The 522,693-nt window shown below is 37.9% G+C and overlaps 5 protein-coding genes and 2 long non-coding RNA genes across 23 annotated transcripts; 2 read left to right on the top strand and 5 right to left on the bottom strand.

Moving 5' to 3' along the window:
• Positions 1–571: 571 nt before the first annotated feature.
• MESK2 (misexpression suppressor of KSR 2) lies at positions 572–34,489 on the bottom strand. Of its 6 annotated transcripts, none has more exons than XM_033336273.2 (10): positions 34,102–34,489; positions 28,593–29,011; positions 24,700–24,753; positions 12,985–13,184; positions 12,368–12,488; positions 9,598–9,886; positions 8,583–8,852; positions 8,087–8,171; positions 5,681–5,725; positions 572–4,445 (listed from the first exon to the last, which is right to left on the bottom strand). In XM_033336273.2, the coding sequence occupies exons 2-10, from the start codon at positions 28,805–28,807 to the stop codon at positions 4,300–4,302; spliced, it is 1,425 nt and encodes a 474-aa protein (XP_033192164.1). In that variant the 5' UTR covers positions 28,808–29,011; positions 34,102–34,489; the 3' UTR covers positions 572–4,299. The 6 variants fall into 6 exon arrangements, 5 of the variants coding, with proteins under 5 accessions (XP_033192164.1, XP_033192165.1, XP_076484003.1 ...); XR_004464338.2 differs by having other exon boundaries at positions 4,277–4,445; positions 5,605–5,725; XM_033336274.2 differs by lacking the exon at positions 5,681–5,725.
• LOC143305157 (uncharacterized) lies at positions 15,438–24,688 on the bottom strand. The gene is made up of 2 exons (XR_013061880.1): positions 21,536–24,688; positions 15,438–21,447 (listed from the first exon to the last, which is right to left on the bottom strand). It is a non-coding gene; the product is annotated as an uncharacterized LOC143305157 (long non-coding RNA).
• A 24,308-nt stretch (positions 34,490–58,797) lies between the features above and the next one.
• Positions 58,798–124,677, bottom strand: LOC143305155 (uncharacterized). 5 transcript variants are annotated; one of them, XR_013061877.1, is made up of 4 exons: positions 124,587–124,658; positions 124,355–124,491; positions 63,668–63,760; positions 60,641–61,237 (listed from the first exon to the last, which is right to left on the bottom strand). It is a non-coding gene; the product is annotated as an uncharacterized LOC143305155 (long non-coding RNA). The 5 variants fall into 5 exon arrangements; XR_013061875.1 differs by lacking the exons at positions 60,641–61,237; positions 124,355–124,491; positions 124,587–124,658 and adding exons at positions 58,798–59,333; positions 109,155–109,401; XR_013061876.1 differs by having other exon boundaries at positions 124,355–124,668.
• Fkbp14 (peptidyl-prolyl cis-trans isomerase Fkb14) lies at positions 120,940–235,929 on the top strand. Of its 2 annotated transcripts, none has more exons than XM_033336203.2 (4): positions 120,940–121,231; positions 224,231–224,394; positions 231,890–232,014; positions 234,111–235,929. In XM_033336203.2, exons 1-4 carry the CDS (start codon positions 120,999–121,001, stop codon positions 234,297–234,299), a joined length of 711 nt encoding a protein of 236 aa, XP_033192094.1. In that variant the 5' UTR covers positions 120,940–120,998; the 3' UTR covers positions 234,300–235,929. The 2 variants fall into 2 exon arrangements, with proteins under 2 accessions (XP_033192094.1, XP_033192095.1); XM_033336204.2 differs by having other exon boundaries at positions 120,943–121,231; positions 231,890–232,002.
• A 587-nt stretch (positions 235,930–236,516) lies between these two features.
• Fhos (Formin homology 2 domain containing) lies at positions 236,517–481,804 on the bottom strand. Of its 4 annotated transcripts, XM_076627887.1 has the most exons (20): positions 481,396–481,804; positions 411,995–412,104; positions 324,397–324,455; positions 310,145–310,212; positions 305,371–305,476; positions 289,699–290,212; positions 287,846–288,108; positions 284,718–284,849; positions 279,509–279,845; positions 278,198–278,828; positions 271,840–271,998; positions 270,614–270,796; positions 268,422–268,541; positions 265,111–265,245; positions 264,062–264,204; positions 262,443–262,710; positions 261,932–262,055; positions 250,786–250,953; positions 243,912–243,998; positions 236,517–238,153 (listed from the first exon to the last, which is right to left on the bottom strand). In XM_076627887.1, the coding sequence occupies exons 1-19, from the start codon at positions 481,558–481,560 to the stop codon at positions 243,943–243,945; spliced, it is 3,741 nt and encodes a 1,246-aa protein (XP_076484002.1). In that variant the 5' UTR covers positions 481,561–481,804; the 3' UTR covers positions 236,517–238,153; positions 243,912–243,942. The 4 variants fall into 4 exon arrangements, with proteins under 4 accessions (XP_076484002.1, XP_076484000.1, XP_076484001.1 ...); XM_076627885.1 differs by lacking the exon at positions 243,912–243,998 and having other exon boundaries at positions 262,443–262,713; positions 271,840–272,000; positions 278,197–278,828; XM_076627886.1 differs by lacking the exon at positions 243,912–243,998.
• Positions 259,066–261,555, top strand: LOC117157917 (protein mesh). 2 transcript variants are annotated; one of them, XM_076627892.1, is made up of 5 exons: positions 259,066–259,331; positions 260,106–260,341; positions 260,457–260,644; positions 260,720–261,035; positions 261,266–261,555. In XM_076627892.1, exons 1-5 carry the CDS (start codon positions 259,079–259,081, stop codon positions 261,458–261,460), a joined length of 1,188 nt encoding a protein of 395 aa, XP_076484007.1. In that variant the 5' UTR covers positions 259,066–259,078; the 3' UTR covers positions 261,461–261,555. The 2 variants fall into 2 exon arrangements, with proteins under 2 accessions (XP_076484007.1, XP_033192155.2); XM_033336264.2 differs by having other exon boundaries at positions 259,066–259,496.
• A 58-nt stretch (positions 481,805–481,862) lies between the features above and the next one.
• LOC117166611 (uncharacterized) lies at positions 481,863–520,384 on the bottom strand. 3 transcript variants are annotated; one of them, XM_033350712.2, is made up of 11 exons: positions 519,816–520,384; positions 495,540–495,768; positions 494,601–495,044; positions 492,391–493,663; positions 490,562–491,889; positions 488,859–489,727; positions 488,052–488,274; positions 487,451–487,550; positions 487,337–487,373; positions 484,628–484,743; positions 481,863–482,236 (listed from the first exon to the last, which is right to left on the bottom strand). In XM_033350712.2, the coding sequence occupies exons 1-11, from the start codon at positions 519,834–519,836 to the stop codon at positions 482,056–482,058; spliced, it is 4,821 nt and encodes a 1,606-aa protein (XP_033206603.1). In that variant the 5' UTR covers positions 519,837–520,384; the 3' UTR covers positions 481,863–482,055. The 3 variants fall into 3 exon arrangements, with proteins under 3 accessions (XP_033206603.1, XP_033206609.1, XP_076483995.1); XM_033350718.2 differs by lacking the exon at positions 484,628–484,743; XM_076627880.1 differs by lacking the exons at positions 481,863–482,236; positions 484,628–484,743 and adding an exon at positions 486,436–486,963.
• Positions 520,385–522,693: the final 2,309 nt, after the last annotated feature.

Below are 522,693 nucleotides of genomic sequence, written 5' to 3'. Positions count from 1 at the left end.
TTTTAAATCGTTATACCAGATCCTCCTGACTCACTGGTTCCCAGATGAGATCCGGGACCCATAATGCGTGTTCTTTTGGCAGTTTTTTCTTGCATGAAAGAAACAAGAAGGAATATGTTTATTATCAAAGATATAAGACGGTAGTAGAGAGCGTATGTACACGAAAAACACGTTTACGTTCTTTGTCTGTGTGTAAAATATCTTTCGTTAATTTTTCTGTGTTGGCTTTATATGAATGGTAATAATGATATATTTTTTCAACTTAAGAAAAAGATAGATTTTATAATTTACTTACCATGTGACTATCGTAATAAAAAATAATATTCACGCACGTATTTACCTAGATGTTTCGAGAATCATACATATTAATATAAAGAAATATTTCATTGCTTTCCCCCTTTTTTTCATAATTTTTATACTACATCTCTTGGAATAAATAATTTTTTAAAAACAAATGGAATAAACAAATATATTTTTTGTGTAGAGTGTAACAAGTTAAATAGAAGTTCAGTAATCGGAAACATTAATTTGATTCAGAAAGGAAAAGGAAAATTTTATAAGAAAATTTCCGTTTCTTTCTTTTTATGTTCATTTATTATAAATAACAAGATGTATATTCGGTGCGCACGTGTTGTTTAACCTGTATATTTATAGATATACTCAAGCTCCGTCTAAGTTTATTTCGCTTACTGTACTATACCTTGTTTTACTTTGAGTTGTTGTCAGTAATATATTTTTCCGCTACAATCTATTTGATGATACGGCGCGAGGAATTTTTTGGAAATTTGCTTCGGAGGCAAAAGCTCCACGTAGCACCTCAAAGAAAAACATCGCTATCCTCTCGCGAGATTGTAGTGGCGTTTTGATACCGATTTTTTGTGAACGGCCGTGTGCAAATGAATTTTTCTTTAAGCCCTTCGTAACCAACAACCATGTCAGTTTTGCACCCCCTTCGAGCTTTATAGACATTCAATCACCGTTAGCATTTTCAATTAAAGTGCAGATACGATAGAATCCTCAGGATATCGATAAGTTGTTGTTTTTCCCTTTCTTTCTTTTTCATTGAATCATAACGAATATAATATAATTCGTAAATTAATTCGTACTAATGATATGCGTACTCGTGAACATTATCAATGAAAGATTAAAGATTAAGATTAGATCTTGTTGAACGGTTGTACAATGCGTAATGGTATCACACTTTTCCACGATATGTTCAATCAAATATAATTAATAGGGAAACGTTGTGAGACTTGAACGTTGTGGATCTAATCCGTTCTTGAATGTTTCTATAATGCAGCTCCAAGAGCGACGTGGAAACGAAGGGATTAATAGTAATGTGTCGGTGGTCCTTCGAAGCTACGGTTACTCTTATAGCGCTCGCGGTTTAGCAATGATTAATGCGTGCATACCTTTATTTTCTCAATCCTCTCGAAGAATCGAGCCTGAAAGATCTAATACTAAGCTGTCGACTACAGATCTGTCTTCAATTCGCCGGCCTAAATAACGCGCCATAGGTATACATCTATAATATATTCGCTCTTTTTTTATAAACTCTCTTTTACATGAAACGATTAAACCTTTCGTCCCTCGATACGTCCTTTGTCTCGACTTTCGTCGTGTTTTCGCGCATCTTCTTCTTTTACGACTTTCCGATTAAAATACCGTCGTTCTTTTTTTCTTCGTTAATCGAGAAACGATACTGTATATCTCAGCGACGTGCACAGTACACGCCATTGATGGTCGTAAATGCCGTACTACGAAAATTTTGCCAGGGTTTTGGAATTTCAAAGAAATCTCGTAACTTTTATATATATCCTTTTTTATCGTGTTCCACAATTTTCGTAGAATCCTCTTTACACAGAGATAATTTCTACACAACTTATTAACTAATTAAAGAAAAAAATTGAAACTGATTAAAGGACTGGATATGAATTTCACTCGATTGAAATATAAGATATGTAAGAAATTTCGAGCGTCCGCTTCAGATAGCCGAATTCAGCGGAATTTCCAGTGGCGATTATTACCATGAATGTAGCGTATTGCACGCTTTCGTTTTGAAAGGACGCGCGAAAATTGGGAAAATCCGGGACGTACGGGAATCGTAATATATAAAACTAAAGGCGTTGAAACTTTCGAAAGCTACGTACGACATCATGTAGCAGGCACGTCTTATCATATCACGCTAAAGGCTTTAAGAAGCCTGGTAGAACCGTATTGAGGTATCGAACCAGATACTTCTTTTTTATTTAATTTTTTGCGATCTTTATTTCTTTTTTGAACGATTATCTACGTATCCTCGTTCCTATGTATATCACGCGGACGCATGCTTTCATACGCATACGTTCGTTTCCTCTTTTTCTCGGTTTCACATACACACGCTCACATACATACATACATCCTCGCTTCTAATTATTTCTAAACGCTTGAAACTAAGGAAAGGGTGCGAACGGTGCGCGAGCGCAAACAAATGAACGAACGTTTCTTCCGTTGTCGGGCAAGGAAACGTTATTTATTTCATAGGATTTAGCCGTTCGAGGATGTTTAACGCGCGAATATCCTCGGGCAGACTCCCTGTTTTAACACGAAGCACATATCACACGTGCAGGCCTACGAGAATTTTTTTTTATCGAGAGAACACGTACGGTCGTTCGTCACGACCGATTGCTTTAGGCTTTATTTTGTTGCATTCCTCCACTTGAAAAGTGTCCGTGGTTAACGAACAAACGACATCATCGAAGATGTCGACACGTCTAATCTGTCGATACCTACCTTTGTTACCTTGTTTTTCTTTAATTCTCTGCACATCGTGTCAGCGACACGTTCGATTTTGCTCGTAATCGTGTAACGTGTCTTATTGATCGATCGTCGATTTATCGCGAGTAATAAAGCCAGCTCGTCAAATTCGATAAGGATGCATAAGCGACGACGAGGCTCGACGATTTACTCGTGATTCACGGAAAGCTTTTAGTAGGCGCGGCTGGACGGGTTCAAATTTATAAAAAGACATCACGCTTTTTGTTGTCTGTCGATTCGTTTGAATAAACGCGAATATCTGCTCGAATTGTGCGCAATGCTCTTTCCACGAACTTGACTCCCTTGATTCTGCACCTACCAGTCGTTTCTTGCATCTCCTTATGAACACGGAAAGCAATAGTGCGCGCTTCTCTACGATGCAGTGCTACCACACATGTTCGTCTTTAGTGCAATTCGATTTTTTTTGCACATCGTTTTGGATAATTATTACTTTTACACTTTTAGAATTATCGATCAAACCGTTCGATCATCGCTACCCTTCGTAATCGATCCATCGTTAAACCATAATTAACGGTCCTTATGTAACCAAGACTAAATTCTTTTTGTCACGCGCATTATACACTGAATACCTTGTTCTTGTTCTGTTCAGAACATCGTTACTCTGCTCTGTTATCTTTTCTGTTTCTTTTTTTCATTTTGTTCCTTTGTAAAAGTCGCAGTTAAGTAAAACCATGATTTCGTTGTTTCTGACGTTGTACGAGAACCGTATCTGCGAATAGATGAATACGATGGTTGTTGGCTTTCGATGCGTCAGATGTAATTTGTAATCGCATATTCCTAATCTCAAATTCATCTTATTAAAACGACCGTCGGTAATACGCGATATAATATTCGCTGAAATTTTAAAAAAATACGTTGTTCCGCTGAACAAACATTGCATAGGATTACAACAGTAAAAATTGTCACGTTGTGTGTTGGCAAAAATTGTCTTCAGCTTTTTAAAAGTGAACTCGCGTGTTAATTCCGAATTATATTGAACGTTTAAAAGTGCCGTGGACGATAACCGGCGTAAACGGTGTATTATTGATTCAAACGATAAAATCCTCGTTGCATTTGAAATAAAATCTATCCGACTAACCTAATCTATCGTAAATAGAAAAAAAGACAAGTGAAACGTGCATTATGGTTGCTACAAAATATCTTGTACCATTGGAAATGTTCATTCCGCTTGTGACTATCTTAGTCTCGTTATAAATAAAAGGGAAGTAGAGTAAACTTAAAACGAATACATCAAAGTAAAAATATGCTTAGAACTAAAAATCGAATAATCGATGTTAGCTTGATAAACGAAAATTAGAAGTTAGAACCACGTTTATCGTTGCTCCGACGAAGCCTCGAAAAAAAATCGATGTCCGATTCGATCTGCGTCGTTCTGTTTTTCTTTTTCGTTTTCTTCATTTTCTTTTTCTTTCGAGTTCATTGCATGCTTAGTCATTCGAAAAAAATAACCAATGGTAAATTGTGGAATTTCTCGAGAAAAATTTAACAAACGACTGCCTCCGATATAGGATTCTCGGTGATGTGTATAGTGGCGGTGGGCCAATCGATCTTCTTACTGCAAACATGATTGAGTCCTTCGAGGGAAGCCAGTCTGTAGTCAGCCATTTTCAACGGTGATAGTGGTGCCACTGTAAAGAAAAATAAACGAAAATTCCAGGTCAGAGTAATTGGAGTGCTGAATCACATTCTTCATCCTCGTATCGAGGTTTCTAATACGAAAGTATCCACATGTATGTTCCGTTCGTTCAAAAACAAATAAACTCATCGTATCGTAAATAGAGATAAAAGTCGAAACGTAAAATCGTTAAAAAGGAATTAAACATTTAGCTTGATCGAACGAAGAGATTGAAAAAATAAAGAGGACAGAATAAATAGAAAGGCACACATGCAAAACGAGAAACAAGAAGGGTAGAATCACGTGTGTGTCAGAGTGAAATTGTTTTATGTGCAAGGCATGTGATTCGGCATAATTTGTTGTACGCTATTCTACTGCCCAGTATGTGCGGAGTCTTTCTTTCATTGCACATTTTTATAAATACTATCTGTTAATGTCCCACCATGAGTATATGCTGCTATAAGAAAACAGATTAAATAATTTAAAATTTGAAAACAGCCTAGGTATACTTCCGTTCAAAAGATCGACTTCTACGAGGAAGCGATAGTAAGGTGTCTCTAGAAAGATATTTGATTTATCGTTGATTGATAAAGGCTACTTCATACCAACTACCGATAAGAACAAACAATGATAGAACTCAGTCGATAAAACTTCACCATGATCTTGTGATCCTAGTAAATGAATCCTCATTGCAGTGAAGATTTTTAAGAAATTCGTTAAATAAAAAATTTGTCGAATAAATATATGAAAATGCAATGCAATCTTGAACTAATCCTCTCGCTGTAACTCTTCATATACGTTTCAAAGCAATTGTAAAAGTGTTTTTGTCGATATTCTATAGTTTTATCGTGCAAAAAGCTCAATCGACATTTTATTTCATTCAAAAACAAACAGCGAGAGGGATGACGATTCTAAGATGTATCTACAAAATGTATCAAAATTCATGAAATGCACGAGAGTTTAGTAAGTCCGAAGACATAAACCCACGACATCTGCAGCCCAAAAAAAGTTAGCATTGTTTAACAGAATGAACAGTAGTTAGTTGCCTTTTGATAATCCTTCATAGACAGAGAAGACAGAAATAGAGAGAATATACCCGAGGTTGTCCATGATATTGTTAGTACATCATCGTCGGTTAATACCTCCCGATAAAAGTTTGAATTCCGACTTACTTAACACATAGACGTGGCCTAACTGACCAACTGCGCGCTTGACTCCTTGCGGCCTTCAATTCCTAATTACAATTACCTTCGGGTGTTGTCGGCGTCATGGGCTTCCGCGGGGATCTCACCACTAAAAGGCATAAAAAAAACAAATTCTCTTTAAAACATTCAAAAAACGGAACAGATCATAAGGTAGCGTAGCCATAGCGAATATTATCATAATTTTTTTTTATTCTCATTGAAAAAAATCATTCTTAGGTGCGATGCATCGCTAGGCCGATTGTCGTGTACTGATACATTTAAATAATAAAAATTAAGCACCGATTTGATCGCGACTAGCGTCCATGTTCATCTTCTTTCGTGCAGTCAGAGAAATTGTTATTCGAATGAAATGGACGCGAGTCGCAAAGAAACGCTTTGGCTATTTACATTGCAAAGTAAGTGTCAAATTCGCTTCTTCTTAAAAAAGAAATTATCAAATAAATCGTTTGATCGGAAATTCTAATGCTACTTCATAACAGTTTACGAGCCATTCGAACAGTAAAAGCGTAAATTCTTGCCGATATTTATTAAAGTACTTTCAGAACAATATACGTTGTATATTTTCTGTCTAAACTACTTGAACGATAGCGTGATCCTTAGCACTGGCAGAAATTGAGAAGCAAAACAAAATAGCCAAAAAGCTGACACTACTTTACTGACTACTTCAGTTGAGCACTAGGTATTAGTATATACGTACCACTCGATCGATCCGAGACGCGTGGGAAATAAAGGCGCAAGTCGGTGAACATGTATTTTTTTCTTATTTGCCTTCGATAATCATTTCTTTTTTTTTTTTTTTTCTTAAGCTCTCAAATAAATGACAAATGGTGGTGAGACTAAAGTGATGAATTCAACGTAATCCTTTTTCAAACCTCTTTTTATTTATCAAGTCGAGCCAGTGGCTTTCCAACGAAGGAAAGTACATGATCGAAGACGTTGTTAAATCTCGATGTAGCAAGGATGCTGGTGAGATCGTTAGACAGAGAGAGAGAGAGAAAGAGAGAGAGATAGAGAGAGAGAGATCAAAATGGTTTATTCGATGCGATGGTTTAAATAAAAAGCAATTTGAGAATTATTTTTTGAAGAGATTTAAAACGTTTCACGTAATCGATCCTTAATGCATCAAGGATTAACAACATCTTGGCATCGCGCCATTCGTACAACATGAAAACTCTATTCGTATAACAGAGACGATCGTAACAACAACAATTAATTAACGATAATCATCACGATAGGAACAATTAATTAATTTAATTAGAACAACTCGGGCGTACTTGGCTAATATTCGCAGATACCTACCATGTAAAATAAATAATAAATTCATAGTCTTTGTTTTAAGCGAATCGATAATGTAAAAAGGAGTTGGATAATAATTAGAAGGAATAGGCGAGGCGTAGTATCATCGGCGAAGTACTGTATTCACGCGATAAATACACCTTATTTCTTTCTGTTCTGTTGCATATTAACTGGGCGATAGTAGTGGTAAAAGCGTTGTGTTATGTGATAAGTGCCATCGTGTTTCTGTGATCAAGAAGCCAAAAAGAATAATAAACTTCAATTACTCGCGTAATTAGCGTTAATCGTTTAAAGGGGTGATAACACATTTTGTATTCGCTTATTATGCGTTTTCAATGAAGCGATAAAAATATTTACGATATTGGCGAACGTCAAGTTACTTCGAATATGATTGCACGATAGATAACGTCTACGTCAGAAAGAGAAAAGTCTGCGACAAAATCGTTTCTATTTAAAGGTGGGGGAACAGAAACAACGTTGCTCGCTACAGCTAAATGCAGCTTAAACCGACTTCCGCACCAGTCTAGCGAGTTCCAAGGCAAAGTGGTCGAGGATGACTTCATTTACAAGCGTTACTTCGTTATTGGATCGCATACTACCGGAGTCGGGAACGTCGCGATGAGAAATTATCCGTTCGGTCAGCTTATCATAAAACGTTTCTTTCGTTTTTGTATATAACTCGTTAGTTGTGTTGGCTTTTATTCGGGTATACGTGTATATAGGCCAAAAATACCGATACTCGTCAAATTGTAGCAATCGATTGAACGAACTTAAGCCTACGAATATTCACGATTTACGACACTTGCGTTCTCATTTCCGCGTATCGTTACGCAAGAGAGCACGCGAACGTCTTCATGAAATCATTAACGCTAATCCATTGTTTGGAATGTTAAACAACCAATAATGTTGTCTCTTATTTACGTGTCGTAAAGGTTGTAAAGAACGAGCATTAACTCGAATTTTACTACCAGTTTTATTTTAACATATCAATCAATGGGAACTAGTATTAGTTTTATCAGGCGGTCGCATGCTCTTTTGCAAAATAGCATGGCGCGAGCGAAATTCGTTTATACCGATGAAGATCGATGAGAATAACCATTTGACAATTTGATAATTAAGGTCTAAAGCGTGGTTCGTCAGGGCGCTCACTTACCATATCCTTCGCCCTGCAGAAACAGTCGGAAAGCCTCGCTTACTTTGCCCGGTTGCTCCTCCAGTACCATTCCGCAATCAGAAATCTGTCAATTGGACAAATTAAATTAGTTGGTATTATCTAGTTAACGATATAGCTAATCTCTTTCACTGTTACATCTAACGTTGCGACAGTATTCACAGTAGCAAAGGAACAATGATAATCCATGTAAAAGGATATTAATGTTCTTTGTAAAAATATTTTCCATTTGAATTTCCATTAACAGTAGTAGGTATGCGAAATAGCATAATAGTAAAAAAAAGATATTATATTTGTGACATTTGAATTATTTTGCTAAAAATAATTCGCAATTAAAAGTTCATTGAGAAAACGTTATCAGGCGAATTTTAAATCAAGTTCACGAAATTCCTGATGAAAGCTCTCTCCGCGGAATTAAACTCCAAATGTGTACAGTCTCTTAGCACAGAGGGTGATTAATATTGCAAGTGTCTCTTACCTTCATCCAAGAGCTGTTCATCGGATCTAATCGTCCATTTAACGTGACGGTGTCGTCGACGTGTGGGCTCAAAGCACCGGTGATATTCATCACAGGTACACCGAGCGTCAGACCTTCCTTCTTACGCGTCGGGTCTAATTCCCTCGTGATGTTCAGATCTGTACGACGAACGTAGCTGTCGATTAATAGCGCTAGATTCGTTGGATTTACACGACGCTCAAAATAGTTCTTGTACACTTGGACGAGGTCGTGGTTTCTTTCCTCCGTACCCTGAAACAAATTTTATACGTGATACTTCCTGAATCTCTGACAATTTTTTTCTTCGTTGTGTCGAATGTTTACACCATAAACACGATCTACTTCCATTATTTTTTTTTTTTCACGATACCTACATATATGTGGTAACTCCGTTAAGGAGCTACGTGTTGCATAATAAGAGCGACGGAATTGTCGTTGAACACTGATCCAATTTCCTACGTTGCTTGGAAACACTCGATAGAATAAGCCTTCGGCATACTCGATTCCGTCAATAATTTATCGATCTACGTTTCCGTGTGAACGTTGCTTAAACTAACTTGCCTTGATGAAACTTTGTGGGTCATCCAGGCTATCGCCTATTCTCTTATATACGCGTATCGTGCTATTTCGTGCTAGAAATTTATTGCTAAGACCTTCTCGTTTAATTGATCTGTTCGTCGATATTAGAAAAAAAGGTCTATAATGAATAATATTGGAAAACATGTAATTATACATTCTCAACACAATATTAAATTCAACATCAATTTCGTTAGAGTCTATTATCTAATATTTTATTAGATTTACTAGAAATTTACTATTATTACTACTACTAGTAGTAGTAGTAAATAGTAATACTATTTATTATTATTATTTACTATTTATTAGAAAATGAACAGTACCGTCGAGGGATTTGAAAAGTAATAGTCTGCCTCTCTCGTTGAAAGAATGTGTAATTTCTATAGTTAGTGTGTTTAGATATGCGAATGTATGTTCTCACCCTGCCAAAGTGATGCCACATCAGATAGTCCAATACACCCTGGGTCATGCCCTGTGACCTCAAATGACGAACGTTCAGCTTCTGGTAGCCCCATTCGATCCAACCTGCCTGCGTCGACACGCAGTTTATCAAGCACAGAGCATTAACCTTCTCCGGATGAGCAAGTGCGAATCTCGCTAGTATGTTGGCCCCGGCGCCGACTCCAAAACCGATTACGGATTTCAGGCCAAAATAGCCCAGTACGAAGAGCAACTGTTCAGCCAGTTCATCCATGGACGGATAGACGTAACTGTAATACGGAAATAAGATTTAGCGTCTTATTTTTCTTTTATGTTTCGATATAACAAATTTTTCTTTGTAACAATTTCTCTGTTGGATGCGCAGTAAGAAATATTAGGTTTGGATTTGATACAAGAAGGACATTTTATGGGAGTTGTGTTATGTGTCAATGTTTGACACATGCGGTAAGGAAAAGGAATTGGAATTGATGGTACGTGCAAAGCAATTGTCCACTTGACCTTAGGTGGTTATCGTGTGCCAATATTTATCATTGCATGCTACGTGTGAAACGGGATTTACGTTTTCCGTAATACGGTACACGTAGGCAATAAACGTGGGATGTTATTAGTTTCATATCAACAATATAAATTGTTGTATTGATTACATCTACGCTGTAATTAATGCTGATGTATTTATATTTGCAAATTTTTTCATACAAGTACACACTAGTAGGAATATGTAAAATACCTCTAAAAATATGATTAGTTGCCATTATGAAATTATTATTGTAAATAGCCTAAGGAATTTGCAAAATAATATACGAGATGGACTTTATGGACGAGATTACATGGACTTTAAGATGCCAATTTTAAATCATGATCTTGATTCCTCTGACTAAATTACAAAAATCCAATACAATCTCTCGAGTATCACCAAGTCGATCGATCGGAAACAAAATATTCGACTAGATATACTCGTCATCAAGTTTTACGGATTTGGCACGCGAGTGGGAATAGTTCGTATTTGCTGGTTGCATGAAAATCTGCATTGCAGTCTAAATTATTCTGTAACACTCTGTTTAGCTACGTATACGTCCGCCGAGGTGAACCTCGATTGTTTGAGGTCAGGTTAATCGGACGTCGTAGGTAGATAGTGTCAATCTTCCAATTCCACAGTGTAAACGATTCTCAGCGATTGTGTCACGCGGTTTGCAGAATTTTCTTCTTCTTACCGTCAATCGTAACATCGAAACGTATATGATAGCTCACGAAAGTATTTCTACATTTATCATAGAAAACTTTCGTGTATCATGTGCGTTATATAAAACATTTTGAAATTGTTCGGAATTTTGAGTAGCCGTCCGTTTACGGCTCGGACAGGCCCTATACCTTCTTTAGGAATTTCCGAATTATATGTCTTCCCCGAGCTGTAAACCTAATGACTCTGAGATCAGGCAAAAAACCTCAGTCGGGAAGGCACGAGACCCAGCGGCTGGTGGGGAAAATCAGCAACATACTAGGACAGTTCATCATCAGACATCGTACTGTATGGGTGAAATACTTCACTCCCAACAAGATCCTACCATCTCCGTGTTCATAACATCACGCTTTACTTTTATACAATAAATGCAAATACAGTGCTAGATTAGTCTAACATTCGATCTATTAAACCTCCTCCACCTTGAGCGTTAAGTCATTCGAGGTACGCGGTATCGACCGATCGGTTTGACCCGACCGGTTCTTGTTTAGTCGATAATTCGCAACAGAAATTTTACTAACACTGTGATGAAATTACGACGATTATACATATTGATCAAGTTTGAAACCAATCTACAACCAATCTTTTATCATATATCGAAACATTGCTATCAAAACTCTATATAATATCTAATATATTTTATTGTTTCAAATAAAAGCGATCTTATCGCGTAACTTCGTTCTCGTTAAACGACAAGAGCTAGTTCAACGATTGATGACAGAGATCTTCGAATGAATTCCTGATCTAACATTTCCTGATTTTATGAGAAGTTGAATAACGAAACGGCGAACTGCGCAACAGCCGGATAAGATCGAATCCATAGAAATGCAAACGGCGATAGAGGGAAAAGCGTAAGAAAGAATTTGCCGCGCAGGCATGAGGCAAAGGAGAGAGAATCGCTCTTAAGACATGGAGGAATTACCCGCGGTACATGTTAAAGTAGGAACATAGTCGGGGCTTCGACTAATTAGGATGTTAATTAGGTCATTGATTTGCACTAATTGAATTCACTGTCGTCAACTGACGCGCGCGTATCATTCTCTTCAACGATATTTAAATATTCATACGTATAATACGTGCACATATGGTAAACATTGGGAAATCAGCTGTCTCTATTTTTGCTTTTTCGTTTTGTTTCGTCACTGTCAGCCGTGCTGCGCGTTAATTAGCAAACTCGTTACTGCACGTCAAGGGAATCGGTGTTCGAACCTGGTTGATAATTGGAAGTGGTCGCTTATCGACTTTAGGTGTGGCTGCTAGCAATTACTCGTTTGTTGGATCGTGTTCGAAATGGAAAAAGAAATTGGTCCTTTGTATAAATTTTTCATCGACTATTTAGTACGAAAACCTAAAGATTTGCAGCGATTCCAACATTAAAAATTGTATTTATTAAAAAAAAAAAGATATAAGTTTCACGTTCAAAAGAGTAAAAGTTTGTCAGTGTGAATATTTAGCCGTAATTTTATAACGCGTTTCGAGAAACAAATAAACTTTCTGTAGAAAATGTACTTACTCCTCAGGCAGCGTGGGTGCACCTTCTTCTTGACCCGGTGCATTCACATGATAAACACAGAAGTTTTCGAGTAAAACTCTCATGTCGATGTAATTAAAGAACGCCTGGAAGCTCGATATATCTGAAAATAACGATCCACGTTTTCCTTTAATATCTTCTGCAATCAAAAATCTTATCCATCCGTATCAAATTCACTTAAAATCATCTATCTTTCTTCTCTCGAGCGACGTAGACAAATTTTCGGTCAGATTTTTCACTTTATTTTCCAACAACAACGAAGGACATTTTGAAGAATTTTGACTAATATTACCACATTCCCATATACAGTGCATAGTAATTAGAATACAGCTATTGCTTTTCAAATACAAAGTCAAAAATCTATTTGGGAATATTCCGTAATTTTTCTTTATATTAATCTCTGCTATTTCCAAACGAAGTCTCATTAATACTATTATGGGTAAGATTTTACACTGCTATATCTTTTTTATCTTAGAAATCAGTAAAATCAAACAAAGTGGTTAGAAATGATATTAGGATGGTATTAGAGCAAAATTCACATGGGGTGAAATTTGATCCATGATAGCCTCTAGAAATAATTAGAAGCATTGATTACTCACAGTTAAGGCCTAAGTCGTGATAAGTAAGAATGGCAGGTTTCGCTCGGTTCCCTTGCACAGCCACCAGCAAACTCCCTTTGTCGGTTTCAACCCTTTCCTCTCGCACAGAACTGTCGTCTCTCGATAGGCATCTTAGCGGAGGAAATTGAAGTTGAATATTTTTCAGTTCAATGTCGTCCATACTATCTGAAGGCATCGTGCTGTGCATGAAAAGAAGTCTCTTAATCCCTTGACTATTTTGCCACAACTAAATCAATCGAGACATTCTTGGCACACGTGCAAACAAAGCACCAAATATTCAAAGTTTGTTGAGTCAGACGAAATTTATACTTCGTTGGTGTTTCTTGAGTTAAGTAGGTGTCTTTATCATTGGTAAAATACTGAAACGTGCTTAGTACTCTGTTATCATTCACTTATAAAAGTATCATTCTTATTTGTGATGTACGTTGCGTCATTCTAATTATCTAAATGTAGTTGCTAGACTCTCGGCAATAATTGAAAATGCAATCGTTGGCTTTCTGCTTTTAAGTATCGTAATAGAAATATCTAAAAACATAAATTCTCTTCTACTAGCTTTTTCTTTATGAAAGAAGAAAGAAGATATCTCTATCTTCATGCAGCTCTTGGGGAAAAATAGTCGTATTTTAATAACAGCGAGTGTGTTAAGCATTAAATTAAATGCGCGAACAAGGACGTTTAATAAGGAGGAAATAATCGATAGCCTAGAAAATTCAGTGCTGACTTAACCAAGGGTCGATAGAAAATTGCATAGTGGAAAATTTATGTTGAATCGATACGCATTTTTTCTCGCGTATTTTTTATGCTCACCTGATATCTATATTTGCACACTTTATTTTTAATTTTCTCGAACGCGAAGCTACATGCTCGTAATGCAAGTAAAAGACGCTCCTGTTAATATCACATTTTAATCGCTAGACTAATTAGAATACTATTAGGTTAAACGAAGATAGAAGGAATTACATTCAAATGAGATACGAGAGTGCTAACCCTGAAACTATTGAATATGCAAAAGTTTGCATCGAAATGAAAAGAATCAGCCAGGTGAAGGGAGTTATTCCTTTTTGTTTATTCTCTTTTCATTCGCACTACAGACAAAGTATCATCAAATATTCGCTACGTCAACGCCAGAATATAAAATGTGCCAAGTTGATACTTTCAGCGGATTTGAATGGCTAGTCCTATAGGTTTTTGTCCCTTTCAAAGCGACGTATAAATATTTCGTGAATAAACTTTTGTTTCCCTCTGTTCTTGTGTTTCGGTAGAAATGTTACTTTTATTTGTTATAATTTTCCTTTGTTTACCCATATTAATAAGAAATTTTAAATATTGTAATAATCACAATTATAACAAAATAAAAACGTAGTTTAAGCGAAATAAATATTATTGTTCTTTATCATGTAGTATTATTGCTCTATAATTAATATTCTATCCCTTTCCATTAATTAATACGTAATATGTAACTCAATGTATAGTTCATTAGACAAAAGTATCAGAGCACAGTTAGTCAATGATTTATGATCGCTAACGGAGTAGTAATCGCTACATAATTGCTTTCTAATAACTCTTCGCCATACCGTAATTCACAGAAACGATTTGCGATAGTTCAACGATTAATATTCATTTGACCCATGAATATGTATATGTATTTGTACAAGTACGATCGTGTGATATACATTCGCGCTTAATTAATTAAGTAATTAACCCGAATGTATCAGAGACAGACCACCCTTCCCATATGCCAAAATCCAGGGCAGGATGTGCAGTTTGCGTTACGAATATATGCTCTTTCATCGATATAAACTTTGATCAGTTCACGAATATACATCTCACTTATCAATACCAAAGAAACGATGAACATTATCTGAATACGAATTTCAAAATATCGAATTTTCTTATCACAATTACAAATACCTTCTTACGGAATACTATAAATGTACAGTGTACAATGGCTTATGAAAGTATTTCAATAAAAAAAACTTTTTCTAAATACATGTATATATTATGTGTATCGTATAAAAGATTTTGTATGACGTACGATACGATACGATTTCCATCCTATTGATAAAATTTGAAATAAATCCGAAAATGTACATAGAAGTTACAAGATGATTATAACAAACACACAGTTCATAGAGAAGACAAGATTTGACGTCCAAGAAACTGAAAACTTTGATAAAGGTCGTTTTTGCTACGAGTCACGCAATTATAATAATCGTACATTTATCTATTATACTGCCGCCCTTAGTTAGAATATTTTATCATTTCGAAACATCCGTGGAAACTGATGTTTTATTCTTCGTTCAATTGGAAAATATTTTGCCATTATTTCATAACAGCCTATCGTATAATTATTCGACATAAGCAAGGTAGATAATTTCCATTAACGCAACAATTAATTAAATGCTTGAGGCGAGACAGTGTAATGCAAGAAATACTTGAAATCGTTTGTAATTCATACTTTCAAATAACATTTGCATAAACTAGGTTATACAGTGTTAATGAAATTCCAAAAAGTTTTCATATAGCGCATCTGATATGTTCATAAAGATTGTCTATGACAAGTATTCGAATGCTTTCTTCAATTACTATATTTTTCTACAGCTGAATCGTTGGTAGCACTTGCTATGCCTACGATGTCGCTAGATATGCGTGATAAAGGGCGTAATCGGACGCGCGCCTACGGAAGGTATGGATGATTTGCATAAAACTCGTGCAAACGCTTAATATAAACGCGTACACGCAAAGCCACGTACTTTATTAAAGAAGTCGGTGGTGTAGTGAGCTTTTTATGGTATCGATCCTGAGGACCACGCCCTATCGAGCATGGCGTTGCTGGTCGGATCGTGTGTTACTGAAGATGGCCCGTGTCCCCGAGACCGTGCATACCACACGCTTGCATTCTATGCGGTAATCTTGTGATTCGTGTGCGCAATTTCCCTTTGACGCCTGCAGTTCTATTCAGCTGTAGAGGACATTAAAGAGGAAACACGTAGCACCGCGTTCTTCTTCGTTAAAGCTTCCGTAATGTTCAAAAGTGCATTTCACTCTCCAGCGAAATGGCCGTTTAAGGTTCGTTTAACTACGCGTTTATTATGTGATCCAGTAAATCAGAGTACTGATTTTCCTCTTTAACGTCTTGACATGTGTATTTATGGCTTTAACGATGATTCTACCATCTTTCGCTTTATTTTCACGACTTATAAAAGGTAGGAACTTAGGAGCAATATATTAGAATAAAATAAGATTATCTGTGTCAGTATGACGTTTAAGTAGAAATAGGTAATTCGTCTTGTAATTCGCTAAATTCGATTATGAACAATCTTCGAGCTATATCTCTTCTTTTTTGATATCTTTTCTTGTTGAATCTAAGGTACACAATATTTTCCCAATTCTCTTATTATTCTACTAAAAATAGTGTCTCATACTGTACAAGTTCCATTATTTTGTGAAAAGATCAAGGTTGAATTTTAAAATATCGAAGCTTAGTTCTTAGAGTTCCAAGAAATTCTAAAGTGCTTCTTGCAATAAAACCAATGGCACGTTTTATACGACCGTCCTTTCGCAGTATCGAGTAAGACGCTTCCTGATTTAAATCGCTAGGAAAAACAAATGATACTCGTGGTGATTAATTTGATCATGTTAACCGTTTAAAGAGTACTTGGGCGATGCAACCCGCGCTCTTTCTCTGTCTAATACTGGAAGAATTTACTTTGACCTGTATTCTTGAGGATTTACGGGGCGACCCAATTTAGTTTACCGGGGAAATGTCAGGATCTCAGGCTTCCCTGCTCCCTACATGCTGACGCTTCTGCAAGTTCGAGCGAGATAAAGGAACGACACCCCCTTCTTGCAGGAATATCAGTGAAAATACCATCCACTGACCTCATAAAGAAGTTACTTTCTTCGTTGGATTCCCGGGGCTGATCCTGCCCTTTTGTTGAACGTTTCTTTTCCTTGCTTTATCATTTAGGAAGGCAGCGTTGCGTAAATTGCTTTTCCAGTAATACCATTCTCGTGTTTCTCTTTTTTCATACTGTTTCTTATATGTAAATGAAAATACTGCTTCTATTTTCTGGAATACAAGCTTTAAAAACGACCTCGTTAGTCAATGTGAATTAATTTCTGCTATCATTTTAATACTCTTTCTGTCACATTCCATATTTCGTTTATTCATGTGGCGCTTGAATGGAGCCGTGATCTCGCAAAAAGAAGAAGATATGGAACGGGATTCTCTCTTTGAAAACATTGGCACCCGCTGCGAAAATATATCTGCAGAAATTATTTCATTAAATTTATACCCGAGATTTATAGACACAGCTGGATGGCGGCAGTTTGATTTTACTTGAAAATCAATACGTTATCCTGCGGACTTCACGATACACGTACAAATTACTCAAAGTAATCATTTAGAGATTGAGTCGCTAAAATGTTTCCAAGTATTCGTTGAAAATGGAACAGCGTTGACAGTTTTTTTAATATTAACAAATGGAAGTTATTTGAAATCGGATGTACTCGTATTTAAGGCAGAATAGTAATCAGAATAGTAGAATGTTTGAAGGTAATTTTTAGGAAAACTGTTAGTTCGCTATAATTTTTCTAGCACCATTTGGATATGAGAGTTCATTATAAATGGAGCCACATATCTATGTAATTTTAAGAATGACGAATAAACCATATTTTTTTCAAATTTAAGTGTATTATAGCCTGAACCATTATATTATTGGCTTTGTTGTTAAAAGGAAAATCTAGCCTCGAGAGAGTTAAGTGTCGAACGACATCAGTAAAAAGTTTTTCAAAGTAATTTCTCGCGCCAAGGAATTTCATGATAAATAGATAAAGTCTCGGTTAGATATACAGTACTCCCTTGTTTACACTGATAGAGCATTGCTTGCGAACGATAGTAACCCAACTTTATTCACTTTATTACTATGATCATATTTCTCCGGTAACGTACACCATAATGTTATTACACAAACAGGTGTTGAAACGAACGTTTAAGATTCAGCACGAAGAAAAACATAGAAGAAGAAAAACGAGGTTCACGAGAGAAATTTATGTAAAATACTGTAATTTATATGCGAATATCAATATTATTTTTCAATATTTTAGAATTTCTATGTGTATTTTTCAATACAAGCGAGAATGATTAAATTCATTCAGAAAATATTCATTGCAATATATATTCTGTACAGATATTTACTTTATCGAATGCTAGATTCTTATTAGCATATCTATCCAATAATGATAACTGAAAAATAAATGGTCTCACCAAAGTTTTTTCATTTACTTTTTTACATTCTAAGACTAGGACATAATAAAAATCATCTTCGTTGAAAATACGTTCCATAATTGCAAACGAGAATCCTAATAAGGAAGAAACCTACTAAAGGAAAAGGAAGAAAGTTATTACTATCGATCATCGTCCGTGAAGCGAACGAAATTTTAAAGATATCGAGTGCTTCATTTTATCTTAATTGAGTGTTTTCTAATTTCTCAAAAAGATAATAAAAACGATTTCTATATTTTTATGACGAAATACGATGTAATCTAAAAATACGACGAGACATCCAATAACAGAATAATATAACTTGAAGTATACTTCTTGTGTAGATTTAACAGCCTTCTTTTTATACCTCGATGAATTTAACTTTATCTCCCATAAACGCGATATTACGTAGGTTAGAATCTGTAGGTTATTACTAGATTAAGATTTTAATGCATTTTAATGACTTTTAAAGGCGAAAAAACGCACAGAATGCACATAAAGTTGCAAGGATATGTAAAATATTCAAGGTATTTGTAAGAAATATTTTCTAGATAAAATTACTTAGGCTTCAGTTTTTAAATTAAGTTAGAATTCCATTTTCCCTCCGTTTCTTTCTATCGCTGCTTTCTTAAAAAAGTATTAATTGTTTTAAAAAGATATTATACGTTTCACGGCGAACTGCACTTGCCTTACATTTGATATTTCCTTTAGAATAACAGTATGATTTTAACAATATCGCTCTTTTTGAAAATTCATTCGTTGAGATAACTGGTTCTTCTGCTTCTAAGTTGTGCTGCGAATTATCGTTTCCAACCTATTACGTTAATATAATGATCTCATTAATTCTCCAGCTGTTCTAGTTTCCGGTTAAAGATTAAACGGTACTTGTAGTGGTTCGAATATATCGTTTGAGTTCACTTCATTGAATTTCAAAGCACAGCAAATCTGTCTGTGTGTGGTTTCCCGCATCGCTAGCACGTCGCACTATCATTTCCGGTGCAAGTTAAATCCGGTTGTGTTCCTGTCCCAAGTTGTCGATGAAGATAGTAACCATAAAAGTATGTTGTCAACGTATTTTTGCGTTTTCCTTTCTGATTAACTTTTATAATTATTTAAAAAGCCACTGATTCGCAAACATTCGATAAGTCAGGATTACGATTATTACGAAGCAAGTTGAAATAAAAATATTCCGGCTTTGCATTTCGCAAGGTATTCGAACAAAACTCATCGATTCAATCATCTACCTTTCCGTGACAGCTGCTTAGTTTTAAAGTTCCAATGCTCGAAGAAATGGGAATTGATTATTCCAGGATGCGGGCGAAGATGCTGGAATATCGGTTATGCAAATTCTAGACGTCGGTTTGCCTTCCAGGATCCCTCTTTATTTAAAGAAGCTTCGTAGATGCATCGACGATTGGATAATACGAACGAAAATGGATTTCTAAGACCGCAACGTTGAAAATCTGATAGACAGAGGCCTGATAAGATTTTCACGCGAATCGGACGTTCTACTGCTTTTTTTTTCAACTCCGAAATTGCTTCGTGTTACGTATACGAAAAGAAAAAGTATTCGGTGGAAGGTGTTCGCGGGAATTGCGAAAAACTCCTGAATAGACACAATATCCCTGAAAAGCAGGATTTAATCGGCGGCTGCCTTCAATGACTTAGCGGGCAAAAAAAACGGCAGAACTTTTGAGGTATTCGCATAGAAAGATCAGAGAGCTTTAAGCCGAGCTTCAAATCCGCTTCAAACTCGCTGCAAATTAATCGCGGATACCGTGCCCAGTTTCCTAGTTTTTCCAGAGTTAATTCGAAATTTAAAGTTGATTTAAATTTTAGGTCAAATAAACGTCGACGCATGCTCGAAACTGGAGCGGTTAAAACAGATAGCGAATCCACTGAAACAGTATCTTTTATTAGGGTTCGTGTATCACATTCTGTGAAATTTACAGCGTGAACGATGTTAATGAACCTCGTTAGTCATCAGATATATTATATCGTAGAAACAATAATATATTATATTTATTTATTAAATAATATATATAAGAGTCTGTGCTAAAACAGACGAGGCACATTATTCCATCGATCATGGCATAAATTTTTGATATCGTTAGGTCACGAAGATATTGAAAAAATGTACTATTGGCAATTAGTTTAAGAGCTAGACATTTTCAGATTTTTCTACCTTCAGATTTTTCATTTTCAGGACAGTCATATCTCGTTGTAACGCGTGCTAATGAAGTCTGGAAATAATGTATTTTTTAATGTTTTCTATAGCAAATGTTCAAACACTTTCCTTAGCCTCGTTATACATATATTAAAAAATCATTGCAATTCCATTATCAATTGGATAATCTTCTTGGCGAGTAGACAAAAAATTTATAAAAGCACACCGAAACACGAAATAAAATTGCTGCGGTTAGAAGTAGAAACATGTCGTATACGGTTTACGGTACCTGTCGAGATTCGTAACGCTTACCGAAGAAGAGAAAATGGTGGATTCGTAAGAAACCATTCGATCGATAAAAACCAAGCTAACCACCACGAAGGAACACTCGATATCCCCGTCATTCGATATCTCGTTTGTATCCTTTTTACCGATCGATTAACCGAGCTGCACATGACGTTTTTTCGTCAGCCAGTCCTCTGTCGCAGAGAGACGCATGTAAGACGAGGCTGTCGGGAACAGATTGATTTACGTCTTTCCTTTCTGCAGTCAGGCTTTCTTTCGAAAACCAGGCGATCTCGAACGATTGCTCGCTAAATCTATGCTGAATGCAGAGCACGATTCGCTAAAGCCGTTTCACCCAGAGAAAAATAAACTTTAATCGCTTCTAAAGATAAAAATTGATCGAATGCTGAACGCCGAGAAAAATGCATCTCAAAATGTAATATAAAGAGAAAAATGAAATATGGTCTATCCATACCATGCATTAACTTCAATCTCACAACAATTCGTTACCTTTCGTTCGCCTCCGATCCTCGAAGAGTCGTTGTAGGGTCTTTGTTTTAATTTTCAACTATTTCGTGACCTCCTCTCTAGTTTCATGCGCACTCGCTAATTATGCAACGTAGGTACCTCTCTCTGTTATTGAAACTTGTCTGCCTCTAAAGGACACTATGATGTTGCACGAGAATTGAATAACGTGGGATTTTCCGTTTTCGTTAATTAGTCGCTACAATGATCGGGATTATAACGCAATGGCAGCGTATAAGATATTTCAGTACAGTTGTTAATTACTAATTAGAGAATTGCGAATTTACCTTCACTTTTTTACCATATTCTCGTTACAGACACTGTTTATAGAAATGTATACTAATATACCTTATTATGAATTATTACGATATAATTAAGGTTACGATCGGTATCCTGGTTACGTTGCAATCCAGTTGCTGTATGAAGTAATTTCATATTCGTGTTGATATTTCTCTCATTTTAATAACGAAACACGTGACAGAACAAAACACGAGCCAATATTCTAGAAGAGTACGTCTCGCGGAAACCACAATTTCATACGATGGTGTAGAGTTTCCGATTTTCTAACGCTTCGATCACGTTACCAATGATATCTCTTTAAGAGAGACAGAGATGGTTTCATTGTTTTTATCGAGTGGGAAATTGAGCTAAGTCCCGAGGATCGTACAATTCAGGTGAATCCGGCGTGTTGCCAAGTGGCACAAAAACGAATTTTCAGCGAAAGTAGAACAAAATGACGTATGAGTTCACAAAGTCGTGTCACAAGGAACTCTTACATTTTAATGTCCTGCTAACACCATTTATCATCACGCGTGTCTTATACCGCAGGAGTGAATAAGTGTCAACGAAGGATATGTGCGTATCTATAGATTACTACGTTACGATATCCTAAAAGGTCACATTTTTCTTTTGAATTGAAAATGAAATACTGCGATGCAAAAGAGAAGTTAGAAAAATATATAAAGCAAAGAAGATGAAGTTTGACGTCAAAGAACCGACACCGACAATTTTCCAAATATTTTCCAAATATTATCTCTGAATTGCATATCTCGAGTTGCAAAACGAAACACAGTCGATTTTCTTCCTTTTCGATTTAAGATAAAGTGCTTCGGAGAGTCAAAAAGAGGCAAAGGATAAAAGATTAAACTCGATGTGGAAGAACTGCGTTCCTCAAATGTCGAGATTGTTCAAATATTTTTTAAATATTATCTCTAAATTGCATGTCTCGAATTTCAAAACGAAACACAGTCGATTTTCTTCCTTTTCGATTTAAGATAAAATGCTTCGGAGAGTCAAAAAGAGGCAAAGGATAAAAGAAAAAACTTGATGTGGAAGAACTGCATTCCTCAAAGGTCGAGACAGTTTTTCAAATATTTCCCAGGCATTATTTATAAATTGTTTAATTCGAATTACAAGATGAAACCACAGATTCGACTTTTCTTATCCGGGATATTATTTTAAGCGATGTATGGCACTGTCAGCTGCCACAGGCTTGTGACACAAATACTACGTTGATCGATATTGCCCATTGCTTTCCATGTAACGCGGAAACTTGGCTCCTATTTGCGAGTAAATATTTTTAAATTGCGCAACTTAACGTTTTCAAGGAGAAATTGTTCCTTTCTCTAATGACCCGCAGTTAATCCTAATTTCACTGCTAACTCCTCCGCAATGGAGATCAATTAAGAAGAAGTTTATTGGTTGCAATTTGAAGTAGGGCGCCAGTCTGTCTGATTACCCAATTTCGGTACAACAGAGAAAAATAACCGGCAACTCGCGCGATTACAAACTCTTCTATTACTTACTTGATCGTTCGACTTGACCGTTTCAATCAAAACAAGATGCACTCGAAACTTGTACACGATAATGCGCAATTGATCACGTATCCCCAATGCACGCTTCAAGAGTGAATCCATCTCAAAATTAAATTAATTACAACAGAACGTGTCGATACATGTATACAACAATAAATTGCGAAACGTGTTAGGATTGCGATATATTCGATGGCGGAATTCTTTGTCTCGTGGACACGTTCGAGTCAAGCGTCATTATGTACGAACAGATAGAAGCGTAAGTCTCGTAGTTTAATTACGTGGGAACAATACGACGTGTTGGTAGAATTAGAAATTTAATGTCGCGTCGTGCATCAAAGCGGCTGCTGCCGTTTGGCTCGCATTGGCTCGTCGTGAACAGCGTACACGAACGAAGTACATTTGAGATGGTTATGTAACGCAGATTTCATTAAGATTGTCGTGTTAGAAACTGCATTTAAACTTCGCCCATATGCACTCTCTCTGTTACATAGATCGGTTGCATTATTTTATTAAGTAGTTCGAGAATATCGAACACAGGTGATTAAGTGGCTAACTGAGACTCCAATTTGCACTTTATTGTTAACTCCAAGACAGACGTCAAGCCTCAACTCGTAGTTGGCTCTTTGAATTAAAAAGAATACGGTTCGGCGCGCTTGAAAGTAGATAGTTTTGAAGAAACCTTGGAAGTTGAGGTAATATTTGAGAACTGTAATTGTGTCCAAAATTTGTATTTAAAAGGGAGACGTAATTGCGTAAAGTGGTAAACTTTCCAAGAACTTTCGTACTATTTCGACAAAGAGCGCAACGAAGAGAACCGCCAAAGTTCGTTCAAATAATCGGCTACAAGAATTCCATTTTACCGGTGGAAAATCGAGAAAATACTCGCTTTCCGCGGAACCGGTGCTCCAGATACTTTTCAGACTTCATCCCGCTGTGTAATCAAAAATATATTTTCCATGGTGAATAACGAAAACGATACACGGTCATTCAATAAAAGTCAGGAGAAATAGGTCGCACGCAATGCCTCGCCATTACAATTTCATTTTCTCCGAGCCCGAGTTAATGCATCGTATCGATTCGTTCTTGCGTTACAACTTCAGAGAATTGCGATAACTTCAATGGAAAAAAAACAAGAAAGAGTGGGAAGGGGGGGGGAGGAAAGGGAAAAAAGAGAAAAATGTTCGTGCAAATATGACACCGGATCGAAATGATCGTTCTAGATTTTTATATGGAGAGACGTGTCTACACTCGCGCCTCTGACATTATCAGCAATTTATCGAAAGCAAACCTTGACTTGTCTGTACATTTGAAAAAGAGGAGTAACGTTGCCACTCTTAACAACGTAGCTGCCTATTACCGTGACGATCATTCGGCTTTACCGATATCGGGGTCAATGCCAATTCTCTCTGTACGGGATCTGAAAATCCCTACGGGACAGCAGATGGATGTCAATGAATATTACGTGTACGTACAGGTCGCTTCGATCAGCTACTGCGAGTTTCACTCCTGTACAAAATCAACTGCAGTCTACGTACATATATGAGCAGGGTAGATCTATAATACATATACGTATGCCATACATAGATACGTATACCACGCGACTACGTTCTACGTTGTTTGTTTTCAACGAAACTTACCCCAAAAGAGCAGATTTCTCGGGTGTGGCTGCGGTCGGCATCCTGTTTCTTTCCCTAGAACAAAATAGCGGCGAATAATAACAACACCCGGCCCTAGCGGCTTACGGCCTCTACCCGGGTACCAACGACAAATATTAGCAGGCAATATAATGAAAACATTTCAAATACATTATTTTAAAAAACCGATGAACGATAATCTATACCCAAAAGTCTGAATCATTTGTCGTATCAGTATGAAACACGTTTTCCTAACCGCACCTCAAGCATACGCGATATTCTCGAGGTTCCAAGCATTATTTTCCGGTCAACGATCGATCGAAATACATCGTAAATTAATGTCACGTAATTTTCGTTGACTTGAACCGCCCAACGGGGGAAATAGACTTGAAAGACGATAACAAAGTGAACCAGAACGATCGAACGCATCGCTGAAACAAAAAGAAGCTTGGGCTGTTCCCCGCAGAGGAAATCGAGGATCCGTGCGGTTAAGAGACGCGTCGTGCTGAATACGGTTGTCGCCGTTCTCGGAGGATCGACCTCGCAGGAGGATCTCTCGAACCGAGAAGCCGGTTCCACAACGCACGCGCTGTCGTCGCGCGCCACGAAGCACACGCTAATGCAACTCGAGCGTTGCGAGGACAAAGGAACACACATCCGACTACGTGCATGCAAAAAAAGATTACTAGTAACGATAATAACAATATAACACCGGTGATAACTTTACAGAAATCCATTTTCAGTCTTTATATAACGAAACACGCGATGGCACGCTTGATATTCCCCTTTTTGAAACCAATTTAATAATGGTAATTCTTTCATTTTGATTATATGTCATAATATATATTTAAGATTGAAATAATTCTCTGTAACGTTATTTCTTACGATCGATTTAGAATTTATTGAAAATGTTATATGCTACAGCGTAATGTGGTAATTACAGTTTTGAAAACACAAGTAATATGACAGAGAAAAATTACATAGATATATGTTTAAAAAAAAAAACTTCACTGTCAGAATGTGTACAATTTGTTGCTGAAAGGAATTACTCTGATTTAAACGAATGTACGGAAATTCTCAGAGTGTTGTAACATAAATCAAAGCGTATAATAATAATGCATATATATATGCTTTCATTGGTACATGGAATAGTCGGAAGATAAATGTAAATAGCAGATAGATACCGGAAACATAAATCAGAATAATAGCTTCCTATTACAAAGAGCACAGCTTTGTATTCTACTGAACGTATATATCACATTTTTCAAAATTTGAGATTTATATCATATACTTAATCTCAAACATCACATTTCCTGTCTTGCTCAATTCTCTACTATCGAATCAAAGTACACATAACGCTATACGTCCCATAATATTTGATCTCGTCGTAGCAACATATAAGAATTCTGATTTAACTTCATTCATAAATATCAAACAGAATTTGTACTGGATTTATTGGAAACTTTTCTCCGCCGATATTACAAATGATATAGACTTATTAATGGCCTGCACTGTAGACTGTAACCTAGATTAGACCATTATCCCTATATGTACACATCTTATGAAACTGATATCGCTATGTATAATTCAAAAACGTCCGAATCTGAAAGGGTCTTCTATCAAAATGAAATATTACCTTAGATCGTCTAGATAAAATTATACAAATTCTTCGATAAGATATTAAATTCTTTCCTCGATGTCTTTTCAGAGAAAGAGAAATATTAAAATTGCTTTCGCGTTGTGACATCGTTATCCTTAATTAAAAATTCGGTGCACAACAAACTTATCACCAATGTTGCGTTACGACATTCGCTCAGGTTAGCACAGATAAGGCGGCAAAGCAACGAGCACAAACATAAGCGATAAACAGGAAAGCAGAGGAAGTGGAAAAATTAGACAACGAATATAATACACGCGGTACAAGTGCTAGGAAAGGAATGACGTTCATGTCGCACGATGCGGCTTACCTCGTGGCCTGCTTTTGTACCCAGACCGATCAATAGTCGCACCACCAACTTCCGGTCCTAAAGTCCGTCCGTGCTTAGGGTTAAACCAGTCTTTGATTATTCTGATAAGAGGGACACGCGTGTGCCTAATTCGATTCGTAGTTAGGCTGGAAGGAGCTCACATCGAGAAGCGATCGCAAGATCGAAATCGTTGGAGCCACATTGCCGTGGTCGCGCTATCGATCCTTAATTATTCTCAGTTATGGAGCACTTGCAAATTCAGTGCGTCGCCATCCAAGAAATTGTGATTGAAATTTGAAAAACAAGAACATCGCAGATGCAATTTCTCATTTTCAAATGGAACGATTGAATCGGCTGTTTGTTCCTGAACATTTTTCGTTTATCGAATGTTGGGAAAATCCGAGGTGTTGTCCCGTGGTTTATTCGGTACTAAGGGAACCAGGGAAAACTTTTGTGAATATATTATGTGAAATACATCTAATTGAAATTTCATTAACATTCTAATAAAATATGCATTGTCAAACTCGCCTTTTTTACCAACATAATCATAATAATCGTGTTTCATTACAGCGATAATACAATTTCGAAATACAATACACATAATATATTTATAAAAAATTCCTACGATATTGTTTAAACACAACACGTACTTCGAATACCGTTTTAAGCCACAGCACGAATTCAAGCTACAGAGTTCAACGTAGCAGGAGAAAGGTATTAACCCTGTTGCCGTCATCGAATTATTACGTCTCAATCTGACTCTTGTATCGATAAGAGAAAAGATTTCTACCGTTTTAAAACCAATTTTATAATAAAAAATTGACACGAGAAATTGGACGTACCAATAACGTCTGTGTCGCATTTTTCTTAAATTAAAAGAAAATAGGTTAAAACAAGATTAAGAGTCGAAAATGATTCAAAGAATGCTGAACGTTTAAGAGAGAAAGGGATCCATCTGCGCAAAATATAATCCCTACATTTATTCCAACAACGATACGATATTTGCAGACAGATTACGAACTTCTTTATAGGTTCCATTTCCGAAGTTCGTTATTGCAAGCAGTTAGTAAGTCAGACGTATTAGTAGCAATAAAATTTAATAATCGAAAAGCCACCATCTCCGTAATTTTCGTCATGTTTCTTCGAAGTACACAAAGTACATTTCTGTAATTTTAGTGACGACCGATTTAAAAAAGCAGCAGGAAACTGTAACGATCGATTCCTCGACGTCCCAGTCCACCACCGTGGCCAATAGCAAAAGCACTCTAACCGTACCGCCGACATTTTCGACCTCGAACCGATCATTCACGACCTCCTTAGCTTCTGCCCAGGTTACCTCGTCATTGATCGAGTTTGTCTTTCAATACGAAATCTCTCTTTGATACGAACAATGCTATCTCACTGAGAAAGTATTCGATAAGCTCTAAGGAGGTTCTTCTCTTTAATATAGAAATAATTTCAATTCAATTAATCGTAATTTGAATGTCTATGAAGTGACTAACTTAAACCAGCGTATTATATATTCTAAGTAATGCAAAATTATTAACAACGTGTTAGGCATTCGATATCATACAATAAATATATACAGGTATTATAAATTTTATAAGAAGATAAACAATAATAGCATTCCATAAATTACTAAAAGAATCGGATGCACTGTATAACGACTCAATATTTGATAACTCTGTATCTAGGTTCTTACTTAAAAGTCAGCAAAACAGATCGTGCATCAAATCTGCTAGTAATCAGAATTACTTACAGAATTACTTCATCCGCGACTTGCGATGAGTAAATCTTGAGTAGAAAGGCCCGAGGTCGAGAAACAACGAAAAGACGAAGCGAAACAGCGTGTCCCGCGACCGTCACCCCTACCTGCCGACCGGTTTTTCCCCTGTATACGCAGACAATAACGTATATATAAGACATTACCTTGAGACGATCGAGACGCTCTCACGGCGGTCCACGATCAGCGGGTCCTTTTTCCTTAGCTCGACCTTGGGCGAGGCGAAACTGAAAGCCTTCTTGACACTCTCGAGGACGCTCTGCCCGGTGGTCTGTGTTTGGTCGACGATCGTTGTACTTTTGTACACGTCTTCGCCCAGGTCGCCTAACGACCTGTACGAAGCGCCAATACCTGCCGGCATGGCGACGTTTCCGCTCGCTGTTGCTCGCCCACGATGATAAAACCCAACCCCGACTCGGACGACCTATTCGGACGTCTTCGACAAGGATGATCCTGTCCACCGTTGCGGTGGATCTACCTCTGACTTCGATGTTCTTCGCCGACACGCGTCCCACGTTGTTCTCCTCTCCGATTGCTGCTTGCTGCTGTTGCCGCGTTGATGATGCTGATACGCGTGCCCGAAGCCGAGATACGCCAATATCGTGCGTCAACAAGGCAAACGAACGGGCAAAGGGGCAAATAAAGAAAACCCAAGATAAAGAGGTTCCATGTGAACGCGCTTAGACTATCGATCGAGGCATTGGCAAACGATTCTCTGATGGAACGGCCATCGACTTCGTTTCAGTCGCAGGTGATACGACGCCACGAATACGGAGACGTAATCCACTGACTTTGATACTTTTACGAGTTAGGAAATCGTATTGAGTAACCGTGGCGGTAAATGTTTTGATATTGGATAGCATTTGGTCACATCTTTTATTGGTTACAAAGTTTCGTTGAAGCATAGTCCATTTCTTTCGCAAGTGTAAATGTTTTATGGTTGAAACTTGGAAATTTTTTGATGGAATTTGGAGTCATAAATAAACTACGAGTAAATACGATAATGGAAAAAAATATCATTTGTAGAGTGAGTTATGGATAGTTCTATTTCATTCTTTTCTTGTTTGATTGGTAGAGAGAAGAATATTTAACGTTCAAAGTTTAACCAATTTATTTATTTCCTTCTAATTTCATTTTATTTAAACGGACGTTTAACGAATTTCCGTTTAAGATATCCACAGGCAAACCGTGTCGAAATATAAAACTATTCCAGCGTTTTCAGTAATGTAGATAACTTATCTATGATATGAATGACACGTTAATGATTATTACCATTGGAACGTTGAAATACTTTCACTCCAGCACAGAAGTTATGTTTAAAACTTTCAACTAATAGTTGTTATGTAATACATTATAATTAAATAAAGTAAGGCGATTAGCTTCGTGATTAACCGAATTGTTAAATAATCATATGTAAATATACCGACAGAAAGATTTAATCAAAATTTTAGTCTTTTTATAGTATTTCTTTCTACCTATATATTTAAACGTAGATAGTTTACGTGATACGAACCGTGTTAAGCATTTTAATGAGCTTGACTTTAGTTTGAAATTGGGAATTTATAGTGCCAGTCATAGAGCAAGAGTGCTTACAATTCGTACCTCGTTGGAACGCGTACTTACGAGAGGAGAATTTTTCGGTTGAATTCCACAAAAATATGCTTAGCAAGTCAAAGTATGGATTTATGTATATCAAGTATAGTATATATATAATTAACTCGTGTAATTCTTTTGTTCTTGTTTTCAGCCTGTTTTTATTAACCCTCCCATACCTAATTTTCTTAATTACTTCGTTTTCCTCGTTAATCCATTTTCGCTCGGCAATTTCCACTTTCAAAAAAAAAAAAAAAAAAAAAAGAGAAAAAGAATGCAGGTTAATTTACTTATATTCGAAATCATTTTAAAGAATATTAGTGACAGATATTCGTTTTACCGTTTTATTTTTATTTTTTCTTTTATATAATCCAATTTCATGTAATACTTACATGAGGTTTTTATTCGTGATTCGACTCAAGTGAACTTTGCGCACGTACAGCTGTATCCACCGACGTTCTCATCTTAATGTATTCAAAATCGAGCAAAACCAAACGCGGTCGAAAGGTATGAATAACACTACAGTCGCTCATTAATGCTGTGCTTCAAGGATCGTTAGAAGTTCGTGACGTCATTATATAGGAGAAAGGACAACTACACCTGTCGTTGCTCGGTTGATATTGCCATTATGTTTTCGATGACTCAACACCAACCACTGCTTATTCCAAACACCATAACTAAATGAAAGCAGTCAGATTGTTTCATAATTACTCGAACTGTTATGCACATATTCACACATGAGCATACACCGATACAAAAATTTAATTGAAATTGCAGAATTTAATCGTCAGAATTTATTTCCATGGTTATTTTTATCGTTTTTTCTCTCGTTCGTGTTTAATCACATATGAAAAGATTTCATTGAAATTGTAGGATTTATTCCTATCATTTTCTATCGTTGTTTCTATAGTTGGTGTTTTCATAACGTAACGACTTTAATTCGATAAATTAGAGGAACGACGAGACCGATGTTGTCTGCGTGCACCTGTCTATTCTTAATTGACGTTCCTTAATTGGGTTCTAGCTAAGAAAGGGACAGATGTTGTGCTTTCAGAACTAATAGGACGTTTCCTGTGTACGCCCTTCCTCGATTCCAGATCTCGATCCACTTCTCGAGATTACGGGATCGCGTCTAAATCATCTAACGCGATATCTTCATCTTTTTCCGAACGTTTGACATTTCCATTAATGTAGAAAGGCTCTTTACCTACGAATAGAATCGTTTTGCCATTACCTCGTCGACAAGTCTCCGCGAAACAAAACAAGAAAACAAGACAAGGAAGAAAGATAGGTGTCAGGAAACATGGCTCGGCATGCACAAAATTCAATGACTTAGTCATTACACATCGAGACATTCATGCGTGGCCGCATGCCAATTGCAAGGTGCAACGCTTGTGCGCCTTTGTGAAAACACGCAGATGCTGAGAGAGAAGCGAAAACGGTGATCAGTGGTCGTGCCAATTCGAAATTGCTACGGAATTGCTCGACCGTGTGCGAAAACATTTTCGAAATTCGAATGATCACACGGTTTACTGATTACACGCTTCGCCGATGATTTTGGACGTGTATTTGCACATGTATCCGAGAAAACAGGCACGTGCATGCAGAAGTTGTGAATAAATAAAAAGCCTGATCGAAGATTCGATGTTCAATCGATTGTTATATTTTCCTTATTATTTTGTTATGTGAGACCTCTTGCATAATAATTTAGTAACTAATATTAGCGAATCAACAAAGGATCAGTCGTAGGTCGTAAACTTTTATTTAAGCTTTTGCTAAGCAATTTTTACGATTATTCGTAATTAAACAAAAATTATTTGAAACAATTTATTGGTATTATTAATTTACAAGTTTTTAAATTTCATTTAAAATGTACTCCTGTGACCTCGGTAAAATGTACTTGCAGAACTTGTCACCTGTTCTCCCAATTTAAAATATTCTATTTGACATTTCGAATCTGAAGAAAACTGCAGTTATATCATTTTCTTTCTGCCATTTTTTTTCATTCAATTTATAATATTTAATCGTAATTGTTTATGAAAGAATCTATGAAAAATTTATGAATCTATGGAAAATAAAAAAATGCTAGTTAGAACATTTTGATTGAAGTGGATAGTTCTCATTAACAAATTTCGTACGGTTATCTAAGAGAATTTATTAGTACAGATAATTTATAATTTTACAATTTTATATTGGATCAGACAATTGTATGCTTGTTTTATTACCAAACTTCCTCTATCACGTGTGACGAAGTTTGTCAATACTGTTAACTCACACTTGTCAAATTTTACTAATAATATTAGTTCAATTATGCAAGAGGACCACGAATTCATTTCGTATCTCATTATTTGCGTTTGGACAAATTCGCATGATGTCGAAGCGACGATAACGATCGATAAATTATACCCGGGCTGGATGTCACGAAGAAAATAACGCCTCGTAACGTAAGCGTTTAATCCGGTCGACGCGACCCGCTTCGCTAAAAAGAAATTTCTTTTCTACGATGTCCCGTTATTGACCGTAAAAACGAAAGCGTAAATCACTTTTTACGGGCACGACCCTCTTCGGAACACCAAAGGGTATTAACGTGGCGATTTGACGGTCTTCCTGTCAATTAAATCCTTCGCTCACCAAGAAATTTCTTTCTTCGACTACGAAGAACGTTATATTGTGCGTTACGCTAGTGACCATCGAGTTCTCGTAACGTGATATAGAAAAAAAAAAAAAAAAAAGAAAGCGAAAATAAGATCACGACGTTTCAGGGTGAGATTATAAATATACAGTTTAAACGCGCAATTGGTTTTTCATTTTATCGGCGCTCCTCGAAGTTCTATAAATTCTTTAACCCGATAAAAGTACGCGGCATATTACGATTAAAAAAGGGAACACTTGTCCCTTCGATAAACGTTACTTGAGGTAAATACTTGATTTTAAACCCTGCTGTAAATATACATGCATACGTAGAAGCATAGTTTGAAGAATTTATATTTCGTGGTTGACGCGCGTATGGGAAAACAAATCGATAAGAAAGAAGATCGTAAAAAGCTCGATACACGTATGTAGATTGACGAACGAAAATAAACCGATTTCCGTATTAAAGAATGACCCCTGTTTGTTCTACTGCCTGTTAATTTGATATTCGAGCGTAGCCGTGAAATCCCATTAAACTTTTATCACGAACAGGAAGACAGTCGTAAATATTACAAGCTATTGATGAAACGTTCGATTCTAACCTCTCCGATCATTCTCTCGAGTCGTTCGATTAAAATTACTCCACAAACATATACGATGCGTCGTATAACTTATATAAGCTTCGTACGACCGTGGAAACCTAAACTATGGGGATCAGCTGCGGTCTCCGACTCGTATATGCATCTACGGGTGCGTGTGTGTCCACGCACACGTAGGAATTTTTCAAAGACAGAAACCACGGCGATCCATCGTTTTCCTCGAAAGGTAAAATTGCTGCAATAGTAGAAATGTATCGGTGCGCGTTTGAATCGTAGCACAGGAGGGTCGTGTATTGATTTTTCGCGTGGATAGCCGCGTGTATAACGTCTAACCTCGTTTCCCGTCGAGTAATCGCATACCCGGGCTACCAGTGTGACGTATCGAGCTCTCGATCGTATCGCTGACGCACTCGTGCGACAGTCAATGTTAAATCCCGTAGTGGCGGGAGCTGGTTTAAAAAACGTAAGGATGAGAATGGAGATTGATCTCGCAAGGTGAAGCTCGACCTTCTTTAGAATACCCTATGACTCATTTCGAGTAACGTCGCTGTCGGTTATACTTAGTCGCCACAGTTCATTAAAACAGAAAGAGTCGTGTGAAAATGTGGCGAGGAAATGAACGCCCGAACGCGCGCACATACATACAGACACGGACACACGCACCTACGCGCGTTGAAACATCAGTGATAGAGACGACAAAGGCAAACGCAATCGTCATCGATCGGAATGTTATACGCCGCGTTGGGGAATTTCTTTTTATTACCTGTTCGATTCTTGCAAACAAGTCTCGACTAGAAAATTGCGCGTGGTTGGTGCACGACCTGTGACTCACCTCGTCTTGCGCGGCTCCCGCTGCGGAATTCTGGTACCGAAAAAGAGTTGCAGCTTCTCTGCGACTTTCGAACAAGATAGTACGGAAACAGAGACGCGACAGACGATTACGAAGCGTTAGGGATCTTTGTGTTCGCTCTTCTTTCTGTTGCTCGATCCCTTCGCGACAGCTCTCACAGCTAACTCGTGATTTTATCTTTTCGTTCCTTAACCGACGCGGTGCTCTGACGTAACTTTCGTCGTTGTTCCCTTCTTTTCCTTCGTTTGCCCTTTTTGTTTGCGACGTGTGACGTGTGAAAACGCACCACGAGAGACAAGACTAACGAGAGACCGTACCGTGTTCTCAAAGGCACCGCACGATTACTATTGGCCCGAATACACGACTCAGACTACAGACTGGTCAATGGGAATGCGCGTCGCTTCGTGCGCGGTGTAGAGCGGATCGAACCAGTTATGGACGGTTTACCGACATCTGGCTGCAAGATGTAGGATCCCGATACAAGAGGGAAAACATTTACCTGACTACCGGCCAACCTTAATCGACCTTGGATAACACCAACTTTTGTTTTATCCCGAAGAGTTTGCTCCGTCGGCTTTGTAGGAATCCATCATATCTATCGCGCTGTTACTATGTATTTAGTTGCTTTATCAGAGTGGAGTCGCCGTTGCACGTGCTTAGATTTAACGATATATGAATGCAGATAATTTTCGCTATCTTATATTATATCATCGTGTTTATTCTGTTTGGTTAAAAAATTTCCTAATAATATTTTTATTTTGCAAGGAAAACAGATATTTTATAAACGAGTCGAGTAACGTGTTGTAATAAGGAAGCATGAACCCTGTGACCGAGAGCTGTAATTATTGTTACGAGATATTCGATGAAGAAATTTGCTACGTGTAGTGTTAAACACGAAGAGAAACCAGATCCATAATCGATCGTTTCTACAACAATTATCGCGAGTCTTAACAGGAACGATCCAGCTAAATCTAGTTCGCAAAGACTCGAACGAAAAGCATCGTGCACCGAAGAAAGACTTTGTTAGACACGGTAAACATTCTACGATTTGCACGTTTAATTTATATCTTATGACACGGTATACGTATATTGTCGTGACATGCCGGTTTAAAGTTGATATTTCCTAAACTGCTTTCAAACCTGTCGTATTTCACGCGCTCCAAGATTTAGTCAAACAATTCAAATATAATTTTTTAAGACTTTAACGTCGTTCAGAATTGCGCCCATCACCGTCGTCTTAGAAATGAATTAACGATCAAAGCAAAGCAAAGAATCGAACCAACTGACGGATGCTCTTTTGTAACCGATATGCATGAGTAGCCTATACGTACGATTCAACGTAATTCCAAGTCGTATTACATCGTCGAGCGTAAATCTGAAATTCAATTGCATTCTGGACCGTCACGTTCCACTTTCATCCGCGTCTCTTCCCCGTTGATCAGTTACCATTTACCTCGTTCTCGAGATTAGTCCGCAAGAATCCCGAATCGGTTCGAACACGTTTCTCTTCTCCCTTATCCATTTGTCCCCCTTCCCCCTCTTTTCCTTGTTCTTTCCTCGTTCGATCGATGTTGTTTCTCTCTTTCTCCTTCGTAATCGAGTCAAATATGAGAAGAATGGAACAACGAAACGGAAATGCTCTCGAGAGAATTTAAGGGGGATGGTCTGTTTTATGAAATTCACTTTGACGCGTACGATAGAGATTAAATTTGTGCGGGACAGAGGGGATTCGGCGTTGCGAAGGAATCGCTCTTCTGGATGGGGAGGGACGTTTTCGAATTGGTGGACGTGCGCGAAAACACAAGACCAGATAAAATCAGGCAAGCTATCCAGCTTGACTGCGTCTACGCCCTATTTGATGACGTCGAGGTAAACGAAAGTCTCTTGCTTTCGTGCTGGCATCACCCGAGTAATCAATTCCGGAGATTACCCAGCCGAGCGTGCTTTTATTTATATCCGGTTAAAGCGACCTGCCGTATCACACCGTACCGTAGTAATTCAAAAAGACGCGCGTTATATTCTTTAACGGTATATGGTCGGGATGGGGTCGCGCCAAAGCGGAGGAATTTCCGTGAACGATAGCGCCGTATAACAGCCGGCCGTTACGGATTCAACGATAGCCTTTCAACGCGATCACGTATTTATTTTCCAACACTCTACCGTAGTCGCCGCCATCGTCTATAGAAAAATCTTGGAACGCTCGATTAAAATCCTTTTCGACTTTCTCGATGAACGAGGTCAGATATTAGCGCCAAGTTTGTCGTATCGCGTATCTACAAACAAGGTAGATGATCGAATCGGAAATTTGCCACAGTTGCTGAAACTTTCATCGTAAACATCGCTCTTAACGATATTTATCGTTAGATTAATATGCATTTCGCGTGAATTTACGTTGTTGCTTCCGTGCACGTCGTGCAAATTAGGATACAGAATCTGGAAACATGGTGAATAATTAAATAACGCGTAGTACCGTACGAATTATGAATTCATTTTGACGATTAAAATTATAAAATGGTTTGAAGCATGTTTCGAAATTCCTTTAATTATCGCTAAATTCTCAATGCATTTTCTTTACGATTGGGAATATCGAATCGAAAGTAAGTTCTGAAGCTTCGAGAAGTTACTTTTCCTCTCCTCTGGGAATCTATTACGGTTTTAAGTGCATTTTCTTAGGTTTTAAAATGTGGATCGAAATATATTGCTCGAGGCTAATTAAAAGATAGCGTAAGCTGTCTGAAAGGTCGCCAACCTAATTCCGAGCGAACGATTACGCGAGTCGCGATGATGGGACAACTTCAATTATATCTAAGATGACTTCATTAAGGGATGAATAATAATTGAGTATGGGGAAATGAAATCTTTAGATTGCATTTTAATGACAAAAGTTAACTATACAATTTGTCATTGAAATTGAATTACTCGGTGCTTTTGCTGCTCTAAAAAATTATTTTAATAAATGATTAATTCAAAGAGACAGAAATGCTGTTTAAATGCGTTTATAAACGATCAAGTTTCCATTTACTGCTTCCTCATTAAAATTTTAATTAAGTTTCGGTAGAGGCTAGAGGCGAAGAGAAATTGTCCTAATGTATAGAGCCATTGGTTTTTGTAAGGGTGCAATTAGAAAACAAATAATTACGGACTATTCTCAATTGTAATTAAAATCTAGGAAATATGAATATTCCTCTTCACATACATGCATTTCTATAGTATTTAAATTATCGTTATGTAACAAATATTTCAGTTTAGTTTTCATGGAAAAGTCTCTCATTTATGTACCTATACCTATCATTCTAAGAAATGTTAATTCCATATATTTTTTTTCTTTTTGTTGCTGCAAATTCTTCACTGTGTGACTAATTGCTTTTTTTTTAGCTTAATGAGAATCTCTTCTTAATTGTTAATACTAATTCTTTTTAGTGTTATTAATACTAACATTTTTCCAGATTCTTTACAGAGAGGACGCAATGTACTAAAATTTGTACAAGAACATTTTTTACCAACATAAATACATTCAAATTCGCCGCGTTACATTATAACGCACGTTCATCAGACAAAAATACGAAAGAGAAACGAAGAGAACGGAAGTCGCGGTGTGAAATATCCGGTGTTAGACGTGACGTTTCTTCTTTACATCCGTTTACGAGTTTCTCTGATATCATACGCTGCACCTGACCCGCCACCCCTCTATACCATCCATCGCTATTCGCCTTTGGAATCTCCTTCTTCAAGCGCTATATATTTCCTCGAGTATATTCATCATAAAAATGTATATTTATGTATATTTTCACCGGTCTGCTCCGTGGAATATGTATTGTTGCGACGCGCCACTCCATGCCCCTTTGTACCCTCTCGATTACACCGGATTTGTAGAAAGTGGCATGCGAGAGCGTGTTCACTCGTACGTGGCAGTTTGTAATATGCGTGCAACGTCAGCTACATATTTTTTCTTACGTTTCTTTCCATCTTACATCCACCCCTGTAGTCGACGTGCTTCTGGCGCCGGAAACTCTTCGCTGGAGGAGGCCAAGCTCTTGTATAAAAAGTTGTCAAGGAACGGTATTTAGTCTGTCAACCGTTGTGAAGAATCGCTGTGAGCGTTGCAGAGGGGCCAGGTTTAAAGCTACTTCACGTAGCTCTTTTTTTTGCTTGGAAAACTTGAATACTGATCGATATTACTCGCTGATGTTCTTCTCCCTTTCTCTCTGTTCTATTCGTTTGATGTCTTTCTATTTGTCGCTTCTTCCGTTGCTGATCACCTTTTTGCGTATCGTCATAGAACCTAAGATCGATTTGTCGTTCGTAAGCATTAAGATACTTGAAGAAAACATAGGAAAGCTCGAAATATCATTAGAAGATTATTATGAAACCCGTTAAGGATTATTACCGATATGAAAGTAGCGTTTAATAATGTGTAAGAAGAAATTCGGTTGCGAGCAAAGTTTGTAGTTTGCTATTAAATTATTGAATGGTCGGCTGTTAATCTCTCTGATGGATAAAAAACTGAATCGAGCTACGCCGGAGAACTTTTGAATGAATACGTATGCAACGTATTAAACGAGAATGAGCTTCGAACGAAGTTCGCGTCAGGGATAAGATTAATGTACATTTTTTAACTCGCCGGAAATTGGATAAGTTCGCGCAATGTTGCAAATATTATTCTTGACGGGAACGTTCCCCTGTTTCAAATGATCGGTACTTTGAAGCGATGTAACTCGTTATTGCAAACTCGTGAACTTCACTCGATTCTCGAAAAAGCTGTTCAGATTCAATCGCTTCTCTTGGAATAAAATCTCTAAGATGCTAAGATGTTTCAGTGAGATATTACGTGACATTTTATAGGTAGTAAGATTTCTAAGACAGCTGTTTTGCATAATATTCGATCAAGATCGGCCGTGTTTCTTCTTTTTTTATATTTCTTGATTTTACGATTGCGAAGGTATCTGGAAATCGTTAAACCAGGGTTCTTGAATTAGTACACGTCCCTTGGGTATTTTTTACACGTTTGTCGATGATACTCGTGCCGGGTTGCATTGCAGAAATCTCACAGAGTAAAAGATATAGCAACGAGACACTGGGGTGTGCTTCGATCGAGCGTAAGGGAGGTTGGTTACCTCGTTCTATCATTGCTCACACTGGGAAAGCTTTCGATGCCGATTCTACTTTCACATGTGTATACCGACGCGTAGAAAAGATAAGAAACAGGTGCGTTATTCTCATTTGTATCCTTACCGTATGATCATATAAATATTTCATGCTAGAAATACGCGCGTGTACCGGAGCTTTCAAGACAGTTTCAAGCGAAATTGTGTATTAATATTAAACTCCCACAAAACTCTGCAGTGATATGAATGCGCTGTCTTGTTCAATAATGCGGACTATGATGCACAAGTTTTTGAAATTTCTCAATATGTACATATTTCTTTTTAAACTTAATTGCGCGACATATCTTAATGATAAGTATTAGGCCTTTTCATAAAGAACGTCGTGTTTATCAAATATTCAGTTCAACCTACATACAAATATGAGCATCAAAATTTAACAAAAAAAAAAAAAAAAGATTTTGAGGAAAGAAGATCATAAGTCAGAATATTCGTCATTCTGAATCAACTCAACTCGTCCTAACAGGATGTTCTCTATCGATGCAGCTAACTAATTGTAAGATGTTTATCTTAACCGATATAAAACGTAATTCAAGAAAAACATCCTGCATTTATTCGCTATATTTCTATGATACATGGGCCGTAAAGATACAGAGAAATTAAGGTGAAATATTTCGTTGGAGCAGAGTAGCGTCGTACACGTTTCCGGCACTGAGCACCGAAATGCAGACGCGATGGAACTCGCTCGGAAATTACGGCTGCTTTTAAAATGACGCGTATTCGCATAAATAATTCATCGGATAGAATTCGGAATCTACGAACGAGGAACCGCAGCTGCACAGTGGCGTAGACGCGGAGTCGCTCAGCTTCGCCCCGCGACGGCTCGCGGTGAGCCAGGCAAATCCTTCTGGCAAAGTTCGAAATTTGTACGCACAATTATGCAAATGCATCGGCATTCTCGGTAGAGTCGAATTACGCGCTCGCGTGCTCCCATCGTCCCGTTGCAAGAGTATACGTAAAACCGTACGGTAGCTATACGTGACAGCCTCTAGTTTCCTCGAACTAGAGAAGACTCGATTTCGCGTAATCTTGACAAATCGAGCGGTCCTCGAAAGGGAGCTCGGCTGAATAAATATTCCCGACGTCGGTACTTGCGCGGCAAAGCGCGCGCCCGTACTTCGAAATGAGCGAATGCTAAGACAGGCGCTTAAAGATCCGATAAAGTCTCAAAGAGTTCGCGGGTCTTGGCGACAAGTTTGGAGAAACTGTACGGCGCCGGTGCATTAACATAAAAGGGATTCGACTTAATTAGAATCATTCTTCGATCGAGTTGTTCTCACACCGATTCTTGCAAATCGAGGTTACGTCGCGTGCTAGTATTCGCGACTTCGCCACTCGTTCATTTTGCTACTCCGATAAAGACGACGCTCGATTAAACGGTAATTGTTCCGGGATTTTCTTCTGGATATTCAAATAATCGGAAGGCTTTTAATGGTCGAAAATCGATATGTAAGTGCAATTCGAGTAAACCTAATAATTGCGGTTGTTGTATTAAATTAGGATTATTCAAAATTTTCGACACTTTTTATTTTTGTGGTAGAGTTGAAACATCGAAGCGATCTCAGTATGTATATACATGTGTACTTACATATATTACTTTTCCTAAGAGTAGTTTATCGCTTATGAAATAGTATCGTTATAAATAAAAATGTTTCCGTATGTTCCTAATTCAATGGCCATTTACTGCAATAGGAATGTTATATCGTCGAGTTGCCTCGTTAGAAACCGCTGCATCGCGAGATGATTACGGTTAACGCGTATAAAGCATAAATCGTTTCCTTGCAACAACAACAGGTTAAGTTACTTTCACGAAACTCGTTCGCCTCTTGTAAATCGAATATTTTACATTGCACGTTATATGTATTGGTTAACCGACTCTAACTTGGCGTATTTGCAGAAGCTTATTAACCATTACGCAACGTAAATATCGTGGTAACGGGAAATTGAACGCGGCCGATTACTTGATTCGGTTGTGTCGATAATCTGAACTGGAATCTATTTATCGAATCCGTTTACCATGAAACTCTCTGCATATAATAAGGACACAGCGGCGGCGTAGCTTTGGTGCTTTACTTGCGTTCACTTACGTAAACGCGAGCTTCCACGAGGATACAACTTCATCCCTGGACTTCTGGCCCCTGGCTGTAAATATTTAATGACGAAACCGATTGGGATTTGCCGATCAATGTAAACCTCCTTTTGGTCGACTAGCTTCTGAACAGGCATGGAGCAGTTTCTCCTCTTTCGGATCTTCCTCGAAAGAGAAGAGGATCGAAAACCATGCAGGATAAAACTCTTTTCCTTGTAATTTATTTTTGACCAAATGGAAAGAGCTTCGACTGTTGGGTCGTCACCGACGTCGATGCCTTTTTCGACGTTAACGGAAGACCGAGCTTATACGTTGCTAGAAAACCTAACCCATCGTCCTGGTCTCTTTTGATATGCTTGGTTGACTTCGATCGCTCCTGTCGTCGAATGTATTGGCGTTTTGATGAAAACGCTCTTCGAATTATTTGCCTTCGACTGACTTTTGCCCGTCGAGCAGCCTCCCATATTATGACTTTTACCTCTTTTGCCAAAAGAATTTATATACCTGGAATACAGCTGCTGAAGTTTGTGCTTTCGATCTTATTGAAAATTGGCCAATTACTTTTTTAATATTCTTCGGGGTCATATAAGGCGTACGTAGGTATACATTACGTAAATTTTCGACACCTAAATTCACGCTATGGAATGAGGGTTAACCATTGAAAATTCGGCTATTTTTAGATTTTACTTTATAACTTACTAAATTAAATTGCGAGCAATAGAAAAAGAGTTATTAAGGTAAAAGTTATTTTTTTAAATGGATCTATCACACGATAAGAGATTTATCGATCGTTTAATTAGTGAAATCGAAAGATAACTGAATTTTCATAGGTAAAATATAAAATTACCTTTGCATAATGATATAACAAGTACATATTTTTTTAAAATACTCTACAGTTATTACGTAAGCCTCATTTTAATTCTTTACAAATGCGTAACTCTTGCAGATGCCACTATATTGCACTTTTTTTTCACGCGAGTATCGCGCGATTAAATAACGCAATATGGTAATGCGAATAAAATCTCCTTTCGATTAGTCGTTTATCAATATATTTATCGTATATCGCTCCTTTGAAAGCGGGTGATAAATGTCATTCTTTTTTCCCCCGTTTTCGATTGATTAATTGCTTACTTGTCCCCGTTGAATGCATATTCGCAATGTAATCGGTAAAAGTGTCAAACTGTACCTGTAAGTGTCCTTATATCTCGCAAAAATTTTAATAAATCAATTTATAGAAATTTCGTTGCCTTAGAAGACGGTTGTGTTAATTTAAGTACAAATTTAAATCTGTCATTTTAAGCAACATGCTGCAAGATTTTTTACGTAAGTAGTATTCTAATAAATCTTTCCTAATAAAGAAATATTGGCATCGATGTCAAGGGAACGGCATTAAAAATTAATACGTGGAAGCAAGGGCATTTGTTTATGTGCTTTCATGGAACGTTATCCGATCGGAATGGTCGAAACAAAGCGGAAGAATACTACGCTTACTAAAGAAACAACGTATAGTAGATCACGTGCGCTGCGAGAATGTATTCGTGGCCAGTAGTTCCGAGTCGCAATTGCAGTCGTCACTTCCTCCCTTGCACCTGTACCTTATACTTTCGTAGACACAGGGTCCGAACGAATGGCACGCACGTGCATGCGTTTGCAAGTTCCGGGCAATGAGGTTTACAAGAAGCAGCAACGTGAACGTCTTCTAGAATGAAAGCCGACTACCAACAGATGCTACCCGGGTATTTTTTCCAACTACCCCGAATGCATTCAAATAGTTTTCCACGAACGAGATCTTATTCCCGACTAGCTCAATTCAATTTTCCAGGTCGAACGTTTGATTCTTTATGCTCTACCTACCTTTCCCAAACCAGATTATTATTATCAGACGTGTACATGTCGTACTCTGTCGTTTTAGAAAATTTTCAAGCACGTGGTATTTTAGCTTGGTATAAAAAAATAGAATACGTGATTTAGTAGCGTTTCTACGATTGAAACGCTAGTTAGGTGGATTGGTAATATAGGTTTATCTTGTTGGAAATTTCGTTGCTTGTTATTTTGGTTGTTTTTTTCATTATTTTGAGGTTTTTGGTGATTTCATATCGTCCAACGGTACTAACAATTTCGCGATCGGTAATTTCGTTTAAAAGATTTTGTACTTATGAATATATTCATGAACGATTAATATATTATTCTCGTTTTATCGTTTTATGTTAATACGTGTGGCCAAGTTTCTTATTCATGTTCTTCGTGTTAATTTTAACCATGATATTTCTGATTAAAATTCTGTTTCGACGTGATTGCGCACACAAACATTTTGAACATCCTTGATCATCCTTGTTTTATTATTGTGTGTAATATATATAATGAAATTTTGTATCGTAGTTTGTATCCATAAAGATATTTCTTATTACGCTTCTATTTCTAATAAATGTGAATAAATCGATATATTTATGCAAATTGAAATTTTCTCAGCTGACAATATTCTTTGAAACAGAACAGATCTATTAAAGTATCTCTAACGTTGAAAACCTCTGCTCTTTCAATATATATGTATATTGCCGGTTTAATTTGAATTATGTACACAAAACAGAATATATACGCGTTCCCGAACAGAACCATGTTTGTACAACTGTAGAAGCTAAAAAAGCGGCAAAAGAAAATGCCAACTCATACAATATTTCGTGTGTAAATATTTGCTTTATAAAATTCACATATTGACAAAATTCATATGCAAGTTTCCCGTGTCCAAAATTATTCACATTTTACGTAATTGCCTTTGAACGAAATCTCCCCTTCGTTTGCACGAAATTGTATTAACTCTCAACATTAAAGCGCCAAATTATTCGTGTCAAGTCGATACCTGGACTGTCTAGAATCGACGATAACCATCCTCGAGGGCTCTAAGACAAAAAGGTTTCCTCGTTGTTTCACCCTGGTGCCCTGATACATCACAGTCTCGATTTCCGCGATGTTCTTCCAGCTTGATGAACCGGATGTCGTGGACATAGAGATACCATCGCCATCGTGCGTCTGGTAATCCTCTTTTGGACACCATATCTTCGGTTTACCATTTACTGGCATATTTTTTATCATGGTACACGTTCTTGAAGAGCACTTGATTTAACAAAACGAAACGAATCTAAACTAAATTAAACAAGACACTATCACGACGAAACGCAAAACAAAAGAAGATCGGAACGTAGAATCGCACTTGCACTTTAATTTCCTGAATAACCTCACGGTAAATGCTCTGTTGGACGCGTTTCGTTCCGAATTACGTACAGTGCAGTCTCGACTGAGCTCGCCTTTCGTACGATCCTCTGCTAAATAACACAACGGTGGACCAACAAATGGCGCGATTACGTTATCGTTGGGAGGGTCCGCTAGACACAGGTTAATGATTTCGTTACGGCGAGGTGAGCGCAAATGAACGCATGCACGTACGTACGGCATTATTGGCGCGCTCTATCCACCTTAAAAACAGGTTTGAAAAGCCTGGCTGTGCCAGCAGGAGAGAGAAACATGCCGAGAAAACGCGCGTTATATAAGCTCTTGTATCGCGAGCTAGCCCCAACGACTCTTTAGAAAAGGAAATCCTTGGCTCGAGAAGACTTCCCTACGACTGAGCCACTCGCTGGTGAAAGAAAACCGCGAGGACGGTCTTGTCCAAGAGCATTTATTGCTGCCTGAGCAGAGACGACCACACTGTGTAAAATAAGTTTTCGCGTTAGGATTTTTTACTTCGATGAAAATTAAAGCTCTATTTTCAACCAGGAGCACCTGCATCTGTTTCTTGGTTTATTAATCGGAGGAGTAAGGGATATTAAAATTGTTGCACGTGAAATGACTGGTTTCACAAACGTGTAAAATTTAGTAATTAGTCAGGATTTAGTAATTAAACGTTGTTAAATATAGATTTGAATAAAATATTTCAAGATTGTACAGGAGAAATGTGACTTTTGTCTTTTATAGGAAAATAATTAAAGACCACAGTAGGGGAACAGGACAAATTACATTTTCTATTTTTTACTTCGTTCATAATGTTAAAAATGTTGCTTGTCAATATATTAATATAATCTGCGTTAAATGTTATATAGCATTGACTTCTACAAAATTGAATAATCGTATCTTTTGTATTAAGATGTTCCTTCTTGATTTTTAAAGTGACACTAAAATAGAAAATCTTCTTTGATCCTCCATTGATCGAATTTCGAACGTGCATTCAACGAGGACGAGTAATCGATCGATCGATTGAAAATGCAAAGGAAATAAATGATATTTATCGTGAACTTTCAAGGGATATATTTATTTCCTCGTTTCTACGTTGTCACTATTACATTTCCCTGTCATAAACCAGAGACGTTTTGTCGAATTTTCGGAGTAAACGGTCCTTTTCCTTCCACGAATTTTATAGCAACGTTTCAATTTCCTCCTTCTTCGTTTTCTTAACGTTATCAAGCTTTCCACGAATTTCGCGCCTTCTAATTCCCGTTTCGAGGACGAAAGGAATGCAGACACGTCGTACGAGCCAGAGATTCGTGCAAGTATGTAGAGATAACGGCATCAGACTTCTCTCTGGCGCGCACACACGCGTCGACGTCGGGAATTGCAAATTCTCGAATTGTACGAGGGATGGAGGGATGGAGAGGGTGGGTAGGACTTTTGAAAGTATAACCAAACGCATAAAAGCAACCAATTGAAATGCTCTGTCTGTTCGCCGTTCTACGATCACCGTTGCCTCGAATGTACCCGTGGAAAGGAAGATACAACGTTAGCTCTTGAATTTGGGTTAGCATAAAGTACACGATAGACCGACGGAAAGTAAGGAAAGGTAGGCGTGAGTATATTTTGTTATCTTTGTGCCCGCTATTTCGCGTCTTTCATCCTTTCGACTTACAGTGGTATCACAGTTCTTTACAGTTGAAATTTTTCAAACATTTGTTCTTTCTTTGTTTGCGATCCCGAACGATATCGACGATCCAGGTTCCATCATCGAAAGCTATCCAGACGAGTGTATTATTCTACGAATAAATTTTTTATGTCTTCAGAGATCGAACGACACAATTATCGAAAGTTCGATATCGAGGAATGAGTTGTGTATTATAATTTTCGAATTTGACTCGCGTTATACACAAGGAAACCTATTAGATATTAAATCGTGCAATAATATTTCCGATGTGTTTTATGATACAAAACGATTAAAATAATTACGTTTAGCTAGTTGTTTGAGAAAGATTAAGAATTTACATGAAATTTTTATTAAGACTCGCAGGTTAAATACAAGTTATTAATTTCATTTAAATGTAAGGTAGGTTGTAATCACCGAACAAAGCTTATTAGCGTGTTTGTACTACCACGTGTCACCAGAGTCAGTATATCAGCGAAATAATACGTTTCCGATAAACACGCCTCTGTATGTGTCGACAACAAGATGAAGCTTCGCAACGTTAATAGACAGCTATTGGCATCAATCAGTCGCTTTTCTTATTGATCGCTGTATTTCTGCGTTAGTGATTTTTTTTTTTTGGTTTCCGTGGGAACGCGTTTTGATACATCGCTTTAAAACTCGTATTATAAAATTGTAGCGTAGAAGTAATGTATAAAACCTTCGATAAAAGAAATATATTATCTTAGAGAATCATTCCACGTATTCAGATTCAAAATAGATTCTTTATAGCTCACAGTCCCAAACAAGATAATAATTATAAAAAATTGTAGTAAGTTTTCAATGATCTTCCAGATTTATTTCATTTCCTATAAGTGTTTTAATACTTGTAGACAAGGTTTGCAACGTATTTGTTTCTCCACCTGTATTTTACTTAGAAACAATCGGACAATTTACGTTCGCTATAAACGACCAAGTTTTTGCACGTCTTTTTACGAAAACGTTTTACGATTTCAATTTAATAGCCGGGATTTTACGTTACGCTTGACTGCAACAGCAATTTGCGTCCTTCTGACTTCGATACAGACACGTGCAGATATTGGAGGAACCGACGTAGCAAGGTTATAAATTAAAATATTAAGTGGTGATGTCGATTAATGCAATCGTTCTCAGAGCTGTACACGTTTTATAGAAGTATTTTGAATATCAAATTGCAAAAGCCACATACAATTTAATATATTTAATATAATATATACAATTTAATATATTATATACGATGTGCGTGGCTCGCGTGAAATGTAACAAATTATGTATTTCTAGGATCTGTTCGTTAAATTAGACGTTATACAAGATATTTTTTAAGTATTCGTACTATTTGATTAAAATTTATGCGAAATTTACATTTCTCTTTAAATATATGTTTATAAAATTTGCGGTTTATCACATATGTGTAGATTATCTTTTCAGACGGTTCCTTTGTCAACGGAAATATACATTTCCATACAGCTAATACAGCGGAAGCAATAATTCTGATTTGAAATCGTACGGTCCTAAATAAATTCTAAATGAAACTCGAGTTCCTTATCACATCCCCTGATAATGTTTTCAATTGTAATTTCAGTTTTCGAAACATGTAAGCTTTAGTGCTTGACCATTTTACGATGTGACTATATTTCTGCCATGATCGTACGTGCTGTGGTACTCGTGTAAACGCAACCTTCGTTTCGCTCGCGCAAATATTACATTTCTAATTGGGATTACGTTCGGATGTGGACGGTGGCCCGTCGAAATATTAGAAAATAAACACGAAAAATAACAGTAGAGATAAAACACGACCGCGACGCTACCATTTGTATTCCTAATGGCGACGTAATTCTCCTTTGAAATACACGTACATATTATTACGTCCATTTTCTCATACGCATTCGTTTTCCTGGACAGTACCGGGAATTTCGCTTTGTATCTCTTGACTTTTACATCCATCATCGCATATTTCTTCCGGCATATTGCCATGAAGCACGAAAAAGATGCACGAGCGACAATTAAATTATAACATTTAACTTTTATACCTCTTCCATCCTTATCTTTTACAAGAGACGCACAATTCTTTCAAAAAATATATCCTGTACTTTTCTCTTTAATCAGGAGGAATTAAACGCGACAGTTTAAAGCCAGCCTAGATGAAATACTTTGAACGTTCCATGTCGACAGCTAAACTGACGTTACTATTTGCACGCGTCCTTAATCAAAATTTACATAAATAGCGTTATCGAAATACACTGAATTTGCATAGAGCTACTTCTTCAAATTCTTATTATTATTTAGTCAAAAGAATGTATTATAGAAATGTAATTGATCTTTACTGTACAATTATAATCAGCACGGAAAGACTTTTCAAGTATCAAACAGATAGTGACACAGTGTTTGCTTCACATTATATTATCGGAAAGACCTGGGAATACCAACGGTCAAGGAGGAGATTAGCAGATGTGCAAGAAGGTACAGAGGAAGAATAGCAACGCACCCGAACCGGCTGGCAGCGGAAACGATCAACACATCAAGCATAGAAAGAGGACTAAAAAGGAAACACCCAACAGATCTCACAAAGGATATAACCTAACAAACACGAAGATGGTACCCCGCTGGGGGTAGCCACCCACATGATAATCAAACAGCCAAAAAATTCTACCAAATGTCCAAATCGGACAAATTGTGAATGTAAACAACTAAATAAAAAAAAAAATTATATTATAATGTATTTACATTGCATTAATCTACATCGTGCATACATTATAGTATTATAGTATAGAATGTCGTACATCATAAATTATGTTACATATATTATCATAAATTCATCCCTTACGAAGTAATTAGAAAACCTCCCTCAAAGTTAAAAAAACTAACGAACCACTATGTAGAATAACTGAAGCGTTGTACCAGGTCTCCACGCGTCAGTACAGCCATTCAAACGAATTAGAGGAAAGCCACATGTGCCATGGAAAAAGATTCATAGCAGGTGCTAGCGATGCCAGGGCGGTAATTACGCGTATCCTTTTCCGCAAACATGGCCGTGCGTTCACGTCCGTGTAGTCCATTCGCGTTGGCCTATGTATTAACGCAAGCCTGAGGTAGTTGGGCACGAATGCGTCTGAAATTCATGAGCTTCAACACGGTGGTTCGTCCGACAAAGATGGAACGGGATCGCCGTGGATTTCTCAAGTTTAGGGATCGCGCAACGAAAACCCTTGGTGTACTCTAGCTACCATCTCCCTCCTTCGTTCTTCCGCTTTCCCTGCATCCAACGCTATCGTGTCTGCCACCTAACACGTGGCAACTCTCATGACTAAGACCAGATCGTGACGAGGCCACTGCTGTGTACGTATTCGAGACCAGTGGCGAAACTAGACCTGGACCAAGAGGAAACGTAATCGCAAACGAGAGGCAAGCTTTGCACCAGAGAGAGAGAGAGAGAGAGAGAGACAGAGAGAGGGTGGATCACACAGCCTCCAGACGGTAAGAAGTTTGTCACCGAGACTTGACAACGCCGTCGTCATGCTGGCTGGCCCTTCGAACCCTGCCATAGCTTTTGGAGTTCTGTTTTGGTTTGCGAGTGTACTTGGAGAGTTCCTCTTGTTGCCTTTGTTACGATAGCGTGAGAACTCGGCTCTTGAGACAGACCTAGGGAAATTATGGAGATTCTGTTGTCCCTTTCGCTTCATCTGGTTACCCTCGACCATAGTGCAGCCGGAAAAGACGGAATCGAAAAATGGAAATCTCGTTACGGAACCGATATGAATACTATGGAGTAGTCGGGATGAAAGTTACGGAGGATGAGTTTTTTTTTGGCCAAGAGAGACACTCGTGAGCGATGCAATGGATAATGGATTCGTATAATATTAAAATCAGGATGACAAGTAGAAACAATGGGACGAATCTGTAGAGATCTCGTTTTACCTGATTTTATGCCCCAGTTACGTGTGCTTTCAACGTCACTGGACTTCCGTACTTTTGGTTAAGGTGATCCAGTACGGTGGATCTATTTACGTAAGCGTTCATTATCAGTTTAATTGGAAACCATTATCAAACTCCGTTATGAATTTTTCATTCGGTTTGCTGTTATTAAGCAAGCATATTAACGGATTGGAGGGATTTGCATGATATTCTAGGAGCCTTTGCTAGAATTACGTTATATATGGTTATGTACTTCAAAGTCTGTCGAAATTACTAATTGAGGATACTGATATTTCCTTATGTACAATACTATGTACACTGCGCATTCACACACAGTTATAACCTGAAAACGGCACGAAGACAAATATCAAATAATAAAACTTTGTTATTTGATTCATCCTGAAAGCCGCGTCCTCGCGTCAACAAACTGTATTTCCAAATTTGATACAACAGATACAAATGGAACTTATTATCAGGTGACTGTTTGACGAGCTATGATTAGAAAGGAGTCTATTTATGAGCCGGTTTATGTTCGCTTCATAAATTAAATTAAGTTTTTATAAGCGTCTGGAATACAGCAGGAAGATTGAATTATGTTGTAGCAGAAGGCGGTTAATCGTGTGTTTTGTGCTTTAATGGATTCCACGGGGCTCTGTTCCGCACTAAACACGAGTAAGCACTCGAATCCTGCTGCGACACGGATCACATCGCTCGAAACATGGAAATTTCTCTCTGAATAAAACTTTTTGTTAGTACGGTAATGTCAAACGTATCTATCTCTTCCACCCCCTGTCGTTTGTACGCGAGAACGAACTTAGCCGTTTACTCGTTCTATTAACATGCTGGGAGGAGAAAGAGAGGGGATGCAGTGGTTTCCACCACCCGTCACAGAAACGGTAAACTCTCGATTATCCATAGGTAAATTATACGCTTTGCGGATAGCCGCGAAACTTGTTGAAACCGCAATATTACGCATCTGTGTTCAACGTGATACAAAATAAATTATGTTCAGGTATTCGTAAGGCAGCGATCCTGATAATTATCCGATCGAAGTTTATTTCCTTACAAATAGTATTATTGCATAAAGTTTCTTCCTTTGCTATCAGCTATATTCTCGCTACTGTTCACGCGATATTCATGTTACTTCGAAGTTTCGAAGACGTTGCTTCTTGCGGCATGTCTCGTTCGAGAAATCTTGCGGATGGTTTGATTAATGTTGTTCGATCCTCTAGAAATTTTTCTACATATACTTACTATCGCTCACTAGTATTTACATCATACGCTTTTTATTTTATTTAAAAAGTTAGGGAATCGCAAGGATCAACACTTGCGATTTTTAACACGTATTCATCTTCTAACATATACGAATAATCTTCGTAAAGATTTGCATCGTTATGTTGTGCAAATGAAAAATTATGATCGATAAATCATTTTCTTAGTAATTTAAACCGACTATCGTACCTGATGATAATGGTACTCCGACACTTGTGAACGAAAATATACATTTTCAGATTGTTTTTAAATATTACCAGTATAATTATAATAGCCATGTCTCATCACGATGTTAATAAAATTTCCAAAAATTTTGTACATTTTCGACCGATATACATACTACATATATGTAGCGGCACATGAGTCAATGGAAGATTCGAATCGGAAAAGACTCGTATTGTTGTGCCTTGGAGTGCCAACGTTGTTTTGGCTTGCTAAGTTCAAACGTAAACAAACTCCGGACAAAATATTATCGTCGTTCTTTGTAATCGTCAACCGGAGTTACCCTTGAACTTTTTGTAACAACACCGGTCGATACAAATAGACGAACGTGCTCTCTAGGACAGTCATTATAGCGAGTCATAGAGTCGAATAGCGAGCGTATAGTTGAACAGTAGCATTGAGAGAGCGACGATTACGACCGGCGTACACTATGTCTGTACTTGTACTTAAAGTGATTTTAATATAATTGACAATTACAATTTTATCACTCGTTTCTTTAATACACCAACACGTTTAATAATAATTCACCTCATATATAATTTATGTTAAATCCAATATTGCTATTCTATTTTGCTGCACACCTTACGAATTTAATTTCAGTCACATGTCAGGCATGGTATACTTAAAATTAATTTCACGATATTGCCCCTGTAAAGCGAAATATCACATCGAGCGCAGCATACCAAAATATTTCTTAATAAATCTGGTATCCGTGTGATTTTTGACATATTTCGGACGCGATCAAACTGACATATCGTAACAATTTCCACTGACTAAGCGTATTCTCGAGATTTATAAGACGCATATCCAAAAGTCGTTTTCAAAGGAAGAGAGGGAAGAGATTTGAAGTCGTTTCGATGAGGGATAAAGGGATTCTATACTGTGCGCGAGAAGACCTCTACAAAACGTTGACGAGATGGATAGGGAGGCGTCAATCGCGTCACTTTCAGTGAACCGAAAATAGAAAAGCGACTCGATATGAGAACTTTTAACGTATCGAACGTTTAGGATAAACGGCCGAAAAATTGAACACCAAGGATACAAGATAGGCCCTTGTTGCAAACTGTTACCACGAAACTTATTCCGTTTTATATTTATGGGATGGAACAGGCTTGCTGCAATTAATAACTTTCTCATCACAAGATTAATTTCACTTCGAAACTAATTTCCACAATGGAAAATCATACACAATGTTGTATACATCGCCAAAAACTGAAGTGCACATATTGCGAAGATATTGCTATCTCGATGTGTGTGTAAGTACTTGCTTCGAGTTGCTGATCTTTGAATATTGAAATATTCTGTATTTAAAAATAGAATACGTATCGGTAGATGATCGGGAACATAAAATTTACTATCCTTCGATAGCGTGATGAAATAACGAAGAATCCAAAATTAATGATTTAAAATATAAGTATCTCTTTATTCTCAGGGTCACCTGTATTTTTGGCATCCTGTATAAAAAATACATACTTTCAATCTTTTTGTAAGAAATAAATATCAATATTTCATAGTTTGCTCGTGTTTCATTTAGGTTGCGCTGTTAACGCTATTATTAAAATATAACTTAGACTTTTCTTCATTAGAAAGATCTGTACTTCAAGCAGCCAGATATATTTTAGCTTACTATCTTGTTCCTCTTTTGAAATCTTCCTATCGAAATGCACGAAATGCAGGAAATTCCTCGATTTTCAAACCTAGAAGCTCGATAATTCAAATTTTCTAGTTTTCAATTTTATATTCTCTTATATTCTTTAATATATCTTAAATAGTAATTTCCTAGATTGAAGCGCGTTTGTATTGAACCAAGTGCAAGACAGACATTTTCCACTTTTCAGATGTAAAAACTCGACAGTTGAAACATTCGAGTTTAAAACTCGATACCTTCGACAAGTAATAATTTCCTAAGTGGTTAAATTTCGTATAACGATAACTATTCCTTTATACTAGTTTAGCCAGCTGTCGACGAAAATCGTGATGTCTTAATAATTGGAACTAAGAAGGTGTCGGCTGCGAGAGATGTAACTTGCCGGTAATTAGTCCGTCCTTGGTAACCGCAAATGGGAACGGAGACAATTCAACTTAACCCGGTGTTGTAATTAATAAGGATATCCAGTCAGGGTTGGGTGTGCTGTTTCTGGGCAAGAGTCCTCGGGGCCAGATCGAATTGTCTCCTACGAAGCGGAAGCACGTCGGTGCACTTGTAGATTTCTCGGCTGTGTTAGTTGCCACGGAGATCACGCAGGTACCATGCCGGGCTCAACTTAGATCAAGTTATAATCGCGTCAGATATTTGGCCGGCTAACATATAATTTTCCATCCCCTACCAATTTTCTCCTCTCCGTCGGCTTCTGGCCAGATTTCCACGGCAACCATCTATCACCGAACGAACCACGTAGATTGTTTCGTTTATATCCCGTTTCTATGTCAACGCCACCTGTGACGACCCTTTCCCGCTTGCCTTCATCTTTACTTACGAAATATCTGCTTCGTTGAACGTGTTTCATATTATTTTTCATTCTCCAGCTTCGTTCTGTTTATTCGAATTACTCGAATTCAAGTTATTCGTATCAGCAAACCTGATCTCACCAAGAAAGGATTTTTCAACAAAGATTTAACATTAATTTGTGACATTTGTAGTTGCCGATTTATCGCCAAATATATTTTCTTGAACTGTTTTAAATACAGAGAGTCTCGTTCTAAAACCCAAGTTAGGAAAACTCTAGATGGATATTTTTCAAAAATGTTCTCTTCGCTGAAAAAGACGATGAAAGACGATGAAAAAAGGAAGAGAAATTGATCGATATTTAATTGAAAATTATATTCGAGGAACTGCATTATCGCGACTACGTTATCGCTTACAAGCATCTTTGAAACACTTATTTATTTTTGTGAAGATATAATTTAATGACAAAATTACAGATAACTATCGGTATATCGGAATAAAGTCGTTGATCCTGCTCGGTTTTGCTAGAGAAACTGGTAGACTCTATTGGGTAGAATCTAGTTCTCTATTAACTGGTATCGAGCGGAAGATTAATCGGCTCTAAAATCGGTCTTGTCGATCGAACAATTTTCCAAGCGTGGGAACCGTTTCTACCGGACGGTGTGCATATTTTGTTCGCTCGTTATCTCGCATCGCCATATTTTTCCGGAGACGCGGCTATGGAAATAACACGCGTGAAATTCATTGCGGCCGGCGCACAAATTACCGGAATTTATTATGACACGTATGGGAGTTTCGGGAGTGTATCACCTGCGCGAGGGGTCGTATTAAACGAATGTAACAAAATTACCGTAATAGGATAAGGTAAAAACAGCATTCTTAACCCCGCTACGCGTTATTTACATTTCATCGTATCACTTTAACGTTTCGTATCGATCGAGTAATCAAATCCTCGAATAATTATTCTCCCTTCGGATATCAATTCTTCTCTAAAGACTGATATACTTCAACACCAGATGTCACGAAGATGTTTGACGAAGATGTTAAATTGAAACGAGGAACCCTGCATACCAATAAGAATTATCTCATATTCTATTCAAACTGGAGATATCTTTGAACGTTAGAAAATTTGCAATCGAGTGGAAAACGACCGAAAGAACGCAACAGAGGCAACCATTTTTCTATCCCGATATTAAAAGCCTATAACAAAGAGGAAGCAAAAAAAAACAAAAAAAAAATAGAAGCAGAAAGCAAGATACATTCAGCCATTAGCTTATGTATTGCAGAGGATGCGCTCGCAGTTTGGGTCGGCCGCAAATTCGCGTTCCAGATGAAATTTTCAACGCGGCCGGATCGACTTGTACATAAAGTAACCCTTGCTAATGTCTCTATCCACGGAGGGCCAACACGTGCAACGTATCCACCGGTAGACGGCGAGTAAACCGAATTCATTCGTGGTTTCGACCGGCTACTACTTTACGCTGAAGAGGTCAAGTACCGTCGGCTTTACACGAATCAATGTGGCAGTACCATAAATACCGATCCCTTTACGTACGACTGGAGGTTCGATGCAATGAGCACGAGAGTGGCTGCCGGCCTCTGGCACCGGTCCACGGGGTGCACTTCTGCAGGATCCTCCAACCCTTCTCTTCCCTTCATCCCTCTGCCCACATGCCTAGCGTTGCTCGCTTTCGCGCTTCTATCTCCAACACACGACCAACTCGAAGTCTTTATTGCGGTCTTGCGATCGCCGCATTTTACGAGCACGCGGTCCGTTTACTAGCCACCACGCTAAGCGAGTAAACGCGGGCGTAGTTGGTTCCATGGCTCTTCCGCGCGTAGGCGGATGCAAGCGGCAGCGAGCTTACATCAGGCGGAAAATAAGCCGACGATACTGCGGAAGTACGAGGCGAGGAAAGCAAAGGGAGTAAAAAAGAAGGTAAAAGAAATTCGATGGATAACGCGAGGCCATAAACATCGAAATATATGTACACGGAAACGCTTAGTTGATTTACCGCGGCCCGAGGTAACACGGCTACCAGCCGACTAAAGTAAAACGTGACCATCTTACGAATAAATGGAGACGTTCCGCGCGAGGAGCTACGGTGGAAAACGCATTTTCTACCTTGGCTATGGCGCGCGTGTTTTTCGGATCTGGATAGGCTATATAAGAAAGTCGCGATTAACGTGTTGTATGAAGCGAACGCAATCTCGTTACACCGGCAACGGAAAGTTACGTTTGTCTAAGGGGAAATCTACTTTTTCTTACTACCGGAGCTAACTATAAGGAGTACGGCGAAACAATTATATATTTTGTACAGGAATGAAATTTAGTACGCGTTGAAACTGAAATGTTTATTTGCCGGCAAAACGGAGGTAAATATTGAAAATAAAAGATGGTTTGGAGCATGGTCGGGACTTGCTGTATATCTTTTCATTCCGTTGAATCTTGTGCTTTATGCGGTAAAAACAGGGAATGAAAGCGACGCGAAGACTTAAGAAAATAAAGCGGTCTCGGTGCTGGTTCTTCGAGTTGAAATCATAACGAAGCGTGTAAAAGTCCGTGGCTTGGAACTTCTTTCTGTCTTTACGCGGGTATATCTGCAGCTGGTTAGATAGTTGAGAGGAACAACCTTGTTGGCGGTTAATACGTGAAATTACGTTTTCTCGTGCAGGGAACACAGGCTAACAGCGTTTTCTACTCTCCCCTTTTCCCTGGTCCGGCTTTCCTTTTGCCACGGAACTTCGATCGTGAAACCGCCCTAACAGCATTCGAGAATTTTACCCGTGAAATATGCAGATTTAACCAGCAGACGGAAATGCTACTGGAAATATTATAAACTTCAATTTCTTCGTACGTAGTAAAGATGTTAGAACGAAATAAAAACTTTTCGACTGTTACTCACTGGATTGCTTTCTATCAGATTCTAGGCCGATATGACGCATCATTTTTTATAGCACGTGGCGATAGGCTATCGCCCACTATGAATATAAAAACGAAAATGCTAATAGCTAAATCTGAATACGTGCATAAGTCAAAAATATTCAAACATCGATTCATTTTTAATACAAAAATGAAAAATATAAGTCACGTCTCTCAAATTTTGCTTTTCATTTAAAAAATGTAATATACTGTCAATTAATTTCACATGAAAACTATCTCAATCCGCCATTAATTTGTACGCGATGTTACAAATTTGTATTATATTGTTACTAGAATTTGATTAAACTATCCGGATTATTATAATCGGTAATGTAAATTCATATCGTCAAAGAAAGAGAAAGAGAGCGAAAAATTGATACGTATGTGGCACAAAGAAAGGTCACAGGACAGCGTGGATAGGCGAATCCGTTATAAAATGAAAAAAATCTCGGTACACGGAAAGGGTGTTACGGTGAAAGAAAAAAAAAAGGAGCTGGTGACGCAAAAAAAATTTGATCCCAAACGACGTATTATTAAGTTAACATCTGGACAGTGTCGACTCGAGTACGCACTGTTAGACGTCTTCGAATTTATCTTTCCCACCTAATTATGCGGTTGTTCGGAAATTTCCATTTCTCCCTTCCAGCTTTTACATTTTTTTGTCTTATTCGTCGTTGAGAAGCTTATAAATCCTTCTCGTCACGGATACGAGTTTGGAGTGGGCGGCGAGAGTTAAAAATGTAATAGGCCCGTGCGAGCCTTCATTAAATATTTGAAGATGAACCTTTAAGAGTTTCGACGACCGGCACTGCTCACGATTTTCTAGAACGTTCGTCGAGTTCGTTCGTTGCATAGCCGCGTGCATAAAATGGCATTCGCTATACGTTTAACGCCAACGTGACCGGACTTCGCGTTAAACGCATCGCCAGCAATCTAATCTATTATCTCGTCGCTCGTTTACGAGCTTTGCCACCGACGCGACGCCTTAACGTCCCAGGAATTCCTCGCAATTGTCACTCTTCCCGCATACGGCTTTTTTCACCTCTGCTCTGCATGAAAACACGCGTTTGATGCTTACGCGATGAAAATTACGTTGGAATAGTCAACGGAATATTTGTAAACTGCGAGAATAGCCGTTATTTATTAATAATTTAGTAAGCGTAATTTAGTAGCGTGTGTATTTTATTTCTGGCGATCGTTTTGTTAATTAGTATCACCTCACATGAACATGAAAGTCATAGTGAGATGAAAAACAGAAGGCACGTTTTGTGAGATATTCAAAATTAGAAGATTAGAACTGGAAGATTGGAATAACGTCTATGAAATTTACACGTTTCACGTGCTCGAGGCGTGCTTTCTTGCGTAATTGCAATGAAAAGCTTTGAAACTTGTATAACGCACGGGAAATCTACATCATTTTCCAGAGCAATTACATGTACTTAATTATCTTGTACGGTTTCCTTCACGTTGGAAATACGAGCTCGTAATTCATCTCGAAACCCATGTTAAACACGTTTCATTTAAACTCTGCTGTTTTGTAAATACCTGCTGTATGATCGTATAAAGTGTTTCTTTCAAATTCGTTCACGTATGAAGAATTTTACATACACACGCTGAGTTATCGATAAACAGAGAAAACAATGATGTGGCGCAAATTAACTTTCAGAATCGAGTATGGTAGAACTGTATTTATTTGAACGAAATTTTAGTTAATGCCTGATTAACTGCACTTTTGCTGCTTCAATTCACTTATCTGAACGCGAGCTCGTATTATGTAAACGAAAAATGGTACGTTTCTGTTACAGAAACTCCAATTATTGTATATAAATTGTTTGTCCCCTGACAAGATCGGATAAATGGAGTTCTACTGTAATATCCATTGGGTATATCCCAGCGTGAACTCATTCGATATATTATCGTCGACATTTTCGTCAACGTTCGTATTCGAGCCTATGTTTCAGGGCTTTAATGTTTTTCATAAATACTTAAAACAACAGAGTGGAAAAGAGCAAGGGAAAGAAAGGTTGGTGTAAAAAGGGCGCAGCTGGATCCGTCTCGGCAATAGTCGTTTCTGTGATGAACTAATACATAAGTAAAACCCTTCTCTAAGTTCGTAAACTCCCAAATACATTCGTGCGTCTCTCGCCCATTGCCACACAGACGAGAAACTTCCTTCTGCCTCGTTCTCCTGTTTTCTTTGCCTCGATCTTCAATTCCCTTCTCATTCCGCCCCTTTGTCTCGTTCCGGGAATTCTTGAATTCTCCGGCTGTAATTTTTTACTTAAATAATAGCAATTGAAGATAACAAGTGAAACAAGTTGTAAATATCAATATATATTATTAAAGCAGTATCTTAAGAATTTCTCTTCTATTCTTTCTCTATGGACACGTACCACTGTTTTTAAATTTTCCGTGGACCACTATTTTTAAATAAACACTACCATTTTAAGGGGAGAAGAAGTTTAATCGAATATTATTTCATCGTACGAAGACTTAGCTAAATGGCATACAAGTTGAAAAGTCAACAAAAATAGAGCTATTACGTTTTCTCTGTGTGGTCTTCCTCTGGAGGATAAGCATTTTAAACGGTGGAGCATAAGATAACAGAGAATGGTGCCAAAATTCTTTGTAAAATGTGAGAGAGGCGGATCTGTGTCTGACGTATGCAAATGTAAAGCAGTATATTTGGGAGAATGCGTGTATGGATATATCTTCCGGTGTGTAAAGCTATGATATGGTGCTATAAAGGTACTACGATATGACATTACAAAGTATATTAGTAGTGGATTATACGTAGTGTACAAGACTTGGCTGTTACTAAAGATAGTACATCCTGGTTTTGTATTACAACGTTGTAAATACGAGTACGCGTGAATCGAGAACACATACAATTATTGTACACACAAGCCGGATATACGGATTGTGATACATATTGGCTGCTTTGGTAAATTAGTTAGCGGTTCTTGCTCATTTTATTTCCTCCCGTCCTTTAAATGTCTCTCGGTACCGAATTCAATGTAATTTATTTGATTCTAGAATTCTATTTGATCGACCAATCAACGGCGTTCATTATTCTACCTGTATTTTCTACTAACGTAATATCGGAATTCAACAACGTGATTTAGTCAAACAAAATTATCAAAAGCAGTCGTTTGAAGCGAAATATCGTTGTGGTGGGTCAATACACTTCAAAGTATTGCTACAAAATATTGCTTGTAACCAGAGAACTATAACCATATTACGTGCCATAAATCATTGCGATTAAGTTTTACGATCGTATTTACGATATAAAATTTATTAAAAAAAAAAAAAAAAACAGTTCCCTAACCCCACAAACCTAACCCCAACCTAATCCCAACTATGCAACAAAAACGTTCGATATTACACCAAGAAATTACAAATACTCGTTTGGAACTTCTTTCGTATCTTTTAGACACGCTTGTCAATCTCGAGATTTTGTTAAACGATCGCTAATCGATTTCTCTGTAAAGTTAATTTCATCCAATTATTCGAAATTCCTTGGAATCTAACGGATCGGGGATTAAAACTCGAGGACAATAGCATCGTCGTCGCAAGCGGGGCTCTTAAATCCGAAGACTCGCAAAGAACTGGAGTCAACCGAAGCGAAAGAACCAATTACAACGAATTACAAACGGCCTGTGCTTCCTTTTTCGTCGGCGCTGTTCGAAACAAGATGGTATCGGCTGGTCCTGCCAATCGATATCTCTCGTGCGGCCGATTCAATCGTCCGTGATTGTTGCCCTGCATTCCCGGACTCCGACTAAATCTCATTCTCGACCACGGTTCTTCGTCCATTCTGTCCATAATCCTTTCCCTTCTTTGTTGTCTTCCTTCGTTCTCGTCCCCCGGGCATCAAACGATGATTACATCCCTAGACTAGAGGGTCAGAAATCGGGTCACGTTCCAAAATCCTCTAACTCGACCATAGCATCGCCTGCTAAAATATCTTCGTGGAAGATGGGGCGATCGTTTTGATCACAGAGTCAAAGATCACTGGCAGAACGAAAATTGATATGCTGCCTCAGATTCAAACTAAATTCTTCTTTTGCTTCGGCGAAGATTGTTCTTTAGCTTCGCTTTCGGGATGCTTTGCATTGCCGATCGAATTTCTTGTACGTTGAAACCGATTGGGTGACTTGAAATTAGAATGCTTTTTGGAGAAACAGAGATAAAGAGAGAGGAATATTTAATTGCGTACAGTTATTGATATACTGTAGACGTTTATGTGATTATTTCACATTTCTATTAATACGAGTGAAGAAATATGACAGAGAGTTAATTCACTAATAATATTTTAATTTATCTTGATTCGCTCAAGGCACTGCTGTGAATACTTTCAAAATATTTAATACATACATATATCTTTCTATGTAATCTATATATTTTTGTAATTTAAATAATTTCAATTTCTTACAAATGCGAAAAAATAGTTATAATTATCAAATTGTTAGTCGATGATTGCGTATATGAAAGGAATTTGTTTTCATGTACTGGTATCGTTCTAGCGTTTGATTCGATTCTATTATTTGACTCAATTTCGAAATTCTTAGAATCTTTATCGAGAAAAAATGTATCAAGTTTCTTCGTTAGGTCAACGTGCTACGTATGTATACAATATATGGTAGTCAAAAATAGGGAAATTTCTCCGTGTGATCCTTCGATTGGATGGCTAGGGACTGTAGGTAAAATCGTTTAGAAAGAATTTCCGTAAGAACCGACACATTAAGGGAATTTCTACCCGAGGCTTCAAGAGACATATACGAAAATGTATCCGAATTCCTGGAGATCTTCGGATCCTTTTAGGATTCTTAGGTACCCTCTCTCGCACAGCACGTACTACGCTTTGCACTTTTCATCGAAACGCGCTGGAATATCGAGGTTTAAGCCGATTTCTGATCTCCTACGCGAAGCTCTGCCTGCTTGGATCAGCTTTATCCGCTTCTATTCGAAGATGTCCACACGTTGAACTTTGCACGACTATCTTTTCTTCTCCGACATCTGTGATAGTAACGGTTGGATAAAGTTTCAACGTATTTCTCGTCCAAGTTTCGACTTATATCGTTTAACGATTATTTGCGGCCTTAGCTGCAAAATTTAATTTCATCCTTTTCTTCCGGAATACTTCGTTGATTAAACGTAGAGAAAGACGAATAGAATAGAATTGTCTGCGATATTATACGTTATTCTTTCTTACTTTCTTTGCCAAACGATAGATTTCTATGAAAAGAATATGAACGTTTATGGAAAATTCAAATGTATGTAAAAATATGTAAAACGCGGAATGCAGTATGTAAAAATATACCATAGATACAAAGTGAAGCACTTGTTATAGGTTACGTGCAGCGTGCGAGACAGATCTTCATTTAAATACTATTAGTTGCGTTAATAAAAATATAAATCCGCGTAAACATGCGCAGTCTGTCAGCGACTTTATCGTTACGTTACGTCAATCGAGATTTCCGCGATCGTTTCATCACATTGATAAAAATAATTTTAAATTTACAAAATCCTTTTTCTAAAGGAATCGCTCTCTGTATAATTTACGTATTCAATATCGAAATTGCCGAATTATTGACTCGTAAAATTTAATAACCGAATATAATTGAAACAAAATATTGCCTTTTACTTTCTTTTGCGAATCCATATTGCCAGAATTGATCGATTTATCGTCCTCAACCACTCATTCGTACTCCGTTATAAGTATTCGTAATAGATCGGAATTATCAGAATTTTATATCGTACCAAATGCTTTATATCGCATCGGAACGAAAATGGGATGGGAATTAAATTGGTTTAAGAAAGAATAGTCGATAAGAAGCGGCGAGAATCGCTGCGAGCAGAGTTTTCGCTCGGCTCGGTGAAGTGGGAAAATTTGCGAAGTGATTCGGCCAAGTGAATTCCGGAATAAAACGGATGATCGGGACGCTTTGATTCTATCGCACCGTCGTTAAGAAAGACACTACGAGGGTGGCTAAGGATCGAACCGTACAAGTTCTTTGATAAATCTGAGGCCCCGAAGAATCGAAGGGGACCAAGAGCATACGGATTTGCGAGGACACATTCGCTTTTATAGGGTTACTAAAATTTCACGAGGATTCTCTTTCCCTTTATCCACCAGTTTCAGTTCAGGAATATCAGTAGACATTGGAAGCACCGTATACCAAACTAGACTAACTTTGGCTGGGTTTCGAACGATTAAGAGATTATGAAATTTGTCGATTAAAAATTGTATTAAAATACAGAAATTATTTCAAGATACTAAATACAATGACGATATTCTTGATGGTAAATTCGAGTATTTTCATTTGCTTCGTTTGAATCAAAAATAGTAAAACAATTTCTATCTCCATGGTTTTATGTTCACAACAGATCGTAAAACATTGCGAAATTGTTTAAACGTAGCGTACTATTATATTACGAGCAAATTGTACGATTTACAAATTACACAAAAATTATAAATCTTCTAAATATTAGTGGAAATCGAGCTTGTCTCGTTGAATATAGAGTATAGAGTCGATCGATAGTAAAATATGAACATCAATTTCGCTTTAAAAGCGTAACAAAAGTTTTGCTAACTCACCGTCCATGTTCCACGGAAGAATCCATTTTACTCGCTCCATTGGAGGGCATTCCCATGTTCGTGGTGTTCTCATGTTTGATTTGACGGTGAATTCTGGAAAACATAACGCAAGCAAATTATGTAAGTTTAATGTGGCGGCGTCTCCGGAGATCGGAACTATGAAGGAGATCGTGTCCTGAATTTCGCGTTCACCACTTCCGTATTCTCCGCAGGGAAACGAAACCATTCGATACATATTGTACGGAGTGTCACGTACCTTTTCCAGTTACTCCCGCATTTTAGATTCAAAGAGACCGTTTTCGTCTTCGATACGACTTTAGCGTGCGACGCGTGTAGTTTCGTTGAATTCCTCTGGTTTCTTCCCTCTGTTAAATCGAAACGCGTACACGTTCTCGTTTTCAGATTTTCCCGACGACAAGTAACAAACAACGAGTAACAAATATTCCCACGTTCGTTCGTTTCAATTGTTCTCGACGAATGTCCGTGACAGAACGGTTAAAAAAAGTTTCGCCTGGTCGAAGAATTGCCTAAATGCTTAGACAACGGGTATAACTTTACCCGCGGACGGTCGCGTGCAAACAGCACCCAAATACCTGTTGCAGCGTGGAAAATTTGCGGCGTAGTCCCTGTCAACGTGAACTCGTATCGTTCTCGACTCTTTTCAAACGTCACGGGTCCTTCCGCGCGGACTGCGAACGTCCGAAACGACAGTTTGATTGTTACAGCGATTTTGAAACCAGTACCGATAATAACTCTCGAATAAATCCAGACTGCGACGTTCGTGGATTGGAATATCCATACAACTGCTTTTATTTAGCAGCTGTTACTTAATCGTTACGGATTATTTAACGAGTGTATAAGCAAGTTCGAGATTTACGCTTCGTTCGGATCGGTCGATTTTTCTGAATTCAAGCAATCTAAATTGTAAGTAACTTGAAATCTCATAGACAGCGTGAAATTGACAGTCATCCGATTTGAAATATCCTTTAAAATTTCTTTATTTCTACTTATTATCGGTAGTCAAATGAATAATTTGAAAAATCTTATCCATGCGAATCTGTTAGTTTACCTGGCTCGTGTCAAACAAAATCGAGGTCTCCTCAACTATTATTTTACTTGAAAGAAATAACAGTTGCTATTCTAGTTTTACTCCTTAAATCAACTTTATGAAAATGTATTTAAGACAGTTAACACGCGAGATGTTAATCTTGATAACACCTACTGTTGTACATAATTTTATAGATACTATTTCCCAGACTGAAGATCACAAAATCGACAGTTTTATAATATTTCCACTATATTTATACATAATATATCATCAATCGCATGGTATTCCTTGCCAGTACAAATGGCAAGTTTAACATCCGTTATACCAACCATAATTAATCAAGTATATCAAGTGTCGTCGCATACACGTACCACTTGATCATCCGTGTAATTCTGCTCATACCAGACTAGCTGATCGAGCCGACGAGTCTCTGCTCCACATCGACATTCCCTTAAGCCAGAATACGTATATCCTAACCGGGTTAATTCTCGACAAAATCGACACGCTTTTGTCTGCTTTCATGTTACGTTGATAATCTCTCTCTGGCTTCTGGAGACGTTCTCCGACGTAATTACGCTTCAGACGAGCTGATCCCTCTCAATAGAAACGGCTGGTGAGAAGCCAAGAACAGAGCCTTTGAGTCATTATTTCCGCCGACGTCTGTTCCGTCCGATTCGACGTCGATTCTGTTTCTTGTCAATTCAGTTTGCCTATTCTTCGCGTATAAATACGAGCGGCCGTGCGCGGTCTCGTGCAACGAAACGCGATAATTTGTCGGATACGTCCTCGTATACCTGTCTCTCGCAGCTCTGCTTCCTTGAATATGGCGAACGTTCATGCGTTTATAACTGCCACGTTGCAAAACTGCAACCCCGTGCACCCCTAATAAGCGTACGCGGACATTGAATGGATTATAACGTTAGCGTTTGCGGTCACGTGGATTTTCGTTTTAATCGTCTGCTCGTTAGAGGATGCACGAAGCGTCCGCTTGTTGCTTTTGTTGTTTGTACGCTTCGACCATTATATTAACGTTATTTTGCGTCTAGGTAGATTATAGGCGAGAAGAATAGCATTAATAAGTTAGATTTAATTTGCTGTTGAACGTAATATGCTAGTAAAGAAAATTTTATTTATACAAAGAGATATGAATTTTTTGAATGAAACGGGAGAGGACTAAACAAGAGGAAGATATAGTATATACGCTGTTGTTGAATATAATTTTGTATTATTACGTCGTAATAAGTTTCATGTAAACTGATGTGAATAATAATTTTCGGGACATGTGAACGTATCATTGTATGTTGAAATATTATGTTACACAGTGCTTAACGAGCACTGTAAATTGTTCCTTTCGTATTTTGAATAATTTATTATTTACAATTTATCGTTAATTTTAAACGATCCAATTTAAATACTCTTTATCGCTTCGAACGTTTGTATTAGATACTTTCGAATACAATTATTCCACATCGTTACGAAAGCACGAGGAAATTTGATAATTACACATGCTGCCCTCGCTTTAACATGCGTTTAATGCCATTATTATCGCAATTAGTATTCTGTATTAATATTGAAGAACATTTATCACGCGTTATAACGTAGTGTACACGATTTCATCAATTATTATCCTGTTCCAGCATTCTATCGAGCGACCCTTCTACTAGAATTTCATATTTAAACGAAAGGAAATGCTTCTCTCTTAATATTAAACTTACATCACAATTTATCGTCGCTTAATATCGTTTCAATATGTAAACATCGATCAATGAAATAACTCGCACTATGAAAGAACTTGACGAGACAAGATTCGTACAAAGTTTGCAAGATTTTCGATCCAGGCTGGAAAGAGCGATGTAATTGGTTAACTCGATTTAATCGCAGTAATTGCGAGAACCGTGTGCGGCGAAAGGGACGACGAACAGGTACGTTGAAGCATCGAAGGAAATCCTCTCGCTAAAGTCCCGTGGTCGTGTAAAATCAGGGGGATTCCGGTTCATTTGTCTTTGCGGAAACTCTTCGTAACGACCTTGAAGAAATATCAAACTCTAGGGACTCGCCTTTCCAATCTTTACCCTTGCCCTTCGAAGTTCGCGCGGCTAAATTAGAATGTCGATAAGTCGTACTTTGTAGAATTTCGCGGTGTGTGTCGGTGTCAGTTAGGTGAAATAAATTAACTTAGGAACACTCGTCAAGTTCCATTAACGCATAGAATGACATATGTATCTTTCCCCTTTAATAGAATTATCTAATTGTCCACCTTATACGTCTAAGTATTCGTATTGTAATAAAATTGTAAATAAGTATACAAGAAATAACAATCACGAGGTACAACAATGAAAAGATAAAAGATAGAAGATCAGAAGTAGGTGGTATTTGTTTGATCGAGCAAGAATCTGGCAGCGTCTAATGGCTACGTCTCTCGTTGTGACAAGGTAGTAGAACAGGGAACAGAGGAAAGGTGACCCCTTATTAAGGGTTCCTTTGTCGGTGATTCCAGCTTATGGCGGTCGGTCTTTGCATTTCGGGACGAAAAGTTTAACGATATTCATACAAAGAGGGAGATGATATGGCGGTCGGTCTGGTCCGGAGGCGTGGGATCTGCAAATGAGCACTTTTTCCGCGCAATTCCGGCAGCCGGTGTTATTTTACTGGCTCGAGAGCGAAATAAAAGAAAAAGAAAGCCTGGCAAAGTGATGGAGATGTTAAGGCAAATATCCTCTCCTTCGACCTTTCTGTTTCGCTCCGGTCGCATACTGAGTTTGTTGAGATGCGACGAACCGTGAAAGACGCTCGTCTTATCTTCAAGTCGTGCGCGAGATACTTCGTCCACCCATCTTCTTCTCGCCTTCTATTTTATCCTTGTTCCCCGAGTCCTTTAACCACTCTTATTCCAGACTCCCTTTCGTCTTACCTCGTCTATTTCCCCGTTACTCGATAGTCCGGTTTACTCTCGCGGTTTCCACACGGTCGAAAGTGTGGGTGTTCAAGCCTGTTCGTTTGCGTTCATCCTTGCATTATCCTTTGTGAACCGGGATTGGACGCGCAGCCATCCCCTCTTTCCTTTGTTACACTTTGATCATTATCTTTGGCGCGAGCTTCGCTTGATATTATGGGTGTGAGAAGTTAATTTGCAATTAACACGTTCACAATCCGAGGAAAATGCAATTCGCCCTAATACACGTGGGAAGCAATATACGTAGATAACTCGTCGTATAAAACGGTATAATAATTACGAATATTCAACGATATTTACGAAAGAATATATTATATGTATTTATATACTCGTGTCGATTGCGTAGAGATGAATAAAAATTGAAGACATTACAGAAACAATCGGCATTTACATATCTTTAAACAGTACGAAACAATCGCAATCGATTCAAGATATTTCCTGTAAAAGTAAAAAAATAATTATACCAGTAGATGGCAGAGAAGTTCTGTTTGATAGTATAATTTGAGCATGACACGAGAAGGTGTGAAACGACGCGCAATTATCATGAAACAGCAAAGTTCCTTTTATTTCACGGGAAACGCTCGAAACGAGCGAATGTGTTAAGCGATAATTGACTGATTCGCTTAACTACAAATCAGCGGCGCATTGCGTTTAATTAATGAGCCGCGCCCGCTCGATGCACGCGTTGATTTCTGAGTTTACGTGTAAACGCTCGTTTAAATAATTGCTGTGATTGATAAAGCGTTTGCGTTTAACGTTAGCTACTCGGTACACTTCGTTGCTTAAAAAATACTGCCTTTAAATATCGCAGCCGAGCCGGTTTCAAGGAATTTAACTGTTGGCAGGTAAACGTATTTTTTCACACTTCGTAAACAAACTGGGTCAGCTGTAAACCAAATTCTTTTTCTGTTCTAGGCTTTCAAAAAATCTGTAAAAATTCTAGAATATTCAGTTCTAACAAACGTTTGAAACTCTTTGAATAGAAATAGAAATTCAAGGAAAAGAACTCAGGGGTCGTGCTGGAATTATCAGCGACCCAGTTTATCAACGAACAGTGCAACGTGGAAATTCCGTATTTCATTGGAAATAAAATATGCAGAAGTTACAAGTTATTTTTGCAAAGTCTCCGCGTAATATTTTACTGTCTTTATGACGATACGTATATTGGAAATTTTATTAATTTCTACTTCCGACACGTGTCGGAAGATAATTTTGAAGTAAGTAAGAAAGTTTACGTATGTGTTGAATAAAATATGCCAAGTACCAAGATTATATTTCTTCTGAGACAAATATAGCGTTTCTATATCATTCGGAACGTGCAATAATAACCCATGCAGTTACAGTAATCGATATAAATGTCTGAAACAGTCAATGTACGTTTCTAGACAGTTTTAATATTGTATTAAATTGCGATATATCGACCGATAATTCCAGATAAATCAATGTCTCGCGTTGATTCGATTCGCTTCAATCCGCGAGCATTCGATGTAGATTTTCATTTCTTTTCCTTTTAATCCAGTTGAATGGATTCCTCTGCCGCGAGTTCGATGTTCTTCCACCACTTCTTTGCCGTGAGATCTCACCGGGAGAACCCGCGTGTAGCACAGAGAGCGACTGAAGTCTGATTACTATTTGCAAGCAGTTTGCGTCAGAACGGATCTTCAGTTTTAATGCCGTCACTAATGGATGCTAAAATGAATATAAACATTGCCGCTGATCCGCTTTGGAGATTTCTCGACGGTCCTTGCCGCTTGAGAGTTTCCTGCGTTCCAAACAACTTTGCTTTCTCGAATGAAAGGTACCTAAGTACCTTGAGCACGTAGTCGACAGTCAGCGTCCGCTATTGTCAGTGCAAGACTTCTTTCGATTTAGATTTTACTCGGAGGAAATTTATCGAACGTGTTAAACTTTATGGATTTCATATTTGTAGCTTTTCGGGTTTCCTTTCAAACATTCCAATTCGCTGCGTTAAAAACATTTTTCAAATCTGCCTGTCGGAACAAAGCGCAACGCGTTAATAAACCGGAACAACCACAAATGCGTAAATTTAATCACCGTGAAAGTTTAAAATCTGAAATTTATGGGCTTCGAAACCTGTAGGATATATTATTTGTCAAAATTATAACTATTGTATCTAAAATTTATCGAATGATTTGTTAAATGAATTAAAAGGAGTATTCTTTTATTTTCCTTGAAAGGAATCGTTTACAATTCGTTCGCAAAGTATCGTTCTCTGAAAGATTGATAGCGTAATGATACCATTGACTAATTAAACGATATAAATGGATAGAAATTTAGTTCAATGAATTCTGAAGTTCAAAACGTTCGAACGAAACACCAACTTCTAAGTGGTAACGATTGTGGTACACGAGCATTATACACAAATGCGTCGTGTAATGCGCTTTTTGTTCGGGAAATAGTTCCGTTCAATCGAGCAAACTTTTTCCCGTAATACATTCAGCCTGCGACGCCCGACAATTCGAACTCTCATCAATTCATTTCGCTGTGAACCGTTCGGACAAAAACACGAGTTTTCGCTTTCATACGTCCGGTTTGTTATATTTAGATTAACGTATTGATTTATTTTTCGCGAATGTAACGACCGTACAAATTTGTAGTCTATTCCAGGTGCGATGGTATTTTTGACAATGGTTGCGAAAGAAGATCCGACCGTGTCATTTTGTCGTCGTAAAATATCGCTGGCACGTTCGAACGAATGCTCGCTGGTTCGTGGATAACGTGAAATGTGACTAGTGTCAGCAACTTTTTCGAGATCATTTCAACCCATCGATCTCCATTGAAAACTGATCTCGTCCAGTTACCCTTCTAATTAATCTGGTATTACGTTTCGTTTCCCGTTTGTACGCAAATGCTCGAAATCACAGAAAACTTCCATTAAAATACGATCGTGAAGAGTTAACATGAAGATCTCCGTGAAACTATACAGATACAGGGTGTCACAAGTTGTTTTGACTCGCGACATGTACGAGGGACATTTGATATTTGATCGATCGATTCCATAAATCGACAACTACAGAAAATCGATGATATTGCAAACGTCGTTTCTTTAATTTACTTTAGAATTTATTATTACCTATGTGTATGTCACCTTCTTCAGGTATTTGTTTCTCGACAATGAAATCGAGAAGTGGACAAAACGTAGAATCAATCGACTTGGCTTCTGGCGAACTCATTTGTAGGATAAATTTCCGACATCGTTGTGAAATGACGCAAAATAAATTATCCAATGTAACAGAACTGTTTATAACTTTAGAAGATATATCTCGAACGACAATTGTACACATCCGACCCTTTTTTCTCGTTTTATTGTTTAAAATCGAACAAATACCCATCGCATACGTGGTCACGTATTTCCCGACTTTCCGTATCTTAAGAAACGTTCAAAAGATATTACCGAAGATAAAAAGAATTTTGATCGAAACTCGGTCATCTTGCCTACGATAATTCCGACTTTCGCTAATTCAGCGAAGCGTTGCCGAGAACGTCAGAGCGCAGCCTAACAGAGAAGGATCGAATGGAAAAGTAGTTTTTCGCGCCATATGTACGCCCTACTTTTACTTCGGTTAACAGGGCGATTTATCCCCGCGAAAGCAATGACTATCGCAGTTTTTTGGGTAGCGCTGCAAATTTCTGGCGTTCACGCGCGTTCCGCCAGCGTGGAATACGAGCACGGATGTCGGTAGGCGAGGGTTTGGGAATGAGTCGAACGATTTAGAAGGGGGAGGGTGGTGTGGTTAGAGGTAGGATGGGATGGTAGAGTTAGCGTGGCATTGTCGTTTTTCCGAGGATTCGATGGAGTAACAGGGAGTCGGATGCGGCGGGGGTGTAGCACGACACAGGCTGGCGTTATTCCAACGGGGAAAACATTTAAAACAAAACCTGGTCGGTCCTCTCGAGCGTTGTATAGCAGACAGCTCCTGGTATGCAGCACGTATTCATTACTATCAAAAATATGGCTGGCTGCGTATTATCTACGCGTCTGCTGATTCATATTTACTCGCCAGATATCGGGGGCTGCGCATGTCTTTTTACCTTACGAGAATAAACGTGCAACTGATGTCACGTTGTGCACAAGCCACAAGCGTTGATATTCTTAATATACGAAGTTAACAATGTGCGAACATGTATATGCTTTTGCGTGGATAAGTTTCAGTATAGATAAACTCATAATGTTTGTATACTTAAATTAAATTCTGAGTCACGTTACAAATTTCATAAAAATATTTTTTCAGTATTCGAAGGGAAAAGTCGATGCAGGTATGGAAAAAACGAAAAATTACGGTAGAAGATTCATCAAGTGGAATAAACGTTTTAACGTCAGACGCATATATATTTCATACGTTACTGTACCAGAGATGCGTAAACAATACGATTCCTCGTGTCATTTCGACGAGAGGCAAATATAATAATTCTCGGTTTATTCTCCGACATTGACAATGATTTACCATTATCTCGTTGCTTGCTTCTTAACGGAATAATTCTTAATTTTAATAAAAGTTATTACTTTGTTTTTATTAACTTATCTTGATAAAAGTGAACTAACGAAGAAAAATCTTGTTTGTCTTCGTATTTCATTGATCCGTTACGTAGCAACGTGCAATCAACAAATAGTTCTCTGCATTTACGGTTCTCATTCGCTTATTTTCTTGATAGGTGTGCGCGCGGTTCGCGTGCGTCGTGATTCACACTAGCAAATTTGTTTCCCGTCGAAAGGTGCACAAGGGGCGTAAAAACAAAGCACGCGAGGCGCACTCGTAAAATCGAAATACGGCTGTGCAGGATTTCAAGCGACCTTGCGAAATTAATACGAACACGTCGTTAAAGCGGGACAATTAAATTTCAGGAACAGGTGATTAAATAAAACATTGTGCAGAGCTAAATGAACCGTGCTCCGCGTTTCGAAACTAAAAATTTTATCGCGGAATCGTTTAATTCTCTTTCCGACTCGAAAATTGCCGTTGTTAGCAAACATTGATACTTTCCAAGTCGCAACACTATTCAGTGTTTTCCCATTCAGCGAGCTACTATGGTGTGTAATCATTTGGCAGAAGAAGATTGTGGAAAATTTTCAAACAACACGAAAATATATGTATATAGAAATTACGTTATATTTATTGCAAACATAAACTTCGCAAAAATCACGAAATTATTCGAACGTCGTAAAAAATTATTATTTCTTTTGGCAATTAGGTATTATATGCATACCATATATTTCTCATTTACTTGTATAAAATTTTACAAAATATTAGTAAATCCAACATGTAACAAACAAAGTGATTTGTCGAAATATTGGTAATATTTAATTTAGTTCTCTACCATGGCCAACCCTCAACTGTCTTTATTAAAAATCATTAGAGATCTGTGGTCTTCTTTGTTCTAAATTACTTTGGTTTTTAAAATTTATTTAGAAGATCACACTTTATTCATTATACAGCTATCGACTCACTGGTTGTTATAAAAACGAATCTGATATAATTGTTTCGTTTAACGATTGAAAATAGACAAGTACTGTATCTAAGATTCGTTACTTCATGAGAGGGTTGAAGTAATGAAATCAAAATTCGGATTCCTTTCGGAGACGAGTGAGAGTAAAGTTACAAGTTATAAAACGGAAACCCTAAGAGATAAAATAAGCTAAATAAATAAGATAAATAAATGGTAATACTATGTAGACAAACAGTTACTTTAATTTACGAAAATCGATATATTCTTATCTGAACATTCGCTCAATCTCCTTCGTTACAATCGATTTCCACGTTCAATCACTGGATCTCTATAATGTATAGAAAGTTCATTCTTCTCCGTAGCGCTTCTAACAATGCCAATTATTTGCCGGAAAAGGAAGAGCGGAAATGAACGGTCTGTGGATAAAAAAAATATCAGAGCACAGGGCGAAAAATATCGAAACGCGGAAATACAGTTTCGATAATTGATAGCAGAATATGGTGACTTGTGCATACGTTTCGAAACATACAAATTCGCCGATTCGTTAAATATATGTCGAAGTGATACGGTTTTATCATACGGGTCAGTATATTTGGAAACAGAACGATACACGTACGAATGATGGATGTACAGATATTTGATTTAGGTAGTCACATATATGCAGGCGTTTTAGGAAGAGCATTTGGATTGATCGGTTGAAATTATCGTGCCATCAGAGGATGGATTACCAAATACATTTTTAGGTATAATGAGTTCGTCTATCGGTTAATCAATCGGAGATAGAGTTTACCTTGCTGTGCTGTTTACACCATTTTCCATCTAATTTCTTTATCATTTTTAGAACATTTCTGAAGTTTGAAAGTAAAACAGAAGAATCGTTATTGATGCAATCGTGTCATAATATATCATCGACTCCACAATGCTGCGTTTTCAACCGAAACGGCTTTCCGAATTTTCCGTCAGTTGTTTCAACTTTTCTCTTCCTCTCATCCTGGCTTTCGCCACATTTTTATCTTCCATTGTCCAGACTCTTCTCTCGGCTCGTAATCGCCTTCCGTCCGAGCCTAGCCATTTCAACGAACGCCTACGAGGAAAGTCGTCATGGCGTGCGGCTCTTTTGGTGCGCAAGGAAAAAGGCGGGAGCCCGTGAAATCCGTAGAAAAGGTGGCGATGAAACGAGGGAAAACTGTTGCCCGGGGCAGCCGGAAATCGCCGCCGGCTCGGTGATTCGGTCAAGTACAGTTTAGCGAGAGTTAACGAGCAAGGTTGAACGCTCACGCGAATAGGCTGAACGCCGTGCACGCGGCCAGGATTCTGTTGGCTGTCGCTTCGCTTAGCCGATCTCAAATTCGCCGGGAATTTTCTGCCGAGCTCGTTTATTTTCCGCCTTTAACGCGCGCTTATACGCAACCGCGCGGACGTAATTTCGTCGCTCAGACGAATTTTTATGGGCGACGTGTGGCGCATAGCCGCGTATGAAACACGTTGTTTGACGAACCATTCGACCGAACCTTTAATGCTATTCATCGATTTACATTATTTTACATTATGAAAGGATTTACTCTGAGAGTCGTTACGTTGCTTAACCGTGCCTGTGACGAGTATTTGCATGGCTTCTCGATCACCACAGATTGATTGGAGAGTTGTTGCTTTTGCTACGTTCTTTTCGCAGTAGGTTGGTAATGGTTGTGTCGTAATAGAATTTTCGAGTAAACGTCAATCAAACAATAAACGTCGATACATATTTAACCACGCAGTGAATAATTAAATTCATTTAATGAATTGAATTATCGAAATGGAATCTCCGAACGTAGAATAGAGCATATATACAATATCGTATATATAGCACAAAGGTCGAAATCGAATGCGAAACTGCCCGAATTAATTACTTAAATTAACGATTTTATAAGACCTGTCAATTAGTAAAGTAATTTCGTCACGTATTTTTCATATCTTTGTACTTCGTCAGTAATTTTCATTTCAAATAGTATTATACCGTAAAATATTTTAACAATAAAGCGCTATAATTTCTTAAACGTTTAATATTACAAATTAATTATATAATTCAAACCTCAAAGTCAGATACTCGTTCATTAATCTTCTACGTGAGTGCAACGAAACGGAAGACGCTGGAAGAAATGCTGTATTATTCGAAGAGAAATAACGCTTAAAACATTAACGAAGAAATTGAAGCGAAAACGATTAAATGCAACCAGGCGAATGTAGCCAGTGGAAGAAGCTGGATGTTGACGGTGAGAAACGCGTAAGCAGTCGGTTCATCTAGGATCGGTAGTTTACTACGAAAACGAAGAACAGTGATTCGGGTCGGACATTTTCCCTTGCTCTGGGAGTAGATTGGTTCCGAGCTGTTGCAAATCTAGCCCTGGAAATCGATGAATTAAGTATCAATCTTATTCCGGATAGGGGAACGTTAGATAAGACAAGGAAAGAGATTTAGTTCGGCGATTCGGTGATCCTTCGCTTCTTTAAATTACGGCACAGTCAACAAACGCGATAAAGGGATTTCCGTAAGAAGTACGCGCTGCGTTGTTTCTGTTTTTCAGTTATTTCCAGAAACAATAAGCAATCCATCAAATTGTTTCGCGAATTTTTGTAAACGTTACATTCAATTTAGAATTTCGTAGAATATTTTAAGTAACGCGATACGGTAAACGTACTGTACTCGGATATTGTGTTTTAGAAAGATTCGAGATTTGGGAAATAACAAGCAATCCTTCGATTTTCGTTTCACAGCGTTTTCCTCGTTACAGTTTCTGCGTTTAAAGCATATCTATGCTCGTTACTCGTTACTCGTGAATCCTCTTAATTTGTAATTCCTGAATTGGTACGCGTATTTTAACGTTCCATCGCTTTACGATAAATGTCCTTGCAATTTATTTCTATATATTTTGCGTTTACGGTATTACGCAATCAGCGAATCTTTTAAGCAGGAAATATCAGAACGCCGTTATCGTAAATTATTTCCAACATTGTTGGATTATTCCTCCACGTATCTTTTGGATTAGGAATTTTATAGACTCGCCACAGAACATTTCTAGGAACTTGAGTGATTTTTTGCAGAATGTACAGCTAACAAGTTATTGCACCATGTGTGTATAATGCAATAATAAGTCCTTGCGTTATAATCTTTTCATCTCGTTTTCTTTATATTTTACACTTTAATCCAGTGTTAATAACAACTTTCAACTACGAATGCAGGAAACTCGTTTTAGTTCTAAAATGCTGATGCTACGGCATTGAATAGGTTTTGTCTTCTATTTGCCGAAATTGTCCGTGCGACTAATGGAATACACGGTCCGCTAACGGTATCCGGACGGTCATCATTCTCGGAAGATGAACTTGCCTCGTGACGTGATAAACTGGAAATCGCGTTATCCCGTACAGAATTCGTGAAATTACTGGAACCGCTTATGTCAGAAGCGAGATTTCATTGAAGGACTCATTGTTAGTAAACAGATAGAAAATCATAAGGCATTCTTAAATCACTGAACTATAGAAAGCGCGTATACTATATGCAACAGTAGTATCGTAATTATAATAATAATTAGTGTGGGATGGTGTGACGTTAGCGAAAGACATGGCTGATCGTTTATAAACGTTGTTAAGATATGTTAATGTTGTCAAGGAGTGTTGTGAGCGTTACCAAGGTTTGTTACAGGAAAAATGAGCGTGGTAATGCTGCCACAGTTGAATTAATCGTGATCGAGAGAAGTTCATCGTGTTGCTGCGACGTAGAAATAGTGTTAAGCGTATTCGTGAAGTGCGATATTATATTCAATTTTGTGAGAGTGTTACAATATTGTGTTAATCATACTGTCTTTTCTGTTAATTTATAATAAACATTCTTACATTAGTTTCTTAATAATAAATGGATTAAACAGGAAATAATGGTTATTTAACATGAACTAATCGTAACAACGTATTATAATTAATTAACAACTCTCGTCAACACAGATTCAACTCTCTCTCAACAACATACTCTCAACAACATACTGCCGTTAATTCGTTTATGTCTCTTAGCAACCCTTTGTCTTTTGTCTGATATCTTTTGTTTAAGCCCCATCATGCACACGCTCAGCAACTGCTCGTTTACAATTCGCACGACACCCCCCTAGGCCCCCCTCGTCCACGATACTACACAACTATTACATCGTATATTATTTTTATTATTTTATTATCGTTTTTTTATTACTCTGTGAAAGCATTTCACAAGATGTTCATATTGACGCGTTCGATATTTGTTTTGTTAAAAAATTCGCAGTTATAGATATTTTTTATTTATACACGCGAAAGTATATAACATGTTTACTAATACTGTCTTTTTATTATTTAATTCTTTTGTTACTATTATTAACTTATTTAGATTAAAATAATCGTAAGTGTAAAGGAATCGAAATAAATTTCGGGACGGTAGATCGTTACCGAGAAAGATATTATCTACATACAGGTACGTTTTTAGAGGGAGATCTAGCTAAAAGCAGATACCGCAAATTAATAATCTACCATTTATGGGGGGTAAATACGTCTAACAACCTAATCAAAATAATAACATTAAGCTATTTTCCATCAGTATCCGCCAGTTTTATAAATATACGGGAGAAATAAATTTTTTCGGAAATCGATTTGACATAGAAAATTTGATTTGGAATATTATTAATAACGTGATCCTCTTAACTGAGGTAATTTTATTGGATTCTGAGATTGAAACCACAGATTGAAATTAAAGAACGTTAACACAGTTTTCTATTAAAATAGAAGCTCGTCACAGTTTTACCAGTCAAGTGTCGAACAGTATGTTGTTCTGAATCAAATTCTGGATAATCATCAAATTCTACCCTCTACTCGCAGTACGCAATTGGCAAATAGTTTATCGAACTTTACAGTACTTCAAATCGGTAATTAAGCTTTCTCTCCTCGAAATTTCCCGAGTAATGCAACCCCTGTCAAGCCAGCGAATTAATAGGGTGGCGGTCACCAAAACGCAGCACGGAAATATTACTTTTACAAACCGAGTTAAATGGAATAATTAAAGTGGCGCGTGTCGGTGTTTTGATTAGGACGTTCGTGCATACTAATATTTAGCGACGTGCCAGTTATAAATTCAACGGTCAATCGGTAAAGTAATTCCGGTTGCGATTCAATCGCAACTTTAATTGAAATCAGATCGACGTAATTGGATAAATTAAACATTGATTAATGCGTGTATCGTGACTAACGATCGCGAATCGCCAAAATTTGTGTTACCTAATATCTGGATATACTAGAAGGATGTATGTACACATATGTCTGTTGAATTTTATACAGCGAAAACCTCACGTCGATCTTTTTAGTTTTTTTTCTCTTTCGATGGTTCCGTTTCGAAATGTAAACCAGGTTATAGGAAAAGGTACGCGTGGTTTTCTCGGTTTCCGTGTCACCGAACGTTTTTACGACGTGCGAGCTGAAACAAAGTGGACCAGAAGGTATAGATTAAAAATCTCATTGAGCTTTTTCCACGTGAAAAAGGAAATTGAGAGAAGGCAACGTTTGAGAAATAATGTAACAAACGTTGATTGGAACGCAGAAGTTGAGAGAAATGGATGTTTGCGATAAAATTGAGCGTGTTTTAAATAAATGTAGTCTGGATAAAGTTAATTAATTGTACCGAGATAAACCCAGGTTTATGAAAAATTAATCATACGCTCTGCCGCTAAAAGTGAAAAATTCAAGTTACAGAGTGAAGTTGCTGAAATTACTGTAACTTTGTTGTTTAGAAAATATATATTTGAAAACTTACTTACGATAACTATGGAGAATTATTAAAACGTCCATATTAAAAATTGTATTCCATCCTGATATATTCCGACGCTCAATCAGATTTATGCTAATTTTAATTCCACTAAAAGCAAGTTAAAAGTTTCGATATATTTGACAAACAAATAGAAGCACCAGCCGTTTTAACTAAATTAAATTTCTCAATTCGTTCAAAAGGAAATGTCGATCGGAACGTACAAACATATTAAGAGCCAGACGCTAGCTCATAATTGCCATTTCTCAGACTATAGAAAAAAATTCGAAAAAGAGAAACGGTCCATTACCATGTGAGTAACAACGTTTCTCGTTCATCGGATTTTCACCTCTCCGCGAACAGCTTGCGGCGCAAACGAGTGGCCGGGGCTTAAGGCTATGGGTTTGAGCGAGACGCTTCCGTTTTCCATCTGCCAGTTCTCCTTAATCGCAGCGAGCCATAACAGTATCGTAAATGCTGGATACACCTAGACGAAGGCTCGATTCTGCAACGTTGGAAATGGTCACGCCGGGATTTTCGTCGATCCTCTAATTCCTCGTTTGGCTACATAGTCTGCGGCGTATTAGCCGAGGAAGACATCGAAGCGAAATTAAAAGTAACATCCGTGTTGTTAACGCTGCCTGCGTGGTTTATTCGATTCATTTCGCTGGGGAATTTTAGGCCGTGTAATAAATATACTGCGAATATTTAAGCAGAGTTGTATTTTCGTACCCATTCGTAAATAAATCAAACTCGAGGAAAATAGAATATCTTGGCTTTTAAACGTTGTAAAATATATTTTACTTCTAATGTTTCGCTAACTTTTTGCATTTGTCCTTGTTTTTATATATTTTCGTATATTTAGGCATACTTGTTACAAATACATAAAAATTCGCAGTATAATATTAAGTAAACACGTTTCGCTATTAGCTGCATAGTGACGAATTATAAATTTCGTAACATCCACTGCGTAGAAAATAAAACGTAATATTTAAAAAAAAAACAAACTAGCTGCTTATAATTTAATTCAAGCACCTTAAGACCAGATTTCATTTCACTTGTTTGTTTACCAGAAAAAAGTACAGCATCGTAGCAACTAGAATTTTGTTTGCCAACAAACTGAAGTATAAAACATCGAAAGAGATTCCACTAACAATAAACAATTCATTAAGCACTTCTCTCTAAAAAGAAGCAGTTAAATTCGCCGGTATCGATAATCACAAGAACCGAGCAAAACTCTCCAAAAAGCTATCAACCTTCTGCACGTTATTTCACGAAGCAGGCGAATGGTTTTCTCTAAAACCTGTTTGCGCGATTCGTCGTGCTTAAGAGTTTGAAACAGAAAGCAACCAATACCGGTGTACGTGTATGTACGGTATCGCAAAAATCTGGAAAATCTGCAAACAAACGCGTCAGCGTCTCACGGTTCGCGCAAAGATACGCCAGTCGCCGGCTTAAGCCGGCACTTTATTAGGTTAATTCAATTTAAAGTTCCGGAAAGTGCGTAGACAGAATGCTGGAGGAACTTTATATGGCAGAGGGTATAAAGTTCTCGGCTTTTATCGCGGGAGGAGACCCAGCTGGGAGAAAGAGGAAGAGAGCGAAACGAGCGCAGGAATGTTTCTTCTCGACGTCCGCTATGTACGGTCGCGGCAAGTTTTTAATTTTTACACCCGACGCTCCTATCGTCGCCTCACCAGCGGCCGCCCTTGTCGTTTATGAACTTCCGTCTCAGAAGCTGCCGAGTGACTTTTTGTGTCACGAGCTTTCACGAGCCCGGCGAGCCTGCAATATTAACAAATTTTCCGCGGAAATTCGTCCCCGATGTGCGATTTCTGTGAGATCAGCCGGGGACAGAAGAAAGAGGGGTAAGAATGGGGGAATTCGTGGGAGAGGGGACGTGAAACAGGCACAGCCCTTCGACAAAGTTGAGCGTCGATATCATGCCAGAGGCATCCCGAGGCGGGTTGAAACTTTTAACGCGTCTTGAACTCGGCTCCGCACGAAGAAAAGGACGCGATGCTCGAGCAGAAATCGAGTTTCCAGAGGAATTTCGCCTGGTATGTCCATTTCTCCTAAGCTTCTGCCATCTCTTTTTTACGCGTTGTCGTCTCGTTTCGCCGGCAAATCAGTCATATTTCATGAATTCTTTGCGTCCAGGAAACGTCGTTCTTTCGGTCTTTTTGCTCTTTGAATATGCTCGAGAGTCTTTTAGCTCGAAAGCCGTGCTGCCGCTGCTGCCTCCACGACAGTCCGAAATGTCAAATGAAAACGTTAAGCGACGAGGAGAGCGGAGTATTTAGGCGAAGCTTGCGAGTTAACACGGCCTAGCTACCGAAGCTGTGAAAGTTAATTTTACGCGCTACAGGATGTACGCGTAGTCTTGCGAAATGTGTTTGCGAAAGCCTCGCACTCCGTGAAAGAAATATTTCTTTTTTAATACTAAACCCGTTTTTTTATTAGAACAACAGCGCGTCTCTCTATTAATTTATTACGTTTTACTCGTTAACACTCCGTTACTTGTTCATATTTACTGTACAATGTGTTCGTTGGAGAATTAATCGTTTACCATCGTACGTAGCCTTAAACTCGAAGCAGTCCTTCCAAATTCAAACATTTACACGCATTCTATAAACATCGCACACCGAAATCTAGTTCGTACATTGTGCTCAAAACAAAATCAGATCTCAAAATCTGCCAATCTGATCGAGAAAAAGAAAGCAAAACGGAGAGAATCGACTATTTTTATTTACCTCATTACCATAAACGATCGAGCGAAACAACCACGTGGAACAACGTACGCACACACTCGCACAAGCACAACCTTTTGCCATATTAATTTGACAGCTACCTACTTCAAAATTCAATTTCAGGATTCTCTTTTCACGTGGCGTCTGGCCACTTCATATCGCCTGTTTTGTTTTTTTTTTTTTTTTTTTTTTTAGATCGATGGAAGAGTCGAGTTCCAAAAACAGTTTTCCAATAAAATTGCGTTCTAGCAAAACGCCAACGGTTCCCAACCGTTTCACAATGGCAAGAAATCAACTGGAGCGCGTTTCCTCTCTGGCTGGAAAATTAATCGCGACCACGGAGCTGCCCGCTTAAGATGGGATTGTAACGTCAAGGGGTTGGCTACGTGCAATTCTGCTTGGGATACGAATACGCGAGGAAAGCCTGGGCCGGATGTTGTCCGCGCCCCGGCCATCATGTAACTGTCGTTGCTGATAGCGGCGTTGTTACCGTTGCCACAATTTCCAGCGTGTTTCACCGTTCAACCGACGCGCTGTGTTTCCCCATTGCAGGGTTAAGCCGCCCTTTGACCGAGGATCCGTTAATAGTTCGACCGTGTATCGTTATGATCTCACTCTCTCCTCCCTCTCTCCTCTCTTCTCCACGTAACCTTCGTTACTCTCCTTGTTGCTGGAACTATAACGACAATTACGTTACTTCGTTGCTACGTTCGATGCGTTTCGTGCGAGCCTGATGCGCGTTCATTTTTCTTTTCTCTCGACGATAATACGATAACGAGATGCGAGATTCGAAGAATCTGATGATGGAGAAGATTTGGAGCAATTCCAGATATTTAACATATTTGTAGTTGACGATGTGGATTGATGGTTTGTAGCGTAAGTTGGAAGAAGTTTGATGTTTCGATGATAATACGCTATAACGGGGTGCAAGATTTTAGGAATCATGGAGAAACAGAGAATTTATCTCAACGAGTAATTTTTAACATTTGAAATCTATGAAGTTGGTGCATGTAGATTGTTAGTTCGGAAGGTAAATTGAAACGAGGTTTTAACGATAGTAACGTAACAAAGTGGGAGATCTAAAGCATCTGACAGGAAAGAAGAGTTTAAGCAGTTGTTAATATTTGAGATTTTTTGAAGCAGAAGATGTAAATGGATAGTTTGGAAGGTTTGCGCTTGACGTTCTGTTGCCCGAGCTGCAGTCGAGTGTAGAATTTATCGATTGGGGAATTACACGGTGATTTATAATGATCGACAAATTCCGTGTTATGTTGTAAAATACGATAGCCCTGTCGATGTTAGTAATTACAAGATTTTTTAGTTTTATACTTTTGATAAGCTCGTATGTAATTAATTTTATCGTGTCGATCTCTCGCGTTGAAATGTGAAATTTTTAATCCGTATATATTAACTGATGAATTTGCCGTAATAAATCAAGAGATATTCTTTTTTACAAATACAAAGATACAAACTGTCCTTATATCTATGATTCAACGATACAGAATTCACACGTATAAATTACAAAAAATCTAGATACTAAAAGAAGCGTTTTCAACTTTTAACACAAATCCTGTCCATGTCGTACGAACGTAACCGTATAGTCTCGGAGACTTTCATAAATCACAAACGACCACGAATGACCACACACGCTATCGCTCATGAGGGTCTGGACACTTTGATACTTGTGGTAATATATAATGCATATATGAATTTTATCGAATTCTTAAACCGACAGCAAATTCACTACTGGAAGCGATATTTTTTATTTTCTTATGAAATATACCAATTATAGTCGTCAAGGATGTTTGTCTTTGTATCGGTAAATGAAAAATGTTTCGATTTATAATTGAAAAAATTAAACGACCCGAAGATAGAGAGCTTTTCGAGAACGAATGTTCTGGAAACTTCGACAAGTGCCAATTTTATTATCGTATACGTAATAGATTTCAAGAATCAATTTATATAAAATATAATATTTTACGATGTCTACATATTTAATTAAAACGATGATAAGGAACAAAATAACTACAAATATATTTCCGCAAATTCATAATTGAATTACATTTTATGGAAGAAAAATAACTAGTATACTTTAAACATATCCATATTTTACACGCTAATATACCAATAAAATATTTATAATACCAACACTAATATTGTATAATACTTGCATATTTCAACAGTAACAGCGTTTAGAATAACGTTCTAATCTCTTAAAGCGTCAAATATGCTTGGTGTAGCTGCGCTAATACGTTCGTTGTCATAACACATTAATATCCATAGGATTACGTTAACGAATTTCAAAGATGGGCGATCCATTTGGCATCACAGCTCTAAACACAGTTGTGAAATGAGTAGCGTACAGTTAAACGCTCGTGAGACGAAAGGGAAAGTCCGCAGCGGAGCGTTGCGTCTTCAGGGTTATAGTTGTTCCATTTCCCGTGGCGGTGGCTACTGAAACTATAACGACAACCGCGCAATTCCGGCATCCTGGTCGACATGCTTTATTTGACCTCCTTCTCCTCTCTGCTCTTTGTTCCCTCGGCGCATCGATCGACGACGCAAAGAGGAAATATACGTATAAACCGTGCACGTAGACGCGTTCAGAACGGCGGCCATGGAAATTGCGTTTCCTGCGCGGCGATCGGCCAATGGTTTAATTACTAGTCTCGATATATTCCTCGATATCGCGAAATCAGAATGGAATAGACCGGGTGTCGCGCCCATGTACATTCGGCTAGTCGTTATCGTCCGTTATCTGATACGAATATTTATCGTAAATAATAAACGTTCATATTCCCGGCCCACGTACCGCGAGGACACGCGATAATTCAGTTTCGCGATCGATTACGAGAACGTCGTTCGCTATTTCTACTTTGTACGAAAGGTTTTTCTGTATACGAGTGGAGCGAAATGGTAAAAAGGATGAATTGTAACACAGGCATGAGACACAGAGAGGAGGAATCAGCCAACCAGGAGGAAAAAGCAATAATACGTCGCGGTCGACGTACATACGTTCGTCAAGAATCAATTGTCCTCTGTGCACCCGTAAGATGCATAGCCGTGTATCGAGTGCCTATGGAAATTGCGTTTTCATATACAGACCGATCGACCGTTGGTTTAATTATCGGGCCAGCTATTTCCCTCGATACCAACACCGGTTAGTAGTCGATATGAAATGGGTCGAGGGTTCGCGGGAACGTGGCAATGAGGAAGCCCGCCTCCTTGCAAATTTAATATCCGCTTGTGAATATTTATACGCGATACATAAAAATTCATTCGAACGAAGATTCTACAAAGTTTGAAAGACACGGTGAACGAATCGATCTGTTCGATTTCATGCTGGTCTCCTTTTCACTCGGCATCCTTTTGCGTTTCGAGTGCAGCTTCGTATCGGAGTCTTCCGACAGACGAGACACACACGACCGTGTAACTTCTCGATACTCTCGCTGCAATGAACAAATCGTTTCACTATAAATGCATTGAATTTCTGTGTGGCTAGATACAAAAGAAATTCAAATTTTAATATAGAAAACATTTAATTATTCCGTGACTGTCTCTCAGATCCCTGGAAAGTTAAATTTCAAAGTAAGCGAATACGGATATTCTATGGTACAATATCGTTCTGGTAACGCGAATATAAGCAAAAAGTCGATATTAAAAATCCAACGGAAGCACCATTCGGTTCCAATTAAATATTTTCTTTCGCTCGCCTTTAAATTTCTTCCGAGACTTTATAGCCCTAATACTTATCGATGAGAACGTATACAGGCAAAATCGATGCTTATCGTTTCATCACGATGAAAGCATCCACGTAATACGACGATAATTTAATAAAAATAACGCTGTGGCGAAGTAGTTCTCTCGGGCTTCTTTCGCGAAAGGCTTCCATTAAGGGGGTGCTACGACGAACTTTCATCGTATACGCAACGTCAATGCGTTCTACGCTCTCGTTCGAACCAAAATGATAGTTTCCAACGACAATCTGTGCTCGAGTCAAAGCGGCTTGTTAACGTCGACGAGCGTGCATCACGTCCGCGTACATCTCTGCTTGTCAACGTTCATCGTCACGAGAAACCGGCACGAGGAGGCCACCAATTAGCTGCGTAAATCTTCACGCTTTCGGATATCCGGGAATCGTGCGTTAAAGCTGTTGCAATTAGCGGTGCCAATTAAAAACGGAAATGCCACCCTCCGCCGCGGATCGCCGATGCGTACGCATTAAAATCCACCGAACGGAGCAACGGTTAGCTGCCGAAATATTCCGCGTCGAAAAGTTGCGCGCTGAAAACTTCGGTCAATTATTAGTTATCAGGACACACGGCGGTTCGCTTGGAACGACTGCGTGCCAGCTCGTTGCAATTATCGCAATTATCGTGGCAATGTGGTTTTGCGTGTTTCGCGAGAAACATCAAGAGGGGCGAGCGACGGCTGGCTTGAATTTTCTCCTCTTTATTCGAGGCGATTTTCAGATTTTCCGGTTTGGATAATATTACGTATAGTATTATTGGTATACATAGCGTATGTTTGCGGCTTGATGTTACAGGAAAATAGATATCGACGAAGTCTGATATAATTATTGGGTAATTTTGTGCAGTATCTGGATGTTTGCCTATTTTTCATAGGATGTGTTTTAATTACGAGAATAAGAGCTTGGCTCAAAAATAAATCCCTTCGGACGTTAACCGTAGAAGAATGTTTCCGAATATTAGAATTTCAAAATATTCTGAAGTATTAAACGCCATTAACACATTACTGCTGCTTGAAATTTACTTAAACGGAGTTATCCGAGAAATGTTGCGTTGGATTGGAGTATTTGAACTTCTTCGACTAGAGAACAAGTTTCGTTTAACTTCTAAATTGAAAACGTTCTAATTGAGGACGTTTCTGGAAAAAGGTCCCATAAGTCGAGACGGCGAATCGAGTAAATTACGGCAGAAATTTTCGCGGTTATCGAGCAACACGAACAAAAAGCCTTTTTGGACAGTTAGCTAAAAACGACTTGCCGAAAATGGGCTCGTAACTCTATAGAATCTTTTTCCAGAAACGTCATCGATTATAAAATAAACGTAGGACCAATGTGAAAGAAATTAGCTTTATGTTAAAATATACCAAGAAAATACAATAGAAAAATATACTTACTCATTGTCTGATATTTAGGCGATCGAATGAAATGGATTCCACGTGAAAATAGATTTGTTTTATTACGTCCTGCAATTCTGCAACTTTTCCAAGTGACATACGCACGCATTGCAAAATTGTAGAGGGAACAATTCGTTCGAGTTGCGCCCGACTAAAATTTATTTGATCGCCGGAGGAAACTAAATTTTCATTTCACCGTGTTTTCAATCCGCTCGATCTAAACGCGATAGATGTGCATAGATTAATTTCGTAGCCTGATACTTCAACGCTATTTCGATCGAAATCACCTTTGTGGCATGAAATGTGTAAACCATTTTATTTCTCGAATTTGCTTTTTTTTATCTGGCGTAGTGAGCGCGTTAAATATACAAACAGTATCGATATCAAAATGTAGCAAGCCGTCAATAACATGGAAAATATCAGTGATATCATTGGCAAAGTAAGCGAAAAATTTAATTTCCGCTCGTGGGATAAGTGAATATCGTCGAACTAATGGCACCGTGTTCTAAAAGCGTATGCGAATCTAATAAACGATTTATGTACGCGTTACGCTACGTTCTTACTTTTACGTTTATTTCGATAATCTGTTTGCCTCAGAAAAAGTTTATTTCATAGCAGAAGATATATAATAAATATAACGAATAAATATAAACGAATATATAATAAAAATACATGAATGACGTCGTAAACAAAAGAACTTAATATTTGTAACGGGAAATCAATAATACTTTTCTACTAAAGCGTGAAGGGAAAACACGTGTAAAACGTTTTAGCGAATATAAATTTGCTTTCAATGTTTCATCGTTATATAAATTACAAATTTCAAGAATTATTTTATTGATAGTGTCGATGCAAATTTTCTCTTTGCCATAAAAGGAAATCCAGCTTTCCCTGGCAAGCGATAAAGACGGCAGATTCGCTTTAATCGCGAGGACACGATCTTCATGCATCGTAAAATGTATTCCTTGTACTCACGAACGATTCTGAAAGCAGCGAAGAAACATCGTATCGCAGTATCGACAACATTTTTTCGTAAACCTCTCTGATCTATTTGTCCAAGATCCGTTTACGACCTTTACGAATTATCTCCTTAACAGACCAATAAACTCGACAATCCTTTCATAAAATTCCTACTCGTTTTCTTTCATAAATCGATTAGATACCTGATTTTGAGATAAAAAAAAGAAAATGTAGATGAAATTGAGAATTACAAGTGAACCGATTATATCAGTAATTTCAAAACAGTAAAATTATGAAAAAGGAGTTTGTCAAAGAAGGTAAATGATAAAAGAAGCAAAATTTAGATGAAATTGAGAATTACAAGTCAACCGATTATGTCAGTAATTTCAAAAACAGTAAAATTATGAAAAAGGAGTTTGTCAAAGAAGATAAATGATAAAAGAAGCAAAATTTAGAAAAAATTGAAAATTATAAGTCAACCGATTATGTCAGTAATTTCAAAACAGTAAAATTATGAAAAAGGAGTTTGACAAAGAAGGTAAATGATTATGCGAGGGAATCCAGATGTCAAGCACTTTACTCGCTTTACATTCGTCGAACAAGCTGTTTTGCTAAGACTTGTCAGTCGAGTATTTTACAAACTTGACAGCGTTATTTTTCGACAAAAAATATAGTGTGCTCGTTTTCTTTTCTATTATTCATTCAACTTGCGAATGAACGTTACGCACGTTAATAGGATCATGCGCTTAATCGCGTTGATCTGACAAATACTAGGTCGATAATAAATAGCTTTCATTAATAAGGCAGTAGCATCGTGAAATGCATAGAACACGTAAATGGTTTGCTGGCTGTTCGCGACTGCCGTGATAAATACGATGCGAGGTAATCTCTCTCTCGATTATTATAATCTGCGAATTGATAATGGAAATTGCCGTAAATTCCACGTTACTCGTGTTACATATAATTATTTACTATCTTATATCGTACGGTGTTGCTCGGTAGTTATTAAACCTAAATCTATAAATCGACACGAAAGTCTTGCTGTTTTCTTTTTTAAAGGTTAGAATCGTTGAAATAATTGTATTTGTTCATAAAAGTAATAATTTGTCTGTCTCGTTAATGTACCAAAACGATTCTACTAGCTTTACGTGTACAGTTCCTTACCGTTCTTTCTAAAATTTATAATTCTAGTTTATAGTATATTTACTTGGAAGGAAATTTAGCGGAAGACTTTCCGCTAAACAGTTGGCTTGGAATTTAATAGGCGACCACCTGAGCCAAATATTTCTTCCGCACGATATTATCGTAGCATGGTTAAGTTATATCCAAAATAATGTACGTTTTAACGGCATCTGATAACGACAATAAAACACGCGTAACGTGGTTGTTCAAATAAAAAGCTTAATACACGAGACAGAGTGGCAGATACAACTCACTTTTGGCTCGAGATAATCATCAGGTATGACACGCGTTATTTAAAAGCGAGCGCTTAATCGATTTACACATACGATACTACTATTTGACAAAGATCTTGTACCTTCTTTCCTTTTATTCAATATTTTTTTCAAAATTTCGACGTACAATTTTCTTCCCGAAAAATGTCATCGTGCTCCGTCACGCTATAGCGATTCTATCTACAGTATAAATAATCGTTATGAAAATTGCTCGAGTGCAGATAATTTCGTCAATTCGAACGATGCTTCCTCGATAGGAATTATTTAAGTATTTTAAGATGGTTCGATTGAAAGGTCTCGCGATTAAAGTTGCCCGCTTATTAATTATTGCAATCCGGTAAGTAGTTCAAAGGGTTTTATGAATTCAATGAGGTGAACAGACTTTAGCGGGTCGTTGGAAGTTTAAAATGCCCTCTAAGCGCCTATAGCGCGAGCTTAGGATCGTCGTAATCTCGAATACTAACGCGCCCTTTAAATTCTATCGTTGCCCGCGAACGCGGCCGGATAATTTTTGCCTCGTGGCCCACGCCGTTATAATGACCGTCACAATTTCACGGTTAATTTGCTTTAATGGCGTCAGGAACGAAAATAAACATTGCTGAACTACGTGTTACTTGCTTAATTGCTCTCACGTACGAAACTGCCTTCGTTGCAGACTGTGCTACGGACTATGTATTTGAAATTAGTAATCTTAGCTGTGCAATCAAGAAGAAAATAGCTACCCTGCAAATTTTTAACTTAATAACTTGTTTTTAACTGATATCTCTTATCAGGACAATTTAGACATTGGATTGGAGCTGCCCCCAAAGATTTATCGTAAGTCACGACGTGTTTAAAAAAAAATTTCAAATTTGTAGCAAAGAGCTGATTAAATTAAAAATGGGAAGAAGAGACAATAAAAATACACGAGAAATGTTTAGTTTTATTAATTTGGCAATTGTGTGGTGAAAAAGATGTAGCGCAATCTGTGCAGTGGCGTATATCACGTGGCTTGATTATTTCAACCATCTTCTCTTTCTCGCCATTTCCAAATTGCGCTAAAATTTGCTGTCTGGAAACTGTAACATTTAACAGCAATCACTAGGATGATTAACAAGAAGGATGTAATTCTCTCTGGAAATTGATTTCTGTATGGAATGTAGTTAATCGTTTTTTTAGAATATGACGAGGAAGAGATGAAAAGGGAGAGGACGCGATTTACCGCGAAATCCTTCCTACATTGAAATTACAAACACACACCGGTCCAACTTCAATTTCATCTATTGTCACACACGAACAATACCGTCTGCTAAACTGCAAGAGGAAGCAGGGATTGAGATCAAGTGTGCGTTCGTTTGTAGATATGAATTTGTATGTGGTTAGGTTGTATCCCGTTGCAGCCTGTAGTCTGATTGCGTTGCATTACGCTGTGTTTATCGCGTATTTTTTGTCGTTAAAATATCGTAACATTGTTTTCGTTTGGATATCACGGAAACGACGGTGTAAGCATTCCCTTACGTTCGATCGTCCACGCACTTATTGTTCGGATGTGTTCGCCCGTGTTTCATAAAACTATGCAGCATCATCGTATGCATTTCCGAGTAGTTTCGTTTACGCTGTGTCTAGATCGATAGAGAAACGATTTTAATTGAAACGTATTTCTTTCTTTCATCGGAACTGCTCTATCGCTTTTGGTCACTGAAATTTTTTGTTTAGATTTTTGGACGCATTGGGGAATAAGTAAGACGTTAATAAACAAACAATACAAAATAGCTAGATAATACATAGTTTACGAACATTCTTCATGCGTACCCTATTGGGCAGAAATATTTTAAAGAAACGGCCAAAAATTAGCTACATTTGAATTGTTAGTTGTATAACTCTCGAAGAACTTCATTGTTTTGTATTTACAAAATAAATAAAAATTTTGTAATAATAGTCGTAATTTTTATAATTATAATTTTGTAATTATAGTCGTATAGATCACTTTTTCAGACAGCTTTTCAGTAATTTTGTATCCAGATGCATTTGTCGCGTATTGTTGCACAAAATGGTCACTCGCGTATTTTTCTATTAAACAGCGTGTCTTTACCTAGTTTCGAACAGTTTAATCGGTTGCTGCAATGCTCCCTAATTCTTTCGGCTTTAGGTAGCTCTAAAACCACTACCTACTTGTTTCTAATTTTCAGATACAGCGAAGCACCTTGTTTCCGTGCACGTGTTTTCCACTTAGCTTATAGTGACTTTCAGAATTTACGTGTTTCATCGGTTAGAGTTGTACACAGCGGACCAACATTTTTTTTTCTTTCATTTTCAATTACGATATTGTGTAATAAACTTTATTTTTATTCGAAGTAACTTTTTCAAAATACGTAGCTACCTTGCAATGCTATACGTATAGCTCGCAGTAATCAAAGTTAATTAAAAGACGCTAAAGAAGAAAACTTTATTTCTCTCCAAGTATGAAAATTATAACTCGTTCGAATTGATTTGCTCGTATCACCGAATACGTACTAGGTTTTCCGAAAAGTTTCTTTTTTTTTTGTTTTATATTTTTTTGTCGAATTATGTACGATCCATTTTGTTCTGTTGAGATAAACACCGCGACATTTCACAGACTTAGTTTAACGTTTGTAGGATGGTGCAATGTTGTAAAAAAGACACGTTTGCGAAAAAAAGCGATACTTTTCGAACAATCTAATATTAAACGGACAAGAAATTTATATTTGTCGAACAATGGTGTCCAGGTCGAAAGATTTACGTCTTTCGTTATGAAAGCACGATAAATCTAGTTAAAACGACTAATGCATCCATTTAGTGCTTAGTGTTAGTTTATATCACTCACTAACTTTCTCTACATACGATCGATACGTGGCGACCGAGAAACAGCTATCTGTTTTAAGCTTTTTATGTTACTACTGAGAGTCACTAAGGTGTGATCCTTTGTAAGTTTATGGGTACTTAAAAAGAGTTGACTGTCCTCGGAGAGCGCGATAAGAAGCCGATCTTCCGGCTAATTAAGTGCATTTTAGGAAGACGGTGCACTCTTCCTCTGTGGAATTGCAAAAACCGTTGCCCTGTAGTAATCTCGCAGTCGTGAGTCCCATTAGCCGCGTAACGAGACCTTTACCCTTCAAAGAAATCTTCTTCAGGAGTTCACTTCGAGGTTATTGACGCGTAAATAAGCCAGCTTCGCTTGCTCTTTAGTTCGAAAGGTAAATGCAAATAGAGGATACGAATGCACGGTCGTGGAAGGTCGTGAAAGTGAAACCTACTAGAACCAGAGAAAAAGAGCGCAAATACAACATAATATTTTGTAAAACTTAACGCGTTTTGTCACGTAATAAATATTAACGCGGTAATACGTTTCAGTCTATTGTGATTTCTAGGGAAAGCTGTATATTTTCGTGATAGTTAACGCGTTAATTTTTGACAACAATAAATCCGAGCTTAGACAACATTAGCTAAGCTATAGCAAACAGACAAAATATTTTTATGGTTAAACGACCGAGTTATTGTTGGAATACAACGATATTTGTCTCATACAGATGAGGTGATTGATCGAACGGATTCTTCCCTTCGTTGGCCAGCGATATCCCCACTAGCGTGCGTTTGTGCGAGTGGGGTTCAAAATCTTTTCAGGGGCCATGATTCACTAAGTCAGTCAGTCTGAGAATAACTAGCAAACTGTCAACATTCCACAACACTCACTTATATTTTCTGTAATTTTGTTTAGTGAATATCGCATAATATTATTTCAACACAAACATTGTGTCTTCCACAGATTATTAATCTTAATTTCAAGATTATAAATTCTAACAGTTATTAATAAATTTTCTATTTCAATCTGTTTACTCGAGTTTCGTTAAAAATGTATTTTTCCTTATCGTGTTATTCTCGCGAGTCTACGATATTATTTCGCGAAACCGTAAACAAAATATACTTTACAGCATTGAGATTTAACAATCTCAAGAATGGTCGAACTGGATCGATCGCAGTGTTCGTCTTTAATTCATCTCAGTAACAGATATCCCATAATTTATGTTCTAATCCGATCGAATCGGTTCAACCCTTTTCTCGCGCGATGAAACATCAGCTTTCTCCCCGATGAATCATTTTTCATTGTAGACGCTTTCTTGCTTCACGCTGCCGTCGAAAAGCGCCGTGTCATCGTTTACATGGTTCCCGCGAAAGCGGTCGATGACATCGCGCTACCATCGAGCTTTCGAACTTTTGCCAACGCACAGCTTTCACCGGTCGCTCTCACTGTCGTTCGACATACAGCGGAAAACGATTCGTGAAAGCGATTAACGAGACGACGAATCCGTGTTCGACTTATTTAGAATTACGACCGAGTGACTAGTAGCTGTTAGAGAATGTGGTTACGAGATTACTTCGGTGTCGTTATTTTGCGTGAAAATAGAAAGGTTGTAAAATCTTGAAAGTATTACGCATTGGTAAATATGTACACTCTAATTCATAGATATACAGACAGTTTAGCGGTTCGTAACGACAATTTTTTAATTCCGTCAAAGTGTATAAATTAGCGACGTATCGATAATTCGAAGTAGTAGTTTCTATTCTTTTATGCAATAATAGTAGTTTCTATCCTTTTATGCAATCGGCAAATTATAAATCTAAATTTTCTCTTAATAAATATACTTACTATATTTACTTTATAAATTGCTATATAATTACCTCCGATCGTAATTATCAGTGCTTCTTATCAGGACATCTATTTCGATTAAGAAAATTGACTATACAAGGAAATTTGACTGCTAATAGCATTCTATAGCAGGTACAAGAATATACCATGAATTCCATCGTCATCTTTTTTTCATTCTTGTTAAAAAAATATCTCTCTTTTTAGAAGCGCAGAAAATTTAATTTCAAACTAATTTTCTCGTTCCTTTCTTTCGTGTATAAATAAATGTAATTAATAATAAATAACAAAGTTCGGATCACTATCGCTCGTATTTTACGAAAGAATAGAAATTAGACGCACTTATAAATACTTTTTATCGTCATAACGAATTCTTCTTGAAAATGCTTTCTCGTGAAATCCAGTTGATTTAAGTGTCATAAACGCTCTTTGATAAGGCTATGTTGGAAATGTAAAGTTCGAGCAAGGTCTGCCCATCAAATAGATAAGCAAGAAATTGTAGGCTTACGAGGTTTGCGTTGCGTCGAGACGGACAGAACGTTTCATCGTCGGACATCCTCGGATGTGTAATTTCCGGAGCTATTTTAATTCAGTTTATTGACCGACGTGGCTCTTTGCATCCGTCCTTGCCTTCCAACTTCCGTATTACAGGGCAATCTGCATCGACCGAAAATAATTTCCTTATCTCTCGCACGAACGGAGTTGAACGTCTTTGAGAGTTTGCGCACTAAGATGAGCTTTTAATAGGAATGGAAAGATAATTTTCTTACGAAAAAGGCAGAGAGAGAGACAGAAAGAGCATTACACACAGACAAATTAATATCGTTATGTACGAATGGACGTTCGATTGATACCAAAATTTTATTAACACTGTATATTTGTGTTGAATTTAATAACTTTACGATGTGGTTATTGGAGCATATTATCGCTTTAATCCAGAGTGAAGGAGTTAATATATCTCAGCTTCGCATTATTCGCGACTTATTCCCTATTTATCTCTCATCGAGATCTACTTTCACGGTAGTTTGTCTCCTGAATTCTGTTTTACTTTATTCTACTGAAAATCCTCGATCTCACCGACGAGCTAAGTCCCCAACAGAGTATCATTACGCAAGCAAAACAACGGAAATCTTTCTTCCAGTAAATCAGCGTGTATTTCCGCTATCGTGCGCGCGGAAACGCGTATAATTCTTAATTTTTTTCGATGAAAAGAAAATAGCGAGACAGAGGGAAGGGAAAGAGAGTCTGGTTGTGGTGCAGCAGCGAAAGAATTTTTTCCCGGACAGTGGAGGTCGCTCGCGACCGGAATATAAATCTCGATTTCCTCGGAGCGTCGTCCGGGGGCTTAGAGCACTCAATGCCTTCGATAAATCCGCAGTGTAATCGAGTCTTCGCGTCGAACATCCCGGATTAGCCACTCGTCCGGTATCTACATTGTTCCGTCTCCGGGCGACGTGAAATCCGCAGGAATTTTTGGTCCTCCATCCGGAGTACAGGGAAGGTCAATATTGTCGGAAGAAAATTGGCCACGTGGGTGAGTGCCGCTCTTTCTCGCTACGAGCACGTATTCTACCGGCGGCTTTTGACAACACAGCCCGGCAAACCGTCACAGACACGGCAACCCGTACGTTTCGACGAATCGCGACGTTCCTCGATTGAAAATAAATCTCGCCGACCGGACAGCGTCTTCGATGTCGCACCACTTTCGCCCGCGGGTTTACATCGAATTCCTCTTTCTAACGCAATGACCTCGCTCCTCTGCTTCGGAACGTCCATTAGAACTTGTGAAATGTGTACTTATTTTTCCTTTTTTTTTTTACGTATCCTCTCTCGGGTTAGTCGTCGGCGGCAGGTTATTTTTAGAGTTAGTGAGGCGGGAATCGATGGAAATGGCGTTGGTGATGTTACAAAATATTTCGATATACTTTAATGTACTTGATAACACACGTTAAACGAATTTGAAAAATGAAATGATTTTATGTGCTTCGCTTGATACGAATTAATTAACTTGCTAATTGTACTTGATTAATTAATACTTAATTAATTGTACTTAATTAATTGTACAACTTAATTGTACATGGTAACATACGTTAAACGAATTTGAAAAATAAAACGATTCTATGTGCTTCGCATGATACGAATTAGTTAACGAACGATATCTGACCGACGATCAAAATGTTAATAACGATCTTCGAAAAATCACCGAGGATAAGGTAGAGTTAGTTAGTGTAAGTACTTTTCTATGATAAATATTCAAATGGCTTCGTAAGTCACTGTAAGGGCATAATTTACAATTCCAAAAAGTAGTATGAAGAAGAAAAGGGCAATTCAATTAGGACACGTTACGATATCTCTTGGTATGGTTCTTAACGACGTTCCCATACTTCGCAAATTAATTAGAACGTCATCGGAAATCGGTTCGCGGGCTCTTACTCGCGTATTAATTAATTTAGCGTTAATTTAACGTTTAGTTTAATCTGGTAATTTACGCGTGTCCGAGCGACACGAAATCTAATTTAATATTAACGACACTTTGCTAGGCGCGTATTTAATTGCCTCGGAAATGCGCGTCGCTGTTAACGTATAATCGAGGCGCCAGCCGAACCTTCGCCGATCCGCGTATTGTTCGATTTTACCTGTAATTACGCTTCCTGTAGCCTCAGACAGGGATCACTGAACGACGTTAACAACACCGAGTAGTCACTTTATTAAAGCACTATTCTCGACAGAGTCGCGAAAGGGTTACATTTTTCCACTTCTTCGTTTACTTATTATTTGCTATACTGCGGATTCTTATGCATTCGTGGGAGAAGATATACGAATGCACAGAATACGTATAATATGCAGAAAATTTGTCAAAGTTCAGTGCCTCTTACGATATTTAATAGATAAAAGACTTTTCTATCTAAGTTCTATTTTGTAAATCATATTTACAAAAAGACAAATTTGCATAAATATTCGCAGATTACATACTGAAATGGCACCTTGATTGTTTCAAATAATCACGAGTATCTTATTTGTATAAACGAATAAGTTTATTCTCGTATGAGAGGATATTTTCTACTTTAAACTATGATAAAACTTCGATTATAACACAGGCTAATGGAAAATGTTGGGATGATCCCTTGTAAGAAAGATTGTAAAACAGGAATACATGTTGAAAGAAACTGTTGCATTTCTATTCAATATCGTTGACATTTCTTTCAATTGTAGGAACGAACGCTCTTGTAATCCTTACAAACAGTTTTAACAAATTTTCGTACCCTCACTCAACATGAGTACAAAGTCACGATTGACTAACCTTCGTCGTGATAATTTAAGCTAATTAGCATATTTCGTATAAAACCAGGAGTTGTCTCGATAATAATTATATAAATGAGTGCATGTACAATACGTTATTATTTTCAGAGACATTCAAAATAAGGCAACAAATTGAAACAACATAATTAGCGAACATACGGATAAATAATTTCTTGTAATTAACTGCACAATACGTTATGATATATAATTCCCATGTATATTCAAATGACAATCGGTAGGTTAATTGAAGCATCATGCTCCGTAATTCAGACAGCATGTTTCATACAACGTATTATACATTCATGCGTTCTAGCATAATAGATTAATAATATATTGATTTATTTTAATAGGACTATTGTTAATTATCAATATACAATAGAATCGTTACTCTCTCGTATCAATTTTCTTTCCACCTACGATCTTTCTTCTTTTCCTTTTTATATTTCTATTTAAACTTTCACCTGCATACGCCACTTTTTTGTCATACTCCGTTCTCGTAGATTCAAATTTCACGGCACGCGCTATTAAAGCTTTTTATTCCGCAAAAATCTCGCGGTGGCGCGTAACAACGTATTTTCCCTCGCCCACGCGTCTGGGAACAGTTTCACAGAAGCAGGCCCGACTCATCCGGTTTTTAATAAAAAAATCTTCATTCACATATCGCGTTTTCTCCATTTTATTGTTCACCGGAACTTGCCGTTGCATCGCATGCAATTAAACCGTCATCGTTGCTCGACGTCGTCTGAAAGTTTTTTGATTAAAAAAAAGTTTGAAATCGTGCTTTGTCCGTTGGCCCGGCCTTCCCATCGCCCCTTTCTCTATCCACACAGAGTTTCATTCACCTTTTAATAACATTCCCAAATATTTGTCCAATTTCAAGCTAAATCGTCGTTCGTAACGTTTCCCTTCCTTATTTTCTTTCTTTCCTAATTCTGTATTAGGTTGGCACATAAGTTTGCGTGGTTTTCATTTCGTATTAAATGCGAGCATTTGTATGTAGTATTTATACAATCCCTGGCCATGGAATTCAATTGCCGTGGAAAAATGTCATTTTTCAAACTATTATACTAATAAATAGTTGATAGTAATAAATAGCAAATATTTCTTGGCTATCCAAATTATTATTCGATACGTAGACACTCGCATAGCAATTAATTTATTACTATACAATATCATATACTTTCATTGAAGGAATTCTTTCAGTAAGAAACGCAGAAACTATAGAAACATTGGTGGCAATTTGTAAATAATGTTGAAAGATAGGTAATTGATTAACTCACCAAATAATCAGGAAAAAAGTGAAATTTCTATACTTCTGAAAATGACACAAACCTATGGATCAATGACACGTAACATCATATTAAGTTGATCAGTAAGTTCATTCACGCTCTTTTTAAAAGAACACGTTGCAAGTATTATTACTTTCATATAAAATCTATCTAACCAAGGAGTAACTTGCTTATTCCGTCGTTTCATAAACACGATATATACTTTTTGCCAACAAATTCAAGTACATGTCCCCTTGCTCTTTCCAAACAATTTGTATAACATTCGTCGAAATGCGCAAGAACTTATTACTCGATCCAAACTTTGTAGCTCACATTTTTGTGCCTTTTTCTCTCCTTGACATACATTTGGAAATGTTAAAATTACAATATTACAAGTCTTCGTGAATTCCGTCGGCCAGTGAACGATATTGGTAAAACGAGGGAAAATTATTTATGATTTAGAACGACGGTCTCAGAGTAACGGCACGTTTGCATAGCACTGTACACGTGCACACATGCGGGCTGGCCTCGTATAAGCATACGATTGTAGATCACTGACCCCTCGAAAAAGCAGGTGGAGAGAGCTGAGAAATCGCATTATTGTCCGCATCCCGGTCTACTATGATACGCAAAAAACTCTCACATCGTTTCTGCCGGCATGCCCTGACGATTCTAATTGTGATAACTACTTATTAGACAGATAGAACGACGTAATAAGAATATTTGTTTCATTAACAGGTCTCGGGTTAATTTTCTGAAAATTGTATCTTTGGTTTTTGTTTTAATAGATGGTTATTATTGATCATCTGTTTCTGCAGGATGGATGTTTCACTCTTGTAAATTTATGTACCTATATATTAGCTTGTCCGAAAAGTTTCTTTCGTTTTATGAGCAAATAATAGACGCACAACGTTTTTTGTTTTATATTATTTGGTCGTGAATTGCATACGATCCATTTTGTTCTGTTGAGATAAACGCCGTGATATTTCACAGACTTGGTTTCACGTTTGTATGAAGGTGCACTGTTGTAAAAAAGACGCTTTTCGGACAACCTAATATATATACGAAATTTTTTTTTTATTTGTTAATATTTACAATCAATTCTCGCATTGAGAATTTTCAGTAATTTTTTCTGACGTGGCGCAGTGACATGGCTAATTATTTATAATAAGTTAATACTTATTATAGATAAGTATAATTTATAAGTAGGTGTTATAAATAAGTAAATATTACTTAATATAAATATCTAATTAAATCTAGTGTTTAGGTCTAATGGGTAATGTCTCTTCAGCCTGCGGATCTGGTCCGACTTATATACGAAATTGAAAGCAAAAATTTAATACTATTTTATCGTATACGTTTAAACGTCAATAACGACGATATGACACTTACACGTCTACTAAATCGTTTTCAGTCGCACGAAGAAGTATTTAATACGCTGTCCATATCGTTGTCAAATTAGTCGACCATTAACATAGAACCACTATCATAATTTCAATCACTGACGTCCGTACTTTGACGCATTTAATGTTGATTAGCTGTCTGTTCGTTCTACATGGGAACGAAGCAATGTGCTCTAATACCGTGCGTATGTGTTTCCAATGTAAACTCAACGCAACAAACCAGTTTTGATATCTTCGCCGCAATTCAATATTGATTCCCAGTCTTCTCAATTCATGAAAATTAATAAATATTTGTTTCTCATAACGCGGAAGTTATTAACTCGAATTTTGTGACTATTTAAATAATGAATATTTACATCATTTATCGCAGTGTAATCATCGCAATATGTCAGTGAAGTTGACGAGTAAATAAAGGGGACATTTTTAACCATAAATTAAGTTTTATCGCATTTCATCGGCTCATGAGTTGTTTCAATTCTCGCGTTTTCCGCGTTCAGTTAATTTTTACATACATTTTATATTACTTCCTTTTTCCCTAACACATTCTGTACTTGTTAACCCGACAAAACAAGAAATTACGCGCCTCGTTATTACCGAACATTCGCGCAGCTATCCGTTATCAAGTATTTCCTGAAAATTCCATACGAAGGCGAAATACGGAGAGCTCGGTAGTTCTTTAACAGGAAAACGATAGGAACATAAAGGGGTTAACGGGATACCATTCGAATTAATGAATGCCGCCCATGAAATTACACCCATGTCGATAGAAAGGATTGTTTAATCGATGCGCTCACTTCTTTCCATAACACTGATAATCTTCGTATGTGTTCTCGTTGCACAGTACTCATTCGATCCACACAACGAAAGAGAATGGAAAATGGAAAGAAAAATATGGAACGAACAATAAAATAGACAATACGCAGGTGCAATTGACGTTCGAATATACAATCGTTATTTTGTCAAGTCGTGCCGCATCAGTACGCTGGATCGTCGTAATACATATCACAGGGGCGAATCGACGAAATTTTGTTCTTCTTGGAACAAATAAGCCGGCGATGAAGCGTGGCCCGTCACGAATGAAAATTTGCATTTCATTTCGCACGTAAATATTTACCTGCTAGTCGGCCTACGAATCTCTGGTGCTCGAACAGCGACAAAACAGAAGCGGCAAGACACGACGCAGTAAATAATATTTCGGTTGAATTGGATTTTAAAAGCGTCCCTCTAACCAGTTTATGGGAGGCCCGATGATTACGAGCTGTCTGTCGTTCCGCGATCATGATTGACATCGATGAAAACGTTGAAATACGCGACCAGTACGTGGGAAATGTAAAAAAGAAAGAAAGAGAGGGGGAGAGAAGCGAACGAACGAATGGGAGCGAGGATTTTTGTCGCTGGAAAAGCCACGACCATACGACCACTTGATGTTCTCGTCAGTGGCGCGCACCTGTCTTTGATTCCTTTTACCTATATTTCAATATCACCTATTGGCTAAAGGGACACCCTTGTGTCAAGAACGCGAAAATCTATGGAAAAATACGTGCAGATACGACGCCAGTATCGAAATGCGACCGAACGCATCACCTAATTACTCCGATCCATGTGGATCGTGGTTCGCGGATCCGAAGCTCGCTAACGAGTATCTAGCAATCGTCAGGACGCTAATTAATCCCCTACGATTCGCGATGACTCTCACACTTATTTATTTATTTATACGATCGTATTTTGCTGCAACATGTTTGAAGAGCATATGTTTGTGTGCATAAGTGTATCGATATTTTTTAAACAGGGAAAATTAGAGTTATTACATTTTATGAAGGAAGTTTGTATAAAATAATAATCGATAAAGATGTTGGAAAACTGACTGGGAAAGAGATATTTATGTATAATGTTTGTCAGCGCGATAATTAATCTTGCAGGATTCGCAATTATTCTTAGACTTATTAATTATTATGGTTGTATTTCTTTGAAACATGTTTGCATAATTGATGAATATCGTAACTCTGTGAGCGTATCTGTAATTATATCATGGAGGAATCGTGTTTAATTAAATCACGAAGTCGCGCAATCTTGATAAAGATTGTTCAATTTTAAATTGATATTTTTGAAATTGGGGAGGATGGAATTACTGCAGTTTGTTAAAGATGTCGGTGTAATGGAAGTTTATATGAAATCGATGGAGATTTTTAAAAAATTGACTGGGAAAAAATATTTATGTACGAGCGTGCTCATGGTTCTTCGATATATCGAGAGAGATCTGTATTTTATTTGTTTTAAATCCAAATTCCTATAAATCGGTCCGGTTGCCAATTGTAACTGTTATAAAAATAAAAACAAACGTGTTTGCTTTGTACAAAACACGTAGTATAAAGCTTTGCAAGAGATCGAGAGGAATTTGAAAATGTTTCGTTACTCGCTTTTACCTGTTCTTTGTGTTGTTTTGTGAATCCTGTTGAAGCTTGAAACTGTTGGTATCGTATACACTTTTGAGATATTAAATTAATAAAAGATAGTAGAACATCAAGAAATATATTTTATAACATCCGTATCTGTGTCTATCGTCTCGGTATAATAGGTACAATAAAATATCTAGCTCCGATTTGTCATATAGTTAAGGGCAAAATACAATATTTTTTGACAAATTTTACATTGTTAAATAAATTGATGTTCTTCGACCAATTTAGAAATATACTTCTCGTGTGTGACGCGACTGGTAGTTTCAAAGAACCTTATGGTGAAAGGAGCTAAGTGCATCTTTCGATACAGCACTTCTACAATGGCGTAGTTTATCGTCGGCAAAGCCATCTAGAATATCATTTCTGTGAAACTTGAAAACTCACGGAAACACAGAAGATCGCGTTCTTTTTCGTTACATTACGAAATTACATACCTCGACTATGAATTAAATATCATTTCTTACACATTTTGTCTATTATCATCCATTTATCTTTACTTAAAATAATTACCTTACACTTGCAAGTAAATCTTGATGGCATTAATGCGCGTTAAGTATAGTATGTACGTACCACGTACAATACAATAGATTATACGCTATGAAACAGTAAAAGTGGTTATAGGTATAGATAACGAGGCCATACACGATATATTAGAAATCTTGCACTGAAAGCACTTCAGTAGAACAATTAGTTATAGAAAAAAATTCCCTTGCTTTCTTTACAGACCGAAACAAATTGAAAGACTCAGTTTCTATGAGAAATACATCGCACGCGTAGTTTAAATAGAATTTTATGCGCGAATTAGACATAAGATTGGATAGTGAAAAGCATAACAAAAAGATCATCGATCTTGTCCGCTGAGTGTTATAGTTTTATATTTTCACATGCTGAAATAGGCTTTTCAAGTCGTATTCTAGGATTTTTCCTATTTAGATACTCGTCGCTAATACATATTTATTATAGGTAGAATGGATTCGGACGACATTGTGGAAATATCTAATAAAAATGTCAATATTACTAATTCCACCGTTAAAGCGAACACACTCTAACTAAGCAAACAACCTGTGCAACCTTTCGATTTCTAACTCATCCAATGATAAATGTGCTTAAACAAGTATAAATACGTCACGACATTTTCTCGAACGTACAATTTCCAAGAATGCAACTCGAAATCTTTTCCATCGCGGCGCATCTTCTTTCGCGGAACAGGTTTCGGACGGTGAAAGTTGACCTCTGGAGAACTTTCTACGTACACCGCGGATGCAGTTTCGAGAGATCGTGACGCGAAGGGAGCCTCGTCGTCGATCATCTTTCATTAAAATAGACAACACTCTCTCGATTTCCGCTCGCGATACCAAAGCTTCGTCGAAGAGAGTTTCGACAAAACGTTTCCATTTAAATCCCACGAAACTCGCTCGTCGTATCTTGTCGTTAGAAAAAGAGACTATCGTCACGCGAACAGCACATGCATTTCGAATGGTACCTGGGAACCATGGTACTTGGATGGATCACGCTAACTAAATACAACTTAATGGCTGTAGATCGAGTGGTATACCATGTTCTGGGCGATTTCAACGAGTCATCAACCTTTTGGGTACTCTTCTCTTCAGCCTTGAAGAACCGTTATTCTTGTCACATTTCGAATCCGGCCTGTGTACTAAGTACTCTCATCTCATCCTTAAACGTCTACTCTACTCGTGAGGCTTTCTAATCTCAAACGGTATTTGCCTTATTATGTGATACATACGCGCCACAGTACGTGCAGTAAGTATATTTATATGCGGATATTAAAGGTTCGTAATTCTAATTAAATAATTCATTTAACGTTTAGATGAACATTCAAGCAAAAGTTCATTGGTATTTAATTTGCTGACGTAAAAGGAAATTTCAATAATTTTTGTACAAAAACAGGATTTTTCGACTTTCTAAATAACGACGTATATTTTTATCACCATGTTTTTAAACTGCACAATAATACGAATTCAGTGGCCTGATAACGTGTATTATATTAATTTTCTGATATCGCGATAATATAATTAATATAGATAGGCACCGCAATAACATCATGTACATTGTAATGTGTGTTTAAATTAGTTTCTAAATTACAGTTTCTAAATCCACAACTTCGTCCCCGATACATAAAATTAACGACTCGTAAACAAATAAATTTCCAACACCATGTAATTATAGTACTTGCATACATAACAGTAATTAGAGTGAACATTCAAGTTATATTCTACGTTCTACCGGAATAGGTACAAGTATTATGGCGATCAATTCGCGAGCCATTCTACAAAAATTACGAAATAATTAAATATTCAACATTCAGCGTATCTGCTATAAGAATTTTATCCTAAATGTTTAAAGGCATATATATAATAAGTGGATGATAAATAAAGCATGGCAGATGATACAGACTCTCACTTGAACTAATCGATTTAACATAGCATTCAAAGGATTTTTGATGCAACGACTTACGTGCTGAAGATTACACGATGAACTATCAAAGCGTGCAGTCAAGCAGGAAATTATTTCGCAATGTTCGAAACGTTCAAAGGCCTTTCGTCGTACAAACTAGATCGATGGTGAAAAAGGACGAAAAAGCGTTGTATCATAACGGGATGAAATCGCTGAAAAGCAACGAGGAGAGTCGCTGTTGCTAATCGAAATCTAATGCTTTTAATTGACGAAACTCGTTCGAACGATATCGCACGGTTAGTGCAATTAACGTATAACGTATAAGGACCATTAAATTAGCGAAACAACAAACAGTATCGTCGACTAATGAAACACTATCTGATTTTACTTTGTTACGAATTTAACCAATTGATTTCTTTCCTTTTTTAAACAAGGTAATTTCATGCTATAATAAGATATTTCGTATTAATATGGATGTTTTTAATCTTCTCTTTTTAATATCACGCATTTGAATTCACTTTTTCCACAGGATGATATTTTACACGTTTGATATCTATAACGTATCAGTGATTATTATTTCATTTGTATCGATATTGATCGATAATGATAATGTGTCAGGCTAAAATTAACCTACTTCGAGAAGAACTGTTTTTCGTGCCACTTTGATTTCCTTAAATCAGAAACTTCCAGAGTAAAGGTGGAACGACTTTCGTAATTTGGGTTTATACCGATTCGAGGTCGAGGAAGAGTTCAATGAACTCATACAGACTATGGCTATATCCAAATTTTAAATCGAACGATAAAAAGTTGATTCCATCACTACGAAGTAGCAACTTACATTTAGTAATCTCATTAATATATTTATAAACTTCTCATATAAAATATTGATGTTATAATTCGAAATCGTTAATCGTAAGTCTTTAATTCTTTATTTGAAATTTTAAATGTTAAATTAAGAAATCTTTTATTCAACCGTAATAGTCGCGGCGCAATCGAAAAAATCACAGAATTTAAATATGTATAACTGAAACCAACACGTACGAAGGTATCGTACAATTCAAGTTCCAAGTTCATTTTGGGGGCAACGAATTCGCTCGAACGCGGTCGCTGTTTCAGCCATAGTGAACCGACTGAAAAGATATGATCTCGCGGGCAGATTCATTAATCACTCGAGCGGCCAAGTAAAAAATCGTGCACGTATCTCTGATGCTTGGTGGAATTATCACGTCCGGTAAGCGTGGCTTATTTCCACGCGCGTTTTTCACGAGAAATATAGCAAGAAGAATCGTTGGCAGAGCAGAGATCTGTTCAAGTAGCTTTTGTTGTCTGCCTAGACGTGATCATGTTCACAACGGTACCGAGCACATTCACACAGGTTTCTGGGATGCATCGAAACGAACAGGACGACAAAAGATACTAAACGATGCTGTTTGTTATTCGTTGTGTTCTTCGTTCCACTTCCTTTTTTTTTCATCTATCGGAATAATTTTTTCGGTTCATAAAAATTCGTTTCCAAAGTAAATGACACGTTGAGAAGAAAAAAATTGCAACAACTTTATTTCAAAACCAGCTACGAAAAAGAGGGATTCGAGGCCGACATGGCCGATTGTCGTTCGTGATATTACGAATTCCGCTATTTCTCGTGATTATTTTCGACTTTGTAATAACGCGGGACGCAACAAAAAGCTCATTACGCGATTCCACGGACCGAGAGTCGAGAAAGGAATTCGGGAAAAGATTTTAATTTCGCAGCCCGAATCGTTCGTTTATTCCGTCCGTGCAATATGGGAGTTCTGTTTTCAAACGTCCATCGCGTGATTAGTCCGTTCGTATGAAAAACAATGGGAACGCAACGAATTTTAAGCGTGATTATCATTCGTTTCTTTATTGTTCCCAGGGCGAGGATGTTGATATTCATTTCATATATTGTCAAGGCGTAATAGAATTTTCAGCTTATTTTTAATGTCACCTGAAGCTTTATCATTCGATTAATTTGGATTCTAAATTACAATTTAAAAATTTTTCACATTTATGGGTAAAATTTTCCCTTTTTTAAAAGCGGTAAATTTTATCCTTAAAAGTTATCATGGATGCAATTTCCGCCCCATTTTGTTGTCATACTATTGTTTCGTAATAATACTACCGACATACATCCATTGGAAACTATATATTTTCTATAGAAAATCGAATATCGGGTAACAATAGAACATTTAATTGCGCTTGCTTGATTTTATTGATATCTAGAATAAACATGATGGATTGAACGTGATTCTCTTTGACTATGGCTTTCAAGAGTTAAATATTGTATAATACACATACTTGTATAATTACCAAATTGCTAAAATTTAAACTAAAGGTATGTTTGAATACATTGATTACGATTCATAACAAATGATTCAGATTCGTCGAAATAAATTAATAACTATACCGTAGATAAAAACGTGTGAAAAATTCAAGATTAAAATTCAGGCAAAGGCATGAATATAAAAAGAAAAAAGACAGAGTTCCAGAGGCTATGATGTTACAAGTGACCTGACCCACAATAGAGAATGCCATAAAAAGTGGAGGAAGTTGGTCAGAGTATCGGTATAGAATGAACGAGCTGCATTTAAGAATTGTTCTACCATTCGCGCAGATGTTCCTTTGAATTTTCCAAAATTCCAACACATTATGCGCGCGAGCAAGTCGACCAACATTGTACAATTACATATTCCAGCAAGGTGATTCGATCGTTTGAGCCGATGCGGTGTCACTAGTCACAGTAGTCGTGAGTAAATGCGAATTAATCTGGGCAGGAAATGAATCAACCTTCGATTGCGGTTGAGTTACAGAGAAACGCATGTTCTTGGCGCCGAAAGGTTCAGGATCTCTTGACCGAGTCGGAAGTAGCCGATTGTTTGGGGTAGGAATGCCAAACGGTACTCCGAACTTTCTGTAGGAATTTCAAACGTGTTCGGTACACGTCCAATTCCCTCTGACATCCGGTACACAGAGTTCAGCCATCGACGTTATCGATAACGGATGAGAAGCTTGGCCCACACCGCAAACTCCATTACTATGGTTAGCCTCCCTAAAATTAACTGGCGAAATTAGCGATCCAAATAGATCCGCATTCCCGCGGGGCACCGCACAAATTTCAAAGCTCGCGCGCTCTCTCAAGAATTACAATGGATCGATATGATCCTTTGGTCATTTCCAAAAGAGCTGTTCTGCCTCGATCTGGCATTCTACTTTTCACCTATTCGTTAACGAGATTGCCAAAGACCATGTATTGTTCCGAACTTTGAGCCTCGCAAAAGTAATAGCTCTCTTTCGATACTAATTAAATATAATAAAATTGACTATTATCGAATAAAAGAAAGTTATTGAATAAAAGAAAGGAAAATTGAAAACGAAAGAATGGAAAATAAAGGAAATATTTGTCATAGCTAAAACGCGGATGTTTATGCGTTTACGAAAAATGGATAGACGCAAAAATACACAGCATGCTCAGAATATGCCAAAATACATGAAATATTCGAAATGTAGTACTCGTAACAATATTTAATAGATGAAACATTTATATATTTAGGTTGTTGAATTGGTCATTTGTTTATCATTTGGATAATATCATTCTTAATTATCATATATCGTTATTTCCTTTATCTCAATTGTGTTTATAAAAGTTTGAGTTTGTATAAACATCCGCACTCTACCTACCACAATATATATCTATATCAAGGATTTTCTAGTATTTAAGAATTTCGATTATGATTCATACAACTCCTAAGCATCAATCATATTTAGCTTGCGTTTCATTGACATCCTATTTTTCAAGTTCAAGTTTATTTAATACGATTTCCCTAAGATCGAGTAGTATGCGGTTATTCATATCTCGCGTTATCCTTCCACAGATGATTCCAATCTCAAAAACATACCTGTACTATCCAATTAATTTCCATAAATATTCGATCGCTTAGCCCGTTGAATGGAAGTGGCAAGCAATTCGAAATATGACTTTCAGAACTGTGTTAATTCCAAATATAATATTAATATTGCACAGACGTATTATTTTCAACATGGTACCGTGAATATTAAAATTGTTATTATTGACGACAAAAATATCGTCATCTCGTATTGGAAATTATTTCAATGAGAACTGTGCTTGGTCTGTATTTAGCAGGTCAATCTTTCTAGGGTCATATCGAAACTGTGAAAGAAACATTTATAATCCTGGTAACTTGTGATTCGGTTTACTAATACCGCTAGTTTCTAAATCATTACACAGGAAAGCGTCTATCAGCCATAAACTTCTCCGAGAAGCATCATTTGCAAATTCAGTCTGGAATTGTTTTGCCCCGAAGGGCCCGAAACATTCTCACCAAGGAGCAAATCTCGACTATAACCGCGTTGCAATCGTGACGAATCAGTTCCTCGAGTCGTTTCTCGCGATAACGTACCTTGTGTTGGAAATTCTAGTAATCGAGTGGTCCTCCATATTGCCCACAGCGTTGCGTTTAACGAGCAGCTTCTTCGATATTCATCGAATTCGTCGTTGAAATTGTTGCGTATAGGCAAACAAGAAACTGATCGATCAAGCAGTGCACGATAAAACTGGTGAATTTGCGACGAGATGTATCAAGCAGGCGAAAGTATATCAACGGTACGCGTATCGTTGACACCTTTGAATATCGCGTAGCACGACCGAGCCTGGTACTGTCTGCCGCAGACGCTTAACAGTTGTCAACATTAGACGATAACAAAGTCCATAAGCCTGTTGCTAACGACGTTGCAAAAGTGCGAGAAACGCGTTTGCCGCAACAGAGAAAGCAATATTTTGATAACATTTGACGCGATTGGTGACTAAGATACAGAAGAACTGTTTCTTCTATGAATTAAATTTGTCGCGAATACGAGTAGTACGTAGCTCTTTCGTGTTGATCTTATGAATTGTCATACTATCTTTAGAAGTATTTCTTAAACGTAGTAGCTTCGGTATAGTAGTTCGTGATAATCAGATACGAAGAAATCTATAGAGCACGTCTTATTGTAATTAGAAAGTCAAACTGTGTATTTGATTCCTTCGTCGGTAGAAGCAAAATTTCTTTTCTTTCGAAAGTGAAATTTCAATTACGGAGAATTATATTGACCTTGCCACGCTCGATTGTGCTTTTAAAGTTGTTAATTCGCTAAATAACAGATATATTTCTTTTCGATAAAACTGATCTCAAATTTTACTGTATCGTATCTTCTTTATGAAACCACGCAACGAGAAAATCGTCAAAAGACGTGTTTCTATTTCTGACAATTGCCAATTTTTTCCACATTCTGAAAACAATCGAATTTTGGAAAGGTTGAAATTATCCAAAGGCAAACATAAGTTTGCTGAGTTTGTATTTGTTTAGAACCGATTCTATCTTGAGCGTTTCGCGTCTCACGCTATCAAGAAACGTATTATCAAGAAAATACCGATTGCCAGAAAGGAAAGGTAACTCGCAATGTAACTCAGGGGTGTAGTCTATCTCGCGCATGTTTATCCAGCTAATTGTTAATATATGTAATGCGTAACGCGATAGAACCTTTGGATGAACAATCGAGCACACCGCAGGCCGCGGTATTTCCCTTAACCCCGAACTCATCCGCGGACAAGAGTACCAGTTTAGTTATCTCCGGCATTCAAAGTGGTTGAAGCTCGCGTTACGTACGCTCCTGCTTTCGAGCTTTCCTGTCGAAACTACGCGCGTTTAACCAACTACCAGTGCCCACTGGAAACGAGCCGCTATTAAGCTCGAGCCATTTGCCGCTTAAGCGTTCGTGAGATCAGGCTTCCGCGGCCATTCTCCTATGTATAGCCGTTTCATTTTCAAATACAGGTAATATCGATCACTATGATATCGGAAAATCGACTATTAAATGGCGAACACCGTGGATTATCGCGGCGTCATCTTTCCAGCGTTTCTTTTCTCTCAGATAAATCTGAGAGTTTATATCTTTTACTTTCGTAGAAACTCTTTGCGAAAGCTCTTGTGAAAGAAACAAAATACATAACTTCGCGTCTCCTTTTGTAAATTAAATGGAGCGTTGTCGGATGAAGTCGTTTGGTTCCATGGATTTTGTAAATGATTCCACAAGTCAGATTCAGATTTCAGTTGTAGGATTTGCCGTCGAATTCATTTCGAGTTTTCGGCAGATGTGCTAATATCTTTCTTTATCGGACCTAAAGTGTACAATATCTTCTCATTTTTTCATTATTATATCAAAGATCAACAGTGAGATAACAAGTTTGATTATCCCGTGCAACGTTCAAGGCCTTTGAGATTGAATTTGAAGCTTAGTTCAGTAGTTTAATTCTGTTTTGTCCTTAGATTCAGACAGGTATCAACCTCACAAATAGCACTTTGAGCAAACGGAATGAAAGAAAGTGCAAGATGAAATAGGAAGACACGGCGTCACAGAAAATAGACAAACGTGATTCACAAGCATAAGACATGTAGTAATATATAACAGCGGTACTAGCAGGCATGGCATAGATATGAGCGAGCTAATCTGACAGAATACAGACAAGAATAACTGCCACGCGCTACGAATCGAACCAAACCGATCAAACAAGCTACGCAATATCGAATTCACTGCACTCGATAGAGGCGCAACCCGAATAATTGCGAAGATACATTCATCAAATTGTGTAAAAACGTGACTGGATCTATGAGAAATAGAGAATCTATCAACATTATTATTACGAGAAAGTTCTTTAAATTTATAATTTGCAGATGACAAGGACGTACTCCGCTCTGTTTTATGAACAGTTCTTCTTATTCATAAATTTAATCAACGAAGGAAGATATTGCTATGTTCAAAGACATAATTCCTGCGTGCTTCCAGTTGTATCACTTTCAAAGCACGAGCGTACCCAGATAAGAAAATTTCTCGAAATTTCAATTTCATCGGCGTTTTTCGACGCATGTTCGGTGTTCTTTCGTTCGATCTGGCTTACAATTACTAATTCGTATACATAATATTATTTTGCTTTTAAGCAACATACCATGTTAATCGTCAATTACGTCGATCCATATAATTATAACATATAAATTGAAATTTAGATTATTTATCGAGATACTTTAGAAATTTATCGAAGCAGTTAAGGTAATTCCTATCACGACAAAGACGAAGCGTTTTAATATTTGATATCAAAATTTAGACACTTGTCGTTTAAAATACATATTTTTGCTCACGCTGACACGATAAGTAATAGTAAAATCGCATTGTTTTTTTCTACGTTTGAAGTATATCGTGTGTTAGAATTTTAATAAATTTGTCAAGTTTCACCTGTGTTAATGCTCGGTATTCGTAATAAACAGAACAAATCGGTCTATTTGTGTTCGCTTTAATATATCGATAGCGGCGGGACAACGGCGGGACAACACTGGTACCGCACTAAATCGAACGGTATGCAGCAGGTAGGTACGTATAGAAACGGCGACGTGACGCGAATACGAAAATTCCTTTGCCCCGAGAATTCGCTCCAGCGATACGGCCTTAACTGTCTGCGGAGATTCAAGGAGAGAGGAGCAATGGCCTGCGAACCGTTATTATTTGCCTAATGCCGCCTCCCGCCTCTCTAACGACAAGAAAATAAATGATAACAGCGCTCTTTCAGAATCTGTTTGCCATGTAATTTGCAAAGCGGATTCCTTATGCGCGGAAAGAATACGAGGAAACAGAATCTGTTGATCCAATTGCGACAAGATTCGCAAAACACCATGTATTTCTACGTTTTTAAGCTGCGAAAAAAATTACAAATTATACATCGTATCGTATAATTCGATGGTTTTTAATGTGTGTTAATCTTTTATGGGAAAACATAGTATAACTATAAAATATTTGCACTTTGAAGACTTTTGACGAAATCAAGAATTTTGCTGCAAGAATAAAATAAATATTTGTAAATTTATCTGTACGATGGTTCTCTACGCCCTTCCATTTCTTATCTCATGCGAACAATGTAAGAAACAGTTTGATGTTATCAGTATCATGCCGGTGGAGCATGAAGAGTTAAAACAGCAAAATAATATCAAAAATATTAAATCATTCCATGCAATTAATTTTCTATATATTCCAGATAAACTATAATATATTTCGTCTCTTCCTTTCCTCCGCCCTCACGGTTTCGTGTTTCATGTACCGTTTACTTTGCATTTTAAATTCAGTGCACGCACGAAAACATCGGAAATTTATTCTCGTCCTTTACGTAACAAAATCTACCATACACCGTAGCTAGACTCATTTGATTTACTTCGTCCTACGGCTAAGACCACAATTCTAAGTTTAATGCGAAATAAATAATTTGAGTTTGCGCACCATAGAAATTTCCCTGGAACAATACGGAGTGTCTGTCGCGGGTAGGCAATTAATTTGCCGCGCTTCCGCGTCATAACGGGCATAGAAATTTTCAAGTTAAGCGGGTTGCGTTCGCGCCGGATTAAATGAACCGGTTCCATGTTTGTTTCTCGATCGTTCGTTCAATTCGCACCGGCACCGTTGCGTCGCTGTATAATCCACGAGCTGAGTTATGTAGATCCAGGGCTTATCGCTCCAGGATTTCCATTCTGTCTCATTATTAATTTCCATGCGTTAAGCAGCCGCGACTGGGATTAGTTGGTAGCGTCGTTACACGAGCCAACGGAACTACCGCATTTCTATGGGGCTCCATTGATTTCGCGATGTAATTATTCTTGGAGGAAATACAGTGCCGACTAACAAATGGTTTGCACCAACTTTTCGTGCATTCGTCATTGTAATATGCCTTGCTTTTATACTTTTGTCTCGGTCTCTCATTGATAATTTATTTCACACCGATGATTCCGTTTTGCAAAGATTCGAATAAAACGCGTTATTGGCAAGCTAATCAAATTTCTACGTACAATTAAATGTCTGAAAATAGTTCTAACTGAAGTTGAAATGGGAAATTAAAGTTGTACGGGTACGAGTAATTAAAATACGAAATATCAATCAACCGTCAAAAGAGAAACAAATTGTTTCCTTGAAAATAAAGCCAAAAAAGTATCTCCCTGAGCGACATGTATATTAAAACCACGTAAAACTGAAAGTAATCATCAACTCGACGATGAACTACAAACATAAATGTCAAAATTAATTTTCCTTTTAACTCTCATTCAACAATTCTATCCGGCATGAATATAAATTAGCATAACAGAGTCTCCATTTCACCTGGAGGTCACTTCCATATTTAACCGCTCCGCAATGAAAGTCTGTACTCTACTTTCGCCCCGGTTTTCCTCGTATTTACCTCTTTGACAAACAATGACATGTGTACATAGACACACACACACACACGATACTGAATAAAGGACAATAAAAGAGATACATCGATAAGATGAACTCTGGTGTTACTGTTTCTTCGAAACAATTGTCTAGCCCGAAGTATTACATCCTATTTCTTGCCTCCGCTCAGGATGGCGCGAATATTTTTGCGACAAACCGTAACTGTGGAAACGAGCTTATTACCAGGAAATACTGTATTCTCTGGAAATAAAAGGTCCTATCCAACACGGCGGACACCGGTTCTCACGATGCTTTCGTTCGTAAGTTCGTTAACAGTGAACGTCGTCAGACAACAAAACGTCGTACACGTCGCGGATAAAACGAGCAAGTTACACAGAAAGGTTAGAAGGAACGGAGAATTTTGTCGAACGAACCCACGTTGAAATTAAGTCAGCGTACACGCGGCCAGGATCGAAAAACTTTCTCGTTTCTCGTTCCCTTTTCGGTGTTCGGTTTAACGCGATCGAACGCGATACTCTCCTCCCCGAGGATCGACGATAGAGCACTCTGTGATCCTCTCCTTGTTCAACAGACTTGGAAACTTTCAAAAGGCCCGGATCCCCCACAAATCACATAATTTGTATGCATGAAGTCGGAATGTAGACGCGTTGCGATGGCACGGCCAAAGTCACGGCTCGCCGAGATTCCTGCGAGCCAGACGCAAATTCACTTCTGGCCGAACGTCGTGACCCGTTCGTGTAACGAACAACCACGCAGACAGTTCAACGTTTCGCGTTTTCTCCCTCGACGTTATACGAGTTCAAGCTTGTGGACGATTCGACGAAACATCTCTCTCGCGGACCCGGCTCTCGTGTTTCTTCTTGTTAAAAGCCTGCGAAAGAGGTCATGCTCGTTGACGAACAGAGAAGAAATTCTGACGAATTTGCTTGGCATCTTCCAGTGTTCATAACGTCCAAATATTTCAAGTTCTCCATATTTTATGAAATTCGATCTTTTGTTGCTTGTAACGAAAGATAGGTCATTCCAATGTTATTGATATCGTCCGCAGTGGGACCGTGATACCTATATCCCTCCTTTAAGGTGCCGAGTCTATTAGAAACTTATTTTACGACTACTCTTCGCTCCGCTACATTCAATCATAAAACAGGGATAATAGAAATGTTATTTTATGAGTTAATAGAGCCATATTTTTCCCGGAATGGATCTATCGGCGAATCGCCAATTAAAAATTTCCTGTGAAATAAATGTTCTGCGCATTTGTACGCGAAAATGCACACGCGCGTATCAGTAACATAATGATAAACATCAACGAATGTGTTTATGCAATTTCATACTTTTACAAATACAAACGAAGAAATAAAAGAAACGTAGAGATGTGTTCCACCCCCTAAATATAGTATTGTGCTACACCATTAGGTCGTCCGAAAAGTTTCTTTTGTTTCATAAAGAAATAATATATGCACATACATTATTATATCGAATTACGTATGATCCATTTTGTTCTATCAAGATAAAGATTACGTTAGACAGATAAGGTTTCATGTTTGTATAAAGATGCGTCGTTGTAAAAGACGTGTCTGTAAAAGAAAGACACTTTTTGGACAACTTAATATATGTATTCTATGCATTTTTGTATCTCTAAATTTTTACCCAAATGTATAAACATCCGTAGTCTAGCGGTAGATGGTGAAAATTGAAAGAATCATGTAAATGAAATTTAACTTGGTGGCGACATCTTCAATAATTCAGCGAGATAAAAATTTTAATCTAACCCTCTCACAACGCTCCCATTTCTTACTTTCAAATTACTCGCGCAATAAAGGGGCTTCATTTATCCCATTTCAACAAACACTCGAAGATCATTTCTTTTCGCGGTCGCGAGCTACGTAAACGCGCGAATTATAATTCTGCGCGACTCTTCAAGCGATGTTCTCCCGTTCTACATTCGTTTCAGACGTAACCCGTTTAATTGCATTTATTTAAGAATAAATGAAATTCATCTAGAGCAGCGCGTTTCGTCGGATCGAGGTAGGAAAACAACTCTGAACTCGAGTTTTCCATTTCGAGGCAGCAGCGTCATTGCGCTTCGATGAATCCCACCGATGAATTAGTCCTTGGACGGAAAGAAGCATGTGCAATGTGCAAAGTTACGAACGTTGTAATTGGAACGAGTTTATTCGTGATAATGTAGAAACTTTACGAACTGTCGCGGTACTGTAATATGTACGTTGTACGCTACCTTTCAAAAGTGTAGTGCATAGCTACAAAGTTATAAATACGAGGATTTGAGGCGATTTTATTTTTCCTTGATACAATTTTTACAGAATGTTACTACACGACAAAATCTGTTTCTAAATGTCGATATGAGATAAAAATGTGATATCCGTAAGTGCTAAACATTATGGAAGTAGTTTGTTTGATTGTCAAGTTACGGTTGAGATGGAAAAACTTTCTTCAATTTAACAGAGAGATTACTCGGATCGACTCTATTATATTTAAAATTCAGTACCATTTAGTAGCTACTTCGCCGAGTCGTGTATTTAGTTTTAACATATTACCGATAAGGTTTTAAATAAATAATCTAAATCTCGTATATTTTTGTTGATTTAATGGAGATACTATACAACTACTGCTTTTTATCATTAGTTTGCTGTTTTTTCTTCAGTATTAACAATTTATTAACGACATTAAATTTAACGTATGGACGTATACAGGGTGGTTGGTAACTGGTGGTACAAGTCGAAAGGGGGTGATTCTACGCGAAAAAAAGAAGTCGAAAATATAGAATAAAAAAATTCTTTTTTTTTTAATTTTTCCATCGAGACAACGATCTACAGTGAGATCCGTTATAACGTACCGCACGCGTACCGAGCGAAGATTCAAAGTCGATTTTCTCGAAAACAAAGCCTCAAATGAAAAATTTTTATTCTATATTTTCGACTTCTTTTTTCGCGTAGAATCACCCCCTTTCCGCTTGTACCGCCAGTTACCAACCACCCTGTATAATATTAATAGAAATCGACCAAGATGTCCATGTAAGTACTTATGAGAGATACTGTACGTCAAAGAAAAAGGACAGCAAGGATTGATCGTACTAGAAGCGTTCGTGACGAACGTTTTAATTTAACACGCGGTTCGGCAAAATCCGCGCGATTCGAATGTGCAATTTGAAACGATCGGTACATGTGGTTGGGTAAATAAAAAATAGTATTTCCGGGGATTAGAATCCGCAGAATATCTAGATAGGCAAGTGCTTGCTTTCATGGTGGTGGTGAGCCAATATTTGAAACTGGAATTTTTATTCCATCCTTGATCATCGTTCCTCGTATTTATTCAGAATAGTCGGAAACTTGAACAGTATTGGTTAGTGGTATACGTAGTTTTTCATATTATGTATTCCCAACATGATAAAATTCCATCTGATTTTGTACGGCTTTGTAATTACAAATTACTCGTAAATTACCTGTATGAAAAAATTGTTCAGAGAAGAACCGAGTAATTTCGAGAGTGACATAATCTGATGTAATTATATTTTATACTTAGATGTTTTTAGATATTAGAAGTTAGATATTTCCCGTAATAATATACGAAACGATTCATGCCGAAAAACTATTGGTTCAGCAGATATCTTAGTCTCGATATTTCAATGGCCAGTGTTGTGAAGTTTCTTGTCGATAAATTGCATTTCGCTTTGCGAATAATAAATTCCGAGTTACACAGTGGAATTGTGTTCGTTAATATTTCTGTCGATAGGAAAAAATAAATTATCTCCGATTGGGACGAAATTATCACGAAAGAGGATTTTAAGTTTATTTATATAATGAGTTTATTTTACATGACGTAAAACTTGACAATCATCGGCCAACACTCTGTAGGTATAAATTTATATTTGATAATTTGATGGAACGCAAATTTAACACGATGGAGCGGATGTACCTATGGAATAATTTGGAATAATTTGTCAGGTTTACTTTCCAACAAAATAGAGACGATCAAATATTTTACATCACATGCAGCTAAACATATTACGATGAATGTTTTGAAGATATTTGTCATAAATATATAATATTGTTTCTCCCAAATATATGATAATGAATGTCTACATATTTTTTGATAATAACAAATATTTTGTTTTTATCGTTAGCGCAACATATACAAATTCGTCATCGACTTACGTATAGTAAATCAAAATATGTATCTTCCTAATATTTTCTTGTTATTTCAAGGTTATGTAACATAAAGAAATTAATTTTAAAAGCATAAAGAATATCTTTCCTACATAATAATTAATCTGCATAAAATACATCTCTAAACAGAACGATCTTTGACCAACAATTTTTAATTATTTTAATAACTTATATCGACAATACGATTATAGCTTTAAGTTTCTCTATGTATTAACTTTCCATGTAAAATTTTCAACACGATCCTGTATATTACATGTTAACACAACTCTCAAGAAATATACTCGACACGAGTGTTAAACAGCATCAATTGAAAACTCGTGGAAATCTCGAAAGGATCGTATCATCGAGCCGTGAAATTCTAAAAACCAAGTCGAGTGTTCACCAAGTGATACTCGTGCGCCTAATTTTCGCGTATAATTCGCAAACCTCGTTAATCGGTAGGATGGATTTCTTGCTGGTGAGCGACGGGATGCAGCGAGGCATTCGCGAGTTGCGAGATACGCGTGTAACTTTGAACATTGCTGGCAGCGTTGGTGCACGCGGTTCCGTGCAAGAAGAGACGTATTGCGATGTTGCAGTCCGCTTGGCTGCGGCTGTGACACGGCTGGCAAACGAAGAAAGTAGGACGGCGAGCAGTGTGAAAGAGAAAGGGTTGGAAATGGACACGTAGTTACCGAACGTGCAGAAGAACACGAAGAAGAAAACTTACAGAAAGAGCTATACACGCATCATAACGATATCTGTTGCATGGAAACGAGCGGAAGAGCAACGAAAGATGCGCGAAAGAAGAAAAAACAACGACGATGTAATGCCAAAGAGCAAAGATATCGCACGTCGTCAAAGTGAAAGAAGCCCTGGAAAAAAAAAGGATTACGTTCGAGGAAAGGAGCAAAGGGTTTGAACGAGGCTTGGAAGACGCTGCGTGAGACTGTCGGTAAATAGGTAAGTAGGACGGGGTACGAAAAGGGTTGAAAAACGAGTGGACAGGTAAAGGGAAATTAATTACGACAGCGACCGGCAACCTGGCAGAATTGTTAGCGGAGACGAACGTCAACGCAGTTTGTTTTTCTTTGATGTAAAAGTTGCGCTACTAACGTTGGAACTTCCGTTGAAAACAAAGAGCGAAGTCCGAGAACGATAATATTTCAGGTTGTTCTTTGTACAATGAAACGAAACAGCGTTCATTATTTTTTTTTTTTTTTATAATCCCACCGTATCCTGTCACAATTCGTTTATCTCTTCGTTAATGTTTTTAGGGAGCTTTAGTCTCACGCGTTTAAGGAACTTTGCGCTGTTTTCCTCTACAGTTTCAATACACCAACAGTAATTGTGTATCTTTCTATGTTTTGGTATATCAGACGCGGTTCTGTCGACGTGGTTGATCTTTGTTTTTTTAGATGTTTGTAAGAATTCTTATCGTCTTGCAGAAACGGTAACAATATGCTGTAAAAATTGCATTCATATTATTTTATCTCAAGAGGTTGTATTGGGCAGGTTTCTCTCGAGGAAGAATAATAATTGAAAGAAAAAGATATCCTAATTGCTAGCTTTCCTTCTCATTGATCTATGTTACCGCACAATTTTCTTATTCAAATTTTGCCATCCGATAACGCGGAGAATGGCGTTTCTGGGCCACAATATTTCATCGTTTAAAATCGATCGATCGACATAATCCTCTAGTGCCATATAATATGATACTGCTTTGAATAATATCAGTATTATGTAGTACATAATGCCATAATCATGCTACATCATGCGAAACGAGGAGTTCAAATGCCAATAAAAATCCGTTACTGATCGATTTTGAGGTTTTACTATAACCTGCAACATATTATTGTCCCCCGTATCGCGGTTCAATGGTGCGCGGTACAATACACTGCAATTTGTGCTTCGGTATAACTCCTGTCTCCATAACCTTAGAATATTTTGTTAAATTACTCAATCGCTCGGTAATAAACAACAACGAGAGAATAATAAATAATAATAAACAATAACGCGATCGGTCGATATAATCTCATTTAGCAAGCGTGTATCGCACAAGAAATTCTAACCAACGCGTCACTGTACTAACGATGCTCTGCGCTTCTTGTACAGGACCAAGAAACTGCCTGCAAGGCTAAATTACAAAGTGACCCGAATTGAGACGCCATACGAAGATGCCACGAGACGCGACTCGGTTCATCACGAGAGATTCGAAAGATGTTTGTTAGCGCAAAGAAGGAAGAAAGAGGCGCGAATGGTTGTTCGAAAGAAGGACACGCGGGTTAGATTCGAAGAAAGAGAGAGCCGGGATGCTAGGTATAGCGACGTAGCCACGGCATGCGTGCAATAGGAAAGGAAGGTCGACATTGCCGAACCGTACCGTGGAACGGAGCCGTGACGAGGAAGAAACAAGGAAAAGACAAGAAGGGACTTTGCGCGGGCGAGTGAGAAAGGAAATGCGCGAGAGGAAGTGTTTGGCTGGAGGGAGAGAAAACGAGACGGAAGGGAAAAAGGAGACGCGAGAGAGGATTGGCACGCGAGAGCGTAGGAGGGAAAAGGAGAGCGAAAAAGAGAGTAAATGGGAGCGAGAGAGAGGGAAAGGAAGGAGGAAAAGAGGCCGAGGCAGAGACCTACATATTTCGTGGGGCCAATGAGACGGCGCAATGTGGCGGCACGGTGCTCTCGTCCTTTTCCAACGCGTTCGCCTGATCTCGGAACGAAGTACAGCGCAGCCAGCGGCCACAGGGAGTGGGAAACGAAGGTAGCTCGGTGGAGTAGAGCGCTACACCGACTCAGTTGCTTACGAGCATTTGCCAACGAACGAACCGAGTCATGGCTGTCCGTTTAGAAAATAATAACGCGGGTGTCGTGCTCGCGACGTGCCGTACGGTGCTTCTCGTGTTCGTCGCCGTTCTTGTTCTTGCAAATGCCGATCAGAACCAGTCGGGACTGAAGGTCGAAAAGCTGTATGTACCGGAAGTATGCGACGCGAAATCGAAGATCGGTGACCAGTTGACGATGCATTACACCGGCACATTGGTGGATGGTACCAAGTTCGACTCAAGGTCAGTGACACTTTACCAATACGATATACGTATAACAGAGAAACAGATAGATTTTACGTTAGATTCCACGTGTAATAGAATGTGATTTCTTTGTTCCGATTTATTTGATCGTCTCTCGTTGAGAGGTTAGTTCGTCGGTCGGTGGCACACGTGTCACGGAACGCAATGTATTACGCTGATTACGTGGCCGACGTATTTGTACTGCCACATGGTTTTTTTCGTCAAGCGGTCAAAAGGTTCTTTCATTCGGTAAATAAACATCTGTTTTAACGGCTGGGCATCTGGTCTCGCCAGTGGCTTCTGGCATGCCAGATTCAAATGTAAGCGTCTGTATCTCCATGTAGGTTAGGATGATGTCAACGATGAAAGATTAGGGACAATTGTTGTATAAGATTTGTAAGATTTTCTCTTGTCGTAATCTTCTCTGCTAGATTAGTTCGTTATAGTCTATATAAAATGATATCTTCGTGAAATGAAATAAGTCACATCAATGTGAGTTTAGAAAGCTAACTATACCTGTATGTAATATCTCGTAAAAAATTATAATATAGAGAAATGTAGAAAGAAACGTATATTTCTGGAATTACGTTGTTTGATATAGGCTAAGGAAACATTGCTTCAACGTAATAAGCTTTGTATATAATTCTCTGTTTCTTCTGGAACATTATGTCGCGCAAAAAAGATTCGCGCTGTTGTCATAGTTTTTCTTTGCAGCGATGCTAAGCTTGACCAACTATCTTGAATTAATCATGTCTCCATGAAAATTTTCCCTTTCGTCATGACATTACGTAAGATATTCCAATGATCGCTATACAGCAGTTTGATATCAGAGTGCTTTTGATTTGCAACTAGCTTTTAAATTCTATCGACAAATTGAAATAACGAAATGCAAATTAAAGTATCATATGTAGCAATATTTTCATTTTATTTGCAATCTTTTAACAACTATCTCACCATATAGAAATAAATACTAATCGTCTATTGGTATCAAAAAGAATTACTATCCTATATAAATACTAAACTAAATACACAAAGCATTTAGGTAAATATCAATAGTCAACAAGCAGTTTTAGGGATCCTACGATGTTCTTATTAAATATATTGTCAGACTAATCTGATCTGACGAGAATCTTCCATTAAGTTTCCTCGTATTAACGCGAATTTGCATCGCAAACCCTACGCGAAAATAATTAACTAGACTGTATCCTCGAGTAGATATTACATAGAATCGATGTCACGTAGTACAAGCGCCCCGAATAGCTTAAAGTTAGAACACTCCTAAAGTCGTACGCATTCCAGATGACGTGCTTGGAATTTATCTTGTTGCAGCAAAAAGTGTTTCGAATCGATTCACAGCCTTCTTAAACTTCGATTATATTCGCATATATATTTCGATCGCTCGTTATCGCTATACATATTTATATCGATTTTGCATTTACATCAAGGGATTAGGAAACATTGTCAAAGACTAGTTAGACCGTTTAGCACTGGAATCATTAAAACATGCGTTTTCGTGATCAAAGTTCGCCCGTATAGTTGATAATAGCGTCAATGTAGCTCCGTTTGAATCTTCAGTATCGTTGGGCGGGAAAGGTTTACACGTCGATGATTCATTCGAACGCGATTGGAACGAACGATCTGCCAACGCGGCGTCTGTACGAGAAACAGGCACAAACAGATAATCTTAGCAATAATCTGGTAATATCCTCACAGAATTTCTATATGTAGCGTATTGATTATTATTTATGATGTTATTTATGACTGCGGACTTTGTATCTATAACACTTCAAGGTACAGAAATACACGGAACGTACATGTTGAGGTTATTCGATGTGTAAACAGAGAAAACTCGTGGATAAATTGTAAGGCAGAAAATATATTTAAATAGAAGTGTAATTATAAGTAAGAATACAATTTGAACTGGTCCATATCCGCACGCTAGCTGTGTTACCCAATAACTGAAAACCCCGAAGCCAACGTCACCTGTCTACTGTTTATGGTCTATCTTCGTCGCAGTCTTTTGTCTATACGCTGTCGATGGCTTCGGTGCTTGAGAAAACTAAAAAGACCAGATGTAGAGTTTTTTTAGAAGTGGTAAGCACTTTAACAGTACATAATATGCAAAATATATGCATATGCATTTCATATATGCATAATATGCATATATGAAAAGAAAAACATCCGGTGCAAGTATAGCGCTTGGTATATCATTTCACAAGTAACGTTCTGTCATATTCTGTCTGATAAAATTAAAAGGTAACCAATTTAGAAAAGTTACATTCAACGATTGAAACGATTGCAAATGCTATTAGTATGGAAACGATCGTTAACGATGAACCAGGAGAGAATCTTTTTTATTACTAATGATTTTCCTAAAACAACGAATAGCCTTTTCTCGGTTGAAATTCGAGCGAGTTTGAGACATAGAGAATATTCGAGGACTGCAACAGAGTTAACTTTCCGCAGGAATGAAAAATTATCGATTGTGAGATATTGGAAATAAGCAGCCAATGGAAATTATTTCAAATATTTCTTTTGGAATAATATGCGTCGAATCAAGTTTCCTCGTCAGTATAACGTATAATATTTGGAATGGAAATTCTATGCATTAATCTATCTGTAATCGATACGTGAAGTAGATATATGTGTATATATATATATTGGCAATGAATTTGTATTTAAGTGAATTTAAATGTAATGAATTACATGCCGTACAGTCTATAAAAACTGAACAGAAATTCTTAACAAACAGTGAATATTGCAGATTGTTACGTAGAGGTAAAACCCAAGTAAATATTAATTAAATGTAATGTTCTGATAATGACGTTGCTAATGTTACAACGGGACTAGTTCGAGGTTCAAGTATTTTTGTACCTCTTGTTTTCTTTCCAACGGTATATAGCAGGCAAGCATTGAAAACCAGTGGTGAACGCGAAAAGTTAATTACTCTGCGAAAGCGTGTTTCGCCGATTCCGTTATGATAATACGAAACAGGCGCGTTCCCACCATCTAGAATAGAATCTTAGCTGATTATCGGTAGTGAGAAATCTCGGCGGAACGGCCTCATTCGAATTCAGGCTCTCGACCGCGTCAGAAATCGGATTTGACAGTCGGTTTACTTACGTGCTCCGCTGTCCGATCCATGAAGTCGTTCGCCAGAATTAATTGCTCCTCGATCCAGAGGTGACAAACTCTCCAGCCGGTTGATCGATGACAATATCGTGGTCTAGTGACATCTCCTGCTGAACGTCAAATGCTTCCTAATATTGTATTTTACAGAAATTAAAGAGGCGAACTTTCGATCAAGAGAACCGACAGCCGTTCGTTCTCAGGCTACTTATTTTTTTACGAATACCTATTTTACAAAAGTCAAAAGTAACTTCGCTTTCCACCAACAGCCCTGCTCTTCGACTAACGTAACTGATAACTATTCACGATAAACGATGTTAAATATATTTTCGCGAGTAAATAAGACTAGTTATCGCGTTCACCGGTGACCTCCATTCGATGATAAATTAAGCAATCGCACTTCCTTTCGTTGCTGGTTATCTCTTGAGTGATTGTCAGCGAAATGTCGGATTATTAATAACGATGGCCCCTAGAGACTATAGAAAAGAAAATGAGGATCGTCCTTGGATTAATCTAAGAGTGGACGATACTGGGTTTGATGCAGCGTGTTGGTATTTTATGGAAGCAACGTATATTATCAGCTTAATTTGCTGTTGTTAGATTAATTAAAAGATCTATATTTTACTTTAAATATATAAATGGTAAGGAAAAGGTCATAGATTGGTCATGGAAAGATATTTTAATATAATGTTGTTTTTCAATGCCTCTGACGACTTCTGATAGCTTAATATCTGCTGATAAAATTGTTGTTTGAGTCAATTGCGTGAGATAATATGACATGAGTTCTTACATACGAGGTGTATTATTATTATTATTGCGGATATCTACTTTGGCAATGAATTCAGTGATCATTAATAAAAGGAATTACGTTGACATATTACATAAGGTACTTGTTTTACATCGGTTCCGCAGAAATTCCTCTTTAATACGTGATTTTCTTTGAAATGTCTTTATGATATTTAGCAACACCTAGACGCATCCAAATGTCTCTTTCTTTCTATCTACCATGTATTAATCCTACGATTATTTTCTCAAATAATGGTTTCTGTAAGATTTGAAGAAATGTCATTGGAGAAGTTAGATCAGGTAGATTTCCACATATAAATTTTTGTAATAATGCGATCAGTCAGAATATTTTTTCCAGTTTGACAAGTGAATTGCAACGGATTACGTGCACAAAGTCGTCTGTATGATGGATTGCCCATCGTTAGATGTTTAAAACATGTATTTCCAAGAGGATTTGCTAAAGAACAAAGCCAAGTTAGTCGAGCGTTTATTACACAAAAACACCGCTTTTACCGATCTCTTGTGTATTTTCTGCTCGGTCGAATGTTAAATCCAGAGACAAATATCGTTTCAGTATCAGAGAATCTTCCTGTATCTCGAAAGATACCTCAAGGAAATGTCATTTTTCTATATATCGAGTTATTCACGCGAGCGGGCATCATCGAGCAGCTCTTTGTGATCTAAATTCGATACTACGAGGGAGTACTAGCTGGAAACAGGTCTTTTGAGATTGTAATATGTCGCAAAATTGTGTCGCGATTGGATAAATCTTGTTGACGGGTTTTAGCGTGTTTTCATAATTTCGTGGATCTGAAATCATCGCTCGTTAAAAATTTCACGTTGGCTTCTCGTCGGGACGTTTTCATGTCCCGTTTGAACGTTTCTATTTCTTTCTTTATCCGGCAGGTGCTTCGAACTCGCTCTCATGCACGTTGCTTTGATCCTCGTATTAATTAAAACGTAAAAAACTGTATACACCAAGCAGGCGAATTTCCCTTTGTACGCACGGATACTTTCCCGAGCGTGACGTATCGCGTTTGAACATTTATCACGTTCAACTTTCTTCGGTGTGAGTTGTAATTTTAAGCGTTTAAAATGAGAAACGTGACACGAGCTTGAGGATAATTTTAGTTAGAAGAAAATGAACAGATTTACAATGTCTTTTTTTTTATTAGCTAGTTATGATTAGTTATTAGTTAGTATTATCGTATATCAAAAAATAAATATAATTACAATTATAATTTTGTTTAATTATTAAAATATAATTTTTTAAAAATGAGTTCGAGAGTTAGAGTGAAAGAGAGAGATCCATTTTCTGTAATTTAATTGATTTAGATATTTGCTAATTGGAATGAGATTTATAATTGAGAGAACACCTCTTTACGAAATAGAATATATTTTACAATCAGATTTATAGCAACTGATTGAATCGATTTTATAATCTACAATTATTTCAGTTGCATATATTTCATAACATATTATACGTATACCCATTGATAATACGATACTTTGCAACAAATCGTTTCATTCATATTAATAAAAGAGTGTAAGTGGGAATAAGATTAACTGTGAAATAAGAAAAATGGCTAGTAGCCTTAAAAGAAACAGGTTAACATTTACATAAATAAGAAATGGTAATTTCTTCCCAGGTTGAAGATTACGCGCTCAGTAACCGGCTCTTTTGATGATTACGATAGATCAAACGATAATGATATTCGACCAAGTTGACCGTCCTGACGTGCTTTAAAATTGTTTCGTGGGGCCGTTACTGGTACCGTTAATCGCGGAGTCAACACATTGCGCCACGAAAAGTTAATAGCCACTTTTGAGGTCAATACGAAGAAAGGCGATGAATCATTTCGCTGCATATGTATGATACCTTGAACACAGCACGATATCTTGCGTATAAAATATTTCTTGCTTCTTTCTAATATTCAATTATACTTGAATCTAAAGATAGTTTATTCTCTGGTATCAAATATTACAAATACTATATATTTAATATACATATTTTGTTAATTTTTAAGAATTGATTATCGTACGGTTACGGAATGTAGAATTCAAGACTGAATGACTTATAGCTTTCAGTGTTTTCGTAATAGTTTTCATAATGCATGTCTTAATGGATCACGTTTTATTGCATGAATCATTTATTTTTAATTCGTATTTATTCTGCAAAGTACCAGTGTACCCTGTTAGAATATTTTTTATAATAATCCCTGAATTTACAATAACAATAATTTCCCCTCAAATATAATGTCATTTAATTCGACGTTCAATTCCATTTGATTCAAAGTCAAACAAACGTTTAAAAAATCCTTTGAAACGGGGAAAGTTTTACAGATACCTTTCAATCAGGTTGTCTGTAAAGCGTTCGTTTACAGAGGGATTACGATTAAGCCACGCGATAAAGGCGTCCGTCGTGATAGATTTTTACTCTTTTACAGTTTTCTACCAAGCAGTTCCATTAAAAGTTCGTAAAAATTTGATGGAAAACACGAAAATGAAACTGTGTAACATCTGTGATTACCTCGCGTACTTGAATTAATCCGTTTATAGGATAATTCGTTCTGTTCAATATATGTGTAATGTCCACATTTTATCGTGAGATCCACTTTAAAAAAATAGCAACGAGGGACTTGTACGAAACATACGACGAATTCATTTGTCTTTTGTTCACGAAGTAATTCGACCTTTCAACAAAGTGTTGTTTGTTTCGCAAACAATGTTACTAACTGCCATAGAAAAATTGGTTCCGCGTTTTATAACCTTTTCACCGGGCTGTGATTCCGCCGGCATTGTACTTATTTTCACGCGTAAACAACGGTTAACGAGAAGTGGGAAAAAGATTGGTCGTCGTTGAATGCGGGTGTTGGAAATAATACAGGGCAGTTCGTGAATGTGCAACAATACTTCTGTCTTTTTATCACGAGTCTACGCGATAAAATAAGTGAAAAATGTACGAATGAGAGCAGTGCTGCATGCTATGGCATGCTATGGCTTCCAAATGGTGGAAGATCAAGCGAGTATTTTACCGTTTTGTCTTGTTTTTGTAGAAGAATATTACATAAAAGTAAGTCGAATGATTTTAAATCCGTTATTCGTACAATTTATCCAGCAAAGTAACGTTTTTCAACTTGAATATTTAAATTATCATGTCTTTTTACTCGTAGTTTTCAATTACTCTATAGATTATTATGGTTTTACGAAATATAACAAAAGAAAACGCTTTAGATATAGAACTAGTTACTCGTAAAATTGGAGCTGGTAGCTCCGTAAAATCTGGTAGAACCGTTCGAAAACAAGACGAATAAAATTAAAAAATGCTTAATCCATGTCTAAATTCAGGATGCTCATATATTTACAGCATAAATTTGAATTTCATTTATCTCCATAAAACATCAACTGTCGTATAGCCTTCTCCTGTCGTAACGCATACATGTACAGTTGTAAACTCGTGCAAGCTATTTTCTGCCTTGTTAATTTCCTAATTACGCGTGGCGATTAAACTTCCTTTTTGGGAGCAACGTTCGCCGAATGAAATTGCCAACCCTACCACCGAAAACGTTTTGACGGCATCACTGATTAAAGCTTTAACTTTTCGAATCTTTAATGACGAATTTAAAGCGTGCACTAACGAATCTGCAGCGTCTTAATAGCCAATTACAGCAACTGAATTACGTAGGGCCGGAAGAGCTTTCAATGACTGTCGTTAATATATATTCGGACACTACGATGTTCCAGAAATTGTTGCTCTATACATATTTTATTCGTAATATCGTTATGGAGTTACCTTCTGATATATCGAAACACTTATTATAATTAGCAGAAAATTCTGAACGATAGATATTATTGAATGCGGAAATTCAACATTGATAGTAATTACATTATTTTGGGGTATTTGAGACATTTTATTTTATTTTTATAAAGGTACTTTTTCCATTACGAAGTCTAATGTCTTAACTACTTTCTATAGAGAACGTCTATCTTTAGATATACCGGCCTCGCATCAAGCGGTATAAATATACAAATATCTCAATTTACATATAAATATATTTTAAACGCAATTTTATCACAAGACTAGTCTAAAACCTTTCTTAGTTTCTTCGTCAAAAGGAACCACAATTCCGTCGTTTTCAGATCGCAACGCGAAAAAGAAAGCGAGGCAAACGACGAGTTGGCGCGATGATTAAAAGTGTCGCGGAACTTTCATTCCGGATGCTCTTTGCTTGTCGATTGCCACTCGTTCCGCTTCTTCTTCGTCTTACTCGCCTATCCAAATTCCGTCTCTTTTCATCAATAAGCTTCGCGGTCGCTCCGAGCAGCTGTTTATTGTGCTCCGTTTAGGTGGTTCCTGTCTGTATACAGAATTTCACGACGGTTGTCGACCATCCATGAGCGAAAACGTCGACTCCATTTGCCGCGTCCTCGCTAAAGGGCTTAGCTTCTTCGTTCATGAGTCGAGTTCTCGCCCGGCACAGCGAGTTCTCCGGGCCAGGTTCCGCCATTCCCAAAGCAAATCTTCGGTCGTGTCGGTTTTTGTTCCGCGAACATTCCCGTTCTGTGTCGACGCTTTAATGCACTCTTTCCAACACTCCCTCCCTCCAACTCTGTCCCCAACCCTTCCGCCTCGACACACTCGCACCCGTTCGTTTATCTCGTCCTCCCTTTTCCATCGTTCACGGCGTATTTCTCGCGACGCGTACCGAGCAATGCGTCGACTTTCTGAAGGCGTTCTGTGAATCGGGGCTCGGTGAACACACGGCTCGTGAATGTTGTCGACGGCTATGGAAATAAAGGCAGACACGCGACGCATCGGTCGCTGCAAAAAGTGCCACGGAATCTGCGTCAGTCTGTTGGATTGCTCGAGTGCTTCTCAGCCGACTAGCAGACGTTTAGATTGCTCGTGTTCAGGTTTCACGGGATGCAACGCGTGATATGTTTAGGATGATAATGTTGGCCATAGTAACTTGTTGTGTGTTGGCTGTGACTGTGGCAGATTGAGGTGATGGTACATAGAATTCATTCAGAGTTGTCATTTCAATGTTGATATTGCTCTTATGGTTTTATTCACTGTAAGAAGTTAGTAAAGCCCACGATGGTTTTTTTCGCTATTAAACTTTAAATCGCGCGATTAAAGATTTCAACGACAAACTGATATTGTCTATTACATAATTTTTATTAACCAAAGTAGCAGAGAATCATTTTACAAAGTGTAGTAAGATTCTATGTTGCATCGATACATGTTGAACTAAATATGGATTTTCTAATTTTATCTAAAGTACGTTTTAAATTTGTGGCGGCACTCGACCACGGAAATTTCCAACGGCTTCGCGGTACAAAGCGCTATACCTTCAAAGCGTAAGGCCGACAGGCCTAATGTACCATCGATATCCCTACGGTTCTTTCGCCGAATATTCGGTAGAATGCATACGCGGCAACCATCGCGGGCTTCTAACAAACGCGCGCGTAGTGGGGATATCAAGGGGCAATAAAGGGAAGAATCTGTTTGGTTTTGAACCAAAAGATTCATTCTGCTCCGAGATGCGAAGTGCGAAAGGTTAAGAGAAGCAAACACAATTAGAGAAACGAGTCGTCTACTCTTGAGAGTTCAGTTTTAATCGTTACTTGTTATTAATCGTTGTTAAACGTTAACCGTTGTTAATCGTTAATCGTGGTTAAACGTTATTTGTTGTTAATTGTTAAGAGTCTAATAAACGTTATTGTTGAAAATCAAGGGTATTTCCTCGTGGACAGCTTCACCGACGATCACCTCAAATCTTTGCCTTAATATTTTATTAATCGTACAAACCTAATTGTTTTGTTCGATCCCTTTTGCTGATCGAGTGTTGTTCGTTCGCAGTTGGTTGGTATTACCACGTACTGTGCCGATTACTAAAAGCTATCTAACTAGCCCATAAGACCATCCATTATCGTGAGAAATAACTATTGAAAGGATTGCTAAGGACTAGATATGACAAGTGACGACTACGAATGAGAATATCAACTAAGGATGACAACCAACGACTAACTATAGATACACACTTGAACGGGGGTAAAGTAGTTAGTCGCTGGTGGACGGTGGCTTGGCAACAAGGTGATCCGGCTAGGTCAAAGCTCGGTACTGTGAAATACCGAAAAGCTTTAAGCTAGGTATCAGGTATCAGGATTTCAAAAGATCCTTTAGGAAGGAAACGAACAATGATCAATCTCTAACGAACGAATTTTCGCTAAATGCCAGAAATAGCAAACTAAAGATATATTGCGACACTCAACTAACTAGCGATCAGTCAGGCACAACTGATCGCTTGGTATTGCGAGCCTTGAACGTTATTAGCGTCCAAGGTGGAGGATTATAATAAATGTAAGGAGCGAGGTTTAGTTTACCTTATTTATTCCACTCAGTACTCTGAATACAACTGTCTTTTAGTTTACTGACTATCCTATTCCACTCGATACTCTGAATACAACTGTCTTTTAGTTCACTGGTTATACTGTTAAATATAATTGTCACTGACTGAATACTGTTACGTGTTGACTCTTAGAATACTGGTGCAAGAGTGAGTCTTGAGGATGTTGCTGTCGTAGAGGAAAGTTCGTGGTATGTGTGTCTCAAGTCTGTTCAAACTGATCATTGGATAAAGAAGTATGTTTGAGGACGGGCTGGCCGCCTTCATGAAGGTTCGCGCGGGTGACCTTACACTTGGAGAAAACTCGCGTTTCCGGTCTTCCTGAGATGTACCATAAAATAAAGAAGTTACGTGCCTTATGGGTTTTTTCCGTGGGGTCCTAAAGTACCTTGACTGTACAATAGGCCCACTGTTTATGATGGGTCCGCACTAGGGTAGCGTAGACCCTTGACGGTCGTCCTGCCCGAGGATCGCATCTGGTTCATATAAGACATCGCGGTAATTACCAGACGGCCACTCCAAATCTCGAACAAGATACACGACGCTCTATTGTATCAAAAAGCCACCCCATTGCATTTCTTATCGTGTAGTAAAAGGAAGCTCTTTTGAGTTTACGGTTTTATCAAAGCGACAAATATCTTTGAAATATTCACGAGTGGAAAGCATAACTTTTTGTATATGCATGCTCTCTCAGCTACTACATTTCGAATATCTATCAATCGATGATGTTATCGATTTATTCTGAATAAATACGTAAATTACACGATCGTTGCATGTAACGTTCTTCGAGTGGTGCAAAGAAGTTGGATACTGAAACACATCGAGGTCCATTCTTTCTTTGATTCCACCAGCGTTACGCTTTCTGTATCTGCTCGTTTTAGTATTGCCGTTTTTTTTTCTCTTGTTCGTTTCCTTTTTCCCTGTTTGCTCGAACGACTGTCAAGTTAAAGTTCTGCTTTATTGAGGTTGTACCTATCTCAGTTTATACTGCACAGTCGTCCGTTTCTTAGTTCCCTCGGGTTCTATCTGTCTGGTCTTGCGGTCCACGCGTATATCGAACGCACACAAGTCGTTTGTCTTTGACAATATGTATACTTGCGCAAAGCTTCTCCAGAATGATACTTTTAATCAAAATTATCGAAGCGAAGATTAACTAATAAAAATTATTAAAGGGAATGGCTAATAAAATCATTGAATTTGAAAATGGTTTTATTAAACGATCAAATAAGAAGTACGCGTGAGTAAAAAGATGAACCATAATGCCAGTACTACGTTTAGAATGCCATTTGTGTATCGAGATGTACTTAGTTTATCTAATCGTTTCTGCCGCGTATCTGTAGGCTTCTCTTATCGATTTAAACGTGAGCTGAGTATCGCCAGATTTTAATTGTACTAGTGCGTTACTATCTGATTCGAAATATATCGGAAGAATGAAACGTGTCGAACGAAACGAAACCAGATAACCAGGATTCAGGGGAATCCGTTCGTTGCTTTGCTATTCGTCGAGATTGCTGCGTACGCGACGGACCTTATCTTCTTGTTTGATTCGTCACGGCGCCACGGTGCGATTAAATCTAGGACGAGATTACAGCGTGTAACTAAAACGCGAACCATTCGAAGATAAACGATTTAATCTGGCTCCTTCGATCGCGTGTTTCGAATTTCACGTGCTGTGATCGACGAACAGAACAGATTCTTTAATTATAACTTTTGAAAACTATACTGTATATGTAGGAATGTTATATTATAAATTTATAGAAAACAGCATGATAAATACAATATCGTTGCACTCGCACGAAATCGAATATAATACCGCGTTTCGCGTATTCGTTTCTCACTAATTCTGCGACACAACAACACAACAAACTTCGCACGACCACGATAAATTCAACTCTGATAGTATTTTTCATGCTCATTTTTCCCTTAATATACCTTGGTAACGCTCACAACACTCCTTGACAACATTAACATATCTTGACGTCCTTCCCTGACGTCACACTATCCCACATATATATGGATATATAGATCTTACTTTATTATTTTATCGCTCGTGCTTTATTACTTTTAGCTGTATTGTGCCCCTTTTTTTAATTAAACGAGTCACGCATTTTGAACATACGTAAAGTACCATGATTGACGAAGACGATAAGTATTACTCGATTTGATGAATCTTTGTGATCTATACCATACTTTTGCTTAACACCGAACGAATCTTGTTTCATTGTTCGCGAAGAGAATATAGTTTTAGCGTGATTTAAGATTCAGTAAAATGCAGTAATTAAAATTCCGTGATCAGAAGCTTCTCTGCTATGTTTGGAATCTCGTTGAATTCCTTCCTCTCCGAACACTTGCCTATGGTCTTGTTACACTTTCATATTTAATTAACGCGTCTCAATTACGTAAAACATAAAATAAAGCAAGGAACAGTTTCTACGTTATTATCTTCCTTAAAAACGATACAAAGATCGACTACATTAAATACCTAAAATGCTTGTATCTATTATTTTCTTCATTTTCATCGCATTCCATCAATCTTAATGAATCCAATGGAAACTGGTCTCTTCAATAGGGATAAAATAACGATAAAAGAGATGTTCTCTACTGCTAACTCATCCATTCCACGATATTTCCGTAAATACTCGAGTATCGTTCCAGCACACTCTCGTTACACGATACACGATCCATAGTTTAGATTATTTGGTAGTCGTTCTACGAATATATAATGCCAAGTGAAACCTTGTAGCTGGACGAAGCATAACAGGAGAATCGGAGCGGATATTAAAGGGAATCCGAAGCTTATTCTGTTACACAATGCACATTATCTGATTTTATCCCGCACGGTTATCGGCCACGATTCGACAGATTAGATCCGATTCTATCTAGAGGGAATGGATATTCATCGAATTGGTGGGTATCGAACAGCTGGGTGGTTCGTGTTCCACCGAAGATAACTCGTTCTTGTAATTGGCAGGCCGTGTATCATAGAAATTCAGCAGTGATCGATGAAGGTTGACCGCCGCGCCGTTTGGAAATGGGTCGTATCAATTTTGCGTAGCGCTCCCCGGTGGGTTGATCGAGTTGACCAGTTGTTAGCGGTGTTGCCTTGTTTGGGGACGAGCGGTAACGAGGGCTCGCGGTGATAGAAAATTAACGAAGCATGTCTCGAATAATTGGTGAAGGGAAACTTGCAGAGGGCAGCGGTACCTTCGAACAAAGTGTTTCCGGAATTTCGAGCAGCGCGTTCGCGGAATTTCCCTGAGAACGAATATTAATTTTCGTTGATCGAGTTCTCGGTTGCGACTCATTGTTGCGTTGTTACCTAAGATTCTACCAAGTTGCTGAAGTTATTCGTTTGAGGTAGAAATGGTATTAAAATGACAAAAAGCTGATTTAGACTTGAGAAATTTGAATAAAATGGAGTTGGGTCATCCGAGTTAGTTAGTTTCAATACATTAAAATTCAATTTTCCACTTTGTACGGAATAATCAAGTTTGTTGTATATTGCGAGATAGCATTATTCTCCGATATCGTAATGAAAGAATGAGAAAGCGTTGCGCGCTTTAGGTGTAGTAAAGAAAAGTATCGAAAATGAGGAGGTATTATATAAGGACAAAGAATAATTTCGAGAAATAAAAATGATGTACACATACAGCGTTGTGTAATCTAGGCTGTTGATAATTTGTGGGAATATTAACGTTGTTATCGGTTGGGAACATCTTGTCTGCTGAAGCTATATTGGAAGATTAAATTACAAGTCATTTGTAGAAAACAATAATCATCGAGCTCTTAATGTGTAAGATATATTTCATTGTTTATCGCGTCATTAACATCTAGACACATACTACTCTGCTCTTTAATTTATGATATTCGAATTTGGTCAATTACGAGTAAAAACGCGAATTTTGTCAAGATTACGAGTAAGAGTGAATTAAGTAGAGCGTCTTAAAGTATAACTTACACCCTGGAATTTCATGTGCAAGCAAGTTGCGACGCACGCGCGATATCATTATCAATAAGCAAACGTGAATTAATGTGTGTGATCTGTTCGTAGTCAGAAAGAATCGTCGACCAGCGCGTTTTGCAACTACGATGGAAACGGTGGCTTTTTGAAATTATTAATGGTACTTTAACGATCCGCTCTCTGCCGAGAACATTATAACTCGCACACTCCATTGTTCGCGTCTTCTCTCGGAGAAGAAAAGTTTTCGTCACGGAAGATAACGCACGATGGACCAAACGAATCGATGCACGCGAATAAAAGTTAGCCTTTCAACGATTCGTATTCTTTGTTTTACGATGTAATTGATTATCTTCTTGCATCTGTCGCGATACAAGCGACCCTCTACATATCGCACGACCTATTTGCCCAGTGGGTGGTCGTAATGACGAAAGTTTCGTGATCCACGGTTCAACTTTCCGCAAAAACCGGCCGTTCTTGTCAGCCGTTCGATCGAGCTTCGAGTGTCCATTAGAAATACCATGAAAACATCGAAGTCAATCTAAACAGCTGGATGATGTATGTACGATAGCGTGACGAGAATTCCATAACAGCTTGGATATCATCGCGCCCCTGCTTTTCGACCTTTTCCCCTTTATGACTCTGGCAACTTTTTTCCTCTCATAATCGTACGGTCACTGCGTTGTGCCAAGTTGCTAACCCCTATGTGCACGTTGATATTTTGACTGTAATCTCGAAGACCGTACTTTCGTTTAATAAGAATGATCCTTGGTATATGACACGTGTAATGGGAACGAGAAACGGACGATGTACCGAGTCCTTTGATAAGAACGTTATTGGATCTCTGGCGAAATGTATAAAGTTTTTGATTGATTCGAAGAATATAAAGTAACATTTTTTATTACGCTTTAGTCATTGAATCATGACTCTACGAGGACAGATTGAAAAGTTCCCGGAATCGCCGCCAGCAGTTGCTTTATTTCTTACTGCTTTATTGTCATTCCGGAAACTTTTCAGTCCGCCCTCGCAATATCCTGTCTTATAAAATTCGTACCAGAATAGGATACACCGGTGATTTTAATACCTTTGGCAAGAATAAAAATCTTCATTTTTGATTTATTATGGAGGTTCTCTACGATTCTATGTTTAATTCTACGATTTAGACACGTTGGGCAGGTAACTTTACACTCGGACCTCTAACAATCTTTGTGTTGATTAAAGACGCTCCTTTGTTATCTTTCGTATTTTCCCTTGTCACTCGTTCTTCAAACGATCTCGACTAAAGTTTGATTCAGGATCAATTATATGCAGATTGAATCAGTCCAAGATTCGAGGAACACAAAATGTATAGAATAGGAAAAGGATTTAGATTAAACGATCATCTGCTAAAACGAAGGCGGAATAAAATTCGAGTATCATAAAAATCGCACAGCGAATTATCGAAAGATGGTTTTAATGGAAATGCGATAGGAGTAACAAAATCTTCAACTTACAAAAATAGTGGATGAAGCGAAACTCTTATAGGGAAATGTACGCTTTCAAACAGAAAAGTTACCAACCTTTTACCGGTACAAATTTGGAAGATAAATCAGACTCTTTGTGTTTACTAAATACAATCAAGTCTGCAAGGCGCTATCTATTGATAAGATTTCAGAAATTATAATATCTTCCAACAATGAGAGAAATCACCATGTTTTAGTCCATAGAACCTTGCAACCACCGTTTGCATCTCAATTCATAGGCAGTTTCTGAAAAGCGGGGCGTTCACTGGAAGCTTTGAATACATAGTATCCCGTTTGTCAATAATCGATGCCCGTCTAACAATCTAATTTCACGGCGGCGTATCTGGCATCAAGCGGAATTCACGGTGTGTCTGACTGTCTGGTTGTCTGTCGGTACACCCAGCGTACGTATTTTATGCGAACGGCTGTATTCGTCGAGCGTGCACTTGAGAGACAGCCCAGCCGCAGAGAACAGACGTATTCCGCATTAATTTAGCCACCACCACCGCCGTTGCCGCAGTCACCTCCTCCTACGTTACATATCTCACGTATTTAACTAAAACACGCCAGTAGCTGCGCGCTACTTCCGGAAACTTCAACTTTCCCGGAAAGACAGAGCCGAGGCCCAGCGCCAGTCGAAATTATTAGCGGTGCCCGCGAAATAGAAGCACCAGCGCGTGTAAACGGAACACGCGTGTAGATGGAATTCATAAATTAAGTAAACTGTTTGAATTAACAACATCCTGCCTGCGGCTGGCCCGCAACGCAGCATCCAGATACATTCAGATTAGGCGCATAACAGAGCAAGTGTTACGTTAGGGTAATATTCCTGAGTTATTATTTTAGGGTCTCAAAGGAAACGCGATACATAATTTTCCGAGGACAAGATGAATATAGAGAACCACACGAAGACTATGGAAGAATGCTGGCGATAAATTGAATTTCCTACTTTTTACAGGCAAGAATCCTTAAAATTCAGTACACTTCCGATCAATATCATGTTATCGATATTGTCCGTTTATTTGGTTTGCAATAAAATACCTGTGTTTTTTATACTCTAGAAAATAATTCTTAGGATATTAAGGTTTTGAAGATTCTACAAAAATGAAAAACGGATAGTAAACGGCAATTTATTTCGATGCGGAATTCATGTAAAAGGATGCAGTTTTTATCAAATGAAGTTAGATACTGAAAGTTCTAATTTTACACGATATTCGACGCGAAATAAGAATAAATAAAGAATGTGTTTACAAACCTCAGACAAAATCGATATCTCAATCGAGAAGTAGTACGCAGCACGGGAACTGTTATTGCAATGTGATTTATGCCCGGAAAGTAAGTTCAGTTGGATACACTCTCGAACACGCAAAGTTATAGTTCCACCGCACTTTTCTACTATAACCTTGCTTTTAACTAATAAAGAGATTTCATGGAAGGACGCAAGTCTTACAGTTTATTTCGACTTAATTCTTTTCAAATTGATAGAAATACGTTTTTCAAAATATGCTTTACGAAAGTTCTTGGATTTTTATCATTTCTCATGCTATCACTAATAATGACACTTTTTTGGAATATACGATACTGTTATAGACAACGAATGAGATTATAAAGAGTGTCCCGGTTATTTTTTCACGGAACGATACTGGCATATTCTATGAACAGAAGTAAAGAAAAAATGTCATATAAATGTAGAGCCATGAACGTTGAGAATGGATATTATTAAAAAGATAATGTCGCATTCATTGTTGGAAAGAAGAATTCACCTGAAAAGGATTAAGAAAATAATCCTAGTCGTAGTCGTGAAAAACGTACATATTCTCGTCACGTATTTCAAAGCGGAACGAAAACCTAATCCAAAGTCGAAGAAAAAAATCCTGCGTTAAAAGCGCGCTAGCGTTTTTTGTCTCTTTCGAAAAGTGAACAATACGATTTTGGAATAATGGACTGTCAGATCTTAAATTAACAATTCATTGGGAAACTGGTGGAACTTTCGGAGCTTTTTGTCGAAGTGTCAGAAGAATTTTCCTGAAACGATCCCTTTTTTTTTATATTGGTATTTTTTTCTGCTGGCAGGCGTACTATAAAAATTTGACATGCTTTTCTCGCGCTGCGCTGGTACCATCTCCATCAAACGGGATTCGCACAAAAGCACGACCTTTCACGTTCGAAAGAGAATTCATTTGATTAAACAATAAAAGCCGGCGTTAAATTTAAACCAACGCAGCGAACCCGTTTGTTGTCGTTCTCTTTCATTAAAATATTTCTTCCTTTCTTTCTTTCGCAGCGATAATTTCATTGTATCTTACTGTACAACAGTAAATAAGAGTAATAAAAGTGAAAGCAAGGAGAAGAAAATATGTCTGGTAAAGAGTAAACCAACTCTTACATTGCAGAGTACTTTTAGCCATTTTTGCCTTTCATACGAGGCTTTTCACATATTATACAGAGGTATATTACGACGAGTGGTATACATTATTTTATATTCTCTTATCATTTTTAATAATTACGTAAATGCTATATTTCTTTGAATATATATATATATATATATATATATATATATATATATATATATAATAGAATTCTTTGTGCGTATTAAATAATTAAAATTGATGTCTTTACTAACTACGATAATTATCTTTAATATAATTAAACACAATTAGTACTCGATAATACTATTAAAACGAATGTATAGAGCGACAATCTCTCAAACACCGTAACATTCAAATATTACTAAGAGGCATTGTAATCTTTATACTCGCAAATTATACGGAAAACTTAACGAAAAAAAAAAAGAATGTTATATTCTCATCACTCGTAGAAGTCGCGTTACCTCCGTAGTCACGCAGTAGCATTAAAAACTTCTCGGTTACCCTTTCACCCTGGTTGCATTAGGAAACCGATGCACGTAACTCCGTTCCCATTCACGAGATCAATTATTCGCGCGCGAGCAAGTTGGTCGACGCAGGCCCATAATTTTCCCATGTTTGTTCTAACCGCAACGTAGCCGAAGCAACAGCGTGTTCGAAGGGTGGCGTACGTGCGCGCACGAGCTGTTTAGCGTGCAGACCACGAGTCCCCTAGTCGATTACCTTGAAAGTTCATTCGTGAACGCAGGAGTGGCGGCTCCGAAGGGCCGATAACGAGGAGGCAAGGTACGATAACGTTATCGTTCTTAGTAAACCTTCGGCCTCGCTGGCGTGGACTCGTTGTGAAGTGTGCTTCGTAGCGTGCACCCGTTATCTCGTTGTGCACGGCTTCCTGGCTGAAGCCTAGCATCGACCACCAACCACGTGCCGATACATTGCAGAAAGCTGGTCATCGTGTCCTTTATCGAAGGATATGTCCTTTATCGACACGCGATCTTTTATTTCTATCTGGTCCATATCCTCTTTTCTGTTTCGTCGTAGCTGATATCTATTTTCCTCCGATACCCATGGCAATGAAATTTATTCTAACGTTAGTTTTACTTGGCATATTCGTTGGACTGTTTATCGAATTTGTCGAATACTTTGTTCGTTGAATAATTAATCTATTGGTTTTTAGTTGTTTATAAAAATCGAAAGGTACGTAATAAAAATGATTCTTAGTCACGTTTTCTTGGGAGAACATGAAAGAATAGTCTAGCTGGCGTCTTTAATTTCTACTCAATATATTTGAATGTTTTGAAGAAGATATTTATCATATTATATAATTGTTGTAAGCGTATCTGTAACTATATCATAGAAGAACTGCGTTTAATTAAATCAAGTATACATATATATATACAAACATACATACTAAAATAAGTTCATCCAGCATGACAGTAATCCCGGCGTGCGATAACGGTTCTCATCTAGATACATGCATCGAACGACCATTCGATGCACTTTGTTTCGTTGTTGTCAATTCGGCGCAAATTTCAATTAACCGATCCGTGGCCGTCAAGGAGCGAACGTTGCGATAACGCACAGGCTATCATGCATCATAATCGTAATACTCCGGCGAAACAGAGACACCGTTGCACAAATTTCCATTTTACGAGCGGTAAAATGGAAACAGGCGTTATTTGCCAGTGTGTCTGCTTTCATATTTATGAAAGACAGGCATGTAAATGTGTGTTTCAAATTGTGCAGTCGTGTTCGAACAGTTTGTCAACGTGCGTTTGCATTTTGCAATTAAACGATATAAACGCGAGCTGTCTTTTTGTCAAGGGGTCGCCTTGTTGCCGGCATTAGTCTCGCAATTAATTTCTCGGTTGCTTACGATGTCAACGTCATGCAAGGGCTAATTGTCCTTCTATCAACATAATAGAGTACCTACGTAGTAAAGCACGGGCCATCAGTAAGTACGATCGTCAGAATATTCTACGTGGCAGCACTGTGTACTTTACGACGTGTATTCCGCTCCCAAGACCTAGTCCTGAGCGTGACAAGATAATTACGACGCGACGCCGTGAAATGAATTTACCTAATCTTCGATTGTAACTTTGCCCAAGTTGAGCTAACTTAAGTTCTTAGGATCACGTTTTGTACTAATATTTTATTGCCATTATATCGGCCACGCGGTAACACAGGGATGTCCCTTTTTAAAGAAAATAATTTAATTGTTCGTAAACTGTAAATTCTGTTGCGGTTTATAGAGATAATGACTATGCTTTGGATAATTACAAGATAGTGGAAGTAAAAAATCCAACTTTGAGGAATTTCTTCTTAGAATAGCATTTATTGAACGTTATAAATCGATCTCTTTGTCATGAACGTTAATAGATGTTATAGAATAAGTATTTATGATAATGATCGAGTTGTAGAAAAACTAACTCTTGGGATTCAATTATTCCACAATCGCAACGAGAACGATCAAAAAAGCTTATAGATATGAAGTAAGACGATTTAATGTTTACCAACTTTTTGTTTTCTTTTCTTTGTAAGTCACATAATTGTCTTTTTTTTTTCTTATCGAGTTTGAAGCTTTCCAATAGATTAGTACGGTAAGTTCGTTTGAAGTGCTAGTTAGAACGTTGTGTGACTCCGAAATCGGAAAATCCTACTTTCTATGGGCCATTAGAAGCCTCCCTCGCGATTCCGACGCCAGGAAGTTTCTGCTCTCACGGTTAAACTGTTTCTCTACTGATGTTTATTGTGCGCTTCGTGGCGAATCCCATAGTTCTAGAGTCAGGAAATTTCAGATTCTACGGTATCAGATGGACTGCATCAGTTGCTATACATTTCTTATGGCGTTTTACGGCAATCAAGGACTTAAAAATTAAGATTTCATTGTCTCGGTGCTAATATCGTTAGAGTTCACAGAACCTTAATTGGACATTGTAGTTCGTTCCAGTTTCAATTATTTCCAGTGATTTGTTTCGACTGAGTAATCAATCTGTAAAGTGTCATTAACTCTTATCAGATATCCTTTCATATCTTTGAGCGCCCGGAAGAATGAACTTTTCTTAGCAATTTATTCTCTAAAAAACTACTCGATGAATAAATATCATATTCGTTTCATTATATACAAAATATCTTATTATTACGTACCATTGCAAAAAAAAAAAAAAAAATTGGAAATCTCATACGAAAACGAATATATCCAACTAATTAATTTCCATACATCGCGAACATTCATAGCTGCATCGTCGGCATAATTTTGATCATATACCAGCTTGCTCTAAATTCGTGACTCAACCAAGCTTTTATAACTTAACATCGCATGCAATGTTAGAGACTTGACTTTCCTTAGCACGGGAAAGGATATCTTTTACGGCGGAGAAAGGGTGGTATTATTTATTTATCGCGGCCACGCGCGATAAATTTTGCAAATGGAAGCTGACCTTGCTGCTGAGTGGATACGTGGTGGCGCATGGATAGAAACGGATTATTCAACATGATAATCCGGTCCGACCAAGCTGTTTTGTATTTCGAGAAGCAGTAAAGTTCCGCGGTACTGGCGAATTTGTAGAATTTCCACGGTGATAAGACGCGTTATAGTTTCTAATTGTCGAGGAATAATCACGAGCACCGTTACTCAGACGGTAATAGGGCGGTATTGGCTTAAAGAGCCAATTTGTAGTCGGAAGTGCAGATGTGATATTACGATACGTTTGCATTAGTATGAACTGTACATATTCGCCTGCGGTGAGCGTTACATTAAACGCAATTTGCAATATTCATTCAACCCTCGCACCCCACCAACAGAACCCTTTGTCGACTATACCGCACGCGTGCGCTCGCGATCACGTCCCTGTTCTTGATTTCGTTCCCTCCCTTCTTGAAATTTGATTTCGTCTCGCCGCATTATATCCAGATTCCAGCAGCGTACAAAGACTGTCATCGATATCGTAGACGTTACCGAAGAATTTTATGGGACTGTTGCGTTAAATAGAGGAATCTAACAAGATGTAAAATTTAGATCGACCATATTTCTGAAAAATACTGGATTATACGTTACGACAGACTCGAAATTAAAAGCGAAGATCGTTGGTATGCGAGTTAAGCACGCGAGGTTACCAAACGTCTCATCATCGTTAAAATTAGTTTGATGGACAGCGCCTTAACCTCTGCAACCATCAATCTTTGCAGAGCAATTTTCAAGAAAGATAATTTTAAGTCGAAATAGATTTAATCGTATTTAATGGATTTCATCGTCTCATCGCATATTCAGTACTCGGGAAAACCACTGTAGAGATATTTTTCTTATATGGATTGAAATGACATTTACTTATTTACAGAATGCGCGACTCTTATAATCTTGTCATTCGTAAAATATATCATTTTTTTTTATTTACTATATATGCATCTTATTATGCATACATATTTTTTATATCGCATTAAGTAAACTTTTCCAATGAATTCACACAATATCTACTAGCTTATGTAATAAGTCCTCTCACCCTTTCATATTATACATACGTAGTATGGATAAAATATTGCTTGTAAATGCATCGTGGCACAAACGCACGCTTGCTCATAAAATTCCACAATCTTCTTGAATTTCCAGCTTCCTTAACTTCGCTTGTTGGAACAAAATAATACATACAGTTTTGATACTTTTTAGAAGAAATGCCAACAAAACTAATTAAAGCTGAAACCCAAGCTAATATATCCGTTTGCCGTAAAATCAATGTTACGCTGATAGATCAAACAGATCAGCGTGCGTTGAAATTCGTATCGGAGTAATCTAGAATTCATCTGCGGGGCGGTAGAATTAATCAGATGGGCCGCGTGAGATCGTGCGCAGAATTTTTGGTGTTCGCGTCTTCGGGGTTGCATCGCAATTTTCCCTCTGGCGAGATTATGAACGTCCGTTGTAACATCCACCGGGCAGACTTGGTCCCGGGCAAGTGCTTTTTCCGTTATTAACGGCGTCGGAAAATACTCGACCCGACCTCGATACCAAGTGAAAACTGCACGGTGTAAGCCCATAAACAGGAGGCAGCCAGAACCGCTTGCATCCACGTCTACGAGGTCCCGTAAAACTGTTCCAGTATTTCATTCCCCGTAACCGCGCTGCCCGGTGCCACTTTTTCTCCCAGCCAAGGCTGTTCTTGCGCGAGGAAATATTCTTCCGCGTCCGTAGGCTCTCCGGTTACACGTGCCTCGTTTGCCATGAACCTACGTTCTTTCTTCTCTATCCACCCTCTTTTTTTCTTCTTTTTTTTTAACATTGAAATCTATTTCAACGCGAAGAATCATGAGCAACGAGAGAAAGAGAGAGGGGGAGAGGGAGACGGGCAGAGTGAATTATAGGGGCGAGGGGGAAGGTGAACGCTTGCGAAATAATTAGGAACCATACATTCTGACCGCGCTCGACTCTTCAGCCCTTCAGCCTGTTCGTATTTTTACCAGTGGTAGCTTGTTTCCTTTGCGTGTCCGTTTCTACTTTCGGCCTTTCTAGCTTTATACGAGTTCGTCCAATTACATTTCTGGCCGCTGTATTATTCATTCGGTGAAGCGAGATAAACTGCCCCGGCTTAGAGCTCGATTATAAGGGTCGTTGCCACTCCCACCCTCTTTTCGCTTTCTCTCTCTCTCTCTCTCTCTCGCGCGTGGTATCCTCATTCATCTCTGGTCTCTTTCGAACATTTTTCGGAAACTTAGTCCCTGGCTCGAGTTACGTATTCATCTTTAAGACACGTTTGCATGTGAGAGAGGAAGTGTGCGTTATGACATACTTTGGATTCGTGAACGTATCTTTAAACAATTTGATGAGAAATCTAAAGAATAATACGATCTCAGTTGGATTTGTCTGACGTTATTCTATAAGTGACGTTATTTTCATTGGTCTTATTTTGTCATTCTACTCTCTGTACATTTATCTTTGCTTCGTCCATTCGTATTGCGTTTCTAGCGTCGTTATGCAAATTTCCTATCTTAAAGAACGAGCGTCCTTCTCGGATGTCTGAAAGAATGTATCGATCAAGGCATCGGAAGGTAGGCTTTAAACCTTTTATTTGCCGCATTGTAGAGCGGTCTGGCGTTCGCAATCAGCTCGGAGTAGTCGGGCTTCGTTATCCTCGTTGACAAGGGGTGTCGATTCCGGTGTGTAATCGAACGTCCTCCAGCGCACTGTATTTTTAATTAAGAAACAAGGCTTAGGTTCCGTAAGCGGGGTCGGTAGAAAAATGCGGGGACGTTAGCTCGTTTCCTTGCGCAACGGTACTGGATTTAATTAGTACTGGCTCTCGTTTCTCGCTCTCTATCTCGGGTAAATGAAAAAAGCCGGGGGAAGAAGCCAGGGGCAGAAAGGAAGAAGTCGGGGAAGCAGGCGAGCGAAGGGACAGAAAGAAAGGAGGTGGAGTAAGGAGAGTGAGATCGCTGGACTGTATAGTCGATGGTAAATGTTTCTCCTCATGGGGAAAACTCGCCTAAAAGGTTGTCGTGGCTCCAGCGGCCGGCAACTAGAGAATAAAAGGAGATGCAAGAGGAGCCAACGTTTCCAGCGTGTCAGGCCACGTGCGCTTGTCGCATATCCAATGAGCCTTAATGAAAAGCGTATAAAACGCAATTTAACTGGCCGATAATGGTTCTAGGATGCTTCTCAGGCTATAAAGTTGACTGATTTGACAGGCGAGCGCTGGTATTTATATAGTTTTGTCCGGTGGCTGTTTTTCATTGTCCCGATGTTGTTCATGGGAGATGAGATTCCTTTTTGTTGAGACAATTTGAATCTCCATAAAGAGATTATTTCACTACACTGATAGATACATTACTTTCTTTAATTATTAACCAGATATGGAAACGATAACGTTAATAGAAAACACGATTGGAACAGCTTTTTAATAATTATTAAATCGTTTAAAAGAGTACTTGAATCTACAGAAATAAAATGTGACGATAATTTTTTGGAATATTAGCTCTTATAAAAATTAGCTCAAGGCAGATATTAAACATTCTTTTGAAATTAGGTTTTATATTTTATCAAATCATTCGAATCGTAATGAATCGACGCATATTTTAACCTTTTTAAGTAGCCGTATCGTCTAATCCGCATAAAACATTCTTTAAGAATACCCGTTTTAATTTCTAAAGAAATATCAGTACAAAAATCGATTTGTCCTCGAATTCGATGGCAGCACTTCCGCGGTGTAAAATTGGACACGTAAAGCAGGTTAAGTGAATTTTGATATTGCTGTATTTCAGCGATATACCCTACGGGGCAGGATAGTTTGAATTTTACAGACTTCACACATGTCACTCGCGATAGACCAACTGTCGTAAATCAGACGCTTTACCTTAGAATATGATTTCGTATTTTTGTAGCTGTTGTAAAATTTTATGGTACGTTATTTCGCTGTACATATATCGATAAAACTCTAATTTCGGATACATTTGTAGAAGCTTCTATAAATTCCATACACATTATTATTTTGTTTATGCGAAGGACTCAGGTGTTCAAACATTAAAAGGTAAATTACGATGTTCGCTTAAACAACATAACTTGGGAATAACATGCATGGCACCCATTTTCAAATATCAATGGCTGTACTATTTAATTTAATAGCAAAATAATGTAAAATATAATATACAAGTTAATTGGACGACTTCAGGAGAGTAAATTTTACTTGTCTCGAAGTAAATACATTAGCTTGCTCGTATATTTCGAACCTTTTTAAAAAAAAGTACGGTCTGTAAAAATGTAAAACATCAAAAAAGTCAATCAAATATCAAAAACATTAACACGAAGTTGCAAATGCTCAATAAAAAAGAACTTTTTTATTTACTTTTCAAGCGATGCTTAAAAACTCGTTTCCATGAAACCGTGCTGTAGTTTGACGCGGTTTAAACGATTTCAATTAAACGCGTAATTGTCTGATAATTCCTTTTCTATACACTGTACCGTATTCTTTCTATTTCGATTCGTATCGTGTTCAGGGTTTAATTAGAAAATGATCTTCAGTCTGTCGAAAGTAAACAGAACCTCGTATAGCGTTCCCATCACGAAGTTTCCTTTTTCCATATTTAACGTCGATATGTATTTACTTGATACTATTACATGCGACCATTAATTAACATACACCCGCTTACACTGCCTAAGTTAATTAATTAATTACACACGTAATAAACCTGTTTATAACTTGGATGGTTGTTCTCGTTTAGAGTAGCTTGTTCCAAGTATCGATCGAACTTCGTCATTAGCATAACAGCTTCATCGTTCTACGTCGCCTATCATACCTCGATCGAGCGTGAATCGAACTCCGTATCTTTCACCCGTTGGAAGGACCTCGCGTCTCATAAAATCGATGCTGCTATCAATTTACGAATCTAGGTAATATACAAATGTTACTACAATTATGAAGCTTATTTGATTAAAAAAAAAAAAAATGATCAATTTCCTATAAGTGCACGTATGTACGAAAGGATTAAATTAGAATTTTATTAAACATCGAGAATGTTTGAAGAATTAGAAATTTAGAATATCTTTTGTCAAAATTATTGTAAACGAGAATTTTTTCAGAAAATACGATACATCAATTAGAAAACATGGAACGCAAGAAAAATGTTTAGTAAACAAAATCTGTATACGTGAAAGGGACGGAAAGTCGCTACGAAAGCATAAAGTATGATAAGACGTAAGTATGACAAGATTAACAGATATGCTAATTTTTATAATCCTGTTAGAAATCTTGACATTTGCATTTACATTTACGTTTATCGCTTCAACTCTTCGATGTTCAACTCCATTCATAGATCGCCTCGGACGATTTCTCGATCTGCCGCTTTTCGCCAGTCGAGGTCGTCGGAAACGCTCGTCGAGAGTTTCCGTCACGGACTTTCGAACGCGTCCCAGAAATCAGACATCGCATCGCGTGCGTATCGCTCCGTTGGAATCGCATAAATTTCGTATTTCGTTCTCGAAACGGCACGCGTAAACGAACGAGCTTGGGGGACGTTGCGCGAAGTATGTGCGTTCTTCGATTAAGCCGCGTTGTTCGCGATGGCGCGGAGTCTTCCGCCATTCAACAAGTCCCTGACGTTCTTGAGGCGAGACATATTTCCATCAGCGGTGTCTCCCGCCGCCAATTTACGCCCTCCGGTTCTCGGCTTTGCTCGTCCGCGAAACGCTCAACATTGGACGAACGTGCCCCGGCTTCCCAGTTGGCCGTACCGACCCTCTCAGACGCTAATTTAGTCGCCTTAACGCGGCACTTCGCGCCACGGCTAGACAGACTGATACGATTAATGCTCGTACACCCCTGTTACCACACTTAGGATGATCTATACTCATTAGGATGAAGCTTACGGTCGGGCGACAACGTTGCTTTGACGCAGGAAACATTTCTTGATACTTTAGGGGATAGAGGTGTGTACTCACTCGATAGCTTGATAAATTGGTAATTGTACAATAATCAGACTGCGGATGTTTATGTATTTAGGGGAAAGTGTAGATGCTTTTTAAGAATAATTTTCTATGTCAATGATACTAGTAAATTGATAAGTTAGAAGTTGTAAGTTATTAACTTTTTCTTTACAATTTCTTTGACTGATCAAGTCACTATTTTGTATCTAATAATTTGGAGGTTTATTCTGTTTATTACTTGTTTTATAGATAAAACTTGAATGTATTTCAACTTGTAACAAATATAGGAAATATTTATTCTCTTTTTGTTTTAAGATGAAATAAATTCAAATTTTGAAGTTCTTAGATAATCTACAAATTTGATCTTACAATTAGTAAATTAGAGGACCACACGTACAAGTTTCGTAAGGGAGATTTTGGGAACTTCGAATTTCAATTTCCATCCTTTTCCTTTTTGCTCGTCTTTTTATGTATACGTATCTTTTGTTTGTTGAAAACAGTGCAAGCAACGAGGCAGGGAATTTTATAGCGGTGGTTGTACATTCCACGAAAAAGGGCAAAAACAAACGGCGAAGTTACGCACGTAAAACCATGCTACGTGAAATCCATTTTTGTCGCCTGTAGATATCGGTCGCATAAAAGGTGGCTCGTAAACACCGTTCGATTTTTCGACAAATGCGTACAGCTAGGCTCACGATCAATCGTTCTGGAAATACGGACCTTTCAAAAGTAAAGCTAACTGTGTCTGGTGCGGCAAAGAACATAAAATTTTCCTGTTCGATAGGCTTGACGAGCTTTTCGATTTTAAAATCGTTATCGAAAAAGGGAGGAAAGGTAGAAGACTGCGTCGCATGAATCCTCGCACGAGTATCTCTGTTCTCTGCGACTTGCAAATAAACCGTATGATTTACAGTGACGAGAAAAAAATATTTCCACAGCCTTGTACTTATCAGGTACGAAATTCTTCGTCAATCGGTGAAAATTGGACGTTTCCTAGATAATCAATAAAAATAAAACGAAATAGGCAAAAATATGGACGGAAAATATAAAACTTACGAAAATTCGATTCAAAACTATAACTGTCCCTAACGTTTTAACAAAGAAAAAAGGAACCTATCCTATAAATAATCCTATAAATAAATAAATTAACTTATCCTATAAATAAATTCATTAACTTTTTTACTCAACGCTACGTTGTCCCGAAATTTTTCGTCCAGACAACGCGAGTCTAGAAGAGATCCCTACACTCTTTTAGGATCATGATTCACCGCTATATCCTCGCGAGGAAATAAAAAGCCCAATCCTCCGTGTCTCGTGCAACGAAGGCGAATGAGATGAAGCTACGAAAGCACGGACGCGGGCACGGTTCAACTGCATCTAGTATGCTTTGATATGCAGGACGAGGGCTAGTCTAAGGATGCAACGTGACCTCATCAACCGGCCCGTTCTTTTTCCCCTGTCCTACAAACTGGAAAACATTCGCAGTCGCGGAGGAGGCGTTACGTGAATCGTCCGTTGGCTACCAGCTCTCTAAAACGTTTTCCTATGCTCGAAACGGGAACGCTTCGCTCGCGTTCTCGTAAATCGTGCATTTCACTCGGATCGTGTACCGACTGTCCAGGTTAGGATCCCTCTGGCCATTTGGAACGTCTTCGGTGTTATGGACGGCGTGGCAAAATGTTTCAGAAGCGGGTCGTTCGTTTCGAGAAATTGGTTTCAAGATGTTGCGATCCTGGAGCTTAGTTTCCTTCGATGTTTCAGGTTCTTAAGTTTTGAAATCATTTTTAGTCGTGTGATCCTGTGTGATCTTTCTTTTGTTTCGTGCAATAAAGTTGAAAAATCACTAGGAAATTTTTGAAACTTTCTAAAGTTGCTTCGTAGCTTATAACGAACCTATATATATCTTGTGAATTGTGGATCTTAATCGCCGAAATAAAAGTATAGGAACACTTAGATTACACTTGAAATTCATATCAAAATAGTTCCAGATTTATTTAATTTGTGATTTACAAGATCTTCTTGTATATACATTTGCACGCGTCTTAGTATCTCCTATGCCACACTACTAACGGAACAGTTGCATTCGCTGTGTACGCACATACTTCCACACACTTATACTTACATACGTGTGTCACTACTACGCGGTTAGTCTAGTCTAGCACTGAAAATCACACATATCTCAATATACCTATTAGATATAATAGATAATCGATATCGAAATAATAAAATCAATCTTTTTTTCGAATTATGAAATGCACGAGCAAATATTGGGTCGCTTTGAAAGTTCGTTCCGATTTACATCTTGATTCGATATACATTTATTGAATTAGCAACAAAGTGCCATTTTGTTCCACAACTTTTCCCCGTCTTTTACGCAACTTGAATATTCTTGAATATCCTTGCAGAACCTCTCAGATTTTTCGGCGAAAAACTTTTCAATATGATCTTTCATGTCGACCAAGTGCCTTAAAAATCGGAACGAATATTCCGGCTGACCCAATATCATTTAACATCCGACAGGAAAGTAGTCATCGGTTTTCATGTAACCTCATGTTAGTAATTCAACTTCCACATAATCCAAGAAAAGTTCAATTTCACTCGAACTTGCACTAGATATGGGACTAGATCTGAAAAGGTATTATTGTCGCAATCCAATACTACCTATTCAAGCCTCCTCGATACGTACCCGGTAGAAAATTGTCGTTCGAAACGAAGGCAGCGAACAGGCCACGTAATCGCTATAATTCCTACCAAATCGTTTTCCAAGCCTCTTTGAACCTTCGGTTCATTATTACACATCCTACTGTTCTCCGCGCTTCCGTTTAATTAAACCATGCTTCGTCAGGTGAATTTATACAACGATGCGCGTAAGTTCAACCAGCTAATTGACTCGGTATACTTGATACGATCAACCAAGCAGATATAGTACGAAACGTGGTCGTAAAATTGGTATTGTCGTGCTGCTCGTCGCCGTCGAAGCTCTGATTTTTCACGATTTCGATGTCTCGGTTTCACCGACGACCGGAGATGTAACATTTTCTATTCCCCGTCGTCTTGTCAATTCTGTAACAACGAGGACGTCGCGTCGCTTTCGATCGGAACAAGTCGGACGTCACGTCCGTTGCCAGTCGAGGGCCACGAAAAGAGGATCGTTGCGGGACACGTGACTCCGGTGGTCGAACCGAGTTCGTGCGGAAATGTCGTACGATAATCGATTCGTACCGATCGATGGGGATTCGCATCGAAAAATCGTCTGAACGAGAGAAGCTTCGTGACCTTCTTCAACTTCCTCTACGAACGGATAGGCTATGCGACAAAGTGGAGTGGTACAGGAATAAAAGATTCAGTCGTTTTCCGTTGGAGAATCGAAGTATCTCGTTTCTCCCCCTCCCCTCTTTTCGTTTCTCATCTATTTCTTCCATTCCTTTAATTGTCCCTTCCTACCCTTTTCCACCGAAAGTTACTCGGTGTTCCCGACGTTCTCTGTTCTGCACAAACCAGATGTCACTTTGACTTTAGACGAGCCGGTTCTGCAGCACGTATGCGGCCAGAACGATTAAAGTTTAAGGCTCTCGCGGTCGATCCACCAACGAAGGATACTCACTCACCACATGGTGTCTCTGTTAGCTCTCACGAAGCGAACAACTCGTAGCAAAGCAATTCGAGACACGTTTCGACGCGTTACTGGAACTTCCGTCCGCGTATCCGCGCGTCAGCCACCGCAAGGAGGATCGAGAAAGTTTCTTTGATTCGACGAAAGCTCCTTGTTAATTTATGTGTCGATGGCTGGCGAAGCTCTACGAATGGACGTAGGATAGAAACGAGAAACGAAGCTGCTCCGGTCGATTTCTACCGCTTCCCAAGCTCGGTTGAGCCGATGATCCGCCACTTTTGGCTGCTAGTCGATTCGCTCGTGCGCGGTCGTCTTTGAATTAAAGTTCGTGGTCGCTGCGCGTGAATGTTGGATGACAATGTCGATTGAAGCGAAGCATCGAAATTGAATTTCGAGAGAGTTGGCGTCGGGACACGAAACTCAAACTGTTTACTTAGCTTCCCTCTTTTCCGGTGATTCACGACCGTGAAGCTTTCGCGAAGGGACAGAGAGGGGCAGAGCAAAGGATAGAGTACACGTGGAATCGAGGAGAAAAAGTTGGGAATCGCGAGTCACTGTTGATTTTGTATGCAGCTGCGAGTGACAGTGCTTCTTAAGGCTTACCATCTCCACGGCTCATAAATTATTAATTTTTCTCTAGTCGCCTCCGAGGGCCGCAGATGCGCGTCAGAAAGTTGATTATTCGGGACAACTTGCCGCAATAAATCAAGGCGAACAGTTTCTAGACTTTGATGCTCGATTGGCTACTCGAGAAGATTATATTACCCGCTTTTCTTGTAATTTTTACATCTTGGAACAGCGCGCTCGAATTTGAATTTCTAGGTTTCGTGATTTTAGAACAAAGCTACAAGCTTCAGGATACAAGTTGGACGCTCTTGAGGGAAAAAAACGAAATATAAAAATTGATTTGATTTCTATTAATTCAATAATTTTTCATCTCTTATCGGAGATCTTACTAATACCCAAAGAATAGAATTTCTCAGGAAATAAGAGAATTTTTAAATTGAAAAAATATATCGCAGGGTAAAAATTTCAAATAATTTTCACCGACTGACTGACATATGGAATTTTTAGACTCAAAATATATAGTTATGAGAGCTTCTATCGGAATCAACAGTTCCAAAGGAAATTCCACTCAAAAGACTTCCATTCAAGAAATCCGGATGGTCGTTAGACCGTGGAAACGATAACCTCGGATGCTCTCGATTATTCAACATTCCATCCAAAAACCGCTATCGTTTAAATAGATCTTCGTATTCCCTGTCAACAGCTTTCCAATCTTCCAAATCCCAGCTCTTCTGTTAAATTCACGATTGGCCCTATTGGGTTACACTCGTCAGCCGTTTCATGATTAATCTCTGGCATCATCCGATCTAGTCACCTCAACTTTGAGCAACTTAGTCTGCATATTCCGTGAACCGGGCGTCTTACGCCTGTCGATCGATTATTTCGATTCGCGATTCGTTGAGCTATGGATTGCGGTAACGAAGGATTTTAGAGAAAGGTCAGGATCGAAGGGCTCTCGAAACGTTCTCCAGGCACGTTATGTTCGTCGCAATTTTTCACGTTTCCTGTCGTGGATCCAGTAACAATGCACTCGGCGAAGGGGAATTAGAAGTGGCGGCAAAATGCAACGACAGCAAGAATTGGCTGTGAAGATCGAAAATAGAGAGCGAGTTAACGGTGGCTAAGATCGGTAACGTGTAGGAGGGGAGTAGAGTAGAAGGAAACGTCAGGATAACGCCGGTTCAGGTTAAGGAAGGAAAAATAGCTGCGACCCGCTGAGTTCGCTCCCACGAGATATCGAGCTTCTTCGTTCCACTTCGCGGTGAGTTTATAACGTGATCTTTCTTGCTGCAACTCATCGATTTCGTTCCTTCGATCATTCCTTAAGCTACGTTCTCACCGAAGCAACAAGCAGCAACAACTTTTCGTTGTCTGCACGGTCGAGACAGGGTAGTCAGCGAATTTTGAATTTGTGAGAACCAGGGACCAAGTATAACGTTTATCAAATATAATTACTAAATATAACATTAGAACAAAATATAATTATTAATCTTTACTTAAATGGTCACTAAATTTTTGAAGAGACTTCTCAGAAAATTTAACGATTGAAAGATATTAACTTTTTAGTGTTCCGATTAGGAATAATCATTGTAAATGATCAAAATTCGTTTGGTTTCCGGTAACTACTGTCGATGACGCAATTGTTCCTTTTTACTATAATTGATCTCTGGTGACGGTGTAAACACCGTGTAGCAACAAATTGTTGTGAAGTATGCAGTCGGTGTACACTGAACGAGCATTTGTTTCTGTCGCGACATGTTATCGCGTATTTTGTATTTTTCTTTGATTTTTACCATTTCGATCAGAAGCAGGTAAACAAAAACCCGAAGAAAAGTGGAAGAAACTTTTTCAAGAAATACGACACATGGTCATAATGTTGCTCGTTGTTTCTTTACGTATCTTTACGTTTCTTTACGTCAGCTTTACGTATGCGAACGATGTCCAATTGTCAGGTGAAAATTCGAATCGGCAAATTGTAGTCTCTTATTTCGGCTTCTTTCGCTCGACTTACCCCGGCCACTGGAACGTGAATAATTTGGTAAAGCGTTGACGAGGGAGAGAATGGCTGTCCTCGATTTACCCGACAGTTTGATGCCTCCGTCGTTGGCAAGTACATAAATGGCAAATGCTCGGAGCTCGTAGCATGTTATATCGAATCGCTGTATTGTTGTCCGACGTTTGAGTGTTACGCTAGGGTTAAATTATAACGTTATATTTATATGATTATACAAAAAAACATTAATGTATAGAAAATACATTAAGGATAAGCATTTCGGAATATAATTTCAATTTAATATTTCATCAATGCCAAAAGTTCTCCATTAAAAGTAACCATGGTGAAGTCGTGACATCGTGACTCATACATTGAGAAGCTGAATATTTAAAAAGTATAGTAGAAAATAACATATTTATGTTACTTTTGTTGCCAAAGATCGATTCATTTTCACAGAAATCTATATGTATTTTATTCGAAGGAACATTGCTCGAAAAATTCATCCGAAGGTCTTCCTCTAAGACCCAAGCAATCGCAAATGCATCTCCTTCACGTTCATTCGTCGCAATAAATTCATCCAGCAATTGACTGTTTGAGACGAGTGAGCACGTCTTGCCGCACGATTAGGCGGTTCTACGCGTGTTCTCGTTGGTCGGTTTCGCCAAGCGAAACGTGTGCGTGCGGGGACCAGCTTGTGCGGCGTAACCGATGCGTTGAAAAACGCACGAGTGCGCGATGCAAACGACACACGGCCATCGAAGAGGAGAACGAGGAAGAAGGGCAAGGGTCGTGATCCTTTTGGTTTCTTTGATCGCTGATGCATTGAAAACCGCTTCGTGGGATTCGACATTTCGATGCAACCGAGCACCGTTGATCCTCTGCTTGATATATGCGCTTCCGCTTTCGTTCACCGCACATTCGACGCTCCCGTGGCTCCACACACGTTGCCAACGAAGTAGGCATCTCTGGTGACTGTGGAACTCGCGTGAAATAATTAACAACTCTCGTGCTTGTGACGATCCGCACCTCTGAGAGAGCCTGAGTTGCTCTCGAAATTTTAGCCCCGCATCTCGGCCACTCGAAACTCTCGTCCGCGATGATTTCGAAGTGAATCTGCACAAACAGGTCGTCCGTGCGGAAATTTAATCGACGGTACCGCCGTGAAATAGCTTCGATATCGGCAGAGAGGAATTTTTTAGATTCTTGCGGTTTTCCATGCTGGTTTTGAATGGGGCAATGCTCGAGTGAGTTTGTGTTACGGTAGAGATTACTATGGGCAATTGGTGAATTAGGCGATATTAATGTTCTTATATGGTTATTTATAACGGTCTTTGTATATGTTTTTAAAAGGCCATTTTCATTAAAATAGAATTCAAACAATTTTTATTGCAAAGTTACTCCGTTCTATGCCAACAGTCACAGAATAAATATATTTATTCGAGCTATTATAAGAAATAAATTCATCGTTATATATACGTGCATGTTTTATCTATACAATTGGCCTTTTTTTATTAGCTGTAAGAAGAATTTTGTTGGTAAATGCATATTGAGATATTATTACGTTATTACGAATCTTTGGACGTAAATTAATGTATCGAAACCCTAGAGGAACATTGTAAAGATGCCAAAAACATACACAGAAGTACTCGCAGAATTTTTCTAATTTTTATCATCATTTTAAAAATATGAATACGAGTTAATTTGATACAATTAGGTAATTGAACGATATAATTACGTAAATTAGGTGAATACAGAGTAAGATACCACTATTTTACCAAGCGAAACTGCAGTTACAGTCACCAACGTACTTGTGGAAATTGTCTACTGCTGCGAACTAGTTGAACAAACTATTTATCTTGTTGTTAGTGTAGAAACTTGTTAAGACTGTAGTAGAACTTGTTGACAGATGAAGAACGCCGTTGTTCTAGACGTGGCCCGTAGCCCCTAGGTTAAAGGGCAAAGAACATCGACTCTTTAGTCGTAGATGCCGTCTTAAGAAAAATTAACAAGCAAAGTGTCAGTTACGCGATTGAGTTAGTTTCTAGGTTACTTCATTAGCAAAGCCTTCTCTGAAACCGTTGCTTAAGGATTTTAATTATGATATTCTTAATTAAAAAGTTTATGTAGTTGCTGGATCTAATGAATTTAATTCTGATATAAACGAATTTAAAATTGAATATTTTTAATTCATTTTATATCATTTGAATTCCAATTTCATTGCACGTGTACGATAAAATTATTAATATTCATACGAATTTTGAAATTGTAACTCACACGCTTTATGAAGGAGACAATGGAAAGACTTTTTCTACCGCGTTGTCGATTTTCAGTAAGTTTAGTAACTGATGTCTCTAAATAAAGAGACTGTGATTCCACAATGTCTAATTTTTATAATGTGACAACGAATTTCCTGGACAATGTTTATTTATTATAATTAAACGCAATACCAACGAAAAATTGTTAATATTGGGCGCTAGGGGAGAAATAAACAAATAATTCCTCGGATTTATACGTATACGCGATTGGAAATATATTGAACTTTACAAATATATGTTCAATTTATAATTTACTGCTTTGCTCTCTTGAATATAATATTATTTTGTTTCGGTAACAAATAATTGTATAACTGCAATGTATAACGTGCAATTTGCGATTTATTATAAACGAAACATTTCGAGATGTTTTTATTCGATAAGAATTTCTTATGTAAATATTAAAGAAAACATTTTTGAAATTATAATCACGATTTTGAACGACGTCCTTCGCCAAAGTTTTAGCTGTTTAACTAGATAAATCCATTCTAGTCTTCGTATTAGTTAGCCCGAGTTTCCCTATGGTTTCAATATAAGCCATCCAAGTTACTACGTCCCATTAAATTGCTATATCCTGATATACTGGGTCCCACATCGCGTTGCAATTTTAGTAAGAATATCCTAGAAGATCGAACGATAATAATTTTCACCTCTATATCTGTTGAAACGTAGCTTTAGGATAACGATACTGATATTACGCAAAGAACGAGAAATGAATTTTTGAACGATGAATCGACAGAATTTGCTATATTAAAAAATGATCGTTAAAGTTTTTACGTACATGATACATATATTTTGCCGCTTATATATTACAATTTTATTATCAACTACTATAAAACACTGTTGAGAATTTTGGATCTTAATAGCCGAAATAATGGTATAGGAACGCTAAATTTACACTTAGAATTTATATTAGAATAGTTATACAGGGTGGTTGGTAACTGGTGGTACAAGCGGAAAGGGGGTGATTCTACGCGAAAAAAGAAGTCGGAAATATAGAATAAAAATTTTTCGTTTGAGGCTTTGTTTTCGAGAAAATCGACTTTGAATTTTCGCTCGGTACGCGTGCGGTACGTTATAACGGATCTCACTGTAGATCGTTGTCTCGATGGAAAAATTAAAAAAAAAAAAATTTTTTTTTTGTTCTATATTTTCGACTTCTTTTTTCGCGTAGAATCACCCCCTTTCCGCCTGTACCACCAGTTACTAACCACCCTGTATATTTATTGGATAAACGATTTCAAAGATATTCATCGATACACACTTGCACGCGTCTCAGCACTTTCTTCCATACCAGACTGTTAACTAAACAGTTTACATTCCTTTGTTTTCGAGACGCCGCGCACACACGTACTTCCACACACTGATATTCACATACAAGTATCACTACCACGCAGCTAACCTAGTCTAGCACATAAAATTATACATATCTCAATAAACACATGCTCCTCTTATATTCTTATTGCAATCTACGATTAATACAAATAATACAATCTGTACTCTAATTTAAGTGATTATAAGAATTCTTCATAGGGAACTTAATAAAGTCTACGTTAGGTTCTTTATCTTGCTATCGTTTACGAAAATAACAGTTTTCAAAGTACTGTGAGTAATCGCATACAAACCTACCCATTGTATTACCAACAACAAATAACATAGCACCTAATGCAGACACGTAGATTCGTACACGAGGGAAATCATTTCGAAGAAAGTAATCTACACATCCTTGCAACTTCCACTGCATATTGCACAAACGTTATCATACGAAATAAGGTAAAATTTTCCACATCTCGATATGGAATAGTGGTATCAGATGGGAGCGATTTAAACGAATCACTCTCTTCGATTCGAGCATCCATACCGTTAAAAAGGATCAAGCAAGATCCTAATGGAACAGACCTCTTGTAGACGTTCTTATGATCGAAAATATCCAACTAATCGAGGACGCGATAAAGAAGCTCGTATCTGCGTCAGCAGATTTCACGGGAACGTCGACCGTGCGCCGAGCATAAACTCTTCCCGCCCGTAAAATCGCGAAAGTTAGAAGCTGTTCCTGGTAGCCAAGCATTTTCCATCGGCGACTGCAAACTATGGGACTTTCCCCGAAGTTCCCTCGAATCCGACACCGGTCGACTATCTAACGAGGGGAAAGCGTCCGTTGCCGTAAGATACACGTTTGAAAGCTGCCGTGTGGGGTCCGTGCACCAACTGGCTTGCACCGCTTACGCCTGGGCAAAAGTCGCGCCGTGATAAATACGTCGCTCGATCGCAATTATTCGAGCTTTGATTTTCATTAAACATTGTCGATATATGTTGTTCAATTCGCTATGTTGCATTTACTTTCTAATGTTTGATTAATTCGAAGGAAACCTGACGTAGAATGTGATTAATATTAGGTCGTTCGAAGAGTTTCTTTCGTTTTCTAAGGAAATAATGGATGCACAACATTTTTCCTTTTATATTATTTTATCGAATTACGCATGATCCATTTTGTTCTATCAGGATAAAGATTACAACGTTCGACGGATTAGGTTTCATGTTTGTATAAAGATGCGTCGTTGTAAAAGACGGGTCTGTAAAAGAAAGACACTCTTCGGACAACCTGATAATTAGGTAGATTTGATCGACATAACATTTCCACCAGTTTTTAATAATTAATAATTCTATGTAATAATGAATTCTAATAAATGTTCAATATCGAATAGAATCAATTTTTTTGCAAACGGTCGTTACAATCTCGTTTCATATTACGTCTGGAAACAGCGCGTAATCACAGATTTTCTTCGCTATAGTTTCATCGTAGTTACAACACCATGAAAATTTCACGGATAGCGCGCGCGTTGCTCTTACCAGCTTCAATCGCGATAATTACAACGCAGCTGCGTGATTCAGGCGCGTTCGCCAATCTCAAAACATCCGCGAAAATAGGAAAAGTAACGAGCAGAAAAACGAAAATTCCGTACCTTTCGGACATGGTAGAAATTTCAGTTATGGATAGCCAGAGTGAAAACACGATACGTTGTAGTTGTAAATGATTTCATAACGTGGAAGAAAAAGAAGAGTGTACAGTGCAATTAGCGAATGACTTCGGAGGTTTGTCATTCATGAGCGATGGCAAATGCGAGTCACTGCTCGAGAGAAAATACCGTTTTGCATATTAAATACAATACTTTCTCCAGAAAAGCTGATTTAATTGTCGTGTATGGGTTACATTACTGTTTATAAGTACGTGGACGGTTTGTTCGATTATAAATTGAAAATATTATACATCGATATTACCAAAATATATGAATTAATGGCAAACTAATGATCAAAACCAGTGTTTATTTTTTTAAAACTAGTTAACATTAAATACAAGAGTTATCGAAGCTTTAATTGGATTTAAATATTATTCCTGAAACTAATCGTGACTGTTTTCGTATCATTTTGCCTTCAAGAACCTTCTCTATTTTATTTATAACTTGACAACGAAATATACCGACGATAACTAACTTCTTGAATAACAAAATTGCTCCATAGTATTTAACACTTACTGTAAATTTGATCGCGTTATAAGATTCCGCGACAACTCTAACAAATAGTAAAATCGCCCTTGGTACTATTATCTTACAGTTAATATCAGATAATTAAATTTACAACAATAAAAGTTGTTACTGTGCGATGAAAGTTTTGTAAAATGACAATAGAAAACTCAATAGAAAAAGAATAAAAAATGATAAAGATGTGGCAAAATCTAGCACCGATAAGTTACCAGCAGGTAACTCCTTATCTTCATCCAGTGTACAAAAACTAACGACTACGTTAATTATGAGATAATCAAATAAATCACATGATATTGGAAATAAACAAAAGTCTGTACGCTTTTGAGCAATAGCGTAAATACGTCTGAACGCGTTTCTGGGTCGTACACGCGGCCACGCTTTCTACGACGACTTAAAGCCGGTCGCACGACCGCCTTCCGGAACTTTCATTTTTTCTGCTCGTTCGTCCGTGAATTAGGATAATCGAGAACCGTTCAACCACGCCGAGAGACTCACGCGCACCTGCGACCCAGGGATCCGCATTCCTTGTTCCGCTTTCACATTTCTTTTACGGTCCATCGTGCGAGTTTTCGACTAAACGATGACGTCTTCGTGTGTCCGGTTGGGATCGTTGTTCTCATTTTCATTTATAGTCATCGAAGAATGCGATTGTGTTTCTGGAGCACGGCCATGTATGGAATGCGGGGATAGAAAGTTTCACACAATGAAAATGTTGGGTATTGAGAGATGTTTGTTCGTTATTTGAGATATTCGGTGTGTTTTTCTGGATGATGCTGATAGATGATAATGGTAGACAGAATTTATATAACATTTTGCTAGGTAAAATATGTTTATTGGTGTGAATATTTAGCTTCAAATTGGTTCAAAGACTAGTTGCTGTTTTAATTCTTTGATATAGGTGTGAGCTTTTCATACTTTTTCAGGACTAATCAGTACACACGATATAGGAAACTCATTAATTAATGACTTTCTTTTATTTTTTGTTACAGGTGAGTAAGCAGCACCCGCAGTGCGTTACTTCCATTTGAGAATAAGCGAGGGTGAGTGGCCATATTCGAAGTTCGTAATTTACAGATTCCCATTAAACAAACCGGATAAGTAAGCGGGATTTTTTCGATTTAGAAAAGTATATCTTTTTATCGTAGTATCATAAATATGTAAATTCCATAGAATTGTAAAATCTAAAGAGAAGAAGAAATAGCGACGAGAAAAAAAGAATCAAACGAATCCTTGATATTCCTGTCTATAATCATAAAGTCAAGGAATGGAATTCAGTAACGTAACTTGGGTTGTAAATATAAAAATATTAAAAATAAATTGCCGTGTTAAGGCAACGTTGATCCGTAATAGTTTAAAAGACATCATACCTCTGACAGATATTTAAAACTAAGAGTCGAAAGTCAAAGCTCCCTTCATCTCACCGTATCATCGAATTACTCCTCTTGCACCCTTCAAGTTCCACGATTGATCTCCCCAACGAGTCTGCTCCATTCAATCTCCCCGCGCGCCAATTTTCATGAAACAGTCAAATGTGCAATTTCGTATGAACCTTCGTTTAAAGGGAAACTCGGGGTGCAACGCAAAAGACCGGCTGGCACAGGTGTCGCGATCGGACCGGTTAAGCGCGTCGCTTGGCCATCTTCATCCGTATTCCGGGCGCCGAACTCGCGCAGCCATGGCAGATCTATTGCCAGGCTGGCCTGACACATCGGTGCACCGCATCTTCGTGGTTGTTGGCCCGTGAGCGTGTGTAACGTGCGCCCCTGCATATTATATTATGAACGGAGGGAAGAGAAGACCCTTTCCGGGTTAGGTGGGACGAGAGAAAACGGCACGAGAACGCGGAGGAAGCGGCTGGGTGCAGGGTAGAAAGACGAATATTCCCCGCGGGGGTGAGCGTGTCTACGCGGTTCCATAAATTTTACGCCTAAGCTCCGGCGACTCGCGCGAACACGATGCAGTCGCGGCCAGAGGAATGTCGTTGCCGATAAAAAAAATTGCCGCAGATTAATCTGGATTAGCCGCTGATAAACTGGCCATAACTTCTCGAGCGAGCCGCCTTTTTACCGGCTGAAAAGATATTAACGTTACTATATCTATCCCGTATAACGTTGCTATATCAGCGTGAAAATATGCTCGCCACGTCGCTCTGACGAATCGTGGAAACCTCCCGACCGATATTGCGCCTCGCTTCTTTAAAAAAAGAGAATGGCGGACGATCTTGAAGCTTCGTTTCAAACTACCCTCTCTGGCGTCGTTCCCTAGTTGCAGCAAATAGCGATCAACTTTAACGTGGATGTACGCTAAACGTATCGTGACTTTTCTCAATAAAACGAACAATAAAAACTTGTACCATGGATACAAAATAGCGATTAAATTTCGTCGAGCAGATATTCTTCTTCCTTTCGTGATTATTATCATAGATTATTTTCAAAGTGCACTGGACGGGATCGGTTCGATTCGATCGGGTTCGTTTTCATACGTTCGCCGCAGCACGTTTGTCTCTCTTTCTCTCTCTTTGGTCCTCTTCGTGTCTCTTCCTTTTTTCCCTGTATTTTTATATTGATTCGACGCTCGTTGAAATACGTGGGCTCGTGTCCGACCATAAATTATACGTCTATCTATCGAGCCATGACAGAGATTTATCACGGTTATCCCCGTAACGAAATTTACTGGATGTAACAACAATCCATCAGGGGGGTGACTAATTAATTAGAGGAAGAAACGCCTGTATTATCCTATCCAGCTTGTTTGCCCAAATAATACGATTGACGCTTAATAGTTGCTGGATACGAAACGGAAGTTTATAAATAGTTATCATCGAGAGACCGGTTATCCGGTGGCGCGTGATATCTAACGCACCAAAATTTAACTTGTAATTAGTTATTTATGACGGGGAGTTACAAAGGAGCATGCATAATCTATGCAGTTTGCCGAAGGGTTTAATAAATAACGAGATTTATCATCATCGTCGGCCGCGTCAATATTATGTTTACCTTGAATCCCGACCGACTGTTAAACACGGAATATTATGTGCGATTTATTCGCTTGCCCCGACAATTCACGTATGTCACAGGGAATTATGAAGTGTTAATCCAATGTCGCTCGATAATTATTTACTCACCTATGACAATATATGCGTATGTTCCTGTCGGAAATGTGATAAACTTTTATTCACCTTGGTTTTCATCACCGTTTAACAAAATTATTTTTGACAGTTCATCGACGCGTTCGCCTCGTTAAATGTTATTCGATTTTATCAGCTTTACGAAAAATGATGTTTTTTAAATGTAATTTATTTTGTAAAATGAATTCACTGTTTATATGAATATAATTACAGTGAATTATATAAATATATAGATTATGTACGTGAAATAAAGAGGATTATATTTAAGAATTTTCAAATAATTTTCATTTGGAAGTTGTACGTTGGAATATATTATTAATTAATATATGTATAGTTAATTAGAAGCAAAAAAAAGTTACAAAAAACCAAGTAACATCGTCGAATGTCGAGACTCTGTCTCGATAAAAGTGAACATCAGTTTTTAGCTATTACAAAGAAAAAAAAAAATTTAATTAAATGTTAGTCTTCTCAATTGGTTCGCTAGTTTTGATATCACAAGACATAAAACTTTGAGATCCTTTATCTAGAAAATAGAACTTGAAATTTTCTCAGACAAAGAACAACGGTATCATATTCCGTCGTTCTTTTCTTCTCATACAAATTTTCAAGACAAGCCAAATGCTGGAAAGTTGTCGATCCATCACGAAACGATGACAGAGACACGTTGAGGTAATTTCATGACGAGGAAAATTAATAAACCGGTGATCGGTGATCGACAATCGTTCGCGATAGATACCGTAACTAAATCCGCTGGATAAGGACGTCGTCTGGTGGTGATGGGCATAATATCCTTCCTTATATCCTTTTCCTAGCGAGAATGCGGACAGACGGCCGCGCAGCCAGGCTAAAGGAGAAGAAGGTAAAGGATTTCGCTGGGCTAGACGCGCCGGATCACGTCGTGAGACGGGTTAAATTGACGGGATAACGGGCGATCGTGTCTGAAAGCTTAAAGTCTGCCACGAAAGTGATTACCGGCTTGCTGCTCGGTATATACATATACCTTTTGCTGGCTTCGTATACTCCTCGCCTATCGTCGAGCTCGTCATTAATAACCCGATTGAAGTTCGTAGCTTGGGGTAAAAGGTCGCCGTAACGAAAATCCGCAAGCCTTAACGAGTGTCTACCGCCTCGAATTAGCGGTCGAATTTGGCCACGATTCGTGGCGCCGCGGCTGTTCGTGTCGAAAGTTCAAGCTGTCGATACACGTAGCCTTCTTAATTGTTCTTCCGGTGATCAGTTCCGCGATAAAGGTGTTCTTTATCGATGACGTGTTGAGAATCGGAAAGCAACCTCTTCGTTCTTGTATCCAGGATAGATGGGAAAAATTGTTTGGAGATACGATGGGTTTGCATTGGATTGGTTTGAATTGGATTGGATTTGGTAAGACCGAATGTTTGTTGCGGATGTAAAAGTTCGTTGCTCTTCGGAGAATGGTAGTTCGATTTTTTACAAATGCACGGATTTAACATACTCGCGTGAGTTAAAAAAAGATGTTCGGATATAGACAAAATCAGACCAGTTGGAAATTTTCTACTGCTGCCGTTCCTTGCATTTACGTACAGCAATTGACACGCTATCACGTTGCAGATTTTCAACGCCCATAATTGTCGTTTTGCCGATACCATGCTTTAGATATTAGACAGCAGCCAACTTTTCTATTTCGACGACAGTATAGCTGCATAAATGTATACATGGTCAGATATACGTAAATTATCGCGTAATATATTATACTTATATAAGTATAATACTTAATTAATAATATTATACTTATATAAGTATAATATATAATATAATATACTTTTGCATATTTGCGAGAAAAAGGAAAATATTCGTATACCAAAAATACATATTCAGCTAACTACACATCGCAGAACTGTTATAATTTGTCGTAAATTATTTTCAATCTCAATAGAATCCATTTTGATGGTATGCCATAAATAAAGTGACAAGTGTATAAATAGAGAAAGACGTACTCATAAATTCATGTCAAAAATTTGACGTATTTCTATTTTTCTATAATAATATTATAAAATGTTTTATTTAACACGCTCTAATACAAAACGGTCTTCGCGATTAAATTATGAATTAATTCAAATTGAATCCGATATGAGGACTTGTCCTATTTTATGTACGCTTTATAATATACGCGATACATATATACATGAAAATTTGTTCTAGGAGATATCCAAGTTTTTTCGCGAGCCATTATAAATAATTTCATGTAGGATCGCGAACTTTGATAGATATCGACGTATGCAGATTCGGCACGGCATTCAATTTATTCGAATTAGTCGTTGCAATTAAGAAAATATCAATATTAATTTATTATAATCACTTTAAATGGACAGCGCATAGTCTTGATTAGTTTGCCATGTGCCGGTTGTGTTTGAAGTGCACTCGCGCTTAATTAAATCGGCCAATCGATATTTCGTGATTGCGCGATTCAGATACACTGCCGACCGGATGTCCGCCGGTGATTCTTAATGCCGACGGCGTCTCACTCGAAAGATTTCGCCTTCGAACTGGGAATTACCTGTTTATTATGTTTTCTGATACGCAATTCAATCCGTATTCGATGCTACATCGCATGTTTCGATTGCCTCGCGTGTTACCAGCCAATGTTTTATAGTTATAATTTCATCATTTTTCGTTTCTCACTAAAGAGAAACTCGAAGGAAATTCAAGAGAAATCTTGGTCATTGTCAGCGGTTTATATTTGCGACGATCTTTTCCTGTTAAATAATTGCGATGCTGCGAGCCAAGTGACGGTGCAACGTAAAATCCAAATGAAAAAAGAATAAATTACGATAACTGTTTATCTTATCATTTAGAATGAATTTCAAGCCTGGAAATTATTATTCTACAAGTAACGAGAGTTCGCTATAAAGTAACTGTTTTAAACAGAGAAATTATATTGTAAGTTAACGATGTTTGGTTAAAACACACACTTGGCAGAGTTTGTTACAGATTACAAATAAACTGTTTTTCATGGTAATTTATTCAGAGTGGTGAGAGAGTTTTGAAGTTCACGTCTATTTACAATGTAATAAGAGCTATATGAAATCTGAAACGTTAAACGTGCAACAGTTTAGAATCTGTTCCATAATCATCGTGATAATTATTCGAAGCAATCGATATTACCTCTTAAGCATCGAACGTTCTATTGATAAATTCAGAGTAAACTATTCGGAAAAGCAAAATAGATATTTCATTGTTATCTATGGAATGCATTATGCCAGTAACACTAGGTGTCTAGAGATGCAATAAATTAATGGGAGCTGCGTCTGAAACTACTTGGGGTCGATAACAACCGGAATGTCGAAAATTCCTATTCACGCTCAAATTTACGTAAACTCGATGCAGATAGTTTGCAGCGTGTCTAATATGTATTCCTAACAAAAGCTATAGAAGTCCTATCGCGTTAATTGCATTCCTCGCGTTACGATACTTCATTTAACGTTGTCACGTGCATCTGGTTGACCCTCTTAGAAATTTCGAATCTGACACGCGATAAATGCTTGCCATTGCTTCATTGCCAGTATTCGCGAGAATAATCTTCAAACGAATCGTTTATTATCTTTAATGCTTTAAGATAATCATAATCCACTGCGTTTTAAGGTGTAATTTAAAAGTTAGAATTAATAATATAGTTATTCATTATACGAAGACTTAATAGTAGAACGATATAATATAACGGACAAAGCTGTTCGGTCATTATTTTTTATACGTAATCTCTGATAATTTTATTTTTTATAATTTCACATTGTCGTTTCAAGTTTATATATGAAACGTTATAGCGATAAAAGTGACTTTTAGAAGCTCATATGCAACGACAGACTCGGTGTACGTAATTATCAAAGATTATGTAACTATCTCGTCGTTTAAAAAGTTCTTTCTCTTCAGATTGCTTAATTTCTAAATTATGAAGTTAGATAAGGAAGTTCGTTTGAAGCTTAGTAGTGGTATCTATTACATTCGATGGATCCATTAACGTCATCGTGTATTTCATTGCATACAAAAATATTAATCGTGTGTACTATTGCTAGTTTTATTAAAAACTACTCATTTATTAAAATAATTTAGATTTATAGTTTGTTAACTGTATAAAGGAAAGGAAAGTATAGGTTTTAATTATTAATTTGCAATTAATTTGTACATTTTGATGAAGTTTATATTATTCCAACAACGTTTCTAAATATTTATGAACGGTAGTGTATTATTTCACTAATTATCAAATAATAATAATATTATTATTATTAAATAATAAATACTTTTAACGAAGCTTAAATGAAACATCATTGCCAAATAAATTCTGCGCTAAATCCATTTAATCAATGTTGCATATACAGTATCAGTTGTTTTGTACAAACTTTTGTCATGTCTGTACATAGCAAATCCAAACGACTCTTGTGCCATAGAGTTTGCAAAATTGCTATCAGTGTTATTTGAACATTTTTTTATTATCCTTTTTGCACGTAGAAATAGTTAAATGCGAAATGTTTTGGATTGTGAGCTTTTTCTCATTATTCGAAACATTCTCTAGAAGGATAGGAAGAATGACGAATGATGATGAAAAGAAATTTCCATCGTATATTGCTCGCATTTTTCAAAATTCATTGAATCAAGTTCCTGATGAAAATAGCTTGCTGTCCTGAACGCAGGCTACATGAAATGCTGCGCGTTTTATAGCGAAAATTCTAATAAAAGCGATATTCGCGAAAGTAAGTAAGAGATAATACATTATTTGCAACAAAAATTACAGGTATACGTATGGAATTTGTACGCGAATATGCAGCGGATTTAATTTGCTATGACCATTCCTCAATCGATTTTCTTCGATCTTTTAACAGCTTCGTTCACTTTAATCAAATGAAAAAATATCTCAAAGTTTTATCTATGTTGTTAAATAAAGTTATCTCAAGATACAATTGGAAACATGTATTTAAATGGTGGTACTGAATAGAAAAAATCCTTGTTTTCGCCTGAAACTAAAGTTAAGGTACATTTGGGCACGGTTAGCGTGTACAGTTAGATGAACACGTGAACGTGGAAACTTTCAGATATAAATTCTCTTCGTGTTACATCATCCTGTGCTTATCTAACTTGATAAGCAAACGCTGTATTAATACGCTGTAACATTTCTGAAGAAGTCAATTATAAGCTGGAAAATTATTATTAGCTCGATGCACCGTAATTTTGTAATTAAAGTATATCTTGCCAAAAATAAGCAGATCTTCGGTCACTTTCGAGCATAAACTAAAACAACTACAGTACATATATGCCACGCTTGTATAATCAATCTTTATTTCCGAAAACTCTTTATCTCTAAACACTCTACTATTTTAATTACACTTTAGCCAGAAACTTCCGACCTTCGCCCTATACGTATACATCGAAATGCAATCTGCTGTATAACGTAGACCCTGTAGACGATCTCACACCACTAAAAACAAGCATCGTAATCTGGCTGTTCCGTCGAGCTTCAGCCACTCTCCTAGACAAGATGTTACAGCCATGAACGTGGTCTCAAAGGACGTCCGACCGATCTTCGTCATCTCGCGCGACTAGACCAGCTTCACGGCGATTAATCTCAACAGCGAGGGAGAGGAGATCGTTCTCAAAGGACGCACGTTGGAACGCTGACCGATCAAGTCCTAAGGGAAGATCCAGTCGAAAGAAAGTCGCCGATGTGGTTCGCCTACGGAAGAAACCGATCGACGAAACGAAAGAAAACGAAGGGCGAGCGAACCAGCCGCAGAAGCTGGCAAATCGCGTTATGGACGCGCCGATGGAGCTGGATTGTTAGCCCTCGGGCTTCCACGTCCTTGGGAACACCGACTATCGAATAGCTGATGGAACCAAATTGCGAGGAAGCGCTATTGGCCGTGACGAAAGTTCGCTTTTCTCGATGACCATGTCGTTATCGGGCTTGTTCCTCCGTCGACGATGGAAAAAAGTATCAACCATTCGAAGAATCCCGCTCGGGATTTTGCGCGGATTCGTCGGACGATGGTCGTCCGGGTCGATTCGTTCCTTTACGCGTAACTGGCATTCTGACATTGACAGTTTTCCACGCGACTGCTGCTCCTGTTGTGTTTCGCTTTTTACGCCGCAATTTTGCGGTAGAACGCGGCCGGGGTTATTCGTGGCTGTAATGAAACGGTCGCGGTCTTATTGGATGGCTACATCGCATCGTTTCTCCTTGTTCCCGGTCCGGATTACGGTGCTCTTCCAAATATTGATAAGACCATACGGTAGGTTCTGCTTTCTACAATCTCTGATTCCATATTTCTGTCTTTTTAAATTCTTTCCTTATTGAACGTTTGAAACCTCGGTGCAAATTCATTTCTGTTTACATGAACATATTTATATGTGTAATATTACGTAGGCATATGAGTGTACGAATTATGTTATCAATCCAGTCCTGGTTATATTCTTTTAGGAAGATGATTTGTAAGAGAGCTAACAAGATCTAAATAAGAACTTGAAAATTGATATCCGTAATATTCTCTTCTCTCGAGGATGTAAAGATAGAAGAAGGATGATAGTAAAAATCGCAATGATATTGAATTTTATCTAATAACGATAAATGCGATGTAGTAGCTATAAAAAGAAATTTAATTTAAGATTCAAATGTCAAAGAATTCAAACTTTCAAATTCAACCCTTTGCAGATCGTGCACCGTTTGACATCTTACTTCTATTAATTCGTAATCAATAATTTACATCGGAGTACTTTTACATACAATTTCTTCCAATGCATAAGAATATGTAAAAGCTAAGAATAATCGAATAAAATGTCCGTCTAGTTTGACGCAGAGTAGCGAGGAGCTAAATCTTTCAAGGTTTAAATTTAAATTTTCAAAATCAAATCGAAATGAAACCACCAACTAAATTTCAATTTTAATCTTCCGGCCAATGAAACATTCAATTAGTAGTTGAAACAGGATTCGTATTCCGACGATCCCGATTCGGATCTTTATCAACCCACCACTTTTCGTAATAACCAAAAATCACGTCCTTGTATTTGTAAAAATACAACCTTATTTCACCGTCCATCTTGCGTATTACATCTTATTATCGCATCTTGTTATATACGCGTTAAAAACGCAAGATAATAGCATTAGGACTACAAAAAGGTATATTATTATACAGGGTGGTTGGTAACTGGTGGTACAAGCGGAAAGGGGGTGATTCTACGCGAAAAAAGAAGTCGAAAATATAGAATAAAAATTTTTCATTTGAGGCTTTGTTTTCGAGAAAATCGACTTTGAATTTTCGCTCGGTACACGTGCCACTTTATCGTGTCTCGTTATAACGGATCTCACTGTAGATCGTTGTCTCGATGGAAAAATTAAAAAAAAAATTAAAAAAGGAAATTTTTATTCTATATTTTCGACTTCTTTTTTCACATAGAATCACCCCCTTTCCGCTTCTACCACCAGTTACCAACCAGCCTGTATAACCAAGGAACGATCCCGCTAAAAACAGAATTGTGCACGTACGGCCGGTTATGTCGACAAAAGTTAGAGGGTTAAATTCAAATGTAAAAGCCATATATAATTTTCATCGTCGAATTCGAGACCATGGAAATCCGCAAATCCTACAACGCCGTAGTTTAAACACCCATCGACCGGTGACGGGCGACGATTTCGCGTTACGCCGCAAAAATCTCCGCGACACTTTGGCATCGGCGTGCTCGCGGCTATCAACGGGGAAACAGTGGAAACCGGTCGCAGCGTATTTCGCGGTGCGCAAAATTTCCGCGTAATTGTCCGCGTCGTAAACAGGGGTATGTGTCGGCTTGTGTGGATACGAGAGACAAAAATCGTTGATTCGATTCGGTTAACTGGTGGCTCACGCGATCGCACGAACGGAAAATACCGAATCGACGCGACGGCCAGGATTCGACAAAACGGAAACGCGTGTACGGTAACAGCGGGGACCAGACGATTCGTTTCGCGAGTGTTCGGTACCACCGGGTGTCGTGGCCGAGCAATAATTTTCGTTGATGTTCGCGCGAATTTCGAGCCACGAACCGATATCGCGCAGCACGCCGGCTGCCCAAATCGAACAACGTGTCCGTGTATGTACGCCATTATAGTGACCTGCCGTTTGATCGCCGTGAAACTGCGATTCGTTTCATTACGAAAAACTACTCGTTTAGCCTGCTGATAATGTTTGCTTACGTGGTAACTCGTACATATACGTGTATGTCGTAATCATTTGCGAAAAAGAGTGAAAACATTAAACGTGGAATTAAATCTAGGTTTATGTACTGTATAAAACTGTTTGAAATTTTCCTAGCACCATAATGGCACACGACTATTACGATTACATTCATATTTGAAATTAATCTAGGAATATTGCCGAAGTTTCAAGAAGGTTCATATAAGGTACATGATACGATTTATTCGTAACGTAACGATATATTCAAATACTTTGGTCAGTCACCATATTTCAGTACAAGTTAACGTTCTCATGGTTATCAATTCACGTAAGCGCTTTTACTGAAATGATGTTCGAGCGTGACCTTTAAATAATCTAAAATTGGAAGTCACGATTCGAGAACATTCTCAATATCTGTGAAGACGATAATGGATATCAGAAGACAAAAGGTCGAAGTAATAAACAAGTAATAAATATATTGCTTTATCTGTGTTCTGCATTTTATTGCGAGAAGTTTAAAATAAGTGTTATTACGATTTCTTTAATCTCGTACTATGAAAAAAAATGTTTCTAGCCTTTATACATACTTTTCTCTACAAGTATATACATTTAGTAGAAGTTTCGAACAAAGGGAATACTTTAAGATAATTCTCAAACGACGTAACGTTGCAGGCAAGATGTACATTTGTATAATTTGCAAAACTGATTCGCGGCCGACTTCCACACACGGCCTTTCAAGTATTGCGGGCTGCCTGTTACCAGGCGCATTTCCAGACGAAATGAAACCCATTATACTTCTCGATAAGTTGGAGATAATTTGAATTGCGGCAAAAGTTCCTTCGAGGAAAAGTTATTCGGATCGTTAAACATTTCCGAAATATGTACACACATTAGCGATTCCATTAGTAAGTTATCACGCTGAGAACGTTCTCGAGTCTGTTTGAAATTTTCTTTCGAGAATCTACGACTTGGAAATATTTCATCTATTAAAACTCTGAATATGCGATTGAGAACTACTACAAAGTAAACAGTATTCTCTTTCAGTTTTTCCTGTTGCTTTATTTCTTCGATATTCTACGTACATAAAATTCCCTTAGTTATCTTAATGTATAGATCGATGGAAGTTGTTTTGATTTCAAGTCTCTGTTCCTTCCTATTTCATTATGTTAAAAATTAAGAAGGCAGTAAAGACGTTTACAAACCTTTATCTATAAACAATAAAATTAATTATGTATATAATTAAACAGCCATATTATACCATCTTACTGTCATATTATAGCAACTTGTGCTAATGTCTGTATACTATGTGAAAACAACTCAGAAATGTCAGTCTAATGCAACATAATACGATACCAATGATCTCATGAATCCTTTTTTTCCATAACATTTTGACGACCCTATATACCTGTGAATATATACAGGGTGGTTGGTAACTGGTGGTACAAGCGGAAATGGGGTGATTCTACGCGAAAAAAGAAGTCGAAAATATAGAATAAAAATTTTTCGTTCGAGGCTTTGTTTTCGAGAAAATCGACTTAGAATTTTCGCTCGGTACGCGTGCGGTACGTTATAACGGATCTCACTGTAGATCGTTGTTTCGATGGAAAAATTAAAAAAAAAATTTTTATTCTATATTTTTGACTTCTTTTTTCGCGTAGAATCACCCCCTTTCCGCTTGTACCACCAGTTACCAACCACCCTGTATAATGATCGATTGTTTCACCGTATTAATCGCTATGGTAACGTTTCATCCGAAAATAATGGAAGCGCCTTTTGCCTCGGCTATATAATTGTGCTTCGCGTTTCAAATTTTTCGTTTTGTTAACTCGAATCGAACGTCAAAGGGCGCTGTCTGTTTATTCGTAAATTCTGATATTATTTTCTATAATCAAACGACCAGTATCGAAAAGTAACAACAATCACCAGCACGGAAATAAGGGAAGTGTATAACGGGGCTGGACCTTTCCTGTCACCGAGATTTTTCCATTTTCATGGAAATTTTTGCGATTTTACTTGTATCGTGCGTCAGCTCGTTGATACTTTGTTGCCGTTCGCGAATATATTTTTATAACGTCAATCGTCAGAAACGACAGAGAAAAATTCTTTCATGGTGTGAAATCTCTCGATCTTCCTTCCACTTTTTTCCCAACCGTTTGTCTTTCAACGCAATGAAAAATTACCGATCGAATGTTAGAAACGTTGAAACGATTGAAGATAGAAAATGAAACATATTCGATAGAAATGTCACGTGTTGCGGCTGATACAAATTTTCCATATTCAGTTACGCATAGTTATCTATGCGTAGCCTCGTTTCGGTAATCATTGTGAATTGTTTAGCATTCAGGTGAATTCGAGTTTGACCTGCTAAATTCTGGATTGTTTCATTCTTGATTCCAACTATGATAATCCGTAGGTTTGGGGAATTCGTGTTTCCAGGTTTTAATACCAAACAGTTCACAATATCGATAATATCGATACATTATCAAACACATACATTATGTGCAGATAACAGAGACCCTTTCTTACATAATTAACCCCTGACCCTCAAATTTTCATGTCTCAATCACTCTGGTCTTAACTCTTGCTTGTAAAAGAAATTTTAATATAAAACTGAAACAGGAAATCACGCATACCAGTAACCATCCTTTCTGACACATTTTTGCATATTAACACTTGTAACATACAGAGAAAAATCTACAGTCTACTCACCACGATTGATTCATCTCAACCTCGTGCATTCTACATTGCCTGTAGTTTATCACGCTGCACGTACAATTTCGCTTAATCGCTCGCAGCTACACTTATACCAGTTGCTATACGTTCCAAATCACGTACGGAGTTCCACTTAATTAAATACTTGGGCTTTAATTAAACAGGCACACGTATACGAAAACAATGTCAACCATCCGTCCACGTTTCCACCGGCTCGATACAATTTAGATAATGGTTCGCGAATTTCATCGATGCGCGTCGCTTCTTTTCGATACGAGACAAGTTATCGTTGGAATATCTGATCAGATAACGGTCGTGATTGGTGAAAATCAATGGCGTTAATTCGTTGGATCATGGCGTGAAGCCGCTGCGAAATCGAGGTGGCGCACGATCGAGATAACGCTTGTACGAATACATTCGGATGGCGTTTTACTCGATGCAACAATCGCGTTGATGATGGGAGCAATTGAATTTGCGTGAAAGCGATCGAAGTTAATTGGAAACAAAAACGAGGAGGGGGGGGGAAGGATTGATAGAGTATTTTTCCTTCTTTCTCCTTTTTTTTTTTTTTTTTTTTCGTTTTATCGTTTCCAACGAGCAACGCGTTTTTCTCGTTTCCAGTGATTGCCAGTTATCCTTAATGGCTTCGGAAAAAATAGCTGGCCGATTAAGGGCTGTTAACGAAGAGGGTATCCCGCGCGAAATTTTTGGTACTCTTTGAAAGTATAATGGTCGAAGCTAACGTAATTCGCTTCGAAAGAATCACGAAGTACGTTTTAATCCACTTTAAGATGTTCATCGATGACTTTCTCGCGCGTTAGTCTCATTCTTACTTTGAATTAAAGAATTGTTATTCTTGTAGGTGATTATGATCGATATTGCTCATATAAAGTGGCCCGCAGAAAATTACAACGAAGAAATGTCAGGGAAAGATGAATGGTTCATAGAGTACTATTATATTTTTAGGACCATATTTCTTTCGTAGGCATTTCGTAATTGCATTGTTCTTTAAAGTGAAAATCCAGCTGTTCTATCTTTATGCTTTTATCCTTAAACTTTCTATTGCATGTACGCGTTCATCTAAACACCTGAGCGATATTTCGAAGATTTCCATGTAACAAATTCTACAATGTTAAGGTTAAAATATCTTGATGAGCTGATCATCTTCGAACGCTGTTACTTTAAAGAAGAATAAACAGGTTCGCGATTGCTGCATACAAAAACTCATAGTCTCATTTAAAAGATTGACTTTAGAATCTTTAAAGGAGATATTGCATACACATATATCACATAATACACCGTTCAAGGTAATTTAAATTTTTCTAATGAAATCATCGTCTATCTTCTACCGTCTGAAATTATATTTGGTCCAATTACGAGAGACAGCCTATATTCATCTTTGGAAAATCTTCTATTACGTGATTTACCATTACGCGTTACATATTTCCCGTTTGTTAGTACGTGTTTACCATTGCAAAATAGAATTGTTCGTTAAAGAACAATTAAATCCGACATATCGTTACATCATCTTTCTGAAATCTGACAGGAAATCTACCTGGACAAAGATTGTACTACAAGCTAGTAATCGCTGACTGACTTATGCCCATCGAGATTTCCTTCGCGTATCAACCCTCTCATTATCCTCGTGTTGCAAGGAACACGATGTTCATAATCGCATGGCCTTGTTACCGCATGTTTCGCCGTGTAATTCAGCGATCGGTCGAGCGATCGCCTTTCTCGGCTCGCTACGCGTCGGAAGATCGGATCGAGTCAAAGTATGACGTTACAATCGATCGATCGACTAGATATATGTATGGCAGTATATCGTGCTGCGATCGCAGCTGTACAGCCGCAGTTGCAGCTGCAGCCGCGATTAATGTTCCCATCGTGCGGTATTAATTTTTCGTTGCGGGGCTATTTTGAATACTGACGCCGGCGCCACACCGGAATTTATTTGCCATTTAATTCCAGTACACGTGCATTTGTAATTTTCACAACTTACAAAACTTTCATTTGTCGCAAATGATATACTTGTTTATGGATTATTAAGCAAACAACACGTTCAGCTATTAACCCTCTTGTGATTTCACGATTTTAAGCGAAATGTTTTATTGATTTCTAAAATAAAGTGATATGTTGAGATGAAATTTCGCTCGTGATACTTTTTTTATGCTTTGTAAAGTGACATTAATTTAGAATTAAGTAGCATATTTTACGCGAGGTACGAAAGTTTCTGATTTGTACGCGCGTTAAGGAAAAAGGGACAAGTATTTAACTCATTTTCTATTTGATTTTATTGCGTTGGTAACTATGCGATTGCGGATTTTGTCAATATCATCTAACGACAAAATCCGCAATCACCTAGTTGCCAATCCAATAGTATACAAGATAAATTTATTGCTTTTTTCTTCAATTAAGTTTAACCCCGCTGATTCGCTGATTCGAATTCGAAACGTCTAACGGCTGATGATCAAATGTGGAAAGAAACTAAAACCGCGGATGGAAAGTAATATTGGATCTTAGGACACGCTAGAAATGCAAAAGTTTTGACGATCGATCGTCCCCTTTTCTGTCCATTTGTAAATTAACATTCGAGGATTGCTACCTGCCATCCGGAATTCAAACGAGCTAAGTGCTTAAAAGTTGATCGTTTCCAATGCAAATTTGGAAGCACATCTTTCAAATATTGATATCTGCTTTAAATGTTTCGCTGCTGTGGAATTCCTCTGAGAGTATTGCTTTAATATATTGCCGGTTACCTCATACGTGTAAAATTACTTGTTACTGAATTTTCGAAATTTATACACACGTAATATTCTGTAATAAGCTATAAATGGCAAAAGCAATTAAGAATGTTTAGCATATTTATTATGTATCCATTGATCTGTACGGTTATTAATTATCAAATTGCGCTCGAAAGCTAATGTTTGTAATTCGTAGTGAAAGATTAATGAACTTTCCATGATATTCGTCTTTACAAACGTAGGTATTCTATATTATTTACGTTAATTCAAGTAATTCACGCAATTGTTACTTAAAAACGGAAGAATATCGTGCATATTGTAAAGCGAAACAAAGTGTTCTCATCGCTAAATGCTCGAGTTAATAATTTCCGAACTTTCTGTTCTCAACTGTTGTCCTGAAAACACTTTGCCTAGTTGTATCACTCTTTTAACAACGTTGTAGCTTAAATCGAAACAACGAAAAATGTTTCGCTTTATGTTTCTCGCTTTGTTTCAAATTCCAGTGCATTTAATATTACATGTATCTATTAGAAATAAATCTTCATATTACATGTACATACTTCTACAGGACTCCGGAACTTCCGAAAGTTTAAAATTCACTTGGTACACTGAGTTGCCGTATCAAAATCACCGCGAGTACCAAACGACAATAATCGATCGGATCATTAAGCGGGCTGCGTAGCTAAAGCGAATCAGTGCCTTCGGGTAGTCACGTTTCGTCAATAATTGCTAACGAACGCGTCTGATGGCAGACAGTAATTAAAGTGTAATACTACAAAGCAGCTGACTTCTGATGTCGTGTGCCAAAGTATACGAGTATCATTTACATATAAATTCGATATATTTGACAGAACCTAATCAAATAAGTATATAATTACATCATGGATATGGTCGTAATGAAAGAAACGAAAGGAGAAAAAAGAAGGCGAGAAAAGGCAAAAGGAATGCGTTTCATTTGCTGTAAGATCTCCAGATGGACTCATGAGTTGAGTTTCCTGGCAAGTTCCTGCTTCAGGGTAGCGGAGGTCAGGTCAGAGATCGTATTTGCATAAAAGGAATAGTTGGATAAGGACTTTCGAGGATTGTGTCAGTTTCAGTCTCTCTAGCGACCAACGTAAGACAACTATCACTGTTCTAATCGAAATTTTATGAATTTCTATTATTTTTCAAAGTTTAAGCGTTGTTTATAGTCGGAATTTTTTGATACTTCGTGCATTGTTCGCTCGAAACTTTCTCGAAACTTCTGTGAAATTTAAAATACAGATTTTACATTACGATGGACACGCAAGTCATCAAATTCGATACGAAATATAAGAAATATGCAGAAACGCAACGACGATGCGGTGAAAACTCGTTACAGAGAACTTCACAAAGTGGTACAGCGACGCGTGAACGTTCCTTCGTCGAAAGCATTGCGTTTCTTCCCGCGTAAGTCGAATGAAATCTCCAAAGGAGTACAATTTCGCGGAAAGGATTCCCGGCTGACGCATTCGACTACTAGTTCAACCAGTCTCCTTTGAGTAACGCGTTGAAAACGAGCTTTCGCGATCGCACTTCCCTTCTATGCTCTGTCGATCCGTGAAACACGGCCGGTATTTGAGAAATTACGCGACTTTCTAAAAAATGTGATGCTCTTTAAAACGTCGAGCAAAGGTTCTTTCTTTCCGCGTTAGGCATTCTCTTTTTTCCCTTCTTTCCTTTGCTCTATTGATCTTCGTGCAGCCTGTTCTCGTCTTTTAGCCGAGCAGCTTTACCAGTTTTCTACTCTCGATCGCGTTGTTCTTTATATCGATTTTCCAACGCTCAATTCGATTATTCGTTCCCAATTCTCTATCTGTTTGATCTAGTTGTAAGTTAAAACCAACAGGATTCTGTTAGGTTAAAGACGAACGATGATAATTTGACGAATGATAATTAACTCTTTCACAATATATTGGCTTGGAAACTAAGTGATTGCGGGTTTTGTCATTAGGTGGTATTGACAAAATCCGCAATCACTTAGTTGCCAAGCCAATAATAAAATACTGGTTTTAATGCAGACATCTTAGGAAATATGTAATTATTTCTTTATCGTCAAAATTTATTACGCTTCTGATGTAAAAAAATTACTTACTTTCGATCTTCTATGCTTGATAAATTTCAACAATTTCTTTATGTATCGTAACGGAAATAATTAAAAATTTCGTTCTTAAAATCATTCATGTTACAATCGGAGTGAATCATGAAGATATTTGCATGTATTTCTATATATTTTTTGATGGCTTAAGATGATTAGCGAAGGAGGTTGTAAGCATTTTACGACGACCAGGCAACAAAGATTGTATATAGCGCAACTCTATAGACTATGGAAGATCCGAATCGTGCTTTCGCATACTGTGCTTCAACAATACAACATTGTTGTCCAAATGTATCTAGGAGATTCGGGATACGTGCCAAAGACTGTTGAGATTCGAGTTTATGCACAATCCGCTAGTTCTATGGAGACTAACGGGGATTTTGGATGTCGCTTCTGTTTATGTTCTACGGCTACGTCTTAGGACCATGACTTAGGTTTATAGTGTATTATGGAATTGCGGACGCTGTGGTTCCACGTAACTGAGACTGAGGGAGATTATAAATACCTGTCTTCCGTGAAATTGTATAATTAATTAAATATTCGCTTCATAGCCTCTTTAAAAAATTGTTCGTTACAAAATGATATTATAGGAAAATATGAATTGTACCGTTTGTATTTGAATAACACAATACGAACGTGTTATTTTCGCATATTTAATCTTTCCAAGGATATAACAAGTTGTTACTGTGTGTATGCACTCCTTTGGCGAAACTTCGACGTTTAATAACTGGCGTACATATTATCTACGAATGATTATTTTATCTTATATAAATTTATTTTTCTTCCTCTTACGATACGAGTTCTATAGATTTGTCCCTCAACAAGGTAAAGTTAAATATATCATAAATCATAAACATCGTACGAAAATAATCTTGGATTCCAAGAAACCTGATACCAGTACTATTTTTCAAAGTGGATTATCTCCAGCAAACAATTTTCTTTTCATCTTCAATGCCACTGAATTCGAACTTACGATCTCATAGAGCGAGATACGGCAGAATCCCGGCAGACGGAATATTTCGAGAGAATATTCAAAGTAAGAAAAAAGAAAAAGGAGGGAAACCATGTAGAACGGAAACACGAAGAGAAAAAGGCAGGAACGATGTAGGAGCACATGGTCGCTCGGTGTTTCGCGATAGTGTGAATACGTTTCGTTTTACGCAAACGCGTTTCTATTCGGTCATCGAGGTCGATTCATCTCTCGCGTGTATTTCGATAGGAATTCTCGAGGAGCAGCAGTTTCGGAACATACGAGCAGCGCGTTTCTTTTCAATGGAAACTGTTCGCACAAAAGTTGCACGATTCCTATGCAGATTGCAAAGCTGCTACATTCGTCATTAACACTTTTTCCCCAACGCTTCACGTTGCTCTTACTTTCATCGATTCCCTTCTCATTTTTCTTCTCATTTTTTCCCCCACTTCTCGCAGATTTTTTAACCTTTTCAATGGATTTTCTTCTTTCCTAGCTTTTTCCCTTTCTTTCCTTTTTTACTAGCACGGAAAAAAGAAAAGACGATAATAATCGCGATGTAGGATAGAACTAAAAGACAACAGATGGAATAAAAGCGTGCCACTATCGAGTGCTACGTATGTACTGAAAAAGTTATAGACGGTAAGTGTACTCGTGTCCCCTAGCGTATCAGTTTGAACTGTTGAGAGACACGCTCATGATTTTCTTATCAAGTTTTGAATTGTTTACGGTCAGTCTGGACTGCTAATCAGTTGACAGATCTCGATAAAGAAAGTATCTGTAGTTAATCTTATTTTAATGAAATTTTAATTCTAATCTGCTATAAATAAGCTTATAAATGAGCCTGTAAAGTTTACATTAAGATCAGACCATTTTTATATTTGATCGTTCCAATTTTCCATTATATTAACTATCTTGACATAGTAGAAGACAAACAAAATTGCTTGAAATAGGAAATAAATTTGAACGAATGATCGGACCACATGATTGCGTTGCAAGGAAATCGTAGGAAATCGTAGCATTTGTGGGATTGCCAGGTTACCGCCGCGATTTTGGTATCCGAGGGTGTTAGGAGACGATGGCCGGTTTAGCAATCGTCGTTTAAAAGGCTGGCTTAAAGCTCGGTGGACATCAATATCCTCGGGAATATATGTTCCCAAGAGTGGGAAATCCAAGCGCACAACAAGCAGCAAACGATGAAGAAGGGTCGGTGGACTTCTTTTTCCGGCTATCTCCGGAAATTGCTTTCTCTCGAGATTTCAAAAGTTCTTCCGGCAAGCCAAGCTATCAAGGTCGAAATTTTCGCCGCAAAGACCACGTTAGCTCGGAGACAAGAATTTGTACTCTCTTGGAGAACACGTTTTACACTCTTGGTGAAATGCGCTGTATTCGAACAACGCCGCATGCGGGCTAAACGTACGACCATGCTTTCTTACGTGTCAAATGCATTGATCAAACGAAATGTCAAACTTTGCGATGAAACCGATTGAATGAGTATCCTTTGATTGGTAGTAAACATCTTATCGACAGGGAGATTTTACTGTGAATATTGATTTGGATTAATACAAGTATTAATATAAAAATTGAAGAGGTTTGGTATATTAGAGAGACTCTGATTATTATTACGTATGTTGTTTGAAATACTTACGCCTCGTACACGTTACATACTGAAATGTGAAATGAATCGTGTTTCGAATTGAAATGTGTTTCGCATAGAATATGCTTCGTTAAAATGTTGCTGCTTAGGAGCAATTACTTTTTGAGATATTTGTATTGATAATAACGTGACGTATGTAATTTAAATTTATAGCGAACTACGATATAACTGCTTAATGATCTCACTGATTCGACATTATGTGTTTGTCTCTGGTAAAGGGTTATTTACTTTACTTAGAATTATATTATATTACCAATAAATATATACCAAGTAGAAATATTACAGAATATCTACCTTCTTTGACATTTCATAATTAAGTAAATTATACGTTAACTAACACCGAGCTTTAAGAAGTAGGTAGCCTGTCTTGCTCGATATCAAAGGTTGACCTACTTTTCGTTGAGCTCGACTTCAAACGTTCGTTCATTCATGAACAACTCTTACGTATCGTAAACCAAAGCGCAGTCAGAAGAAGGTACGTAGTTTGCTACTGATATTTCGAAGATTGCATCTAACCGCATGAGAAACGGACAAACTTAGGATCTGCACATAATTCCCGACTTTGAGAGACCATATTTTTTAAAACGGACCTCTTTCGTCTCGAGGAATCTTTGGCATTTTAAAATTCTACGAAAGCATGTCGGATGACTCGACGAATCTTTCGTTTGCTCTCTATTCTTCTTTACATTCCACAAATATAAATTTAACGCTATTACGAAAGGAAATTCATATTTTTGTACGAAGAAGTATTCCTATTTCTATTAGCCAAGTTAAACGGAAATTTCACTTATAAACTAAGAAACGCTTTGAGAATGTGTTTGTAACTAATCATATTATACGTAGAAAAGATTCTAATAGATTCATCCGGTAATAGTCAGACGTGATATTCCGCTTCCTTCGTAAAACGTCGAACGTAAAACGAACGTATTTAGCTTTTAGAAATTAGCGAGTGTCTATCCAGAAGGAAAGCTATTTCAGTCGAATTTTCATGAATTCTTTGATGCGGACGACTGAATTTCACCTGAATTTATCCAGTAACAGTAATATTCCAATTTTTCTATCCAATATTTCACTTCCATATTTCTCTTCGATAATCAGCCCAATAAATCGCTAAAACGATAGACGCTATATTTTCTACTTCCATCTATTATTTTTCGTCATCCCAGAAACGTTTTATCATATTATTTTCCAATAAAAGATGCCCTTACTATGTCATACATCACTTTTACCAATATCAACATCAAATCTATATTTACATTTACTATTCTTCATGCTCTCCGATAGGTCACTACAATTTTATTATATTACTTTCTATCGGAAAATATCTTTATCGCTTTTCACACGATATCCATCAATTCTATCGGTCTCAATATCAAACCTATATTCGCCATGAAAGATCATATCACGGCCAGATATTTTTCTATCAACTTTTCAACTTTCGCTGCAAGCGACCATTCGGGGCAATCAATCCAGTCGGACGTCCATGGATGCATTCGGCAATGCAATTACAAGTTGAATGTCCAGCGTGACAAGAACGCGTCTACCGGACTTCGGCATTAATAGCTGTCGAGCCGCAAGGAACGAGACGACGCATCAGCAGGACGAAGTCGACGGAGATCGATTCAGCTCTCTCAACCATCGCTATTGTCTTCCTCTCTCCGTCTCTCTCTTCCTTTATCTCGCTATCTATCTATCTATCTATCTATCTTTCGCCATATGTCGGAGCGAACGACAGCCGCCATTGTCTTCTCGTAGACAATCCACGATCTCGCACCTCCTTTACCGAAGCGACCACTTGGTTAATGGCCGAGAAATTATTTCCCTGCTAATTAACCGAGCTGCACAAACGCGCGGCAAGAAGATTGACTGTGCTTGTTCCACGTTCCAGCTCGTCTCGTCTCGCGTCTTATTCCAGCCTCTCTCTCATTCTCTCTCTCTCTCTCTCTTTGTTCCCTTCTCGTCTCATGGTTCCAGCGGCCATAATTAAGGTGTAGTAATTCGATCATTTTCGGGCCGCCACCTTTTAGAAACGAATTGCTCGCTTCGCGGGCACAAAGGCTGGTGAACGATCGTAGCGAATTAACGCGCGTTTAATCGCGACGCCCCCTCCTAACCATCTGCCCTCGAAAACGGATTTTCCACTCCGCTCTCCTCACTCTTCCGATCTTCTTTTGCGTTCGTTATGACGCGACAGAAAGTTGAATCGACAGTCAGGTGGAAAGTTAAATTGAGAAGTTTCGACGGAGACCGGTCGAGGGTCTCGAGATGAACGTCGAATTGTCGGTAGTCGCGAGACTTCGCAGCGGAAACTAAACGCTCGTCACGCGACCCATCATACTGTAGACGAGATGCTCTTCCAGTTGGAAATGAAACGCGGTATAAAGTTTATGCTTTCAAATAAGAAGTGGCTCGATTGCCTCTGCAACGATTAGCCACGGATGTTTTGAGATAATTTTGAGTTGGGGTGCTGGAACCTTTGCACGTGACTCTAATATACATTTTTTATTCTGTTAATATTCATTTCTAAGCTAGAGACGTTACTTTTCCATGCGATTTAAATATTATTAATATTATTAGGTTGTATCGAAAATTTTTGCGATTCTACCATCTTGGATACTAATACAATCTCCGTTAGCTTTTCGTGACATCTTTCAATGTACTGTGAGTTATCTCTTAAGAAATCTCGTTGCTTGCATGTGAAATAATATTAGGTTGTCCGTACAGTATCTTTCTTTTGCAAACGTATTTTTGAAAACAGTGCACCTTCGCACAAACGTGAAACCAAGTCTGTGAAATGTCGCGGTGTTTATCTCAACAGAACAAAATGGATCGTACGTAATTCGACAAAATAATATAAAACAAAACACGTTGTGCGTCTATTATTTTCTCATAAAACGAAAGAAACTTTTCGGACAACCTAATGCAACATACATACTAATGATACGTGATATACATAACATGGACACGATACATATAAAATATATGTATATATATACGTGTATATATGTAATACGTGCGTGCAAACGTTTGTTGTAAAATGTACAATTGCCAACTAAAATGCAAGTATTCGAAAGAAAATGTTTACGTTGGCATCCACCCTCTACGTGAATTACAACCCATCGTTTTGTAGAAGCACTTGTAATTCGAGATAAAAACGTGTACCATGCTCGTATCGTTACTCTTCCTAGCTTTCAATGCAAATTACTTCGGGCTATCGACAACCGTAACATTGCCGTTTCGCACGCGAAATTTCGCTCGAAACACACACGCCAGCTATGATATTTCTTTGTCTTTCGAACAGACGTAAGAAGAATATTTTTCTCTGAAACTGCATTACCGATCATTTATGGCAGCGTTTCACCCGCAAAACAGTGAAATTTCGTCGAAAGCTTACATCGTACGTTTCGAGTAAACCTTAGGGGAAGGTTTTTTCGTCGAAATCCCATTTACAGCCGGTGAAATTTGATCCGAAACACGGTTTAACACTAAGAGAAATGTTTTCATCGAATTTCCACGAGTGATCATCGACGATCGTAATTTACGATTTCACGTGAGAAACGTGGAAATTTCATCGAAAACGCGTGCCACGTTGTAACCAACGTAAGGCAAGATTTTTTCATAAAAATCCTGCATTGCAGTTTAAAAACGGTACTTCATATTTTCCGACGGTCGTGAATCGTAATGGGTCGATTATAAAATTCCAGCCACGCGTGCGAAAGCCACGCTTTCTAAAGCGGCTAAATGAACTCTGAAACGGTGAATTCTGGTCGTAGAGTGAAACATAGAAAGAGAGAGAAAGAGAGAGAAGAAAAGAGAAGAGAAGTAAAAGGAGAGAGGAATAGGCGAGCCGTTTAGAAAACTGCGATGCTCGTGTGGACGGAAAGCGAAACGATACAAAGCACCGTTTAATCCCGTAAAGTTTCCATGCTGCGATTTACATTCTACGTTGGACCATCGGTGCACTTATTGTTCGCAAAATTGCAGATGACAAAAAATGTTAGCCAGGCTATAAAACATCGTTCGTTTCCCTCGTAATAAAGCGACGCGCAGAAATAAAGCTGCGAGCCGGCTACGCAGAAATGGCGAGGTTTAATGGAGAAAACATCGTCCACTCGACCGTTATAATTTATTTCAATTCTGTTGTGTTATTCGTCGACGTTGAGTGTCAGCGAAAATTGCTTTATTCGGCCGACTATGAAATTAGAATTTTTCTACAGCCATTGTGCATTGGCCAGGTTTTGCACGCATAGTAGGCATCTTATGGGACATTTATACGATATAAAATTGCGACGTTCGTTTACGAGAATTTCCTAACTTTATAACGATTTTGTTAGATTTCTAAAAGTATCTTAGTATACGTACATATACTATAACATATTCGCACGAATACTCCTATAATATAACTATAGAAAATTGATGCAGCTCTTTCGTTCGTTCACTTACAATTAGTCGACTTGCCTTGAACATGATAATCGCGCTTGATCACAAGTTGGGAAAAGACGCAGCTGCAGCGACCACGATGTCGTTGAAAGCAGCGAGAGAGTAACTTAATGGCTGCTTCTCAGAGCTCTTCGTGTCCCGGGGGGCATATGAAATCTTAATATCCCTTATTACCGTATTCCTAATTAACGGTCCTTGGAACCACTCGGATAACGTATTTCTCATTTCACTGGGCTAGACTACGGTTACATTATAACGAGCCTCTAAATCCAAATTCTTGAAGTATTCTTGTTTAGACGATGTCGGATGATCTTTGATATCGTCATATGCTTTCACGGCTTTAAAACGCGATTTAACAATTTCTAAATTATCGCCAAAATGTGTGAAATTTCATCGTGTTTGTGGAAATCATATTGCGTTTGACTTTAATCGAATCTTTTACTCGGTTTGTTAGATTTGGATCTCATTCGAGTAACAGTTGTACGTAATTAAATGGAACTCGAATTTCCTGGTCAATACTGAAATTAATTGATAATTTAATTGAATGTAATAATATAGAATCATGGCAATATGTATTTGTTGACAATATCGAACGAAGCCAGCCAAATTTACATATGCGGTTCAATTTAGGTTCGATATGCGTGTGCAATTTAGGAAGAATATTCGGTAGTTTAATATGAAATAGAAAATTTTACAGTAAAATTTGTAACTATTTTAAAACGATATCGAGCATTTTTTAATCTGTCAAACTCTGTCAGTATTCGTTACGTATTTCTTTGTTATACCTTTCCTTCCGAAGTTTCATATGCATACATCAAATCATGTCGAAGATTAAAGTATTATTCTCCTCGGATCTCAAATATAACATAGTTTCACTCTGACTTTTCAATAAAAGTTTCTTTAAACAATCTATGCCTATGTGTCACATTTTTTATTTATACGCATAAAATACACTTACAAAGTTTAACGAAAATAAATTCTCTTCCGATCTATCTTTGTACGAGGCTTGTCGGCAGACGAAAAAAGCTTTGAAAGGTAAGAGAGAATACGAAAGAACTTCATAATCCTACAAGGTGAAATCATATTTTACAAGAACTGGGGATTATTGTGACATATATTTTATATGTGTAACATTACGAAAATTAACGATACTCTGGTGGCACAGAAATATCTACAGATTTTAATTTTACCTTTGTCTACCGCTACATATAAACTAATTTCATATATAACCCACTGCATTACGAGCTATCGTTAACCCCTTTCTGTCTTTTTGTTACAGGTAAGCCCGGATTTTACGCAGTGATTCCTCATGCCACCTTTTGGCGTAAGTAATGATCCAGTGGCTGATCATTTCGAACCCGCGTCAAAATGGTCGTTCGTCACCGCCTTCAACCCTTCGCTAGAGCCAATCCTTCAGAAGGTATAATCTACTCGAGTGTCAGTCGTAAACGTACTGTCGCCCCTGCGATCCATCGACAAGAGGCGATTCATCGTTTGTACGACAACCTTCATATTATTTATGAACGTGTTCCTCCTGATACGCGACAATAGAAACCTGGCAGAGCTAAAAAAACGCAGCCTTCTCGAAGGAAGCAAGAGCATGGATCCGTGATTCCTGCTAGTTGTACGCTATCGTTCATAAGTATTTAGAGACTGTTCATGAGGTTGATAGGTATTTTTGCTATATTTTCAAAGTTATGAAACGACGATTGTCTGCTTCTTGTCATAACCGGAATCAACTGCTCTGCTAAATTTAAACCGAAACAAAGAGTATATCTGCGTCGTTTGTCTAGAGAGTTTCGCGTTTATCTGTAAGAAATAGCTGAAACTTCATAAACTTTATGAATAATAGAGAGGTAGATTACAGAAGTTCATTATACAAATTAAATTTTTATATTATCAAGCTACTTAGTATAAAATACTTCGGTTCCTTCAAGTTTCATAATATCGTGGAATCTAGATCTAGAGGACTGGAGCAAATTCTTTCATAGTTTCAATATTCCTAATTTCAGTGCGGATTAAATAGAACTCGATCGTGCGAATTGCCTAAAAAGAAACGACAAACCTCTCTTTCGATCAATGTCTACCAATTGTAATATAATTATCCGGGCAGGAACAGATGCCGAAACTAGCGTCAAAGATTTCATGCGACGAAGTACATTTTATTGTCTAAAGTTACGGATACGAAGGGAAATAAAGTTCATCTCGAAATCTCGCAGGCACTCGATAAGACTTACGAACATTACCCGTTGCTAGCCTTATTTCAAATATTTCTTAGGATAATAAATAAATAAAATAAATAACAAGGTTTGTAAAATAATCGCGTATACAGAACATTCTACATTTACAATAATTAAAAATTGTCCACATATTTATGAACGATGGTGTACACGATCTTTCTTTCCTCTTTCTCTCTGCACAAAATCAGATTTATATATTTTAGCTTCGTCTCGCCTAGGTTGATTCCCTCGCGATTATTACCCTTTCGAAGACAGAAGCAGCTGGAACGTACCAGTCTCGCATCCATGTCTGATACACGATCTCCAGGGAGATTTCATACGGCAGAGGTTGTGCTCGCTACCTTTTCCCGTCGGATATTCCGCGAAAGTCCCTGAGAATTGCAAATGTTTCGCCACCCTCCCTTCTCCCTCGACGACTATGCTCTTCTATGCCTCTAGCCGTTCCATCTCCCTCGTTGCACTCTTTCCTTCTGTTTCTTGTTCCCGGTTTCGGTCTCTCGTTTCCTCCAATACGATGCAATGGCACTTTTCGCCGTGGATATGGAAATTTCATATACGCCATACTGCACCATTTTGGTGGAACGGTGTCGGTACTACGTACCCGGGACCTCTTCTTTAGAGATAATGCAATTTCTTGGGCCGACTTATTGCGTTCGTATCGTGGCCATCTTTGATATTTCACGTTATTTCACTGGCACTGTCCTTTTCTACGACGATGGACTCGTAAAGTTCTCCTTGCCGTTTCACTTCGGGAAGGATTTACGATGTTTGAGGGGAAATATCTCGAACGGTTTTCGTAGGATATCCCGATCCGTCCAAGTGTATTTTTCGATACCCAGGTCCGCGAAAGAAGTCTTATTTGACATCGTATTTATAATGTGATCTTCCGTTATGGATTGCCGAGCTTCTGAAAAAATATTCTTAAACAGATTTTGTCGTGTTTAAGTTTCTTACGAGTGTTAACAATTTCTTCAACTTCTAAGCCAGCAGCTTATTTGATCTAGTTATTTCGTAATATGTAGATTGCGAATTTTTCTGCGTTTACGGGAAATTTAGATATCCAAAAATAGACAGTCTTTCGCAGCATATAAAAAGGCCGTATACAAAAAAGCAGAAACTTTATATTCAATACAATTAAAAAGAAATCAAGCGCCAAACATGAAGGTGGGAACAAGGTTTCGAAATAATCGACGACTTTCTTCTTTTACTTTGTAAGAGACCCTGCAAGAACATTTCATTCTAAGAAAAAGGTTCAGCAATTTTAACGAGTCGCTCAAAGAATGAATTTTTCATCATAATTATCATTCCAAGCAATTACGACAGCCGTTTCAAGAAATACCACGCCTTACGATATTACAAAAACTATAAAATGTAAATATAAATGTAATAAAAATCAACGCTTCTCAATCATGACAAACAAGCATATAATTATACATTTTCCTTCGTAAATTCTCTTTTTAATTATCGACTTTAGTCGAATGTAACGTTAAAATGCTTGACTGAAAGGCTACAAAGAGTTAATCATAGCGCTTTCGATACACTCTTCGCGAAATCGCGACCACCTGTGAATTTGCATACGTTTAAGTCACCGAAGAAATGTTTGTTCTCGCCGTAACAACCGTGGTCACTAAACGAACGATCGTTATCGGATATTGGAGGTCGAAAGACGGCTTTATTTCCTACCCACGCGGGGCCCTTTCATCGAAGTTAATAACGAGCGCGTGTCTATCGACGTGAACGTATAGTTTGTCGTAAGATCGGGTATATTAAGTATCCGTATATCAGACGAGGCGTTCGCCAGATCGCGGATCCCTGGTTGAAGCACGGCCGGCAGTTCCCCATAAAGCGATTTACGAGCGTCGCAGATTTACCGGGCGAAATTGCGCCTTGCGTTTCTCACGGATACCTTGACTTACGGTGTCTGGAAGAATATCATTTTTCGCGCTTAAATCGCCATTGTTCCGGACGCGCGCACATTCACGCAGTCCATTCTGAACGCGCCCAATGGTCTTCACGGATGTCGTCAATATTAAGCAGAGATTATTAATATTCTCCCTTATACAATGACAGTGGTGGCGATTTCACCACTTTCAAGACGATTCGCTTAAGAAAGAATTGACGATTTGGATCTGCTGGTAGATATTTTTATCTGTTGTATGGATTAAAGACGAATTTTACTTGTTACAGTGGCTAGAAAAATTATTGGCGCAACGTTACATTTGATAGCGTGAAACTGCAACAGAATACGAAGAAGAAGAGAACTGATAGAAGATGGCTTTATTGGAAAGGAAGATATATGCCAATACTTTTTGTAGCTATTGCAAAATATTTCGTTTAGGAAAAAGTCTATTGGACGATTAAAAATGCTAAAGTATTCTATCGATTTCCTGGAAAAAAGATAAACTTGGACCACAGCTGTTTTCGTTATACGTTCTTCAATTTCTTCCTTTTGAAAAATAATCCTAGCCATATGTTGGGAAGGTAATGCACCGTCACAAATTTCCAATTGTTTCATCAAGAACCTATACCGATCGATGTTACCAATTAAACTACACCAGTTCATCGTTATATATCAACATGACGATAATTAGAATCTTCTTTCCATATAGCTACTGCAAATTCAGTTCATTCGTCGACTACAAATTTTACCTCCCATCCATCGTGGTTACGTTTGTAACGCATAGTTCTAGTCACCATAAATAGTGGTCCATCCTGAACACTACGTTACGTCATCGAAACACACCGAGCGACCACGCTTGCGTTGAATTGGCAATAATCATTTGCTTAATGGACATTTTAGAGGCGACGTAGTTGAGTGAGAAGGAAGCCTTTGCGATACACACGATTTTATCTGGATTTATGTTCGACGGTGGTTGAAACGCAGAAACGTTTGCGAATTGCTTTGAAACCAAATCGACAAGCGACAAAATACGTTCGATTAATAATGATGGTCGTAAGTGGGTTGATTTACAAGATTATTTTTATCGGACGTTCGACGATTATAATTTTTTATTATTTTATTTAATCGACGGATACGATCGAATCAAAAGCGATCGACATTTCAAATAGGAACGAGCGCACAGCGATTAAAAACATTTCAACAATTCTCGTTTAATTGCCCGTCTTTTATATATCATCGTGATATATACTAATTAATATGAGTTCCCAGTTTCTCCTACAATAATATTCGTTGGAGATGAGGGAGGCAGAGAGCCAAGGGAGTGTGTAGAATTTATTCGATTGCTATTCGGTTTAATGGTGCGAACGTTTAAAATTTTCACGATGCTCCGTTTCGAAGCGCGATGCATTGATTATGGGATCTACGTAGCGGCTTGATATATTTTGTTTCAAACGTTCTCTTTTCCCGCAGATCGCTGTTATCCATCCGCGATAATTAATTCGTAATTTCCCTTCTGTTTGAAAAATCATACGACAAAATAATTCTATTCTCTAAAGATGAATGAGTTTCTTTTCACTCGATGAATTTTAAATCTCACCCGATTGGAACAGACAAATTGGACCAAGTAAATGACTGAAAAATCTATGTTTCTATTTTTCTACTATCGGCTTGTTCAATAAAGCTCTGTTGCGATGAATTTGTACTTTTCATAATGTGCTTTGTGACCGAACGAATTGATTAGTTAGTTTTATTAGCTTTAGCCTAGGGAAGACATTCGAAAGGGAAAAAATCAGAGAATAATAAGAATTTATTATCGACGTTGGTTTTCCTTTGTATTGAAACATTATAAGTAAGATACGTATTCGGTTTCGGCACCTCGTATATTCACAAACTTGATAAAGAAAACAGTAAAGTTATTGTAAACAATATTCGTGTCTTTTACGAAGAAAATATTATCAAGCTATTTATACGATGTTCGATGAAACGCTGTCGATCGTCACGAGATAAGAGAAATACGATCAAATTCTTTTGAGATGCTTCTGCGGCAAAAGTATACGCGCATCAATTGACGACATAGCATTATGTGCACGCGGTCGTGCATATATTAAGCAAATTGTGTATTGAACGTGAACACGATGTTTGGATTCCGATGACGTGGGGTTTCAAAAGTTTACGTACTTACAGGGCAATTATTAAGGCTTTTTGCAGTTTGGTAGTGTGGTCCGTTTGTGTGAAATACTTGTAGACGAAAGTCAATTTTCCAATGTAAATATCTTGCTATTGCTTGTTATAACTTGCTGTTATCTATTTAACTATACAATGTAATTATTGCGTATAATTATATCCGCAAACAAATTTGAGTAATTAGTGTATCGTTGTTATTTGGTTTCGTGTATATATCAGTGTGTTTGATTTTACGTATCATTGCTGTTTGAAAATGAAGCTTATCATTGCGAATTTTCGTTATTGATAAAATCTGACGTTTTTCTTATTTCGAACAGTACACATTTCATTTATTCGTTTTTATTATTCCTACAAATATTTGTTAAAATTAGATCGAAGAATAATTTACAACAAACACAATAAATTTTATGACGATCATTCTTCCCGTTTTGATAAAAATCTTTTCAAATTTCACGAATATTTCATTTGCAGAAATGAAAATAACTGTACTCTTAACACGATTCCCAACAGAACAACGTGCATAATAAATGCATGGAATTAATCCATGAAAATACTCGTGCTCGACAGTTAAAACTCGAGCAAACCCGATACAATTGCTAACAACCGAAGCATCCGTAGTCAAAAAATGCTGCACCCCATTGTGTCCTATAGCAGCCGTAAAGCCAACACTTAGCAAGGACAAAAGCGAGTCAATACCATTTCGCGTGTCGCCATCGAAGCACGTTATAGTCGAGCATCCGAGCCGCGTATCCGAAAGGTCGAAACATTCGCTAAAGCCGAATCTAGGCGTAAGAGGAAAACACGATACGAGGATGTAGAGGAAACGTAGTTTTATTCTGGGAAACGAACGCGGCCGAAACGAACGGCGTGGCTCGCTTTTCAAGCGAAAGCCAATGTTTGGTTCGGTGTGCAAACCGATCTCGTTTGGTGGCTGTTTCGTCGCGTGAAAACGACGTTGTATAGTTGCCTTCCTCCGGTGTGGTCATCGCGGTAAATATAAATTTAATGATGCGATAAAGGACGGCGAGGGGTTGAAGTTGAATGAAGGGGAGGAAACCACGCATCAGTCAGCTTTATGAAATTCACCGGCTGTTCCGTTTCTGCCGGCCCAATGAAAACAAATAGACAAAAGAGTTGACAAATTCTGGAAACGCGCGCACGATTTGTTTTGTGAGAAACCGAACGCGAGCTTTCTCCGGTGCCGGATCGTGGCCGTACAAATAAAAAGCGGCTGTTTACCAGCAGTTTTTCACAGCGAGTAAAAATTTCACGCGTTTGCCTCTTTGCGTTCTTGTACGTTCCGCGTTTCACTATGTTATGCGAAATTTATCTTCAAGCATTCGAGAAATGTTCAATGAGAAAGTTTAGAAGCTTTTTCGAGCGTAAAATTTGAAAGGCGTATTGTGTTCCGCGTTTTTGTACGAGATGTGTTTTTCCAGTTTATCGTAGGTACTGTAAACCGTGAAATATTTGTTGGGATTGTGCTGTTAATTTTGAAGGAAATAGAGATTCTGCTCGTGAAATTTAATGCGGCTGTGTGGTAAAAGCGAAATGATCGTATAGAAAAAGATTATTATATTAAGATATATAAAAAGAATATGTGTCATTTCTGAGCGTTAAATTTAAAACTTGCATTGTATTTAACATTTTGTATTATGAGTGTATTTTGGAATTCCTAAAGTATCTGTCGAATTAATCTGTTTTATTAGTATTGAGAATTATAGGAAATTTTGTGCGATTCGATAAGCGTGGACAACTAAAAAAAGAATGTTCTATTGCTATTTTAATAATTTAATAAATAATTTAATAATTAATAATAATTTAATAAATTCTTAAAATAAAAATATCGCGTTTAAAGTTTTGTGCTAAATGTAGGCTGTTGCCATTGTTATATATTTACAATCTATAGTACTATAACTCGTGAAATATTTGTTGGGACGTTCCGCTGTATAATTTTGAACAATAAAAGCTTTCAACGAGTGTGGACAAATCTAAAAAGACTCTCTTGCAAATCCAAACCATGCAATCTATATTTTCATTCAGAATACACGTGCACGTAGTGAATACAGAAACATTACGGATTAAAATTTGCAATTCACCATTATACATGTATAATCCGATAAAAATTCACGTTTGTATATTATTATCGTAATAAATAAGAGGAATTTATAAAATAAATTATTACATAAATAAGGGGAAACCTAATATGAATGTAATATTTGAATAAGAGGAATTTACATGTTTACTTGTCTTAAAAGTAGAAAACCGTGTTTTATAGACTGATAAGTGCTGTCGTTTCAATACACTCTTATGAAAAGCAGTCTACGAAAGCTAATAAATTCAAGGTTTACTGAGAAGCGAAAAGACTTCCGTGAATTGAAAAAGATTTGGAATGGATTCGTTCGTATTCATCCCCGATAAGCTTGAAATTCAGCGCGCGATATCGGCTTTGCGGCTACAAAAGATGAGCACGTTTCATAATGTAACGAGGCGTGATGGTAAATTGCATTCAAGCTTGGAACAATAAACTATTAAATTACAATTCAGAAACTCGCATATCGTACGCGTATCAATTCTGACGTAATACAAAATCGGGGATTCAGTCGTTCGAGAATATAGCTTCAAATTGTTCATCGCATTCGACGTCGTGCTTTCTCCCTTTCCAGTTACATGAACGACCCTTGACACCTGTTTGTTTGAAACTCGTTTCGATTGGAACGTACTAACCGATAGATAATCAAAGAATTCGATAAAAATTCGCAACAACGATTTGTTGTATCGAATACGTTGATCGAAAACCAGTTTGCTAAAACGTTTCTGATTGTAAATTTTCTCACATACATAGCCGCTTGAAACGAAATTGTGTAACACTTATTAACACGAATTGAATTTCAAATATTCATGATAGGAAGATAGACTTCGCCAGGGCGTCGAGCAATCTCGTTCAAAATTCATGGCAATAAATAAGCGACAAGAAAATCGAGTTCTTGAAGATCTCTGCGACTGGGAAGGTAGACGCGTTTGAAACGTTCGCACACGTGAACTCGAATACAGATTTTTACCACGTTGAAAATTATATTAACAGATAACGTGCAATTTTTATTTTGAATTGCGACATAAGAATACTAATTTCATTTAATTATAAACACGTAATTAAATAGAACACTTTACGATGTCTCACAATAAACCAAATATACTGATTTCTCACCGAAGCAAATAAATGAATAAATATCCAAATGTAGAAAATATTAAAAATTCCACGTTACATTCATGTTTTAATAAAACCCATATTACGCTGTTCGTCCGATCAAAAACGGCTCATGCTACTGCCGTGCCGTCCCTGGAATATCTGACGTTCTTCCCTCCTTTACCATATCTCGCCTCTCGTCTTTTGCCAGTCGTAACCGTTCGATCGGCCGGCGAAACTTGCCGTCTCGGATTTTTCCTTTGCCGTGAATGAGGAAAAGTTCCGCGTAGCTCGCACGGGACCCATTAAAGGGCCACTAATTCTGCGAGTCGAAACTTGGCCCGGCGTGAACAAAGGCCTCCGCCCGCCGCTCCTACTCTAGCTTCTCGTCGATGGTAGGGCGGAAACTTTTCAGAAATCCATTACCGGTTCCCTTTTCTTCGCCGGAGCCGTCGTTACAATTTGATATCGAGACGAAAAGGGGCCGATGATCCCCGGGGAAACGTAGCTACGAGATTCTCGGGGCCGCGTCTCGAGCGGCTTCGATTCGTCGAATCTCCGGCAACCGCTTATAAAGAGGCTACAAGATTACATTCAATTGGCGAGATTAAACGCCGGCACGCTCGCGTCGTAAATTCAACCAGACCAACCGAGCTTTCGTATCGGGGGCCGGCTATCGTTCGTCCTCAAGACGAAACTAGAAATGCTTGGCCATGCTGCGTGTGGAAATTGGATCTCTTGCTCTCGATTTACGATGAACAGCATCGTTTTACCTAAAGGAATCCGAGTGACTGACTTTCGCGTGCCACCGCCTAGATCTTACCCCGTTACTTTAAAAGCACGCGGGAATCACCGGCAAAGGGAGAAAATAAGGGAGAGGTACCGGGATTTAGAATACGTTTAGGGTCGGGGAAATTCGGCTGGAAGTCAATTGAAGGTGTTTGATCATTGTTGGGTTGGACAAAAGACGCTGCAGGCATTGTGTAGGGCTGTTGAGTAGAGAAAGAGCCGAGTTTGGAGACAGTTTGCTCCATTGTGGCCTTGGAAATGCGGTATTGCGATTCCGCCTTAAGGATGAACAAAGCGATTAGGTTTAGTCGGAGTTGGTATTGTATGCAATAAGGGCAAAGGGTAACGCCGATCTTTGAACCGTATATTTTGAGCAATCTTTTCAAATCATTAACACTGAACGAATCCACGTAACGTGTCAGAAGTAAATTTGCATCTGATATAAATATAAGAATTAGTTTTGGTACACAGTGATACAGGATAGAAATTATTAATCAAATAATCGAAGTGCAAAGTAATCAATCAAATAATCAACAATCAGGTACATTTTTTATATCTTTCCAAAGCTGGCAATTAGCGTCTTATTGTGCAAATTTATCATTTCTAAATTGGTTACCTAACTTATGATTATTACTGTTACAAAGTTATGGACAATTTGCTTAACATTGTTCTCTATCGTATGTCTTCTCTGTACCCGTATTTCTACGATATACAATAATTGTCATTCACTGTAATATTATTATGTTTGTTCATATAAATTACAGCACATCTAATAATTTCTATACATCTATGTTTATTATTATATGAAAATACCTTTATTACTCTTGAAAATTCTTGATTATTTGTAGAGTTCTATTTATCATACTCGAAGGGAAACATTACGCGCAAACAGGTAATATATCTTTCAGCATATTAACGACATTAATACTTTTACAATTCTAAAATTTACATTAAGAAATATAACGAAGGAACGATATAAGCAATACTCCGATCGAATTTCATGATCTGAATAACGAACGCGCCAAGTATCTTACTTATTTGCTCATATCGTAATGAAAACTATTTTTAAATTCAAATTAACCTCGTGAAAATCCCAAGTATGAATCTCACGCAATCTATTATCATGCAACCATAAGCTACCTCGCGCAACATTAATATTCCTGAAAAATTCTTAGAAAAACTTCAACGAAAGTAGATTGACCTACGGTGTGTAGACACGTTAAAGGGAACAAGTTTACCAAGTAAGCAGGTAGATTGGTATAAAGTTCACGCCGACGTTCTCCGCAGGACAAAACAGATTAGATTACGGGGCATGGCGATGGAAACTGGGCATCGCGGCCGCGTTAGGATTTCCCATGCGAGGCGTACATTACGTTACGGTGCACCATGAAATATGCAACGCTATCTGCTGGTATGGCCGCAACGCTACGACGACGGTCCGCACCCTATTTCCGAGCCGACTGCTTCCTATGCACGAGCCACTTGGCCACGTCGTGGCTTCGAAATCGAGGATCCAACGCGATCGAGAAACCGTATCGACCAAGATCGTTACCATTTCCCCCTACTGTTTCCTTTATCGACGCCAGAGAATTTGACTCCGGACCAAAATTACCCGTAACGAGGTACGCGACGGTTTCGCGGGAACCGACCAATTTTCTGCTATTTCTCCATCGATCGTCGACTATTCGTTTCCAGGATTCGTCGTCTGGATCGATACGGAATAACGAACCCTTTCTATGATCAATTTCTTTGTGTCTTTGTTATCACATGTGTGAGAATTAATGGTTGGTTTCACGGAGAAGGTGAGAAGTTGCTTTGACTTGTATAAATTTCTATAGTAATTTGTTTAGCACATTGCAAGAAGGAAAGTTCGAACAGATACGTTGAAATTATTAGTAAGCGTATTAATCGTTTAGTTGTCAATTATGGTACTACACATTTGATATTTCAAGCGTCATTATACGTGTCACAATTATCAATATCAAAAATGCGGGAGAATCGATTAAAACACATTTTTGTCCGTTTATTTACTTCATAATTATATTGAAAGAATCTCGCTGTTATTTTCTCCCTTGAACCTTCATAACCTGTTCCAGTTACTCCAGTTACTATGCAATTCTTCGGGGCCATATTTATCGAAACATCGTACTTAATTTCTCGCTAGTAATGCTCCCCAAAAACGTGATTCAACAAATTCTGAACTCCGCTCGATGCTACGAGAAAACCTTGCTAAAGGAACAATAAACCTAAGACACCTAAGAGGAGCGAAGGTCTAAAATGCTTTTCATTCAAACTTAAACGCCAGGCGAAAGTTTAAGTAGGTCGCGTCGAGGCCAGTCTCTTCGCCAATTAAAAACTCAATTCCAAGAGCTGTGCAGCCACGTTCACACCCTCGTGTTTCCCTGTGTTGAGGCTTTTGAGTAGCTGTTTTGCCTGGAGCCAGTCTATCCGGCGACGTCAAGATTCGCCGAGGAAATTCGATTGCCCGTAGGACTGATGTCGTTCGAAATCCTTCCCTCTTTTCATCCGCTTCCACTTCCTTGCATCCTGTCGTGATACATCGACATCGAGGCACAATTATATCGACGGGAACGAGGATATCGTCGTCGTCGTCGCCGCCTACGTTGAACGATAAACTAAATCATTTGCTCGTGTGTTTACCTGTGCGATGTAATTAACAGCGTTCAACGAGGAGTCAGGATGATCTAACGAGCTTCGTTACTTAAGGCTTGTCACTTGCCACTGCGACGCCAATAATCGAGGAATATTAAAAGGAGCCGGTAAAGGTTAGATCGATGAAAATCAGTTGGACCGATGAATCTCTCGTCATAGTTTATTTATTGCCTTTTTCGTATGTACATTGGCGAGCTTATGTGTAAATTATTATAAGAAGTTCAATTCAATTTGGTTTGTAATTGAAAAATTTACTCATCTTTTATGGAAGAGCAATTTTTTTAATTCAACATGTTATCAATTGCCTTTTCAACTGTTGTCGCTTTATACTACAATCGTCATTACAAATGCGAGTAAGGTAACATATCATAGAGAGAAAGAAATTACTACGAGTTTTGATTTGAAGAGTCTAGTTACCGTAAATTTGACTTAAACACGTTGACACGTCACACAAATTACTCTCAATTTAGTACTAAACATGGGTATCGATTCGGCCAAAGCTAGCAAGAGATATCGCAAAACAGAGATACCATCGCCCCCATTCGATTTACCGGTGAAATGGATAGATTCCGTCATCTGACTTCTGTATTAAGCGTTAAACGATCAATAACATTGAGTGTTACTCGATTGCCTGACTCTAATGTAATATTCCAGCTTTCTAAAATACACATACGCACGTAGAAAATACATACAAACTTGAATTTGTTCGAAGCTCGATCATCGTACACTATAGCCTTAAAGAAAATAACAAATGTTTGTAAATATATCTTAAATTACATTAACATTAGAGCTACTAAGATAATCAACATATTTTCTTTCATATAACTTTCATTTTGACTTCTTTAATTTTTCTCTTTCGTACTAAAGATTAAAATCACTCCAAGTCTTTGATACTGGCCGGACAATGCGAATCTCAGAAGTATGAAAAGTTTGAACGACCGAAGTCTATAATTACTCATGACAAGAGCCGAGAAGTGGAACACTTGAGAAGTGCATAATTCCGATAAAATCATGCACATTCGCCAACGGGCAGTTTCCACCTACACCATGAAACGTCTATTTCAAGCAATTTCCATGTCTAATCATCGATTCCTTCAGCTAGATCACTGTGTTAATAGCAAATACCTACTCCTACATCTCAGGCACGAATCTACTAGATTTGCCGATAAATCCAATTATATTTGCCTACAATCAACGTATTAGAGCTTATGCGACAGTAATACAAATAACACGAAGATCACAACTACCTACTGAAAATATATTTTACGTTTATCTTCGCAATTAATTGTTAGGTACAGTAGTCTACATATAGCTCTTTTTCGATAAATGAATTTAGAAATTTATTAAGCAAAAAAGAAATGGAAAAGTTCATAGAGACATTGAAATACCATGTTTTTTAAATAATATTACCAAAACAGTATAGATTGGAAGATGGGTATTTTTAAACGAGTGATATACGAGTCAGTGAACCAGGAATCGAATTTAACAGGTGACAATCGCCAATCAACTAAGACTAGTCAGATCCAATTAAATTTCTAGCGAAACCTGGAGGCAATCAGGTGTCAACAGCCTTCTATTAATTCAATTGACCGAGAGAAGCCTCTCGTGCGACTTCATCCTCTCCTAAGCATCGTTGCTAAATACAGAAAAGTCGACACGTTCTCACGTATAAGAATATAATCTTCTTACACGCACGTAGGAAATCAGGAAGGCTTTTTCTTTTCAAAATTTATCTCCAACAACGTTCAAACGTATAAATTATCAGAGTATCATACTTAGGAAGTGATATGTTATTTTGAACTGTGAAACTGTTTCACGAAATCCTTTCTTCTAAAACTATTACTTTCTCACCAGTCCAATATTTAACCGTTCGAACTAATTTAATTCTCTTTGTATTCAAAACCTCATTACCCAAGAACCTTCGCTTTAGTATACAGTCCCATCAAACTGTTACACGATTCTCGTGCAACTTTCATCTTACACGCCATACGGACTAGTTCGCCTTGCTTTCGGCAAATAACTGCAACAAAATCCAGCGAATGCACGGATGGACGGGTAACGTGCCGGAATTTCTGGTTACGCGAGACACGTTCCGTTGAAGGGATGCATCAAGCTGGATGTTATCTCGAGGGGTGAAGAGGGGGTGAAGTAACTGGTACGATTACTTCACAGAGGGCTCACTTCGTGTGCCCTTTAGCTTGCAGGTATCTTCAGCGTATACAGGGCGCTTCAGAAACTTCCTTCAATTGAAAGTTGTGTTCAGGAGTCCTGTAATTTAGCTTTTCGACATTTACATTTAGAATAAAAATGATATTTGTATCTGTAGATTTGTGTTTTTTATTTTTAAATTAAGTGGAAACAACAAGAAAGAAAGTAAATAATGTTGTAATTAAATTATTATCTACACACGGTGAAAGACGATCAGATACTCGTAGATAATTATGATACTTGGACTCATGTTCATTACGACTTTTTTGTCAGTATGCAGAGTAATACGCGTTGCCCAAGTTTAGTACCAAATTTCTGAAACACCTTGTATATGGCCGCGTGTTGAACAACGCGATGCAGCTGGCAACAACGTCGGCAGCAACAGATAAGGGAGCAGTCTATAAATTAATTAGGCTAAGTCTCCAAGACCTGAAAGCCGCATGCGCGCCCGGTCGACCTATCTAAATCTGCATTAAACCACCTACCGAGCGTAGGCGAAATTTACAGCGTGCCACTCAGTCGTTTGCCCAGGCCTTTGTCTCTTACCGCGAGTTCTGCCGCAGTGCCGTTAACTGCCTGCCAGCTTTTGCTAGGCTACTTTCTCCTTTTGTTTTTATTCTGACATTTTAGATGGGCTTCTTCGACTATTTTCTCTTTGTGGATAGCTGCTGTTTCCCGTTTAGAATTCACTTTCGAGCAAAAGTTGGGAGAATTTTGGACTCTAATTTCCTTTAGGTAGGCCACTTTACAAGGATTTTCCTTTATAAGGAATGTGGTAAAGTACAGATATATCAACGTATTTATGAGAGATGATTATTTTTTAATTAACACAATATAATGTGGTATATATTCGTATCAATCAAAAATGTCTTCGAATTTCTTGCGACTTTCAAGAAAATCCATGAACGCGTAGATTGTTTAAAACGAAATTAAAAATTCATGCAGAACAAATTCCATTACCCGCGGACCAACATTCGCCGTTGTGTGCATAAATTACTATTCAATTTAATTAAAAATGCAGCACTACTTGGTAAGAGAAAACAGTATACGCATAATTAAATTTCCCACGTAAATCTTGACTCTTAATTAAAAATTATTTTTACCATAATACGATACAACCGGCGCGAATTTTGATTCAGCGAATTTCTATTATTTCTTAAGTCCTAGTTTCGCGTGACAGTTATCTCGGGAATAATCTGACAGTGACAGACTGCACTATTAAAAGATCAATTATAAAGACGAAAATATCGATGGTTCGTTGAACAGATATACCAAACAAAGAAGCTTTTCTCGCGCGTCGCAGTATCCGGAATTCTTTATGCGGCCATCGGGATAATCATAGGTCCGCCTTTTGTCGACTACAGAAATCGAGATGACGCGCTTATGAATATCTTATAAATACATAGAAGCTTCTGCCACGGTTATTACACGGTGTCGCCGTTCCAGGAGTCTTAGCAGATAACAAGAGGTGGCCGCTGAGAAATGGTCTCTTTTTCCTTATCCTAGCAGCGCCTTGATAGGACCAATCCTCTCGACGCCTGAGATATTTTCACTTTATCACGCGTTACAGTTAGTACGAAGTAGGTGGAGAATCTAATCTACGCTTAACGCCGAGCCAGAGGGACGAGAGGCGTCACAGCTTTTGTCGTTATATTAACGTGAAATTCATCGCCACCCAATGTGTCGCGACTGAGGAGGAGCGTTATAACGGCTCGGCGTCTGTTTTATTTTTCATCGCCAGCCGGCGCGGAGCGTGCTGAATTTTTGCTTGGGTGGCAAAAATTAGCCCGGTTTAAATTATTAGCGGATTTATGGCGGCCAACCGACAGGTGACGACTTATATTTGATTCGTCGAACAAAATCTTGTGTCTGCAGCTGTATTGGTATGATGAAGATTATCGTTTTATAACTCTCGTGGTTTGAGTTTTAAATACGATGGTCGTTTGTGTTTGAAAAAGGACAACACATGCGAGTTAAATATGAACAAAAGTGACGCGTGGATTGCAGTGATCTTGGATTTTAGGGCAAAGATTTAGGATGACAAATTTTCCGATACACATTTCATGAAAAAAAAATGAATATATTTTTGGTGCTTATTTTTCCTCCTTGTTAATATTTCTGAGGGTCACTTAGAAATTGGATGAATTTAGATATATATCTATATATTTCATGAGGTTTAACGACAATCGTTTATTATGCACTTTTGCATGAAACTCCTTCGAAATGAACATCGAATGAAAAGCAGGTCGTTTCTCAACAGTTAAGAAAGATTTTTCTACAAATTTCTTCCAAAAACTCCAAATATTTTTCATGCAAAGAATTCCCTTCTCAACCACGAGAAGTTAATCACAATGAATTCCTAATTGTATCGCTTAAGCACTTCGAACGTTAAATCACCGTAATATCGTCCAGATTCCCAAGATCGCGTTCGTAATAACGTTCCCCGACGATTTCTTCGCCATTGCACATACGCGTTTGCTGGAAACAAATGGGGAAATAGCAACTCGAGTATACACGCGTTTGCTTGAAACGGAGCAGTTAATAGCGAGCTTGAGATTGTAGCTCAACCCGCTAAGTTGTATCGCGACGTCGTGCGTGACTCGCTAGAGTCGGTTATTCGAGGGTTGAGGAGGTGATGATAAGTATTTCTGTCGTACGGTCGACGCTGAACGATCGCTTTGTGACGCACGTCAGACTCGGCGTTGCAACGCAATATTCACGTACGAATCGCAGATCCGCGAGCAACGGCATAGTCACGTGGAACACGTACGTCAAGTCTGTACGAAGTACGTGTGCGAGTTTCCTTTTCCTGCAGGAAGGCGTCCACGAGCAGAAGGGAACGGCATAACAGCTGGTAGACGCTTTGCAAATGCAATTTAGCTTATACCGGAATGCTTTGGAAGACCGTCTTTCTTCATATTGGAAATACTCCTCGGTGCTCGTGGCATCTGCCCCGTCTTTGTAAATGGTGGATTTTATCGTTGGAATTTCCTGCAGCTATTGTAATGTGATAAAGGGACTAGAAATGAGTCGGAAGGATAACGTAGAAGGTGGATAATCTTAGAATAGTAAAAGCAGGATATTTAAAGGTAGGTAAAAATGCCGAACTCTTAAACACAGTAAGAAATTGATATTTTTATTGCTAGGGCATCGAAAGAATATATTTAAAAATAGTTAAACGTATATTACTTACAGATAGTAGAAAATAGGTAATTATATTGTTAGATAGATAATGAAAGATATTTAAAAGTAGTTAAAAAGTTTGAGATTAAAAGTAGAGAGTGGATGATATTATTGTTGGATCAGCGAAAGGACACATGTATTTAAAAGTAGATGAAGGAAGATAAATTATGTAGGAAATATTTCTTGCGATGGTTGGTCGATGTCATCCGATTTAAATAAATCCCTATTACGTTCCCAATCTTTCTGCCCATTATCCGTTCCCTTTCTATGTGTACATAGGTTCCGACAAGTGCGCTTTGACCAGGTCCAAAAGCTTCATCCCCGTACGTCGGTACAGAGACCATCGTGTCTGTCATGTCTCGGCGCGACGTCTGATTCGAAGCTCACAAAGCCATCTCGCCAAAGCAAAGATGAGAGAGAGAGAGAGAGTTTCCGAGCTTCACGAGCGCGCCACGTTGTCATCGGCGTAGAAACGACGACTTAAAATTCGTTCCATTCCCTTGGGGGGATGATTCTGTTTCCACTCCACTGACGGTAGATCTACCAGTTTGTAGTTTCTGCGACTTGTCGCACGGTTTCCTGGGAATCATTCAAAACTCATTACGTTAACGCGAAGTTCGTAATCAACCGCTGTGTGGCTCGTATAATTACTAACAAAACTATGCTGCAAATCGAATTTTCCCGCCACTGCTCGGCGCGAAAAAGGGGTGCAAAGGGTAGAGAAGCCTGCAGAACTCGACTCGTTATTGCCGCTCGTTAATAGCTCGTTCCTTTGCTATATTTGCCGGTATTTGGCAAAGGTAAATCGAATAATGAATTCATCGCCGTATTCAGACTGGACTAACAAATTCGTCGGTCGCCGATTTTCCAGGTGCGCGCGTTTCGGAACAGGTGTAAAAATGGGTCCGGTGACGAGCGCGGCAAATGATTGTTTCCCTGGCTTGCAGATATTGATTGAAAAAAGAGAAAAAGCGAGAGGGGAAGAGAGCCGTGAAGCGTTAACGTCCCAGCATCGCGATATACACAGCGGGTCGTTCTAAATCCTGTCTCGCAATTTGTCCGACGCGACACTGGAATCGAAGGAATTATTCAACCGGGTCAAACGTTAAACCGTGGCCTCGTGCACGGCGAATGAAAACGATTTTCAACTTAATTACCGGAAAACTCGATAAGTTACGCTTTTCTCGCCTCTCATCCTCGCGATACGATGGTCGTCACGCGTTGCTTTGCTTTTTGCGCTTCACGTCGTTGCGATCGACCGGTCCTAGTCGTGACTGTCGTCGTCGCGGTTTTTCTCCGTTTCACCAAGTTATATTGCTTGTCATTTCGATTTTGATATATATTTTTGAATATTTCCGGATGTTTATGACGTTCTTGGATAGGATCGTCTTGCTTAAAATGTTTATAATAAATCAGAATACATAATTATGCCTTAACAATTCTATTGGAACAATTTGACACGAATTAAATTGGAAACGTTCAATTCTGTACTGTAAGATCGTTTGTAACATGTTTAAATACAGTAATAACGTGAATGTCGAGATTGATTTAAATAATGATGGACATATGTAACAAGAAAAATGATTATTAATTATTATTGTATTAAAATTATTATATATTAGAGTAATTATAATTAGAATAATTATATATAAAGTATTATGACTATCTACAGTCTAACATTTTAAATCAAATAATAATTCTAAAAAGTTTTTACAATTTCCGAATAATTTTTAAGATTTACTTCAGTTTCTGTAAATGTCCCAATACATATCAAGAGAAGCGTACATTATAAAGTTTGATGCTATCGTTAATTCCTATACAAGTTTGTCCTCGTGAAAAAAGTTTCCGATGGCTGGTCGTCGTTGAAGGAAGTACATTGGAAATTATAGGAGAACAATTTTTCTTTAAGAGGTTCCAGCGACTTTCCACGATTGAAGAGCATTAAGAAAAGTCGACAGTCTGGAAGAAGCAGCTTTCTTCTGAAGACGATCGTTATAACGTCACAGAAACTGCCGATGTTTTTACGGGGCTGTAAATTAACAATGTTTATCGCGATTTAATATGAACTCAGTTTATCTCAGTCATTTCACGCAATCCCGATTAGACCCGAAAATACAGAAATTTAATTCTTCGCTGATTTTGCTCGACACGACAGCTGTTCTCAATGAGGATAAAGGAAGAATCGAGGAGAAGACGAATGAAAGGAATGCATTTAGTTGGGCTCTTCAGGAAAACTACTTAGCCGAGTGATTCTATAGTTGCAGCACCAAGAGGAGATTGATTCTAAGGGATCGTTCCTATTTAAAGAAATTCTGAGTCGTTTGAGAATTCGTGGGAACAGAAACTAATGGATGGTTCTTTAGCGACGAACGCAAGATATAGAATCGCATTGTTCTTTCCAAAGCACGTTTCTTATTCTTATTTATATTTCCGTTAGGATTAAGCTGGCGCGATGTTTGCCCAGACAAGTACATCGCATCGATTAGTTACAAATCCAGTTTGCTGCGCTAAGATTCTGTTATTGCCGTTTAGAATATACTGTCGCCGAAATTGCTTGTCATCTGAGGAAAAGTCATCGGTAATTCGTCGATCATAAACAGAATTCATTCAGACAGACCATTTGTCGCTATATTATTTATTTTCCTTTACATCGTGCACTATAACCTTTCACCATGGAAATTTTAGTTTTCTAACTGCAACAGTGTGTGATAAATAGCAAATTGTCCGTAGCTGTCTGTACTGATTTGATCGAAGAATATCCGTATATATATATTTACATAACCGGGCAATTCACTCTAGTTAAACGCTATTAAAAATGAAGCATAATTAAAATCACTTATGCTGCTCATTCCTGATCGCTAATTGTCCCATTTGAAAATAAAATTCGAAATGTTTGGAGAAACAACGTAGACATGTTACACGTACAGTGAACAATGCATACTAAGCATGTCGTTAGGTATACGAGTTCCAATCAAAGCAAAACGAGTGGAGAATGGTTGGAAGAGTGGAAGATGGAAAGAGAGGAGAATAATTCATATGTATATATACGACACCTGAATAATAAATACATTCTGCTTATACACGGAATTCGTCCATCGATTCAAAAAAAAAAATAAAAATAAAAATAAAAAAAAAAATAAAAAATTGAGTTTCGAAAGAAATCTCGATTCGATAACCGAAAATTACAAAACTCGCCAACCTAAAAATAAACCAAGAACAATTTTTATTTAAATTTATCCGAATCAACATTAGCTTCCGCAGAGGAGAAACGGTAATGCTCGTTGCTTCTAAAATATTCCACAACGCACTCCGGCAAAACAGCGACCGTTTGCCGTGGCAGTGTAATTCTACGAGTGACTCGTTGCAAAGAGCCGACCCGTAACGGCGGGCCATTATTCTAATCGTGTGAAACGCAACGACGCCTCACGACAGAATCAGAATTTTAATCGAAAGCGTAAGCGAGAGACGTGCAGTCGCCAGGCGACGCGTCGTTGCAGGGGTGTTCTCGAATGTTAAACGATAATGCGATATTACACGAGCGAAGGAATTTACGGGACATTCGACGTTAACAGTCGAACCGTCTGGAAATGTCAGGGATCGCGGCCTACGCGAGTTCGCGGAATATTTTCCAAGACTCGCGACCGGAAAGGCGGAAAGCTTGATGACCTGTACCGTGTAGCGTTATTGGTCGGCTCAGCATTGTGCGCGACACTTAATGGCACAGTAAATTCCTTCGTTGCCGGTCGTTTCTTGCTGCGAAGAACGGTCGGGCAGCCGGATCCCTTAAGGAAGTCGATAGGCTCTCGAGTGGATGTTAAAAATGATGTAACAACGTCCCGGCTCGTTGTAAGCGATATAACCTGTTTAACGTACGTCGAGTGACGTCGACTGGCGTTAATTATTCGCCTTTATTTCGTTACACCTAACCCCGCCATCGACGTCCCTCGGCTGTTTCGAAGCTTTTAAAATTTCGACCTCGTTTCCGCTGTAATTGACGACCGGCTGAAATGCAATTTCTGCGTGCCGCGGAAATACGCGCGACCAACGTTGCGCCACTTTTACACGCGCTCAATTTTCGTTCGCGTCCGTCCTACGCGCTTCGACCAACCCCCATCCACCAGTATCCGTGGATGCTGCTTGAAAATAATTTATGCCGAGAGGCGAAACCGTGTTCGAGAGGAGAAATACGTGGCGCAAGGAGTCTAGTGGAATGTAACAGAAAAACGTGTACACGGTAATGTGAGATAATTGAGATTTCGTTGCTTTTTCTGCTTTACTCTTTTTTTCGGGGGTAATTTAATGTTTGGTAAATTTTGAAGGGTTGCAACTCGATGAAGCTGGAACTGCTCGAAATTGATAATAATTGGTAATAACGGTGGTTGGAATTTTTGCCGACTCTTTATTGAATTCGAGTGGTTTTTAATTAAACGCTTTACGATACTGCGAAATATTTATGACGATTAGTTAGAAGTATATCACATGTTTGATTGCCGTTTCTTCAACCATAGGACGCTGATATTTTCGTTATTATGAAAATTCTATTAAAAATATACGATCTTTTAGATTTTGTACGCACGTATTCGTTCATATTTGTTTCAGCAAGTTTATCTCCAATTGAAAATATTAGAAAAACACTCCGATTCTCGTTACTTGAATATTTTCATATCGAAATATCGATAAAAATGTCCGATATTAGAACTTCAAACTTAATTATACTCTTATTGGATAACGGCTGCAATTTGATTGCCTACCCTAAGAGTTAACTGACGTTACAGCTCAAATCAAATATCTGTGTGTTACATGTACGTACATATCGTGTCCCAGTATCTATGCAAATTAGAATATCCTGGCTTTATAAAGTCCTCCGTTGAAAACTAAGCTGGAAAGTCGCAAAAAAACGAAGTTCTTCCGGGTTTAAAAATATTTCGAAGATATGCAAGACATTTTATCCGAGCTCGGAAAAAAGAGAATGCACGAGATAGAACACTTGCCCTCGTTTCTAGCCAATCTATCATACGCTCGAGGACAATGGAAAATGCACCTGGTCCGTTTCAGCCGATCCGCACACACGAGTATGGTGTACGAGGGGGTGGTATAGCACATAGAGTGAAACGGGGGTTGGATATCGCGAGAGAAACGAGCTTTCGGCTGAAACACACTGAAACCGTTTGGCTCTTTATGAAAAGCTCGAACGTCCTAGCCATCTTCCTATGAATATACCGGCCAACTATAGATGCTTGTAGCATGCTTTCGATACGTAAGAGCATCGAATGGGGGCTGTATGCCCTAAACGGGTAAGGTAGGAGGAATAAATTTAAATATCGCTGCAAGCTCTTTGATATGTTAACAACGATAGTCGTAGGACGGCCAACGAATGGCCCGGCAGAACGGAATTCTTTGATAGTTTTTTCTTTTACTTTCTTGATTCCTTATCGCTTCGTCCTTTACAATTTAAGATCGTATTTCGTAATCTCTCCTTTTTATTCACCACTCGCCTTTTTCTTCCTTTCTTCCTCCGATTCATTCTTTCGTTTCTCGCAATCCTTTGTTCTTGGATTGTAACTTTTAACGTAGCATGAGGACAAATACGAGTGAGCTGTGGGAGCGATTCTGGGACTTCTTTCGAACAAAAGTATTTTAGTGTTATTATATGGATTTGTGTATTGAACGTACACGTGTATGTTGCCTTAGATGAGTTTGGCGTTCAGCTGTTTACATTCATATTACAGTGATGACGTTTCGAGGGATTTTATAATCTGAACTGTTTGAATTCGTACAAACATTCAAAGAAATTCTGTCCAAAGTTTTTACGTTCCATATCAAAATGGTTATTGAACACACGAATACAGCAATATCTTGCAGAGCAAAGGAAATTATTGTGTTTTCATATAGATAGTACCTACTCCAATCGCCACTTTACATGGAATTATTATATGCTTAATTAGTTGAATTAGTATACTCTCTACTGTATACGATATATAAATCAAATATCACAAAAGTCGTAGAAACGTGGAAGGATTACGCACTCGCAATACCCACTCTAAAGTACAAATACGTTTAAATCCATTTTCCCTTTGCTCTTTGTCCTCTTTCTCTCTTTTCTTTTCTTTCGTTTCACTTTACCTACGGTGTAATTTTCCTCCTTCGACCATGTACGGGACGATTTATGTTTTCCGAAGCGTTACACGGTCCACCTGTGCGCACGAGTGTATGCAAATGCCATCGTAGAGGAACTCGACTGATTTTCCGCATGTTCGTCCTTGCCCCCATTTCAATATTTCTCCGCGACTCTGCGACATTGTCTCCTCTCCCTCTTTTCCAACTTTGCCCAGAAGATGGTCAGTTGTTTAATCGTGAAATTAATGACGACGCCATGCGTGTAGCGAAGTCTCGTTGTAAGTGGAATTTCAAGCGAAATAAATTCACCGTACAGAGCGAAGCGTATGTGCATTCGTTCTTTATTCGTGCGCCCATTCGTGGACTACAAAGGTTTGAAACGTAGATACGATATGTGTGTTACGTGCACTGAAAAGATATAGTGGTAATTCAAGCATATTTGACATTTTCTTTTTTCTAATATAAAAATAATTTTAATCGTAATGACAAAAATCTTTATAAAGGAAAGTGGAATGAAGAAAATACATTTCGCTGGAAGAAATAGAAGAATATACACACATGTTACAGTAGAATGTGATTTTCGATCTAATTGCGAACGTATTACGTAGTTTCAGAAAATCATCAGACAATGGAATTAAAATTTGTCTTGTAATAATTATTTTGTCTGATACATGGAATTGATTGAAATATTAATTAGAAGCGATAAGGACATGGTACGATAAAAATAAATGCTCAGTATTAAAACTCTCGCTTTATTAGTGACAAAGTACACATAGGCAGTAAAGTGAAAACAGTGCTTGTAAGTTCTGTTCGAAAAGTCTGTCCGTATTTTAAGGGATTTCGCGAGCGCTTTAATGTCTGAATTGTCAGAGCAAGTAAGCACAGGGCTAAGAGTTTTTGCGTCTTCGTGATACGTAGTATTCACGGTGTTTGTGTATGTCTGTCTGGAAACAGACTTAAGCTACTTAGGCGACGACTGTTTCAGTAGTACAGCAGTTGTATTAACCAGACAGGTGTCTTATTGTTAGTTTACAATTGTTATTAACGAACTACAAGCTACTTAGTGACATTTTATTAATCACCATTCTACAGCAATTGTCGTAAAAAATATTGCTTACAAGATTATAATATTTTTACATATCCTGCATATTCTACATTTCTGTAATGACTTCTTAACGAAGCATTTAGTTCCATGTTTACCTGTAAAACATACTACAGAACTCCTGTAGCATGTAAGTAGACAATTTAGTTTACGTTCTAAAATCTTGCAGAACAGCAAATTATAAAAGTCCACTCAATTAAAATTCCACAAAAGAATAATCAATTCCAATTTCCTATTGCTCTCGTCTAGCAACGAGTACCATATCGATCATCAATTGTCAACGCGCAACAAAACTCCAATATAAAGCACGAATAAACTACTGCAGATATAAAACTAGGAACGAGTTTATCAGAATTATCTGTATGTTTCTCGTAGAAATGCATGTGAAGTTTGTGAGTGGCACGCCGCACCATAAACACCGGTGTACTGTTAGTCTGGTCGATGTCATTTGCAGACTCAAACAGTTCTAATTAAAGGGGGGTGAGACAACGGGTTTACAATGAATAAGGAGAGAATTAGGTCGAGCGCATTGACGTTTTTAAAAGCATGACATTCCCATCGTTAACGACGATTCCATTTACCGAGTTGCGTCATATACACCCACGGTAAAGTTGTTTTTACGACAGACTTTTCTTCCACTCCGGCTCGTATCAATGCTAGCAGGCGCAACTGAATCGCGACGACGCTTCACGATCCATCGAGAATAATTCGAATACCGCTTCGTAGTTGTTCCTTTTAATACTTCCACGTTTACTGTAACACAATTTTTCTTTGCGTGACTTAAAGAAAAAAAGATTTTATGAAACAATAAATGGATATTCACGAAGCTAATTTGAGTTACAATGATTTAATTCGAGTAAAAACATTTTTACACGCATTTTAATTGTCTGATTGTAAAGTAAGATTACGTTAAAGCAAAATTAGAGTAAAATTGGAACGGAAAAATTCGAGAACTCCTATAGAAATAAGTTCAGTTTCTTTTGTAATTAAACGTTTTATTATATGTATATATTCTAAGCTCTTACGTGTAGTATTAAGTTACTGTTAAGTTACTAAACAATGATTCAATCTCTTCTGTATCGTTTCATAAACTTACCAAAACTTAAAAGCTTATTTACGTTTAATACAAGTATTTATTATATCGTGTCCATAATTTACTCTTAATCATAATCTATACTTACAAACGTAGCATAATAACAACTTCACTCACGAAACATAAATACCAATTTATTTCCCTGCATTTAAAGCGCAGTTCTAATCCATCATTCCAATTGTTTGCCAGCTATTTATATTATTGTTTCCCGGGTAGTTTATTTAAACTCTCATATATAATTCATGCTCATCAACTCATATAACGAATAAAGCATTCCAAAGTTACGAAGAATAACTAAAGGTACGGATAAAAATATTTGCTACTTTTAAGGACTTGAATATTTAATTTCTGCTAATAGAAAACATAGTAAGCTACAATTATTTGAGCCACTAGAGCTTCAACATTTTAAAATTCAATCTTTATCTTTATCTTATATTTATGATAAATATTTCATATTTTTCATATACATTTCAGACTAGTTTCAAGTTTTACCTAGTTTAACTGGTACCTCGTTACACTGCTAGTAAAATTTCAAAATGTTTTACATGACATACGCGATATGAACATAGAAGATTTCTACGGTAAGCATTTATTTGTTTTCTCGAGCCAATGAACTCTTAAAATTAAATTTACTACTCTCGAGCTTAACTGACATATCCTTTTGACTCGAATAATCCTATCTTACCTTAAAAGCACGTGTCCATTTTCAAGTTGCTCCTGGAAATAGTCTATTAGAACGCGTCTAATCTCGACGTATTTATTATTAACATCGATTTATATAACCCGTATGACAGGGTCTGATCTCGATGAAACACGGTATGTCGGGAAAACGGCAGTTTCGAAAGTTTCGCGTGAAAAACATCGAGCGTCTCATAGGACTTGCTTCAGCGAATAGAGGGTTTCGTAAACTGGCAATATCCCGCGTATAGCAGCTGCTAGCGGTGCTTCCATTTGAATATTTAAAGAGCATACCGCGATACGCGGGAAACTTTTCTATCCGCAGGAGCTCATACGCAAAAGGATATTCGAGACGAAGCGAAGGACTTCGTCGAGGGTTGATTCTTGGATATTTTTTGTCTCTGCTACAGTTAACTGTCCCAGAGCAATTGTTTCTTCTTCTTGCTGGATTTCTTCGTCTCTCGCTTGTTCTTTTTGCTTCTCCCTTCTCTCTGTGACTTCGCATAGCTTGCTTCTTGGTACATCCACCGACAAGAAGGATGTTCATTCGTTGCACGTCAAGATCTTGGACGTGTCTCGCCTTCTTCCATCTTTTCTTGCCTCTTGTACTTCGTCCTTGACTGATGAAACTCGACTCAGTGTAACTCTCGAATGCTTAAAGGTAGATAATATCTGTATTTATTAATAGGAGAAAATGCGATCATTGCAGTATGAAGTCAATTCGCAATTTGATTTTGGTAAAAAAAAAATGTGGTTCTTCTTATCCATTTTCTATGCACGGATTGATTATTTCAATTAATTGGAAGGTTATTTTCCTGAAACGTTCTTTTCAGATTTTCTTGTATATTTTTGTTATATCTTGGGATTGACAATTTTAGGCTAGTTTTGCAGTAATGATATTAAAGATACTCGATATGTTAAATATTAATGAACGTTAAAGCACCCCGATTGAACTACGTACACGGATTAAATACACATAGATATATCATATCGTAATCCTGATGCACGTGATACCAAATTTGCGTACGCATATCAACACATTTCGAGCAAGGTACATAATTTTATTACGTGCACGTTATTTGCACGATAGCGTAGATGATTTATAGAAGTTCCAATTACATTTAATTCGACGAGCAAATCGACAGAAAAAAGGTTTCTAGCATCCATTGAAACGTTTACGATTTTTCATCGTGGTACACGGATGAGTCGTTGTATTTTTCATTTATTCATCCACCAATTGCTATCCTTTATTTTTTCTTTTTTTTTTTTAACGGTCGAATCATCATCGTTGTCGCGTGTCAAAAAACAATAGTTCTACGTGTGCGTGTTCATATAAAATTCCAAATACTCTTGAAATCTTGCATATCACAGATATGTTGGTCGCCTTTTAATCATGCTACAGTTTTACTAACTCGACCATTTTATCAGTTGCACCAGGTAATCATGCTTTAGTGTATAATTCGATTTGTTTTTATTTGGATGAATTTTACAATTAATTCTCATTGAGAATTATAAGTAAAAGTATAATTATTATCATTATTATTGCTATTACAAATAGACCGTAATTCAATATTTCTAAACACACATGAAAGAAATTGTTCGATATATCGTACATCAACACTTGCACGATCGTCGGTGGAATGTTTTAGATTTAGAAATTAAATGTTTTTTATTTGTTTCCTTTTTCTTGATATTGAAGATATAAAATATCTCGTAGCAAAGCGGAAAAGATATATAAATTACCTACTTAAAATTACCATCAGAAACGACATATAAATCGTTAATATGATCAAGAAAACGCTAAGAGGATATGAGATTATTGATCAGTTTACTTTTATCCTGAATAAGTCAGAACATACAGGATAAACATAATTATCGATATCAATATCGTTTCTATCTCACACTGAATCGACGGTCGCATCATCTCGGTTGTCGTGCCTCGAAGCGAGACGCATGCTCGATAGAAAGAAGTCGCAGAAATTAGTTTCGAGATATTTGCTCCTCATTGGAACATAGTTCTTCGTTTCCGCGATTCCATCGCGGTTTCTCCTTTTCTCCGCCGCCTCATTGTATCCTTCCTTCTCCCTTTCCTCCCCCATTATGACTTTCCCTTTTCTCTGCAGCTCCATTGTCGATCGAACCCTTTTCTTCCTGGCTTCATTATTTTCCATTTTTCACCGACCGAGCACCACGTTACAAGAACACGCTCCGTGTGTGCGTCTATGGGTTGTCTATTCTCATGTGGAAATCTCGTATAATTAATTAACTATGTTCTTGTCGCGTTTTGGAGTTTGATTGACCACGATGTGTATATGTATTAGGTTGTTCCAAAAGTTTCTTTCGTTTCATAAGTGAAATAATAGATGCACAACATCTTTTATTTTGTATTATTTTATGGATTAAGTATGTTTTGTAGTAATAGAATAAAATGGACCAAATATAATTCAATAAAATAACACAAAATAAAAATGTTGTGTACTACTTTCTTTAAAAACGAAAGGAACTTTTGGGACAACCTAATATATAATACGATAAATCTATGGTTGGATTTATCTGATAATTAATAGATTGTGGATGTTCACGCAATTTGATATTTTTATGAATGTTAAGTGACACATGAAAATGGATTTATTTCACCTATTAAATATAATAAGAAGGGCTTTATTTTGCACATTTTACGTACCCTTTGCATACTAACCCTTCTTTGAATTATTTTTCACTCAGTCGTGTTCTTTTATCGTCAAAAAATTTCCGCGCTTTCAAAAAAACATAAAAACATCGTTGTCGGTATGCGTGATTTCTTACTTGACATGTACCTGATTTAATTTACGTATTATGCCGAAGTCTTTCCTGAAACAATAAATAGCTTTTTATCTTTTACGATGAAACAATTCACATTGAGACGAAGATTGGACCATAAAGGTACGAAGTCATGATGATGTGAAATTGAGAAATTCTTCGGGACGCTAACGAAAAACACGAGCAAACTTATCAAGTTTCGTCGAACATTCAATAATTCTTTTCTCCAAATGAAAACGCCTTATATTCTTATTTGTCCGTCGGATCGCTGTTGTTTCCAAGCAATCGTATTAATTCCTATCGGATTAACGAATTCAATCCAAAACCAATTAACTCTACCCAACAGAAATATTGTAAATAGTATAAAAAGATTTGCAGGAACCTCGCTGCGAGGAAACAATTCCAATATTCGAAGTAACGTATACGGACAAAAGAAAAACGCCATTCGGTTATCAGCAGTCGAACAACGTTTTTTTAGAACTACAATAACGTTCGCAAATATCCGGATACTTGTTTATTCTAGAAGAGATATACTTAATTCTACTGTTACTTGACAAACTCGTTATCTCCGGATCCTTTGACTTTTGATAAGACAAACGAAGAAGGGTTTCCTAAACCTACAGGAAAAAATCTGAAAAAAAACAACCAATGATATTTAAATAAAAAATTTAGAACATGACATTAAAATTTATTAGTTTAAATTCATTCTGCTGCTCATCTTAGAATTTATCTCTGTTTGTGTCATTTTCTTAGGATAAATATGCTTATGGAAATAAGTCTTTTTTTTCATGGGAATTGGATATTAATCGTGTACTTAATAATAATAAAAGGTTGGGTTATGTTACATGTATACAATAGTACATATAGTTGATAGTAAAATAAATTATAAAATGAGTCTAATTTCTACTTCATCGTTACTTCGAATACTTTGATAAAATTCACATATCGATATTACAAATCGATCGAAGTTTCTCGATATTTATAAAAAGTAATAACGTACATCGATCCCTAAGGAAACTTTAATTTAAAATCGTTTCGATGTTACTTCAAACACTTTGCCCGGTTTCACGAGCTTCTCCCTGCGACGCGACGTAACAACTCCTTTAAAGCACGGTTAAGTGCGGTTTGAAGTTTCGCGAAATTACTGTGTAAAACGTGGCAGATAACGACAAACGTGACCAACGAAATCGTCTCTTGTCGCCGGCAGTTCAATATGCGATCCGCTGTCACGATAGTAAAAGTCAGTAATTACGAAGAGCACTGTAGTAAACCTGTGGTGGCGGTCTACTCTGGTCGAGAGGTCGTAAAACGTTACTTGTTAATGAAATAATTAAACGGTCGTCGGTACTTGAATCTGTCGCGCCCATTGGGGTTCGCTGATCACTGACCAACTTCCTGTCGTCGAGTAGCGGTAACTGATAACGTGCTTTTGACCAGATTGCTGTTTATTACAGGAACTGGGCAACAAGATTTCAGTTACACGGAAGAATTGTTGGGTTGGCACGTAATGACTTCACGAATGGTGACTATCGAACAAGTGGAAAGTAACTCAATAGATTTTCTCTCCAGCTTCTGCGAATGGCAAAGTGTTAACAAATCGAAGGGTTCAAAACAAAAACGACTCTTCCAATTTTTGGGAATAAAACATTCGTTACAATTGCTACGTATCTTGTAATTACGTGATGGAAGAAGCGTATCTAATTAAATTACGAAGTTGTGGATCTCGTAAGAATGATCGTTTTCGTGGAATATTTGTAGTTATTTTTAGTTCAATTTCAAGAATTGTGACAGTGTTTTGTCGTTTTTGATAAACGAAATGATAAAAGATGTGAACGATTAAATCGTACAAATACTATATAGCCAAGTCTGAAGCCCAAGTATTGAGCGGTACAAACTAGGATGCAGTTTATAGAACGGCTGAATGTTTATTAAATTCGTTGCTTGAACAGGAAATCGGAAGTTTCGATAACGCGTTAGTTTTATTATCGAGAGGCAGGAAGCAAATTATTAGTTTTTCATGGAAATCAGCTGCCGATACAAATTTAACACGGGGGTCAGTGCATCGCGCTGATAAATAATTACGCGTATTTTGGGAAGCTACGTTTATTATGCATACTCTTTAATGAACCATTGCACATGGTATTAAATACAATGCATGTCATTCGATTTTCGACAATATAATACGTTCGGCGTGAAATTCGCGTTTCCCTATGACGCAACGTAAAAATTTCTTTTGTTCTTGTTCGTATTATTATCAGTTAATATAGAAACGATATTGAGCGAACAAAACAGTATCAGGAATCAGATTCATTGGAATAATTCATTATAATAATTATACGGAAATGTGGAAGCTATCGGTAAGGTTGGTTCATTGTGAAGGATTCGAATGGTTGGAATGGAAAATTGGGAAAACAATTGAAGCAGCACGAAATTCGTTAAAAATTACGTAATTAACGTAATAAGGTTTCACGAATAATGAGGAATAAATTTAAAAGAGCGCTATTGTGCAATTTTAAATGCATTACGTGTAATAAATAAATGAATTGCACACCACGTAACTCTAATTATTATTTTACCTGAACTAATCATAATATATTTTTACTTAACATATACATGTAGTATTGTGGAAAAAAGGCCTGTGGTGGCACTCGATAGCAAATACCACCACTCGACACTAACTAATGTCGGACGACGGTAGCGCAGTGGTTAGCGCTCTAGGTTACGAACGTTCGGAACCCGGGTTTGAATCCCGGTGACCGGATTCCGATTTTTCTTCCACGATATAAAAATGAGAAGAAAAGCGGCCGTACCCAGCAGCGACATCTACAGCCTAAACGTTTACGATACTACATACATTCGTAGTAAATCGTGTTATTTTGCTTTGTACTTTGCGCTTTTTTATATAGATGTTTCTCCTGTGTTCATAGCAATGACTGCTACCCTTTACGATCCCTCCGAAATATATTCTTCGCGTGGTTGTATGCATGAGCGCACGCTGTTACGACGTGGATACGCGAAAGTGCAGGAAACTTGAAATTCCCCACGCGGCACGGTGTAATTACCCTTACGCAACATAATTATCCTCGAAACTTGGGCCACATTATTCTGCACGCCCGGCGTCGCGACGTCGAGCGGTAACGAGTTGCGTTAGAAGGATTCCGACTGATTATGTCTCGAGCGCATAATATGTTTGTTCACGCGTAAGAACACCGACGAGATATCGGACGTGGTTGGTTAGTAGAACAAAACTTTCGCGAATAAAATTACACTCCCTAACGAACTTCCGATAAGTTAACCCGCGAACGTTGTTTCGCGAATGACTGGCAATTCGTTCACGTGAAACCTTTATAAAGCCTAATAAGCAGAAAATTTTCGAGGACGTTGATTAATGGTTTCCTTTTTTCTTTCGTGTTAAAGCACGCGATTTTGATTTTATGAAAGGAAGGTTGAGATTGCGAAGGTCTTCGTTATTTCAAGACCATACAACTATTTGGAAATTATTTGATTTCGTTTAGAAGATCAACGATTAATCAGCAATTATCTAAATTGAGAAATGGAGAAACGCGACAAGGTTACACGGACTATTTTTTTAATTTATTTTGCAATTTACGATTATTCATTTAATGTCGATGCGGTAAATAACCATTAATTTTTTAAGTAAAGAGATGAAGTTCGTATGTGGGATTCGGGTTTTACAGGAGAATTTTTGAAAAAGAATTATTTTGAATTCTAATAAAATTCATCGAAAATAAAAGCTTCGATTAAAATATCGTTTACATGAATTTATGATTTCCATAAATATTGACCAATTCAAATTTTGTACGAGTCATGTCGTAATAGAACTTCGTGTAAACCGTAAATGCTCATTACTGTTGATATTTGCTCTTTGAATTATTAATAGGTTCCAGTGGAGCTGGGCTCGCTAATTAACAACGATAGTACTATGCAAATAAAGATAAGAGCAGCAGAATATAATCGTTTTCGAGCATATAAACTTTTAGCTTGTAAGTTGACAAATATGTAATCATAATACGATCTTGGATTTTATTTTCTGTCTGGAAGTATCGACATAAAGATTATTTCGTTCTATAAAAGAGAACGATAACATATTGAATATTTTAATTTAATGCTTGAATATCTTTCCAATTTTTCATTTTTACTTAATTATTTTAAAGTATATTTTATCTGTACAAATTGATCAATGGAGGTATATTTAAAATTTTGCTAAATTCATACTTGTTCATAAATAGACTAAGAATTTGTTGGTCCAACTTGTCACATCAAATAACCTATTAATATTTGAACGAAATTGTCTTGGATCTCTTCTCAGAAACTCTATTTTCCTCGTCGCTAAATGGAACTTTCGACGCATAAAACCAACGATCTCGAAGTTCCTTTCATCGAGACATTCTTTTCGTGTCACCTATTTTTTACCAGGAATAAACGCGTGCTATCTATTCTTACCCAGCGACGTGTTCGATATTTTCTTTTCGATGATACCTCGATTCTCCAATAATCAATCATGTTTTGCTGTTTATCTGCTACGTTAGAATCGATGTACGTGATTTTATATCTTAAAATTTCCTTAGAGATTTTAGAATACCGAGGCTATACAATTATTATCGTTATATAATTAAACTGTCAATTATCTTGCATTGAGTAATTCTGTAAAAAAAATTAATTAAATTTTTTGTTGCATTTGGACTGCATTTTTCACAAGTTTGAAGACTGTGTGTCATAAAAAAAAAAGTGGAATAAAACACATTTAAAAAGTTCAAAATTGACCATTCTCCATTACTAGTGGCGTACTTGGATCGCTTGATACTCAAAAATTTCACTCAACTTCATTTCTCTTGAAAACTTTCCAGCTAACGAGATCAACGGTTCTATATCTTTTGCGATTTAGTTATCTCACGTTTCTCGATAAAGTACAGGCCTCATGACGAGTTTTCGTTACTTGGATAAAAATTTCGAGCTTCAATCTTCCAACATGAAGCAGGATGAATCAGGGAAACCGGAAACGCTGTGATCTTGTAAATCTTGTGGATCAGAAAATTCATTCCCTGACAGGATTCAGCAAAGAAGAGAATCAATATCGTTCGAAATGTCGCGCCATTAATTTCAAATCGAAATCCTCGATCTTTACTTGGATTTTCGTTTAATGGAAAACTGTAATGTAAAGCGAGAAGCAAACGAAAATCGAAAAAGAAGCAAACAGCTGACACTTGACGCGATTAGTTTTATTTGAGTTCGAAGAGAGTTTATGGGAGTCGTGTCGATAGTCGAACAACGTTCCGGCTCGATGTAGCTGAAGTTACTGCAGGAACGATAGTTATCGTTAGGATGATCGTAACTTTTCATTGGAAAGCCAAGGTAAATGTGATAATAACTATGATTTGATTGATCGATGGAGATTGAATGCTCGTAATGAGGATAGAGTTTCATTTTAAATTTGTTGAACGAAATTTAAATGTCGTCAGATCGCTGGAACATAGACTGATACAATCATTAATCCTCGTTTATTCGAGTAATTCATCTACTCATAGAAATTTATAGATAGAAAGAAAAATTTGTATAAAAATGTCCATGTCTTGATACCTTCATTAAAGTTAATTATTATTTCTATTCTTTATATGGACCCATCTTGTTATTTTTACGCCTTCAGTTATTCTGATATCAACGATAGAGTCATATTTATAATATCGTTAATTTATTGAAAAAGTGACGTAATTAGAAAAAGTAAAGTTTTCAAAATTATTAGTAGTTTGCAAATTTTTGTTTCTTTTTGCAATGTCCTGTAATTTCCTAAAAGCCTGTCTTCTTCTTGGTTAAAACTTCATAAACAACAAGAACAGAAAGAGGAAGAGAAAATAAAGCGGAAGAAACGTTGCTGAAGTATTTCTAACATTATACACGCGTGTGTAGACATTCAGCTCGTAGCGACATATCTGCATATCAACGTAGTTCTCTGCTTGAAATTCTTCTCGTGACACAACATAGTTACTCGTTGCACATAGAACTTCATCCGCATTCGCGTGTGCGCGCGACGTCGTTGCAACCCTTCGAGTCAGTGGCAGAGACGCACGTCGAGACGCCTCAAACGAGTCCGAGGACGTGTTCCTCCCTTATGTTCCATCGATTTTTTATACCGAGCTCCGTCAACCTACGCATTTCTCTTTCTTCTTTAAAATTTTTTTATTTCGACCTTGTTGTATCAATATTCGATCAATTTTTCGATTCTTTGTACATTTTTCTTTGCCATATTTTACGTAGAAATTAATTCAAAGACATTTTTTACGTAAATATAGTACGATCTATGGATATTGGAATTAATCGTCACACAGGTTGTTCGCATATTCGAACGATATTTCACATTCATTCGGATTTATTTCGTAAATAATTTTAAATTTAAAAGTAGGCTCTTAACTTCCAATTTTATCGCTATACGTAAACAGCCATGTAGTGAAAATTAATTATCGTGAAATAAGTTGCTCTTTTCTTTTTTCGTTAATAACACATTTTAATATTAATAGGTTTCGTTTTTTCTCACGTTACAGCATCGTTACCTCGTTTTCCATACAATCGTTGCGTTGAGTTCTCGTGTTCGTTTCGACGAATTTCTCTCTCCCTCTCACGGTCTCCGCTTTTCTATTCCGCTTTTTCCGCCTTCCTGCGTCAGTCAGCCGATGAACTTGTCAATTTTCGTTGCCGGAACGCGTGAAACGATCGGCTGGCATACGTGAACCCGATTTTACGAGACTGCATCGGATTGCACTTCCACGACGCGATCTCTTTCACGGGAAATATCGATGGTAGACAGGCATACACCTGCCTCCCGGTATCGAAGACCTTGAAATTCAGCGTAAATTCAGCATATTATGTTACTATGAAAATCTATATCGAATCTCCAGTGAATTTAATCTGAAATAACGATCATTATCTTTAACCACAATCAGACAGGATCGTTATGGGTATCAATTTTTTTTTTTTTTTAAAGAATCGAGAATAATAAGAAAGATTTTTCATTTTTCTAGAAGAGAGAATAAACATGGAATTAAGCCAGTTACTTACTTTTACGAACCTAAACGCTATCACATAATGAAAAAAATAAGAGTGAAAAATTTATGACAGGTGGAGTTAATGAATATGGCTTTTAAGAAAATGTCGTTAATAAGTTTTACGTTAATAAGAGTTACGAAACAAAGATAAACGAGCTGAAAAGCCAACGTGTTCGATTATGACTTTCGATAAAAAGAATCGTTCACATTCCGTCGTGAACTTTTAGCGAAACAATATTTAAAACGTACTTCGTTTATTGTCTGTTACAGTTTGGACAGAGATCAGCCGTTCACATTCCAGCTGGGAGTTGGCCAAGTTATTAAAGGCTGGGACCAAGGATTGGTGGATATGTGCGTGGGCGAAAAGAGGAAGTTGACCATACCGCCGGAACTCGGATACGGAGAGAAAGGAGCCGGAAACGTAATTCCTGGAGGTAAGATTGTTTCTTCGTCGACGTTCTTACGACGTTCGCTGTGTCTGAAGTTTCTTATCATCTTCGTTCTATCGGATAGAAATTACTTTTCTCCAAGGTCACGATAAACAATCGTTTTAATAGATATTCGATATCCAATATGGGAACTCGCGTACGAGTAAAATACACGGCGAGTCTAAATTTCTGATACAAGTGGAATTAGAAAGATTCTGGGGGCGAAACGAGTGAAAAATCGGATATAACAAAATTGCGTTGGAAGGTCCATTTTCTAGAAAACCGAATTTGAAAATTTATCAGTATACGTGAATTCGCCTAGTTCCAGTAATTACATTTTTTATCAGAATAATTCGGAAACCTACCAAACACCAAAAATCAAACGTATATTTGTTTCATTTAATATTCGTGTATTAAAAACGACTAATAAAAATTGTCAATACGAAAGCACGTAAATTTATATCGATCATCTTTCGTGTCATTTGGCGGTAGATAAAGTAAAAAGTATCGGGAGCTGAAATTGATTGCATCAATTCTATCGTTCAGCAACTCACGATAAAGGCTTGTCAACGAGAAACAAGGGCGAACATAAAAAGGACGAAATTGCAACGGTTTCACGGCGAGAAGTTGCAGTTTAATGCTAACTCTCCTCAAATTATCCGTGGGTACCATCGATTCTCGGAGGTAAACGAACGAGACCAGCGGACGAATCGATACAAAAGGGGATCGTTAGTAACGAAATCAGACTAAAAAATGCAATTGCACGGAAATCCAATAAAACGTCAACCATTAAATCGAGCACTAGCCATCGCAGTTGACCCGGCTGGATCAACAGCGACGCTCGTTCGCTCATTTTTTTCTTTTCTTCTTTGCGAACGTTCTCGCGTTAGATAAATCGAAAGTTAGCCCCGAATATGCATATACCTTCGATCCTGATCCCATGTTTTATGGAGGGCTTTTATTGGCGAAGAATGAAGTTCACTCGATAATATTCGGTGGAAAAGGTTTCGATGCGGGCAGATAATTTTTTCTGCGCAGTAACTATCCTCGGTGATACTGAGCTCATTATATGGAAAAATATTTCAAAATTTAAATTCGTCGAAGCGATTAGAAAAATGAAAATTTAACTTATAACGGAGAGAAAGTAGAAGAAGGACGAGGAGATGGAAGGAGAAAGAAAAAAAGCCAGGGATGAAGTAAGGAAGGAAGCAAGGAAAGGAAGCTATTAGGGTTATTACCGTGGTTCCTGCTCATTCATTAAATCTGTTTTATCATAACTCGATCAAGACTTTTAACCCTAGATGGCTTGTACTTCGCCTGAGCTTTTTTACAAGTTCCTAATTACTAAAATAATTATTTACTTTTTATATCCCATTCACAATGAATATACAGGGTGGTTGGTACTGATGGTACAGGCGGAAAGGGGGTGATTCTACGCGAAAAAAGAAATCGAAAATATAGAATAAAAATAAAAAAAAAATTTTTTTTAATTTTTCCATCGAGACAACGATCTACAGTGAGATCCGTTATAACGAGACGTGATAAAGTGCAGGCGATTTTCTCGAAAGCAAAGTCTCAAACGAAAAATTTTTATTCTATATTTTCGACTTCTTTTTTCGCGTAGAATCACCCCCTTTCCGCTTGTACCACCAGTTACCAACCACCCTGTATATACCAAACCTGTGTCACAATTAAATACATAGATATATTCTATTTGATGATTTGTGGATAAAGACTGCAGAAGAAGGAACGCGAAGAGTCACATTATTTTTTATTCTTTATGAGAAATCAGTTTTAAAGTTTTACAAGATAATGCAAATAGAGTCCTATTATTCTGATATAAAAGAAAGTGTATACTGAATTTCGAAAAAAATGGCAAAGTGGAGATGGTTTATTCCGACTCAAGTGTGAATATATTTTATATTATGAAAAATTTTGTTCGCTTTTTCACGTTTATGCTATATTTTAAATTTCCAGAACGAAAATTGAAAGGGTTCCGTAATCGTTCTGGAAACGACGCAGACTCCTCGTTCATTTACCACGCGAATTTTTCATGGTTTCTCCCAGTCAGACTGTTGTCTGTGGTTCTTTGTTGCGGAAGAACGTGTAATGAGAAGTTACAATGTTCGAGGGCTTTGCAACGCGGGTGGGTTAACTGCGGTTTATGCGTTTTATGGTTAATTAACTTCTTCGCCGGCCAACACGGGTTCACTCGTCTCCTTTGTGAAAAATATTTGCGCAACACGACGTTTACGTTGGCGGCATAGCAGGGCGAGACCGGAATATTTGTCGAAGCTCTTCATAGTCGCTTCGTTTCAATTTTTCAACGTTTCTCAGTATATTCGACGCGATTCGATGAACATTCGAGACGATTATCTTCTACGGAAAGGGAAAGCTAATTAGGTGCAGGTAGACATGGAATAAGTATCGCGATTAGTACTCGAGATTAACCAATTCAAGAAGATCATTATATTTCGACGAGATTTACGATACTACAATGATGTTCTCGATATTGTTATACATTACGGGAGATATTACGAGATGTACTGACTTGATATAAATAATTTCAGGTTTAATGAGAACAAACGGTAGGAATTTTAAAATACATAAACGATACCGTCACCTTCCTTTTAATAGTCATAGAAAAATATAGAATGTCTAATATTTGTTCTAGTTATTACAAGAAAATATTATGTCTCGTTCAGATTACTCAACTTCCTTCACCAGTTTAGATCTATCGTTTATGTACTTTAAAATTCCTACTGTTTGTTCTCGTTAAACCTGAAATTATTTGTATCGAGTCGGTTTAATTGAATTAATAGCTCGAAACTAATTTTACTAACGAGAACTTGTTGTTTTAATCGATTAGAAATATCCTTTCTTCCAAGCTAAATCGAGGTTTTACTTATTAATAACGATACTCCAATAAGCATCATCTTCTTTGGCATGATTTCAGGTTAATATTTGAACTAAGTTCACTTAAATTCAAACAGTTTGACTCAAATTACTTGACGTGTACAGAGCTTGAATTCACGCAAGTCGATTAATATGAACGAGGCTTTATACAATCGCTATTGTAGAACGACAAGATTGTGTCATGTCAGAATCAAGAAAAGGATCTTCATTGGAATATTGATATTCAATAACCGAATCGAATCACTTGGATCTCTTCCGGGATTCTCCTAAAAGTATGTAGCTACATTGGAATAACAAACTTAATCGCTGTTTTATTAATTGTTCTTGCGTAAATATATGTATATAATCTAAATATTACGAGGAAAAAAAATACAATATCACGAACAGTTCTTCACTTTTTATTTTTCAACGGTAATCTAAGATTAAACAAAGAATATGTTCTTTGGTCTAATAGCTAGTTTTAAGATTATATACCAAGGAGGGAATAGGTCGGTATATATTGTTCAGTAGACTACCTAACTGTAACGCCTGAGGTCTTTCATAAATTTACAATTCCATTTTAATCTCCAACCAGGATAATAGCGATCCCTCGTAAATTTGACCACGAGCCAGAGAACAATCCTATCGCAACGATACTCTCTTTTCACGCTGCGATAAAAATGTTGAACAATTTAAACGGTCAGTCGCGCGCCATTGAACTCGTTTAAGCACAGATTAATTTGAACCGTTCCCTTTTTACCTCCGTTTCTTTTCCCTGCAGTACAACAATGGAATGATTAACTTTTCCGTTATTTCTGTCTGGTTACCATATAACATTAACTCGTATTTCAGTTTTCCGGGAGGATGAAAGCCGCGAACGAAAATAGTTTGCCCTAGTATTGTTCGGAAGGTAAAAAGAGGTTTCAGATTTCTTGGATTCAGAAAGAAAATCGTTTTCTCCCGGCACGAGGAACGCCGAAGGGCAAAAACGAAAAGGAGGAAGTTGCGTACAAAGAAAAGGAATTTGATCCCATCTGTCGTCGATGTTGCTGCTACAGAAAATAAAAGGAACTTTTCAAGAGTTTATTAGGGTTATATGGAAAATGAGCAAGGTTCTGAAACCTATCGTTTCTACGCAAGTGTCTCTTTTGGTGAATTAACGTCGGAAAGGTTCGCAGAAGATTACGTTCCACGTGGAAATCGTATTAGATTGTCCGAAAAATTCCTTTCGTTTTATGAGGAAACGATAGATGCACAACATTTTTCTTTTTATATTATTTTATTGAATTGTATATGATCCACTTTGTTCTGTTATTACAAAATAGATACATAATTCGATAAAATAATATAAAACAAAACATGTTGTGCACCTACTAATTCCGTGTAAAAAAACAACTTGATATAAAACGTGGAACAGGCTTCTCGATGAAATTTTATTATTAAGTGGACATTATTAAGTTAAGAGAAATTTGTCCTTATTATTGCATGGATAGTGAATTAAGAAAAATTTGAATCTCGGATATACGTTTTCATTACAGGTACTTTACATATTTTAGTCATGGGAGAAGCGATTGTGGTCGATCGGTAAATTTTCCTTGAGCTCTAATCCATTATTTCACTAATTCTAACTGATCAATCCGCTCAGTCACTAAATACTAAATTTCCACGGGGCTCACCACTAGACGAGATACATTGTCTGCTGTATTAATTACAACCAGTTTAAGTAGTGAATAATTAAGCGGTATATTTCATTAGGTTACGGTTTAATCACGATAGGACCGTGTATAATTAATACGAAATATGCGCTGATGCAGGCGAGTGTACCGCGTGCTGGGTGTTCGTTGAATTTCGTGGGAATTCGCCGCATAACAGATCATATCGTTATCGGTGAAATTACATTACCATTCAGGACATTATATATTTATATACTTGTTTAAACGCGTTTATTGCCAAAAATCGTTCGCGTTTATTTTTACAATATGTAATTGATCTCAGGTACTGCAAACACGCACAGTTGAAATAAATTTACTCCTCAAACTAATGGCTCTTGTAGTTATAAATCTTGTTAACTAATCAGTAGACTGCCGATGTTTATGCATATTCATATTTTTACCAGCGATAAAAAATGAAAGTTAACCAGCGATTCGTTTCACCTACGAAATATTAGAACGTATGCGTCACTCTGCATATCTGATACATTTCTTCGTATTATGTTCATTCTGTAAATTTTTACACCTCTAAATTTCTCATAAATGCAGAGACGTGCACAGGCTACTAATTACAAATTATCCTTAGCTATAATCTTATTGTACATACAAGCGTTATAACGTAGTAACGAATAATCGTACCACTTTGTCAATTTCAGGACGTTGTATTATAACACGGACAGATTTGTCGTTCTTATCGTCGACACGGTTCGCTCGGGTCAACAGTGGTTGCGTAAGAATCGTCAAGATGAAATTGATCGGTCGTGTCGTTCTACTCTGAGAATTAAGTGCACGCCACTGTTAACGAGCTCATTTTCCTTTTCTAATATCGGTTTTATTACATGATCGCGTTACAACAGGCGATCCCGTAAACGGAAACGTTCATAAGACGTTTCATAACCGATAGGTTATTTATTGAGATATAACGATTAAACGATCAGAGAGAGGAATTTCTTATTTAATAAAAATGATGTACATCGTAAATAGCTTAATCTGTTAGTGGAATGGTGAACATTTTGTCACGTTGATAATATAGCGTTGTATAGCGTAACTGGGAATGTTTATGCATTTGTGAAAAATTTGAACGTGCAAAAATTGTACAGGATGAACATCCTATGGATATTAGGTCGTCCGAAAAGTTTCATTCGTTTTATAAGAAAATAATGGATGCACAACATTTTCCGTTTTATATTATTTTATCGAATTACGTATAATCCACTTGTTCTATCAAAATAGAGATCACAACGTTCGACAGATTAGGTTTCATGTTTGTATAAAGATGCGTCGTAAAAGACGTGTCTGTAAAAGAAAGACACTTCTCGGATAACCTAATATTTGGATACTTAGAGAAAATGTGGTCAATTTGGAAAACCATTAGTATCTTACCGAAAGCTTCATGTTTATCTTGTTTGGTCCTAAAAGTTACGAAGAATCCACAACATATTCTACGTTATAACACGAATCTCATAAATAGCAAAATTGAATGCTTTTCTGGTATATATATCTTTCTCGCTGTTTCAACTAATTTTGGTATCTGTATTATTACGCATTCTATTGTTAATGTTATTATATATATATATATATCAGTTATTTAAAGTTCGATTATCTTTGCCAATTTCGGCTTATTCGCAAATAATACTTCTGATTTGACATAAGGTCGCAACCCACTTCTGAATTTGGCTTCAATCTTCGTTTGAACGAAATTAGTAATACACGTCAAAAGTAAGGTATCCGTTATACATCATCCGGAGGAAAGAGACACGAGACAGATTTTTCATCCACGTGGAAGCGTATAGATTGTGGACGAACAAATAATAGAAAATCCACGGCAATCGTCTTTCGTCAGTATTGACAGAGACGTATTGGATTTTTATTGGGTTTCGGTCAATCAATGCGGTCAAGGTATGTCGGTGATTCCACGGGATCAGTGAAATATAATGGAAGATCAAGGCGACTGATTTGGAGAAATCTCATTCCTCTTTTTCATCTTCTACTTTTATCGTCTTCCATTTCTATCTTGGTTTTAAACGTCAAGAACGTTTAAACGATATTAGCCAAAAATTCGGTATCACGGATGAGAATTTCGCCGATAGTTTCCGGTGTCCTCGAAACGGATGCTACCGTCTGCCAACGAGGCGTTTGCAAGTCTGAGTGGAAACCTCTTGGAACGTGTTCGACAACGAGGGCTGTTACTCTAGCAGTATCGTGAAATATTTTATTAGCAGGTCTGCGCTCTATAGGCTCGAGGAAAGGGCCTCTCTGAGTGCAGTGTCGTATCGAAGGGAATTTAGAGGCTCCAGTCTCGGAAAATAGTCGAAGTCCCGGTTTTATTTAAGAGCAACTGTTTAACATCGTGGAGGAGTTCCTACGTTTTGTTTGCCCTGTTGTAAATTGATACAATTTGTGTATTTGAGAACAAAATGGTTAAAGGGGTAATAATAGAAACGAATCAAGCAAAACGAAAGAGATTGAAATAATTAAAGGTTGATATCAAATTAGAAGAAGTGAAACGTTTCTCGGCTAATAAATTTTGTCATATCGTCGATTGGTATCAACCACGTTAAAAAAGAAGAAATTTGCTACAAATTACATATATTCGATATTAAGAAGATTTCTAATAAAAAATGTAAGAATTTCGTTATTGATCGTCATAAATAATCAGAATGTTTAGATGATTTTCTCGTGCGAACATAAAATCGACCATTTGTTGTATTCATTCAATCGGTGAAGACGATAACGTGTTATTTAGAAAGGAATCGATATGTTTTTTTTTTTTTAGTGTGTTTAAGGTGTGTTCGCTTTGGAGTTCCACTAAAAAGAAGAATGAAATTGCATGATAAAATTTCAATTGAAAGATCACATAACATATCGTTAACGAAATCATTTATTTCTGACTGCAGGTGCTACTTTGCTATTCGAAGTTGAACTGATCAATATCAGCGACTCTCCACCAACCGCAAACGTGTTCAAAGAGATCGACAGCGACCATGACAACCAATTGTCCCGCGAGGAGGTGAGAGCAATGGCAAGATCTCTTTCATTTTTTTTCTAAGGGTTATTCATGGTGATGGCTTTAATATAAATAGAATAAAATATTTAACAAATCTACTAAAACGATAAATTCAATTTATAGATTAACTTCTTAACGCGCAAGCTCGTATTTCGCGTGAACTATGTAATGTTTTACCACTGATTTGTTTGTTCTATTCGTTAAAGCAAGCAACGTGCATATAATAGAGAGATTTGAGATAGTAAATCTAAACTGTAGATTTTTCTCACTTTCCAATTATTAGGCTGCAAATGTTTCTGTAAATTCATACTCTTTAGATCCAGCTAAAAGCTCAAATGATATTTAAGGAGAGATTCCTTTCACTCACTAAATACCGAAATATTACATTCTTTTTGTGCTCGTAATTCACGATAGTTAATCTATAACTAAAATTATATATATTAATACTAATATAATATCGAAACTCTTTTCATACTTGTTGTAATCCTTACACCATGGACCCTGTATAATACGGAATTCGTATAATACGAAACGCATCTCGAGTTGTAGGGGATTCTGCTAGATCAATAATGCGATGGTCGAGGATTATCGAATCCTATTCGAAATATGCTGGAACAATTTGATGGAAAAAATAGTTTCGACGATTCCACTTGTCTCATAAAATTTGTATGGATCAAAGGCCAATCACGGGCATCGCTTGCTGCTGGCTTTATCTCTGGCGTGCAAGTGCAAAGGATTAACATGTGCGCATTGTGTCGAGGGAAAGGGATGTAAAGCTCGTAACGTTATATTCTTTTTTTTTTGCCCTACTGTTTTCAACGTGTAACAAACGTGCGCGACTAATCCTTTGCTACCTTTTTTCGTATTTTATTCCCTTGCGTATATAGATACGTTTTAATCATTTAAAAATATTGTGCGACTGACAACTTTTTAGCCGTGGATATATTGCGTCAAAGTACATTTAAAAACATAGTTCCGAGCATTTTTCATCCCTTTTGGCTTATTGCTGAAGAAAAGAGTTTTTAAATAAATAAAAGCACGCTCGCGCACCGAATTTATATGCTTACCCTGTTTAAGACAGCTTGAAATGCACTGTTATAAAGCTTCAAATTGTATTTTATGTAGAGAAATGTTGGAGCGAATAAATCCCTTTGACGACTGATAAATTCTCCTCTTCCCATTTATTCCTTTGAATTATTTTTGCTACGTATTGAAATCATTAAATAACGATAAAAAAGTAATAGTGAAAAATTTGAATATAAATTTTTAAATGACTTAATTAGAAGTAATCAGTGCATTTCGAAGCTATATTTAATTGCTTAACGTGTTTCGTATCACAGGAAACAAAAATTCAATCTTCTAAGAAAAAATCTAACTTCGACACAAGAAACTCGATATACATGCTTCTTTCTAATTGAATACGCTAATTTATCTTTATTTCATTTATTAACTCAACATCCGCTGAAAACGCTTAGCTTCTTTCCGACATGACTCATTAATAGAAAATTGGAGATTGGGAAATTAAGACGTGATGAATCAAATTTTACATCCTTTCTAGACGAACTTAGAATTCGATACACTGTCAATTCACATTCCATATTACCAACTAAAATTCAATATACATTTACCATTCTCTTGAATGTTCCAAATATATTGATTATTACTATGTTTAATTGAAATACTACCTTTTAGTAACCAAGCAATATAAAACTCATGAAATCGATAAAAATAGGCTTATCTGCCTTATATAACAAATACATTAAAAAAAAAGCAGAATTTTGGATTCTATGTATGAGATATATATATAAAATATTGCGTAGTACAAATCATCCAGAAGCCATATCGGTCACGTCCAAAATATGAGAATGAAGAAACATAATAACGTTACAAGTATTTAAACAAAATTTTTTTAATTTACCTTGGACCTTATTATTAAAATCACTTCAACTTGTGAAACTTATAAAAAATAGAATTGATCGTTTCAATTTCTGAGTGATTCAAAAAGAACTTCGCACGATCGTTTCTCTTTACTAACATCGCAAAAGCAAAAGAAAATCAGAGTCTAAATGACTGCGTTACCGCTCGATGCTGACATGTTTGTTTGTGTACAGGTGAGCGAGTACCTGAGGAAACAAATGATCGAGGCGGAGCAGAGCGGAGCCGGCGACAACGAGGAGATGAAGAAGATGCTGGTTGACCACGACAAGCTGGTCGAGGAGATCTTCCAGCACGAGGACAAAGACAAGAACGGCTTCATCTCCCACGACGAGTTCAGTGGGCCGAAGCACGATGAGCTCTGAAGTCTTCGTGCCGCGTCGCCGCGTCTCCGAGCACCGCGTCGCCGACGGCGTCGTGTCTCGCGCCACCACGTGTTCACATCCGCGCGGAATCGTCTCGTCGAGTCTTGTCCGATCCGCGAGGAACACCTCTGAACACGGAACCCTTCGCAGCCGTGTCATATCGATCGATTGATCGATCGTTTGTCCCGTGGACTGTGTTGAAACACGAACATCCGCTTTTTCGACGCGTCTGCTGCGCGGTGCACGCGAATCTTTCAAGCTTGAGGAAGAAAAAAAAAAGAGAAGCGCGGACGGATCTCTTCTTCGCTAGGGAATTTCTCTCGTGAAAGGAGGACAGTGGCCAGTCGTCGATCGAAGGAACGAAGGAAAGCGTCTGAGAACTCCGTATCCATAGGAACTCCATAGAGGGACTCGACCGAGAAATTGACCGAAAGAGTATCAAAAGTGCAAAGGCAGTTCAGTTCGTCTTACTAAGATTCCTCTTCTTGTCCAAGGAAGAAACTCGAAGATTACGAGTCTGTACGAGCTTGCTCGAGTAATTGGAAGGATTGCGAGAATTAATCGCAAAGCCAGGCTTAGAATGTTGCACATTCTTTCTACACGAACGAAACCAAGTTCTAAGAGAATCGGTGGAGGGAAAGGAGGAAGAAAACTACCTCTTGCGATGTGTCGACTATGTCCTCGAATGTTCTTGTATTTTCGGGACGTTTATCCCTCTGTCGATGAACACGTTTTCTAAGAAAAGACGAAATAATCTGTCAACGCAATAATAACGCGCGAGTAAAAGAATGGGAAAGAGACGAAGAAATAAGACAGAAGAGAAAAGGACGAGCGTGTTAAGGATGTTTTCAGGATGCTCTGGCGCATTTTTCATCGGAGATATACGGCTTTCAGGGACACGTTCCAACTATATAAACCGGGAATTTACGTTTCCGAGAGTGATAACTCGCGAGTGGCGTAAAGACATGACTGGTCGAGCGATCGAAAACCTGGCACGAAGCGAGGCTGTTCTAACGTAATATAATTATACAAATATAGATAGAAAGAAACGAAGGGAAAGAACGGCAGGGAGTGAGAGAAAGAGAAGAAGGGTGATATAATGTGAAAGAGACAGAGAAAGTGTTTTTTCTACACGACTATAGATGTTAGCGTATTAATTAAGCGCATCGATGTAACGGTGCTAAAAATCACACGCGAAAACGTTCTGTCCCTCTCTCAAAAAGCTTCTTCCTTTTTGTCCACCCCCGCCCCTACCCGCCTTTTATGCCGTATCACACACGACACACATTTAATTGTACACACATACACACAGTTACCCCCTTTTTCACCAGCATCGACAAGCCCCGCCGGCATTCTCAGCCACGAATTTCACGCGAGAAACGTATCCAAGACTGGTGGAGAGGAACTTGATAGAGTAGAAGCCGCGAGATAACCTCGAGGATGTTACGTGGTGGAGATGAGTGGCGGTCGCAAAGCAACGCGATCTTTTTTCTCCCATGATCGACGATCTATCATTATTACACTTTTAACTGATACGTTTTTATTACTACATTATATTGTATATTGTTAAAGTTGGACGAAGGTTAATAATAAATCGTGTGTCTCGAGCACAGTTTGTTATATAAAAGAATTTGTTTGATTCGTATACCGCACCAACCTTTCCCTTTTTCTAGTCAGTAGATTTCAGCAAAAGGGATCGTCATTCGATTCTGAATTTTGTCTTACCTCTTGTATCGACGAATCGAATGAAATTATTCCTTTCTTTTTTCGTTTCGAGTAAATTCTTTATTACGAACGTTATGATTATACAGAAAATTTTTGTTTGGAAATTTTAGTACGTGCTTGAAGGTATCATGCAACTGTTCTGAAATTATTTTTATTTTGTCCGCTTTTGAAGTTAAATAAGGATAAATAAGATACAAGTCAAATAAGGATAAATAAAGATAAAGAATGTAAAAACACCGATGCAGAATTATTTTTAATTTGCACGTTTTGGTGACTGGGGCCATACAACGAAGAAACGTTACGTAAACATCGACCTTTTTTGTTGGAAATAAAATACAAATTAAAACGAAGTACTCGAGAATTAATTAACTCGATCCAAACCGTTGTAGATCATCTATGATGGAATCCTATGCTACATTAATCGAGGGTCAATTTCGCAAATTGCATGGAAGGATAGGAACAAAAATGGGGAACACCAAATAAACAAGACGATTCATTATTGCTGTTTTCAATTTTATTTCAAGAATCATTTCCGCAGAAAATTACAGTAATAGCGCATGCGCAACATCACGCAGCGCGATAATAAGGTGATGATTAAATTAATTAAGTTTCTCCTCTCGCCGAACAAATCACACCGTTTACAAATTTTCGCCGTCTAGGTGTGCAAAATTCACTACCTACGATATCGGCAGAAATAAAATCGCTATTCACGTTCATAAACTCTCTCGTGTTCGTTTCCTAGTTTCTTCCTTCGTCGACAGAAAAAAAAGAGAGAAAAAGAAATACGTACGAAAGATACGGTTTCGTATCATCGAATGGTTCATTGAATTTCGTTCGGAACTTTCTTTAAACCTGAAGAGAGAACTCAAAGTTTTTCATCGACGGATCAAAAGTGTCGTTTGAGGCACGTTTCGATAAGATTGTCCGATTTTTCATCGCTGTCGTTCGAACTTTCAAGTGTTTGCTCGAATGCAGAAACATCTCAGCGGGTATTTCAATAATCTTCTCGTTCCATGTTGCAAAAGCGAATTGCTTCGAGAAATGCTTTCTCCTCTTCGCGTACGAGCATTTATTCGCGAGAAACTGTCACCGCGGAAGATGCATCTGAAAACTTCTCTCTCCATTTTTTTCCTTCTTTCACGCCGCTTTTTTCCGCGCAAAGAAGATGGAGAGGATATAAGTTTCAAAAGTCGTTGCATTCGTTCGCGATGCGAAACGCTGACCCGTAAGCTCGTCGCTTCGTCGCCTACAAGCCAGCAGTCGTACTAAACGAGATGTGAGCCGTCTGACTGATCATCCCGATCTGTTTCTCTTTCGTTGTGCCACACCATCGGTCATTTTTAGCGATTGCGAACAGTTGAGTGCATAAAATATTTCTCGATATGTGTACATCTTCTTAAGGAAAATTCTTAAAAAATATACATAACGAAAATTAAATGATTTACCATTTAACGCATATGCACGTATCAACTTATGAACCGATAGAAAACTTGTTACTTTTATTCGTCATCTTTCACCATTCGTACAATAAAAAATCTATTAAATTGATAAAACTTGACCAATTTAATTGGTTAGAAAACACCTCTTGGTATCAAAATTGCGAAATTCAACTCTGATCGTCTGTAACTATAAAGCTTTAGGCCAGTACGGTTTGCTCAACTACGGTATTTGATCGTATTTGGAAAAGTACGAACGACATTTGAAGCGATAAGATCGAAAAATAGAATGGAAGGCCTCGAGTTTCGTCTTCACCGACGAATTTCATAAAAACGATAGCTTTCTGCCAACGTACAGAAAGTTCGATAGAAATATATATATATAAGCGTGTATATATATCTATATATGTATATGTATATATAATTCTTTTAACATATAACCTTGGTGTATGCGATTTCCATAGAGAGGCTTTTTGTTTCATCGTGTTCGTTGGTTGCGCCTCCGTGAAATCGCAATGTTCTGGTCGTGTGATCAACGTCCGACCGAACATTCGATGATCGTGTTACTATCCCTCCTTTCTTCTCGTGGACGAGCTACAGGTTTCGAGTTTTATCACAGTCAGTAGCCCTTGATGTAGGTGGCGATGTGTTTCTTCTCCTCTTCCGAGAGGCCGTTCTTCAGCGTTCTACGCACTGTGAATTATACACAATTGATATTTGTCTACATCGAAGCAGTAGTATCGTTAGAAGTAAGTTTAAAAGATGCAGGTAATTTTAAATATTAGAACATTTCGTGTAACTTTTTATTATACATAGATATTTTTACATTTAGAATTTTTACATTTTATTCTAATAAATGTACACTCTTCAAACGTCATAACAGCCGTACATGTCGTTCAATACGTCAGTATTATCAATATCATTATTTTCATATACTTGAATAGTATTTATGGAGGGAAAGTATTTTAATCTTACTTTACACGTAATGTTCGTCAATTTAAAACATTCAAACTATAATGCTGTACAAGTCACGTAAAATATCATTCCAAATAATAGTTTTGCATGCGATAGAACCAAAGGAAATAGTAATAATTAAGCTAACATTTCACGCCATTATTTACACCATGGGTCAAAGGCATTTCAGATCGCCGAGGATCCTATCTCGTAGGTTTGGCTGAAGTACCTTGCATGACACAAGCGTTTAATGGAAGAAACGAATGGTTATTAACGATACCTACGTGTCTTTGATAATCACGATCCATACCATAATATGTGCTAGTGCTACAACTAGGAAGTATTATTATAATATTAGATATTTAATCGTTTCACACAATAATTGATCAAGCGAAAATTGATTCATGTGTGTTAGTGTGAGTGACATTTGTTATTAACATGACGCGAACTCGCAGTTAACGGAATGAAAATGAACAACTCGCACTTGCATATATAATTACGAATGCTGGTTAATGCATTTAGAAAATTATGACGCGCGTTCGCCGCCTATGAATCGAATAATTTTCAAATTCAAAGCTGACGATTGTTATTATCGAGATATCGCTTGAAATATTTAATATTTTATCAAAGAAACACGATTTCATCGAGTATACCAGATGTAGGTATTCTCTGAATTTGGAAAATGAATTTCCTACTAAATATATTATAATGAATTTGACGTTAATTTAAATCGTTGAAATTATACGAAAGGTTTCTTTTGATTTCGTGTGCACAAAATATTTTAATAATTTTGTCATAATCAAAATTGTCATTCCAAATATTCATACCAACAGCACTGGAATTATTATCGACATTTTCAAATTTATTCTACTAATGAACATTCGAAGAGAATTTGATGCGATACTATGTATTTGCTTTACGATTAAAGACATACCTGTATAATTCCATGGAAGTATTATTTTTCTAAAATTTTGTCAAAATTTCGAACGAAGATTATACTGAAAAAGTAATCACTTCCTGAGTATAACCAATTTGATTGATCAACAGTAGCTGCTTTCACTTCTTCTATTCTCAATGCATTCCAAACACGAAATCTGAAATTCGTTTGGGCAAGTCGATCGATTCTATCCACGATGGCACGATGAAATAACATAGGAACTAATCGAATAAAGAAACGAAAGGTAACCATGCAACTGTCGATAGACATCTAGACAAACGCATTGCGTAACTCGAATGAGAAAAATCGAATTTACTGCAAATTATTCAGTTATATACAATATAACGTGCATACGTTGCTTCTTCCTAGTAGTACAATAGCTGCTCATTTGTAATACAAAAATGAGACGAAACGTTACTTTGTGCCAGCGATCATCCAATCCCATAAAATAAACTTTTCGAAGCGATGCCATTGAAATTGATTCGGATTCATGAGTACACGTCGAATCTCACCTAATGGCTAATGTACATGAAACAGAACACCATATTACCGCCAACAATAACCACACAACACGTTCAACAGTGACTCTTTAGAGAGTGTCAATTCGTAGATTCATTCTTTTCGTAATAATGGGTCCTGTGATCGGCCGAATTGGCCGATTTTCGCGCGTCGTTGACTTCCAATTTAATGTTGCTCGGGCGAATCGCTAGTGCTTCGATCGTCTGACAAACACGGGATCCATATAACTCCGATTTATTCGGCGTAACGCGTGTGCCGCGCGCGTCGGGACGCACCAGAACGCTCCGTGATCACGTTATTAACGAGACACCGCCGAACCGTGTTTATCGTGTATATCGGTCCACGGCCGCACTCCATCCGAGCTACTTAGCAAATATTTGTCGCGACAGGGAAGGAGGATCGATACCAACGAAATTAGTTCGCTCGCTGCTTCTTTCGATATGCCTGTATGTGCATAATACGTATATGTATGTGTATGTGTGTCAAAAGTGTGCACCATCGTATCATACAACGATGGTAATTCGATTGATTGTGTGTGTGCGTGTGCGTTGTACGAGTGATGTACACAGCTCTAGGCGAAAACTCCCCGATATTTTGCTATGTTCTTCAACAACAATGTGCAATGCCGTTTAATGAGGTAATAAGGTTGGGAACATTTAATTTGATATACAGAGTGTTATTACTTTTCTAAGTTATTTTCATAGATTTCTGGTGAATTTGTGAGATGATAAATGTTACTTTCATTAATTTATATATTTTACTAACATATATGTAACGACTAAAGTGTCCGGATACTTATGACCATTGATCAGATGTAGATCATAATGATAAATTTCTTTGATCAAAGAACGTAAAATACGTACGATCGATCAATTTAATCGTCGTGTAATTGATTATCGTGATTTCACAAAATAATTGAAAGTTTATTTTACTTTGTTTGGTATTTATTCTTTTCTTTGATCAGAGATCTTATTCTATTTCTTTGATCAAAGAACGTAAAATACGTACGGTCGATCAATTTAATCGTCGTTTAATTGATTATCGTGATTTCACAAAATAATTGAAAGTTTATTTTACTTTGTTTAATATTTATTCGAGACCTATTTTCTCTCGTACCTATATTACTTTCTTCTGGTTACCACCATAAATAAAGCTAGTTAAAATTTAATTATCAGTTCCGAAAGTAATTAACACGAAGTCTGAAATTAATCAACACGCGGATGGCATCTTCGAACGAGATTCTCTTCGCATCATCGTATCGTCGTTGCTTTCGTCGCGTTTCCCGGCGACCGATCTCCTTTTCCAACGATTCATTATTCCCTTTCGCAACAAATACACTGTAAGGATTAATCAGAACTAGGGGTATCAACAGACTCCGTAATATATTCCCTCGGGTTCGTACGTGTCGCTTATTACGTAATTCACAAGCAGAATTATTTCATGAAATGATTAGAAGGTAAAACTGACAGTTATACAAACGCCGTATTACATTGTATATTAACATTGCATAAATATACGAATGGCAATACGAATCGCATTACATAAGATAACTACGTAATCCAGCTATTGATAATGTTAAACCACATTTACCCTAAGTGGATTGATTGATTCATTGGTAATTGAGTTCAATATTTGCTTCATTATAAAAGCAATGTAGCTTATGGTAAAATATAATTCTATATACAGGGCGGTTGGTAACTGGTGGTACAAGCGGAAATGGGGTGATTCTACGCGAAAAAAGAAGTCGAAAATATAGAATAAAAATTTTTTATTTTTTTTCAAATTTTTTCATCGAGACAACAAAGCCTCAAACGACAAATTTTTATTCTATATTTTCGACTTCTTTTTTCGCGTAGAATCACCACCTTTCCGTTTGTACCACCAGTTACCAACCACCCTGTATATACAGATATAGACAATTTGTTCCCCTTATTTCTCGATACTCATCGCTGTCGTTGCTCCAACGAAACGACGTTATCGTAATATTTTTCAATGATTTTTTCGATTACTATAATTGCTTTCTGATTTTCTTAAGGTAAACTGAGGCGTCTACTTTTCTCTCTAAACTTATTATCGCTTTTAAGCGCTACTGTTGTTGTTTTGTTAGAATGAAATTCAAGCAGATAAGTATGTTTTAACATCGTTTGCTGCCTGTGTAAATCAAACGTCGTTGAAAACATCTTCGACAAGCGCGCCGCTTGAATTATTCAACATTCCACGGGTTTATCACTTTCTCTCTATACAAATGCATGATAGAAGCGCGTGCAACGTATGTAATCATACGGCGCGACTAAAAGGAGCCATCGAAACAAGAATTCATCACGTACACTCAGATAAATTAAGATCGAATCGCTCTTCTGTCGTTTATTTCAATTTATCCTGTCTTTCGAACCAACTTAATTATTGGAACATGAAATATCCATACTCGTATTTCGAAGTATTTCTAAGTACGTGTCTGAACACGAACACGAAGCAATAACGCATTCGACATGCAATTTACAAATAAATTGAAACGATAACGAAACCTTTTACTACTCCATGATCAACATTATGATCGAGTATCTCACTTTCGATTAATCTCAGTAAGAAGTATGCAATATTTTACTTTGCTTTGGACAGGATTATTAATTAATTAAGGATACCGAACAGTTTTTACCGATAAGGTTGTTCTTCGAGGTGAATTTGCAAAGGCAAGAACTGCCTTGGTTAGGGCAAAAGTCCGTCCGAGGTAAATACATTTAGGTCGCGCAATTCCCCTACAAGCCAAAGAAACTTCTGCCACAAAGGCGTAGGTGTAACACATGGCGGTTCAACTTTTTACTTAACCTTCGAATGAGTAACAGGCTTACTCGTCTTTGTGATCTAAATTACAGGATGATAGGTCTTGAGATGTAGTTGTGAAAATTAAAATTGTAGCGGCACATGAATCACATTGGGGTCACCAATTATTGTAGGATGATTAAACGTGTTGGTGATGTATAGTGATCGGTAATCAGTCTTTGGAAACAGTTTAGAGCGAATCAATCTGTAATCAGTTGGTTAGTATCGAGCGTTTTATATCGACCAGTATCCAGCGAACTATGGTTGATTTTGTATTCTGTATTACATATTTAAAATATTTTTAAATACATTTGACGTCACTATATACCAACACGTTTAATCATCCTCCACAAAATTATGGAACATGAATTTTAATCTTCAAAAAGTATATTTTTGACTTAATTCGAGAGACAGACGGACGCCTACGAATAATCGGACGTCACTACGTTTAACCAAATTTTCCAATATATTTAAAGTCATCTAAATGTAGATCGTACGATCAATACGATGAAATTGTACGAACGTAACATGTATGTATATGTAGCATATGCAAAATATCTCCGACAGAACATCTCGAATATTAATAGATCCTAAGGTCTGTTCAAAATCAACTGATCTAAATGAACGGTCACGAATAGACTGCAGATTTTCACGCATTTATAAATTAGAAATGTATACAATATATAATGTATAACAATATATAAAATTATAAGAAGACGAAATAAATTTCGATTTATATTTCATTTCCTTAATTACGTTTATAAAAATATGAGATTGCATAAACATCCGCCGTGTAATGCCAATATACCTTCGATAAATATCGCGACCTTCGTTTCTGTCCATCTACCATTAATTTCAAACAGACCTCGATATCTCGATTAAAAGTTTCATTCGGCATGCCCAGCAAAATTATATCGTCATCGAACACAAAGCAAACGAAGAGTAACCGTGAATAAATCGCGAGTCTCGCCAAGAGACGTTCCAATCAACAGATAAAACGTCAACCTTAAAATATTGCGTTCGTGTCGCATGCTGCAAAGGACAAGCAAAGCATACCCAGACGGAAAGAAGCAAGAAGGCATTCCAAGGCGAAAGGAAAGAAAATATGAAACACGCGGTTGAAAAGGGAAGAACAGATGATAGATACAGAGACACGCGTTACACGCAGAGGATGAAAAATAAAGAAAAAGAAAGTTGCGTTTAATCGAAAAACCAGCGAACCTTCATCGCGTCGGTCACGATCGGTAGCCCTTCAGGGTTGGTACCCTTCCGGCGTGGTGTTGTTCTCCCGGGTGCGCGACCGCTTCACTGTCAGACAGAAAAAAAGAGGAAGGGAAGAAGGCTAGGCCACCCCGTTAGCAACCGCCACCAGTTTATATTTATACACGTACGTACGTACGTACCTTACACACGCGCGCAAACACATACACGCGGCTATTTATACACTTGTATATTGTATATTACGCTGTACAAAAGCCTCGGTTCATGCAGTGATAGAGATACAATAGCAGCTAATTATATTTAAAGACCATAGACGAAAACAATGACAGCAAATATTCCACGTTGTAATATTGTGTGTCACCAAAACTATTCCTTTATTTGGTTGGAAGAATGTATTTCTGTACTCTATCGAAAGTTCCAAAAATGATTCTTTATTTGATTTATTAGGAAACTTATATTGGCGAAACTCATATTGAAGTTTCTTTCTTAACTATTTTAACATCGAAATCAAGAGACGAGAAGGTAGGCTTATCTTACTCAAGAGAACGACAAAAGAGTGAGAAAAAATATTACAATAATTATTCAAATCAATAATACTTTTTATGTTTCAAATTATAGCATTTAATGAGAATTTTTATATCCATTCGGAAAATTAAAATATTTCCTTTTGGTAGATTCGAGTTAAAACTTTCGCACAGTTAGTATTTGCGTGCGTGTGTGCCTGTACGTGTGTACGTGTAGTCAAGCCATCACCACACCCCTCGCTACGCCACCTTAAACTGGATAATTCGGGACAAAGGGAAGGAAATTAGGAAAAAAAGGGGAAACGAGGATGGAGGTTTCACCGGGTGTAAAGCACGCCTCCTGAATTACATATACGCATGCTAACACAATGGCAATAGTTATTTTCCCTCAACGCAACTAGTTTCCTTGTCTCATTCTTTTTTCCCCAATCTGACTCTTTTTCTCTTCTTAGCTTATTATATCATTTACTTTATTTAATACTCTATGTGTTGTACGTGCGGCAACTACCCCTAACGTGTTCACTGTTAATGCAACATCGTTGATGCATTATGGACCAAGTCTCTTGCGTATGTTTGTAATTTTCTGTGTTTTGCTGCCGGATGGAGAGAATCAACACGTTTCCACGGGAAATATATTCGCTAATGTATGTTTCCTTGTATAACGAGGTTTTCAGTGGTGTTTTTATATTACGCCAATGGAGATGGGGCGCAGAAACCTCCGTAAGCCCCGAGCTTAACTCGAACAAGACCAAATACGCTGTGTATTCTAATGACTGCTGCTTACATTAAATCGTTGCGTTTTTAACTTCTTATGAAAACTAGTATCGTTGTTATTAAATTTTTCTTTCCAATTTAGAAGGTGGAAATTATTTCGAGAGAATATCATCTTCTTCCTTCTACGTATTTTATGAATACACTATATTTATTGTATCAATGCCTTTTGCATTTTAACTGCATTTTTTATGAAATAATATCATTACTATAATACGTTTCTTTTCAATTTAAAAAATGCAAATTATTTCGAGGTAATATCATTTTCTTCCTCTTACGTGTTTTATGAAATTATATATATCGTATCATACCTTTAACATTTCAACTATATTTTTTATAGACTGATATTATTGTTACAATACTTTCCTTTTCAATTTAAAAACTGGACATTATTTTGCGATGACATATATGTTATACAACTATATAATATTTACTCTGTTAAAAAGGTTATTATGTAAGAAAGATCTCGATAATTTTTATAATATCAACATCAAATGAAAGTAACTGATAAAAAAGTACACACGTAATAAATGAGAGAATATAGTTCGCGTAACGAAATGTTATCAAATCAACTCCGCGTTATATTCTATTACGAACGTATCAACGGTAAATAGCTTAAAGTTCCAGGAACACGTACGTTTAATTTCCGCTCCACTAAACTCTTCTGCTTAAAGCATCTATAAATGCGACTCAAGTACCAAACGATACTTCTGATTGAAATGTTTGTCGCTTTTCCCTCAGATATACGAACAAATATTTGTAGAAACGGGAAAAAAATCCAAACTATGCGTCTGTCGGCTGCACAGTGAAAGAAAAAAAGAAAAAAAAAGAAGAGACAGATCCATAAAGTGTAAATCCTGACTTTATTATGAGTGGCACGAACGAGATTCATTCTTCCATCGATCGTTCGAAACGGCGCGACGTGTGGCATAGGAATTGAAATCGTAGCCTATTTGCTTTCCTCCCGTATATCCTTTTCACAGAAAGCACGCACTACGAACTTCTCTCTATGCCGATATGTCTGCATTTTTTTTTTTTTATTTTACTGCGGTATGTATGCAATGTTTAATCGTTATCTTCTATCCTTTTGCACCCTCGCGTGCATGCAGCAAATACCTCGTTATACGATGCTGGAAACGTTTATACGTTTCGTTGGTAAAAATCTACCCTTGTTTTCGATTAAAAAATTACAGTATTGATCGATGATATATGGTAATAATAATTGAATCTTCTTTATGGAAGAGAAAAGAATCAGAATATTTGTCTGGGGTTACATCTTTCTACGCACAGTTTATCGTGTTTAACGTATTGCTGAATTATCTGAATCTTTAGAATCTTTCATTTTTATGAATCTACTACTACGAAGGTTAATTCTGTATACGCTACCGGTGTTACTATAACAATATTGATAATGTAAATATTTCTATATGAGTTTGTTTCTAAGTTTTTTAATTTTTCTGTATAAACTATGTAGGAATTACGAATATGCTATATGTAAATACTTATTATACGAATACTAATTTACACAATATTTTTCAACAGTGTAAATATTCCAACTTTGATGTAATAACTGGGCATAAAAAAAAGTTGTTTAAAAACTGCCGGGAATGATATTTTATCAGCATCGTTCGAATACAAGCGTTAGAAGGAAGTCAAATATTTCTCTATTTTCTGTATGAAGTTTCATAAAAATCGAAAATACCAAAAACTGATTCGCGTGGCCAGTGTCACGGTTATATTTCATTTTCACAGCAAAAAATGTCACACCTCGAAAGACATTTTAACATTTTATTCGCCACTTCGCATTACGTTCCTTTTCGTTACATTTCTTTTTCTTTTTTCGCAGACTCGTTTGTAACGTCGAAAACGAAATTCTTAAAACACCCGGCAATAAACCGAAAAAAGACGTTTTCAACAGAGATACGAGGAAAATTCGGTGGATTTTTCAAACGTTGACGCATTCAACTATAAAAACGGTGCGACCAGCACGCTCCGGGAACCGTGTGTCCCGAAACTGTGAATGGCCGCAATATAAAATGCAAATGACACTTTCACCAAACTGTGGGGGCGTCTCATTTTCGTGGAAAGCCGTTTAAAAAACTGCCACCGCAGATGTTGCTTGAAAAACTTGCGAAACCTACGTGGCTTGCATGACGCATGGTGATCAAAACTTTGTCGTAACTGGGATTATTTATTCCCACCGGTGGAAATATACAAGTTTTACTCAAACTTCTTAACAAACAATTTCTTCGAATATCTTTTATAATTGGAAACGATATACAGCGGTACGTGAAAGTATCTGAACACTTACAGACATCTCTTCTAAATATATGTATTATGTGTATTATGCGAAACATTTTGATATTTCATTAACGTTGTAACGAGACCAAACGATTATATTGATAGAGTTTGAAAGAAATCTGAAAGTATAGATTTAGCAGAGATGGTAAAAGTATTTAAACAGTTACTTCAATAACCTCGATATTTTACGTGGGACTATCTTTAATGGTTATTATATGCTTAAAATTATTATTTATGTCGTAGAATAATTATTTTACTCAATATATATTTACAATGAATGTCTTGTAACTTCTGTATGCATTTCCAGATTGGTTTCAAATATTCATACAATCATGTCACTAAGGAAATTTCAAAATATTTTATATGATGCAATATATAAAAGTTTGATACTGTGATAAGTGTTGAAATTCTTTCACGAGCCAGTGTATCTAGCTAGGGCCATAAATCGTTCAGTGATTAGAATTTCTAATTTTCGGCGACTGCAACAAGTAATTAGAGATAAATATCCTTTCTGTGGGTTATCCATTTTCTCCAATATGGGGTGTCTGCTTTTTAATTTACAATTACAACTTGGTCGTAAATGAATTGCTGCGTATAAATACCTGAACCTTTTTCATTACCTTGATGCGTAAAATCACACCTTATAAATATGGCTGAAACTTTTTCATACCCCGTATATGTACAGTTACGCGAGATTGAAAGGAAAGATGAAGGAAGATCGGTGCCAATAAGGTGCTCGAAGAAAATTGAACGAACGATCGAAGTTTGTTTAATGTTAATGTTGTCTTCGATCGCGGGCGTTTCGAATTTCGCCTCCGAACTTCCGCTTACAGATCGATGCGTCTCGCGAATCTTTATTTATGGACCGATCGTTCTAGATCGTTTTAGAGGAATTTACTCGAGGATTCCATTTGCAGACGTATAAATTATTCCACGGATAAAGCAGGAATAATACTGGCGCTAACATTTTCAGGAATCGATTTCGTTACTGTTTCACTTCGACTTGTCAACACCTGCCTGCCTTACCGGACGCTTTTAAGGATTAAAAGCTCGGCATTAAACCTGGAGACAGATTTATTTGATTTCACAAACAGATAACTTCTCTCACGAAATTATGATTGGCGTTGTCTGTTTTCTGGTTACAACAGAAATTAATAGAGTGCTTCTGTCATGAAAAATCAGGAAACGTTATTAGTATTAGAAATCAATTTGTTTCCTTTGTTTACGAATTAATATCTGAATGAAAATTTCTCGAATATTCGGAGAAAATTCTTCTTCTATTTCATAAATATTAACGTCTTGAAACTTTTGTGTCAACAGATATAAATATAATTTATTTTCAACGCAAATAAAATAACGTTTAAAAAAATATTTTTAAATAAAACAATTATTATGTTCAAAAGATTGGTAACATGATGGATGAGTTAATTCCCTAGTTAATCAGCAAAAACAGATCGAATATAATACGTCGAATAAATATTTCTATATTGCTTAAGTAATAGAAATAGTAAATGAAATTGTTTTTTAGATTAAATAGTCACAAATTGACTTTCTAGTAATCGCGTTAATACACGTAACAAAACAAATCTTTGAAATGATAGAAATTGCTAATAATTGTACGCTATAAAGTTGTCCTACTGTATAAACATGATCAAGAAGAACAGTTCAACGGAGAAGTATTGCTCCGAGGATACAAATGAAGGAATCCCGAGGAGGATTACGAACTTCTATGATATTTTCTTAATTAATGTTAGTGCAACTTCAAGCCCGTGTCTGTTGTTGTCTGTGATAGATCGTATCGTCACTGGATATGAGAAATCAGATTCAGACAAATCGACCATTTCAAAAAATTTCCATTTTCTCACAGGTTTCATTTTCATTACAATTTCACATGTTCCTGCTGGGGGTAGCCACCCTCATGATAATCAAACAGCCAAAAAATTCTACCAAATGTCCAAATCGGACAAATTGTGAATGTAAACAACTAAATAAAAAAAAAAAAATTTCACATGTGGCAAAAAAAACAAAAAAATAAAGAAAAATCAACATTTAATTCTCGACATACCTTTTGATATAATCTAAATAGATAAAAAATTTAGCATTCAAATGGACACGTCATAATCCAATGTACGAGAAATTATTCTATTTCTCATTTTTTACTCGACAAGTTATTCCTATGCTTAAACATCGACAATCGATCAACTTGAACAAATATTTTTTAAAAAATTCTATTTTATTAAAAACACAATTCTAATAAAAATTTAAGCGTTCAGATTTTGTAATATATTTAATTCAAAATTCACAATAAAAGAGATGAAAATGACAAATGACGCCATAATTCCAATACAACGAGAAAGTTGTCAACGAATTACTGTCTCGTTGGTCGAATCCCGGTAGATTAATCGCTGGTCGAGTTTCCAGAAATCACTTCCCGAACCTGCCAATTATTTATCTGCAAACAACGGTCGATCGTATCGAAATCTGCGTTTTCCGCTAGAAAACTAGAATCTCCGGGAAAACGCTTCTCAAATCCGGGGAGCGATTAATCAACCCAACCAGTAAATCGAGCTTCACGATCTCCTGATGAAAAATGAATTCCCGCTTCGGAAGATTTCCAATCGATGAACCTGCTCATCGAACCTTCCGCTCAATCGAACCTCGTAGATATCTTTAGAAATCGCCTAACGCCTCCTAACTCGATAAATACGAGTATGAGATCGATGCTTCGTGAGAAAATTTAAGAATAACACACAGAATAACAACGCAGAAGTAACGAGTTTTGAAATGAGACGCAAAGATAACACGTACATCATCTGGAAACTCTATATTAATACTCTTCAATGAAACTTAAGTTGTTTGTACACTTTATGAACAATTAATCACACAGATAAAAAATTATATAGATATTTTTTGCTTCTAAGTTAATCCTTTGAATTAGTTAGGATAATTCTTTAGGATATTTGGATATTTTCCAATGCAATGCGAAAATTGTCAACAGATTCTCGTCGACCCACGTATAATTATTTCTTAATCATCGTCGTTTAAACGAGTTCAACAACAACGCGTGTACAATACGCAAAATACCGATCGTTTTCAAAATGGATCTCTACGCGAAGAAGTCCTCGAAAAGATTGGTCCATAAATACGTCACGCGAAGACGCCGAAAATGAATCGGCAAGGAACCGATTAAACGATCGATCTTGTTAAGAAAGAACATGGATAGATCGATCAGCGCGGAAGAATGGAGGGTAAGTGCAGGGTGCGGGGATCACACTTACAAGACTTACGATCGGCGTGTCTGGTCCTCTTGCGTTCCCTCGGCGTTGTTCTCGTTGCCGGTGTCTTCGTTGCTGTTTTCACCAGCGATTCCAGCAACTCGTCGTCACCATCAGTCAGATTCCCGTTGGTGTTTTCGTCGCGAAGCAACGGGGCCAGCGATGTGCGACCTGAAATCCACATTTCGTGTTCTCTTTACAATTTCGACGTTGGAATTTTGAACTTAATTCGTAAAACAGCGGAATCCCAATCCTTTGTTAATATTTCATTTAAAGAGTTTAAGGAGTTATAAATTGTTTTATATTAGTTAACGGGCTTAAAGAATCGTTGCTTTGTCTATTTGTTGTTATCTCTTCCGAAAAGTACTAGATATAACAATAATACGTATTAATAGTTCATAAACTATTATAAGTTTAATCTTTATTTAAATCTGTAAAATTTCTTTGAATATTATAAGAGAAAATCTTGGGGAACGACTCAAATAATAAATATTTCATATTAAAAGTAATGCAGATGAAAATTAGTTCAAAGGACAGTTAATTTCATTAGTGTAGCAATTTTATTTACAAAAGTTAATTTCCATTTTCTTTAAGAATGAAATTTAATTACACGAAAGATTATCATTTTTTATTACTTTATAATTAATCATAAGGTAAACGCTGTTCCTTTAGTTAGAAAGATTCGGCATTAGCGCACGCGATGAACTTCCGATAGGAAGAAAGTTCGTGGCTAAAACCTCAGGCCTGCGAACTACGTCGAATGCAAACTGAGAATAATCCGATTAGGGAGTGGAATATTTCTGGCGAACTTCCTATGGAACGAACGATGAAAGATAGATTCTGGGTGAATGTGTCACCATGTGGAAAATTACGTCATCGAAACGGGGTTGTTTAAAGATGCAATTATAGAGGAACCGATGATTTATGCGGGAATTAATAATAACGAGGTTTTCATTCATCGAAAACAATATTAACGTTTAATATGTACGTTTCATAGAGGTTTAACTGGTCAACTCTACTTGTTATAAATTTCTCAATCTCGCAACATAAGTGTAAGTACATAATTAATATTCGATTCTCAAAATACATTTATCTTAAGAAGATAACATAAACAGTAAGTTCTTAGTCTGTCGTAGTCTGTCGTTTCAATTTTACATTCGTACTACTTCCACTTCCAAATTCTACCGTCAGAAAATTTATTCTAAATCTCAGCTAATACCACAGATGATTGTAAATGTAAACCTTAATTAATGTAAATTTATTCAAGTTTCATTGATATTTCGAATCTTCTATTCTTTATACTTCTCTTTTATTTCAATATTCTCGTTGTATTACGTTATACATCTAAGGAAGACGTACAAACACACCTGAAGACCTAAAGAAAGGTTCCATTCTGATCATCGAATCTCAAAATATGTCCCACGTCACGAACATGTCCCAATCTTCGAAATATCACAATCCATCGAAAGTCGAAATACTAAAATGTTATATGCCAACGTTCTTAAACCTTCTCTGTTATTAACGATTCTCGACACATATTTTCGTCGAACACAGAGGTACCGCGACGTTTACTCGAACAGTCGATACAAGGAGACGAGGTCATTTTTCTTTCGTAGTGGCTCTCCGGTCAACTCTTGGCGGAACAGTCTCTCTATACTGTCGGTCCACGGGGCAGAAACTTCGGAACCGTCAAAAGCACGGTGAGTTCCTTTGAGAGCTTCTTTGAAACTCGCCTGAAAGAAGCTTCCATTGGCGGTCTCGGCGGCTGTGTAAATCCGATACGAAGGTTGCTCACGAGAAGAACCGTAAAGAAGGAGATGAGAAGGCAGTGGGAATTCCCATGAAGCAGGGTCAAAGGAAGGGCCAAGTTTTGCGATGTGGTCAACCCGATGTGGGTCTTCAATGTCGCAGATTACTGGACTTTCGTCACTCTGTTTATTTTCGAGGAGGTTAAACGATTTTAACTTTGCAACTATCTAGCAGGAAATTGTCTACTATTTCATCCTTGCAGTGACATAACTGCGAGAATTTCTAATGACGGTTGATGATACGTAAATTTTTCTATCAAGTATTGTGTGCATACATGCTACTGTTTATAAAGCCAAACATTGGTGAACTTGCGATATCAATCTGAGAATTTTACCAAAAAGTAATGGCTAGTTAGTAATTAGCATCTACTATCTTTTCATGGAAACAGTATTTTATCATCAACATCAACATCATTTACCATAGTGTTTGCAGAATTTTTTAGCTTTTTTATAATGATACTTAGAACTATGAATACGCCAAATAAAAGACTAGGAAACCAGAGAATTAGGAAACTGGTAAGCCTCTGCTTATTTGCTGAGTGTTTCCTGACGCCTTGTGTATCTAGGAATCTCGGGCATCCAGACACTTCGAAAACCGTGAGATCTCGAATATCATGGCGCGTCAGTGGTCTTAGGACCTTGTCCACTATAGCATCTTGAAGACTTCGATAATCCTAGGATCAAAACGATTCGTACGGTACGACTCTTGGGATTTTGAAAACTTTAAAATGACGAAATAGAACTTATACGTTCAATAAAACTTCTGTGAATATTTGTTTTTCATTTTATAAATCCATACGTATTTTTATTCAATTTTATACCTACAACTTAGGTCTATGTAGTACCTGTCGATGGACACAAACCTTCTGTCCCCGATACTTTCAAAACACAAATCTAAGATTTAATTCTACAAAAGTTTATTCCTCGAATACACCAGAATACATGAATCGGTACGATCACTTTGGAAATGGAATCTACTGTCTGCCTCCAGGTGACCGGATAAAAGTCCCGTATTCATACATTAATTAAATAATACCAATGAAATTTTTCGTATTATCTTCTCCTCCTTCCTTGAATTCTGCACCTCGTGTACCGTATTAAAAAATCTCCCAAATTCCTCGGGTCTACCTGAACCGTTATAACTGTATATAGCAGCAAAAGGTATATCTACAAAAAGAGGAAAGAAAAGCCACGGTTGCTACCCTTACCTTTCCCTTAGCTTTTCATTTTCAGCAATCTCGACGTAAATACAACCCTCTCAAGGAAACCGCGGATATGAATGCAATAACGGGTCGGAAGATACCCGTCTGAAAGAGAATCTGCCGCGACAAATCGTGATCCTTGAAGCGGCAGAGGACCACGTGGAAAAATTCACATGATATATCTAGGTGTTCAACTCGCGGGGTCATAGGCGACAGAGGGGATGTTGTCCACGTAGTGAAGTAGCGGCTCGACTTAGGCGGGGGCGTTTAGATATTTTATAGAGGAGCATACAAGGGAATAAAAGGAAGGAAAGTTATGATGGCTGCGGATCTCAGGTAATGCACGGGCATTGGCAAGTTTACGAGCCGTAAAGAGGTGGTTCCACCCTCTAAGACCCTTATATGTGTACAGTTCACGGTAAGCATAAGAATTTCAACGCCTTTTTTTTGAAGGTAGAAGGGGAAGAAGATGCGATGACAATACGAGATGATTTTCCGTGACCTGCAAGATATCTGCTTTTCGTTATTCATCGCTTTCCACAAAAACTGTTGTGATCATCTTCTGTGGTGTATCCCGAGAGCTAATTCCGTAACTGAAATATTGGAAGTTGCCATAAAACAGCCGCGCAATCGACACGGAAATAGCATTGCTCGGCCCGGTGCACCCGCAAGGTAATCGAAATTGCTTCGTCGAGTTGTATAGAATTTGGAATTTGTCCCACGAAATTGCTTCGTAAACAACAGGTCCTGATATTTTATGGGAATTTTTGTGCCGTTTTACGTGTAATAGTGCGTGGAAAAGTGCCTAGGATGAAATTGCGAATAATGACGTTTAGAATTTTCTAGCGTGTACCGAGTATAATAATAGGAAGATAATTTGTTTTGTACAGAATTTCAGATTTGTCACGGGAAAATGCTTGGTAACTCATTTTAAGAATCGTATTTCAAATAACTAGTATATAGTCGGATAAAGATAATTGAGAATACAAGTATAAGTTGTGTCATTATGTGGATAATACGATAATATGTATTAATAAATGATTATTATCAGTAACAAGTATAGACATGTTCTTAGAGCTACGAATGGATAACGACAGTACGCTATAAATGGTTTTCTAACTTTAATAACGAAACTCTCAACTTGAAAATTGTATAAACTGCATTAAAATTGATTGTAGTTTGAAATTAGTTGCCCAAACTAAATTTCACTTCTTTAATTAATTTCGCTGAGAGGGCGTAAACAGTTATGCCTGAAAATTACGCTTTTCTACGTTCCTCTTGATATAGCAAAATGATAATGTCATATTTGCGGCAACCCTTTATGTCTTGTTATACATTCTTCCTTGTTTCAGGAATGCTCAAATTTTACGTAGCTTTATCTACAACTAACTCCGAATTCCATCTCGTCGACTAAGTTATCTCGTCGCTTCCGTAATATATTGTATGATTTAAAAAAAATTTCATCACGAATGCGACAACTTCATCCCGTTTTCCACATTCTCAACATCCTATGCACTTGGCAGCTGTCTAATTAATCTTGCTATTACTTTTGCTATGCATATTTTCTTTTCTCATTTCCACATACGCTAACGAAAACATGAAAATGTAAAAAAACGCAAAGCTGTTGCGAAGAATTTTTGCAATATGTTACAAACGCTGCATATATCTCCGATAAGATAGAACGACAGTAGTATATACCAATATGTAGTCAGACAAGTGCTACTCTGGCTGTCTCTTGCAGCAGATATCATCGAAGTATACGATACTGGCATTTTTTTGCATATTGCGTTCAAATAATATCTCTTTTATATGTACAGTGCTGTACTAAAATCTTACGTGGCTCATCGAGAAGAAATATTACAGTTTTACGAACGCGTTGAGAAACGTTTGGTACTATGTTAATTTTCATCGACTCGTTGGTCGTTTTTTTAAAGAAGTATTTAGTTAAAAACTCATAATTTGAAATAATTCATACCTTTAACAAGTTCTTCGTTTGTTTCCAAAAGTAATAACTCTTTCAGAAACATCAACGAATAAGTTTTTAATCGCTTAACTTCGCACTCTCTGCTATTTTCTTATTAATATTTCAGGAAGCCGCTTCTCGTTTCGCTTCTTTTCTCTCCTGGCTTATCTCCATGCGTATTTTATAAGATTTAGAACGAGGCTCTATTTATTGCAGTAGTTTCAAATTTGCGAATCAGGAGCAACCATAAATAAGCAACACCATAAACAGAATTTCTGATGTAGTTGGCGTAAGACTTCAGCACAGCGTATTTTCTTCTCTCGTATTCGTAAGCGCATAAACGCACGATCCATACGAACAAGATTTTTTAATCGACAACAAGTTCTACGTACACAAAAACCCATATTAATTACGCGAATAATTTCATCTGCAAGTAGTATGTATCAATACATCCGAAAATATAATATCACGTAATTCATCTGAAGGCGAGATAACGAAATTCTAGACGATTTGTCATAAACAAGACTCAGCGGAAAGCTTTCTCGAAGAAAGAGCAGGCAAAAAGGAATGAGACAAAAATGCGAGACGAAGGAAAATATTGAAGGTGAGCAGGGAAACAACGTAAACCCCTTTCACGCGGGATTATCTTCTAAACGCGATCCTCGCCGTTTCTTTCGAGGCGCAGAGTGGCCTGATGCGCGGCGTTCTGAAATCTCGATGCCGTTACTTTTCATTTTCCGGTAACACCGTCAAACGAGCCGACGCTATCCTCGAATCTAGCCTCGAGAGCGTTTGCTTAAGGAGGGCATTTATCTCGTGTGCCGCCACCGGTTCCAACGCTACAGAAACGAGGAGAAATTTTCGCACTTTGTTCTTATCTGCGCCGCGGAGCCACCCTTTTAAGGCGACGCGTTATATTTCCGACCGCTAAGGAGGACCACGAGAGTTTTGGCTAGCTAGCCATTCTTTCACCTGGGCCAACTAAATCCGAAGCGTCCTGAAAATGAGAATTTTTTCCCCCTCTGTTTAGAATGCGTCATTGAGAAAAGAAAGGATATTATCGAGATGGAAAGAAAATGTTCATTTTTTAGGTGAAAAGAATTGAAGCAGAATTTTGCTTTTTGAGGGTACAGTTTACTAAGAGACGCTAATGGAATTCGCGAATTAATTTATGATTTCAAAGTATTTCGAAATATATTCGTAAATTATATTTATATTTTATTTTTATTTAAATTATACGACTATGTATTCCACGCGTGGATATTCTTTAATGTCGTGCAAATTAAACAGACTTCCTTGCTCTATCTCAAAGCAATTAAATCCTCCTATATTTTCTGCACATCGATTAAGCAATGAAATGATTAATCGTTTATCGCAGGAAACTCTGAAATTATAAAGTACCGGGAGAAAATTAACTCCGTAGATAAAATGTACTTTATTTATCCGCAATTACTACCATAAAACCCGTAAGCGCAGTGCCATTCATTTAGTTTTACGTTCTTTTCCACTTTCATCACTTTTCAACGCCATTAATTCGCCATCGAAGGCGTAACGAGCTCGTATGATAGTGCGAGTCACACACGAGCGCAATAAATTTCTCTATCGTACATGCAAATGAAATTAGTAGCTTGTTCCATGGGGCTCGACGAAAGAACAGAGGGGAAAAAAAAGAAGAAATATGAAAACGTAGCAGTGATTTCTGCTCTTCGATCGAGCACAACAAGCGACGGTATTATTTCGTTCTATTGCCCCGTTCTGTATTCTACGGTATCGCGGAGCCAGACGTCGCGTAATGTAGAAATATGAAACTTGTCGGTGGCAGGATATTAGAATGTTTCGATCGATGAACGATGCGACACACAGAAAACGGATTTATGTTGCAAATTGCGCTTTGATGTCCGATGGAAGAACGAATCGAGCAAATATTTCGCGTGATACTACGTTATTTAGCACACGGTCCATCTTTGTCGAATGATATAGCAACAGAAATTGCAAGAGTTTTCCTGTAGAACACCTTTCTCTTTGTTTTTCTGTGCTTGTTTCTTACATTTTGTCGCTATAGTATAACATATCAATAACAGTAATACGCGTATCAATCGTTTTATCAATTATTAAGTGCGGGCTTTCAATGTACTTTTCAAAGAACTTCTTAAGACGATCTGCATGCTTTTTGTAATACTGAAAAATACTACATATCAGTCGGAACAGATTATTTTATTACAAATAAAATGCTCTGAATAATGTTTCAGTTCAATGATCGAGCGTTCGTCTCCGCAATATTATACTCAAATCACTTAGGTGGATTATAAAATGTCATCATAACTTGAAAATAAAACTATAGGAATATTTTTCTGTATCCTACAATTTAAGTATTTCGTAGATTCTTCTTTTTGTAGTACGCGCTATTAATCGAAAATATTTAGAATACTGTGCAACATAAAATATATAATATAGTTCTTTCACGAGCATTTGTGAAAATACTGGTATACAAGATACAGTAACAATAGAAAAAAAATAAACAAATATATTTTTAAGGTTTTTGTAAAACCCTTATTGCAATATAGAAGATGAGAATTAGAATTAGAATGCAAAGAATAAAAAGATTAAGGAAAGAAAATGCAAGACTGTATTGTTTAAGTATACTTATACAATGCATGTATAGATCAATACATTTGAAGCCTGATAATTTCTTGTATTCATTGTTTTAATAAATATTCATGAAAATTAGGCTTTGTGCAATTTTAGATCAACGCGATAAATTACATGGTATTTGAGAAATATATTTTATAATTCTGTTATCTCATTTTGTAGAGAATCCAATTAGCAAGCAATTTTCTCTTCTTTATTTTTACGTTATTTTTCACGTAGTACCTCCAACGCGTGCTATTATACCCATTTTTATTGTAAACGCATTTACATTACGAAACTAATAGTAGCATGATTTTTTGCCACACTTTAAAAGTGAGTGTCCTGAAACACATTTATTTCACAAATAACACATCGTTCCAAAAATACAATAAACATTGTGCATAATAACTTTGTGATTTTTAATTAAGACTATGGAATTAAATAACAACACTACGCAAAAAAGAAAAAACAAGAAAAAAGACATTCCGAGTCGGCAAATAATAAAGAAACTACCGACTTCGTTCGTTTCAATCGTTCGAGTTTCAACCTCACCTTATCCACTTGTAGCAAGAAGATAAACGCGCTTTATCACAATATTACTGATATCAGTTCCGTTATTACTAGTTTCTACCTGAGTTCAGGCTCAGTCTCTTTTAGTAAATTAAACAAATCGGTGCAATCTACTTCTGCTAAAAATGCGAAACGAGTTTTGTATCGGTGTTTTTGCTTTTCCAAAGTCGATCGTTTTCTGCTGTCTCCTCCTTTTACTGAGCAGTCAGATATCAGCGCAAACTGAGAATGAATCGTTCGAGAATGCGTTCGGTCTGGATGAGACCCAATCTATGGATAATAAAAAATCGAACGCCGAAAGTAATAAGTATACCGGACAGATATCTCCGATAAGAAAGCAAAGTTTATCCGGACAAGTGGATGTGAACGAAGATGAAGGTAATCACGATGACAAGGACGAAACGAAGAAAGGGGTAGAAGAAGTTTCGTTCAATGCCGTTAACAATTCTGACCAAAAAAATAAACCTGAGAATGAAATCACACTTTCCGATGGCTTCTCCGAAAAAATAGCCGGAAGAAGAAATAGAAAGTATGCGAGATACGGTAGGTGTCTCGATACCAATGGGCGTGACCACTATTTGTTTTTTTTTATTTGTGTAAAAAATATGAAAAAATAAATCAAGACAGGATGTCTTTAAAATTTTAAGAGAATTTTGCCGCGAAGAAAAGTTGCACGTAACCCAGGCACATTTTTCTCTTAGAGGTATAATACCTGATTGATAGATGTACTATACGTAATTTTGCTATTTAATTCAATTAACGAATCAAATCTTATCTGTTTTATCAGATAAATCATTGGATCGTATCGTTGTCAGTTTCGTAACACGCTTTTTCAATCTTCCTTCCACATATATTTATGATATATTTATGATATCTGAATTAAAATTATTCCCTTTTTTCTACTCTTACAATTGGCTTAAGCTAGATGATCGCGTTATGATCCACACGGATACATCTCGTTTTTGTTTCTACGACTTTTGTTTCTAAAGACATAATAGCGACATTAACAGAAAATCTACAAAAGCCAGTAACAGTATTTTCATTTTCGTACAGAATTATTAATTAAACTATTAAACGATGCAAATGTTCGAGATTATCGCACGTGACATCAAACATCGATACCAAAATATCAGAACTCCTGTATCCTTACAGATTTATCGGAAGCAGACAGATACGCGCCTCATTCGGATGGTTCAGTTCTAAATTATGTTTTAACGGAGACTAGATTGAAAGAAATTCGATCAAAATTCATGTATTGGTACGTCGACAAGGGTGGTAACAATGACGATGGCGATTATCAAAGGGAAATCCAAGCTTCGATGCCACAAGTACACAAGAATTTCAATTTTCAATTACCATTCTTCGGGCTCAGATTCAATTACACCAGAGTACGTTGCTCTTTGTCATCTGCTTATCAAAGCATCAGTAATTAATAGCTAACCTAACCTGCCAATATTAATAAATCCCCAAGTGTTCGTCTAAAGAATACATCACACGTTACAGGTATCAGTAAATGGTTACTTAGAATTTACCGATCCTCCGATGCATTATACTTACCCTCTGGTGTTTCCGGTCAGAAATTGGCCAAAGGAGAACGATCCTAGTTTTATAGGAATATTTTTCAGTAAATGTCGCATAGGAAAAATTCCACCAACAGACATAGACCAGAGGAGACCTGGCGTATACTTTAGGTAGGTTAAAAATTACAAAAATTATTAAATAAAACATTGAATAACGTAGGAATCGATTACGAAAATGAATTTTAGAGTGGAAGAAGATTTGCAAAACAGAGCAGATCAATTTGGCGTGGAAATGCGCGAACGTCTCAAATGGGATATTCGCGAAGGAATGATTGGAGCCGAAGCCTTCGACCCTAAACACGCAGTCGTAGTAACATGGAAAAATGTGTCGTTCGTCGGTGGTATCGATAATTCCCTCTACAAAACGAATACGTTCCAAATGGTCTTGGCCACAGACGAAGTGAACACTTACGTGATATTTAATTATCTGAATATTCAATGGACCAGCCACACGGAAGCTGGCGGTGATACTGTGAATGGAGAAGGTGGAATCTCGGCATTCGTAAGTTCATTCGAATCAACTTTTATACCCGTTTCGCTTTTTAGGGCTGCACTAAATACATATTGATACATTAGACGAATCTTCTGTTATTCTTTGGTATAAAAATTTCATTATTTATTCAAGAACATAATTGCTTATTAGCTAAAGATAGATTTATTGTCGTAACTCGAAAAGTTTCTATTTTATAATTAATCGGTTGAAATTAATTAACCATTGTAACCTACGTATAGGTGGGTTTCAATGCCGGAAATGGCACAGGAAGCTACGAATACGAACCCTACTCACAAACGTGGATGATCCGCGATTTAACCAGAAGAGGATGTGTGAATGGTTTTCCAGGACGTCATATGTTTAAGATAGATGACGACATAATGCCTTCGGCATTCGGTTCGAGGCCACAGAGGTCCTGCAACTTAGGCTATTAAGTTAAACGAATTACTAAGTTGGTTGCTAACTGGTAATGCAAGTAACATCTTGTATAACATTTATCTAAATAAACATTGCTCCTAAAATTAATAAATATCCACTGAGTTATGAAACGGAGTGTACGTAGGTATCTACCTTTTGCAAAAATTACCTTTGTGAAAATGGAATTTCTGTAACTAACTTCGCGAAACTGAACCTTCGCGTGGAGGGTTCGTTCGATAATTCATAAAATGCAAGTAACTTATGAAAAAAAACTCCGATTATTCTTTCGACATTCAGCATGATCACAGATTAGAAACATCGAAAGAATTCCCAGTAAGCAAATAAAATAGCATACATCTACCAAATAAAAGAAAAAGAAAGATATGGGTTAGGCGGTAAAAAAAAAGAAAAGAAAGAACAAGCGAGCTCGAAGAAGAAGAAGAAGAAGGAGAAGAAGAAAGGCAAGCAACAGTAGAAAGGAAACTCACCGTCTTTCCTCTGTCTCCTCCATGGTAGGGTACCGTGAATACTCTCGACGTCGGAGATATCGCTTCCGAGCAGTTGCCTGAGCTCCGCGTCCGCGCGATCCTCTTTCGTCCTGAATTTACCAACCTGTAACGATCAGAGTGGATGTCGAATTCACGTGAACAGGCTGAGTGGTTGAAAAACGAGGGATGGAAAGAAGGGGAGGGGCGTCAGTTGGGTAAGAGATCCGCGTACGTTCGACGATATCGCGACAGAAATGAAAACGGAGACAAGCGGGATATTAATGCAACGGTAGGCAAGAAAAGAAATTGATTCTCCCCGCGGCAAAAAAGCAATTTATTCCCCTCGCCGGAGCGCACCATAATGCCGTTCACGCTCCGATAACTGTATTTGATGAGAGAGGAAAGTGGGGCCGGCCCTTCTGAAAGATTTTCAGCGGCCACCGTCGCCGCCTCTGCCGCCGGTCCAAGAAAAATACGAGCACCGGGAGTCGAGGCACCGCTTGTAACTCACCTCTGTGATCATCTTTCCCCTGGTCTTATTTCTTTCACGGTGATTGGCTTTTTTCTCCAGTTGTTGTATCACCCGCTCCCGGGTGGTTCTGTACTCGAGCGCGAACTCGGACACGATCCGGCAAAACTCATTCGGCTTCGTGTCTTGCACCCTGTGCAGCGGGATTCCCAGCCATAAGATGAATTTGTGGAACCGATTTATGATCCGCCTGTGCACGATGCCCAGCACGATTATCCTCTCCGCACAGTCCGCCAGGAAGTCTGACATTCTGCTTCGACAAACAGTATTCAGAAATCGGAGATTAATGCCATGTGTAACTTGCTGCATCGTATACAATGAAATAAGTTTTTTTATATTGATTTATGAGGCTATTGTTATTGCTATGTTTACCATATCGATAGTTTCTATGCTTCGATGAAATAGGTGCGGGATAGAAGAATTCTAATCAATATCTCGTATCGTGAAGATGCATTTGAAACGAAAAATGAATTTTAACTACATGTACATGTATCTTTGCATTTGAATAGCAGAACTCATGTTTCTAAATCATGTTGATCGAAATGAACGAAAACGCGACGTCGATAATTTTGATACGCTGAATTCGCGGATTTTCCCGTCCCATCGTTCCGACGAATCATCGTGTTCTGACAGCATTGAATATCAAGGTTCGCAAAAAGGCAATCACCGACGATCATTTTTTACATGAAACATTTCCATTACTCCAGTACGTTCGAGAAGACTGGAGATCAGCGTAGACGATCGCTTAAACGAGTTTCAGGCAAAAACGAATTAACCCGGCCCGACATTTAGGCCGTCCCGTTACACTTAATTAACGCAGCGGCCACGCCAACCAACATTAACCAGACGCTTCACCGTTGAACAAAATATCACTGCGATACACAGTAGCTGAGAAAAGTACTCGGACACTTACTGCAGAATTTTTTTATCAATATAAACTTAACGATACGGTGAATTGATTTGTGTTAAAAAGCTGTAGCAATTAATTGAATTAGCAATCGGTTGATTCTATCTTCCGGTAGATATTACGTTTTTTAAAATAAATTTTTCAAATAAATTCTTATCATATCGTATAATGTTATATCGATCTGTACGAACTCTATTCCATTTCTATCAATATCTTGCCTCGCCAGCAACGCACAAGTTAATAACCTTAACTAAGGGTAAAAGAAAATGATAAAAAGAGCGAGGAAGAGCTTACCGAATATAACCGACTTAGATAAGGACAAGCTCGATGGAGGGGGATGAACAGATAAAGGCTCCGAAAATCTACCACGAAGTAGAAACGGGATAAGATGAAATAAAATAAAAAAAGGGGGAAAAATAGAAGGAGGAGGAAGGTTAAAGGGGACCAGCAGGAAGCAGGAGTATGGAAGGAAGAAATACGTTTTAGGTAATTAATGGCAGTGCCATTTGGAACTGTGCCAGTTTTGCCACGAGAAAAAAAGTCCGCCGCGAATTTATCGAACATTGTACGAATCTTCGGAAACTTCAAAACTTCGTGGAACGAAGTTCCCTTCTAAAGGCCAGCGAGGAAATACGATCTCCCTAGATCGAATCGATCTCGTCTGACGACATACAATTTCGACTTTGGTACTTACTTGACTTTCATCATCGTGGAACCATCATGCTTCGCGATGAGCTTCAGGTGGTCCCAGGATGCCTTGCACTCGCTCTCTAGTTTCCCGATGTTCGCCGCGAGCTCGTCGAAGTCGATTTTCGATGCTCTTGTCACAGCGCCGATCTGAACAAGATTCATAGACTTTCCTTGGTTTCGATTTTCAAACGACACGTGTATGAATTATTCTGCATGAAATAAATATACGAACGACTCGGTGGAAAAGTGATACAAATACAATTTCTCTTAGGAAATGCGCTACATAGGAGAAAAAGTTTTAAAGAAAACGCAGGAAGACTTTTATCTTCCTTTAGTAATCGAGAACTTGCGAATAATTATATCTGGATTCACTTGCACGATAATGTGACTAATGATATTAGAAAATTGACAAAATATGATTTCTATGTAAAAGACTTTTCTTTTATAATTGTATAATTGCGCAACAAATAACATAATTAAATAGCTTCGAATTTATGAAATTTGCTTCTGTAATTAATTTTGTTTTGTCGTTAAACTCGTTAGTGCTACATAAAGGCAAAGCGTTCATTGATGCTCGTAATTTGCAACTTGTAATTTATGGAACTTCATTAGTTCTACTTCCATTGCGCAAGAGAGCCTGTAAAAATGTCTTTAATGTATCGAACCAGTCTGGTTAAACTTTTCAGCCATGTTGCGTTCGTTTTAACAGAATAAAAAAAAAAATATCGAAGCTACACTTCCGAATACCAGTATACTCAAATTGCTTAAAATAACTTTACTTCGGTAACAACAACAAACATCAATTATAAATTATTTGCGACCGCAATTACACCGGAAATCCGAAATTCCTGGGGAGCGCTACAATTTCACGAAACACCATTCGTAATAGTTTCCGGAGTCGAAGAAGAAGTTCGTCTGGGACACGAAGTTCCCGTTCGCGATTTCGCAAATGTAGCGCTGGTTATTCGGTTTCTAGCGAACGTGCATAGCGACGAAGCGACGAGACTAAAGTTTTATCCGGTTCCTTCGACGCGGAAGTAAGCTGCCTCTCACCTCCGAATAGAGATCCGTGGAATCCGGAAACTTCTCCATCACCATGTGGCAAAGGTGATGAAGCAGCGAGTGCTTGTGAACCGTATCCTTTACTTCAGGTACTTTGGCGAGGTATTCCAGCTGAAAGCCCTTCACCTAAAAAAGAACGAAGCGACGTTTCAGCGTTACACAACGTACGGAATATCGTTCTGGCTAACTTCTACGTTCTCGCTGCTACAGGCTTTCCACCCGACGCTTCTGGCCACTTTCGCGCGTAACGTGATTGCTGCGAAAACCCGGAATCGATGTTGACCACGCGCTTCTAACTCGACGAGGACGGCATATCCAATTCTGCCACGTCGATTCCTTCCTTTCAACTTGCCGTTACTTTTTCGTTTATACTTTGTTTTCATTTCTTTTTCTTTTTTCGTTTTTGATTCGATGGAAACGACGAGCGGATACAATTGGATGAGATTCTGGCTTGTTTAGATTCTTTGGCCAGATTCTTTTTAGCCTTTTTCCCGTTAGATTTAATTTGGTGTCAAATTGTGATTGTCCGTGAAGCGATAAAAGGGTTTCAGGTGAAATTCTAGCTTTTTATATTTTTGCGTTGAACTTTTCTTTATTATTTCCTTCGATCAAATTTCACTGCCTCTTTGTAACTACAATTTTATTGTAACAACATCGTAGAACGATCGCGATTACAGACCGAAATGTAATCAATTAATTTTAATAATTAATGGAATTTCGTATGCTGCTGGAAAATCAAATAATATCTGTAGAATATTTATGTCGAATCCCCGGGGTTGTTATCGAATAATTCGCGGTTATCCGATAATTTACGCTAGACTGATTTATTTAAATCGTAGTAAAATAGAATGACGGATCGATTTGAGAGATCTCGTTGCGAAGGTAAAGTACGAGTGCACGTTACCTGACGACTGGATGCTTGTTAGCACGATAATTAATTTACGATTTTTCGCTTCGAGAATCAAAGTGTAACTAATCAATGCGAACGTTTGTGACTTGTTTATTACAAAATCAAATGAGAATTCCAGCTCTTTGGAATGCGAATTGCTGATTGACTGTGAAATTTTTAAAAGTTCCGATGTTATTCGTCTGTAACATATTATTAAGGTAGAATCAAACAAAATTTACGAGCACGTTATTTCGTTAATTATAAATGTAAACTCTTTTCAATCGTATGAATAAGATACTCTTTGGTGTAGTTATAATACTCCTCCATGAAACGTAGATAAACAAACGTGTGAAAAATTCCGGAAGTTTCGTAGTACGTGTAGAATAAAATATACGTATAATACGATAAAAGTTCATTGACTCCTGTTATTAGGTGTAATGTTTCGTTCATATACATATTATATATACTGTTATTTCTCATCAGTTTAAAAAGTACTTTAAATTTGATTTATAATCTAGAAATTGAGGAATTCGAAGAACACAAGATTATCAGCTATTTTTATTGTTGCATATTGGTTTTCAAAAATCAGTTTAATCGTGTCGCAATATTATACGTTTTTATATTTATATTTCGTCTATCAATCTTGTATTATTTACAAATAAAATTGCAAGATATAAATTCTATTACAAAGAACAAAACCACCGCAAGTTCGTTTACATAAATGGCAAGTTAGATAAGTAAAGTTCCACTGTATAATGTTCCAGTTCTGTGACTGAAGAATTAGCGAATAAATAAACTTTCATTATGGACATTAATCTGCAGCATAGCATTTGTAATTAGCTACTTTCTATGAATTTGCATGCTAATATTATCGCGATTAAATTCATATTATTTGCATCACGACGATCCTAATTTCGAGCAACGAGTTTCATTTCACTCATAATTTCCCCCGTTAATTCACTGTAAAACGTGAGAGAAGGAGTCGAATTCACGTGAGAGGCAAATATCTGAGCCACGCGACAATTTCGATGATCGAGCGTGTCGTGCAAAAACACGCTCGAGAGCGGCTGATAAGAAATGATTAGTGCACCATTCAAAGAACCACGGTTTTAATATATTCGAACGGAAGCAAACGATGACGAGTGAAAAGAAATCGTCCAAGATCGAAATAGAATCGCAAAGTGTTCGTCACGAATATTCGTGCGAATGCTCCATTTTTACATTTCATATCGTATGCCCGGCTATCCGGAACATGAAAACGGCCTCGTGTGGCTAGAAGCATCGTTTATCTACTTCAAATAATATTTTTTACCTCGTTTTTCCTTTTTTTTTTTTTTGTAGATATCGCAACGATATGTTTGTAGCATTCAATTTTGAAATTTATTACTTTTTATATTTGGGTGCTTCGAAGGTAGATCGATGCATTTTCATAAAATTGTGCGTACGAATTGTTTCATACGTTTGATATCTGTGATTATAATCGCTTGAAGCAAATACTTAAGGATGATTTGGCTGGATATTTATATTAATTACTTGAAATAATAATTATCAAACTGCATAAGGATCGAGTCCCTGGAATAACAGTGTTACTATTGATGACAAGAAGAAATTCTAAAGGAATTAAATGTCCACAACAGAGGTACATGAACATAACAAAGAATGCTAACTTTCATATTTCGGGTAATAACAAATAAATAATAAAATAGGAAAAACTTATGTAAACTCGTAATATCAGCACGATGTTACAAAGTACATCGACCATCATCCATAAACACTGGTGTGAAAGAACAAGATCTAAACAACTGACCAATGCTGGTCATATTGAGGAACACGGCATCTTTTTTTTTTTTTTTTTAAAGATGTTTATTAAACCCAAGATACAAATTTTTAAATACCTTTTGGTGTTCACAATAAACGGTGAATTTTTGTAGTGATGTTTTAGGCAAAAGTACCGATACGCAACGGTACGACGTAGCCATGCTATAATATGTGTCGGCGCTTTACCTTTTTCGTGTTTAATATGATTTTTAGGTTTAAGTCGCTGGGGGAGCGGAGCTTCTATGTGATTTTGTTTTTGTTTGTTTTTTCTGTCCTGAAAACTTGGTTGCAAAACAGGACGCTCCGGTAGCTTGCTTTTTGGGTGCTGTGTAACTTGGGGGGGGGGGGGGGAGGTGGATGAGAGGGATAGGGTGGAGGGGGGGTCAAATAAGATTATTTACAAGTGTTCACAATATTTGAGGAACACGGCATTTGTCCAAGGAAAGTGTTTAAACCGATACTCGCCCCTTTTTCCAAATCATCGAACAACGATCACACGAAAATCATCGACGCTGATGGATATCGATTCGGCGCGAACGACTGATTCCGACTGACGGATTAAGCGGATATCATTTGGCTGGCATTCAATACCTACCTCATTTCCGTTGAGGAATATCCCGATCGAAAGGAGCGTGCTCAGAATCCCGCGGAACGTTTTATTCACTCGCAGGGTCTCCATTCCCTGCTTCAGATCCATCAAAGGGTCCGCAATTTCCTGAAGTCACAAAGGTGGTTCGCGATTATTTCTTTCGAGCCGCGAGTTCTCTGGCACGTTGGCTGGTTCGTTGTGCTCGTCTGCGGTTCCATTTTTGTGCATTCGTCAAATAGTAAGCTTCTTGCATATTTTTTGGTCCTTTTTGTTCTTTTTACGAATGTGACATACGAGTGTTTGCGTTTTCTTTTTCTTTTTTTTTTTTTGTTTTTTTTTTTTTTTTGAAGGGTATTTACAGAAGCAAGGTGAGCGTAATACTTGTTAAATATGTAAAGATATGTGTTGTATTTGGGACGCAATGTTGTGAGAAAATACAAAAAGTAGAGTAAGTCTGTATTGTGAAAGGAAGAAATTGGTTACCCGTAAGAATTCACATGGAGTTGGAAATCATTATGAGAAAGATTCAAAAGTATCATTGAATTATGATATTAAAAACTCAAAGGATTTATACTATTAATATAGAAATATGACATCGATCTTGATCCTCTATCGATGGTTACAGATATATCTAGTTACAGGTATGATTTGACAATCATGTGAATTTTGAAAGAACTACAAGATTCCATTAGATATATTTCTTCCCATGAAATATTTTTCTCGATAATTTGATAATTTTATAATATAATCTTTATTAATAACGCGTAATACAGACAAATACGATTGTAGTTGTCTGCGGAAATTAGATTTCTAAAAATCGAATCAAATTTAAAAATACCTGCATTAAAAGAAGTCGTGCAAGAGACAAAAGAAAATCGAACAAATTTTACGAACGAAAGCAACGAACAATTTCTCATACACTTCATTAGACAACAGTACAAAAAACTTGATAAAAGATGAAGTAGGTATTTGCGTTGTCAAAAATACATTCAACGAAACGAAGAACGAAAATAGCGAGAGAAAGAACGAAGAAAAAAGAAAATACGATTAAAATATGAAAAATGGAAATATGAAATAATACGTGACGAACTAACAGAGAAAAAAATTCTTGCTCTGTCACGGTCAAGGCGTTTTGCAGGCTGGTGTCAGTCTGCTGCTTTTCAAGGAAGCGGCGCACACGTTCGATGCGGCACACGATCGTGTATCGGAATTCGCCGTGTTCCCAGCGAAGAAATCACGTGATTATGCGAGGAACGTTCCCCGCGACTTCCTTCCCCGCATACCTGGCGTTTTTCCTCGTCGCGGTCTCGCGACTATCTCCGCGGAATTCGAGACGAGATTCGTGAGAAATAACGGGCCAATTCGAACGCTATTACACGCATTCGTATTCGACGATGCTTAATAGAATCTGCATTCGAAATGTCATGCAGTTTCTCACGGTGAAACGTATTTATGGTACGTCTGACGACTAGATTCGACAAGCCGCAGACCAATAATCAACCGATCCGTATTTCGAGTAGCCTGTCTCCTTGTTAATCATTGCTTATGCATCTCTTATTATTCCTATCATTAAAATCGAGTGTTTTCAATACGTTAACGAGCTCGTTGGATCTTTTATAAACGTTAGTAGGTTCCGTCGTTCTAAGTGCATGATCGTTTTAAAATAGACGAACTCGTTAAATGAATTATCATATAAGATTGAAGATCTTTTTCGCGGCCTTTTAAAGAAGACGAAATGATATCGGAGGCGTTGAAGAAATTAAGGTACCACTTATGGTTTATTTTTGTATATGGAAAAGGAATTATACGTACTTAAAGTTCAACATTTTTAAATTCCGCCTCAATTTTCGACAGCCTATTTTTTCTTCAAAATTGATGTTCGATGACCTATACGAATGAATACCATTCAATCATCTTCAAAGACTTCAACCGGTATGTTAATAAAATTTATACGTTTAAATTTCAATATTTTTCATTTCTAAACATTATTGTATATCCTTAATTTCGTATATTTCTAATAGTCTGTCATTTTTTCTAAATATTTGTTCAATATGGTATTATTTATAGGATTAATTTAAATCCAAAATGTCCAATTTATGTGAAAATTCCTGATCATTGGAGGAATTACGATTTGCAGCTGAGCGAGCCAACGAACCACTTGGTCATCGATAAGCAGTCGTTAAACTCGAAAGACTCACCTTCTCCGAATTCTCAAAGTCCAGCTTGAACGCCCAAAGTTTCAGCCTGGCAGGCAACTCCGAGATAGAGGCCAAAGTTAGAAGAAACTGCTCGGCCGATCCCAAAGGTAGGTCAGGATTGGCGGCCTGCGCCTCTTGTATCCTGGACCTCTCCTCCTCAGTTGGCAGCATCGTTAAGAGTTTCTGTCGCGAATGGATCCGAGGACAAAGGATAGGAAACGAACGAAGAAGAGAAATGAACAGGAAATTAGAGAAATTAGAAAAACCATCGAAAAAAGAACGTACGTGTGTTTCAACTGAATCACAGGGTCGACCGTGAACTAAGAATTTTGACTTTTACAGTCATAATTTCAAGGGAGATTTTTAACGAAATCGGGATTCTGAAGTACATTTCATTTCGAGGAAAAAATTAAGAAATCAATGGGGAAATGTTAAAATACTTTCGATTTGGACACAATAACATATAATATTTTTAAATAAATTGCTCTTCGTATAAGTAATAATATTCTTATAGAGAAAATAGCTTATATTATTTTGTTCGTGTAATTTATTTGAACGTAACTCAACAAGAAGGAAACATTCCTACGAAGAAAATAAATTATTTATAAATAAGACTGTGCAGATAATTTACTAAAAATTACTATATTGAATTCTAATATATACATCTCTATAAATTAATAAATATCTATTAATGTTTATTAAAGACTAGATTCGTGAAATGATAGCGAATCGAATGTAATGATCATGCCTGTTTGAATCGATTCAGATCGAATTATATCGAGTTAATTGTACTAGATATCGTATAGAATGCTTCAGAGGTCGTTTCCAAGCATATTTTATCTACTATCTTCTCATAATTGCAAACACACTGAAACCAATCTCTGACAATAATCTCTAATATTTCGATCCGTGCTTGATAGAACAGAATACTATTAAGTCTAGGATAAAATTCCTTTTGCTTATTTTTATTCAAAATTATGAAATATTAATTCGTGTAACTTGAAAAATCTTGTGATGAAAAGAAATCTGCTAATAATCAATTTGGCTCAATGTCACACTAACAGGGATCGGTATCTTGTATGTTCTTCGTTATTTATCATATTATTTGAACGTAATAGCCAAAAGAACGAGATACTGAAACTATTGTAAATGCCGCAAACGTTCATTAAATAAAAGGAATGAGAAGAAACAAAAAAGAGAAAAAAAAATAAATCATGCAACCTTACCTCGATACCCTCTCTGTTCATAATTGTTGCGTCCATTTTCAAGATCGCGGTTTTAATAGATCTTGGTGGAGGCAATTTGGTCATCCCGATATTGATGGCGTTTGATCGTTTATGGTCCAACACGATGATCTCCTTGTTTTTGTTCATCTCTTGCTGTTTCTATTCGACGACAAAAATGAACAAATTAGCCACTGGTAAGGAATAATGCTCGCATTGCTACAACTTAAATGACGTTCGATGGTCATGTCTGAACACTCAAAAATCATAAAATTTAATTAAACACCGTGCACATAATGGTTTTGGAACGAATAAAGGAGAGACGCGATTTCCAGCTGAAATTTTATATATTAACAAACCAGTGCAGGTCAAATATTTGCTCGCTAAGGAAAGGGAAAGAGAAGCGCGCAGGTGGATGAAAATGCGCTGAAAACGTATTTGCTGTTGATGCTGATCAATCGGTAAAATATAAAAATATCGTACACCGTCGGAAACGGAATTAGTAGAACGAGTTCAAAGCAAACACCACCGGTTACTGTTACGTTACCGCTGTAAATTACGCGAAAGGATAAACAGAGGTGAAATACAGGGCGAAGAGAAATCGAAAAAGAGCGTTATAATTAGCAGAGACGAGGCGATCCAATAGCTACCGCGCCGAGATTAATCACTTGAAATACCCCTTGAAGGAAAGCCAATTAGCAATTAACAATCTGCACAGAATTGAAGTACCAGCATACACACAACGGATAATTTTATTTCAGTGATTCGATCGTAGTAATGTGTAAATGAATTTACATTACCGCGTTCATTAGTACCAAGCGTAAATTAAAAAGGAAATAAAAAAGTGGAGAAAACGAAGAAAATGGTAGGAGACGCGGAGAAAAATGAAAAAGCGCGTAGAAACGAAGTTTGGAGTTAGCAAAAACCGGCGTTAAGTGAAGTTAAGAAATTAGGACTCACCTCCTGTAAAATTCCAGCATGCCATTTCGTTCATTTTTCGTGCGAGCACCAAGAATATTGCAAATAATACAAGAAAAGATTAGTCGTATTGCATTAAACCACCATCACCACCACCCAACCACTATTCACCGTATTATTATTATTATTATTATTATTATTATTATTATTATTATTATTATTATTATTATTATTATTATTGCGCGCGATCGTTATCACGAGATTTCGTTACTGTTGCGAACGGTATTAATTTACGACGTGTTATTGTTAAAGTTACTTCTCATTAGACTAATGGAGCCTGTAATATTATATTGTACCAAGATCGTAATCATTCGTGTGCATGATCGTCTCGTGAAATCGCTCGTGGCAAGCGCACGTTTAACATGATGTAACATGAAGATAGAACGCAGCGTGAACGCAGTTATTATTTTTTATGAGCATTTTCTCTCTCTTTTCACAGCAAATCACTGGGATATATGACCTCGGTGCTTACAATTTAACCGTGGAAATTAAAAAATGTAACTCTCTTTATCAATATTTAAGGCGAATATCAATTTTCCCGGTAATTGATCTCTGTCAACTAGAATAATCTTTATAGTGTCTTCTAACTTCGTAGATTTTATAAGGAATATTGATAAGAATTTCAGTTAGTAATGCATTCTTACCACGAGTTCGTAAGTAACGTAATTTCGTTTCATACTTGTTCCATTGTTCCATTCGTGGTGAAAGAACTTTTTATCTTTATGAATAACTGCCTGAAATAATTCATATAGACGTTCATAATTGATAAAAGTGCAACTTGTGTTTCTGCAAATTCCAGCCTTCGTCAACAACGGAAAACCATTTACCAGAAACTTCAATTATCAAGGAAATAGCCGCTTTAGAATAAATGGTTATTTGCAAGAAAATTACCATTACTTAACACGTTGAACGCCATGAAAAGGTCAAGAGCGATTGGCATTACGCGAACTTGTCAGTAACGTCATGAGGTTTACGGGTAATAACCAATGCCAGACATGTAAAATTCGCTTGGCAGCCAACGTGTTCACTAACACTTTCTTACCGACGAAAACGTTTATATCCATCGAGCTTCGTTAAATTATTTCCATAAAATTAAAACAGAGAAGAAACAGTTAATCCACCGAAGCATATCCAAAATCTTCCCGCCTAATCTATCCAACGTCTATTTTCTTAAACTTTCAACATCCTATAATTTTTCCCGATTCACATCTCCTTTTTCAAAGCTGTCCTTCATTCTGTCTCGTTCGTCTTTACGGAAGTCTCAACGGACGCTTTATCCGGCACTAATTATTGCCGGATTCCGCGAGGTAGATGTAAAGGTTCAAAAGAGTCGGGCTGACAAAAAGGAAAAGGCTCGGAGAAAGCACGACGAAAGAAAAGGATGGAAGGAAACGGAGGCGTCTGAAGAAGCGGCGGATCACATTATGTCGGCGCGGTGCGTGTCCATTGGCTCGCGACGCGATTCAAAACGTGGAACGCGGCCGGGCAAAGCTGATAAACCCGGCATGTAATTACGTCTGCAATTAGCGACGGTCGTGTCGTTCACGTGGAATCTTTCAGTGATCGTTGAGAAGAATTTCCACGAGGCTTTTCACGAGGAAAAATTTGATTAATAATATAAAATGTACAATATACCGCAAGATCGTCTCTTCCTAACGATTCGTCAAACGATCGATTTTAATAAAGAAGAAAAAGGAACAAAGATCGAGAACTGTCGTCGTATCAGAATACAAGTTGCAGCAACAAGCTCTGTCTATCAAGTCGGCAAATCGAACGAAAAACACGCGTGAAAACGGTGAATGAAAGGCGAGGAAGGGTGAGGAGGAAATACGAACGTGCAACGGGATTTTTATTTTCTTAAAGTTTCGAAAAACCTTCTCTTTTTATCTGCCTTTTGCTTGGTAAAACACGAAAGCTCCCGTAGGGATCGACAGATACGAGGATTCCGCGACACCGCGACAGACAGCCAGTCTCGGTTCTGTTCTGTTGCTCCGTACGCGATCGAAAATAAAGCCGTTTAGGGTAAAGCGGTTTAAAGGACCGGCGGAGAGTAACTCTGTTGCAAACGGTGCCGGATTAAACGCGTAATCCGTGTCAAAGGCATCCGGAGAAGCCGAAGCGGGACCCCTGTCGCGTTATCTGTCTACTAGATGGTTAAATGCTGGTAGAGAGTGTAACTATCTTCGGTGGGATCGACATGGTGCTAAAGATGCAAAGATGTGCCTACTACATTATGTTATGATGAATGAAATGAAAATAGAATGCAATGTTATAGACATTGTCCTAGTTTTCTCCGATTAAACTCTGTCGCTATATTCTACGAGCATAAATAAAAGACAGATATTTATATCGTGAGATGTCACATATGGATATACAAAATATATGAAGAAAAAAGCTAAATGATACACTTCTAATGAATGGAACCTGGAGACACGCGTAAATATCTTTGTGCAAAAGGCAGATTGTTATATTCTGTTGCAGCAGTTTCGTTTGTGCTAAATTGTAACGTTTAACAAGTGCTTTCTTCTTATAGCAAAATTTATGAGTTTATTGTCAACGAATAAAGAGAGAAACTTCAAAGAACTGGCGTTATTAAATGCTACTGTAGAAATGTGCTTCATTTTCATAAATGAAATTTTTGTTTACCTTCTTTTAAAAATGACACGTGTATCCGAGTATTTAAAATCTCTATCTTAGAACATACAAGCATATTATAACAAACAACGGGTTTAAAGCGTAATAAGAAGATGATTTTCCTCGATCACACGTCTCTTTTACTGAAGTAACAACGAAAGATAGTTGAAATAGTTAAACATGTTAATTATATGTGTTGTATAAATTGAATACCATAAAGATACTCGATTCATCCACAAACGACGAGATTTTCTAATTACATTTAAGTAGCACAGTTGAATCAAATACATCGTACGTTTCTCCACGCAATAACTAACTATTCTTGATCCTTTAAAATTCTCTTTAAAGCACGTGGTCCGTGAACGCGTTCAAACGTCTAAACGCCACGGTTTGAACGGTGCCCTGTGATTTTAACGCCTAAAGGAAGACGAAAAAAGAGAAGCCGAACGAAGTTCACCAAGCCTTTAATTCCTTCCGTTATCGCCGAGACACGTACGAAAGAGGTCGAGAAAAAACGAAGAAGAACTGTGTATTTAATGCAATTCGCAGCGCTCTATTCCGACCGAAACGTTCCTCCACTGTATTTAACGGTTGGCTCCGTGGTTAGTAGGTGCTCTTTATTCAAAAATATCTCGAAAGAAACTGTTTGAAAAAAAGGAAGAAAATAAAAGAAGAATTCTCGACTAGAGGTTAACGAGACAATAATTACTGGCGTATGGGGAACGGAGAGAAAGTTTCTTGGGATTGGATAATGGCTGGATGAAAATTTCGGCAAATGTTTGCTAATTAAAGCAACGGTCACGAATTAAATGAATTCCCGGGTGAGAATAAAAGATTCTATTTCAAGCAAGTGCAGCTGAAAGTCTTGTAAACGAGTGGCAGAGAATTTAGTTGCGAAAGATAGTTCTCGAGTTAGTTGTTTTTTAATACATCATTTTATAACATCGTGTCTGGTCGTAGCTTAAACTTATGGTCATGATTCGACAAAATTTAGTTTCAACCGTGATTCTGACTTTAATTTTTCAAAATACAAATTTATAAAATGCAAATTAGGTGCAATGTTCCAATATTTTGTATTGATACCGATCGGATATAATATCGTAACAGTGAATAGCTATCAAAATTGGTAAATACTAAAAAATTACTAAGATAAGAGAAATAAGCCGATTTCGTTGGAAAAAAATGATGTAAAAAATAAGAAAAACAGCTTCAATTGACAGAAACAATTGTTTCAATTTTACACGCGTTAAAGATATTTTGGAAAACCACGCACGGATACACGCAATGACTTCGTTGAGCCCTAAAATCAACGAATCTCCAAGAGAAAATCATCAAAATCAAGGATCGAGTAGCCCAAAAACTCCCTGACTTCGCTACTTCAAAGGATTCATCCCCTTTAACGGTGGCAGAAGCAGCCGGTTAACCAACCACGTAGCTTTGTGTATTTTGGATTGTGCATAGGCTGCCTGTGGAATTTCTGCGCGATGAAAAGCTTCTCGCGGTAGAGACAAGCGAACCGGATGCTGAACGTTCACCGTTCACCACGTGTGCCTCAAGAATCAGGCGTCGGGGAATGATTAACATCGTCGACGTCGGGCAACGTTCGCTTCCTCTCGTCGGGACAACGGCGGGAACGAAACGAAAAAGCAAGAAGATTCATGGGACGTCGGAAAGGTGTCGCTTTTTCCATCGAATACCCGCGCGGTAATTAAATTTCCTGTCTGATGGCGTGGCGCGGTGAAATTTTGTGGAACCGCGAACTAGAAGGACGATGCCGCAGCTTTTCGTCGACAGAAATAACGAAAATAAACCGTATAGAAGGTATTGTTGAAAATGGCGAAGTTATGAAGCTCGATGGAAATTCAATTACTTTTTGTTGGCAGAAGGGGGATTCGGCACATCAGTTTCGATAGTGCTCAGTTGAAAGGTTGAAAAGGCTCTCTTTTTTTCCCAGTCGCTTTGTATTGGTGGAAACCGCTTGCTGTGAACTAGTATTGTCTTTTTTTTTGCATATAGTATGTTTGGCCTGACAGATTTCAAAGCGAACGAGAGGCTCAATTGATTTAAGAGTAACGCGTGTTTCGATAAAATCCTTCTAATGTTATTATAGTTACACTGTGTTAATCCTTTGTTTTGTTTAGTATTCACCAACAAAATTGTTCTATACATACAACAAACAAGAATATACACAGGTAAGATACACTGACCATTTCCATGTTAAATCATAGACAAATTGTTGCCACGAAAAGATCTTACATCTAGCGCTAAATTTATTTTCTATTCTAAATTTATTTTCTAATTCCTGACAGTTCGGTCGTGCCCTTACTTACACTTCGATTTTTATTTTCCTCTTTTATTTCGAAAGTAGCATCTTCATATACGTACTTCTAGAACTGCAGAGCCCACGAGACGTCCGCATGCCGTTCTAATATTCGAAGCACAGTATTGAAAGTATTTGAACACTTCTGGAAACTTTTCATGAACATGTTACGCGAGTTATACAAAACACGTTCAGCTACTAAGGTTCCAAGAAGTTTTGTATAAACCACGCATTATATCCCTAAAAGTTCTTTATGACAAGTGTCCAAATACTGTCGTGAATCACCCTACATACATATGAAACACCGACGCGAGGAAGAAATATAAGATCTCCCCAGAGGGAAAATCCCGTATAGATAGCCGTACCCGCAGGAAACAAGCTCTCTCAGAAAAGAGCAACGACGAAGCTCAAAGAACGAGAGCTGCTCACCTTCGTGATGAGATCCTTAGCGCGGCTCTCGAACAGGTGTTCGAGCTTCTGCGTGTCAACAGGTACTGGCGACAGCTCGTCCCATATCATTTTGTTTTTGTCGAGCCTCGACAGTATGATGGGGTCATCCCTAACCTCCTTCCAGAACAGCTTCACCGTCTTCTTACTCTTCTTAGTGAAGGTCGGCAGTGGACTCTTTGGAGCGTTGCTGGAGTCGACCGCGGTCGGTGACCTCGGCGACTTGAGATTCACGCCGAACAACGGTGGAGGCGCTTGCGGTACGGGTGGCGGTAGCCTCGCCCCTAGAGGCGGTGGCGGTGGTGCCCGTGCGCCACCAGGAGTCGGAACCATGGGCGGTGGTGGCGGTGGTACGCCGTTGGTCACGTTCACAGGTCCAAGAACGTCAACTTCGTCGTCGGAATTCAGATCGGTGAAGTCGAGGTCGCAGAGTTCGAGTGGCCGCTTCAGTTTCTTAACCAACTCCTCCCAATGCAGCTCGTTCTCGGATTTCTTCGCTTCTTGCAGTTTCGGCAGGCTGTCGCCGGTAGGAGACTTCAGCACGTCCGCTTTTGACTTGGACTTCGCCAGACCCTCCTTCGCCTTCGAGATCAGACCGCTCATGTCTCCTATCCTGAGGGTGAAGAAGAAGAACATTGCGATGACGAAGGGCTTGAATTCTGGGGATACGTTAGGTGGTGAGGCTTGAAACGTCGAGAAGATCGAGTTCCACTCGTTCTCTTTTTTTTTATCGAACGCGGACGTTATGTTTTAAGACGTCTGTAGGTTTCGCTATTTAAAGATATGTTTTTCTTTTAGAAGAGACCACGGTAATAGAATAACGTCAATGGTAGTTCACTGAAGTTTGAAAGAAAAGATGGGTTAAGCATAATCTTTAAAACAGAATATATAATCCCATTTATTATCGTATATACCAAGAGATTTCGTTAATACCAGAAAGATTATAACAATCTAGCAATCTTTCTAAAAGTTATCTTTGGGTGTATTGTTCCACTAGACTCGCAAGGATTAATTTATTAAATACTTCACCCTTCTGTTCGTATATTAATTTTTAATCAGCTTCGAAATTTTGATTCAAGATCCTTTTTGAAAAGTTTTAATTCTAATTTATGTACATAGACCTAATTTCGATTTGGGTCTGTAGTATTCAGGAAAATGTTAACAAAACGATATTTATCTTCCTGATAGGAGAAAGAAGAAATCACGGATTCTGATCCATCTTAAAGCGAAACGTACGAACAGTGTTTCCTTAACGAGTCTTAATCTTTTCTACGTATCGTACAGTGAAATTACCTGGAAACCTTCTCCTCGACCGGGCTGCTCGGTATAAGATTTTGAGCGGCCAGCTTTTGTGTGAGATCCTTGACGGTTCCTTCCCTCTTCAGTTGTAGAACCACTCGACGATCCTCATCCTCGTCGGTGTGATTACCCTCGTCGCACTCGACACCCTCGTCCGGGCTCTTGCCGTACCATGGTTTCTTCTCCTCGGAGTCAAGCTTGTTCGCAGCATTCATCAGAGGCGTCAAGTCTTTCCTGCTGTTTGTCCTGGATAACTTATTCGACGGCGAGTCCGCATTTCTTTCGTACGACGTGCCGTTAGTGTAACGCAGGCCGTTCGTCGCATAGGGACCTTCAGCAACCGAAAAGCCGTTCAATTATTTCCAATTAATTAATGTATTACTCTCTACGTTGCTTATTACCGTTTCAGTAGATAATTTGTTTGGAATTGCAGACAATAGTTTGACTATACGCGTTGTTACGACCGATCGCGGAGAGACGCGGTCGCTAGGAAAACGCGTCAGCGAGAGGCGTAAATTCTCGCTACGATTCGGTGAATCGACGCCGCGAAGTAGTCGTTCCCCTGTTTCGGGTAGGATAACAGAGGTGGTTGATTGAATATTACACAGTAGTAAGTTAGGTCACCGTTTATTCCACAACTTATAACGAGGATAGTTACACTGGTGCGTATGTACGAGATGAGTGAGTGACTGATCTGCGGGTGTGTATACCCGCTCGAAGGATGTTGACCGTTCGAAGGATGTGAAATCAGTGCCTTTTGGAGACGATGCTGTCTCGGTGGAAGGCTAAGGATCGGTCCCTCCAGCGCACGGGACCATCGGATTTGTTGGAGCCGATGTTATTTAGGAGAGTGAGGGAATAGGCTTCGTTTTTAATTGGTTAAACGAAGGGTCTTAACTGCCCTCGAGAGAAAGTGATTAATGGGGGGAAAGTTGCCGCGTGCGTGACAAAAAAAACAACTTTCCCTTGTCCTGCCGTGGTAGACAATAGTGTTTAGCAACTCCTCGGGACCAGATGTTTGTTTTGTTTAAAGGACCTTTTCTAGTAAATCTATGATTTATGGACGGTGCTTAAGGATAATGAGGGTACGCCGTGCGGACGAGCGGACCTCTGGTGTCCTTCTGGCCCGCGGTGTGTGACCTGGGCCAGGCAGAGAGTCGCGCGGCGTAACATCCTCCCCCCGTTGAGAGGGTACCGATCAAAATTTCATTAAAGGTGGAGTTAATTGGAGCAGCCGCCCGACTCCTTGTTGATTGCTGATTGTCCTTATTCTGCGTGATCGGGTTGGCTCGTTGGTAGGACGCGCTGCGTGGCACGTCGTTCCAAGATGCTCGTTGCCGTATGACTTGTGGTAGTCTGGATGAGGCCGTTGTCGCCAGGGTGACTTCGAATATACGGTCGAAGGCCCGTTGCCTGGATGGCACGTTGTCCCCTTTGTAGTCTGGATCGCCGTCTTCCTCGCCGATGCCGAGCGATTTCCAGGTGAAATTCACGACCCAAGAAGTGTCGTGAATCTTGCTTCTGGAAGTGTCGTTAAACACCTCGGCCCAGGAAGTATCGTCGAAGGGAACGTCGGTGATGCTTGGTGAAGATTCATCAAGCGCGGTGCGGCGGTTTGAGGTTGATTGGGAGGCTGGACTCCCCCCGATGACCCGCTCGAATCGCATTCTCTTAGTGATGATTCTTGATAGAGGAGAAGCGTTGGGCGTCGTGATTTGGACTTGTTTTGCCATTGGAGAGTGTGGTAGCGTCGTTGCAGCCAAGGGTGACTTCAGGGAGAAGTCCGTGACACGCGACTTGTTCGGTGTGGCGCTCTGTGAACTCAGCAGCGAATCGTTGAGATCAGATAGAATGTTCTGTAAATTACCGATACCATTTGAGTGATTAGTCATGGTATTAATAATGAGGCAATGATTCTGAGTAGGGCCAATTGCAGGCGTAGCACATCTCTGAGGTGGCGAAGTAGGAGTCTTCGCGTTACGTCTCGAAGTGTGACTGTCCGATGCAATGTTTCTAATCTCGGGTGGTGCAGATGACGTGATGTAAGAGAGATGATTGGACGTCGATACGTTGTGTTGGACGTCCATCGTAGAAGTATTGCCCGAAGAAACACTGCCCCTGGATGGTTTGAGCACAGTGGATTTCGAAGCCTTTACAGTAGGTTTCGACTCGACGTTGACCTTGTAACTATCCTGGATGGGATTCAACCCGTTACTATCTAGGTTGTGGGCTGCGGTTAAAGAGTCATGAACGTTCGATGCTAATGTGGTTGTCGTCGGGCCGCGTTTAGGTGACACGTTGCGAGTGTGATGCGATGAGCTTCGCGTGTCTTGCGATGGGATCGGTGGTCTCTGGAACCTGCTAGGAGCTTTGTTGCTGCATTCCGGAGGTTTTGGATTCGCTACTCTCTTGGAGGCATCCGTTGAGGAAGAATTAAGTTCGATGAGAGCGCTCAATCGTACTACCAGATCCACATAGACATCGAGTAAGTCCACAGGTGCGAAGTCGTCGAGCTCAAGTAATTGGTCGTTGACAATGTTAAACCGTTTCCAAATGTCGTCCACTTGTTTTCGATAAGTTCTTAAGGTGGCCTTGTAGTGCTGACCAGACTGTTCGTATTCGTCGAGTGATTTCGATACGGCCTGGAATTGGTCGCTTAGATTGCTTCGCTCCCGATGCAAGGAGGTGATTTTCTCTGCGTTTCCGGTTGCCATTGTTTGTTAGATAAGTGGAATGGTTATAACTTACTTCTGTTGAAGATTGTCCAGTTGCGGCAGGAGGTTGCGTGGTTGCGTTTTAACCACCGAATTTTACCTCTTCAAGGGTGACGATCCTTGACGTTACTGACCTCGCTGGGGGGTAACGCTTCCGCTGCTGGTTATGTTGGATTCACGTGGCACTGTATGATAGTGGGTGTCACTGGTGTGCGCTTTTCACTTGACGCGTGATGCGGCTTTGAGGGTCGAATGATTCGACCGGTTACGTGTCCACACTTTTCACTTGTCACTGAATCCGGCTCGAAAGATCGAATGTTTCGACCGGATGGGTGACAAAACTATCCACTGCCACTGATAATCCGGCTCGAAGGACCAAATGTTACGACCGATCGCGGAGAGACGCGGTCGCTAGGAAAACGCGTCAGCGAGAGGCGTAAATTCTCGCTACGATTCGGTGAATCGACGCCGCGAAGTAGTCGTTCCCCTGTTTCGGGTAGGATAACAGAGGTGGTTGATTGAATATTACACAGTAGTAAGTTAGGTCACCGTTTATTCCACAACTTATAACGAGGATAGTTACACTGGTGCGTATGTACGAGATGAGTGAGTGACTGATCTGCGGGTGTGTATACCCGCTCGAAGGATGTTGACCGTTCGAAGGATGTGAAATCAGTGCCTTTTGGAGACGATGCTGTCTCGGTGGAAGGCTAAGGATCGGTCCCTCCAGCGCACGGGACCATCGGATTTGTTGGAGCCGATGTTATTTAGGAGAGTGAGGGAATAGGCTTCGTTTTTAATTGGTTAAACGAAGGGTCTTAACTGCCCTCGAGAGAAAGTGATTAATGGGGGGAAAGTTGCCGCGTGCGTGACAAAAAAAACAACTTTCCCTTGTCCTGCCGTGGTAGACAATAGTGTTTAGCAACTCCTCGGGACCAGATGTTTGTTTTGTTTAAAGGACCTTTTCTAGTAAATCTATGATTTATGGACGGTGCTTAAGGATAATGAGGGTACGCCGTGCGGACGAGCGGACCTCTGGTGTCCTTCTGGCCCGCGGTGTGTGACCTGGGCCAGGCAGAGAGTCGCGCGGCGTAACACGCGTACTATATTAACTTGTTTACAGGTATATTTCTTTGCAATTCTAAAGTGTTCTAACTTCGTTGTTTTGTTTTGAAGTCAGAGATCATAAGTTTCGAAAGCTTCTACAGTCGAATCTTCGAAAAATTGTAGAATCGATGTTCACCGAGTTACGCGGAGAGAATCGAAAGCTTAGGTTTGACGAGGATCGCTTAAAAATGCAAACAGAAACTGATCCTCCAACTACCACCCGAGAAACTAGTCGAGAGAAACTTCAAACAGCCCATGAGAACTATACACAAACATCTTTAAAAGCCTGGTAAAGTTACACAACTGAAAACATGGGTTTCTCACGAGTTAAAACGATACCAAGACTCGTTTATAACTCGTTAACGCTTGCTACCATTTTCTGTTGAACGGAAAATGAACAATTTCTCAAACTATCGGTTAAATTCTACGTGATTTATTTCTTCAGATTAGGTTCTCGATAAAGAATCTCGATCATAGTATGTAATAAAATTGTAATTGAAATAAAATTAATAACTAGGTAAATAAATTAATAATCGATTAAAATATATCTTTCATTTCTTCAAATATAATCATTGATACAAAATCCCAATTATAATATGTATTTAATGAAATTTTAATTGAAATAAAATTTTCGATAGAAATAAAATTAGCATCTAGATAAAATTGAATCTAGATATTTTTATTGTTTTATAAGTGTGTAGAATTGATCGTTATAACACTGGTCAGTATATAGCGTTTAAAACAGAATTACAGCAGCGTATCTCATAAATTGCGTGTATCGATTACTTCCTGCCGATACACTGCGCTTTATAACCTTGACCTATCCTCATAACATCTTTCTTAACTTTCTCGCATCTGTTCAGAAATCTCCCAAATTCGCGCTTTTCTAACATTCCCTAATCTTTTACGATGAAAGACATGGAACCTATCTTTCATTATAAAACCTAAGATTATAATAAGTTTCCAATAAAATCTGTTAGCTTAAAAATTCCAGACTCTCGTAAAAATTACCAAATTGTTTCAGTTTGTTAAATGTTTATGTAAAAGTTCGATGATCTAAGATATAAAATCTACGATATCTATTCACATAAAATCTCAATCAGATTATTTTCTCTTCCACATGTTTTTGCTAAATTCTGTATCTACCTAGCTGTTATATAATCATCGAATCATTCATTTAAATCAATTTCCTCCGAGAAGCAAAAATTCTCCCGTAAACTTCAATAAAAGTATAGAGACGTAAACTTTGTACGAATATTATTCGTTTTACCATACAAGAAATTCGTATACCGTGAAAATCCGATAAAGCGAACACGTTAAACGAAATTCTCATTACTTCCCCATTAATGGTAATAGTGAAACGATAATAATCTATTACTGACTTTCCTGATCGTCCGAGGGTACCACGGATGCTCGCATAGTCGCCGTGGCCTCTTGCTGCTCCCTGATAAAGCTCCTCTGCCTCTCAGCTCGTTCCCTTCGACGTCTTAACGCCGGTGTCACGCCAACGTCCACTGAAAGCCGCAATAAATCACTTCTTTCCTGGCCCGTTCGCCGCCAATACATACACGCGGCCGATCATTTTCCGCGTCGAACTATAATTTACTATTTACCAGGCGCGTGGTTACGCGACACCGAACCGCTTATCGCGCGATCGTTTTCGTTCGCGTCGAATCACACTACCGCCGAACTTTCATTTTGATTTATCGGTCGCGATACGAATCGAAACGTCCCTCGACGACAGTCACGATAAATTCTGCTCGTCACGCGTGTCATTTCTTCGCGGTTCGAGCTCGCGCCAAAAATACGCGGTGTATCAATTATTTCGTCGACCCTATAGTTGATGCGACGCTCGACATCGTATCCTCGATTATTCCATGCACGTTACTGCCGGCGAATCGGTTGGAAAATTTCACGCAGAATTTTGTGAACGTTCGTATAACGCTGTTTCACTTTGCCGTTCTGTGCAATTTTATTCGATTGCCGTATAAGTTCTGTATAACGAAGAACATTCCTCGTTAGTGGTTTATATAAACGGCGATATACGAGCGGCTTAGGGAGAAAGTGGTACGAGTGACAATTTTTAGTTTGAAAATTGTGGACGAAGTTGAAGCATAATAAAGATAAACGCGGATGGAAATATTGCCTACTCATATACATTCTTGACAGTCTTGATGCAAATCATTCTTTACGAAGATAAATCACAACGTTTCAACTGTGAATTCCAAGCTTCGATGCAATCTTACAAATGGCGAATGGCAGAATTTTTTCGATCCACCAGATTATTTCAACGCTATTAATCATTGTCCGATGTCCTCCTCCAGTATCGTCTTCAAGATTGCTATCTTCTCTACAGAACTTTACAAATCAATAATATTAGGTTCAAACACTCGTAACACCTACACCAATCGTGAATGCCGAATAAAAATGTTTTACTGTACCGATTTCACTTCGTATAATGTTACTACAGTTCCTGCTTCGATCATTTGTGTCTTTTTATGCAAATATCTTCTCAGTAATAAAATAATAAAAATAACAAAGACAATGTTTCTACCAAATATCTTCTAGCATGTGTACAAATTTTTAACACGTCTGTATAAAAAAATTTAACAAACACAACTTACGCAGCAATCTAATACCTTCTTTAACCTCGTTTCTTTATTCCTTCCTCAGAAGCTATATACAAATGTAAGTATCTTCTTTATCGGAATTGTTTTTGCACTTACAAGAAAAACCCAAGAACGTTGGATCATCGATTGAATTGAAATTTTGTAATGCAATACAATTAACAAAATTTAATTTATGCGTCGGTAGCAACGAGAGTGCTAAACCTTCTTCTACTAACAGCAACGAATGCAAGTGATAAAACGTTATAAAAACGTAATAAGGTAAAGTAAAATTATAAAAATGTAATAAATACGTTGTATCGATATAGGACGCGTTAGAAGGCAACTTCCTCGGAATAGCGATAAACGTGCACACAAAACGATGAAAACGGTGAAAACATAACCGTTTGAATCAGCCGATTACTCATGGCCGCGACATCGACATTCCGTTTCCGGTGAAGCGAGTTCACGCGGCGTACTTGACCCGATCGGCGTGGATCCGTACTAGTCGTTTTCCGCGACGATGCGACGATCTAAACGTGCTCAATCACGGCCCCCTTCGAGCGAAACTACGCTTTTCGCTCGGTCTCTAGCGTGCAGTTCGCATTCGCCGCGTGCTGCATCCGCAACGAAACGCACGGGGGAACTGAAAACCGCAAGGTCTCTCTCCCGAGAGAGGGACGATCCGTTAACGCGGAAATCGCCGCTCGTGGGCGTCGAAGTTCGTATTCATCGCGCGGTCGAATCGTTAACGAGCGGATTTGCGACGTACATCGACTACCCGTATGCGTATACACGCCAAACGAAAGTGAAAATGTGTTTCATTCGGGATAACAGAGAAAGAGAGAGAGAGAGAGAGGAGGGAGAGAGAGAGAGAGGGAGACAGAAGGAGAAATCATACTGGAACGATGCTGACCAATTGAGAGACTCGTAACGAAAATGACCCTTGTCAAATTTTTTGATTTTTTAGGTAATAATGCGTTACAGTTGTCAGGAGAGAGACTCCCAACATGGTAGAGTCGGTATTATGAAGAATAGTCTGTGCCGTGACTTATAGCCAAATGAAGATTAAATGGTTCTACAAAAATAATCTTTAGCAGGGTGCAGAACTGCACAATTTAATGATGTGAAACTTAGTTGCTAGACTTCTGGAAATAATTACAAACGCGGCTGTTGATTTGTTTTTAGACGTTTTAGAAAAAAGATTTAAAGAGATAAATAAAACTGTAAGCGACAAGATTAAAACAAATGTTTTAAAAATGTATCTTGTTCACGTATAGTGAATCTTACTGACACTTAATTGAAAGAAAATGCTGAGAGCATTGTACGATCTTTGCGCGAATTTTGTACTATGTTTTGAAATATGTACGACTTGAAAACATAATTGATTGCTTTTAGTTCGTGTAATTAAAGAAACTTGCAATCTCTTCGACTCGTTACTGCAGCTGTCAGAAGCCTGTACAAGTATCGACATCGCTGTATCGCATTGGATAACATTTACAAATTCTACGTTCTTTGGATCATTTTCCTCCAACTGTATTTTTCTATTCTTCAAATATTTTTTAACAGAAAGATTTAAAAAGACGATAATAACGTACGAAAATACGACGAATTAACTAGAACAAATACTGCACGTACAGACAGCAAGTGCAGTTAAGTACTCAAATATAGTATACGTATGTTACTGAATGGAATATAAAATAAAAAATATGTAGCGTATATGATACACGTGATAAAAATATGATAGCAGGATAGACATACGTAAAGACAAAGGACGCGTGAAATGTCAGTGCTATAGAATATTATCATGAAAACAGAGATAAAGACGAAGTGAGATATCTTATCGATGGTCAGCACCGATCTAGGAAAGTCAACGTAAAATAATACGAAAAAAGGTGTCTCACCTTTGTTCTCCTTGTAGCTGCCATTCAATTGAACTTCGCCGAGATGACCCTGCGAACTCTGAGAACTGCTCGACTCGTCGTCGTCGTCGGGCAAACTTGAGTTTAGCGTGTTGTTCAGTGAGCTTATACCCAAGGAGTGGTTGAGCCGCGGACTTAGGCGCGCGTTCAAGGACATCGACAATGGAGACGTGCCCGTCGAGTGTCGCCGGGATTTTCGCCGTTCGTGAGAATCCACCAGGGACTTCCGGTTTCGTAGCGTTTTCCTGCGAGAGAAAAGTGTCTCAGAGTGAATTATTATGTTCACGATTTTCATGTTTCGATGTTCTGTCGTGAATTTGAAATATTATACGATGGATCTTGAGCGAGTTTCTATTTTGACGTTTACATTGCCTAGTCATTGATTCGTACTACTTGATTGGCGATACGAGTCGCGATATTTGCGTAATCCACTTGGAATATATTGATCGTCGTAACTCGCCAATTTACATGGTGTTATGCCAAGCGAAAAATGAAAATTTACCAGTCGCTCTTCGAATTTAAGTGGCATATATATTGGGATATAATCTAGCCAGAAAAACTGCATAATTTGTTAATCTTTTTCCAACTTTGTGATTTTGTCGTCGAAATAGCTTCTTTGGTCATGACGTTATTTGAGCAGAACAATATATTTGGATTTCGAAGCTTTAAGGTAACGCCATTTTATAGAAAAACAAATTTTTTAAAACACTAAAATCGAGACATAAAATACTTTGTATATGAAATACCATTTTCCAGGTACAAAATAATGATATTAAATACCATTCAGAATCGACAAAGGATATTCTTGAAAATTTAATTTATTTATTGTATTTACATATCATGATTTTTCATTTATACGATAATGGACAAAACATTAAATACAATATATTTGCCACTCGTTTTCCACTACGAGTGAAAATTGAAAATATTATTCAGACTGCACAGTCTATAGAGTAAAATGAAGCAATTTTTACTCACTGGAGAATTCAAAGCAATATACCTATCTGCGTTTGAACATTCAATCAACTATGGACATGCGATATATCTAGTGATTGTATTCTAGTTTAGGGGATACTTTGGAACAACTGACTTCTTCACACGAACGCGACCTACAATGATGGATACCTTGCTCTCAATTTGCTTCATCCACCTCGCGATGACCAATCGATCATTTAGAAGAGTCATTTATTATCACGTATAGGAACAAGGGATTTCGGTATAACAACGTGATCGTTCATACGTTAAGAGGAACGATAGATGACACGCATTGACTTAAGAATATTACAATTTTAAAATAAATGATTCAAATCTATCCTTTTCTTTAATAGGTAGATGTACGGTTATTGAATTAATAAACGAGAACTAGAAGAGCGAGCTAATGCGAGAATTATGAGAGTCATAAAGGTCAACTTGTTAGCGTGCTCGGATAAAACGGAACTTGAAATTTATTGCGGTAAAACGATGATTAGGCACTAATCCAAACACATGCCCGCGAATGCGATTTTGTCTGAATAGTCCGAGAGTTCTACCACTACATATACTGCGAGTTCAACTGCTTTTACTCGTACAGATTGATATTCCGTTATATTTTGGAAACATGATCGTTTTATCTTCAAAAACTATGTTCTATATATTACATGAGCGAGTAAGATCACTTAAGACTGTCATACTCGGTCTTTCGAAGATTCTATCTGCACGTAATCCTCCGGAACTTGCAACTTAGACCACACGAAATTTCTCTACCTGTATTATCCAGAACACGTTACATACCAAAATCAACAAAGTTGCTGAAGGGAGAAGGGCAAACGAAGCGATCGAAGGCCTCAAATCGATACCTGATGTTATCGTCCAGCTGACGAATAGGCGAGCCCCTATCGTTCCCGTCCTCGTGATGCAGCACAGCCTCGTAGATCTGGAATTGTCTGAGTAGATCAAGATCGGTGCCTTGCTTCGACATGTACCTCTGGATGATGCCCTCGATCCCCTGCTCCTCCAAACAGTCCACCTGATCGTAATAAGTGTCCTGGTCCGGTATACCGTTCAAACACTTGTTGACCAACGTCGTCGCGTAGATCAGTAATTCCGTGTCGGCGGCGTCGTAATCCTTCAGCAGCTTCATCACGTTCGTCCAGGGTATCATACCCCTGGATGTATCGACCGATCTAACGGCCCTGACCAGCAGCAGACTGTTCGTCTCCACATATTCGACGAATACCAGCAACAGCTTCAGTGCAGTCTTCACCACTAATCGGAAGCGGCTGGCTATTAACGTGTATAACCACTGAACCGTCTGACCGTGTTCCATCACTCCATTCATGCCGTCCACATAGAGCATCACCTGACCGAGAGCTGTACGATTAAAAGCATAAAACTGTTAATTAGCTTATATTTGTGTAAGAATTTGAAAGAGAAGAATGTTTGTTTGAAGACGATGGAGAAGTGTCAAATGGAGAAAAAGTAAAGATAAAGTCGAATTAGTTTCCGCGTTTGTAAATCCTGTTTAGAGGTACCGAGATATACAAGTAGTTAAATACCAAATGATTTTTAATATCAGAGTTCTTGTCTTTTACCATTGGGCAACTCTAACTTATATAGACAAATATCCAACATCAAATTCCTATAGTAAATAAATTTTCACTAAACTATCTGTTTATTAAATTCACTCTCAAGCTTTGTTCTTATTTGTGCCAATAAAATGCTGAAAATGTATTCCCTCGTATTATTCTATTCATATGTCTACTTTCACAGATATACAAACAAACAAAAACGAAACATTTACAGAAACAACGGAGAACTACAGCCTTCCCAAAACGACCCGACATACCTATATGAAAACCTATAGCACGATACGGAAAACAATTTTAGTCCCTGCAGCCAAATCCATATTCAACGTAAAACAATTCCATAAACGAACAAACTTTCCGTACATTTTCCATCTGCGGTTTTCGTCCGAAAAATTGGAAAGTTCATGAATGAAACAAAGGTTCGCCTGAACGACCCTAACGCTCGCGTAATATCTGGCACCCTGCGCGCGAGTTAAATATACACGCGCGCGTAGTCGTTCGCGGTTCATCAATTTCGCATGAATCATAATCTTCAGGACGGCGGAGAGTTCTTTTGTTTCCTAGAACAACGGAACTTTCTCACGCTCTCACCCCTTCACCCTTTCCATTTTCCCCTTTTACGTTAATCCTTTTTTCTCTCCTTTTTGTTTGGTTTTCGACGGGAGCGCAGGAAAAGCATCGCCACATCTCTGACAGCCGATGCAAATATCCAATGAGAAGCTTTTGTCGCATTCTCCGCCGCCACTCTCGCGACCACCAGGATGAAATCCATCAATCTCCGAACGGTTCAGATCGACTTTTGTCATTTTTCTCTTTTCCACTTGCCAGGCGACGCCTCGTGTTGTCCGCGAAATTGATTTTTCGCCTGACTCGTGCTACCGGATTTCGCGGCCCACGTTTACCACCGGTTTAACGCGTGCCTCAGAGCGACTTGAAATTAGTTCATGTCGTTGCCAAGTTTGCAGTGTATATTTACAAAGTTCGGCGAATTACTTAGATAATGGCGGGAGAGAAATATTTCTTTAAGCTTTTACTTTAATTCGAAGGATATTGATGTATAATAATCTCTGAGACTATAGTTACGACATAAATAAATTGGATAATTAAAAAGAAATTTCAAGTTTCAGAATCTTGAAAATTAAAATATCTTTCGGTATATTTTACTATCTTCCAATGTTTGAAAAGGAAACATTGCTGTTTTATCAAACGTTACTTTCTTTATAAAACTATCGATCTTAAAATCCACGAATTTACTTACAAAGATTCTACGTCATTAAATCATCAAGTTTCATTTGAACTTTGGAATTATTGCGATGCTATGTATCGAGTGTACTTCTTTCGATACAGCGGGTGTTAATTGGTCCATAAGTCATAACTAATTGCAAAATCTAGAGATAAAATCATACGAAAGAGGAAGTGACAAATTTCAAAGAACTGTGTTGTGATTCTTCTTTTTTCTTAGACGAAATTAGGATTAGAATTACTAAAATCTGCTTCGTTATTGATCGCGACTCCTATTCTGTTCAAAAATTACCCGCCACCTGTTATAGAAGGTAGTCGCGCCGGAAATCCGGTAAATTACACAATAATAACTAGCCGCGAACAAATTATCAACTCGTGCAACGAACGTTACGTGGTCATGTCAAAAGTTGTAATTTACTTGCTGTATAACTAGTACGAGTTCTAATTGAGCTCGGTGCATTGCTGTGCGACAATTAATTATTGGGTCATGGTGGTATAACTAGTTCTCTGTCGAAGTGTACAAGTGATAGAAGCGCAGCTAATCGTGGCCTTATCGACGACAAAGCAATGTTCACTCGATGGGCAAGTATTTGCTATTTCTTCGATAATTTTTCTTCTATTGTTGTTATATTACAGATACCGAGAATAATCTTATTTAATCAAACGAAATTTTACTCTCGAATTTCTTCGATAAGAATTTTTATTCTTATTGAAAGAGGCATGAAATATCTGATTTGACGAGCTGTTTATAATGTGTTTATAATGTAGCAGAGATATATTTGTTTGTTTATATATGTTTATGTTATATATATGTTTGTCTTCGAATCTATCGAACTATGAGATTGATAAAAAAAAGTTAGACTTGCACACAAACAACATGATTTGCCTAAAAACTGTGGAAAAATATATTTATTGACAGGAGATTAATATTAATTTTTTCGAATTTTGTTTTAAACATCGAATATCTATAAAATTTCATAACCGTGAACAAAGTTGGTGCGGAATTTACTTTCACTGTTTTAAATGTATCAGTTCTGACAAAGTGAGCGATACAAATATTCGATGATAATTATAAAAAGGTCAAAATCGTAAACGCAGGACACGATGCGACATGAAAAAGGAGATTTTCCTTTGTTTACGAGATTCGCTGCTGCGTTTGAAAAATGGAAACGAAAGATAGGTGCAAAGCGAGATAGGAGCGCAGTGTACTTTATGAAAATAGAGTCCCGACGTCGGGTCGCGTCGTTATTCTGTTAGTTGCAAGTATCGATACCCGTTCGAAACGCAATGTTTTCATAAAATACTGGACTCGATTTTCCTCACTGATATTTATGTATCTACGTATCGTATTAGATATCGACATTTCATGTACGTAGCAAAAATATTGCGAGTGAAGGAAACGAATATCCCCTATCACACGATGTAACGGTTACATTAAATTTCATTGATAATCCTGAACATGACGCGTGTAAATAAAATGAAAACTGAAAACGGTAGTCGAGTCCATTTTTCCGGCATTACAGCAATATTTGAAAAGATACTACGATCAAAAATGGTAGGATACACCTTATTTATAATATAATACAATAAAACCACAATTATCAGAACGCTGATTGATAGAACAATCAGTTATGAGAACATCGATTAACAAAAAATTTGACGATAGTCATTTGTTCCATTTGGACTTGTCTTGGCCATAAAACTAACGAAATTATTATCACTGCCAGATTCACCATTATTACTAGATTCACCTAACAGCGAGTCTCGCATAAATCTTCAAATCACCAAGACCCTAAAAATCAGATGACGCGAAAGTCTCTTTGATTCTGAAATTGCCAAGGTTGTAAGATACACGTTGCGCATAATGTCAAAGTTCTGTCGGTCCTGGGATCGCTGAAATCCCAAGATCTCATTGGACTTTATGATTTTTTGACTCTGTTATTATCAAAGTCTCACAGCCCATCTGGAGCCGGATTTTTTAATTTTACCGATGCAAAATATTCAGAATATTTTCCAAATAAAGTCTCGCATTGGCATATTTATATAACATCCCTTACCGACTTTATCTTTATCAATGAAAAATAGCGCACACACACACGATGATGTGGGTTTTTAGCGTAGCTCCTTTTCATTTTAACCATCCTTTAGCTGCTGATTCTGCATAAAACTGAATGTTGAAATTGCTCAGTTCGCTACAGCAATGTAAATGAACCTAGAAAGTAATTACATGAGAAGTTTGCAAGATAAACTACTCTTGATTATTTTCCAGTATATTTTTCCAGTTTCTATGCAACGTTTCCCATCGACAGAATATGAGAAATATTATTGCAGCTTTATGATTGAATTGGATTGTATTGAAAAGAACTTGGTATACCAATAAAGTCACCGAATGAAATATTAAATTACAACAATGAAAAATTCGTGTAAATCCGGAGATTTTTATTTCTTTCTGGACTGCACAGTAGGATGTTTCACGTTATAATTCGACTACGTGAAGAGCCACAGAGAGACAAGAATTCACAGCAATATCGTAAATATTTCGCTGGTTAACTTTTCCAATATATACAACAATATTACTGCTAATATTGTTTTCGATCTCAAACAAAAACATATAACTCAATTATTGAACATTCCACAGAGAATAATATCTATGTTTAATAAGATTTTTATCGTAGGAATTTCACCATCAAAGCCAAAAAAAAAAAATAAAAACAGTGATTTATTTGTTGTATTAAATACAAATGTAATTGGAACCAAACAAAAGAAACAAGATATTGTTCAGAGAATTAATGAAAGAGTGATAAGAGAAATAAAATTATACGTAAAACATACATATCCTAGTCCAAATCATAAACGATTAGTGTCTTTTTCGATTACATTTTCTTATTTCAGTGAACACTAAAAGGACTAACATGTATATATACCTTTATATAGTGAACTGAAAATTATAGTAGTATAAATCAAGATCATAAGAATTTGAATTTAGTCAGGTATTTAAATTCTTACAAGTCCCTTTTATTTTATAATGAATTAAGTAATAATCTTATTATGTATAATAATTTGAAACGTCTTATAATAATAAACTCTAAATAATATTTTCTGAAGAATAACAGTGAACAGAATTACATGGATATAATCCTCAGCTAACCATATTATATTAAAAAGTATTAAAACAAAGACATAAAAACTTATTTGAAACAACTATTTCGGAATATCTTCAAATTGCTATATGTAAATTTGATAAGAAATCCATTATCATCCACAGCTGGAAATGTAATCTTTGATGGATTCGTGAATGTATGGAAACTAATGCACATTTACCACTACATAGGACACTTCGTGTTGGGCAACTGACCGCGTTTTCCGATGTAAATGGGTTAAATCAGCGAAAATGCGTTAGTGAACTGTCGGATAATGGAACTATTGTGTCGATCGAATGAAACTTTTCTTCCGTAGAAAGATCAGCCAGCCGGTAATTTCCCTTTAATCTATTCTGACCGATTGCTCGAACTCGGCATTCATACCACTTGGTCCATCGTACTTTTTCAACTAATTATCCGTCAATTGTAATGATCTCTAATGAACGAGTTCTTGACTGATGAATCTTCAAGTTTCTTCGAAAAATCCATCGTGTCCCTCGTAAAACGTTATACATATTCTGTGTTATCATATAATGTGTTATAAAATTATACGTAATTTCAAACGTTTTATGTCCTCAAGGTGAATATAACAATCAAAGTGACGCGGAGAACGATCTTCTAATTGCTCTGAGCAGTGTATTATAAATGTAACTGTCTTTATAAAAAGTAGTCCATACTAGTTGTTAAGAAAGTAGTTCTCTCTCTTAATTGTTAAAAATGTAAAAAATGTACACGACATGCAAATCAAATTACGTTGAGTTAATAACGTTAAAACATTGCTTAAACTCCGTACGTATTTGAAAGAATTACTTGTTGAATATTCACCGCGAACCAATTACCTAAATTTAAAAAGTCCCAGGAGAGAAACGAGTTTTCCATTTTTCTAAAATTATGATGTTCTTTCAATGGTATAGCATTATCGATAATATAATAAAACTGTAATATTTTTTCGATAAAATCGTATAGAATGTAATTTGCAGAGAAAATTAACAATCAATATCGTCGATTCGTATTGTGCGTATAATATTATAATATTACTTTTATACGTGCTGAAACGAATAGGTGTTTCAGCGAGAACATAAAATTTTACCCTGGTAATACTATACACTTTTCTATACGGTATGTAATAAAAATTCAATTTTCATTTCGTAGGTTTCACATTTCTTTTGTTTTTTCGCGGCCCGCTATAGTATTAAATTTAGATTTGTTCACTGCTGTAACAGAGTACGCGATGGCATGAAAAGCAGCTCGTGAAATTCGTTCGGGCGAAAGTTTCGGTAGGGCGACTGTTAAATTAAACATCAGGAAGTTCGGAGTACCGGTTGGCTGCCTGTTTAGTGCTACATCGAAAGACGAAGTTTGTACGACTATAAAGAGTGGCTTTTCTTCTCACGTAAATCCAAAAATCGAACTTCAATGGACATTTATCAAATTGCGAAGAACACGACAAACAAAATGCTTTACGTACTATAAATTTATGTATGGCAATAAAGATCTGCACACGCTTTGTACATAAATTCTCGTCCACAAATGTTAACACACCTAGAGCAAATGAAATAAACTTGAAATATCATTAGGAGCCATTAAAAGTTTTATGATTACTATTTCGCGATTTATGAAGGATCCATATATAACAGCATGTTGTAATAAGAATTTCATCAATTATAAAATTAAATTCTTTCCCCGAAAATTTGTATTGCCTTGTACAAGCATTTACTCGGTATATTAAAATTACGAAACCACGAAATTAAACATATTTTTAACATAAAAAAAACGAAGGATACGTTTCTGATTTTAGCACGAACGTTGCAAGTGCTCGAGCGATATTCGCATATAACGAATTGCATTTATCCGCAAATAATCTAAAGTTCTAATCTAATCTAAAGTCATCAGACTTTATTACCAGTTACGATCAGTGCGGTAATAAGCGTTTGAAACGTTTAGCAATTCAAACGAAACTTCCGTAACGTATCGGGCATTCGTATCGAAGTAACTCCGTGGAAAAGCGAGAGACAGCCAACTTACAGTCGATGAAAATTTTTCAGCAGATACCGAGAGTATTTTCGAGCGGAACTGACTTTCTTTCGAACTGCCGTTAATTTCTGCAACATGGACCTGTCTTTATGTTCTCCAATTAGAAACCGATGCTAATTGAACCAGGTTCGAATAAATACACGAACGACGTTTATGATCCATTCACGAAATCGAAATTGTTCCGCAAGCTGTGCCGGCGCAAGGAGCAAGAAAACGCGCATAATCTCGAAAGAAAATTTATCACGGTCCAGGGTGGCCACTCATAAATTCCGCCGATAAGAAACACGGCACGTTAGCAAAATTTAATTCCGCGACCGCTTCCAGTCTCGCGTTTCACGCGACACCCGACCGACAAAAAGAAAAAAGGAAGAATAAGAAAAGAGGAACGTCATTTAGAATATATCGTTCGTACGCGATAACCCGATGATCGTGGTTATCTGTCGTGGTGCTGGTTTTAGCCGGAGATTTATTGTTGGGCCAGCCAATAAAAAAGAGTATGCTAATGCGGTAATTATGCTAATAATAAACGTTACACGACATTACGCGTTTAACACCCTCGCTAGTCCGAGGCCTGGTAGACCGTGGTGATTTAACGTAACAACACGACCGCGTAAATTTAGCAATTTGCATGGTGCCGCGTTATTTCTCGACTGTCTTCCTGTTAGTGGGAGTTATGTCGCCGCTTTTAATCCAATCCGTCTGAAAATCGTTTTGCGTGCGATGGAAAAATAGGCCAAGCTAATGCAACCCGGCCAGAAGCCGCGTTAATGGATAAAAAGATAAAGGGCCGATCTATAATGAGCGTTTATATGCATGTCGTGTCGAATATTAAGCTAACGTTAACATGTAACTATATTGACCATTTGGAACAGTGTCTCTCACACAGAAATTTGGGAAAACCAGGCTTTTGTGGCCGTGGGGGATGCTTCTGTTATCGCAATTGTTTAGAAACGTTTCACTAAAGAAAGAAAAAAGCTACCCCCTTTATGTGCATCGAAATATATTATATATAAACGATAAAAAATTACAACGTTACGAATTACAAAATACAGATACGTACAGCTGTATTTCTGTCCCATTGTTTATTCTCAAAAAAAGTCAGCAAAGTCAGCAAAAAAGTTTTGACGAGTTTGATAATTCTACAACTAATCGGTGTTTAAGAAGTCGTAAATCGATTTTGAAAAAAATGTTAATTCTTAAAAAGTGTAATAATTCTAAAGCCTGTAGTATAAAAAATCCGTTGTTTCTGTATAATTCTTTGTTTCCCATCTCGTTAACTTGATCCCAAGAGCTTGCAAACGCGATGGCAAAAAGTTAAATGTGCCGAAGAATTTGAGAAGCACTGGCACGGGTTAACGTCACGTTTCAAGCATCGACGTCGCAATCGTAACGTCGCGCCGCTTCATCGGCACAATCGCGCCGGTAATGACAATAATTGTAAAGCGATTTAAGCGCGCCACGGTTGCGGGCATTATCCGGCCCGTTATCATTACACCGGCCATAAGTTACGCCGCGAAATCTAATTAGAAGCGTGTACGGGAGCGTAGATCGCGCGCGTAATCATCGACTATCGGTATAGCTCTATGGGGATATTATAATCAACGATCGATGATTCACGGAATCACACGACTTTTTACACACTGTAGTGTGATTGTAGTTCAACAGGTAATGCCATAAGGGTGTAGAATCAGTTTCTCATGATTCTGGTTAACTGGTCATAAAATTATTATTTTGATTATAGGCGACATTTCTAGGAAATATATCGTTCATTATTTGAGATAATAAATTATTATGCATTATAACGATATAGACGTCATTATACATTATAATATACATTGACGTAAGCATATTCCTAAATAGAACAATTTTTTAAAAATGTTTCAATACATTTATTATGTTGACTATATGAATTTAATTATATTATACCATATATGTATATACTTATGATTTTTTCTCTTTATTTTAATCCCAAGTTTGACATCGTAAAAAGCAATATTCGATTATCTCCTTCAATTCTCCTATATAAAAATAGGTGCTCTACAAACGACGTCGATGTGCTCCTCGAGGAAACAACCATTTAAAACGTACAAGAGTACTAGTTAGTCGCGTATGTTATACAATTTCATCAGCATATATCCAAAGAGCAGCCATAATTTTCCGCGCGAAAAATCTAGCGACAGCGTCCAGTCGTTGGGCGAAGCACCCTCGTGTTACCCGTTTTTCCTCTCGTCGGCAACGGGAGCAAAACAAAACGAAAAACAGGCGAGAGAGAGAGAGAGAGAGAGAGAGAGAGAGAGAGAGAAGAAAAAACGAGGAAGAACGAAAAAATGAAAGCAAAAAGCTGGCGGAGTAGCAGAAGAAAGGAAAAAATATAGGTGGGAACTGCGACGACATTGCGTCCAACGGCACAGAAAACGTTTTCCCAGGTGATTTAGAATCATAATCCAGGTGCGCGCGTCCCGGAAACTTGGTTTCTCCTGTCGCGGACGCATCTCTCGAATCAAACAAGGGGATCGATAAAAATCTGTTCCCTGGCAGAAAAGTAGGTGAATGTTACGCATTATGCGGTGTTGCAATTCCATCGATAGCGTACACATATACACGCAATATCTTTGGTATGTAAGTGTACGTAAGTTCCTTCCTTGCTAACCTGCATCAGTACATCGCAGGCTTGAAGATGCGGAAAAACGTAGGAACCGCGTCACTTCGAAAACCGCTGTCTACCGATTCATCCACGCTCTGCGACAGCCTTACAGTTTTAAATACAGTTTCACAAATATTTTCATATACAGTTTTATTCCATACTCGGCTTTCTTCTGTCGTTCAAATAACAGCTACAGAGATTTTCATTTTAACGAACGTTTTGTATTCTTTATATAACTACAATAAAAATACTCATCACGTGGTGTTCAGAACTTTAAAGTCTATGCAAGAGAAATCTTGTTTCGCTGACATTTAAAGGAATCTCTTTATCGCGATTTATATAAAGTAACGAAGGATAACAAGTGGCCGGGTACCAACGATGTATGGTACGGAGGATGTAGCGTATATTAAGTTACTTTGACTGAAATTGCACTTAGCGGTAGAATTTATTAGATTGCGATAAGGTTAGATGAACGTGTAACGAGCAGTTGAGAGAACGAAACGCGAGGGAGATTGTATTATGTGGTTACAAATTATAATGGTTCCAGTGAATTTGTGTACGAAATAATACGGAATAAAATGCGTTTAACATTTTATCATTTAACTCCGTTTACCGTAATAATTATTTATAATGAACGTTTCGAGCGAACGTGAAAACAAGTACTTCTGAAATTTCGCTTATCTCCGAGTAATTTACTTTACATGGTGTTCTTCGTGCGGATTATCTTTTCATTTAAATACGAGCAATTAAATACTGCTACAGACGAAAACTAAATTGCAGTAGATAGAATGCTTTAAAAGGTATATGAAACACTGAGAAACGCTTGCTTATTTTTGACAGAATATAATTTAATTATAGAGTTGCGAGTAACAATTATATAATTAGAGCGTGTACTATGTCATTACTATGATACGACGAAATTGATTTTGTTATAGACACGCGATGAAACATTGGTCTCTGTAAGATTAAAACAAATTGGGGTATACTTTTCGGATATAATTTATAATAAAATATTTTGTAAAAGATGACATTCTATAGGAAGATAACGGATACTACTTTTGGCCATTAATTTTTCTTTCGTGTTATGCTAAAAAAAAAAAAAAAAATTACTTCCAGTAATCTTTTCGTTTTCTACTAAAGAATTTTGTTCGTTATTAGAGATTAAATTTTCTTCGATTTTTTACAGCTATTCATTGAGAATGATTGCAAAACAGATATTTAATACACAATAGACAATAACAATTTGAGCCAAAATCACAGTTCTAGAATCTTGGTTCCTTCAAGTTTGGATACTTCATCTGCTTCCAAATATCAAAGTGATCGATATCGGGAACGCCATGCGAATGCAGATATGCAAATGTGCCATGGAGTCACGAGATTTTACGTTCATCGCGTCGATCGGTTCGATGAATTCCTATTTTCGTTTTATCGCGAACATGTCTTTTGATTTATATGCTGCTGTCGCTGTGAGAACGCGCGGCTGTGATTTAAAGCAACGATCGTCGCAAAATTCTACATTTTCAAGCTCCTCTTGACGGAATTCAGTGAATTTCAGTAGGGAATTACTGCTCAGACGAAGGCTCGCAAAAAAGATTTCATTCCAAAAGATTTGATACGCTTTGGCTGACTACGTTATAAACGATCTACTTGTTCTATTATTCTGAATTTATATGCGTACAACGAATTTCTGCTGTTTGAAATAAAAATTGTAATTATTAACAATCTCTGTTGCCGCATTTAGATGACAGAAATATGTGTTGGCTAAGGGCATGTCACCCTTCGAATGTAAAATTCTTTGAACATGTGAATATCCTTTGAAGGTATGTATAATTTTACGTATGTATTGATCGAAGTGTTTTAATATCGAAATTAACTAACGTTGGTTTATTAATTCTGGTTTCTTGCTTATTTATTAGATTTGACTTTCATGCGATGGAATCTTCTAAAATATTTGATATTTTTAAGCTAAAATCTGAGAAAGATATGATATAAATATAATATAAAGATATAAAGATATAAAGATATAAAGATATAAAGATATAAAGATATGATATATGAAATGATATAAATTACTGAACTATAATTTATAATTTATGATAAACGATATAATAATTGCTTTTCGCGCTTTGTTGAGTATTAAGTTGGTCGTAAAGATATTCTTTAATAATCCTAATACGATAAATTATGAAATTTCACAAACGTTTCCGTTTGAGGCTATGAAGTTACCATATTTATTATTACTCTTTACAACGCACAAGTATTAATTCTTTTAGACATCAGTTTCTACGTTGAGAACAACTATTTAATAATTAACGGTAATTTTCTATAGCGACAGGTACTTTATTTAGATGTAGTAATCATTTGCGTCCTTAATTGCGTACTTATTATCTCAGTTAATTGTCCTTAATACGCTGCAAATAATTTTCAAAGCAGTTTATCATTACTCACTTACGCAATTACTATCTCTCACAAGAATACTAAATATACTTGTATTTGACAAAAGTCACGATGATTTACTATAACCTAAATCCCAAGTTAAAAGACAGAAGACCCGTAAAGAAAGAAATATTTATATCTCAGAAATAATCCAACTGAATGAAGATTTAGCTGATCTTTGCGGTGAATAAGTTAAGGGTCATCAGTGACCTGAATGGAAAACTCCAAAACCGACTAACACAGATATCCATTCCACATATGAGTAGAGCTTGCTATCTGTTATACCTGAGTTGAGCGAGCATCTTATCAAAGTTACCATTGGAACGTTTCCGAGCAAACCGAAACTGTCAGAGAGTCGGCACTTTAACGAGCCAATAGCGTGGCGAAGCGTCGCTGTAATCAACCAAGACTGACACGCCGAGATGCCGACATAGTGCTCGCGTTCCACGAGCATCGTGGATTAGAAGATTGGATGTTCGTTCAAGCCTGCTCGTAATAAATTTCCTGTTTACCAAGAGATAAGGAACACGCAATGAGGCCCCCACCCTTTAAATTAGACAGGTAACATTGCCCTCCCAAGTGGCTTCCTCCAAGCGTCAGAGACACGGGTGAAACCAAGGCCTGATTTACGCGCGTGATAAACCTAACTGCCAAATTGTTTTATGAATTACTTTATCTGCCACTCCTGCTACTTATCCGGGCGCCCTCTGTTGCTCGATACTCGTTTAATCTTAATTGACCCGGCCGAACAACTACCGAGCCACTTTGTCCCCCTTTCTCTCTTCCACCGTGTTCCTTCTTCTTGAAAACAGTCGTAAAAGGATCGCTGCGAACCTAATTTAACTCGCTTCGAAGGAAGGAAGTCGTCTATAAGGACGCTACCACGGTTAATCGGTAGAAAAGAATAAAATAAAAGGACAGACGTCTGTTGATAAATATGGAATAATTGCGAAGTGGTATAAGGAACAACGTAAATTAAAGGAGAATTGCACGGAGGGCCAGGAATAATTGCGTCGATGTTTGTGACAGGTAAAAGAACATAGAACTTCGACTTTTAGAACGGTGTTTCAGTTTTCTAATACGGTAAAAGTGTCCGTTCATAGCTCTTTCCTTTCTCTACGATGCTATTGTACTTTGTACCTGTATATCTATGCACCAAGTACACAGCATAGCAAACTAGACACAGCACACTAGATTTTCAGTTTTTGGAAACAATTCACTGACTCTCGTACAAACTTGCTACGATGTATTCTCTTATTCGGCACATAACGATAGTAATAAACAAGGTTCTTCTGAGAGATTTCATTTTCATAAAAGTACTACGTCCATTAGTAGGAATCGACGTAATATCGTTACGCTTAACAAGCGTACTTTTATTTCGATCATCGAGCTAAACGTTGGAAAATCACTTGCACCACAGTTTCTACTGATTCGATCGAATCAGACTACAGTTTTCCCCTTCAAAAAGAAACAGCTTACGGAGACGAAGAAGAATCATCCCTCCCGTGCGAGCAGTATCTCCGGATAGCACGAGTTTCAGTTTCTTGTGGAAGGTCTCTCGAGGACTCCCGGAGGACTCGTTCGGTATACAATGCACTCGACAAGTCCCGCGGTAATCGAAGACGAGAGGCGACTTTGGTTCGTTATCGGAGCCGGGAAAAGAGCGAGAAGAGCACAAGTGGACTGCGTTCCGTTCCGAGCAGCCAGCTGACGCGGAATTGGTCTTCTCGCGGTGTTGTTCGCCCGAAGCGAAGGTTTACGAAGCACTCGAGCCGGCCTGCGCCGCGGCGAACCACTCGAAACACGATCAAAGGGTGCATTCATAATCTGCTACGCGTCGCGGTTTTGCAGACGAATCCGTGCGCAGATGCTTTTGTAAACAGTCTACGTTAACAGCGCAATTTCGCGTGTGGACGTCCATTGTCGCAGCTATCTGACTATATTTATCACTTATTACGGAGTATTATGGAGTTTTTATCACTCAGTTACGACGTACTTGGTGGAAACTATATAGCGAAGTTCATGTAATAGGCGTAAATAATAGATGTAAATAGATTCTCTCTTCTATTAGGTCGTCCGAAAAGTTTCTTTCGTTTTATAGGGAAATAATGGATACATAACATTTTTCGTTTTATATTATTTTATCAAATTACGTATGATCTATTTTGTATTATCAAGATAAAGATTACAACGTTCGACAGATTAGGTTTCATGTTTGTATAAAGACGTGTCTATAAAAGAAAGACACTTTTCGGACAACCTAATACGTATGATTTTTCGTTGGTACAAATTCACGTTGAAGTATGTGGATTCAACGAGTATTAACAATGATAGAAACAAGTGATCAGAAACATTTTGGATAATATAAGGACTATAATTGATCCTTGTTATAGGACATATGCTAATTTGAAAATGTCTCCTCTTGTCTCTTTTAATACTATGTACCCTAATCGTTAATGGAAAACTGAACCTCTACTTGATTCTAGAATTAAATACACATTTTCTTAGAAAACTAAATTGGTCTGCTTTCCTTTGCTTTTGTTAGTAATTAATTTCCCCAACGACTAACTTTATCGTTCACGCGTACACATATGCGTTAAAGTGTAATTACCAAATGCAAATGCAAAAATGAATTGAATTTTAACATCAAGGAAACTGTCTCCGAGTCTAAATTCGAGCTAATACTACAGCTTACTCCTCAAACCACGACACGTATTACGCGAAAATGCGCGTCTTTCGACAGAATGTTCTAAGGCGAGAAGAGGAAAACGAGAGAAGACGATGTTGTCGCTCGCTTGGGGCTCGGTTTCGCGAATCCGTTGATGTTAGCTCGTTAAGTGTTAGTTGCATTACCCAGGTATTATCTTATCACTGTTTACGGATGCGTCGCAGACGTACCATGTTCTCGTGTTTAGCGAGAAATGTCGAGACCTGGTCGCGTCTGAGATTTAGCTTGCTATAATGAATTGTTAGATCGTCAAAATGTTCGTCTCTTAGTTCACTAGCTCCTCTTACAAAAAAATCATTGATGATACAAATATGTGCATATTGATTAATCTTCTATGTGAACAATGTCTAACAATTTCAAATATCTCAAATAATTCAAATGTTAAAATAACTCGTGTCTTTGTTTCATGGGGTAAATCATTACGGAAAAATAGAATACAAAACTTTCTCGGTACACCTAATTTAACAAAAAGAGAAAAAAAAGAGAAGAAAAAGAAAGCTTCAGTCTGATCAAAGGTAAGATACGGCGGGCTTAGAAGAATTCGTAAAAAATCTGATTTTTTGCATCGTAAATATTTATGGTTGTAGTCGACTCGAATTCCCGCGAAAAGTATAGCCTGGATGATACACGGAGGAACCTTCATACGCTATTAGAAGCCTAAGCCACGCTGTGCACAAAAACACGTTGCAGGTCTATCGACAAATTGTCAGTATACTCACCTCGTAGTATATAATTTTGATAATTCTGGTCGGCCTCGCTGCCAACCTTGATGAGGCAAGCAAGCCCATCATTTTGTACAAACTCGTGCACCAGGTCCTTGTCCTCCTGCAAAACCAAAGTTTATGGTAAATAGCATTCGACCAGCCGAATAGATGTCCGTTATACCTCTGATCATCGCTTATCTCTAATTTATTCAACCTGAAACGAAGCACCTAATCGATGGCTCGGCGTCTCTGGATTTATGGTCCATCTTTTGGGAAATGTTCGAACGTTTCACGGCTTGATTTATGATACATCGCGGATAAGGATAATCCTTCAGATAGCATCGTATTTAACGACCAACATTTTCGATACAAGTTTCAATGACTTTATTCGCGAAAAGTGTAAAATGAATCCTGTTCAATAACATCTTCGTTGAAAGAAAAAACTGAAATGAGAAACGAGTTTATTCAAAACAATTCCATTAGCTAGAAGAGTAAAGTTCTTCAAATATTACGAAATTTGTCATTAACATTGGAATTATCGGTCATTAACATGTATCCCTAAATATATTATGCGTAGTTAAACAGAATTCAAACAATATGGTGAAAATATACAAATACATGTAATTATGCTTCGATCTTAATAAAAGTAAGCATTAACATTGTCAAAAACACTTGCTTGTTTTTACTCGTTGTAAAAATGAAAAATTCAATGCCAGTCATTTCCATCGATTTTGCGAGTCTAATATTAAATTAATGATTATTTATGCCATTTTCTTGTGATAAGTAACCATAAGTACGAGTAATTTGTTTTCGGAAAGATGCACACTGATATTTCCACTCTCTTTAACTTTAATCTCCAAAAATGCTGTTTCACAATTTCAAACATTCCACGTTCAATTACCGAATACGTACATGTATACACCATCATTTATAATTATTCGACCGATTTTTAAAGACGAATAACGTTGCTCGAATAATTTAAATTTCAACCAGCTACAATTTTTACCTCACGAAACATTGTTCATTGTTCCAATGAAGAATCATATGGGTTAACAACGATAAGGAACTCTTATTTAATTTTTACAGTAGAAACGAGCCAAAGCACAAAGATTGTACCTATCGTACGAATGAACGTGAACGATACTATATATACAGGGTGGCTGGTAACTGGTGGTACAAGCGGAAAGGGGGTGATTCTACGCGAAAAAAAGAAGTCGAAAATATAGAATAAAAATTTTTCGTTTTCGAAAATCGACTTTGAATTTTCGCTCGGTACGCGTGCACTTTATCACGTCTCGTTATAACGGATCTCACTGTAGATCTTGATGGAAAATTAAAAAAAAAAATTTCCGCTTGTACCACCAGTTACCAACCACCCTGTATATATGTGCACTCTACAATAAGTCATTTCAATCTTCTAACTACCCAAATTTTGTTTTGCTACATTTCACGTGTCCACTATCGTATCACTTTATCATCCGAACCACAACCGATCGTATTGACAATTAAGCGATCCGGTGATGCAAGTGAACAAGAGATCCACCAAAACGATAAGAAATAAAACGACTGGAACTTCCGATAGCCGATTACGAAGGAGCTTGGGCGATTTATCCGCATTTCCATCTAAGCCAGTCGCAGGTCAGACGAGGTAAATGGAGTTAGTTACGGTGTTGGAGGGAGCAAGTCGCGGACATAATGGAAAATCTACAAAGTTTGATTAAACTGATCGGTGCGAGCGTTTTCGCTTGCCGGTGGATCGTTTCGCGATCTTGTCGAAGCCCGATCGTGTTCGTGGCCACGTTTCAGACCTTCGGATTCCCGGATGGTGGAATTTCGCGTCGTCCATCGAACGCAACACGCTGAGCCGATTAGCCAAGATTAAGAAACGAAATTGAACGTTGCCGTGGCGATTTCAACGGATAAAGTTCGTTGGTCGAGGTGGAGATCTCGTTCGACGGCAGGATACCAGGGACTATCTGGGTAAAGGAAGGATCATTGTAATTAATTTCGTAGCTAGCCGGCTCGATAATTGAAACGATAAGGTATAGCTTTGAGGAAGAGTCGGAGGATTGTTTTTAGGCACCTTCTCGTTCCAGTGCGTCAGCCTTCGGCTGTAGCAATTTATCTTTACGATATGATAATCTTATTGTATAATTAAACGTTGCCCTTTGAAGAACGCGTTTCGCGAAATCTGATCTGGGGGTGAGATTTGTTTTAAGTTTGGTCTTACGGTGAGACCATTCGCTTTGAAATTCCTGCCATTTGCAGATGTTGGAGGAAACAGAACATTTTGGTGAAGGACTATTTCGTATACGATGTCCGCGAAAGGCAATTGTACATACCTTTATTTCTCAATGAATTGTGATTTGTAAATGCTATAATAAATACAACGGTGTGCAAATACCTTTTTCAGCCGCTTTAATTTGAAAGCCACATAGAAAAAAAAAAAAAAACGATGAATCAATTTTTATTGATTCTCGCTTTAGTTCTAGCTACCACTCTGACAGTCGTTTCACGATAAATATAAAATACATTTGCAATCGTACAATCTGTCGTTATTCACTTACAGGTCATTGTGCTGTTGTCAGTCACCTAATAACACAATTTTCTCTCTATTATTAACACATTTGTCAATCAACGCTAATATAATATCCTTCTCAATAATTTTACCAATAAATTTGGGATCTAATAGGTACGTAATAATACCGATTGCCGTTGTCATAATATTTCACCAAAATTCCTATCAATAAATATATTGTTATTGGTACTAATTAATGTCATTAATATACGTACATTACAGAGTACATGTTTGCAATTGCGACGCAAGTGAAAAGAAAATAGAATCTAAATGAAACGAAGACACGTAATCGATAAGACAATCAGGATAGCTCCTAATAGGATCTACCTTGTCTATTATCCACGTGCTTGATATCCGCTCCATTCTTCACCATTCTCTAATATAATTTAATGATAAACTCATCCATCATTTACGAGGAAGGAATGATACTTTCCGGTATAATGCGATTTCTTTTAACGAACGGTCTTCTGACTTGCAGTCACGGAGAAAAATTCCTTTCCCGCTCGGCTAATTGCGAGATTTAATTACAGCGAACAAAGTTAAGAAAAGTCCGACTCGAATAAACACGCTCTACCAACGTCCAGTTTGCCCTTGCTGTTCCGGAAGCGGAAGAAAAAGGATCGTCGCGAAAGTTGAAACGGTCCACGTTCAAAAAACGAACGGATTCGCAGATACGATTTGTTTCATAAAGCACGATAGTCAAGCTATTCTCCTATTACAATCGATTTAACGTTGACGTCGCTAATGAACCAAATTTTTCTCTTATATTTCAAATTTACGATCAGTGGTCCGTAATTAGATTTATAGTTTTCCTAGAAACAATAATTTTTTTGTTTAGAGATTATAATATTTTCCTTTTTTAGTAACTTGGACAATTTATCGTACAGAAAGAAATATAGAATTTTCTGTATAGAAGAATTCTTTATGTCTTGGAGATTTTCAAATTATGGAGATTTCGAATAGGTACGATAAATATTTTAATACATGTTTATGCATTTATGAAAAATTCGAAGGTACAAATATTTGTAAGATGCACGTAATAAAGTAAAATAATTAAAATATTGTAATATTAATGCTATATATTGTATTAATAATTGAATAAAGAACAGTATAATATTTAACGAGCGAAAATAATTTCTCTTCACCTTCCATTCCTCTAGTTAGAAAATAAATAATAAATGCGAAAAACGTCCAACAGAAAAAAATTCGTTATATTTTTTCACTTCGTTCTTCCATACATATTCATGGTGATTTAACTTACATAGTAGCAGTTACGAACCGTTTCATACATGATAAATTAAAACTCGATAAATCATCGGCACGAAGTTACCTCTAATTAAATGCCACCAATCGCATCTTTCCTGATGAATGCACCGGTTAAAACGTATCCGACCAAATTTTCACTGAATCGACACAGAACAACAAATCGACTCACCAATTCTCCATCAGTTGCAAACATTTCTATCCCTACAACCAAAAACCTTATGTTTCTCCTAATATTTACGAATAATATTTTCTACGCACTACCATATTTCGCATTGTGTCTCGTGTCTCAGTAACTTACAGTACATAATAAGGAAACGTATTTACTATTACATCTAATACATTTCGAAGGAAAAAATAAATTTATATGAAAATCTGGTATCTTGGCTAAAACAAAATCGTGGTGTTGCAAAATTATTTTATCGCCTTCTACCTTAGTAGCTGTTGTCTCCGCCAATATCTGTTAACTATACATAGTTACCTGAGTAAACATCAGATGCCAAAATTAGATTACAGTCACAGTGGAAAAGTCTATTGAAATTCGCCGTGCATATGTCCTACAGCGAGGTACGACGAATTTGCGAGACAAGGAGCCACGGTTATCAAGATAGAAAGGATAGAAAGGAAACGAGAAAGTAGAAGAACCAACGAGAGAAAGAAACAGAGAAGGAAGGAGAGAATGCACTCGCTCAAACCGCCATGCAAATATTTACTCATGGAGCGAGTAGATCGTGCAAAAATAGCCCCTGTTTCTCTCTTTCTCCCTCTAGTTACATCTTCTTCCTTCTCGTATCTCTCTTCCTCCTTGTTTCGCTCGTTCTTCTATCTCTGCTCGTCTCCCATCTGTTGGCAATTCCCTTCCTATCGCCCTCTCTTTTCTGTTCTCGTATTCTTACCCCGTCTTTCTTCCTACCGCGTTCCCGCAGGTATCGCGAATTGTAAACTCACCTGAAAGATCTGCTTGAGGGAGAAGAGAGCTCGTCGTAGCTCGCGGCCCTCGCTGTTCAGCAATTTTTCTGCAACAGACAAGTAACACGCAACCATTTATTATAATAATACCGTACGGTCGGACAGCATTGTTGCGGCTCTGGAGGATGGGTATTGGGTGGGAGTCGGTCAGTCGGCCTTCTTTTTTAGCGCAAATGGTTATTCCGCTCTTTTCTTATTGTACTTTGCTTTTCGTAGTGATGATGTTGTGGGAGACTGGTAGTTACGTTTTAAACAACTAGGCACTTGTTAACATGGTTACGATCGAGTACTATCAGAACGGCTGCACGTTGAAGAATGCAAAATTCGTAAGAAGGAGATAACATCGATATAAGAAGCGTTAATGAGAGAATAATTGTTCTGTAGATTGTTTGAGGCCGAAGAAAAGTAAGTTGAGATATAAAGGAGCGAGTATTTTATGTTACGTTTTACAAATTTATATGTGAATCACCTTCTTCTTTCCTTTGAACATTTATTAGCGAGAACAATAGAGACGTTAACGAAACACCGTATTATATACTTCAGCAACTATACATTAACCAGACGTTACCAGATCATTCAAATTCATACTAATATATCTTGAGAAATAGATCGTCGTATATTATACTTAATTTACATTAATTTTCTATGAATCACGTTCTTTCCCCATTTCAAGCAAGTACTTCTCCACTAGAAAATATCACGAACTTAACCTGAAAATATATACCGTTAGGTTGTCCGAAAAGTCTCTTTCTTTTACAGACACGTCTTTTGCAACGACGCATCATTATGCGAACATGAAATCTAATCTGTCGAACGTTGTAATCTTCATCTTGATAGGACAAAATGGATCATACGTAATTCGATAAAATAATATAAAACGGAAAATGTTGTGCATCCATTATTTCCTTATAAAACGAAAGAAACTTTTCGAACGACCTAATATTTACATCCATACAGCTAGCTTTCTGTTTCTCGACTTATTTTTCGATACTTCTATAAAGGATGAAAATTTCTCTCCCATTTTTTCTTTTTTTTATAAAAACGATGTGATTGTTCTTCTACGGGGTCGATAAGGAAATTGACTGCAGCTGCTTACGCTCTAACGGTGCCTCGAAAGTGGTCGACGGTTTGCGCTGAAGGCGCGCGCAAAAGCGAACAAGCCACCCGGAAGTTCGTTTAGCGTAGGAAGATCAGGAACAGCTAGGTACACCGGCGGCGCTTTTGTTTCCAACGTTAAGCATTGTCGACGCGCCGTAGGGACCCGTTAATTATCAACTTCTCTTCGCGTCCGATTAAATCATTCGCTAGGTTTCTGAACGCGCTTTTCTTCCCTTCGTATTATCATTCTCCCAAATCCTTTTCCCTGCTTTACTCGATCTCTAATCCGATCTAAGCGAAAGAAAACTACCTACGAACGAAATAGAAGAAAACTGTATCCCGCGGAGAAACTGACAAAAGGAAAAACACGGATAAATAATTTACGCGGAGCCGGCTTAAACTTTCCCAAGAAGATCTCAACGGACGATTTCACATCGTCGCACAATAATTCAATGGGGACCATTCCTCTCCTCGGTTGAAATCATTTATCGGGTTTAATTAGAGGAAAACCGGTAATTAAGTCCGCGATTAATTTTACACGACGAATTCACTGTTCCGCCTCTATTATCCAGCTATACCCCCAATCGCCGTTTCACGCTCTTTCGTCGAGCTTCTATCATCCTTTTTCAATCGTGGCTCGACCGTATTACTAATACTAATTGAATTCCATTTCACCAGCGGCGCACTAAATTGAATTTCACGGGACTCGGCGGTCGCCGAGAGATTTTCCAGCCTGCTGGAAATCCAGAGGAAGTGCGAGCAAGAGGGAAAACAGGTTAAAAGAAGTAAGAATAAACGTGCATAAAAGAGAGGGTGAAGAGAGAAGGAGAGAGGAAGAGGCAGAGAGGGATACAGAGACCGTGTTACTCGGTGTTCGTACGGCGAAAAATCGGAAAATACATTATCTCTGGGAAAAATCGAAGAAATACACGACGTCGTGGAATAAAGAAAGGAAAACCGGAAACTGTCCGTGTCAATTTTACGCGTCCAATCTCCATTCTCGCTTCGTGATACACTGATTCTACGGTTTCGAGCAGTGCATGCTCGGATGCACGCTCTATCGAACAGCACGAATGTTGATAATTGCTTGTATCGGTGTCAATGGGCGAATAATTTCATCTGCGACGCGTTGACCGTTCCATTATACCGGACGCAAGCTTGTTACAATCTGGTTGCTGTTCGATTATCGTGAACTGCAACTACGAGCTACGAACGCTGATTACGAGCTACTTAATAGCGATTATAATTAGCAGGAGAATATTTTACGTTTGTGGTAAATTGTGCGAGAGAACAGAGAGAAGTATAACGATTACGATACGGTGTAGTGATCGATTGCCCGGTATCCAAATCGATACAGCGACGAACAAAAATATTGACAGGGATCAAATTTTTCTGCAAAATCCTTGTACAGTTGAAATAATCTCTGTATGAGGTTTTAAACGCTTAATAAAAAGAATCGTTTAGAAATCTGTAATTCTATCGTGCACGTTGAAAATCTTATTTTGTTTCTGACTTGATGAATTGGTTTCTTTTTATTGATATTAAAAGTTGTCGTTAATACGATTTTATGTCAAAGAAGGATTACGACAGATGGCATAGGGTGATTAATGTTTGGCAAAATTAATGCGAGAATTATACGGATGCAGAATTACTTCGCATATTCGAACGAGAAAAAATAGACGTTGATTAATTCCACAGGCGTGAAAAAGTCATTAAGATTCAATGACTTATTCAACGTTCGATATCACATCCATGCTAAGAAAAGTACGTTCATATTAAAAAAGAAAAGATCCCGAGGAAGAAAGAACGAAACAAATAAATCCGTGGTTTGCATTACAATTCGAAAATACGTTTCAAAGTTCGATCACTCGTACGTGAAATCAACGTGTAAAACTAAAATTAATTAAGATTCAAATATTTTCTAGTTGTTTAGGAGAGATTAAAATTAATTTAGCGACGAGAACGATTCAAATTATTAAGAAAATATAATTTAACATAAATTCATCGAATAAATTCTCACGTAGAGTGTTTTTCCTAACGCACAGATTATTTGATTATTTCTTCTAGAGCCGGCGAGGAATATCTTTCAGCGTCGTTCGCTCTCGATTAAATAAAATCGTCAATGGTATGCGACAGCCGCCATAAAGTGACAAAAAGCGTCGGAGAAAAAGACGTGGAATGGAAAGTGGCGTGCAAAAGGAACAGGGAAACGCAAACCGCGAACCTTGCCGGATTTTTATGAAACCCGAGCCGGTCGTGCAATTGAGCTAATTTCCATACCCACGACTCTGCGTAATTTCGCAAACTCGCAAGGACGAGTCGCTCCGTTCAAGGATTTCGACTCTGAGAATTTATCGGTTTTCGTCCTCGACTTTGGCTATCTCTCCAACGATACGGCATGAATTACCATAGAACCGACCGTGAAGCTTACGCGTTAGATATACATCGCGTTATCGACCGTGTAGATTCCTTTGAATTTTTGTGAACGCTTGACAAAATAACGGGACGTGAACGTTTATCGCGAAACAGGAAGTGCCGTCACGGATTAACGCGTGAAAATCTCGGACGTTCTTGACAAATGTACTCGATTTGCATATTTTGAAACGGGTATTTCTGTTTTATGGAAGTTTCAACGAATATCCGTAAAAAAACGAATTTCTCGTTTAGAATTTGATTCCAAACGATCAGTTACGATATTACGCGTGTTACGAGAATGAAATGATTATTATTGATTTATCGGAGTAACGTAAGATCTTGTCGAACTATATGATTAAACAACTATCAGCGAAATATTCTTTAAGTCACGGTAACGAAACATCTGTAAGCAAAACTTGATGACAAGCGACGCAACCACTGGAATGTAAGTAGAATTTCTGCCAAATTGAAACGGCTGCTAAGGATCTGTGAGCAGAACTTTCGTCGAACGTCGCAACCGAACATTTCCAAGCAGAACTTCCCGTCAAATCGACATAACATTAGCAGTAGAATTTCCATCCGGCAGACTTAACCGAACAATTCCGACTAAACTTTCGTCCAATTGACGTAACTAACTATTTGTGTGTAGAAATTTCATCGAACTCACGTAACCGCGCATTTTAACCGCAAATACAAAACTTCCATCGTGTCGTCGGCGCACACCGGTCAGCTTTTTAAATATCCGTGGTAAAAAGATTTTCTGATTCTAATCTCGAATTTCACCCAGTTGGCATTTCTCGTTTTTACATTGCCTTTATCTAAACGTGTTCAATTTTATCTTATTCCTTCGGTTCGGTTCTTTCTCGAATTAAAATCCACGCTATACCCGAATACGCGCGATTCGAGAAAAATTCAGCCGCACAGTTTTGCAACGGCGGCAGCTCGCGACACAAAGCGTATCATCGGTCTCGTTTGCTCGAACGAAAGAAAATATCGTTTTCATTCATACGGTCTTATCTGCTCGTCTGTGTTTCTTTCTTTCGCGCGACCACGCCCTCGTGTTCTTCGACTCACGGTTTACGGATCCCAATTCGCGACTCCTTTCGCGGAAAAGGAGACCCGCGCGACCGCATAATCGACTGCTATCACGCGATCTTTAAATGCATTATGCATGCCGGCCTGTTACGGCCTAAAGGGGAGAGGTAAAGGGTGAAACAGAGACGGACGTATGCGAGCACAAGTAATTAGGAATCGCTGTAGGGGCCGCGTACGAGACGAAAGAGTCAGAATCGAGCAGTGTGCCGAGGGAGTAGCTCGAGAGAGAAAAGTAGACAGGAGCATAAGGCAAGAGGACGAAGAAGAAGGAAGATAAGGAAGCAACGAGTTCGAGAAAGAGAGGTGGAAGGACCCATCTTCTAAGAATAGCGGTCCCAAGGCCCTCGGGCCCTTGGCCCCTTCGTAATCAGTGACCATATAAGCAGAAACCTGTCTCTTTTTACCCTACGAACGTCGGTTCCTCTCTGTTCGAGACGTTAAGCAAGCTCACTGGTTCGTAACGCCGCGTTGCAACTCCGCTGGATCCTTTTTCCATTGAGTTTCTACGTTAGGTAGCGTGTGCCAGTGTAGTGCGTCGTTACGACACTAAAAATCGAGAAAGCGAGAACGTCCTTGTATACGAGTTTGGGGTAATCGTTATGGTCTCCGCGAGTTTTCTGATTTCCTTTGATATTGTTGAATTAGCTAGTCGATGATAATTACAGGTGAAGCTGAAAAGGACGTCGAATCACGGTTTTTATTGCGTAGTTTCATTAATTCGCTATGACTAATTCACTTTGGCTAACGTCACTCGGTTTTTAATTCGTCGCTATTAATACTCAAACGAATAAGAAAAGTCGGAGATTACAATTTCATCCGACAGGTGTATGCCGAAATTTCTAAAATTTCTTTCAAATAGGAAAATGTTCAACATGGAAAATATGGCGATAAAGATGTTTACCAGAAATCGTCAAATTCTCGACTGATTTTACTACCATTCTCTATAATCATGTTCGTATTTTTAAAGAAAGAACGACGATTTCAAACGGACTATTTCTGTCGGAGGAGGCTAAGTATGTCGAAAACGCAAAAAATGGAGAACTTCTATAGCAGTTATTTGCCTGTAAGACGAGGAATTTTGCGAGTGGCGCTAGGAAGAAAATGGCGCGCAAAACGCGAGGTGTCGACTATGTTACGCTTGGTGTGATCTTAAGCAGCGGCGAACATGCTCGTTGCTCACATAAACGACCAGTTACCAACTCCGTAATTATACCACACAAGGTTTTAATTAATCGAATGTATTGATACAAGAATATAGCCCTAATTTTAAAATTGTAGTATGTTCAAATAAATTTTTGAAGACTAAAATACAAAGGAGAGGCAGTTGCGAAAAGAATTATTCAAATTAAGACAGAAATATTTTAAACATTTTCGAACAAACTGAATAAATATTCAAGTATTTCCCAACAAATTTTCTAATAAAGATAAAATGTAAAAAAATTAAGTTACAGGAAGATACTATGATAAAGAGGAAAACGAAAAAGAGTATACTATAAGAATTTTCATGGAAAATGATTCGGTAAAATGGAAGACAACGTAAGAAAAAAAATTAAATTTTCAGGATCGATTAATCGTTTTATACTTTGAAATCTTCTAGTGTAAAAATAGCTGGAATATGTAGATCGATATTCAATTGGTTGTAATTATTTATATTTTTGAAATCAACTATCCAAATCCACGTGGAAGAAAAAGCAAAGAAAATGAATAAATTAAATCGCTTTACGACAGCGAAGACAAATAAATTCGCAAAGTATCTCCGTAATTGACGAGAATTTCAACATGCAAAGAGAATGCCAAGAAAACGGTAAAGATGAAGTCTATTTCAAGGCCGGATAGACCAGACTAGAGTTGCTGAGGGTGTACGAAATCCGATTCCACGTGTCGCGTGATGCGTGCGAAACATAGCTCACTTTGGAAGCGTTTCCTACAGCGAGTCTTCTTCTGTTCTTGCATTAATTGCCGGCGATTACCGTAATCTCTACTGGAGATCTACAATTTTTATAATTACTAATATTAACGGCAAACCTATCGAAACCACCACTTATACAATTCATTTATGCGATTATAACGATATTAAAATTACATTAACGTAATCTCCAGCGGAGGATCTGTGCTTCTTTACAACTAACACCACTAATATCGTACTAACTTTCTAAAAGATCAAAATTTCTCCTTAGTAATTATGATAATCCATATCGACTATCATCATTTTCAACGGAAGATTCGCGGCTTTTACGATTATTATCTTAGTTAGTCGTTCGTATCAAAGGTGTTCTAAGTTTGCCCATTAATTAGGAATCGATGATTCTATCTGGTTTCTGATGTGTATAGTGGTTCGTATTTAGATTTAAGAAAATTTTGTTTGAACATGAGTTTGGCGAACACGCTAAATTCCGTGGCCTTGTCCAATGGACGAGACCGCAGAGAACTCGATTATTAACGAGCGAATTACTAATAACGGGATCGAAAATTTTACAAGAGGAACTGGCGTTGCTCCAGGGCAAAATTAAAACGAGCAAATCATTACACGAGGCCATTTTGCCCACTCGTCGATCGATGACCAGTGAAACGATTGTTTTTGCCCAACGGACGAATTAAGGAGAGAAAAAAAGTATGTCCAATTTATTGCCTATAAGGAACTTCTGTGTAATTTGCGCGGGAAAAAAATATTTGTCCTATAATTATGAAACGTACAAAAAAACGGAATGATAGAAAATTGAATCTGGAACGTGCGAAAGAGAAAATGAATGGTGTACTCAATTAGTAGAACCGTACAAATATATTTTATATCAGAAAAGAAGGGAGCGAAGTATTAAAGAAGATCTTTCGAAAGGACGAAAAATAAAGTACTCGGGAATAAATTCTGTAAATTTCAATTTAATTTCAATTTCAATTTCCTTTCAGACTAGCCTTGCGAAACTCACTAACTTCTAAATAAAAAATAAATAAAGGAACTTGTGTAAACCAAGAAGAATCAATTCAAAATCAATGAAAATCAAATTACTGATTCAAACGTACTTGAAATTTATAGACAACTAATATTCGTAGTAATAAACCTTTGCGCTTTTAAGTATGACATCGATACTTTTCTTTCTCTTCTAACAGATATTATTTAAATATTGAGCCTATGTTTGCATTATTACAAATCTTTCAATTATAAGAATACGAGTATAATACAATAAATCTGAACAAGTTCCACAAGGTAGAATGCAAGTACACCATGCTATATCTTAAATACGAAGAAGAAGAAAGTTGCACAACTCGCGAATTAAAGGATTCAATTTGCTCGAAGGCACTGGAATTATTCAATCCCGTGTGTCACGAATCAGCAATTAAAGAAATCGAACAATTGCAGTAGACACGCCTCCGATGATTTACGTTGCTTTAATCATCCGTATTAAAGACAGCCGTTCCCCTCATCGAGGGTGGACAGGCCGTGGTGCCGTTGAAATATAGACGCGGCCAGGAAACGACGAAATATCGAGAATAAGCGAAAGGGCCGACAGGTTTCGCGAGAGACGAAGGTACACGAAGCACCGTTAAAATATGTAAAACGACACAGTCCACGTCGGCTTCCGCTCCTCCTTCCTCAGCCCTTTTCTTTTTTCGTTCTCCTCTTTTTTTCAGCCGCTTATTCTGGACCTTCGATCATCTCTCCTCCACCAACTTCGTAGGGTTCAACGAACGGCTACGGCCCGCAGGTGAATTCTGCGGGACGACCAGACGCGAGCCCGAGGTTTTCGTGTCGTTCGATTTGCCAAACTTGAATCGCGCAGCGGTTAGTTAGCGTTTTCTGTTTCTGCGATCGACATGGTAGACTCATTTCCCAGCGTTGCTTAATTGGTTTAGCGAGACCGCGTGCAGGATCGAATTCTACGATAATTGAACGATTTTTTGTTCCCGGACCGTGGAAAACGATTGGGAACTCGGTTCCAGTTGTTCGATTGAGCAATTTCATTCTGAAGGATTCTTTGTCGTCGATACTCTGTGGTTTTTTGCTTGCGCAGATAATAATTGTATCAACCAACGATAGAGTTATTTGAGATAGCCAGTTATTTCAATCAGTTACTCGAAAGTTTAGCGATTATTTATATATATTGTAAAGATAAATGCCAAAGATATTGTGTATTTTTCTTGTTAATTTATAGGGAAAGGATAATTGTTTATTTCTGTATATTGAATTTGAACAAGTCAACAACCTTGTTTGTTTGGATTACAATGCAATGCTGGACTCTCTTATACAATGACTAATAATATTCAAGGATCGATAAATTGTATCCAAGTTATAAATTTCTATTGCACAATTTTGCTGTTTTATAGTAAATGGAACAACAGGGCAATTAGATGGTTTGTAATTTGTAAAATTAACGTGTAAAGCTTTATTTGTTTTATTAAATTGTCACTGCTACGGCGAGAGCATTTATACACTCGTAATTTCATTTATTGTAACCTAACAATCTGCAGTTTGTAAAATTTCACGAGTGATGTTACTTCAATTGTGCAAGAAGGCCATGATGATAAATTATTTTATTACATTTAATAAATAAGAAAGAAGACCAAACATCTAAATTTAAAGTCCTTAAACAACAGGAGAAAATTATTTAAATTAACGAGTATTTTGTTACAATAAAGTTATTCCATTTGAAAATTGTAATAAGAATTTTCAATATATATATATATATTCTAACTAGCAACAAGTGCTACGGGAAAGAAAGTCATCAAGTTTCCTTTAGATTCTTGCTAAGATTGCTTCATTGTACATATCAAACTGTTCGTAACTTAACACGTTTCTTTTCATTACAGCGACAGATGCTTCGACTCAATTTGCAAAAACCCGTACGTCCATCTCGTCGCCGACATTCTAGACAACAACTTCATCACTTTTAATTACTCGTCACCTCCTTAGCTTCTCTCAGACGGACGCATGTAATTAGAGGTAGCCGGACGACCGATTTCAAACGTAATAACAAGCTGAACGAGCACCCGCTAAGAAACTCTATCACGTTTTAACGTCCGTTTAATTACCGTCTGTTTCAGAGGAAAGAATTTTTCTACTAAAAACGCAACGTTGCCGTTGAGTCAACTTCTCCACGAGTCAATGCGCGTAACGCTGTGACAAAAGACCGACAAACGATATATTAGTGTGTTATTTTGATATTTTCATCGTAAACGAACTTTTACATTTTTCGATCGTTTAGTTTAAGTTTGTTCAAAATAAAAATGATTCTAGTAAATAGATTTTCAAACGTTTAAATCTGGAATTTATGTGTACATTCCTGCTTACATCGATAGTAAATTTAAAACAACAAATTTTGCGTGCATATGCTTTGGGCGTTTTCTTTTTTAATCTTTGTACGTTTATCTTATCTTTGTAAATAAGTCAAGATAGTAGAATTGAGATTTTCATCACCATACGTGAAGATTGCAACTAGTACTTGTTACAGAATTATTTTTCAAATTTGCATTTCCAAGATTCGTCATTTACACGGAGATAGTTCTATGTTTTAAATTTACAATTAATAAAAACCAAAGAATATTCTTCTATTATGCATTCTATTAGAAATTTCGAAATATTTCATCAAAGATCCGTTTTAAACCTGCTGCGCTCTTTGACTTTTGCGTCACGTTCTTACTCTCGTTTCAACAAAGACTTTTAATGATTTCAAAATATATATATATATATATATATATATTAATGAAGAGTTTTCCATTTCATTTTCAAGCCTAAAAGATATTTCAACATAGAAGAACGCAATTGTCAATCAGAAATGAACCAACGAACGCAGCAGTCTTAACACATTGTCAATCGTATATTATCGAATAATAATCAGTTACTAACAGTATTTAAATAGTGTTCTTAACTAAAGATTCAAGATGACGGTTTTGGTGTAAAGGAAAACGCGATACGTATGTATAAAGGTTCGTTTGAGTAATTCCTATTCGACAGACTTAAATTTCACGACGCACGCGCTTGATGCAACAACATACTCAAGACTGAATGCACTCGAATATGAGGACAATCACGATTACACTTAGTTAGATCGGTTACACTTGTACAAGCACACACATAGATCGGCACAATATGCTACAGCACGAAAGGCAACGCAGTCACGCTCTCGACTGAAATAACAACGCGTTGCGATAAAATTCGCGCCACAACTTTTTATCGACGATCAGGAGCTCGTACGGAATATATTGGGAAATAAATCTCTCTCTGTTCGTTAAAAAATAATGAGGAGAATCGGCTATTGTGAGCGTTGTGTTTCAAAAGAAACCAGAATTCACTTAACCGAATTTTACGAACTCCAAATTGCGAGATTACGACGCTCGTTTGGGAAACATCTCGCCTCCGTTCCTTTAATTACTCGTTTTTGTGTTGTAAAAACAGATTAATGAATATATGTATATACAGTAGATGGAAGGAAAGTTCGTGCAGTTCGATTTTCGGTTTAAAGTGTTATGTAATTTGTAAGAACGTACAAATGAGACAAAGATAAATGATAATGATCACCGATAATGGAAATCGAATAAGAGATAAGTTGGAAATAAAAATACATACTATATGTGTAAAAGATTCTACGTGCAATATTTAAAAATTATATGAATATAATATGTACGAAATGGAATATTCAAATTTCCATGAGAAAAGATGTATGAAGAGGGAGAGAAAAAAAACATACCGCGACGATCTTACATAAATCAAGCTCGAATTATATAAAATACTAACAAAAAAAAAAAAAAATGTTGAAGATAAAATCATATACAAAACGTACAAAAACTTCTACGTTTAACATCTAAAGGTAATCCAACGTCTCTACATTTGCGATTTAATATTTAAATCTCGTGGAGAGAAAATGTTTTAACATGGACAAAAAGTAACATAGAATCACGCTTCTGCATCGCCAGGCGCCGTCGTAACAACCGATCATTTATTACATTTTTTTCCTCCCGCCTCGTTGAATTTCAACTCGACCGACCGGCCGCCGTCTTTTCCCGGGGATTGACAAAATAAGATGTTTCGCCGGTGCTGGCTTGATCGCCTCGCGGCGATCAATCTTTTTTTCCCCTCTTTCTCTGTGCGCCAGAAAAAGGCGACACGGCTACGTTTTCGTCGACAGCACGAAGAACCGGCGAAGACCCATTTTCACGGTGATTTTAGCGGGAAATCTCGTCGCGTGCCGCACGATTCAATTTTCCTCGGTAATATTATGATTTAACGGGGCCGACCAACCGCCCCGAGCGTCGAGAACGCCTCTCCTCAGTCGTTCCACGACGACGCTCCCGACGACGAAGATGACGTAGACAACGATAGCGACAAATCCGAAATAATTACGAATGCGTTGCCACAAAAATATTATATCGCGTAGAATGTGCGGAAACGATTCGAGAATGTTTGTAATTGCTTAATGGAATTAGTAATTTCGACGAGGTTAACTTCGTGTAATCGCTTTTCCAATTACGTTTCAACGGGGTGTATTGTTAAGCACTCGGCCTTCCGACATACTTTTCCTGGTTGAATCGGGAAAAAGGATTCGTCGTTGGTACGTAATGCTTTGTAATGGTGAAAAGAACGTTAAATTGGATTCGCGAGTCATCCTGTGATTGGGGAAGGTACGGGTTCTCTGCTTTTTGTTATTTCTCCTCTACCTTTTTTTCGAACTGCTAGGAAATGAAAGAGGTTGGCTTTTGACAACGAGAAAATGTAGTTTCACTTCTATTTAGATTAAATCAAAATTCTGCTCGGCAATTACATATAGAAAATGAAAATCTTTTTACTTATCGAAACAACAATGAGATCGTTGGGACCATGACAATCAGTTTAATCTACCAATAATTAAAAGATGAAATATTACGATCGAAATACTCAATTTCTTATTGAAACTTCGACATACAATTTTTAGCGATATTTAATTTCGACACATTAGTTAACGATTAATATTATATTTTATTATTTATTCCGCTTATTTAATACAGTTTATGCTTGCATAAATAAATCCGTGCGGCATATTATATAAAAATAAATTGCCATGACGAATTATAAATTACAGCGGGTAATATATCTAACTATATATCGTATCTACCACTCTATTTTCCCATCGAATTATTCCATCAACGACAATGAAAGAAGAATGTTAATATCAACTGTATGATCACGTATTCAAAATGAAAAGTGTTCATATAATCAACGATTGCCTTTACACAATTATTCTCCATTGCGAAGTCACATTCGCTGCATGAGTCGCGGGTTGAAAAAGAAACTGCATCGCGGTCAGCGGGCACAGTTTTTATTCGACATTGCGTGGTTAACCATCACCTGTCACGGTGATTAATGGCTTGTACTCTCTAGCGAAGCCCTAGGCCGATTTTTGTCGCTGCTACACTGTTCTGCACTTTATACACTGGTCATTACTCTGTGCGACGTTTTCATCAAAAAGAATTACATATCTCGGACAGTAACGTTACATTAGATCTTTCCTCGAGCCGGCTATAGGGGTTCGTGACTCGTTCTCTTTCGAAAATTGATTCGGGTCTCCTTGGTGGACGATAATCACACAATATGATACGATCCGTGTCATTGGTTGTTGACGAACGCGGATTTCAGACGTGTAATTTGATTATTCGCTATTTATGAATGACGAAAGGACAAAACGTTTCAGTTAATGATCCTTCGATCCTGATTCAATAAAATTCACTGCGACTGTCACTGAATCCATATACAATGTTTATCGTCTAGTATATTGCAAATGCTCGAGTAAAAACGAACGAAAGCTTATTCGATGCTGTTTCATACGATATCCTTTACGCGATAATTAGTTGGATTTAACATGGCAGGAAAATCGTTTGCAGAAACCTAGCGATAACTATACGGTTAAAATTATCGATTCGTATAACTTTTCTATGTAATTATAAATTACCTATTGCAATGTATTAATATGATATATATTTATCCGTGTAATATACATGACTAACATAAATATACTTATTTATTGTAACGTGATATGAATTTTATGATCAAAAAATTGAAATCACGTACAACTTGAATAAAAGATATATTGTTTTCAAATTTATCAGCGAAATATTTCACCGTTCTTGTATCGTAAAATTTGACTCGAGTTATATTAAATGAACTTTCATTAAAATCGTAACTTAATACGTTTTAATAAAATGTCAAAAGTTAAGATAAATAAAGACTATATTTTATCGGGGATATTAATATTTTCAATAAAACTAAAAAAAATATTCAAAAAATAGTAAAAAAACTAAAAATATTCCATTTCCTAAACAGTTTCACTTTTATATTCCTAAAAGAATTTTTAATTATTTTTACAACTAATAATCCCAATCTCTTGAACCTCGGATATACCTATGTACATCTAACCTCTCACGTTTGATCATCATTATATGGACGATTCATGAATCAGTGTCAATGATTCGAGAAAATGATATTTCCTATGTGGCTAACGATTCTTTATCGATCATCGGACCGAAACGCAGTAAGTGGAGCAAGATTTGACCCAGCGATGCTGGTTACAGGTCGGTGAATCGTCGTGAATCGGATGATCCATCCAAGTGGATCGTGGGAGCCTGTGGCTAGATTCGAATCGAGTCTCGGATGTACTCACCTATGATAGTATGCACCCTCACAGACAGCTGTGTCCTGAGGACGATCGAATTTTTTCGGCTGTAACAGAGAAAAATAGAGAATGGCATTAATCATCGTGTAGTCGCAAATGCAAAACTGACAGAGGATTAACTATTCGAAATTTGTATATTATATATTTATAATTTAAATAGTATAAGCAAACGCTGTTCTTTGAATTAGAATTATGAATAATTAAATAAACGTCGATTGTTATAAAATTGATATCGTTCGCAAAATTTCATAAATGCGTCATTTACTTTTAGGAGAATTGTATTTTCTGAACTTAATGGATGAAGCTAATCATAGCGAGGTGATGTCAGAATCATAAAGTCAACAAAAATAGACTTGTTACGTTTTCCCCGTGTATTTTTCAAGCGACCAAGTACTTTTATGCGTCACCATATTAGCAAATCTTTCATATCGGCCAACTGTGTCTCAATTTTCAACACGTTCTTGGCCATTTCCTGATCCAGTAGTACTAACCAATAACACGCCCGTCAAAAAATGGGTTAAGCATTCGAAGAACGCCGCGGGTGCCCGTGGCTGAAAAATCATCGGGACATCGTGTAATTACCTCTTAGACGATAGGCCGATACTAATTATTCGTTGTGAATTAATCGAGCCTGCCGGTCGGTAATTACTTAATTGAGGCTGCGTGAGCGCTTGCACAACGCTTGCACCGGCGCGGCGTATAGAACGCGCGACTCGGCGCGACACGAATTGGGTTAGAGTGGCTCCGCTCGGAATCTGCCTCGTGCACCTTGGCTAGTCGCGGCGAACTTTAAGGCCCTGCGAACCTTCCCACGCCACGCGTCCCTGAGAAACTACGGCGACCGCGTGCACAAAGGATTTCAGACGAGGACGAGAAGACGAGAAAGAAGAACAAGGAAAAAAGAACGAGGGGTGCCAGGGAGAACGAAGAGGAGACCAGAAAAGAGAGAAGACGAAGACACCGGCGCGGCGGCATGAGCGAGCGTCAAACACATCCGGGGCAAAAAAGTCGGCTACGTACGCGCGCGTTAATAATGTTTCCGCTCGTTAAACGAGCGAGACGGAGCGCGATTACGCGTTTTGCTTTTCCCACAAGCTAAACACGTACGTAGCGAAGACCGAGACACGGGGCGACGTGGTCGTGTGCAAATGCCCCGTCGTTCGCGGAACACGCTGCACCGGCCGCGATTCTAGCGCGAGCGCGAGGGTCTCCGGAGATCGATCCCCGATTAAGCGCGATTGTGTACGCTGTCTTCATGAAAATTTCAAAGCCGTGATGAGAAATCGTTTTTCTAATGCCGAGCTGTGTGCATCGCCGCAACTGTACATACTAGGAACGCTGGAGTGTTTAGGAAGGGGGTGAGATTCTTGCGAGACAAAAGTAAAGCTGTGTGCATTGTGCTTAGGAATTACATTTGGTTAACTTCTTGCATATGTATTTCGTTTGACGTTGCGTAAAACGTAAATGTAAAACTGGTCCAAATTCTAGTGTGTAATGTCAAAGATATTATTTACAGAAATATTGGGGAAGTAGTGGTTTTATTATCGTTAATTAATAAGAAAGGAAAAGTTTCTTAATTGAGATTTTGATTCTTTTTCATTTTCCTAATTTCTCTGTTAGTCAGAAGTTTGGAAGCATTGGATACGTACAGTATAAAATTGAAAAATTTAACGAGAAGACAGCATAGATTTTTTATCACCTTAGGCAACTTGTTCGACGAGAATCTATCAAATTAAAGAAAGTTACTATTGAAATTTATACTATAACATTAATTTTGAATTAATACAGATTAGCGGGAAATTTAGTACAAGTACAATTAAGAAAATAATTCCATGGTTTTGTCTAGTAGTGTTGTATGTACGCGAGTTTGCAGAAAGTAACATTTTATCGCTAGCCCAATACCAAGTAAAGTTTGATCGTAGCAATACCAAAATTCAGGAATAAAATAGACATAATATAATTTGATATATTCGTAGAATATAATAGACGTATGTGAATCACAGATTACTCTGATCACGGGTCAACACAACTTCTACTAATTGCGAGATTGTATCAGGTATTCCCAGATTTCAGGCTATCCAAGTCCGATCCAAGTGGATCACGGAAGTTCTAATATTCGGAGGTCAGAAACATCCATGATCGTCAATAATCGAGAGTAACGAAGGCATTAACGTTTGTTTCTCAAGCATCAAAATTCTCAAGTACATTGTAATCTTAGCAATATTAATGCTTCAACGATCCTAGGATCTCGAGCACCCTTGGCATACCTTGGTACCCTGGAACCTTGAAGACTATGGCTCCTTTGCGTCGCTAGACTCTGGAAACCTTTCTCGACAATCTTTGAATTTGGAGAATTTGGGAGACTCTAATGCTTCCTGAAACCTAAATCCTTCGTGATTCTAAAAATGCTGGCTACTTATTAATCTTGCAACGTTTAAAGCTGCGACCAGTCTTCTTTCCACGACAGCAGAAATATTTCGATATTTCATAGAGGTTTAATAATCCTGGAATCTGAACACATTCTGGATGGCTCACATAGGTACGGGTAGAACTTGCGTACATCCTAAATGCCTCTCGTAGCTTTGATACCTCCGGTGACTCCAAATACCTCCAGCACCTGTAGAATTTCCAATCTACAAATTCCAATATTAGCTCTCGGTCCTTGGAGACACTTGCATCTGTAGTACATTAAGACTTTGAAGCTATGTGTGATTTAGATTTGTTACGTACTAAAGTTTAGTCCTTAGAGCTAGCCATTGAAAGAAATAGATCTCTTTCATCGGGTATAAAAAATCTGGCCAAAATTTCAATGCCCATATAAAGAGGATTATGCAAATGATTAAATAAATGGAATAAATAGAATTAAAGAATAAGTTCTATATCGTATTATATATCGTAGACCATTCTATCCTTGCAACATATTCGTTTTCCCGAGTTTGATAATGATCTTTGTAATCTGATTTTTCAATCTAATTTAATTTAATTTAATTTTCAAATGTAATTTAATATTTTATGATCATCACTGTAGGTTTCTAAAAATTCGCTGCACCATGTTCTACTAATCAGAGATATCTCTATTTATGGACACATATATTTAAATGAGAAAAATGCGAATAATTTTTCCTTTTTTTTTATTTCAAACGAGTGCAAGTATAGGTTACCTAATTAAATGAATTTCCACGAATTAAAGTGCCTACTCTCTTTTTCAGGAAAGTGTGTGCAACGTGAAAGAATAATTACTCGTTTCCTTTACTCATAACAGAGCTATAGTATTCCATAAACGAGCATATCGAAGTTAATAATTAAGAATATCACAAGTTAATTAATAAGAAACAAATCACAATGATGCATGCATTACATACTTCATAAATAAATCATTCCAATAGCGATTTACATATCTCACAAGTGCATCTCCATCTAATTTCGAATCGTTGCTTTCAAGAGCATAGAATTTATGTGGAATAATCTACCAGACTGATGTATATGGAATGTCGTTTTCTAAGCAGAAATTTAACCATAATATTTATATATACATGTATTCCACATCTTGTGCGTATATATTCTACATCTAGAAAAATCTTTCCCGCATTGAAACTATCAGCATCTTTTAAAAGACTATACCATAGATTGTTGACACCTAAAAACGCCTACCCCATACAGAATCAACGGGATTCGAAATAATTACAGATATATTTGGAAAGAAGTTGTCTTATACGAAAACCATGAAACATATCTTAAGAAATTATGGACAAAAATATAGATTAAAAAATGTTCTTCGCATTTAGAAAAATCCATCCTAAATCACGAGCATAGATAATTCAAAAGATTCAATCTCCATTTCTCGATTTATTCCGTATCAAAGAGCATCGAGCCGTTGAAGATTAAAGGCGCGTCGTTAATACACGAATTACGGAGTTCGGTGAGACGCGATTGAAAAATATCACAAAGTTTTAAGCAATCCCGGAGATCATAACCGCGCCCAGCAGCAAAACTTTTGATCCTGGCTTGGTTCTTGCCTCGCGGCCCCGGTTATCCCGTAAACAAACCATTTCCATGTGAATCGAGGGAAAAGAAGCCGTGGAACGACTCCTTGGATTCCCTTAAGAGAGTTGACTCACGGGGACAGGGGTTGCTCGAATAAATTAAAAACTTTCCGGCACGGGGCCAAGTTCAATGTCGGCAGTCGACTCGCTTCCGACGACATCCTCGCCGCCGTTTACGTTTCCACGTAAACAGACCGCGGTTTCGTTCTCTTTTTCGCGTTGCGTTCAATCTTCGCTCGCGTAATTGCCGCGTATTGTTCCGCGGTAATTGGCCGACAACAGACGTCAATGGACGAACAGGGCAAGCTCGTGTGCTCGTGGAAAGTAGAATCTCGATCTCGCGAGAATCGAGATGGAAGTTTCGAAAGTTATTCGAAAGATACGTAGGTGGAGGGTAGGGGAAGAATCGGATTGAATTTAACGTGGGCTTTGCGGAACGGCGAAGTATAAACGTACTAAGATTTCTCTCCAGCGAAAAAGACGAAAGGAAAATGGTCGTTGAGTCTAGTCGTTTCGAGACGAAATGGACGAAAGTGTTAAAAACAGATTTGCGAAGTTCTGGTTTATAGATTAGATTACAGATTTATAAAAGTTCACTTCATGGACGTTGATAGTAGCTGGTTATACTTTCATGTGTTACGTTGTTTTATCATTTTCATTAGAAACGTGGCACATGTTATTTCGTACCGTTTCTACGGTGATGAATAAAAATTGAATAAATTCTCGTAGTCGTGGTATTTGAAAAAATTTCTTTCTTCTTTCTGACTAAGAAGGGATACAAGAAACGTTCTTTACATCGAGAAACAGATTCTTTATCTTTGAATAAAATGGTGTATTTTCGTATCGATACCAGGAAAAGGAATGCGCAAACACATACAGTGACCTTCGAGCGATCTCAGACTGTTGAATACTTCTTTACAGAGGCAAGTGGTTCAAGCTTCGGAGACCTTATGTAAATAATGTACAGAGTAAAAGACGTCTTGGTTCTTGCTTGGTTAAACAAATTCGATTTTCATATAGTCGTTCTTATGGCAAATTTCGGTAAAAAGTATGTGAAGAATATGGGATCGTCTTTAAAAAGAACCGTACCAAAATTTAATTTTATACTAACTTAAACTTGCTTTTTATATTATTAGTTTTTAATATTCTACGCTCTGTTACATAATAATTTACTAATCGACAATGTTGATAAATTATAATACGATATAAAATCGATAAGCTAGAAGCTGTAGGATCATATAACCTTCTCTTTTACAATTATAATACACTTCCTTATCCTTAGATGCACCGCCTTTAGCAAATATCATCTCAATTTTCAAACGATGTCATTAACCGTCTCGTTCTCCTTAAGACCCCATCAAATATCCCTTCCAAAGGAGCATATCACGGGAATTTCTCTAGCAGAACTTTGCCACGTCTGTTCACGTAAGACTTTGAAGTTTGATCATAATCGAATAGACCGGCCGCACGCGAGATCTAAATTTCATTTAAATTCAGAATGAAGGTTTTACCTGAAATTAATGGTAACCTGTCAAGCTTGGTAAGTAGATTGCATTTTCGCCGGGGTTATTACTTGATCAATGATAGTTACAGATATAGGCAAGGAATCTTCCCTAACTTCCTGTACTTTCAAATCTGATACGATTCATTTCCTTGTAAAGTAAGAATGAAATTGCCCCAGTGAACGTATCAAATACAGTTACACACATTAATATTCGGACGCAGCACTATCTCCGTAATTGTTGCTTTGTATACGAGAGGATCGTTTAAACCTCCTGATGTTTATTTGACAACATGAACCATTTATCGTAGCTTAAAAATACGTAAAGAATTTCTGCCTACAGGCAACGTTTAATTGTACGACAAATTGTTAACAAAACGAACGTCGTTTCATTTGTCTTATCAATTCGATGCGGTCTTCTTCTTTATAGCGCTGTATGTAAATTCAATTGACGTGTAAACACTGACCAAACAACTCTTTAGCGAAACACATCTACTCCACCTTGACGCAAACCAGCCAATTTACAGGCAATCAGCTCGACATAAAATCCTCGTTAATTGTTTCAGCTGTCCCGCAAACCGAACAAACGTAATCCACCATTTCTCGACACTCCACAAACGTAAACTACACGCGAACAATGGAACTGCTCGAGCCGCCGAAAATCGCCCGCAACTCCATTCACGGTTCATTCTCAAATTTCTGTACGAGTGGCGACGACCGTTGTTGCGTGCTCGATCCGGCTGGCAACGATCTCCGGTCGACTCTCGAACAAACCTCGTTGAGCTGCGGTTGCCCCGGAAAAACAAGCCGATCGTATCGCTGCCTCGGCTCCTCGAGATCGACTCGAGATTCCATGTAAATGCGATCTCACCCTCTCGACGGTGCGGCGCAGCTCGCCAGCACCGAGTGCACCCGCGAGAGAATGAAAAGTGGCCGTGGGGAAACGTTCCCTTGCAAATGGAATGCAAAATCCTGGACGGTGTGTGTCGATGCTCGTGGGAACTTTGCCGTCCGTAAGCACGACGACGAAAGTCCCCGACGAAAGGATTTCCAATCTCCTTTAATGGCGCATTAATCGCGACTCTGCCGAGGGGACGCAACTGGACCAGAAGAGAGAAAAGAGAGGGGAAAAAAGAAAAAGCTGCGACGATGGAGGAATCGAGGGAAACGGGTTGGGAAAGAGAAAAGAAACGAACGAAGGAAGAGGTTCGTCGCGATAACCTCCGGATCGAAGCGGTTTTCAATTGACAACGGAGCGACCGATAGTCTGCGAAGTTTCCACCCAGTACCGATTATCGATACTCTTGCGTCGAGCGACGGCTTTGCCGCGCGCCAATTTCTCTTCAGCGTTATGAAGTGGCGTTAAATAGACGCGGCAGAAGCGTCTTTTTACCGGGATGAGTCGCGGGATGCTTGGACGAGATGTTAACGGTTAAGAGAGATCAGGTGACTACATGTTGCGAGAGCTACTTCAGGTGATATTAAGACGATGTCTCTTATGGGTTTATAGTGGCTTGGAGCTGAGATTTATTGGTTCACACGTAGAAATAAGGACGGTCCCGTACGTGGAATAATCATATTACAACATGAAATACAAGCATTTTAAGTACATAACACGTGTATGTATGTATGTATGTATGTAAAAGGAACCGCTATAACGATGTTAATCCAATTAGATAAGAATCAAATAAATGAGTTCTTTTCTCCCATTTTTATAAACCGTAACGTGTTCTTACAATAATAAATGTAGAAATACTTTGCCTTAGATTGTAAGAATCTGTTATTTCCTGTCTATTTCCCACAAATACTTATGCCCGTTTTATAAATAGCATGCACGTATACGTAAATATAATTTATTATAATCTAAAGGAAAGCGTTAGAACATATGTACATAATTCAAGGTATATCTGAGAGAAACTAAGGATGCAGCTATAAGTTAGTGACTAGAAATGCTTCGTTTCAATTGTATTCTTTTTCAAAACCACTGTTGATATTTATATGTACCACTTTGCGTAATTGGTATCTAGTCTATTATCAATCATATTCATAAGAACTTTCTGTTACCATTTTTTTAAGTCGCGACTAATTCTGTGATTTCGCTACTCTTTTTTTCGTGATATTCTTTTCTTTAAATTCATCTTTAAATTATCAAACCATATCGAGTATTTTATTTTTATAGATATACCTATATTTTTTAGACCGTCTATACCGCATTCTTCGTAATACGTTTAAGTGTCCTGTAACGAATAGGAAAGAAAGAAGATAGAAAATTAACTCATTCTTGTCAATAACAATCATATTCATCGGCACTTTTAGCTAGTAATAGCAAAAGTAGCGTGAAGAAAGTTACTTAGAGACTAGGCTCTATGTCTTAAGTTCTAGACTCTTGAAATATAAATTAAATTCTTTATACTTCCCGAACACTTTTCCTCGCACAAACAACTGAATAAATATTATTAGTGAAACGTTAGAAATCACGAATTACAAATTAATACATTTTCGCGTCGCAATAACAAGTTCTATAATAAAAAAAACTTGTAATTTCTTTGTAATTTTAACAAATTAAAACAAATTAATTGTTTTTATAGAATTACAGCAAGTTGTGAATTGCAAAATTATGCGCTATAACATACAATTCACTATTCGTAACTTATTAATTTACTAATATTATTATGTAATTGGTGGATTACTGCGAAAGAAAGCTCTAAAAGTAATTCTAACTTTCACAAGCCAGATTGCTATTAAATAAAAATTTCATAAATCGAACGACTCGTTCTTTGCATAAATTTAAGTTTGAACGACAAGCAATTATCAATCAACGAGTGTTTCAAATCTTCCAATACAATACCATACATATGAAAACAAATTTCACAAAGAGCAATAAATATTATAATCAATAAGTTCTACATAGTCCTGTAAGACCGAATCATCGATATAACAATTAAACAGATCGATAAATTAATCATCGTTGACCCTATCCGTGCTTTACAGAATCGACCGAAACGGTTCAACGCCCTTGTTTCGAACTCGTAAGAAGTGAGAAGAAAGGCGGACCGGAAGCTCAGGCCATGAACAAGCCACCCAGCTATCAGGCACACGGTGTGTTCAACGAGTCGAGCATAATTTCGTTGGTGATTAAAAATGCCAAGCTGTCAAACCGCAGGCGAATACAAACTGCATGAAGCACGCTGCGTCGTGCAGAATTACCTCGAGCAGCCAGAACTTTCGAGGATCAGGGGCTAATTGGCCTATCGGAAACTATAATGTAACTACTCGAAACTTATCGAAGGGAGAGAAATTTCCAGCAGAACGGCCTCGATATTCTAACATTTATTCCTGAAAGTTTCGAGTAACCTCTTGCTATAGTTTCAAAACGATCGGTTTGCAAAAATCTTTAGGATACCGTTGTACGATGAAAATTTCCAAATCCAGACTGTTTCAATTAAAGTTGTAAAATTCTGTAAGTAAATTGGTAGGGAATAATAGATATTATAAGACTTCTTAATAAAATACGCTATTATTATTTGTCTCTATGCTATCGTACAATACAATTTCGCTGCAGGCCATATAAGCCAATGAAATGACAAGTTTTCCTGTTTAATGCCACATTTAACGAATCTGTGGAACAATCGTCATGAAAATTTCGTCGTAAATCGGCTTAAACTCGCTTCGTGCTCGCCGAGTTCCTTCATTCGCTATCTAAATTTCAGTCGAAGTTCAAGTATCTTCGAATTAAGTCTGAATCCGAGTATTTAGGTTAAACCCGAGTTAAGTGCAAGTTGGGCTAAATTTAAGCGAAACCTGAGTCACGTTCGAGGCATGTCGTAGCTCTGTTCTTGAATCAACTCGAATTTGCGGAGACCGCGAAAATCATACGTTACACCTATCGCGCGGATAATTTAAGCAACGCTGATTCAATATGAATTTTGCTCAAAACTCAAATTATAATTTGACTCATTGTCAGTGAGGAAAACAGTGAGGAAAGTACGAAGAATTCTCGTGTGTGTTATTCAACAAACTTTCGACAAAATTCGACGAAGGCTCTTGAACCTCGGCCAATTCGTAACCCTTTGTCACGGCGTGAACCTGCCAATTGGCTATTGCCATCCCGCTAGCCGTGTTAAACGCATGGAAATGCTATACTATTGCATGAATTAGAAACATCGAGAAAAACAACTCGGTAGACGTTACAGAAACTCGTTATGTTCTGGCAATTTTTTGATATTACGTGAGCAAGGATGTTGGCTCCGTTAAATGTTAATTAGGATCACGATACTTGAAGCGACATTTACGACAGTTGGACAGATTTATTTTGAAAATAACACATAGTCTTGTATTACGTTTTATTATTGAATACATTATAATTCTTAAAAAAATATCATCTTCGGTATTTGGATTGCATGAAATAATCTGAAAATTCATTCTTCAACATTAAACATTTCTTCAATATTAAAACGTAAAATAAAGAAAAATAAAATATGCAAATTTCTTCAGCGTTGAAGTTAAAAATTGAGAGAGATAAATGATGTAAATTCCTTCGATATTAAAAGTGGAAAGATATTCAACTTTTCAGGGACGCAGTTTTTTAATTTAAAAAATTATTCAAGATATTTTTTAAGAGTAGATATATCAGGTATGCTGAAATCTTAACAAACTCACCTTTAGATTGATTTCCAAGATAAGTTTTAACATTTTTACTTCAGAATCTCCAACTACTCTGAGTAAGCCTAGCACGTAGACCAGAAAACCAAGATAGAGTAAACTAACGCTTCATAAATTCAAAGATAAGCCATGAATTTGAATTATTTATCTCGTATCACTTCCACGATCTTCACTTCGATTACGAAACGATCACTATTCGAGTAGCTTCTCTCATTTCACCTTTACGCGTCAAATTATGCAAGACAACAAAGCACTGAAATAAAGCGTTTTACAAGATCTGCCAAGAGTTAGCGCTTGAAAACAAGATTCCACATTCCATTCTTTGCTCACGAGTATCGGCCTTCATAGTGTCAGCGACTTCGTTCGACGATACGATATTAGTTCGGAAGCCCTAGATTTGTACGCAGATGCCAATAATCAGTCAGAGGACATATTTCCTCCCATTTTTCGCGAGCATTTACCATCATGCTACTATAATGGCAGAGAATATTCTTTTTTCTGTTTATAAAACTCCCATGGCAATGAATTCCATCTGTTTTCAGCTATTTTCATCCCTAAACAACTGTCTTACTTACGGACAACTTAGAAATATTCAGTACGCTAAATATCAAAAACTACCTCAACTGCCTCTAGAAACAATTTTACTTGGCACAACCTGGTGCAGAACGAACCGGTCGGTTTCGAACAAGGCCGTAGTCACTGATTTACACACCGTCGAACGACGAATTAATTATCGTTAGGACGAACCAGTCGGTTCAAATCCCTCGAATATCCGGAATTCACCGGCACGAACAGAGGACACGGTCGATTAACGCGCGGGAATAAATAATCGCCGGTGATGAACGAACGATTACGCAAGAATCCTAGGCCAGGCAACGCGCGCGTAAGGTCACCTCTGTCTTTCCCCTTTTCAGCCCATAAATCACTTAGGAATTAATCCCTCTAATTGGTACGGCGGTATTTAAATCGACGACGCTCGGTCGCTACCGTGGACGAGGAGAATGCGGACGTGCGTGGAAAACGGGCGCACACGCGTCTGCCCCCGAGCACCGAGGACATGTTTTTACGCGGTCGATTTAATTCCCTCGTTTATAATTAGTCGACGCCTCCCGGTCGACACCACCAGCTGGATTCTGGGATCGTCAACGGCGATAATTCGAGCTTTCAGCGTATCATCTGCAGATGGAAATATTTATCGCGAAAGATAAAGTTAAGGTAACGACGGTCGTGCGATGTAGGAAGATGTTTGCGGCTTTGGTTTGTGGCTCTCGTCGAAGGAAGGAAAGAATGATTTCGGAGAAAATGATTTACGAGCTATTCCGAGACATTCGTACAGAATTTGTATGGTTTTTTTTGTTAATTAGCGAGGAAGATTAATCGTTCGTAGGTAAACTAGGTCATTCAGAAGATGAACAATTTACTTCGTTACCTACCTACATCGTTTAAATTCTGAAACTCCTAAATCTCGAATGCAGAGTACTCGACGAATCTGTCATCGAATTCTCGTTATTTCACAAGTAGTAAAAGTGTTTCTAGTTTCTGATGAATTTTACAGAGAATGTTTGAAAAATATGATGGAACTTTTAAAATTTAATTGCCACGTGCACACGACCAGAGCCGAGTACCACGAGTATCGATTCGAACGCCGGCTCGATGACAATTCACGTCAATTTAAGTCGTTGGTGACGAACGAAACGCGACGGTGATACGTGAAAAGATTTCCAGCTCGTTCAAAAGCAACAATCACGGCGGATTGGAATCGAATAATGGACGATCGAAGTAGAAACGGGCGACGCTGGGGTTTTCTTTTGCACTCGATCGGCCCGTGATCGCGTTGAAAAGAATCGAACGCTAGAAAATGGCGATTACCGTGGATTTATGCTTGCACAGACGCTATTCCCTGTCGTCTCGCCACGTATTATTAACTTTCGAGGATTCGCTTCATGATAATTAAATTTACTCTTCCGAGCCAACTTTTTATTATCATTTTCTCATTAGTAGAAAGCTGACCTGGATTTTTTCGCACAATCACTTACTAACTAATAATATTGTATTAATGAATCGACTAGTTAGAAATTACGAATTAAGTATAGACTTTTCTTTCGTAAATTTCACAATTTTACCTTCCAAATAGTTTCAATTTGAAAGAACTCGCATTACACTTCGACAGCGCGAAACTTCCTTTTATCCAGCAACGATCTTTCGGCAATCAAATCTTAGAATCGCAAAAAGTATGTATGCATTTCCGCATCGATACGAAACGGACATCAATATTCATTACTTGTCGCGAAACTCATCATCGCGATTGATTTTTCAAGCGCAGCGTAATTATTGTCACTGTTACCTGGGACAAATCCGATGCTACCCGGTAGTTCATTCGATTCATCGTTCGATCATCAGGATTCAACGGATAGCGCGGCTACCTGATCGATGATCGATCGACGCGTGCTCGTGACGGCACGCTTCCGTTCCGTTTTCGACGACGTTGCAGAAAACCCGGCATTCGTACGACTTCGGCGAATCTCATGAAAAACGAGGAACGAATAATACTGTTCGGCGAGTTTTCGAAGAGTCGAGTCACGGTTCGTGATCGACGATACACACGCGAGTGAAAGTCAAGGAACGAACAATCGTGGCCGGGTGTCATCGAATCGTGAACCGTTTCGTGATTGCGAGTATCGTCAAGTTTCGGCTCGGAGGGTTGACACAATGGGAACTTTCCTTTCGAAACGATCTTGTTGCCTTCTTAGCTTGTTTATGGTGCGATATGAGGTCCTTTTTCGAATATAAGTTGCTTCGATGTATAGGTGTGTATAGGGTTTGGCAAGAGGTGAAAGCTTGAGAACAATGTTCAGAAAAATATATTCGAGAAAATATTTGAAGATTGTCGAATAGGTGCTTTATTGTTTAGTATCTACAAAATCATGAAGGTGTGTTTTGAAGAATATTTTCGCATCGTCAAATTATTGGGCAAATGTAAATCTAAAATTTATGCAATGATGTACTTGTAAAAAGAGATAATGTACTTTTAAAAACTAAATACATACGTACGTACTTATCCTTCGATCGAGAAAATATTTTGTATATCTTGGTTCGTATCTTATATTATATCGCGTAATTAAATATCTTTAATTCCTAAAAGATATTTTATCTAAAATATTGCAATATCTCTTTGATACTTCGACAAAATGATATATAAGTTATTTCATTTACATCCCTCGATACTTTTGCATGTAGCATACGCCACTTTGTCGCATTATTCCTATGTTTGATCCTTAATGAACCAAGATTCTTTACGTAAAATTTACTAAATATCTTGACAACAATTCCAATAAAAGGAAATAAAAAGGTATTCAAAGATTTTATCTAAAGCGATCGACTTTCCCCGACTAGTCCGATAAAAAGAGCGTGACACAAGAGAGAGAAAAAGAGAAAGAGAGTACTCTCTAAATCAAAACTGTCAGTCGGTTGCTCGTATTATATCCATCATATCGAACGCAGGAAAATGATCGATCCGTTCCATTCAGGAACGTTTCGATCGATCGACTGAAAGTCACGGAAACCGGGCCAGGGAACAAATTCCAAATCGGTTGAAACTAGTTGCGCCGCTTCTTGGCAAGAAAAATGTAGCCTCGATTCCTCTAAATAAACTTTTCACGGACGAAAGAAGGAAAGTACAATTCCAAGAAATAATTTCACTGGCGATAATTTTTCGAACTTAAAGCTCCCTTACCCAATCATTTATCAACTGGTAATACTATTGAATCGATAAGCGACAAATAGTAAGCTACAGATTTTTGTTTTACAACTTTGGAATTCTATACTGCACGGAATGATCAAATAACTGTCAATTTATATCAACATTCGTCTTTTATAATTTTGTAATTTTACGTCAAGTAGGATAATTAGACACTGTGAAATTTGTAAAAGTTTTATTATCCGACTTCTTTCGATTATATAAGAAGATCTACTGGTGTTAACAATTTCTAACTAGCAACTTGACAAATTTCGCTAATGGTAAACTACGCCTCATAACTGTAACATCACTGAAAAATCTTCAACTTTTATACCTTGTAATGTTACTTTTATTATTGTTGTACCATACAAAAAGGATATATAAATTATTAAATAAAAAAATAATATAAAAAAAATTGGCGTTTACGATTGTTTCATGATTATAGAACCAGCGTAATGGAATATTTTATTATACAAAAAGTGAATTCCGTATAGAACAAAATAATGTTATAACGATAACTTTCATAAATTGAACTATTCTGTCTTGCAGACTTCTTTCTTCTCGCGTTCTATCCTATAGCTCTGTATAAAAATTACAAAATTAAAGTGATCGTGAGGTTGCGAGCACCGGTGTATTAATTGAATTGTGCAAGAGGAGCCCTAGCCAACGAAACGAGATTAAAATGATGGAACAGCGTTGATCTCGATATTCGCGAAGAATTCGTTGAAGCACCTCGATCGATCCCATCCGAGATGCCCCTCCGACGTGACCATTCGCCCGTTCGTTCCAATTATTCAAATGCACCCTTGCACCTGTTGCATGGCAGATGAGGCTGCGCCGCGTTTCGCGCCGCCGAGCCGTTTCGCCCCCGCGCGCTTTCCGAATAATTGCCGTGGATGCAGCCGGAAATATTTCACGCACGGACTCCGTGGGAATTCCGTTCGACGATCTTTAGCGTATCGACCAGCCGGAATCATATTTTTGTTATGGAATTTTGGAGTAGCTTGACGGAGCGGTAGATCTTCGTGATGGTTTATGATATAGAGATGTTTTTGTTATGGAAGTGGAAGTTAGAACAGTATGGATTAATAGTAGATTTAAGTCAATATACAGAGTGCCCAGCTAGATGGAATCAACTAAATATTCGCCTTGTTTATCGTTGGTCTTGGAATCTCGTAAGGATATTAGCTCGAGAAAAATGTATTTTTAACATTACTCGTGTCCCTTGAAATAGCGTGACTATGTCCTGAGAAATTTTCCCATACAACAATAAATAAGACGTATACTTCGGTGATTCGATTTAGCTGAGCCAGTCCGCGTACTATGCTGATTTTAAATCGCTTTAGTCGAATTAGTCGTTCAGGCTACGTAAATTTATTTATCTTGTTGCTCTGGATATGAAGTTATTAGACTGATCAAAAGTTGAATATTTTAAGAAATGTTTTATACATATATACGTAGGTATCAGACTACTAGAATATTCGCTGTTGCCAACACGAGTAATTCGGAATGAAGGGCATGCTTCGAAACGTAAGAACAAAATTACAGAACGTAGGTGTCGAACAATTTATATATGTAGTGTTATAAAAGCAATAAAAAGTAAAAAAATTCTCCTTAATATTTTAGAATATTCATTACCGCAAGTAGATAATTCTATGCCGCAAAGTGTATCATGAATTAATTCTCATTACATAATCCTAGCTAAGTGATTCCGTATAAAAAATTCAACAGTACCTTACAACTTTATTCTTACAGAGAACCTAGCATTTTCCGGAACCACTTAACTCGATCTTCTCATTAAGAAAAGAAACAATAACTCAGTTTAAGTTTTGCAATTAACTGAACGTTAATTTTGCAAAAAAATGTGTAAACCCTATCTTTTTTTTCACCATACGATATAAACGCAAATGTTAGATCAAGGCATATCCGACAAAGACTAAACCCTCGACAAAGTAACACAGTAACTACTTATTAATTCATCCTGGAAACACGAGTCTCTCGTGAACTCGAGACATCGGGCAAACTTTCCAATCAAGCAGAAACATCCTATCGCCTAACCCGGCGATATATCCATCAAACTGATCAAACAATGTCAGCACAACGATCCAGAATAATTTACCAGTAAGGTGGCATCCCGTGGTTGCAGTTTCATGTCCTCCAAGTAACCCAAACGCAGCGGTGCACTCAGCTGGATCACTGTTACTCAATCACGGCGTACACTGTGCACAGATTTCTAAAGCATCACCGTTCGAAGGACAGATAAGAATAAGGACAAGCGAAGAGAAAACACAAGAGCACGATCACGTCCTCGCTGAAGGAGAGAGAACACTCGCGACGTCCTCGAGGTCTAGGCAACGACTGGCTGCTACCAAGATGGTCTGTTGCCGGCCTGGTCCCCGCGTTCGCCACAATAGAAACTGGTGGGAGATCAAAACGCTGACTGGCCGCTAATGTACGCGTATATACACTACACGCGTTGCTCGCGCGCTACACGACGTCTGTTCGTCGGTGCACGCGTGCATTCTCGAGGAGAAGGAACAAGAGAATGCAACTACGGTTTGATGCACGTGTGGGTCGTTCGCGGAAAATCCAGCTGGAGGAGGCTTGGTCGGTGAACGAATGCCAGTTTGCCAAAAGTGTAAGTGGACACGCGATTGCGTAACAGGATAACGGTGTGCTACGATGAATGAATAAGTCGAGGCGTAACGAAGCACTAATGAATCGATTCACGGAACACCGCTACCAGTTGAATCGTGTGTGGGTATATCGTGGCGATGGAGTAAGGGCGCTCGAGGTGCACTTTGTGTGCTTCAGAGATGAGAGTTTGCGCTCGATGGGCGGCATTCGGGAAATTGAGAAGCTTGTAATTAGACTACGATTGTTTATGTATTTTTAGGAAACTGAAAGATGCTAAAGCTCGCAGGATGTATATAAATATGCAAAGCATTTACAGTACAGAATCTTAAGATCTTAATTTAAAACGTCGAATTTTTGGAGCTAACAACATGTGAAATTGAAGCTTTCGAAATTTCAGTCATCCGGTTCTCGAGATTATCGAGGTTTTGTAAACTTTTATAAACTCGGAGATCGATTGATGAATCTCTTCCGAATGTCTTATTCTAGCATTTAAATAAGTTGAATCACGATCAGAGTCTTTGCTTCGAGAACGTTATTCTTCTCAATCCTTCTTAATCGATGTTTAAATCTAAGCAACGTTTCACGCTCACGTTTACTATTCACTTCTCACCTTCGTATCTACATATATAGCTTTCTCCATGAATGCATCGCATCTATAGCATCTGTATCATGCGTACAGAGAATATGGGAACATAATATAAACGTGCGTATTCGCGCGAACGCGACGCCGGTGTGGCAGCGTTTAATTTACTTAACACGGATATGCAACGCAGTCTGTGGTATCGTCCACGCTCCAGTAATTACGCATGCAATTTCACTGCAAGGCCCTTAGGGCACGTCGAGGTCGAGCGATCTCTCGGCGCCAACTCCCCAACAATTTCGCTTTTCGAATCGAGACCAGGCCGGCATTGATCGAGCATAAAACATCGTCCATGCTTCTCGACCGTATGCAGGCCTGACTGAAGCAGGAATATAAATGTACGAACAAGCGACGACCGGTCGCAATTTATGGTCATCAAAAATTGATTCGATCGCCGACCCAGTTTACTAAAATTCTGACTATGAAGTCTGTAATGAAAGATTGTTTTCCGTGAAATCGATCGTCTGTTTAAAAACGATGATCTTCCTCGTTCTAAATTTTTATCACGTGTAAGTGTTATAAATAATGCGTGAACAATTGTGATTTTTGTACTTTATAACGTTAATAAGCCATTTCTAAAAGATATGCAAATTTCTTATTTTTATTTGATAGCTTTTATTATCAATATATTCAGCGATCATTTGCATGCGATATCTATTAGATTTATTCGTCTACGACACGATGAATGGAATTCAGCAATCGTTAGCTTGCTGAATATCGATATCTGTTACGATTATTATCAGATTGTGATATAATTCTATGATTTGCAACTGTATCAATTTCAACAAGTATTTTTCACGAACAGAGGTTTTAAAATAAGATTGCACTTCAGTCAAGAATGATTTGTTTAAGAATTTTATGGTTCGTTAAAGAAGGATGTATCTGGTGTCCTATTTGGTAAGAAAGGGTGAACGTATGTGTGTAAATGTATTCGAACCACTGATTTTCTCGAGCTATTTTCTGTTGCGTAAGTTGCAGTAATCTATGCTACACGCACCAATTTAATCTTGCGTGGCTGATGACAGATATACGCACCACAAGAACATATATTATTTAATAGCGATACTTTGGTTGGAATGGCGCAATTAATTTCTAATGGAGTATTTGGATCTTTTAAAGAAACAAGATTAGTGAAAGATATGTTGCTATTATTCTGCCGTTAAAAATTAATGAAAAATAAATTGCGTGTCTTGGAAATGAACTAAGTTTTTCGTAATTAGTGCTGTCGACGATGAATATCAATTAAAAAAAAAAAATATCCATCGTAAAAATATTTTGTATGTATGTTCATTATATTAATGAAGCTCGTTAGATTTTTTGCGACGATTAATTTAAGGCTAATATTAGAAAATCCCAAGAGTACGCTGCTTTTACGCTTAATGTCTCTTCGACGTGGTTAATAAGAAATAAAACTGTTGGAATCGAGTTTGAAAACGATAAAGATATTGCGACGTGAAACGGAAAACTCGGGAACTTTGGTAAAAATTGGTTTGTTGCAACGCGTTCTTCTTCTTGCAAACAGACGAAGCAAACAATTCCGCGTAAGATTAATAAACTAAGAAACTTCTTGTAAGTTGTTAGCTCAGTCTCGTTTCGTGGCAGATCGTTTAAGAGATGAGTGTTTTCTCGAAAAATTGCTCTGTAATTGAAAGATTGAGGAGTCGGGTAATGTAAGTCCGAAGACGCAAGCTTTTTAAACTTCCGAGATATTGAATATCACGAAGCCTCTGAAGGGAAATTCCACTTTGCAGACATAAATATCAAAAAAATATTTAATGAAAAGCAAGAATTCTCTTTATTCTGATAATAACAATAATTAAAAGAAACAAAGAGAAAAATGCCAAAACAGACTGTTGATTATCCTCTTCAGGGTCGAAATTCCATAACAGTGTACGAATGTTGTACGAAAGTATAAATTAAAACAATGTCGTGATATTTCTAAAGAAAATTCAAGTCATCTTGCAAACACAATGTTAAATAAATACACAAAGAAAGATAGTAAGCATCTTTCACGCTTTAATAATAATTCCAAAAAAAAAAAGATACAAAGGAATGTCTATAAAACTAAAATCCATTTCCAGTTACAAACTAATAAACTCAAACATATTTCCGCAACTATAAATTAAGCAGTTTAATCGAAGACGTTTAAACGAAGCGTCTATTGCAAAGAAAACATAAAATACTCTACACACTGTAAAGGAACGAAATCGTATAGCGATATTATAGCTCTGTATGAATATTAGATCCTAAATGCCGTTCTACAAATCGAGAAAATCAAAGGAAACTCATTAGCATCCGCGTCTTAACAGGATCATTCTTAACACTGTTACAAATGCCTTTGAAGAAAGGTTTATCGCAGCAAGGCGCTAACGTATCCTCTACCATTAAGAGAATGCCGTTTATTTTTAAACCTTTGTTTAAGAAAGAGAAATTCTATAGGTATAACGCTACCAATTATCAGTAACGTGCCTAATCTTACAAACTGGCAACGGGTAGTCAATAATTACCATGAAAGTACATCATTATGTACGACGATCGATCGTGACAAACAACGATACCGTGTAATATGCAACATTTACTGTTACTGCTTCCTCAATTTACGGCTGCCCGATAATTACATCCGTATTATTCATACCTACGCACCTCGTCGCAGCTAAACCTTAGAAAATGAAACCATTATCGCTTTCGTGCCATCGCTTTCAATGTTACTTCATTGTAAGCTGTGATCCAGCTACGTATTAGTTATTTTGAAGAATATGGAACTGCAATGCCATTCCATATAATTGTCGTAACTCGTATAACACAGTCAGATGATTGTTACCGCGTTATCGTATAATGCGATTGCGAAATTACTTTAGAAAAGACGTCTACGTGACAGTAGATGTTAGAGGTGGAGAACCAGTATTTTGTCGTTGTTCTGTCGTACTCGCCTTCTATGTTTTGTTGCAAGCTTGGCTCATTTGTAACACGTAAATGCGTGCATTTAGGAAGTAGTTCGAAAATCGAAGTTATACATTTACCTCTGTACAACCAGCAAGACTTTATATACTGACTATACAGAATTAATTGTGTTACTTCAAAGAGGGATTTATCTTAGTTTTTGCACCGTGGATACCGTAACTGGAATTCGTATCACGCGAAACGTATCTTTCATTTTATAATTGGAAAATGTTGAACAGAAATAAAATATGGGAAAAACGTACTGAAAGTATTACAACTTATAATTCAAGTGGTCTTTGTAAAAGAACGATGTCGATCATTTTTTCGAACTATATTTAATTCCATAGTTAGGTGAAATAGATTCAACAAATACGTGGCTTTATGTAGTTATGCTGATTCAGATTATAGCAAACTGCATTAATAATAGAATCTATCGCACCTCAACAGTCTATTTCAGATCTTGTGAAGATATAAATAAACTTTATTTCCGTGAATATTCCGTGAATCTGTGTTGCTTCTATATCTCTGGCGACGTCGAATTTCCGCGATTCAACGTTTCCTCCTTTAGTAGAATATTCACTTGAAAATCGTGTCGAAAAATATTTTACGAGAACATGGTCAGCAGACGATTCAACGGATCTAGTTAGATCTAAAAGAAAGTTAAATTTCGCGTAAAAATATTTTCCGTCCTGTTCACGGATTCACACTGAACTAATTCATTTTACTCTCAGCGTAATAATGCTTCAACATATTCTACATTTCAAGAGGAAATTACGTTATACAGTAATATCGTTTACTACAAATTTACTTGCGAATTGCAATTCCACTGTTAAAAGCTTTCTTTCTACATTCCAGATACATAGTCTCATTTCCTTAATAATCTTAATGTAGAGAATCCCAAATGACTTTGTACTTAACAAGATATTACCGCAGAACGGAAGAACACACAAAATTAATTACAAAGAAAAACTACCCAGGAAAAATTGTATAAATTCATTTTTATTAATTTTTATTCCGCTCTTATGCCAATTAGTGGCTGAAGAAATTCATCGTAATATAAAATAGTTGAAGAAGAAAATAACGTAATAAATTCGAAGATACAAGCCTTTAAAAAATAGATAATAGATTCTAGGGTAGAATGTTTTCTAAAAAACGAACAGTATTAGCTTAATTGTTATATTAATTCAATTTAATTAAAATTACACTGCATAATCAGCGTTATCAATATTTTTTAATTGTTCGGAAAGTCTACGAAGGTAAATTTATCAGATTGATGCATAGTTTCGACGTAGAATTAATCGACGACGTATTGAATTCTAAAGAAATTATCAATTTTTCGTTATAATCGTTTTCATTAACAAATTATATCCAGATAAATAGATAGTCTACTCGATTTCGAAAACTTGTCAAGAAGAAGGAACAAGGACAAAAACCAAGGGACACTCGAATCTAATTACAGTTCCCAAACTCACCAAACGGCATCTCCATAAATCACAAGGTTTATCTCTTTATTCACCTGGTTGCGAGTCACATTAATTTTCCTGCGATCTCGAAGAACACACTTACACCAACAATTTTAATGTATTTTCAAATTACCTTTTTTCCAAATATTTCGTTCAAATAAGATCAAACTTGAATGGAATAACTTGTACTCGTGCATCTCCTTTTATGTTATTTTTAGATTCGGCGAAAGGACAAATGCCACAGACCATTCACTGTGGCCAGCCGGATGTTTCTGGATAGAACAAATCGTTAATCTTCGGTTGTTAGCTAAAATGGCGCGATACGTATCTCAGAGTTTCTGTTGCAGACGGGTGATTCGTTTAGAGTTTAGAGTACAGGTTTCATAGAGATTTCTTGTGACATTTAATGCAGCCGAAACGTTTGTTATGCCCAGCTTTGCCATGGACAATAAATATTTAGTCTAAGATGAAATCGTAGTGAGTGTTTCTGAGTCGAATCGAAGAGTCAGTGGGTACAAAGACACAGAACGTAGTTAAAAAAAATAAGGAAACTGACTGACGTATCAAAACGAGAAAGGATTAGACGCTCTATCGCGTCTTCATCGAATACTATCAAATAGTAATTGCTATTAGTAATTAACTTTTCAGTAAGATTCGGCATGTTAAGATATATTTCTACAGATGTAAAGCATATGTTCATAGAAAAAATATCTAAAAGTAAGAATGTTGCAATTAGTTTCATTAGAGATAATAGAACGTATCTATGCTTAGAAACAGCAGTGGCAAAGATCACATTCAGCTACGTGAAATTTGGAGTCAAAGCGCAAGATTGAAGTAACGATTATAGTGGCGCGAACATTGCTAAACAGTAAGCTTTGAAATTCTCGCAACTCGATCGCTAATGTAGATACAACACAGATTCAATTAGAGATAAATCCAGTGCAATTAGTTAGCGATTTGTGAATTATATGACCGAACAGATATATAGCAGAGAAATTCTGTTTCAGACCCGGAGATATTGACACGACGATTGTCTGAAAATAATTATAATTTAGCTGCACTTTGATGAGCGCGAGATTTGTTTCCTTCTTGGATAACCGAAAATTTATTTGTCGGTTTTATCATGCAATTCATGTATACGCAATTTCCTATGCAATTGAAGACGATTGTTCGTTTTTAATGGATGTTGTACAAATATTCAGCTATGGTACATATACTATAATAAAATGTAATTGTCTAAAAGTTAACTTCGAATTATTTCATTTAGAACCTGGAAAAAGTGTTAAATGTTAAACAATTAATCAAGTTTCTTGTCAAATTGATGTTGATTACTGTGAGTAATTTTCTAAGACGTTAAATGAATATTTCCAACGAGATATTTTGTTAGCTACTATTAGCCAGGGCTCTGTTAGATATTTTTTACTTCTTAACTCTTTTAATTCGTCGTTTTTTCCCAGCTCTTCTCTGGAAACTTTACGTTTTGATCTTATTTTGGACGCAGTCCCAGAGTCGACTGCGCCTTTTCCCTTCATTGTTTTTGATAATTTACCGCTTCAACGTCGACGCCCCGCCGTTCTTTCGTTCACAAAAGGCGATTACACTTTAGAGCTCGTGTCAAACTTCTTTTGTGTTCCTGAAAAGAGGTTCCCACGTAACGTGCAGCACGCGGTAACGCGTGAATTATTGTAAAGTACAGAGCTTATTCTTAACATTCTGCCGTGACAATACATCGCGTTGACAAATAAATCATTCTAATTGGATGGACGTGCAAATAAATTCCATCGATAATTCTAGCTTGATATTGTTCGAATAAAATTCGAACGAAAAAACCAATCATTTTTTTGTTCCATCTGATTTATTTTTCAGATATTAATATTGACAAATATTGTCGTCTTTTAATTCACACGCTACTTAAACTAAAATTTATAATACACTTTTTAATAATTTTGATCGAGAGGATGAGAATTTAATGAAATTATAATTTATGATATTTGGCTGATTTCTATAACGTCGTTAGCGCTCGACGAAATAAATTAACAGAGAAATAATTACCGTCTTAATTTTTGTACTTGATTGAACGTTTTAGTTGTTTCTCTGAACCTCCTTTAGAAAGCTGGTGTAAAGTGAAATCTCAATTTAAATAAATTACGCAAGCTACTGCGTGCTCTTCCAAGGACATTATTTATCGAAAACAACAGCGTTTCCTCGAATCCAACCAAAATCAATTCTGCTTCGTTTTCAACGAGTCACTCGGGACAAAATCCAGCAAATCGCGCGGTTCTATTCGATCTTTCAAAGATCCCTTTCTTCAGAGGTGTCTGAGATAAACGAGACACTTTAGAAGGTGATTCTCCAGAAATTGTCGCGCTGTTAAGGTTTGTCGTTTAACGGAGTTTATAATATGATCGAAACACGCTAATTTTTTAATTGAACTATATAATTCTATTGCATCTGTTTGATCGTACTAAATGGATTTTCGAAGAAAGAACAATTTTTAGAACTGTCGATGTTTATATTTCCAACAGCGAAGAAGAATATCGTAAATTTAAGAGTTTTCGGGAGAAAAGAAGCGGATAAAAATTAAGATATTTCTGGGACATTATTCGAGAGTAATGTTCAATACAATTTATAATAGTTATTCTTCTGTTTGCAAATTTTTCTGCTACAATAAAAACATCTTTCGACCTATTTAATTTTGCTTGTGAAGTGAACGAAAAGAAGCGTATTAAAAGCAACTTTCTTCATACTTTTCATTGTTTGCATACAATGGAAAGGAAAATATTTGAGTTTCGAAAGTTAATAATCCTCTTTAAGAACTTACTAATCCAATAACACGAAGCAAAATAATTATTTTAGATATTCTAAAATTCAACGATTTTTTACTCATCAAATTTTTGATCTTCCTATCGTTAGGATTCGCACTTAATTTTTGCATTGCATTTCTAAAACGAATAAAACGTAAAACGAGATAAAAAGACGCTAAATTACGCTCGTTCGAACAATATTCGAAAATTACTATCGGCATAAAATAACGTTGTATCTTGAAATTTCCCGTTGAAAAATCGCAGAGTCGTGGTCGTTAATAAATTGTCCAAAGACCAGGCGATTATTCGCGTAGCTTCGATAATTACTGTTCGAAGGCACGCCATTATCAATATACCAAAGCTTGTTTTTCGGTAGGGCATCAGTCGAGGAGGCGCGTCGAACCGGAAATTAATCGACGCCGTTACGCACTAGCGGTAACTAATACAGCGACAATTAATCACTTGACAGCTGTAATCCCTGGTATCGATACATCCGTGGCCTGACCTGATCCATAAATTATAGTCCTCTGTATTGTCTGTCTTTTCTCTCGATACAAAACTGACAAAAATTCTAATCAGAGATCAACGTATCCTTTGTTAGATTTTCTTTTGCTGATTCGACGAAAGGGACAATTAATGGAGTGCATGATCGCCAATAAAATCGAATACAGGTCGCACGATCAAGATCTTTGATCTCGAAAGCCAGAGGAACGCGAGAAACTTCTCGGTATTGCTTTTACTTTTTCATTTTTGCTGGCCGACATTTTTCTTTGACTTGCGCGGTATGTTCGAAAGACTTGGCCGTCGAAATGTAAACTCGCGGCTGGTAATACACTCGTTTTCAACAGAAAGGAAAATACGGAGGTGGAACTGAAAATTAAATCGATGGACCGAGGCAATATTTGCTCGTTTTATGAAAAAAAAAACCTTTTACAAGGTTGAGTTTCGGGAAGTTTGAATATCGATTACGAAATAGCGTGGAATTTTATATTTTACGAATAATTTGATTTATTTGGCGAACAAAATGCACAGGGTGCAAGGAATGATGGATTTTAATTGGTATAAAGTTTTAAAATCACGAATGGACCTGTTCCATTCAACGTAATATTACCATAAAATTTTCTCCGTATAATTAATTTCATAACGTTTATTCGTTTAACACAATAAGAATTAATATGTCGGATAAAATCATAGTTATAAAATTAATCGTAAAAAATATAATAAAAACTGTAAAATTCCTCCATTAACAAACGAAATCTGATAGAATAGAAATTGGGAATTTTTTAGACTCTGAACGTACCAGAATGAAAATGGATCTGCTCATAAGCAGACAAGATCACAATTAGCAAGTTCGCTCTCAAGCTGATTCTCTGCGATCTTTCCCACAATTCTCTCCGTAGGTTTACAGTTATCGTTTTCAGGAACAATGTATGTAATACTTGTTCGCCGTGTTACGTCTGGGTCAAGGATGTTTCAAAGATAATTCTCTATTCACGATGTATCAATGGATCGTTTGGAATTTGCCAAGTAGCTGTTAATTTCAATGAAATTTCTCTTTGTAAATTTAGAACGGAAGTAAATATGCCGGTATCCGACGGTTCTGTGAGAATATCTCGTTATTGAACATAATATTAATTATATTCGATGTTACGATTTTGGAAAAGCAGGTCTCAATGATCTATTACGTGATACGTGCGTATAATATTATTGCTTTATATTAGAAAAAAAGAAAAAATAATAAATAATATAATAAATAAATAACATAAATGTAAAAAGTTTATTTACTACGGCTTAATATTTCTGTCATATCAGTAGACGCTTCTTCCCGTATTAAAGTCTTTTCGTACACGAAAATCTCAATCTCACGCACGATATTGCAAGGTCTGGATCGCAATACGTTACGAGTTATTCTTAGCTGGCCACGAGACGATGTCTCACGCGCCTCGCTCGTCCTTCCTTCCGGTTTCAATGCATTCATACAGTTAAACACGTGGAAGGTATCAAAAAGGAGATGAGAGCTCGGTGAACGGAACACGTGTTCCGGATGTAGCGCCATTAGCGAAGCCCGTTATCACGCGAGCCATTGCCCCTTGCGATCTACTCGTATCTATTCACCACAAAATTTCTTTGTCCTCGAAAGAAATTCGACGTTTGAATTGCTGACACGATTAGAAAGGGCGTTTCGAGGAGGGGACCAAGAAGTCGTAGAAAAGCAACTTGTTGAACGTAGACTCGAGACGTGTCGACAGGGTGACGGAGGCAGACTGTTGAATTTGCGTTGCCATTGTGAACGACAACGACGACAAATTGATTTTTTCCTTCTTTTCGCTAGTGAAGAAAAAGATATAGTCGTCGACGTAAAGAAGTAGACATTTCCTTGCGAAATTGAAATCAAAGATGTAAGGCGGATTTCCTGGAATATTTTCATGTCTTGTAATCGTCCCTTTTCTTCGATTTAATATTTATAGCAGTTTCTAGTTATGGAACGAACCAGTATTTGATTATTTATAGGAATTTTGTACGATTCTGTTACGTCTATCAATTATATATTTAAGACAACTAATTCTCTGTCAAATATACTTGCGATTAGTGACTTGCAACTTTTATATATTAAGTTGTCCGAAAAGTGTCTTTCTTTCGCAAACGTGCTTTTTACAACAGTGCACCTTCGTACAAACGTGAAACCAAGTCTGTGAAATGTCGCGGTGTTTATCTCAACAGAACAAAATGGATCGTGCGTAATTCGACAAAATAATATAAAACAAAAACGTTGTGCGTCTATTATTTCCTCGCAAAACGAAAGAAACTTTTCGGACAACCTAATGCATTATCAAAGTGATTTCAAATTTTAATCGCGATGATCGTGTCTCATAGCGCTGTTGATGAATTTCCAGTAAGCTATGTATAACATACATGATATAATATATTCATACAAATGCATGGTAAATGTTTAAGTACTTTCACGAGTACAATAGTTTACTATGTACATGTTGCTTGTTAATGATCGAATGAATTTTTTCACTTAATCGAAATTGTCAATGCGCGCGATAAACGATCCATTTTCATACACTAAAGGATTCAACAGAAAATTCATGCACTGATTGCAGAAAATATGTCAATCACCGCGAAACGTCGCGGCCTTAACCCGTTTCTCAACAAGCCGAACTGGAATTCAATCGCGTTAAAAACGCGTTCCACGAGATCCGCTGTTGGAAACGGGATTCTCGCGACGCGTTTGTTTTTCTCGCGTGAACCAGCCTGGACGCGAGTCGTCGAATTCAATGGTTAACCTTGCGAGCCTGCTCTTAATCGGCGCCGGTCTCTTTCACCGTCACGTCTTTCCGCCGCAAGAACACCGAAATCGTTTTAGCACCAGTCAAAACAACTTAACTGTCCCGTAAACGTGTTTGGTTTACGCGTTAAGACAGTCTGCTTCCTTTCACGTGAACAACGACGATTCTTTCTCGAATGTTACGAGAAGCAGGAATGCCGATAGTATCCACCTTGATTATCTTTTTCAATGGTTTAATTGAGTATTTCGCGACTTAATTACGTTTAATTATAGCTTACGCTATCGAATTCGTTGCGTTCGAAAATGTTTAAAAAGAAATAAATTAAAAATATCAGCGAGCTTGAAAACATGGCAAGTTAACGTATCAGTGAATAAATTAAATGCGTTTAATTCTTGCAAAATTGATTTCTGCACGAATTATCATCCGCCGGGATATTTACGGTAATAACGGTTACACGATCTAAACGATTGAAATCGTACGCCGTTCCAAAATTTTCATTTGTGTGCTGCCTACCTGTTTGCATTTGAAATATATGGTAATATTTCGGTTAATGAAGTTAACGCTTGAAATTATAACACACAGTGTAATTGCAAAATTCAAACGGTCACTGCGTACCGATATTCATATGTATATGAACATATAATTAAAAGGATGATACTGATTTGAATTATACTCACGCTAGAGTTGAATTGTAACGGTTATCGTATTATATAATATATTTTATTATCTGAAACTGAACTTTTATCCTTACACGTTTAATCGAAGAAAGGTATATTTGCCTTTACTAATTGAATTTAATTTTATATTTCACGAATATATTCATTTCGTACCATTAATTTAAATACGTAATAAAAAGCGAATAAACGAATCGGACAATTTTCTGTTTCTAGAAATCGTTTGATTCGTTTCAAGATTAAACAACAATATCATTTTCATAGGAAACAGAAAGATGGTTTTTATAAGAATTTTCAGAATAACGTCCAATCTGAAGGGGCAGAACACGCATGCACGTCGTTCCTGGAAATTCTTTTCAAATTGATGTTATCCACATCAAAAAATCGTATTGCATTCGCTTGCGAACGTATCATGTTGCAGAAATTTATCGGAATAAATTAAGCCATTCGTATTACAATCTCGAGTTTCTTTTGACAGAATATTATTGAAACTTGATGAGAAGCTTGAAAATTGTCGAATTTTCACGTTACTAAACCAATGGAACTTCTAGTAAGTCAAAAGATAATTTTCAACGAACCTCGATCTAATCAATTTCCTTTGAAATTCTTTAAATTCATTCTTGTAAATCTATAATATCTCTATGAGAACTCCGAAATTGGTTATTTTAATCATTCTGCTAGCCAATGTCGCAGAAAATCGTTCAAAGCGAGCATCCGTCAAACGCGGAAACTCCATGTGAAAATCCATCTTAAGTGTGAAAGTGCTTAATAGCTGTCGTGTTTTCTAACTGGACGATCAACATCAACGCGTGGGTGTGTTATCTACGCTTTGTTCGTCTTTCGACCTCGAAAATCAAACTGCGCTCAGGCAGTGTGTAAATACATCGGTAACGCGCAAAAACTTTCGAATTATACGAAATTCACAGGCTACTCGTCGATGTGCGCCGGAAAAGTTCATCAAACTGGTAAAAGTTACGAGTTGCAGACGCGCGCTGCCCGGTGCACCCTCAATTTCCGATCGTTTTCCGAGGAAAATCACCGACGAACCGTGAGAATCGTGAGAATAAGCAGAAGGTGAATGGTTTCTTTCAGAGGCCAGCAGAACAAAGAGAATTCGAGTGATTGCAAAAAACAGAGTAGGATTTTCGAAAGAAAACTGCATCGGGAAGTTTCTGATCTGCGTCGAAAGAAGTTGAGACGGCGGATTCATAGGCAGCGCGAGATTTCGTGAGAATTCGTCGAACGGAAATTTGAAAAAATAAGATCGGTATTCAGATTAAAAACAAGAGGTTAATAGAATAAAAATTGCGTAGTTTTGAAGAAATAATTGGGAATCTTACGGGAAGATGAAAATATTAACAGCTTTCGGTAATTAAAAGCTGATGAATTTTAAGGTTAATTATTACGCCAAACGCTCAACGTTCAAGATTTATCTTATCGCTACACTTCGTTGTAGAAAATCACTTAAGTAGTGGGTAGCACGCTACCGCTGTAAAAATTACATACTATAAAAACGTGTAGGGTTATCGATGATCTTCTATCATTAAAAACGAATAGAAACTTCTGATAGCTTCTATTGTTCTATTCTAAAAGTACAAAGTACCCCGTTTCACTGGTATTGTTTCTCAGTTATATAATAATATCAATTTTTGCAAATTCTAATGCTATATCTTACGTTCCTAATGCGATATGATGCAAAACAATGTAGGAAGTAAAAGAGAACAAATTTCTCATAAATACGGAATCGTGGTTATCTACAAGTAAAAAAGATGTGTTAACACTAGAAATACCACACCAGTGAAATTGATTGGTTTTGCAATTTTATATTAAAATTCTTACTTCATGTTATATCTTTTCCACAATGATGTAATGCCTTTCGCAACGATAACTAAAAGAATAATATAATGAATTTTATTTTGTCTTTTATGTATTCAGGCTGAAAATAACTTTGTCTCAAGGCTACTTATACCAATACCAGTCAAAATAACTGTTACTTGTCAAAGTGTAAAAGGGTCCTGCAATCTATTTATCGAACTCCAATTGACCAGTTTCCTCGTTTTGTACAACTTCCCACACGTTTTTCAGATTTTTACCGCGTATCATTCGATACGATGATATCAGTTATCAGGAAAATTCCGGATCGATCGCTAGATCGCTAGATACTAACGCTAGAAATACCACACCAGTCAAAATGACTGGTTCTACAATTTTATAAATGTGTCAACCCTCGTTTAAGGATCATGGTCCCAGGTGGATTAATAATACGAAAAATGTACTACATAACATGGAATTCCTTCTGTAAGAAAGTAATAAATCAATAAATATGAAAATATTCTATTATATATGTATTTTTTAAAGGCCAGTCATTTGACTGGTTTTGGTAGAAATAGCTTCGTCTTAACTATCGGTGGTTCCAGTCTTAAAAATGGTCTTACGAGCACGAGCGCCAACAAACCGAAAGAGAACCACGAAAAGAAGTAACAAAATATGCATCACCTACATATTTTCAACTTCCAATGGCTGCTATCCAACCGACATTTCCAACACGGGCTGTGCATTTAAATAGTCAAAAGAAGATGAAGCCGGCAAGGAATCTTGACAGCGCAACGACCAAGGATACCGATGGCCGCGAAAACCAGTTTAACGTCGTGAAAGCACTAGTCGCGAATGAAAAGCGGTCGGACACCAGGCCCCCCAGGAAATATATTTTCACGTTTCGTCGACGTTGACGTCCACATCGGGCGTCTGTCTGCGTTTTTAGCGGCCTCTCGTCCCCGGATGCCACGTATGAATATTTTCCCGAGGAGAAGAGAACCAAGAGGCAACCTGGCCCCGAGCGGATCGCCCTCCAGAATGAATTTCGCGTATTTGCAGTCGTTCCATGGCTAGTCGACTCCACTGCAATCCCCAGTTACCTCGTTTCCTTTCATACTGTAACGTCCACGAACCGTCTACTTGTTTTCCGTCCTTTCGAGCAGCGGAACACGAATACCAAAATGAGTGGAAGACGGTTCCAGTCAGAACTTTGTCGTACAATTTTATTATATGTATACATTCTTCTCTGTAACGAGAGATGTACGTGGCTTGTAGAAGCTTTTATATTCGTAAATTAGAAAAATATTCGGATGATCTCTCTGAAAGGTATAGCGAAGTTAATATGGTACCATATGTAAGTTTCACATGTTCAAAGATTACAATATAAAAGAAATTATGAAAAATCTTTCCTTCGAAACGAATAAATCATCTTTGAAGCTATTTGAAACTGACGATGGAAATAAGGCATCGTTCATCGTAGTGCGTTAAATAATCACTCGGTGTTTAGGTCAACAATATATGTATTAACAAGTGTTTTCTTTTGATCGCGTCGCGTATCGCTCTCGGTTTCGCTAATCGATCTCTCTGCCCGGTTACAACTTAACTTTTTCGTTTCCTGGTTCAAACTCGACTGTCGATCGGATTCGATTCTTTTCTTTTTGTCGCCCCCCAATATCCCCGCTATCCACGCGTTTGTTAGGCGTCCGCGACCGTTGCCACTCACGTCTTCTTCTTGAACATTCGGCGGAAGGACCGTTGAGATATTGATGGCTGATTAGGCACTTTGCTTCGGCGATATACATCGTTGCCGATATACAAGTTAAAGAGAAGGAAGCGAATGAACGAGAATGCATCAAGAAACTCAGAATTGGTCCTGTAATGTTCAACAATCGGCAGATCGGAAGGTAGCTATTCTTTTAATGGCACCTTCTTTATACCTTCCTGTCCAGCCACCGCGTCTCCAACGACACGGAAGGTAGATATTACCATACAAAGAACCGCTCTGATGTCGCGCGACTTTCTTCCGTCAGAAAGAGCGTATATCTTTATTTTCGCGAAAGTGTTTCATGAATGGCAGACTGAGGACTATTTGAAACGGACCTGTTTCTCTCCGTGCTCCTTTCTCTGGTTTGAGAACGTGTAAATAACGCGGGCAGATGTGCATAGTAAATGATCGATTTAAAAGATTCGCGCGAGATGTCAGGGAATGAAAATTTCTGAAAAAAGAATTCGCTCGCGATTGTCAAATCTCGGCGAATTATTTCGTTATTTAACAAGCTCGTGCTTAAGATTTGTAAACCCCGTCAAAAAAACACGAGGATAATAATTCCGTATGTTTTAAAACTGTAGGAGCAAAGGGTAAAAAAGAAAGTTCTATTTAAACGAGATCATTTTCAGGAAAGTACTTTGCTTCACGAAAGTCAGCATCGCCGCGAATAAAGGAAACACAAGTGCGTTTCCTTACACGCATTTGCGCTAATGAAGTTAGCGTAGAAACGGTAACGTATCTCGAAACGAGAAGGGAGGTACAAGGCGAGAACGATAAGATTGCCACGAAAATTTCACCGATACGAACACGGTCGCAGTGAAATGCATGCCTTCCTGCTGCGTGCACTGTCGAGTCACGCCTCTCTTCGTAACAACATGTTCTTTACTCGATAAGTCTAAAAACCAGAAGCGTGGATGATTTATAATCTGGCACGTTTCAATTGTTACAACGATACGTGCCGCGGTCACCTTATCTTCGCTCTGGTAGGAACGATAAAAATCGGCCTGATTTACGACCAACGATGCATTCTAATCGCTGCAAGCGCCACGGCCGTATACTTAATTTCACCGTACCCGAAAAACATGTAGAGGAAAAGCAGCTGCATCGCGTAAAAAGAAAAAACTGGTTTATCGTGATATGCCGCGGAAATGATCCAACGTTGATTGCGATGTAAAAAAGTTACGTTGCGCCGAATTATGCTAGAGATAATTATATATGCATATGGCGATTATAGGAGAAAACGTGATAAGGACGTCGTTGTTGATTTTTCGTTTTTAATATCATTTCACGATTAAAAACGAACGTTACGATTTACTTGATATAAAATTTGTAAAAGTTAGAAATCTGAAGATATGGTTGACGAGACTTTGTAAATGTCAGAGATATTCGTTTCCGATTAAAACTTCGTCAAAGTAGATATGAAATTATCAGACTTATAACCGGTAATTATACGAACATTTTATCCGAGTAGGTAGAAGATCAAAACTGTGAAAAGAAAAAAAAAAAGTAAAACGATCGCGACACATTTTCGACGTTGATTACTTGTGTTATAATTTCCACTTAGTTGAGGAAATTAATTTGGAAAAATTCACAGAAATGGATATGAGATTTTTATATGTATTTATAATCTGATAAACAAATATTCGATTTGAACGCGTATAGGGTCAAAGCTGTGGAAAATAAAATAATTACGATACAATTTCAATACTCCACGGAATAGATACGAGATTTCTAGAAATAATCCAATATATAATTCTTTCCCTTTCATATAAAATTCCATTTAAAAATAAATCAATTTTTGGAACAGTTCATTTTATCGAACTAATGTACCTTGCGAAACAATTTCCTCAAACTTGCTACGCAAAACAAAATAAAAAATCACAGGATCGTAAACAAAAGGTAGCTATAAAAAGTGACGAAAAATCGTTGAAGAGATTTGGACTCGCTTTTCGAACGTTCTCGAATCGCGTTCCCATTGGAAAAGCTTCAGCTTTTTCCCATCTTCGCGAGACAATTTGACACGCGGAGGCACCGCGAAAGTCGATTAGCCGCGGCAGACGTATCGATTATCGATGGAAAATAATTATCGAGCCTCTGTTTTATGCGTGATCGCGGCGCACAGACACGGTCCGATATTAATGGTAACTTTATTGTCAATAGTGTAACAGCATGGCTGAAAATATTCGAGGAAACGAGCTGGCTTCCTCGAGCGCGACGACGGCAAACGACACAGCTAGCAGAAATTGGCGATGTCGTTTCGCGATGATAGGAATTAAATGGGATACAGGATCGCGGTCGAAAATGGAGAAACAACCGGCATGGCTCGTCAGTGAATCGGACGAAAGTTACAGAGTGACGGAAAAACGAGTGCAACGCTGTCGATTAGCTTCATGATATTGTCAACGAGTTCGATGCTTGTTCCGTGTACTGGTAACTCCGTTGGTAGACCAGTTTTATATTCGGTTGGTTTGATTGCGAACGATATTGCTTACTGTTATGTGTGATTTCGTCGAATGGATTGGTTAAACGCGACTGGCCTGTTTGTTTTGAAACATTTGGTAAAAATATTTTTGCAGCGAATTGCAAGGCAGAATTCAAATATTATTTCGTTCTGTTTTGGGAGAAGCTTGATAGCGAATTCTAAAATGTATAACGTTGCCGATTTGAAAAAATGAAACTATATTTATTTATCAAAGCGACGCTCTTATTTTGATAACAGGCAGACATAGATCAGAGACTTGAATATTAATAAGTCAAAGGTATAAATCATTGGAGCAAAGCTACCTACTTAATTTTATTACATAACTCCTTGTTAAACTGTTGCTTTATCATATACAGTTATAATTTACAAAATTAACAGGAGAAAAGAAAAATAGATGGTTAATAACTTACAGCTTTGAATTTTGCCTCGACGTACTGCCAAAGATATTCAAAATAATCGAACGTAACAGAACAAGCATAATTATACATGAATTAATAAATTTAAATTGTAAATCATTAATACAAAACGTTCTACAATTTCCTCGAATAATTCTTTGTCAAGATTTATTTCATTATTTACAGTTATAATTTATAAGAATAACAAAAAGAAATAAAAAGAAATAGACAGTTAATAATCTACAGTTTACCGCTTAAAATTTAACTACGTGATATGATATACGTAAATTGGCCGAAGGGCAGAATTTCACCAACGGAATCGCAATTAATCTTCGAAGCAAACGCGAGCAAAATCGCATTTACATTTTCCAAAGATTTATTTTGCTTGTACGCGAGCACGAGAGAGGCAACGCGCCGCTCAAAACAGATTTATAGACAATCGAGGTTTGTCGATCTTCTTGTCGGCGATCGCAAGGAACAGGCCGTCCTATCTAGTCGTAAATAATCCGCTAGCGTGAGTTTATGCGTTCCCGTGATCGACAGGCATAAAAGGAACGGTAGCTGGTGGAACGATTGATCGATGATAGCCGAGGATCGTACAGAGGAGGAGATATGAGGATTATTGGAGGTTACGATTGCCGCCTGTTAAGCGTCCTATCGAAGAAATAATTCCTTGGCTTTTCAACTCGATCGGAAGTTAACAGGCGGAAACTACGTGTTTCGTTCGCGTACCAGCTTCGATCGTGTCGACCTTTGACCGTCTAAGTATACCTATTCGACGAGTAGTTTTCTCTTAACGATCGTAGTTACGTGACCGTAAAGAAATCCCTGCAGAGGATCCGATAATAGCTCCATTTTACCAGGGAAAATTGCACGACTTCGACTTTTCTTATACAAATTTCGTGCCTCTTACAACGACGTATATTAGTTACGATTTCGCACTTTACCCCGATCATCGCCGCTTTTAGAAGGGTAATTTGTCGAAAATTACCGGGTACTGGTACTTGTAAGAAAGTATTCGAAAGAATGACTACGTAGTTTCATTCGAATGCGAAGCTATGTCAGATACTATGAACATAATATCTTGTGGGAAACCGATAGGATGGAAACGAAGTTCCAGGTACAATGGCGGAATATCTTTTAGCGACAGTTCCTGATTATGGAGCATGGATTGCTAGAAACTTTAAGATACGTCCTGACAGACCGTATTATAAGTAGATGACTGGCTGTTCTCGAGATAAGGAGTTAAATGACAAAGTTGTAAAACGAAGCTTGTTATAACGAAGAGCTTGAAATTTTTGCTTTCTTCTTAATCAGGAGATGTAATAAGTAGACTGGTGATTTTTATGCACTCGTGGGAAACTTGAAGGTACAAAAATGCGTGAAATGCACATAACGTGCAAAAATATACAGAATATTCAAAGTAGAATACTCGGTGTAACATTTGGTAAATGAGACGAATCTCTACGTGAATTTTATTTCTTTTAACTATGTTGCTAGCGTTTCGCGCGGTATAACGTTTCATATAAAACATACAATGTGGGCGTACTATTGTTTTCTGTTCTTCTTCTAAGTAATTGGCCAAATACTTTCATGAACGATACTTTCCTATGTATTTAATATTAGTTGAAAAAGAAGATCTTCGATTACACTTACTGAAATTATATAGATCAAAACTTTTGGTAGGGTCTTCATTCTCGAACTAGAAAGTTAACTAACGATATAACGACAAAATCTGTGTAGGAAGAAAGCTGAGATACATATAAAAAAAGCTAATGATTCGACACGGTATTAATTTAGTCCCAAGAAAACACTAATCAGGCAACGCTATAATTTCCCAGAAAGCAGAAATCACGCACGTTTCCTCATCTTATATCATTTTGTTATTTTTGTTTTCTTTTTCCTTCAAAAAAAAAGCTAACAACTCATAATCATCACAGAGAGTTCCACCTTGCTACGCGAACGAAGAAAAAGAATCGCCTTAAGAGCCACCGCGTTTTTCCACGAGCCTCGTTCGAGTCAAACGAAGGAACTCAACGAAGTCTCGATATCTCGAATACATCTCTCGTTCTGATTGATTGACACTCACCTGAAGCAATCTATCAGCCTTGTAAAGTACTTTTTACAAATTAATCGATGGAACCGTAGCCTCTTCCGCATTTCCAACAGGGTCGTTTAATCGGGAGCAGCAAGAACGCCTCGAACTAAGGAACCAAATGCTCCTTTCGCCTCTATAAATCTATCTCTAATGACGACCGAACTAATTATTTCTAGCCTCGATCTAGACGTGATTACGCGCAACCGTTGTCTTCCTTTCCCTTTCTCTCTTCTCCTCTCTCCTTCTCTCTCTCTGTTTCTCCCGAAAATCGCCCCCGTCCGATCCCTCGACTACGTCCAACATCGGAAAGCACGCCATTTCGTGATCGATCATTCGACTCCCTTACGTCTTCCTCTGGCTCGAAACGCGCATTAAAGCGTAAGCTTTAATAACCGGTTACACCAAGCTCGGTTAGAACATGGCTTGCACATCGAACTTGAGATGCTTCTACTCGTTGAAACGCTCCTTCACGATTTTCAGACGCTTCGTAATCGATGGAGTACTCTTTGCTTGAAAGCCAAAGGATAGCTTTCGCCAAGACAAACGCGATCAATTTTCGATTTTATATCTAGAACTTTTTCATAGTTCTATCGAATATTTTAAAGAGAAAATAAATAGAAACACGTATTTATCGAGGATCACCAATTAATTACAGGCTAAAATTAATATCGAGATACCTATCGTACCTATTAATCTTAAATATAAAGATGTTTACCATCTTCTATAACACGATCGCCGTAACGTCTCAATCATCTACATCGTTTGATCGCTTAATACACAATCGAGTGCAGTCGAGAGACGCGCTTTTTGCAAGAGGCTCAGCTTCCCACAAAAGGAACTCTGTCTCGTTCAGCGGTCTTAGTCGCTCCCCAAGAGACCGTGCTTCTCATCCGCTAAACAGTGGATGTCCAAGAAACGTAATTTCCAAACTATTATATAATCATATTTCTGTCCAACTACTCAAATCATTTAACGCTAGAACTACCGACGATTAAAGTACGAAACTTCAATGAAAAAAATTCGATCGAAAAACAAATAAAAGATACAGAAAGGAACACCACATCCTTCAATTCGAATAATGTAACAAAAAAAACACTCGTTTTTTTTCATTTTTACCCATGCTGTATTCTTTTGATCATTTTCGGCCGAATCACATTATTCCCTAACATTAAAGAATATCTCAATTTCTAAAAAAAATTGTTACTGGTGTGATTTTTGATGCGAGTTTTACAGCAAACATCTTCAAGCATTACAAATCTTCCTTATCTTCCTTATTATTATTATTAACAAGAAAATTAAAATACAAAAATTTGGAGATCGCAGGAAATTTAAATCGTCGTTTGAAAATTTGAATTTTAATCATCTTTTTAGATCAAGAAATACATCGCTGTACGACAATCGATCGGAAGGAGGAACAGAATCGTTATTCTAAAGGTATACCTGCAAACACGACAGAAATCCCTTCCGCAGTGCAAAAAACGTAGAGGACCTGGTCTCGCCGCTCTGAGCCCGATCATAGCCAGCTTCGCACAATGAATTCACGATCCTTTCTATCGCGCGAAGATCGACAACGTAGATCGCGGAAAATCGGTTTCCGTGGTCCAGGCACATCTGGCGAATCCCAAACGGCGACTGAACATTGACAGACAGGAGCACCGTGAACGCGTTTCTCGCGTCCCTTTCCTCCGTTTCTCCTCTTTCTCTCGTCTCCGCCAACTCGCCTCCGTGCATCTTGTCGTCTTTTACAAGTTCCACGGTTCTCTTCGTCTCTTTCTGTGGTAGAGTGCCTTGCGGTGTGTCCCGTGGCCGAAGACCGTCTCTTGATTGCCACAAAGTATTCAGGTGACTGTCCCACTTACGGGAACGGCTTCTCTTCAGACAACCGAGACAGAACTGGACGCGAAACGACCACAAGGGCAACGGCGACAGATACCAGGAAGAGGAGACGCGGCCGCGAAACCGTGCCGTGGTTTTGTGCCCGTTTGGGTTTTCGCTTTAATTTCCTTCAGTTGTCCCTATGTTTTAGGAAAAAGGATCTCACGAGGCGAGAATTAATCGTTCGCGTTGTTGGTTGCTCTTTCGAGTGACTTTTGATTTACGAATTGCGGTGGTAGTATGCGTCGTTTCATGGAACGCACCATTTTGGTGAACAATTGATTATTAGTAGACTGCGAATGTTTGTGTAAATTCATATTTTTATGTTTAACACGGTCAAAAGGGTGGAATTTAAATAGAGATTTCTCTCACCTCTCACCGAAATGTCGTAATAACGTACCATACTTTGGGTATTTCGTATAATTTTCTAATATTATGTGGATTTTGCGCATAATCGCGGTCGTAAATTTTCTATAAATGCGTAAATACCTGTAGTTTAGCGGTTGATCAATAGAGGATCAGGTAAGCTGCAATTATTTCTCTAACAATGAGTACGCTGTAATTAAACTGTTCATATACGATGCGGTGTTTTACATGCGACAATTTGCACGATTTTATCTTTAATTGCTCTTATTAGTGAGTGTATGTCAAATAAGCGTATACCGCCCATATGTACATACGTACATAGGACAGTCGTTGGTTGAATGCGTTCAGCGAACAAGTTGTAAATTCAGTCGACTTACTCGTCTCTGTCATGCTTGGGTGTAACAAAGCTTGGTTGCGATTGATCGATATTGTACACCGTTTACACGAACTGCCTATAGACAATGTTTGTGCATTGCCGAGTTCGATGTGAGATTACAAAATAGGATCGTGATACAAACGAGATAAATTTGTTACTAAATTCGACTGTTGTCAAGTTGGTGGAACATTTATATAGTGCATGCGAGTGTTCAAAGCGAGGCTTGCGAGGACATAAAATAGGATTGTGAATTAATCGAGATGAAAGTCAAGTTGAATTTGTTGCATGATCTCTTGTTAAGTTACATGAATATTTTATACGTAAACACGGATAAAACGTGGTATGAGAATGATGTAATTAACTAGGTTTTCCCAGCATGTGACAGAGAAAACTATACTGTGAGGAAACTCAAACGAGCTTTGTCGTATGATATGATATACCTACTCGAAGAACCTGGTCCGCGAAAATCTCCAGTATCGTGGTCTGGGAAATTTACTGAATTCTAAGTTCCACTCTTGCTACACGAAATTGTGAGCGATTCTCAATCTCTTTTCTGTTGGGCAAGCCTTCTCCTAAATTTCCTAAATACCCAGAAGCTTGAGAAATGGTCGTCGGAATCGGCATAGCAAAGTTCCAATTTAAAGCGTCAAGTAGTGACATTCGTTGATGCAGCTCTGTATGTCAAAGTCCTTTGACTTTTAAATTGCGAAAGTTTTTAATGGAAACTGTGTTGCATAAAATGTGGGTCGCGCTTTTTAAACGTTTTTTATCTCGACCCATGGAATTCTTTAACACTGATAAATCTAGTCCCTTGATATCGATAAATTTAGCTTTTACCGATCGTACAACGTCGCGATAATTGTCTTTCGTCAAACATAATCGATCAATCTTCGTGCGAGAAACCGAAAATCGAAAGCAAGAACACGAACTGCACACAGAGGAAAAGCCAGCGCACAATTCTGCCTTAATTTCGGGCAACTTTCATGAGATAATGGTCGTGAAACAACGAAATGAGGTAGAACGCCCGCACAGGAAAGACGAATTTCGAATCGGTTCGAACGTTCACGGATGTTCCTCTTCTACAACAAAGTTTCCTGGTGTGGCAGCAAACTGTCGATGAACTATTTCGATTTTCTCGGGGCTTCGGAAAGCTACGCCACCTTGTCGGAGTTACGTTTGCAACTATGCTGCAAGTTCTTCGCGAGCTGCACTCTGGATTGCGTTTAACCACAAGGAACACTAAATCCGACGTAGTGAGAACGTGGAATTCGAGAAATAGGTCGAATATATGCCGCGGATTTATTTGTATTTCGCGTTGACGCGAGTATATTGCGATTACTGAATGCAAAAAGTGGGAATAATGTATTTTAATTACAATAGAGAAACTGATGCAGACGATAGAGAGATCGTGGCTGTTTAATGAGGCTGTTTGACGAACGAACATGGGAAAATATTGCAGCAGCAATATTAATTAGAACAGAAAAATGTGCAGATAACCTTAATTACAATGTAAATACAATAACACCGTTTTTACTTGTTATGAATGAGTTCCGAATAAAAATTAGGTCACTAATGCTAAGGGATATTTTTATTGTTCTTTCGTCAACCATGAGATCATGCACTAATTAATTAGGTTCAAGTGTATTAAATCTCGTGTCATCTAGTGATACTTTCATATAACTACAAATAAAATGATACTGTGTAAATGAAACGTAGAACCTATTGGAATAACGCTTCATTGGAAAATAACGGTACATGTATGTAAAAATACCTTTTTGTAGCCACTTACTGTACATTATACGCATTTTATTCTTTGCTTCTTTCGATCTTCCACTTAATTGCATAAAAATACATGATCTGTATAAACAATCGCTACACGTCGTCTTCTTCTTCTCTGATACTACCTCGGCTTATCCCTAATACGAAGACGTGTGAAATAAGGAAATGGAAAACGTCGCGCGAGAATTCCAAGGAAGCGGTCTTTTCGAAGGCATCGTACGAGGTGAAGCTCGCGTTTAGAAGATAACGATGCCTCGACCGAGCATCGTAACGTTCGGTAACAATCGCGGGTGGCTTGAATTGGTCGGGTTGCATGCACGCGCGTGCTGCCAACGTGCACGTTCACGGAAACTTAGAACATCGATAAACCGTGTATGTTTCAGATAAGAGTAAATCTACCGAGCCGTGGCTACGTGCTTTTTTGCCAACGATTCCGAGTCGTCGCACAGCCAACGAGTTCCTAGGCATCTTTTACCTTACCATCGACTATGTTTTCCAGCAGCGAAAGCTGTAAGCAAGAAGAACATCAGGAATTCTGGATAATCCTAGGAAATGAAGATATATCGCGAGTGTTGGGATTTTATTTACGGGAATTTACGTGGACGGAGATATTCATGAACATAGTCGCAGGTGGAAATAATTCTTTTTCAGTTTAACGCAAGTGTATCTCGCGTGGAGTAAATTAATTTTCTCAAAGTAGTTGATAAGCTATATGGTTTCCAACTTTACCTTTAGCGCGAAATTTCAATCGGTAAATCGCGTATATTCACCGCACCCAGTTTTCCTATAGTCGAGCACGTATCGATAGCAAAGAATTGGCATTAATAAGGAAACTTTATTAGTAACGAACAAAATTTATTAACCAGTCGCGTAGTTTGCACGTTTCGTTACGATGTATAGCGTGGAATATTCGTGTTGTCAAACTTTGCAATCCTGTTTCATTTTTTCAAACCTTATGTGTTATCGTTTAATGCATCGTAGAAATACAGTGCTTGCGTTTAGTTTTATATTTATTAAACTTTCTAAATTGGAATCTACCGTCTAATTGTAAATTATGACACGCACATCTTCAGTTTCATGCAGGAATAGGTATATTCCTTTTTATTAAGATCAACGATGAAGTTAAAAATCTCAAAGTTAAGGAATTTCCCAATGATGAGAAGTGTAGCATGATTAAATGTATTACACGTTTCTTCCTCTCGTTTCGTAAAATAAAATTCTGCAATTTGAAAAATTCAAAGGCTTTTGAATTAGTTTTGAATTAACACAAACTCAGTTACACGTATTTAATTAAAATAATAATTATCAGAGTGATCAAATCGTATTCACAATACGTAACGATGAACAGCATTTTGCTACCACGAACATCGAAGACTGTGTGTTTCGTGTATCAACATTTACCAGATGTTGCAAATATTATTCATTAGGGTGTTGTACACATGTTACTCGTAGAAGGGTACGCATGTTCCATGCTGGTCCGAGCCACCCTTTATGTTTACGATACTAATCTAGCTTAGGTACCATTCTGGTTCTTAAGTCTTGCTTAAACCAAATTTTACCGAAGTAATAACTGGAGCATTGCAGCTATGAATAAAAACGAGCAGATTACCGGCTTGGTTAACGACGCCCTCGCATACACGGATTTCGCGCGTTGGTACATTGTTTCTCCACCCAAGGTTTACCTTTTCTTGTGACAGCTTTACACCAGCAAAACTCCAAAACGAGAATTTACCGAACGCCACAGCCTTTGAAATATCTTTAACAGGTAACGTTTGTTCTGCTACAATTTCGCAACGTACGATTCAACAATGTTCGTACAAAGACTTTGTGCTCTGTAATAAATTTGTGGTGCTCTCGTGGTTTCTCCTGTTGCACGTTTCCGACAAAGAATGTAAAACGAATAATCATACGACAATCTTTTATTCGTAGTTTTATTTATGGCCCGACTTTTATTTATAAGACTGAATGTTATTTTTTTTTTTTTTTTTTGATAGCAGTCATGCTACCATATTTTCTATACTTTGATCCTTTTTATACCGTTATTCCATCTTTTGAACCTATTTTACCTTATTCTTTAGCTACATTATTTGGTAACAATCTCTTGCATTTTATAAAGAAATATCTCCTGATTATTTTCTATGAAATCTAGATAAAGAAAATCTAGAAAGCTAAATAAAATTCTTCAAAGTCAGACTTTAACGCGAAACTAAACTCTCCAAACTCAGATCTACCATTCACGAATCCGAACATTCTCGCCAAAACCAATCAATCATTCAGCCTCTACTTACATTCAAATTCCCCGTGTCCCCATTGCAATCCACACAACCCTCGTCTAAAATCTTCGTGGTCCAGCTGAAAACTGTCAACCGTGGCATCCTGCGAAACACAGGATCCCTAAATCGATCCTCACATCAGAATCCCATCCAGAATCGCAAATATTTGCCTCACCGTTCGACCTACAGTCGAACCTCGGTCTGCCATTCTCTAACGATAAGCATTCTGACCGAGTCGGTGTCATAGGTCAGTGGCTCTCCTCTCCCCTTTCTTGCGTTGGCGTGCAGCTTGTTCAGCGTCATCGGCGCTGGGGAACACGTGGCTCACGCGAGTGCGTGTCAGCGTGTAAGTAAGCCGTTTACGGTACTGACCTAGCCTAGAGGCGGACGAGTGTGCGCTCTGCGAGCGAAGGCGTAGGTATCGCAATCAACAACGCCGTGCAGACCTAGAAGACGTGGTTCACCGTGGGAACACGCCACGGGAGGTCAACACCGAGGCGAATCGTCGTGGAAAGAATGGAAAAGGGAAAAGAGCGATAGAACAGACGAGAGGAAAGAAAAGGACGAGTCGATCGGTCGACTCGTTCCGATCCATCGTTAAACTTGGATCAACGTTCGCTGCCAACCGGAAGCAAACTGCTGCTCCATTTTACCCACCGATGCTTGTCGCTGCTCGCTGTCTCTCGTCTTTTGTGTAACCCTTAACCTCTTCCGATCCAATAAACCGGATCGAGGCAGTTCCCACGAGAAATATAATATTTGCGGAATGTTCGAGGGATACGGGAGGATGGAATTTTTCGTTGCAACTATAATTTCAGAGGTGAGTGGGCGTTGACCTATTCTAATTCCAAGGGCATGGTTCAGTGAGTTTTGGTTTGCTTTTGATGGTTGAGACATGGCGGGAAAGTTCGAGCTAATTGATTCTAAAGTTAACTTCCATCGTGTTTAAAGCAGACTGGACACTCTGCTATCTACGGTCATTTTTTAATTCTTTCGGGATCGAGTATCGTTTACTCTGCGTGAAAGAGTGGTTTTTCCTTAATTCTGAGCAACGGGAACACATTTCTTCGGATGACTTTATCAAGGAAGCAGAAAATTTGTTTGGTTAATCGAATTACTTTATTAAAGTAAAATTTTACTTGTTGCACGAAACATGCAGCGTTGACGAAGAAAAGGTTAATGGTTTCATCGCTGTATGTTTTCTTTGTATTTGAACAAATATCGATTAATATCGTACAAATATCGACGTTGCCAAAGAGAAAGATCATTGCCAGATGTATTTCTCAAAATTGCATTGATCTCTTGCGAACTAAAATATAGAAACGAAAGAAAAAGGAAATGATAGGGAAACTAAGAAAAACGATCTCTGATATCGCGGCAAGTTTTATAGTTAACAACCATGTAAGTACGTGCATGTCGAAGGTATTAAGATGTAATAGAATATTATTCTAAATGTTGCATAGTATTCACGTGCACAGAAACGTCAATGTAAGCTGTCAACTGTCAGACGTCTATCCGACAGCAGTCAAGTGAAATTGAACAGACGCTTCCGGGATCGTGTTCGCTATATTTATTATACTGTACGTTAAGAACGCTTAGCTGCTCACGATACTACGTCAAAGCAAATATATACCTGTATTTGCAACAAGTTTCGTCTTTTAAGCTCCGGATATTTTATGGTTACTGATTGTAGCAGACACGACGTCGAAGACCGAACGATCGTAAAATTATCAGTTGTCAGTAAAATATTGGAAATTGTTTTATTACCACAAAATGCTACTTACAGATTCAGAAATTAACTTTCAAAGTAACTGCTTCGAAGACAACGTTGGGAACTGGTACGACGTTTAAACAAATGCAAATATGATGCAGCTTTTTTTTTTTATTTAGTTGTTTACATTCACAATTTGTCCGATTTGGACATTTCGTAGTATTTTTTGACTGATTATCATGTGGGTGGCTACCCCCAGCGGGGTACCATCTTCGTGTTTGTTAGGTTATATCCTTTGTGAGTGATGCAGCTTTTGGCAACTATTTTGCGTCACAGTTGCGTTTTTTTAAACGAACGTACCTGATTTGAATATAACTCTGATTGTTTGATAATTCAAAAATGAAATTAAACTAATTGTATAAGTACTAGAAGTTGTAGGAGGTAACGAAAGTGGAAGTGATCAGCAAACCTCGAGGTGAGCATAGGAAGAATCCAACAAGTGGAAAGAAAGTAGTGAAAACGAAGTTTGAAAGGTGAAAATGAAAAAACAGGTTCTCGATTCATTAAAATGACTGATTTGCAAGATTTTAGAAGATTAAGTTTCGGCTGATGACAGTTTCACAATCGTTTAACGTTTGGTTTAACTGTATAGTGGAATAACATCGACGATTTCCGACTCACACGCCACCACCGCATCTCTCGATTCCTCCTGAAGATGACTTTTTCGAACGGCAGGTACCGCTGATCGCAGAGAACGAACCGTTATCCCGAAGCACTTTTCTCCGTATAAGTATACGCCATATAATATAGTTATCCAGATACCGACGGCCGCTTGTCGATGCATACAGTCTCTTGGTCTTCTCGTAACGCCACCATTATGGGATATCGCCGGTGCAGAACACCGGAGTCGATGAGGATATACCAGGAAACACTGCGATACAGTCGACAATGGAATTATTGGACCGAGACTCCGTAGTGGCCCCGAACACTCACCCCGAGATTTCTGCTGATAAGCCAATATTTTTTTACGCGGTGCCTTTCGTCTGATAATGGTCAGAGCAAGAAAGTGTCGAAAAATGTTATAGGGCGTTGTGTCCACATTTTGGACACTTGGGGGAAGTTTTTAGGTCGAAGGATTCTTCAGAATTCTAGTTATCAGCGACAAAAAGAAATTTAAATCAATATCTTTCACTCTCTAAATATTGTAAAGAATACTTTGGTTATTTTGTATAATTTTTTATGTTACAGTCGTAAGTAAAATCCTAAGCCTAAGTAAAATCGGATGTAAAAGTATCAAATAGCCAATATTTTTGACATAATGATTTTTTTACTTATGGACGTTTAATTTCTTAATGCGTTGTATCATTTTTATTGAAAGTGTAATACGTCATATCTATATCGAAAAGAATTATTAATAATAACATAATGACTATTAGTATTAATTATTGAAAGTAATTTAAAATCGACTTATCTAAAATTGATTAGTTTCTATCAGTCTTCACAACTTCACGATTAGAGAAAATTCTAAATAATGGATAAACCATTTAACGTATTAATAAATGTCTTACCTCTCTTTGATAGTAATATACAACGATTAAAACATAGCATGGACTATAAAACGTGTGCAATTATTCAAAAAGATTTCAGCTTTCACGATCAGAATCCAATTGGAATTTCTAAGGAACTGATAGAAAAGTCAGGACCCATCTACCAAACTCACAGTATCTTTCGACAGAACCAATTCTCCTCCGAGTCCGATCCAACTTGCCACGGATACATTTTTATTCGTTGCGACTAGACGCGCGAGATTACGCGCTCGCAGAGAGGCGAACCGTAAAATCGGATACACCTGTCGATAATCGTCAAACGCGCTTCCTAACTTCAGCAGATCGCAACAACGGGGGTAAAGCGTGGCCGTCGCTTATCTGCTAGGCGGCTTATCGGTGCCAGTATAAATCGTGACACGCAGCCGTAATACCGAGTCTCGTCTGCTACAGGAATAATCCCGAGGGAGCCGAGGTACAAACGATACAAATGGCGACATCCGGAGAACCGGCCGAGTTTCGTGAAACGTTGCCTAGATTACAGCTGTGAACCGGTCCACGAGCCGTCTCCGATATGCTTCGTTTTTACTGATCGACGATGGATGTTCGTAGGCGTGATGTGCCTTGGAATTTTGTTTAATTTCAAGCGTGTGCTGTTAGCGCAGGAATTTATATCGAAGGCAATGGGAAAATTAATGTATTTGGGATTGAAGCTTAAGTGAAGATAATTTAATACAAATATATGAAACTGGAAATTATTATTCTGGAAGTATTTAATTAACGTTGTAGCTACTATATCTACGAGTAATCTACTTCTAACTACTAAATACTATGTAATTAAGATTTGACGACCGAATTTCATCATCAAAGTAATAAATATACGTATAGAAGTAGATAAACGATTATACGTAATATAATATTCAGGATACTTAATTAACAAACTAATTCTAATTCATATCTGTTTTAATAATATTTGTACAATTTCTTAAATACCGAATTTGTAAAAGAAATAATGACACGTGTGCGAATACGTTTGAACAGATATAGATTACAACAAATAATTAACTGTACCCGAAAAAGCGATACACGTGTACACCCAAGGAGTTAAGAGAATGAAAGAATTAGTACTTCTACGAGTTATATAACCATCGTATTTAAATACACATGAAAATTCAGGCAAATTAATTACAAGCTCGACTCGAAGAGAATACATTAAATCCAAATTGCAGTGTTGCATTAAAGAGCACTCTAAAACCTATCACGAAAAATAGTTCCACGCGATCAAGAACAATGCTTTCGTTCGGAACCAATGACCCATTCGCCATTACTCGACCACTCGATTCACTTGGCAGGTGTTCCTCGTTAACCCAAATCACTGATCAAACATCGAGCACCCTCGGGTCGCGCGCGCAATGGCTCGATTTCCCTCGGAACCTTTTCACCAAAGAGCCAATGTTCTCCGCCCCATTCGGCCACCCATAGTCCCTAGAGAACTACCACCACCTGATATCTCTCTGAAACAGCGACGCTGTTAGCCGGATGTTCTTTTCCCAGCCTAACGAGGTACATCTATCAGGCCGCGCAAAACAGCTCGGAGGATCGCAAAACACGTCCCGGTCCGATCAATTTCCATTAGCCTCATTTATTTTTCGGAGCCGACCGGATAACACGCGTAGCTCGATCGCCATCGGTGGGGATTCACCAACGATGCCGACCGATTCCTGCTACCTTCCGGTTCGAACAACGTGCTCGTGGACAGGCGAGATGTGCTAGTGGGACACGCGAGTAGGCTTCGGCGTACCGCAACACGCGGATAACCGTACAAATGGGGTGAAAGGGTGAGAGGACATGCGTACAGGACCGTGCAAAAGTCTCAGGCTATCTAGCAAAATGTTCTGCTTCATCGGACAGAGTGCGAATTATCGCGCGTTTACGTAAAATTTGTAGGTGCAAAAATACAAAGAATACACATAATATACAGAAACATGAAAAAATATCCAAAATATCGTTATTTGGTAGGTGAGACAATTATCAGAATTGATATTCGATCCTAAATCTCGATCTCTTCGGTCTAACAAGGTGCCAATGAAATCATTTAATTTTGAAGTCTCGCCATAAAGAAAAAATCGAAAATCCAATCTTCTGATTGGAAGTTTTCTTTTCGAGAAAATAAGTCGAAATAAATTTTCCTTGGGAAAAACTGGAAACACCCCGTATACATATATACGTGTACACGTACATATACAGAAGGGATGAGGTACGAGAGTAACGTTCATGAAAGGCTAATGAAGACGTGTCGTTGGTCTGTGTTCCCAGAATCCCTTGGCTGCCACGCTCGGGTCAGCCTAACGACCCACCGGCACGGTGTACAGTCCTTTCGCAAGCTTAATTGCCGATTATCTCGAGGATCTGATATCGATCGCGGAGGTCTGAAAGGGCTATTCGCTTCCGGCATGTTCGCCGTGTGCGTGCTACCTTCCGTGCCTTCTTCTTCTTCTTCTTCTTCTTCTTCTTATACCTCTCTTTCTTCACGACTGTCGAGACACACATCGAGACGCAGAGTCCTGGAGAGTACCAAGTATACGAGGCGGGGTATTTAAGCGTCGCTCGGACTTTTGCGCGTTCGCCGCGATAAGATCGAGATCGTCCGATACCGGAGATATAAAAGTCGCCGGGCATCGTCGAGATAAACAGCTCGGCTGATTTATGGCGAACGCATGCCGCGCGTGATGTACGGGATTCGCGGCATCGAGTGGACGCAGCGGTAACCGGAAAATCGACATTTCTTTGCGAAGAATCGTGGAAATGCAAGGTTCATTGTTGTGCGTTGTCTGTTACATTTTCTTGATTTCTGTGTGTCTGTTGCTGATTTATTGGCACATAGGATGTTTAAAGATGAGACTTCTGGTATCGGCCGAGAGCAGTAAATTGCTTTACCTTTTGGGGACCATATTATTGTTACATTGGGACGAGTAATAAGCTCGTTAGTCTTTCGTTCGTCTATCATTTCGAAAACAGTCTGTCATTTATAAAAATTTATTTGATTTTTTTGTGGAAGATATACATATAGTTATAGAGAAATAAATTATAGAGAAAATTTAGAGATAGATTTTATAAAGAAATAAGATACTCGTGTGCTCTTTTAAAAAAATGTGAATGAACTTAGTATTCCATTTATAATACTGTTTTATAAAACGTATTACTACAAACCGTTTTACGAAGTGTGTTACATTTTCGATGTTGTTGCAAATTTCACGCACACAATCGAAACTTGCTCGTCTCGTTGCAATACTAACGAAAGAAACATTATTATTTTTTGAAAAAATACCACCAGTTCTAAGATAAACGAGAAAATAATCGGAAATACGGTAGCACGTTGATACATTACTCCTACATGTAGATACCTATTTACATAAACCATGTGAAACAGCTTAACAGCCTAACCAAGTTATGACACAAAGCTATGAAAAAAGAAGCAACACAGCCGGCAACCAGTAGTTTCAACATTAATTCACGCTGATCGATCCGTTAGAAACACACAGTATCGATATCCAGAGACACGAGCCACCCGCGAAACTCGCGTAAGGAATCGATCGAGCGTGAAATTGCACGAGGCGAATAATTTAATGAAGTGGCATCCAGTCTATAGCCTCGAGAAACAACGAAATCCATAAATTCTTCCCAATGAAAACGTTCGTTTGCATCGACGTGGAAACTGTTCGACTAACGTATCGCGGACGCGAAACAGACTATGGCGATGGCGATAAATTATCTGACGCGAAATAGCCATTGCCATGGCTCGGATTCAGATCAATAGGTCGGTGCAGGGACTGGTCGGTGACGAAGCGCAGGAAATGGTATCCCGATTGAATTCCAAGCAGGATTGTAACACCGTGTAACGATCTAATTTGTTACGCCAATAGTCTGACAGTGTGGCGCGATCCACCGCGAAATCTCGTCGGTCTTGCAGGTGCGCACGAGTAACGAGCGGACACTCGCGCGGGTGTAAACCGTGAAAACGCCGCCTCGAAGCGTACACGCGTGTCCGTTGCGTGTCGTAATTCGAAGCTGAATCCTGTACACCGTTCGCTGATCTAACGGTGCCTCTCGTAGATCATTGGCAACCATTGTAAGTATAACTGTTACTATACGGTGGAACGAATCTATGACTTGCTTCAGCGGTGCAGAGTTGTTCTGAGAGAATGCTGAATAATTCTTACGTGCTGTGTTACTTAAATTATTTCATATATTTCGCAATGTGTTATTTTCTATGGTTTCCACGATTCGCCTTGTTTTATAGCATCACGTTGCTTTATGGATGAAAAAAGCCATGGATGAAGCCACCGCCTGTAATGGAATGAAACGAAGAAATATGTATTTTAACAAAATGATAGCCATCAAAGGTAAAAATTCCATTTGTGTAATAAAAAGCGTTGCTTTACACCTGTTACGTTTGATAGAAAAAAGACCTGACTGTTGATCACTGTCAACTTGTTACAGGATATTGATTCATATGGCTGCTCGAAATCAATTTTCCATATTAAACCTAACCCGTGATCGATTTATTTTCGGCTATTCGTAGCATTCCTCTGCAACGATAAATTGCATCGAAAGAACACCGGTAGCATCAATATATAAATTCGAGCTACTACACTCGTAACTATTTCTGTACATAGAAAATTTATATATCGTGTATTTGTTTGGTACATACGAAAGAATACTTTGTTTAATTAAATAAATTAAGGTTTTATTAAACGAAAGAAGTACGACTAATGAAGATCGGTACAGTAAAAATATCATGACACAATTTCAGAATTCCCGTACTGATTAGCTCATGGATCGTTGCAATTTGATTTAAGGTCTTCTCACGTTTCAATCAGACAATTTGTAACAGTACTAAACGGTGGAAAGTCGAGCGACCACGAAAATTGAGCGAACCGAACCGCGCACCGCAAACGTGTACGTTCTGCATTTCCAGCGGCATTCGGTTTCCCGAAGCAGCCTCCTTACCTAGCTCGATTATTGACACCTCTGCCAGCTCGAAGAGCTTTTAGCAACCAAACCCCTAACCGACCACTGATGATCGCAGAAAATTGGCGACATCCACCACCAGCCACATAGAAAGAATCGCGCAACGAAACAAATACATAAAAGATCGAATGTTTCGCTGAAATCTTTCCTGTTGACGAAATAAAACGTTAAAACAGTGGTCTTCCATAACTGTCTATAGGTTGCTACAGGTGGTGTTTTACAGATCTTCATCTTTCGTCTAATTTAATATTTGAGAATACAAGTAACTTTATATACAGTACCATAAAAAATATTCCAAGGACGTTTAATTCCATCGAAAAAGCAAAAGACGAAAAAATTTGAACACGTTGCTTGTTATAAAAATGGATTTACGAGTGATAATAGAAAATTTAAAGCTACAAATTGAAACTGGGAACTGTAATTAGAAATTCTGATATATCGCGATATCACATTTCGGACTAGGTAATTGCGAGTATAAATTCGATCGTCCATTTTTATTTCGAGATTAAATTCATATTTAAAGAGCTGCTGGTAAATGTCGGAATCTTCAACAAAATTGACGTGAATAGGAAGCGATTGCATAGAAATCTCATTTTTCACAGTCTACGGATCAGCTTTTGGAAGGTAAATGTAAAGTGAAATACTACGTACGTATGCACTTCATCCTTCAGCAACGAACATATTCAATAATACTTTGCAAAACTCTTCTCGTGTTTACTTTCAAAAATCTTCTTTGGCAAAATAATCCCTTGAAAAATAGAAAAAAGAAAGAAGGAAGAAAACGAAAGAGAAAATAATAGAATGGATAACTGGATTCAACTCAAAACCTTGTGAAGCGCTTACAGCGTACCGAAAGTACTTTAATCTAACCAAACAGTAACACAAAGCAAATTTCCGGCTGGAAATCCAATAAAGCTTCAATCAATTCAAATCGAATCGAACGTTCAACCGGAAAATCCCAAGTAATTTACAAGTATCTTCCCATCAGCGAAATAATTCCACTCGTTTCGCAGCTTTCAGTTAAACGGAAGTCTCTCGACGATCCATTCATTCACGATAAACACGAAGAAGATAGAAATTGCACATAAAAAAAAAAAAAAAGGAAAAGGGAAAAAGAAAAGCAACGTTTCAAAGCATATATGCGAGGAAACCAATCGAAACAGCGTTCAACGTTCACCCCAGGTAGAAGAAACTCTATAAAAATGATAACTGGCTCGAGACACGTCCCTGAAACTCGAGCAAAAATAAGAAGTTACGGGAGGAGTCGTCTTTTTCGCCAGCGATATTTCCGCGTCTGTTCCGTCGAAAATTCGTCCTTCAAAAGGATTTCATGCAAATGAATTCCACGAGGCTGAGAGAGAAAGATGATCTGAGGAAAAAAAAATACGAAAAAAGAGAGGAGAAACACGGGGGCGGATGAAGGAGGAAGGGTTGGGAGGGGGAGGGGAGAGATAGGAGAAAGCGGCGTGTGGAACTTGACGGTAATACGGATCGTCGGAATGCGGAGATTTCCCTCGGGAGCTTCAACGATATGCAAGAATATCGGTCATCCAGTTGACGTCGCTGGCGTATTAGTGATATTCGCTTGGAAACCTTGAGAAAATGATTTCGTATCGCTCTTAAAATCAGTCCAGAACCGTTTTTTCTTGGACGTTAATTGGAATACTAACAGATCGCGCTTTCGATCAGAATAAAGTTAATATCGTAGAAGAATGAAGTATTTAGAAATCGTTTGTTTTACATGGCTTTCGTTGGAATTATTTTATCACTGTAGATTTTGTGTTATCGCTGGATTAGATTCGTAATTAACTCTTTGTGTAGAAACATGTGTGACGAGACCAGTTCATATGAATTTTCCAAGCTTAACTCGACACCAACGGATCGGGTGCATAATATTCGTGATAGAACCATTTGATTGGAATTAAGTGATAGTAAGTGTACAAATTCAATACACATATTGTATATTCAAGCACACATCGATTCAGAAATTGATTCAATACATATAAATTACTTGCTCATAGATTTAAATACCTACAGTTCACGCATTCTGTATAATGCGATGGATTGAACCGAATGGTGAAATATCACTTAAAAATACAATATTATTCGATTCTCATTTCGATACGTTTCTCGTTCTGTCAAAATCTCGGAGCCAGAACCTATACGATATACCGATAACAGAAACATTGATTAGAACTACTGTACAATTCGTAACGTGTTTCTGCAACCAAATTCTTTCTCGTGCTTCGATCTAATGTAATCAAGAAGAAAGACGAACAAGCTTAGAAAAGGAAATGTAAGAAGATTCGTAAAAATGTGGAGCCGTGTTTGCCCTGAAAAGTAATTGATTTGATTCGGTAAAGATTTCAAGGGGATAGAATGTAGATGGAGCAGCGTGCGAAAACGTGTGGAACCCGATTCGAGCGTGCGGTTTTTGCGGTGTCTCGGTGTCTGCCGTGTGTACACAAATGTCGGGCCGATGCAAATTCAGCCATGGGTATTATGCCATGAGAGGAACTAGCCAGACTTGGAAAAGAGATTTCACCGGGGCGACGTGCGCGCGAATTAGAGTCATGGGACAACGTGGAAAATGGAGAAAGAGCCTGACAAAAAGGTAACAAAAAGTGGCCTGGAGGAAAAAAAACCAACGACCGACCGAGAACGGAGCGAGCTGTCCGTGAATGAATGAACTTCCCACCGATTCTCGTGGAAATTCTCGTTGGATATTCCGCAGTAGATATAGTGGTGTCGTGACAATGTGTGCGCCTGCGTGTGTGATGAAATGTACGGTGATGGTTGATGAAACGTACAACTAATGGTGGACAATTTGGACTTTTATTTTTTTTTTTTTTTTTAGAAATAGATTAATAACATGTTTCAATTCTTAGCGTTATAACGGAGATAATATTAACTCATGTTTTATAGTTTCTATTTTTTAGATATCTGTTTCTATTAGTAGCTTAGTAATTCTTTTCTAATAGTAGTTTAGTAAAGCGAATAAGTGTTTGCTAGAAAATTTGCATTTTTTTAGTTTCCTTTCATTTCTTAGAGTGTCTGTTCCTCAGGAACTTGTTTCTAATGGTATAGTTCCTAGTCACCGAATCGGTATTGTGTTAAAAAATTTCATTTCTTCAATTACAACATCTGAAATAAGAACTTACTTGGAGCTGTATATACCTGATGTAAATGTCCAAACGTGGGTTTATTTGAAAGTAAAGACTTCGAATTACTTACCTGAAACAAACAAATGTAATGATTTAAAGTATCAATGATTACATAATAACGATATCTCAAACAAATGATTTAAACAGTACAATAAGAATGTAGATAGACACATGAGCAAAATTCGTAACTATATTCGTAATTATTTTATAAATAAATATATAATCTACATCAGAAACTTTACGTTGTACTACATCTATATTCTTATATACCTTCCATTTAAATTTATATACAATATCAAGTTTTATAGTTCTAGCGCAAGATATGTCGTTTCCTTACAAGCACACGTTAACGCGTACATCCATATAAACTTCTTTCTCGCTGTCAAACACGAGACGAGCGATTAATGGATAAATCTAGAAACCCAGTCTCTGCAACTCAATTGAAATACAGAGAGTCTCTTGGTACTTAACGTCGAGAACGAGTAGAAAAAGGAGGAGAAGCTGAGAACGAAATGCAAAGTAGAGAAAGAAAGTGTACAACTGGAAGGAAAGGGACACGAAGCTGCGATGGAACGGGGGGAAAAACGGAAGCCCGGGGGACAAACGGCAAAGGAAACGGAATAAAACGAGTTATAGAAAAAAACAGCAACAAAAAAAGTATAGAGGGAGAGGAAGGAAGACGACATGGGGCTAACAACATGGAGAGGGATTATTCTACATTATACAGAAAGAGTGTACGTACATATATCGCGTTCAAACGCAAGGGTTTTTCCGGAAGCGGTTCGGAAAAGGACTGCATGAAGTGTCAGTCGTGGGAACAGAGGGATGCAGATAAAGAGAAGACCCTTTTTCAGCGTGCAAGTCCGACTAAACTGTAGGATCAGTAGCATCCAGCGTGTCACATTTAATTAAAACTCGTGACAATCGCGTATTGTGCCTGACGGAATTGCTGCGGGGGTGGCGCGTCAAACGAACGTAGATATCGCGAGAACTTTTCTTCGAATAAATTTCATTTGATGATTTGTTACATTGCTGGAACAATTTGCATGCCCGAATAATTTTAAGGACCGGGAAAAATTTAAGACTGCTAAGATATATTAAGAATGTGAATGAAAATTGTCATGGCACGACTAATCGTTGCCATAAATGAAACGTAAAATTTAGATTAACGTAGAAAAGGTTGAGATTACGTATATTACGCATATCACTGTTTTCTTTTTCGTTTAATCGATTAATCGAGAAAGACTAGAAATTTTGGACAATAATAATAATAATATTTGAATTTAGTGTTCCATCCTTATTAACACGTTCGATGTTGCGTGAGTCGTCAATGAATAATGAATTTTCTATTGAGCATTTTATAAAGCTAATATTGGAAAAGTTAATATTTTGGTTGTGAAACTAAACTAATTATGTTGTACGGTGACAAGCTTATAAATATGGAAGTGTTTACTCGTAAATTCAATTGATTGTACTTTGAAAAGTTTTGTTTCTATTTCTTGTTTGCAGCGCAGAGCTTAAAAATACATTTCTTCTACTTAGAACCATTATGAACGTAGAATACGATTCGCCGATGTATGTTAATCGATTTTGCACTGTCAGTTACCCTATAATTTCGAGTAATTTCGCGATGGCAGTTGAACTCGAATTTGGAATAATTTCGCGGTGTGACCGAACACGGATTTTGGCTAATTTCGCGGCACGACTCGAAATCGAGTATCGGTCGACCATCCTGATGCAATTCGAAATCCAATTTGAATCGTTTCCGCGAGTACGACTCGAAATCCAATTTCTAGTAATTTCATGGTGCGACTCGAGAGTCCATTCTAGTTAAGTCCATGATGAACGTTAAATAGACATTGTGGCTAATTTCTCAGCAGTGTTCATTGCTTTCGGAATCTCGACAATCAATCTACGAATAATTATTATCGCACAATAGAAACTTGGAATGTGCTATTACGTTCTATAGTACTATGTAAGAACTGCATACTGCTCGAGAGTAGAATCGATTATTACGAAATGATTTTTCATCAATCGAAAATTTCGTTCGTCGCTGGATAAAAATTGCAATTTCGGTCATTTTCGATTAAATCAACGATCTTTGCTGTTTGACGTATAACATTAATTTGATATAATACATCGTTGAATGATTTGATTATGAAAAAGTCCAGGTTACGACACAGACAAAAGTGTAATATAAGTAAATAGGGAGCAACGAATGAAAAATAGAGACAGTAAACAGCGAATCGAATAATTAAGTGAAATTCATTAAATAACATTTTAGTTATAAATTGTTTTCGCAAGAAAACATTACATAATTTACTAACGTATGATATAAATTGATATTTGCTGCACAATAGATGATTTCAACGTAACAAATATGAAACATATTAATAACGAAATCCAACGTTAATGCCAACCTTAATTAAAATTTACCAAAATTGGGGTAAGCCGTCGATCAATTAAATGTATAATTATATTCATTATACATTATCATAATCGCAGACAGTATTATTAAATAATGAACATTTATGAATTTAACAAACCTGAAAAAAATATGAATTAAATGTCCTGTCACATTTCTTCGAAAAGATACGATTCTAGTTTTTTTCAATTAAGAATAATTCCAGATTGTTTCGCTATTGACTAACTGTACGTGCTCTTAGCCATCGACCTACAGAAAAATACCAATTGTTTGCCGTTGGCAGACATTTTAGAATTTTCTCACAGCCACGTTACGATGATCGTTGATCGTGAAATCGGGAAAACCCATTAGACGTCTCGTTCTAGAAAAAGACTTCGACTGCTGTGAGGATAGTAGAAAGGAAAATGTTCCTTCTCCTTCAAAGAGATAAGAACCTATGCGATTTTCGTCTGCCATTCAAAAATAATCTTACAACAGATTAATTTTAATTTTAGTTGGCTTCAGAAAATTTTCAATTTGTAAAAACGACTATTAAATATATCGAGAATGTTTCTCGATACATTGCTCGAACATTTAATCACCACTACACTCTTGCGCAACAATGTGATAAAAGCACGATTGAAATCCGAAGAATGACAAATATGTCATCCAATCGTCGTGAAAGTTTGAAATGTAAAATGTCAAACAAAGTTAAACAAGTTCAAACTAATTCGATAAAACGCGTCTCCTTGCTCGAAATATCCTAAATCTAACTTTTGCATCGAGCTAACGCTACTCCTTTCTTCTTTTCACAGCAATCACGTTAAAAAGTGTGTGGAGAATTTGTCGAAACTACTTTGCAAACAGTCTGCCGTGAATATCTCGAACTAGTTGGGAACCGGTTACACGGAACTTTCGTACGAGTCGTTTCATTGTCGTTCTCCTCTCGACTTTTCCTCTTCGTCAGCATCATCCGTTCGCGGAAAAATTATTTACGTTAAACCGAGAAGCGAAACGTAGCTCAACGACTTCGAACCGAATTGAATCTTCGCGTCTCGCGTTACTGTCATTGTCATTTGTAAATTCAAGTACGCGTTCTTCTTACCTCTTCGAGCTTCTTCCTGCACTTTCCTTCGTGAACTTCGTCTTCCTGATCTTTTCGCTAAGATCTATACCTACTACCAGAATTAGGGGAAAGTAAGATGGAAAAAGTTGAAGTTTCAGTTCGATTTTTCCCGCTTGGTCGAAGCTTTTCATATAAAAATAGTTATTAACCCTTTCACGTGTTCTTAAATCTTAGTGAGTTGATAATCACAGTTTGCGCGTTCACTTTCTTAATAAATTAAATTTTCGTTCGTAATACTTTTAATCGATGTTAGGTTTTCGTTTTCATAGAATCGACAAGCGACTTTAAGAACAGCTCTTTTAATTGCAGCGGGAAATTGTCGATAGGTCGCCGTAAACTTTTCGTTTTACGAGACTTTCGAACAACGCGACGTCTCTACAGACTGATTAAAATTACTATTAACAAAAAGTTGAATCTCTTAAAGATAGAAATAAGTCGTAAAGGCTAATTAAGGAGTCGAAAGCCAACACCATATTCCTTTCTACTCGAGAGAATGTTTATATCTCTTCAAACTACAAAAATCACAGACAATAATATTTTTACTAATAAAAGCCACGAACTCTCTTCTGCAAACTTATCGATTAATCACTCTTGTCGATTCCTCTTACCATCGAAATTCACCATTGAGTACACGAACTTTTACCCTGTGTCTTTCACTCTCGTCTGTTCTCTTTATTGAAAAACGAATAGTATGACAGAAAATTAAGAAAATTAACATAGCAGAGGTACGAGATTGAGATAGCGAATTCCGGGCAGAAACTTTAAGAACAAGAGAGTTTAACTTTGCTTGGAAATTTTATTTCTTTTTGCAAACCTTTTCTGCAAGGTCTAGCGCCAGTTCTCTCTCTCTCTCCTTTTCGTCTCGCTCTCTCCGTTTGTTTTCATCGTCTTCTCATCGACGTAGAAACTTCTTAAATTACAGGTATTCTTGCTCGGGTGGAAAGTTCCGCGTAACACAAATTTTCAGAGGCGGAAAACCGCCAACAAGGATGAAATAAAAGCGACGAAGAGGAGAGGCCAAAGAGAAGAATGAAAGGCACGCGAAGATAGGCCGGTAGGAAGCAGAGGAAACCACTCGTTCCGAGTAGACAGTTCAGAGACTGCAAACTTCCAGAATTTTCCGGAACAGCTCCGCGCTCTTGTACCAATTAAAAGGCTGAAAATTAAACTAATTAAAAATGCCTGAACAACTCTAAGTGGGTTTCAACATCCCGGCGTAATCTTTCCCGGTAACAATGAAAGGATGAAAATCACGCTCATTAAAGGTACTGCCGCTTGAATATTTCGGCGATGAAGAACAAATAAAAGGGAACCATTTTCGTGTTCGGTAGAAACACCGTGCGATGCTGCTAACGAGATAATTTTTTAACAATGAACCTATCCGGCAAGTTTCGAAACTAACGACGGGAATTAATCGATTAGCCGTCGATCAATTTTTCTTTGACTTTTCTTTGCTCGAAGGAAAAGTTAAGAGATTGATTACAGTTGCCCGCCTTGATGAAAAAAATAATGACTGGAAGATTGATATATAGTTTATTTGATTATGGTAGAATAATATTATAGTAGAGTGCACACATTGTAATAACGATAAGCAAATATAGGAAGTAAGATTATGGATACGTGGCTATGTGATTTCATAGTTACACCATGTTATCGACGGTTCAGATGAATGTAATTGATAGTAAAGTATTGTTACATTGTGTGTTTTTATATTCTTCAAATCTATAACGTCAGCCTATCGTTTTAAATTATATTCAATTACATAGAAAATTCGTTTGTAATTTTCAAAATTAAACCCAATGGGAGAATAATATCTTTCTTAAATGAACGTGAAGTAAGAAGAAAATATTATAGAAATTCTATACAGTTTCTTGTACAGGTCTTTACAAATGAAATACTGTACTTTTCTATTACATAGAACTACATTTTTTAATATACTTTATTCATTGCTAAATCGGTTGCTAATCAAGTTTTCGTTAATAATAATAATAATATGTCTCCTTTTTTGATATTTAATAATAAAAGGAAAAAAGGAAAAATAGTTTTGCTGCAATATTTAACCGGAATATAATTTGCCGCAACGAATATAGTCGTTTGGAATGTTGTCATTTAATGGAACAATGAGGAAAAAGACAGAGGAAATTTTGCCACGGACTCGAGTGAAATATCTTTAACCCGTTAGCGGGACAGGGTTTAGCCCAGGCGTTCGTTCCCCTCGCAAAGGACCGCCGGATTAAAGGGCGGAACTTGCAGTGACCTAGTCTCTTCTTGCCTCCGCAATCGTGTCCTTTTTCCCTGGGAAATTGCACTGGAGGATTACAACGTTAGCGACCATAACGTCGACCAACCCCACGTTCATCAAGAGTGCAAATCTGGCAAAGACATGGAACTGTATAGAGCCAAGTTTAGAACCAACGCCAAAACCTCGTTTGACATTCATTAGGTCTTTTATCGTGAGAAACAGCCGGTCACCGGCGGTTTTATGTCCTGTAGAAATTATTTAAACCTACATTTAGACTTAAATGTCCGCTGTGCAATGAACACAAACGTGTCATCTGTGTGCTAAATAGAGCAGAGTGTAGTAAAAGGGAATCTTAGATGCGTTGAAGTATGGAAACCACAGGGAAAAATATTACGATGTTATACTTTGAAAAATTTGTTTTCTCTTTCGAAATTGAAATTACCTAAAAGTAATGGGAGAAATTAATTACGTAGCGCGATAAAGTTAAACGGATCTCGCTGTCTATCCTTTTCGCGATGAGCACACAACGAAAACGTCAATTACGACAATCACGTACAACAATAAAATATTACAAAGATAATTCAATTTCTTTACGGAACATCGTCGATAAATCGTGAAACACACTTTGGTGAAAGAAGCAATGTAGCATGTAACAATAGTAGTTTTTTGCAGTGGCAGTATCGCGTTTGTAATGGTCGATTGACGGTGGCAATTTAAGGCGAGAGAACACGTAGGAGCATCCTTGGGATGTATGCGATCTTCGAATCTGTCAGATAACCACGAAAGGCAGAGTGAAGCTTTCGTTTACGAGGCGTGAAGCCGATACGATCTCCCCGCGTGGCTCGTTTCCATCGATGCCCTCCACTTCCTTTCGTCTCACCCTTCGCCTTTCCTGCTGTGTTTCCCTCTTGGTCGAAAGTGGGAAAAAGAAACGAACGAACGCGTTTGACGAGAGAGCGTCCCCGATCGTGGCGGTTTGTTAGAAAACCAAAGAAAAGGCGAATTTGTTTTTCAGAGGAGATATTCGGTCCGATTGAAAACGCGACGGGTTAAGGGGGATGTAAACAGAGAAGGAAAGAGTAAGGGTAAACGCTATGAAGAACAAAGGATTTTCGGCGAGAAAAAAGGTGAGATGTTAAAGTTGAGTCCTCCGAGCCGATGGATAATCCGGCTTTTTACTGGCTTTTGAATGGGAGAAATGTTTAAAGCGTTTAAAATGTATTAAAGTAGAACGAAATTGCTTCTGAAAGAATGAAATAAAATACAAATAGGATAATGAAAAGTTATTTTTAATATTTACGGGGTAACAGATTTGGCAAATTGAAAAAAACATGATTTAAACGGATTTACTGCTGACGACATAGAGTTCCAATTTTTTTCTATTTGTGGATAAAGGAAGAAAAATCGAAAACGGCGAAGGGAACTAAATTGACAGCAATTAACAGGACTCTGAACGATAAGCTCTGCACCGACGCGCAATTATTGGGACTTTCGAGCGAAATTCAATGTACTTACGTGTGCACTGTTATCGATAAGTTTCGGCTTACTACTTCAATTCTCATTTTATCGGAAACGTTATGCTGCTTAAAATATTTGTATTTTTGTTACATCTTTCTCAAATATTATGACAAGTTTTCCAAGCATCTTGCGAAACAAATCATACGTAGGATTATCATTATTTGTACAATGAAATTTTACGTAGTAACCAAGATATCTAAAATGTATGTAAATACGTTGGAAAAATATCGAAAATTAGTAGTCGCAATACAATTGAAATATAAATCGCGTAAAAGCCAAACTGATCAATTCCACTTTTTTTTTAATTCCTTAATGACGTTATACTGATTAGACATGTTTCGTTATACATAATGATTATTTTTCTCTGCTTTTCAATTTGTGAAGTTGATAAATGTCGCTTCTGAACGATTTGTACAATATGAGTCCAAGGCTAGTTTCAGTTTCAAAACGCTTCAAGTTACATGTAAATCGTGTACTAAATATTTGATAAATAATCGCAAATTGTAAAGAATCTTTCTGATAAATGCTGTGCAAACGTAGAAGCATCATGTGGCAATACTTGATTCGAAAAGCTCACAAAGAACTCTATTTTCGTGGAATTGTTCGGACAGTTGGCATAATTAACAACTTTTCTTGCGTATTCTGCGGCGTAACATGACATTTGCAAACAGAACGTCGATATAGAAAATTGACGAGCCCAATCCGACGTTTAAATGCAAACCATGGATATCTTGACTTAATACAGTAAATAAATAACTGTGTGCGACTGACAAATAAATGGCAGGTTTCTATGTTTTCATAACAAATACAAATATATGAAAATGTATAAGGATGAGCATAAATGTAAAAAATAAACAAATAATGAAAATTAAAATATACTTTACGACAGTTGACATATAAAACATATTTTCATTCCTTAAACAAGCAGATATCCGCATTCTACTGGTAAACTTTAAGAAGAATATAATTACAGACACATGAGTTCATTTGTATCTATCTTAATGTCTGAATAAAACGTTGCAAAAAATAATAAAATATTATATTGGTGATTATGTTTGTAACAATGTTTTATTATAAAATATTACTGTTAACCGATTGATAAAATGTATTTAATAAAGTAGTTCTTATTTGCAATAATTAAGAATTCTTTAAAAATAATATCTAAACGTCCAGCTATAACCAACCTTCAATACAAGAAACACATTCCTGAATATTCTTTAAATCTGAAACGTAAAACACCTTTTATTTTCAAAAAGACGGATGTAACGATGAAGCAACTATTTTTTTTTTTGTAGAATCCAAGCGGAATGCAGCCATCGGTCCTCGTTTCCAATAACTCGGGACAGTTCGGTGCAGAAACGAGAAAGAAAAAAAGGAAAGAGAAAAAACAGAATTTTTGTCCAACAATCAACTCTCACGAGACAAGACAATGCAATAAAAAACGGTCGTTTCACGAAGAAAAAAAAAAGCAAACTTTCATTCGTAACACAAAACTGACCCAAAACATTCATAGGACGAGAGAATAAAAGCGAAATGTCCAATGGGAAATATAATACTTGCCGCAACGGTACCAATAAACGTCCACCGGTGTAAACACGAAAATATTTTTCGGCAAGGTGATATTTACGAAGACAGAATGCCACTTCCGTACATCCCTGGATGAACAGCGATGTATACAGGCATGCATTTGGCCATGCATCCCCATAAATACGTGGAAACCATCGTACACGCGACCGTACGTTTCCGTTTGCGGACGTCCAGTCCGTGTGTACACGAAATACGCATCAGCGAAGTAGCCAGGCGTCTATACGTAGGTATAATCAGCAAAGGCCGAGCACAACATCTGCATAAATGCAATGGCTTACACGGATACATATCATAGACGAAACCATGCCTCCGTATCCAGTTAGGGACCTTGCCATTTACATACGTAAATACATCTCGATGATTCTCACGAAGTTGATTTAAACGTCAACGTGACACGAAAGAAAATTTAACGACGAAGATGTATTTATACACTGTCGTTTAGAAGCATGTGGATACTTGGATCGATTTGGAGTAACGATATGCGAATTTGCTCGAAGTATAGAAATTAACGATGAATTAGTAATTAGAAGCAGCACTTGCTATCTTTTTAATGGAATCGATAGACTACGAATTAAAGTTACATATTAAAATCCTTATAAAAGGCTTATACTCGTACAAGTGTAAGGTCACACTGGTCAATCTACGCTAATAGTACGTAAATTTATAACTTAACTAACAATTGGAAACAGCACTTTTATCGTGTTTTTTATATAGTCACGACGAGACCATCTCGCAGGTTGTGTTTCAGGAAAAGGAAGAATTTCAGTAAATTGGATAATAAAACCGAGGAACTGACAAAGAGTGAGATTAGTCGGTTCGACTTCTGAAAAGCCGGATTAATTTAAAACGCGTATCAAAGATTGATGATCAGATTTTACTACACGTTGCTACGTGTATTTATAGATAAGTCTATACGTCGCTCGATATCCATAGAAAGAAGATGATTCTCTTAGGTTACGAAAGGATAACTTTTAAAACGGAGTGCAAAAGAAAGAATACCTACTGTATCCAACATTTCCAAACCTCGACCGAATTATTTCCACGATATCATAAATTGTCCGCTATCGTAATTTCGTAACAACGAGCAATTCGGGCAGAGACCGAGATATCGACGTCCCATGGGAACGATCGAATTTTAAAAGTCGAGATGCTTGCAAAAGGTCGAAAAACCATAGAATTTTCCCGATACCGAGATAAAGTTCGTCGCAAAGGGCGAATACAACGAGATCAGAGAATATTCGCGTTCGCTCACGTGCATTTTTACCTCGGGGCAGTTAGATAAGTTTTTATAAAATAGCACGGGACTGCGCATCAAGTTACACAGATAGCAACCAAGAAATTCCGTTGAACTTTCAGCCTCTCTCTCTCTCTCTCTCTCTCTCTCTCTCTCTCTCTCTCTCTCCACTCGTCTTATGCGATCCGCCAAAGTTTCCTTATTTTAATTAACCCCTTAGGATAGTCGTTCCCGGTATTTGTTCTTTCATCGTGGAATCAGCCTTTGAAATCGTTACGTTCTGAACATCCGTTCGCGGCGCTGATAAACAGCGCCTTGATGAATGTAAAGATTCCCGTGGCTTTTGTTTCTTCGTTGCTCCGTTCGTTTGAACTTACTAAAGAAGCAGTAGTCCTCGTTGAATGAGAAAATAGAATTCGACTTCGGTTTTCCATATTTCGTCTGAATTTCATTCAATACAGTAACTCGAGGTAACGATGCAATCGATTTCGTTGTCCGTGATATTCATTTTCTTAATCTGTTACGCGTATGTAACTCTTTCAAGTACGGAATTCAAGCAACAATTTTATCATTTCTGATATAGAAAATAATTAAACCAGATTTCTCTCTTTTATTTTATATTTTATACTTTTAATAATTGAAGCTAACGAATTTACTATTTTTTTTTTTTTTTTTTATAAGAATATTTACATCTATATTAATACGATGTAGTGATTAGTTGTCGATAATTCTAGTATCTATTAAAAAAGGAAATAAAAAGGACAATCAGTTACCCCAAATTAAGCGAAACACGGCGAGGGGGTTGAAAACGCGCGATGAAGTATAAACCGATGAATCGGATAACTCTGAAATAATAGGTAATAAGAGACGGCAAGATGATGCTTAAGGTTCGCCCACGACGAGAAGCCATGTCATCGAGTTTAATCGTCGATCAGCGATCGAAGGCAACCGAACAGGGCGGTCCGCAATTTATATCCGGTCTGGGGTAACCACGCCACAGTAACGTCCGATCGCGTTCGACTCGATCGTAAATTTAATTGTGTAACGAGCGAACGTTCGCAGATCCGCTACTCTCCTCTCCTCTCTTCTGTCTCTCTTTGCTCGTCCCGACCAAGCCAACCATTCCGTTCGCGTGGTAACAGCTCGTAATTACCGGCCAATGCGGCCAGCCATTGATCCCGAGAACTATTTATTTCCACGACTGTACGAAGATCCAAAAATCTTGAAAACCAGAACACGGAAACAACGCGCGCACTCGAGTTTCCAACTTCTCCACCTGTATCGTATGTCGGTGCTCGGTCTACGTCTGATAACTTTAACTTTGTTCTAGTAGTCTCGATGGAAAATTGTTGTGACGCAACAGAGTAGTCATGAAAATTCTGCAACTTACGTTGTTCGTAAACGAAGACCGATTAAGCGAGTAATCTGGCTTTATTTAAAGTTGTCGAGTCTTTAGTATTCTAGTATTTCATCCATCATTTTAACGTTGTTTTCATATCTTTTCTTCTTTGTCAATACGTATTCTTCGACGTGAAAGATGTTTTGCTTGCCTTCTTACCTTATAAACCATATTTTACCTCTTTCAGTATATTTCCTAAGCTATGGTACAGGAATATCGTGCGTCAAATATTTAAGAAACGCTATCACACGGTGTTTTAAAATAGCTTATTATTTCACATAATGTATAACTTAATATAACGCTTTGTTGCATAATAAAATAATCTGCGATCTATAATTACTATTAAATATAAATACTTTGAATTAACATAAAGCGATTTCTCTCTTTCGTGAGAAAAGGACGTACCGAAAGTTAATGTAGATGTTTACACAGACTTATTTGCACAAGAGAAGAATTGTTGATTATCGAGGATTTATTCGATGCAAACAAGATCAGAATGTACGCGAAGCGTGAAATAAAAGGGAGGCAAAGCGAGCGAAAAGTAAAAGAGGCATCAAGAGGAATAAGAGAGAAAGTGGGACGGCATAGAAGGAAGAAACGAGTGAAGGAGAGTTATGGGACTCGGGCACGCAGAATAACTCTATTTATTTTTTATACCACTTGCAGATGCAAATGAGGATGAAACTTAATGTTATAATGCCACTTGGAATATTTCAATGTTTCGAGAAGCGGCTGAATTAGCCTTTTACAATTACGGTCTTACGCACTGCTGCACTTTTTACAATTTCGCTGCTCAACTGTATAATTAAATAAAATCTGTATATTTAGTGGATTTTTTAAATATTTTTAATAACACGTTATTCTATGCTCGGAAAAAACACGATTAAAATGAAGTTTCTATAATTCACACGTTTTCAAATATTTTTACTCTGCGACTAAGTTAATACGTTGATGTTCTATGAACAAATATTGTTTGATTCTCTTCCCTTTTTTTTTTTTTTTTTTTTACTGGATTTCTTCTAATAAACTTTTTTATCGTAGTGTCGCCGTAGACGAGGTAATATATGTATATATATATATTATAGATTTATCAGCCATTGTATATTTTTATCCCACGTGTTGGAACCTCTAACGAGAGTTTATTTATTCAGTATGAAGTAAGATTATAATCCGGGATATCGTAATTTGAAAACTACAGACTGTCAGAGCTTTCTCTGCAGAACGATTCGAATATATTTTACGAATGAAAATTAGAAAATGACGTCATATAAGTATAAGGTCGCCAATTTCTCATTAAAATGTGAACAGGGATAGGAATAAAAATACGAAATAACGATGATTAGCTTCACTTTCCTGCAATATTCCTACTTCGTATATCAGTGATAATTTCTTTGAATCTTTATACGTTTACCACGAATTTAGGTGAATGGTATAGAATATCTACGATACTATAATACGTAAATATGAAATTTAAATTTAAGAAAAGTATATAGATGTCAAAGAATTTAATTACGGCGAACTAAAATTTCAAACGATATCGTCCGAAAGGAAGAGTAGAGCCCAAACTATTTTCATTAAAGGAAATTTACATGAAACAAATATCTGAAAGAAAATTCCAAGCATTGGTAAAGCGCACGCAAAGCACGTTAAAACAGACAGAAAAGAAAATAATAGAGGAGTTGATATAAGCCGGTTGTAAAACACCAAAGGCGCGAAGTATTAAACGTTCGGGCGCGTATAAACGCACCAAAGACACGGCTTTATGAAGCAAGTTCACGAAAGTATCCAGTATACAAAATCGACGTTAAATTCCGGCGTGGAGTGTGCTCCCGATGCGGCAACTCCTCCGATTTCAAACTTTTCAACAGATTTGAACCCGACCATGGAAGTTCCGTGCGATACTGCAAACTGCAAACTTTCAGAGACGACCTTCCACCTATCGAGTGCTAGTGAAGTTAAAACGGCACGTGTCTCAAATAAATTGGACTTCCAGCGACCGATTGATCAGCTGCAGTTAAGTGGCTGCATTGTCGAACATATTGGCCGCACGTGTACTAACGAGAAGTCGAAAGTATACAAGCGCAAACTTATGGAATCTCGTGTCAAACGGAAATTAAATTCAAACGTTCGATATTGAAAAGTTAGTTGAGCCGAGAAATTGAGAATGTATGATTTTCCCGAGGGAAATCAAATATTTTGAAATTGTCAATTTATTTGTCATAAAGAGACAGACGATGTTTATACATTTATGGGAAATTGTATGAAAAGTATGAAAATATGTATATAATATAAAATATACAAAAATAAATGAAATATCTAAAATACGATGTCTGCAATAATATTACAAACCGTTGGCCGAGTTAGGTGGGAATTATTTTTTTATACCTGAATACATTCGTCGCTACTGACGCACATTTTACGTCAATTCAAATATCTATGTTTACTGCAAAATTGTAGGTAATGCATTTAACGGGTCGACTATTTTATTTTTAACTTTATGCATTTCGAAAAAGGGACTTATGAAGGGAAACAAACCGCTAAACAGCGTATGTTACAGTAAATATTCTTTAAAATTACTATTAAATATTTTTGAATATTCTCTGAAGAATAAAGATTTATCCCATGAAAACTATTATGAGGAGATGATCATATTTCAGTAACAACGAATACGTTAACAAAATTTCAGCACAATATACGATAGGGAATTCTTTATAAATTTCATCTACGAAAAATATAAAATTCTACAAATTTTTTATGTTGCCCGGTAAACCAAAGTATTTTTATGTTCGTTACAAAGTTTCCATACTTTCATAAACATTCTCGATAAATATCGAATTCTTTCTGATTTCGGATATGTTTTATTACTCTATGCAACGGTATAAGTTTCTCAGAAAAAGAAAAAGCGTCCGTTTTTCGATAAACATCGTACACGTGTAGCTATACCAATAAAGAGACGAGAATTACGTAATTAAACGATCGTAAGAAGCAGTGACGATGTTTCGTGTTTACCATTGACCGTATGCGTAAGAACAGCGTAACAGTATCGAATTGGATTAAATTAAAGAGACGACAGACCGTGACGACCGTCGCTATTATTATGCAATATTCTCAGGTGTATAATTGCGTTGCATCACGTGTTAGTCGTGACGGTGTAACACCCCTGTAAAACATCAATTAACTGGTCACGGTCAATTTAAATTGGCGCACGTTGAACGCAACACTCGCACAGAATCGCTTCAAGTTATCAAACGTATGAAAACGCGTGTGCGAAATTAAGTGTTATAAGGTTGTAAGTAGACCAAGGATTTTTGCGCATTTAACAGAAACGTAATTTACAGAGTATATCGTCCATTAGCATTAGGATATTTTAGAAAACATAAGCAAGATAAGGGAGGAAATGAAACGAATAGGAATTATTCGAATTTAAGAAATTATTCGAACCGAGATAAATTAGTAAAAATTCTTAAATTTAATCTATCATTTTTAATAAAAGTCAAACTACACGCTATATACCATGTACTTACTTTACACGTTATTGATATTACTTTAGAATTTTGTTTCTATCGTCTACGTATGATATATCCGTGAGATTCCGCGAATATTCTATTTTTATAATGAAATATTCATAATTTCCATTGATATGGCTGATATTTTGATATACTTAGTATTTTCATGGGACAGGATGATCGCAGGAAACAATATCGGCGATATCGATATTTTATTCCGTTGAGGATTCACCTCGTTAATTCGTTGATTAAAATGCAATGAACCGTGGAACAAAAGCATCGTGAAAAAGGATTATGAAGAGGGAATTCCGTGCTGATTAAATCTTGATTATTTTGTAATGATACATCAAATTATCGATTATACTGCAACAACACAAGGAAATTAGTATTATTGCAAAGAGCGTATTATTCTGTTATAATTAAATCAACATTATTCGTTATTATTTTAGAGATACGACATTTTTTCTTTTCTTCGACATTACGCGTTATTATCACGTTTATTACTATATTTATTCATAAGTTACTGATATAATATATAAATGCATAAACATTTGTGATCTACGAATTACACTGCAGAAATTATTTCACCATCATAATGTTATCAATGATTTTTCGTTTTACGAAAGTTACAGCGAAGTGAATTCTTCGTTAGTTTTATATTTAAGATAATCCGGTAACAAACGGTAATAGAGGTTGACTCATTGTCGCTCGGATCACGGATAGAAATGCGGGTAGATATTTATAAAACGAGAAACGAACGGCACAGACCGCCGGTCGATCTCCTGGGAATAGATCTGTAAACCTAGTTATGAGATTTATTCCGAGCCGGATCGCCAGCTATTCGGAAACCTTCGATTTTCACCGGAGGGAAACTAGGAGGAGCTCGTGAACGAAAACGCGTTTCCCATGACCGGTTATTTGTTTCGTCTCGTTCCTTCTCATTTGCAATAAAGAACAGGAACCACGAAATAGCATATAGGTTCCCTCTTGATTCGATCCCTCCAACTTTCGTTCGTTTGAAATCGAAATAGAATTTTTCGGGTATTTTCACTTTCGACCATTCAATCTTTGAAGGTAGTTTAGTCATCGAGAATTTTACGAGAACTCTATGTAAAATGATTTCCATTATTATCGTAGAGACGTTTACCGCAAAATTAAATTGTTTGTAACGTGAAAAGTAAGACTCGTCGATTATATTCATCTATCTGAATTTCTTTCCTTGCTTTGATATATAAAATTTATAAATATCAAATATTTTCCGATAACCTGTATCTTTACGATTTTCACAAATGCACATCGAATAACATTCTCGTTAGAAGCTAATTATTCCATTTGTAAATAATACTACACATATAAGTAAATCCTTCATAAATAAACCATGTTTTCTAAATGTTACAATTTTTCAATGAATAGATTATTTGTCCTGCGATAAGTAAAAAAGTTATCGACAAATATCTCTGATCATTAAGTGATTTATGAATAAAAAAATTAATAGGAATACACAAATAGCTTCTGGTATACATATACATGTATAAATCTAAAAACCTTATATTTAAAACATTGTATTACAACAAATGTATTTACAAAATTATAAAAGCAACATTAATTGAACATACAAATACACTGACTATAGAAATGTTTGTACTAACAACAGAATACTAATCACGGATCAAACATTTATTGTTAACAGCATACTGTTATGTGTTTCTACTTTTCAAGATAGGTATATTTATGCAAATAATCCTATATAATATTCGTATGCTAAACATTCATACGTTCAGACTAACTGATAAAAAGTGAAGTAAAAATCACACGTGTCTACTTCCTGACGTTCATCGGTGCTAATCAACTGGCAAATTACGAATCCAAGACCAGGATCGAATTTACTTTTCGAATTTGTCGTTCGTTTCGTTTCGTCACACGTCGCCTGGCGAGCGACGTAAAATCTATTCTTGAGGCAGGTATATGTGAGTCATCGTTCCGCGGGTGCCGCGGGCGGCAAAACTCATTAATTTAATCGACGATGCATGCCTCTTCTGGGAACGCGTTCACCGACAGAAAACCGCGAATCTCGGAGGATATCCGGGGACAAGTAATCCGGCTAAAGAATTCCCAGCAGCGAAATTAAAGTCAGAGCATTTTACATGGGAATGCACGTGCCCGTAAGCCCGCGGAAACTTGAGGAATTTTTAGGGTAACGATCCATTTTTATCGTGATCGACTTTCACCCTTATTACGGCCAAGTCTTGCCGGATTCAATTAATGCCGCAAAGTCGGCCAATTTAAAAATGAAGTACAATGGACGAGCAATTTTAAGCTGTTTTAGCTTGTAAATATAATATATTAAAATACGCCCTTCTAGCCGTCGACTAGCATGGAAATTAGGAAATCGATAAAAATTGGTTTATTATGTTCTTGCTGTGTGGCCCTTAATTGGTGTTCATTACTTTGCTGGATAACGAAGAATAAAATCGATATGAAAGAATAGACGTCGCATCCTGACATTTTCTGTGCCATGCTTGCTATGTAATCTAATGGAAATGTAGAGAAAAGCTAATTACGCTAATTACATTGTGCAATTGATGTTTTGTGAATATCTTCGCTATCTTCTTCTCGATTTTAAAGCAGAACCAACAAGGATATTAAAATATTTAATCAGAGAGATGGATGCTGAAAAAATGAAATGTAAAGGAAAAAAAGGTATGAGAATCTTTAGTTACAAATGAAAAATAACGATAATGATTATTTACGTCGATGATTTATAACGATTATTTCTTCATACTTTGATCTTCTTTATTACGCACTTTGCTTCTACGATAAGTCAACCTGTTCGCCTAATGAAAGTTTTTGCTGATGATTAATAATGCATCGTAGTAAGCACAACTTTAATAGACTTTGATAAACCAATAATATGATATAATTATTCACAGTGACTAACGTGTATCTTGCATTATATAACGCTCGATAGAATCTTTATTTAACGTTTCTGTTAAGTTTCTACAAACATTCGATTAATAAAAACGTCGAGTTAATTTTTTAACCTTAGAGGCTTTTATCTAACACGTGTTTATATGGAAATCTTTCGATCACGTGTGTCTGTACAATGTAATATTATTCGTATATATTTCACTACGATGTAGTATAATGCATTTTCTAATAACATAGCACTACATGTTTTAAAATAACAAAGTACTGCTTGGTTCGAAACAACATATGACTATGTATATCGAAATAATACAGCACCAAGAATATCGGAAAACCATAATAATATACATTTCCGGATAACTTAGAGCTACATCCTTGCGTGCAAAACGTATACCTGCAATATCAATTTTAAAACACGAATATACGATTACTACAAGTTCCACTTTAACATATTTTGATTTTAAACAACGTTATATCGCAATTGCTCTTGTGAAAATGAACAATAAATTAATCTTTATTATACATTAATCCTTTTGCGTTCTCAAGTCTCAATTTTATAGCGTTTAATGTTATTCACGATTGCAAATGATTTCGCCGATAATTTTTATAAACATCGATCTAACTTAACGTAGAGACTAATTACATCGCCTAGTTTACAATCAATTACGCATTTTTCTTTTTAATTTGCTGATCGAATTGCTGGACAACGATAGAAAAATTCACTCGTTCATTTTATTCATCGACTGCGGGATTCAATGTGAACAATCTTAATGTACGTAGCATAATTTTCAATTCAACTTAATCCATTTATAATTAGTGCAAGAATTTATAAATAATTTTTTTATGGGTTATAAACGTTTGATTTTCTCTCTGTGCTTTCTTAAACGATTGTTAACGAATTTCTTAAATTTGTGGAAAATATGAAATGACTGTTATCGCGATATACATGACTTCCTGTCTTAACTCGTGAAACAAAAAGATGATTAATTAGATATAAGAATTTAAAGACCACATCAGAGTTAAATAACACAAAGTGTCCCATTCAGGATGAATATTAGTTTACTTAACTATGATAAATGTGTAAAAGAAATTTCTTTCGCTTCTCAAATAAAATACAGTTGCTTTCCGTAAGCGTGGTGGGATCGACATCAATCGTAGATATCGCTTGATTAGCGTCTGTAACACGATTATGTCGCGACTCAAATCCAATAATCGGATTCTGTACAGAGAAGTGATGAAACCTTCAGTTAGACTGACAGTTCTGATAGTTTGGGTAGTTATTTGTCCGAACGATCCTCGAGAGATCGATCTGTTCTCATGTACTCTGATCTCCTTCCGACCAGTCTATTTACCTGAATTCGTTTAACTCTATTGTGTATCGGTGCGCTTCAAGTCGCCATCCAGAGTTAGATATCTCACAAAGACAGTAATCGAATCGATTTTGAATTAGCCGCGAAGTATTCGAACGAATCGAGACAGTGAAGGTATTTAAGAAATTCGATAAAAGTTGATTTTGCAATAAAGCATCGTAAACTAAGTTTTACTTACTCACATACTCGAATTTCGAATTTTTCATATTACCGAATTTTCGAAAATTTGAGATTAATTCAAATTCTGAAGATCAAATCATTTCGTGAAAACTTTAATCATAAGTACGATGAAAAAATATTCACTGTACATAAAAATTGTCGTATACAAAAACACAAATTAAAGGTGTATCATATACGGCTTATATATAGCTTTATATATAGGTTTTTGTTCACTTTTAAGCTGAGTTTAAAATTAATAAAATTTTTAATAGCATTCGCAGTGGGAAGTAACGAACGTGTTTAGAAACCATATTTATTGCCCGTAAATACGTACACAATACGACGAGTAATTAAGCGGTTCAAACACTCGAAACATTTTTCTTCCAACGAAGACAATTACTACAGTGGCATTTGACTGTCGACGTTTCTATTACCCGGTTCTTGTCGCACCTATCCGATCGTTACTCACGTTTCCAGACCGTTTGCCATCGCTTATGGACTCAATTTGTAAAACCCCGTTTCCCCAATCGCTGGACAAAGAAACGAACAGAAGCGAAAGAACAGGCGCGAACCTGATCGTATATAAACTGAGAAATAATCGGCTCAGTCAACGCTCGGGGACCGTAATTTTTCTCGACGAAACGTATGTACATATAGCGTTAATCCAAATGTTTCTGAATCTTTTATTTTCTGATTTAATATTTTAATAATAATTTCCATAATAATTTCCAAAATATTCCCTACCAAAAATTTCTCGATCAATAAAATCAAGTAAAAAGTCCATCTATATCTAATTATTCCATTATTTTGGCTACACCTACTTTTAAAAAAATGAACATCTTTTTTGCAATATAAACGTTTCTGTTACCAATCCTAAGCTGTCCAAGAATTGTCGATTCGTAACCAGTTATACCTATTTGACGTAAACCGTACAAAACGTAGTAACTAACCAATTCATAGTTCGTCCATCAGTGTTCTTATCGTAGGATTCGATCCGATCGTTAAAATTCGCCATCGTCCACTTAGGTTCGTTCCACTTCCGCGAAACACGCTATAAGTACATCACTGTAAACCATCCGACTAATGAACCATAGTTCGAACAATAGTCGAATGCTCCCTTTCCAATGGCGCGTTATATGCCGAGTGACCGTCGAAGAAAGTAGAGTATTCACGAAAGGCGGAAATCAGAATTTTTGCCTGGCTCGATCATAGTGTTTATCGTAATGAGCCACGCTCTCTATAAACGTCTACGAATACAATTTGCAAATCGCTACGCCTTTAAGAGTATGTATTTCTATGGACCGCGTTTTTCTTTTGCTTGTCTTTTTCTCGCCGGATGATACAGAATAGGGGAATGTTAGAAGGAACGCGATTAGGTAAACGCAACAGCGTGAAATCGTTCCTCTACAGATACGATGTTGGATGAAATAAATATCGAACGAGTTGACGAGAAAATATTACGCGCATTGCTTGTTAGAAGAGAAAGCGAGATGTTGCCATCGGTGGAACAAAAAGTATATTACGTGTATGATTTTACGACTTTGTTTAAAATTCGTAACAGGTATTCGAACTCGTATTGGTATGTCTTGCGCCGATTTAACAATTGTAATATATTGTACGATAAAAATTGCTTCGCGAATAAGATAAGCGTTGTATATGTTATAACATTCACGTACTAATTAATTGAATCTAAATATAATAGATTTCGTAAATTACTTACCAGTACTTTCAAATAACTACGAAAGTTTGTTATTATAGAAAATAAAATGTAGAACGTGATTTAAAAAACGCTTCATTGAGAAATAACCTTCTGTAGCTACTGCACCTAAAATATTCAAAGTAAAGTGCTAATCATAATATTTAGTAGGTGAAATGGTCTTTCATATATATATTAAATTTCATTGATTACGTTCGCAAAGATACGTACAAAGTCGCATAAAAATCAGTGTACTATATAATACTATAATATAATGTATAATAATATAATGTGTATATAGCATAATATAATAAAGTGTACTATATAATACTATATAATAAGACTAATAAAAATTTTTGTACAAAAATCCCGCATTTTAATCAAATTGAAAATCAATTTTAAACCACCAATGCATTCTTTTCAAAGAATGCAATGCATACCTGCCCGCCTACTATACTAACTTGTCAACCTTAAGTTAGTGTAAAATCCATTTACCGTTTCTCACAAAAGGCTTATTCGAATCAACACCTAACGCGTCTCGCGTGTTTCTCTTGTTAGAGATTTTACAACTAGAGTGACACGGCCACGAGCCGGGGATTCAAAGTGGCTAATGGAGGAAGCGCGTAAATTCGTGGCCATTCATTCATTATAACCGTGAATCGTTGGAAACGTCCTTCGGTTAACACTCGCTAATAACATTAGCGTGACAACGCGGCTCGAGTTTACGTTCTACAACGACGATACACGTTAATGAGCCGATTTATTGACGTTGCTTTACAACGCGATTCCTATAGATTATCATGGTAACCGTGTCCTACCGAAGGGACGGCCGTTATCATGCAAAACTGTTTCCTCGGCCAACATGCGACAAAAATGCCAATGCAAATGACGAAACGAGCCCCTTGTTCGGAGCTAGAGGTTTTTCGAGACGGTTCGTTAGGTACCGGCGCAAATAATAATATCCTCGTGGTCGTGCCATTTAAAAATTTCCATAACAACCGCGACTTGTCCGTGAATTCTTTCCGTCCGCCGAAAAGGATAAAAACCGAGAAAATCACGATGGTAATTTGCTTGGGGAATAATTCGAAACATTCCCGTTAGGTCCGAAACAAAATGAGCAGTTCAAATGGTAAACGATGTATGCAAGAAATGAAGATTTCTTAATAGAAAACACGCACTTGCAGTTTCATGATCCAGAGTGACTCTTAAATACAAAATATTCGAAGACTTATTTTTATTTTTTGCCGGGATAACAGCATTTTGCTTCCTTTTTTACGATGATACTGTAGGCTTCTGATAAAACAGTTTGTAATTTTTCGAGCAACATATTCAAATTATTGTTTTGAACGATTTTTGCTTTGATTGCTTTGCTTTGAAAAGGTTGTTTTGATTCCTTTGATGTGCTAATTCCAACCGTGACATTTTACTTTGCTTCGTGATCTCAAATGATGAAGTCATCGTGTTACAAAAAGATTAAACTCGTCTTCCTTTAACCGCAAACAAGTATGTTATATAATATACGTTTCTTTGAATCCTATGAAATCACCATGTAATCCGTGAGCATACAAAGCCCGTTTTTTTTCCAGCGTCTTCTTTCGTCGTACGTTTAAAACATTATTTCCAGCACAGACTAAATAGCGTAAATTAGCAATTCTTTCCGTTACTTTACGATACACAAAATATCGTAGAATAATCTTTTTTTATTACAAATCCTTGCACATAATACACGGTATACGCATAAAGTGAGATCATAAATAATTTTCGACTTCACTGCTATATACTTAGATTTGCATAAGTATACATATACCCTGTATATCCTTTACGTCTATGAAATATCACAACCTAGGAAACGTACGCCATTATTTTCTATGACATTTTGCCATTTCGTTGGCAACTTATCAATTCCACCTTGTGAGGATCTTGGATTCGTGATGAAAAATATTTCGAATGTGCAGAATGTATTCTACTCGTATTTCAAAGTCCTTTTCTCGTTCGAGAATGTTGTGCAGACTCGAAGATGTGAACATCTGTTGGCACCAAGTCGACGAATAATACATATCAAGTGGATACATACGAGATGTCATTTTTCCAATATATTCGATATTAACACGGGATTCCCAAGCCCTGGATCTTATTCGATGTCCAACTGTTAGGAACCACGTTAAAGAAAAGCAGGAAAAGAATATTAAGTTTTAAATATCGATTCGTGAATGTCGTTTGCAATCTGAAATTTAATATGCTTCTGTTTTACGACCCCTTCGAGCTAATGTAGTATTATGGACGAGGGGCCTGGGAGGGGGTGTGTCGTGCGAATTATAAACGGTTGCCGAGCATGTGCATGATGGGGCTTAAACAAAAGATATGAGGCTAAGACAAAAGACAAGGGGTTGCTAAGGGACATAAACGAATTAACGGGAGTAATGAGTTGAGAAGCCAGAGAGTGCGGATTGCGTTGTCGAGATAGCGTTGTTAGCGTTGTTGAGAGAGTTGAATCTGTGTTGACGAGAGTTGTTAATTAATTATAATACGTTGTTACGATTAGTTCGTGTTAAATAATCATTGTTTTCTGTTTAATCCATTTATTATTAATAAACTAATTTTTATATTTACGATACTACACTAATACTTACTCTAGTCGTGGCTAGATCGATAGACGCAACCCCATTTCATGTTTCGATTTACAACTTCATTATCCGAAGTTAAACTTAAAGTAAACTTATCATAAAGTAAACTTCTTACCAAAAGTAGCTTTTAAGTGACAAAGCCGTCAATAACGTTCTTCGGACAAATTCTCGACTTCTCGAAACCGACATTAATAATACTCGTAATAATTATCCTATCCTCTAGCTGCCAAAAATTCCATTTCCAAGTAACTACATCCGCCTATGAATACCTCGACCACGCGAAACGCAACAACAATCCATAGATGCGCACAATCGTTCCCGCCTGATGTACCTTTCTCCTTTCTTCGTGTCCCTTGCCGATAATATATAAGGTATCTCGGTTCGAGGACGTGTGTACACTGTACACACCTTAACGATCCCCGGGGCCGATACGTAGGAAGCTGATTACTCATCGTACCGTCTACGCCGAACGTTTAGCGACTTATTGTGCTTGGTTATTGAACCCCTGGGAGAGTACCCACTATCCGCGCTCTTCTCCTACCCTGCTCTCCCTCTCGACCCTTCCACAACCCGCGGATATATAGCTTCCATTATAATTATACGTGGCCAGTGTACCTACGTGCATTCAAACGGGTTACGCAACACGTAACAGAAAGAGATAGGACAATGACACAAGCTTTATTAACGAAGGGACCGTAGAGACTGAGTTTGGTCCAACGAATGCAGGAGCTGAGGATTTCTCTAGCTTCCGGCTGTTTTGTATTTTGAACAATTTTTTCTTTTTTTATTCGTGAACGTTAAGATTATTCATTCTATCAATGGGAGTGGTTCACTGATAAATTTTATTCGTTCGTTAAATGCCTATCACGTATCGTTGATTGCGATTGATATGATTTTTAATGGTAACAAATCTCGAAGGAGAAATTGTTGGGCATGAAATGGTTTAAAAAATGGATTGGTTACAGTCTGAGTACAGAACAAACAAAACTAACGTCCTAAAGAGCATGCTGTTTATTACTCTCTTAAGTTTTAAGGTTCCACCTCGGAAATAGCCTTTCCTTAGGAACACATCTTTGCTACAAGCTTCACCGACGAAGACACTGTTCGTTCTTTTGTGCGTTCCGAATAGAACAAAGCGCGTTTTCACCGTCAACGAGCATTAGTCTTGCTCGAAGTGGTAACACGATCAGACCGTCTTCTTGCCCTATTTTAGTAGCCTAACTTGTGAATTTCTTGCCTCGGAACTTCAACGATGTTCGTTAATCTGTTAATGAGTTAACGATCTTAGGCGACAGAAGGCAGAGGCTGAAATTCGCCGTGTCTAGATTGCACGACGAGACAAATGTAATTAATTAACCCATCATGACCCGAGTTTTCCGCTTTCTACGTCAGATCTAGTCGCCCTCCGCATCTTCTTAATACACGCGAGATTGATCGCCATAATTTTCCGTTGCTTGCGTGTTCCAGAAATTCGCGGCAACCTATTCCCATGCGCTGTGCACAGACGTGACACGGGAGAAAACTGTTTGGAACTCGTGATGGGCTCCCGGGACCTTCCACTACTAACGATAGGTTGCGCCTCTTCGGCGTTCCAAACCTACGTCTTCGTGTGCCTCGCATGGACACGCGTGTTTTATAATCGCTGTTTATTACTATGAATTGAAAGTAAATCTCAATAATTGCTTGAAAGCTTGAAAAATCAACGACAAACTGATACACGTGATATTAGAGTCGAGAGTAAACGTGTAAAAAGCTCTTCGATTTTATTGAAAAATTATAAAAATATGAAACCTAATTCAAGGAACCGTTCAACGCCTCGCCAAAATTCAATTCCCAAAGACTAACATAAAACTATTCTCAGTTCTCTATTGCTCGTCACCTGTACGAATTCTGACTCACGCACGATAAAAACATTCACGATCAAAGTTTTTAATCCCAACTCGTTTCGTCATCCACATCAACCCCAAAACTCGAAATTGTCAAAGCGCGGACTGTGTCCACTGCTGTTTCTGCCTAAACGTCCAACTTCCGGTACCAGCTTGGGAGCCTGGAGTCAGAGAAACTTCGGATTCAGCCACGGTGAATGACTGGCAATTTGTTACGGCTCTTTATACGCGCGGAACACCAGCCAACGCTCGGCGGAATTAATTTTCGTGAAACACGGTGGTCAGAGAGTAGACGAATATCGCGAGCAGAGTTGAAACGTAGGCGGTCCGGTGCGAAACGTTACGACGAGAAGACAAATGATCGGTTACCTACGCGAGACACGCCATCTTCTCCTCTTCGTCGAATAGATCACGGATTTTCTACGTTACTAACTCTCGATTTTCGTAATTTTCACTGAAAGCCTCACGGGGAAAATCAGAGGAGAGAATGGATCGGCGTGGGTGGCTAATCGTGTTGCAACGAACGATTCATGGGAACTGGGTGACGCGGTGTGTGGGCACGACCCTGCAATTTTGTGTTACACGATCGCTACTGACGAGAGAAGTCCAAGATCTTCCTGTGGTTGAGATAACGATTTAGTTGAAACTTTGAATAAATAGACTTCGTAATTCTGTTGATGGATTTATCTCGTTATAAGATGAGTTTCATTACTGACGCAACGTTGACGAATCGCAATCAGTACGTAAGCGTCACCGTGTAAAATTAAACCTTCGATTCGAAATATTTAGAATCTACACAGAGAATGGCATGCAACTGCACTGTATTAGGTCGTCCGAAAAGTTTCTTTCGTTTTATAAGGAAATAATGGATGCACAACATTTTCCATTTTATATTATTTTATCGAATTACGTATGATCCATTTTGTTCTATCAAAATAAAGATCACAACGTTCGACAGATTATGTTTCATGTTTGTATAAAGATGCGTCGTTGTAAAGGACGTGTCTGTAAAAGAAAGACACTTTCCGGACAACCTAATACTTTGATTTGATCAACGAACGTTAAGGGAGGTCAGGTGAATACCTTGTGATAATAGTCGAAAAATATTGACAACGTATAAACTACTTCAATAGAAACTGTATTATCTTCATATAAATTATTTGCTAATTTTACGTGCAATAAACTCTGTCTACTTCGTGCCAAATGACACAGTAATATGTTGTATATTAGTAGTAAAACTGTGATGTTTCTTAGCACTACTTTGCATCAGAAATATGACAACTGCCAAGATTTATAACGGTTTTCCGCGTATAAATTTAATAAATAATATACACAGAACGATTTACTACATTTAAAAACGAATCGTTGCGTAATAAAATCTGTGTCTTATATCCTCTAAATTTCATTGATGCTTCAAAGCAATTGTTTATCTTAGAATATGAAACTTGTTTCAAACGTAGACAAAATAAAGTATTAACGTAACACAAAAGCGACATTAATGGAAGTCATCGATCTGGCAAACTCTGCCACTTTCCACAACGAAGATTCTTACGATAAAACCACTATGAACAAAACCCAATAAAATAACCATGAAAATGAAACAAAACGATAAAAGGTTTGGAAAATATCTCACAGATAAAACCGCAATAAAATCTGCGCTCCTAGCTCCAACAAACCACAATTTAAACATCGCTATCGAAAGCTCCATCGAAACTCCACCACATTCCTTTGCCAAACCCACCCCATTCTTCGCTAAACACAATACAAATCACGACACCCCACCCAGAAAACCCGCATTCCTGCACGATCTTTTCACGAGTTTGCCATTTCGTTGGAAAACACGTAAAAATCGGACGTACAACGGATCGTCGCATCAGATCGTCAAATTCCAAACAGTTATAAGCTTCGAATCGTGTTCCAAGTGGTTCGAATTTTTCCTCGCATATTGTACAATACAGACTCGACGCGATTGAAAATATTTCAGATTCAATCACCAAGAACCAACGATTCTTTGCACGTTTATCGATACGATACAAAAAGAAAAGAAGCAAACTTAAATAAAGATTCGTTTCATCTACTAAATCATCTAACTTGTGTTTTACTTTCGATATTTCATGTATTTCCTTTTATATTATCATTCGCAGTCTATTTATCGCGTTGCGTATCAAGCCAGAAAGTATCCTAATACTTAAGAGCGGAAACGTACAGAGATTCCAGGTGATCCGCAAGTTTCAGATCCCATCTCTGACTACCAGTTATTCTCGAGGTCGGCTGAACACGGAATAAAATGCGGATGATCAGTCGTAGGGTTGGTTATCGAGCGCGGTCTAGCATGGTGTACGCGGTATTACAGCCGGTCGACAAATCTCCAACCACGGAGCCAATATCGGGGCGTCGCGGCCGGAAAAACCGTGGAACGCGTTTCCATTTGACCGAGGGCAAGCCATGGACCGTGTCGTTGCCGGGTTCGACTGGTGTACGTGGGCATGGGCATAGGCATCGACGAGAAAGGGAAAAAAAGGATCGGACCGGTTCGGTGCCGTTGTATCGGAAGAGAATGGGAAAAAGGGGGCGAGGTGTGGCGAGGAGGCAAACGTATGACGTCGTTTTGCGGTTCGTGAAAATTCCGGCCTTTCAAATATTGGAACGAGTACCACTGACCAAACATTTACTTAACCTTAGCTCGCCTTCCTACCTTTCTTTCCGTCGGTCTTTCGTCAATCGTCTGCCATCGACCCTCTAGTTTCACCCCTTTCCTATCACGCGTTGCAAATTTGTGTCTCGAATACTGTTTATTCCGATAATATTTGCCAGATCTTTGCGCACGGATTTTCCCAATTTCGCCGCATCTGCGATCGTCCTTGCTATAAATATGATTTTGTTTGCGTATCAAACGTTTGGCCTGTGTTCCGCAAAGTGTCAGCCAACGATGCTGCCGTCGAATATCAACAAACAGAGGATACAACGCGTTTCAAGCGAAATTCAGCGTTTCAAGAAATAGATGTAATTGTGCAAATGGAGAGTAGATAAAAGTTTCAGTCTCGAGTTACGCGATAATGATCGAAGTAACGTGACGTTGCGAAAGACTTATTAAGGAAACAGTGAACCCATGTCAACCCGAAAGCACCCTAAATTTGGGATCATCCATAGAAAACATTTTAAGGACAAGCGGTTGTTTGAAGGGTAGAGCCTGAGGCGTACATTCCGATCGCAAGATAACCTTCGCAAGATTAGATATCGGTGTAACTCTATATTACAAACACTACGAAACAAATCGCTTTATAAATTTATTACACCGGCAAAATGCGAAATTCAGATGGTACAATCACGAAAATCGTGAGGTAAGTCGAAGAGGATTCACGGTTGCGCAAGTTCTCTGCGAGAACACGGCCTCGTAGGATGTAATTTTCATCCAATGAGTAATTCATATCGATTCGCCGCAAGGAGGAAGTCAATCCCTCGCGAGTATAGAGCGTGTTGCACACAATGAACACGATAGATCTCTCTTCATCTCTCTGGCGCGTCTTTCAGCAGCCATTGTGATACAGGAATGAACGAACGCGTAGGTTTCGCCAGAAAACCGTTGAAAATGTCGTCGATCCGTGGACTATGCAACGAGAATAATCGAAAATGCGATGCCTTGCCGATCGTCTACCTCGCGAAATTTTGTTCTGCTCGTATCGATCCTCTCGATATCGGTGTTAACGCGAATCCGATACGGATTTTAAAGCGGCATGCTTTCGTTGAACGAACCGACTTCTTATCGCGGAGGTGAACAGTTTTCCATTTCGCATGGATACCCAAGAACATCGAGAGAGAATGTTCCTTTTGACAAACTAGCTATAACGAAGTCCAATTAGTTTGGAAGCTACGGATCGACGTTAGATTTTAAATCGATGTGGACTTCGCGCGTAGTAGTTGGTTAAAAGTGTCTGGACGTTTACTTATTTTTTGCAAAATGCACTTCAATCGCACGAATAATGGATAAATGATACTGCGATGATTTTGTTCGTACAACAGTATGCAGTATGATACTTTGAATGTTAAACATCGTAACACAACAAGTCACATACGTTCGATCTAACGTTATATTCGTTTTTAACTACAAGCTTTCTGGATTTCCTCTTGTTTCGTCAACGACATTGAAATACCGTATAAAACAAAAAGTCAGAAAAGACTGTATTTCAGTGAAAACTAATTGCTTTAAGATTATCTTACAAAATCTATAGTCCTCGTCTACACTAGGACTCGCAATCGTATCAAAAATCTACAATTCTCATCTACCTTTTTCTAACCCAGGGGTCCCCTTATTACAGCGCTGTTCGTAATTAAAAAAGAAAAATAGTCTAAATAATTACGCTTAACAACTTCAAGGGAACAAAGAACACAAAGAGCTCAATTTAAATCCTCGTTACTACATCCTACTATTTCACACCCGTCATTAACACGGCATAGAACATTTTCATCAGCACACAGCGATTCTACGATGTAAGCCTTTTTCAGCCTAGTAACCAATCCTGAAATCGACTTCGAATGGAACGTTTGCTTGACGAACATTACAGCAAGTCATATCTGCTCCGAGAAACTCGAACGCCAAGTGAAAGCAACGAGATTCCGCGTTTCCCGTGTTTCGAAGTGCTCTTAATTAACTAAGAACGTCATTCGGCAGCTGTGTCGATTATTGAAAGCGTGTTTAAAGCATCGGTGAAGTCAAGGTCCCTGAGATCGCGTATCGGCAGAATGGGAAATTAACACCAACAGACTAATTTCTCTCGAGCCGGTCTTAATTAATCTTAGATGTTTATCTACGTTTTCCCTGGTTTTCCCTGACTCGCTTCTACGCGCAATTTCCGACCTCCGTGTGTGTCTGCGTCGAAATCTCGCTTAGAAAAGAAAAAAAAAAGAAGAAGAAGAAGAAAAGGTATGTATTCCGCTACTGGATGTACGAACAAAAAGTTCCGAATTAATTCTCTGCGAAAAGGAGAAACGCGAAGATGGATAATATCATGCTGCGACCTAATTACGCTTCGTCGTCAACTATCGAAGCAACGGATGACGGCTGATTGTGAAATATACAGTGAGACAGATAATTAATATAGGAAATTGAAAATACCAGGCAGATTATCGTTTTAATTTTACGAGAGAGTTGGTAAGAAATGGAGAGCGTGACTAGTTTAATTGTACATGGTTAAATAGGAAGATACAGGCTTGAGATGTCCAAATAGTAAACTTCATCCTTCTTTATAGAGAGACTTGATTGAAATTATGTTAATTTTTCTTCTACCTCCGCTACATCTGAATTATTTCAATTGAATTTTAATCAATTTTGTAGTTACAATATACTGCAGTATGTAGACTGTGGATATTGATGTAATTTCACATTTTTATGAACATAGTTAACTTGTGTTTGTATATTAATCGACATATTTGTATATTATGTGTTTAAATTTCCCGTCAATGTAAAAACGTTCGCGATCTAATAATATATATCAATGATTAATGGAATCGAAGAAACGAAATCCTAAAAATTACTTTCATCAAACTATTAAACGTCTCTTTTGGCAAACAATTAGCCCAAATTAATTACGCTGGCAAGTTGTTCTATCAGATTTATTTTTTCCCAAGTAATTACGAACTTGAAATCTAGATTTCTTGCTGACAATCGCGTTACTGTTAATGATTGACATAAGAAAGAAAGAAAAGGAGAAAGGCGAAGAAATGTGTCAAACAAGAGTAAAGAACATATTAAGTTCGACTGAATGAAATATGTGTCGACGAAAACAAGTCAAAATAGCAATGAAACCCGCTTTTTCTTCAATGGCGTTCTTTCCAATTCACAGTAGTATGTCAATAGCCTAGCTCGAGATCAGTGTCATCAATCTCTCACGGTTCCCTATCTACACGATTCGTCATACTGCCTTAGTGCTGTTGATTTAATTTCATATAACACGGCTCCTGGCAACGAGCTTTTTCTTATTGCATTGTCTTGCAAGTATTTTCTCGTGAACTCGTACGCCCGTCTTCCGTTTCAAATTAACGATGCTCCGATACAAAAATTTAATCAACGTATTTGATTTAAGTATCAAATACAGAGAAAACTATATTATTCCGATAAAAAGGTCGTCCAAACATTTGACATATTTGGATTGTGCTTTATGTAGAAAGTGGAAAGATTGGTTATTTCAAACGATACACAACTACGAGTATTGTATTCCAAATCATTTCAGACAATGGAACTTTGCAATTTAAATAGATCCCTTAAATACGAATTCCTCGGTTTATATCGGAGGGAAAGTTTATTCAGCTCAATATGCAACGTTAAAAGACCTTAACTCTACTACATTTACGCGATATCTTTTCGTCCTCACGCTTACTAAAAACATGCCTGCAAAGTTTGTTCATATATCTTAGGAACAGTTGCTGTATAATTCAGTTGTCCCAACACGAGGTAGGTAAAGCACATCGAATCCCACGGGATCAAAGGTACCAGAGACGGGGCTCCAAGTTCTCCATGCATCTTGCAAGCTCGACAAAATATTTGTCTCCGACAGAGTTCCTCTAATTACTCATGATTAATCATAAAACACGTTACGTCCTAGCATCTACTGTATTGTTTTGAAATATGATACGATATGAGGCGATGATCTTCGTATACTTATAAAATTACGACAATGTTTTAAATATTTGTCTATCTTATCCGTATTAATTTTAATCGTAATTTACATTGAAATCCCTATCTAACTGATTCTATAGAACATTTGTAAGGGGATGGAGTAGGTAATTAAAGTAATTAAAGCGTGATGCTTGTTATTAAGGATGTCGAATGACGAGAAGACTTACTTGGTCTGGAAACCTTCGAATTCTTCCTGTTGCTCGCTGATGGAGGCTTCAAGGTCCAAATAAGCGCCGTAATCGCCATCTTTATACAGCTGGAGCGCCGTATCATCAAGCTGTAAAACAAATAAACAAAGGAAATCGTTAAATCGATGAATTCGATAATCGTTGTCGCTATAAAGTGTTACTAATCACGGAATTCTTTACAATTTCCACGCTGTACAACTCGAGACGATGCACGCTACCAATTGTACAATATATCTTATCACTAGCTTTCAAACTTATATTTATAACCTTTAGTAGTAGTAAACTGTTTCAAAAATTTACTAACAGGTATCGTCACGCATTTATTACAATTCTAACATTCGAACGAAATTTCATCTATATAAACGGTAGACTTCTTTTTCAATTACTTGGGTATCTACCGTAGCACGTATGCAAATAAGGACATCAAAATTCGACTTAATACATGACAAGCAGCCAACGTGTCAGCGTTATGTCACGATAGCCACATTACAACTTACGACGTGGCGTCAAATTAGAAGGTTGCCAGCTGTCGGAAATGATAACCAGTTAAGCATCGGTCAATTTCCTCGTAACAGTTGCCGCTTCCAAAATAACGTGTCGTTGCAAGAGTAGCCTGGAGCAAAGAGGCAGCCTTTATGTTTCGCGATCCAGGGGCGGGAACAGCTCCCGTACTCGTCGCCTAATTTTAAACTGCTGCCACTTTGCGGCCACAGAAATTTAACTACGCTACGAAAAACTATTCGTCTACGGTTTATTGCTGCGCGATATAGGCCACGATAGCGGAACATAATTTTGCATTTGATCAGTGGACTGAGGATATTTATGCAGATTTGCATTCTAACGACTACGACTCAAGAAATGGAATTTCGGTCTTTAAATTCGTGCGAATCATGCGATCCTCGAGTTTAAATCGTAAAAAAATGTATTAAGCTACGTAGAAGTGTCTGATATTCTAAGTTTTTTTTTAGAAAATGTCCAACTTAATTTTCTCGCTCCGCCTAGTGTAATAGCATCTCTGTGCGTACGACTATTGCACGATTATGGTCGAAGAAATTGTAACAGCTGGAAGATCGGCAATCTTTTTGCGAAAATGTAGATATCTCAACAATATAAATCGAGTGGAAAAATGAGAAAATTGTGTATGCGATGTCTCGTTAACCCTTATTGGGTTACTAAAGCGAAGAATCTGGATTTTTCTCATCATCCAGCTTCTTGGTAGCATCCAAGGAATGAGTTCAACGAACGAATGGGCGCCTTACGGTTCAACAATCCGGGCTAATGCGGCTAATCTGCTAAATTTATCTGCGGATCATTTGGTCCACGCACTCCGTGTCCGTCTATGCAACATGATAATCTCTTCATCTGGCATCAGGTGGTCCCGTTTCGCTGGACACACGGCGTATTAAATCACCGGTTACATCATCGTGTTGTCTCGAAAATAGAAACGCCATAAGCTCGTGAATTATAGATATAATTTAATTATATTAGAAATACCGGGACTAATAATGACCATGGATACCACTTCATTAAATCGTTCTGGACGTTTGATTAAGTGGAAATATCTGCGTAAATCATCAAGTAGGATTAAAGTTTTGCTGCGTGAAATATCTTCTATTTCCTTGTTCACCTATCTATTCGGTTTTTAACGATCAAATAAGCGAAGATGAAATTAAAGTTGAAAAAAGGGGATTTAAACGTTGGGACGTTTAAAGTAATTATGCTAATTTTAACTGTAATTTTGTCGTAGATCAAAGGAGATATAATATTTTAATGTGTACAGAAATATGAAAAAAACAGACATATACAGTTATATGTTAAAAAATAAGACAGAGACAGAGTCTAATTGAGTGTATCGATATATTTGCGGTTTGAAATAAAATACACAATTAAATGGTCCGAGTCAAGTTTCATTCAATTCGTAAAAAATATTCTCGAACGATAATTACGTACATAACTGAACACTGGTCATCGATAAACATTTATAAACAAAAAATTTATGAACACAGGTGTTATTATTTTTTTTCTCTATATAAACGAATCAATCGCTGCACTCGAGAAACGTCACGGAAAATCTTCCATCGAGTCGCGTCTCGACGCTGTCGCTCGATTTCAACCACCAAATCGTCAGACGATAAATCCTGAAAGGTAAATAATCCTAACTGAAATGAAGCCTTTCTTTTCTACGCCGTAGATTCTTTCTTCGAGACATCGCCGCTTTGCAAGATTAAGATCCATCTGTTTCCACGGCATGTTGCCAGCCTAGAAGAAATAACAGCGCGAGGATACGAACGGAAAGATATTACGGGAAATGCGGGGGAATAGAAACAGACGCGTAGCAGCGAGAGAAGAAAAAAGGTAGGACGGTTGAAGGGGGGAAAATGGAGGGTGCAGAAGAGAAAGTAATAGAGGATAAGCCGAAAACAAGGAGACGAGAGAGAGAAAAATAATGTGCAGCCAGTTGAGAAGCCATAGGCGAAAGCTAAATGTCGCTTTAAAAATAGTCGAGCTACCTAGGCCACCATATTTGTGATCGTTGTCGCTGGAAAAGTTGTTGTCCGCTTCCGCGGCGACTGTAACGCGTTCTTCTCAACGATGTCTCGTCGAACCATCGTTTAAACGCTACTAATTAACGTTCAGTGGCACTTTGGTTTTTCTGTAGCTCAGAGACGATTGATCAGACTGAAATGAGATTTTCTTCTCGATCTCTAATGTACAGGATGTCTTGGAATGACTAGCGTAAAAGGAAGAAAGTGATTTTATACTAATGACAAAATAAGTTGGCGACGAGCGTTCGTTTGTGCGTGAATCGATTTGTTTTCATGTTGCTTCTTTAAACGAATAATTGAATGATGCTGATTAACTTGAGTTTCTAATCGATAGTATGAGGTTTTTTTATTGTTACTTTAAAACGAGCTTTTGTTGCTTTAAATTTATTCAGAAGAATAGAAATTGGTATCGTGAAAATTATTCACCAAAAGAATTTGGTATCGTGTAGGCTTAAGCTTGTCATTTTCGAGTTTCATGAACGTTTTTCTATAATGAAATAGTTAATAAATTAATAGTTAATGAATAGGTTAATAAACAGTGAAATTCGTAAGACCGTATCGATAAGAAAAAGAAAATATACAAGGGAAACCGATTACGATAAAAACGGAACTCCGAAGGCGGAAAACAAATAAGAATCGCCTTGACGATAAATTTTCAGACCTGCGTTCTCGCTAAGTGGAAGAACGAGGGGAACGAAAATAGGAGAAAATCGAAGCGAAACGAGCGAGAGTTTGAAACAAAACGAGAGAACGAAATTGTGCGTGTACACGGCGTGCGCCAAGTGGGGACAGGAAGCACGCGGCTGACCCATATTTCTAAAAATCACAGCTTCAAAATAGTCTGCCGGCAACGGAGCGCCGGTTATAATGCAGAGGCTCGTTCGAGCACGCGCTGCATTTCTCCGGTTTCTAGGCGTCCCGCATTCGGTGGAAAGCGAATTGCCTTACGTAATCCACGTGACGGGAGGCTGCGTTCTCTACGATCTCTGGCCTTCAAGCCCACAACGAAATTGGTCAACCGGAAGCGACCACTGCATCGTCATCTTGGACAATGGCACTCCGCTTGTTTCTGCTTGCTGAACTTGCGTCGCTTGCGTAAGAATGTTAACGGGCTGAAGGAGAAAGGAAACGATGGTAAAACTTTGAGTTGATGGGAAAAGGAAATTGTATGGTGGATAGGAAACGTGAGATGGATTTAAGTGATCGGATGTAATCGATTTAGAGAAAGGACGATGAATCGTAATATTAGATTATAAGTAGATTGCGGATGTTTATGCAAATTTAGATTTTCATGAATACAACTAAAGAAACAGAGATTTGTTATACTCTGTATACGAACAAAGTATATATATATATATATATATATATATATATATATATATTTATACAAACTGTTGAATGAGTTAAAAGAAAAATGGAATGGACGAGGGCCGAGTAAATATACTCGGAATATTTAAAAAACTAGTTTAGCAGTTTGAGATTAATACCGATTAAACGTAATTACTCGACTATGAAATGCTTAATTAATTGGAAGTCTGTAAATTAATGGTTTTAAAACGGCCAACAGTATCTTGCTTCGACAAGGAAATTACTTGTTGGCTGTGTCCTTCTCTTTCGTCGCTGTTTCTCTTATGTTTCAAGAAAATGAACATCCCGCTACATTAAAGCAAATAACGAGCGCTCAATATCTTTGATAAATTTATCTTTCATCATTAACAACCTTCGACAATTTTCTACGTGTTCCATATGAAAAATCATTATAAATACGGATAGAGAATAATAATACATTACGGATGATAACCCATCCATCCGAGATAACAATCCGAAATAATATTTTCAATAGGAAAACATGTTTGTAAGACGATGAATCTCTTTGTGAGATAAACATTTTTATAAGGCGAGTTACCAAGCACGTCGACTTCGAGGTTACATAAACAGTTGCATTAACGTTCGATCGCTGTTCTACGAGAAAATCTGGTCAAAGAAGATCCAGCGCGTTCTACGATCGATACATTGCCGACATCAAATGGCAAAGTGAAAACAGTACCCTCGTAGGTACACGTCAATCCTTCGAGAGATCAGGGATCTAATTAATCATAACATTAATCCAGTTTTACCACGCTCTGATAGTTTCCTATCCGATCTACGCATCATGGGAAAGTTGTTTAATTAGCCACTTAAAGTCTCACGGGTCTCGTATGTCTTCCCTACGGACAGTTCAATGTTGCCACACGTCCTCGCAAATCTACGCTGAAGAAACTTTTCACGGATGCGTCGCCGTCGACGCGTTTCAAGTGGAGGCAGCCTCCAGACTGCTTCTTTCGCTGCGACACGGAACGTCTGTTTTCTATCAAAAGATCAACTACAATCATAGCTGCCACGCGAGAATATCGTTCTAACGCGACTAAACTTCCTTCAGGATTTTTAGATTCGCTGTTATAATTGATAGATTACTCGAAGATCGTATTCCGCTATCTACATGTTATTTAGCAATTAAGCTAGAAAAATTTACCGAATGTCCAGCTGGACAAATTGTAAAGTACAAATTAAGTAATAATAAAAAAAAAAAAAATAATTGATAGATTGTGAGTAAAAGATGCGGATCAATTCTGTATCGAGTTTATTCGATAATAAACTACCAAAAAATAAAACAAAATATTTGAGCAACGTGGAAATTCTTATTGTATATTTGACAATTAGTTTTGATTAATAATTAATGGAAAGATGTAAGTTAATCGACCGAAGAAAACGACGTCGAATACGGATTTCTATCGAATTTATTTCGTTTCAAATCCACAGCTGATTAGTAATTTAATTTAGCTTCGTGGAATTATATCGTCAGTTTTATGTAAGAATATGGTTACTCGTATAGTATAGGATTTACGCGTTCGCCGTTCTATATTAACTAAGTCGTATGTCGATATCGATGGCGAAAGTTGTAAGGCTTCTTCCGATACTGTAATGTAGCACACGATGACACAACCGCGCTATCTCCATTACAAGTTAACGCGATAGAGCCGCGTTGGAATGTGAATTACGCAGGGATAAAGACCAATCACTTGATTGTGGAAGTTCTAGCGATTAAAATTTGAAACATATTACTACAAATTAGAAATACAATTAACGAATCCGATAAAGATCGAAATCTTCGATAACCTAATGACATTTCTTTTACGACTCTATCTTTGCATTCTGGATGTACATATAAAAATTCGAACTCTGATCCGTGAAAACGTTGCAAATTTTCAAAGAGTATTTGAAACACAAATTTTGTTGAAATCTAAACGCTGAAAAGTTTTTAAATCCTATAAATCGTGTTATAAAATTGTGCTCTAAGATTCCCAAGAGCTACATCAACTCGCGAAATGTTGTCTTTCTTTTATTATTATTATTATTTAATTTGTACTTTATAATTTGTTCAGCTGGACATTCGGTAAATTTTTCTAGCTTAAAGTTTTTCTAGTTTAATGTTGTCTTCTATCAACATATTATGCATGTTATGTATTGAACGTATAATTTTAACTAATTTCTATTAAAACCTCGAATATAAACTATCCTTTTGAACCACTTATTTGATCGTACCCTTTTCTTTTCTTTCCCTTTTCTTGCCTAAAGTTACTTTTCGCTCCGCGTACAATACAATTCACATAAGCGACGTAATAATTAACCCTTGAATCTCCCAGTGGTCAAGCAACACGTGTTGACGTAACGCATGTCGACTCCAGGAAGCGTGAACCGTTGAGCGTCGACTCGATGATGCGGCAAACTGACCAGGGTCTGACCCTCCCTTTTGGACGTTGCTACGATTTTCCCTGACTGACGTATGCTTCGCGCGATTCCATTTCCTATCCTTCAGGGAGCGCGTTGTTTGCAGAAACTCGTTTGAGCAACTGGCAAATATCCTATCCCAATGTCACTCTTCATCCGTGTAATCGACGCATTTCGTGCACGAAATATAGGGAACAATAACAACACAAAAATGATATTGTGAGAGGTCAAACGAATCTGTTTCGAAATTTCTGTATTTGATTATAGAATAAAAATATAAAAAAAAAAAAATAAGTTTTATACGATTAATTTACTTATCCCTGTTACTTTTTCAGAGCAAAGGTTTTTGGTAACTTTGCTTATTACCAAATCTATAGTAAACGGTTAACAACTATTATCTAAGAATATATTGAATTTTAAAATTGTTTTTTTTTTTGTGAAACATAAAAAATGTGGCTCATTGCCAATCATTATCAATCGTTTTCTCTCTCTCTCTCTTTCTCTATGGTCTTTGTATACTATTAACGAATAATCCCAAAACAAAGCCTAGATTATTAAATTAACTGAAATATAATCATTATAACAAAGTTAATCACAATTAAAGAGCTATTAAATTCGTTACGAAAACGTTACAATTCCATTATGTAAATTCAGGGTCGCATGACTCGTTCCCACGAGACCGAAATAACGAAACGTTTCCGAGAACCCGCGCGAGCTTATGCAGAACCGTATATCGCTAAACATAATGAAAATTCACGGACGTCCTGCGATTTGACGGAAGTCCCCCGAGACAAGATAAACGAAAGCTTTCCGAGACAATTAACCGAGATAGCCGAGCCGTTCTGTTTGCCTATGTGAAACTTTCACGATTCGCTTCTTTTTGTTCGCCATCACCTGCTGCGAAACTGTACACACGATGGAATAACGCGTTACAACAGGCCATTCACACAATTACCCTGTCGATAGATAAATCGATAGCAGAAATCGGATAACTAAGTTTCAATATTGAAAATAACCTTATCTATTGAAGGCTATTAAGTCGGTAAAGATTTGTGGCGAAATAGAAAATGCTACTTTGCTTTCATTGTAGCGTGTAACACGTACCAGTGTTCCGGGTAATAAAGTTTATCGTTCTATTTAATCAATGTTACTAATATTTGTTGTATCTGTAATACGATATGTGAATAATCGTAACAGTCTGGAAAAAATAATCTCAAATTTAGAATGTTTACTTTGTCCACTAAAGTGTACCAAATTTTGATTGAAATCGTTGAAATTAATTAAACAGATAATTAAAATATTTCGAAGTATACATTTATAGTATCATGCTACAACATTCTGTAACATTGTATTACGAAGTATAAAATTAGTGAGCCATTACTCTCTCTCTCTCTCTCTCTTTATCGTTATACTTAAATATTCGATGTTTCTTACTAACAGCCAGGAGTAAAGGCAGAAAATCAATTTGCGAGCTCTAGTCTGAAACGACGCTTCTTATTCCATTTAACGATCGTCGTAACATCAACCTCGATCGATTATACTCTCGCGATACTGTTCTGAGTCGTTACGCCAGAAATCTGTCGTTTATCAAACACTGTCGCGATCTGGCCTAATTATTAAAAGCCCTTTCTGACGTAAACTCGATGAACGGATTTACGTAACACACAGTTGATTCGAAGTAGAGCAATTACACATGGAAATACGGGAATATCGATTTCCAGCCACCATTGTTCAACGACGCACTACCGCCAATAACTTCGTCAGATTTTGTCGGCAATTAGTCCGAGTTATAATTGATCGAGTTACGATTCGATTATGATGAAGTAACTTTTACAGCAAGATTACATCGACTGGAAACGAATCGCCGAGCTTCCGCTAAATTTCAATTAAATTTTAATGAAGCTCGTTGAATAGCGATTCAACATTCATTCAAGATCATTGATAAATTAAATGTAGTAGTACATGGTCGTGCTTAATATCCGTAATTTCACGTAAAATTTGCAACAAGCAGCTGTGTAAGTAATAAACAAACGTAAGAAAACGTAGCAAAATAGAATCACAAATCGATCTTTCACCTATGACGATCGTCTTTTTTCAAAAATTTTCTTTGCACAACTTTCTAATGTATAATGCTCCGTTATCGTATTTAAACGATTAAAGCAGAAAATAGTCGTTCGAGTCAAATGGCGTACGAACACCTGTTCGTTTCACAGCCACTGAATATTACATCCGTATTTTACATTTAACATAGAAACCTTCATAGCCTTAATGTATTCACACTGTATCATTCCTTTGATGAAATGAGTAACGCAGCGTAAAAATAGCTTGAAAACTAGCCGTTGTGTCGGTAATTAATAATCGTCACCACGCGGAAAACAGACGGCAACTGATTTGAATTTGAAACGATCGCCAATAAGCGAATGATTCCTAGAACAGCTTGCGAGCGTTCCAGCCTAGCACGGTTCAATGGCGACGTGGGCGACACGTGGGCACGGGAATGCGTTCCTCTTCAATCATGAGGAACGGTAAAGGAAGACATCGTATCGTTGTCACAAGAACGTAAAAGAGAAAGTACCCGAACCACTAACCGTAGTAAAAGTTCTCGAAAGATCAAGCATACAAAATACAAAAGAGAGAGAAACAATGAAATACCCAATAACGAGTAACGTCGATATGTTGGTACGTCTCTTATAGAAAGAAGACTAAAAAGGAAACTGACCTCACTAAAGAAGTAAAATAGTCAGACTCGAAGATGATATCCCGCTGGGGGTAGCCATCCACGTGTTATTTAGCAATTAAGTTAGAAAAATTTATCAAGTGTCCAACTGGACAAATTGTTAAGTACAAATTAAAGAATACAAAAAAATATTGATACGAGAAAGACAAATATCAGGAACCTAGGAAAAAACATTTGATACATAAAATCGCATATAATCTGCAAAACGATTAATTTCTCGTGCAGAGTATAGTTATACGTGTTACTATGATACCAAACTATGCTAGATACCAGAGTCTCGCATATATAATATATTTTTGTTTTATTATTATTATTTAACTTGTACTTTACAATTTGACCAGCTGCACATTTGGTAAATATACATAATACATTAATACCGACATCCTAAAATCTCAGAGCCACAGAGGTTCTTTAGGTATGTCGATCTTCCTCGAGGTAGAGCTTCAATGGTTGCTGGATACTCTAAATATCTATGGAACTTTTGGACACCTCGGTTATTCACAATGGCTCCAGAACCTTCGAACGTCGCGAATATTTCCAAAACGATTTACTGTGATATATTAACTTATTAAAAACAGCTTATCGTAATGTTACAGATAGTTCGATTTCTGAAAATTGTCAAAACTACCAAATTCCTTCTCGTAGTCGCTTAAAAAACAGAATTCGATAATACAATACCAACTGATTGAAAAAATGACAAATGAAATATTGCGTTAACGCAACGTTGCCTCTTAATGGGTTAAGGCTCTATTATTTTTGTAATTTTTGCATTTCTACCGTTTCTTACATATTTGCAACGGTAAACTATAATATTTCAATCTATAACTATGATCCATGACGACTATTTCCTTGCTCTGTTACCTTACAAGACTAAGCAGGATTGAACGAAATAAGCAATACCGAGATAAACTGTTCTTTACATTTCACCTTCTTGGAAGTAATCGATCGCCACGATTAACTATGACGACGTCCTCTCTGTTATTACAGACGATTACGGACGACGTTCCCGATTTCTGCGACGAGAACCGACAAACGCAATCGCCCAAGCAATGAACTATTCTGTCCCTTCGACTCGTAAACAAAGAAACAGGTACGTCTTACCACGCGAACGTCACTATGAAAACTGCTCGACGAATTATGGAACCATCTGCCCGAATCAGCCGTAAATGAACTTGCCTTTTACGATTCTGCGGTTGAAGGGATTTAGAAAAGTGTGGAGGAAATTTTAAGATGCTCGGAACGTAGAACTTCATGGAGGTCGTGAATAAAAACTGAGTATCGTTTGCAACTTGCAATTTTATCCGGCCGTGTGTAAATTCAAAGAAGGATCAAAATCTAGCATTAATAACTAACTTGAACCGCGATAAATATCTGCCTGCTCCAAATAAAATCCGAAAGAAATTCTAGTCAGGATCAGCCTCAACCCCCAAAAGTTCATGCAGCAAATTCACGTAGAAACGCGTGAAGATAAAAGACGACGAAGCGAAGGAACGCTAAGAAGAAGAGGAAGGAGAGAAGTACGAGCAAAGAACTCGCTTAATCGCGCGATAAATTAGTCCAGTTGCTCGAGAAGCAGGGAAGAAAACTGGCGGTGCATCCACGCCAGGAGGTGATCCCGTTGGGCGAAACGAAAAGGATGGGCATTCCCATTAGAACCGAAGAAGATTCCGGCTGGTAATGGCTAACGATAGAATCAACTTCAATATATAGTTATTAATTCGAATCAAACGCGATACTCAAGATTCTCTTCGCAGAATTCGAACGTTAAGTAAACTGTGGCTGTTTATGCAAATTTATATTTTTGAGAATATAAATAGCTAAAGATGTAGAATGTACGCACATAGATTAGTTTCATCCACTGAATATCGAATATTATAACGAACATCGTAGTGATTTTTTAAACAGACAAACCTAGTCGATTGCATGTAACTGATTAACTCGTTTAATCTTACGAACATGTAATCACCACTAATTACGCACTTTTGGCAGTCGCTAATGATTTTATTGTTAATCAGACCACCTTAAAATAAACTCATGAATAGATGAATAAAATATACTTTATATCGCTATACATCAGCGAATACTTTAAATACTTCTGTATATTATGTGCATTCTGTGCATTGTAACGGAGAATTTCTGATGAATTTCACGGTTGCGTAAATTAAAACACGGATATGCCTATTAATCACGCGTGTACACATGCGTTTAGATACACGCATATAGAATAGAAGCCTCTCGCTTCAACTTACTTGCACATACTTGAGTCTATCGCTAGTCGTAACTCCGCGCTAACTTAACCTACACACGATCATGGTCCGTGTAAACTTCTACAGAAGCTGTCCGAATTATTATACGTGTACGAGATAATGAAAACTGTGGAAACAGCCAACGGCAATTCTGTTTTGGCGATGTGTTCGTGTACCTACAACTCCGTTGAAAATACATACGTACTACGACCAAAGAGGGTAGACAGTTGTGGTCCATAGCTCCAGCACTGTTTTATCGGTTGACCAATTTCGAACGAGTGAGAGAACAAAATTTTCGCGGTAAAGCATCCACGCGTATCTGGCCGCTTTTCGCGCCATAATTCCGGCCGTTGTTTACCGCGACGAATGTTTCCGGCGATGGATATTCGCTTGGAAGCCGGTGTACCGTGAACGAACGGATACATCCTTGGACCGAGTAAATAATATGACGGGAATTGGAATTAATGGCGTGTCGTTATGAACATTTTTCGATGAATTAAACGGAATGTCGCGCGACCGCGAAACCGCATAAATTATCCGTTCGCTCGTCCATTTGGGTGACTGCATTTTTTAATTTCTTTATCTTCGGTTATACTGGGTGTCCCTGGTTTATCCGGATAACTTTATCAGAATAGTTTTATAAGTTATTTGAAGATTAATTTACCCGTTAACCGAGGAAGGTGAATTAACTCGTCAGTGTGGATCATCGATCTCTTAAACGTAACGATTTCTTCATTTAGTTTACGATATCTTAAGTCTGTTATCATTCCCTTCATATTTCGTATTTTTGTTATAATTCTTTTAATAAAATTTCCAACGAGCTATATTCATATAATAATTTTTTCCTATTTATAATACATCTACTTGAGTGGCTTTTTACGTAGAATGACGAGAATATTTATGAAAGAGAGATATTTTACAAAATAACGATGGTCCCACAAATGTATAACTCTCCGAACCATTCAACTTTCGCTCTGACATTTTTCAAATTGCACTGAGAAAAGAACATAGCTTCGAGCAATTGCATGGATCACCTTGTAAATTCGTAAAATGTCTTGATAAAGTTTGGTCGAGAGAACCGGGAATCCCTATATATCGGTTCGTAGCTGATACGGAAACACGAGTGAAACACTGAGTTGCGTGGGACGAAATGCTGGACGGCCCAGCAAACCAAGTTGATCGACCTGGATCGCGTTCGAATGAAAATTTCCTATCCGATGAAAAGCGTACGAAGAGTCCGCGTTATAACTGCATTTCTTCTTACGAAATGATCTTGAACGAACGAGGCAAAAGTTTGTTTTCAAACGTCTGCAGATGGTGGCTACTGCAGAGTTGGAAATAGCGAATGGTTTGGGGTTTAGATAGAGCAATTCTGGAGATAGAAAGTTACTTGTTCTTGAGAACTTATTCGTCGACGCGCTCAAAAAGTGATCCGGAGAACGTTTAATGAAGTTCGACGAGCAAAATTTATTGTTTAACCAACCGCGGTGAGTTCACCTCGCGATAAAATTCTCACCTAATTACCAGTATTTTTCAAGCGCTTCGTTTTTCTGTGTCGCATCGAATGTCGCCCTGCAAGTTACGAGCAGTTTTATCGCAATGCTACTTTGCAGACGAAGCAGAGATTTTTTTTCGAAAATAAAACTTTTCTTGTTATCGCAATGAATCGAAGGTGAATTAAACGTGCAAGCAATGGAAAGATATTATTATTATTAATTCGATAACGTATTTACGTTGATTTAATAAAATTTGTTATATCTAAGAACGTGTTCGTATACCAGTTACATTTATCTAATATTTGCCCTATACTGAGATATTCTTTTCAAGTTCCCAACGTTGCCTTTCACAAAAACTCCCAATTTAAATTTACATTTCCTGTAGTCTAGCTATTTCAACAAGTTTTTTCCGTTGAAGGAACAAAGTTCGTCGATTCTACGCGAAACCAGTCGAACGTTTCCTCCCTTGTCCCTTGTCCTTACTCCTCGAAGTAGCACCTGCAGGAAGGACGATTTCTCGAGAGGTAGCAGCACGCACCGGCTTGCATAAATACGACTTGATTTTTGCACGGCCGGTGGACGGAGAATGGCGCGCTTGCTTTTGACTTCAATGGAACCTGTTTACCGCATGAATGATTGAACGGTGCCGGGAACTCGATTCGAGCATTGCCGATTACACTGACATCTCTGGTCGTGTTCTTTTTGCCGTGTCTCGAGTGGAGATAAAATTAGACATCCGTGTGCTCGTCTTCGGGGAAGACGCACCGATATCACGTGGCCGGCCAAATATTCGACGAAGGAAAGATACAATTCTTTTAATTTCAATATTTCCCTTCTGTAAAGATTTAAAGAAGGTTTTAAGAAAAAATGCAGCATAACGCGCAATGTGGAATATTCGACGAACGAACAATTAAATTTTGTTCAATTGTGAAATTTTACCGATCTCAAAGTATGTACTTGTTTCTCTGAAAATTTAATAGGTTCTTACTGGCAAAAATTTTGTAAAAGAACTTTGACGGAAGATATTGAATTCCCTTCGTTTGTAAAATAATAATCGACGAAACAGAAGAGACGATGTTCTTAACTTGAAGATTTAAAGAACCGCGATCCGAGGTATTCAAAATTTCCTTCAAGGCATTTATTATTGTAATTCTAGCGTCGGTAACGCGACTTGTAAAGTTCAGAAAGAAATAACCGTACAATGTAATACAGACAAATAAAATGTATAACAATGCGTATGAAAAACGGAGCTGTTTAGAACACGACGTGTCCGCATTCAATTCGCGAACGATTCATCATCGAAGGATTAATAGAATGTAAGCTAAGCGACGTATAAACCACATTTATCATCTGAGTAATTATACCTGGAAAACGCATCGATTCAAATGATGCACTAACAAAAATACCCAATCATCGACGGAGCAATACGATTCTTTTCTAATCAGACTCCACACATCTGCGTTCGAGATCGGTGATAAAAGCTAGCCGACTGAGCGATCCGATCGAGGAACAAGCATTTCCATGCAATAACGCACGGCGATTGCCGTTACGTAACATCGCGTAAATAATACGATTACATTCTATCAGGATTGCACAATCGAACGTACAAATTACCATAAGTCATTAATCATCTCGCGTCGGTGTTCGACACGCTATCTATCTTTCTCCTTCTCATCTGTTCTCGCCAATTCCTCCAAGTGAGAAAAAGAGAAATCTGTCACCATTGAATTAATCATAAGCAAAATTCCAGGCTCGTAAATCGTTCGTAAATATTTAACGAGCGTTACAGTTTCTCCGGTTTCTCGTTGCTGCGAGACGTGAGAGGATTCGGGGAGGACAACAAACAGAAACGAACGAGAGACGAAACCGGAGTGGCGGAACGAGAAACAGGGTGAAACGGAGAACTGGTAGGAATAATATCCTAGAAACGTCCAGCCAGCCACTCTCCAACCCCCTACCATCGTTTCCGTCATCCTCCGGCTCTTGGCTCGAGTATTTCGACCAGAGAAGAGGATTCTTACCACGGGAATATTCCTTTGTTCCTACTTCACAGGTTCTTGCGCGATAAAGAACACAGGCTCGAGAGGCATGGCATCTCATCTCGAGAGGCTCCACTTCACCCACGTCCTCTTCTCGCTCGCCCTTTCTCTCTTTCTCTCTGTTCACAAGCCTCTCTCGCGTGTCTCTCTGTCTGAACTCTGAACCGTATCTATCTCACTATTTCTTGCCTAATGTCGACTTATAGCTTCTTGAATGTTCAATTATTTCTGGATATATTTGTAGTCGATTCGTCGTGTCAAATGTATTGCGTTCGCGTTATATAACTATAGCTATATATATATAATTTTCGCGATAGAAAACAAATACCGATAGTAATTACACCATTTAATAACACCGATGAAGGAAAAATGAATGTTACGATCGTTTGATTAAAATATGCTACTATACACGCCGGATTATATGATTCTTTTACGACAACAGAAATTATAACGACGAATACGAATCCAGGTTTACGGTATCTCTGATTATTGGAATATTTGTCGCGTTGTTAATATCGCAATATATTAAATATAATAATTTCCAAATACATATAAATAATCTTAAATAAAATTAACGAAATAAATTTCATGATGAAACACAAGAAAGTTATTTATTATTTCACGCTTTCTGAACATGCAAGTTTTGCATTAAGAGCTCGATGCCGATGGTATGCGTATGCAGGACGCGTCACAACGTCGAAAGATTTAAGGGTCTGGAGGGACGATTCCTACGCACTAACCAAGCATTGCCGAAACGACAAGTTTTTCGACCAGCCGTGTCCTTGACGATCGATGGCCTCTCCACGAAGACATCCGGCGGCCAACGGTTCAAGGACCGTCGCGGTTTCCACGAATTAAATCGATCGTCCCGGGAGCGAGGATTTTTTTTCATCGATCCGGTTGCATCCGAGCTCCGGTTTCCGTTGAAACTTTAATTATGTTGGCCGCGATACACCGGTGTGCGAAACGAAGTTCGCGACGCTGAAGATCGGGCACGATCTCCAAGACCACGCGGCTCGTTTAACCGGCGATTTGAATATGAAATTAGAGCGTGACCTGGTTCGAATTAATTCCCATTCGACGCACCCTTTCGCTCCTTTCTTTTCTACTTGTACACTGTTTTGTCGACAACTGTTGCATGTAGACGATTGCATGAAGTCATCATGCAAGTTTCTGCGATCTTGAAACATTTATTTTGAAAGAACACAGGTACGTAATTCCTTTGAAAGTGAACATTTCTACGTGAAATAATTTCTATAATGTTCGACACGGGTTTTTCGTGATATATTACGGGAGTATCGACTTTGTATATATTACAATCGGAATTTGTGAGGGAAAGAAACCGCAAAAAGATGTTTTAGATATCATTCTGTATTCCATAAATCGTTGTTTAAGCGTTTGAAGGTGAAAAAATAGGTTGGAAATGAATTGGAGTAATGCTACAAGGTAGCAAATCGATACCGAACTGATGCAATTTTTGTAAGATTTGCTTTGAACTTCTTTGATGTACGTTGAATAAAAGAAAATTAGCTAGTAGTTATTGGAATTAAGAACGTAATGATATAAGATATATTCGATCATATTCGTGCAGCATTTGGAATTTATGTGTGGTTAAAACAAAAACCGCGGATACATCCAGAAAAGTCTAATATTACGGACGAGGTACGGCTTACGACATAGGTAACATCGTATGAGATGTCATGTCATACGACTTGAAATATCAAACTTGGAAATATTGAAAAGTTTTGTCGTATTCTCTGCAATTTAATGAGATAAAATTAGAAATTACATTTCAGGTGGAAATTATCGAAATTTATACGTCCAACTGATGTAAAAACTGATCATCTATGTTATATTAACGACAAAAAAGAAACCATCAGTGCCCTAACCTACCTCAACCATCGTACGAAAAATACAAGTATGAAAGGTACATTTTATATATTTTATATTTTAAGCGCGATTCGTGCAAGTTGTTAATACTTAATTGTTTTAACGATATATCATCGTATCGTGTTACATCGTATTTTATGACGAAGAAGAAAAATTTGTTCCACGCAGGAGCAATTTTGATCGGTGATTCGATCAACGAGCTATTAAGAAGTAATGAAGTGTGGCGATAACGCAACGTGTCGTGTCTATTTCGATCGATCGATCACCCTATTACAAAATTGTTACAAAATACCAATTATTTCTGTGATTTCGCTTGAACTTTCAAACAAATAATCGTTTGACTGTTGACACGACGAAAGCATGAAACTTTCTTTAAATCGGAGAAACTCTTGGCGTAGCGTCGTTAGGGTCGAGGAGAGAGTAAATTGATGCGCACTACATTTGTCTGAACAATGGTAATCCTTTTTTCAAACGCAGGACGAATTGATGAATTTATCTTCAACCTGTGAACCCGGGCAAGACGAGTTAATCCGTCAGTTGAATCGGCAATCTCCTGTACGTAATAATTTCTCCGTTTCGAGATTTCCGTCTTTTCACGTGCGTTCCATTCTTATTAAAGATGAATTATATAATCTATTTACATTTGCAAGAATCGTCATTGTCAAAAGATAAACTCAAGTTACGTAGTTATATGTCGCTGTAATTAGACATCTCATTTTCTTCCTTGTTTTATTATCTACGCACTCTAAATGGCGAGGAAACTAAATGGTAAAAATCAGAATGGTAAAAAACCACCTGGAAAAATGGTTAGCGTACTAATTAATTAGAACCTAATTAGACCCTAGAGACATAGGTAATATTTTTAAATTTGCCTTACATTTCGACATCCTTTTCGAGTAAAAATACATATTCCACTATTACGTTCAAAAACCACTTTCAATGTTCGATATACAACCTGATCACTCAAGTGCCAACGAGACTTACAAATTGAATAAAAACTTAATATATGTACCGTCAACGAGTTCTATAATGGTGCAATGGTTTCTCCATATATGGAAAAGAACACGGCGTGGATAATGGCGAAACGTCCGATTAGAGAAAGGTCGGTTCATCGCTTAACGCACGATTTACGGACGGTGGCATTTTATTGTCATCGGCCGTTTGAATACGATTTCTTGCGCGAGAAAGTCGCCGATTTTCCCTTGGTACTCCGCACGGAGGAAAGTTAAATCGGACTCTCTCGATGCTGCAAATCGGCCTCTCTCGCTACCGTGACCGGGGATTATAAAGTCTGATCGACTCTCGTCTTGTGTTTCCTGACACACGATCCGCAACATGCGCGCGGATTATGACGACCGGTCTCGAATACCGAGTAATATCGGAACACAGGTCCCTCATGCTCCGTAGACGTAGACAATCGTCCAATGTTTCATAGGGAGCTTTTATTTGTTTTATAATACCCGAAAGCGTCGATTTCCTCTTTGAAAGCGAATAACTTTCGTTAATCTTGAAAAAAAGCTATTTTCTCGAATATGGATAAAAAGAAGTTAAAAAGAAGTTATATATGAAGAAAGAACTGGAAGAGACACGGGCAAGCAGTAGAACAAGGTACTGTACACTTGACAACTTAAATGGCATCAATTATTAATGCTTATTTCAATATCGACTAATATCTGATAATTTCTGATAACGGAAATGCAGGAAATGTTAAAGATAAAGAGATAATTATTTTCCAAATCGTTAAGTTACAATTCTTCGTCCTTTTAGAATATTATTATAAAAAAAAACTAAGTAGCTTAAAAGAAATAAAAATTGGAAACTCATAAATTATATAATATCATATTATTTTTTAAAAGCAGAGTTCATTAGTAATTCTTGTGCGAACCATAAATATACCAAACAATGAAATAATAATGTATTTATGAATATATTTATTTAGAGGTATAGATAAACGCCAAATATACAAGATACGTATATGATTTCAAAATTCTTTCTTCTTTAAGTTTCTTTATTAAAGTGATTTCATTGGAGTAAAACTATAAAGCTTCGACAATAATCGATGGCGAAGTCCGAAAATTTCACGCTCGGCGACTGACGATCGACGAAGAAGAGCAAAACGCCTTTCGGTCGGTTCACATTGCACGCGGACCAAGCGTAATTCCGCCCCAACTCTAAGCGAGCGTTATGCAGCTGGCGTGCGCTTTGGGTGGCCGAATACGCTTCAAAAGAAACTTTTAAACGAACTATGCTTCGCTGGTAGATATGTTAAGTACTGCTAAAGTGTTCAAGAATCCATAATGTTCAATATCCAGCCAAACTGAGTCGATAGCTTATAGTTGAAGAAGTGAAAAATTTAAAGAAAAGTTTAGTTCATTTTAAATCTCGAGATTGGAAAACTAACTTATCTTGCTAGTTTCTACGACAAGTTAGTAGTAGTAGAAGAAACACACTTTCTTCGGTTATTTAATAGATATACGAACTCTGTTTCTCAGATTCTAAGTTTCCAATTTCAATTTCTAGGTTTAACAAATATTAATAAAATAACATTTTATTATTATTTTAGCTTACACACAAGAGCAAATGTTTGTACGCAGAAGATGGAATATAAACACATTTAAATATCTAGTTTAAATTCTAGAGTTCTAAAGTGTCTAATAAGATATCGGCATGTTATACTCGAAATATACAATCACGTTGTTGTCCATAGACTATAGTCGTAACAAGCTACGTAGTTGATAAACGAAAAGCAATTAGAAAATTGTTATTTATATCGCATCATTATTTTCAGCAATATTTCAACAATAACGTAAAACACATGACAGCCATGAACCTAATTAAAGTCGATGGAATATTAATCAAACGTGCCGTTTAATTTCGACGTTCGAGCAACCGACGATCTAATAGAGTTAGTGGCAAAAAAAGAATCGCAAGAACGATTGGCGAAATTTAATTTTGACGTTCTAATTAATTTCTCGCCTGAAGAACCATCGAGCAGATAGCTATCTCCATCCGATTCACGATGCGTTTATAATGTCGTCACCGAACATTACAGCGGATGAAAAGCAAGCTGCACGATCGCCTACAAACGAAACTTCATGTGTCATTAATATACCACGAGTCTCTCCCTTTTCGATTTTAAGCTGTCGCATAATTTAGATTTTGAAGAAGCAATACCGAATTCCAAGACCAAAAATATCATGTCAATACGATTTTTTTGTGTTAGTAATTTATTTTAGATAAATGCGATGTACTAAGTGGCATAAATATTTTAATAAACATTTGATGCGAATAATCCGCACACAATTTAAGTTAAAAATGTAAAATATAAAATGTCTATTTAGACTACGTTTCTATAATTATTTATTTTCCAGTTTATTACGATTAGTCTCCTTAAGAAAATTTTATTATATAAAATCAAAGAGATTCTATCGCTTGTATATTCTCACCACTTTTTAGAAGAACGTTAAGTTATATCCATGAGTTACATAATAAAAGGAATTCATAGTCCTGTTCCTGATCATTCTACTCGATCATTATATCACCATTCACGTCTAAGAAAACTCTTGCCTCATGCGCATACACGATCACCTAAAAGACTCCTATGATTGAACGTATACTTTCTCCAACACACGTACAATAATCTTACTTTTCAACTATCTATCAATTTCCTCCACGCCGTATCCTTCTGACTTTTAAAACTCTCAAAAACCCTCCTATAACTCTCTCTCTCTCTCTCTCTCTCGTTCTCTTTCTCTCACTTGCTGATACAGTAACCAAGAGTACCACTCTTATATCCGAGAACTTTATCCACTCTTGTACTCGGCAAGTTCGATATCAATTTATTCATATACAATTTTCACAGAAATAACTATCGTCTCTTATAAAAGACGTCTCGTTAAATGATTCTCGGATTTCCGAACGAACCGTGAGCGATCGTTGAAGAAGAAGAAAAAAAGGGGCAGGAGGAAGACGAAGAGGAAGAAGAAGAAGAAGTTACTTATTTCATTCGAGTGTCTATTAAACGCGGTATGAAAAATATTTTCCCCGTTTGCTGATTAAACAACGCAGCCTTCTCTCGCGGCAGATTTTATGCTAATTTAATCCCAGCGAGTAAGACGGAAAAACGGGGAACTTTTTCCACGATTTATTTTGCCCGGGGTAATTAGCGGGGGATTATAAAAGCGGCGAGCTACTTGCAACGGTAGAAGACAAATATTAAATTGCAAAAGTTAGTCCCGCGAAATCGCGGGTAACTCGAGCGTTTTCCTTTTTATTTAAAGGTCTCTGTTACAAGGGACGCGAGATACCGCGTGATTAAAACCCCGCCATTCGATATCAATGGCCCATGGAGCACGAAAGCGCTCCAATGTGCTCCGGTGTTAGTTACACGACGAATATCAGAATTTTCATGAAACATTTATCGAATTACTTGTCAAATAGTCTGTAAAATTCATCAAACTTTTATATTGAATCGCATGCATTTGTGAAAAATATAAATACACAAAAGTGTACAGAATGCATACAATGTATAAGAAGAATATTTATATACTTGTAAAAATAAAAAGTAAAATTTGTTCCTTTTCTCTTTGAAGACGATACGTAAAATATCATAGCTCGAAACGAGTAACTATAGTCAACTACAATATATACAGGGAATGTTTCGCAATGAGTGACCGTATCGCTGCAGCAATGAAAGGGTTAAAACAATCTCCAAACACCTGTCATTTCGTCTACGAATCCCTTTCAGCTCCCTTTCCCCTATGCCTGTTCCTTCGAAAGACCTCCGCGTTATGGTTCACCGACTCTGTTTCCACCTTTAGAACATGTTATAGAAATACGATACGCTGCCGTTAATTAGGTTTAATTAGCATTATGAAACTTAACGATGAATAGAGGGGCACGTTCCGATACAGGCAAAGCGCGAAGCGGTGCCTTTTACAAAGCTACGAAATACGCGTAAAAATATAATTTAATTAACAGTTTGACTCAATGTCAGTGGAAACGCACGAACGCGTAAATCACGGTTTGCTTCGTTGAACAGCGAATTGGAATCGGTATCGCGTATCGTAATAAGTATCGTAACAATAGCGGCGACTATCGTCGGACGATACCATAAATATTCCATTAAACGTGGAGCAGAGTATTACGCGAGTGGTGATAAGTAAATTACGAATATTTACCGTAACCAGAGAGAACATTGAAAACACGGATAATATTGGCAGGTATATACAAATTGTTCTTTTAGTGGCAAAAATGAGTTAAATATGTACATGATAAAACGACTAATAACGAAAATATATATTTATAGCTTATCTTTTACACGATACATAAGTACTTACATATTCCAACATAAGATATCGCAGCTTGTATCCATAAAGGTCAATGACTAAAATAATCTACACCCGTCTATATCGCAGATATATACGTGTGTAAACTGATTAAATGCCACAGATAAATTAAATACCACCGACGCTACATACACTTTTACACGATATGCCAACGATCATAACGCCACATATATCACGAAATCGTTTACGACCGATACAACAAGAAATAAAAAATTATTCAGATTTGAAAGCTGCTGGCACAGAGCTCGCGTATACCCAACGAACGCCTTAATGTACCGAAATCAGCGTTTTATCTCGTCTCAGTCACCTGGCAACAATCTCGGTTATCATATTCACAGAACGATTTCGGCTTGTAAACGATCACTTAACCCGTTCTGCAATCGCTTACTTGCTAAGTAGGTTGACCAAATTGGGCCATTTGCTCGTTACGATTATCGTAGAACTCTAATAAATTTTACTTTATATTTAGTACTATAGCATCGTGGACGAAGGGCCTGGGGGAGGGGGGGGGGGTCGTGCGAATTATAAACAAGCGGTTACTGAGCATGTGCATGATGGGGCTTAAACAAAAGATATAAGACAAAAGGCAAAGGGTTGCTAAGAGACATAAACGAATTAACAGCAGTATGAGTTGAGAAGTGTAGTGAGCAGTATAAGTGTAAGAGCAGTATAGTGTTAGCATTGTTGACAGAGAGTCGAATCTGTGTTGACGAGAGTTGTTAATTAATTGTAATACATTGTTACGATTAGTTCGTGTTAAATAACCATTGTTTTCTGTTTAATCCATTTATTATTGATAAACTAATTATTATATTTACGACGCTACAGTACTTTACATATAAGACACATACGATACGAGTGAGTTAACTGATTTATAATAAACTAATTAAGAAAACAGAAACAGTGCAGAGTATTCGATTCAAATTAACGTAGTAACGTACACAAATACTTACGATCGACGATATTGATAAACAAGAATTGCGTGCTTTTACTGAAATTTCATTGAATCGGCAGGGTCGATCCAGAGAATCAACAATGGCGACAGTCGTCGATACGAGAGGAAATTATTATCGTATGAATATGGAAGTGAAACCAACGTTCGTTTGATCGTTTCATTCCTGATCCCTGGCCCGGCTCTCAGGAACAATGCACACACGCTAGTGTACGCGGATCATCGCACGATCCTGCAGTTCGATGTTATTCATTTATATGAGCTCCGCTTACTCGAAATCTTAGAGAGAGAGAGAGAGAGAGAGAGAGAGAGAGAAAGACAGACGTAGCTTTTGTTCTCGAGTTCATCGAGGTTGTTAACAGCTCTGCGATCGAGGATCGTGATCAGAGGTCGGTAACACGGTTTCCGGAATATAAATTCGTTGCTCCAGTTGCTCGATTTAGATTGACTCGGATCGAACTTCTGAGGTATGACCTTGTTCTCTTCGCAGCGTAAGAGATTCAAAGATGTATTGTGAACCTTGGTAAGCGATTTCGAGTACTAGAGATCAAAGTTACGTAATTAATCCCAGATTATGAAATATTCCGCGTGGGTTACTTTGTTGATTAAGTATTATTAATAAAAATAAAGTATTTAATACTTAATTTAATTTAATAATTATAAAATTTAGAGAAATAATATGTAAATTATAAATAAAAATAATTAATAAGAAGCACTAGAAATAAAATATAATTGTAGAAAATTTGAAATATAAACAAGAATATCAGAAATATGATTAATACCAGAACGTACATATTGATAATATTGATAATCGAAAATTCAACTGTCAGTACCTATATCGGTATAACTAGTATTAGCATTCGGCCACGGTCTCCATTTTACTTCCTGTTTGTGCAAATGTATAACAAATATCGCAATTCAGCTCGTTAGGGTTTGTTTAAGGGACCGATAACAACGTATACGAAACGAACGTAGAATCGATAGAAAACATACAAGCGTATCGCCGAAATCAATATCACCCGCCAACAAATTCGATAGTCACTTTGATGAAAGACTATCCGCAACATCGTTCTTCTATTTCGATGATAAAATTGAAGGAAACGTGAGAATAAAACAGTCATGCTATAATATGTCAAAAACAACGAAGCTTTATCAGCTTAAGTTAAGCTTATCATAATTGAGAAACACGATTAAGAGAATATCAACGTTGCTTGGTACTTATTTTTCCAAATTAACAAATGTAAGTGACTGACGTTGTTTCGACTAACGAAACGGATTAAAGAAAGAAGCTTGTTTAATACTTGTATTGAAATCTCAAAATGCAAACTCAATACGATGCAAACTTTGCGCTAACAATAAGACAATTTCATAAAAATTTCAATATTTAAAGATTTTACAGATGTTGCAAAATTTGTACTACCAATTGTGGGATTCCTTGAAGGATAAATATATAATAGGAGGGACATGTCTCTGTATGTTTTATTTCTTTAATTGTATTCACGAAAATGCGAACTTGCACAAATACACATTCATTTACATGATAAAGAGATTTTATATATGATGCAAATAATTGATAACCAATTAATGTATTGAAATGTTTGTAGAATACAAAAATCAGAAAATACAAATTAAAATTACAAAATAAAATCGCATGATTTCTTTATTTATTTCCTTGTACTATACGTGTCGAACACTTGTAACGTTACGTTCTTTTATTATACTACCATATGCTATATACTATGCTATTTATACCAGTTGTAAGAAGATAAACGTTCGTAGAATAGAAATAATTAACGCTTCAGAATGTTATTCGCAGGTAAATTGTTATCGATGTTATCAGTCGCCTGTTTCTAAGTGTTCTCTCATTCGATGCAAATAAACTCACAAATACCTGTTCATTGTCCAGTGTTACTTTCCGAAGTTGGGATTAATCGATGCACGAAGGCCGCGCTATAAAAGCCTGGATGTAGATCGCGCGATAAATTAACACGTACGAGTCACTTAGTCATTGCGACCGAATCGAAACGCGATCTACAGCATACATCGTTTTGTTCCATTGTCAGTTTTAATATCGCGCCGCACGCTCGATCCTATCGCTGCAGGCACAAAATGTTGTTCCAGTATACGATTTAAAAGTCTCAGATTGTGCACCGTATATTTGAGCTTTTCATGTTCTGTAGCACGTTATATATGTAATGATCCTTGTAACGTTTCGATATTGCCCAATTTTTTTGTTTCTTTTTTACGCTTTCAAGTCGCTTTATTTTGCTCCTATTCCTTTACAAAAACATCGATTGTCAATTTTAATGTGCGATCGTAGAGGAAATGAAACTAGGTATCAAAGCAGATACCAAGGATTTTTGTTCTTCTAACACAATTCAAAAGCTATTATTGAAGAAAATCATGAATAAAATTTCATCGCGGTACATTTAATATTTTCGAGTAGAATTGTTCGCACGATTAATCCACCTTGCACAAGGGATATTCTAACTACTTACGTTTCAACGAAACACTTGTAACACTTCGATTTTACCATTAGCGATTTATCAAACCGACAGACTTCATAAACACAGTCAGTGCCACTAACAACGAGAGCCAACTTGTTAATACGTTCTCCGCCGATCGAAACGTGCACACGACTATCAGTTCAGGTACAACAATACCGTCAATTAATTCCAATAAAATTTATCAGGATTTACGTCTTTCTTGCTCAACGACTAGTCTCCTCGAGATAATCCCCCGCCTGCCCCCGAAGCGATAACTTGACTAAGAAGCAACAGAGACGACCAAGGGGTTAAGATCCCTGCAACAAATCTCGCGGTAATTCTCAACTTCCCGCCCTTTGTTCGTCAAACGAAAATAAAAGAAAAGAAAAATAAAAAGGGTACAACGTAACGACGCGAAATGGATCATAATGAAAGGATCGTAATGAAAGAAAATGGATCGGCAATCTGGTCGTCGGACGGGTCCTTGAATCGTAACCAAAGAGGGCACGGCTCTTATTCTTCGGCGGAGAAGAAGCGTTTGACCCTTAAACCCTTAGAAGCGTGCACGGTTCAAGGTGAACCGTGCCTATGCGAGATATTACGAGGAACCTTACATAATACCCGGGACTGAGCGTTCGCGACGAATCATACGTACTTAGGTTGCGGTATGCGGCCGTAAAACTATGCGACTAGAAACGTTGCAGTCAGCCAGTTTCGCGACAATGGGCGGACTGAAACCTAGAACGCGGAGAATTCTTTCAACACGGGTGACGAATGGTGCTGGTGACTCCGTGACGGGAAGTTCGCCGACACGTGGGCGAGAAGAAAAGACAGGAATGTAAATTGCGGCGAAAGTTCGAAAATTCAGAGATAGAACTTGGTTGTTATTTTCGATTTTCGTTGCTTATCTTTTTGCTGTATCTTTTCTTTTTGTGTTTTACGATCGTCGAGGTTTTACAAATTCTACGAAATTGCAGAAATTCAGTTCCTGTTTAGGTATCTTTCGTTATTTCGTTTTTTCTTTATATGTTACAATAGACGAAGTTTCGTGGGATTTCGAAACCCCAAAAATCAATATTTCATAATTAATGACGTGGATTATTCTCATTCGTGTTCTCTCTTTTCGTTGTATTTTACGGCCACGAAAAATTTGCGAATCTAATGATCAAAAAATTTAACAAAGTAACGCGTTTCCATTTCGAAATTTCTGCTAGCTAAAAATAATTTATGCGTAATTAGTATCTCTCACGATGTCAATTTGAATATGAACAATAGCAGCAAAGTTGTTGTCAACGAAGACGAAACGAATGGGAACTATTTGGTATGGAAGAAGATAAAAATCGGTATTCTATGCTTTAGTTGGTAATCTCTTATCTATGCGATTAGTCAACCAAGTTGTTTTCAACCTTGGTACCTCCGAGTCAACCTTTTCACCTCGGAATGATCAATCTCTGTAAGTTGTCAGTCAACTTTTACTCTCGTCAAGTCAACCCGTACGTTCGTTACTCCGAAGAAACATGGTTAAGTTGCTTCTGCGAAATTTGTCAGAATATAAAATACTCATTTACCCGTATTACCTCTCTTGGAAGTCATCAACGTCATTAGCTTATCGTTGGTTAAATCCACCGAGTAAAGGTACATTTCACAAGTCGGAGAGCAGGATAAATTAAAGTAGGGAAAATTGTAAAGTAAAATAGGATAGTTCCGTACATTGACATTTAGGATAACCAGCCGACGTACATAGTTCGCTTCTAAAACTAAGTTTAATCCTCTTAAACAGGTTCCTTAAACTCGTACCTAACAAACGTGTTAAGCACTTCGGAGTTTCTTCTAGTTAGATCGCTGTTATCAAAGTCAAACTTTAGAACTTCAGAAACTTAACGCTGTTCTCCATTCTATGTATAGTAGAATATCGTTATCATAGCGTGAGAAAAACGTTGCATAGCGTATTCTAAGTGAACATCGTTAGAAAATTTACATTACAAGAGCCATTCTTGCCAATAATCTTGTAATTTATCGTCGTTTAACATTAGAATTACTAACAACTATAGCATAAAACTTGCATGAAGAAAAATGCAACCGAAGGTACGACAAACATGTGAGAGACGTTGCGTGGTAGGTATTTCAAGCATGTAGGAAGCAAATGATAGTTTACTTGCTTTCACATGCTCAAGATTGAAATTCTTTCGTTACCTTCGTAGTTTTTTAACGTCACTGTATCTATCGCATTCTATACGAATCCGTATATTGAAACGCGGAGAAAGATAACGATAAAAAGTTGCACTAATTCTCGAAAATACACCGTTATGAATCTCTACAGAGATCTATTATGAAAAATTATGAATCGGTTATTTTAACCATTCCGACTATTGCGGAATTAAAACGTAAAATTTCCTGAAAATCTCGAAAGAGCGTGAAAAAACGACTTCCGTCGACTTTAATTGAAACGCAATTAAAAAGAAGCCCGTGACAACCGGCCCGTTTCGAACAATCGTAATTACCAACCAAGTAATTTTCCTGTTCTTGGTACTTCAACTTTGGAGGTTGCAGTTTCCTGAAAGCAACGCCAGACAATTTTCTTTATTTATGATACAACCCCGGTACTTTCGGGCTTTATTTACACAGCGTACAGTGCGGTAATTAGAAGATGCTCGTTTTAATAGAACCGTTATCAACGGATGAAATTACGTCGGTTTGCGGCGTTGTTTTCATTCATTGTTGAAAACAAGATCAAATTGGAATCGGGAGGCCACCGGGGAACAATGGAGTCGCGTTCGCTTCCATGTACCCGTCTGCTATGTATGTGACCCGAAAACTATGACGTTCCATAAAATAATTAATTCCCCTAGACTGCGAAGCGTAACAATGACACGGCATTGCTACCGAGTAGACATACAGTACCGTGGGAAGATCTTAAGTCAATTATCATAGCGATCTCGTAATGACAACTAATCGTGCTTTCAGCACACATACAGTAATGTACTGAATTATCAATAATCTCGTAATTAAATATTTATGAAGATGTAATAAAGGATTTGGAACAACATCGAGTATCCCTAATTAATTCATGAAAATAAAAAATGTCTATTTAGTAGGTTTAAGAGTTTCTTCGCAATGTAGGTATTGTAAGTTAATAGCAGACAAAAAAGATTTCTTTCCATATCATTCGCTCGTATCTGGTGTCTCTGACAATACTCGGAAAATCACGTCCCCGTTTGCTTTTCCCTTCGCAAGAGTTCCCACTTTTTTCCGTATCAACATTGTTCCATTGGTCTCTGACAGTCTTCTAGCGGAACGCTACCATATGCGTGAAATAAGTTTTTCGTTGAACTGTTTTTATCCTCGTAACAAGAAGCCTCAGGAGAATTGTCAAATATGGACATTTATTTAGGTATATCTGACACGTAATTTAGATTGCGTGGGTAAAAGGTCGACTAATTTGAATTAACAAGATTTACTTGAGACTTCTTATGGATAGTGATATTAATCAATTAGATAGAATCAAGCGTACGTGATAATACCGATATTTTTTATACCTCGAACGATTTCGTTAATACAAGTCAAGAACGTTCAAGCTTGTTGAAACCTCTCCATAAAAATTAACGAAAAAATACAAATCTACGAAAATCATTTTTCTAGAAGTCATTAAACGCCATTAAAGGCATTAGACGAAGGTATTTCGCGCGACAAACTTGGGCGGGGCAGACACCGCACCATTGTGCTCGAACAATAAATGACTCATACAAGGGAAATAATTATACGACCCACCGTAATAAGTAGATTCCACTAAACCTCTTTAAACGTCACACACCACAAATGCGGCACGCATTCTTCGACATACTATATTCCAACCGCATCAAACATCGCTGGAAATTCATTTCAACCCCTGTGCTCTCCAGCCGATCGAAAGGGTTTAGTACTTTTGCACGAAAGCATCTGGTGAAAGGGCGCGCGATTATTTCTCACGCGAAAATTACCATTCAAGATGCACGACGTGTCGCGTTCGAGGATCCAACGAATGGCACATGGTATTGAGAGAGGAGAAAAGGAAAACCAAAGAGGCTAGGGGCACGTAGAAGAGATGGTGCGAGAGACTCGTGCGAATAACGCGACTTATTCGACTTATGCGAGGCTCGTTGGCGGCGTGGCACGATGTTAAACAATTAGAGAAAGAGCGACTCGATCGTAAAGAGCGTGGTGGCGCGTAAGTGCGAACCAAACCGTTAACCGGATTCGCGTTCGTTATTCCTAATTAGCCAGATCTAACGTGCCACTGGACAGATACGAGACAAATCGATTCGTGGCCGAATAGAAAAGGGAACATGCATCGGGCTACAACGTATGCTGATCGCGCGATGGTAACGTGCGCGGTAAATTAAATTGGTCATTACGGTGCAGAAATTTGCCACGGAGAATCAGAGAATACGATCGAATACGAGGTTCTTTTCGTTCCTCTGTCGGATGAAATTATTTAGGTTGGTGAAGCGTGCGAGAATTGCGTGCTTAGGGTGGGATAATTATTCTATGCTGTCTACGTGGTGTGAATGGAATACAAAGCGAGTTAATTTGTGGTCGAAGAAGGGAAATACTGGTATCTATCGTTTGTAAAACTGTTATTGGAATTCTGTGTTTTGCGTATTTAGGGCTGAAATTAAACTGGCTAGAAAGTAAATTGATCGTTTTAAATTAACATCGCTTTAGTTTCTAATAAATTGATTTAAAAGTTGCTTATACGCGGAAAGGACAATGATGCCAAGTATACGGCGCAAACGTGTTATCGATTACGAAACCTTTCACCAAAGCGTGCGTAATCTCATCGAAAAACCTTGAGAGAAACCATAAATCGGGCCTGCGTGTGAGCAAACACCGGCTATGTAGCAACGTAAGAGCATCAATGATAATAAACGAAGAATTTTCATATCGAAGTGCCCCCGAGCTTGTTTTGAAATTGTAGATTTATCGCCACCAATATTCCATCGTAGTTTCGCTGTTATTCTCATCAATTTAACAGAGAAACACATAGCCGTGTAATTCGGATACTTAAAGTGTTACTTTCTCCGCGATTTTCTCATCGCGAAAGTTTCAAATGGGTATTTTAATATGCATGAAAGAAAGCTAGGGGAATTTTCGAAAATCTTTATGCCAGCAACGTAGCAAATTTGCCTTCATTTCGAAGCTTGTTGTATCCGTGTCAAGTGGCAAAGGAACTCACCTTCGAACGTAACCGCCAGGAACTGTGCAGTTTTACGTATTCGAGGCAAGTCTCTGAGTGATTCAACAAATTCACCGAATAGTTCAATATTTAACAGGAAATTTTCAGAAGTTTCGTGGCACATTCGAACTTCTAAATTGGATAAAGCAGAAAGATCAAGAGAAAGGAAGTCGTTCATGGTTTCTGGTCGGGAAGACCTGGATAGAATAAAGAGAACCGACAAAGGGTGAAAAAGTACCGAGCGAAAGATGTTGCTCTAGATAACGAAGAGAAAAGAAATATCTAAAGTATATAGTATAGGAAATTACTAACACGACGATAATTTGTAATTAATAAATTCTCCAATAATATCACGGTATACGTCGATACACTTTCAAATATAGTATTACGCTATTTATTAATTGATCCATACTTCCGTTCTACAAAGACCAATAATTTTCTTCTGAAACGAGGTTAAGTTCTAGGTGAAATCCATTGTATGTTCATAATAGGAGCAATAAGAACGTTTCTAGAATGTAAAATATAACATTTAAGAAGTATAGGTGTATAGTATAGGAAATATGAATAGCCTAAACAGCATACAGAGTCTTAAATACATCTTCTATTTTACATACGTTTAAAGTTCGAACGTTTCAAGGTTTGATCTAATCGTGTTAATAATGGGGATACGAAACAGAAATTCTAGTACACAGAAATATCTTGATGAGATAAATCGCGATTCGATCGTCCTGCAACGAAGTCGAACAGATCCATTACACGAAACGACAGCAAGGTTACATCGATCGATGCGTTCGATCTGATCATCGGCTTAAGCCAGCGACACGCGTTCAGTCCTTACACTCGGCGCTTTAAAGCCGCGAATCGCCCCGAGTATCGAGTCCATCAATTACCCTCTCGAATGGGCGACCGTATCCAATTCGCCATCTTCCCGATACGACCAGCTTTTATAATTTCACCATGTAAAAAAAAAAAAAAAAAAGAGGGAATTCGACGCTCGGGGCGTTGACAAAAAGAAAGGTCTTCTTCTCCACGCGACCACGAAAGTTTGAACGTGAAACACGCCAGCATCATCGAACACACGATCGTCGATATTAAAAACCATCTCGCGCTCTCTATTCGCGAACACTGGTTTAATCTCGAAGATCACGACCATGAAACGAGCAAAACGTCGAATCACGAATTATATTCATCGATCGAATCACCGAGAGTAGCAGCACTCCCATTCTCCTACCCCTTCATATCCTCTTCCTCCCCCATCTTGTTGGTTCGATAACTCTAGTCAAGTTTAACGATCGACCGATATCGAATTCTCTCGTCGTCGGTTTTGCTCGCCCGTGCTCGTACGCCGACGATCCTCCTTGACTTTGCCTCTCTTCTCTGTCTTCCATTCCCTCTTTCTCCGTCTTTTCCTACCCCCCTTTTCTCTTTTTCTTTCCACCCTGGTCGGGATATATCGGGCCGAATTATCGATTCGCTCGGAGGTCATTCGTTCGTCCATTGGTTCGTTCGAAGGAATAAAAGAACGGTCGACGTTCGTCCTTCGCAGGATACTTCGGGTCCCTCGTCCTTCAGCATCATTAAACTCGGGCTAACGACCCAGTTCCTTTCAGACGCCATCTGCTCTCTCTCTCTCTCTTTCTCTTCCTTTTTACCTTTCTTTCTCTTTCCTTGCCGTGTACCGACGGTCGTTCGCAATTAGTTCCGGTACGACGTGTAAGCCGCTTTGCAACTTTTCGAATCTTTCGCCACGCGTTTGTTCAAGTCCCTGGCGGATTTTACGAATCACTTTCCCAATTGGTAATCGTTGAGCAAATCGTGAAACTTTCGCCAAGTTTCTCGTCGTCGATCAGGATGAATTAACTTTTTATTAAATGGAAACCGTTTCGTACGGGAAATATTCTATTATAGTTGGTAGATTTGTGGAACGATACTCGTCTCATGGTGAGAAATGATTATATTTTAAAAAAGTTGGCGGATTTATCTAGGGTGAGAAAAGAAATCGATCGAATTAGGGATGTAATATTAGTTAACCTGTTAAATGAGAAAGATGAGATTAACTCTGCACGTAGATCGTTAGGTACCTTGTAATATTTATATATGTCCATTTCTTAATACATCGTTATACTTGTATTTCAAGTACATTCTATTACGTCCACAATCGCAAAGATTAAATTTTACCTAACTGAATTTCATTTTTCTATCGATTTTCAACACCGTGTCTAAACTAATTTTTGATCAAAGAACGACTCATATATTACATTACGTTCTTGACTACTTTTCGAAGCAATCTATATCGTTATTACGCTTTAAGCTCTGTTATTTAACATTTAAAAAAATATCTTTTGTTTCTCTTCAATTTACGGCTCTTTTTTTTGGTATTTTCTTAATAATTCTATGTAAATACATGCGCCGAGAAGGTGAATCTCGCCGCTAGTGATATTGCACATTTCTTCTTTCTATAATTACACGGTTCAGGAATTAATAATAACGTCAGACGGAAATAAAAATCACACGTATAAAAGGAGTAAATCTTGACATCCCGCGTAGCCTACCTCTCATGCAGAACCCAGACAAAAGGCGATCTTTACATAAGTCGACTTTCTTACGTCGCAAGCGTAATTACATTCTTAATTAATAAATGCTCATAAAATTCTACAGACTTTACGAGCAATTTAATTTCATTTTATTCGCAATAAATTGCATCTCACTTAGGTCACAAATTAAGAGATCTTTAAAATGAAGCATTGTTCTCGTGCAAGTTGTGGCATCATTTCGTTCCTCTATAATTTTTCTTCCACCTTTTAACCTGTTTTCCCTACAAGATTTCGCTCGTTCGAAGATTGCCATATTATATTCGATGTTACATGCGAATAGTATTTCGTTCCTTCGCCATTGATCAAAAGTAACATCTGTTCATGTCGAACCATCGATGCCATTAACTCGTAAAGTACCAAAGTAATATCTCTAATCGTCAATCGTACTTAGCATTAATTGACACAAAAATAGGACGAAATTAAACCAAGACCATCACTGATGATCCAAGAGCTGATGCCAATTAAAAACTAAATTAGACAAAAAGAAATTGTCAAACAGTATATAAAAATGAAGAAACATTCAGGAATGTCAGAATAGTCTTTTCGTTTCGCGAAGAGTGTATATTCATGGTGACAATTAGAAGAACAAAATTTGCTGTGTACATATTTACTTTAATGCTTAATACGGCAAGGATACGCGAGGGTTTGAGGGCAAGAACTGTAGTCAGAGCAGAAGCGTAGGCGGGCCATGATATAGAACGAGCAGTATACTACCCCCATGGGGAGCCTAGAGTTAGGCAAGGTAATTGTCATGCAAAGTAAAGAGGCAGCATTAGCATCATAAGCGGGCAAATACTCTGCATTCTGCCATCCATTGTGCTCGCTAGTTAGTTCATTAATTCCGCCGGACACGTTACTGGCACAATTTAAAACGTACACGTGTCCATCTTTGCCCAACCAGATTGTTTTCCCCATTTTTCTTTTCCAATCCGCGGCACAAGGTTATCGATCGGTCCATGAATTTCCTTGCAATTTCGTAACCACTTGAAATAATTTTCAATAATGTACATTGTGGAAAGTCACGTGTGATTGTGGCGATATGCCGAGGCAAAATTACAAAATTGTGCAGAACGATTTTCAATTTCTTTAAATCTCTTCGCTTTATTATATACGTGCGTAGAGTTATTCATAAGAGTACCTATTCGAAGCGATATTTTACGAGCTACTGTATTTTAGTTATACGTTTTAGGCGTTTTGAGAAGTAGGAGACACTATTCACGATTACCTTTTCGTTAATACATTTTTTAATAAAATAAAATTTCATCGTGCATTGTACGATTACCGCGATGACAATCCAAATCTATTTAACAACAAGTTTCTCTTTGTTGGAACGATTTGAATCTATATGAAAAGATTACTTTACGATACATTGCACGTTCGATAAATGCAAAATTCTTTATAAATTCAGAATATTATACGAACTTATTTTATTTAAATATGTAGGCAATAAATAAAACACACACAAAATACAAAATATAGCAAAGAGGGAAAGCTCTTATGTTTATAATTTAACATTTCCATCAATAATTCATTAGCGAAAATAACAACAACGATTTATTCGCTGAGTAAGTACAAGCTTTTACGTCTCTAAATTATAAATTTTGCATACGCATTTCGAACCAGCCATTTGCATTTGTAACAACAGTGTAGTTACAAAACAAAATAGGATTTAGCAGAGGAACACGGCTCGCAAATTAATTCGTCCAGCGATAAATTTAATAATACGTACCCAGTTTTGTTTTATACCCGACGTATAAAACGAGAACGTCTCGCATATTTTAATTTCATTCCACACCGTTATTTTTCACCGAAGTTTAATCATCCGTCCTTTACGAGACTATACAGCCGAGTGCATGACCATGAACTGCGACTAATTTACACGAGCAAGAAACCGCGTGAATAAATGATTTCACGAACGATTTTGAAACGCGAACATCGTTGCGTGCCATGGCAATATTGTAATATCGAAGACCATGCACGGAAGGCATTTCAGGTAAATCGTTTACCTTCGTAGCCTCGTGGCAGTACATACGTTGTTATGGTTAGAAGCGGTTAAAAGTGTGTATTCATCAACGTTCTTGCACCAACCGGCAATGTTCCGGTAGAATTCTTGTACTTTCCATGAAAGTTTAAGTGCGAAGCTCCAGTGATGCATTTCTCTTATACGTTCGATGAAAATTACTACGAGTTGATTTTTAATTAAAAAATCCGCACTAGAAAATTCCATATCATTCTAATTAATTTTTGTTCTAATATGCGATTGTATGCTAATTTTCAGTAAATTTAATTAAGGACTATATTTAAAATTATACTACATGTATATGCGTAGCTTTTCATAATTAAGCGATTGACCTGCATTCACCGTGTTCGTGTTCTTTTAAAATATGCACCGAATTTTTAATTAAAGCCATAGATTGATATTTCGCTAGCGATCCTAGTGCTGTTATTATCCAGCTACGTAATTTTTTAATGCATAAATTATTGTTCAAAAGGAACCGTAATAGCTTTATTACAAAAATGTCAGAATTCTAAAATCGATCATTCGTATAAATCCTACAACGAATGTAGTTAGTCGTTGAGAAAGTGCATCGAATAATACGGAAATTACATACTTTGATTAAGTACCTACCGTTTAAACGAATTATGCGCGATTAGAGTTCTATTTGAAAAATATTCGACGTATCACACGCAAACCACCCATCTACTATGCCTATTCGATTGCTTCGTACAGTATTAACATTTCAAGTTGGACGTCCGCAAAATCGGACCATTCTCCAAACCGTGATTCTCAAGCAAATTTCCCCGAGGAAAGGTAATCTTAGGGAAAGGAAATTTCACGAATGAAAGGAGTAAAGAATTCCGTACTGAAGAATTCGTTTCGAAAACGTATTTAAGTTTTTCAATCATATGGGCGAATCGTTTCAACTTCGCCCTTTTAACACAAACCAGTTCGTCGCAAAGGGAACATTCTTAAAACGAGCATTCTTTCCTCGGCAAGTTTTCGGCCTTTTAAACTACAACTTGAAAGGTGGCAATAACCTTAAAATTAGTATGTCTGAAGTTCGCAGCGGATTAAAGAAAAAGAAGACAAAGGCAAAAGATGATCCTCAAAGTCGGCAACGAAGAGGTGACAGTGGCCTTCGCGAGGCGTTTGCATCGGTGTATATAAATGTGTCTGGCAGTAGCATAAATTCGCATTCATGCGTACAATACTCGCCGTTGAAGAGAAACGGAATGGTTTCTTTGTTTCATAGCAATTCGTTTGGCACAACTTTGAATAAATTGCACCGGGTTCCGGCGTCAAAGAAAGTCACATTGTTAAAGGAACTGCTTGCGCTCAATAGCAATCTGAAGCGGTAGAGCTTCCCACGTCTCAACTAACAGAAACATAAAAATACTTGAATAATGAAATGTTTGTAGAACAGGATAATTACATTTCACATTATGCAAATAGAGATCGAGACAATTGTCAATTTGTTTCGCTATTTAAGGAATCTTGTTGGCTACAGTTCCGCATCGAGAAGAATAATAATCGAACGGAACCTGTTACACAATTATAACGGAGCCATAAAAATGAAGGAAAGCCCAGAGCGACGAAAGAAAGCTGGCCGCCGGTTTATGTTGCGCGCATTCATGTCCGCGGGAACACAACCGCGTCCCCTCAGGACGTTAAAGCCGCATTCACGTGCGCGCTCGACTCGTCGTGCCGCAGAAATAAAGGACTTCCTTTGCTCGTAGATATCCGCTCGGCAGGGTCGCGAATAAATCTCGCGATGAGGAATAGAGATGGAGCGAGAGAGGACGAGCCAACCGACTAAACGGAACAGAAGGAGAGAACAAGAGAACGTTTTCTGGTTCTCCAAGCGAGCAGACAAAGGATGGACGTAGTCGGAACAGAGACGAAGCGAAGGGATAAAGAGAAGAAGAGAATAACGAGGCAAAGATAGCGGCGATACACCTTCTCTGGAACCTTAGCTGGCTGCTCGAGCGAGAAAGCGGCCAACTAGATGACCCGAATACGAGACCGATGCGATCCAACGTGCAAGAACGCAGCTATGTGTGCGCAGCCACGGTCATTAAGGACGTTCCGTCTCGTCTAACCCAGGCCCGTGTAACACTCGAAGAAGCTAAATATTCGCAGAGCTCCGAAGAAACAGGTACACCAGAGGCAATTAATAATCTTCGTCCAATTTCATCGTAGCAACGCATATCCTCTGGCCCAGCCACACGATGAAACTGTTCAAAAGGGAGCACACGTACACGCACACGTAGCCACTGGTGGTAAACCGGACTAATCTGATTAGACGGGATGAAACGCGTTTCGAAAACGCGCTAGGAGATTAGTCTGAAATTGCATACCGGCGCAACGCGGCGTTTCGTGGAGCGGCGCAACGTGCCGATTCCTGACAGAACGATCGTAAAATTTGGTTGCGAATGAGATTGGATGTGGAGTCGAGCTATAAGGCCCCAACTAGATTTTCAGGTTTTTGGCTGAGAGATGCGATCAGAGTTTGTTGATTTGTCCTTCGAGGGGTTGGTTTTCCTCGCTACACGTCTTGGAAATCGAAGAAAGGCGTAACGATAGAGCGATTCTCGGAAGAGATCGTTCGTGACTGTGAGTTTAGGTGAAATTTGTTTACAGCGGTTTGATACAGACAGAGGATAAGGTGTTGCCAGGGAAAGGGAGAAACGAAGAATGAAACAGATGGCATTGTCGTTTTGCTTTTCAGTTCTGTTTTCGTTGCTTGCGAATGCTTCCCACCTCTCGAGTCGTTCATTTTTATTTATCAAATAAATATACACGATATATGATTCGTAATACCCTTAATTTTCAATAACGTGTTTTTTCTTGTTTTACTTTCGTATTATCGAATTTTGGGAATCATGCGAAAACAGAATATAATATATTTTGCTCTGTATTTAATCGGTGTATACTTAAATTTAAACGTCATAAGAAATACAACGATGTGGAAGTATTTTTGGTAGTCACTGTAGAATCGTACTCCTAGGATCCCGTAGGATTGTCAATCCCTAAATAGCCGAAACAATTTCGCAAATTTATCGCAACATAAATCTCTTTTTCGGTTTTGATACTCGATTTACGAGGCGTCGTTTCATTTACCGAAAAACATTTACCTGGATGGCGTTGAAGAAACAAACTGATACCACCGCCATAGCGTAACGCCGTCAAAATGCAGACGCAATTCTCAACCGAGGAGATCGAGGAACATTCCTCGATTGATTATGCTCTCCTTTACTCTCCTGTTCTCGTCTATTCTCCGTAAGAAGGAAGAAGAATGGCGCTCGAGGTGCAGGGCGAACCGCTTCGTAGCGAGCAGTAAAGATTCAAGGATCGCTCGTAAACTTCCCAGTGAATCCCGGGAAGTCCCATCACGTATCCAATTTTCCAGAGATCAAGCAACTCGATCCGCCGGAGCTTTGGAAATCGGCAAATTGAAACGCGGCCGTCCGCTCAAGACGCCTCGCGTCACCAGACTATCGACATCGAAGTCCTGGGCCTCGAAACAATCCGGACGCCTTACAGCGCCATTTCTATTTTACGGGAAGCTCGCAAAAATCGACCTCTGTTTAGCTTACGCTCCGGACATAGTAATCATGTTTATCTGCCTTATCGTTGTCTACGAACGATCCTCTTTTTTTCTTCGTCCTCTCGAAAAACGCTTTCGAAGTGTTTTTGCGAAACAGGGAAAGGAATACCAATAGACTGGGTGAATGTGTTGAATTTCATCGTTCGAAAAAGCAGGATTTGTGGGAAGACTCTCAGATGCTTCGGTTTTGCTTACAATTGACATTTCGTTAAAATTACGCTATACGTTAAAAATTTAGAAACGTTATATACAGGATGGCTGGTAACTGGTGGTACAAGCGGAAAGGGGGTGATTCCACGCGAAAAAGGAAGTCGAAAATATAGAATAAAAATTTTTCGTTCGAGGCTTTGTTTTCGAGAAAATCGACTTTGAATTTTCGCTCGGTACGCGTGCTCTTTATCACGTCTCGTTATAACGGATCTCACTGTAGATTTAAAAAAAAATAAAAAAGAAAATTTTTATTCTATATTTTCGATTTCTTTTTTCGCGTAGAATCACCCCCTTTCCGCTTGTACCACCAGTTACCAACCACCCTGTATATAACGGAACTACGTGTATTTCTAGGACCTCGAGAATTTTATTCGACGATTAATATTCTCGAGGCCCAAAAAATTTGTCGATTTTCCTATGCCACAAATTCAGAATTTTTACTACGAATAGGAATTACGTTGATTAAGATCTTATTTGACGTATTTCGCGTTTTTACCCAAAGGGACGGAGAGTGAAATATCGAGGAAGATGAGTACACTCGTCAGAGTGAAGTAGAAAAGCCTCGATGTTATATGACTCTGATTAATCGCAAAATTTCTCGTTACTACGGCGCGCGCTGTACAAAGGCAACTAACAATGTATGCGTTTTAATCGATCACGTTTTTCAGCGGTGCATTAAGCAATTTCTCGAGCTATTCAATTTACTCCGGTTTAGTTCGCCGCCACGATTTCAAGAGATTGCCGGAACTCGGACATCGAGAGCCGTTTCTGGCTGCGGAGTGACGCGGGACGCGAAATTTCTTCGAGGAACGCGCGACAATTTCCGTGACCCGGAACACTTATACACAATACTAATCTGCAGCTGAAGTAAATTGGTTTACTGAAAAATCTAATTATGCTTGTCTACGGCTGTCCTTTGCCATTGTATAATCAAATTACGCTGTCGACTTGTATCTCGACAACACGTCCCAGGAACCTTTGCCTCGGCCCTTCGCCCTACGGAGTTTTCCCGCTGATTTACATCGCGCGAACCCGACCACAGGAAATTACAAACACGAAGCAAAACGCGTTAATAGTGTTTCGGATACTATCAAATTCTTCGACTCCGATTATATTTTACACGCAGAGATTAAACTTTACTCGACAGATTTTCATGAAAGGCGATTCTTAATAGGTTGTTGCGTTCTTGCAGTAACACGATCAAAACGCATAATCACATTTTTGTTACTTCATCAAACAGACAGTTAATAACGCGTTCGTCAACCTAATCAATAATTGATTACAAAAGAAACAATCAATCTTTCAAACGTTTATCGAATTGTCGGTGCAGCATCCGCGGAGTTACGTTTCTTTCTTACATCATTATGCTTGCTATCATACGTATTTAGGTTAAATCGGTTTGTCGATGTAAATGCCAAGATATACAGATTATTCTAATAGAAATCCGAACAAACACGGTGTCACGGTATTAACTGGATCATTTTTAGATCGAAAACACGAGAATCCTCGCTACTAACTAAACGTATTACGTTCAGGATGTTCACACATTAACTCGACTTTTCCATTCACCGCATTAAATCTTTAACGTGACGTGTGAATTACTTGTAACTTGACTACGGAACAGAGTTAAGGAAAGCAAAGATCTGTTTCTTCTGCTAAATATACCTCGAGTAATTGATGTATATACTTTGTTAATATCGTATCATATTTATTCTGTACACTCTTGCATATTTAAATCTTCCATAAATACGTAAAAACCCGCGATTCACTTAAAACCTTTACTACCTTTCAACGTAGCTCTGTTACACCAAGGACTTGTAGTCGTATCGTACGCAATAAATGCAGAATCACTTTCCACTTAGGTATCGATGGCGATCGATATGAAGCAATCCAATTTGAAAAATTGCCATAATTTCCGTAAGTTGTATGTTGTTTTTCGAATGACAGCTCTTTATAACATGGAAAATGATAGCCTTCCTGGGTAATAGTCCGTCAAATGGAGCTGAATTGAGACATATAGAAACCGAGGATGCAAGCCAAGCATTTTATTTCTGTTGCGACACGTGCTATTGTCACTATGGATTATCAGAAAATAATTCCATGAAAAGAGGAAATCAGCGTGCGAAATGAGAGGAACAACGTTCATTTGGTCGACATTGTGCCTGCATTTTCCACCGTTTGAATGAAAACAGCTTCGAATTACGCCAACCAAAATCGGAATGAACCAGGCGATAATTGAATTTCGTAAAAAATAAATTTCGTCGGAACCGCTCGTTCCGCTTGTAAAAATCGTTATTGAACGAGTATAGCACTTGAAAGAATTCGCTAACGTAGGTATACGTAGGAACGTGTTATTTCATCTAATACTTGAAGCAATTAGAGGAAAAGAATTACAGGTTTTCTTTTCAAGAAAGGAAAGTTAGTTTACTGTGCTATTTTAAACAGCATTTCGATCCTAATTTGCACCTATTTACAAGAAACGAGTTTCCTACTATCCGGATCGAATCATCTCCTAATTGATCTCCTAAATGAGTTCGAGGATCCAAGAGGCTATAGATGAAACAAAATCTCTCCCATTTCTCTACCGTAAAAAGTAACGACGCGTAAATTGATTCACTCGGTGAACAGTGGAAATTAAACGTTCACTCGGCACCTGTAAGAAATAAATCTCTAACAAGTGCGAGCGAAGCAACGCGCTAAAAGATTTTTAAGCCGCGATACTTATTTGTTCTAAACAGGCGTGCACGAAACAGGAGCGATGATCGCTCTCTGAAAAACTAACGATTTATTCAATCCAATATTCGCTACACTTTTCTCTCGGGTTCGCATGAATCTCCATCAGCACCAAACGGCGTCTGTTAATTAATAGTACTCTACTTGAACAAACGCAGCATGCCAGTGTGGTACTGTAGCGACGATCGAACCCGACCTTTTTCTCTCTTGAGAAACTGTTAGTCACTCTTAACTCGTGACCGTATAATTATGACAAATACCAGTGCAAAAATAACAGCAGCGCGTATTTAGAAGAAACCGTCGTAGGAAGACGGCCGCTATTGTTAATGTTATCTCGACAGCGTGGATTTTTCGTATTGATAAATCGTCGTTTCTTTCGTTCCTTCGAAACGACTTCGAGATTGTCAATGATGACATATCCCCGAATACCTATTTTTATTTTTCATCTAAAATGCCTATCTTTAGTCTTGAAGAGCGAACAAGAAGCTGGAAACACACGGCAAGATCTTGAATCATTTCAAGAAGAATCGAGTATGAAATAATGGGGACAAATTGCGGTTCCTGAGTTCTGCGCTGATACCAGAAATTCCTGTATGGTGATTGGTCATGGTACAGTTAAAAGTCACCGGTAAAACGGCTGTGATTATATATTAACCTTTCACGAGGTGAGAAAAAGGCGACGTGCGAGGAAAATTGCGGCGTGTGAACGAGAACGACTGATCGATCGGCCGAGAGCCGAGAAATCGGCTTGACTAGTCAGTCAACTTTGGTCGGTTGCTAGTGGTTGGCTGTGAGAAAAATATGCGGCACACGCGTTCTTCCTTGTTATCTTACAAATCGGTGACACCTGGCCACGATGCCAGGGGAATACGTAGCCGATTAAGATTTCACTGCTTTATTACGTTCAATTAACGGTAATTGGCAATTTGGCTACAGCGAAACCAGATCGTCACGTCTCTCTACGATTTTACTGCGACTTGCGAAATTTCTTCAGGGAAACGCGGGAATTTCCAATACGGGAAATCGACCGGGAAATCGACCGGGAAATCGACCGGGAAATCGTACGAGTTCTATCTAATACACATGCGCAAGTTTACCACCTTCAATAAGTAACATTTAAGAGAACATATTGAGGCAAAAATTAATTCTACGACAAAATATGTAACAATTATTACAAATATCTATATAGTTTGAAATATATTTTTTAGTCGTCGTACTTTTACAAATCAATCAATTTAAGAATCAATTTCTCTATCATTTCTATGCTATGCCATATGATATACAAAGATAATCTAAATTTTCCTCGTGCTATTGCACCAGATGCTAGGGTACGCAGATGAATCGGAGCTTGATTGCTCGTATGCATTGTGCCTGCACGTGTTCGTCAGGTGTCGATCTGGCGTGAAACAATGACCAGGAATGATTAGTTGAATTTGTATGACTAGCTGTCCCTTTCGGAACTTGTCACGTCGTCCAACCCCACTGTTTAACAATCAGTCTCTTCAGGCTTGACTCCCGTTTCGAGGGACGTTCTTCAAAATCTAGCAGAGGGACGTTCAAAATCCACTCGTCCGTAGACACGTCTCCTTTCAGCGGAGAGTTCTTGTGCGGCAGCTATTAACGTCGCACGAGCTTATTATCCTTTAAGGACGTCCTCGTCACTGACTGAGAGACTCTCTCTCTCTCTCTTTGCCTCGCCTTTTGTGTTCCCTTGTCGCCTTCCCTCTCTGTTTCGCTAACTGTTTCCCTCTTGCTCCTTCTCCTTTCATCCCACGGGCTTTCACGGTGCGAATCTACCAGTAGATCGTCGGGATTCGAGGGTGGAAGGGAACAGGAACAAGTCGCGTGAAAGGCAATGGACCAAGGAAGGGAAAACAGGCGGAAATGGGCGAGGGAAATAAGGGAGAGATACAAAGATGAGGGAAGAAGAAACGGAGGTAATGGAAGAAAAGTGGATGTATAGAAGTCTAGCTTCTTTTGTGTTCGGGCGTCAGCGCTAAATAAAAAGCTGGAACTGTCTCCAGCTTTCTTTAATCGTCCCTGTTTTATTAGAAAGATTTAAACTACAGATAAACTAGAATAAGATAGGCTAAACTAGGAGACTTAAGTAAACTTTTAGAATAAGTGCTATCTCTTCCACCTGCCAATAAGACTTTGAAAACTTCCAAATGTCAATAAGACTTACATATAGCCCTTGATAATAACTCGTATTAGCTATTGTACAACGAATATTCTAGGAAACTAATCTTTCATAAAGCAGAAATTCTCCCCTTCTACCACACCATTCCACTTGATATTCCATCGTAGCAAAAATCCCAATGGTCCTTGCGAGATTTTCCGATTTCCTAGATAATTGGCATATTCAGAAACAAGACCTTCTCTCGTCTTGTGAAAGCTCCAATTTATCAACGAACCGAACCTATCCGTAATTAGGAGCCCTGATTAGTACGAGCAAAGCGAAACAGAGATAGCAGAACTCGAGTTCAAAACATCAAACGTCTCAAATTAATTGCTTCTTCCTGCATCCACGTAGTGCCTTCGTGCATCGTGTCCTCTCGTCGCACTCTTCGACTTCGACTTGCAATTCCCATCTTCGCGTATCAGTGTTCCACGTTCGAGCAATATCGCGCGCGCGGGGGTTGAAACTGTCGGATGAAAAGCGGCATTGGCGACAAGAGGGGGAAAAAAGAGAAACGATAGAACGGCGATTCGAGGAAATTTGCACGATCAAGGGACTGAGAGAATAGAATGACGAAGGGAAGCAGGAACACGAAGAGTAGAAGGAGGAATATAACGAGAGAGGAGGGCTCTCTTTCGCTCTCTGAAAATCTCGTACAGCACGCGCGCGTACGTAAGTGCACCTCTTACTCGTCCTTTTTTCCGCAGCCTTTCCCTCTGTTGGAACCTTTGTGGCGGTTGCACACGTGCGCCCGCGTACGTAGCCCGGTATCGTCCGTATCGAGCGTCCCTATCAGCCAATTAGTGGAAATGAGATCGTAGCCGCAGATTAACGACCCGCTTCCTGTGACGTTCCGTACTGGCACGTTTCTGTAAGCCTTTCGTCCGCGATGTAACCAATATATTTAAATAAATGCTTGTACACGGCCAACACGTCCCTTCCACAATGCGTTTCGTCGCTTTCAGTTGAAACACAGGTTGTGAGATTTTCGACGGTTACCTCGTGCTAGATTGTATTCCATAGATCGAGATATAGAAACGACGCGAGTGATAACAATAAAAGTTTCTGTTAATTTTCACATTTACGTCGTTTATTATCTGACAGGTATGGACTTTTCCAGCGTTGACCGTTTAAACGACCTCAGAGGCTTAGAGGGAGAATCTTAGATTAGGAAATAATTAGGAAATAGTTAAATGATAGGAAAAATCATTTCGCTCGTACTATTATAGCTCTAAAAGCTACTAACGTTTGCCTCGTTATTTGAAATATCGCTTTGTCACAAATAACTTAAGAACAGATGTTGCAATCATTGCCACCTGTTGAACATCTTGTCAACCGGAAAATCAACAACGAAGAAAATAGATTAAAACACATAATGTAAAAAATTTCATTCTTCGATAACTTTAAATCAATTCATTTCTTATATGCTACAAACGAGTTCACTAGCACTCTCAAAACGAGAAACTCCACGTTTCTACCATTTCCTTCCCATTTAATTCTATCCTTTGCTTTCTAACGCTAATCGACACGAAATTTCACGCCTAACAAACATGTAACGTTTCTTACCAACCCATCGCGATGTCTACTGTACGTATAATCATTGGAACCATAGACTTTTCGAAATTCAAGACGCTATATCGATAGCCAAAGCTACGTCGAGTCGAGAATATTCCGCGAGCAACGGATACGGGCTGCCTTATTCTTTCGATTCGTTCTATTTCAGAATATTTAACGATCCCCCGCGCGCATCGCTAGTCGCACGTTGCACACATTTTGCGTGAAAATGTAGGGTCTAGAAATAGCCCGGCCGCTCGTTTAGATCCGCCTTGCTCCAAGAGGATTCACCGAGCGCGAAGGTGTTACGTTATACGTCGCTGGGTTAAAACGATGCTTCTAAAATACACCGCCGGTATCGTCATTCAACGTTCGTGAAAAAAATAGCGAGCTCGGTTGCGCCGGGACGGAAACCTGCCCGCGAGCTCTAGCAATGGGATCAAATAGCATTGGGAGAACAGTGAATAACGTGCAAGTCGTTTGTGTTTCAAAAGTTTATGAAATATATCAGAATCTTTTATGAGAACCGTGAATATTCGTGTAAATTCGTAAATTTATAAACGAGTTGGCGTGTTAAATCTGAATAGACGTTCCAATTTCGTGTACTGAGGCTGAACGATCGATAGAAAGTAAAACTAATCGGCAGCGATCGCTCGATAGTTCACCACTTCGTCGTTGCACCTAGCCGCATAAGTCATGGACCAGAATTTGGTTCCTGCAATTGACTTAGATTTGCGAGTACACGTTGAACTTGATCCCATCCCTAGCGATCCGGCCTGCGTTACACTAACAATACGCTATATCCGTATGACACTGAATATAGCGCGCGTAAGCTCGCCGATTCTATCGCGTACGCGCATTATACCATACAGAAGGCATTGTGCCAGCGATATACAGTGCACATAATATATTCCAGGCTGTAAGAACGACGGTGCACTCTCGCAGCCGTGAATACACGTCGTGGATCCTCTCCCGACAGTCCCTCTACCGCAGCCAGGCGCACCAACCACGTTTACACCGCCCCTGGTGGTTACACGAAACTAGCTATAAACCAGAGAGAAACGGCCTAACTCGCGTCGCTCGATATGTATGTGCATGGCCAGGTGATTATGAACCTGCTCGATGCGTGTATCGCGAAGAACGTAGCGGCACGCCGCTGTCTGTCGAGCCTCTTTACCTCCGCGCAAACGCTCGTGTACAGGATCGTGTATACAAGCCGCTGCATGCACCTTTTGCACCCGCACCCGTACATCCCCAGCTGCTCCTCGAATCGACGAGATTAAAGCCGAGGCCGGTTCTTTTTACGTGTAACGCGCGCGACGTCCCCAGAATGGCGACGTTACCACGATGCCACAGAGGACGATCGAGGTCGACGCGGGAGGTCGTCGGAGGACGGATTTCTCGGAACGAGTAAAAGTCGCACCGCGAAGCAACGATAAGGGAAAATTGGAAATTCCAACGAGAGCTTCTCGTTCTTTACGACCATCCCTCCTCTTTTTTACGCCTCGCCAGGAACGTTGCGAGGTTATCGAGTCGATTACTTCGCGTAAAACTGCCCTCGAATGGTACTCTGTTTCTTGAGCGATCGGTTGTTCGGGTTGAAGCGAGGCACGAAGATACGAAGGTATATAGGATGTAAAAGATTGGTAGGTGAGGTTTTGAGTTTTATGTACCTATTTAGTATAAGAAGGTTTTAATGTGGCATTTGATGTTTATGGGATATGTCGGAGCGCTATGAAGAAGGTTTAATGCTGATAGACTTTGCGGCTGTATATATGTATGTAGGCAGCGTATAGTAAAAATATGGCAGGTTAGGTACATAAAAAGGTAATTAGGTGTTTAACTGGTTAAATGTTTGCCATTACCAGAGATGTTAGTCTTTGTATTCCAGAAGTAGTTCTCTTTCGAGGAAACGAAAGAAAATTAAGACACTTGAATGATAGCGTTATTATACTGCGGATGTTTCTGCGTTTCGTTTAAAGCTACAAAAATGTACAGAATTCATATAACGCGTAAAACTATATGAAATATTCAAAGTATTGTACGATATTCATAGCAACGCTCGATGAATGAAACAAATCTCTGCATTGTTTCTATCATTATTTTTTTACATAGTAGATTTTATGCTGAAATGATTTGACGAGATTAAGATCAATAGATCAAGTAATACATCGGTTAAGTTTCAACAAGTTACTAATTTAACGATGCTTCACCGTTTATATTCCGTGCGTATGTATGTAAAAATCTATTCAAACGATGTAAAATAATATTCAATAAATTAAGTGCAATGACGGTTTTCTCCATCATTTGTTATTCCAGATACCAGCGAAAGAGAAATTCGTTTCTTACGTTTTCAAGATTATTTCACGATTATTTCACGCTCCGTGGCCTTCGAGCGAGCCAAGGTTTCTAAAGAGCGAAAGTTATTTAAACAAACGAGACTTGGTATAACCATTACCGTGTACTTCATTTACAGCATCTGCTTGAAGTTTACACCACAGAGTGTTAAATGTAGTTATAATAGCATCTGTTTCTGTACGTCCTTGAGTTGCTAGAAGCTAATTACGTAACGCTACAAAGTAATATAAATTATCACAATGGTGAGCATATAGATAGGGAAAATCTTTGTATCAAAATCGATTGAATTTCGTATGCGATTGTTATTCGAAGTGAACATTCGAAAATCTGTGTTTCTGGTGCTTCGAAGTACAAGAAAAAGATGGAAATAAAATTTTGTATAATATAATTACGTAGCTGAACTTACGAATAAGTATATTAAACGTAACTTGAAGCTCTTAGTAATTGTCGATTACTATACAAATATTTCCATTTCTAACATAAAAATTAGACATTTAACTTTTCATAAAAATATTAACTCCACGATTTGCTGGGTCTTCGCATGTAGAAAATATTCAAATGATATTGTTCAAGTAAGGGCAAAAACGATTTACTACTTTGGCATTATTCTCAACAGTTTCAACGTAACACTTCCGTGACATTTAACGACGGCTAAATATCAATCCCTCAGTTTCGAAACAATACAGGAACGAAATTTCATTCCCAGAAGTCGGAAATAAAGTAAAGTGAATTGGATCGATCCTAGCCGGCGGCAAACCAACGAAACTAACAACGTGGAGAAGGTCAAGGAGCACGTTCGATATGGACTTGCTTTAGCGGAAATTCCCAAGCGGAGGACGAACATGAGAAGGAATTTTGATGTATTAGATCGCCTTCACCTGTTCAACTTTCGCGTCTGACGATGCGATCGCTGTACGAAATCCAAACCAGTTTTCTTCTATGGACAGAAAAGATGACACTTTTTCGATCCCCTGACCATTTCGATCTTTGGTCTCTTACAATCTTGTTGCACAGCAGCGTACAAGATATTCGAATGTACAGTATCGTGCAAAAATTTTAGGTCGACTACCAGATGCGTAATATCTAAAGCATTTGTACAATACGTTTCTAAAAATGGACAAATATTCCCATAAAATGAAACGATTTGTAGTATGCATTATGCTCTGAATCTTCAAATCAAGACGTGAAATTCCATAGACGAAGTTGGCGATACAATTCGGTCGGTGTACCAAAAACAACGATGTACAATCACAAATGGAACAGTCAAAGAACCATGTACTATATACATAGAATATATCGTGTTCTACATTTAGTGATATTTCTCTTATAGTGCAAAAAGAATTAGAAGAAAAATCTCCTCTCGATAAAATTCTACATTTTTCATTGTCAAAACACGAAGAATTATTCTTTCTTCCAGTAAAAAATAAAAAAAAAAAAAATACAAATTGTGAACTGTTAGGATAAGTGCAAACGTAAATAGTGATGTTATTTCATAACCAGATTCGTTAACATCATTCTCGATACATGTTATTTCAAGTCGATGCTGTGCAAAAACAAAATGATCAGGAACGATTGAGAATAATCGATTGCATTCTATTTTCTTTCTCTTGAATTATCTACGTTCTTGTTTAAAGTATGTGGTAATCTAGCGAAGAGAAACTCGGTAGCGCAAAGCGTATTATCAATGTAATTATGTATTTTTTTTTAGTTTTCTAAATAAATTACATGTCAATCGATCGAACCTTTGCGAATCCTTATCATAAAGTCCGATAAGAAAATCTTTATTTCATATATTCTATTTATTTCTTTATATATCATCAGTCCTTTTTCGATCGTGCCATCAGTTACAAATTATTATTTGGAATTTCAGAATTTAAACACGTCGATCTATGCCATTAAGGAAAAAAGTAGAGAATCTTTTGTCAAGTGTTTCCAATTTTCCTTTGGACTAAATCGTATTTGGCTCAACCGATCTCGTATTACACGATTTAACTCCTTAATGAACGTTTAATGCATTCGACGAAAGCCACTGCTATCAAGGGACCTTTCTATTTGCATACTCGAACGTCCGAATACTCGTCGCTTTAATAACCGTACACTTGTCCGTGTCTACATGTACCAGACGTGTCCAAATGCTGGAGAACGTCACGGACTTCTCGAGCGATAGTGGACTAACCACGAGTCCGCTGTAATGAGAAACTTAAATGTTGAAACTATATGGAGACCGCGACTATTACTGAAACTCGCGAGCCAACCTAATTACTTGTCGTTCCGTAAACCTCTTACTGAAAAGAAACAGGGAGAACTCGAAAGCGGATTCCTGTTTCTGCGGATTTCCTTTTGTCGATTTGCTGCTTAACGTCCATTGATCTATTCCCTTCTAGGGAACTCTATGCAAATATTCGTGCGTTATGACCGCCGACATTTTCGCTTAAATAGGATAGTTCGCTATGTTAAATACGAAACAACTTTTCCTCGAATATTTATAAATATCGACGCATAAATTTTGATCAGGACGATGGTAGATATCTATAGTTGAAATCAAGTTAATTCTTTGAACAGTTGAACTTTGTCTGGAATTTTAATTTTAATTTTTCGAAATTGAAAGTATTCGGACGAACGTTTATGATAATTTTGTTATGACGATTGTATTCGATCTACGTACTTCGATAATACTATTTATAATTTGAAATTTATTCATTAAGCACTGTGAAATTTTGTATGAAATTGCCGACTCGACGATCATTACACACACGACAAATAACGAAGAGAAACGTTATATAATAAACGCTAAATTCGTCGATTAGACGGATGTACAAACAGTACTGTTAACGATTTTTCTCCATGTAAGTAACATGATGCGAGTCAAGAGCTTAATAAATCGACCTTGATGTCCAATCACCTCTGATCCGTCCGAGCGACAAAGACGAAGGAACTTGGTGCATCTGGTGCTTGCCGTTTAACAGGATGGCGATTTTATTGGTCCTGACGTCAGTATTATGGGTTTGTTATCGATGCTGCATCAATTGTCCTTTAGAAGAATGCTATTTTTAGAGATTCTTGTTAACCTCTAGCGGAACGATCTTAAATATCGCAATTTACGGATCGTAAATTTCTTTGTTACATAAATTACAATTTTTTTTTCAACTAGACCGCGTGAAAATATTCGAGCGATGAGACAATATATGTAACGTTACAGGAAACGTTCTGAGCGAATGACGAATATTATACGTACGTAAAGCGTGGGACGTAATTTATAACAGAGCTAAAAATCGAATGTACAAGTAAAAATAAACCGAGACTACGTGGTAAAACATTTTCCATCGAATACATTATATCGTAGTAATTTATATATCATATTATCGAATACGTTATTTCGCACTTAGTAATTTATTATTTTCATTCATAAACATGGATGACAACGTAAAGAGAAATAAAATAGCAAATTGTATGGATTATTCGCGTTAGTTATGACAGACCACGTCCACGAGGATTCCAAAGTTTAACCTCTACTTATATGCAAACTCCTTTTAAATTGACTTTTTACGCGATTACGGAACGTAATCGAACGAAACAAAATTGAAAGCTGCGTGTATATACAGGCTAATCACAAAAATCAACTTCTCATCAATTCGATATTTACGACATTGATATGTGAAAATCGCTGAAAAGATACAAAAGTGCAGAGATCCGAGTATTATTGAAAAAAAGATGAAAAGAAATAAAACTTGCAGAAATTTGCAGAGATAAATGAAGCTGGCATATTTCGATTAATTATCGGATACGGAATTATTCCAATTTTACTTACTTCTCGCCTCGATATTTCATCGTTATTTTTCACGTCGAACGAATGTGTCCCTCTGCAGCATGCGCGAAAATAACGATACTTTGTATGATACCGCGCGATAAATTCCACGCTCCGCGTAATTTTGATACGCGCCAGAGCTCCAATTAAATCTACCATTAATTATGCGCCGCGCCGCGCTAGAAATCGATGGCCACGCGCGCGTTTTCAAACCGATTCGACGACGACGCCGGAAAATTCGGAATCGTGCCAATTATAATCCATTTTACAACGAGCAAGTAGTAGGAGATTTTATTTGCTACCGCGACACGAATATGGCAGCGCACATTGGGAACGTTAATTGAAGGGCCAGAAAGATAGACGCATTGTCGTATTTTTCATTACGACGAACGCGCCAACGCAACATTGCGATACCCTTTGTGATTGGACTTTGCCTTCACGCTGCTGACCACGTGCACGTACACGCGAATAACGTGTGCACGCAACGACTAGAAGTGACTTGTATATTCGTTTTCCCTTATGTAATACATAAAAGAATGGAAATTACAGCTTCGAGTTGTGACACACTTCTGTATATTCTCTGTGCCGAGGGGATTTTTCTTTACCCCACTTTTTTCTTTCTTAAAGTGTTTAACCTTGTAAATGTGTTTCGAAATTTCCATATACGAATTTCCATATACGAATTCGACGAGAAAATAAAATATTTTGCAATTTCTAGATAGCCATTACGATATATGTATGTCGAAGCTGGACACAACATTACTTAAAGACATTTCTTCAATTTCCTTACGAGATTTTCGAATAACCCGATACAATCGAATGAAAAATGAGCGAAAGAACGTAGTAGGGTTAGCACGCTCTCAATAGAAACATTCCAACCGAAGAAAAATGATTAAATCGATTTTTAAGGATAGAATTGAGGGAACGAGACGTGAGACGAAAAGAGATCCCTCTTTCCATGGGAATATATTTCAACGATATCGATAGAAACACCGTAATAACGATAACTGAGAAAGAAGCCTTGCAAAACAATACTAAGAAAGCGTAAAAAAAAATTTCTATCGAGAAATAGTCATGCCGATACAGAAATTGTCGATCGATCGATTTACACGTGCTACCTGGTGGAATGCACGTGTCGGCATACGTACGATTTCTTATAGCTCGTACCGGTCGTCACGTGAAACTATGTCGATAACTTTTTCCCGATCTGGCGACCATCCTGTTTCAAGGTGAGTCTCGTAAGTATAAAACGATGATGCCCCATCCATCGTACTAAACTAAACATCAAAAATAGAAGATTCTATCATACAAGATTGCATCAGACAAGAAGTTAGATTATTGGTCGAATGGCTTCCTCTTCGTCGATGGACCCCGCGTGATTTATCAACCACGTCATTATCTGAAATAACATCGTTCCGGTACAATGAATATACATTCGGAAAATTAACAACGATCCCAGAACACCGACGATTTTCGATGCAATCGCTGCTCGATGATACGATTTAAATCAAAATTTCCCACCGATTGCGAGATTCAATTACGCCGTTGTAATTACCACGGTAAAGCTCTCCCCACGGTGATTTACGTGAAAATGAAAAAAAAAAAAAGAGAAAATCTTAATACATATCGACATGCGTATATCGTGTTACAAACGAAACAACCCACACACGAAACTTCGTTCTGGCTGCCCAGACGATTGCGATCCGTGGCCACGGAAATGCAAACACAAAACAACACGCACGAATACCGTACAGCGTACAGGAAGAGAACAATCTGGCGGACAGACGTTAGACCTGAATTAAGGCAGCATGACGCTCCCTGACCTGGTGCGCTAATTGTGTTCCCGAACTAACAACGAGACAATGCAACCGGCATCGAGAGGACCGACGAACCGCGTAAAATTTCCAGCGAAATCGCTGCGCGAGTCCCGTCGATCAGCCGAGCGTGGAAAACACCTCGGAGAAAGAAGACTTTCCGGCCGTTTTATTGCGGGAATAAATCTCGATCGTGGCCATCCCCCTGGTCTTGATTTGCAGAAAATTCACGGATCAACGGGAATTCCCACGATGGACGATCGGCCTGGCGAAACGTCGGGGATACGAAACGGGGCAACGATGGGTCAGATTCATGGCAGCTATTAAAATCGTCGTCCGATACCGTAGAAAGGTTCAACCGAGATTTCACGGATCATTGGAAATATTCATTCGGGGAAAGAACGTTCACGCGACCGATGTGTTTCGAGTCACGTTCGTCGAAGACGATAAAACGATTTTTAGGGCGCAAGGAATCATAAACGATGCAACCCGCTGAGTCGTTGAAAGCCTTTAAGGTTTACAGCCTTCCGAATCACATCGATCTCTCTCCTGGTTTTTGGTTTCACTTCCTCATTATTTTTTTAGGAGTTTTCGCTTCCAAGCGCAGTTATACTTTTGGGATATTACTGTCAAGTAAAAATGAAGTCTATAATCGTTAACCATAACTCTTCGCGCTAGTAACCATGTGTATGTAACATCTTACTAACTGACAAACTTTGATTCGAAAATTCACTCTTTTAAATACGATTCTTATTCGTATTTCTGAAAATTCTTATTAGTTTATGATCCTGCGCAGGTTATCTTGGGTTAACAATGGGTGAGAGTGACCTCGTAGGATAAAATCAAAAAGGTGATCTTTTTATAAAGTCGAGGAATGAACCAAGGTGAAAACCAATACACAATTCCTGCTGTTTTCCTTTCCTTCCAGCATTCTTTCCTTCGACATCCTTTTGACAGCCAATGTTTTATTCAAATATTGGCACAATACCACCGCGATACTGCATACAGAAATTCAGTCTGTCATTCCAATATATCGTACGTACGTTCCACTTCTTATGATCATTTCCAATATTTCGTTTGTTTCTCATAGAGAAAATAGAAAAGTCAATTGTAACTTCACGTAATTTTAGGATCTAAATCTTTCGAGAATTATTTCAAAAATTGTATAACAAATTATCGAAATAATCTGGACTAGAAAACTACTGCTTTTTAAAAAGATAACTCAATTTAATTTAAAACTTGTCTTTGATAATATGTTATCTATATTTATTTACATACGTATGTATTTAGGTTATTAATGTTTGCGTCATGAATTAGCAGATAGCTGTAGCTTCTAATTGGTCAATAAATCGATAAATAAATTAACCGGGAAAAAAGGGAAAAATAAAAACACTATGTTTTAAATAACACTACCTAACTAAGTTATTGTACATGTTACTATACCATAAATGCCTATTTTGAGTCTAATCCTATCTATCAAAAACATGATTGAGAAGAAATGTGTTCTGTTCAATGGAGTATGTCGAATAGTTTTAAAATCATTTATTTCATAGAACTCTTACTCCATAGCAACTCAAGGACACTTTGCTTGATTTATATCGATCAAGGTAGTTCCTTTGACGTAACCTTGTAACTAATACGGATAGGAGTTCAGTGTCGATAACGTAATCTTTTCATCGAAATAACCAAAATCCGATAACAACAATCGTCACATAATTCTGTACGTTTCTATTTCATCATTAGTATCAGAATAAAACGTTTCACAATTGGAAACATCTGAGACGTTATCATATCATATGCAAAAATTTCTTCTGTATAAAAGCAATAAAAGATTTATATAGAATACAGCGAACGTATCATAAAAGTGTTACCGAATCGATGACTTAACGCTCAACAAAATACACGACGCGATAAGATATTTACAAGAATCCAAATAACCGTTATCTTAGAAAACCTAACATTTTTCTCACAACAAGACACCTTGAAAGGCCAGTTCTAGAAAAGATCGCAATTCATTAAATTATACCCAACCTTAAGTTTCTCCAGAAGGTCTCACACCGAGTATTATCAAATCAACTTAACACTCGATGGAATATAAAGCAATATAAACCAATAGAAGTAAGCATAATCTAAGAGAACCTGTAACTTTTTCATCAACGGCTAAGACGACTCAGTCGAAGAAAAGCGAGGATTCATTAGATCTGTCTCGATTCGATATTATACTAAAACTTTTTTAAAAAATGATCTCACACCGAGGTCATCGATCCAACACGAAGAACCGCGTACTCGCATCGAACAAGGTCGTTATTACCGCGACTGTGCCAAAAATACCGATCTCGGCCGGGAACCGTACAAAAATCTGTAATTTGCAATAATTTCGCGAACGGTTCCACGACCGCATTACTCGATCATAACCTGTCCGTCATATTTCTACCTTCTCTACCCTTCGCAATACCGCTTCTTCATGAATATTAATTTCACGCTCTCGAAAATATAATGCGGTAACGCCTTTATCGTTCGATCGGTCGCTGGACTCTGTTGCAACTCGCAACTCTACGCGGTTTTGCTTCTCTTTTTCGTTCGTTTCCTTTCCGCTACCTTCTGCATCTCCCACCCTTTCTACCCTTTCTTTCGACTCCTGTCGTTCGGCAGGAAGCGCATTTTATCAATATTTATGAACAGCCTGAGGTAAGGTCATTCGGAGGACGTTTTTTCGGGGCAAACATTTTGACCAAACACGCGGCCTGTTTCTTACCTGCCGCTGCTCGTTCAGATTCAACGCATACCGAGAGAATATTAGCTTGAAATCGAGAATAGCGAAGATTCAAGTATGTTTGAATAATTTTAGGTGCCTTGTCGTTTTAGTGGAACGCGTAGATAGTTCAAAGCACGTTCAGTGGTCTATCTAGTTCGATCTAGATTCCGCTTCGATGAAGCTTTTAACGCTTTAATCAACATTTTGCTGTAAAATTGGAGTAAAACATCTCGCGGTAATAGCAATTCTTTTACATTTTTTTCCAAGTTAGGGAACTTCTTTAACGACGAAAGAATACGATTGGGTCGAAAGTGACCCGAAAGACACAGACGATTTAGCTAAATTCTATCAAAATCTACTAGTTGGAGTTTATTAAGCGGGCTCAATTATCAAATACTTTTTTACTTTTAGTAAGTGCAAAAATAAAACTGTAATATCTAATTACAAAAACACCGACAATACTTTCTCGTATAGCGAGTCAGTGAGCTGAAATACATAGAAAACGTTGCCCTATCCAGTTTCAACAATGCCGCGCGTTAAGTGCCAGCAGTTAACTCGATTTGCTCCGAAACCGAGCAACGAGGGTCTGCTCGAGCGACAGCTCGGCCGAAAGTCCATTCTCTACACGTTTCCCGAAACAAATTCCACCGTCGCGTCAAGAATCACACTCTTCAATGAAACTGGACACTCGTGTAGAGCAGCGTGTACGCACACGAGGAGAAATAACATTCGGAATACATCAGAGGTCTATAGCAGTTAGTTGACTAAAGGTATACAAAAATCCACCGATTGATACTGTAATTAAGGCAATTAGGTAATTATATTAGGTCGTCCGAAAAGTTTCTTTCATTTTATAAGGAAATAACGGATGCACAACATCTTTCGTTTTATATTATTTTATCGAATTACGTATGATCCATTTTGTTCTATCAAAATAAAGATCACAACTTTCGACAGATTATGTTTCACGTTTGTATAAAGATGCATCGTTGTAAAAGACGAGTCTGTAAAAGAAAGACACTTTTCGGACAATTTAATACAACGACTGCAAAAGGCATTAGCACACGCTTTTATTTTCCGATGAATTGTTTTTTCAACTAGATTCCACGTACATTTCATTTTCACAGTATCAAATTATTAGAATCATACGAGAGTGTTTTATCCACTAAGTAGAAGTTCATAGAAATACCGATTGTTGAGCTAGTTACAGATTTTCGAGGGCTATTCTACAAACAGAGCTACTTTCTCAATAGAAGATATCGCGGTGATAACATTAAGATATTTTAGGGAAATTGTCAGGCACCGAAATTTCGAGGAAAGCCCCACATCACAGAGTGAAACGTAGTACGAAAATAGTTGTGAACGATGTCACAGGTGTCACGCGACTGTACAGACAGTCCTGGTCCGGTAGAAATTTCGACTGTATTCTTAGAAACCAGAATAGAAAGAGTATTAATAACGATAAGGATACGCTGGGATATGGGATCATTGGCTAATGTTTATTTATAGCTAACTATATTATTACGAAAGCAGTAATATACATTTTCTATGAAATTTTTAATCAGTTGCATTTTAATTGCTACTTTTGTTACCATGATTTATGATAGTTATCGACTATAAGGCAACCGTTTCCACTGTATATTTGCAGTAAGAAAAGTAATTACGAATTAAAAATTCTGCGAGTTTCTCTAGTTATTTATCTACAGATTATGCTAACAAATTTTGAAAATATATTGTGTGAATTTTTTGAACAGCTACATGGAGGGGGTATGATTTTCAATCGGTAAACTATATCTAAAAAGAGGAAACAGTATGATATTACTATTTGTTAATTAATACAGTTGTCTGAAATTATTAAGTTCTCAAAAAAATTTACGCAAAAATGATAATTATAAGAAGAAAAGCGAAAGTTCAGAAGTCACGAATACATTAAAGATCTGTGCAAGTTCAAAATGTTAAAAGAATTTAAAATTGTAATAACATTATTTTAGATAATTTTTGTCGAAGTAATCCACAACTTCCTAAACAAAGAAGAGAAATCTTAATTTTTGCAAGTTTCAAATTTTTCAAGCAACGTAACAAAGACCATCGTACAGTGCAGTTCGAAAATCGCAACGAAAACAAATCTCAGCCGTGAGTTACGCCGGCTGGCGTTCTAACTCGTATCATAAATATCCTCAAGTTAAATCAATTTGACCCGTGGAAACGCGTGGTGTCCAACCAAGTTTCGCCAATTTTCGAGAAATCGTTATTTACAATTTCGACGCAACAACCGGATTGAAACAACGTTCCGTGAGATTACTTTTCTTCGTTACACGAAAAACTTTTGGCGCGTCGTTTCTCGAACTTTTCGTTTGTTCTGTCAGTCAACGAGATCCGGCTTTCCGTGGGTTGTTACTGGGAAACGCGAAAGAACGTAAAAACTGAGAAAAACTGAGAGAGGCGAGCCATGTGAAAAGTTATTTGCGTTCTTTGCGCACCTTCGTTCGACGATTTATGCGCCCAGTTTCACGTAGGCTGTGTAAAGCAAGTGTATTGTCTTTCTATCGCGTTAAACCCACCTTTTTCCTTTCTTCCTTTTTTCTTCACCTTACGTCGGCGCGAAAATACATATACTCGTTAGTACGTGACAATTTTTAGACGTTTTAAAATTTGCGAAGTGCAAAGACAAAATTATTCAATTAGTCGAACAATACGTATTATGATCAGTTTAAATAATCAAAATTCTATTGTAACATTTAGAATGATAGAAATTATAAATTTTTTCCGTCAGATATTTATTTATTTATGTAGAAGATCTATTCACAAATCTCTTGTGTATTCGCAAAGTTATTATGATCTAGCAGAATATAAAAAAGAACTTGATTTTATAGTCCCACAGGATTAATATCACCCAGTAAGAGGTATAGTGGAATATTGCACGAAATGATGTACAAAAATAAACCAAAGGCAGAATCGTTTCTTCAAAATTTTGTTGAAAAAATATTGAATTTGAAAATTCTTTCAATATACATAAACCATGTTTCGATTATGAAATCAAATGCTCTCAGGGGCCGATAAACGACACGCGTAATCGTATCAAAATATTTCGTTGAATATTTCTCAAACATTGGACGAAATAAAAATAAAATCGAAAATAATATAACGATATACTAACAATATCCGTTTCCATCGATAATAATCATACAGTTGACGTTCACCTCTAACAAAAGAAAAATTCCAATTTTCCAATTTTCCAATACAGAAGTATCCCCTTTAATCCTCGTTTATGTAATTCTATCCCATTATTTCAATATTCCATCCCATTCTGCCCATTATTCTCTAGTTTCCGTTCTCCACTTATATTCTTTCTTGTCACCTTAAGAATCGTGATCAAGGCATTGTCAATATTGTAGCAAAGAAAGTTTCTTTGTCGTGGTGCAAGTGATATTTCTTTTCATCGTCAGGGCGACTCCTTTTGTCCGTTAGATCGAGCGCGATGTTCTTGTAAAAAATATCAGCAGACGATGATGGAACGGTGACTGCGCGAACTTGATGTACAGAGCTCGATCGGTTCGCGCAGTAGGGACCGATTGTTCTGGAGAAAGTCGTTCGTAAACAACGCCTCGAACCGTTTTGCAACGTTTGTTTTAGCTTCTGCTTTTTTCGCGTCACATTTTTATCAACTCGAGCGACTACAATCGCTCTTGTAACGATCGTACGATGCTAAGAATAAAAGAACGAAATATCGTAGATCGTCGACTGAGTTCTGAAGAACTCTTCGTGTCTGCTTGTTCGTTCCGAATGGCTTCATTGTTTAGCACCGATTGAAGCAAGCCAGATCTGAGGTAAAGATATTTAGGTCAAATTTTATAAATAGTATTATATGCACGTCCAGTCTATGCACGATGTACTGACATAAAATTCCGGGAGAAAATTGTATATTGTTATAGTTCCATCGAACCGTTTCTCGTTTGTAATTTTAGTATACTATATAGATCGGCAGAAACCTAACTTTCGTGAAATTTTGTGCACTACGAATTCTAATAATTTGTTTTCTTTCATGTATACAGGTTGATCAAATCTCGTAGAAGAACATTTTTCCTGACGGCTGTATTATTACTTCCTGTCGCGTATTAATTTCGTCGAAGCTATCCTCGTATTAAAGTGTCTCGATTTCAATTAGGAGAAATAATCTGGTGGATAAAGTACGTCAGTCTTTCCAGTTTCACCGAGCCACCCTCCATCGAATGAGAAAGATCTCAGCGAACAATTAATCCCCTCAAAGTATCACGTTTAACCCGTGTTAAAAATCCATCAACTGAGCCTATTAATTCCATTGTCACACACAATCACTGCTCCGAATCAATTTTTATTACCCCGACTAGACTGCTTTCATCCATCCATTAATTGTAGGTGCCCACCCCAAGCATTCCCTTGCAACTCGCAGCCGTTTGAAATAACTCAATGCCCAAAAAGAACCATTAAACCATTCCAACTTACATTTAGGTAATATCCCAAATCCTGCCTCATCATCTGTCGTTATTCGAATAAATTAGAACAAATATATTAGCGAGCGAATAAAATTCCATTTTCTGATCGTCTAAAGCTACGTATCTACCGAGAAGCTATTTGCACCATCACAAAAGTTTTTTTTTATTTATTTATTTAAATTTTACAATTTGCCCAGTAGGACATATGGTAAAATATTATAGCGGTATAATAATATAACATGTGGGTGGTTACCCCCAGCGGGGTACCATCATCGTGTTTGTTAGGTTATGTCCTTTATGAGATCTGTTGGGTGTTTCCTCCATCACAGAAGTGATGCACGAACGTTTATGAACAGTTGGAACAGTTAACAGAGATGATACGCATGAACACCAGTGTTTCTAAATTTTTACTACAATTCGTCCATCACGTAAAACGTTCATAAACCATTATAGATGCAAATATGTGTTTTTCGCTAATACGTAATTGCTTGTTATATATTTTCATCAAATTTGTTGACAAATTCTCTATATCCGCTAACATCCCCAAACACTAACAAACGATCGCCAAGTTTCTGTATAGTCGGCGCATACGTATTGTAGTTCGACAATGTAGTTGCGCTGTACGTAGACCGACGAGAGACAAAGCGAAAAAGGAATGAAGAAGAAAAAAGAACTGGAGGATCCTCTGAGACGGACGGGTCCCAATGCATCCGTGGTGATTTACGTCTCTTTCTGGTATCGTTATTCGGTGGCACGACGGCACCAGTGCTGCACTTCGCAGTCCATTGCCGTGCGGCGCGATAAGCCGGTCGGCCATAAAACCGAAATTTCGCAGCCTCCCAAGTATAACGCCGCCATAAATCGCAATCGTAACTCTCCATTACCATTCAATAGGAATGCAGAGGGTAAAAATGGATTGCCTGAAACCGGTGTGCCGGTACTGATCTTCACGGGACGAGACGAGCATGCTCTATTTGCCACCAAATCGAGGCAGTCGAGGTTACTCGCTGTTGACGAGTTATGCGAGCCGCTAAGCGCTGGAATGCGTCACTCGCGATCTAATTGTAATATTACGTAACGCGGATACGCCTGTTGTCGTAGCGTGAAAAAGGCCGATCCTCGTGGATACGCAGCCTGCTCGAGGTTGAAGCACTTCAGTGACCGTGACTCGGGTGTTGAATCGCCGGTGATCGTGTGTAAGTACGTTGGAAAGGAGTCAACGCAGTTACGCGTCTAAGTTAATTTGGGTTTAGAATGTCGGGAACATTTCGAGTTACTAAGCTTAGACCTTACGTATTTTTTTAAGTGGCAGAGATCTAGATTAGACTAAGAATGTTTACCAAATTTTATATACTTAGGAAGAGAGATAAATCGGGTTCACCTACTGTGAGATATTTTCTATTTTGTACATATCACAAATTTCCAGAGACGTAAGCGATTACGAATCGCTTAAATATTATATAATATTATAACGTATTTACGTATGTGGAGTAGTACGAGCAGATAGAATTAATTTTAATCTATTAGATTACTTAAAGTTTAATGTATGAATTTAGTAGGATTAATTAAAATCCGAGCACATATCTTATTGTTAGAGATCGAAAGATTATACGTGAAAATGTAATTTACTTTATTAACTACCCAAGGTCTTAAGCTTGTTAGAGTAAACTACCGTAATGAATTGAATTATATTGCAGCTACCAACCAAGTGACTAACCGAGTGAACTTTCGGTATAAATATGCATTACTAACTGCTAAGTAATTACCTATATAAAGTATCTAAATATCTACGTACATAAATATATCAGCGCAGAATAACCATTATCCTATTCAGTGGATTGTGAGAGGTTCTTGTTTCAAGGATATCGTAGTGAAGGAACCGAGAAGTTTTACTTCATCAATCTACTAATATCTTTACTTCTAACTATAAAATTTTGATACTCGCTAAAATCATAATATCTGTAAACCTACAAAAATGAATATCTAACTATCCGAGGAAACCTATGTAGTCGATCACAAAAGTTTACACGTACTTTACGAATTTTTTTTTTATAATCTGGCTCATCGAAAGAAACTACAAAATGCATTTTACGATAATGAAAGAATACTCCACGTCAAATCTCGATATGAATTCCTCGTTAAAAATCAATCAAAACATTTGTCACGCAGAGTCCATAAAAAGAAGAATACTTATCCGTAATTTCAGCAAATAACGTTGGAATCATTGCAAGTTACAGAATATAAAGCGTCTAAGTCGCGAACAAACGATAAACTTTCTTCCACCGCGAATGGAACGAAATCGTGACATAATTAACAAGGGGGACATCGAGTCTCGTTGCAAGGATAATACGATACAGGAGACAAAGTGCATCGATCATGGTGAAAGCAAAATGATCGTTTGGCTTTCCACGTAGTTATCCTTTGCGTTCGATCGTAGATCAAGATGTTTATCGTTTCGCGTTAAAAATCGCGGCGGAGAACACGCGTAAATTCACCGGCGCGTCTCGTTACATTTTCCGAGGAATAAATTCGAGAGAATGCGCACTATAAATTCTGGTTCCTGAGTACAGCTTCGCTCATAAATTCGGAGCACGGCACTGCTTTAGCATACGCGCGACAGAATGTGCGAGGGTAAAGAGGATTTTTATGAAAGAGAACGTCAAAGAATATAAAAGGCGGTTCGCAGCTCGTACGTGCACACTGTTGCACCGACTCTTCCTAAGGATGTCAGTTTACCAAATATTTATGCGTGGCCACCGTTCTACACTGTAGAAAATAACCGTCTTCCTTTTAATAAGCGAAAAAGCGGAGCCCGTTCGATACACGCCGTTTATGGGCACGGATTTCTCATCGTGAAATAACGCAAAACTTACGAACGAAATGATACAAAATATTTACATTATATTATTTATATTTACATTATTTATATTACATTCGTAATAATCTTTGAAACGAATACAAATTAAAATATGAAAAATGCGAAACAGATGTCAAAATAATCGCTATATTTAGACAATATCTATGCCATAAATTAACAGAAAACAAAACTTATCCTTTCCGTCTCAACGCAAACTGGTTGGAAAGAACTTCTTCTGTTCGAATCGCGGATTTTTTAGCCGCGTCTGAACCGGTCCGCTTTAAACGCATCGTGAAGCTGCGTCAAGGATGCCTTTGGAAAGGGCGAGGCCGAATTTAACCGCAGCAAAGGACAGGTAAAAGAGTTACACGGAAAGAACCCAACAACGTTCGCGAGATAACCGGTACACCAGCACACGGTACCTATAGGTATATAATGCTCAGACCATAAACGTACTTTTTATTCCTTTGCCGTGAGGGTAACGCTTCTCGGTCCCGTTATGTCGGCGAACTGCCGAAGGAGGGCCCAAAGAGTACCGACCAGCATCTTTCGGAACACTCGAATCTTTCAGAAGCACCAGGCTACGTCCGAAACAGCTTTAAAATTAACCGCATCGTAATTTCTTCACGATCGAATCCGCTTCGACGTGTAGAGAGAAAAAGGTGAGGAAGAGAAAAGGTTTCGTGGAAATAAAGCAGCGTCTAGATTGCGAGAACATCGATAGTTTTTTGCTCGATCATTGCTCGTAAAGAATAATGTAAAATTTAGAAAGTGTTCGATGATTACTCTATGCTTCAGATTGTACGAGTAATTGTGTAACATTAATGGTCTTTTATTAAAATTCTATGACGCTAATAAAATTGTTGCAGTAGAATTCAGAAGAAATGTATTTAACGGTATTTGCTGAAGAACGTAAATGTCTATCATCGCTTCAATATAAAGTCTTACATAGTATTACGCAAGAGTTGTAACAGATTCTTCGGTAGCAGTAGCAGAAAATTATGATCAAGGCTGAAATTACAGCCAATCTCTGCATCAATTAATCGCGCATAGGCTTCCAGCTAACCAAAGCAATAATACGGCACATATATCTTATGAAATACAAGTGAAATAGTTATCGCGAAAGACAACGTTTCCAAAATGAACTACTCACAATCGTGACAGAAAATCGCTTCGAAACCATAAAAAGTCACGACCAACGGCAAAAAGGTCGACGCGTGAGGATTACCAAAAGCACGCTGTTGAGAAGTGCTAAATATGATCGGTGAAAGTTCATGCAAGTTAATCCGGAGGACGTCAAGCTGGAAGAGTGGCGTTTTCGAGTCGGATACGAACGTAGCCCGAGACAGGTCGTGGCTGGCCCGTTGAATGCGGAAGGAATAGCGCGCGACCGACCGACCGGTCCCTCCGTTGGCAGCCGCGTGTTGTTCAACATTGCGACACGACGACGCAATTGGGTCAAAGTGGTGCAGTCACGAAGGTGGCCGACCGAGGTTTCAGCGATACTGCAGTAATCGTGCATTTAACCGTGCACCGGGACCTCTATGAGAATAGTTGCGGCTGAAGGGCTGTTTCAGAAACGGTGCCACGAACAAAGGAACCACGTGCACGCTTGCTGCGCTTCTGCGCTCGTGTCGCCTGACCTCTCTCTACTCTGGATACCCTTCTCTTTTTCTCCTTTATTCTATCTCTCTTTGTCCGTCCATTTGCCCCTCTCGTTTTCTCTCATTGTTCGCCCATTCTCCGCTCCAGCACCGTCTATAGTGTCTATATCTTCGTCTATTGTTCGGTCACCGGCTGTTTGTCCCTGATTCTAACTACACCAGATGGACACGCGTGCATGTACGTGTCCCACCGAACAGTTTACAGAAAGCACGCGTGCACGATTAGGTGAATGAAGCGCGTCAGCGTGTCAAAGCAAGCACCGCAAAGGTGTCACGACGACAAAGCTATCTGGACATGATCGTAAAACCACTTTCGCGACCGCGACACAGCCGACCGACCTGGACCTCTCACGAGCTCAGTTCCAGCGCTGGCTGTCAAAATGATAGGCGACACCGTGTAACGGACCAGCGCCCAACGAGTTCTACGTACGATGACAATGAGCTGCCTCGGAGACCTTGGAAATCTAGAGTCTCCGAGAAACTGGATTATCAACTGTCTTAACACGTTCTTGCGACGTTAACTAGAGAAAGATTTGTTTCCTAACTAGAAAAAACTTTGAATTCGGTAATTGAAGAAGGGCTGAAAATTGCCAGGCCAATCGAAGAAGAGTAATAGAATATCGGAGTTTTATTCGTTCGAAACGTTTGTAGATGCTTAATAGGAACAAATCTTATCTGTAGAGGGAGGAAGAAAACGCTTGCGAGATGATAAATTGGAGTGGAAACCTGTTTATACTTAATGACCCACTCTTGGAATATTGCGCGAGCGAAATAATCGAAGGTTCTGGTATCTTTTATTCTCCGTCCATGAGTTACATTTGTGCCGTATGCAAAGACAGTATATAGCGCGATCTATGAATGTTTCGAGACATTCTAATAGAGGAATGTTCGAATCATAGTAAATACTTACGAACAGACCTGACTCTCATAGGTTGGGACCTTTGGAAAAATGTAAAAAAGTTGACGTATTGATTTTTCTTATTCTCTCTCATAACTTTCGTCCTTCCCCTGTAGACTTTCCCCATTTTAATCCTATTTTCGCTGTCACGCGTACCTTACAACCGATCTCTTTCAAGAACGATACCATTGTCCTTCTTCGTTTTGTTGTTTCCTTTCAGTTTTAAGCTTACGCATTCTTCCTTTATTCTTTTGATCCAAGTACTGTCTTCTTTTAAGTCCTTCTCTCTTCTAACTTCTTCTTTTAAGTTCTATCGCAATAATCTGGAAGGCGTGCTGTCTACTACACTCTATCCCTGTTGTCTCTCTATTACTCTTTCTTTCTTGCTTATTAATTTACGCTTTCTGTATAATAATTCTTACTTAGACGAATTTAAAATTCTCTCCGCATACCGTGGCAAAAATTATGCAACATCAATCGTGCGGCATCGTTCGTTACACATTCAGCGTGCCTACACCGGTATTAATTACCGTGCAGTACGCGGCGAGCGAACAGTAACAATCACCGAAAGATAAGCCGGTGGCGAATGCACGAAGCCGCAGCTATCCGCGAGATCGCGGCTGCATGTATCTATGTATGTATGTATGTATGTGCATATATGCTGTTCGGGTTTACGCAAAGCACGCTCGCGCGATCCAATGAATGAAACACGTAAACGTGCCAGGTCGCGGAGCCACGAACGCCACGCAGCTATACGCAATCGGATTCTCTTGGTGCGCGAGAGAAAGAGAGAGAGAGAGAGAGAGAGAAAGAGAGAGAGAGAGAGAAACAGCAGCAACTGAGGGAACGACAACCGGAGAAGATCCCACAAGATCCCCTGGCCATTAATGAATATAGTTACGCGCGCGAAATTTATGATCTCCCCCTCTCCCTCTCTCATCCCTCTTTACTGTCGTAATACGCCAAGCATATATTTCTCCATTGGCTAGGTGCTTAATAACGTCGATTTATAATAGTTAGCCGACCAGACGACTTTGAGAAGCGTGCAACCGCTGCCTCGATATCGCGCGACGAACATCTAATAATAAATTTTGAAGAATTACTCGGCCCAAGGTGAAGTTCGGCAAACGCCACGAGGATCGTTCGCCTCGCATCCGGCCACACTTTCCGTCCATTTTTCCCTCGACGATATAATTTATCGCATCGACCCTCCTCCGTTCCACTGATTCAATGTAATATCAGCAGTCGTCTTAAATCGTCGGGGAGCCGCATCGTGATACCAAGAGACGTGGTTTCGAAGAAAGTTTCAGGATGGGTAGTTTGGTTAATGGTACTCTGATTGGGAATTAATCTAATCGGTGCTCCGGGCATCGGAGAGTAGAGATACTCCGAAAGTGATTTCACCACAAGTTTTCGAACAGTTCATAATATTGCGCGGATGTAATGTATTTGTTACATTCTTTTAGGATTTAAGATTGTTTCAGAAAATGATTAAATAAATATGTGAACGTACAATCTGAAATCTATGTCTCAAGAAAACTTGTCTCAAGTTTAACCGAAGGAAATTTCCATATCTAATGCGTATTCTTGTTATACTTGTATGATCTTTACCATGTTCCTTAGTTAAAACGTTCTATCTACCATTTCGAACTATATCGTTGCATTCCATCGATAGAACAAAATTTCTTTTTTGATTCATTAGCATTGCGCATTTATATACTGGTGCTATTTGCAATTTTTCTAATCGTCAACTGTAAATATGCATACCCTGATACAGTGACCGTTACATTCTATCTGAGAAATTCAAAGTGCAAAGTAAGAAACAACATTACTATGGAATGGCCTGATAGAGCTAGAGTTATCGGTAAGTACTTCCTCGCGAACTTCAATAAAAAAATTCATTCGACTATTCCTCCACGGTACTACCGTGGTGCGGTAACTCGGGCTATTTGAAATTTTCAAGCATACATTACGCCGACTGGTATCAGGGCGGATTTCATAAATATTAATATCAAGGAAAGAAAATTCATCCCTCTCCGGCGCGATTTTGTCCGGGGATATAAATATATTTCCGTGTACGTATTACACGTCGAGGCAGACGTTAAGGGAGGGTTGAGTAAAAAGGAAACCTGTCCCTGGCGGGAAATTTCTGCGATCTCGAGAATCCTTGATACTGGCAGCAAGTGGCAGCATTAAACGAGAATCCTGTCTGACGATGAGAATAATTTCTGTCCCCCCGGCCCTCAAAGAGGTTCCGTTACAGATGGATCTCCTCGCATTACCATACCAGCAGCCGTGCCATATTTTTCCGTTATCGTAAAACATTTGTTTAAACACCTACCGTGGCATTCTTCCCATAGCTATTCATCTACGTCGTTTATCGAGGCGAACGTAAGCGATAGATGACGAACATGCTCGACGATTTCTTTGTAAGACGCTTTAATAGCTGTGAATGGACTTTATCAAATGGTTGCGTTCGTGGTCATTTTATACCATTGTAATTTAACACTTTTACGTAGTGATAATGTATTCTCAGTACGCTATTTGTCGTTTAACAGGATGTTAATGTTTGGAACAGACAACGTTGTCGTTTTACAGTTAGACAAAAGAGAATCGAATAATTAATTAATTTTACTATGTTGCATCTTTTAAAATATCAAATATGTTATCAAGTGACAGCGTCATACGTAGAACTCTGCATAAGATATATAGAACATAATACCAATCCTTATGGAATCATCGAAATTTGAACAACGCTTTTGATAAATTTCCACAGCAGTGCCACTCGAATCTGGATCTGCCATCGTTCGTTCTAACCGACCTACGTAGGTCGTTGAATTCCCCCTCGCTTAAGTCTAACATCTAACGCAAGCATGGTCGTGTAAGAGACTTCGAACCATTAAACTAAAAGAGGGGGGAAAAAGAGTGAAAAAGAAAGGACAGAAAAAAGAGCAAATGAAAAGTGTTGGTTTTTAAGCAATCAAGTACATCGTTAGCGGCGCGCAAAAAATCCTATGAATTATACTTTCGCGATAGATACCGCATGGCGGCGCCGCGGGCCGCTTGATGGAGCATTAATTCGCCCTCGCTCTCGATCTCTCGATAAACGATGAATTAAGAGGAACGCTGTCGTTGCGGAGCGAGAAAGATGAACTCACCCTATGAGGCGCCCGTAGAAGTCGATGCACCGCTGCGAGCTGGTTAATTAGTGGCAAGGTCGCGCTGAAGGTGTGCACAGGCGGCCTAGGTGGCTCCGGATAGGAGCTCGCATAGGCAAACGGATCGACGTCATTCAGATACTGCACTCGGCACGTCAGAGACATCTCGCGGGCCCTCTGTATCTTGACCGTAACGGCCGATTGTTGTCCGATAGGGTCTTTTTTTCCACGATCCAAAGAAGGCAACACACAGGCTTGTTTCGCGTCGCGAGAGTCCTTTTCCTTCTTTCTCACTCGCACTCTATACACGTCTTTTCTTTCTCTTTCCTTCTGTCTCTGTTTTACCGGACCGCACGACCGCTTTACGCGAACGCACGAACCAGTTCGTCGTACCGCCGATTTATTTTCATTCGAGTCGCCGGCTACAACCAACCGAGAAAACGAACCTTGCTCTCGTTCCTTCTTTCTCTAACGCGCTGTCTCCACCGTTCACGCCAGCCCTCTGTTCCTTTTTCCCCGTGTCTCTTTCTTCCTCCTCACGTTCCATTCGCGTCTACCGGCTCGACGACGAAACAGAGGCTCACGTGAATACCTTGATCGCGGTGAACCGATATTCTCTTTCTCTACTCCGACCACTTCTCATCCGTTCGTGAGTTTGTTTTATGAGAACAGGAGAGAGAAAGAGAGAAAAAGAGAGGCACACCGCGAGCGACCGTGGAAAGCTGCCGATTTATTTTTGTCTGAGCGACGATGGAGATTCGTGACGGAGGAAAAAGTGCCGCTATTTTGTCCCTGCAGCTTTTCGCGCTCTTCCATCGATCGATCGGTTTGAAGTGAGTATCTGGAAAGTGGGTTTTTAATGGTAACGTGAATATCATTGACATTACGATGGAAATATTAACAAGGAAAATATAAATAGTTTTATATCTTCTTTCTTTTTTTTTTAGTTACATAGTTTTTTAAAATTTCTTTGTAAAAATACATGTTCAAAAACGTGTTATGAAATAATAAAAAATAAACTCAATAAATCGTATTCGACGTTTACGGTTCGTACGTGCAAAAGTGACAATGTAGAAACTGTAACAACCTTTGACTCCGGTGACCAGGTGAATAAGAAACCGCGTCGTTTTCAAACGGTCGATGACCTTTAGATTTTCCTTTCACTCGTCTGTCGGCTTGTCGGCCGAAAGTGGAATGATCGGAAGAGGTAATTTTCATTTACCTTCAAGGTTACGAACGCTCTGACATACCGTGCGTTCTTCAACCTTACTTTACGACGCGATGAACCAAATTATCCCATAAAATTCCGATATCCATCAAAATTAATAAATCATACGCATTTTCTTCGCTATAATAGGGAACAGTGTTGACAAACAATATCTACGAAAATATTTACGAAACACACTAATTGCCCCGGATTTTCTATATACACAATTCAAATACATCTACGCATACCAACATATAAGATTCGTCGCGTCCTACCTATCTCGCGCGCGAGAAGTATTGTACAAAAACATCGATCTTGCACGCTCCGCGCATGACGCGAAATTTCTACACGGTGTCCAGTGAATCGCAATACCGTGCCCCGCCGATTCGTTCGTGTCACAAAAATGGATCAAACGACATCGATTCTCACGTTTTCATCTCTACGTTTCACACCGACATTCAATTCGAGGAGCAATCGCGAGAAAATCAACGTTCGTACGGAACAAATTTACGAAGTGTCAATTATCCACGCATGCCAACCAGTCTTGTCATCCTCTCTTATTCGCATTGTTCTTACCCGTTGCATGGGCTAGCTCTTCTGCGAACCGGCTCGATGGTGCTCACAGGACAGAAAAAAAGGAGAGAGATGGAGAATAAAGAGAGAGAAATACCGAATAAGCGAGAAAGAAAGATAGTAGTTAGGGAAAGAGAGAGATGGAAGACGACAGAGGGGAAGAGAAAGAGAGAAAGAAAATGGCGAGAAGGGAGAAGAGAAACGCGGGGGAGGAAGATAGAAGGGAAAACGAGTCTGCGCCATGCCACGAATGTAATCGTGCCTGTAGTCGACGAAAGATTCACGATCAAGATGCGATCGTAACGTAAGATCGTGCTTAAGAGGATTTCCAAACTCGTCTGCATCAACAAATCCACGATGGACCGATGTTTTCGCGCGGACCCGGCGACAATCTCGACCGTTCCACGGCCGGTGCCAACTTTTCGGTATGCTCGCCGGTATGCCGCTATCAAAGGAATTTCACCGACCCGGCGTTGCTTTCTCTGTCTATTTTATATGCGAGTCGACTTTTCGTTAGAAATACAAATTCTCTTTTGACAGGATTCCTGGAACGGCCGTGGAACTCGGACTGTTTCCAGAAAGCATTCGAAACGGTAAACAGTTTGAGCTTGATTCGACTACTTTCATAATAATGTAAGAAAAAATTAAGCGCACTAGATTTATAACGTACAAATGTGAAACTTAAAACGGTCGGTAAACTTATACAACATGATCGTTAAGACGAAAATCAATCGAAAATCCCCGAAAATCGTATCAAAAAATTTATACGTTTCTTGTGTTTACGAACTACAACAATTAATTGACAATCGTACACGTTAGATCCAGACAAAAAAGTCGAGAGAACTTCGTAAACCGGACCTGTGGTTAAAAGCTACATAACTAACCTAACCTCCAAAATAAATAACACGCCCCAGTAGCAGCGGTAACCTATCCGAACTAGTCGAGACATTCCAGAGAAATATCGATTGGAGTGCCCTTGTGACTCATAAAGAAGTTTCATTTATGCTATCATCGTATGGTATTCGTAATGAATTGACAGCTCCTTCAATGTCACTTTCAAACGTACGTCGAATTGATGGAATAAATTTCACGTTACCTGTGGCACTGACTGGTCAGTTATCGAACGACATCGCTCGATCGTAACGGCCAGCCGTTGATGTTCGATTTTTGGAGCAGTGTCTGCACCAGGAGCCGGGAGGAGAACAACGATATATACAGTAAACGAACTGTCGAACCGGAGTCTGCGCGACAAAAACTCAGTTCGAGTGAGCGCGAACGACACGCGCGCTTCCCGCGCACGGAAACGCGCGTCACCTTGATCCGTAATCGCGTACGACACTCGTCAAGATACACACATTAATCGACGATACGTGAACGAAAATAACGCGGAATCATAAAACTGGATAAGAGAGAAAATGAGAGAAAAAATACACAATCAACAATGTATCTTACCTCGCGAGCGGCCGCCGCGACACTGAACGCCACGGACACCTGTCGCCACTAAGGCGACAGTGGCGCCGCCGTGCGGTCAACCCCCTCCCTATTCCGTCCCGGCTACAAAGGACACCCTGGAACGATGCCGTAAGACAATATTTGCTGTCTTTATTACCAAAATTGCTGTTTACCGCTGTTGCATAAATGAAATTATGTACCGATAACAATTTGGTGTGATAATTTAAATTAATCTTCTGTTATGAATTGTGTAAATATCGATTGGCCAGGAATATTGATGTGCGTTTCTCAGAAGGTGAAAGTATATAAAATGTTTGAAAGTCGATTTGTTCAGTTATTGTTTATGTGTAGATGATTACGTTTTTTTTATCACTGACAGTGTAATTTTAGATATACGTTAACAAATCGTTATTATTAATTGATTTTTTATTAAAGATTAATTCATCATCGTCGTCCAGAAGCAATTTAAACGATGATCTTTTATATCTTACTTTTTAATGAACCAACCGATGATTCATTATTTCGCTGATGTAATGTTTAATTTAGATACACGTATACATAGAGTAATACTTCATTCGTGCTAGATGTTTTGAAATAAACGTTCACACATCTAAATTTCGAGATAATTGCAGATTAATATCAGTATTACGTTAATTTATCGGTACTTGAAAATGTTCCAATAATATTATTGCAAGCGAGAAAAAATACAGTAATCATACAGATAAATTCATTTCAAGATTCTTAATGTGTTTAATCGCACTTTATATAATTGCTGTTTCAGTTATTGCACAGAAACATTTGATTATAAGCGCTCTGCGTAATTTCAAAGTATTTCATACAAAAAGGCCAGAACTCCATAATTTATTTGGATATAATTCTTTTACAATATAACTACGACAAGAATAGAGGAAAAATTACCTAACATGATGTACATCTTATTTTAAAAAATTGAAAATAAAAATACTAGATCGTTTTCTGATTTCTTGAAGAAAAACAAGCATGGACCTAAGTCGTTTTTCTTATGAGCTCTTCAGTTGACAAAAGCTCGCGGGCATTCTTTGCGCGTAGAATTACTTCTACCAATTCGGCCAATTCGTGTACAATTCGAAAAGGAGAAGTAACCACGGAGTAGGTAAATTTTGCAAGAAAAATCGCGGATTTCTGCGATAAGGAAAGGAATTAGAAAACAGACGGCGTGTTCATTCCATTTAAGACGCGCTGAACAAACCGAGAAACACACGTCCATATAGCAAACGAACGCGTTACTTTCTAACCCAAACAGCCAAAAACCGACAATATTATCGTCAGACAAACTTTATCCAGCCGGTCAGACTGACCCGTCTTCTATGGAGCCCATTTAAGCTGTACTTATCTTATTCTTTTCCTCTCTCTTTTCGATTTTCCGCAAAGATAGTCAGGGAACATGGGTCCATTCGGCGATTCGTTGTTTTCAAGGATGGAGCTTTTCATGAGAGAAAGAGAGACAGAGGTTTGCGTGGGTACGGAGAAACCAAATGAAACGGCAGGGCTGGTAATTGTGCGGTGAAAAAATAATCAGCTGGCGCAGCACGTAGAGCGTAACCGTAAGTGCGGCTGTGCTCATTGTTGTCCCGCTACTACGAAACCCCACGAGGGTGACAAGCTCACAAAAGGGGCTGCTGGACCTATAGAAACGTGATGGGAGGTAGCTCGTGCAAGAGGGTGCCACCGTTGCGATAAAACTCTATAGTGCTCCGGGAAAATATGAGTGACTCGTCGACTGAGAAACGAGAGGACAAAAGATTTCTCGTTCTCGTTGTTGTTGGAAGTTAATTCTTTTCTATAACCCATAGTTTTAGAATTTTACGTCAATGGTTTTGGCATAGACACTATATAAGGTCTGAGTAAAATATCGTTATTCGAAGACGTATGCGCGAAACTTTCTAGTTTTGTTCGAAATTTAAAGTAAATGGATTATTTTTTCGATTATTATATATTATTTGAGGCTGATCATTTTTCTAATAGCATTTAAAATAGTTTACAAGCTTTCACGGAATTTTGCAAATTACCGCGACGTAATTGAGAATTTGGTCTGTTCCGAGACGACCGACGAAAGTTGCGAGCAAAGGGGAAGTGATTCCAGAAGACCTCTTTGTTGTTAGCACTTTGCGTGCAAAACGGAAGGAAAAAAAAGGAAAGGAAAGGGAGTCTGGAGTAAAGGAGGGTCTCTTTTCGCACATCCCTCATGAGAAACAATAATGTCGCGCGCACTAACACTCCTCCGGGATGTCGTCTACCCTCTTCTCGTCTTTGTTTGTCTGGCTTTTTCGAGTACTCGCTCTCCTATCCACGGCCACCTACACACCACTTTCCTTCAGCTACTGATCAGGATGAAAAGAATTGCACGCGAATAGCGAGCGCGAAGAACCGCGTCTCGCTGGAAAGCTATAGAAGAAACGAAGAAACGGAAGTTTTGTTGCTTGTTTCGCGTTCCCTTCCGTTCTTTCGCGTGGAACGGCAAAGTGATGAAACTTCAAACAGTATAGTGTATACCGTATTGTCCTGCACGCTTTTCAAACTTTCCAAAGAATTCGTGATAAGAGAAATGGTTGAAATGAAGAAAAGTAAATGAAAGAATACCATGTTTGTTCGATGGTACAGCGTCACCTCTAATTTGACGTCGTAATGTTGACAAAGCGAAAGAGAAACAAAATTGTTAGAAAAACTTACCGGAATGTAGCCGTCGGGTTGAGGTCTCTCGTTGTCCCTGAAGAAAATTGCTTAATTACAATCAAGCATCCACGAGTTTCGGAATTCACGTTCGATTATCGACATGAAACGTACCGATGTCGTCGTTGTATCACCGGTGTCTGCGGAGTGCTGTCGTGGATGATCACTTGGGTGGCGTCTATCTCTTCGCATTCTGAACTCTCTTCTGCCGAATCTACACAGACAATATATCAAATATATCTATCATTCGTCGTACTTTGTACGTCGATATTTCACGAACATTGCAATTGCCTTCCACGAGGCAGATCTGAAACTATCTTCTTCAATATCTCTGACAATTACGAACGATCTCCAGCTACGGTTGGCTACCCGCTAACCCAAATTTCTTTTCAGCAGGGGAATTACAATCATCCGAATGTGTTCGTACCAACTACTCTCTAATCCTATCAGTTGCCCTTTAAATAGTATACGTATCTGTGTGCACGGGCTTATCCACGATTCAGCACCCATCCATCGAGCTTACCGCAATTCCCAAAAGGATGGATGCTATTGCTTCTCTTCAAAGGGACAACGTTCTCTCGTTAACAACCCTAGTCTCAAACTGCTCTAAACTCTACACCGACCGTATCCGGCACACAATCGGTAATTCAAATAACAGTCGTTCGCATACGTCTACGATCGAACCTAAATCGTGTTACATTCATTCAGAACTCACCCTCGCCGATGCGTTCGCGTTTACGAATTCGAGACAAGACAGGGCTTGGACACAAGGTGGTCGCGTCGCCCAATAAATCGTCGATGTTGGTGTGCTGGCCGATGAACAATGGTAACGTGGAAGGTCGTTTCCTTGGCGACGATCTTCGGGGTGTCGACTGAACATTGTCGTAAGGCGAATCGCGTCCGCCATAGTTGTCAGGCGGATCTGGAGGATTCTCCACCTGCAAAATACATAGGCTTATTTGAAATAAAATAAAGTAACATTTAATTCATGAATGGTAATTGAATATTTCCCAGCTATTTTGTCTGATAATTTGATTTTACTTTAGTTGAAATGCCCTCGAAGTTATTGTTGAAGCGAATTTAGGAAATTGGTATATTATCAGTGGCTTCGATCATGAAAGCGTTCATCTTTTGGAAAATGTTAACGAGAATATTAGCAATTATAATTAACAAGATACTTAACATTAAAGTATATATAAAGAAAAGAAAGGAAAAGATTATTTACGAATGTATACAATATTACATTAGACGGAAGAAATTCACACGATAATTTAATGCGCATATCCTAAAGACGGCACAATGTAAGAACAATTTTCACACATTATCCTTTTTAGAGCCTCTCACGGAAGTCATTTGATTTCTTAATCAAAGGATCAATTAAGTTAAAGACTTCATTCTCTCATCGATGTAAGGCACGCAACGTTAAAGATTTACGACGTAGCGTATTATCGAGTTCTATATCTATAGCATCGTCAGTTAGGGGACCGTTAAATGAATAATATACGATATATGATCAGTTTACCCCTTCAGGACTGGCGCGATCCCCAAGCGGCTCATCGGGCGGCGGTGGCGGAAACTCGATAGGGAATCTAGAAAGGTTTCTCTTCGCGTATATCTCAGGTTCAGGGTTAACGCCAATATCGATTTTCTCGAACGATTCGGAGGAATCGGAGGTGCTGTTCGACGTTTCTATAGGAATCTTAACGACACCGTCAGGAACGTTTGACGAGCTATCCATCCACCATGGTTTCTCACCAGACTCGATGTGCCTGACTTTATTTATACTTCTGTTGTACGTTTGACTGTCGTCCACTTCATCATTGTAGCTATTATTTTTTTGCGTAGGCGTTGTAGCGACAGGAATGACTTCGACTCCTTCAGGTACGTTCTCAGGATTGTCGTTCATCCACCATGCTTGTTCGCCGGATTGCTGGTGCCTGAGTCGATTTCTTCGTTCGTTGGACCGAGTACTGGAACGACTCGACTCTCGTTTCGAAACAGGAGACGCCATAGACGATTGCTTCTTCGATTCCTCCGACGGAACACTATCGTTTGCATCCAACCACCAAGCTCTTTCCCCCGATTCTTGTCTCCATATCGTCGGTCGCGACAGTTTTTTGGCATCATCCGAAAGGACGCTGTCATTTCCGTCTAACCAACGACCCCTATCTCCCGAATCGTGCTTTAAAACTGTTGCGGAAGATTGTCTCTGCGTTTCTTCCGACGGGACGTTATCATTGGAATCTAGCCACCAAGCCTTCTCTCCTGATTCTTGTCTTAAAATCGTTGTCGACTGTTTCCTCGCATCTTCCGAGGCCGCGCTGTCGTTTGAATCTAACCACCAAGCTCGTTCCTCTGATTCTTGTCTCCACACTTTGTATTTAAATTTGCCTGGGAACATACAATTAGGGGAAGTGGTTTATCTACGCGAATCGCACTAACTATGTTTTTGCTTTCGAAGCTGAGAAGATCGAATTATACGTTTAAAAATGATTTACAGAGGGAGAAATAAGCCGTTTTGGAGTACACGAACTATTGGTAATTTACGATGTTTGCGAAAATATGTAATGCCTCTAAGGTAGAAACAATAAGTTACGTCTTCTCTTTTGTAAAGGAACATCTTAAAAATTCAATTTGCTGTCCACCAATTCCACATCTCTGTATTTGATTTTGCATTTCTTTAGCTATTTAATGACTATTCAATATGTTAATATATTTTGTTTAATAACTAAATAACGTAAAAGTAGGCAATTCAACAGAAATAAACTTGTTATATTTTTCCCGCGTGGTTATGTTTATTATATTTTGATATAATTATATTTTTCCCTCGCTAATTATGAACGCGGGTTCTTAGTAGCTTTTCCAATACGACCAGAGGTGAAAAGGAAACTTTAGAAAATGTGTGTTATCTTTCTTCACTCGCTTGTAACATTTATAAAATCCTCAAACTTGCAACGGAAGTTAAAAACGAACGTTTAGACGAAGTTTCGAATGAACCGCCCGTCTCTTTTTTTCTTTTGAAATCGTAATAATATATCACATTCTGAAAGCTCTTTCTCATAAGATTCGAAATAGTATGTGTAAGCACGTAAACACTATATGTCAGATAAATATAGCTTCCATCCAATTTCTCAAACCAAATCCCTCGTTTACGTGTATCAAAATAAAAAACCACATTTAACTAAAAATTTATTTCAAATGTAAAATTTGGAAACGCTGACTTACCATCGTCAGGTAAGGTACTACTGACGGTCGTTTCTTGACTGATATCTTCGTTGCACACGCTTCCCGTTTCGACGCCTTCAGGAACATTGTCGGAGTTCGGATCCATCCACCACGGTTGCTCCCCGGAAAAATTCCGCCTGATCCTCACGCTAGAATGTCTCTTGTCGTCGTTCTTCTCCGAGTTCGTGAAACTGAAGCTCTTCGATAGACTCTTCGATAAAGCGATCGTACCGTTTTGCTCTGACTTCTTCGCGTCCGTGCTCTCCTCGTTGGAATCCAGCCAACCACCTGATTTACCCGACTCGCTGGAATCTTGATGCTTATTCTTGAAAAGATTCGTCACTGGTGCGAGGGCCCTCATCAGGAATGATTTAGCCTCCTCCGTTTTCCCTGAACGATCGCTTTTCGATCTGGGACTAGACGGCGGTCTGGGCGGTTTGTCCATCGTCAAAGACATTTCGTCGGTGGATGACGCCAAAACGCTCGTCCTCGACGACCCTGCGCTTATCTTCCCTTTTTTCTCGCAGAAAGGAGATTTTGACGTTCTCCTTTTACGACGTCTCGATCCTGGTCTTGTCTGTTTATTATCGTCTTCCTCCTCGCTGCTCGACGAATTCGAAGAATTCGACTCGCTAACGCCGCTGGAACTCGAGCTTCCGTCTTGCTTGCTTCTCTTCCCGGAAGGAGATTTCGAGCTGCTCCTCGAATTTTCCGGCCTCAACGAACTAGTCGACTCGCTTTTCCTACCGATGCTCTTCGACGACGTACCGGATGATGGCATTCTCAGCCTCGATCTATTCGATTTCACGGAACTCGAGCTCGATTCCGAGGGGGCAGCTGGACGATGGATGTTCGGTTCGGAGTTCGGTTCGGACTGCGAATCTTGAGAGCTGACGGACATGCTTCGTTGATTCTTTTTCTTCCTGCTGTACTTTGATTGCGACGGGTCGCCATTCTCCATGTTTAACGTCGACTTTCGAAAATCCTTGTTCACGTACTTAACTGGCACGATGCTCTTAGATGCGGACACCGATGTGGCATCGCTCTTCGGTACAGGTGGTTTGCCACGAGCATCCGGTGATCCGCCCTGCCTCAGATTCACTGAAGAGACGGTCGATGCGGAAGATTTCCCTGGCGATGGTGGCGGCGTCGCCTTTATTTTTGCAGCCTGACTCGTCACCGAACTGGCTGACGTCGATTTCGATCTGCCAATTGGCACATTTACAGCGGATCCTTCCGACGAATCGGTCCGTGTCATTTGGCGGCAGAGATTTTTCGTAGAGCCGCTTCGCGACTGGGGTGTTGTGGATCGGCTTTGGGACGAATTGCTATTTAATCGGAAAAATAAGAAGAAGCGTTTCAGAAAGTGGAAATAGTGTATTTTTAGATGTAACGGAGAGGAATCAAAGAAGCAGAATTGATTTGTGCAAGACTTGGTCGCCTAAAGTCAACAAAAATAAATCTTCTACGTCGTTTGGCTTCTGATATCGTTACGTTGATTCTGCTTTTCCGTGGAAATTTGCCTCAATTGTGTACGATAATATCGAGAAAGAAATCTATATATAATATTAGAGAAATATCTTGAATGACCAATTAATTTTGGCATCCTCGCTCAAACTTGGAACCGTGTAAACTATTTTCGTTGACATTAAGAATACAAAATATTTCGAGAAAACTTTTTCACTTTCCTACTATTTATTTGACAATATCGAAACATATCAGCGGTATGAAAAATTGAAAATATTTCGAAACGAATAAATTTGAAACGATGTTACGTATTGTAAAAATTTTGTGTCCTATTGTAATCGTTTGAAAAATTGAACAACTACCTTTGGAAAGAATCTTTCGTAGAAGAAACACTATCGCTTTTAGACGCGGAGACTTCTTTACTTTGTCCTTGGCAGTGACCCTCGACTATCCTAGAAGATTCATCTAGTTTCGATAACGAGCTAGTGTCAGATTTAGGTGTCGAGCTCCTTCTTTCCCGCAATCCATCGGACTTAGTCGACGAACTCGATGATGACTTCGTAACCTTGCCTTCGTTCTTCATTGCGATACGACCTAATCTCGGTATCGATGGTCTTCTCTGGCTGCTATCCTCGCTCTTCGACGTCGAACTTTCTCTACTACTTTGCTGTTCTTCGCTCTTGGAAGTATTTTCGCGGGAATCTGGCGACTTGACAACACCAGGCTGGTGCGGTGAGTTGTCTCTCTTTAAAACCGAAGGATTCGCTAAACGACTGGTTTTCACTTCGATCTTGCCGACGCTACATGGACGAACCTCGCCATTGTGCGCTTTAACCTCCGTCTGATTGGAATTGCTTGGATCGTTACCCGTAGACGCTTTCGAATCCGTTTTCGTGACCGCGAAACCTAAACCGCCGAACGCTTTAGTACTCTGTTCATTTTGGTTCCTATTGCCGTGGATTTCTTGACTAGAACTAGGCGATAATTTTGAAGTCGAGTCGTTTCTCGAAGCGTCGTTCGATCTCGAGAACGCGAAGCTATTTACTCTGGAGTTGGTCGTGCCTCCGTTAAATCCTCTGGCGTACACGCCACTTCCGCTCGAATTCGAGGAAAATTTGTCCAAATACGTTGACCACGGAGTCCCCGAGATTCGTCCACCGCCTCCAAATCGCGAAAATCTCGAAGCATCCTCGAGCCTTTCGCTCTGAACTTCTTGATTCTTCGTCTCCGTTTTCTTTCGAACTCGCGCGACTTCCCTTTGATTCGCGATGCCTATGTCGGCTCTTCTGCTCCTCACAAAGGACGAAGAAGCCGGTAGACTGGGCGACGTACCTCTCGTAACCATTGTAACGGTCTCATTGTCCTGAAGTCTGTTGTCGACTTTTAACTCTTCCGATTTAACAGGAGTGGAACGTTTTTCTTGAGTCGCGTTCCTTTCCACGTTGGATTTAACGGTGTCTTCGTCCTTTAAATTTGCCGGCATAGGCTTACTGCCTGAAGTTCGGAACCTGTCCGATCCGGAGTAGCTTATGGCTGCCGGTATTCGGTCGTTGCTGCTTCTCGATGAAAGGAACCTGCTACCAGCTGTCGAGCCGAATCTCGAGGAGATTGGCGCCGAGCTCGATTCGGAGGCACCTGCAAATGTTTTCGTACGTTGAGAATCGTTCGTTGAGCAAAATATATTTCTCTTAACTGCTAACATTACTAATACATATATAAGAGGGGCCATGATCTTTTTAGTATTTAAAATTATGTGCTTTAATCGCAATGCTTGATTCTAAATGATCAGAATAAAAATAGAGACTTTAAATATAACCTTAAGTATGATCTTGAGCGGTAAATTAATTTTGAACAAATCAGTTACATTTCTCGCGAGATACATTGTTTTCAAATGCGAAAATCTGTAGCCATAAATATGGCGTGAAAAGCTTCTCATTCCGTTTTAAGAACTACTACTTACCGATTCTTGTCGTGTTTCTGCCAATATCGTAGGTCTATAAATTTAGAATTCGCGTAAACAAACGTTCTTTGACGATTAAAGGACGACAAAACTGCGGCCAAAATGAATTTAAATGACACTCCGTTCTCGTAATAGAAATTTTATTATTTCCACGTTATAAGACGAGCATTCGAACAATCACCGGGCATAAATTTGGTTTCGTATAATAGCACTGTATATGTACGCATATATTTTATCATACAATAGCATTACATGTATACGTATACAGAATGAGTCATCTAAGACTGGAAATATAAAAACTGTTACCTATACGATACAATGTTCCGTTTGAAATCGTTCGACTCTTGTCCGAACCATTTTTCGATATAATTAACGGTTTCGAAAATATTTCAGGTTCTCGTCTTAGATCATTCACCTGTAACTAATGTTACTATATTTGCTTGCTCTAAACACAGAAAATAATATCATCGTAGTAATAATAAAATTTATATAAAAACCAAGAATATTCCGCCACAGAACTTTCTCCGAAACTCATTCTTTTTCCATTCCCAACTTGAATAATAAAATCCAATTTCTAACAAAATGTAAGGAAAAAAGAGGAAATTCACTCACTAGAAGTGGCACTGGATCGACCGTAGGATGGGGCTCTCGAATACATTCTGAAGGAGTTCGATTTTCCGACGTTGACTTCCGGGCTAGGTTCGCGTGAACTTCTCCCAGAGTTCGGCCGTAATCCACGGTAGGAAACCGGCGGATGATCGGACCTCTCTTTCTTCTCGATTCTACTTTCGTTTCCATAAGTTCGAGCCAAGCTCGATCCGGGATACGTGTTGGATCCGTATCGCGATACTCCGTCTGGCTCTCTGCTCTTCTCGCGGGAAGTGGCACGGTTATATCTGTCCAAAACGGAGGCGGGCCTCTCTGAAGCTTTAGTAGCTGGAAACGAGTACTTCTCGAACAGTGAGGATCTGCTGCTCGATAATGGACTTTTCGCCCCTACGTCCTCCGTCGACGACCTACTGGGATGCAGTCTGTTTTTGTCCGCGTCCTTGTTAGCTGAAAAACCATCGACCTGTGATTCTTTATTTTCTAACTTTTCTTTATTCAATTATTTAACACGCGAGATATCGGCGACTGAAATACAAAACCTATACCAAAAAAACAAAAAAGATTTTAATGAAAGTACATATATGAAAAAATACGTACACAATATAAGGAAATAAACAAGTTTCTATCCGTGTGTTAGGTCGTTACGTAAATTCGCGTTCTATTTTTGTATTTATTATATAAACTCGGGAAACATCGAACGAATATATATTATAGATTAATATTTTAGAAAAAAATTACTCGAATCTTTGGGAACGTATGGTTGTAAGTCTAAATGTCTATGGATTATTTATCGTTCATAGTAGGATAGAGAAAAAGTATATTAGCAACAATACTAAAATCGCTCTCTCAATTACCATAATAATGGCCAACAAATGCCAAGAACCTGAAACGATAAAGCGAAGACCGATACACGTCATAATGAGCATATCCAAAGCAACTTACCGGAATACTTAAAGGTAGGTTTCTCCTCGAACTTGTCTTTCTTTAGGAACGCGTTTCCGAAGCCAGAAACCCTCTCCTTGCCGTGCACTCGGCTGGAACCGGAACCGATGGACGACGAGTAGCTGTTCCTGCAACCCGGAAGACCGCTCCCAGTCGACGTGGTCGTTCTTCCAAATGTACCTGCGGCGATGCCAACATTGCCTCTGGGTCGGTAGGCGCCAGTGTCACCCTGGAAACCGTGAATCGTTCAGTTCTCTGTGAATGCTCGTGATCTCGTTGCATTTATCCACGGCACCGTTATACGAACGACAACAACGACGGCGACGATCGATCGAAGGCGATGAAAAAGCGGGCCGAATGCTTGAAACGTCGCCGGTTCGATCGACCGTTCCACGAGCCGGGGAACAATCGGACTACGGCGAACTTGGTGCCGCTTGCGAAGTAAAATTACCGATCGAGATTGGTCGGCAAACGGCTCGATTTCTTTTTCACGACAGATTTATGCGTCGCCGTACGTCGCCGCGATAGAATCGCGTGTCACCGTGCGTTTTATTGCTGAACTGCGTGCCATCGATTACGCGACTGGTAAACAGTGAAGTATTGTGAATGACAATGGAGCGGCGTGCGTAACACGTGCGATTCTTTTTCAGGAAACGGAAAAAGGACAGTTTATCTTGTAATGGTAATTTTTTCTTTAATTGCAACATTCACATTTCCTGAGATACAAATGAATGCAGATACTGGAAGTAAATGTTAGAAAGATATAGATATTAGATATAGATATTGAAAAATGTAAATATGAAAAGCGTGTAGAATACACGTGAGACGCGGTCGTAAAAATTTGAATGACAATCGTAATACGTAGATCATGTTTCGCGGAATATGAATAAATACAATGAAAGAATTTAACAGGGGAAATACAACTGTAAAGTCTACCTCGAGTGAGTAATGGTATTAAAAACACTGCATTCTGACTTGTGAATAGCCAAACATCTGATGAAGAATATCTACAGAATATCTAAAGAACATCTTACAGAGAAGAAACATGTTTAAGTAACCCGAATGAGGATAATATACATCATGTACGGATGGCCGAAGTCAAGAAATGAAAATTCGTACAATTAACATAAATTTGGCGAATTGCCCTAAGCTTGAAATAGATGGCCCGACCTAACCGGGAGGAATAACCTTCCTGTTTCTCTGTCGTATAACGGGTGAGTCAATAATCGCATCCTTTTTTACCATTTAAACTTTGTATACAAATGGTTAAACGCAAACCTGTTATTCTTACTTCTTCAAAAGTAATCAGAATCATTCTACGTACTGATCGAAGCATCGTAGCTAATTGTGCACAACATAGCCAAGATAAACTTTTTATAGCTTCATATTCTTCATTTATCAAACTGAGATTCTTTAGATTACACTTGCGTATGTCTCGAGGCATAGAAAGGCAACATAATAGAAATAAGTATTGTTGAGGTTATTCGGTGTGTAAACAGAGAAAACACGTGGATAAATTGTAAGGTAGAAAATATATTTAAATAGAAGTGTAATAAGTAAAAATACAATTTGAGCTGGTCCAGATCCGCACGCTAGCTGTGTTACCTAATAACTGAAAAACCCCGAAGCCAACGTCGCCTGTCTACTGTTTATGGCCTGACTTCGTCGCAGTCTTTTGTCTACACGCTGTCGATGGCTTCAGTGCTTGAGAAAACTAAAAAAGACCAGATGTAGAGTTTTCTTAGAAGTGGTAACCACTTCAACAAGTATAAAGTTTGACAAATAATTTCAACGGTTTCGTTTGACGTTGATAGCGAATATCGATAATCGTTTCATAAACAGAAAGAATATAGTTTCGAGAACTCGCAAACTCATCGTCAGAATGACTCGTTACCTGTTGTTGAAATCTTTTTACCAATACAAACCTGTTTGTTTAACTGGAAATATCTCATATCCTTCAAGCTTCTACGATACTCGAATCACATGACTCGAAGTCCTTCGAGCTCAATAACTATTCTGAACAAGATTCATACGGAGGTTCGAGATCGATTCATGATCATTTATCTGTAACGCGTTTCGCATGTACGAAGCATTCCGCATTCACGAAGTTGAAAGAAAGTAATTTTCCACCACACGATTCTCGTATTGTTCGTATTTCTTAAAATTTTCATTTTACACGAACCAACGAACCACGTGCAGGAATCGTTGAACGGAGCATCTAAACGTTGCTAGATGTTTCCGTAATTAAAACTCGTTCGCGTAATTAATTATTCCTTGTCCGAGCCCGCAGGTATGGACCGATGTTTATTTTTCGTACAGTTTACAAGTTTGCGTTTACGTGGAGTCCGCGCAACCTCGACTCGAGCGAGCTTACGCGATACCACCCGCGCGATCATAATTTCAATTTAAATTCAATTACATTCTAAAGCTCCGACATCTTGCGCTATCGCGTTCAGATGAGATCCCCTCTGAAAGAGAATGAGAAAGGGGTGAGGGGAGCCTTCGTGCTCGAACTTTTAAAAAGTGCCGTTCGTTATTATGCTAATGCTATTCGGGGGGGGAGTGATAATGGAATTACAACGGACGCTCCTTAAGACCGCTAAACCGATTCTTTTCAGCGGAAGTGTCGAAAACGGCCGGAAACGATAACTCCTTTCGATTCGTTCGTATCTGCCTTATTATCGCGTCTCCGGCTTTTTGGCTTGCGGTCCCCTGTTGCTAATACCGAGTATTCTAAGTCTCGTTTACGAAAAAGAAGCTATGATTACCTTCTATCGATTATTTCTCCTGTTAACGTTAGATACCTGATGTACAGTGGCTACAAAAAGTATTTGTACAACACCGTATTTATTATAGCATTTATATATCAATTAATTAAGTTCAAGTACAATAACTTATCTTTTTTTTTTTATAGCCTCGTGTTTCTTCGATTTGCTATTGCAAAATAATACTGGAATTGATCTCTGATGTAACATAGCCATATCTTAAATTCACTATTAATCTTACAGTTGTTTAACTTCAAATTGTTTCATTTTATTCTGTAATAATAAATTAGAATCGATAATGAACGAGCTTCGAGATCTATTCATGAATAAATAAACGTAACTGAGAGATATTCAATGCCTTCTAAAACACGGTATCAAAATTCCATCGATACATATTTATTACTAACCAAACCTTGCAAGATGAAACATCAATTTCTTACGTGGCAGCAGTTCATTAGCTATCTTAAAATGCCGGTCGTGTACGGTTCCAGGGCTGCGCCTCGTTGCCGAACTTCGATATTAGTTCAAGAAGTCACCATAAACATTTTGGCAAGCAGCCTCGACGGTCTTTGGCTAAATTCAGAAGGCAAAGGTTTGCCAAGAAGTCGAACGAGAACCTGTTACGACGTCCATTATCGGCTTTACCGTGGTTTTACTGGACGATCGCAAGGTGAAGCAAGAAATCGCGAGCACCTTGTTTCACCGGACACGGTGAAATTTTTATGAAATTTTTTCGACGTGCTCGACCAACTGTGGAAATTTATTTTCGCAATGCTCATTCCTCCCTCGACGAACGTTTACGATATATTTACGACGGACGTTTAATTTCGAAAGCTGATTGTTCCACGAAAAACTTGCGATCTTTCTCTTTCTGCGATGTTAAATTCCTGCATTTTATTAGGTTCACAGATTAGTATAATATTATTGGCTTATCAAAGGATTCTTCGTTGTAATAAATTTTCTAATGCTTAGTAATGCAGGACTTTTTCTGAAAAATTCACTGTTTTTCATTGTTTCCGTACTTTTGACGAAAGCAAATACAAATGGTATATTCTTTGAAGTTGGAAGGTAATAAATATTCTTTTTTGACAGATATTGCACGGAATGTAAAATCTCTCTTTTTCATGCTCGAATACGAGGAAATGTTGACGTATACGGAGAACGAAGCAATATTGATCAATTTGTGTGTGAAGCACGCTCTGTCAGAGCGGATACGACAATACTACAAAAGTATTAAAAAAATTCTTATATAATTCTAAATATGTTTATAATTCCTGTAGGAGAAATAAAAATATGCAACCACCGTGCAATACACTGTCATAATTTACAGATGAAACAGATATTGCATAGTCACAGATAATAAATAATTACATTTGACATACATTGTAATACATAATTACAATATAAGACGCGAATTATTCATATCCTTAATCTTCGATTAAATGATTTATGAAGTGATTCACTGATCGTTATTGTATCCGATCGTATTCTTATTGTAAGACAAAACAAGTTGTGTAACTACGCTTCGTTTAAATCCACGCCTTTCCTAATCCGCCTACTATTTCTTAACCTCGTCCCATAATAGAAAAGTTCATTTCAACCTTGTCTTCTCGAAGCAAATGATCGACAGCCACCTATCAATCGACTTTTGCAAATCACCGTGAAATACAGCTTTTGCTGTCAAACAGGCTTAGAGATCGATTCCTATGCCGAAAATATTCGAGGACATTGGCGAAATATGCGGCTAATATCTACACCACGCTTAATGCTAAAAATTTCAAGCGCCACCGGCCACGACGACACGATTTGTCCTTGTCAGAAACTTTGAAGCATAGAAACGATAAAGAACCGAGTGGGACCACATTACGCACGCGACAAGCCTCTATTTTCATTTACGAGGTTTCTGGAAATTCCCCGGGAACTACTTGGGAATTCGTTGGATTTCCGTCGAGAAGGGAAAAATAAACGAAAAAGTGGTAGAGAACGGTCGATGTGGAGTGACCGGAATGGAGAAAAATCCGAAAGATAGAACGTACGAAAAAGTAGATGAGTTTCGGTGTGACAGGAATGATAATTCGAGATCTCTTTACGAATGAACGATTTTTTCGAAAGACTGAGACGATCGACGGAATGAAGCAGAAGAGTAAAAAATACCAGGCAAGACGTAAAAAACTTTTAATGAAAGAAAATGAAAGTGGATGAAAATTGTAAAACGTGGAAAATTGATACGAATGGCGTTCGTAGAATTTGCACGGAAAATCGATGAAAATCAAGCGAAAATCGAGCGGCAAAATCGTTCTCATCCAATTTGTCCAAGATCGATAAACGATCCATCGATAGTCACCGTCCATCAACTAATCCATCAGAGCAGCTACATTCTGTCTCTCTCCCTTGACGGAAATCCAGGGTTTCCTACCGTCAATTTAGCCTTCTCGATATTTCGTCGGCGTGGCGAAAAGCTTTCCATTGGGCTGGTCGAATTGAAAGCAGCTCGACCGGGAAATCTTTCGATATTGCTTTATCGTCCATAAAAATGGCTGTTTACAGCTTGGCCATCCCTACTCAAACCCTGCACGCCAGTTTTCTACCCTTGATCCCGCTTTATCGATAGATAAATCGTACGGCCGCGAAACGATCGTTTCTCACGCGTCGTTTTACCGCCAAAGGCCGACTTTTGTTTCGTGTAATTGAATATTTGCCAGTTAAAGTTGCTAGTTTAAAGGAAAACCACGTATCGATAGACGATTCGTTTAATACGACAAGGATCGATTGGCAGAGTTTGCAAATCGTGTGCAGTCCAATGTTATATATTTACAATGTTTGGTGTTTCGAGAGGGATAAGGGTAGTTGGTTGAGATAGTTCTTGGAACTTTAGATTTTCGTTAGAATCGTCTTTTCCCCTTATACATTCTGGAAACACTGGATAGGGGAGGATTATTCGAAGATTTATAAACTTGATTGATTACGTGAGTTTCGTAATAATTTACTTTTACGAGCGATCACGCTGGGTGAATTGTATGCACAAAAATGAGAAAGAAAGTTACTACACATTTGTGTCATCTTGTGAGATAATATCCCGATGTCCATACGTGACGCATTCTGTAGAAATAGTTTCGCAGATATTAAAAAATTGATGTTACCGTATCTCTAAAAACATAAAATATTTAAATTACTTGATAATCTCACGTTACGATCGTTGTTTATTTTTGTAACGATTAAAATTTTCATTGAATAGTTTGCACATATTACTATTATATTGCAACGAAACTTATGTGGAACCATGTTCGACTAATAGAATCTCCAAATAGTAGTGTGTTTGAATAATAGAGTGTTGGAATAATGGAGGTTCGGGTGGCAGAGGATCTACTCCAATCGAGACACTGTTTCTTGACATAATAATACATCTTGTCGCTAGTAAAAGACAAGAACTATTAACTCAACTCTATCTCTATTCGTAACATTCATCGGTTTTGATAGAATGCTTCGATGAATGAGTAAATGCCAGTAAAACCGATTTCTATCGTTCACGTGATATTTTCGAATAAAGTGGAATTATTGCTGAAAAATTCACGTACAGTCTGCGATAATAAATTATTATTATATATATAAATAAAATATATTATATATAAATTATTATTACAGTACGTGAATTTTTTAATTTAGAATAGTATTGATTATAACGTCTATTACAATTTTGATTTAAACGTTTTATAATGAAAATAATTTGATTAAGAGAATTCAATTTCATTGCTTGTATTTCTTGTGCTGTGGAACAAAGTAACAGGTATAAATATTCATCAGAAATATTTACGTAATTTATTTAACTACCTGGTGTTATTTACTACTTACCTTTCAACGATCATACCGATATGATGTGATATTTTCCGCTGAAAAGCAGAGAAACCTCGATTCGTTGCAATTTCCCGGCTAATGAAAAGAAAGAGCCACGTTTATTTGCTTTTACGAGACCATCAACATCATCCGTACAAATTGCGATTGCCTATTGGCATGAGTAAAATAAATATAATTGAGAACATTTCCAGACAACATTTGAGCATTTATTTTCCTTCTATATGATCATCCAATAATATTTTATATTTAAAATTTATATATATATATATATATTGAAAATTATCGCGTAATTCGCGTTGTACACGTGTAACTTTTCAGAAACAAATGTTTGTATTTTAACAAGCAAGGATTGTGTTTGGATCAGATCTGTGCGATCGACGCGTTACTGATGAGGATGTGGGCGCCCGATGCGGTTCGAGCGATAGCAGCTCGAGGGGAGGCCGACTAATTGAAGAGTGTCAGTCTGATTTAACCTCTGTCGACTGGTCGCATTATTATAATTTACGACGTGCCACCAGTTGTCATGAACTCCGCGGAACGAAAACGCCGCTACGTCTTTTTAAAATTACGAAGTGACGTCGATACTTGACCATTTATAACAGGCGCTTGTTGAAGGCCAAAGTAAATGGTCATAGACAAAAATACATCGTTCACGAGGGGACGAACGAAGGTATATAAAATATTATGTCTCTTGTTTCTTATTGATAGACCGGCTAGCGGGTCTTTACGCAAATTCTAATTTTTATAAAGAAAAAAATTATGATACGATATATACGACGAAAAACACGATGGAAAATGATAGATCCACTTATCGCTGGATGTTGGGCGACGTACGTATAATCGAATAAACGCTGTATTCATATTTTATCAAACCAATTCTGCGTTTCCACGCATCGAACATTGAAATATATTTTACATTACAGCACATTGCGCAATGTAACGCTCCAGTTATAATTCGTTCAACGTTATTTACAAAAACACAGCGCATTCCGTATGAGAAACGCAACTGTGCCACTTCACGATTTAATAAACATTTGCATTTTATCGAATTTACCCGTTTGGTATCGCGGAACGATATGAAAACTTGGAAGCTCGTTGCCCGGTACACAGCGTACGCGTGAACGCGCCAAAGTAATTGCAAATTTAATATTACGACGTGTACGTACGTCACACGGTTGAAAGGGTTATTAGTGTAGTCGGTTGTATTCAGACAACTCAGATACAGAAAGCTGGTTATATAAATTTAATCTATCTTCTATCCAGGACAGACGCGTTCTCTTCCATAACAAACCATCACGTTGCTTGGCGTTAGTTTGCCTTTTGTATTTATTCTGCTGTTCTTTCGATGCAACATACCGAGGAAACATTGTATTCGTCTTTCTCGGTCAACCGGTTCGTATGTAATTCATCAACCGACGTTAACTTCGGCTCGTCTCCACGAAATTGCATTATGTATTCCATCATAAAGGTGAATTCGATGAAATGTTGCGACGAGGAAAAATTCGAGATGCAACGTGGCTTCTTCGTATCTTTTCCTCAGACAGGGTACGTTAGACGGTATTAAATGCATGATTATTCGACGATAGAAATAGAAGAGAGGAAGAAATGCGAAGAAGTAGAATCTCAATCATCATTTTCTATTTAAATCGTATTTCCCTTAAAGTATCTGTGCTATTTGGTAAAATACAGTAAGACTCCATTTATTGAATTGTATAAACTTTTGTCGATTAAATTCAAAGGTCCTTCCGGTAGTATTATGAATTAACTTTTGATAGGAGTAAAAGATTCTCTTTCTTTTCTTTTTCGATGTTTCTCTCTGTTAAGCAGTGGATATTCATTAGAAATATCGTTTCAACAGCTTTTGTCCCGTCTCTGCCTTTGCGATTCTCATAGTTCCCTTTGAGATGACTCGCTCGACGATCGAAAGAAGCGAAAGAAACAAAAAAAAAAAAAAACAGAAAATATAATTTGTCGCATATTTAATACAAAACAGTTCGTGAACGAATGAAGAAAATTTTCGTGTCGTCTCTACAGAAATAATTTCGCTCGCAGATTTCATTCTGGTTTCCGACCACGCGCGGATTAATATGTCGAAAGTAATGCTTCGTTTTACGAGCACAAGAACACCGAGGAAATGGGATCGGGAAGGCAGGAAATTTAATTTACCACGGTATTATTCGTCCGAAGAAAATACGTGATTCTTCTGGGTTTAGACTGAATGAACGCTGAAATTGCCTATCACAATTTCATGGGTTCCTAAGCAGCACACTTTGATGTTTAATTTCAGGATACGTTATAATTATAATTCTATATACTTGTTACAGCTGACGAGTTCGCAGGAAATCTATGCAAAGTATTGGTCGAAAATGGCAATTATTGTATTGCAAAAAGGTATATTTTATTTCCATGCAAGAAACATTCGGAATAAAAATAGCGTATGAAGAAAACGATAACGTGTTTACGTTACAAAATGCCGATTAGGCCGGTTCGACGATCCATTTCAACGGGTTGTTATTTCACGTTTTACGCGTTGGGTGGTGGCCAACTTTTTCAGTATTTCGATGCATGAATCAAGGAAACGATTTCAGCCTCTCTGGGCGTTCGCGTGACACGTGTATGTCGAAAGTGAATCCCGTATGACATTTGCGAAGCGTATTTTTGGCAAGAATCGTATGCACCTTCAATTTCACTTCCTGGTTTGTCTTCGTTCTTACGCAATCTTTAACTCTATTTGTGAACAAAATAAATCGATGCGTTTCTCTTTCTGTCGCAGTAGATTCCCGAAAATTAGTCAAAATAAAACGTATTTTAATCCTAAAATATAGACGAACCACCTGTATCGAAACAGACGCATTATCACGATTAAAGTTTCAGATTAAAGTTTATATTCCATTCAATTTTTTAGTATCTTACAGCATATTCACGTTTAATATGTACGTTCATACGCAAATGAAAGTTTTCTTTCGTTATAAGAAAGAAGTATCTTTTAAATCGATCAACATATTAATATGAAAATGTAAGAATAATAATTATTATTATTATATTCGATTGCTACATATATCTTTTATACATCATAATTTACATATCACAGTATGATTATTTCACAGAAAGTATCAACTAACGTGCCTCGCCGCTAAACCGTTAATGGCGATAAAGTTTTATATTAAAGTTAAAAATCCTTCCAATCGCAGAGAAAATTTTATTGACTGTATGGTCATGCAAATCCATTACGAAAATCGTGTACTGGTGTATTCAATTAATTTCAGTCGCAAGTTGCGTGGCAAGTCATCGGAAACTGAAGATATTTAATGAAGTTTCTCGAGATCCTGGCGAGTGGCTCGACGCAAAAGTCTTTCAATGAGAAGCCTTCGTCGCCGCGAAAGTGGCGACGAGAGAATGTCAAGAACTAAACGCTTCGACGGGGAAACAGCAACGGCTTCGCCGCGTAATTGGAAAACTTCCGGTGCCGTATAAGTTGCCGGAAGTTGCGGCCAAAGACTCTTATGGAGTCCGGTTATCAGGGATGTCGAGTCTCTCGATGCAGTTACAAACCGATAAATCACTCATTGTGAGCCCGATCATACTGTCATTCTCTATAATTGCTAAGTTATAATTGTTTCTCCTTTCTATAAATATTTTAGGATTTCTAATCCTAGTTAAAGTTTTACGATTTAAAATTGGAGGTATACGTTATAAACTATAAAAGATCTTTGCTCGATGAAACTAGATAAAAAATTTGAAAGTATTAAAAATTCAATTAATTTCTGTTAAATATTGAACGGTGGATATGTAGAAATTAAATAAGAAACTGCAGGGAAGTGATTAATCCTTAACCGCTATGATGAAATGAAAATATGAAAATTAATTACAGATATTATATGGAACTCTTACGTTACAAGTTTTCCAAATTGTGAAATGTTGCATCTATCGCGTCGATTATGAAAAATGGAAACGTTTTTTTACGTGTAATATCTATATTAAATTATACACTTGAAACAATAAAAGGTTTGTGTAGACGTTAGTGCTTAAAATGCTTAAACGTCTGTGTACTAATTTAATCGTTTATTGACAATAATTTAAAGTATAATTTATTTAGTGTCTAGTTAGTTAGAATATAACTTAAAAAGAAAGCAGAAAACATACATCGTATCTCGTACCTGGTCGAGTTCATAAATAACAAAGCAGATAAGAAGTTTCCCCGCGATTCTATCTCGCAATATTTTCAACTTCACGAACTCTAATATTTAATGTTATCCAATGTTTCCATTGCTGCTACCGTTTCTGAATTATTTATTTGTCACGAGGAGAAGAAACATAACGTCCACCTCTATCCGGCATATTTTCAACTTTGTGCGCTGTAACATTTAACGTCCCACAATATTTCTTATGCAACTCAGTTCCAACAAATTAATTTTTTATACCTGGAGCTTTATTTTTATTGCCTTTGGCGTATGCACCGTTCTTGTTTCGTTTACTTTGGCCAGTTATTATTCAAGGTTAGCAAAGAAAATTCTAGCACGATACTGCAAAGGGAGATCTGCAATTTACAAACGTGGCGCATCATACTCGAGGGAAAACCATCTGAGACTTGTCCACTTGCAAGATCATTCGAGAGACAGGGAGATATGTAGCTGGCAATCCACCTCTCGAGGACAAATATTTGCAGACATGGTCTATTAAAGCGTCTGCATAAAACAACGAAGAGTATAAAAAAGGGAAAACAGCGAGAAAATAGGGGCCATAAAACAGCAAGGACAGGGAAGTTAGAAAAGAAGTAAAATATGTGGAAATTATAATCGGTGTTCGTATAAAAATGGTGTAAAATGTTAGAACTTTGTACAAACAAAAATGCACCAAAACTATAAGTTACTATGATTTTGATGCTATTGCTAATATTATATAAAATAAATATTGTTAATACTGTTAACATACAAGTAAGAGTTTATAGTGCAATTAACAAAATTTATATGAAGAAACAAAATTGCCAAAAATGTAAGGTGTCTGTGACAAGTCTTTCAGTCATCGTTGAATTTTTGTCAGTCACCAAAATATTGTGAAATACGCGTCATTAAATATAGTGTTATCAATATTATCCTCATAGGATTATTATTGAGAAGTTACTATACGGATCACGAATTCTTTATGTAATTACCCTTAGGTGGTGGGACCTGGTAATTACTGTCTACCTAAGTTTTTCTAGTTGCAATAATATTTGTAAAACGATACTCAGCTAAGAGCTACGTAATATCTTCGATCCAGCTTAGACTTTACTCCTATCATCTAGAGATATTTGATCGTCTAAACTAGACTACGAATGCTACGTAACTCCTGCCGTAGCATGAGAGAAACTCAGATAAATTATCACACGTAGTACTATGACTTTCACACCTTAAATACCATTGCACATGATGTAGTTATGTGTGTTCATTATCTGCAAAAAGTTAGAGAATATGAGACCAAAGAAATAATTTTCTGAATCATCCATTCTGAATTCTTTGACATTTGATTACACTGTCAAAAGGTGTATACAGCTTTCTTCGAATATCGATCAAGCAAATTAAGAACTAGGCGCAAAGTACGTGAGATAGAAACCGAGATTCTTTTTTTTTTTTTAGAAATTAGAAATGTAGATTATATATGCATATTAAGGTATTCGAAGATACGCAAATATATGGTACGTCTCCTGACTATGCATCGTAGGTACGCGGAAAGAAACTAGGTCCTTTGGTCGGAAATACAGAGCTGAGTGGATCAACATCCACATCCTGTTCCCGCAGAAAATCAACAGACGTAGCAAACGGCAAACTTACGGTATCGTGTTCCATCAAAACGCACAGTTAACGAATAGAAAGTGGTCGGCTCGAATTTCGGCGAGTCATGGGAAGAGCAACGTACTCGCACCGATTCGTGGTGCTCTGCCAATTTCAGTGGCACCTAGCGCAGTCACGCGTAGCTTTTAGTTCGGGCTATTTATTTTACGACAGAATGACAACGGCTTGGAGTTTAATTAATACTAACTGAAAGCTCAGGCTGAAACGAAAGATTGAATATCCCCGGCACGGCGTTCACAAGAATCTGCGTATAAATAGAAATGCACTTAAGTCTCTTTTAATGGAATTTAAACGCGAACTCTTTCTAGAATTCGTTGCAAATTGGTTACCGCTGCTATGGATGTCAATTTTTCTCTTTTTTGGACGTTCGCCGCCTTTCGTCCCTTAGATTTTATAAATTTACATGGTAAATTAAATGAATTGTGCGACCAAGTAATCGTCAAGAAATCGAATAACAACCGACGAAGCTAGTAATTAATAATTAGAATGATTATCATGTCGAATAATATGGACAAATTTTCATTTCCCTTGCCTATTACAAAGTGGCACGAAGAGTAACGAATTTAATCAATCAAATCGTTTTCTAGCTAATTTGACAAAATTTGCCAGCGCATGTAACAGCACACGACGAGCTATTCAAAACTAGAAAGAATAACGAATCAGATTATGCAAAGATGATATCTCGAGTTACATTAACTTATATAACACTTCATACATCCTATGCTAACGCTATGTAAATCCATAACCAGATCCATTAATTCGAATTAGGTGAGTACACGTGTACTCAATGACATTTGAAATCTATCTCGGATACATTAAGCTTTGTATGATGGAGATACTGGTGTACTGTATATATTATATTTGTAAATTGTACACATATAATTCAAATACCAAAAATTGTTCGATCACCACAAATAGTGTCAATATATAAATACATAAATACTGGTATATCATTATGATCTTAAAGAAGGAAAAAGTCCATCTTTAATTAATGCATTGAAAAGTTCAACAGACCAGTTTAGCGAAACGTGTCCAATTCAGTTAACAGCCCACCAACTTTATCCATTTCCAATTTTATCCACTTTATTTTAATCTCGAATTGCCAATCACAATTACGAAAATCCACTCAGAAAATTCCATTTATTCGAATGTGTTTACCATTCGTGCAGTAGAAAAATCATCGGTAGATAGATATAATAATTCAAACGACTAGGTTCAGTGACATCGCGCAATAGGCCGATCCGTAGTTGGGCCGAGTCTCAAAATTGATTTCAATGCGGGCAATTGATCTGCGAGATCAGCTGTGTTTGCGGACCGCGTTGTTGTCGTTTCTGGCGGCAAATATTGGTCGTCGCTAACAAGACAGCGACGTTTGAACGCTTCTTCCGCCACGGTTTTCAAACGCCTGTTTCATCGACCAACGTGCACGATGCACGCTGCACTGCATCAATCCGATTTCACAGAAAAACGTTACGTTTTGTATGTTCTGTGTCCCGTTGAATTCTGAATTGTCAAATTTTCCGCGAAAGATATTGTCTACTAGCAGTAATATTAATATTTATCTTTCATATTCTATTGCTTTATTTGTTTGAAAAGAAACAGAGGAAACGGTAATTCGATAAAATTGCAATTTATTTTAGATTATTGTTTGTCATGATCGTTGAGAGATAATCATTTAATTCTGAATTTGGATTGTTAACGATGATTGGGAAGATTATAGGTACATTTTTGTTTGAGCAACAAATATTTCTTATATACAATTTTAGCAGCTGTAGGCTGTAAGTACATCCGATTGATCACTATCAGAGTTTATTGCCTTATTTCAATATCGTATTTGGCACGTCTTTCTCATCTCATGTATATTTGAATTTTATTTCATTTACGTAAACAGTGTTGCAAAGAATAAAGGAATATAACACAATAACAAAAGGATCTCTATTATTTTCCTTTTAGTAACTGTGATTTCAAATAAGAATTTCTTTTCTCTTTCGTCATGATCACGAATCGCTTCTACCATTTAAGTGATTGCAAATTGTAGATGACAGAAAACTTCAAAAAAAAAAAAAAAAAATAAGTCAAACGAATGTTGTATCCTCTGTAAAATCTTCTAAATTTGTAGAAGAAAATTTCTGAAAAGATCATTGATTTGAATTGGTGATGCAATAAACAATTGTTCAGAGTTTCATCAAAATGTACAATTCATAATGAAATTAATCCTAAGGTTGAATTCAAACTGCTATCGAAAAGCAAACGAAACGTACAAGCGAATAAATAAAGCTAGGAGAATTTTCGCAGCTTCCAATGACGTCTGGAGTCAGCGAACACGAGTGAAACAGCGAGAAAATTGTGTCACGTTTTTCTCTGCGGACTTTCCGCGATTTCCAGGAGGACGCGACCTGTCATAGTTGTGCAGTTTTTCGAAGCCAAGCTGCAGATGCTTCTTCGTGGCATGTTGGATGGAAAAAAGAGACTCGAGGCGATGTCTACGAGTCCGTTTAAATATAGCCGCGAGGTCTTCGTCCATGTTCCCTCTGGAGTATCCACAGGCATGTTCTCTCTTCAAGTGTACACGTACGAGAAGAGAGAAACAGTGAAACAAGGACGGACAGAAACAACGAGCAAACGGAAGGAAGGAGAAACGATATTTTCTAGAATACTACAGACTATAGTGCGCTGCCTTAAACAATACAGTGAACGGATTTGAAATGATACTTCCTGGTAGAAGCACGCTTTCTCGATTGGAGAAATGCATTAAATCAAACAACAAATGCTCCTCCCTTAAGTTATCTGAAGACTGAACTGGTATTTTTCGAACATAAGGTGGCAGGTTTGATGTATCTTTCCCTTTTCTTTTCTTTTTTTTTTTTTTTTTCAACGTAAAAATAACTTCTCTGGAGTGATGGTTTCGAGTATTTTTGATGAATGTGAAGCTTGCTACTCTTGTGTTTCTTCTTAGGTGTGGTACTTATAAAAAAGTGTACCTTGGAACTCGAATTTGTAGATTCAACGTTCGAAACTAATACATGTAATTTGATGCAATTTAAAATGCTTTTTACTTTAAGATGCAAATTAAAAGTTACGAGCTATCGATAAAAATTTATTTTTCACGAAACATTATGTTATTTCCTATATGCAACGTAAAATATGAGGCAAAAGACTTCTCTCAAACTTGAGAAAATTTTACGATAATACGGAAAACATGATTGAATAAAATACGAATCGAAGGATGCGCAATAACCATCATTTAACAATTCTGTATCCTGTTTCTTCCACTCGCATGAACATCGTGTACTTCCACCCTACTGTGAAAACCAGAGACAATGAACATGGCTGCTAACTCGGCGAGGCGGACGAGCCAAAATATTTTCCACGCGACCATGCTAGCTAAGCATATTGTTCCGCGTAAATTCCATGGTAGGGTGAAATGTATGCGATCGGATCGGAGCTGCACCACGGCTATCGGAAACACCTGTATCCGATAGCAACATCGAGGCATCAAATGTGGATGCGACTCGACTCGTTAGTCGATTATGCATCGTCGACGTTCAACATGAACACAAAGCACTGGCCAAATACTGGCCAGCCTCTCGGCGAACATAATTTATTGTCCCGGTATGGCGCAATGAAAAGCCCGGGCATTATCACTATGCCGCTTTTATCACAAGCATCTAGTATTAACGTGCAATTTGTCAGAAGCTGTGTAACACGGTGAACGTGCTAGCGTTTAGAATATTAAGGAATGGCGCTCCAATTGGGATAATGGTACCTCGATTTGTTTATTGAGATTTATCGATCGAAGAGCCGCGTGCGATGTTCTTTTCGAGAAACGGAGAAGAAAATTTGACGTTTATTGACGGATAATATCGTTGATATAGCTATTGTTTTTAATTATTCCTTTATGATGTACTATATCATAAAAATATTTGAACGTTTATCACACAGCATTTTCATGGACATATTTTATTCGTTGTTCGAAACATTTTGAAATTTCACTAGCATCGGCTAATAAAGCACGGCTATCACGATTGACAAATTGTTATTAAGACCTAAACTATGTACGTAGTAGGAAACTGTTGCAACAACAGCCCAAATACGTATATGAATTAAACAACCCGATATTAGCTCGTAACGTAAAGACAGGATTAACCAGGAGTACCAGAATTGCATTTAAAATACATCAGGCTCGTATCCTAGGTAACCCTCTAGACATTTCAGCCGAAACCATGGGGTGCGAATGAATCCGACGAACATCGAAGCGATCAGGGAAGCGTGTATTTTTCCATTTAACGCCGACTGCAATTGGATGCACAGCGGTTGCTCGCGAGCCACGGATGCATATGCATTTCCAGTTGACGTTCCTCCGGAGGGGCTGTGCACGGAGCGTCGAGAGGGTAAGAGGAGAACGCTCAATTAAATCGTCCCGCGGCAACGTTTTGCCGTGGCAACAACTCGTCTTGAAATATTCAGAAGAGCCTTTAAATCTTTTTCTCTATCTTCAGCCCGAGCCACTTCTCCCCTTGCCTTCGTCTCCCCTTCGTTTCCCCTGTTCATATTCTTGCGTCTCGAAGCGTCTCTTATCCACCGTGACGTTGGATTTTCCTTCTGACGTTTAATCGCGTTCAAGCTGTTTCAAGCGCGTGTCTATCTTTTAAAAGAAGAGAGAAAGTTATTAACGAGCGATATTAACCTATGATTTTCCACCCAGCGACGACACCGATTTTCCAACTTTCGTTTCTCGCTTTCCCTTTAATTTAATCGCCGGTTTCATCCGTCCACAACGATGTTCGAATAAGCTTGGAAATAAACGGTGCGTTCCAGTTGCACTATTTTTAAGCGACGCCGTTGGCTTCGACGCGATATTACGAGGGTTTTGCGTTTTAACGCGACACGATTTGTTGTTTCATCCTTGTAATGCCCGGCCTTTCTCACCGTCACCCTTTCCCCCGCAGATTCGCGAGATTTATCGTCGCCTCGGGGACAGCGATGAAGATCGCCCTCCTCGAACACACCCTTCTTTCTTTTATCGCTGTTTCTTACCTTCTGCTCTTTCCACGAACAACAAGCTTGTAATATTTTCAATATGTTGTCTAAGCTCGTTTGGAAACTCGCCTTTCAACGTACATAGTTTGATAACGTTAAATGTCATAAATATGAAGATAATAATGCGAATAATTATCGTTATTTACAAATAATTATATCGAGTAGCGTCTCCTATCCCAGTGAGTTACGTGTAAACTTATCTTCTTATTATCTGTCTAGATTTTGTTATTCATTTAATAAATTGAAAAGCCAGTGACTGTAATTCTATACGGAGAAGAGGATTTAAAATGTTTTACATATCCAACATTGCGTAACAACTGCGTATTAAATTTTATTTATCTCGAAATCAGGTAATAAATTATTAAATCAAATTCATTCGAACCAATTGCAGCTAATAATTGGCACAAAAAATACTAAAATGTTCTGAAAATATTCAGAAAGCGCGATAACAAAGTTGTATCGATATGATTTACAAAATATGATACACGACATATGCACGTAACGAGATATCGATAAAAACGTATCATATTGTACCGTGAAACGTAATATCACAAAAATTGGACAATTAAAAATGAGAAATTATACATTCGATATTTACGACTATTACTTAGAAACTTTCTATCTCTTTTCTCTGCAAGGTAGCGATTAATTCCACCTGCGAATTACAAATCGCAACAAATACACAAGATGATTCAATATCACCGTAAATACGTAAATATTATTAATTACGTATGAGGGATCGTAATTAATTCCGAGTCGAGTGTTTACGATGTTGACGAATCGCAAGAAATGAAATGTCTCAATTTGCCCGAAGTTCACGCCGCGTGTAAATGTCGCGGGGCAATCTTAAAGACCAACTTGTTCGATTTCGCGTCTAGGAAGTGGAACGCAAACACGTTGTACCCCAGCTAAATTTATCATGCGTCCCATCGTCGACGTACCTCGCATCGTTTACTTACGCCGTTTTAGAGATGCCCGCCGATCGACGAAATTGTCGTTATTACGTAAAATAATTCCATTGAAGTCAACCACTGGCAGAGGTTGCAAACGCTCGTGATATCGATTCTCCTTCTTGAAACGGTTATATAATCGAAATAATGTCATAACTCTTATGAATAAAAAAGATTTTGCCTGATATCGATTCCGGTTATATTCTGCAGCCCGTTATTATATCGGTTTTGAAGTGGTTTTATATCGATCCTATAGTATTTTTGTATCGGTTCGAAGTGGTTTCTAAATCAATTCTGCAGAGAAATTCATTCGCCTTTTTAAAGTCGTAGCTCTTTTATCAGCGCAGGTAGGAAAAATGTTATAAGAAAACATTGTCGGTGTAAAAAATCGCGTATTAACACAAGCATATACGTGCAGGTTTTACAAGTGCGGCGATGTATTCAACTGTTACATTATTAGTTTAAATGGAAATATACAGGGTGGTTGGTAACTGGTGGTACAAGCGAAAAGGGGGTGATTCTACGGGAAAAAAGAAGTCGAAAAATAGAATAAAAATTTTTTTTTTTTAATTTTTCCATCGAGAAAACGATCTACAGTGAGATCCGTTATAAGGAGACGTGATAAAGTGCACGCGTACCGAGCGAAAATTCAAAGTCGATTTTCTCGAAAACAAAACCTCGAACGAAAAATTTTTATTCTATATTTTCGACTTCTTTTTTCGCGTAGAATCACCCCCTTTCCGCTTGTACCGCCAGTTACCAACCACCCTGTATAATCTTTTCGGATAGAATCCTTTCATCGATCTGCGTAAATAGTATCGGACCAAAGTGGTCAGAAAATGGTTAAGTTCACGAGATATTTGAAACAAATATTTGTTAACTACTTTACGATCACCTTACTCAAATATTCAATTCGTGTATCTGTGAAAATAATTTAGTTGAAAAGTTTCTAATTTATTTTATCGAGAGAAAGAGACGAAAAGGGGAAAGCTATATACCGATCCAATAAATTTCGATATCGCGAGTTCATCTACGATCCAGTAGCAAAGCCAGTACATCGCGCACATTAAGATTCACCCGTCCGCAGAAATCCTCTTCGACCGACTCTCACTCTGGAAAGTTCGAAAAGGAGAAGATATCGTACACCCTTGGCTCATCCCCTGATGCAGCCGTGTTTAAAGAACTCCAATAGACGAGAGCAAAACTGTTCGTTCCCTCGAGAGCTTTCTTAAAGCTGTCGGCCGAAACGACCAGGGATATTCTTTATCGGGCTTCGCAACGAAAATCTCACAGGAACGGTCGATAGGTTGGTACCTATCAGCTCTTTTTGAAACTTCACACTCAATATACAGGATATTTTCACTGGTAGAGTAAATCGCGCGACATAAGCAATTGACTGGATTATTTTTTTGATTCTCTGCTTCCCTTCGGAGTGTTCGTTATGATAGATACGTATAATGGATAAATTATTATCAGATACAAATGTTATATTCAAAAATGTACACCAAGTACTAAATATACGTTATAATACATTTGTTTCTTTTAGGGAATTGCAATCGTTTAGTCAATAATCTTTTTCTAGATTTTCCTTCTTCGATATTTACTCTTTCACGTTTCACGTTGTATACGGGTAACATTCTTTCAACTTTTATAGGCTACTAATTAAACAAATGATATGAAATGATAAATTAAAAAAAGTGATTCAAGTTGTTGAGAATTGTGGATTTTAATCGCAGAAATAAAAGTAAAGGAACACTACGATTACACTTAGAATTTATATTAAAATAGTTTTAGATTTATTTAATAAACGATTTGCAGAATCTTCGTCGATACACATTTGCACGCGTCTCACCACTCTCTTTGTCTCACCATCTTCCATATCACACTGCTAACGGAACAGTTGCATTCATCCGTTTTTCGAGACGCCGTGCACACACGTACTTCCATACACTCATACTCACATACGCGTGTCACTACTGCATGGCTAATCTAGTTAGCACACAAAATTATACATATCTCAATACAAATACATCAATTATACATACTAAACGGATTATACGAAATTATAAGTTAAGAAGACATATCTATTCGTTTTCTTTCTACTCGATCAAGTAAAAAAAGAAAATTAATTACATTAACACCCATCGGGAAGCTTAAACACGCTAATTGCTTGAATGAAACACTGCGTATGCGTGTCGCGTATGGTGTGCGTATTCATATAGGTATAGGCAGATGAAAGGTTGGCATGAGTAGACCGCCGGCAGGCATACGTCGTCTGGGAAAGGCCCGGCTAATTTTGCTGGCCACGGCACAGGCGACCTGATGCCGACGTATGAACGCGTTTCCGTGAGGTGCACACCCGGAATTCGTGCCCTGTGGCTGCCGAGCCCGAGCTTCTTCGGTAAATGTTTACCTCTGCGCCGCTGCCAGCCGATCTATGTATTATTATCGGACCCTTGCAAGTTGGCTTACGACGTCCAACACCGTCTGACCATCGACCGTACTCTATCTACTGCGCGGTTTACACACTGTATCTACGTACGAAGATCCGCGCTCGGACATTTACGATGGGACTGCTGATTTTTAAGGCGATCTTCGCTTCGAGTAATATTTCGAGATAATTGGCAAATTAATGGAAACGTGTGTTTGGAAAAGGGGATTGGCTTACCTGTTTTATGGTATAGTAAATGGAATATTTCATCGTTTTAGTTAAGCATCTTTCCAAACGTATACAAACACAGAGACTGTTGTGAGTTGCTGAAATATACCACCGAGGAAGTATAGTGTCCTATATTGTACTTTAAATATAACTAGAAAAAGGAAACGTAACTTGGAACAAAGTTATTTCTTTTCGCTAGAACATCGACTATGCAAATGAGAAAAGAAATAGCCTGCCGATCAATTTTTACAGCTTCCTGGAAATAGTAATCATACGAGAAATCATAAAACAAACCCAGCAACTTCTCGTTGAGAACTCGAGAGCAAATAATCAAAAATTCAAAACTCGATATAAGATCCGAACTGTATGTACATACGTGCGCGTATCTGTATGCTGTTGATATTCTCAAGAAAATCATTCAGCGATATCCGTAAATTTATTGAGGAGTATGTCCAAATATTTTTGCCATGCAATAATGAAACGCGATTTTAATGATCTTATGAGGGAGGTCAGTGTGCTCGATCCCTGAAGCACGAATATGTGTAACACGTGCAAGCGATCACTGTCGAAAGAAATCGGGAAAACGACGGAGGGGCAAAGTCGCGTCAGCGGCGTGACTGGCGAACGGCGGTCTTAAATTCTAGGTATTTTGTAAACAGCGACGCGGCCTGCGTGAAACAGAGGATCGCGTGCGACCACGGCCTTCGGACGATAACGTTAATGGACTTCATTTACATCGCATAATTATAGCGGGCGGTCGAGTCGCGTATAGATTACGCGTGAGGTGCAACGACCACAAAGAATCAAATACATCCAAAATAATTGTTCGTCGCTTACTTTGCTTAAAATTTGGGAATTTCTAAACGATTGGTCAATTAAATTTTTCATACATTATTTTATTAACTGAGGGTCACAATGGTGTAGGCTGCCTGTCATTTTTCATAAAACCTAGTATCTTAGGTTTATCGTTATAAGAAATTTAGTATAACATTCGGGTTATGAAAACGTATGACGTAACTGATCGTGAAACTAAAATGACGATGATCTATGAATCGAAATACGCGATTAAATGCAGGCTCTCAAAATCTTCTCGATTTAGTATACGAGGCACATAGAATATACGAGTAATACGATATGTTCGTTGTTTTATATTCGGTTTATTATGGATTACTGTTAGTTTGGATCAGTTTTGCATTAGGTTTATTGCTACTTCGTTTATTACTTTATATTAAGATTTAACGTCTTCGAGTTTTGTGATATAGTTTGACGAAGTAATAAAGTTGTATGATATATTGAAACATTGGATGGGAGCAAAATAGAGGGTATTTGTACATAGTAGATCATCTTGATCGAGATCAATTATTGTTGATCATTGTATGACATGGTTGAACTATCGTCTCAAAATATCAAGGAACATATCAAGCACAGGTCGTCGAAACAATTGTAATATATTGTAATAAATGTTGGACAAATACTGCGTTATTAATTCTAGGCAAAAGTATAATTTTATATAAATTATACCGAAGATAAAGAGGGAAATAAGCATAAATTCGTATATTTTTGTCAGACAATGAAACTTGTGAAACATCGACAAAGAGGAAATCATTCTGATCGTGAGAATGATAGAACGTTATAACTAAATTGAATTTCATTCGGTGTTTATTCGAAAGGAAGCAATAAATTACTGTGTTTACGATTTATTTTTCAAACAGTGTTTTTAACTGTAAATTAATTTTTTACGTAAATTAACTTGTATTATATAAACTAAAAGAATACATTTAATTAAAAGCATGAAGTTCTGTAATAAATTCAATTCTCTTTTTCTAGCTCTTCTTTTTCCTCCAGCTGCATTCTTTTTATAGAAAATAATGAAATATTTCCTTGGTTATGATAAAACCTATTTCATTCTCCCTTCTCAGCGCAGTAAATTGCCAAGCTAATCAACCAGTTCGACAACAAACCAGACAAACGACACTGTCTACAAACGAATCACGAATAGCTCGCCTCAGACACGAGCACAGTCATCAACGGGTTAATAATATCTGCACCATGCACAATAAATACTAAACATCATCTCGTCTCTTTATGCAGGTCACCATACGACACGGTCACGCCAATCTTCAATAGTTAAATTCTCAACAAAATCGAGCGATAATATTAGGCTTTCGAATAGTTTAAAATTATTATATCTGACGAACCGGCTAGATTCTCAATTACTTTTTCAAGATAACACGAATCATCGTCAGCAAACGCTGTTTATTGTTCTAGATACGAGATAACGCGCAACTAGTGTCACTTTGCGTCGTTGCACGCGAATGCAATTATGACGATGCATCGCGTTGACTAAAAAATATATAAGCATATAAAAATATTTGGTTTCAAGTTAGATTTTTCAAGTTACATTTTAGCCAACAATTATATTTTAATTCGCGTTATACACGTCACTAAGTACCTGAAGAGACTGCAGTTGCATTTCAACAAAATATTGGATCATTCTTCGAGAATGGCTTGATTCGTTGGAAAGTGATATATACAGAGAATTTATAAAAAAAAAAAAATAGTACCGATCTTTCACATCTTTTCACATTTTCTTTCAGCATCGATGTATCGTTAAAAACGTCACATTTTATACCGCTTTGAAACCGTGGAATGCGTATAAACCATATAAACGAGACGTTAAAAATTTCGCTAGAAAAAGAAGCAAAGGGAAAGAAAAACAGAAACAGCCTTTTGCTCGGAAGAACGCGACAACGAAATGGAGGAAACTCGTCGTTTTCTACTTGCCCGGTTCCCAAAACGCTCGACAACATTAGGGAGAACGCGTTTCAGCGTGGTACAGCCGAGCGGCGTTACTCTGCTTCTTTTTCAGCGTCGCGTTTGCGAAAATTCATCTCGTGCGATGACACCGCGGAACACCAATTATAACTTCGCGTCGTTTTGCGACCGGCGTCGATTTAATGAAGACACCGCGTCGCGTAAACAACGTTTCACCCGGCCGAAACGAACTTCCCAATTAACCGCCGGTAAAATTACGTTTCCCGAACCTACCGCGCCCAAAAACGTTGATCAAACCCACGGTTTTCGGCCTGTACGAGTACGCACGTGCATCGAAATTATCACATAAACGAACTACGATATCCGGTAAACGACTTCGCTGAAACCCTAGTCTCAACACTTACGTAGCTCCTGTAGGACGCCATGATTCGAGCAGCCTCCCCTCCTCGATCGAGCGAAAGCGGAAGGTTTCCAAGGGTGAGATCTCCTGATCGCTCGAGGCGGATTCACCGATCACCATCGACCACCGACACCATCGACGACACCAAAACAACCAGCACCACCACCACCACCAACACCAAGCACCAGCACCACCACCCGCAGCGTGCACCACGTTCGCTTCACCGTGACACGCGGTTCGAGCCGAAAAGACAAGAGAAGAAGGAAGCTGCGGAGCTAAGAAGAGGAAGAAACCGGTGAATCGAATGATCGAGGTGGAGAAAGATGCGAGAACACAGACAGATAAAGCGAGAGAGAAAGAGACGGAGGCACAAGAGACAGATAGAGCGAGATACAGGAAACTAGAGAAGGATTAAACGAAAGAGGGATAAGAAGAGACGAGTGAGGCCAAACGTGGAGAACCGATCGAACGACGAACGGTTCGACGAAGCGTCGTCCCCGACGGCACGTTCTCATAAGAGAAGAGGAGGAGAACGGAGGCGCTTCGTTTCGGACGAAGCTCGGACCCTGAAGAAGAGCCGGCGACCCGCGAGGCACGCCGTGTTCCCTCTCTTTCTCCGACTTCTCTTCCCGAGCCTTCGTTACACGCTCCTCTTTCGACCGTGCTTTTCCATCTTCCTCTGATTAACGCGTACTGACGTCCCGCGCCTCGCCCTACCCTCCGTATATACGTATCGGCTTCTCTCGTTCATTCGCTTCGTTCAGTCGAGCCCTATTTTAAGAATAGCTTCGCGTCCTCTCGCTGTTCGGCCGCGTCGGCTCCTTGATGCTTCCGTACCCGCCCAAAGAGACGGTCTCAGCTTCGATCTTGCGAGGAAACTCGAATGTTTAGAAATTTTGGGAAAGTGGCGTTTACCGACCTCGATGATAACTCGATGGTGAACGACAGATTCTACGGTGTTTTCTTTAGGTTAGATTCTTTATATTGCGAATGCTAAGTGCGTGTTGTTGAATAGCAACGATACGTTGTTTCCCGATGAACGTATGCAGGTTTTCTCTCCGAACAGTAATTGGTATAATATCTATGCGCACAATGTAGATATGTCTGTCGATGGCGATTAATTAATAATGCAATTAATGATTAAGATTACATAATTTAGCTTTAGATTTTTAGCTTTAATTTATTAAGACGTATAGATTTTACTTATTATTTCTTGATACATACAACTGCAATCACGTTGAGGACTGGTAACTTTTATGAATCTCTCCAAATCTGCTTTGGCAGTATATGTGTAACATTTTAATTATCTTCACATTTAATTTATTTTAATTATTTAGAGAATTCAATTATTTTACTAATAAGAAAACAAGTGCGGTATGTAGTAAATACAAAATAAAAACCACCCTCGAACTTATGAAAGAAACATTCCATGAGACATCTTCTCGAGCGAGTATAATCGATCTTGTACGTGGAATAGTTGCATCAACGCAATTTTAAAATGAACGAACAAGGCTGGACCGCGGTAAATCAGTAGCATGCGAACGATCTTTGTCGGTGATATGCTATCTGACGTCGAATCGGACGAAAGAGGCTATTATCGAGTTAACTCAAACGATCCACCGACTGCCAAGTCAAATATGGAGTTTACCTTCTAGTTTTCAATACAATTCCTCCTTTTCCTTCGACTCGAACGTTCCTGTACCTCTAAAAGTATCGAGGAAATCATGCTCCGAGAGAATGTTTCGAGAAAGGATGATAGTAGGTAAGGGGTTTATTCCGCGGAAGAATATCTTACGAAGGTAGACGAAGCTATTCTTTGACGAAAGGAGGAGAATTATTCTACGAAAGAATATTTTTAAGGGAATCGTTCCTTGTAAGCACTTTGTATAGGCCGAGTTGTTGCTCGAGAGGATTTCGAAGAGAAGGGAATTATTCTTCCGAAGTATCGGAGATACTCAAAAGCGATTACACTTTTAATAAGAATTCGAGGTGAAGGAACCGGTTGCATCGCTGGACGTATATCGAAGAACAAGCTGTGTATTAGCTTTTAACAATGGTACAATATTGTATCATTTGATAATAACACGTAAATGGATTGAAATGTAACGTTCTATCTTGGTAGTAGGAGTTTATATATTTAAGAAAATCGTTCTTATTTCTTCTATCAATTTAAATTTTCCTCGATTGAATAAAAATTTACGTTTAAGTATACTCTTCTATCCAAGTATTCTAAAGCTGAAAATTAGGAAGAAATCGAATTCCATCTACCTAATTTCACTCGCTACCCAAAGACAATCAACCAGCGACACAAAGACTTCTACAGCCTCTGCCAATCATCGTTCGCCAAAGCGTGAACCGCGAAGTTTCCTCGTCGACGGCGTTCTCGTGCGATAACGAAAGCGGCGCCAACCACGTACAAGCGCGGCTACAGTAGCGTGCCCGTGCAAGCGTATAATATTCCACGAGGAGTTGAGATGGAGAGGGGTCGGACGCGGCGGTTCCGGAATTCTCCGAAGGATTCCGCGGAGGAATCCGGCGGACGGTGGAGACAAACTGCTGGCAAAACGGCCGTCTTTGTCCAGGAAACGAGGACAGCGCCGGCACGGTTAACGTTTCTCTGGCGACTGGATTCTACAGACCTTGTCTCTTTGTACAACAGATCCGCGGAACTGCTCCTCGAAATGGAAACTTCTGCCCAGAGGAATCGGTTGAAGTATCCTTGAAACCATGAAGCCACGGATTGGCTAGATAAAGCGGACGAACGGGAAAAAGACGAAATAAAGACAGTGAAATGGCAGTTCGTGCGACAACCGGCAGCAAGTCGAGCGAATCAAAGCGCCGACGATTGTTTTACTCGGAGACGAAGGACGTTTCCTTTTCGT

Source organism: Bombus vancouverensis, chromosome 2, assembly GCF_051014615.1.
Source record: "Bombus vancouverensis nearcticus chromosome 2, iyBomVanc1_principal, whole genome shotgun sequence".
Taxonomy (NCBI): Eukaryota; Metazoa; Arthropoda; class Insecta; order Hymenoptera; family Apidae; genus Bombus; species Bombus vancouverensis.
This window is presented reverse-complemented; position numbering and strand designations above follow the sequence as displayed.

Bases quoted from the DNA above. Each gene is read 5' to 3' on its own strand.
- LOC117166611 (XM_033350712.2), bottom strand. From the start codon at position 519,836: ATGGCGTCCTACAGGAGCTAC. The intron at 493,664-494,600 runs GTGAGTGAATTT...AAACATTTGCAG, and splicing joins TCGATCCAGTGCCACTTCTA to GTGCCTCCGAATCGAGCTCG. The intron at 482,237-484,627 runs GTAAGATACATT...CCCACTTTCCAG, and splicing joins TCGCGGCGGCCGCTCGCGAG to ATACTCACTTCAAACCGATC.
- MESK2 (XM_033336273.2), bottom strand. From the start codon at position 28,807: ATGCCGGCAGGTATTGGCGCTTCGTACAGGTCGTTAGGCGACCTGGGC. The intron at 13,185-24,699 runs GTAAGTTTCGTT...TTTCATGCACAG, and splicing joins GAGAAATCTGCTCTTTTGGG to CACGATGCCTTCAGATAGTA. The intron at 12,489-12,984 runs GTGAGTAATCAA...CGTTATTTTCAG, and splicing joins TCACGACTTAGGCCTTAACT to ATATATCGAGCTTCCAGGCG.
- Fkbp14 (XM_033336203.2), top strand. From the start codon at position 120,999: ATGGCTGTCCGTTTAGAAAATAATAACGCGGGTGTCGTGCTCGCGACG. The intron at 121,232-224,230 runs GTCAGTGACACT...TGTCTGTTACAG, and splicing joins GGTACCAAGTTCGACTCAAG to TTTGGACAGAGATCAGCCGT. The intron at 232,015-234,110 runs GCAAGATCTCTT...GTTTGTGTACAG, and splicing joins GCGAGGAGGTGAGAGCAATG to GTGAGCGAGTACCTGAGGAA.
- Fhos (XM_076627885.1), bottom strand. From the start codon at position 481,560: ATGTCTCTGACGTGCCGAGTGCAGTATCTGAATGACGTCGATCCGTTT. The intron at 262,056-262,442 runs GTGAGTTACAAG...TGATCGTTACAG, and splicing joins GGGGAAAGATGATCACAGAG to GTTGGTAAATTCAGGACGAA. The intron at 250,954-261,931 runs GTGAGTTTCCTT...TGTGGATTTCAG, and splicing joins GAGGAGACAGAGGAAAGACG to GTCGCACATCGCTGGCCCCG.
- LOC117157917 (XM_033336264.2), top strand. From the start codon at position 259,079: ATGCGAAACGAGTTTTGTATCGGTGTTTTTGCTTTTCCAAAGTCGATC. The intron at 259,497-260,105 runs GTAGGTGTCTCG...GTATCCTTACAG, and splicing joins TAGAAAGTATGCGAGATACG to ATTTATCGGAAGCAGACAGA. The intron at 260,645-260,719 runs GTAGGTTAAAAA...AATGAATTTTAG, and splicing joins AGACCTGGCGTATACTTTAG to AGTGGAAGAAGATTTGCAAA.